The sequence below is a fragment of the Sciurus carolinensis genome, chromosome 14 (assembly GCF_902686445.1).
Source record: "Sciurus carolinensis chromosome 14, mSciCar1.2, whole genome shotgun sequence".
Classification (NCBI taxonomy): domain Eukaryota; kingdom Metazoa; phylum Chordata; class Mammalia; order Rodentia; family Sciuridae; genus Sciurus; species Sciurus carolinensis.
This window is the reverse complement of record NC_062226.1, coordinates 53,210,009-53,786,724: the sequence shown is the minus strand read 5'-3', so window position 1 is coordinate 53,786,724 and position 576,716 is coordinate 53,210,009. Positions and strand designations below refer to the sequence as shown.

Below are 576,716 nucleotides of genomic sequence, written 5' to 3'. Positions count from 1 at the left end.
CAGTTTTCCAAAGTGGTTATACCATCTTGTGTGTCCAACAGCAGAATATCAGAGCAGAGGCAGTTCCTTAAAAAATTAAAAAGAGAAAGACCCAGCACTTCTGGATATATACCCCAAGGAACTGACAACTGAGACTCACAGATATTTGTGTATTTGTGTTCTCAGCAGCACTATTAGCAATAGCCAAAAGGTGGAAGCCAACCATGTATCCACTGAAGAATGAATGAATAAACAAAATGTGGCATGTTTATACACAATGGAATATTCTTCAACCTTAAAAAGGAAAGATATTTGATACATACTAAAACATGGATGAATCTTGATAAACCAGTCATAAGAAGACAAATACTCTTTCACTTATATGAGGTACGTGGTGTAGTCAAATTCATAGAGACAGAAAGCAGAATGTTGGATGCCAACAGCCAGAGGGGAGGGAGACAGGGAGTTGTTGTTTAATGGGTCTGGAGTTGTCATTTGCAAGATGAAAAGAGTCCTAGAGATTTGTTGTACGATAGTATGAATGTACTTAATGCTACCGAACCGAACATTTAAAAATGGTTAAGATGATACATTTTGTATTATGTGTGTTTTACCACAAAAAATTAAATAAAATGAAAATGTAGAATTAATGACTGGTCAGAGATACAGGAGCAAAACCAAGAACTTTTGAAACTAAGGACTTGGCTACGGAGGTCAACCGATGTCACTTGGGTTGAAACTTCGGTTTGTTGAACATAGTGCACATACCCACAAGGATTAAGGCTATACCAAGGAGAATTAAGGAAAGAGCAAATACAAAAGTCAATCAGCAAGACTCTGTAGAACATTCCAAAAGTAATAATAGTGCCTACGGTCAATAAAGATAAGATATCAGAGATAAAAACAAATAAGAAAAAACACTACAATTTTGATTTTGGCCTTTTTGCCCCTCCTGTTCTTCCATTTCCCTTCATGTGCTACCTGTCTGGACTCCAACATTAACTCCCTCTTACACTTTCCCACATTTCAGTGGCAAAGACCCTGCTCCCTATCATACGGCCCTGCCACCCACATGTGTCACCCCCAGCTCTGCTTTTCACTCGTGGCAGCTCCCCACGTATGATGGGAGGTTTCATGGTCCCTTTGCAAATATGGTTTCCTTCCTCAGGAATACTCTTCCCCACCTATCCCCTTGATGATCTGGCTTCTCCTACACTCATTTGAAACATCTTTTCTGTGAAGAGCCTCTTTTTTTTTTTTCACATAAGAAAGATTATATAAGAGCTGTGATTATGGAAAACATTTACAAAATACTAAAAAAAAACAGTAAATTATTTTGAGTCACTGTTGTATTTATGGAATTTAAAGAGGAAAATGCACAAGAAAAAGAGCATGATTTTAACTTATTGCTCTCTGGATTACTATATGCTTTTCGGAAGATTTTAAAAGATACTTCTCAGAAGAAAATAAGCTGTCATGTTAATAACGTAGACAAATCTATTAAAAACCTGCTAGTAGCTCACACACAACACAAGAAGTAATAGAAGAAAACCTGTATAGATTAGAACTATTTAAAAGAATAATATTTGGGTACTAAAAAACAAAATCAAACGTTCATTCTGGAGAAGAGTGAAACTCCCATGAAGATAAATGGAAAATCAGAAAGTCGAAGAACTAACGTAGAAAATACGATTATAACGTGAGTTCACTTTTTGGAATACCTCATACTGAATAGCCCTCTTCCTAAATAGTTCACACAGCCCCTATGATTCGGTCATGATCTTGTCTAGAAGACAAAAACAAACAAAACCCTGGATGGCGAGGTTTGAAAGATGGAGTAGGGACGAGGTGGCCTTTTAATGTGTTTTGCTCAACTGGATGCTGAATTTCTTGTTCCCATTGTGCCTTGCCCCAGCTTGACTGGTTTATCCCCAGGGCATGACTAAGTTGGAGCACTCTTCCTTGGGTGTGGTTCTCTTTCCCTGGATGAACTTCAAAAGGAGCAGGCCTTGTGAGCCTGGGTTGAGTCCTTCTGTAACCATGACACCTTAGAACAAAGAGGCTTACCACTTCAAGCAGCTACAACTTCTAGAAGAGGAAGGATTAGCAGTTAATGTTATTGAAGGAGTGGTTAGCAAGAGGGCTGATGGAGTATTTTGAGAATCTTGGCTGAATATTTAGGGATTTTGTTATGTAGAAGACATTGCAAATAGAAGGTATTTTTAAAGCCTTCAGACTTGGTTCTAGATAAAATTAGTAGGAACTTCATTATTATTAGTTGAACAACTATTAAGTTCAAGACATTGCCTATCCCTTATCTTCTTTAATCCTCCAAATTTCTGGAGGTGGGTACCATTTTTTCTATTTTCATAAGAAAGCTAAGTGAGGCTCAAGAAACTTGGTGGAGTTAACACAATTAGTGGCAGAAGAGTAACGTTCCCCCAAACTCTCTGAGTCTAGTGCTCCTCTATTGTGCTCACCTTCCATATATTTGGGAGCATGTGAATTTGTGTGTGTGTGTGTGTGTGTATAATTTTTTTTAAAGTTCCCATGGTGATTATGATGTTCAGTGGAGTTTGAGGACAGTTTTCTCTTCCTGGCGACAATCATTCAACCAAGGTGTGAGGGATTTAATGTGTTAATCCTGCCAGGAGCACAGTACAATATTTATATTTCAAAAGGCAAACACTGGGAATTGGCACTGTTTAGCATAACGGAATTTATAACGATTAGTGAGTTTCACTCTCTGAAGAGATATTCCTGGGGGACTCCCAGAGAACTTACAAGCTGTCCTCAAATCACACCAGAAGCAGATTTCTCTACATTTCTCCTTCCTTTCCCTTTTCTTTTGCTCTACTCTCTAATGATGGCTTCTCAAACTATTAATTTATCAACCCATCATCAACTTGAAAAATAATTTTAAATTTATTTGAATTTAGTAGGAAGACAGAAACGGAATTGCAGGACTTCAGAAAACATTGCTTCAAAAGAAAACATCTTAGTTCCTTAAAATTCTCTTCAGTTTTTCACATAGGAAAAACACGCCGAGGGATGGAGGCGGGTTTTGTTGTTGTGGATGGTGCTTTTTGTTTACCTCCCTCTTTTCATGGGCATGGTGTACGTTTTCAGGGAGGAAGCTTTCCTGGTTTTCTCTTTGCACTTGCAGTGCAGAAAGCCAGTCGTTCGTGTCTGGGAGTTTATTCTGATGAGAAGGCGGTTACCATTCTCTGTCCTTTCCTCAGTGAGGAGAAAAAGCTTTTTACTATTGCTTTAGGTTGTCTCTTCCCTCCTGTTTTCTTATTTCACTTTTTAGGGGCATCTGTTAGATGGATATAGAATTTCTAGCTCTATTGTACTGGCTTTTCAAGGTATCTCCTATTTTTTGTCTCTTTACCCTGTGTTCTGGATTGTCCTACACTTTATTTTAAAAAGAATTAATTTAGACTTCAAGTATGTCTATTCTATTACTTGATGATCCTCTCTCTTTCTCTCCCTCTTTTCTTTTTTTTAGTACAGAGGAGCTCTACCACTGAGCTACAACCCCAGCCCTTTTGACTTTTCCTTTTGAGACAGATTCTTGTTAAGTTGCTGAGGCTGGCCTTGAACTTGAGATCCTCCTTCCTCAGCCTCCTGAGTTGCCAGAATTATAGACATTTGCCACTGAGTTGGGCTAGCTCTCTCTTTTTGAACAGTAGGTTGCTCTTACACAGATGGAGGAGGCACTCATTGCAGCAATTCCTTGTTTTCTGTGACTTACCACCCACCCTGCGGTCAGTTGTTCTGTATGATTCTTTTTCATGCTGTTGATTTTCCTCAAGTAACTAGTGATCCTTCCTACACAAATGAAGGACTTGGTTTGACTAACTGAAGCAACAAGGATGCATTTTTCTCTGAGTTGTGTAAATCTGTTTGCCAAACAGTATCCTTTTCTGTTTGAGTGAGCAGCTCTGCTCAATAGGTCTGCAACAAATCTGGAGATTACTGGGCCTTCAAGGTTCTTCTCTCAGCCTTCCTGTGCTCCAGAGAGGAGATACTGGTCCCAGTTCTTCCCGGTCTCTTCTCCCTAGAGTACAGATCTTCTCTGCTCCATTTGGATTGAATTTTCCTCCCTCCCTCAGCTCAGCTATTTTCCCACCCTCTGTCTTTGTGCCTTTATGGCACTAACTCTGCTCAGGGTCTTCTGAACTGATTCTGCCCAGGTTTCAAACCTGAGTGTGCTTCACAGCTGCAGTTCAGATTCAGGATGGGAGGAGCTACTGCTGACTACGCTCCTTTATTTCTGGGTCTTTTCTACTTTCTCACTCCTTCCCTCTTCTCTAGACAGTCATTCACCTCCATCCCAGCATGTGAGGGATTAATCTTGACCCAAGCAACTCATCTCTACTGAGCCTCGGTTTCTTCCTCCATCCCACTAGGTATGGATCTGTTCTCACTTCTTGCGAATTCAGTGGGAAGTAGGTAATGGTATTTGTGAACTACAGTGCTCTACAAGAGGAAAACTGACTGCTATCAAGGGATTGCAGAATAAGCAGTCTAGGCAAAGCCAAGTTTGTGTGTGGTTTTCTTTTCTTTTTTTTTCTTTCTTTTTTTTTTAATTTTCAGGAAGAAACAAATGACATAATAAATCATCATAACCAAAGTCTACCTTCTTTAGCTTTCTCAAACATCAATTAGCATCAGTTTCCAAGTTCAGTTTGTAAATATTTCCATCACCCAGATGGAAAGATGTTAGCTAAACTGAATTCACTGCAGAAATTTCAGAATGTATATAGGCAAGATGGTATCAGCCCCACTTAAGAAGCTAGCAAACTCAGAACTATTAGAAGATTATGAACATGTCTGTAGAAACTGTACAAGGGGGAGAGTACCTAACATTAATACCTGCATTTGGATGTGTTTCACCTTATATATAAAACTGATGACATGGATTGAAAGCAAACTATGAACCAGATACCTGTTTAAGCACCTTACAGTTTATCACTTTCCCACTTTTTTTTAAAACAGTTTTTGAAATCTTCATATTAATTCCATGGGATGCATCCAGTATTATTTCCATTTTTGTGATGAGGAAATTAAGACATTGAGAAGCCAAGCAACTTGCCTAAGGCTGCCTAAGCAATAGGTATTAGGGGGAGACTCCAACCCATACAGCAACTTTGACCATTTGTATTCTGCCTCTCCTTCCACACACGGACAGCATATGTCATACTGGAAAAACTTTTTATGCTTAGCTCAAAACCTGCATCAAGGGGCTGGAGATATAGCTCAGTTGGTAGAGTGCTTGCCTCACATGCCCAAGGCCCTGGGTTCAATCCCCAACACCAAAAAACAAACAAACAAAAAAACCTGCATCACATTTATATTTAAAATTTACTGAAGGATAAAAACACAGTATTTAAAAACTAACTTGGGGAAAGGATTTGTGGTCGTTTTTTGAGATATAGTTATTCATAGCCTGTGTTTATTATTCCTCCAAAAACCTGACTCCCAAAAAAAAAAATAGCCTTACTCCATCTCTTAATTTAAAACAAAAGCGAAGGCACCCCTTCCCTTTTTGTTCATATAACCAAGTCCAAATTTCATTTCGAAATAATAGTTAATGTTTACTAAGCTCTGAACTAGTCAGGTGCTCTACTAGGCATTCTATAAACATTACATTTCATTTAAGTGCAGCAAACTTTATGAAGTATGCCTGACATCACCATTTTACTGGTGAGGACATCTGTTTGACATGCCCAGATTCCAGAGATGGTTAACAGTGGTGTCAGACTCTGAAAGCCTCGGCCTTTCTCTAGAATCCTGGGGTAGACAGAATTTTTGATGGTCCCTTTGACCTTTGCTCCCTGGTGTTACTCCCACCATTATTATATATTACATGGCAAAAGAAATTTTGCAGATGTAATTAAGGTTTCTAATCAGTTAACCTTAAGCAGAAGATTATCTACTCCCACAGTCCTCTTAAAGGCAGAGAGTATATCTGCTATTGGTAGAAGTCACAGAGATTCAGATTTGAGTAGGACTTGTGCACTGTTGCAGTGTAAAGTTGGAGAGAACCACAAGCAAAGGAATGTGGGTGGCTTGGAGGAGCTGATGGTGACATCCAGTGGATAGACAGCAAGCAAACAAGAACCTGGGACCTATGGCCCAAGGAGGCACATCCCACCAACAACCCTGGTGACGTTGAACTTGGAAGGGGACTCTTCTCCAGAACTTCCAGCTGACATTTTGATTTGGTCTTCTGAGATCCCGAGCAGAAGAACCCAGATGAGTCCTGTTAAACTTTCTACCTACAGAAGCTGAGCTGGAAAATGGGTATTGCTCTAAGACACTAAGTATGAGGTCATTTGTGAGGCAGCACAGAAGTGATAGAGAACTCATGCTAGTGACCCTGACAGTCACAGGATCTCCCCTTCTGAAAGGTCCCACATGAGCTGCCCTCACCTTGGCGTCCTGCCTCTCTGTGGCTCCTCTTGGCTCTCCTCTGCCTCCTTCTTAGCTCAGGACTAATATGAATACTGCTCCCTCTACCTGGAGTTCTTCTCACCACCCCATTTCTTCCTCCATCTCCTCTTCACCCTTCAGAATGGAGTTTAAACAGCACTTTTTAGAGGAAGAGTTTTCTAAAGCCTCTGATTAGGCCAGTTGCTCTCACAGGATCCTCTATCTGGCATTCTTAGCTCTTACCCCATTTGTAAATTTCTTTTGATGAGTGTTTCGCTTCATCTCCATTTTGTTCTCAGTCTTGCCATCTTGTTCACAAGCATCAAAATAATTTTCTCAAATTTATTTTTATATTCAGTCAGTGTTTTCCTCTGTATCATAGGTCTTCTCTACTTAGACTCTAAGTTTTTTGAGGACAGGACCAAGTCTAGGAGTCTCCTTTGCATCCTTAGTGCTTACTCAGTGCCAACCCCAGCTGGCATTCAATAACCATTTTATCAATGAATGAGGAAACAGAGAGCTATGTAATTTCCACGGACTGATCCTAGTCTATCTGTCTCACACACACACACACACACACAAATGCACTATTGCCTACTGTTATGGAGCTGCCTATTGATTTATCTACACATCCACTATTTGCATAAAAATCATTTTTTCTGACACTTTAAAAAGACTTCCATAATGGTGGCTGTAAGTAGTTAAAAATCGTAAGACAACATTCTGAATTACTGCATGAGGTATCTGAATCATGCTTGCTTTTTTTTTAATTTTTTTTTTAAATTTTGAGATGGAGTCTTGTGATGTTGCCCAGGTTGGTCTGGAACTCCTGAACTCAAGGGATCCGCCTTAACCTCTAAAGTTGCTAGAACTATAGACACGTGACCCTGTCAGTTCATGCTCACTTTATTTCAACCATTCAGTTGTTTAGAAAACTGATAGGTTAGTTTTGAAAATATTTAGAAAACAGGTTTAAATTATTACCATAGGGGAAATCAAAAAGAAGATGAAACATGCAATAGACTGGAAATTAAGGATACTGCTAAGGTTTAAATGTGGTTTGTCTTTCAAAGGTTTATATGTTGGAAACTTGGTCCCCAAAGTGGCATTTAAGATGTAGTGCAACCCTTAAGAATTGGGGACCTAGGGAAAAGTGGTTAGGTTGTTGGGGGCATTGCCCTTTGAATGGATTAATGTTGGTATTCCTAGATGGAATTTTCTCAAGAGAAGTTGTTATGAAAGAGCAAAATTAGCCCCTAAATCCCTTCTTGCACATGCTCATCTCACAATGCTATCTGCCATTTTGTGATATGTCCAAGTAGGTCTTCAATAGGGGATGAATCAATGGGGTCACCTGATTTTGAACTTTCAGTTACTAAAATGTGAACTAAATAAACCTTCTTTCTTTATAAAATCCTCAGCTTTAGGCATTTTGTTATAGCTACAGAAGTTAGATTAATACAGAAACTGAGCTTGAACTTTGGCTAAGCTGTAGCTATTATTTATTCCTCAGAGACTATTTGTCAAATTACAGTTTGAGACTAGATGTATTTAAGGTTCATTATTTAATCTAATTTCCCCAAATTCTGCACCTATTACTATTTAATTCTACAATACTATTTTGAAATTATTATTTCATTGAAGTAAATTATATATACATGCATATATATAAAATTTATATATGATTTTAAAATGTGTTGATTTACAATTTTTGTGGACATATCTCATCTAGTAGTAAGGTAGTAAGGAGCAATGGTGACATGAAGGTAAATTTTTTTGGTACCAGGGATTGAACCCAGGGGCACTCAACCACTGAGCCACATTCCCAACCCTTTTTTTAAAAAAACTTTGCATTTAGAGACAGGGCCTCTATGAGTTGGCTTACAGCCTCACTAACTTGCTGAGGTTGGCTTTGAACTCATGATTAACCTACCTCAGCCTCCCAAGCTGTTGGGATTACAGGGTGCACCACCTTGTAAGGCTGAAGGTAAATTTTTATTAAGCAGTGCTACTTTTCTTTAACTTCTACTACCAAACTATAGGTTTGGCTCATTACAGTCTGAAATAATATTAGTGATATTATTAGAATATTTATAAATATTAATGCTGATAAAATAAGACAATATAATGAAAAAAATAAAATTTCTTGTAAAAAATACTTTTTTTATACAAAGGCTCATTCATAGAAAATTTCATTCCTTTAACTTCATCAAACTAGTCCATTTCTTTCATCGGTCTCAAATTACTTTAACCTCTACTACTTTCAATTAAAGTAATTCTCAACATTTTCTGGTAACAAATGTTTATTTTGCTCAACTTTATCTAGTAATCCTGACACGGTTGGAGAATCTGTTTAGTCCTGTCTTCAGCAGACATTTATTGAGGCTCTACTTTCTTTCACAAGAAGAGCACATCAAAAGGAACTGCTTACTTAGTCATATTGGCCTTTTCTATGAAATACACTCAGAATTACAGCATCTTCCAAGCTGATGTCTGACAGCCATCAGGAAATGCGTAGATTTACAGCTATTTTTTGTATTTCCAGCATTAGTCCAACTTATGAAGTGTGGCAAGCAGGGTGGCTAGGTCAATAATCAGGTGTTAGTCATGAGGTAATAGAATGAACCCCACTCTCTCAGTTTAGGAGTGTTGTTTAAGCTATTTGAAGAAAAACAAAAACAAAAACAAAATAAAACTCCATAACTTATCATGAGCTGGTTAAGAAAGTAAGGAGGGACTTTTTAGAAATAAAGAGGTAGCTCACTGAAATCATGAACAGACAGGCATTCAGGACTTGGGAAGATTTTAGAATTAAGACCTGGAAAGACCATCAGAACTTCCTTCTCTCATCCCTGCTTCTTTCTGAGCTTCTGTTTCACTCTTCGCTACTGGCCTTCTCTACTTTACACCCCACATGTTAGAGAATGGCCTTGTACAGTTCCAAGTGCCATGGTATAGTCCAGTCACATGCAAAGAACCTAAGTGGTTTTATCCTGCTTTTAGTTCTGCCTTTTCCGGGAAGAAAATTTAGCTTCGTTTGTGTCTGGTGTCTACCTTGGGTCTGGCATGTACTTCTGCCCAACTGATTGAGGTCCACAAATAAGCCATGCAGCACAACATGGTTGAGACTAGATGTATACGAGCTTCACTATTCAATCTAATTTCCCCAGATTATGCACCTATTACTATTTAATTCTACAATACTATTTTAAAATTATTTCGTAGAAAAAAAAATGTGAGTATGTCTAGACAGACATAAAATAGCTATTGACAAGGGAGACTCCGAATGAGAAACACACAAATTTCATGGGGCAGAGGAGTCAGGGAGTGGCTTTTATTAGCAAAAAATGTGCATGTCGCCCATAACTGTGTTGTGGTGATCCTGGTAGGTTAGGTGGGAGGGATGAGGACTGAAAAGATAAAGAGAAGGGTATGCAGAGCCCTGGTGGGAAGTTTTGGCTAATGGAAAGGAATAGATCTGATGTAGAGAATAAGTTTGAGATGGGAAAAAAAGGAGAACTGCATGATCTCTTTAGTGTTTCTCCTGGGTACCTCTGCCACTGGATAATGGTAACCTTACTTTGAACATTTTCATTCTGAACGGTAATTTGAAAGAATGTTTCAGGACAAGTAGCGTGTGTCTATATGACAACTTGCTTGTGACCATCTTGATTCAGTGGTTGTTATTTGTTTTTGTTTCTGTACTTCCATAAATTTTGGAAGAAAGAGTCTTTAAGTGAAACACACACACACACACACACACACACACACATTCACTTTTATACTTATATTCACTTATTTGAAACCTGTTAAGTTTATTTGTACTTTTTCCTTATCTTTAAGCCAGACCCCTTTCTAAGAGAGTATGGAATTCTTTGGAAAGTGTGAAACTTGTGGTTAACCTCTGAGAATTATTATTTCCAGTTTGCATGGAAAAAATATAATTTAAAAAAGTTTAAAATGTTTCAAATCTGTGTTACAAATCAGTAAGGAACTGGGATTCAAGGGCATAATACAAGAGAAAATAATGTGAAATGGCTTAATTCTGATGTATGAACTGGAATAGTCTTTGGGGTTTATGTTCTACAAGAAAGTAAGCCCCTATCAATGTTCACTGTGGCTTACTGAACTAAAAAATTATGGTTAACATTTGTTCTCTGCAGAGTGAATGTATTAAAGAAGTATAAATTTGCTGGCTTGAAACATTCTCAGTCTAGCAATCTTCTCCACACTAAACTTATTATCTTTATTTGACAAATAATATTCATCTTAACAGCACTCTAATTTTTCATTTTTAAATAGTGGTAATTCTGTAATAAAAGTAATCTGTATATACTATCAAAATTTTTGAGAGTTTAGAAAAATAAAAGCAAAAGAGGGGTGAAATCCCATGGATTTTATATTTGAGTTCAACCCAGCCAGCTTGTCACATCTGAATTTTCATAAAGGCAGCAGCAAAAGCCAAAGAGGGTTGTGATTTGCATCATCTATGAATCACTTATTGCAAGAAATACTCCTTCAAGGAATTGCAAATTGCAGACTATGATTAGTCTGCGTTCTGTTTTCATTTTCCATCTGACAACATGTTGTGGCTGCTCTTGTTTCAGTGACTGTTATTTTCTGTGTTGTTCCTGTCCCTCTATTGATTTTGAAGGAATGGTCCTTTTGACAGCTAAACAAATGCAAATTAATATCAGTAGAGTGCATTACTACAGTGCAATGGGATGTCAGGACAGTCCGACTGTAAGAAACACATGAGTCTCACTGGTGGCCACCATCTGATCCTGAGCTGGCTGAGCTGGCACGTGGAGCTCTGAAAGCTGGTTGAAAAGGAAAGCCTGCCCTCGGGCACCTTCCAAGTCACGTTCCTCCGTAAATATCAGCTATATGGTGAGTTTTCATGGAAAGCCTGTATGTAAATTTCTTTAATTCACTTCTACCATAATTTAGGAGTAAAGCTGAGATAAATCAAGCTCGTTATTATTTTATAGCAATTAGTACATATTTTAAAAATTCAGCTTCTCCTTTTATGTTGGTTTGGTAATAAAACCCAAACTCAGTAATTAACACACAGCATTAATAAATCCCACAAGTTAACTTCCCTTAAATTCAAAGACACCAAGAAGACAGTGAACTTTGGATTTTGGCATGTCTATTCCCCCAAAGTAGCTGAACTGCAGATTTTTAAATTGTCTTTTGGAAATAATTGACTGTAAGCTAGAGATTTTGTTGGCTAAATTTTGTCCCAAAGCCATTTTTTAAAAACTACTAAGTTTCTAACTACTGAAAACAAAGAGTAATAAGGAAAGTGCTGCTGACAGTGTAATTTACAAGAGTGGTGTTTGGGGTGTTTTTTAGACTACAGCATTGAACTGGGAATTAGGAACCCAAGCTCTCTCATGCATGGGTCTGACCACCAACTCCCTTTGTAACTTTGGGTGAGTCACCACTTTCTGGTGGCTTGACTCTCTGTGGGTGTGCTGAGAGAGAGAGAGAGAGAGAGAGAGAGAGAGAGAGAGAGAGAGAGAGAGACTTTAATGAAATGGAAGGTGCTAGAAGGGTGCAGAACATCAGAGCCTCTCCATGACACTCTGGTTTTACTTTTCATGAAGATTATTAACATTTGGCAAAGAGTCGTTACTTGACAATTTATTATCCTGTTTAAATCCAGGTAGGTTAAAAGTTTAAACTTTTTATACCAAAAGTCAAGTCTCTGGTGCTTTATAGAAACCCCAGATACCACATGGTAAAAAAAAAGAAAATCATGAATTTCATTTGAAAAGCCTCTTTTCTGGCACATGGGCTCTGCATTATAATGAAATATTCCATTGAAACGTCTGCTCTGGCACGGAGAATGGAGAAAAGTCTTATGTTTGTATACTCTGTGAAGTTGAACAACAATTTCCAACATATGTTAGGAGAGGCTGCCCTCTTTGGAGATGGGAAAATGGATAGCTCCAGAGGGAAAAGAAAACCGAGCGCTGAAAAGTTTTTGTTAATCTTTTACTGGTGAAATGGAGCTGGGAACAGAGCAGCCTGTTGGCTGTAGAGAAGGCTGGAGCCAAAAGACCCAGCCCACAGGAAATGAAGGCTGTCCTCCTCAGCGAGGCTACTTAAGCAGAGAGAAAACATTTACAGTACTTGTAATTACGATGGTTTTCGGCACCTAAATTGTCATAAATCACATTTATAAAAGCCATCTTCGCACCAAATTTTGAAAGCTGCAAAATATATTCAGCTGGTGGGTAGTTTGAAACGGTGGTACATATGTTTGGAATAAATACATGTTATAATTATGGTTTTTAATACTGGGAGGTTTCTTATGAGGATTTATACTCACATACTGATGATAATGGAGTACATTGTGAACATAATAAAGTGGTGATGGGTGGTATTTGTTCCAGCATTTCTACAAAATACTACTTCCAACTCTAAGGGGTATGTTCCTATGTAAATCCCCATACATCAAGATAAAAATATACTTCTCAGTGTATTTCCTGGAGCAAACTACCTAGAGAGAAAATACCTGCCTTTTCACAACCAATTCATGGATCTTAAAACATAATTATGTCTTATTGCATTGTTGATCCCAGAGCAGTATTTGAATTAAAAAGGAGTGCCAATAGAATTGGTAGAAAGTAAAAGAGCTCTATTTTATAGCCAAGAGCATGGAGAAGTGAAATCTAGTTTTAATAAAAGACTAGTATCATAATAAGCAGATGAGTGTAACTGGTAATTAGAGTTTTTAATTACATATGTATTATCTAACACCAAAGCCAATCTTACCAAGTGGAAAATGAAGGGGGAGAGATGGTAGTGAATTATATAGTTTGGCAGGGTCAAGGAGGAATCTGAATTAACTCTATACCATTCTGATACACAGAATAACTATTTTGGGTTGTGAAGACCTGGTCTGAGACATCTGTCTCTATAATAATCTTTGATTCAGTCACTCAACAAATATTTGCTAAGAACCTCTTCTATGCAGGGCACTAGCCTAGACCCTGGGGGCAGAAATATGAGTAAGTCAGAGTCCAGCCCTTAGGATTCCTGCCTTTGAGAGGAGTAGAGCCATAAACAAATAATTACAACACAATGTATTATATGCACTAATAGAGGTATGAATGGCAATCTTTGTCTTGACATGTATTTCCATCGTAAACACTGCAGTAGATGAAAGGCATTATGGGTTTCTTGTTGCTGGGCACTGGTCAGAGAATACAGCAGTCTAGGCAAGGAACTTGTTTAAAATTGAGCTTGTTCAGCAGATTCAGAACGATATCCTATAGCACTTGGTCTTGCTTCATTTCCATAAACATTTCAAAAATGTGGATTTCTGCTTTTTGCAAACGTATATATTCCACAGGATCCCTCTTTTATTTTGAAAGTTTGTGTCTTAGACCAGAAAATGTGATTAGACTGCTGAGTTCAGAGCCTACCCTGGGAATGCAGGGCCTCAGCACAGGTAAAAAAGGCAGTTGTAGGGGAAAATATCAGGGTTTTGCTCTCTGAGTATACGTCTGTTGCTACCCCCATATTGCCACCACGTCAGAAAATTCTATCGCAGAGGTTTCATTTTGTTAACCTCGGTGTTTCATTTCTGCTTAGCTGCAAGTCATTTACTGCTTAGAACGATTAACTTCACGATCCTTTCTTTACAGCAGCTTCTGATTAGGCATGGGAGTGAGAAGTCTATAAAAATGAAGAAGGGGCTGATGCTCAAGGGGAAGCCTGTGAAGAGACATCAGAATGGAGACAAAGCCCTGTCTTCATGGTTGGCTTGAAGGTGTCTGTGGGTGGGCGCACACTCTGCCCAGTGTCAAGGACCAACGCACCGTGATGTGATGTTGATGGCAGTACCTTCTGCTTAGGGTAAGGGAACATATTTTTCCTTGTTTATTATACAGAGTGATGAAGGGATACTTGGAGTAGCATGTCACTTCCACATTCATGAAAAACTATTTGAGAGTCAGTTTGTGCCAGGCAGCGTGCTAGGAGTTGGAAAGAAAGTGGTGAGCAAAGCAGTGTGAGCTCTCTGGAAGCATATAATGCAGTAGAAAGAAAGTGGCACGTGCTCTAAAGGAAGGGAACACAATTCCACGATGGAGCAGTCAGAAAAATGCATTGTGCAGAACTCCCGCTCTGGGGAGCATTATCTACTCACGGCACGCACGGTGCTGTCCTATAGCTCCACCCCCACATTAGCACCAACACTTCCCAGGGACTGCTCCCAGCCAATGAATGAGCACACGGTCACACTAAGGGAAGCCCATTCCCACGACAGATACAACTTCTTTAACAGGCTACTTGGTAAACCTTGAGGATCTGAATCAGCTTGGTTGAGTCTTTCTTGGAACCTTGCCGTCAACCATCCTTTCTTCCCTGTCTTCTTAATGGGAGCCTGAGCTCTCAATGCATCCTCTAGCTCCCTCTCCTTTATCCTTCACAGGCAGACATGTTTTACAAGGTTAATTCTTTGTGTCTGCTTCTTAGAGCAGTAAAATGAGGAATAAGGATGCTCAGTCACTGCCTGACGGGCAGAACACCAACCTGTGTAGTAGATGGACACAAAAATTGGTGGCAGCCCAATTGGTGGAGACCTAAGTAAATGTCCTGGTGAATGGGGGAACTGTTGAAGTTACAATGCTTCAGGCATTTGACATAAAATAAGGAGAGAGCTGTGCATGGTGGCACAACCTGTATCCCAGCTACTAACCTGCAATCCTGGAGACGAGGCAAGGATTGCCAGTTTAAGGCCAGGCAGGCAACTTGGCAGGACTCTGTCTCAAAAAATTATTCTATTTTATTTTAGGTACTAAGGATTGGACTCAGGGGTGCTTAACCCACTGAGCCACACCCCCAGGCCTTTTAAATATTTTATTTAGAGACAGGGTCTCTCTGAGTTGCTAAGTGTCTCGCTAAATTGCTGAGACTGGCTTTGAACTTGTGATTCTCCTGCTTTAGCCTCCTGAGCTGCTGGGATTACAGGTATGCACCGCTGTGCCTGGCTTCAAAAAAATTTTTTTAAAGAGGGTGGGCTGGAGATGTAGCTCAGTGGTAGAGCACTTGCCTAGCATTTGGTAGGGTTCAATCCCTAGTACTGGAGAGAGAGAGAGAGAAAGAGAGCAATCCTACGTGGGCAGTGGAGTTGACTGTTACTGTCAAATTGTTCTGACACTCTGAGTAAGAATAACAAGAGACCGTTAACAAGGTTAAAGGCTAAGTATGAGGGCCAGAGGGCTTCTTTTAGTAGCATACAGAGAAGTGCTTATCTCCTTCAATGGAATAGCTGTCATAGCTGAGTGGCAGATATAGGATCTGATAGTCAGAGCTGCAGAGCTCTGAGATGCTTGATGTCTGGTGCTCAGTCAAGGCAGTTCTATTATGTTAAAATCAAGGCCCTGATGAGGCAAACTTGGGCCCCAAAATATTAGAGGGGGACATTAGGCAGGGCCATTTGAATGAATGTCCCTCAGAATGCTGATCTTGCCAACCCCCTATCCTCTCAGAAATTGCAGAGGTGCCCCGCTCTTTCCTAGTAATAACTGGTGCTTCTTTCCAGCTGGAAGACACAGCAAGACTTCTCAAAGGGAACAGGTATCTGCCTCAGAAGCTGCCTCCACCTCCTCTTCTGCTTAATGGGACAATAACTAGAGTTAAAGTCCGGCCCAACTAGCAGGAGATAAGCAGCACCTGAGCAGGAAGGAAGATGATTTTATACTGGAGACTCGATGTGAACAAGCTACCACAAACCAGCACTGGCTAGGGAAGTACTCCTGAGGTTGCATTTTGAAGATATTTGATTAAGGAGCCAGAATATGACTTCAGGACACAGGATTTAACATTCTGGCAAGAACCCCAGAAAGAGGGCGTCTTTGTTGCTAAATGTAGCTTTTAAAAAGTGTAGAAAAAATGATGGCGAAGACTGAATGAGATGGAAATGCCTAGCAGATGTCCAGCAGATGATGAAAGAATAGAGTCTGAGAGAAGTAGTCATGCTAGAATGGCTATCTTAGGTCAGGTCAAAGACTTACCATAGGAGTATATTCAGTGAGAGGGCCCAGAGGGCATACACCTTGCCAGGGACGATAGGAAAGAGCTGGTGGGGGTACCAGTATCACTAAATATTCAGTGGTGATAGGTCACAGTGTGAAAATTAGAAGACATGACATCTACAGCAGAGAATTATGTAGCATTCCCCGGCATGTTACTGTGCCCTGGTAAAGATGAAACCCTTAACCACAAAAACCAATTAACTCAGCATCTACAGATGCCATATTGGCTACAGCCCTATACTGGCTATTCTCTCAGATCAACCAAGTCAAGAAGTCAGAATGGCTCAGCTACAGCAAGGGTCCACTTAAAGGCAGAAATGGTACAGTCTGGATAAGCTGTATGGGCAGGTGACCCAGACCCTCAGCATCCACCACAGTCACAGTAGCACCTCTTCCTTGCCTGTTTATTCCATGGTAGTGCGGAGGAGAAGGAGGAGAAATCCTGAGTTTGGCTCATAGATGAGCAGATTCACTTTGTACTTGCAAGCCAAGAATGAGTCGTGGTTTCATTACAGCCATGATAAGTTCTCTTGGAAGATAAAGAGGAGTTGAGTAATCACAGCTATTCAGGAGGTAGAGGCAGGGGGAGCCGAAGTTTGTGACCAGCCTTGGCAACTCAAAAAAAAAAAAAAAAAAAAGAGGAAGGGTGGGAATGTACCTCAGTGGATTTAATGCCCAGTACTAGAAAAGCAAACAAAAGCAAAAACAAAAACAAAAAAAGAGGGAGAATCTGAATGGGTGGAGCTGCAATCAGTGCACCTGTTCACTGACGCTTATTGGACGAATGGTTGAACCAATCAATGAACAGAGAGCACAGGAGACATTGAGCTCCAGAGATCACTTATTACAATGGGTTCAATTGGAAAGAAAAGGATCACACTCTTTTTTTTTTTTTAAATGAGGCATTTATTAACTCTAGGATAAATAAAACCTTGAACAACAAATTAAAATCAAAATTAATCAGCAGTAAATAAGTATCAGATCCTACTGCCATACAGAGTAATTATGAACTAAATTTTTTAATTCACATAAAATTAGAAGGATGAGCAAAAGAGAAGACAACTGATCCAAAATCCTCATCTACCATGGAAAAAAGTCAACTGAAAATGATTAGAAACATCCATTACTATAAATACTTTTTAGAAACATGGAAATAAAGTCAGAAAGAAATAATGAAGAATTTTTTAAAAAATTTCTTCTAAGAAAGGGCAAAAAGGAGAGAGGTCTTTGAAATATGAAAGGGACCAAAAAACCATTTATGTTATAAAGCATTTAGCACTGTTGGGTTTAAAAAAATTTTTTTGCATGTAATCATTAACAAAGAAAAATAAAATCTCTCTGTTTTAAAAATAAGGGATCACCAGGATCTTGTCTGTTGACTTTCTCTTGCCACCAAATTTTTAAACATTTTATTGAAGGATTAGGAATGAAGAAAAGAAAAAAGGAGAGAAGAAGGAGCAGAATAAGGAAAAAGAAAATCTACATTAATCACATTATACTTAATAGCGTATGCTTTTTTTTTTTTATAAGATCCTTCTATAAGGATCACTCTCTTATAGAAGTAGAAACTCTATAACTTTCAGTCTCCAATAGTCAGAGGTCTTGAATAATATGGAAAGGAAAAATTGGCCCAACCTCTAATATGTAATTCCAGAAAAAGAGGACTCCATTTGGACCATTGGGATGGTTCTTTCAACGGGAAGTGCTTTCTTTTAGGATGAAGTATTCAACTAGACTTTCTTTGCTTCAATGTATAAAGTAAACCAAGTTGGGACAAAATAAAGTTAACATTAAAAGGCAGACTAGGAAGTGCATTTTCCACAACTACAGAGCAGGTGTTTGGTAACAACTGAAAAGGGATGAAAGACGGTTGCTGGGATTCTAAAAAGTCTACCTGCCTCAGAAATACTTTGCAGTGAGTACAGACGTGCAGTCAATGGCATGTTTATCTCGACAACAGGTTAAAGGACGTTGTTGGTAAATAAGCACTGTTTAAAACCAGTTGCACTCAACATTAGTCAAATTCTATTCTCTTCCTTTCAAATAAATGCTGCCATAAGGAGAACGTTAACACATGTGATGCTGTTTGATTCATTTGTAAGACTACCCATGTGGTAAAGGGTATACCAAATGCAAGTATACCAAATTAAAAAAATAGATTCAGACTTAACATATGCTGCATTATAAATTACCCTGCTGCAATCTTTTTTTTTTTATGTACACATTAGAATAAGAAATATACTGTCCAGATACAGCGAAGTAACTTATAAAATGTATTTTGTTCTATAACAAAAATGGGTGATGTTTCTGTTTGGATTATTGACGTAGATTTTTTTTTAATCACTGGTTTGACTATTCCTGAGTTTGAGCAAAAATATTTCATAGAAAGCCAAGAATTAATTTTAGTTGCAGTATAATTTTCCAGCTGTTGCAAGTAGGCATATTTTGGCATGTTGCAGAACCAGTGAAATGTAAGGAAATATTAACTAGCCGATGATTGAATCAGTTTTTATTTTTAATGGCTGAGAGACAAGATTTAAAAGCCACTGATTCTTATCTTATTTCACAGTACCTTTGCCACAAATAAAGCCAATAACTTGGTGTCGTAAAATCCTAATGACTCTCTAAGAGCCTTGGGGCATGTGCACATGGAAATGACTCCCAGGGACCTGGATGCATCTCCTTGTTTTCCACTTTGCTTGTGAGATCAAGAAAAGATGAAATGTAAAGGTTGACTTTCATTCTTCATTTCAAGGAAACTCTCATCAAATGGGCAATAGCTGAGTAGTAACCAAAATCACCTGTAAATTCAAAGTGATTATTTTTGCAGAAAACAGCCCAAATTAGTTCCATCTGAAAAATGGTCATATCTAGTCACAGTCGCAAACGACTTTGTCCTTCTCACATTGACTGAATAGCACACTTCTATCGGAGAGTAAAATAAACTCATTTGGCAATTTGTTGAATTCTCTGGTCCTTATCTCAGAAAAATTGTTTTTAATTCTCATTTAAGCATGTTTTAAAAGAATAAAATAAAATGCATAGAATACAAAGGCAATTGATTACTGAAATATAATTAGTAAAATATTAAAAACAATTTTGTGAGATTTTAATAAATGTTCTTCTTTATTAATGCATTAAATAACAAGATCTAACAGCAGGTCTACTAACTACCATAATTTCAAAATAGAGATGAATATAAACAATATTTTTGAAATATTTATAATTACTATGCTGTGTTAGAAAAATATCTGTGATTTCTATTAGTGTCAACATCACAGGTAGTGTATATGCTAATATTGCTTACATGCATTGCATTCTTTAAGAAATATGACATTAGTTAGAGGTTAGTGAAAATAATTATGTAATAGCCTTTCTGTTGAAATCTTAATGGGAGTCAGAAGAGTATAAATGATAAATAGGTCATGTGTTTATCAATACTCTAACTAAACTGAGTTGAAGTTCTTTCAGGACGACAGTGTTTTTTATTTCCCTCTTCCCTAGTTTTAGATCCTATGTTATCTATATAGAAGTAGTGTTTGACATTTATTATTCCCCCAAATGATAAACTTCACCTATATTATACTCACAAAAAGCTCTTTCATTTCATTCTTCTTTACTAACCAGTTCCCCATTTCTGAAGTAAGTGGGCAGATCGGCCCCTGAAAGGCCTCTACCTTCCCAGGTCAAAACGGGAGCCAAGAGCTGCTGTCTGGTCCTCTGTAGTTTCCAACCTCAGCCTTGCTTGAGAGACTGTGCTCCTTCTAATAAGAGGTCATTCAGTCTCCCTGGGCTCATTGCGAGCCCCTTTTGATCAGAGGCTGCTGGTTCTAAACAGCGCCAAATTATATGAGGTGGTTTTGCTTACTATGTGCTACTGTCCACCGGGGATGGAACTGAGACCACTAAAATAATTCTATGTGGTAGTCCAGGTCTAACTCATATTTAAGAGAAATATTTGGATGTTTGGAGTATTTTCACTTCAGGATAGAACTCTTAGCAATTCCCAGATGAAATAGTTTTATGTAACTTAGAGGAATCCTAAACATGATAAATGTGTCATACACACATCTTGTTGTCAAGGATAGAATTTATCCAATATAAGAGTAGACAGGTTTAATAAACCACTTAAGTGTTATAAGGCATGCTTCATACTACAATGAATTATGTCCCTATTTGTGGTTCAGTGTATATGTTCTATCATTTTGAATATTGAATTAAGAAAACCTTGTATAAATAATGTGAAAGCTCTGATTTAAAGCAACAAATGCTAATAAAATCAAATTGAAGTCTGACAGTCCTTCTGTAACTCATAGATTACTTAGGAAAGGTATAATAGGGAAGGTATTAAAGAAGGGTCCTGGAATTTTCTTTAATAAATCTATTTGAAATCATATTGAGTGCCCTAAATTTTTCAAAGACAAATCCATTAAATTTGAGAATTTTAAGCATCAAAATTATATTTGGTTTACAGTATGTTTTTAATGACTAAGTTTTCCCCAAAATACATACTTCTAGAAGATTGCTCCTGTAATTGTGTTTTCATATGCCAACTCTAGTGGTATTCCTCACACTTTTAGTGAGTTACATTTCTGCTAGAAGTTCCTGTAAGGAAAAAATATTTAAGTCAGACCAATTTTATTTCTTTTTCATATTGGAACAATAGCACAGTAGTTCGTTACATTGTTTGGGAAACTGAAGGCCAGGTTCTTTTTAAAATGATCTCAGGCTGGGCACAGTGGCGGAGGCCTGTAATCCCAGTAACTCAAGAGGCTAACGCAAGAGGATTGCAAGTTCAAGGTGAGCCTTGGCCACTTTGAGAAACGCTGTCTCAAAAAATTATAAAGGACTAGGGTAAATTGGTGGTAAAGGAATCCTGGGTTCAATCCCCAGTTTTGGGGGAAAAAAAATCAGAGCTAAGTGTGGCATCACACACCTGTAATTCTAAATCCCAGCTGCTCTGGAGGCTAAGGCAGGATGACCTGAGTTCAAGGCCAGTCACAAAACAAAGAAACAAACACAAACCTTTGATAAATCTTCTTTATTATACTATGGGTTATAGTATAATAACTGAAGTTAAGAAAACCCCTAATCAGAGCAAAGGGTTTGAAAAACACTCAAAAAAAAATTTTTTTTTCTTTAATCACAAGCAAGTAAGAGAGTATTTTAGAGAGACCTGGGATCATCTGATGAATTTTGAGGAAACCAATTCAGTGATTTTCATTTTGCTGCACTTTTATTCCTATCAAAAGCGACCTGTGTCTAGAATGGGGGTTAGGGCACAAAGTGTCAGAATCTTCTCTGCCTTCGAGAGAGAAAATCCTTTTGCTCTCTGGAAGTGCCACCACAGCACTGGCAGCTTCATTGTGTACCCCGATGTTATATAAAACATCACTACCTTTAAAATGTATGAACCAACCCAAATTTGCATTGAATTTTTCATCCTTTGATCCTTCAACACAATATCGTTTCACCATGTCTAAGAGCTTCAAAGCTTTGGCTTGAGTAGTAGCCAAACTCCAAGCTGAATTAGATCCTGACTTCACAAAATCTTAAATCTTTTTCCATCTTAGCCTCAAATCTAGCAGTTTTATCTGAATTCATGGACAGCAACCATCATTCAACTACTTTAGTCATTTTGAGGATAGGGTCTGTAGTATGAGTACCAGTTTGAGCTAATGAGACTAATGTTTTCAAGAAACAGGCAGAACAAACACTCGATAGAAAGGAGTGTTGCTCTATAAAGTAATCCCTTTGGGAAGTTATATACTTAGTCCAATAATGATGTTATTTCTCAAAACATTTTTGGAGCTTTTCCTTTGGCTTTCAGAGAGAGAGTACTGGTTGCAAAGGTAAACAAGTTTTATTGCTTTATAGCTGAGTAGGTATAAGTTTCGGCAGCAAAATCAGCTGTGCAGAAAAGAAAAGAAAAGTAACTTTATTTTTCCTAACTGAATTTCATTTCAGTCTTATTCACTGCAGTTAATTTTTGCTAATTATTTATTCAGTCCATTCAAGACTTTTCACTCACCCTTTCCTCCCTTGGTTGGCCTTTTAGTTTGGGAGGCATAAGTCATCCATGGGAAGGGGACCTTGGTCCTCAGAATTATTGTTTACTCATGGTGGCACCCTTTTGTTTCCAAACAGGGATCCAGCCCTGGTGATACCCCTGAGCTGGCCTTGTTCTCCTCTGGGTCATGATTACTGGGCTGCTTGAGGTTCCCCAGGCTCTCTTTTGTGCCCCACTTGGGGGGCGGACAGGGACATACAGGAAGTGTTCGGATGCTCTCTCGTGCTGCTCTGGAGCTCTGGGACCCCAGGTTGGAGCTATATTCTGCCCATGATGCTCCAGTGCCCATGGCGTCCCTCCTTCATTTCCCCTGTTGGGCTGGAGCTAGAGGAGCTATGAGAGGCTCCTCCAAGTTTCACTAAAGACACCAGGCACAAATCTTCCTTTGCTCCATCCTTATACTAATCAAAACTTCTTTGGAGGTAGGACAAAACCCCACACAGATAATCATGCATCATTTTTGTAGAGTTATTGCTTATAGTACTAACTTTATACACAGGGTCTTTCAGGGTTTTCACTTTTCTTTTGCCTCTCCAGTGTCTTTATATCAAACTTCTCTGCCATGAGTTTCAAGGGTCATATTGTAAAGGTTAGGGGCATGGATGCTGAGCCAGACTTGCTGGGTTTGAACTATCACTCCATCGGACAATAGATTTAGACCCTGGGACACTCTCTGTGTCTCAGTTTCCTCATCTGTAAGACAGGAATGATGGTAATAGTGTTTATTTCCTGATGTTATGGGGATTAATGAGTTAATATTTACAAAGCACTTAGAACAGTCCCTATGCATAGTCATTAGTATGTATTATAGGTTACAATGGATAAATAAAAAATCCATAAGCCCCAAAAGGTAAGTTTAGATATTTTTCCTTTGGTGTCCGACACTGTCTGAGTGGGATGAAGGACAGAAATAGGAGGAAAATTTAGAGAGAGATGCTATTGTGGTTAATTTTGTGTGTCAACTTGACAGCCATGGAATGCCCAGATATTTGGTTAAACAGTATTCTGATTGTGCCCATGAGGGTGTTTAAGGATGAGATTAACATTTGATCACTACAACCAGTAAAACAAATTGTCCTCGTCCAATCCATTGAATAGAACAAAAATCCAGAGTAAGAGAATTAACTCTCTTTGCCTGACTGTCTATAAACTGGGACATCAGTCTTTTGCCTTTGGACTCAGGCTTGGACTATAGCATGTGCCATCAGCTCTGCTGGTTCCCAGGTTTTTGGACTTGCTCCAGAACTATACCATTAACTCTTCTGTGTCTCTGACCGGCTTACTGCAGAATATGGAACTTCTTGTCCTCATAACCACACAAGACAGTTTCTTTTATCTATGTATCTATAGTTAAGTGTCACTTAACAATGGAGGTACTGTATGAGAAATGTATTGTTAGGCAATTTCATCACTGTTTGAACTTCAAAGAGTGTACTTAAACAAACCTATATGGTACAGCCTAGTATGCCCCTAGGTTATATGGCATAGCTACTTCTAGACCATGAACCTATATAGCATGTTACTGTACTGAATGCTTTAGGCAACTGTGACACTATTGAAGTATTTAGTATCTAAACATAGACAAGGTACAGAAAATACAGTATAAAAGATAAAAACTCTGAAAGTTTCTCTAAGTAAGTCAGTGAGTGTAAAATGAATATAAAGGCCTAGGATATCACACTCCCATAGACATAAAACATTGTATTCTTGGGCTATACTAAATTTATTAAATATTTCTTTTTAAATAATAAATTAACCTTAGTTTACTGTGACTTTTTTACAAACTTTAAATTTTTTGAACTCTTTGACTCTTGTTAAAATAGCTTAAAACATGATTACATTATACAGCTTCACAAAAATAATTTGTTAATTTTCTAAAGAAAATTTATTATTATTATTTTGCTTTTCAATTTTTTTTTTTTTTTTGTTAAAAACAAACACACAAGCACATGGTAGCCTAGGCCTACACAGGATCAGGATCACCCATATCACTCTCTTGCACTTCCACATCTTGTCCCCCTGGAAGGCCTTCAGGGGAGATAACAGGGTGGAGCTGTCATCTCCTGTGATAACAATGCCTTCTGGAGTCCCTACGGAAGGACATGCCTCAGGCTCTTCTTAAGGAGTTGTCACTCTTCACAGAAATGTGCCTATTATCTGCTTCTAAGCAGATAATGCAGCATGAACATTCCTCATTAGTAATGAAAACTGCTATCGGGCTCCATGTTTTCAAAGTCTTCTTCCTGCTCTTTCTCTTCCTCCTCTTCTCCCTTCTCCCTTCTTCCAGGGCCGGGGATTGAATTCGGAGCTTTGCACCTGCTAGGCAAGCACTCTACTACTAAGCTACATTCCTAGGCCCTCATGTTTTCAAACTCTTAAGGAGCTCGCTGAGTTCTCTAAAAACTTCTGCTAAGTGCTGTACTATGAATTTTTCTGGGAGTTCTTTTTCTTTGGCAGTTTCCTTTTCTCTTGCCTCTTCTTCAGCTATGTGTTCACCAAGCAATAGGAATTTTTCAGTTCCACTATAATCTTATGGATCCACCATTGAATATATAGTTCATCATTGACCAAAGCATCATAATGTGGTGAATGACTGTAAACATATTCCTATTGGTTCTGTTTCTTCACAGAATCCAGGCAGATGCATAGAATAGTTTAAAATACTGCCCAGTCATCATCATTTCAACTTTGTCCTCTTCTCTTTATCCCTGTATCTATTTATTTTCTCCCCATTTTGTTTTATTTACTTCTTTGCTTGGCTTAGTTTAGCTGACTCAAGTGAAGAGTAGTACTGAATAAGGAAAACCAATTGGACTGGATGAAGTTTGGAGTTTAAGTCACTCATGATACATGTATCTGGATATGGCCTGACAGGATTTTTAACCCTGAAAAACTGTGGATGTTATGAGTTTAGAACATAGGACACAATAGGCTAGACCTATTTAGAGCCACCTTCATATCCAGCATGATTAGGATTGATGGTGTTAGGCATTTATTAATTTCTGATTTTTCAATTACATTTTTTACTAGATTTATTTTCAGCAGAAACTTGAGATAAATGATATGATTTATTTAAAATATACATTTTTTATTGGCAATTTCAAAATTGCTCACATTAGAAGTTTCAGGTTCATGAGGTTCTATTTGTCAAAAAAAAAAATCTGCTACCATGTATTTTATCTTGCTTCTGTGATTTATAATGAGGACTGAAATTCAGAACCTTCTGTCTTCTAATCCTCTTTCTAGCATTTTGTCTTGCTGCTGTCTTCAGCATGTCACTTAATCTCTTGACTTAGATTCCCCATTGGTGGAATGAAATCATTAATAATATTTGCCTCCTACAGAATTGTTGTGAAGATTAGTCGGGTAATGTTTGTAGAAATTCTTTGACCATGGAAAGAGCCATATCACATTGGAATATTACACCGGGTGCTGCCCACATTATTCTTTCATAGAACAGCTACTCTTTAAAATGTCCTTCAAATGAACTTTGCAGTACAAAAAATTTACTATTTGTGCATTATAAGTTGCTACTTAATTTTTTGCTTTACTTATTTAAGAGGGAGTTTCTGTATATTGTAATCATTCTTCAGTTTTTCATGGTGCTATCTAAACACATTTAAACTCATGTGTGCATGCACACACATATACATCTAACTATATAATTATCTAAGTGAATGGCCTGATGATAGTATTTATAATGTACGATGTGACTTTATATAGATTAGCAATTTTAATTATTCATCTTCTATGTGTGATGCCATATTTTTCAAGAATCTAACAGGGGATTGCTAATTTGATTCCTCCCCCCTTTTTTTTTAAAGAAGCAAGGACATATAGGGACAAAATAAAATAAAAACATATGTTTAGGTCTTTCATTTAGCAAAAAATGGCATGCGTGAATACTCTTCTATTCAACTTGGAGTCACTTCAAAGTAATGACATAGCAGAAATTCTCTAAGACATGTTTCATACTTGTATTATCAGATTCCACTGAAAGATACTGCTAGATGTCAATGGGAGTTATATAAGTGTGTCAATTTTCTTATTTTACAGGGTTTTTTGAATATCCAGAGGGAAAATGAAATGACAAATAGGCTAAATATTTTCTCTGATTCCATTATTCTTTGCTTTTTTAGTTCACCACATCAAAGTATGCCATGTAGTGTGCACCCATCCACTGATCATATCGAATTAAATCAAGGAGGCCGTGGGGGCGTATCATATTTCCCAAGTGATAAGCGTTGTTGTAATTTTCCAGTGCTTATTGCAAGGAAAATGTTAACAAATAATATTAGTGAGTGATCACACTATCTTGAACCTAGAAATAAGGAAATTTGGATAGAAAAAATATACTTAGCACCACTTTTTACTGCTAACAACATTTTTCAAGACAAGTAAGAAGGATTTGGAGTTACAAATGAACACTAAAAAAGATGGGTACAAGTCCTCTGGATGGAAGAGTGTGGAATAGGGAATATAGAACCAGGGGCTTGGGATTCAGGTGTGGGGCAAGAGAGGGAATAGTGGTGAATGACATTTCCTAGGTGGACAGTAAAGGAAGAATTACTTATTTAAATGTGAGAGTTAGCAGGATTCCAACTTTAATGTTTTCAGGATCCTTTTTTCCCTCCTATTCTTTTGCTATTAAAAAAATTAGTAGTAAGTTGGTCAGAGACATGAATCTGCCAAATTGCAGCTTACAATTACCTAGATGTCCCTCATGAAAAGAAGTTTAAAGAGCATATTAGTTTTCTTTGTAGCTTTTAAACCTTATCTTTAGAAATTCTGATTTGTACACTGTTTGAAATAAAGACACTAAACTTAAAAACCCCACCCACAAACTTTTGAAAAGTTTGATCTAATTCAATTCTTCTACAATATAATAAATTTTGAGTTGAAAGATTTCTAAGGAGGAAGATGTTTCAAGGTTGTGCAGAACTTTAAATAGGAGGATGTATTTACTGCATTGCCGCCTAGCAGTGGGACTCATTTGAGATACACACACATGTACAGGAGCCAGTAAGTGAAACGTCAGAGGAACAGGGCCGCCCTTCTCTGCAACGTGGTTTCCATCAACTGTGATTTCCTTCTTAGAGATTAGCCTCCTCTTCTTACCTGAAGTTTTAAGAACATAAAATAAACAGAAGACCACACTCCCTGAAAAGAATTACCTGACACTGATTGTTGTTCCTTTTCTGAAACTTAAGTCTGTCGGGGGGAAAAATGCTCCCCTTCAATCTCAATTCCAAAGAAAAGTCTCTGAGTTGGCCAGGAATTTTGTAAGCTCAGCGTCCTCCAGGCCAGACAGAAACCTGAGGCCTCAGATTTTTCTTGAGCTGGCTTGGGTCTGAACAGTCAAATAAGTCTCTCAGAAGGAGAATAATTAGGAGCAAGTACTTTGAGAGTGCACTCACATCTTTTATCACTTAGAGGTAACTAACTGCTCCTTTACAGAGCCTTCCTTTTCCTTTTCCTGAATATGTATCTGACATTCATTAGGACGTGAAAACTTAAAATGTGTTCCTGAATGAATAGTGCTTCAGAATTCAGAAAAGGAGACAGGCTTTCACAAAAATATGCTGATTGTTTAGTTGTAAAATAACGAGTCAAGGGAACAGGGACATACACTGTTCAGTCCAGCTCATAGCATGTGGCTGCCAGCTCACCAGAAGAGATCACATAGTTTGGCCTTGCTAAGGACCAGACCACAGCCAGGGATGGCAGGGGTAAGGAGGAGGGCATGTGGCTGAAACATACCAGCTTGATCGCTGCAGAGCTCAGCAGCGGGATCTGGTGGTCTCTATGGGACACACAGTGTTCATTCCCCTCCAGCCAAACCACTCGGTGTCCCCCGGAGCCTGCCGGCTTCGGACACAGGCCCCTAACACCCCTCCTGTTGAGCTGCCTCGGCTCTCCCTGGAATCTCTTGGCTTAGCACCTCTCTGCCCCTCCCAGCTGGACCACTCCTGGGACAGCATGTGCTCTGTGTGGAATAACAAGGTTAACTGGACAGGGCTGAAGAGTCCTGCAAAGGGAGTGTCTGACTGCAGGCCACATGAGAGGAAGGAAACCGGAGACCTAACGGCCACAACTGGAGGAGGAGGACCCAATTCTTCTAAAGAGTTCCAGTCCTGGCCTGCTTCTCCGAGATGGGCTGTTGAGTAGACTCTTCTTTCCTCCTAAAGGTAGAAATACGAAACAGCATCCCTTAAGTGTGAAAAGCGAGGAGGGGATAAAGGGCGGGTGTGGCCGTCTTCAGGATGTTTTATCTCTAAATCTATTCTTGGGCAAAAGTTTTGAGAAAAGCTGAATCACTCAGCCCAAAGAAAGCCTGAGGAAGTATAAAGAAGTCTTGGAAATCCCCTGGGAGAAAAGTACCAGGTAGAGTTTGATTTTGTCTTTGTTGTCAGGTTTTTGGCTCTGTCACCTCACAACATGAGAGGTTCCAGGCAGAGAGGGACAGCAGGTGATTAGGAAATGGAGTTGCACATACCGTAAAACCTGGTGCAGAAGGCAGCAAAGGAGGGCAGACTGCTCTCTGAAGGTGTTCATGTCAGGGAAATCAGGGTGGCACCCTGGCATGGGCCATGAGGTCAGAGTCCTTCCCAAGAGGGAATTGAAACTGGAAGAGCCCGGAGGCATGCAGAAACCAGCTTCAGGAACCAACCTGCCGTCAAGCAGGATCACGGGAGAGCTTGGTGTCTGAAGACAAGACAAGGCAGTCGCTCAAAGCAGACTCCAGGAAGTCATAAATGCTGTAGGAAAAAGCAAAGGCAAGTCAAAGACCCTGAAAGCAGTGATGAGACAAGTGATATGAAAGAACTAAAAGCCAAAACCAGGTGTAAGGTTCAGGTCTAGGGAGTGGCTGGGAGTGAGACCTCAGGCAAGCCATCTGAGCTGCAGACTTGTGGTGCTTTCTGGGAAAGGGAAGGTCTTGATCCCAAGGCACTCTTTCACTCCAGCCAGAAAATTTCCTAGATAAGAGGATTACTTTTATTTTTGTAACAAGCATGTCACACAAATAAGTGTTGGGAAATGATACATTATTCCTCATCACCTCTCACCTGGACTGTTGCACCAGCTTATCTTGTCTTCCTGCTTTTGGTCTTCCTTCCGGACAATCCATTCCTTATGTAGCTGCCAAAGGGATTCTTCTAAAACACAAGTCTGATCACATCTCCCCTTTGCCTAAACCCTTCCACTGCCTGCCTATTGTTCATGCAGATTCCCTAGGTGTTTTGGTGAATACTAATTCTGTAGGGCAACTGGTGGAAGAGGGTGTGTAGTCAGTGAAGTTGGGAATTCTACAAGGCTATCTTTCCTTTTATTAGAGATTTCCAATGGAGATGTATTTTAAGGGCACTGAGAAGGTCTGCAGCAATTGGCTGTATGTTAAGTATTTCAACAACTTTTTGAAAGTATTCACCAAATACTTTACTTTTTAAACCATGGAGCAACCCTGCCTCTTTTTCCATAAAATCTAAGACATTGTTTGAAAATGCTTTGAGAAATACTGAAGTACAGAGGGAAAATCCAACTTGCTTCGCATGAGGTATACATGGGTCTTTGTGGCCTGGCCCCTCCTCCTCTGCTGCAGCTCATCTCTCATCAGTCCTCCTCTAGGGTTTTACGCTCTGGCAAAACAAAGCAGACCTTTGTCCTCACACCTATCACTGTGTTTCAGACTTTTTTTTTTTTTTTTTTTTTTTTTTTTTTTTTTTTTACAAAAACAATCTCTCTGCATCTTCCCTCACCTCCGTAAAAGATTACTTATTTTTAAAAATTCTGCTCATATATCACATCTATAGGAAGTTGTCTCTCCTTCACAGCAAGAGTCAACAAACTTGTTCCGTAAATAGTCAGATAGTAAATATTTTAAGCTCTGAGGCTCACTTAGTCTCTCTCACTACCCCTCAATGCTGCCATTATAATATGAATATGTAAGTGAATGGACGTGGTTGTGTTCAAATAAAACTTTATTTACAAACATAAGCATCAGGTTGGATTTGCCTGTGGACTATAGGTGGCTGACCCCTGCTTTACAGTCACACTTTATTCATTGTTTGCTGAAGCAGAAGTTAAGTCTCTGTGAAAAATCCATGACTTTCCAAGTAAGAGCAATATGTGGATGTATTTAGTTAGACCTGACACAAGGGCAAAGAGAAGGGCAAGTCTAACCAACGAAGCATAAGACACTGCTTAGGGTTGTTATTTTAGACTCTTGTCATCCTAGTTAACTACAAGAAATTTCTTTGAAAAATAATGTAAAATTAGGAACTCTTCTATGATGTTGGTTTAGGAATCAGCCGTTAGAAAATACCATCAGAGGCAAAGGTGTCTATTATAAGCTGGCCAAAACACTACTAAAAAGGAGAACTCATGTCGAAAGTTCTATGCCTTCATTAGTGGCTTAAAGTGAATTTCTATTCTTCTAAACCACTGTCTGAAAAATAAGATGAACTATATACTAGCAAGAGTTGTGTTGGGCCGGATGAAACTGACTGCCTCGTGAGAGCCTCGCTGCAGGCTCAGCTGATGAGATGGTCAGTGTTTCAGGAACCAGAAAGGAGCTGAGTCAGAAGGCCAGGGGAGAGTTGGATACCTGTCCTGAAATGCAAGTGACCAGAAGAGCATGACCAGGAATTGTCTCTGGGGAGAATGGTAGACGGACTCTGATGAAGTAGACACAGGTGGTGAAATTCACAGAGCCTTTGAGGTTAAAAACTGACAGGAACAAACGGGCCATGGAAGGGGTCAGACAGAGGGGATTGCAAGTCATTTTGTTGGAAAACTGAATTCTCTTGAATGACAAGATCTCTAGCTCCAAAACTGCCCCCTCCTGTCTTAAAGCCCCACTTCTCTGCATCCAGCCTTGTAATGCTAAAAACTATAAAGGCTCACTGTCCATTAACATACAGGCTCCCTATCCATGCTTTGCAGGATATGGAATTATTATAGGGGTTTGACTTCCTGGCCTCCCTTGCTTGTAGGTAGAAGCATGAGACTGGGTTCAAGTCAATGAGATGTGGGTGGAAATAATTTACATCACCTCAGGGCCTCACCCATAAAATGTCCCACTGGTTCCTTCACACTCTCTATCCTGCTGGCTAGATTTGGGCAACAAAGCCTCTATCAATTTAGGGGGACTCTGCAGAGCATAAAATATCCCTTCTCCCTTCAAACACACAAAACTACCAGCATAAACTTCTATTGTGTTAAGCCATCTGGATTTCAGAGTTTGTCTTTTATGGGGGTAGCATTTGCTTGCCCAGTACAAGCAGATAATGAGCATTGCAATAATAAAGAAAGGAGTTCCACTAGATAGAGCAATCCTAGAGAAGAATTCGGAATCCACTGAGCCCAAAAATGTGACCCTGCAGTTTGTAAATAAGCATTATTTTCAATCTCAAATAAATGTTTAATAAATCATGGTTTTGTAAGTAAATTTTTACGTATGTCACCACATATACTTTCAAATGAATCAACTGGAAAATTCCATTTCTTTTAGGAGCCTTAGGAAACAAACACCCAGTGGAGTAAAAGTGAAAAAATAAAACAAAAATCACCAAACAAACATGAGCAATATAAAAGCCTCTAGGCTAAAAACAACCCCCAAAGTGGAGTTAAGGCATTTCCAAGGGGAAAAAAATCAGGAATAAAACTACTGGACAACATGAGAACATAATTAGCTAGATCAATTGTATAGTATAAAGAGGCCATTGTCAGCAGGTTGGTATGGAAAACTAAATTTTATTATGTACCCCCAATTCATCAGGGAACCACTTTAAAAAATGACTTAAATTAAATTTTTAAATTTTTATTTCTATTTTTTCTTCTTAAAGGAATTATTGGAATAGTGTGATTTTTTTTCTCTTTTCTCTTCTTCCCCCTCCCTCCCTCCCTTCCTTCCTTCCTTCCTTCCTTTTTGCGATACTGGGAATTGAACCTAGGAGTGCTCTACTACTAAGCTACATCCTCAGGCTGTTCTATTTTTTATTTCCAGACATGTTGCTAATTTGCCAAGACCAGCCTCAAAATTATGATGTTCCTGCCTCAGCCTCTTAAGTAACTGGGATTACAGGTGCATGCCACCAAGCCCAGATTAGAACAGTGTGATTCTGAGGAAAGGTTTTCATAGGTGAGATTGTGTTTGCATTTTTATGACCAAAAACACCAAAGCACAGAATTGTTCATAGACATTCTAGGTGACACAAAATCCAGTTTAGTCATTAAAGGCAATGTAAGCAAAAATAACCAAAACTGTTTTGGCACCATAATGGAAGCACAAATAACCAGGACAGGAGCAGACTTCATGGATCAGCAATGACTTTTATTCAGCAGCAGAGTCAGGCATCAAAGGGGCTCACTTTCTGGGTAGAAAATGGCCCCCAGTTACAGAATGGGTCTGGGTTTTTATAGATTATACTGAGAGGTGGCTTAATCACTTCAACAGAATATCTCGGTTCTGGCATTCAGGAAAAAGGTTGTAAAAGTTTGAAACTTGTTTGGGCAAGGATGGAAGGTCTAGAGCTCAGGCCCTGTGCTTATCTTGTCCTCTAGGGATCATTGTATTGTCATTGGGACAGGATTAATATGTGGCTTCCTTGTCACTGGGAAAGAATTTACTGGGAAAGGATCAATATTTGTCCTCTTCCCAGGGACTGACATCTTAGGATTGATGATTGCCTTCTTCCCAGGGATTGTCTTGTCACTAGGAAAGGATTTACTGGGGAAGGATCAATGTTCTGCCCTCTTCCTCCCTCCTTCCTCCCAGGTCACACTATCTTGGGGGTTGTCAGTTTCCATATCCTTCAGACAAACCATGCATTTATAAATAATCAATCATAGTTTATTAGGCCACATGAGAGAAGCACAACTTTTAAATGGTAACAAAAGAGAAATCTTTCTAAGATACTCATTATCATGATGACACTAAAAATTACTCTTTTTTCTAGAACTGAAGCAGTACAGTGTGGTGGTTAAGAATATAAGCACTTTTCTTCATCTAGATACTATTATGAGACTGAAAAGGCAAAACAAAATGTGATATAATAATGGCAATAGATATTTCTGATGAAGAATCATATTCAGGATATATAAAAACTTCTAAAAACCAGTGAGTGAAAGATAAACAACCCATAGAACATTGGGCAAAAGATTTGAACCAGGTACTCAATGATTTGCTCAACATTATTAATCGTCAGAGAAGTGCAAATTGAAGCCACAGTAAGATTTACACTTTCCAGCAGAATGGCCCAAAATAAAAAGGCAAACAATACCAAGTATTGGAAAGGATATAGAATAACTGGTATTCTCATGCACTACTGGCAAAAGTGTAAATTGGTACAAACATTTTGAAAACTGTTTGATAATTTCTAATAAAAGGAACATACACATGCTCCACGAGCTAGCAATTAATCAATTGCACAACACAAAAGTATATACATATGCTCCAAAATACACAAGTAAGGATCTTTATAGTAATTTTATTTTTAATGCTCCCAAACTGGAAAGTACTCAAATTTCTCTCAACAGTAGAATGAATAAGTAAATTACAGTATGATTATATATTAGAATTCAACAATTAAAATAAAATAACTATTATACACAGCAGTCTGGTTGACTTTCACAATCATAATGTTGATGAAAGAAACCAGACCTGAAAGAGAAGGTATTGTATTATTCTATCTATAAAAAGCGAATAAAGAAGCAAAACTAATTAATGTATGGTATTAGTTGTTGGGATAGTAGTTATCTCAGGAAGGGGTAATAACTAGCAGGGACACAAAGAGGGATTTCAGGGGAGCGCTGGTCATGCCTCTACTTCTTGGATAATACTGCCCTAGTGAAAACTTGTTGAGCTACCACTTAATTTTTTTTTTTTTTTTTTTTGGTCTCAGGCTACTTATATGTAGAATGGGGATTATATGATATAATTGCCTCCCTTTTTAGACTGTTAGGATAAATGTGACAGTACACAGGAAGTTCATATCACAGTACAGAGCACAGGTTTAGCACTTAGTAAATGTGAGCCGTTGTTGTTATCATCATTTATTCTTGGGAAGACCTGTTGATAAATGTTATCTTAAAATGAATCACTGGATCTGAGGTAATAATTAGAATAACACAAAGACCATCTGTTATTTTTATTTGCTTTATTATTTTTGACTCTTTGACCTTTAAACTAGGGAGTTTCCTCAGAAAAATTAACATGGACAACTCCCCAAAGCAAAAGAAAGTTCATTTGAAAACCATAGTGTAGGCCCCACTAATATAAATATTATTACTTCGAAGGACATCCGTAAGTAGGTAAAGTGCCTGAGGAGGAAAAAAAAATGATCTGATTTCAATTATGTAAGCATGAATTCTTATTTTAAAATGGTCTGTCCTATAGTGCTCACAACTCAAGATAGAAGGAATCAGTCAATTTATCCTTGTATGCAATGGGATGTGATATTTTTATAGTATAACTTTTTATTAATTAATAATTTCTAAATTTTTTTACCCTTCTGCTGTACTGTTTACTACTGTAATATATTATCCAATATTTAAAATAATCTCTACTATAATTTTGTGATTACACATATTCACCCTATGTTTGCTTTTATACCAAAAATTGAGTCAAAAAATTCAAACCTTAACCAACAGTATTAAGTTAGGAAATTTAAACAAGACTGAGGCCCTTTCCAATATTGGTGCTTGATTTAGTACTTTTAACTAACAGATCCAACCATACAAATATGGTTGAAATACTGATTTCCATATTTGAAGTTAGGAAATTCAATGGTTAATTTTTTTCCTTATTTTTGTTTATTTGTTTTGTGGTACGGGGGATTGAACCCAGGGACCCTCTGCCACTGAGCTTTACTCCCAACCCTTTTAATTTTTAAATTTTGAAATGGGGTCTTGCTAAGTTGCTGAGGCTGACTTCAAACTTACAGTCCCTATGCCTCAGCCTCCCCAGACGCTGGGATTACAGGCATGTGCCACTGGACATAAATAACCATCCCTGGCTTTAGTGGTAACTTTCTATAGTAGCCACAAGAATCCTAGAAAAGAAAAGCTTTCTGGTTTCATGCAGTTCCAACTCATTTGCACCATGTGACAACAGCATTTGCTTAAAGAGAGTTATTGTTATCAGTTATCATTTTTCATTTATAGTCAATTCTCATTTTGTAAGCTGAAAACCTCAAGAGGGAGGGGCTATGTCCATATTATTAATTATTGTATTACCAGTGTTTATGACAGTGCCTGGAGCCCTGGGAAATGTTGAATAGATGTTTCTTGTGTTAGTGAATGACTGTTAAGAATGGAAATCATTGGGTAAAATCCTCAAGCAACACATGACTCAAAAATAATTCATTAAAAGTATAAAATTAAAATAATTGAGATTTGGGATTAAGATTGGTTTGTATAGTCTGGACTTTAATTGCAGGAAAAAAAAAACAAGGAAATTACTTTGAACATTTAATAGCTGTGGGATTTTCTTCATTGTCTGATCTCTTTAGTGTGATCCAAATGAGAGGCTTGGTATGAAATGATCTACCAGAGGCAAACGCCCTTGGCTCGTCCTAGAGAAGAGATGCCTGCTCGCCCAAGTGTGGTAGTTTGGTGTGGGCAGATATAGGAAGGATGTCTTACTAGAATTGGTTCCCATGGTGGACTCTGGAAGCAAGGATGAGGCTTCTTTACAACTGTATGTCCACTTCCCAGAGCAGGAGAATGTAGGCATGATCATCAAAAGGATTTTCTGAATAACTCTAAATGGAATTAAAAAAAAAAATTAGAATGTCTCAACTATTTCAGTTTTCAGAATATTTTGTTTAATTAGGGTTTTCTAGTATTGGACTTCGAAAAATGATTTTGAAGTTGTATTACAATACAAGTGCCTGATACCCGAGATATCTTTTGTTATTCCAACAACAAAAAGTTACTTGTAGGGGCTGGGGAGATAGCTCAGTCGGCAGAGTGCTTGCCTTGTAAGCACAAGGCCCTGGGTTTGATCCCCAGCACCCAAAAAAAAAAAAAAGTTACTTGTAACCATCCAGGTCCTCCTTTCTTTTTTCCTATTTACCACTCGACTTTGGAGATTAAAAAAGCTATTTGACACTTTATGTATTTCAGTGCAGCTGGTACCTGGTATATATGTAAAGTAAAAACTTTGATATTTGATTGGTACTTATGCTGGACAAGTATAAATAAAATTGTCCCATTCCTAGAGTCATCAATTTATAAGGCAGAAATACAATTCAATAAAGAGAGAGCAACTCGATCTTCATATTTCTGTGTCAGCAGGTTACCATTTTGTGAGACGTGGCAGTGCCATGAGTTCCTTTACAACTTTTCATCCAGCAATTATTAAGTGATTCAACTACACAAGGGTTTATTGGCTCTCAGCTACTGTGTGTCCTTCTCTAACTAATGCACCATGATGATTTACCATGTAGGAGACCTCAGGAAATTTTTTGTTCTTTGTTACAAAAGCTAGAGCAAACAAGTTTTGGTTTTTAAAATGTTCAATTTCTTTTTCTTTAAATTCAGTTTGGTCTCCAAATGAGGCTGCAATTTAATTTGCACCAAAAAAATATTTTTAAATGTCCTATTGACAAAGACATATAAGACATATTATTATCATCTGTAAAGTTAAGGGAAAGATAGTGTGTATCAAACTTTCTTTTTCTTCTTCTCCTCTTCCTCCTCCTCCTTCTCCTCCTCCTCCTCCTCTTCCTCCAACAGTTTCTCTTAGTTTCTTTGGTGTAGAGCAACTCCTTTCTAGTAGTAAGGAAGCTCTCTGGTATATCAATTTCATCTTTCTCAGCATTTCAAATCATAGGTGGTAAGATACACATCACAGAAAACTTACCGTCCTAACCCTTTTTAATTGTTCAGTTCAGTGACATTAAGTATATTCACATTTTTGTGCAACTATCACCTCTATCCATCTCCAGAATTCTTTTCATCTTGCAAAACTGAAACTCTGTACCTGTTAAAAAATGCCTCCCCAGCAATCACATTCTCCTTTCAATCTCTATGAATTTTCCTACTTATGTACCTCATGTAAATCAATCATACAGCGATTACTCTTTTATGACTGGCTTATTTCACTTAGCATAATGTCCTTGAGTTTTATCTACATTATGCCACGTGCCAGATTTCCTTCATTTTTAAGGCTAAGTAATATTGCATCATGTATATATACTTCATTAAAAAATCCGTTCATCCAATTTTCAATTGACAATGAAAAAATTTCCCCATTTTAATCAATGTTTTTATTGTTGTTGAATGGACACTTGTGTTACTTCCACCTTTTGTATTTAAGTCCTTGCTTTCAATTCTTTGGGGCCTATGTCCAGAAGTGGAATTATTGGATCAAATAATATTTCTATGTTGAATTTGTTGAGGAACCTCCATATAGTTTTCCACAGTAGCTGCAAAATTTTACCTTCCCAAAAGCAGTGCACAGGGATTCAATTTCTTCACACCATCACCAACACTTACTTTGTTTTCAAATTAAAAAAAAATACTGTAGTCATCCTAATGGGTATAAAGTGGTGTCTCATGGTTTTTATTTTATATTCCTGATGATGAGTGATGTTGAGCATCTTTTCAAGTGCATTTGGTCTATTTCCTATGAATTGAGTAGATACTGAATAGCCATCAAAATGATAATTTTCAATTGACAATGAAAAATTGCTCCTTTAAAATTTTTTTGTCATTTTTGAATAATTTTCTGTTGCCGCCCACGGTATTTATCAGAGGGGCCTGGAAATAAACTATTTTTCCTATATTCACTAATTTATAGAGGAAGAGAGACTTTGAGAGAAAGATAGACTTTGCTTAAAGGAAGAGAAACTTTGCTTATCAGGAAGAGAGACTTTGCTTAGAGAGAAAGTTTTAGAGAAAGAGAGGCTTCTACGCTTATCACAGATCTATTTCTTCTTAGTTCTGCTGCTTCTTCTTAAAGGTGCATCCTGCATCCTGTGAACTAAGGGTGCGTCTATCTGAGGTGCTTCTTTTCAGAGGTGCTTTCTATCTGCTTGCCACTTCTTCTTCTTCCTTTCTGCTAATGGCTTCTACTCCGCTTCTTTCTGCTAGCTGCTGCTCCTTACTGTGGCACCCCAGCCCACTGCCCGCTTATATTCCCTCCAGGAGGCGGAGGGCGGGGCCACGCCAGTTGCTATTATGAGAAAACAAGTGATACCAAGTTGATATAATACTTGAGTGCAGCAGTGCCAATTCACTATAAGTTAGTGTAAGATTTCCAGAGGGGTGATATATACTGTTTCTTCTGATAGGGGAGAGAATAAAAAAGGGGAAATAAACAAACAAACAAAAAACTGCTTCCTAATTCCTAATGATGCAATAAACAATGATGACTTCCATGTTAAAGTGGACTGTCAACTTCTTTTTAATATTATTTTTAGTTGTAGATGGACACAATACCTTTATTTTATTTACTTATTTTTATGTGGTGCTGAGGATTGAACCCAGTGCCTCACACGTTAGGCAAGCACTCCACCACTGAGCTATAGCCCTAGTCCCCGGATATCAACTTTTTTAAATAAAGGGAAGAATTATAGCCAAAATATGTCGGATGATGTAAATACTCAACTAAGAAAAAATATGTAGATATTCACTATTTCAAAAATAGAAATATGGTGGCTGGCGCTGTAGCTCAGTGGTGAGGCACTGGTTTAGATCCTCAGCACCACTAAATAAACTAAAGATCCATCAAGAATTAATAAAAATATTTTAAAAAATGGAAATATTCTGACATTTTAATGAAAAGATAAAGCAACATATAAAAAATTTCCCTTATTTAAGTAATGGTCTGGATTCTGAGCCTGGATCCATTATTTTCTAGTCACATTAAGCAAATACTTTGCTTTTTCTGAAATTTAAATTCTAAGTCAATTGTGATTAATACTAATTGTACTGTCATTAATAAAACCTCCCTGTGCTAAATCTTGTGATCATAAATGTTAGGTGATACCGTTTATCATGCCATTCTTTATAAATCCTCATCATCAGGCATTCTGACCCAACAATGAGTTAACTATGCAACCTTCTACATCACTGTGCAGAGGCAAGTAAATGCTGATGGTGCTCTCTACCCAATCCAAGGACAGGAAATTAGTCTCTAAATGTTTCCCCCAATTGTTCAGCTACTACTAGAGCAGCAATTGTCTTGCCAGTGGAGTGATCGCTCTTGGAAGCAATGTACACTTAATTGACCCAGTATGAAGGAACAACCCTTTCAAGGAAATCCCTAGGGATGGATTATTTTCCTAACAAATACAGACCAAGTAATGGTGGTTTCTCAATGACTGAGAGACTTTTGGCAGAACAAAAACTTGGAAGTTGCAGTTTGCAGTGGTGTATGCAAATCTCAGCATAGTAGGTCCCTGCTAGGTATCTGAAGATAGCATAACAAAAGTATGTTGTTTTGTGGTGAAAATAGAAAACTAAATATCTAAGCAACAAATAGGAGTTGGGTTAGGGGGTGGCAAATCCTGAAATGAATGGCACAACCTGAATGTTGATGTTAGTCCTCCTCCTCTTCTCTTCCTCCTCCTCCTCCTCCTCCTTCTTTCATATATATATATATGTGTGTGTAAATATATATATATATATTTACACACACACACACACACACACTGGGAATTGAACTCAGGGCACTCTTCTACTGAGTTACATTCCAGTCTTTTTTATTTTTTGTTTTCAGACAGGGTCTCATTAAGTTGCTGAGGTTGGTCTGGAACTTTCGATCCTCCTGCCTCAGCCTCCCGAGTCACTAGGATTTACAGGTGTGTACCACCACACCTGGCTTTGTGTCATTTGTAAACAATACTTTGGTACTCTCTCCAAAAAAAAAAAAAAAAAAGAAAAAACCATCAATGCTTCCTGAAAGTTGCATGAATGCAACTCTCTCATATGCTCCTGACATGTTATTTAACTAATGCTACAGTGTAGGATCTAAATATCTCTGAAATAGATATTTTCAAGTGTTAGAAGCACTTAGCCCTTTGAAAGTGGCAATGATCATCATTTTGAAATTATCTCCATGCTTTATTCACTGTTAATAAGTTTTGATATAAACTGTGTAAATGGAGAACAGAATCTAAAATCAGACTCTTTTGGGGTTGTGTTCCTCTGCAGTCCAAGAAAAAAGGCTGTTTACATGTTGTATTACTCCAATGCCATACATTGTCTCACAGGGATCATTTTTCATAGCTATTCTTTTCATTTTTGGTATTACTTACAAAATTTGGGGGGAAGAGATCATTTGTGTATGGAAACTCCACTTTGTTTATGTAGCCTCCTCAATTTTAGGTAGAGTAAATGTATATTCCTGCCAATCATAACATTCTCTTCCCATCACTTAAATACTTTGCAATTTTCTATAAGCAGCTTCATATGTACCCTTACTTTGTGATTTAGCAAAAATTGCACATAGCAATTAAAGCTGGCAGGCCATATTTATATAATAAAGTGTTACTTAGCACTTACAATAATATCAGAGGGTAGGGGAGAGCAGTGTTAAACTAACCTCTGAAAAAATGAGGTTGGCCAAATATTTGCGAATTTTATTGTTAATATGTTTGGCTGGTTTAATATTTGTAATAGAGGTTTCATTTGAACTCCTATTTTTCCTACAATTTAAGGAAAGCATGTAGAACTCCAGGCATTCTCACCTCTGTCAGAATTTTATTGATAGGGATGGCTAAAGTCAGGAAGGGTCAGTGCCCATCCCCCGCCCTGTACTGTTCAGAGGATGGTACACAGAGATTAGTTAATATGTGTTCTCCTTAATTTTATATCTGCTTTCAATCCCCCCGACTTTTTTTAACATGGGGAATTTTTTTTTTTTTTTTTTTTTTTTTTTGCAGGGGGCGGGTCTGGCCTTGGAAGAGAAGACTGGTTCAGGTGTGGACAGTCATTCTTCCGCATGCTTATTAGTCACAGGCTAGGGAGTAACTGTGCTGCGCCCTGGAAGTCTCAGACTGAGAGTGACATCCAGCATGACATCAGAAAACAGGCAGAATAATCATGAAATTATATATATTATAACTAATATAAAGAAAGGCCATTTATCTCTTGTCCTACAGCTTTTTTTATACTTTTAGTAAAGCATCCCATTCAGAGGAAATATAATTCTTTAAAGTCTTGAAAAATAATATTTTTATTAGTTTCTGTAGGTTCTACAAAGGGAAGCAATTACATTTCACAGTACTAGGTAAAATTTCCTGAAAATTCTTATTATATTGTTGTCTCCTCAAAGGTCCTTAATCTTAGTAGCAGATTGTTAGCTCTTTTCTCCACTTTCTGAGAACTCTGGCTAGTCTGAAGTCTCTTTATTCTCTCTCTTTATAGATTTTTCCTTTTGGGTAACTTGGTATCCTTTTTTATGTACGGTGATCTTCTAATCGATTCTGGTAGTGTTAATTCTGCAGCTCTACCTATTACTACAATTGTTAGAAAGAGATCCAAGTCTTATAACATGTCTGGCAACCAAGAACATTCCCTTCCTGGTAGTAGAGAGAGGGTAAATGCTTTTATTTTAATAGTTTTGCCCTGGTCTCATGTGTTACTGGATATATATATATAATGAAACCCACAGTAGATACCTTCTGGAAGATGGCCTCTTATGCAGTAATGATAATCCACTTGATCAGGAATGAACCAGCACCAGGAAAGAAAAGTTTGCCAACCATGATCAAAAGTTATAAAAAAGTATAGCAAGTTAACAGAAAACCCTGATGTTATTTGGAAACACTTAAATCTATACCAGATTTTCAGATGTAAAATGAAAGTATTACAATTAGGGAGAAACCAGGAAAAAAAAACTGTACAGTTTAGGTAAAAATGAGGCAATAATTGGAATTTTGCACTTGGTTTCATTGGCTGCCAACAATCTGAATGGTGCACAATGAAATCCATAAAACATGTTGCCAAATCTCTGGTCAATTGAAACTGCTGCGTTTCATTCTTCTCTGGTAAAAATGTCTTAATTTTGGCCATGTGATGTTATTTGTCTCATCTGGTTTCTTGGAGACTAAAGGTCTCTTGTTAACTATACTAATAAATAGAGGAGGCAGCAAAGACACTGGGGGAAACAATCCAGCAACAACACCCACTGAGGTCACCGTGGTAGTGATGACCAGCAACCGGGGGCCCCTCTAAAGGTTCAAGGGCAAGAAATGTGGAGCTGTTTTAAGGTAGAAACGAACCAGTAGCTGGCTGGGAAGGAGGGGCTGTGTGATGAGTGAAGGGTGTTTTGGAATCACAAGGGACATGGTGTTTTGGAATCACATGGGACATATCTTCTACATATTTAACTATCTTTTGTGAGCCAGTTTCCTCCTCCTTAAACAGGGAATTATGGGTTCAGTCCTCAGCACCACACACAAAAAGTTTCTATGTCTGTGAATTTAACACATTTTATCAGTTCTAAAATGCTGTCCCCACCCACATTTTAACATCTTCAAAACAGGATGTGTTGGGGCTGGGGAGATAGCTCAGTCGGTAGAGTGCTTGCCTTGTAAGCACAAGGCCCTGGGTTCAATCCCCAGCACCCAAAAAAAAAAAAAAGAAAAACAGGATGTGTTTTATAATCAATAGTGACCAACAGTAACTTTAGTCTCAAGGTAGTTATCATTGCCTGTACATGTGTAAATGTAAAAAATGCCAACACCCAAACTGTAAAATGGGCATAGGAGGCTTGGACGAAAATTACAAGTACAAACAATAAGACTAAATCGTGATAGCAAAGTGACGAGGAGGTAATGAACCAGATGTGTGCAGCAATTATCTGCAAAGTTGGAGTCAATGTCAGCTGACTCAGTCTGACAACGATCATTGCAAAGCAGGCTTAAGGACCCAAGACCAGTGGTTTATTTTTGTTGTTCTCTTAAGAAATACTACATCATCAACGTTGTTGATGGACACAGGACAGTGTTGTATTGGAAAATGCAGGCAACAACAATTCTGAGTGGGAAAGTAATTCAGAAAAAAACCCCACCTCTGAATGTGCAGAGGTTTAGGCAAACTTTAACCCACCCATTTCACTTATATTTCCCTCTCTATGTGTGCGCAAGAGTGATATGATATTAAAAGCTGAAAGAGTTTTTTCAGGAAGTGGAAAATGAACATTATATGTGACAAGGAAGTCACATGTGGTGGCACATGCCTGTAATCCCTATAGCCTGGGAGGTTGAGGCAGGAGGATCAAGAGTTCAAAGTCAGCCTCAGCAACTTAGTGGGGCCCTAGGCACCTTAGTGAGATCCTGTCTCTAAATAAAATATAAAAAAGGGCTGGGGATGTGGCTTAGTGGTTAAGTGCCCCTGTGTTCAATCCCTGAGATCCAAAAAAAAAAAAAAAAAAAAAAGTGACAAGGAAGCATAGCTTTGTTACTTAATCAAAAAAATACTTTTTGCTTTCCTAGTCTCAAAATACTCCTGTGTCTTACTGTCAAGTTGTCTTAGAGTCAACAAGTTGCACTGTATCAATACAAATCCACCTCTTAAAGCAAAAGCTCTCCATGCTGCCTAACACAAAGAGCTAGTATAAGTGGACATTTGTGAAAGGACTCTGAAAAATATACTTCAGGTACCTGTTTACAATTTGTAGCTTCTTCATGTGGTTAATGTGAGAATTAGAAACGATCTATAAAAAGGCTCTATGTTATAGTTCACATATGAGGTGTCTCCCAAAAGCTCCTGTGTGAGACAATGCAAGAAAGTTGAGAGGCAAAATGACTGGGTTATGGGAGCCTTAACCTGATGAGTACATTAATCCCCTGATAGGGATTAACTGGGTAGGAACTGTAGCCAGGTAGGGTATGGCTGGAAGAAGCGGGTCCTTAGGAGTAGGGCTTTGGGGTATATATTTTGTCCTTGTTGAGTGGAGCGCTCTCTTTCTCTCTCTCTGCTCCCTGGTGTCATGTCCCCCGTGGCTCCTCTGCCACATTCTTCCACTATGATGTTCTGCCTCCCCTCATTCCCCAAGGAAGGGAGCCGGCTGTCTATGAACTGAGACCTCTGAAATGGTGAGCCCCTAAATAAACCCTTCCTTCTCTAAAACTGTCAGGTCTTTTGGTAGCAGCAACGAAAAAACTGAGTAAAACACCCTAGTTTCTGGTGTAAGTATATCCTCAATAAATACTAGACATTATTATAAATCATAAAAGGCATAATCATATGTGTGCATAGAATACATATAACTTGGGATAAGTAAACCAATTATACACTTGTACAAATCAAATTTAATTGTGGGATATTAAAGTGACTTGCCTAAATCACAGTTTGCTATGCTAGAACCAAGACACAAATTGAGTTCTCTTGATTCAATTTATTGTCATGTCTATTCATTTGATTGTCTCATCTCTGGGCAGGCTACCTCACTGAATCTCTGATACAATATAGGCCAATCACATGTTCATTTACCTTACCCTGGTTCAATAAGACCTAGGAAGTTTGAGAATGAGCTCAAGAGAGCTGTTTACACAGAGCAGCTAGTTCCACCTGCCTTTCTACCAATGAGAATGTCTTGAGAGCCTGTGAGATGGGCCTGGTGAGTATTTCCTTTTCTTGGTGGTCTCATTTGTCAAGTGCTTCTCATAATGTGACCATCATACCTTATTGAGAGTGATTATTGTCTTTAAAGATATGTGTTTTTCATGCACATGGCTCTTAAACACAAGGCAACTACTCCACTGAGTGTTTAATAGAAAGACAACAATCTGTCCTAATACAAGAAGAACAGCAACCAGCTGTGTTGGACTTACAAAGAGACATAAATCAAATGCACTTAGGGTTGCTTGCTTGTATGTTTGCATAAAGACTTCACACAGTGCTTCATAGGCCAAAATATTTAAGGAATTTTCAAGGGTACTTTTAATTGTAGTCTAAAAATCTCTGAACTTTGGGTGAATAAAGAACATAATGATGGGTTTGTGGGTTGGGGGTTGATAAGGTGGACCAGAGAGGAGAAGTCTGAAGCAAGGAAACTTGTGGAGATTACCACAACCCTTCAAGCCAATGATAATAAGAGCATCAATCAGGACAGTGGCAACAAGAATAGAGCAAAAGGGTCCAAGGGTAGAGATATGGAAGAGGCAGAAATAACCAGTGGAGCATGAATGACCAGCCATGGAATATTCTAGAGAAGGAGTTAAATTTTTACTTGATTGTTCTAGTCTGCTAGACTAGGGTAGTGATTAGGATAAAAATGACAACTGAGACAGGGAACATACATCATGAATCATTTGATCAGTTTAAGGGGAAGTTTAAAAAATCCAAATTAAGGGGATAGATTGAGTTGGAAATACTACAGATGGAGATGATGGTGGAGTGACTGAGGTGTCTAGTAGGTAGAAAATATGAGACTTGTATTTGGGAGGCTCTAGGGCTCCATATTTTGATCTAGTGAAGATATAACCTGCCTTTAGTGGACTCAGAAATATAAAATGAAATAGTATTAAATTTTAATATCCAAAATTACATTGGCCCTAGTCCCACTGGCTCATTGCCCAACCACAGCTCCACCCTATCTTATTCTTTGTTCCTCAGAAAGCACAGCCTGGGGCAAAAGCTTGTAAGCCATTTCTTTGTTAGGGACTACAATCCTGGGTACCAGACTGGAGGGAAAGTGGGAGTGAGGCAGCAAAGGTGGGAGCCAATATAAAAGTGTGCTAATGAGACAGCCACCCTTTGGTATCAAGGGAGATTGATTACTCAATCTTCTAAGAATCCATATAAATAACTAGTTCTCAGGAGAACCCAGTGGGAGGAAGTGGGATGAAATTATTCTCTGGCTCCATTTCACATAGGTCAAAGGTTTGCACTATGGGATAATAACTCACACTTTCAGGTGGTGCTTGTGTAGGTACTATGAGAGTCTCATGGTTTCTAAAGTCACAGTATCCATCAGAAAGCCATGGGACAAGGGACAAAATGTAGCAAGTATGGCATGGGGTGAGAGCCTGTTGGGTTCCATCCCACAGACTCAGGACTGGTCACCACAGTCATGTATGGTAGAAGCAAATTGCTAGAGGCTCTGAAGCTAGGGAAGGTCAAGAGAACCTGAAGGGTGAATCTCCAACTAAGGGTGCCACAATAAACAGGAGAGCCTCCCCAAAGATGCTTGATCTGGGCCCACAAACCAGTCTGCCTACTTACTTCATCTACTCTGATTTCTTCCAATTTGGCTTCCTAGGCCTCTGCTGCCGCCTTGAGTTGCCCAAGAAAATGGTGCTGCCTCTGTGGGCAGGAATCTTGAGGAAACAGTGGTGTCTGAGCCAAGCCTGAGGTCCCCTGATGCTGCCAAAGCTGCTACTTCTGGGGTATCAGAATTGTTCTGGGTGAATGTGGAGGCTGGGAAGAGGAAAGGGGAGAAGAACCCAACCTCCAACCTCCAACCTCCTGCCACATTTTGTCACCAGCCCCTAAAAATATTTCTTTTATTAGTTCCATAAAGTCCCATAGAGAGTATCTTCATCAACTTCCCCTTTTCATTCCTTATCTTCTTCAAGCCATCCCTCTCACTCTACCACACATCAAAGCCCCGGGTATCTTGTAGGTGCAGCAATATTTCAGGTACATGATAACCTCAAAACACACATAAATGAACACATTTCTTTCCCCTTAACTCCTTACCTCCGCCAAGAGCAAACAAACAAAAACGACCAATGACAAATGACAAAACTATCCCTCCTAACCAAACAAAGGCAAGAAGCATCTCAGAGAGATAATTTTAAGTGAAAACAGGACACAGGAATTTATGTGGAGAATAGCACACTGAACATCTGTGCTCAGATAAGGACACTTTTCAGTTTCTCCAGTATCGTGGATGGTTACTTTTATTTATTTATTTATTTGTAACCTAAAGGACCTATTTCAAGAGCTGGGGATATAGCTCAGTTGGTAGGTTCAATCCCCAGTACCGCCAAAAAAAAAAAAGATCTATTTCAGTGACCACCGCCTGATAAAGAGCTGTCCTATGGCAAGAATTAATGGAAGTCTCTAATTTAGAGAGAAAACTGCAGAGAGAATACTTGAAGTTAAATATTACTACATGTTAGATAAAGGTCTTAGCCTGGTTTCTCTCCAAGACAAACCGGAGCAAAGACTTGCATAAGGACATTAACCTGGGCATTTGATCTCAAGGAGCAAGAATTAGAAATAAGTAAAAATATGGAAGGAGAAAAAGCCAGACAAAGACCTGCTATCAAATCATTTCTGACTAACTGGCAGAGGAAAGGTGAGAAGAACCCAACCTCCAACCTCCAACCTTCTGGGTCCTTAGGAGGAGCTATGTGAAATGAGATTCAGATCTGAAAGGGAGAAGGAAACATTGATCCATGGGTCTTGTCCCCACTGGTCAAGCATGGCTTCAGGTACATGGATATACCTGCATATTTATATTGCAGAATTCCTGCAGGTGATCCAGCAGGAAAACTATGATGGGAAGCAAGAGGTACCTGTTAGGAACCCACAGTGAGGTGCTGTGTGTTGCACTAGTGTGAAGTTGGTTGGGATGGTGTGGATATTGTTTGTACCTTGAATGTTCCAGTGTTGGAGTGTGGTTGATCTTTAGGAGGTGGTGCCTAGTGGAAAATGATTAGATCATGGGAGCACTATTCTAGGAAGAGGTTGATATAGATCTTACAGGTCCAGCTTATTTCTTACATGGGTGATTATAAAAGAGGAAGCCTGCCATGCTCCACTCTCTTGCTTCCTTGCTTATTTCTTGTGTACATGGCTTTTCTGCTTTGTTCCTCTGCTATATCGTGATGCAGCCAGAACTCGTTAGTACACCAGCCATGCTGCTTGGATCCTCCAGCCTCAGAATCAGGAGCCAAGCAAATACTTTTATTTTATAAGTTATCCAGCATCAGGCATTTTGTTATACCAACATAAATGAACTAGGACACTGGTGAAGCCTGCAAGGATATGGCCATGACAGCATTGGCTGGAGGAGAAAGTAGAGTTGAGTGGATCTGAGTGGTACACAGGAAGTATCTGACCCATTGAGATTTCACCCATGGAGCAATGGAAAGAAACAAGGACTAGGACAACATATATACTTGGGATGCTGGAAGTAAAGCAGAAAGGGCTTAGAAGATACCATTGGAAAGCCCCCAAAATTAAGAAGGAAAATGATAATTATATAGTAAAAATAATAATTATAGACACATTACTAATAGCAGTAATAGTGATAGTAGGGGCAGTAAGCACTGTGTAAATGTGACATCTGAGGCAGGCACTCTTCTAAGCTCTTTACATACATTAATTCATTAATTACAACCCTGTGAGATAGGCATAGTTATTCTCCTGTTGCACCAGGGGACACCAAGTTATGAAAAGTTCAGGTCCACAGCTCATAACTGATGGAGACAGGATTTGATTCCAGAGCTTATACTCTTAACCACCTCACCCTGCTGACCCAGGGAGTAGAAAGAGTATCTGTGAGACCAGAGAAGAGGAGAGTTCCACAAGAAGGAAGCGGGCCAGGGTGAGTTTTACTTAATAGGAAGAAGAAAATGAAAACTAAGGGAAGACTATCTGATTGTAACCAAACAGGCAACTAGTCACTTTTGAAAATGTAGTTTGAGCTAGGTAGTAAGCCAGAACATGGACGACAAGAGAGAAGGAAAGAGTAGGGCCCAGGTCAATTTCTGGAGACATTTGCCAGTAAAGGGGTATTAGTGTTTTATGTTAGTGCAACACCTCCATGTTTCAAATTCCTAATAGAAGAGGAAGATCTTGTACCAAGGGAGGAAGACAATTAGAAGGACCCCAAAATGAACAAGCAGACCACAGAGCTCTCAGGTACAGAATATGTCCTTCGGGTGGTGTCCTCAGGCTAAATGCCATCAAGGAAGGCTTACAAGGCAACACAGGACCCACTAGAGAATGAGGAAGCCTTTGGAGACAAGACTAATGAGCAGATTTTCATTCTCATTCTTTGCCATTTCTGACTTCCCACAAAATGGCAGAAAGGGACACACTCTCCTGCCAACCTTCTCCTTTCCCTCCCCCACCTCATTATCTGAGTTCAGTCATTATTCTACATTTTCTGTGCCTTTGGAGAGAAAAGCCAGCTCTTCAAACCATAACATTGGCAGCAGTTTTCTTCCTACAGTTTGTAAAAATTAAATCACAAATCAAAAGAATATGAGCCAAACATGCCACAGCCATTTGGATTTACATGAAAGGGAAGCCATCAACACCTCCCTATCTTGGCTGATGAATGTATCTGATACTTCAGACTTATTTCTTGGTTCTTTCATGACCACAAGACCAAAACTAATCAGTCCAATTAGACAAACTTCCAGATTATAGCTCTGAAGTCAACTCAACAAGTAACATATCCAGCGATATAATTTGCCAAGTATAATTCAGAGGATGCAGTTGGAGGGGAAGGAGGGGTGAAGGGGGAGGAGGAGGTGGCTCCTGATTTATCACAGCAGCTAAAGCTGGATTGTAGTTTGAATACAAAACAAAGAATGAGACATAGAGTTACATTTGGGGCACTGAAACTACTGATCATCATGTTTTATTGATATTTAAAAAAAAAGAAAGAAAGAAGAGAAAGCAAAACAGGTTAAGAACACCACTCAGAAAAGGCCCTTTAACTACTTGCAAAATATGGAAAACACATTCTAAAGGAGTAAGTTAAATGTAAAAAAGAAAAATCCAAAGTAGAATATATAGATAAATATTTATCTGATTATAACAGTAAGATGATCTTTTATAGCATTGAAAGAAAAAATATAAAGAAAGAACTAGATTAAGAGACCTTACCACATGAGTACTTAATTTTTCTGTACTCCATAAAAACCATCATAAACATATTCAAAACCTAAGATTAATGGAAAAATATATTCACAGCACATGATTATTCAGTCATTTATATCCTTAGTTACACTTTTAACTGGTATATTGGGATATAATTCACATACAACACAGTTTGCCCATTTAAAGCATACAATTAATAGTTTTATTATATTCACAGAATTGTGCAACCATCACCACAATTTATTTTAGAGTATTTTTATCATCTCAAGAAAAAACTTTGTACACATTAAAAGTCACCCCCATTTCCTCCCAGCACAACCCCCGCCCACCCCCCGGCTCTCAGGTTGTTCCATTTTCTGTCTCTATATATTTGCCAAATATACATGGAGTTACATAAAAATGTTGTTCTGTGCCTGGCATCTTTCACACTGGGGGAAGTGTATGATTCTCTTACAGGGTATTTGGGGAATGCATATGACTAGTTTTAAAGATGTTAATAGTGTTTTCACAATAATTGTTATTTCAGGAATTTATCCTAAAGAAATAATCAGAGATGTGTACAATGATTTATGTACAAAGAGGGTTATGAGATATTATTAGCAATAAATAAAAATGGAAAGAATTCAAATGCTTGATAATAAGTAGTAAACAGATAAATCCTTATCCATCCACTGGAATATCATATCACCATAGAAAATTAATTGCTGAGACATTCAATGTCATAGGAACATACTCATGATATATTATTAAGTGAAATAAACATGTATGATATAATTCCAATTTTTTTCAAAATTTATATATCTATATGTAGAAATAGATTGACCAATTAATTGATCTCCTTAATGGTTTATTGCTAGATGAGGAAATACGAATTCAGGTGATTGTTTTCTTCTTTATACTGTTTTCTGTTGTAATGGCAAAAGGAAATTTCCCCTATGCCTTCTGAGGTTTCACTGGAATAAACTGAATAAAGCAGATTAATTGGAGAAAGGACGCACAAATTTATTATGTGCTTTGAGGCAATCACATAATGTAATTACCCCAGCCCAAAGTGATTAAAAAACTCATATACCCTTTTTTATATAGGAGGGGGAAAGAATGGGATACATAAACAATTTTTTGGAAATGGTATATGAATTTTAGGGAACTCAATGGATTTGGAGAACATTCAACAGTCTGGGACAAAATGCTTGGCCAACAGAACAGAAATGGTTTATAAACTATTCTTTTTGGAATATTCAATGGGACCAATACAGTGTGTGACAAAAGATAGTCCATGTGTGTTGGCAGAGTTCAGTCTTTCTTCCTGAGCTATGAATTTAGTCTTCTCTGGCTCTCAAGACTGAGACAACTGGGGATCTGGGAAGGGAGATAAGGAAAATCTGCAGAAAGCCCTCCTGGTACTTGCAGGTGAGTGGGGTTGTTGTCCAAGGAGAGAAGCAAATCGAGCTCAAAGGGATCTTGATTCTTAGCCGATGTTTACAGTCATTTTATTTCCCTTATGTCAAATTTCTCAGCTTGCCCAAAATGCCATATTTGGGGGTCATCGTTCTCTGAGTCCCAGCATTATTCTTTAATGTTTTAAATTAATAAACATTTATTATGTTTATGATAACCAAAAGCCATAAAATTATTAGAACAACTTACTGAATCTGATGTTTTATCCTTCTCAGCTAGGATCATTGCAGCAGTAATCAGAACTCAGACTTCTGGAAGTATTGGGGAGATTGCATGCAGTTGTTAGTAGCTGCGGGTGGACGTCACACAACTGCAAGAGGGAAAAGTAAGAGAAACTGAGGGTTTCTTTTGTTTTTTTGGTGCTGGGAATGGAACCCAGGTCCTCACATATGCTAAGTACGTGATCTGCTGAACACCCCTGGCCTGATTTGAGGATTTTCTGTGCTCTGTTGCTAGCCTAGAACATGCACTGTACTTTTAAAATCTAGGAACCGCTGAGAGGATGGTGCAGTAAGTATTGAGAACTGAGGCTGAGGGGTCATACTGAAGAGAAATGCTGGAAGGACAATGATGTGCACCACCAGGGACTCAAATTGTGAATCAGTCACATGAGTGGAGTGCAAGGAAGGCTGCCTGTCAGGGAGCAGCGAGGGAGGGAGTGGTCACAGAAGGGCTGTCCGATGACAGTGTATTCTGTCAAATTTCATACAAGCTCCAGCCCAGGCCTCTAAATCTGCCTGGATGTAAAAGCTCTCTGCAGTTCTGCTCTTCCCAAGCCTGTTTCCCCCTCTGGGATTCCATGGACTTGTTTATAAACACTAACATTCTCATTGCTGGAGGTGACAGAAGTATGCTTCTATCTCCTGCAAGCAAGAGCCTTTTTAAAAGTTGCACTGGATGACACTGAGGATGAAACCAATTCTACTTGTAAAGCACTCCAAGCAGTTTGGCTGAAGCACAGAGTAGAAGGGAGAGCGCTGGAAGATGAAGTTGGTGAGGCAGGTGGGCCCAGGCTGTGGAGGGTCTTGACTGTGGAGGATGTAGTTTTATCCTGTGATCTGGTCAGCTTTGAACTCTATCTGCAATCTGCCACCTAATCATTGTATGACTTTGGGCCATTTGCCTTCTTTGAACTTCAGTTGCTTCATTTGTGGAATCGAGATTTTGGTTTAGGTAACTGTTAAAATAATCACAGCTCTAAAAGTATTAATCTGCTCTCTACTTCATAACAAGTAAGCAGATGCTTTCCTTGCCACATCGTCCAGAGACTACTGGTCTCAGGTGCATGAGCCACAACTGAGTAATATTAATAGTCTCAACACATACCTACACACCCTAGGCAATTTTTTCCCAGATGTGCCCAGGCTCCTGGAGAACATGGTCTAAATTCTAATCCAGAACTACTGGGGAAGCCAGGAGCTCCTAGCTCCTTTCCTTTTGAATAAAGTTTCAAAATAAGCTTCATACTCAGACTTTTCATGAAAGAAGAGATCCTATCTCCTGTGTACCACTCTATCTGTCACCACAAAGAAATTGGCCCAGTAAATATTTCTTTAAAAAAAACATTTTTAAGGTTTTCAAGATGGCGGACTAGAGGGCGGCTGCATTTCATGTTGCTCCAGGACGCAGGAGCAACTATCTCCTCAAAAGAGGAGATAGTGAGAGACTTGAGACCAACTCAAAGCCGCCGGGTGAGTCTCTCCCGTTGGGGAGGCGTCCCGGATGGGGCGGTAGCCCCGGAACTCAGGGAACTTTGTGAAGTAGAGTTGCTCGGCGAGACGCCCCTCCACCCGCTGGAGCGGTAAACACGGACAACTGGGATCATCGTAGAGGAGGCGGCTCAGCACAGCGCTTGGACTCGGAGCAACCACTGGGGCTCCGGGCGGCTGCCTGAGGAGGAGCTGCATGGCGAGCTGTTTGGACTCAGAGGGACCGCATCTGAACACCGGGGGGTTGCCCGGCTGAAGAGGAGGAGCACGGCGGGTCGCTTGGTCTAGGAGTGACTGCATCAGAGCCACAGGCAGTTGCCAGAGGAGGAGGCGAGTGGTGAGTTGTTTGGACTCAAAGCGACCGCTCCTGAATGCCGGTGGTCTGCCTGGAGGAGGAGCGCGGTGGGTCGCTTGGTCTCCAAGCGACCGCTCCTGAACACCCAGGGGGCTACCCCAAGGAGGAGGAGGAACAGGGTGGGTCACTTGGACTCAGAGTGACTGCCTAGGGCTACGGGCGGTTGGCGGGAGGAGGATATGCGAAGTGAGTTGCTTGGACTCCTAGTGACTGCGTCGGAAACCGGGCGGCTGTCCGGAGGAAGAGGTGTGTGGCGGGTCTCTGGGTCTCGGAGCTATTGTACAGGGCTCCAGGTGGCGGCTCAGAGGAGGGACCGCATAGCCAGGCGATTAGGTGCAGAGCAGGGTCCCAGGAACGGCGTCTTGGTGGAAGAGCCGCACAGAGACACGCCTGGGGCGGAGCGAAGTTTCCAGGACTGTGGGCAGATTCTCTTAGGAGAGGCAGCCTAAGGAGACTCGTCTGCGAAGGGTGAGGCTCCCAGGCCCAGGAGGTTGGTCCGGGCCCCTGGGAACGTTGCAGAGGAAGACAACCCAGCCCAGGCGGTAGTTGTAGATTGAGGGGAACCTCTAAGAGGGGAACTGACCAGTGAGACCTCCCCACCGGGTGAGTCTTCCCTGCTGGGTGAGGTTTTCCCACAAGGACGGTAAAACTAGAGACACAGGCTCAAACAAGCCTTGCCTCAGCCTGCAGCCTAGTTCCCCTTTGGATGACCATTGGTCAACAGGTGGAGGCACCTCTGCCCACTATCAGGGAATATACGCCACCTGAGGGTCACCAACCCTAGAGAGGAAGCTTCCTTGTGGAGCACCGCATTATCAACTTCCTCCAAGACTGCACGCTACTGAAGGATAAGAGGGGATATACTAGCAATCTTCAGGGACATTATAAGTCAAGAGAGGAAATCTGCAATATCTTAATGACCCACTGATTCCTGAACAATATGAGAAAACAAGGGAAGAAAATGCCCCAAACAAATCTAGATGTTACATCAATAAAATCCAACGACAGCATGGCAGAAGAAATGACAGAAAGGGAGTTCAGAATGTACATAATTAAAATGATCAGAGAAGCAAACGATAAGATGAAAGAGCAAATGCAGGCATTGAATGATGAGATGAAAGAGCAAATGCAGGCATTGAATGATAGCACCAATCGACAGTTAAAAGAGTAAATACAGGAAGCAAAAGATCATTCCAATAAAGAGTTAGAGATATTGAAAAAAAACCAAACAGAAATCCTTGAAATGAAGGAAACAATAAACCAAATTAAGAACTCCATAGAAAGCATAACCAAAAGGATAGAACACCTGGAAGACAGAACCTCAGATATTGAAGACAAAATATTTAACCTTGAAAACAAAGTTGAACAAACAGAGAAGATGGTAAGAAATCATGAACAGAATCTACAGGAACTATGGGATATCATGAAAAAGCCAAATTTGAGAATTATTGGGATTGAGGAAGGCTTAGAGAAACAAAGCAAAGGAATGAACAATCTATTCAATGAAATAATATCAGAAAATTTCCCAAATCTGAAGAATGAAATGGAAAATCAAGTTCAAGAGGTTTATAGGACTCCAAATACACAAAATTACAACAGACCCACACCAAGGCACATTATAATGAAAATACCTAACATACAAAATAAAGACAGAATTTTAAAGGCTGTGAGAGAAAAGAACCAAATTACATTCAGGGGGAAACCAATACGGATATCAGCAGATTTTTCAATCCAGACCCTAAAAGCTAGAAGGGCCTGGAACAACATTTTTCAAGCTCTGAAAGAAAATGGATGCCAACCAAGAATCTTATACCCAGCAAAACTTACCTTCAGTTTTGACGATGAAATAAAATCATTCCGTGATAAACAAAAGCTAAAAGAATTTACAAAAAGAAAGCCAGCATTACAGAACATTCTCAGCAAAATATTCCATGAGGAAGAGATAAAAAATAAAGAAGCAAATCAGCAAAGGGAGGAATTATCCTAAAGGAACTGTCAAATAAAGGAGGAACCAAGGTGTGTCAAAAAATAAATAAATAAATAAATAAAATTTAAAAAATGAACCAAATGACCAGGAATACAAATCATATCTCAATAATAACCCTGAATGTTAATGGCCTGAATTCATCAATCAAAAGACATAGACTGGCAGATTGGATTAAAAAGAAAGATCCAACAATATGTTGCCTGCAAGAGACTTACCTCATAGAAAGAGATACCCATAGACTAAAGGTGAAAGGATGGGGAAAAACATACCATGCACATGAACTCAGCAAAAAAGCTGGAGTATCCATCCTCATTTCAGATAATGTGGACTTCAAGCCAAAGTGAGTCAGAAGGGATAAAGAAGGACATTTCATACTGCTTAAGGAAAGCATAAATCAGCAAGATATAACAATCATAAACATCTATGCCCCAAACAGTGGCTCATCCATGTATGTCAAACAAATCCTTCTCAATTTTAGAAACCAAATAGACCTAACACAATAATACTAGGTGATTTTAACACGCCTCTCTCACCACTGGACAGATCTTCCAAACAAAAATTGAACAGAGAAACCATAGATCTCAATAACACAATCAATAATTTAGACTTAACAGACATTTATAGAATATACCATCCAAACAAGAGCGAATACACTTTCTTCTCAGCAGCACATGGATCCTTCTCTAAAATAGACCATATATTATGCCACAAAGCTAATGTTAGCAAATACAAGAAGATAGAGACACTACCTTGTATTCTATCAGATCATAATGGATTGAGGTTACAAATTAATGAAAGAGTAAAAAACAGAAACTACTCCAAGAGATTAAACAATATGCTATTATATGATGAATGGATAATAGAAGATATTAGGAAGGAAATTAAAAAATTCTTAGAGGTAAATGAGAACAAAGAAACATCATATCAAAATCTCTGGGACACTATGAAAGTAGTACTTAGAGGAAAATTTATTTCATGGAGCGCATTGAATAAAAGAAGTAAAACTCAACAAATAAATGACCTAACACTACAGCTCAAAGCCCTAGAAAAAGAAGAACAGACCAACACCAAAAGTAGTAGAAAACAGGAAATAGTTAAACTCAGAGCTGAAATCAACGAAATTGAAACAAAAGAAACAATACAAAAAATTGACAAAATAAATAGTTGGTTCTTCGAAAAAATAAACAAAATTGATAAACCTTTAGCCACACTAACAAAGAGAAGACGAGAGAAAACCCAAATCACTAAAATTTGGAATGAACAAGGAAATATCACAACAGACACGACTGAAATACAAAACATAATTAGAAGCTATTTTGAAAATCTATACTCCAACAAAACAGAAAACCTCGAAGACATCAACAAATTTCTAGAGACATATGAATTGCCTAAACTGAACGAGGAGGACATACACAATTTAAATAGACCAATTTCAAGTAATGAAATAGAAGAAGTCATCAAAAGCCTACCAACAAAGAAAAGTCCAGGACCAGATGGGTTCTCAGCCGAGTTCTACAAAACCTTTAAAGAAGAGCTCATTCCAATACTTCTCAAAGTATTCCATAAAATAGAAGAGGAGGGAACCCTCCCAAACTCATTCTATGAAGCCAATATTACCCTGATACCTAAACCAGACAGAGACACATCGAGGAAAGAAAATTTCAGACCAATATCCTTAATGAACATCAACGCAAAAATTCTAAACAAAATTTTAGCAAATCGCATACAAAAACATATTAAAAAGATAGTGCACCATGATCAAGTGGGTTTCATCCCAGGGATGCAAGGTTGGTTCAACATCAGGAAATCAAAAAATGTAATTCACCATATCAATAGACTTAAAGTCAAGAATCACATGATTATTTCGATAGATGCAGAAAAAGCATTTGATAAAACACAGCACCCCTTCATGCTCAAAACACTAGAAAAAATAGGGATAGTGGGAACATTCCTTAACATTGTAAAGGCCATCTATGCTAAGCCCATGACTAATATTGTTCTAAATGGTGAAAAACTGAAAGCATTCCCCCTAAAAACTGGAACAAAGCAGGGATGCCCTCTTTCACCACTTCTTTTCAATATTGCCCTTGAAACTCTAGCCAGAGCAATTAGACAGACCAAAGAAATTAAAGGGATATGAATAGGAAAAGAAGAACTCAAACTATCCCTATTTGCTGATGATATGATTATATACTTAGAGGAACCAGGAAATTCCACCAGAAAACTTTAAGATCTCATAAGTGAATTCAGTAAAGTAGCGGGATATAAGATCAATGCACATAAATCTAATGCATTTTTATACATAAGTGATGAATCTTCAGAAAGAGATATTAGGAAATCTACCCGATTCACAATAGCATCGAAAAAAATAAAATACTTGGGAATCAATCTCAAAAAAGAGGTGAAAGACCTCTACAATGAGAACTACAGAACACTAAAGAAAGAAATTAAAGAAAACCTTAGAAGATGGAAAGATCTCCCATGTTCTTGGATAGGAAGAATTAATATTGTCAAAATGGCCATACTACCAAAAGTGCTATACAGATTCAATGCAATTCCAATTAAAATCCCAATGATGTATCTTACAGAAATAGAGCAAGCAATTTTGAAATTCATCTGAAAGAATAAAAAACCCAGAATAGCTAAAGCAATCCTTGGCAGAAAGAGTGAAGCAGGGGGTATCGCAATACCAGATCTTCAACTCTACTACAAAGCAATGGTAACAAAAATGGCATGGTATTGGTACCAAAATAGAAAGGTGGATCAATGGTACAGAATAGAAGACATGGACACAAACCCAAATAAATACAATTTTCTCATACTAGACAAAGGGGCCAAAAATATGCAATGGAGAAAAGATAGCCTCTTCAACAAATGGTGCTGGGAGAATTGGAAATCCATATGCAACAGAATGAAACTAAACCCATATCTCTCACCATGCACGAAACTAAACTCAAAATGGATTAAGGACCTCGGAATCAGACCAGAGACCTTGCATCTTATAGAAGAAAAAGTAGGTCCAGAGCTTCAACATGTCGGCTTAGGACCAGACTTCCTCAACAGGACTCCCATAGCACAAGAAATAAAAGCAAGAATCAATAACTGGGATAGATTCAAACTAAAAAGCTTTCTCTCAGCAAAGGAAACTATCAGCAATGCAAAGAAAGAGCCTATAGAGTGGGAGAAAAATCTTTGCCAATCATACTTCAGATAGAGCACTAATCTCCAGAATCTATAAAGAACTCAAAAAACTCTACACCAAGAATGCAAATAATTTAATCGACAAATGGGCTAAGGAAATGAATAGACACTTCACAGAAGAAGATCTACAAGCAATCAACAAACATATGGAAAAATGTTCAACATCTCTAGTAATAAGAGAAATGCAAATCAAAACCACCCTAAGATTCCATCTCACCCCAATTAGAATGGCGATTATCAAGAATACAAGCAACAACAGGTGTTGGCGAGGATGTGGGGAGAAAGGTACACTCATACATTGCTGGTGGGTCTGTAAACTAGTGCAGCCACTCTGGAAAGCAGTGTGGAGACTCCTTAGAAAACTTGGAATGGAACTACCATTTGACCCAGCTATCCCACTCCTTGGCCTATACCCAAAGGACTTAAAATCAGCATATTACAGAGATACAGCCACATCAATGTTCACAGCTGCTCAGTTCACAATAGCCAGATTGTGGAACCAATCTAGATGTCCTTCAATTGATGAATGGATAAAGAAAATGTGGTATATATATACAATGGAATATTACTCAGCCATAAAGAATGATAAAATTATGGCATTTGCAGGCAAATGGATGAAACTGGAGAATATTATGCTAAGTGAGATAAGCCAATCTCAAAAAACCAAAGGACGAATGATATCGCTAATAAGTGGATGATAACACATAATGGGGGGTGGGAGGGGTTAGTGTTAGGGTTACAGTTATGGTTAGGGAGGGGGGCAAGAATGGAGGAAGGGAGGACTGTATAGAGGGAAAAGAGGGGTGGGAGGGATGGGAGTGAAGGGAAAAAATAACAGAATGAATCAAACAACATTACCCTATGTAAATTTATGATTACACAAATGGTATGCCTTTACGCCATGTGCAAACAGAGAAACAACATGTATCCCATTTGTTTACAATAAAAAAAATGAACAAAAAAAACATTTTTAGTTATAGATGAACACAATACCTTTATCTTATTTATTTATTATTTTATGTGGTGCTGAGGATCGAACCTAATGCCTCATATATGCGAGGCAAGCACTCCACCACTGAGCCACAACCCCAGCCCAGTAAATATGTCTTAAATAACTGAATGGACAAAATTGCAAATCAGATAATACATATGAAAACACTGTGGGAATTGTAAAACTCAGCATAGATTGTAACTATCACAGATCACTCAATATGGGAGGTCATTTGAAAACTGTCATATTTAAGCAGAATAATAGTTTATTCAGAAGAGAGTCTATTGGTTGTAAAACAGTTATGATTTAAGATTTCAAGGTCATTCAAGAGGCCTAAACATTAACTGTCTCTCCGAAGTCTTACTGAAGTGACTTAAAAAGTGCTTAGGATCACTTGAGAAGCTCACAAGCTACATATGACTAGTCCTGAACTAAGTTCATCTAAGAGTTCGGAAGACAGAAACAAAGGTCAGGGAAAGGAGGAGCCATGGTGGATTCAAGGAAGACTGATTTGTGAAACTTTAGTGTGGACTTCAGAGTCAGGGTAGAGGAGATTAATAACATTTCATATTTATTCACTGTGTCTTGGAATCACCTCATTGATATCATTATCTAACACTTTAATATTTCCTGTAGCAGGTAGACTATCTGATGGGAAAGAGTTGTTATGGAAAGACATTCAACCAAACTGATTTAAGTAAGTGAAGGGAATTGATTGATTGTCATGACTGAAAAATTCAGAGGCAGTGATGGTTTCAGGCATAGTTGGACCCATAGCTGAATCTGGGAGCTGAAAATAATCAGAAATAAATCTCTCCTTTCTGGCTATGTGTTTTGTTTTCCTCTGTTTTGATTTAATTCTCAAGTGCTTTTTTCATGTGTAGGATCCCAGTCGCTTAGAAACTGTGTAAGAGGAAAAAATTTCTCTCCCTAGTATTTTTAGCAAAAGTTCCAGGATTTAATCTGAACAAACATACTTGGGTCATGAGCTTATCCTGGAAGCATTTTACTGTGACTACATGGAAGGGAATGCCCTGAGTAGCTCACCTGAATTATTTGTTAATTCCTTTAGTAAGGGGAGAGTGCACCTTAACTTTATGGACAGCGAGTCAGGAAATAGTGGTTCCCTGAAAGAAAAAGGAGGAGAGGCTGAGGAAGGGGCAGCCTTGAGTGTGTGGGAGCCCAGTAGAAACCCACGTTCAGTTCACTCAGGAGAGACCCTTCACAGTGCAAGCTGAAGCACAGGCTCTGCTGCCTGGAAGCAGTGTGGGATTTGGGGATCTATGTTAGGCCTGAGGGTCTGAGACACCTGCCTTTGTTCAAAATGGACAAGCTTCCTTAGTGAACATCCTTTTTTTCCCTTCTAAATTTCTTCTAGTTAGTTATACATGAGAGTAGAATGCATTTTGACACATCATACATAAATGGAGCATAATTCCTCATACTTCCAGTTGCACATGATGTAGAATCACACGAGTTGTGTAGTCATATATGTACATAAGGTAATAATGTCTGACTTAGTCTACTGTTCTTCCTACCCCCATACCCCTCCCTTCCCTTCACTCCCCTCTACCTAAAGTAACTCTATTCTTCCCTAGTCCCTACTCCTTATTGTGAATTAGCATCCACATATCAGAGAAAACATTCAGCCTTTGTTTTTTTGGCTTATTTCATTTTGCATGATATTCTCCAGCTCCATCTATTTACTAGCAAATGCCATAATTTCATTCTTCTTTAAGGCTGAGTAATATTCCATTGTGTATATGTACCACATTTTCTTTATCCATTCATCTGCTGAAGGGCATCTGGGTTGGTTCCACAGTTTAGGTATTATGAATTGAGCTGTTATAAACATTGATGTGTCTGTGTCACTGTAGTATGCTGATTTTAAGTCCTTTGGGTATAAACTGAGGAGTGGGATAACTGGGTCAAATGGTGGTTCCATTCCAAGTTTTCTGAGGAATCTCCATATTGCTTTCCATAATGGTTGTACCAATTTGCAGTGCAACCAATAATGTATGAGTGTACCTTTTTCTCTACATCTTCACCAACATTTATTGTTGTATTCTTGATAATTGTCATTCTGACTGGAGTGAAATGAAATCTTAGACTAGTTTTTATTTGCATTTCTCTAATTGCTAGAGATATTGAACATTTTTTCATATATTTGTTGATCAACTGTATTTCTTCTTTGAAGTGTCTGTTCAGTTCCTTAGCCCATTTATTGATTGGGTTATTTGTTTTTTGGGATGTTAAGTTTTTTGAGTTCTTTATATATATTAGAGATTATTGCTCTATCCGATGTGTTGTGGTAAAGATTTTCTCCTATCTTGTAGGCTCTCTCTTCACATTATTGGCTGTTTCCTTTGCTCAGAAGAAGTTTTTTAGTTTGAATCCATCCCATTTATTGATTCTTGATTTTTTTTATTCTTGTGCCTTAGGAGTCTTGTTAAGGATGTCAGATCCTAGGTGGACATGGTGAAGATTTTGGCCTACTCTTTCTTCTAGTAGGTGCAGGGTCTCTGTTCTAGTGCCTAAATCTTTGATCCACTTTGAGTTGAGTTTTGTGCAGGGTAAGAGAAAGGGGTTTAATTTCATTTTTGTTATACATGGATTTTCAATTTTCCCAGCACCATTTGTCAAGGAGGCTATCTTTTCTCCAATGTATGTTTTTGGAGCCTTTGCTAGTATGAAATAACTGTATTTATGTGAGTTTGTCTATCTTCTTTTCTGTGTCATTGGGTTACATGCTTGTTTTGGTCCCAATACCATGCCGTTTTCGTTACTATACTGTAGTATACTTTAAGTTCTGGTACTGTGATGGCTCCTGCTTCAATTTTCGTACAAAGGATTGCTTTGGCTATTCTGAGTCTCTTATTTTCCTAAATGAATTTCATGATTGCTTTTCCTATTTCTATGAAGAATGTCATTGGGATTTTAATAGGAATTGCATTAAATCTGTATAATGCTTTTGGTAATATGGCCATTTTGACAATATTAATTCTGCCTATCAATGAACATGGGAGGTCTTTCCATCTTCTAAGGTCTTCTTTTCTTTCTTTAGTGTTCTGTACTTTTCATTGTAGAGGTCTTTCTCCTCTTTTGCTACATTAATTTCCAAGTTTTTTTTTTTCTGTTTGTTTGTTGAGGCTAGTTTTCCTGATTTCTCATTCAGTAGATTCATCACTGATATATAAGAACATGTTTGATTTATGGGTATTGATTTCATATCCTGCTACTTTGCTGAATTTATTTATGAATTCTAGAGGTTTTCTGGTGGAATTTTTTTTTGAGCTTCTAAATACAGAATCTAGTCAGCAAATAGTGATAGAGTTCTTTTCCTATTCGTATCCCTTTAATTTCTTTCTCCTGTCTAATTGCTCTGGCTAGAGTTTCAAGAACAATATTGAATAGAAGTGGTGAAAGAGGGCATCCTTTTCTTGTTCAAGTTTTTAGAGGGAATGCTTTCAATTTTTTTCCAGTTAGGATAATGTCAACCTTGGGTTTAATATAGATAGTTTTTACAATGTTGAGGTGTTCCTACTGTCCCTAGTTTTTCTAGTGTTTTGAACATGAAGAGGTGCTGTATTTTGTCAAATGCTTTTTCTGCATCTATTGAGATGATCCTTTGAGTCTTGTCTTTAAGTCTATTGATGTGATGAATTATGCTTGATTTTCATATGTTGAACCAAACTTGCAACCCTAGGATGAACCTGACTTGATCGTGGTGCTTAGTGAACATCTTGACAATGACAATCATGGTCTGAAGGTCATTTATATAAGTCTAGAGACTTACTGAACCTTAAGAGTGAGAGAGCTCCCCTCCTGATATTAGGCATTGTAACAACCTGGCATGTAAGGAGTTAGAACTAGAATGAAAAAGTAACTTTTCTTGCATCTGAGTATTGTGGATTGGATTCATATTTGGCAGTCATAAACCAAAATTAACCAATTACTAGGGTTTGCTAAAGACTAATTTAGCATACTGCTATTAATTGTGGCAGACACATGATGATTGGACTTCTTCTCTTTGAGATATTAGAAATTCCTACTGGTTTTAGAAAGGATGTGGAGTATCATGCCTCACCCATGTTGACTGGCACCTCCATGTTTTTCACTTGCCAATAATCTAGTTTTTCAATTACAAATTATTGTTAGTTTTGCTTCATCATCATTGTTTTAGTTGGCTGTAGTTTGTTCAGTTAACCTTATGAGGTGTGATAATGTGTATTTTCATCAATAGAGGTTTGCCCTATAATTTCTCAAAACACATTTAAGTAGATTATTATATATCTTTTGGTGGCTTGAATATCAAACATTTTATAATATTTCCTTTGTTTATATATATTTTTAAAACTAAAATAGTACTGATGTAGCTGGATGCTTTTTGTACCTGGTCCTATTTCCCCCTCCAGATTCAAGTATGCCCATGATTTTGGGATGTGTCTAACTTCTAGTATGTTTTCAAACTTTTACTATCTAAGTATGTACCCCTAAATGAGTGCTACTATATATTTCTAAATTTACTTAAATGGCACCACAGTATACATATAATTCTGTAACTTTAATTTTTAGTTCAGTACTATGTTTTTGATATTTACCTTCATATACAGATTTATTCATTTCATCTAGTTCATTCATTATAGGACAACAAGATATACAGAATCTTCCTATAATCATCCCACTTAGCCATTCCCCCAGAATGGACCAATCAAAATACACAGAATTCTGTGTCTGCTTTGTTATTATCTTCTGCTAGAAGTTTTTTCTGTACCCTGCCTTCCTTCCACCGTTAGATTGTGTTAGATGCCTTCCTCTTCCTGGCCCCCTTGCTTATATTGTAAACTCTGCCACACATTGTTGGAGTGTCCCTCTTTGGTCTTAGACTGTAGACTTCTCAAGATCAGGGCTCTGTAATTTATTCACAGTGCTGGCAGTGTTGTCCCCAGGCCAGCACTGTGACTGTGCATGGTAAATTGTTGGTAATTTTTTGGTTTTTTTGAAAAGCTAAAAATTCCCTAATGTTTTATACCTGGTACCACTACCACAATTTACAGGGCAATATACGTGATGTAATGAAAAGAAAAAGAAAAAGAAAAAGCTACAACAGATAAAAGACCTCAGGAATGTACATCTAATTGACACTACATTGCATTAATCAATAGCTGCACTTTTTGCAAACTGTGCTATGACAGCCCTGAACAAGAAGGGTTTCCTGTTTAAGCTGCAGTAACTTTTCTGACTATGGATCATTGTTCTTTCTGTCGCAGATTTTTACAGTTCCTCTAATGCATTTGGGATGGCTGTCTCAAAGTAACCTGCAGCTTTCCTGACAACTCCTCACTCTTTCTCCTGCTAAGAACTGTAGACTTTTTCTGCTGTTTTTAGAACCTTTTGCTACCATATCCACCACTTCCACCACCAGATCCATAATCACCACCATAGGGACTGCCAGAGCTTCTTCCGTCAAAACTGCCCCCCTTCATGGGTTCATAATTTGATTGCTGTTGTCCACTGTAATTTCCAAAATCATTATAGTTCCCACCACCACCTTAGTTACCACCACCAAAATTTCCTCCTTCATTGTAACCATCATATCCTCCTCCTCCACCACCATATCCACCACCTTGGTTTCCATATCCTGGTCCACCACCACCATAGCCTCCTCTACTATTATAACCAGGACCACTGCCATAGTTGCCACCATCACCTCCAGATCCATTATATCCACCATCACCTCCTTCATAACTACCTCTGCCGCCACCACCTCCACCACCATAGCCTCCTCTTCCACCAAAGTTTCCACCACGGTCAAAGTTACCTCCACCACCTTCAAAGTTTCCTCCATGACACATAAAGTTGCCAGATCCACCTCCACGACTTCTTTGTGATCCAGCAGACTGCATATCTTGTTTAGAAAGGGCCTTTTTCACTTCACAGTTATGCCCATTAATAGTGTGGTATTTATGAACAACAATTTTGTCAACTGTATCATGCTCATCAAAAGTTTCAAAAGCAAATCCTCTTTTTCCCACTCTGCCTGTCTTCCATAACTTCTATGGTTTCAATCTTGCCATACTTTTCAAAGTAATCTCTCAAATTATATTCTTCTGTATTTTTCTTTAATATCACCAACAAAAATTTTCTTCACTGTTAGATAGGCACAGGGCTTTACAGAATCCTCTCTAGAAACAGCTCTCTTTGGTCCCAGCACATGCCCATCAACCCTGTGTGGCCAAGCACATACTGCTGCATCCACCTCTTCAACACAAGAGTAAGTCACAAACCCAAAGTCCCTGGAACATTTTGTTTGGGGGTCTCTCATTACCACACGATGGGTGAGTGTGCCCCATTTCTCAAAATGTTCTCTTAAACTATCATCTGTAGTTTCAAAGCTCAGATCACCAATAAACAGCTTTCTCAATTGCTCTGGTTCCTTTGGATCATGCCCGGTCCCCTCTCCCACCCACGGCCAGGGTGGCCGGAGTTGGGCTGAGGTGACCCAGCAGCGGTTTTACCTGCATTTTGAGACCGGACTCGCCTCTTCCAACTCGAGCTCCACTTTTGTTGTTGTTGTTGTTGTTGTGTAGGCCTTTATTGTCTGGACAGGCTTCTTGAGGGGGATGAGGGGGGACGAGTCAGTGACCCCAATGGCAGACCAGCCGTGTTTCACAGGCTTGTAGGTGGTAGAGAAATCACCCAGGTAGTGTGATCACCTCAGGCTTGATCTCCACCTGGTTGAAGGTCTTGCCATTGTAGATGCCAACCATGCTGCCCACCCTCTCGGGCAAAATGATCTTGTCTGGCAGGTGAGTCTGCACAACCTCTGGTTTCTCCATGGGGGGTGCCTCATTCCATGGCAGTCCGCGGCTCCGCCGCTGCAGCTGGCGCGGGCTGCGCAGCTACATCAGCTGCTCCTAGCACGTGTCCAGCAGCTGGTCGAGGTCCCCGGGGCCAAAGGTCAACTTGCGGAAAGTCCGCTTCTTCTGCTCCACTTCCGACCCTTGCCGGCTCTGCGGAAAACACCACCCCCGGCACTTTCTAATAAACAGATAAATAGATGATTCTGCGCCCTGGAGTAACCTATGTGCATGATTTACTTATGTAGCTGAAAATCGGGGTATCAAACTAAGCACTCCTAGAGTCACTATGTCCTGACTGCTGGACCTAATTTTTCCCTGCAGTTACATAATGAGTTACATAATGAACATTTACCACTTGAAGTTATAACAAATCAAGGTAATTAATATTCCCAATTTTATTTTATTTTGCGGTGCTGGGGATCGAACCCAGGGCCTTGTGCTTGCAAGGCAAGCACTCTACCAACTGAGCTATCTCCCCAGCCCCTAACATTCCCAATTTTACCTTCGCTAAATCTTTGCTACATAATGCCAGTTGCTTGTATTAAAATCTAATAGTGAGGGGCTAGGGTTGTGACTCAGTGGTACAGTGATTGCCTAACACGTGTGAGGCACTTGGGTTTCATCCCCAGCACCACATAAAGCTAAATAAAGCAAATAAAGTTATTGTGTCCATCTGCAACTAAAATTGCTTTTAAAAAAATCTAACAGTGAAAGGTATCTGCTTTAGTTCTAAGTTATATATTTACTTGAAGTAAGTCAAAATTTTCTGTTGTTTCATAAGCACCTGCATTTCTGGGTGCTCTGCCAGAAAAAGTGTGAGGACCACTGTGTTAACTATGGTAAAAACAGTAAGAGTCAAGTCACCCACTGCATTTATAAATAGTAGTTTTTGAAACTGTATTTCAAAATAGTACATTTCTAAACACTTAAGACTTGTCTTACATGTTATAAGACGGCATTGCCTTCCTGGAGAGCAAAACTTTATAAAATTTGAAAAAAAAATATTGTCCATTCTGTTTTCCTTCAGCCTTGGGAATTTCATGACTTCCCTCCTGGGAAGGAGGTTGCAGGAATAACCCACCAGTCATCCCCCTGTTGCCATGGTGACTGGTCAAGTTCATATCTCTTTAGAAACTTCCACTCGGGCCTCATTCCTCCCTAGAAGCTTAGAAAGCCCAGACTTTGGGTTGGGGTTGTAGCTCACTGGTAGAGCACTTGCCTAGTACGTGCAAGGCCCTGAGTTCGGTTCCTAGTGTGGCAAAGAAACAGATAAAAACAACAACAACAAAATCCAACCACCAACAACTAAAATCGCCAATAACAAAAACAAACAAAACCCCCACCAAACAACAATAACAAATCCAAAATTTAAAACTTCCTATATAAACAGAGTGAGGAGAAAGGAGCCATTCTTTCCCCACAATGAGAGTCCTCTGACCCCCCACTGTACATGTGACTCCTTCGGTAAGGGGAATAATCTAACTACATACCTATTGCTCTGTCCCCTGTGTCTTCACCCACGGTGGGAGAGGAAGGGTAGGGACAAGAAAGGAGAATGTAAGCTGTATGGAACTGGGCGGAACTCTTGTGGAGGATATTGGACTTCCCAAAGTGCATAAGCCAATCTTCTTTAATCCTATGGGGAGGGTGACCCCAGCTGGCATGTAGATTGCAAATATATTACCTTCCTTATTTTCTACAATATCTGTAAAATAAAACTATTATACTTGCATTGTAGATGAGGAAATTGAGGTCTAGAAAATTTAAATCATTTCTTTCAAAATTGCAAAGCTAGTTATGGACAAAGCTGATATTTAAACTAGGATTGATTTGAGAGTCCGAACTCTTACTATGGCATAATACAGCTTTTCTACAGGCAACTGTTTTAATATATAAGTAGGATCTTCTTTGCACACAGCAATCCTATGGAAGTCTAGGGTGGACTGGTCTTAACCATGTGAAAGGGCTGTGGAAAAGTTTGTCACTTCCTTCTATGATTCATCTACTAATTCATGCTCAAAGATTATTGAACACTCACTTTATTCTAAGCACTGGATTAAAACAAAACAAAACAAAAAACAAACAAAAAAAAGGAGTGTTCTCTGCCACTGAGTTGTTTACAGCCTATGCTCAGATAATTATGATTCAATCCTATGGATGTCCCAAGAAGAGTGTGCAATGTGTGTGGGGTAGATGACAGTTTTGGAGAAGTGTACGAGTCTTCTCAGGAAAAGTCAATTTCTTTTGATTGCATAATTTTGCTAAGTATATATATGCCAGTAATTAACTTAGCAAAATATATATTTAAAAACTCTCTCTCAACCTTGTCTGCCTCAATTAGAGCCTAGTAGTAATGCCTTCTCTAAGTTTGGCACTAGTCTAAGTGCTGTACCCTATTCACCTGTTGAATCCTGATGGCCCTCTGTGGATTGGCACTATCAGCCCAGCTTTACTACCAGGAGTAACGAAGAGTAGACTACTCAACATTTTGCTGTTGGTAAACCATTTAGGGTCTCGCTTCTCAAAAAATATCCATGGACCAACAGCATCGGAAATGCAGGATCTCAGATTCCACCCCAGACTGCCTGCTTGAATCAGAGCTCTCATTGAACCCCAGCCATCTAATGCCAGCTAGTGTTCTAACCATTTGCTGTACTGCACCTATAGAGAATAGCCAGCTAACACTACATACATAGTGTTAGAGGACAGGAAGTAAATTTTATGATGACCAAAAGACAGCCTTCTGGCCTGTGCTATGATACAGGTGGTTTTAGTTCTACTCTAAAAGAATTTTTTTGTGTGTCTGAATCTTTCAATTGGTACCTAGAGAATAAAAGGAAAAAAGATCATAAGTAGGTCAATATGTGATTGGCTTGTTTTGATTACTCTGTAGCTCTGAGTTTTCTAAGATGACTCTTTGGCTTCAGCAATTTTCTGGCACAGTGTTAGGGTATTTATTCAACCCAGCAATTTGAAGAGAGAGAGAGAGACAGAGAGAGAGAGAGACAGAGAGAGAGAGAGAGAGACAGAGAGAGAGAGAGAGAGAAATGGGAATAGAGAAGTAAAGATAAACATCAATTGGATCAAAAGTCACAGGAGAAAAAAAAGTGACCAGACCTAAAAGTGTGGAAGAGTCACAAAACTTATATACTTTATGGCATCATTTATTATTTTTTAAAAATTAGCAGCAATAAAAGTAGGGACCTTAAGAAAAGAATGAAAAGTGAGTGTTAAGTGGATTAGAGGAGGTTGCCGATGACTACCACTATCAAGGTTCCTTGGAGTCCCCATACCTTGCTTGATCTCTTAACTAATGTCTTCTCATTTCTTTTCCAAATAGCCACCCTGAACACATTAACACTGATATTGGTCTGGCTCAGCGATTTGAACCCTATGTATTATACAGCAGGATGTTTCGATAAAGTAACCAATAAAAATAAATTTTTAAAAGCCATTTTAATTACCTGGAAAAATAAGTGGTCTTAGGTTTCAGGTATCATGATTTTTCAACATACACATTATCTTTTTAAACATAGTTTTGTCTTGGGGAACTCCGAAAATAAAATCTGTAAGGCTGAAATTACCCAATGGCAAGAGAATCCATTAAAGCAAAGAAAGGGAAAAGCAAATCATGTTCCTTCAATATCTAGCCCAGTTAGGTTGCCAGTTATTGATTTAGTCTGGGATACAGTAGCATTAAATCTTCCTCATTATACAAGTCCTGTATATCTTTTTAGCTTCTCTTATCTGCGCTTTAATCTCTGGGTCCAAAATTAAGTACAACATGCACAAACCATCTTAATACATTCTCATGTCACTAGGAACACATTTATTCAGAAAACTCTCCCCATCATATGAGTTTGTTTGGTGTGGCAGGGAGTCCTTCTTATAATTAAAGCATCCTACTTAGTGACCTGACCTGAGAGCCATTCTAGATCATAGTACCTTTGTGGTTCCTTCTGTGGAACACTACCCTACATTTGTGAAATCCTGACTGTGAACTATGCATAATAACCTAGATGGGAGTGATTCCTTCTAGTCATTTAGGGCCTCGCTTCTCAAAAAATAGTCCATGGACCAGTAGCATCGGAAATGCAGGATCTCAGATTCCACCCCAGACTGCCTTCTTGAATCAGAATCTGCCTTTCCATCTCTGGGTGACTGGTCCAAACATCAAGGGTTGAGAAGCTCAGCTCTAGTAAGTGGGACTGAGGATCAGTAATGCAGAGGCAATGCAACTGGACAGAATATCAGCCTTTCTTTAACATGCTCACATAAAAATAAAAGAATTATTCTTAGGGAGGGCTTGTAGAAGTCAGTGGTCCCCCAAAAAAACATATTCTTAAACTGCAACTATGTTTATTTCTGGGTTGAATGGCATGAGTAAGTGTTAAAGAGGATGAAATGATAAGGTAGAGGGCTAATTTGACTGGAGGAGTTTCAATATGACCAGGTGTGGGGATGAAATCAGGTCTTATCTTTAGCACCCTGATCTCTACTGGCTTTGGTCTTTATCTGTCACTTTTACTCATCATTTTCTTAACTCCCATTGACAACTCAGGGATCAACAGACATGATTAGCTGTTAATGGTTTTGGCAAGATACTTGCTATTACCACTGTTAGCAGTGTTGATCCAGCGACAGTTTTTATTTCTTCTTAAAAACATCTTTTGGGATGTTTTTGTAGGCTCTCTTGTTTGGATCATTATTATGTAGCATAAAGCAAGAGAAAAACATAAGTGAATAACTCAGTTGTGTAGGTATACTGCATATGGGCATTGACTTGGAAATCTTACAGAAATATAGTGTCAGTTGCTAGATTTATGACCATTAATATTCATAACACTGTCCACTGGGCTATAAGGATAATAATAACACGGTCTGTATTTTCTGGGCTCCAAATTATAGCAATATATGACCAATAGCAAAATGTTTAAAGTTAGATGTATCCTGGAATATTTGATGATTATTATTATTCATAAATATAATGATATTATTAAACATAAATATAATGATAGGGGTTGGGTTGTAGCTCAGTGGCAGAGCACTTGCCTAGCATGTGCAAGGCACTGGGTTCAATTCTCAGCACTGTATATAAATAAATAAAATAAAGGCCTATTGCCAACTAAAAAAAATTTAAATAAATAAATAAATATAATGATGGTTCTGTATGAACTTACAAATGACAGACTCAGAGAGGAATTAAATAAAACATTATTTTGATGTTGCATTTCTGAGATTTTTTTGTATGCTATGGCTTACATTTTTGAAATGTAATAAAATATATAGAGAGAAAGGTACACATATTAATATGTATTATTATAATGAACTAATAAAAACCTTTAAAAAAAAGAGAGAGAAAGAGAGAGAGAGAGAGAAACAGAATAGGGAGCCAGCCATGTTGGCACACACCTGTAATCCCAGCTCCTTGGGAGACTGAAGCAGGAGGATCGCAAGTTCTAGATCAACCTGGTCAACTTGACTCTGTCTCAAAATAAAGAATATAAAGGCCTGGGGTTGTAACTCATTCATAGCTCATTGGAACTTAACTTGCATGTGTGAGGCCCTGGGTTCCATCTCCAGTACAGAAAGAGAGAAAGGAAGGAAGAAACAGTGGAGAACTGGGGGGGTGTAACTCCAGTGCTTAGCTCAATCCCTAGCATCCAAAACAAAATGCAACAAAAGCCAGAATAGAACTAGAATCACAGAAGCCCCTTTATGCTTCCTTTCTGTTTCCCTCCCTAGTCAGGTAACCACTATCCTGCCTTTTAACAGCATAATTTAGTTTTCCTTGTTTTTGTACTTTTGTATTAATTTAGTCATGCAGTATATTCTCCTTTGAATCTAACTTTTTTCTTTCAACCTTGTTTTTTATTTATATCCAACATTGTTTTTGATTTATATTTTGTGGAGTTTTAATTCATTTACTCAAATTGCTGTATAGAATCCCTCTGTGTGAGTACACCACACTTTATCCTGTCTACTGTAGATGACCATGTAGGCAGTTTCAGTTTGGGGAGATTATAATTAATGCTTTTCTGAGTATTCAAGTACATGCTTTTGGGTGAACATAGGCAGGTATTTGTGTTAGGTGTCTTTCTAAGAGTGGAATTTATAGATATGCAATACTTTACTTTAGTGGATTATATCCAAGTGAAGCATTTATACTCCAGTATATGAGACATCATGTTTTTCCACATCCTCTCCAGGTGTTGTTGTTTGACTTAAAATTTTAAGTTATTTTGTGTATATAGTGATGTCACATTTTGACTTTGAGACAAACATTGGGACAGCACACCTCCAACCAAGGTTCAAGGAGTCTTTCTTTAATCGAATCTCTATTATGAGTGGCCATACCTAGGGTTGAGTGAGGCAAAGGTAAGCGTTATTTGAGAGGTCCAGAAGTTTATTTGCTGAGAAATGTCTACTTCATTAGGTTTTGCTTGAAATTTCCACTAGTGACAATTACCCTTTAAGTAAGAGCCTTTACAGATCTTATGCAGTTGTGGGACTCTTGCCCAACGTAAAGAATTATGTGGCTTATAGAAATTACTTAACTAATAGCAGAATATATTTAATTTGATTAACTCATCACCAGTATTTATCATCTGATGGTGAGATGATCCTTGAAAAATTGAACGCATGATTTTATGGAAGAAGGTTGGCGAATAGAACAGGAAAGGTGTGAGTGAGCAGCACAGCTGTGAAGTACAGAAGTTCAAGTTCATGGCACTGAATATTATGTGGGGGCCACTGGGGGCCTGAGAGAGCAAGAGGGCCTCTCATTACGGAGGACAAAGAGTAAACCAAGAGGGCGTTATGGCTCTAGGAGTCTAGACTATAAACAAATTAGTTTAGAGTTTTACCCACAATTGGCCCTGACTGCAACAGACAGGTGCAGATTCTTTTGTATAAAGAGAAAATAGCCTTATAGTCCTAGACAGCAAATGTTCATCAACTTCAAATTACACCTCAAATGCTGCTGGTGTCTGGACCATTGATGGATGAGCTAGGTCTTTCCAGGTCTAATGCTGAGTAATGCAAATTAGATTCTCCTGAGTTATGCCTAGTGCAGCTGGAGGGCACAAAATAGTTGCCAGGGACATATCTCCATGCCAAATTCTTGCCAATGTTGTTAATAGTATTGTACCCTGTACATGTGCAAGCACTCTTAGTTTTATTAATGACAATACTATGCTTTTGCCCTTTCTTTCACCTTTTAATTTTTGAATAGGGAATAACTTTGGGTTCATCCTGACTATTAGAAAGGAAAAGCTCAACTGAAAGGCAGGCATGCAGCCCTGTTCTCCCACCAAGCAAGCGGCAAGTGGGTTTAACCGAGATAAAGCTCAGCTCTGCTATCCCTTGTGGATGTGTATGCTATGGGGAATGGGTGGCATGAAGAAGAGAAGAAATAGTAGGGTCTCCCAGAAAGAGGGGAAAGTGAACTTATGAACAGAAATTCGATTTCTACATTTCCTAGGATCTATGGCTCATTCATTCAGCTCAGCCCTTGTTCCCTTACCCAGAAACATATAACTCCTCTCTAGGAGTCAAGCAGAAAGAAGTGATGGCATAAGAACCATAATTGTTAGTTTTGAGTGAGAATATACTGAAAGGAAGGAAGAAGGTTCTTCTCCCTTCCATAAAAAGAACAGAGAGAAAGTGACAATTATGCTAGACTAAGCTGCTTTAGTGCCATGACAATGCTCATTTGTAAGCTATGTAAGTCAAGTCAGTGTGAAAATACATGATAGATTTTGATAGCACTGATAGATTTTTAAGCACCCTTGTAATGTGTCTCAAAAGTTCCTTTTAATCACATCAATTCAATCCAATTAGTCTTTGCACAAAATATAGTATTACTGGAAAAGAGCATATTAAAACATGATATTATAAAGATGAAACCAATTTGCTTCCCTGAAGTCATATACTGAATACCTTATTTATATTTCTGTTACAATCTTGGAAGGATATTGCCTTGTCAAAAAAATTATCAGCAGTCTGTCTATCATACAACTCACAGGAAATACTGCTCTAATTGAAACTTAGGTGGAACCTAGGGTGCCCAGGCCCACCTAGGCATGCTGACCACTAGAGGGCAACATTGGCCACACACTTAGGTCTCCAATTCTCTGTTGGAGAGCAGTGTAGCTATAGAATGGACCATTATACACAGGACCAAATAGTTTGTTGAATACCCCTGTGTATATGAATGTAGGTTTGAGATACCCATGTACATGAATAAGACCTCACTGTTAAACTAAAGGAGTATATAGTCAAAAAGAAGAGATTAAATAACATATCCATTATGATTGAACCTTCATGAATTATATTTCAAATTGCATTTAGATACCAGTTGATAGATGATGTCCCAATTTTATGTTGATAGTGAACATAAAATAGAGACGCAAATAATTCCACTTAAAAACTACCCAAAATATAAATGAAATTAATTTGGAAATCTGTTTGGCGTAAAAGCCCAACAATTGTTAGGGGATGAATTCAGCTATTTGTATTTTGTCTTGACTATAGGGCAATCTAATTTAAATAGATGTCTTGTGAACTTTTTGACAGGTCAATGATTTTTTTCCTGTTGTAGGTAGATCATATATTGTCACTAAGTAAGATTCATAATTTTCACTGCCAGTGAAAAGATGAGAGTAAATTCTTACTGAATTATTTATCATTCATCTCTAGGATTAAAAATTATTTTTTAATTAAAATGAAATATCAACCTAACTAGTTATTTCACAAATGAAATGAGAATGGAAGTCATTTAGGGTAAATTGACAGTTTTATTATTGATTTACTTTTTCCATTTGCATGAAAATCTGTATCAAGATTATCTGCTAATATTTATTAAACACTTTCTAGATACTTTGAAAAATTCTATCAAATATTCTTAATTTTGAGCAGACAACAGACACAATCTGGTATATTAGTGTAATGTCAGAAAACCCAACCATTTCAGATTAAGACAACATTTGGTTTGCATGTTTCTTAACCATCAAAGATAAAAAGATGTAGCACTATTAAAACTGACAGCTTTTCAGTCAATGTTGATTACATTAAGCTGGGTTTAGAGAATAGGAAATGAAGAAACTAGACTACAGCAAATAAAAAAAGTCTCAATTAAGGACATTACAGTTGTGACATGTGGACAAAAGCCAGATTAAGCAGATGCTATCATCAATTCATTTGTTGTCATGTTTGCAATGTGGCAACTGGCCCCAGAGACAAAAGATATTCTGGAAGTAGTGCATCTTGGGACACCATTTTTTGTTTACTCCACAAATGATCATCAGTCATAATGATGCAGTGATATTGGTACTCACATCAGGAACTGTCAAAGCAGAAATCAAGGGAGACCAAAGCATCCATTTTTTATTCCTAAAAAAAAAAAAAAAAAGGAAAAGAAAAAGAAACACAAATATTACCTAAAGGCCTTTCCTCCAATTCCCTAGATTTTCTCCAAAGGAAAACAAATTTTCCTCCCCACCCCCCCCCCCAAAAAAAAGTCTACAAGCATTTTAAATATATTTGGAAACTTATTTATGACATACATACCTTAGGTAACTCAAGAGACCAGAATTCCATCAAGTGAAGAGATAAGCATGCATTACATGGCTTCTTTATTTAATTACAAAATACAAAAGCCCATTAGCAGAATGGCCTGTTGGCCTGGAGAGAGGATGCTGGCCTGCCATGTGGTGGACCTGCAGTTTTCTCTTCTGCTCCAGCCTGCCAAGCTGGCAGGGGCTTGGAGAGCAGTTATTGTGCACAGTCAACCTCAAGAAGAAAATGTAGGCTGATGCTGAACTCTGACCACTTCATTGTCTTCACACTAGGGAAATATGCATATGAAATTCCTGCAAAAAATGGCTATAAAAGGCATTTTGTAGATGTTTTATTTACAATTTGAATATGAATCAAATTTGAATTTGCATCAAATAGTTTTAGAAAAAAAAAGTGTATGAATCTAGTTTGGGTTCTGCTACTAGTTGGGTGAAGGGAGAGAAATTCTTTCAAATCATTTTAAATGCCTGTTTTCCCTATTTGTAATGGTGATTCCTAGCTTGACCTAACCATAGGAAGTTTATGTGGATCTAGTACTTTTATATGTGGACAATGTCATGTACATTACAAAACAGAGGTCCTTGTTCTGGCATCCATGACTGGTTTGGAGACCCTGCCTGAAATTGTATTTAGATCGAGGTGTGAATGTCCTCACCTAAAATTATTGGGAGAATTTACATCTGCTTCTCAAAAGTGTTTTTGATTCTTAAAAGAGTTTTGAAGAAAAAACGCTACTAAAAATATAAAATACATGTAAGCTATCTTATTTTCATTATTATTCCATTAAGTGATTCATTTTTAATTATTGTTATTTCAGGATTGTAAGGTAATTCTAACTTCACCATTGATAATTTTTCCCCAGCTTACACATAAGTATCTTTATATTCCAAAAAAGGACTAATTAATGCTCTCAATAGGTTGTCAGTCTTCTCTGAGGAAATTTTAAGTATAATTTCAAAAGCCTATAATATAAGACAGTAACTGGAAGGAGAAAGAAATGCCCTGGAGTGGGGAATAGTGTCCCTCTCCCAGGACAGTTTGTCACAAGGAGGAAGGGAGGGAGGAAGGACCACACTGGCTGCATTTCTACAAGGCTTTCTTTTATTCTCTAGTCCAATCCTATTTATTCAAAATAAAATATTACTACTGGATTTTGTGTGTGTGCGTTTTGTTTTGGTTTGGTTTGGTTTTGGTACTGGGGATTGAACCCGGGGCTCTCTACCACTGAGCCACATCCCTAGCCCTTTTAATCATTTTTTATCTTGAGACAAGGTTTTGCTAAGTAGCTGAAGTTTGAACTTGTGATCCTTCTGCCTCCACCTTTGAGTAGCTGGGATTACAGGCATGTGCCACTGTACCCAGCTCATTACTGTTTTAAATTCATAAACTATTATATATTTATGATAAATTTTTAGATAGTACAGATTTGCAAATAGTCAAAAATCCTTCTTCTTCATCCAAACTTCACTTCCACAAATGATAACTATTATTAAACACAAAACAATTTGTAACATTTTAAAGTAATAACCTAGAGTCCCTTTTGATATTATTTGTTCAATGACTATTCATGGAGTATGACCCTCTGCTAGACCCAGGGGTAGAAAAGGTGAAAAAGATGAGTTCAACAACTGTGGTTATAGAATTAACAGTCATGTAGAGGGCATAGAAAAGTATACAGGCAATGACAATGCTCTGTGCTATCTGTGGTATCAGATAAAGGCACTGATACCATTACAGGAGGACCATCTGAATGATGGAAGCTGAGATTTAGAGTCGGAGTAAGTAGGCCAATTGGTGGTGGGGGTGGGGTGCAGTAGTCATGTTTTATTATACTACACATGTGTAAGTTGCTTATTCACATAATCAGTTTTAGCAAATCTTGTTTTGGAGTCTTTCTGCAAACATCTTGTCTGCTCTATTCAATCAGAGGCTGATATATGTTGTTTTATAAAATCCTCTCCACCTACACAGAACCCGAATTCTACTCATTTTCAGTGTCACCAACCACAGTAACGACTTACCTATCAAGGCTCGCTCACTTAAACCCATATCCAAATTCAAACGTCACTTTGGATATTTTTCTCCGCCCCCCCCCCAGCCACATTTGTTACAGGTGTATTATAGTTGTACATAATGATGGCATTTGTTGCTACATATTCACACATGCACACAATATAACAATACAATTTGGCCAATATCATTCCCCAGCACTTCCCCCGCTCCCTCAGACTCCTACCCCACCCAGTGATCTCCCTTTGATTTTCATGAGACACCCCCCACCCCCCCCACCCCCCCCACCCCCGCTGCATCCGACTTTCTTTTCCTTTTTCCTCTCCAGCTTCCACATATGAGAGAAAAAATACGAACCTCGACCTTCTGAGTTTGGTTTGATTTCATTTAACATAATGGTCTCTAGTTCCAACTTTGGATATTTTCTGTTAAACAAGTATTTTTGGAGTGTGTAAAAACAGAAGTGAGTTAGACATGATCATAGAATTGTTATGTTTTATCTTCACAACTTATATTTTTTCCCCTCAAACAGATTTCAGGCATATAGAAGCAAAAAGTATGTATTCATTTATACTTTTATATTTTCTAACCAATATTATTTCATATTTTTTACTGAAATCCACAGAAGAAATACAAATTACTTTGAAATCAAGTATGTACATTTATATATATATATATATATATATATATATATGCACTCTGATGATTTTTACTTCATTCTGGTTTTGTTTATTTGTTTTTGCAGTGCTGTGTCAAACCCATGACTTCACACATGCCAGGCAAGTGTTCTACCACTGAGCCACATCCCCAGTCCTTGTATTTTCCTTTTTAAAACAATGCTAGTTGTGACCAACCAGATTGATTTTATGACCCTAAATTGATTTCTTATGGGTTTCTACCCACAATTTGAAATAAAGCTCTTCTAGCATTTATAGTACAATGTTGGGTACAGATATAGGGGCCAATTAAAAAATAAACCCATTTGCTAATTCATCTGTTTAATCAGATGTTGCTTTCAGTCACATAGGAGGAAAGGTGTTGGAACTCACAAGTAAAATTGCTTGGTACATAAGGAAGATAGGAAAATTAAAGGAAGCAGGGCCATTCTTAAGGACTGTGATTTTTTAAGTCTAAGATCTAACTCTTTTTTTCTCTTGCATGGAGTGAGAAACAAGGAACAAGCTGTGGAAGGAAGTGAAACAGTTGTTTAGCTCTCCTGAGTCACATCTTCACAGCATCATTTCTTTTGATTGTTTGAAGTGTTTTGATGGAGAACAGAGTCAAATGTAGGTGATCTTGGGCACTGTTGTTATTCTGAATTCTGTGCATTTATTTGGTTTTATCAGTTTATAATGACACATCTGGAGCTTGAGGGACACAAAAAGGAAGTGATTAATTCTGCAGTGATTGGGGATGGGTGTGGAGGCTACAGATCAAGAATGATGGGTGATTCGTGCAGGTTTCACAGTTGCTCTGTGAGAAATGGTTTGGATGCTGTTGATGAGGAGAGCAAGCAGGTCATTGTAGAGAGAGAAGCATTGGCAAAATCACTGTTTGGGATAACAGCAAGAGGATAAGATGCAGTGACAGAACCAGAGCAAAATAAAATTTAAAAAGGAAAGGAGAAGAATCAAAGATTCTGTCTTACACAATTAGATGACTTGCAATGAAAAAATGTTATAAGTTTGGGAAGGAAGATAATGCATTTGGCTTTAGACAAGTCAATGTCAGGGTTCATGTAAAGTAAACCATTTTGGAAAAAAATGACAAAATCAATGGAAAATAGAATACAGTAAAAGTTATAAAATACAAAATTATGCCACTGTAAGTTATGTTATATACTGCCTCATAAAATTATGAAACTGATTCAAGTTGGCTGGAATAAGACTGCTGTCACAGGTATTAAAAATTGGCTCCAGTATTGATAAATGGCAACGTATGGGATACAGCAAGTTATCTCAATGTGCTGGTGCAAAAGCTAATCTTGTTTAACCATGTTATTAATGAGCTAGAAGAAGAACTTAGCAGATGATACTTAAGAAGGATTAGAACAACACAAATGGAAAGATGAGGATAAATTTAAATTATAATTGGAAGATGACTATATTCCTGGGTAATTAATAAAAACACAAGCATTCAATGGCTAGGGGAAGAGTCTGGAAGGCTGAAAGGACAAATGCGGTGTAGGGTATAAATGGGCATCAGATTAAACTTATTGTACAAAAAAAAAAAAAAAAACTGAGATTGATATATTACAAAAAGGTAATTTTCCCAGAACAGTGCGGTAATAGCCCAAACCCAAAACCTTGGGAGTCTTAGTCCACATAATGCAGAATGTTATCAATAATTGGTGAGGGATATAGAATAACATATCTGGCCAGCCAGACTGATTAGTAATTCTCATGTCTTTCAAAACTCATAGGAAAGGCAACGTTTTACACCGTAATTGTGCAGCTCTGAAAATAAAATAAATTGAATTTTGAGAACCATGGTTCTTCCTTTTCTTTTAGCATTTTAGATAACTGTATGTATCCAATGAAATGTTGCTAAGGTAAGGGTAAGGGTGTGAAAGTAAATTTTCCTCTCTGGATATGTATAAGGGGAATTATTTCTAAAAAGTATGTTACTTTTGAAAAATCTATTTCATTTAAAATTAATCTTGGGGTATAAACTGAATGGATAGCCTTTTCTCATCTTTGTTCTTTTTCTTTTTATATATATTTTTTCTCATTATGAAGTAGCATTTATTGTAAAAAAAGTGATAACATAAAAAAGCACAAATAAGGCAATTAAATTATTCATAATATTATCATTTAGAACCTCTCTGAGTTAACCTTTTAGTGTTTATTCATCCAATCTATTTTCTGTACCTATAGAAACACAGTAAAATTGGGAAGACACTTCAAATTTTGTTCCATAAGTTTCTTTTTAATTTAATAACAAATGATGAAAAATTCTACACTATTAAATTATCTCCTATAACATGATATTAATGATTGCAGAGTGTCCCATTACATGAATGTACCATATTTTACTTAATAGCACTTTATTTTGCATATGAGTTTCTTAGAATTTTTAGCTGTTATTAGTAACAGGGATGAATATCCTTTTACATAAACGTTTGCTCACATGATCTATTGTAATCTAAAGGGTATAATGTAATTCCTAGGAGTGGAACTGTTGGATCAAAGAGCATCACTGCTTTTTTATAACATTGAATATGTATTCCCATATTCCTTCCACAAAATTTGAATCAGGGTGTGAAGTGCCTATTCATCGCCTCCCTTGCCTGGATGGCTACTTACTAAGCATAAGCATATATATATATATATATATATATATATATATATATATATATATATAAATAGCAATGATAATGTCTTATATGTGTTTAGTATCCATCTCTTTCCAAAATATTTTCTAACATTTTGTTCTAACAAACCTTCACAAAGTATATTATACATTATGCTAATTCCTGAATGCTAGTTATCATTTTCACAAGGAAGAACTATATTTAAATGAAAGAAACTATATTTAAATGAAAGAAACTTCATGTATGACATACTAAAAACAATCTATGCATCTAGACCATAGTCATGTAGTCACAAGATTACAAATTTTAGAGAAAAGTGTGACCAAAAATGTCAAATCATGGTACAGAAATCAAGGGTCTAGTCTAGACAGTGGGTTGATGGGACAGCACATATTTGGCAAAGGTCAAGATGATGCAGGGAAATGTAAATGAGGCAGTTAAGTAGAAATAAGAATATATAGGGAGGGTGGGAGGTAGGCAAGAATGGAGGAAGGACGCATTGCAGAGAGGAAAAAGAGGGGTGGGAGGGGTGGGGGGAAGGAAAAATAACAGAATGAGACAGACATCATTACCCTATGTACGTGTATGATTACACAAATGGTACGACTCTTCTTCATGTATAACCAGAGAAACAAGTTGTACCCCATTTGTTTACAATGAATCTAAATAAATAAATTATATATATATAATATATATGTATATAATATATATATATATATATATATATATATATATAAAGAATATACAGGGAGAAATACACAGAGAACATAAAACAAGATAACAGAAGTGAACTGGATATTTCAGAACCAGATCCTGAAGAAACTGAGGAAAAGAAAGAATTCTAGAATTGGAACATCTAGGTTTGAGTCTTTATTTGGCTCCTTACTTGTTAAGTGAACTTAGATAAGCCTAAACTTTCTTAACTGTAAAATGAGCATAACAATAGCAGTAATAATGTAAGCTGTGAGTATTACTTTGTGGATTAAGTGATATAATACTTTTGATGATGCTTTGCACATTTTAAATCACAGAGAAAAGGTAATTATTATTGGGGTGAAGGGAAATGATGAAAAAATAATCTGGGTAAAAAAAATCTGGGATATCAGAAGTTAGGTGATACACAGGATATGATCTAAAGGACTGCGGAAGGGCAAGGAGAAGTTCATATGTGTCAATTCTGTTTTTATTTTTATATACTTTATTATTTTCTTATTATAGAAGTCCTACTTGTCTACTATATAAGATTAGAAAATAAAAGCACAATGAAGAAAATAAAAATCGCTTTCAACAACCCAGGGATAACTGTGCTAAATGTTGGTTCAAATTCCAAGTTTTTCATTTACTATTGGTGTGACTTTGACTAAATTACTTACATAAAAGGAAGATCATAATCATAATAACAACAGTGATTAATATTTATTGTACACTTTTCATTGTCAGATCTGCAATCAGAGTTTCACATTGATTAATCCATTTAGTACTTCCATCGACTATGAAGTTGATATTTATGCCCATTTCATAGAAGAGGAAGTTGAAGCTTAGAAAGATTCAGTAATTTGACAAGTCATACAACTACTAGGGGGTAAATAAAATGGAAGTGTAATTATTTGACTAACAATCATATACAAGTAAGATATATGGTTTCTGTCAAGTATAGAAATATATATAACCATTTGGTGAACATAGCTAAGAAAAGTTTTAGGATGTGTGCAAGGAGTAGACTTAAGAAAATAACGGTCTGTAAATAATGCCAGTCTTTCCTGGTTATCCAAATATATATATAAAATCTCCCTCCTACACACATGGTAAATATCACTAATTGAAAATAGAAGTTTTCCAGAGACTTTTAGTCCAAGAACCCTTCTGTATAAGTCAGTGTTTTCCAGAGAAACAGATCGAATAGGAAACAATAGGAGATTCATTCTCATTCTCAATCTCTTCTCTGGTTCATGCAATTATGAAGACTGAGAAGGTGGACGGTCTATTTCTGCAAGCTGGAGACCCAGGGAAGGCAATGCTTTGGTTTGAAGACTTGAGAGCTGGGGAGCTAGTAGGTAGATTCCAGTCCAGTCTCTGGGCCTGGGACCCAAAAGCACCAAAAACAAGAGAAGACTATTATTTTAGTCATCTTTTTTCACTGCTCTGACTTAAAGACCTGACCAGAACAATTACGGAGAAGGAAAAGTTTATTTGGGGGCTCATGGTTTCAGAGGTCTCAATCCATAGACAGCTGGCTCCATTCCTCAGGGCTCAAGGTGAGGCAGAACAACATGGCTGAAGAGTGTGGCAGAGGGAAGCAGCTCACATGATGATCAGAAAGCAAAGAGAGAGATTCCACTTGCCAAATACAAAATATATATCCAAAAGGCACACCCTCAATGTCCCACCTCCTCCAGCCACACCCTACCTGCCTTCAGTTACCACTCAGTGGGGGGGCATTAATTTACTGATTGGGTTAAGACTCTCATAACCCAATCATTTCTCCTCTAAACCTTCTTGCATTGTTTCACACATGAGCTTTTGGGGGACACATCACATCCGAACCATAACAACCATGTTTTCTAAAGTCTACTCCTTGCCCACTTTCACTCAAGCAGGTAGGCAGAAAGCCAGGGACTCCTTCCCTCCTCCACCTTTTCTTTCTACTCAGGCCTTCTATGGATTAGATACTGCCCACCACCCTGGGAGGTCAATCTGTTTTACTCAGTCTACTGATTCAAATGCTAATCTTCTCCAGAAACACCCTTACAGAAAAACACCAAAAATAATGTTTAACAAGATATAACTGATTTGGTGACAGTTGACACAAAAACAGTAACTCACATTTCCCTAACATGGGGAGCCACACTTCAAATGGTCTGAAATGAAGCACAAGTTAAAACCTGTTTGCATTTCTAATGAAAATTATGCAACATCACATTTAACTTATGAGGGCAAGGACTAGCAAACTTTTCTGTAAGGGTGTTCAAAACAGGGTTCTTCTATTCAGCTGTCTTCTACCTTATATGCTATGAACTGAATCTTTCATTAGGGTGATCTATTCTATTATTTCTCAGAAATATTATCTCTTACTTTTTGTCATGTAGGCAATGCTCTTCTTTTCTTTCTATAGCTAATATTATCACAGACTTTTTCCTATTTTCCTATTTCTTGATTTCTGTGTGATTCTGAGGGCATTTTGACATATATGCTCAATCTACTGTATTTCTCCAGAATCTGAAGAATGTTTTTTTAGTCTGAAGCTGAGTATACTACTAGCACAACCTGACCAGGATTCCCTATATCCTCTTGTCCATAGTCTTCCGCCAACCCCTACTTGAAAGAAACAATATCATTTTCAGACCATGGTTAAATTTAGATGCAGGTTAATTTAGATGGAGCACAGAATTAGGAGTTGAGATGTAACTCAAGTATGTCACTAGTCATTTTGATGACTTCATATAAATCATAATCCCTTTAAGTCAGGTTTCTTTTTTTAAAAAAGTATTTTGTTAGTTGTTAATGGACATTTATTTATTTATATGCAGTGCCTCACACATGCTAGGCAAGCGCTCTACCACTGAGTCACAACCCTAGACCAGGCCAGGTTTCTTAACTGGGGGTTTGGTTTAGATCGATGTTTTTCGAACCAAGATCCCATACAGTGTGGGCCTTTTACCAGTTTAACTGGAATTTTGAACACTATAATGGAGATAATGACCTTACTTTTTCCAGCTATCAAAAATAAAAAAATAAGAGAATGAGTGGATACTTTTGCTTCTCAATTTAAAGTTTTTTTTTAATTCATTTTTATTGTAAATAAATGTACTTGAAGTAGAGGCATATCATTTGTGTAATCACACATTTACCTAGGGTAATAGTTTTTGATTCATTCTGTTATTTCCCCCACCCCCACCCCTTCCACTCCCTTATCCCTCTATATAGTCCCGTTCTTTATCCATAGTTTTTCTTAAATCTTTTTCTCTTTTTATGGTCAGTGAGATTAGCAGATGAAAAGCACTTATGAGTAAGTAGTAAGTGATTCTAATTTGAAATATTTGGAAACAGTGGATTATTTCAGTTTTAAGGACATGTGTGCTCATGGCAGTGATTTTATATTTTACACATTTAGTCATATCATCTTTAAATAAAACTGTTCTCAGTTCACTTGGTATTAAAATATATCAATATTTATGGTATTCTGGAAAGAATATCATGACTTCCAGGTGTTTCCCACATGAGTAAGTTTGAGAACCACTGTTCATATGTGTTTGTGACTTCAGATTGTATAACTGTATTTTCCTCTGGAATAATTATTATCAATTCATATGAAATTAAATATATCAGCATTTCATAATACATTACAAAGAAAACAATACATTTCCACATGCTTTCCATCTCGACAAGTTTGAAGCTGAGATGTTCTGTAAAGTTTCTCCCACCTCTTTTTAAAAATGCTTCATTTAATAAAAGTTGTCTTCTTAGTTGTTCCTTCTGCTTACCAACTGACAGGGACATCAGACAGATCCAGAGGCAACATCCTTCCATGGATTCATTAGTACCCTACAACTGTATAAAGTCTAATTTCTATAAAAAAGTCCTCATTTCATAGTGAGTCTGCATCCCTGATGGAATTTTTTCTGCTGCACATGCCAAGCTGTTTGCTTTTTCAGTTTTGCTTACTGTAAAGAAGAGTAGAGTGAAGGAAGGAGAACACTCGGCCTTCCCTCTCTCCAGAGCAGACCAGCAGGGTTGGGCAGGTGACTATCCTCCCTGCAGAGCATTGCTGGCTGATGATGACTCAGAGTACCACCATTTGAAGGAGGTACTGATCAGATAAAAAGGATAAAAAGAGAAAGGAAAACATATCTATCACAAAGGTAATCTCTGCCTGTGCCTTCAAATTTATATCTCATATGCACTCATTTTCAAAATGCTGCTTCAATTTTATTGTGTAATTTCTCTGGTTCCCAAAATTTCAGAAATTAATGATCAGTGAATGCTTTAGATAAGTCAGTCAGTGATTATTGGGACAACTCACTCTGTGAGTTTAAGCTGTGGTTTAAGGAAGAAAGTATATCAATGCCTTTCTGCATTTCTAAGCAATTGCAGAAAACAGGAATCTGTCTGCAATCTCCATCACTACTCTTCAAATAGGTAGGTACTATGATTCTCTACCCAGGAACAGGAGAATGAATTTGAGAAGTGTCTTTACTTTCATGGAAGCCTCGAGTCTGGAGTTACTTTTCAAGTTTTTAGGATTACTCTGACATCTCTAGTAGTCAACTCTACTTTGTGCTAAACAGTATCTGGGAACTCTTGGGCTTGGGTTCAGGGGAGTGCATGGACTGGGCTGGGTGATGTGGAGGAGAGGGCAGTTACTGAGTATATCCCTCAGAGGGACGAGAGGGCAGCCAGAGACAGCAAAAACTGAAAGATTGTGGGATTTGTTTTGATTCCAGAGATATCAAAATATGAAAAAAGGGGCAACTTAGACTCAACAAAGTCATTTTTTCAAAAGGAAACTTAATATTGCTACCAAAACCAGTAAGCTAATATATCTTTCCAGAAATATAAATACAAAGAAACACAATGAAATCTATGATGTTGTTAAATTCCAGCTCGCTTCTATGACTGGGAAAAGCTCTCCACCTGAGGTATGCTCTAGAGAGGGAAATTTGTCAATGTTTGATAGATGTTAAATCACATTAGCACCAAATGGAGACTTTCTTCTTTATTGAATTGGAAGGGTTGGAAGAGTGTAACTTAGTGCTAGTTTTGGAACCACCTAAAAATCATGTTAATTGATACCACCAGTGGTTTCCAGTTTACACTTTGGAAAGCAGAGTGTAAATTCTGTCCTTGATCTGTTCTGTTTTTATTTGCCAGCAAGAGTAATAATGAATAGAACAGAAAGACTGAACAGGAGATGTAGGCCAGGTATATCAGGGATGGATGGATAAACAGAGATAAACTGGAATTGGAAAATGGGTCCTTAGATAAAGTCAGAATTTGTAGAACAGTCTGCCAGTCTGAATATTTTGAGGCACTGCTGTTTTAGTTTTCTATGGCTTCTTGACAATCATCACAAACTTGGTGGTTGAAGACAAGACCCCTCTATTAGCTCTGATCAGTAGGTCAGCAGGGTTTTGTTGAGGTCTTCTACAAGGTGTGAACCATGCTGAGTTCTTATGTGAGCTATCTGGGGAGGTATTTGCTTCTGAGCTCATTGAGGTTGTTGGCAGCTCTTTGTGACTATAGGATTGAAGTTCCTGTTTTCTTCTTGGCCATCTGCCAATGTCTCTGGAGGTCTTCTTTGCTCTGATGCTGTGTAAGTCCCCACCTATCATCAAAACTGGCAATGACTGGTGGAATCCTGAAGCTTTGAAATTCTCTTTCTGTCACTCCTCAGAAAACTCTACTTTTAAAGGGCTTATGTGATTAGATCCGGATTTTTACATATGTAAAATTCCCATACAGTCCTTGTAGTTGTGTTTGTTTGAATAACCAGGGACAGGAATCTTGGTAGGCCAAGTTTAGGATTCTGCCAACCATGATTGTTTTCCAGGACCAAGCTTGATTGCACAGAAGTGAAATGGAGACCCTTGAGAAGTTTCAGCAGTAATTCTGGACAGAATTAAAATGGACCTTGAACCAAAGTCTGTCTTCTGGTGGATAATGTTACAACAAGGCTCCAGAGCAAATCACCAATCATAACAAATACAGAGGGTTAACTTTCTATTTATTTTTATGCAAACCCAAGCTACTTCACAGTAATCCATAAGTGAATTTCACTTAAAAGTAACAATTTGACAAAAGTATAAAATGTCTAAACATCTAAATACTGATATGTCCCTAAATGCTAATATAAATTTTATTTTATTTAAATTTGTTGTTAGATCTTAAACGGAGGACAATTGTCATAATCAAGTTAGCTCTCTCACTCTTATGCAACTAATTTGTGGGATGAAAACGGCGATATTTGAATATACGAACTACACATACACATATACACTTTTATCTGATTCTGCTTAAAAGCTGGAATTATCAACAGCTGACTCCCACTTTATTATTTGGAACTCAATCACTGTAGGAATGCAGATAAGTTCAAAGCTACAACAGGATTCTGAAGCCAAAATACACTAACCTCATCCTACTGAAAGGAGACAGTTGTGTCCCACTGAGATGATGGAGTTCGGGCTACAAGAAAAGTTCAGGCAGAAGGCTGTAGTACCTCTCTGCTCTGTGGTGCACAGCTTCTATCTGGCGCTCCCCAGAGCTGGGAATTTACCACAGACATCGCCTTGGGGAACAGTGTTAGCAGCTGAGAAACTGCAGAAACAAGCTGCTTCTCAGCGACTCCCAGATACCATCAGAATGCAAGAAAATAATTAAAATCCTAATTAAGTAGTTTCTCATCTGGCTTATTTGAAGATGCTCCAAAATGGTCAGATTTAAGGCATGGCAAACAGCTGAAGTGTTAAATTTGCTGGTTAGTTAAAACCTTTGTCAGGGGTCAGGTTTACGGAAGGAATGTAAAGTAGATAATTGGGGCAATACCTGTGTAATTCAAAGGCAAATAATTTTACTTGAATTGTTTGTGTCTCATTTTATCTTTATCTTACTTTTTGTTGAATCAATACTGATTTCTCTGTGTTTACAGAATAGCATTGTATAAGGAGTAATTCCCATATTCATAAATGGTATAGAGAACATGGGAGATAGGTTGGAAAAAATCCTATGGATATAATGAGATTTGAAATAATAGTCAAACATTTTATAATTTTGGCATTTTTTAACTTTTAAAATGATATGTATTTTACTATTTTACATTAGTTTTATGCTAAATGACTTGAATACAAAATATGTAAAATCAATTAATACTTACAAATGAAATTTAATCATAGCTTTGCATTTTAGATTGTTTTCTTCTGGACAACTTCTCTCAGTTATACTTAATTTCTGTGCCTATAAGAACCCAGTAAGAACCAAGCATCACTGTGTTTTCCAGAGACATAGTTTCTTAAGAGATGGTTCATAAAATTATATACTAAACCATAGCCATTAAGCTCTATGTGTAGGGGGAGTGTATGCACATTCTATACAGATTACCCAGTGGTGACTTATGATGTCATGTAGTGGTGGCATGTGTATACCAATATTTGAATTATAAGTCATATTTATATCATAATTAATGTTAGCTCCTAGCAAATTTTTCAATAGGAACATGTATCTCCTGTGTTTCCCACCATGTTCAGACTCCAGACCTGTCCTTTTGCTACTTTGCTGCTGCCAAACTTTGCCACTGGGACTCATCGATTCATTGTTCTTCTCCTCTGATTCTTCTTCCCACTCTTCCTCTTTTCCAAACATTTTGGTTGGAGATAAGTATAGTGCTTGAAAGTGTGGAATTTGGAACTGAACTGCTGGGCTTGGATCTCACATGTGCCACTTACAAACCATGTGATATTGGGCAAGTCATTTAATCTTTTTTGCCTGTTGCCTTAACTGGAATATGGGGATACATATGGGAATATGGAATACAGCATTTACCTTATAGGCTACTGTGAAGAATGAATGAATGAATGAAGTATACAGTATGTACTTTTATAATTGTTAGCTAATATTATTTCCATTATATTGCTATTTCTGGAACTCTGATCTATACTAAACAAAACACCCTACTTTCTTAGCTTTGTCATATCCTTTATGTCCTAGCCCCAATCAAAACTTAGACTTTTCCCTAAAGACAATGCAAACTCAGTGAAGGTGACTCTTCTAAGACCACCTCACCCCAGTTCCAGGAGGAAGGATCAATGTCCTCACTCACTTCCAACCTAGCACTCTTGCATTATAAGCAAAAAATCCTCCTTGTTTGAAGCTTCTATCAGTATTTGCTTTCATTTACCTCCCTTCTACTGATGCTTCTGTGTTTATTGAGTTTGCATGTGTGTCATGGTTTTCCTCTCTTCCACAAGTTATTATACTGACTAATTTTAGTGTTCATGCAAAAGACCTGTCTAACACTCCAACTTCCCAGTAAATGAATATTCTGATGACCTCTGCCTTCTCAACACTTCAGGCCCACCTATGAACACGTAGGCCCACATTATGCACCCAGATCTTCTTTATCTCAGAAATTACATACTTAGATATTATATTCTTTGACCATAAAGATGGTTAGTAGAAATGCCAAATAAGCAAATACCCAAGCTAGTCTGTGAATTAAATTCTTCACAATAAAGCTTGTGTCTTAATGCTTGTTCATATGCCTTCCCCACAAATCACATGGTAGGAGTTTTAAGATCTTGTTTGACTTACTTGTGGATAGCTTTCCAAGCCTACTGGAGTAAACTGATACCTTATTCTTTTTCTTCTGCTTAGTAGAATCAGAAGAAGAGGTTCTTATTACACACAGTCATACCCAGTCAATAATTAGTAACAGAGACTATTATTCCATATGAATACAGGTGTAAGGAATTCTTTCTGAAGAACTGAATTATATTTTCATGGAAATAGTCTGATCTTTTTTTGTTCCTTCTTGCTGAAATATTTCCAGATGAGTTGGATAATTCTTGTGGCTACTGCCAATTCTAGAAGCAAAGTGTTGGGAGGAATGAGAACAAAAGAGACTATAAGTTTGGAGATTATAGTAACAGAACATTCTAGACTAAAGATTAAAGGCCTGTTGTACCTTGTAAAATTATCATGTCATTTTTGTTTTCAGAACCTGAATTCTAAGACCTCCTTACCCATACTTTTTGTTTTTTTCTTGTAATATAGTTTTCTGTTAAAATAATATGCAATTTTAAAAAAATATTTGAAGAAATAAAAAGAAAAGCAACTATAAGAAAAGAAATACCACCTATAATTCTATGTCCCATTGTAACAATACATATCTTTCCTTGTTACCATGTGAATGCTTTCTCTAGGTATATGTTACATATATAGAATATGCAGACATCCATTTTATCTTTTATAAACATGGAAATATCAATACTGTGTATATTTTGCAACTTTTTTCTATTTACTAAAATATATTTTTATATCTTTCCTGTTAATAATTACACCACTACAACATCATTTTCAATGATTGTGTGTATTCCTTGAGTTAAAATAATATACTTTATTGAACCAAACTCCCACTTCTGAATAGGTAGGTTATTTTGACAATGTATAGTGAAACTTTTGAATATTTTTGAACAACTTTCTTAGGTTACATTCCTAAAAATAAGTTCCTAACTCAAATTGCATATACTCTACAATATTTTCTTTTAAATATAACACAAAGAATATATAGTAGTTGTTAAAAAAATCCAATTTGGTAATATATGACAAACATGAGTATTTGTCTTCTCTCATTCTCCACATTAAGTATTGCAAAGATACTTAGTATTTTGCTTATACTAATTCCTAGATGATGTGTTACTGCACCTTAGAACATGCATTTTAAAAGGCTCTTAACATACACTGCCAAATTGTTCTCAAAGAATAATGTGTGCTTCTTCTGGCCTTTTCTCCACATCTAGTCCAACACCTGTTATTATCATTGGGAAAGGCTGCCAATTTGGTAATTAAAAAAATATAACTCTGTTTTAAAAAATTCACATTTTGATTCATGGTGATGTTAAATGCCTTTAAAATGATTATTAGTTTTACTTTGTTTAGGGTAATTTATCTGTTCATATGCCTGATTTCTTTTTCCATTGAGTCATGCTTCAGAGACTGGCTAGTTGTTCAGCAAACCATTTAATCTCCCTCCTAAGCACATAACTAGACTTAGATTTCCTAGCCTCCCATGCAGAGATAGATTGAAGATAGATAGATGATAGATTGATGGATAGATGATAGATAGATAGATAGATAGATAGATAGATAGATAGATAGATAGATAGGCAAGCACATGAATGTGTGGCTGTTGACCCAGTTCTAGCCCAGACTATCATAAATCTCTAGAGGTCAAAAGTCTGTAGTCTGACCAAGCTGAAATCAGCACATCAGTAGGTCTGCTTTTCTTTCTGAAAACTAGTGAGGAATTCCATTCCTCGCCAGTTCAAGAGTTGGTAGGATTCAGTTCCTCAAGATTATAGGACTGAAGACCCCATGTTTTGCTGGCTTTCAGGTGAGGACTATTCCTAGCTGCTAGGGGCCACATGCATTCTTTGACATTTAGTTCCTCTCATACTATGAGTCTCTCCTATTGCAATTCTCTGACTCACAAGTCTGCTTTTCTCTCCCCACTTTTAGGGTCCAAGTCCTACATAAGTGTTCCAGGATAATCCCTGTATTTTAAGATCAACTGATTAGCAACCTTAATTCTATCTGCAACATTGATTCCCCTTTGCCACATAAGGTAACATTCATGGGAATGAGGGTAAAAATCCTGCAGGCCACGCACTCTGTTTCTCTCCCCCTCTAGAATATGTTTAGGATAGATCTAATGTTAATTATTATATCACTTTATTTAGACTAGTGTTTGGCAAAAATAGTGTAAATAAGGCTCTGTTGATGATACATAAACAGAAAATTCTCACCCAATAATTTAACATTTATACTAAGCTTGTGTTTGAGTGCTTATCCCAGGTGGCTTGCAATATTTATGAAGGTTTTGGCATAAATAAATAACGCATATCTTCCAAAGACACCATTAACCTTCCTCATACTGCCATTTCCCCTTTTTTGGCATGTTTTCTATACTTAACCATCCTTTTATTTATTTATTTATTTATTTGGTACCAGGGATGAAACTCAGGGGCACTTGACCACTGAGTCACATCCCATCCCCAGCCCTATTTTGTATTTTATTTAGACAGGGTCTCACTGAGTTGCTTAGCAACTTGCTTTTTCTGAGACTGGCTTTGAACTTGTGATCCTCCTGCCTCAGCTTCCCAAGCCTCTGGGATTACAGGCTTGCAGCACCATACCCAGCACCTTCTTCTTCTTCTTCTTTTAAAGATTTTTTAGTTGTTGATGACCTTTATTTTATTCATTTCTTTATATGCAGTGCTGAGAATCAAATCCAGTGCCTCACACTTTCGAGGCAAGATCTCTACCGCTGAGCCACAATCTCAGACCCACCTTATTCTTCTTAATAACTTCTTTCATTTTCCTTCCACAGGCCTTCTGTGGAGGTGTAAAATACTACCACTACCAGTTGAGATGGAGATTAAGATATAGCATATTTAGGTGATTCTCAAAGATAAGTCTCCTGCATAGACAGGACTATAATAAGTACACAAATTCTTTGTGGGCATCTTCATCACAAAGCCAAATAGTTTCTTTGTCTTATTGTGGTAAAATGTATGTAACATAAAATTTGCCGTTTTACCTATTTCAGTGTTATTAATGACATTTCATACAGTTATGCAATTATTACCATTGTTTCCAATTTTTTTTTTATCACACCAGCATGTACCCCACTAACAATCTCTTTTTAAAATGCTCTTTAGTTAACTAATTTTGATCTTGGTAATTTTCTGAAATTTAAATATCCAAGAAAAATGCTGTCATTTGGTTATTAATTCAAAATGATCTTCCATTGATAATTAGATATTGAACTAATAAAATTTATCTCTTTTTAAAATAAATTTTCAGATTCTTCTATTCCCCAAGTGAGTATCTTGGCTAATATTCTTGAATAGAAATACAATACTCTCTGGGAAAATATTTACAAAGCAATTTTAAATTTTTTGTGTGTGAAATAAATAAAACAGGAAACAATATAAGACTTTTAAATGAATTCTAATGCTAATGGCCAGGGTACTTGTGTAAAAACATTTGGAAAGTAGATTTATAATACATTTGCCTGGCTATCACTCACAATGTAAGTACTTGTGACATAAACCTCAATATACCCTCCTTTATTAAAGAGCACATTTTAACAAAAATATGTTCTACTTATATGACAGTGAGGTTAAATTACAAAATTGATATAAGAATCTCATTATAAGCTGATATTTCCCATATGAGGCTCATGCTTTTCTCCAAAAAGATCTTTGTGAAATGATAAGAAATGCTAATTATATATTATTACTATAATATGGTACAACAATTTCTAGTGTAAAACTAACAATTTCTAGTGGTAAATGGATGTTTTAATTATTAACAATTTGAATTAGAAAATTATTTCCTACTTAGTAATTTTAGAATTTAGTAGTAAAATAATCTTTCATTCATTCTGTCCCAGAGAAATTTAAATATTTTACTACACATATGCACATGTGATTGTGACGTGTTATTGTTTTTATTTTGAATCTTCTTGAAAGCAGGTTGAACATGGATTTCACTTTAGGAGAAATTTGTTTACAACTAACTTAACAAAAATTCTTCCATATGCTTCTAGAATAGGTTCAAAACATGAAAATCTTTAAATAGTATTCTCTTATAACTGTTTTGTTATAAAGACTCCCACCCCACCTTGGGGCTCTACTTACAAAATGTTGTTAAAAGTTATTACCTTACAGTTACTTTTTGTTGTTGTTGTTGTTGTTGTTTTATTTTGTTTTGCATATTTTTCTTTAACTTGCCCAGGCTTAATTTATTTTTTAAGATAAATATATGAGTGGCTTATGGTGATCATTGTAATCTAATTCAAATTAGGTGCAATACAAAAATTTTAAGAATTATTATTGTACTAAACATTTTAATATCTTTTGCAGAGAAATCTACATTTTATTAATTCTAATATGTTAAATATAAGGACAATATAATTCTCATATGGCATTAGAACCAGTATTTCTGAACTACGAAACCACAGTATTTAATTCAATAATTTGCCCAACTTACTAAGGTACAAAAATAATCAAAAGGGGGTTAAGAATAGAAAATGAGTTTCCCTTCTCAAACAGATGGATTTTGACCCAATATACTAAATGGGTTATAAAATTTATTTTAGTGAACTGGTTTTGTTATCTGTTACTCAGGAGTAATAATCACATTTAATTTGCTTTATTAAAGTGCACTTTAGCTTTACTTCCTGATGGCTCTTGAAATAAGATATTAGTTGATTCTTTTCAGTGAATCTAATTAAAAGGCTATGGTTAAGAAATAAAAGTGCAAATTTTTTTTTTTTTTTATAATATGTAGACTTTTTTAATGTCAAAATTTGCTTGTGGAAGGATGTAGTACTGTGAAGGGGGCACCTAACATGGAACCTAGCAGAAGAATAAAAGAAGTTTTATCTGCAACAAAAGTGTTCCAATTTATTTATCTATCTAGGTATGCAGCTGACAGACTCTGTGAAGATAGTCACCCATCACAGCATACAATCCAAAGACATTTGGAAGAGGTAAGTTTGACCAAAGCTCTTTTTTTAAATACCAAACATGTGGCTCCTGAATCCTGTTTTCTATCATCTTGAAGCTCTTTTTTATGAAAAATATTTCAGTCCAAAGATGCAATAAACTTAATTAAAAATGAACAAACTTAAAAGAAAATGTCAGAAAAATTCTCTGATAAATATTAATGAAGATATCTTATTTAAAGAAACCACAAGAAGACTGGAAATGTAAATTTTTAGTAACTGTCCAAGTTGGAGTGAGAGAGCAAGAGAACAGTCAGTTTTGGAATTATATGAAACTTATAGTCCATTAATAAAGAATCAGGGTAGGGGGTTGATACTTTCCTGCCTACTTTCTGCTATCCTTTTTTTGAAGCACCGATAACGTTCATGCACATTTCCTAATCCTTCCTTCATCTTTACCTGTGAATGGGAAAATGTTTGTTGTTCAGATAATATTGTAGAATTATAAACATGTTCTTTAATTCTTCCTTTTTCCTACTTTCTGTTTGAGAAAATGGTATCAAAGATCTTAGGAAAAAAATCACAGAAATCTGTCTTCTTTTTAAATTCAACACTATTAACAGGGATTAGAGTTAAAACTGTTTTCAACTAGACCTCAACATTGTGGAAAGCAGATTAGTAGTAAATCAAATTCATTTGCTAGTTTGGGCTACATGATATTAAAAGTATGACTATTTAGTTGATATCTATAATAGGAAATATGAATTTTTAGGAAAAAAAATTTTGGGTATTTTGAGCAAAAGCAAAGAAACTTTGGTTGATCCCTGAAATAATGGAAAAGCTTCATTTCACAAAGTGTAAGGAGATGGAATCTTGTGGAATTAAAGAAGAAAGACTCATTCTATACCAAATCTAACTAGTATTTTAAACATAAAGAAGCTTACTTTCAGATGCTTCCTCAGAGTCCGAGGACAGGATTTAAATGGGGGTTTTGGTGGTGTGAGATGATGGATGAGGGTCTCCTCTGGTTGCCAGAGGATTCTGTGACCAGCACAAAAACTGCTTGGTCTAGATTAATTAATTGCAGGAACAGTTTATTCAGATGCAGGGCAAGCACTGTGGCTAAAAATCTCAGCATCTGTGTTGATTAAAGATCTGAGGCTGGAGGAAGCACATAGTTGGGGGTCTTAGATAGGTTTGGGAGCCATATGGGCCTCTCTTAATGAGGGAGGGCTTCTGCGATCCAAGTCTCAAAGCTGTGCTCTTCTAGTCAGCATTAATGGAATGTCTCTTGCCCAGTATCATGTCACTTCACAGTAGTATTAGGGTACTATAATTTCTCCTAGTTATTTGTTTATACGGGGTCTCACCATTATTTTTCATTTTCTACAGACCTGGTGATAAGAGAGCAGGGTGCAAAATCTTCCTGGCCTTGTTAAAGTTGGGGGAAGATCCTGAACAAAATTTATGTTTGAAATGGCTTTGTCAATTTTATACTTATTAGGCTATTATGATACCTTTAAGATGTGAGTTGTAGGATGTATATTTTCTGAAACTTTATTTTTAGGATATGATATCCACAATCAGCATTTTTGCCTCTGACTTTATCTTTTTTATAGCCACGGAAATGTACTCACAGTTTCAAATGAAAAGGAAATCATAAAAATAGAAAAAACAAGTTGCACCAATAAAACTAAACTTCTTTAGGCTGCACAGTCTCTTGGACATTATAATTTGGGACATTAATAATTTGGTAATATTATACCTTGACTTCTTATAAAATTTGAAGCTTATCCAAGGATTTTTCAGAATTATGAAATTACACTCCACAAGGATCTTAAGTCAGTCCTAGGTTTAGATTCTCACTTGGGAAACAAAAACTTGGGTCCTGAGTGGTATTTTTATTAAGTTCTTTATTCTTTTTACTTTGTTTGATTTTCATAGCAATTTTTTAAAAAGCATTGGTGGTAGAGTCTATTTGTGTCATGAATTGGAATCCTTTCTTTATATCATTATTTATAAAGACTTTTAAATTATGAAATATATCACAAATACGTGTGGCAAATAGTGTACAGGAAGATTTTAAAAATAATAGTATAATAAATACTCATTTGTTCCTGGATTTTAAGAATTAGTATATGACCAATTTTTCTTGAGTGTTTTTCTAAATTACAGTCCCTTTCTACCCCGCTCAGAGGTAACCACAGTATGCTTGTATGTGATATTTTTCTTTTTCTTTAAAAATGTACAGCTCCATATATTTTTTTTGCATTATACATACACGTATGCACATGTTGGAATGATGTTTTGTTCTGTAAGATTTCTATTTTTCTCACTATCATGCTCCAGCAATTCATCCACGTGAATATGTATAGCTGTTGTCTATTCATTTATGGTGCAATAGATAAAACCACAAAGGGACTACACCATAATGTATCAATATATCCCACACATGAAGGACTTTGGGTAGCTTCAATTTTTGCTCTTAGGAAGAGGGCTGATATGAATGTGTCCTCTGGCACAAATGGGTGTGAATTTCTCTGAGGAGTAGAATTAACTGGAACATGAGGCAAGTATATACCAGATTCAGAATTTCTAGGTTATGCTTAATTGTTCCTCAAAGTTGTTTCACATTCACCAGCCATGGGTGAGAGTTCCTGAGGCCCTAGGTCTTCACCAACACTTAATGTGATTAATATAGGTATACCTTGGACTGAGGTTGTGGCTCAGTGGTAGAGCGCTTGCCTAGCATGTGCAATGCACTGGGTTTGATTCTCAGCATCACATTAAAAAAAGTAAAATAAAGGTCCATTGACAAGTAAAAAATATTTTAAAAAATAAGTATACCTAAGTTGTTATCTGATTATTGAAATATATTATTTTAATTTAAATTTATATTTCACTAGGTACTCATAAGACGCAACACATTTTTATATGTTTTTTTTGTTATCTGCTGTGAAATGTTTTGCTATTAGGTTGTTATCAGTTCCTTAATTCTTACTCTTTCTTTATATACCTATAACTTAATCCATTGTTGGTAGGGTAAATATTTTCCAGTTTTCAGTTGTCTTTTCACTGACTTTATGATGCCTATTGATGAATAGGAGTGTTGAATATTTAAAATTTTTATTTTGAGATTATTTTAGATTCACATAGTTATAAGAAATAGTACACAAAGAATTGTATATCCTTCACCCAGTTTTTATCAATGATAATGTCACATTACTATAACAATATCATAACCAAGAAATTGACATTAACATAATTATCATTGGACTTATTCAATGTCACCAGTTATACATGCACTCATTTGTGTATGTGTGCCTACATATATTAGTTTTATGCTAATTGTATCTCCTGTTATATCTTGGTGTAATTATCACCACATTCAAGATACAGAACTAGCCATTGCCACAGGACTCCTTCATTTTACTTCTATATAATCACATTCATCATGTTTCCTTTGCCATTTCTAACTTCTGGTAACCACTAATCTGGTCCCATTTCTATAATTTGTCATTATAAGAACATTATATGAGTGAACTCATATAGCATGTATGAGTTTGAGCATATAGCATGTTTTGAGATTGGTTTTTCTTCACTTTGAGTAATTTCTTTGTTATCTGTTGAAGCTGTGTAATTCACTGGTTTGTGCCTTTTTGATGCTGAGCTTGCTATTTCACTGTACATATGTATCATAGTTTATTTTATTTACTAGTTGAAGGGTAAGTGAATGTTTCTGGGTTTGGGCTGTTACAAATAAAGTTTTGTGAGAATCTGAATTGTTGTTGAAGTTTTTAAAATACTTAATCTTTATTTTCAAGAGAATGTTCAGTTATACAGAAAAATTGACCAGGAAGTATAATGAGTTCCCAAAGACTCCCTTGCTCCCCAAAATCTTCCTCTAAAAACATCTTACATTATTATGGCACCTTTGCAACAACTGATGAGCCACTATTGAGTACAATATTATTAAACAAATTCTATAGTTTACATTAGGGTTCACTCTTGTAAATTCTGTGGGTTTTGACAAATGTATAATGAAATGTATTCAACATTATATTATTATACACAATAATATTAGCTCTCTAAAGATCCTCTCTAATGAATGTATTCATTCCTTCCTCGTTTCCCTTTGACCACTGATCTTTTTATTTTATCTGTAGATTTTTCCAGAACACCATACAGTTGGGATCATATAATATGTAACCTTTTCAGATTGACTTCTTTAACTTAGCAATATGCATTTAATGTTATTTTAGAACTTTTTGTGTCTTGATAGTTCATTTATTTTTATTGTTGAATAATATTCCATTGCTTTTTTTAAATTTTAATTTTAATTTTTTAATTTGTTGTTTTTAGACATACATGACAGTAGAGTGTATTTTGACATATCATACATACATAGAGTATAAGTTATTCTAATTAGGATCCCATCCTTTTGGTTATATGTGATATGGAGTTTCACTGGTGGTATATTCATATATGAATATAGGAAAGATATGTCTGATCCATTCTGTCTTTCCTACTCCAATCCTCCCTCCTTTCCCTTCATTCCCCTTTGTCTAATCCAAGGAACTTCTATTTTTCCCTCACTACCCTCTTATTATGTATTAGCATTTGCATATCAGAGAGAACATTCAGCCTTTGGTTTTGGAGATCAGCTTATTTCTCTTAGCATGATAGTCTCATTTCATACATTTATCAGCAAATGCCATAAAGCCACTCTTCTTTATGACTGAGTGATATCCCATTGTGTATATGAACCACATTTCCTTTATCCATTCATCTCTTGAAGGGCAATTAGGTTGACTCCATAGTTTAGCTATTGTGAACTGAGAAGCTATGAACACTAATGTGGCCATGTCACTGTAATATGCTGATTTTAAGTCCTTTGGGTATAAACTGGGGAGTGGGATAACTGGGTCAAATGGTGGTTCCATTCCAAGTTTTCTTAGGAATCTCCATAGTGCTTTCCAGAGTGGTTGCACCAATTTGTAGTCCCTTCAGCAATGTATGAGCCCCTTTGCCAACATTTATTGTTACTTGTATTCTTGATGATCACCAGTCTGACTGGAGTGAGTTGAAATCTCAGTGTAGTTTTCATTTGCATTTCTCCAATTGTTAGTGATGTCGAAATTTTTTTCATATGTTTGTTGACTGATTCTATTTGTTCTTCTGTGAAGTATATGTTCAGTTGCTGTGTCCATTTATTGATTGAAACTCCTGCTTGTTTACAAGATCCATGTGAATGATGTTTTTCCCTATCCTTTTACCTTCAGTCTATGAATGTCTTTGCCTATGAGGTGAGTCTCTTAGAAACAGGATATTCTTGGGTCTTGTTTTTTAATCTACTCTGCCAGTCTTTGTCTTTTTAAAAAATGTTTTTGAATGATAAATTTAGGCCATTTACATTCAATGTTATTTTCAAGAGGTGTTTTTTATTCCCTGTCATTTTGATTTATTTCTGGTTTTTAGTATGTATTTTGTCTTCATTGCCTGAAACTCTGTTTTCCAGTTGGTCTATCTGTTGGTGATGCCTTCCAAAGAATTTTTCATTTGGTTTATTGATTCCTTCATTTGAGCATTTCTGCTTGTTTTTTTTTTTCTTTTCAGAATCTCTTTATTGAGTGATCTTTTGCATCCTGTATTTCCCCCCTTAAATCGTCTTTTACCTCACAGATCAATTTAACTATGAAAATTTTAAACTAGTTCTCTGTCATTTCTTCCACTGTGGTGTTAATGGATTCTGTTATTGAATTGTATTGGTTTGTTTGAGCCAATTTTCCCTTGCTTTTTCATGTTTGTGTGTTTGCCCATTTGACATTATAGTTTTGAGGCAGTAGAGATTCTATCCCGTGGATTTATAGGGACTCAAAAGTTCCCAGTACCTCACAGTTTAGGGGGACAGATGTTAACAAGAACCAATTTAGCATCAAACCACATATTTCCTGCTCTGGCATCTATATGGTAATTGTCACAATAAACAGAGATGATATGATCAGTTATTGCCCATGGTCAAAACAGTAAGTTTACAAACTGATTTATAATTTTAAGTTGTGAAAAGATATGGAAAAGAAGTAGTGTGGGATGTGATGTTTGTGTGGGAAGAGGAGAGAAAATAGAAGTAGAAAATCGAGAATGAGTGAAGGAGTAATCACAAAAGGTCGGCTGTTAGCTGAGGAAAAGAGAGAAAGAGAATCTAGGGAGACATAAGTGAGAGAAAAAGGTGTATAGAATAAAAAATTTTAAATTAATAATACAAATAAAAATAAGAGTAAAAGAGTACAAGGACAAAACTGATGTATTCTAATCATATATCTATAAGTGGCTGGATTGGAGGTGGTGGTGGGGAAGCCAGGTAGGTTTCCACCACCAGCATTCCCCTGTGTAACCCCCTCTCCATGTTTGATTTTCTCCTAGTCACTTGGGCACACTCTCTGTCATACAGTGTGGGTTTGCAAGGCCTGTATTTTGGGCCAAACTCAGGTTTGCCAGGAATTATCTCCCCCAGCAGCCAGTCACTGAGCCACAGCTGCAAAATGGTTCCTTCCTCTCCTCCGAGGGCAACTGAGAGAGAGGTGGCTTCTTTCCTGCACAAGGATATTGTGCAGCACACCTTCCAGTTTAGTTGGGCAGTGTCTTTGATCTCTGTTCTCTTCATACCCAGACACATCTCAGGCCTCCTAAAAATCTGGGTTCCTTTAATTCCCTCATCCCTCCACTTTGCTCACTGTTGCCGGTGCCTTCAGTGGCAGCTGTGGCAGTGGCACTTGGAATTTCTAACTTATTTTATTATATCCAACCTCCTAAGTCCCCAATCTGCTTTGAATGTGGAGCATTAAATCCCACATGCCTTTATTTTCACCCACCTTGCTGAGAAGCTGCCAGTCTGCTTTCACGCATGGAGCAGCCAGAAAAGTGACCTCTTCTATTCTGCCCATCTTGGAACTCTGCAGTCCTGGGATTTTCTTTGATGAGAAGTTTTTGATTGCTAATTCAATTTCCTTACTTGGTATTGGCCCAATGAGATTTTGTATTTCTTCATGATTCAGTTTTGGTAGGTTGTATGTGTTTGGACATTTTTTTTTTTGATTACCTAATATTTTGGCCTAAAGTTGTTCATAGTATTCCTTTATGATCCTTTGTAGAATTAGTTGCAATGTCTCCTCTCTCATTTCTGACTTTGAATCTTTTCTTTTTTTCTTAATATATTAAAAGGTTTGTTTATTTTCTCAAAAAACCAACTTTTAGTGTCACTGATTTTTTTCTACTCTTATTTTAACTTCAATTTCATTTATTTCTGCTCTGATATTTATTATGTCTTCCTTCTACAAACTTTGGTTTAGTTTGTTCTTTTTCTAGTTCCTTGTGGTGTTAACATTAGGTTGTTTAACTGAGATTGTTCTTTTTGGTAGGTATTTATTGGTAACACACACTTCAATGATGTTATGGGTTCAATTCCAAATCATTGCAATCATGATAGAGTGAATCACATGATTTTTTTTGGTTTTCCAGTGCATGTAAAAGTTACATTCGCACTATATTGTAGTCTATGAATTGTGCATTACGTCTAAAAACAAGATAGGTGCTTTCATTAAAAATACTTTATATCTAAAATATGCTAGCAATCATCTGATACTTTAGCAAGATGTATTCTTTTTGGTGGCAGAAGGTCTTGATGGTTGGTGACTGAAGAGTGTAGTGATTGCTAAAGGTTGGGTTGGCTGTGGAAGTTTCTTAAAATGAGAGAACAATGAAGTTTGCTACATCAATGGACTCTTGCTCTCATAAAAGATTTCTCTGTACTGTGCCATACTAGAAGTTCTATCTACTGTTTAAAGTGGAGTATTGAAATCTTCTATGATTTTTATATTGCTCCCATTTCTCCTTTTAGGTCAGTTTATATTTACTTTATATATTTTGCTTGGACATTGAATGAATGGACATTTTTCATTTATAATCTTTTTGTTTTTGTTGTTATTGGTACTGGGGATTGAACTCAGCAGCAATTTACAACTGAACTACATCCCCAGCCCTTTTTAATTAATAATTTTAAAATTTTGAGATGGGGTTGCCTGGATTGGCCTAGAACTTGTGATCCTTGTGCTTCATGCTCCCAAGTTGTTGGGATTACAGGTATGTACCGTGCTTGGCAGTTATATCATCTTGATGAATTGTGCCATTATTATATAATGAACTTTTCTCTTGCAACAGATTGCGAGTGAAAGTCCATTCTGTCTTTTTAAATTAAAACTACGCCTGCTTTCTTTTACTTGTCATTTGACTGGAACATCATTTTTCATAATTTCTCTTTCAGTCTATGTGTGTCTGTCTTTAAAGGTGAAGTGAGTTTCTTACAGTCAGCAAATCACTGAATCTTGTAGCTTTTTTCTTTTCTTGGTACCGGGGATTGAACCCAGGTGTGCTTAACCACTGAGCCACATCCTCAGCTGTTTATTTTTTTTTTTATTTTTATTTTTTGTGAAAACAGAAGTAAATTTATTAAGACATGTTTTTTTTTTATTGTATACAAATGGGATACATGTTGTTTCTCTATTTGTACATAGAGTCAAGGCATATCATTTGTGTAATCATACGTTTACATAGGGCAATGATTTTTATTTTTTTTCCCTTCACGCCCACCCCTCCCACCCCTCCCACCCCTCTTTTCCCTCTATACAGTCCTTCTTTCCTTCATTCTTACCACTCCGCTCTCCTTATCCCTAACCCTAAACCTAACCCTAAACCTAATGCTAACCCCTCCCACCCCCCATTATATGTCCTCATCCGCTTATCAGCGAGATCATTCGTCCTTTAGTTTTTTGAGATTGGCTTATCTCACTTAGCATGATATTCTCCAATTTCATCCATTTGCCTACAAATGCCATAATTTTATCATTCTTCATTGCGGAGTAATATTCCATTGTATAAATATGCCACAGTTTCTTTATCCATTCATCAACTGAAGGGCATCTAGGTTGGTTCCACAATCTGGCTATGGTGAATTGAGCAGCAATGAACATTGATGTGGCTGTATCTCTGTAATATGCTGATTTTAAGTCCTTTGGGTATAGGCCAAGGAGTGGGATAGCTGGGTCAAATGGTGTTTCCATTCCAAGCTTTCTGAGGAATCTCCACACTGCTTTCCAGAGTGGCTGCACTAATTTGCAAACCCACCAGCAATGTATGAGTGTTCCTTTTTCACCACATCCTCGCCAACACCTATTGTTGCTTGTATTCTTGATAATCGCCATTCTAATTGGGGTGAGATGAAATCTTAGGGTAGTTTTGATTTGCATTTCCCTTATTACTAGGGATGTTGAACATTTTTTCATATATCTGTTGATTACTTGTACATCTTCTTCTGTGAAGTGTCTGTTCATTTCTTTAGCCCATTTGCTGATTGGATTATTTGTATTCTTGGTGTAGAGTTTTTTGAGTTCTTTATAGATTCTGGAAATTAGCGCTCTATCGGAGGTATGGTTAGCAAAGATATTCTCCCACTCTGTAGGCTCTTTCTTCACATTTCTGATAGTTTCCTTTGCTGAGAGAAAGCTTTTTAGTTTGAATCTATCCCAGTTGTTGATTCTTGCTTTTATTTCTTGTGCTATGGGAGTGCTGTTAAGGAAGTCTGATCCTAAGTCAACAAGTTGTAGGTTTGGACCAACTTTTTCTTCTATAAGATGCAGGGTCTCTGGTCTGATTCCGAGGTCCTTGATCCATTTTGAGTTGAGTTTTGTGTAGGGTGAGAGTTTTGCATATGGTTTTCCAGTTTTTCCAGCACCATTTGTTGAAGAGGCTGTCTTTTCTCCATTGCATATTTTTGGAACCTTTGTCTAGTATGAGAAAATTGTATTTATTTGGCTTTGTGTCCATGTCCTCTATTCTGTACCATTGATCTACCTGTCTATTTTGGTACCAATACCATGCCGTTTTTGTTACTATTGCTTTGTAGTAGAGTTGAAGATCTGGTATTGCAATACCCCCTGCTTCGCTCTTGCTACTGAGGATTGCTTTAGCTATTCTAGGTTTTTTATTGTTCCAGATGAATTTCATAATTGCTTGCTCTATTTCTGCAAGGTACATCATTGGGATTTTAATTGGAATTGCATTGAATCTGTATAGCACTTTAGGTAGTATAGCCATTTTGACAATATTAATTCTGCCTATCTAGGAACATGGGAGATCTTTCCATCTTCTAAGGTTTTCTTTAATTTCTTTCTTTAGTGTTCTGTAGTTCTAATTGTAGAGGTCTTTCACCTCTTTTGTGAGATTGATTCCCAAGTATTTTATTTTTTTCGATGCTATTGTGAATGGGGTAGTTTTCCTAATTTCTCTTTCTGAAGATTCATCACTTATGTATAAAAATGCATTGGATTTATGAGCATTGATCTTATATCCTGCTACTTTACTGAATTCACTTATGAGTTCTAAACGTTTTCTGGTGGAATTTCCAGGTTCCTCTAAATATATAATCATGTCATCAGCGAACAGGGATAGTTTGAGTTCTTCTTTTCCTGTTCGTATCCCTTTAATTTCTTTGGTTTGTCTGATTGCTCTGGCTAGAGTCTCAAGGACGATGTTGAATAGAAGTGGTGAAAGAGGGCATCCCTGCCTTGTTCCAGTTTTTAGGGGGAATGCTTTCAGTTTTTCACCATTTAGAATGATATTAGCCATGGGCTTAGCCTAGATGGCCTTTATAATGTTAAGGAATGTTCCCATTACCCCAATTTTTTCTAGTGTTTTGAGCATGAAGGGATGCTGTATTTTATCGAATGCTTTTTCTGCATCTATTGAAATAATCATGTGATTCTTAACTTTAAGTCTGTTGATATGGTGAATGACATTTATTGATTTCCGAATGTTGAACCAACCTTGCATCCCTGGGATAAAACCCACTTGATCGTGGTGCACTATCTTTTTAATATATTTTTGTATGCGATTTGCTAAAATTTTGTTGAGAATTTTTGCGTCGATGTTCATTAAGGATATTGGTCTGAAATTTTCTTTCCTTGATGTGTCTCTGTCTGGTTTAGGTATCAGGGTGATATTGGCTTCATAGAACGAGTTTGGGAGGGTTCCCTCCTCTTTTATTTCATGGAATAGTTTGAGGAGTATTGGAATGAGCTCTTCTTTAAAGGTTTTGTAGAACTCGGCTGAGAACCCATCTGGTCCTGGACTTTTCTTTGTTGGTAGGCTTTTGATGACCTCTTCTATTTCATTGCTTGAGATTGGTTTATTTAAGTTGTGTATGTCCTCCTTGTTCAGTTTAGGTAATTCATATGTCTCTAGAAATTTGTTGATGTCTTCGAGGTTTTCTGTTTTGTTGGAGTATAGATTTTCAAAATAGATTCTAATTATGTTTTGTATTTCACTGGTGTCTGTTGTGATGTTTCCTTGTTCATTCCGAATTTTAGTAATTTGAGTTTTCTCCCTCTTTCTCTTTGTTAGTGTGGCTAAGGGTTTATCAATTTTATTTATTTTTTTCAAAGAACTATTTATTTTGTTAATTTTTCCAATTGTTTCTTTTGTTTCGATTTCGGCTCTGATTTTAACTATTTCCTGTCTTCTACTACTTTTGGTATTGGTCTGCTCTTCTTTTTCTAGCATTTGAGCTGTAGTGTTAAGTTGTTTATTTGTTGATTTCTACTTCTTTTTTTGAATGTGCCCCATGAAATAAATCTTCCTCTAAGTACTGCTTTCATAGTGTCCCAGAGATTTTGATATGATGTGTCTTTGTTCTCGTTTACTTCTAAGAATTTTTTATTTCCCTCCTGATGTCTTCTGTTATCCATTCATCATATAATAGTGTTTTATTTAATCTCCAGGTATTGGAGAAGTTTCTGTTTTTTATTCTGTCATTTATTTCTAATTTCAATCCATTATGATCTGATAGAGTACAAGGTAGTATCTCTATCTTCTTGTATTTGCTAACAGTAGCTTTGTGGCATAAAATATGGTCTATTTTAGAGAAGGATCCATGTGCTGCTGAGAAGAAAGTGTATTCGTTCTTTGTTGGATGGTATATTCTATACATGTCCGTTAAGTCTAAATTGTTGATTGTATTGTTGAGATCTATAGTTTCTTTATTCAATTTTTGTTTGGACGATCTATCCAGTAGTGAGAGAGGTGTGTTAAAATCGCCTAGTATGATTGTGTTGTGGTCTATTTGAATTCTGTAATTGAGAAGGATTTGTTTGACGTACGTGGATGAGCCAATGTTCGGGGCATAGATATTTATGATTGTTATGTCTTGCTGATTTATGCTTCCCTTAAGCAGCATGTAATGTCCTTCTTTATCCCTTCTGACTAGTTTTGGTTTGAAGTCCACATTATCTGAAATGAGGATGGATACTCCAGCTTTTTTGCTGTGTCCATGTGCATGGTATGTTTTTCCCCATCCTTTCACCTTTAGTCTATGGGTGTCTCTTTCTATGAGATGAGTCTCTTGCAGGCAGCATATTGTTGGATTTTTCTTTTTAATCCAATCTGCCAGTCTGTGTCTTTTGATTGATGAATTCAGGCCATTAACATTCAGGGTTATTATTGTGATATGATTTGTATTCCCAGTCAATTGACTCATATTTGTTTTGGACATGATTTGGTTTCTCCTTTATTTGGCTATTCCTTTAGGCTAGCGCCTCCTGTTGCTGATTTGCATCGTTGTTTTTCATCTCTTCCTCATGGAATATTTTGCTGAGAATGTTCTGTAATGCTGACTTTCTTTTTGTAAATTCCTTTAGCTTTTGTTTATCATGGAAGGATCTTATTTCATCGTCAAATTTGAAGGTAAGTTTTGCTGGGTATAAGATTCTTGGTTGGCATCCGTTTTCTTTCAGGGTCTGGATTGAAAAATCTGCTGATATTCTTATTGGTTTCCCTCTGAATGTAATTTGATTCTTTTCTCTCGCGGCCTTTAAAATTCTGTCTTTATTTTGTATGTTAGGTATTTTCATAATAATGTGCCTTGGTGTGGGTCTGTTGTAATTTTGTATGTTTGGAGTTCTATAAGCCTCTTGTACTTGGTTTTCCATTTCATTCTTCAGATTTGGGAAATTTTCTGATATTATTTCATTGAATAGATTGTTCATTCCTTTGGTTTGTTTCTCTAAGCCTTCCTCAATCCCAATAATTCTTAAATTTGGCCTTTTCATGATATCCCATAATTCTTGTAGATTCTGTTCATGATTTCTTACCATCTTCTCTGTTTGTTCAACTTTGTTTTCAAGATTAAATAATTTGTCTTCAATGTCTGAGGTTCTGTCTTCCAGGTGTTCTATCCTATTGGTTATGCTTTCTATGGAGTTTTTAACTTGGTTTATTGTTTCCTTCATTTCAAGTATTTCAGTTTGTTTTTTTTTCAGTATCTCTAACTCTTTATTGAAATGATCTCTTGCTTCCCGTATTTGGTCTTTTAACTGTTGATTGGTGCGATCATTTAATGCCTGCATTTGCTCTTTCATCTCCTCCTTCAATGCCTGCATTTGCTCTTTCATCTCCTCATTTGCTTCCCTGATCGTTTTAATTACGTACATTCTGAACTCCCTTTCTGACATTTCTTCTGCTGTGCTGTCATTGGGTTTTATTGATGTAGTATCTAGGTTTGTTTGGGACATTTTCTTCCCTTGTTTTCTCATATTGGTCAGCTGTCAGTGGGACCCTGAGATATTGCAGTTTTCCGCTGTTGGCTTATAGTGTCCCAGTAGATTTCCAGTGTATCACCTCCCAGCCTTCAGTAGCCTGATGTCTTGGAGGAATCTGATTATGCAGTGCATCCGAAGAAAACTGCCCCTAGCCCCCTACTGGTTCCACGGTTTGGAGCTGGCTCTGTGCGGAAATGCTCTCACTGTGGGCCTGCACCGTGCAGCTGGCCATGTGGGAGGAGCCCACTGCCGGAGTGTGGAAGGCTACCTTGGGAAGACTCTAGCTGCCCTGCCCAGCTCCCATAAGCCACCTCTATCTGTGCCTGCCACCCGGGCCGAGCTTTACCCAGTGGGCAGACTCACCTGTGGCTCTATTTCAGTCCGAGTCTTCAATGCCTCCCCTTCTTAACTCCTGGGTTCTGGAGCGACTGGGGGTGCAGTCACCCTCTAGGCCGCCATCTTGGATCGCCCCGTGAAGAGAGCCTGTGGCCAGAGTGGGCAGAGCCGCCTGAAGAGGTCTCTGGCTGCCCTGCCCTGATCCCAGAGGCTGCTTGCGGATCGAAGCTCTCCGTTGGTTCAGGGGCTTGTGGCTGGTTCTATGTAGAAAACCTCTCACTGGGCGGTCTGGTCTGAGAAGCTAGCCTTGAAAGGCACCTCCCACCGCAGGGGTCCAGGCTACTTGGGGAAGTCTCTGGCTGCCCTATCCTGGTCCCTGAAGCTGCTTGCGTGCCCGAGTACGCTGTGCTGCGCTGGCTCCAGGACTTGGAGCTTGTTCTGGTCAGAAAGGCTCTCACTAGGGGGCCTGCTCCGAGAACCTGGAGAAGCTGGCTGTGTGGGCGGGGCCCACCGCCGGAGTGCACAGGGCTGCCTGTGGAAGACTCTAGCTGCCCTGCCCGGCTCCGATAAGCCACCTCTATCTGTGCCTGCCACCCGGGCCGAGCTTTACCCAGTGGGCAGACTCACCTGTGGCTCTATTTCAGTCCGAGTCTCTCAATGCCTCCCCTTCTTAACTCCTGGGTTCTGGAGCGACTGGGGGTGCAGTCACCCTCTAGGCCGCCATCTTGGATTGCCCTCAGCTGTTTTTGAGACAGGATCTCACTAAGGAGCTTAGGACATCACTAAATTGCTGAGGCTGGCTTTGAACTTGAGATCCTTCTGCCTCAGCCTCCCAAGTCACTGAGTGTTTTTAGTCAACTTTTTCACTGCTGTGACTGAATGACCCAGCCAGGACAACTGTAGAGGAGGAAGAGTTTATTTGAGGGCTCATGGTTTCAGAGGTCTTAGTCTAGAGAAGACCAGCTCCATTCCTCAGGCCTCGCGGTGAGGTTGAACATCATGGTGGAAGAGTGTGATAGAAGGAAGCAGCTCATATCATCAGGAAGTAGAGAGAGCGACTCCACTCTCTAGATACAAAATATATACCCCATAGCCACACCCACAATGAACCATTCCCTCCAGCAACATCCCACCTGCCTCCAGTCACCATTGAGTTAATCCCACAGGGACTAATTCACTGATTAGGTTAAGACTCCCACAACCCAATCATTTCTCCTCTGAACCTTCTTGCATTGTCTCACATGAGCTTTAGGGGGACACCTCATATCTAAACCATATCACTGAGATTATAGGCATGCACCACCATGCCTAGCTAGATCTCATATTTTAATCCATTCAGTAACTGTGTCTTTTGATTGGAAAAATCCATCAAATACCATCTTAAGTATTTATTGATAGGTAATAATTTATTATTGCCATATTGCTTTCTGAGTGTTTTGTAGTATTTTCTTTCTCTCTTACTGTCTTCCTTAGTGATTTGATAACTTTTTTATGTGTGTGTGATGGTATGTTTTTATACAGTTTTTATACACAGAAGTTCTTAATTTCTTCCCCCCCTACATTTTATGTTACCGACATAATAATTTACAACTTTTAATATCATGTATCTATTAATGAATTGTTCCTCTAGTCGTTTTTAATACTTAATTCCTTTTAAATCTTACACTAGAATTAAAAGTGTATTATGCACAACCATTATAGTATCAGAATATTCTGAACTTGATGATACACTTTACAGTGAGTTTTGTCCTTTCATATGTTTTCATGGTGTGTGTTAACATCCTTCTATTTCAACCTGAAGAACACAATTAACATTTCTATAAGGTAAGTCTAGTGATGCAGCTTTTGTTTGGTGAAGTTCTCATCCTTCCGTTTTTTCTGAAAAGCAGCCTTGACATACGGTATGTTCCTGGTTGGCAGTTTTTGTTTGTTTGTTTGTTTGTTTGGTTTTTCCTTTTACCAATTTGAGTATGTCATTCCACCCTTTCTTTGCCTGCAAAGCTTCTGCTGAGAAACCTGCTTTGTCTCAGTTGTGATAACCTTGTAAGTAACTGTGTAACAAGCCACTTTTCTTTTGCTGTTTTCAAAATTCCTCTTGTCTTTTTCTTTTTTTTTTTTTTTCAGGTTGGAGGGGCTTCTGGGGATTGAATTCAGGACTTCATGCCTACTAGATATGTGGTCTGCCACTGAATCCTTTTGAGTGACTTTTGAGAATTTGTTTATAATATATGTCAGGGATCATCTCTTTGTATTTAATCTGTTTGAGGTTCTTTTGGCTTCATGATGCTAGATGTTCACTTCCCTCTTCATATTTGGTTGGTTTGTTGTCATTATTAAACTAAAGTTTTTTTCCTTCCCTCTTTGTGTTTCCTTTCTATTACTTCCATAATGTGTGTGTTGATTCTGTGATATTGTTCCATATATTCCATAGACTTTCTTCACTCTTTTATTCTTTTTGTTCCTCTCATTGGATAATTTCAAATCATCAGTCTTTGAGTTCATGTATTCTTTCCTCTGCTTGATCACATCTGCTGTTGAAGCTTTCTATAGAATTTTCCATTTCAGTCATGTGTCCTTCATTTTCAGATTTCTGTTTGATTCTATTGTCTATCTTTGGCTTCTTCTAGCTTACGTGGATCATCATTTCCTTAGGGTCAATTACTATGGCTTCATTTTTATTCCTCTGGTTGTGTCATGTTTCCTTAATTATTCCAGTTCCTGTGGACTTGAGTTGGTATCTTTGCATTTGAAGAAGTAGGCAGACATCTCTTCCAGTTGTATAGACATGACTTTATCAGTGAAAGCTCATTGTTGGTCAGTCCATCCAGAAATTATGAACAGGGGCTGGGGAGATAGCTCAGTTGGTAGAGTGCTTGCCTTGCAAGCACAAGGCCCTGGGTTCAATCCCCAGCACCACAAAAAAAAAAAAAAAAAAGAAAGAAAGAAATTATGGGCACACCAGTTGTTGGGGTCCACTGGTGACCTTGTTATTGGAGTCTCCAGTGATTATGCCTGGACTATAACCCACAGGAGCTAATTTGTGCCCGATTCTGTGAGGGTAGGTCTAGAGTCTGGGTCCCCTGGAATGGGTGTATGCCTTGAGTCTGTGTGGGCAAGCCTGATACATGAGGTGATGGCCTGGCACTAGGGAAGGCTTGAAGACTGTCTGTGAGAGCTGACCTGTTAATAGGATTAAGTGGAGTGGGCCTGGTGTTGATACCTGCACTGAAACTGGGAATCACTTTCCTGTTTCTATGTGGAAAATCTCTCAATTCTGTGCTACCCCAGTGTGGGGGCAGTTTCCTAAGATGAAACATAGATTACTGATATGAATTCATTTATAATATGTGCACTAAGTGGTATAAAGTTTCCTCTAAGCAATGCTTTAGTGCATATCACAAATTTGGTGTGTTATATCTTTTGTAGTCACTTTAATACATTTTCTAGAGAATTAAGTTTGACAATGGATTCTTTAGAAATGTGTAATTTTCAAATTCTGGGTGATTTTCTGAATGTCTTTCTGTTACTAGTTTATTTCCATAATCAGAACACTGAATTTTGTAAATTTATTTAAATTTGTTAAGGTTTGTTTTACAACTTAAGATACTGCCTATATTTGTGAATGCTTCATGTGCACATAATAAAAAGGACATTTATTAGGTCATTCAATCTAAAAATGGCAATTAATTAATTAATTAATTAATTTGGTTGACAGTAGCTTTTAGGTATTGTTGAGTTCTAATTTTTCTAATGATTACTGAGAATCTCCAACTATACTAGTGGACATTTTTATTTCTATTTTCATTTCTATAACCTTTGCTTTACCTATTGTCAATATCATTTGTTATGTGCATACATGTTTAGGATAGCTTTGTATTTTTGGTAGATGGACATTTTTGCCATTATTTAATATTCTTCTTTATCTCTGATAATTCTTCTTTGAATTCTACATTTTCTGATAGTATGACCATTCCAGTTTTGTACTTATATGTTATGTTTTTTCCTATCATATTTCTTTTAACCTATCTGTTTTTATTTAAAATGGGTTTTTTGTGACTAATACTTTTTACTAATTTTTTGAGTTATTTAAACCCAATTATTCACCTATTGGCTGAATTTAGTCATGTGGGAACATCTTCTTTCCAGAAAGACTGTGTATTGTATTTTTTTATTTGGGCCTATTGCCTGTACACATAAACACCAGTAAACACATACACACATATGTACATTTGGGGTTTCTTCCTAAAGAAAAAGTGAAAGTGAATGTTGAGATATGTGAGAAGCCATCTCTGCTTTAATATACCTTTGGTACTTGTAAACTGCTTTTACCTATCAAATAAGGATGTATGCACTATTCTTTTCTTTCTAAAATAATGAAATAATTTTTGGGGGACTGGGTACCAGGGATTGAACTCAGGGGCACTCGACCACTGAACCACATCCCCACCCCTATTTTGTATTTTATTTAGAGACAGGTTTTACTTAGTTTCTTAATGCCTCGCTTTTTTGCTGAGACTGGCTTTGAACTCTCGATCCTCCTGCCTCAGCTTCCCAAGCCACTGGTACTACACAAAGTGCACCACTACGTCCGACTGAAATGATCAATTTCCTTGATCATTTTATATAACTAATTATCTTGTTAATATTGTTATTTTTCTTGTTAGATTACTCAACATAGGTTAAATATCAAATCGCTTTATTTTTAGGAAATTACAGGGGATAATTTTGTCATTACTTGAAAACCTAAGTTTACTTTGTCAAGGGGGTTTAATTTTTCAAATTTAATATTTCAAATTTCTTGGCAATCATTTGTTTTCAGTTACATAGAGGGTTTCTGTTTTAAGAATGCATTTTTCTTCAAAACAAAATCAGAAATTAGAGCATCAGTCACCTTAAGTGCCTCTCCATGAGGAATAAATCAATTTCCAGACTTCTAGGGACAAAATTCATTCCAGACGAACAAGGTGTGAGTACTTGTGGTGAGAGGAGTCGGGCTGTTATATGACACCACCGTCGAAAGTGTTCAGGTCACATGTGCCATTTATTAGTGGCATTCCCCCTTTCCCACCTTAAAAAAAAATATATTTTAACACATTTTAAAACAAATAATATAAATACTCCTTTGCTACCTAATGTTGCTACCCAAATTCATGTTTATTACATTTAAATATATAATGTATTCTGTCAAATTGAATACAATATGATAAAGGAAAAACAATAAATCTAGAAATTATGCATCAACATTTGTGATGTTTATTACTTTTATTTAGTTACTTTCCTCTAGGTTGAAGTTACCAAAAAAGAAAATTATATTCAGAGTAAAAGCACTTAGGTTTTATTATCAAAATTTTTTACAATGACATTCTTCTAATATTTGCCTTAATTCCCTTTTCTTTATGATAGTCATTGTGCATGGCATTATACTGAAAATTGATCTACTTTTTCCAAAATTTGGAATCTAACCTAATTTAAAACCCATTAAAATTTGTCCTGCTTTTCTATTTGTACATTTTAATTTAATGTAATTTTAAAACATATCTTTTTAGTTTTGACAAGCGTATGTCATGCTTTCTCTTGGAAACTTAATATATATCAGACAATTATTTCATATATATGTTTAATTTTTTAAGACATATAGTTTTTAAAAATAAGAAACACTGAATTTGGTGACAAGGGCCCATAGTCCCAGCTACCTGTGAGGTTTGAGATGAATCACTTGAACTCATGAATTCAAGACTAACATGAGTAACATATTGAGATCTTGTCTCAAAGGAAACAATAACAACAACAACAACAACAAAATGAATAAAACTAAATTAAAAGAAAAAAGAAAAGAAACATATTCAGGTAATGGCAAATTTATACAGTGTTTAAACCTGCCTCAAAAAAGACTTATAAATATGAACTTAAATATAGTGAACTTAAATATAGGAGAAAAAAATTCACAATAAGATACCAAGAAATAAATACAAAAGGTTCATTTTTCAGACTCTCAGATTATTACCAAAAGTAACATGTATAAACAAATCCTGTTTCCATTTTAAATTGTTATTTTAAATGGATTTTCATACACAGAAAATTTACAAAACAAAGATATAGCATGAATATTTGAATGGAGTAGACTGTTCTAAAGATGTAGAATGATTATTTAAAGGTGAGTGAGATGCTTAAAATTTCATAACCTCGAACAAGAGATAAACAAAAGATAAGTGTTTGAGAGAGGACCACTTATATCTATGGCCTTGGTCTACTAATACTATTTTCAGATAATAAAATTCAGACAGAAGCAGAAAATTTTAATTTAGGGCATAGAAACAAATCAAATGGCCTAAAACAAATGTCATATAAAACAATTATTGAATGCCATAAGCAAGTTAAAAGGTTTATGGTGCTCTGAATTGATTCTGACTTAAACACAGGAGGATATAAAAAAGAAAAATCTGGGAGAAAGTGATCAGTACACATTCATTATAAAAGAAAGGCAGGTTTTTAAATGAAATGATTGCCGTGTCATGAAGTAATTTCAATTATTTCACAAATATTTAATTAAAAATGTTCTTAGTATAATAATAGGCCTACAGTGAGCACCTCTTATGAACTATTTCTTGTTCTGTTAGAATTAGTCAATAATTATGAGAGACAAAATTTCACCCAACATGTTAAAAGCTTGTCCAGCTGAAATTAAATAAGGATGCTATAAACCACATGCTCTGGAAAATGCCAAAGCCAAGAACGTCTAGACAAATCTTGAAGTAACAGAGTTTTCTGTAATTTTGCATGTGTGCAGCAGAGGGCACTAATATAATTATAGTGGTTATTTCTGATGGGAGTAATTATCTGTGATTCTGGGATACACCGGAAGTAGTAGACAAGTCGTTCTCATCTTCATCAATGAATAGTTTCCTTTTATCTAAACAGGGAAATTCTTTCCATGAAGTTTACTTAATTTTTATAGCTCAAGGGCCATAATAATAGAAAGTTAATGTTGATTATTCCCTAAGAAATCAACAACGCAACTAGTGATCTCTGAACATCATAAAGCAGCTCCCTCAGAAGGCCAATAACCCTCTATCAACACTTCCCCCACTCCTTGCTCTCACAGAGCTACACACACCTAACTACATCTTCTCCCAGAACACCAGAAATCTTGAAGTGGAAACCCTTTTGGCTATGTTAGCAGCTTTTTATGACACTGTTGAAATGTCTGATTGTAATGATCTCCACAAGGTGATGGAAACTTTGACACAAGTGGAAAGACCAACAATTAGCAGTTATGAAAGAATGAAAAAAGTTTACCAAAATCATACTAAAAAATGTTGTTTCATCACAAAGAGGGAAAACAGATGGTCAAACAGTTTGTGGTCTTCACTTTCTAGGTAAAATTAATAGAATAATTACTATCCTTATAAGAAGCATAAGGTATGTGCAGTAAAGAAAATAATCACTTGCTTTGTGAATTTTACTGTGCTAGATGTGTGACGATGTTCAGATTATTATGGCAAAGACCCTTCTTTCCAGATGCTGAAAGACTAATGGCAGGCAGCAGATGCATTAACCCATAAATTAGATGAAATGTGGTAAGTTCTGTGGGAACAGAGAAAAGGATATGAGTCTGGGAACCTCTGGGAGCCAGAAAAGGCCTGTGGAGACAATGACATTTGAATTGGGATTTCAAGGATGCATAGTAGGCATTTTATTAGCTGAAGAAGTGGTGGAACAATCTTCCAGGAAGACAGGAACTACTCCTGCCAAGACTTGGAGGCATAAAAGGCTAACCACAAAATAAATACATCTCCAGCATTTAAGGGAACATCCAACTGGAAGCCACAATTTTGTATTTGGTAGAAAGCAATTTTAGTATACTATTAAAGTTATTCATAGTGGATGCTTAAGAAATTCAAGAGAGAGTTAGCTTTGAATTTCCAGAGTACTTTGTTATTCCCAGGAGTTTTTAATTTGTGCTACATGGGAATAGGGAGAGGTTATTTGTTTCAACATTTGCTTTTGACTACTGCATTTTTCTGTTTTAAGAAGCTGAAAGGAGTCAGGAATTTGGCAACTTATTTTTGAAGGGTTATTGCTCTCAATTCTAGAAATTCCTGATTCAAGTGCTTAGTTGATATTGTAGTACATTGGTTCTGAGAAACATTGTTTTATAGCCAGAAACTGTAGAGACAATAGGTATACATATTTTCTGTTGTTTCTTCTGGTCTTTGCATTAGTGTTGAAAGATTAATCATAGTCGGTTATATAGTCAGAAGCAATTGTCCTCAGAGGGTGCAAATGAGAATTATTTAGAGACCAAGACTCACTATGGAGCCAGTTACTCAAACAGGTATGGCCCACCCACTTTTAGGGCATTTGAAAATATTTGAGACTTGAAAAATAATTTATTGGCTTCAAAATACTAAAAGTGGCAAAATAAAAAATTAATATCTCTAATTGTGTACAAGAGTAACACTAGCCACTTACCTTCATCCTAAGTCAATACTTTTTTAGTTATATAAAAAATATTTGGTGTGAGATATGGGTTGTTTTGTATGTCTTATGTGATTTCAAGTAAGGCCTCCCAAAATAAAAATGTTTAGGACCTTTAAACGCTTCAAAATATCTGCTTGCCCTGTTCATTGATTCCACATTATTTCATATTTGTATACTATTCTGGGAATTTTGAATTACAAGAATCTGCCACACTTGTTTCTAGGATGATAGCAAATGCTGGACTCATGGAAACTATGGGCCTCAATTCCTGATTTTAACCCTGATTCGTTTTTGTTTCTGGGGGATGGTTAACAGCAACCCAGTTCCCAATGACATTGCTTCGCCCAGGGATCATGTCTGTTCCCCGATATTCTAGCTTTGGAGGGCCAAAGAACAACAATAAAAAAGAAAACTCAAATTTAAACTCATAGGTAAAATTTAAGTTATTAGATAGGAGATACATATTAAGTACGTTGCCAGTTTACATGTTACTTATAATGGATTTATTTTTAATCAGTTGTCTAAAACTTAGAACTCATTTTTATCCAAAAATGTGTTATAAATGGTTGGCAGGTTTTGAGATTAGCCCATAAAATTTCATGGATACATAATATACCTGACATTTTAACCACAAATTCAGCATTGTTTAAAATGTAGTTTTCCCCCAAATAATTAAAAGCAGGGAAGCATTGTATGTCAGTGTTCTAGCAATATTATTCATAATAGCTAAAAGGTGGAAACAACCCAAATGTCCAACAACAGGTGAATGGATAGATAAAGTGTAGTATATATTTATAATTATTCATACTTAAAAGGATTGACATTCTGATACATTCAGTAATGCAGATGAACTTTGAAAACATGCTAAATGAAATAAGTCAGACAGGAATGGGATTGTGGCTCAGTGGTAGAGCGCTTACCTAGCATGTGCAAGGCACTGGGTTTGATCCTCAGCACCACATTAAAAAAATAAAAAAATAAAATAAAGGTATTGTATCCATCTACAACTAAAACATTTTTTTAAAAGAAATAAGACTCAAAAGTTCAAATAATGTATGATTCAACTTACATGAGAGACTTACATGAGAGACCTAGAATAGGCAAATTCACAGAGGCAGAAAGTAGAAAGGGTCAATCTAGATGCCCTTCAGTAGTTGAATGGATAAAGAAACTGTGGTATATATAAACAATGGAATATTATTCAGCCATAAAGAAGAATAAAATTATGGCATTTGCAGGTAAATGGATGGAGTTCGAGAATATCATACTAAGTGAAATAAGCCAATCCCAGAAAACCAAAGTCCGAATGTTTTCTCTGATCAGGGGATGATAATAATAATGGGGCAGGGTGGGGGATAAGAGAAGAATGGAGGAACTTTGGATTGTGTAGAGGGAAATGAGGGGGGGGGAGGGGGGGAGGGAAAGTTAAAATAGTGGACTGAGACAGACATCATTACCCTATGTACATATGATTATATGAATGTTATGAATCTACATTGTGTACAACCATAGAAATGAAAAGTTGTACCTCATTTGTGTACAATGAATCAAAATGCAGTCTGTAAAAATAAAAGTAAATAAAAGAAAAAAGAAAGTAGAAGGGGTTTAGGGAAAGGAGGAATGGGGAATTATTGTTTAATGGTTTAATGGGTACAGTTTCTGTTTGTGATGTTGAAAAAATTCTGGAAACAAATACTGGTGAAGGTTACATAATACTGTGAATAAACTTAATACTACTGAATTGTGCACCTGAAAATGGCTAAAATGATAGATTTTGTATTATGTGATATGTTATTGCAATAAAAATATATTTTTCACTAGATGAATTCATTCTTAGTTCCATTTTAAAAACGAGGAACCTAGCATCTCACATGCAGAATAGGGAAAGAGAACAGAGGCATACAGCAATTAGCATGATAGCGAGGTTTAGTATAAAATAGAAGAATTTAATATTGTCATAATTCTGTTTGATAAAATGTAATAACTTGCAACAGAATTAGAGTCCATTCTTTATGAGTGACATCCATAGATAGACCCCATCTTACCCCTCAGCTTCTTCCCCATCACCCTCTGCTTTCACCCTGAGTACCACTAACACCAAGAAAGAGGCTTTGTCCCTATGTGGTCAAACAGAAAGAGAAGAAATGGAGTATCTAGCAAATAAGGCTCCTGAAAAGATCACATGTGCTGTGATTCATAAGTCAGACTGCCTCTGCTTTTGTTGTTTAGAGTTGTAAATATGGAGGCAAAATTATGCAACAATGTGCGTTAGAAGCATCATAAACAAAATACACTTGACTACATGTGTTTGACATTATTGGTTTCTGATGGCAGCAGATGCTTCAGGCTGTCTTGCTAATATCCACTCACCCTATCTTCCTTAATAAAAGAATGTTGATTTTTATTTGGGGGGAAAATGTGCTCAGTTAAAAAACTTGTTTTCCTGTCTCTTTCCAGTTAGAGGTAGCCTGGTGACAGACTGGCTATTGAGATGCTGGTGGAAATACAAGTCAATTCTGGGAAAGCTTTTACTTTCATGATAAGTGCAATTATGGTTTGAATGTGAGATGCCCCCAAAAGCTCACATGTGAGACAATGCAAGAAGGTTTGGAGGAGAAATCATTGGGTTGTAGCCTTAACCTAATCAGTTAATTAATCCCTGAAGGGATTACTGAGTGGTAACTGGAGGCAGGTGGAATGTGACCAGAGGAAGTGGTTCATTGGGGGTGTGGCTATGGGGCATATATTTGTATCTGGCAAGTGGGGACCTCACCTTGCTTTCTGATCATCATGTGAACCGCTTCCCTCTGCCACACTCTTCTGTCATGATGCCCTGCCTAACCTTGAGCCCCAAGGAATGGAGCCAGCCTTCAATGAATTGAGACCTCTGAAACCATGAGCCCCCAAATAAACTTTTCCTCCTCTACCATTGTTCTGGTCAGATCTTTTAGTCACAACAGTGCAATAGCTAAGACAGGTGAATACACTTCCTCTTTTCCTATTTGTATTGCCAGGTCTAGGGGTTTGACCCCAGAGGTTATATGCTATTTTGCTTTCATGAAAATGAAAGTCTCTTTCTCAGCCAGCATAATTGAAATTTAGAAAGAGCCAGGGTCCTTCATGTTGAACAATGTGGTTTCCCTAAATCTGGGATTCTTGTGAGGTGAGAAAATAAAATCTATGTGCTTAAACTACTGATAGGTCTGAACATACATCTTATAGGGGAAATGAAGAAATTCCAGATGGAAGAAACAGAAATAATGGGTGTGTATAGTAGAGGGTGGGGCTGAAGAATAAGTGATTTATTTTGGTTGAAGCATAGTGTGTATTTAAGAGACACTAGAAGTAAACAATTTTAAAAGACAATATGCGATGCTAATTCACAATAGGGGGTGCTAGGGAAGAACAGAGGGGGAAGAGTAGAGGCGAGTGAAGGGAAGAGAAGGGGTATGGGGGTAGGAAGGATAGCAGAATGAAACAGACAGTATTACCTCATGTACGTCTATGACTGCATGACCAATGTAATCCTACATTATGTACAATCAGAAAAATGAGGGATTATACTCCATTTATATTGATTTATCAAAATGTATAAGTGCATTCTATTGTCATGTACAACTAACTATAACAAATAAAAAATAATATAAAATAAAACACAGTTGGTATTCAGGTAGTGAAAGGTCTGACATACCAGGCTAAAGATTTTGGATTTTATTAGTGCATGCCTGCTATCCCAGCAACTCTGGAGGATGAGGCAGGAGGATTACAGGTTTGAGGCCAGACTCACCAATTTATTGAGGCCCTAAGCAACTTAGGGAGACCCTGTCTCAAAATTAAAAAAAAATTAAAAGTACTGAGGATGTAGCTCAGTAGTTAAGTGCCCCTGGGTTTAATCCCTGGTAACAATCACACAAACAAACAAACAAAAATTGGAGAACTGTGGAAAGTTTCTGAATAGCAGAATGTCATAATGAGAGCTATGCGTTGTCAAGAAAGCAAGGATTGGCTGCAGAGTTCAGTTGGGTGAGAGCAAAAAAGGGACTATTATACTAATCTGTATTAGGATGAATGAAACAGCAGGACTAGAAAAAACGGATGTGGAGTGGAGATATTGGGAGACATTTTCAAGGTGAAATAGACATATGGAGATGTAGAAAAAATGGAAGAAATCTTGTCTATTTCTGCTTTCCTTATTTTGATAATTGAATGGAAAAATACATAAACTGTCTTGAAACTAGGTTTTGTTACTTTTGGAATAAAGTGGAAAAGGGATATTAGAGATAAAAATTTTTTTCTAAAGGTTAAAGTATTGTTGAATGGCCTTTATTTCATTCCTCCTGGTTTCAAAATTCCCTTTGTTAAGCGGCGTTTGGAGGCCCACACCTGTAATCCCAGAGGCTTGGGTAGGAGGATTAAAGCCAGCCTCAGCAAAAGCGAGGTGCTAAGCAATTCAGTGAGACCCTGTCTCTAAATGAAATACAAAATAGGGCTGGGGATGTGGCTCAGTGGTCAAGTAGCCCTGAGGTCAATCCCTGGTACAAAAAAAAAAAAAAAAAAAAAAAAAAAAAAATTAGCTTGGTTAAGATTTCAAATAATTGAACCCTTTGCAATGTAGGCTACATGAGGTTAGAGATGATTTTTTGTTGTTGATCTTGCTGTTTCCCTACTACATAGAAAAGTGGCTGGCACATGGTGGGCCTTCAGTAATTATTTTCTGAAAAAGTGAATGAATTAATATATTTGGAAATTTTTAGAAATACTGCTGCTTTTTATTTAATAGTATCAGAGATTTTCAACCACAAAAAGACTTTAAAGATTGTCTGGCCTAGTTTTCTCATTTTAAAGAAAAGGTACTAGCTTCATAGAGAAATTATGGTGCACAGATATCATAATTTGTGTGTGTGTGTGTGTGTGTGTGTGTGTGTGTATGTGTGTGCATGTGCATTGCATTTCTAGAGACCAATACACCAAACAGAGAAAATAATCAATACTTCTGTGTGAATTTTGCTTAGGACTATCTTTAGATGAATAAGTGCATTTTCTTGGCTCTTTTGTTCCTATCGTGTTCAAAATGTGGTAGAATATTTTAAGTGAAAACCAAACCCTGATCCTTATCCTCTAAGAAACTGCAGTTTAGTTAAAGAGATAAGATTAAAGCATACAAGGTATCTAGAGTACAACAAAGAGCTTTAAGTGGGTAGGATTGTATATATGAGTTCCGGAAAGGAAAAGATTAATGTGACCTAGAGACTCTGTTCTATAACAATCAAAATGTGTTAGTTTAAGAACATAAATGATAACTTTTATCAAATTTTCAGCATGTATAAAGTTTAGCAGAACAGACCTCAAAATTCACAACAATGGGGATAAGTCTAACAAGGTGAATTTAAATAATAGCTTAATAATATTTAATAAGAATTTGATTATATAGATGCTATTTATTGTTCATTACCTGATTGTTTCATTTGATCCATATTACCCCATGAAGCTTATTTTTATCCTTATTTTAAGTTTAGGTAATATTCCCAATGCCAAATAATTCATAAATTATGAATCTGTGCTTCAAATTCAGAACTAAATTCTTAAGTACTACTATATTACACTGCCTCAATAGCTCAAAAAAGATAAATATAACCTTTATATTTATGTATTTATTGTGAAACACCTCACCAGTTTGGAGTGCAAATAAGGTAATTTATCCTAATAATAATACAATTAAGTAGTCAAGATTTTGCCAACTCAATTCAATTGGACATGTCCATTCTCTGTTTCGGGACTTCCTCCTTTTATTTTCCAGAGTCTAACTTTGACTTAAGAGACTCAGTTTGATTCTAAAAGTAGAGGACGAAAAGTCGGGAGAATCTCCTGAGGATTTTAAAGGTTCCAGTTTCTAGCTCTCAATGTTCTGTTGCTATCTCGTGTGGTAGAGAGCTGAGTCTACTTAGTTGGATGCAGCTTTCTTAGCAACCTGTACATTGATGGTGCAGAACCCTCAGCCATTCTCTTTATGGGAAGATCCAATACTCTCCAGTGCATGCTGAACCAAGAACAATCACACTTGAACTTCCAAGCTGACAGTTCTTTGGATGACATTCAATTACTAGCCATTTTCCCCAGACAGATCTTAGTGACAAGAACCAGGTTGAATTTTCAGTGTCAGCCATGTGCTATACCAGAACTGACCCTTACTGTACAAATACCTTCCCCTGAATATTTAATCCCAGGGTCACCTGTCCAGACTTTCCCTTCTCTCATGGGTCCTTTCTTCTCCCTGTTCCTGTCAAGAACATCTCAATCCACTAGATCCAAAGTAATGCTAAATCTTAAAGGAGAAAAGATCTCGATGTCTTTCTTTTAAGGCACTATGAATCTTATGCATATGTACTTAACTCCCAAGTATCAATGAGTTCTGTATATACCATAACCGTCACATGCTACTGACTCCTATAAGTATGTTTTGAGTTCAGAACCTCAGAACTTTATGTTGGCACATTCATTTTGCCCAATCAACATCTCTAACTGGATACCTCTTAGGCATTTCAACCTGCATAGATTCCAAATGGACCTTTACTTCCCTTCTAAAAGTCATCTCAGTTTATGGTACTTCCAAATATTCAGGTATTCCAAACAAAAATCTGAGATTCAGACTGAATCTATCCTTTCCCTCTTCTTTATGTCTAATGAATCAGTAAGTCTGGTTGGTTAAACCTTTGTAGTATTCCTGAATGTCACACCTTACCCTTGCAAGCACTCTGATCCAAGCCACCTATTTCTTACTTAGACTAGTCTTCTTGCTTTTATTTGCTTTTCTCTGACTTCACAATCCATCCTGTCCAGAACTGAGTCTTTCATTCATGTGGTGACATCATATCACTCCTGTGCTTAAAATCTTTCAATCACTTCCTATGAGGCTTGGTGTAAAGTCCAACTCCTTCTTTCATCTTATGCCATAATTCTTTTCACTCTAACTACAGTCATACTTGTTTGTATTCCATTTATAGAATGTATCAAGCAACTTTGTACCTTGGGTTTTTGCGTTTGCCATTCACATACGAGACTTTCTGAATGATTGGTTTCTTCTCATTTTTTAGGTTGCAGTTTAAATCCCATCTCTTCAGAGAGGCTGATCTTAAACAACCTAACAGAAATAGCCTCTGTCCAGATATATTGTATTATATCACACTGACTTTTTTGACACTGATTACATGCTGTTTTTTCTTAAAAAGTTGCTTGTTTGTCAATTATCTTTCCCCATATGAGTTTCATAAAGGAAGAAACGGTTTTGCCTTTTCCTTTCTGTATCTCTAGTGCTAAGTTTCTAAGTGCACACAGTAGGTATTACATAACATAATTTGATGATTCACTAAGTGAATAATTAATGTGAGAGCTTGTGCATTCCAGATATGCAAATACCTGCCATAGTTTTTGACCACTTAATTCAGTGGTTCTTGATTCTGGCTGCATGTTGGACTCACCTGTGGAAATTTTAAAAGGTAACAATGTTTGAGTCCCATACCACATCCATTAAATTAGAATCTCAGGAGACAAGACAGGACTCAGATATAATCATTTAAAAAGCTCATTTAGTTGATTCTAGTCTGTAACTGTAATGGAGAACCATAAGATAAATACCATTCCCTTTTCTTTAAGCCCCAGGTCAGCTCTTTTGTTATTCCATTTAAGTCTTTTGGTATGATTTCATTTCAAATGATTGTTCTAGAAAAACAGTTCTGGAAAGACCAGGATCTCTTTACAGTCCTTCAAATTTGGAATTTACTTGTAGATCTCAAAATTTGTTTCCTGGCCATCTGGATACTTTTATCTGCTTGGGACTGGGCTTCTCAGAGGTTCCAGGATAACAGACATTTCCTGGGAAATAATTTGTATGAATGTCATTCCTCACAACTTATAAAGCTTTGAAGCGTTCAGATTTCACTCACGAGCTTTGGCTTTGTGTTCATACTCCTTTTTCCTTTTTGTCTGATAAGTCTCCCAGGTATTTTCTTGGTGTGCTTTCCACTCAATTTGTTATAGTTTGGATCTAGAATTTCCCCCAAGAGTTCATGTGGTGAAGTCTTGGTCTCCAGCTGATAGTGCTATTGGGAGGTGGAGCCTATTTGGAGGTGTGTATTCTTGAAGAGCATATATCTTGTCCCAGACCCCTTCCTTGCACACTTTCTCTGATTTTTTCCCTCAGATATTAACTTTGATATCCTGTAACTCCATGGAAGCATTCTCTATTCATTGCAAAGGAACATCCACTGAAGTGAGATATAATTAACTACCATAATGAGTGTCTGGTAATTGCTGAAGGCAAGATTATCTGTGGCAGTTAGAAACTAGCTAATAGGTATTTATCAAGTGCGTCCTTTGTTAGAGCATCATGATAGGTATGATGAGGAGCACAGAAAAAAAAAAAGCATTTTTTTTCTTCAAGGATTTTGTAGCCTACTTGGAGACATTTATAAATCCCATGTATATGAAACTTTAGGACAATTATAAAACAGATTTAAAACAAAAAATAGATGCAAAATACAAATTGAATATATATTATCTGGGGGTATATAATATTTAGGTAAACCAGAATTAAATAGTACATTCTATATCTTCCAGAAACTGAGTTTAATGAAGACCATGAAGATGATAAAGAAAGTAGATACATTTCCTTTGGTGTTCACAGGAGGAGTTCTGTGTACAAACCCCTAACTGGAGTATTTTTTCAATATTGCCTTGAGGGAAAAGAATATTCGGTTAAGGGATTCCAGGTATATTATTTCATCAATCACAGAGGAGGAAGCTGAAATATGATTGAGAAGTTTGAAAAAATAGGGTGTTGCCTTACTCTGGTCATGTGTCAAAAATGAAGAGCTAAAACTATAGCAACCCTGTAGCAGAATCAGTGGAATTTCTCAGGTAACCTGGCACTGTGTGTCAAACCTGGAGGTTACTTTTTCCCCCTCAGAATAACATTCACCTTGGAAGTTAGGATTTAGTAGACATCATTTTAGAAATGCCTGTAATTAGAAAAAAGAATAGTTAAACATTTTGGATTGTTATACCTGGAGATGTAAGTGGAAAATGAAATTCTGTTTCCATAGCTCTGTAGGGTCATGATTTTGAAACGTATGAAAATCGTATGTACAACTGGAATTGAAGGTTTGTCCTTCTATGCCTATAATCTTGACCAAGAACACTCTTAGGACTGATCAAGGGATCAAGAGTTGCTAGGAATTGCTTAACGAAAATTATAATAATTGTAAACACAAAATTGTTCTTTTGGTTTACTGCCACTAACCCCTGGATTGTGATTTGTCCACATTAGACTGAGACACTATGTCTGCTGCTGGTTCAGGTATCACATTGGCACATCTGGCTTTTTGGATTTCTCTTAACTGCCCATGCCAAAGATACAGGCAGTTAGCAATTCTTTATTAACTCCCTAGGATATGGCAAACATTAAAAATTGAGATAAAAATTTAAAAGATATGAAAAGAAATATGTAGTCTCACTCATACCTAAGTTGTTTAAAACTTAACAATTTCTGCTGACTGAATAAAGATGATGCCAAATTGGTAAAGAGAAATCAACATGTCTTAAAATTCTATATTCTTTCTGGAAACAAAGAAATATAAAAGGTGATAAATGGCTAATACTTTTTTTCTTCTTCTTAAAGTTAAAAGTAAATTTTTATCAAAATTAAAGTAATAGGTATCATCTAAATATAATATTAATTTGCACATTTCCTCACTTCTCTCAGTATTTCAACCAAACAGTGGTGATATGAAGAGAATCATGTCTCTATATTCTAATATACTTCATCTTCAGCAACTTTATTATATACTTTCCAAGAACAGATAATTACTTTTAAATGTTTGAACAGGGAATTGAATAGGAGGAACACTGTTTATTTTGAACATTGTTATTCAGGTAAAAAAGTTCAGGTCTTTAACTTAGCTTTCTGAGATATGAGTGTCAATATTCAACATTTCATTCATTTCTATGTGTTGAAAGAACCCCCTGTGTACACTCTGGAAGTGTGCACATTTCTTTTCTTAAAAGATGTCTGCCTGTAAAGAACTCTTGCAACTCAACAACAGAATAACAATCTAATTTAAAAATGGGTTAAAGAGATATTTTTCCAAAATCCAACAAGTAAGTGAAATGATGCTCAGTGTCATTGGTCAAATAAAAATTACAAGAGATACACTTAACATCCACTAGGTTATTGTTAAAACAAAGTTGGCAAAGATGCTAAGAAATCGGAACTCTAATACATTCCTGATGGGATGCTGCAGTCATTGTAGAAAACTGGTGGTTTCTTAAAGTTATCCATAGCTTTACCATATACCCTAGCAATTCTATTCATAGGCTATATATTAAAAAAATAGAACAAAGTTGTTCACATAAAATCCAGTACAGAAATGTTCACAGCATCTTTCTTTACATTAGGCAAAAAGTGCAAACAACCCTAATGTCCATTAACTAATGAATGGATAAACAAATGTGGTATATCCATACAGTGGATTATTCAGCTATAAAAAATGAAGTAGGGATACATGCTACAACATGGATACATTTTGAAAACATTAGGCTAACTAAAAGAAACCAGACACAAAAGTCCACATATTGTATTGTCCAATTTATATGAAATACCTAGAACAGGCAAAATAACGAAGACAGAAATGAGATTAGTGATTGCCTGGGGCTTATGGGAGGAGACAATGTGGAGTAACTAATGGGTAAGGGGTTTTGGTTTGGGTCATAAAAAATATTCTGGAACTGGATAGTGTGATAGTTGCCTAACATAGTTAATGTATAAATGCCACTGAATTGTTTTTTGTTTGCAGCCCTTTGTCACATAAAAGGAAAATGAAAAAAAATCACATCTACCTGTCTAGCCAAGATTCAGGATATCCTTTTTGGGGATCTATAAGTTTATCTATATATCTCTATATACCTAAGTATCTTCTATTATGCACAATTATATATATATATATCATCTATTATGTAAAATATAAAGAGAGATTTTCAAAAGAATCTATGATCAGGTGAAATGATGCTGTTTTGAGTGAATGCAAATTGCCTTTAAAATGTGCCTTCATATTGACTGTAAGCCAAACAAGTGAACCATGTAGTTAGAATTCCCAGTCTTAAGTCCAGTGAAATCTGACATGCTATCAGACCTAATGCTGTATTTCAGATGACAGGTAGGTGGTAAGGATATTAATCAAAGGCACAGGTTTTAGACTAAGTGGAATTAAGTGGATTCAAATTCTAGCTCTTCTAATACCAGAGGTGAAAATTCAGGCAAGTTAAAGTAACCTCTGTTTCTTTACTAGTAAAATGGGAGTAATAGTATCTAATTTAACATGACTTAAGAATTGAATGAATTCATACATGAAAAGTACTTAGCACTGCATTTGGTATGTTTAATGTTCAATAGGGTAGCTATTTCTAAGACTTAAATATACTTTTTCTAATGCAATCCTTTCATAAATTTTGCAAGATATTCACCTTTAGTGGGAAGGAGTCTGCTAGTCTTACATGAGCAGGATGCCAAGTGGCAGGGCATCTTCTTGAACACCAACTTAATATTGGCATAAATGAATTTGAAATACAATGAAAGTAGTCACTTTGCTACTTAAAACTGTTCCTTAAAACCCCACCTCAGTTCTCCAAGGATTCTGGAACCTTTTCTGCAAAACTGTGATGCCAGCTCAATGTATATCTTCTTACTAAGCTTAATAGTAAGGAAGTGTTTTAAGGATAAAGAAAGGACATTATTACTTATTTTAAGTTTATAAAGAAAGCAGTCAAAAAGGAAGAAAACAAAACAAAAAAGAAAAACAAGGGAATGACTGATAAAGTAAGTAGGTCTTATTTCTTTTACCATGTTCCAAATTACTCATTTCAGATTGGTCCGACCCAACCTGTCGGGCTGTGTGGGTCACGCTCACTGATACCCAGCCAACGAATAAACAAACTGGTATACAGATTCAAAGGAAATCATGACTCTTGCAAACGAAAGACAAAGGGTGTACAAAGGATCATAATTCAAATGGGAAACCTGCTTGATAGTCCCAGCTCAGCACAAGGCTTTCCACTTCTCCTTGACATCAGTCAGCTGCATATCATATGGACCTAAGGCAGTTTTGCTAAGGAATGTGAAAAAACACTTAAGTCTAAAACCTATTCCCTCATCCTCAAGGAGCTTATAACAGCGCTGGAGAGATTAGCCATGTTACTAACACTTCGGGGCGGTCAATGAAACATGACAAATGAGTTGGCAAAGACCTTGAAAGAGGAGAAATTCATAGTTAAGGATCATTTGGGGCTGGGGGCTTGTCAAGGAAGGCTTTAAAAGGCGGGATGAGAGCTAGGCCTTAAATGGACAGGAAATCCAGGCGTTCCTGGGGAAGAACTCAGGCTGGGCACTAACCGGACTAACCCTCCGGATACGGCGCATGCGCAGCCCCACGCTCGCGGGCCGCGGTAAGCGGGCCAAGACCCGTGAGCGCGGGACCCCGCGCGCCTAGGCGGGAAAAGACATGCGCATGCGCAGCTCGGCGCTCCGGGCTCGCCAGGATGGGAAAGGGGAGGTGGAGTTTCCAAGCGGGAACTTGACCCGTTAGCATCAGCGGTCATGGCGGCGCGTTCGCCGTCCTCACCGCTCCCTCCGCCCCCGGCGCGACCGATGGGCCCTCGGTCCCCACGCACTGGGCGGGGAGCTGAGGTCCATACGGTGCGCAGCGAAGCCTCGGGGCTTGCCGGCACCGTGCGGGATGTCGTCGTGGACAAAAGTGACATACTCTGGCGGGGCGAAGAAGGGTCAGGGGCCCGGCGAGGGCCCGCGGAGGCTGCTCCGGCTCATGCTCCCCTCCTCAGCGAGCCCATGGGGTCCAGGCGGCTAGAGGGAATCTCGGTAGAGGAGGCGAAGGTGACCCACACGCAGCTGCTGGAGGAAGAGTTGAGCAGCCTAAAGGAGGAGCTGGCTCTGTGTCAGGTATCTAGGACCTCCGCCGGCCTTTCCCTCCGTAGCCGGGCAGGGGAGGCGCGCCCTTCGGCCCAGCCCTTGGGCTGCGTCGCTCAGCGGATTGGGAGCCTCCCCAGCCGCTCCCGCGACGCCGCCTCCAGGCTCCCAGTGCCAGCTCGGCCTGCGGCCTGGGGCTGGAGGGATCCGGGCTCCTGCTCCCCTGCAGTCACCCGCCAGGCAGGGCTCGCCTCGGCGCCGGGTTTGGTTTGGTCACTTGGATACCTCCAAAAGGCGCATTCGCACCCACTTCCGCCCTCCTCCCCGAAGTTCAAGTTCCCGTGGTGGTTGGTGTTTGTAGCGGTACCTGATCCCAGGAGTGGAGTGCAGCCTGCAAGTTGAAATGAACAGAAAAGCTTAAACACTTGTGTTAAAATAAAATCCGTCAATGAAGTAGCCTGTTTTAAATTTCCAACCCGTACTTGCTGTTATACTTACATGGTCAGACTTGTAAACACAGACTCATAATCTTGAAGTCTGGGGCTGGAAACTTTCACACAGAAAAGATGATGTTTGAGAGTATTAGCCAACTACAGTATTTCCATAGTTTCCATAGTCCCAAGAGTGAGAAATCTCATTTTCATCTGTTCTCACCGGTGATAAGCATTTGCTAAATCAGTTGCACCAGCGTTTCTTCTTATTTGTAGTGTTTGTGTATACTAAGGATGAGCTTCACCAGCTTCAAGTATAGAGACTTAATTTTCCTTTAGTTTTGCCTGCTTATCACCATCCCCTCTCTGATTTTACCAGAAGGTTAGATTAAATATTGTGATTTTACCACAGGGTTAGATTAAATATTGGGAACTCACTCAACAATAGATCTTTAAGTTCCTGTCTTCAAGATAGATACCAATTAGAAACTGCTCAGCACCAAGGTAACTTTTGAACAGTTTCATCAGTTTAGATTAATAAAACAGTTCATGAAATTCTCTTTTGTAGTTCGTTCTGCTGAATTTTTTTTGCTGTTTTTATAGGCACTTGCTGAGTCAAAGCTGTAAATACAGGACACTCTTGTACAAATTAAATATATCTTTGATTAAACAAGTTGGGGAAGTATTATATGCCTATTCTTCACTGGTTAAGGGAGCAAAGGGATGAATAAAAGACACCAAAGAGCTTACACACACACACACACACACACACACACACACACACCCCTCAACCTTGGGGAGTTAAAAGAATGTGAGCTCATAATAAAGGTCTTTGTTAAAAGTCATAATCTAAGACAGTTTCCACATGTTTTCTTTCCTTTCCCTATACCCTTCTATAATTAAGACCTTAGCTGGCTAAGGAAATTAGTTATTTACTTTTTATAATTAATTAAGGAAATCTGTTGAGTGTTGAAAACAGCCTGATGAATCCTTTTCCTAAACCCATTCATTATTCTTTTAAAATGTGGCTCCCAATATGTCATTGGCCTTTGTGACCTTGAACATATCTAGACTAGGAAGATGATTGCATTACTATAGGCAGAGGTAAGAATATAGAAATGGTCATAATAAGCTTAGAATGATGATCTTTTTGATTCTATCATGTACTGTTAGATGATCATAAGCATTCTAGTGAATGAAATTCGCACTATCCCACACCATAAAGCTTCGGTCAAACCAGACTCCTAGTAAAATTGAACTCCCAGTTTTTTTGTAAAAAAGCATTTCAGTGATTAAATTCACTTTTAGATCTTTTTATTCTTTCATTTGTTTATTCAGCTAGAAATCATAGCACCTGAGAAAGCATAATATTAAAACTGCTAGAAAGTTCAACCTAAAGTTCATTTTATATCAATTTAGTAACCTATGTACACATTTAATTTTAGAATATTTATGATAAAGGTATGTCATGAACTCTGATATTTTCTATTTTAAAAGATAGTATTCAGATATAAATTAATTTCACATCACTATAATGGATCAAGTATACTGTTTGGGAAAAAGAACCTCATTTGATCAATAAATACATAGTAGCTTCAGTTATGTTAGTTCCTTCCCCATACACATTTAATTTAGGGGAAGCAATTACATGTGATTGGTGAAAAGTTTGATTCCATGTATCATTTCCCTCCATTGGAATGCCTTGGAGTAGAAAATAAGTGTTTCTCTTAATGTGAGCATCCTATCTCACTCTTGGTGATTTTATTAAACTTTTTGTTTCCATGTGACTGCCACATTAGCAAGCAAACTACACATAATGCTTAGCCGAAGAAAAGGTGATTGATTTCAATGTGAAAAGCTGTCTGTATTGCACTTACTGAGGATTGTTGATTAGCTTCCAGATATAGCTTTTGTCCAGGGAATTTTTCAATGGTGTTCCAAAGGGTGATTCTAAGTCCATGACATTTATGCCTTTTTTTCATGGATTTAGTGCCTAGCACTATTGTAGTCTTAATTTTGATTTTATCATTCAAGAATGTATTGTGACAAAAGAAGCCATTGGTATGAGTATATATGTGTTTATCACAATTTGTAGAATACCAGGTAAGAAAAAGTAATGTTATGTAGAGTTCATAAAGCGCATTTTCTGTTTTGGTAGCAGCCAAAATATTTACTAAACCCATAGACCAATTTCAAGTAAAACATTATTAAGGCATTTAAATAAAATATATATTCATTACCAAATTTAATGGTGAAACTGTCTTTGGAAGCACATGATGTTGGAGGTAAGAGTATATGATCAGAGAACTAACTCCCTTATTTTATGTTGGAAACTGTATTGAAGCCTTGTCAAGTCATTCAAAAAGAAAAATAAATTTAAGTATGTATTGTATAATTAGATTTCCCCTCATTGTTAGTAACTGTATTCTAATGGGTGAACTTTTTGTTAGGTTATTTTTCATAATGATAATTTTTCATAATGAGTGGCTACTTTGTGTCATACTTGCAAATAAACTCCTTCCATTATTTTCTTGAATTTTGATGAGCAAATTATTTGTTTAAATATAGCAAATAATGTTTAGATGTTTGGTGAATTCATTTGTCCATTATAGGCAAAATTGAAGGTCTATTATGTTTCCAAAATGAATCCATATGTTGGGAGAGTAGGTACCCACTCAAAAGGAGCAGATTTGGTGTCTGTGTTTATGTAGGTGGTGTCTGTTTCCATAGAAGCTGATAAGTAAAAGACAAAAACCTTCAGGAAATTTAGACTCAAGTCACCTAGCATTTAGTCAACTGTTTCATAAACTGTTTAATAAACTTTGTGAGAAGGATTAGGGATTTTTATTTTTAAGTATGTGTTTGGAAGTTCTGTATGAGAACAAGTAATTTTATGAGTAATTTTAAAAGGTTTTTATTTTAAAAAATTTAAAAAAGAATATCTTTAAGTGCCTGAAATAGGGAAAGTACAAAGAGAATATGATTGGCAATAGTTTACTTGTTTTAATATTTGGAACAATTTGGACACTAGTTCTGTGGGATTTTTGAAGTGGTTAATTTTTTCTATATGAAAAGAATCTTTTCAATAATTGGAGGAATAATCTACATTAAATTTAATAGGACATTTAAATAATTAAAACACAAAATTCTTAATAGTTGACCACTGCAATCCATTTTTAGCATTTTTTATTTCAGTGCTGGAAATTGATCCCAGGGCCTTGTTCATCCTAGGCAAGCACTCTACTGAGTATAACCCTAGCCCTTCATTTGTAGCATTTTATTACTCATCAGAAGATTTACTTTGCTTTTCAAATGACCAGATATAATGGTTATAGTTAATAACAATGTATTAGATGCTTGAAAATTGGTTAAGAGAATAGATTTTAATCTTTCTCACCATGAAAAAGCTTACACAATTATTTTGATTTAGCTATTTCACAACATATATGAAAATATATACTGAAAATATATGTCATTTTGTCAATTAAGAAACTAAATTTCCCAATCCCCCTCTCCCACAAATTCTAGAAGATCGAGTAAATATATTTTTAATCTAGGAGTAGAAAAGACATTTCTAACTAGTACATAAAATCCATAAGCCATCAGGAAAAAGATGTATAAATTCGAATATATAAGATTAATAACTACTTTTTTTTTTTCAAAAAAAATCCCCGCTGAGAGTAAGTTAAATAAGGAACAACAGGCTGGGAAAAAGTATTTCTAACCCACTTGGCAGACATAAACCTAATTTTATAATTTCCTGTAAGTTTCAGTAGCACCTCTATTTTGTTGGCAGAACTTGGTCACATAGCCATAAGACAAGAAAGACCAGTGTGATAGTTGGCCAACAAAGAACCAAAGTGGTTTCTGTAACAAAAGGAGAAAATGGATGATGGAGACAGATACTAATTCAGGTATATGCCACACAAACAAACAAATACAGGATTATTAAATGTGCCATGAAAAAGAAAAAAAAAAAAGGAAGACAAAGGGTAAGGGATTGCAGACATGTGTTAGTCTTAATAACTATTGTAAATATAGTAGTCAAGAGACTTTTCTTAAAGCAGTGATATTTAAGACTTGAATGAAGTGAAGAAGTAATCTATATAAAAGTCTGGTAAGTAGTTCATTATGTACAAAGACTTAGTGCAAGTAGAGTAAAAGTCAGTGTGAACAAAGGGGAGACTGATAGATTAATAGATGAGGCAGAAGAGGTACGTATGAGGATGATGTGGTTTTTAGGTTTGGTGAAGAATTTGAATTATCTTCCTAATCTAATGGGAACCAGTTGGAGAGTTTTGAATTGTAAGGTTAGGAGCCATAGTTGAGAGCTAAGCAAGAAATGATGTTGATTTGGACAAGAGAGATTGTAGTGGAAGTGGTGAGAGTGGTTGTAATTGGGGTGTAGTTTACAGATAATGTCACTTACTGTGATGGTTTGAATATGAAGTATGAGCAATAGAGCAACCAAGATTGACTTCTGCATTTTAGGTTTTTGAATTAATGAGTAGACGATGATGCCATTTTCTGAGATGCAGAGGGCAGATTTGTAAGAGGGTAAAAATTCAAGAATGTTGTTTGGACAAGTTTAAGATGCCTATAGGCATTCAAGTGGAATAATCAGGCAGCTAGTTGGAGTTACAAGTGTGGACATTAAGAGTAGAGGAAATAGTTAAGAGACAGATGGAAGTCTCAGTGAAGAGTTTGTATGTAAAACCATGAGACTGGCGTGAGGTCCACATGGGCAGTGGCTTTCAACAGATTCAGAAAATATTGATGTTTGAATCTTACTGAAACCAATTAATCAGAATTTGTAGATTGTCACTATTTTTTAAAAGGTCCTCAAGATTGATTTCTGTCAACTAGAGTTAATAACAACTGACTTGTGCAATAAGGATTGAAACTTTCAATTGTTCATTTGATTTGACAGTATAGAGGACCTTGAAAAATAATTTTATCATGTGGGGAGGGAACTCTTTTAGAAGACATTGTAGAGTGAAAAGGAGGTGAGGTAGAAGAGACAGTGTTTAAAGAGTCTTGTTGATAAGGGGAGCTGAAAAATGGTGCAGTAGTTGCAGGGCAATTTTAGAGTAAATCTGCCTTGATAGTAAGCATTTCAGCATTTCCATCCCATTGGTTACCAATGTAAGGACTTCTATAAGCTTTCCTGCCATTCTTTTTTTTTTTTTTTTTTTTGAGGGGATGGGGTGGGGTACCAGGGATTGAACTCAGGGGAACTCAACCACTGAGCCACATCCCCAGCCCAATTTTTGTATTTTATTTAGAGACAGGGTCTCACTGAGTTGCTTTAGTGCCTCAGCCTCCAGAGCCACTGGGATTATAGGCATGTGCCACTGTGCCTGGCTCCTGCCATTCTTTTAAATAATTTGTTGATATAGAACTGGGGATCAAGGAATATGTTTTTTATTTTTGAATTTAAAATAGCTATACAAAGCAATGCACTTAAAATATCCCTTATTTCTTTAAGGCTGATAAAGAATTTGTGTGGTCGTTATGGAAACGTCTCCAGGTAACAAACCCAGATCTCACACAAGCTGTCAGTTTGGTGGCGGAAAGGTGAGTTCCAAAATTTAATTTTTTGTGAGTATTTGGTTTGTTGAATTTGTTTGTTAGCTACCTTTTTGTTGCTGTGACAAATACCTGAGAAAAACAACTTACATATACTATGTGAGTATGGATATGTGCATTTGTGTTGAGCTATTGTAGCACAGTTGTCAAAATTGGAGAAGTTCCTGTTATTTGACTTCTTACTCCATAGACTGTCCCTGTGGACTTCCTAGACCTGACTCAGTTTTCCCCTAAGATAATTGCAGTATGCATTTGAAAGCCTGGAGTGACCTTGCCAGAATAGAGTAAGTACTCTGGAATAGGTTGAGAGATTTTACTTATACTTGTATTACTCTGTAGGGGATGTTCAGTCATTTAACTATAGATTATTGGGCCTCTCCTTGGTCATTAGAAACACTGGAGTGATGCTGGGTAATACTTATCAAACATTTGGTATACAGTAGTCCCATGACACTTAGAATAGCACTTAAAACACTTGCTTTCCTATTAAGTGGATTTCATTATATTTTCTAAATGAGAAGCTAAACATATGGATGCCTTTCCTTTTTTTCTTCAGTGGAATCATGATCATAAAATCTGAACATCATTTTTGATAATAATTTTACTTGTATTTACCTTTGGAGTCTCTGGCCCTGGGATCATCCCAATTTTGACTGGAATTTGACTTGTTAAAAATCTGTGATACACACTTAACTATGTCTAATTTTAGTATCCTTGACTGTTGTGTACCCTTAAAATAGTGTAATCAGTTTATCCTCATGTTGCTGTTGCTAATTTATCAATCAACTTTCTCCTTTTGATGATCAGGATTAAGTCTTGTTAAAACCCCCTTGTTACTTTTTCAATTATCTTGGGATGATTTGTGATCGCTCTGTCTCCCTTTATTTTTTCATTTGAAGCAGGCTAAGCTTTCTAGAGATGTCTTGGATCTTCAGTTGTTATTTCTGTGATTCTTCTTCCTCCTTTCATTTGTGAATTTATTTCAACTTTTAAAAAATGGACCATAATTTGTACTTTCTACTTGGTTGAACAGAAGCAAATTTAAAATATTATTAGGCCATTTTCTTCATATAATTTCCTTTTAATATTTATAATATATACTTATGTGTTTTTATAAGAGCATATGTGTAAAAATTGTATTTTATAAAAAAATGCATATATTAAAGGAAGGTACTCAAAAGACTTTCTGTGATAACATGTATTTTGAAATTTTTGGAGATTACTGTTTTTTAGCTATAATTTTCAAAATTCATTATACACAAGCTATACTTGGACAATTTAGCAAAATGTAGCTTTGTCAGAATTTCTCAATCTACTGAATCTCTAGTGGTGGATGTAGCTCAGTGGAAGAATGCTTACCTAGCATGTGTTTGGCACTGGGTTCAAGACCCAGCACTACATACACATACACAAAAAAAGCTTTCCAGATAATTTTGAAGTTGTAGTTTTATAGATCACATTATGAAATATGAATTTTGGATTGACTTTTGAAATTGGAAACCTACAGTTGCATCTATAATATGACTATGTAAATATGTAGTGTGTTTGAATCCATTGAGAAATGAAAATTGTGTGGCATGCAACCTATATATTTCAAGAAAGAATATTCTAAATATCAAAATTAAGTAGATTATGGAAAGAACCTATTACCTGACCCAAATTAATTAATTACCATAATTACCCAAATAATGCTGCAGTTAGGCCTGATGATATTTAAGCCTTGGTTTCCCTAGGTAATATTATTCTATTTCTAATTTACCTTCTTTGTACTTTCTTTTATAAAGTCTCTCTATATTCTTTGTAAGACATTTGTATAATGAGCTAAGGATATTTTTCCTTGGGCTTTTTGCCTTAAGATGTGGATTTGGACCAGTTGCTTTCTAAACCTACTCACTGCTGTCATCCTAGGTTTTCTTTTCTTTATACTCCTGAGCTTATTCTGAAGTTTCTAGTATCTTATATCTTCCTTTTCCTTTAGGTTGGATTATTTTTTCAAGTGTTTTTCCCTCAAAAAGAATGCACTGTTGGTATATTTTCTGACCTCTTGTATGTCACAAAATGTTCTTTTGCCTTTATGTTTCCTTGATACTTCAACTGAATATAAAATTTTATGTTCATGTAGTTTCCCTTGGATTTTTGAATGTGTAGCTCTGTTATCTTATTTTAGTATAGAATTGTGCCACTGTTAGAAATACCAAGATGCCACAAGAAATCAGTCATGTGCTTGATAGTGAGTGGGCAAAGCAAACTTTTACTCCTGCCAGAAGGGTGTACTGCTGGAATCTGGCTGGCAAGTGTGACTGGGCAGTCAATCTGTTTGCTTATATCCCTAACCTAACAGCACTGCCCTTCACTCTGATTAGAGAAGTTCAGGATTATAATCTATACAATTGACTAATTTCAAAATTGGGGTGAGCAAAGGGAAGGGCTATAATTAAAATGGCTACAATTGTATCCAGTTAAGGCTGTATTCTGAAAATGGGCCACTAGACTTTCTATTTCTCACAATTTTTTCTTCTTCTTTTTTATACCTTTGGCTTCATTGTCATTATACCCTTTGGTATTTCCATCCATCATAGATATATTAACTTTTTGAGGTGGAAATTGCCCATGATAATGAATTTTCCCTTTCTTAGCAGTTCAAGTCTCCATCCTGGTGATTAGGAACACTTGGTAAGGTCCTTTCCAGCTCAGTTAAATCTTGTCTCCTTTCTAAATCTTCATTAAAAATCAAGTCAACAGGCTGGAAGTGATGAAGTGTAAACTCTAGAAGGGAAGTCTGAGCAGTAAGTTCATAATAATCATACCAACAGTAACAACAAAAAGCAACAGATAGGTCTCAAATTAACTTAGAACAAACTTGGGACTCTGCCAGAGTTTTCGTGATATTTTTCAAGCACTTCTGTATAAAAACCCTGTCTTTATAATTTCCAGTTTTACTTACTTTTGGGAAGGACTGACACAAATTTGCATCTCTAGTTACATTAAAAGAACCATTGTCTTTTCTTTTAAATGCCCGTGTATGGCTGTGCTTTGGTTATACTCTCCTGCAGATATTTAAGACCAGGTTGGTCAAAATTGACCTTGTCTTTATCTACTCTTAGGGTCAACTGATTCCTCAGAGATCACTCTTAGCAACATGTGAGAAGCCTCTTCTATCAGTGGTGACATCTGCTAGAATGGGTCAGGGTCTTGCATACCAAATGCAGCTTCACTTAGAAGCACCAGAGACATTTCCTTCTCCATTAACCCTTTGTTGCAGAATGTGCACTGGTTGTCTTTCTCTAGGGTCCCCTCGGAGCCCCTGATCAGGAGGTCAGTTGACTCACCAGAGTGTAGAGCCCTTAGAGGGGTCCTATCATTCCCTGGATTCTGACTGACCTTACAGGCAAGGGCCAAAATACTGGATACTTTTTCCTTGGACCTTTTACTTTCTTGCCTTTCATTTCTAAGTTTTGGTTTTAAACATCCAGCAGGTCAATTTCATCAGTAACTTTATTTTTTAAATTAATTTTTTAATTTGTTCTAATTAGTTACATATGACAGTAGAATGCATTTATGCATTTTGATAAATGCATCAGTGGAATATAATTTCTTATTCTTTTGGTTGTACATGTTGTAGGATCACATCAGTCATGCAGTCATATATGTACATGAGATAATAATGTCTGTTACACTCTACTATCCTTCCCACCCCCATACCCCTTCCCCTCCCTTCACTCCCCTCTACCTAATCTAAAGTAACTCTCTTCTTCCTCATCCCTTTATTGTGAATTAGCATCTGCATATCAGAGAAAACATTTGACCTTTGGTTTTTTGGATTTGGCTTATTTTGCTTAGCATGATATTCTCCAGCTCCATCCATTTACTAGCAAATGCCATAATTTCATTCTTCTTTAAAGCTGGGTAATATTCCATCATATATATATATATATTTTTTTTTTCCTCTATCCATTCATCTGTTTAAGTGCACCTATGTTGGTTCCACAGTTTAGCTATTGTGAGTTGAGCTGCTAAATATTGATGTGACTGCATCATTGTAGTATGCTGATTTAAGTCCTTGTGGTATAAACCAAGGAATGGGATAGCTGGATCAAATGGTGGTTCCATTCCAAGTTATTTGAGGAAACTCCACACTGCTTTCCATAATGGTTGCACTAATTTGCATTCCCATCAGCAATGTATGAGTGAACCTATTCCCCCACATCCTCACAACATTTATTGTTGCTTGTATTCTTGATAATTGACATTCTGGAGTGTGATGAAATCTTAGAGTAGTTTTGATTTGCATTTCTCTAATTGCTAGAGATACTGAACATTTTTTCATGTATTTGTTGATTGATTGTATTTCTTCTGTGAAGTATCTGTTCAGTTCCCTAGTCCATTTTTTATTGGGTTATTTGTTTTTTGGGGTGTTAAGTTTTTTGAGTTTTTTTTAATATATCTTGGAGATTATTGCTCTATTTGATGTGTGTGTGGTAAAGATTTTCTCCCATTTTGTAGGCTCTCTCTTCACATTGTTAATTCTTTTGCTGAGAAGCAGCTTTTTAGTTTGAATCCATCCCATTTATTGATTTTGAATTTTACTTCTTGTGTTTTAGGAGTCTTGTTAAGGAAGTCAGATGATAGATGGACATGGTGAAGGTTTGGGCCTACTTTTTCTTTTAATAGGTGCAGGGTCTCTGTTCTAATGCCTAAATCTTTGATCTACATGGAGATGAGTTTTGTGCAGGGTGAGAGATAAAGGTTTAATTTCATTTAGTTACATGTGGCTTTCCATTTTTCCCAGTACTATTTGTCCAATAGGCTATCTTTTCTCCAGTGAGTGTTTTTGGTGCCTTTGTCTAATATGAGATAACTGCAGTTATGTGAGTTTGTCTCTGTGTCTTCTATTCTGTACCATTAGTCTATGTTTCTGTTCTGGTGCCAATACCATGTTGTTTATATTACTATAGCTCTGTAGTAGAGTTTGAGGTCTGGTGTTGTGATGCCTCTTGTTTTAGTTTTCTTGCTAAAGATTGCTTTGGCTATTCTGGGTCTTTTATTTCTCTAAATGAATTTCATGGTGACTTTTTGTAGTTCTCTGAAGAATGTCATTGTGATTTTAATAGGAATTACATTAAATTTGTATAATGCTTTTGGTAGTATGACCATTTGGACAGTATTAATTCTGCCTATCCAGGAGCATAGGAGGTCTTTCTATCTTCTGAGGTCTTCTTCAGTTTATTTCTTTAGTGTTCTATAGTTTTCATTGTAGATTTTTTATTAGATTGATTCCCAAATAATTTTTTTGAGGCTATTTTACATGGGTAGTTTTCCTAATATCTTTTTCAGTGGATTCATGTGTTCATAGGAACACATTTGATTTATAGGTATTAATTTTATATCCTGCTACTCTGCTGAATTCATTTATTAATTCTAGAAGTTTTCTGATGGAATTTTTTGGATCTTCTAAATATAGAATCGTGTCATTTGCAAATAGTGATAATTTGAGTTCTTTTCCTTTTTGTATTCCTTTAATTTTTTTCTCCTAATTGCTCTAGCTAGAGTTTCAAGGATGATGTGATGAAAGAGGGCATCTTTGTCTTGTTCTAGTTCTTAGAGGGAATGCTTTCAATTTTTCTCCATGTAGAATGATGTTGGCCTTGGGTTTAGCATATATGCTTTTATGATGTTGAGGTATGTTCTTACTATCCCTAGTTTCTCTAGTGTTTTGAACATGAAGGGGTGCAGGTGCTGTATTTTATCAAATGCTTTTTCTGCATCTATTGAGATGATGAGATGATCATATGATTCTTGGTTTTAAGTCTATTGATATGACGAATTATGTTTATTGATTTCTGTATGTTGAATCAACCCTACATCCCTGGGATGAATCCCACCGGATTTGTGGTGCACTATCCGTTTGATATGTTTTTGTATGCGATTTGCCAGAATTTTATTGAGAATGTTTGCATCTATGTTCATCAGGGATATTGGTGTGAAGTTTTCTTTCCTTGACCTGACTTTGTCTGGTTTTGGTATTGGGGTGATATTAACCTCATAGAATGAATTTGGATGGGTTCCTTCCTTTTCTATTTCATGGAATAATTTGAGGAGTATTGATGTTAATTCGTCTTTGAAGGTCTTGTAGAACTTGGCTGAGCATCCATCCGATCCTGGGCTTTTCTTAATTCATAGGGTTTTGATGGCGTTTTCTGTTTCATTACTTGAAATTGTTCTATTTAAACCATGTATGACCTCCTGATTCAGTATATGTAGGTGACATGTCTCTGGAAATATTACCTTGTCTTCAATATTTTCTATTTTACTGAAATATAAATTTTCAAAATAGTTTCTAATTATCTTCCGTATTTCAGTTGTGTCCTTTTGATATTTCCTTTTTTATCATGTATTTTAGTAATTTGGGTTTTCTCTTTGTTAGTGTGACTAGGGGTTTATCAATTTTATTGTTTTTTATTTTCCCAAAGAACCAACCTTTTGTTTTGTCAATTTTTAAAATTGTTTGTTTTGTTTCAATTTCATTGATTTCAGATCTAATTTTAATTATTCCTTGTCTTCTACTGGTTTTGGTGTTGATTTGTTCTGCTTTTTTCTAGGTCTTTGAGATGTAATGTTAGGTCATTTATTTGTTGACCTTTTTATCCTTTTAATAAATGAGCTCAATGCAATAAACTTTCCCCTTAGTACTGCCTTCAGAGTGTCCCAGAGATTTTGGTATGCTGTATTGGTATTCTCATTTACCTCTAAGGATTTTTTTTTTTATTTCATTAGTTGATTTCTTCTACTATCCATTCGTCATTCAATAATGTATTATTTAGTCTCCCTGTGTTAGAGCAGCTTCTGTTTTTTTATTTTGTCATTGATTTGTATTTTCAGTTCATTATGATCCATCAGAATGCAGGGTATTATCTCCATTTTTTTATATTTACTAAGAGTTGCTTTGTGGCATAAGATGTGGTCTGTTTTAGAGAAGGATCCAGGTGCTGTGGAGAAAAAAAGTGTATTCCCTCTATATGTGTTTTTTAAGTCTAAATTATTGATTGTATTATTTAGTTCTATAGTTATTTAGTTTTTATTTGGAAGATCTGTCCAATAGTGAGAGATGTATGTTAAAATCATCCAGTATTACTGTGTTGTTGTCTACTTGATTCTTGAAATTTAGAAGGGTTTGTTTGATGTATATAGATACTCCATTGTTTGGGGCATAAATATTTACAATTGTTATGTTTTGCTGATGTATAATTCCCTCCAGTAGTATGAAATGTCTGTCTTTGTCCCTTCTGACTAACTTTGACTTGAAGTCTGCTTTATCTTATATGAGAATGGAAACCCCTGCTTGTTTATGTAGTCCATATGAGTGATGTTTTTTTTTCCCATTGTTTCACCTTCAGTCTGTGGATGTCTTTGCCTATGAGGTGAGTCTCTTGGAGACAGCATATTGTTGGGTCTTGTTTTTTAATCCAGTTTGACAGTCTGTGTCTTTTGATTGGTGAGTTTAAGCTGTTAACATTCAAGGTTATTATTGAGATATGGTTTGTATTACTGGTCATTTTGGTTTATTTCTGGTTTTTAATTTGGTTAAGTTTTTCCTTTGGTTGACTATTCCTTTCCTGTAGTTCCTTCCTTTGCTAATGTTCACTTTTTTTTTCCACTTCATCCTCTTGGAATATTTTGTTGAGAATATTCTGTAGTGCAGACTTTCTAATTGTGAATTCTTTTAACTTTTGTTTATCATGGAAGGCTTTTATTTCATCTTCAAATCTGAAAACTTAATTTTGCTGGATATGAAATTCTTGTTTGAAATCCATTTTCTTTTAGAGCTTGAAATATGTTATTCCATGACCTCCTAGCTTTGAGGGTCTGGGTTGAGAAATCAGTTGAGATCTGAATTGTTTTCCCTTATATGTAATTAGCTTTTTTTTCTCTCATGGCCTTTAAGATTTTTATCCTTATTCTGTATTTTAGTCATTCTCATTATAATGCATCTTGGTGTGGGTCTGCTGAAATTTTGTACATTTGGGGTTCTATAAGCCTCTTGTATTTGATTTTCCATTTCATTCTTTAGGTTTGAGAAATTTTCTGATATTGTGTCATTGAAAAGATTGTGCATTCCTTTGGTTTGTATCTCTGCTTCTTCATTTATTCCAATAACGCTTTAATTTGATCTTTTCATGTTATCCCATAATTCTTGGAAGTTCTGTTCATGTATTCTTACCATCTTCTCTGCATGTTCAACTTTATTTTCATTATTATATATTTTATCTTCATTGCCTGAGGTTCTGTTTTCCAAATGGTCTAGTCTGTTGGTGATGCTTTCCATTGAATTTATGATTTGGTATGTTGATTTCTTCTTTTTGAGACTTTCTGCTTCCCCCCCGCCCCCCCAGAATCTAACTTTATTGAAGTGATCTTTTACTTCCTGTATTTTCTCTTTGATTTCACTCCTTATACCATCCTTTATGTTGCAGATCAGTTTAACTATATACATTCTAAACTCCTTGAATATTTCTTCTACTATGTTGTCAGTGAATTTTCTTATTGATATACCTTGGTTTATTTGGGGCACTTTTGTTTCCTTGTTTTTTCATGTTGCTTGTGTGTTTTCCCATCTAGTTGTATGGATCTGAGGCAGTACAGATTTTACCCTGCAGACTTATATTGTCTCTGGAGGTTTCTGGTATCTCACCTTTAAGGTGGAGACCATTATCAACAGCACCCAGTGTAAACAATATATAGCCTTAAATCTCAAAGCTCCCACTAAGGCATCTGCTACTTTCTCCCTATAAACAGAAATGATGAGTTCAATTACTGTCTATAATATAAACAAAAAATTTGCTGAAAAGGTTTCAGATTTCAAATGGTAGATAAAGAGAGAACAGAAATACTGCAAGATGTGATGTTCATGAGGGAGGAAGAGAGAAGCTAGAAGTAAAAGTCCACAGGAAAAGTAGAAGAGGAACCAACAGAGGCTGACTGTTAGGTAGAAAAAAGATAGGAAGGGAATCCAAGAAAACAGACAATTGAGAGGAAGCATACATATAAAGAAAAAAAAATTAAAAATATGAGAATATACAATAGAACTATAAAACACCATCCATATATCACTGTCTTCAACAAACTGATGCAGGAAAAAATACCTTCCTCCAAATACGGTGGAGACCAATGTTAGAGAAGAAAAAAATAAAATAAAATAAATCTCAGTGGAAAATTGAACAGCTATCTCTGTCAGTGTTTGAAAGTTTCTCAGCCCTGTCTCTGACTTCTCATGGGATTGTCTGGCCCAGATTGGCCTTGGCAAATGCAGTCACTATCCCACTGATCTGGGCCTCAGATGTCCTGGGTTTGATCATATTGCAGTCCCAAGATCTCAATGCTGTTGGAATTCGGAGAGAGACCACCAGTGATGAGCATCCTGAGAAAAAGCAAGTAGATGGCAGCCACCAGCACTCCTAGGAGGAAAAACCCCAGGGGCAGCCAAACCTGTAGACACCCTGACACTGAACCTCCAGGTCCTGGCTGGTGTCCCTAGGCAGGGAGGGGTGACTGTGCCCCAAAAGAGTGGTGGCAGCAAACCTGCTGGTGTCCCAACCCGGCAGACCATGGCCAGCATCCCAAGATGGATGCACGTGCAATCAAACCTGGAGTCTCCCAGGCTGTGCACTTCTGGGTGGTGGCAGCTTGGTGATGTTGGCAGCAGGAGGGGTGTCAATGGCAGCAGCCCCCAGAGAGAAGATCTTCAGGTGACTTTAGAGAAGTGACTTTGGCATTGGTGGCAGTGGTGTCAGTGGTAGCAGCAGTGTTGGTGGCAGCTTCATCATTAGCTTTAATATCTATAATTTTATGGTTATCCCTTCCATTTAACTGGGTTAGTCTTAACACTAGAAGGCAGCTTATATCTTATTTTGTCCTATAGGTGATGGCTTATTATCTCAAATTAACTCAGATTGTTCTGTTAGCAGGAATAATTCTTCAAAACATTAATAGGCAAAAGTTATGAAGTTCTATAAAGAAAATACTAAATGAAATATATATGACCAAAAACATGCAGTTTGTGTAGTAGCATTGAACTAAGAGACATAATTTCTACAATAATACTAACACATTTGGTTTCTATTTTGCCTCCACAAAGGCATATAGATTTATCAACTCGGTTATGTTTGAGACCCTTTACAAATTTTACTTTCTTTTAAAACTCTCTTACAGTCTTATGTATCTTTAATATTTTGCCCAGACCTTTACATGATTTTGTATTATATCCCTTGGTTATTTTGAGATCATAGTATTCTTTATAACAAAAAATCTATCTTTTGACCACAACTTTGTTTTTTTTTTTTTTGGTGCTGGGGATCGAACCCAGGGCCTTGTGCTTACAAGGCAAGCACTCTGCCGACTGAGCTATCTCCCCAGCCCCTTGACCACAACTTTAAATAAGCTTAAGTGCTAGCCTACTTTGGAGCTATCCTAACAAGGAGTAGGGTATGAAGCAGAGACTTATCTCAGGTAATGACAACATTACATCTGAAACATGAATCAAACAAACACTAAGAGATGTCTTAACTTTTTGTGTTTAAAGTGGCAAAATGTTTTTGTGTTCCACATTGTCAACCTTTGAACAAATCAGGTTCTCATTACCTTCCAAAAATACATTAAATTCCCATCCCAGTGTAAATAGTAACAAAATTTTGTGTATAATTCATTGATCAAAAATTATTTTTATCCAGTTATAAAATATTAAATAACAAATAAATTCCAAACTAAATTAATTATTTTTATATAAGTCTGAAAGAGACTACTGCTACAGACAACTTTAGTTTGGTGAATACCAGCTTGGTAAATATTCCTAAGCTTTACATTTAAAAATACTTGTATATTTCATCCTAGGGGAGGGATTGGATAATCTGGCAAATACAAAATCTGCGCCTTAATCATTTTTCTCCCAGGTGGTATTCAAGGGGTTGTAGTGTAACATATTTTTGAGTTTGATCTCTCTCCCTTTTTTTTTTTTTTTTTTTTTTTTTTTTAAATTTATTTATTTATTTATTTATTTTTATTATAAAACTGTAAACAAATGGGATACATGTTGTTTCTCTGTCTGTACATGGCGTAAAGGCATACCATTTGTGTAATCATAAATCTACATAGGGTAATGTTGTTTGATTCATTCTGCCATTTTTTCCCTTCCCCCCCTCCCCTCACACCCTTCCCCTCCATCTATACAGTCCTTCCTTCCTCCATTCCTGCCCCCCTCCCTAAACCCAACTCCAACCCCAACACTAACCCTTCCCACCCCCCATTATGTGTCATCATCCACTTATTAGCGATATCATTCTTCCTTTGGTTTTTTGAGATTGGCTTATCTCACTTAGCATGATATTCTCCAGTTTCATCCATTTGCCTGCAAATGCCATAATTTTATCGTTCTTTATGGCTGAGTAATATTCCATTGTATATATACCACATTTTCTTTATCCATTCATCAATTGAAGGACATCTAGGTTGGTTCCACAATCTGGCTATTGTGAACTGAGCAGCTATGAACATTGATGTGGCTGTATCTCTGTAATATGCTGATTTTAAGTCCTTTGGGTATAGGCCAAGGAGTGGGATAGCTGGGTCAAATGGTGTTTCCATTCCAAGTTTTCTAAGGAATCTCCACACTGCTTTCCAGAGTGGCTGCACTAATTTGCAGCCCCACCAGCAATGTAAGAGTGTACCTTTCTCCCCACATCCTCGCCAACACCTGTTGTTGGTTGTATTCTTGATAATTGCCATTCTAATTGGGGTGAGATGGAATCTTAGGGTGGTTTTGATTTGCATTTCTCTTATTACTAGAGATGTTGAACATTTTTCCATATGTTTGTTGATTGCTTGTATATCTTCTTCTGTGAAGTGTCTATTCATTTCCTTAGCCCATTTGTCGATTGGATTATTTACATTCTTGGTGTAGAGTTTTTTGAGTTCTTTATAGATTCTGGAGATTAGCGCTCTATCTGAAGTATGATTGGCAAAGATTTTCTCCCATTCTGTAGGCTCTTTCTTTGCATTGCTGATAGTTTCCTTTGCTGAGAGAAAGCTTTTTAGTTTGAATCTATCCCAGTTATTAATTCTTGCTTTTATTTCTTGTGCTATGGGAGTCCTGTTGAGGAAGTCTGGTCCTAAGCCGACATGTTGAAGCTCTGGACCTACTTTTTCTTCTATAAGATGCAAGGTCTCTGGTCTGATTCCGAGATCCTTAATCCATTTTGAGTTTAGTTTCGTGCATGGTGAGAGGTATGGGTTTAGTTTCATTCTGTTGCATATGGATTTCCAATTCTCCCAGCACCATTTGTTGAAGAGGCTATCTTTTCTCCATTGCATATTTTTGGCCCCTTTGTCTAGTATGAGAAAATTGTATTTATTTGGGTTTGTGTCCGTGTCCTCTATTCTGTACCACTAATCCACCTTTCTATTTTGGTACCAATACCATGCCGTTTTTGTTACTATTGCTTTGTAGTAGAGTTGAAGATCTGGTATTGCGATACCCCCTGCTTCACTCTTTCTGCCAAGGATTGCTTTAGCTATTCTGGGTTTTTTATTCTTCCAGATGAATTTCATAATTGCTTGCTCTATTTCTGTAAGGTACATCATTGGGATTTTAATTGGAATTGCATTGAATCTGTATAGCACTTTTGGTAGTATGGCCATTTTGACAATATTAATTCTTCCTATCCAAGAACATGGGAGATCTTTCCATCTTCTAAGGTTTTCTTGAATTTCTTTCTTTAGTGTTCTGTAGTTCTCATTGTAGAGGTCTTTCACCTCTTTTGTGAGATTGATTCCCAAATACTTTATTTTTTTCGAAGCTATTGTGAATGGGGTAGTTTTCCTAATTTCTCTTTCTGAAGATTCATCGCTTATATATAAAAATGCCTTAGATTTATGTGCATTGATCTTATATCCCGCTACTTTACTGAATTCACTTATGAGATCTAAAAGTTTTCTGGTGGAATTTCCTGGTTCCTCTAAGTATACCATCATATCATCAGCAAATAGAGATAGTTTGAGTTCTTCTTTTCCTATTCGTATCCCTTTAATTTCTTTGGTCTGTCTAATTGCTCTGGCTAGAGTTTCAAGGACGATATTGAATAGAAGTGGTGAAAGAGGGCATCCCTGCCTTGTTCCAGTTTTTAGAGGGAATGCTTTCAGTTTTTCACCATTTAGAATGATATTAGCCATGGGTTTAGCGTAGATGGCCTTTACAATGTTAAGGAATGTTCCCACTATCCCTATTTTTTCTAGTGTTTTGAGCATGAAGGGGTGCTGTATTTTATCAAATGCTTTTTCTGCATCTATCGAAATAATCATGTGATTCTTGACTTTAAGTCTATTGATATGGTGAATGACATTTATTGATTTTCTGATGTTGAACCAAACTTGCATCCCTGGGATGAAACCCACTTGATCATGGTGCACTATCTTTTTAATATGTTTTTGTATGCGATTTGCTAAAATTTTGTTGAGAATTTTTGCGTCGATGTTCATTAAGGATATTGGTCTGAAATTTTCTTTCCTCGATGTGTCTCTGTCTGGTTTAGGAATCAGGATAATATTGGCTTCATAGAATGAGTTTGGGAGAGTTCCCTCCTCTTCTATTTTCTGGAATACTTTGAGAAGTATTGGAATGAGTTCTTCTTTAAAAGTTTTGTAGAACTCGGCTGAGAACCCATCTGGTCCTGGACTTTTCTTTGTTGGAAGGCTTTTGATGACTTCTTCTATTTCATTACTTGAAATTGGTCTATTTAAATTGTGTATGTCCTCCTCGTTCAGTTTAGGCAATTCATATGTCTCTAGAAACCTGTTGATGTCTTCGAAATTTTCTATTTTGTTGGAGTATAGATTTTCAAAATAGCTTCTAATTATGTTTTGTATTTCGGTCATGTCTGTTGTGATATTTCCTTGTTCATTCCGAATTTTAGTGATTTGGGTTTTCTCTCGTCTTCTCTTTGTTAGTGTGGCTAAAGGTTTATCAATTTTGTTTATTTTTTCGAAGAACCAACTATTTATTTTGTCAATTTTTTGTATTGTTTCTTTCGTTTCAATTTCGTTGATTTCAGCTCTGAGTTTAACTATTTCCTGTCTTCTACTACTTTTGGTGTTGGTCTGTTCTTCTTTTTCTAGGGCTTTGAGCTGTAGTGTTAGGTCATTTATTTTTTGAGTTTTACTTCTTTTATTGAATGCGCTCCATGAAATAAATCTTCCTCTAAGTACTGCTTTCATAGTGTCCCAGAGATTTTGATATGTTGTTTCTTTGTTCTCGTTTACCTCTAAGAATTTTTTAATTTCCTTCCTAATATCTTCTGTTATCCATTCATCATATAGTAGCATATTGTTTAATCTCCAGGTGTTGGAGTAGTTTCTGTTTTTTACTCTTTCATTAATTTGTAACTTCAATCCATTATGATCTGATAGAATACAAGGTAGTGTCTCTATCTTCTTGTATTTGCTGACATTAGCTTTGTGGCATAATATATGGTCTATTTTAGAGAAGGATCCATGTGCTGCTGAGAAGAAAGTGTATTCGCTCTTGGTTGGATAGTATATTCTATAAATGTCTGTTAAGTCTAAATTATTGATTGTGTTATTGAGATCTATGGTTTCTTTGTTCAATTTTTGTTTGGAAGATCTGTCCAGTGGTGAAAGAGGCGTGTTAAAATCACCTAGTATTATTGTGTTATGGTCTATTTGGTTTCTAAAATTGAGAAGGATTTGTTTAACATACATGGGTGAGCCACTGTTTGGGGCATAGATGTTTATGATTGTTATATCTTGCTGATTTATGCTTCCCTTAAGCAGTATGAAATGTCCTTCTTTATCCCTTCTAACTAACATTGGCTTGAAGTCCACATTATCTGAAATGAGGATGGATACTCCAGCTTTTTTGCTGAGCCCATGTGCATGGTATGTTTTTCCCCATCCTTTCACCTTTAGTCTATGGGTATCTCTTTCTATGAGGTGAGTCTCTTGCAGGCAACATATTGTTGGATCTTTCTTTTTAATCCAATCTGCCAGTCTATGTCTTTTGATTGATGAATTCAGGCCATTAACATTCAGGGTTATTATTGAGATATGATTTGTATTCCCAGTCAGTTGGTTCATATTTAAAATTTTTGACACATCTTGGTTCCTCCTTTATTTGACAGTTCCTTTAGGATAATTCCTCCCTTTGCTGATTTGCTTCTTTATTTTTTATCTCTTCCTCATGGAATATTTTGCTGAGAATGTTCTGTAATGCTGGCTTTCTTTTTGTAAATTCTTTTAGCTTTTGTTTATCATGGAATGATCTTATTTCATCGTCAAATTTGAAGGTAAGTTTTGCTGGGTATACGATTCTTGGTTGGCATCCATTTTCTTTCAGAGCTTGAAAAATGTTGTTCCAGGCCCTTCTAGCTTTTAGGGTCTGGATTGAAAAATCTGCTGATATCCGTATTGGCTTCCCCCTGAATGTAATTTGGTTCTTTTCTCTCACAGCCTTTAAAACTCTGTCTTTATTTTGTATGTTAGGTATTTTCATTATAATGTGCCTTGGTGTGGGTCTGTTGTAATTTTGTGTATTTGGAGTCCTATAAGCCTCTTGGACTTGATTTTCCATTTCATTCTTCAGATTTGGGAAATTTTCTGATATTATTTCTTCAAATAGATTGTTCATTCCTTTGGTTTGTTTCTCTAAGCCTTCCTCAATCCCAATAATTCTCAAATTTGGCCTTTTCATGATATCCCATAGTTCTTGGAGATTCTGTTCATGATTTCTCACCATCTTCTCTGTTTGTTCAACTTTGTTTTCGAGGTTAAATATTTTGTCTTCAATATCTGAAGTTCTGTCTTCCAGCTGTTCTATCCTATTGGTTATGCTTTCTATGGAGTTCTTAATTTGGTTTATTGTTTCCTTCATTTCAAGGATTTCTGTTTGTTTTTTTTTCAATATCTCTAACTCTTTATTGAAATGATCTTTTGCTTCCTGAATTTGCTCTGTTAACTGTCGATTGGTGCGATCGTTCAATGCCTGCATTTGCTCTTTCATCTCATCGTTTGCTTCCCTAATCATTTTAATTATGTACATTCTGAACTCCCTTTCTGTCATTTCTTCTGCCATGCTGTCGTTGGATTTTATTGATGTAACATCTAGATTTGTTTGGGGCATTTTCTTCCCTTGTTTTCTCATATTGTTCAGGGATCAGTGGGTCATTAAGATATTGCAGATTTCCTCTATCAACTTATAATGTCCCTGAAGATTGCTAGTATATCCCCTCTTATCCTTCAGTAGCCTGAGGTCTTGGAGGAGGTTGATAATGCAGAGCTCCACGAAGAAGCTGCCTCTCTAGGTGTGATAACCCTCAGGTGGCGTATATTCCCTGCTAGTGGGCGGAGGTGCCTCCACTTGTTGACCAATGGTCATCCAATGGGGAAGTAGACTGTGGGCTGAGGCAAGGCCTGTTTGTGCCTATGTCTCTGGCTTTACCGTCCCTGTGGGAAAACCTCCCCCGGCCGGGAAGAGTCACTCGGTGGGGACGTCTCGCTAGTCAGTTGCCCTCCTAGAGGTTCCCCTCAATCTACAACTACCACCTGGGCTGGGCTGTCTTCTTCTGCAACGATCCCAGGGGCCCGGACCTACGTCCTGGGCCTGGGAGCCTCACCCTTCGCAGGCGAGTCTCCTTAGGTTGCCTCTCCCAGAGAATCTGCCCGCCGCCCCGGAAACTTCGCTCCGCCCCTAGGCGTGTCTCTGTGCGGCTCTTCCAGCAAGAAGCCACCTAGCTCCTGGGACCCTGCTCTGCACCAATCGCCTGGCTATGCAGCCCCTCCCCTGAGCCACCACCTGGAGCCCCGTACAATAGCTCCGAGACACAGAGACCCGCCACACACCTCCTTCTCCGGACAGCCGCCCGGTTTCCGACACAGTCACTAGGAATCCAAACAACTCACTTCGGGTCTCCTCCTCCCGCCAACCACCCGTAGCCCTAGGCAGTCACTCCAAGTCCAAGTGACCCGCCCTGTTCCTCCTCCTCCTCCTTGGGGTAGCCCCCCAGGTGTTCAGGAACGGTGGCTCCGAGACCAGGTGACTCACCACGCTCCTCCTCCAGGCAGGCCACCGGTGTTCAGGAGCGGTTGCTTTTAGTCCAATCAGCTCACCACTTGCCTCCTCCTCTGGCAACCGCCTGTGGTTCTGATGCAGTCACTCCCAGGCTAAGCGTCCCACCGCTCTCCTCCTCCAGGCAGGCCACCAGTGTTCTGGAGCAGCTGCTCCGAGTTCAAACAGCTCGTCACGCAGCTCCTCCTTTGGCAACCGCCCGCAGCTCTGATGCAGTCACTCCCAGGTCAAGCAACACGCCGCGCTCCTCCTCCTCCTCCGGGCAACCTCCCGGCACTCAGGAGCGCTCGCTCTGAGTTCAAACAGTTCACCACGCAGCTCCTCCTCTGGCAACCACCCGTGGCTCTGATGCAGTCACTCCTAGACCCAAGCGACCCGCCGGGCCTCTCTTCCTCCTCCGGGCAACCCCCCGGTGTTCGGAAGTGGTCACTCTGGGTCCAAACAGCTCGCCACGCAGCTCCTCCCCAGGCAGCCACCCGGAGCCCCAGCGGCTGCTCGAGTCCAAGCGCTATGCTGAGCCGCCTCCTCTACGATGATCCCAGTTGTCCGTGTTTACCGCTCCAGTGGGGGGAGGGGCGTCTCGCCGAGCAACTCCACTTCACAAATTCCCTGCGTTCCGGGGCTACCGCCCCATCTGGGACGCCTCCCCAACAGGAGAGACTCACCCGGCGGCTTTGAGTTGGTCCCAAGTCTCTCACTATCTCCTCTTTTGAATCTTGCGTCCTGGAGCAGCGTGGAATGCAGCCGCCCTCTAGTCCGCCATCTTGGCCCCCTCTCTCTCCCTTATTGTTATTATAAACCACCAACTTTAAATGAGTTCCCCACTTTCAGTTATATCAGAGATTTTTTTTAATGGGTAGCAGGGATTGAACCCAGGATGTTTACCAGTGAGCCACATCCCCTGCCCTTTTTTGTATTTTTGTTTAGAGACAGGGTTTTGCTGATTTGCTGAGACTGACTGTGAACTCAGCACAATCTTCCTGCCTTATCTTCTGAGTCACTGGGAACCAGAGACTTCTTTTGGTCTTTTTTTTTTTTTTTTTAAATACTAGGCATACTGATATTAATGGAGGAGTCCATTCACTTCCTTTCCCCTTTTGTCTCCCTTTCTGAAACTTACTGAGAGAGTAGAGCCCCAGTGTATGAGAAATGCTGTAGCGATTTGGATTCAAAGTGACACTTTTTACCCCCAATCTGGTCTCGAGCCAGTTTGGGTAATTGCTCATGTAAATATAGCTGTAAGATGGAGTTATAGTTTATGCTTCCCTCAAGAGCCATCTTTCCCTGTCCTCCAACTGGTATTTGGGCCAGAATTGAGTACAGAAAATATTAGGCATTTTCCCCAGGGTTTGAGGGTCAAAGGAATCCCAGTGCATGAGTGTTTGTGCCAGATGGAGTACTAACCAACCGAAAGACAAGGAGGAAGAAGGCATCCCTTGGTATTCTTCCGTTGTCTGAACCAGATGCAAGATATCCCTTGATCCCCTGTGGACTTCAAAGCCATTGGTGATCGTCCTTTGAGGCTTGACTAGGATTCTTGAGTTGGCCGTATTAGTCGCCCTTTACCAAGATATCCCTTAAATTTCCCTCACTTTAAGTTTCTTTTATCTCCTGTGATGCTCAAAATGTTAGTGACCACATGTTGAGGGCTGACTAGGATTTTGTCGGGTTGGATTTAGTTGCTCCTTACCAATACATGACCTAAAATCCACCCCCTCTTTTTTTGTGTGTCCTTTCCCTCTTAAACAAAGAAACCATGATTTTTCTGTACTGTTTAATCCTAATTACAGAAGTATGTAGATAGGTTTGAGCATCCCAGAGAAGACAGGCCAATAGCTTTCTAGGCTGTTGTACTAAGGGAGAGATGTTCCTGAGAGCCATGTGCCCTGGACATGTTTTAAGCATTTCATATGTCTATATTTGGCTTCATGCTCATAATTAGGGCCACTGAAGTCCCCCTGTCCTAGTTGTTGTATAAAGAAATCTAATTTATACAGCCAGGGATGATGTCCCCACTATAACAGACCCCAAATTTGAGACACTTAACTAGTAGATGTGTGGGATTGGGGTAGTGGGCAAAGTGTCTTAGAGCCACTTTTTTTCCTTTCCTAGAGAAACTTATAGGGTTAAAAACCTAGAAATTCATTATTCCTAAGAGAATAAAGTCTTTACCTATAGTTTGATAAACTGGCAAAAACTGAGGATCAGTGGAGTAGGGTCTGAGACTAGGCTTCATATTTCCTAGGAGAGGTTGCTTCAAGGAAGAGAAAGGGGTAATTCTGGTAGATAGAAGGGAAAGGATTTGCCTTAGAGTCTTCAGATCATGCTGAGAAGTTACCTCAGCCTGTGATCCAGGCTATCAGAGCTATCAGAGTGAGGCCCTCCCTTTACCATCTGGTGAGAGGCCATGAAAGGAGATTAAAGTGGAGGTGGAGCTTCCTTGTGCATTCAGGTGGCTATTGGCCATCTCTAAATACCCTGCTACATTCATACCAGCAAGTATCCCTGGCCAGAAACTTAGGGTGCTTTTAAGAGAGACCTGTTTCTCTATTGAATGTATTGCGTGAAAGGAGACTGAAGTAAGATTAGACCAATATTCTCTCTGTCAGAGGTAGAGAGGAATTGATGTCTCACTCCAGCAAAGCCTTTCCCCCAAGTCTTGAGTCCGTCAGCCATGCTCTTCACTTTTAACTGGCTGACAGAACCTTGGTGTTTTTGATAGAGACAATGTACAAAATGGAGTATAGAACTCCTGGAAGACAGCAAAGTGATAGAGCACTAGTCGATTTCAGTCACTCTTCCAGAGATCCCTGTATGGGCCACCAAGATAAAACCAGAGTTTTCCACACTTTGCCAATTTTCTTCTGAGTTCTTGTCTTACAAAAGTGAAAAATAAAATCCAGGGACCATAACAGAAGGGAAGAATGAATGGAGTAGGCTTTATTTGGGCAAGAAGAGAGAGCCATGCATGAGGGGGCCTAATTACAGAAAAACCCATTTGGTTTATTTGGTTTTGGTGTATGAGCATGTATCAAAATTCATGTTAAATTGGAATTCAAAAAGTATCAAGCTGATTGGTTATATCCTTTAGCCTGAGGTTTAGTCCTTGTAATTCCCATCTGGGTTCACCCCCACCTTTCATTTTCCTGCTTCTCAGGGGAAAAGGAATTGACTGGAGTATTCCTACAGGTTAGCCTCATGGTCTTTTACATTTGAGAAAGGGCTTGAAGGTGCCCATTAATATTTCTACCAGTTAGGCTTTGGGTGTGGTCTTTGCATTTGAACAAGACCTCAGTTGAAGCTCATCACTTCTGATTGCTGACCATTGACTCCTTTCATTCACCAACACTGTGATTGACTGGCCACCTAGGAGTGGGGGGAAACATGTGGGTTAGTAGTTTCAAAGAAATCTTTGTTCTTACCAGTTTAAATTGACACTTTGTGTTTAAACTTTATTCAAGTTCCATGAACTGAAAAGGCATTTGGATCTGTTAAATAAATTTATGAGTACTCATTTATCTATAAGCCAATTTTGATTACATGTACATGATATAGACACAAGCACACATATAGACATGACATAGAATACACAGGTTAAAGTAAAATGTGTCACAGATTTTTACAAAATGACTTAGACGTGAAAAGGACCTGTGATTTGGGAACATTAAGAATAGAGTCTGCCAGCCATGGTGGATGCTGAAGTCAAAGGTTCAGGTGGCCATTGGTCCTCCATGAGGACAGATATATTCCCAGCATTATTATTTTCTTCCCTGCTCAGGACTCTTCAAAGGAAAAGAAAATTTGTACATATAGGATCTTTCCATTGTTTTTCCATGTCCCCAGACCTAGAATTTTTATTCTCTATTTTTTTCTTGCAGGTTCCTTGCACACCCCCATCCTGTTCTCCTGAATGTGGTCTTGTGTTTCTGAATAGAGTCTGATTCACACTTACACAGCCTCTGGGTGTTTTGACCACCAAGGGAGTACTTCTCTCTTGAGCTCTAGAATAGATTTTCTTGCCTTCATTCATGCACAGGGTTACCCAGTCACCATGGTGCTTGCTTGCTCCCTTCCCTGCAGTTGCCAATTCACATTGACTCATATCTATTGCTGGCCCCAATGATCACAATTTCCTCCCCTTCTCCAAGGCCACTGCAGTAAGGCAGCAGGACATGTCTCCTCTAAGGAGACGGGATCCCCATGACCTCTAGGCAGGTATGGAATACCATGTTGGGTGCCCAAATTGTTAGAAATATCAAGGTGCCATAAGACATTAGACATGTGCTTGAAAGTGGGTGGGCAAAGCAAACTTCTAGGGGCATGCTACTGGAATCTAGCTAGCAAGAACTCCTGGGCGGGTAGTCTGCCTGCTTATATCCCTAAACTAACATCAGTGCTGTCCTTCACTCTGATTGGAGGAATTCAGGGTTGCGATCTACATAATTGGCTAATTTTAAAACTGGGGAGGGCAAAGGGACGGGCTACAAATAAAGTGGCTATAATTGTATCCGATTATGACTGTATTGTGAAGATGGACCACTGGACTTCCTATTTCTTGCAATACCAAGGAGCCCAGTACCAGTGTGATTCTTGTTTATTTCTAGATAATTACTTGAGTCTTTTAGGATTCTCTCTTTATATGTAATATTGTGAAATTTCAATATCATTTGTTTACCTGAATTTCTAAAAAAATAATCTGTTTTGGCTTTTTGTAGGAAACTTTTAATCTCAAAACTCAAGATTTTTCTTTTAATTGAGAAAATCTTCTTTTTTTTCTTTATTTTTGGTGTTGTGTTCTTTTGACAATCTATTAGAGGTTGAAACTTCTAGAGTTAGCCTCCTTTTATCTTTTTTTTTTTTTTTTTTTTTCATGTTCTTTATCTTTTTGTTGTATCCTGGTTGGTCTTTTTACTTCATCTTCCAACATAACCTGAATTTTTTTTTTTTTTTCTCTTTCTTTATGCTGTGGTCTGAATGTTTGTATCCCACCCAAAATTCATTGTGAATGGCCACATTTTCCTGATTGTTTGCATACCTTATAAGTTTTTCTTGGAAAGTGAACATTTTAGATTTTATATTATAACAAATCTAGTTACTAGTCTCCTCCCCCATTTCTGGGCCTGTTATTGTTATTTCAGTGTAGTCTATTTTAAATTGACAAACTTTTAAATTTTTCTGATTGTAATGTTTAGTTCTTTCTGCTTTTTCCATTATCTTCATTTTTAAGGGTAGCTTCTATTTGTCTTTCTGAATCTTTCCCATTTATGTTCATGATTTTCTTTAAAAGTATGATAATCGTTTATTGACCTTTCATGCTTTTGTATAAAAGTCCATATTGCTTTATATATGAATGTTACTTATTTGGGTTTGGTTTGCATTTTGTTGATTGATTATAGTGATTATAGTTAGTTCTATTTAATATAGTCATTATACTGTCATTATAGTCATTTCTATTTATTAATAGTAGTTATGTTCTATAATGTCACTTCAAACACTGACGAAGCAAATACTGAACCATTACTCCTATATGAAGTAGAAGGTTAGGTTCCTATGAGCATTTGGTCACAACAATTTTGTCAAAGTGGTTGAACACATAACCTTTTTTCATGTGTTTCAGCTTAAAGATACCTCATTTGCTATTTATTGTTGATTCATTAACATTAATCTCCTTGCCAGTGATACTGCTGGTTACCTTGACGAGTCCTGCTTCCTCAGATGTTGAAGTATAACACCAGAGAAGCACACTGAGGCAAGTGTAGAGTAGAAAGTAAGAAACTTTATTAAAGAAAAGTAGAACAGACTTCTCCCAGGTGGAAGAAGGAGACCCAAAGGCAGAATCCTTGGGATGAGCAAATCTTGCCCTTTTTATAGGTTTTGTTCTCCTGTACCTTCCCCCTTATCTCTTTCCTTCCTGCATACATGACTAGATCCAGGAGATGCAGGTGAGATGGCAAATGGATGGATGGGTGTGGGGGAGGGAGGGCCAAATGGAGTGATTTAGGCAGGTAGGGGCCCAGGGCACATTAATTAACAACTCCTTGCCTGCAGTCTTTTGAAAAGGATGGTAAGGGCAGGTAAATTTGGTAATTCAATGGGATCTGGAGGTCTTCGACATTCCATTCTCCCAGGGCAGTCTCCAACTTTCCAGACACAGATGGCCCCCATTTTCTCCATTTGACCTGATTCCCTATTATACACTAATTACTTGTCCTCAATTCTGGATTCACCAGTAGCACTATAACTTAGGCCTTGCCAAATTTTTCTAACAAACTCTTCTACCTAAGGCATTTCACAGCCTTCTTGCACTTTGGAACAATAGCAAACAGCAAACAGTTCATCACTACTCTTGATGATCCATTTAAACAGTAAAATCATCAACAGAAAATACAAATATGTGTCAAACATGATATTAAGTAGGCCATGAAAAAGACACTTGTATTTACCTTATGATAGCTAAAACAAGAAGGCAGATTGTCACTGTAAGCAAAATAACCAAAATGAGATCAGACCTCAATGGATCAGCAAGCTTTCTTTATTAAGCAGTGGCAGAATGGCACATTTTCAGGGCAGAAAATGGCAACTGGTTACAAGAGGAGTCTGTTTTTTTATAGGTTTTAATGAGAGCTAATCAAAGCAGAACATTTGGTGTGACTTAGTCATTAGAGACTTAGAACATGCTGGTTGGGCAGTCAGGAAACCAGTTGTGCATGTTCAAAGTCTAAATCAGGAAAACAGTTGCAAGAGTTTGAAACCCATTGTTGCTAGGAAGAAAATCCAGAGCCCAGAGCCCATTGTTTGCCTTTTCCACCCGGGACCCATTGTCGTCCTTTCTCCCTGGGGGTTGTATTCCATATCCATCAGTCACTTTATTTGACATCAGTTGAGAACATGTGGATTGGGTGGTTCAAATTTTTTAACACTTCGTGAATGTCAGTAAATGACTATATAGTGTTGTGAGTATTGATTTTGGTGTTAAATAAATTTTAGTGTGGGCAAGTTCAAAAATTCTGAATCTGCAAATAAGAATTGATTATCTCTGAAAGGTTTTTTTTTTTTTAGTTTAATGACGATAGCATTTTCATACTTAGAATTCTATAATTGTTTTTGTTCTAATTAAATGTCCAATTTGCAGATTTCTTTGTCTCTTACTTTTAAAAAAGTTTATTCGTTTGCAGGAGGATCCAAACTCAGTCTACCCTCCTGACTGTGTAGGGTTCTTTTCTTTCTTTTTTGTTTTTTGTATATCTCATGTGGTTTTTAACCCCTTCATCCTTCTTTTGGTACTTTTCATTTGTTAAGTGAATATTTTCTCATGTAGTATTCTCATTTATTTATTTTTTCCCAATTTTTAAAAATCATTTTAAAGTGACTTCTCTATGGTTTACTGTATATAATATACCATAATAAGCTTCAGATTAAAAAAATTACTAGTTCACTGTAATTGTACAATTGTACATGCATACAGTATACTTTGGTCACTTTCATTACACAATCAGCTTCAACTTATTTAAACTTAATTCTAGTATATATAGAAATATATGTGCTATATGAATCTATTCCCCTTTACTCTTTTTTTTGGTGGCATTATTTTTGTATATATTACATTTATTAATGTTACATGTGCATTGTTTGAATTATTGCTTCATCATCTTTAGTGTTTTTTCATAGTCCAGTACAGCTTTAGTTCCATCTACCTCCTTTGTGCTATTTCTGGCAAATATATTGCACATATTATCTTTAAAATTTTTAAAAAAATTTGTTCTAATTTGTTGTACTTGACAGTAGAATACATTTATACACTTTGATAGATCATAGGTAAACAGAGTGTAATCTCTCATTTTTCTGATTATACATATTGTAGGATCACAGTGGTCATATATACTTGGAGGTAATAATGTCTGTTTTACTCTATTATCAGTCTACCCCCAGACCCCTTCCTCTCTCTTTACTCCCCTCTAACTAATGTAAAGTGACTCTATTCTTTCCTACCCTCCCCCCCAACACTTATTGTGAATTAGCATCTGCATATCAGAAAACATTCAGCCTTTGGTTTTTTGGGTTTGGCTTATTTCACTTAGTATGACATTCTCCAGCTCCATCCATTTACCACCAATGCCATCATTTCATTCTTCTTCAAAGCTGAGTAATAGTCCATTATGTATGTGTACCACATTTTCTTTATTCATCTGTTGAAGAGCATCTAGTTTGGTACCATATCTTAGCTACAATTGATCAACAAATATATGAAAAAATGTACAACATCCCTACAATTAGAGAAATGCAAATCAAAACTACTCTTAAGATTTCATCTCACTCTAGTCAGAATGGCAATTATGGAGAATACAAGCAACAATACATGTTGGCGAGGATGTGGGGAAAAAGGTCCACTCATTCATTGCTGGTGGAGATGCAAATTGGTGCAACCATTATGGAAAGCAGTATGGAGCTTTCTCAGAAAACTTGGAATGGAACCACCATTTGACCCAGTTGTCCCACTTCTCAGTTTATATCCAAAGAAATTAAAATCAACATACTGCACTGACTCAGGCACATATTATCTTGATATATGTTTTGAGCCCATTAGTGCATTATATACATATTTTGTGAAATTGCTTTTAAAATTAGTTAAGGGAAAAAAGGGAGAAAAATATACATTTATATTATCTTTTATTATAATCCTATGTTTACCTTTACCAGTGCTGTTTGTTTTTTTTTGTATAGATGCAAATTACTGAGACAACTTTTTTAAATTAACTTTTTCTTTTTAAACTTTATTTCTATCTTTTTAATATTCTCTTGTGACATTATCATCAGTACCTTCCTTTATTTCTTTTTATTTGTAAAATTTTAGTTGTAGATGGACATAATACCTTTATTTTATTTATTTGTTTATTTATTTTTATTTAGTGTTAAGAATCAAACCCAGTACAGGCTAGGCAAGCCCTCGACTACTGAGCTATAACCCCAGCCCATCCTTTATTTTTTTAAACAGGGTTTGAAGTCTTTTTTTTTTTTCTGATAAATCCAATATGTAGTCACTCTCCTTGATAGTTGTTGCTTTTTTTCCTGGTATATATTCATATTTTCTTGATTCTTTGTATGCCTTGTAAGTTTTTCTAGGAATGTGGACATTTTAAATATTTTATTGTAGCAAATCTAATTACTAGTTTCCTCCCCTTACCACAGGCTTGTTATTGTTAAATTGCTTGGTGACTAGCCAAATTATTTTAATGAAATCTCTTTCCCTTCTCACTGTGTTGAGTCTGATATTGTTCCTGAGGCAGGTACAGATTTGGGGATGTCCACAATCACACTATCATGACAGTGGTTTTCCTAGGGCTCTCTTTTTCTCTTCCCTGGCATCCAGCCATTAAACTCTATTAATTGCCAGTGGCTGCTTGCTCAATTGCTAACATTGCTCTAGGACATAAATTGTTCTACAAGACAATTCATTCAATCTGTGGCTCTTTTGAAGTTTCTCATTTGGTGTTTGACAGTTTTTCCACCTGAGAGCTGATTCCTGCGAGCAATAAGCCTATAGTTTAGATCTTTTATCTGCTTCCAGTTCTCTAACCATATCACCAAGAGTACCCCAAGCTTGAACCTCTCTATACTGTGTTGCAAATGAAGTCGTTTTGGGGACAGTTACGGGGGATTGAACCTAGGGGTGCTTAACCACTAAGCCACATCTCCAGCCCCTTTTTTTATACTTTCTTTAGAGATGGAGTCTCACTAGGTTGCTGAGGCTGGCTATGAACTTGTAATCCTCCTGCCTCAGCTTCCTCAGCATTCCTCAGCTGCCTCAGCATTCACCATTGTGACTGGCCTTTTTTTTTTTTTTTTTTTTGCTTTTCTTTCCAGGCCACATCTCTGCCAGGACTCCAGTGCTAGGGATAAGGACAGCATTATAGGTGGTAACACTGTAACACTGTAAGAGCAGATAGCTCTGTGGAGGGGAGGCAGCACTGAGATTCTTGGCTTGCTTCTACAGGTGTGGAACCTTTGTGTCCCAAGTAGGGCAAAGTCATTTAGGTTTCAGTGTATTGCACTCAAAGTAAAGATTTTATTCTTTAAGTTGGGGAAGGCCAGAGAATGGAGTTCCCATCTCTCAACAGCACTTGAGTTAGACTTTACCTTAATGCCAGTCAACTGGAACAGAATAAAAAAATGCTGATTTTTTTCCTTCTGGGAAGAAAGCCTTCCAACTGGGAGCTAGGGGAAAGGAGCCCTGCATTTTTGGCTGTAGCTGTTTGGAGTAGAGTTTTACCCTATTGAGCTGGAAGGGTGCAAGAAGGGAAATGGTCTTCCTTTCTTGGTGAATTTTCATAAACAGATATTTCTTCATTTGCTGTAGGTGGTTGTTTTTTGTTTTAGTGATTTTAACCATTTCCAAATAGGAAGTGAATTTAGGGAGTTTTTTACAGTGTCATGTCCAAAGTCCACCTCTCAATTGTTTGTTTTAAGCTGTTGAATTTGGGAGTAATTTTTTTTATCCAGAAGTAGAAAACTTGTGTATTTGCATCAAAAGATAATACACAATTGCATTTGTGATAGGTACTACCATATCATCTGTTTAAGAAGTTGTACAAATTTATATTTCCAAAAGCAACCCAAAAAGGTGCCTGTTTTCTCTACATCCTAGACATCACACTTAAAAAATATTTTTGCTCATTTGAAAGGTAAAAAATGATATTCAGAAATAGTTTGCACTTGTATCTTCTTACTTTGTATGAATGAAATCTTAGAGCTATTTTACATTATTCTCTGGACTTTTTTTTATATCTTTCTCCATTGCCTGTGGCATTTCTAATTCATGTCCTAGGGTACCCTTCAAGCTCAGTATATTATGCATAGAACTTATTGGCTTTTCCTTTGAGTTATTTTATACCTAACTTTCTAACTACCACAGACATGCCATTTTATTCCTTTTCTTTAACTTTCACATCTTGAGGGTAATCTTTGATACCTTTTGGTCTCTTTTTGAACAGAAAATCGATTCCCAAGTTCAGTCACTTTCTCTTTTGCAGTGTCACTCAAATCCAGTAATTCCTCTGTGTCCTTAACTTCTAAATCCTCTATCTTGGCTCTTAGTATCTCAGCTTTGAACATCTTATTGATTTCTTTTTCAAAATCAGTTTTGTTTTACATCTTCACTTTGAGACAAAGTAAGATATAAGATACCAAAGAAAATAATTTGTAAAATTCATGTTAAAGTTAGTCAATGAACATTCTAGAACTTTCTTAGTGGACATCTAGAGGAAACAGGTAACTTTTGGGATTGGATGCCTAGGGGATACCAAATGTTGCAAGGAAACCAGCCTGTGAGATTTGGATATTCAAGGCCATAATTAAAACAGATATGTGTACTACATTTACTCATTAAAAAATTATCAGTTGAGTGTCCTCTGATTGTTAGACATTGTGCTTAACTGTTAAAGAGTACTGTCTAGTGGTAAGAACGTTAGAAGAAACATGATTTGTAATGGTATATGTTAAGTACTATTGAAACCCAGAGTGCTGGCAAGTAGAGTCTGCAAAAATTGCAGGCCTCTATAGCCAAGAAACTCTGTTTTAGGGTAAGCAACTAATCAAGGCATGGCATGTCTGCCAGCATCAGCTCTTAGGGTCAGTGCTGTATTGCATGCTCTTAAGGGTGGGCTATGCCCTTTAGTGTTGTAGCAGACCACGTCATTGCATGGTCTTTCTGCTTCTTTACTCAGAAATTCAAAGGATGAAATTCACAGACAGTGGAAGGTAAGAGTGAAAGGAGTAGGATTTATCCAGGTGTGAAGAATAGAAACAAAATACTCTCAGGGTGAGAGGGGACTTGTTAGTAGGTTGCCACTTGAGTAAACTAGTCATGTTTTGGAAAAGTACTAATGCCCTTGGTCCAAATTTATGTTAATCAGGTTTTAGAAGTTATCAACATTGTTGGTTAGCCTTGCCATCTCCATTTGCTTCTGTCTCTTCTGATTTCTTGCTGCTCACTGGACCTGGGCTGGATTGCCAGTGGGCAATAGGTCAGCAGTCCCTGGTTTGCTGAGGATCTGGATCCCCACACGTCAGGCCTGTACTGGCATGGTGGGCTGTGTGCAGCTGTGATCTGTGCTTAGAGCCTGCACTTCCACCTGACTGGACTGCCCAGGCCATCGCTCTACTGCTTCTCTTGGGACAAGGACTTGGATTCATTCCCTTCTCTGAAGAAGTGTCCCTACCTGCCATTGGGTGAAAAGAGGCAATGATTGCTCTGGCTACTTCAGGCTGAAAAGGGGCATTGAAAGGGGAGGGCAGTCGTGGTCCTTCTACAAAGTCCTATTTAAGGACCCTCAGTAGAAGGGGGAGCTTGGTTTTGGAATTTGTAAAACCATTTGTAATTTTAGCATCTCACATAATAGGGCAGTCCAGAGGTCTTTGGACTGGTGGGCAACGGAGTGTATGGGGTAGGGATCATGTTAAGACAACAATAAACAAGACAGCAAAGTATTATTTTCTGTAAATTAGCACAAAATAGCGACTATTATTAGTCAGTCCCTGCAAATTGACTGACTTATTAAACAGTGACTTATTAAACTTTAGAGTGGGGTCCAACATGACATTGATTTATTAGTGGAAACCATTTGAGACTTTGGAAACATTAGTGGAGTTCTTAGAAATTTATACATAGCATTTAGTTTTTATAATGTCTTAGGTATCTGCTTGAGGTGTAGTTAAGATATCTAATGCCATATTTTTTTCTGTAAAACAGCTTTTCTCTTAGTATTACCTTTGATAGAGGGAACACTTTAACTGTGTCATGGAGGGCTCTTTTGGAAAAGTTGGTGAGGAATTACATGTGTCACATTACATTTTTAGAAGGATAAATATTAGGGCTATATAATTATGCTAGTGAAAAATAGATTGAGCTTACCTATGTAGGAGGTTAGGAAGATTTGTAGGTCTCAAATTGACCTAGAACAAACTTGTGACTCTGAACAGAGCCTTTTGTGATAGATATCAGTCACTCCTATGTAAGAACCCTTTCATTATAACCTCCCAGTCTTACTTTTGGTAGGGACAACACAAATTATGTGTCAAGTTATATTAAAAGAGCCATTGTCTTTTCTTTCTGAAAGTTCATGCATGAATATGCCTTCATTATACTCTCCTACCAGGTGTTTAAAGGCCCCAAATTGGCCTTGTTCCTATCTTCTGTTAAGAACTCAGATTTGTCATGGGCCACTCTTGAGAACTTGTGAGAAGATTCTTGGATTCTTCAGCTTTCCTTTACCAGTTATGCCATCTGCCAAGATGGTTCAGGGTATTGTTACCATACTTGGTGGCTTCCTTTGGAAGCATCAGGGTCATTTCCCTCTTCAGTTACCCACCTCTTTACATAATGTGCACTGGTTTCTTCCTGTTCCCTAGTGTCCTCTTTACCCCCAGAGTTGCAGGGTTCTTGGAGGAGTCCTGTCATTTCCTGGATGTGACTGACCTAAGAGGCAAGAGCCAAAATATTGGCAGTTTTTCTTTTTTTTTTTCCTTAGCCCTTTACTGTTTTGACTTTGGTCTCCAAAGGGTTAGCATCAACATTGGAAGTCAGTATTATATCCTATCTGTCCTGTAGGTGCTGGCTATTGTTTAACTCAGATTGTTTTTTTGAATACTGCTGCAAAACACTGACAACCAACAGTTAAAAAGTTTTATAAGGAAAATACAAAATGATCAATAGGAAGTTTATTTTCTGATTTATAAATATATCTCATTTACATGATAATAAAATCTATACTTAAAGCAAACAGATGCAAGCCAGTTTTAAAATGGTAGTATGACTCTTTTATATCAGATACAGTGTGTAAAAGACAGCACTTACTTGTTATTTTAACTCTATTAGACCTAAATAATCAGATATTCCTTCTAAGAAACATTTATAAAGATTAATCACATTTATGTTAAATCTAATTTATTCATTCTTAGCTGTTAACTTTAGGTTACCCATGCAAACCAAGATATGAGACAAGCCTAATTAACACTTTAGGTCAGATTTTCTTGTCAAAGAAAAATTCTTTAAAGCAATGCACATCGCACTTTAAACATCTTATAGAAACTAAAGGTTTCTTTTTTTACTACCTAGAAAAACGTGTGGGTTAGTAATTTCCAAGGCATCTTTACTTTTACCCATTTAAATTGACATTCTTATTAACATTTTATTTAAGTCATATAAAAGGAATTAGGAAACATTTAAAAAAATTATGAGCATTTATTATCTGATAGCCACTGGTACCATGTAAATAATATACAGACACAAGCACATATGTAGTCATGATATACGATACACACGTATACACAGATATACATAAAATAGAAAAGATTTGGTAGCTTTTTATCAGGTATTATATCTCCATGGGTAAGAGACAAAAATGATTACACAATGTCTATTAGAATTTAAAGAGCCTGTTGCAGATTTTTACATTACAACTCAAACATAGAGAGGGTCTGTGCAGTTGGGGATATTAAGCATAGAGTTTTTCAGCCATGTTGGACACTGAAATCAAAGGTTCAGGTGGTCACTTGTCCTCCATGGGAGTCAGATTCACTCCTGCTATCACCTCTTCTCTAAAAAACTCCAATTAGACAAAGCAAGACTACTTGAAAAGAAAAAAAACCCAAACAACTATTTAGGTGTATAGGACAAAAGATGAACTCATCAGAAAAACCTTGAGCGCAAAAAGAAAAGGTTTTTGGACTGGAACTGGGGCTCAGTGGCAGAGTGCTCGCCCAGCATGTGTGAGGCACTGGGTTTAATCCTTAGTACCACATAAAAATAAACAAATAAAATAAGGGTATTCTGTCCATCTACAACTACAAATTTTTTTTTTTAAATATGAGAAAAAAGAATAAGAAAAGGTTTTCCACCCCAAACTGAAATGACCAAAATTATTAAAGGGTTACATGGAACATTTTTATCAGGCCAGAGTGTACTTTTGGATCGAAGTCAGCCCCTTTCCTTTGGTTCCCACTTTTGGAAGCATTTAGGTAAGAACTTACTGAGAGTATAGGATCCCAGAATTCAAGAAAACTTGATGGTGGTTTGAATTTAAAAGTGACACTTGTTTTTTTATTTCTTTGGTCTCAAACTGATTTGGTCAATGGCTTATGCACATCTAGCTATAAGTTGGTGCTATAGTTTGTTTCCCCATGGGTCATCTCTCCCATCCTCCAGCTGGTATTTGGCCAAACTTGAGCCCAGAAAAAATATATTTCTTTCTCAGGGTTTGAGAGTCAAAGGAATCACAGTGTATGAGTGCTTAAGCCAGATGGAATTTTACTCATCTGAAAGACAGGGCAATGTAGGCATCCCTAGGTATCCCTTCATTGTCTGAATCAGATCAAGTTATCCCTTGATCCCCTGTGAACTTGAGAACTGTTGGCAACCACCTTTGAGGCTGGACTAGGTCTTTTGAGCCTGCCTACAGGATGTCCTTTATGGATGCATCACTCAAAGTTTCTTCCCTTAAAATCATCTTTATATCCTCATTAGCAACTACATATTGAAGCCTGCTGGTTGGATTAGTCATTCTTATCAATGCATCACTCAAAATATCTCCTGTCATCCTCAAAATGTGGGCAAACATGTATTGAGGCCTAAGTAGGATTTGGGCTGATTGGATTAGTTGCTCTTATCAATACATGACCTTAAATCCTTTTCTTTGTGTCCTTTCCCTCTAAAACGAGAAATCCTGCTTTTTTTTTTTTTTTTTTTTTTTTAAATTGTGTTTACCCCCAGTTACTGAGACACTGTAGATGGAGTTGAGCATCCAAGAGGAGATAGGTCAATAACCTTTTTAGTTACTGAACTAAGGGAGAGACATAGTCCTGAGAGTTGTGTGTCCTGGACAAGTATTCAGTCTTTCCGGTGTCTGTATTTGCCAACATACTCATAATTTGGGCCCCAGAAGTCCTGCTGTATCTTTTGTATAAAGGTATCTATTTTATAGAGCCAGGCATGTCCCACTGTAACAGCCCCAAAATTTGAGTCCTGGAGGAGAGAAGGAGTAGATGATGATGGACTCTGCTATCCTTATTTAACCTAATAGGTAGTGGGGTCAATGGATAAAGTGTCTTTAATTAGATCCATGTTTGGGGGCGGGGTTCCACAGGGAAATTGCCAGGGATAGTAACCCAGGGAATGGGACCCTCTTTGTCAGTGGCAACACACCAGCTACATGGATGGAGTTTGGGTCCTAAAAGGTTCTCGGGGCTCAGTAATTCCCCATAATCTTATCAGTGGGTTCTGGTGAAACAGTTGGGGTTCAGAGAGGCATATCAAAAAACTTAGTTCTACATGAGTTCTACATGTACATGAGAAAGGTATTTTTAGCAGAGAAGTAAAGCAAGAGACAGACACTGCTTGGCTCACACTTTGGAGATAAGTGGGTCACCTTTTTCCCAAAGACCACAGATCAAACTAAGACTTCACCTTGGGATTCAAGATACATTAGGTGAGGGTGCTCTCCACCATAAGGCCAAGTTAGTTTGAAAGTGAAAGAAAGAAGCAGACATTTGAACTGTTTGGGTCAACCTGGTTCATGTTCTGTGGAGAGAAACCAAAGCAGAGCTTGACCAACATACTCCATCAGACACAAAGAGGATTGATCAAGCCTCCCTTAGTAAACCTGTCACCTGTGTCTTTAGACTGGGAGCCTTCCTTCCTTCCTTCCTTCCTTGGATTGAGCTCAGGGGTACTTAACGACTGAGCCACATTCCGGCCCTTTTTATATTTTTTTATTTTGAGATAGGGCCTCACGAGTTGTTGAGGCTGGCTTTGAACTTGCAATCTTCCTGCTTTAGCCTGCTGAGCTGCTGGGATTACAGGCTTGTGCCATTGTGCCAGGCTATTACTAACTGCTTTTAACTGGTTGACAGGAGTCCAATATTTCTTTTTTGGATAGAGATAAATTTTTCTAAGAGGAGTATAGAACTCTGGAAAGAAAAGCAAGGTGATAGAGTCAGTGCATTTCACTCACCCTTCTGAAGAGTCCTTTTATCCTTGCCAAAAGATGAAACTGGAGTTTCTTTGTTTCTGCTGGCAGGTGTAAGCTGAAGGCCTCTACAACCTAGAAAGTCTGATTTAGTGTTAGCTGCTAATCAAGTCATGGAGTATCTGCCACTGTCAGCTCTGAGGGTCCCAGTTGCAAAGCTGTATTCTTCTCCATTACTCTTGAGTGCTTTGCTGCATTACAGCTCTTAATGGTGGGCTATGTCCTCCAGTGTTGCAACAGAACCACAGTAGGTCACCAACAATTTCTTTCTGGATTCTTTACTCAAAAATCCAAAGAATGAAATTCACAAACAACAGAAGACAAGAACGAAATAAGTAGAATTTATTCAAGTATGAAGAATGGAAACAGAATTCTCTCAGGGTGAGAGTGAACCTGAAAGTAGGTTGCTGCTCACGTATGCTAATCATATTTTGGAAAAGTACCAACACTATTGGTTGAAATTTATGTTAATTAGGTTTATTGATTAGACCTGTAGTCTCCATTCGGGTCTGCGACTTCTTCCATTTTCTTGCTGCTAATTGAGTCTGGGCCAGGCTGCCTTGGGGATGATAGGTCGGCCGCCTGGTCTCTGGTTCCTCATGCCTCAAGCCTGCACCAGCATGGTGTGAGACTGTGGCTTGTGATTGCTGCCTGCCCAGGTTGTTGCTCTGATGCTGTTTCTGTCCAGACAAGGACTTGGATTCACTATGAAAAGGATATTTATATTAATGTAATTATTTCTTTCCTTGATCTGTGGATAAAGACAAACATTTCTCACTAATTCTGTAGTAATTAGAAGTTTATGTTATTGAAAGTACAATTCCCATTTCCTTAATAGGATATATCATACATGTAGACAACAATGTATTTCCCTTATGATTTGTTTGTAGAAAATATTGTTTTATTATGACTGATAGGTATTTGAGTTTACTTGTCCTTTTTTGAGTTTATTACAAAATATTGCTGTCAAAAGCACATTTTGGATATATTCTTTGTTTGCTCTACAAATTCAATTTTCTTGCAGTTATATTTAGTATTTCCTGTAGTATTAATGTCATAAATATAACCACTGTATTTTATCTGTTTTTACTTGTTTTTGTGATATTTGGGATTGAATACAGTGCTTCTCTATTACTGGGCTTTATTTCCAAGCTATTTATGTTTTATTTTGAGATAGTGCCTCACTAGTTGCCCGGGCCTTTAACTTACAATCCTCTTGCCTTAGCCTCCTGAGTAGCTGGAATCATAGGCACAATCATGCCTAGCAACTGTATTTTATTTTTGAATGCATAAGAACAATTACAGTTTAAGGAGGTGGTAGCTATAAAGGTTGAAGAAACAACAACTTGGAATTTCATGAAATATTAGCATATTAGGAACCATAGGAGATTGAATTCTTCACATTTTCCTAGGTGTTTTATTCAGCTTTTTTGCTGCTTTGATCAAAAGATCTGACAAGAACAATGTGGAAGAGGAAACATTATTTCGGACTCATGGTTTCAGAAATCTCATTCCATAGACAACCAAATCCATAGGTCTGGGCCCAGTGCATGGCAGTGGAAAGCAGTTCAGGACATGGCAGCATGGAAGAAGAGAGAGAACTCCACTGACCAGGACACAATATATACTCCAAAGGCATACTCCCATGAAACCATCTCCCCTAGTCACACCCTACAGGCCTACAGTTACCATCCATTTAGTCATTCAGGTGGGTTAGTGGACTGATTAGGTTAAGGCTCTTATAGCCCAATTATTTAACCTCTAAACTTTCTTGCCTTTTCCCACACATGATCTTTTGGGGGACACCTCATATCTAAACTATAGCACTAGGATAACTACAAGTGTATGGCAAAGCCCAGAATCTTTGTCTTAGACACAAACTTTATTTTGATTTTCAAACTAACAGTACAGTATTTTTTCTATTGAAGTATTACTTTCAGTTTGGGGTAAAATGAGAAACTACTATTATTTTGCCTATAGGAATTTGTCTTTGGCAAATAGGGAAAGTTTGAGCTCTTCTTTTCCTATTTGTATTACTTTAATTACTTTATTTTGTCTAATTGCTCTGGCAAGAGTTTCAAGGACTGTGTTGAATAGGAGTGGTGAAAGAGGGCATCCTTCTCTTGTTCCAGTTTTTAGAGGGAATGCTTTCAATTTTTCTCCATTTAGGATGATGTTTGCCTTGGGTTTAGAATATATAGCTTTTCCATTGTTGAGGTATGCTCCTATTATCACTAGTTTTTCTCGTGTTTTAAACATGAATGGATGTTGAATTTTGTCACATATTTTTTCTACATCTATTGAGATAATCATATGGGTGTTGTCTTTAAGTCTATTGATGTGATTAATTACATTTATTGATTTTGGTATGTTGAATCAAATTTGCATCCATGGAATGGACCCCATTTCCCATTTGATCATGGTGCACTATCTTTTTTTTCTTTCTTTTTTTTTTTTTTCGCGGTGCTGGGGATTAAACTCAGGGCCTTGTGCTTAGGAGGTAAGCACTCTACCAACTGAGCTATCTCCCCAGCCCTGCATTATCTTTTTAATATGGTTTTGAATGCAATTTGCCAGGATTTTGTTAAGAATTTTTGCATCTATGTTCATCAGGGATATTAGTCTTAAGTTTTCTTTCTTTGATGTGTCTTTGTGTGGTTTTGATATCAGCGTGATATTAGCTTCATAGAATGAGTTTAGAAGGGTTCCCTCCTTTTCTATTTCATGGGATATTTTGAGGAGGATTGTTGTTCTTCTTTGTAGGTCTGTTAGAACTTGGCTGAGGCTTATCCTGGGCTTTTCTTTGTTTTTAGGTTTTTGATGTGCAATTTAATAACTTAAAATTGATGTGTTAGATTTTCAATATCCTGTTTCAATTTGGGTAGGTCATATATCTAGAAATTTGTCAGTGTCTTCAAGGTTTTCTTATATGTTGGAGAATAGATTTTCAAAGTAGTTTCTGATTATTGTCTGTAATTTTGCAGTGTCTGTGGTAATATTTCATTTTTTTAATTCATTTTTATTGTAAACAAATGGGATACATCTTGTTTCTCTGTTTGTACATGAAGTAGAGGCATACCATTTGTGTAATCATACATTTACCTAGGGTAATAGTTTTTGATTCATTCTGTTATTTTTTTCTCCCCCCACCCCTATCCCCCCTTATCCCTCTATAGAGTCTCTCCTTCCTCCATTCTTACCCCGTCCCACCCCCTATATGTGTGATCTTCCACTTATCAGTGAGATCATTCGTCCTTTGTTTTTTTGCGATTTGCGATTGGCTTATCTCACTTAGCATGATATTCTCTAACTGCATCCATTTGCCTGCAAATGCCATAATTTTATTATTCTTTATGGCTGAGTAATATTCCATGGTGTGTGTGTATGTATATATATATATATATATATATATGTGTGTGTGTGTGTGTGTGTGTGTGTGTGTGTGTGTGTATCACAGTTTCTTTATACATTCATCAATTGAGGGACATCTAGGTTGGTTCCACAATGTGGCTATTGAGAATTGAGCAGCTATGAACATTGTTGTGGCTGTATCTCTGTAGTATGCTGATTTTAAGTCCTTTGGGTACAGGCCGAGGAGTGGGATAGCTGGGTCAAATGGTGGTTCCATTCCAAGTTTTCTAAGGAATCTCCACCCTGCATTCCAGAGTGGCTGCACTAATTTGCAGCCCCACCAGCAATATATGAGTGTACCTTTTTCCCCACATCCTCTCCAACACCTACTGTTGCTTGTATTCTTGATAATCGCCATTCTGAATGGGGTGAGATGCAATCTTAGGGTAGTTTTGATTTGCGTTTCTCTTATTACTAAAGATGGTGAACATTTTTTCATATGTTTGTTGATTGCTTGTAGATCTTCTGTGAAGTGTCTGTTCATATCCTTAGCTCATTTGTTGATTGGGTTATTTGTATTCTTGGTGTAGAGTTTTTAGAGTTCTTTATATATTATGGAAATTAGTGCTCTATCTAAAGTATGAGTGGCAAAGATTTTCTCCCACTCTGTAGGCTCTCTCTTCTCATTGCTGATAGTTTCCTTTGCTGAGAGAAAGCTATTTAGTTTGAATCTACCCAGTTATTGATTCTTGCTGTTATTTCTTGTGCTATGGGAGTCCTGTTAAGGAAGTCTGATCCTAAGCCAACAAGTTGAAGATTTGGACCTACTTTTTCTTCTAAAGATGCAGGGTCTCTGGTCTGATTTCAAGGTCCTTGATCCATTGTGAGTTGATTTTTGTGCAGGGTGAGAGATAGGGGTTTAGTTTCATTCTGTTGCATATGGATTTCCAGTTTTCCCAGCACCGTTTGTTGAAGAGGCTATCTTTTCTGCATTACATATTTTTGGGACCTTTGTCTAGTATGAGAAAATTGTATTTATTTGGGTTTGTGTTCATGTCCTCTATTTTGTGCCATTGATCTATTTGTCTATTTTGGTGCCAATACGATGCCGTTTTTGTTACTATTGCTTTGTAGTATAGTTGAAGGTCTGGCATTGCGATACCCCCACTTCACTCTTCCTGCTAAGGATTGCTTTAGCTATTCTGGGTTTCTTATTCTTCCAGATGAATTTCATAATTGCTTGCTCTATTTCTGCAAGGTACATCATTGGGATTTTAATTGGAGTTGCATTGAATCTGTATAGCACTTTAGGTAGTATAGCCATTTTGACAATATTAATTCTGCCTATCTAGGAACATGGGAGATCTTTCCATCTTCTAAGGTTTTCTTTAATTTCTTTCTTTAGTGTTCTATAGTTCTCATTGTAGAGGTCTTTCACCTCTTTTGTTAGATTGATTCCCAGGTATTTTATTTTTTCAAGGCTATTGTGAATGGGGCAGTTTTCCTAACTTCTCTTTCTGAAGATTCATCACTTATGTATAAAAATGCATTGGATTTATGAGCATTGATCTTATATCCTGCTACTTTACTGAATTCACTTATGAGTTCTAAAAGTTTTCTGGTGGAATTTTTTTGGTCCCTCTAAATATATAATCATGTCATCAGCAAATAGGGATAGTTTGAGCTCTTCTTTTCCTATTCTTATCCCTTTAATTTCCTTGGTCTGTCTAATTTCTCTGGCTAGAGTTTCGAGGACAATGTTGAATAGAAGTGGTAAAAGAGAACATCCCTGCCTTGTTCCAGTTTTGAGGGGGAATGCTTTCAGTTTTTCACCATTTAGAATGATATTGGCCATGGGTATAGCATAGATGGCCTTTACAATGTTAAGGACTGTTCCCACTATCCCTATTTTTTCCAGTGTTTTGAGCATGAAGGGATGCTGTATTTTATCAAATGTTTTTCTGCATCTATTGAAATAATCATGTGATTCTTGACTTTAAGTCTATTGATATGGTGAATTACATTTATTGATTTCCGGATGTTGAACCAACCTTGCATCCCTGGGATAAAACCCACTTGATCGTGGTGCACTATCTTTTTAATATATTTTTGTATGCAATTTGCTAAGATTTTGTTGAGAATTTTTTCATCAATGTTCATTAAGGATATTGGTCTGAAATTTTCTTTCCTCGATGTGTCTCTGTCTGATTTAGGTATTAGGGTGATATTGGCTTCATAGAATGAGTTTGGGAGGGTTCCCTCCTCTTCTATTTCATGAACTACTTTGAGAAGTATTGGAATGAGCTCTTCTTTAAAGGTTTTGTAGAACTCGGCTGAGAACCAGTCTGGTCCCGGACTTTTCTTTGTTGGTAGGCTTTTGATGACTTCTTCTATTTCATTACTTGAAATTGATCTATTTAAATTGTGTATATCCTCCTGGTTCAGTTTAGGTAATTCATATGTTTCTAGAAACCTGTTGATGTCTTTGAGATTTTCTATTTTGTTGGAGTATAGATTTTCACAATAGATTCTAATTATGTTTCGTATTTCAATCGTATCTGTTGTGATATTTCCTTGTTCATTCTGAATTTTAGTAATTTGGGTTTTCTCTCTTCTTTGTTAGTGTGGCTAAGCATTTATCAATTTTGTTTATTTTTTCAAAGAACCAACTATTTATTTTGTCAATTTTTCTGTTGTTTCTTTTGTTTCAATTTAGTTGATTTTAGCTCTGATTTTAACTATTTCCTGTGTTCTACTACTTTTGGTGTTGCTCTGTTCTTCTTTTTCTAGGGCTTTGAGCCGTAGTGTTAGGTCATTTATTTGTTGATTTTTTCTTCTTTTATTGAATGCATTCCATGAAATAAATTTTCCTCTAAGAACTGCTTTCATAGTGTCCCAGAGATTTTGATATGTTGTTTCTTTGTTGTCATTTACCTCTGAGAATTTTTAAATTTGCTTCCTGATATCTTCTGTTATCAATTCATCATACTATAGCGTATTATTTAATGTCCAGGTGTTGGAGTAGTTTCTGTGTTTTATTCTGTCATTTATTTCTCATTTCAATCCATTATGATCTGATAGAATACAAGGTATTATCTCTATCTTCTTGTATTTGCTAACAGTAGCTTTGTGGCATAATATATGGTCTATTTTAGAGAAGGGTCCTTGTGCTGCTGAGAAGAAAGTGTATTCGCTCTTGGTTGGATGGTATATTCTATAAATGTTAAGTCTAAATTATTGATTGTGTTATTGAGATCTTTGGTTTCTTTGTTCAATTTTTGTTTGGAGGAACTGTCCAGTGGTGAGAGAGGTGTGTTAAAATCACCTAGTATTATTGTGTTGTGATCTATTTGATTTCTGGCATTGAGAAGGATTTGTTTGATGTATATGGATGAGCCACTGTTTGGAGCATAGACATTTATGATTGTTATGTCTTGCTGATTTATGCTTCCCTTAAGCAGTATGAAATGTCCTTCTTTATCCCTTCTGACTAACTTTGACTTGAAGTCCACATTGTCTGATATGAGGATGAATACTCCACCTTTTTTGCTGTGTCCATGTGCATGGTATGTTTTTCCCCATCCTTTCACCTTTAGTTTGTGGATATCTCTTTCTTTCTTTTTTTTTTTTTTATTGTAAACAAATGGGATACATGTTGTTTCTCTGTTTGTACATGGCGTAAAGGCATACCATTTGTGTAATCATAAATTTACATAGGGTAATGTTGTTTGATTCATTCTGTTATTTTTTTCCCTTCCCCCCCACCTCTCCCACCCCTCTTTTCACTCTATACAGTCCTTCCTTCCTCCATTCTTGCCCCCCTCCCTAACCCTATTCTTAACCCTAACCCTAACCCTAACACTAACCCCTCCCACCCCCCATTATGTGTCATCATCCACTTATTAGTGATATCATTCGTCTTTTGGTTTTTTGAGATTGACTTATCTCACTTAGCATGATATTCTCCAGTTTCATCCATTTGCCTCAAATGCCATAATTTTATCTTTCTTTTTGGCTGAGTAATATTCCATTGTATATATATACCACATTTTCTTTATCCATTCATCAATTGAAGGACATCTAGGTTGGTTCCACAATCTGGCTATTGTGAACTGAGCAGCTATGAACATTGATGTGGCTGTATCTCTGTAATATGCTGATTTTAAGTCCTTGGGGTATAGGCCAAGGAGTGGGATAGCTGGGTCAAATGGTGGTTCCATTCCAAGTTTTCTAAGGAATCTCCACACTGCTTTCCAGCGTGGCTGCACTAATTTGCAGCCCCACCAGCAATGTATGAGTGTATCTTTCTCCCTACATCCTCACCAACACCTGTTGTTGCTTGTATTCTTGATAATCGCCATTCTAATTGGCGTGAGATGGAATCTTAGGGTGGTTTTGATTTGCATTTCTCTTATTACTAGAGATGTTGAACATTTTTTCATATGTTTGTTGATTGCTTGTAGATCTTCTTCTGTGAAGTGTCTATTCATTTCCTTAGCCCTTTTGTTGATTGGATTATTTGCATTCTTGGTGTAGAGTTTTTTGAGTTCTTTATAGATTCTGGAGATTAGTGCTCTATCTGAAGTATGATTGGCAAAGATTTTCTCCCACTCTGTAGGCTCTTTCTTCACATTGCTGATAGTTTCCTTTGCTGAGAGAAAGCTTTTTAGTTTGAATCTATCCCAGTTATTAATTCTTGCTTTTATTTCTTGTGCTATGGGAGTCCTGTTGAGGAAGTCTGGTCCTAAGCCGACATGTTGAAGCTCTGGACCTACTTTTTCTTCTATAAGATGCAAGGTCTCTGGTCTGATTCCGAGATCCTTAATCCATTTTGAGTTTAGTTTCGTGCATGGTGAGAGATATGGGTTTAGTTTCATTCTGTTGCATATGGATTTCCAATTCTCCCAGCACCATTTGTTGACGAGGCTATCTTTTCTCCATTGCATATTTTTGGCCCCTTTGTCTAGTATGAGAAAATTGTATTTATTTGGGTTTGTATCCGTGTCCTCTATTCTGTGATATCTCTTTCATTTGATGAGTCTCTTGCAGGCAGTAAATTGTTGGATCTTTTTTAATTGATGAGTTCAGGCCATTAACATTCAGGGTTATTATTATGATATGATTTGTATTCCTGGTCATTTGGCTCATTTTTCTTTTTTTTTTGACACAACTTGATTTCTCCTTTATTTGGTTGTTCCTTTAGGGTAGTTCCTCCCTTTGCTGATTTACATCATTGTTTTTCATCTCTTCCTCATGGAATATTTTGCTGAGAATGTTCTGTAATGCCAGGTTTCTTTTTGTAAATTCCTATTAGCTTTTGTTTATCATGGAAGGATTTTATTTTGTCATCAAATCTGAAGGTAAGTTTTGCTGGGTATAAGATTCTTGGTTGGCATCCATTTTCTTTCAGAGCTTGTAAAATTTTGTTCTAGGCCCTTCTATCTTTTAGGGTCTTGGTTGAAAAATCTGTTGATATTCTTGGTGGTTTCCCCTCTGAATGTAATTTGATTCTTTTCTCTTGCAACCTTTAAAATTCTGTCTTTATTTTGTATGTTAGGTATTTTCATTATAATGTGCCTTGGTGTGGGTCTGTTGTAATTTGTGTATTTTGAGTCCTTTAAGCCTCTTCTACTTGATTTTCCATTTCATTCTTCAGATTTGGGAAATTTTCTGATATTATTTCATTGAATAGGTTGTTCATTCCTTTGGTTTGTTTCTCTAAGCCTTCCTCAATCCCAATAATTCTTAAATTTGGCCTTTTCATGATATCCCATAGTTCTTGTAGATTATGTTCATGATTTCTTTCTGTCTTCTGTCTTTGGTCAACTTTGTTTTCAAGATTAGATATTTTGTCTTCGATATCTGAGGTTCTGTCTCCACGTGTTCTATCCTATTGGTAATGCTTCTATGGAGTTTTTAATTTGGTTTATTGTTTCCTTCATTTCAAGGATTTCTGTTTGTTTTTTTTCAATATCTCTAACTCTTTATTGAAATGATCTTTTGCTTCCTGTATTTGCTCTTTTAACTGTCTATTGGTGCGATCATTCAATGCCTGCATTTGCCCTTTCATCTCATCCTTCAGTGCCTGCATTTGCTCTTTCATCTCCTCGTTTGCTTCCCTGATCATTTTGATTATGTACATTCTGAACTCCCTTTCTGACATTACTTCTGCCATGCTGTCATTGGATTTTATTGCTATACCATCTAGGTTTGTTTGAGACATTTTCTTCCCTTGTTTTCTCATATTGTTCAGGTATCTATCCCTCTAATAGTGCAACTCTGGGATATTGCAGATTTCCTGTATTGACTAATATTGTGTCTGTAGATTTCTAATAACTCAACTCTTAGCCTTCAGTAGCCTGAAGTCTTGGAGGAACTTGATAATGCGGTGCTCCACTAGGAAGCTGGCCTTCTTGGTGTGGTGGCCTTCAGGTGGGGTATATTCCCTGGTGACTCTGAGTTGGTCCTGAGTCTCTCAATACCTCCTCTTCTTGGCTCCTGGGTCTTGTCAAAGGTCCTCTAGCCTCCTTGTAGGTGTCTAAGGGAGGGAGTTGCCCTTCCAATGATGATGGCCATGCCCTCAGGAGTAATTCAAAATGCCCACACCAGCCTATAAATAATCCTGTGGCTAACTCCGTGATAGTGATAGACCTTGGCCTGGTGGTTGGGTGGGTTGGCTACCTGCCGCCCAGCTCCACAAGGCGGGAGGGTTGGGTGTCTGCCCGCTCCCTCCGCGATACAACTGGCCTGACTCGCCCGCTAGCCTGCTCTGCGACTGTGACCAAGCAGTGATGGCACCAACCTAGGTGCAGGGGTCAGGCGGGGTCGCTCAGTTACAAAGTCTGTCCTTGGCCTGCTGGCTGGGCGGGTTAGCTGCCCGCCACCTACCTCTGCGATGTAGGTGGCCTGGCTCAGCCGCCAGCTCGCTCAACGTTTGCGACCAACCTGTGATGGCACCGAGCTTGATATTTCATTTTTTTTAATCATGAATTTTAGTGATTTGAGTTCTCTTTCTCTTTTTTCACTTGGCTAAGAGTCTATCGATTTTCTTTACTTTTTCAAAGAACCACCTTTTTCTTTTGTCTATTTTTTTGAATTATTTTTGTATCAGTTTCATTAATTTTGGCTCTGATTTTAAGTTTTTTCCTGTCTTCTTCTGCTTTTAAGTGTTAATTTATTCTTTTTTTAGGGCTTTGAGATGTAATATTAGGTTGTTTAATTTTTGTTCTTTGAATGACTGCATTTAGTCCAGTGAACTTTCCTCTTAGAACTGTTTTCATACTGTCCCACAGATTTTGCTAAGTTGCATTGTGATTCTCATTTACCTCTAGGTGTTTTTTTTTTTTTTTTTTTTTTTTTTTTTAATCCCTGATTTCTTCTGCTATCCATTGGTCATTGAGTAGTGTATTATTTAGTCTCCAGGTGTTAACTTCTATTTTTCATTTTATCATGGATTTGTAATTTCATTCCATTATGACCTGATAGAATGCCAGACATTATTTCTGTTTTTTTCATATTCACTAAAAGTTGTCCTATGGCGTAAGATATGGTCTGTTTTAGAGAAGGAACCATACATTGCTGAGAGTAAAGTGTATTCAGACCTTGATGGATGAAATATTCTATATATATCTGTTAAGTCTAAATTATTAATTGTATTTATTAGTTCTATAGTTTTTTTAATTTAGTTTTTGTTTGCAGAATGTATCTAGTGATAAGAGGCATGTTAAAGTCACCTAGTATTTTTATGTTGTGGTTTATTTGATCCTTGAGAAGGGTGTGTTTGATGTATGTAGGTGTTCTACTGGTTGGGGCATAAATACTTATGATTGTTATGTCTTATTGACATGTAATTCCCTTAAATGGTATTGAATGTCCTTTCTTGTCCCCTCTGATTATCTTTGACTTGAAGTCCACTTTATCTGAAATGAGGATTAAAACCCCTACTAGTTTACAAGATCCATGTGAATGAAATGTATTTTTCCTGTCCTTTTTACCTTCAATCTGTGGATGTCTTTGCTTGTTAGTTGAGTCTCTTGAATACAGCATATTGTTGGGTTATGCTTTTTAATCAAATCTGACAGTCTTTGTCTTTTGATTGATGATTTTAGACTGTTATACATACAGTGTTATTATTGAGATGTGATTTTTATTCCCCATCAGTTTGATTTATTTCTGGTTTTTAATTTGTATTAGTTTCTCCTTTGATTGACCATTCTTCTAGTGTAGTTCCTTCCTTTGCTGGTTTTCACTTTTATTTTTTATTTCTTCTCCATAAAATATTTTATTGAGTTTGTTTTATAGTATAGGCTTTCTAGTTGTGAATTCTTTTAACTTTTGTTTTTCATGGCAGGTTTTTATTTCATCATCAATTCTGAAGCTTAATTTTGTTGGGTATAGTATTCTTTACTGGCACCCATTGTTTTATTCACTTTTTTTTTTTTTTTTCTTTTGCTGCTGTGACCAAAAGACTGACCAGAACAATTTTAGGGGAGGAAAAGTTTATTTAGGAGCTCATGGTTTCAGAGGTCTCAATTCATACAGCCAGCTCTGTTCTTTGGGGCTCCAGGTAAGGCAGAACACCATGGCGGAAGTGTGTAATAGAGAGAAACAGCTCATATGATAATCAGAAAGCAGAGAAAGAGAGAGATTGTAGTCACCAGATACAAAATATATACCCCAAAGTAATGCTCCCAATATCCCACCTTCTCCAACCATACCCTATCTGCCTTCAGTTACCGCTCAGTAAATTCCATCAGGAGAGTAGTTCACTGATTGGTTTAATGCTCCCATAACCCAATAATTTCTCCTCTAAACCTTCTTGCATTGTCTCACACATGAGCTTTTTGGGGACACCATAACATTGGTATAGAAAAACATGTAAGTGCCTATAGATAAGAAAATCAGGAGAAAAGGTGACATTGGGTCTGAAATGTTAGTAAATTATAGAATATTGTAAAATGTATTGATGAATGGTCATTCAACAGATGAAGAAAGTTCATATACAGAATTCAGAAAATTTTAGGAGTAGGTGACCATGGTGACCAGTACTGATTGAAGAGATTGCGAATGAGTCTATAAAAACAGAAAAAAATTATTAAAGTCTCTATGAATACCATGCAGACTGCTTGATCCTCCTATTCCTCAAGGGAGGAGACAGATGGTTTATTTTCTTGAGAAAATAAAATAAGTATCCTATGGATTTCGGGACATCAGGAATATCAAGATCAAAGAAGTTATAAAGAAATATGGTTGTATAAGTTAAGGCCTGTTCTGCTGAACCATGAAACATTCACTAAAATTTTCAGTTTCAGTGTTGCTAGAAGTGGAGAATTATAGTATCCAGGTAGAAAACAAAATTCTTCTGTGGATAAACTGAGCAACTCTAGAGAAAGAACAAAGATACTGATATTTAGGAGTTCCCTAACAAAATGATAGTTTCCCCACCTAGTTAACTGTAGAGAAAATGTGTTGGCAAGCCCTCTGGCTCTACTTCATCTCAAGCAAAGCCATCATTTGTCATTTTTAATGAACAATGAACAGAAAACAAAGGATCAATTGTAAGATATTTGAGAAAAACATTTAATGTGAAAGACAAGAAACCAGAAGTAACAGAAGAACTGAGCTCAAAGGAGACAGAAAATGCAGAAGAAAATGAAAAATCGAAAACTCTCTGTAATAATATCTTAAGAAAGATAAGGAAAGATTTGATGTGTGACAAACAGGTGACAAAAAAGAATATTTAGAAATTAAATATTTTAATTCTCAAAATAAAAAAATAAGTAAACTAAGAGATAAAGTTGAGTTAATCTTCCAAATATTAGAACAAAGACAAAAAGGTGGTAAATAGGAACAAAAACAAAATAAGAATCAAGCAGGGCGCAATGGGGCGTACTGTAATCTCAGAGTCTTACGAGGTAGATGCAGAAAGATCACAAGTTCCAGGCCAGCTTAGACTACTTAGTATGACCCTGTCTCAAAATTAAATAAAATGGCAGGGTATGCAGCTAAAAAAGTAGAGGCTCCCTGGGTTAAATCCCCATTCTCCCCTCCCCCCCCCCGCAATCAATCTAGGTGATAATAGAAACGATTAAAGAAATGATTTCAGAAAATTTTCAGAGTCAGGATCATAAGTTTATAGATTGAAAACATCCTTTGAGTATTCAACACAAAGAACTATGGGTAAGGCACATTGTTGCGCAATTTTAGAACAATGGGGATAGTGAGATTATAAAAACTCCTGGAAGGGAAAAAGAGTCACATCCAAAACTATGTTAGGAATTTGAAGAGCATTGATCATCTCCATTGCTAGAAACTAGAAGACATGAAGCAACACATTTCTATCCAACTAGGTTTTCAATCCAGGGTATAAAGTTAGGATAAAGACATTTTCTGGCATATATATCATCTCCTATCTCCCATGGGCACATTCTTAGGAGGCCATTGAAAAATGCCCCAAATGAAGAATAAACTGAAAAGACAAAGACTTGGAAATAAGGAAATGTGAGGTCTAACATGTACATTACATGAAGAATGTAAATATTTTCCCAGATGGAGATGAAAGAAATTTCAAGAAGTCTTGGTAACAAGTAGTTCAGAATGGAGCAGGAACATAAAGCAGTTCTTTAAGAGAGATGATTATGAAAACATTTATCGCTAATTTATTATGTAAGACTCTGTGTGTTTGTGTGTGTGTGTGTTTGTGTGTGTGATTGAACCAAGGGGTGCTTAACCACTAAGCCAAATCCCTAACTCTTTTTATTATTATTTTTTTTTTATTATCATTATTATTATTTTGAGATAGGGTTTCTCCAAGTTGCTTAGTACCTTGCTAAGTTGCTTAGGTTGGCTTTTAACTTGAGATCCTACTACCTCAGACTCCCAAGCTGATGGAATTATAGGCATGTGCCACCACGCCCAGCTAAAGTAAGACTTGAGAAAGGTACTTTACACTTTGAGAATTTTGGAAAGAATTAGTGATGTGACTAGAGAACTGAGCAAACAAAAATGAAAGAGTTTTAAAAGGAAAAATATTAACATTTCCTCTATCATTAATTCACACAACCATTACATCATCACATTTTGGTAGTATTCCACATGTGAATGTGCCATCTTCAGTTTCTTCATTCAGTGTTGTCTAGTTTTCAGCTATAGATCTTTCATGTCCTTGGTTAAATTTATTCCTAAGTATTTAATTCATTCTGGTACTATTGTAAATGGGATTGTTTTCTTAATTTCTTTCGCAAGGACTGAGGATCTAGCTTAGAGGTAGAGTGCTTATCTGTGTGCTGAGTTTGATCCTCAATACGGTAAAATAATTTTTTTCTTCCTTTTTAAGAGATTTTGTTGTTAGCATGTATAAACAAAAAATGTATTTATATATGGATTTGTGCTCTCAATTTTATTGAATTTATTTATTCTAATGTTTCTTTCTGGAAGGAGTCTTTAGGGTTTTCTACATACAAGATTATTTCATATGCAGAGACAATTTTACTTATTTCTTTTTGACTTTTAAGACCTTCATTTCTTTTTCTCGACTAACTGCTTGGGCCAGAACTTCCACTAGTTCAATAAATAGAAATGACAAGAGTAGTAGTCTTTGTGCTGGTCTTGATTTTAGAGGAAAAGCTTTCAGCTTTTTATCATTGGTATGTTTTTAGCTGTAGTCTTGTCATATATGGGGTTTAAAATAATTGAGTTCTATAAACCTAGTTTGAGAGTTTTTAATCATGAAAAGATGTTGATTTTTCAGGTCATTTATATCTATAGAAATGATCATTTTTTTTTATCCTGCATTTTGTTAATGTAGTGTATTATATTTGTTGATCTGTATCTGTTGAACTGTCCTTGCTTTCAGAGGATAAACCTCATGTGATAATGGTGTGTTTTTCTTATTATGTGATTTTTAAACTCAGTTTACTAGGATTTTTTATATCTGTTAATCAGAGATATTGGCCTACAGTTTCCTTTTCATGTAGTTTTTCATCTCATGTTGGCATTGGGTGTGCTGACCTTGTAAAATGAGTTTGGAAAAGTTCTGACTCTTCAGTTTTTTTGGAAGAGCTTGAGAAGGATTGGCATTAATTATTCTTTAAATGTTATAGTTCACCAGTAATGTCATTTCTTGGTTTTTTTCCTTTTGTGAGAGTTTTTAAAAAAATTTTATTTGTTCTTTTTAGTTATACATGTTGATACAATGTATTTTGATATATTTATACAAACATGAAATATATTTCATTGTAATAAGGATCCCAGTCTTGTGGATGTACACTATGTTGAGATTCACTGTGTTGTATTCATATATGTACATAGAAAGTTATGTCAGATTCATTGCACAGTCTTTTATATTCCTATCTCCCTTCCTTCCCTTGATTCCCCTTTGTCTAATCCACCAAACTTCTATTCCCCTCACCCTTGTTGTGTGTTAACATCCATACATCAGAGATAACATTCAACCTCTGGGTTTTTTTTTGGGATTGTCTTATTTTACTTAGTGTGGTAGTCTCCAGATCCATCCATTTACCAGAAAATGCCATAAAGTAATTCTTCTTTATGGCTGAATAATTTTCCTTTGTGTATATATACCACATTTTCTTTATCCATTCATCTGTTGAAGGTTACCTAGGTTGGCTTCATAGTTTAGCTGTTATGAATTGAACTGCTATAAACATTGATGTAACCATGTCACTGTAGTATACTGATTTTAAATCCTTTGGATATATACCAAAGAGTGGGACAACTGGGTCAAATTGTGGTTCTATTCCTAGATTTTTGAGGAATTTCCATAATGTTTTCCAGAGTGGTTGCACCAATTTGCAGTCCCACCAGCATTGTTTGAATGTACTTATTTTCCCACTTCCTGGTCAACATTTATTGTTATTTGTATTCTTGATAATTACCATTCAGGTGGGGCATGACTGGAGGGGGTGGGTCACTGGAGTTGTGCCCTGGAAGGTTCATCTTCTCTGAAGCTTCTGCCTAAGCCTCCAAGGTAGGTGGGTTGGTAGGCATTGGCCAACACACCCTGTTCCCCTTCCTCTTCTATTGTATACTCTCTTCTCTCTTTATATCATCTCTCCCCCACCAGATTCTGTGTCTAAGGTAAAAAACACAATACTTGTCTAAGTCTGACTTATTTTGCTTAATGTGTTGATCTACAGTTCTATCCATTTTCCAGCAAGTGCCATTATTTCATTCTTCTTTAATAATCCACTGTGATTGTATACTACATTTTCTTTGTTCATCCATCGATAGGCACCTAGGTCAATTCCATAACTTGGAAATTATGAATTATGTCACAGTAAACATGGATGTGCAGGTATCTATAATATATGCTGAATTTAATTTCTTCCAGCATATACCAATGACTGGTATAGCTTGATTATATGGTAGTTTTAAATTTAGGTTTTTGAGGAAACTTCCTACTGATTTGCACATAGGGGCTGAACCAGTGCATATTTCCCTCAACATTGTATGAGGGTTCCTTATCTCCCTCACCCTTGTCAGCTACCATTTATTATTTTTTGTATTCTTAATGGTAGCCATTCTGACAGAGGTGAGATATGGCATCTCTGTGTAGTTTTAATTTTCATGTCTGTGATGGCTAAAGATGTTACATATTTTTTTCATACCATAATTGGTTATTTGTACTTCTTTTGAGAATTCTCTTCAGGTCATTTGTCCATTTATTGATTAGATGTTTGGGTTTCTTTGGTGTCAGATTTTTTGAATTCTTTATATATTTTGGATATTAATCCTCTGTTGGATGAGTAACTGGCAAAGATTTGCTCCTATTCTTTAGATTGTCTTTTCACTCTCTTGTTTTCTTTACTTGCAGAAGCTTTTTAATTTGATGCAGTCTCATTTGTCAATTCTTGCTATAATTTCCTGTGCTATTGGAGTCCCACTCAGGAAGCTGTTGCCTGTGCCTATGTCTTGAAGTGTTTCCCCTGTGTTTTCTTCTAGCAGTTTTAAAGTTTTAGGTCTTACATTTATGTCTTTGATCTATTTTGAGTTGATTTTTGCATAGGATGAGTCATGGGGATCTAATTACAATTTTTTTTTTTTTTTACATGTGGGTATCCTATCCAGTTTTCCCAGCATCATTTGTTAAAGTGGCTCACGTCTCCAGCATTTGTTTTGACACTTTGTCAAGTATCAGATGGGTGTAGTTGCATGGATTTCTCTGTTTTCTCTATTCTGTTTAATTGGTCTATGAGTCTCTTTTCTTGTCAGCACTATGCTGTTTTTGTTGCTATGGCTTTGTAGTATATTTTGAAATTGGGCATTATGTACCTCAAGCATTGCTCTTTTTGCTCAGATTTTGTTATTTTGGTTATTCAGGATCTTTTTTTGCTTCTGTGTGAATTTTAAGATTTTTTTCTTATTCTATAAAGAATGTCAATGGTATTTTGATGGACATCACATTAAATATGTAGCTTTCTCTCAGTAATATGACCATTTTAACAATATTAATTCTGCTGATCTATGGACCTGGGAGGTCCTTCCATCTTCTAGTGACTTCTTCAGATTTTTTCTTTATTGCTCTGTAATTTTCACTTCCTTCAGGAAGTTTATTCTTGGTATTAAAAAATTATTGTGAATAGAATTAGTTTTCTGAAATTTTTTTCAGTGAGTTTGTTATTGGTGATAGAAAAACTCAATTTTTGTATGCTAATTTTATATCCTGCTACTTTGCTGATTTAAAAAAAATGTTCTAATTAGTTACACATGACAGTAGAATTCATTTTGACCCATTGTACACAAATGGAGCACAACTTCTTATTCCTCTGGCTGTACATGGTAGTACATGGTCACACCAGTCATGTAATCATACATGTATATAGGGTAACAATGCCCATCTCATTCCACCATCCTTTTTGTCCCCCCACCCCTCCCCTCCCCTCTCTCCCTTCTACACAATGCAAAGTTCATTCTTCTCTAACCCCTGACCCCCAATTATGGATCAGCATCTGCTTATCAGAGAAAACATTTGGCCTTTGGTTTTTTGGTTTGGCTTTTTTCCCTTAGCATAATATTGTTCAGCTCCATCCATTTATCTGCAAATGGCATAATTTCATTCTTCTTTAAGACTGAGTAATATTCCATTGTATATATGTACCACATTTTCTTTATCCATTCATCTGTTGAAGAGCATCTAGGTTGGTTCCATAGTCAGCTATTGTGAATTGAACTGCTATAAACATTGATGTGGCTGTGTCACTATAGTATGCTGATTTTAAGTCCTTTGGGTTTAAACAAAGGATTGGGATAGCTGGGTCAACTGGTGGTTCCATTCCAAGTTATCTGAGGACTCTCCATACTGCTTTTCATAGTGGTCGTACCTATTTGCAATCCCACCAGCAATGAATGAATGTACCTTTTTCCTCACATCCTTACCAACACTTATTGCTTGTATTTAAATTTTTTTAATTCAAATCTAAATATCTTCTTGTGTTGGATTCTTTAGGGTCTTCTAAATATAGGCTCTTATCATCTGCAAATAGGGATAATTAAACTTCTTCCTTTCCTACTTGTAACTTTCATTTCTTTCTCTTGCCTAATTTTTTTGGCTAAAATTTCAAGTGCTATATTGAATAGGGGTGGTTAGAGTGGGCATTCCTGTCTCATTCTGGATTTTAAAGGAAATGCTTTCAGTTTTCCCTCATTTGGTGATGTAGGCTGTGGCATTTTCATATCTAGTCTTTATTATATTGAGGGAAGATTTTTCTATATCTCGTTTCTTCAGGGATTTTATCATGAAGGAGTGTTGAATTTCATTGAAGGCTTTTTCTGTATTTACTGAGATGATCATGTGCGGGGGTTTCAGCCATGTCTGGTGTGGATGAGGGAAAGGTCAATTGCCCAAGGATGGCAGTGCCAGCAATAAATCAATTGATTACTAATAAACTCATCTAATCAATAAACACACAAGAACCAGTACTCTTTTCAAAAGGAAAGGGGTGTGGTGTATAGGACCATACCAGATCTGGCCTCCAACAAGATGGAGAAGCCCACCGTCACCTTTATTTATAGTTACATAGGTAAAGGGACCTAGACCAGGAGGGTCTTCTTCTGTGAGAACAGGATGGGATGGAGTTAGGGAAGCCATTTGCTTGAGGAACTAGCATATCCCCAGACAGTAAGCCGCTCCCATATGAGACCATTTACTCCTAGGCTATCTGAGCAATCTCCCATGACCGGCAGTTTCTGGGAGTCAGACCTCTGTATCCCATGGCTCAACCAAGTCTAATTCTGCTAGACATGGATGGCTCCCCACAATCATGTGCTTTTTTTTTTTTTTTTTTTAGCTTTGATTCTATTTAATGTGGTATGTTTATTGATTTGCATGCATTGAAATGTCCTTGAATCCTTGGGATGAAACCCACCTGATCATGATGTATAATCTTTTGAATGTAATGTTGAATTTGATTTGCAAGTATTTTATTGAGAATGTTTGTATCTATATTCATTGAGGATATTTGTCTGTGGTTTTCTTTTCAAGTTTTGATAGTAGGTAGATACTGGCTTTGTAATATGAGTTTGGAGGCATTCCATCCCTTGACATTTTAAGGACTAGTTTGAAGAACATTGGTATTAACTCCTTTTTAAAGATCTAGTAAAATTTAGTACTGAATCCATCTGGTATTGGGCTTTTCTTGTTGAGATATTTTTTTTTTTTCAACCTCATTGCTTGTTATCGATCTGTTTAGGTTTTAAATATCCTCTTGGTTCAATTTGGTGGATAGTATGTGTGTAGAATTGTATCCGTATTTTCTAGACTTTCCAATTTGTTGGAAGATGACTTTTCAGATAAACCCTACTGATCCTCTGAACTTCAGTGTTATCTCTTGTAAATTTTTCCCTTTTTGCCCTCTAATTTTATTAATTTGAGTCTTCCCTTTTGTTTAGTTTGGGTAAGGGTTTATCATTCTTGTTTATTCTTTTCAGAGAACCATGTCTTTCTTTTATCCATTGTAGTGTTATTTTAGTCACTATTTCTTTACTTTTAACTCCGATATTTATTATTTCTTTTTTTCTACTGATTTTGGTTTTATTTATTTCTTTTTCTACCACCTTGCAATGCATCATTAGGTTATTTGAGAGCTCTCTGTTTTTCTGATGTAGGTACTCATAAACTTTCCTCTTAGAACTGCCTTTCTTGTATCTCACAGGTTCTGGTATGTTGTTTTTCCATTTTCATTTAATTCCAAGAATTTCTAAATCTCCTCCTAATTTCCTCAATCATCCACTGATCATTCACAAGTATATTGTTCAGTCTCCAGGTGTTTGTATACTTTCTATAATTTCTTTTGCCCTTGATTTCTAGTTTCATTCCATTTAGAATCTGATAATATGGAAGACATTATTTAAGTCCTTTTGTATTTTTAAGACTTCCATTGTGGCATAAGATATCTATTTTGGAAAAACTTTCTTGAATTGGTGAGAAGAATGTGTATTCTGCTGTTGTTGAATGGACTATTCACTAGATGTTTACTAAGTCCATTTGATTTATAGTGTAGTTTAATGCTGATGTCTCTTTGTTGATTTTTTTTTTCCAGTCTGCCTGACCAATCTCTTTGTAAGAGTAGGTTATTAAGGTCAACCATTATATTGTATTGTTGCTATCGAACCCCTATGTCAAGTAGTGTTTGTTTTGTGAAATTCTGCACACTGATGTTTGGAGCATTTATATTTACAATTGTTATGTCTTTTTGGTGGATTGTTCCCATTACTAATATGTAGTGATCTTCTTTGTCACTTCTAACTACTTTTGGTGTGAAAATTTTGCTTTGTTAAGCATGAGTATAGCTACTCTTGTTTGATTTCAGATTCTATTTGCATGGACTATCATTTCCCATTCTTTAATTTTCATTCTATTTTTTTCCCTTGTTTGGTGTGTTTCTTTTGGGGAATAAATAGTTGTGTCTTGTTCTTTTTTAATCCAGCATGTAAGTCTGTCTTTTAATTGGAAAGTTAAAGGCCATTTACATTTAGGGTTATAATTGAAAGATACATAATAATGCCTGTTTTTCTAATGCTCTGTTCTTTCCTAATTCTTATTTGTCTTATCTATTCTTGTAGTGAGATTTATTCTTTCCTGTACTCTGAGGTTATGTTTGTCTTCTTATTTTGTTTGTAGAATTCCTTTTAGTATTTTTTACAGTGCTGGCTCAGTGGTCATGAATTCCTTTAGTTTATGCTTATCTTTGAAGATCTTTATTTCTTCTTCAATTCTGAAGAGTAGTTTTTCTGCTATAGTAACTTATACTGACAGTTATTTTCTTTCAGGACTTGAAATATATCATTTCACATCCTCTTGAATTTTAAAGTTTCTAGAAGGATCCTGTTATTCTTCTGATGGGTTTGCCTTGATAAGTGATGTGGTGATTCTCTCTTGCAGCTCTTAGTGGTCTTTCCTTTGAATTTTTGGAACCTTAACTATATTATGTTATGGAAAGCTTTCTTTTCTGATCATGTCTGTTTGGAAGTCTAGTTCATCCATCTTGTCTAAATGCCCTGAAATTCTGTTTTATGCTTGATCTAGTCTGTTGGTTAGACGTCCACTGAGTTTTTCTATTTGATTTATTGAGTTTTTTCTAGATTTTTTTCGGTTCTTTTTCAAAATCTCTATCTTGTTATTGAGTTTCTCATTCGTATTCTGTATTGTCTTCCTAATTTATTTATGTTTATTTTGTGTTTTATTGGCATTTATTGATCTTTTTACAATTGTTCTATAAATTCTATGTCTGACATTTCATCCACTTCATTATCTGTGCAGTTTGTTGCTTGCAAATTATAAACTTGAGGAGGAGTCATGTTGCATTAGTTTTTTATATTTCTTGTATTTCTACATTGAGATTTGTGCATCTGTCGGGTTGGATTTATCATCTACTTTTATGTGAGGGCCTGTTTAGGGCACAGGCTTCTTTCAATGATGTGTTCTAGAATATTGGATTGTTGTGAAGTGTTGAATATATTTCCAAGTGTGTTTTGTAGTATAGTTTCTCTGTTACTTCTTTGGTGATTATTATATTTTAACACAGTCCATACTATGGCAGAGCCTGAGCATACCACTTTCTCTGTAGGTCCCACAAGAATGGGATCCTTCCAGTGGATCAGACTATTGTGTTTAAGATAGTGGAGTATATGGGCACAGTTTGTGATTACTACTCTAGTCTTGCCAGCACTATACATTCTGAAAGGGTATGGGAGTGACCTGTGCTGAGGCTCCTAATAGGTGTGGTGTCCAGTCTTTGTATTGTTTTTTCTCTCCTATTGCCATGGGAGTTGGTATTGATGAGCAGGCCTTCAGCTGTATCACTCCCTTCTGTGCCTACTGGGGACCTGGTTATTGGTGTGGGGGATTTTATCTCCTCTATTCTTTGTTTTAAAATATCCTCCAGAGTTTAAGTGGGACTGGGTTGTGGTTGAGCGAGGTGTGCTGTCTTTTAACAGGGTTGGGAGTGTAGCCCAGTAATAGTAACATTTACCCAATGTCATGCTCAATCCCCAGCACTTCATAGAAAAGGGAACAGCAGCAGTAACAACAGTATGTAACAGTGAACCAGATATAGCATTAAAGTAAAAATCAGGTACTAGCTATGATATCCACAATACAAACAATAATGGGAATGGTGGAGGCAGAAATATATAAACTAAAAGGTTTTACAAGATTATAAAAATATAATTAAGAGAGAAGAAAATGGGCAGAGGAAGGCAAGGAAAAAGTTATAATGCTAAAAAAATTGAAAAGGCAGAAAATGGAAGAAAGTTAAGGCCATAAAGGAAAAAAAAAAAAAAAAAAGGGAGGATAAGAGAATTTAACTACTACTAGAAGAAAAGAAAGAGTAAGCCCCCCATTATAAAAATTAAAAAGTTCCCAAAAAACAAGAGAGAAACACACACACAACACACACACACACACACACACACACACACACACAAACCAATCAGGAAATAGAAAAAAGTATTAATGAAAAATGAAAGAATTGTCTCAGCTGAGGCTGAGGTGACCAAAACTCTGAATTGCCATGCATCTTCACTACCTATGCCCTACCTATGCCTATCTGCTCTTCTTTTCATGTCTTCTTAGGCTACATACCCCTTCTAGAGAGCAAGGGCAGGTAGTTATTTACCTGTTCCTCCTTTCGTGTTGCTTGCCAGGCTGTGATCTGGAGAACTTTGGGACTGATGTTGGTTGAACTGGCTGCCAACTTCCCTGCTCACTAGTACAGGGTAGCAAGGAATGGGAAGTTCTGTCTGCTGAAGGTTAGTTTGGCTAGATTAGATTCATACAGTCCTAGGACCAGCCTAATGCTGATTGCTCCTGTGTGTCTGGGTCTTATATGGGCAGGTCCCATATAATCTATCACTGATGACTATGGCCTTCTGAGACCCAGTCTCCATGTGCAATCAATCATATGTTCCTGCTCAGTTTCCTGAACTTCTTCAGCTGGTCCCCAAGCCCCCAGATTCAAATGTAAAGCAAACTCTATTCCCTTCTGTACCTCCAAATTAAATCTTCCTACTTATATTCTTCAACGTGCTTGTTTTAGTGGTGTTCTGTTAGGGCAATAGTAGGCCACACAGTAGACAACAGTGGGGAGAGTGGCAATATTTCCTGAGATCTCTAAGGGAAAAGTAAATGCAGCGACTTTAGTTTCTTAGAGGAGCAGGCTCAGGTGTGATCTCCTCTAGATGGGTCCCTGCCACAGCACCCGACTCATAAGTTAAGAAATATGGAGCACTGCTCACACACCAGCCAACTGTGTAGTGCTTGGATCAGTTAAATTCAGAGTCCCTTTCTGTTTTACAACTTTTTCCATGCCAGTTTTGTCCATTATGTCACTCTGTCTTTTTCCATGTTACTTCTTCCCTCAGCTGTGCTGTTTCTGCCAGTGCAGGCTTAACACTGACTCACCTTTTTCTAACCTTCTGTTCCCTAAACCAGAATCTATGGGACTCTGCACTTCTCTGACTATCCATTATTGAACTTTAGGGCTTTCTCTCAGTCACCATCTTGCCAAATAGCTATTTTTCATTTGTTTTGATTCTGAGCCATGGAGAAGCTGGAAAGTGCTGCTTGTCTCCTATCTTGACTTTTTTACATTGGTGAAATCAATCTGGAACAGTTCTGTCATCACAGGGAAGGATTTCTTTTGTAACTCTACCCTCCTTCTCCCTAGGCCCCAAGCCACACCTTGTACTTAATTTCTGACCACTGATAATTTGTTCTCCATTTCTGTAATTTTGCACTTTTGAAATTTATATAAATGGAATCACATAGTATGTAATTTTTTAGTGGGTACTTTTGATTCTCTGGATTCTTCCAAATTGTGTACATCAATAGTTTGTTAGTTTTTAAGAGTCTTACATGTTTAGATGTACCATAATTCGTTCACTGATTCACTTGTTGAAAGACATCGGGATTTAGTTTTTGGTTCTTAAATAGATACTATGAACATTTGTGTACATTTTTTGTTATTGTTGACAGTTTTTCTTTATCTGTGATTGCCAGGAGCATAATTGCTACATTGTATGATAGTAAAATGTTTACTTTACTAAAAAATTGACAAAATGTTTTTCAGATTGTATATGTCATGTTACATTCTTCCTAGCAATGTATGAGTGATTCAGGTTTAATTGCATTTTCACCATCACTTGCTATTGTTACCATGATTTCTTTTAGCTATTGTTGGTGGTGTTTAGTGTTAGCTCATTTTTATTATAATTTGGATTTCTCTCAGGGCCACTGATATTAAATTTTTATTGAGGTTCAACTTTTAGTTTATTTTTTCATGGTTTGTGCTTTTTATTGTCAAATACACTGTTTTTTTTTTTTTACCTTGCCCTAGATCTTGAGGATTTTCTCTCTTTTCCCCCTATAATTTGTATAGTGGTTTTCTCTCTCTTTTCCCCCTATAATTTGTATAGTGGTTTAGTCCATGGTCCACTAATTTTTGTGTAAGGGGAAATGTAAAGAGGTTAAGGTTTTTGTTTGTTTGTTTGTTTGGTTTTTACTTATCTGTGGGTGTCTAATTATTCTAATACAATTTCTTTAAAGTGCTGTCCTCTTCCATTGAAATCTTCTGCTCCTTTGTATAAAATCAAATGGTCATATTTGCATGGATACATTTATTGATATTCTGTTCTGTTCAGTACCACGCCATCTTGACTACTGTAGCAATTGGATAGAATGATTTTTCTCACTTTTTCTTCCTTTTTAGAATTTGATGTAGTCCTATATGTTTCCATAAAATTCCATCTGTCCCTGTTTAACAAAAATCCTGCTCACATTTTGATAGGAATTGTATTAAACCTGAATATCAGTTTGGAGAAAATTGACAACTTTATTTTGTTGACACTTAAAATCCATAGATATAATACATCTCTCCATTTATTTATATATCTCTGATTCATCATTACAATTTTAGAACTTTTTAATATATAAGTCCTATACATGTTTTGTTAAATTTATGTCTATATATTTAAACTGTATTTATGAGGATAAATGATATTGTATTTTTAAGTTCCTTGCTCATGTGTGCATTACCAGTATTTAAAATGAAATTGATTTCTTGTGCACTTATTGTTTGGATTTTTGGTTATGATTTTTTGATTATTCTGCATACATAATCATGTCAATAGCAAATGAAGAGTTTTATTTCTTATTTTCTGATCTGTATGCCTTTTATTATTTTTTCCTACTGTACTGTGCTGGCTATTTCTTCTAGTACTGTAGTGGTTCTAGTCTTAACTTTCATAGTACTTAAGTACTAGCCTCTCTTTTATAGTACTAATGCTAACATTAAACAAGAGTGGTGAGAGTGAACATTCTAATTCTGTACCTATTCTTGGTGAAAAGGCAGTTGATCTTTCATTTGCACTTTAAAAAAGTATAGTCTTTCACCAGCCCCTAATTTTTTTACTAGCTGCAACATTTTCATAAATGTTTTGTATTACATTGAAGTTGTTCTCCATTTCTAGACTTCTGGGAATTTTTATCATGAATTGGATGTTGAATTTTGTCAAGTGCTTTTACTCTATCAATTGATATTATCATGAGATTTTTCTTCTTTAGATTGTTGATAAGGTAGAATACATTGATTTAGCTTTGATTATTGAACCATATTTATATACCTGACATAAATTTCAATTGGTCATGGTATATAATTCTTTTTACATATTGCTAAATTCTATCTTGTATTGCTTCATTAAGGACTTTTAACAGCTATAATGATTAAGGATGTTGTTTTATAGTTTCATTGTCTGTCTGATTTTGGTATCAGAGATGAGTATAGTTTTACAAGATTAATTGGAAAGTGCTCCTTCTCTTCTGTTGTCTGAAATAAATTTTGCAGAATTGACATAAATTTTTTCTTTAAATATTTGGTAGGATTTTCCAATGAAATCATCTCAGCATGGAAAGTTCTTTTGGAATTTTCTTATTAATGATTCAATTTCCTTAATAGTTACAGGATCATTCAATTTGTCTATTTCTTATTGGTGAAATTTGGTAATTTGTGTAGTTCAAGGAATCAATCTATTTCATCTAAGCTGTCAAAGTTATATGTATAAAGTTGTTAATAATATTCCCTTATACTGTTGATGTCTACAGCATCAGTAGTGATAATCCTATTTCACTCTTAATGTTGGTAAGTTGTGTTTTCTCTTTTTTCTTTATCAGTCTTGCTAGAGGTTCTTCAGGTGTATTGAGTTTTCAAAAAGCTATTTCTTTGCCTGGGGTGGAGCCCATGGCAGAGCACTGCATGTGCAAGGCCAGTGAATAATACCACTGCAAAAAAAGAAAAATAAAGTTAATTCCCTGTTTCATGTTTTCTATTAGATGAACAACTATTAATAGATGTTTTCTATTGTCTTTCTGTTTACCACTTATTTCACTGATTTCTACATTTCATGGTTTCATTTTTTGAGTGGAGTCTACTTTGCCCTTCTTTTTGAGATGTTCCCTGTCTTGTCATTTGTACATTTAATTGCATAAGTTTTCCTCAGCTTCTTTGGCTTCATTGCATGTAATTCGATATATTTATTTTTCATTTTATTTAATTTTGGTGTATTTACAAATTTCTTTTTAGACTTACTATATGACCCAAGAATTATATAGAATTGTGTCATTTAATTTCCATGTGTTTAGAGAATCTTGGGTTTTCTTTCTCATATTAATTTTTAGTTTGGTTTCATATGGTCAGAGAATACACTCTGTGATTGAAATTTTTTTTTTCTGCATATATTTTAGTGCTCTAAAATTTGAAACATATGCATTTAGGATCACAAAGTCTTCTTGATAGATTTATCCTTTTATCATGTTTTTCTCTGATAGTTTTTTTTTGCCATAAAGATTGCAGTAGTGTTAATATAACTACTCCCTCTTTCTTTTGAATAAGATTGTCTATGTCTTCTTCCAACCTTTTGTTTCTATTTACTTATATTGCTGTATTTGCAACAAGTTTCCTTTAGATATGTGGGTGCATTATGTTTCTTAATTCCCTGTTGATCTCTTTTAATTTATATATTTTAGATTATTGACTTTCTTTTGCTTTTGCTTTTCTGTATGCTTTCAGTGTTCTTTTTCATGTCTTCCTAGTAACTGTTAAAATAATTTTCAGAATTTTATTTTGATTTACCTATAGAATTTACAATTATATCTCTTCGTGTATCTTTTTAAGTGGTTGTCCTAAATATTATATGTGTATACCAGTGTCAACATTTTAGTACTTTAAGTCATGTGTAGAAATTTTACTCTTTTTATGTCCCTTTACCCTTTCCTATTTATGATGTAATTGCCATAAATGTTTTCTACACATATTTAGAACCATATATTATTATACTCTTTTCTTCAACCCTGATATATAATTTAGGAAACTGAAGAGGACAGGAAAGATCTATTGTATTTACCCAAGGTTTGTTCTTACTCTTTTCATCCTTCCTTCCTGATTTTCCAAAATTTCTGCTTTATTTCTTTTCTCTTTAGAAATTTACTTTATCCATTTTTTATGACTAATCTCCTGACAACAAATTCTTGTAGTACTGCTTTATTTAAGAATGTCTTGGCTGCTGCAGTGCTGTTGCCACTGCCCCATCTCTGAACATGGCTGCCTCTGGCTGCCACCCCATCTCCAAGCTGGGCCACCTCCAACCACCTCCCTGCTGCCCACTGCTGCCCCATCTCTGAACCTGGCTGCCTCCATCTTGGGACATATTGCTGCTACCATCGCTATCTTGAGATGTGGCAGGATCCAACTTGGGATACTGGCCAGGACTTGGAGGCCTAGTGTCAGGGTACTTGCAGGTTTGCCACTGCCACTGCCATCACAGGATGATGCTGTCTCATCTGGGGACATTGACTGGACCATTATCTAGGTGCCTGCAGGTTTGATTACACCTGAGGTCTTCTGCTGAGTGGCAAGTAGCTACCATCTTGCTGCAGAGGTGGGAAAGAGTCAGGCTCTCCCCAACTCTGTGAGTCCTGAAGTGTACAGGGCTGGACAGGGCTGGCAACAATAGGTGGAAGTTAGGAAGAGGGTGTGAGTGTATCTTGCTCTTGTTTCACCCAGGCAGCTGTTCCAGCACCCACCAGATTCCCGGGATCCACTTGGGCTGGCATTTGCTGGGCCATGGCACCGACCCGGTCCCTGTCACCAGTCAGGTCCCTGACTCCCTCCCCAGTTCAGCAACCACCAATCCCCTGGTCCCACTCTCAGTCTGGCACCTAGCAGGGCCCTCCAGCTCCCCAGTCTTCTGTCTTCCAACCCTTCCTTAGTCAATAATCCAGCCTAGTGCTCACACTCATGTGGCTTACCTGTAGTTCTCCTCACCTGGTCATGATCTGCCCAGTGCAGAATAGCTCTCTGCAACAGGTGCACGGATCCCAGCACTCAGCCCTCAGGACCACCTGAGAGAGAAGTGCCTGATGTCTTCATAGGAGCTACTTGGTTTAAGGATATAGCATTGGGTACTGTTAATGTTGATTTTCCCATTAAATGCGAGGTACTGGAAATCTTAAGGGAGACTGTATGTCTATAAGGCAGAAATTGTACTACCTCAGATCCACAATGCTACATTGGAAGACACAAGAACAACATGAAAAAACAAGGGAACAAACCAAGATGCTTGAGTAATAGATGCTATTGACAGTATAGTAGAAGAAATGTCAGAGAAGGGGTTCAGAATGTACATAATTAAACTGATCTGTGACATAAAAGATAATATAAGGAATAAAATCAGTGATAAATTTCAGGAGGTAAAAGATCACTTCAATAGAGAAAGATTATGAAAAAAAAATCAAGCAGAAATCCTTGAAATGAAGGAATGAATAAACCAAATTAAAAATTCAGTGATAAGTATCACCAATAGACTAGACCACTTGGAAGACAGACTCTCAGGCAATGAAGATAAAATATATAATCTTGAAAATAAAGTTGATGACACAGAGAAGATGGTAGGAGACCATGAAGAGAAGTTCCAAGACTTGTGGGATAACATGAAAAGACCAAATTTAGGATTTATCAGGATAGAGGAAGGCACAGAGAAACAAACTAAAGCAATGCACAGTCTTTTCAGTGAAATAATATCTGAAAATTTCCCAAACCTGAAGAATGAAATGAAAAATTAAATACAAGAGGCTTACAGAACCCCAAATGCACAAACTTACAGCAGACCCACACCAAGGCACATATAATGAAAATGCTTAGCATACAGAATACGGATAGAATTTTAAAGGTCACAAGAGAAGAAAGTATCAGGTTACTTATAGGGGGAAAGCAGTTTGGATCTCAGGTGATTTTTCAACCCTGACCTTCAATGCTAGGATGTCCTAGAACAACTTATACCGGTATAGCTCTGAAAGAAAATAGATGCCAATCAAGAATTTCATATCAAACAAAACTAAGCTTCATATTTGAAGATGAAATTAAAACCTTCCATGTTATACAAAAGTTAAAATGATTCACAACTGAAAAGCCTGCATTACAGAACAGTCTCAGCAAACTATTCCATGAAGAGGAAATGAAAAAAAAAAAAAAAAAAAGTGAAAACCAGAAAAGGAAGGACCTACACTAAAGGAAAAGACAGTCAAAGGAGAAACTAAGTGAAATTAAAAGCCAGAAATAAATCAAAATAACCATGAAAATATATATGTATCTCTATCTATCTATCTATCTATCTATATCTCAATAATAATCCTGAATGTTAATGGCCTAAACTCATCAATCAAAGACATAGACTGTTAAATTGGATTAAAAAACAAGACCCAACAATATGCTGTCTCTAAGAGACTAACCTTATAGGCAAAGACATCCACAGACTGAAGGTGAAAGGATGGGAAAAAGCATATCACTCACATGGACTGCATAAACAAGCAGGGGTTTCCATCCTTATATTAGACAAAGGGTACTTCAAGGCAAAGTTAGTCAGAAGGGACAAAGAAGGACATTTCATACTACTTAAGGGAATAGAAAGAATAGAAAGTCAGAGAATAAATGACCTAACATTACATCTCAAAACCCTAGAAAAAGATGAACAAATAAATACCCAAAGCAGTTGAAGACAGGGAATAATTCAAATCAGAGCTGAAATCAATGAAATTGAAACAAAAGAAACAATTCAAAAAACTGACAAAAAAGTTGGTTCTTTGAAAAAACAAATAAAATTTATAAACCCTTAGCCAAGCTAAAGAAGAGAGAAAACTCTGATTACTAAAATTTGTGATGAAAAAGGAAACATCACAACAGATACTACTGAAATACAGAAGATAATTAGAAACTATTTTGAAAATTTATACTCCAATAAAATAGAAAATCTTGAAGACATTGACAATTTTCTAGAAACATGACATACCCAAATTGAATCAGGAGGACATACACAATTTAAACAGATCAATTTCAAGCAATGAAATAGAAGACACCATCAAAAGCCTACCAATCATTGGTGGCAGTGGTGCATGCCTGTAATCCCAAAGGCTAAGAAGACTGAGGCAGGTGGATTTCTAGTTGAAAACCAGCCTCAGCAAAAGTGAGGAGCTAAGCAACTCAGTGAGACCCTGTCTCCAAATAAAATACAAAATAGGACTGGGAATGTGGCTCAGTGGTTGGGTGCCCCTGAGTTCAATCCCCAGTACAAAAAAAAAATAAAAAAGCCTGCCAATCAAGAAAAGCCCAGGACCAGATGGAGTCTCTGCTGAGTTCTACAAGACCTTCAAAGAAGAATTAACACCAGTACTCCTCAAATTATTCCATGACAGAAAAGAGAGAGACCCTTCTAAACTCATTCTATGAAACTAGTATCACTCTGTTACCAAAACCAAAGACAAATCAAGGAAAAAGAAACTTTAGACTAATATCTGTAGGGAACACAGATGCATAAACTTTTAATAAAATCCTGGCAAATTACATACAAAAACACATTTAAAAGATAGCGCCCTAGGATCAAGTGGGTTGAATCCCAGGGCTGCAAAGTAGATTCAACATACAGAAATCAATAAATGTAATTCATCACATAAATAGACTTGTAGACAAGAACCACATGAACTGGAACAGGGATGCCCTCTTTCACCACTTCTTTTCAGTATACAGTCCTGGAATCTCTAGCCAGAGCAATTAGACCAAAGAAATTAAAGGGACATGAATAGGAAAAGAACTCAAACTATCACTGTTTGCCAATGACATGATTCTGTATTTGGAAGATCCAAAAAATTTCACCAAAAAACGTCTAGAACTAATAAATGAATTTGATAAAGTGCCAGGATATAAAATCAACACCCATAAATCAAACACATTCCTATACATCAGTAATGAATCCACTGAAAGAGAAATTAGGAAACCTATCCCATTCATAATCGCCTCAAAAAAAAAAAAAAAAAAAAAACTTGGGACTCAATCTAACAAAAGAGGTGAAAGACCTCTACAGTGAAAAGTGGAGGACACTAAAGAAAGAAAAGGAAGAAGACCTTAGAAGGTGGTAAGATCTCCCATGCTCATGGATAGGCAGAATTAATATTGTCAAAATGGCCATACTACCAAAAGCATTATACACATTTAATGCAATTCCTATTAAAATCCCAATGACATTCTTCATAGAACTAGAAAAAGCCATCATGAAATTCGTTTGGAGAAATAAGAGACCCAGAATAGCCAAAGTAATCCTTAGCAAGAAAAGCGAAGTAGGAGGCATCACAATACCAGAACTTAAACTATATTACAGAGCCATAGTAAGTAACAAAAACAATATGGTATTGGCACCAAACAGACACATAGACTAAATGGTACAGAACAGAAGACAGAGACAAACCCACATAAATAGTTATCTCATATTAGACAAAGACACCAAAAGCATAATTGGAGAAAAGATAGCCTCTTCAACAAATGGTGCTGGGAAAACTGGAAATCCTTATGTAGCAAAATGAAATTAAACCCCTATCTCTCAGACTGCACAAAATTCAACTCAAAGTGGATCAAAGACCTAGGCACTAGAATAGAGACCCTGTGCTTAAAAGAAGAAAAAGTAGGCCCAGATCTTCACCATGTCAGCTCAGGAACTGACTTCCTTAACAAGACTCCTGAAGCACAAGAAGTAAAATCAAGAATCAATAAATGGAATGGATTCAAACTAGAAAGCTTCTTCTTAGCAAAGGAAATGATCAGTAATGTGAAGAAAGAACCTACAAAATGGGAGAAAATCTTTACCACATGCACCTCAGATAGAGCATTAATATCTAGCATATGTAAAAACTCAACAACAAAAACCAAATAAACCAATCAAATATGGGCTAAGGAACTGAACAGACACTTCAAAGAAGAAATACAATTGAACAACAAATATATGAAAAAATATTCAGTATCTCTACAATTAGAGAAATGCAAATCATCTCACTCCAGTCAGAATGGCAGTTAATCAAAAATACAAGCAACAAAAATGTTAGTGAGGATGTGGGAAAAGAGGTGCACTCATCCACTATTGGTGGGAATGCAAAATGGTGGAACCATTCTGGATAGCAGTATAGAGATTCCTCAGATAACTTGGAATGGAACCACCATTTGACCCAGTTATCCCATTTCTCAGTTTATACCCAAAGGACTAAAATGAGTGTACTACAGTGATGAAGCCACATCAATATTTATATCATCTCAATTCCCAATAGCTAAGCTCTGGAACTAATCTAGGTGTCCTTCAACAGATGAATGGATAAAGAAAATATGGTGTACATATACACAGTGGAAAGTTACTGTACCTTAAAGAAGAACGAAATTATGGCATTTGCAGGTAATTGGATGGAGGTGGAGAATATGGTAAGTGAAATAAGCCAGTCCCCAAAACCAAAGGTGGAATGTTTTTCTCTGACATGTAGATGTGAATTCACAATAAGTAGGGCGTGACTGGTAGAGGTACTTTTGGCAGAGGGGAGTGAAGGGAGGGGAGGGATATGGGGCTAGGAAGGATAGTAGAATGAATCAGACATTATTGCCTTATGTACATATATGATTACAGAACCGGTGTGATTGTACATCATGTACAACCAGAGGAATGAGAAGTTTTACTCCATTTATGTATGATGTGTTAAAAATGCATTCTCCTCTCATGTATACCTAATTAGAACTGATAAAAAAATTAAAAACCAAAAAAAATAAAAAGGAATGTTTTCCTTTTCCTTTCATTCGTGAAAGATATTTTCACTGGATATGGAATTTGGGTTGATAATTCTTTTCTTTCAGCCCCTGAAAAATGTGTCCTTATATTCTGCCTTTCCTTGAGAAATTTGGTTTCATTTGAATCATTGTTCCCTTCCAGATATTTCTCTGTTGTTGCCTTTATGGTTTTTTTCTCGGTCTTTAGATTTTAGAAGTTTTATTATAATGTGTCCTGGTGTAGACTTCTTTGAATTTATCCTGTTGGGTATACTGATCTTAAATCTGGGCACCATATGACAATTAAGCCATTGTTTCTTTGTATACTTATTCACCTCTGCCTTTTTCCCTCCTCCTCTCTGGACTCAGGTGACATTAATGTTAGCTCTTTGACAGTTCCCTGAGGTATACCCCTTGTTTTAGTCTGATTTCCTTTTTCAGATTGGGTCATGTCCATTGTTCACTCATCTCTTTTTACTGATTCTTTCCTGTGTTCTCTGCATTTGGCTATTTGAACCCACCCATTTAGGTTTTTTTGGCTTTGTACTTTCAGTTTCACAATTTCTACTTGGTTTACTTTGTGTCTTCTCTCTCTTGGCAGAGATTTTTCTATTTCTTTGCTAAAATTACCTGTTATTTTTATTTATTTATTTTTTTGGTGTGTGTGTGTGTGTGTGTGTGTGTGACCATAACTGCTTAAGAATTTGTATCATAGCTGGTTTAAAATTGTTGTCAAATAATTTTAACATCTCTGTCATCTTGTTGTTGTCATCTGTTGATTTTTAAAATTAATTGAGATATTCCTGGTTTTTGTTACGATGAATGTTTTTTCATTGAACTTTGTGACTCTCTGTATCTTATTTAAGCCTTCTGTCATAGCTAGCTTTCTCTGATACTACTCTAGCAGAAGAGGTAGAACCTTCCTTTATTATATGAGAAATTAGCTTTAGGTTGCTCTTTTAGTCCCTTAAGACATCTGAGGAGTGTGGAGCATCTTCTTATTGCTCATGCTTATTATGGGCATGAGCACTTCCATTATATTAGACGTCCATTCATACACCCTGACTGGGAAGAGCAAAACTTACTGTTTGTATATGTTGCTTCCAGTGACACCTGGCAAATAGAGAACCTTGCTACTCTGGGCAGTGGTGGAAGTTCTGACTGTCCTCTGGCTTCCCTGTCTCAGTCTTAGGGGATGAGGGTGGACCCACACTATAGGTGAATATGAAAATCCTGGCTACTTGTCCTTCTCTGATACTGTTCTGGCAATAAATAGGGAGGCTAAAGAACTTCCTTACGCCTTGCAAGAATTAGAACCCAGGACTCTCCACTTGTATAAAAATGAATTTACATTTTTTCCCCCTGTGATGTTTGGCTGGAATAGAATGGTTAATGGCTAAATTTTTCTGTCTAGGCTACCTTTTTCATGGTTCTTTAGCTAGAGAGAGAGCAGTCTTTTGTTAGGGCTTCTTTTCTTTTCAGATTTAGTTTTTTCTAGGTTGTTGACCTTTTCTGATCTATGATTGTGATATGTGAGGCAAAAAGAAAAGTCAGAGAACTCTCTTTGTTGTGTTTTGTTATTTGTGTCCCGAGGTCCCTAGCCAGTCTGACATTTTTTCCTCTGTCTTCAGAGTTCTCTTACATTTGTTTTGCATATAATAGTTCTTTAGTTGTGTTGTGAGAAAGGAATAGGGAAAATTCTTCTATTTTCCTGGTAGTTAAAGATGACCATTAAAAATATTTGGTACATATTAGGTACACAGAAGATGACCATGTTTTTGAAATACTTATATTTTGCCACTGTATTTGGTGAATTAATTGAAGCGGGTAATTTGACATTGTTGTAGCCCACTCCTCAGAGTGTGGTTTAAAAAGTTTACTACATGAGGATTTTATCCCAGAAAGAACCTGGCAAATATCTGGCCCATGTTCATCTCTCTTTCCCTTCCTTGGCATGGCAACCCTTAATGATTATTCACAACTGTTTTTTCCTGTTGAGTCTGAATTAAAACAGCCTTCCAGATTGCCCATTGCTAGGATTTTACACAGCAGTGAAAATCTATTTGCTATACCTGCTGTAGATCTTTATTTAGTTGGACATAATTAATCATACGAATTATAATGGGAGGGTCCCAGCTGGAATAGTTTCTAACATCAGTAAAATTGATGGAGTTACTCATGAAGTCAAGTGAAACAGATCATTAGTTGTTACTGGAGGGTTGTGTCTTCTGAGTAGCTTCTCTGTATCTATATGTAGATAGAAATATTCTAGAATCTTTATTTACTACTGATTTTAACAGTTGAGTATGAACCTTGAAGTCCTGTTATTGAGAATTATCATTTACTCTTTTTTATAATAGATAACAAATTTATAACTAATACAAATGCAAACATTTTTAAACCATCTATAAATCTAAATCATATTGTGCTCATGAATGAGACTTATCTACTCTGTCATCTAGAAATATCTAGAATAATTCTCATTCTTTTAATAAATTTATCATTTTGTAAGGTTATTTAGGAACTATAAACCTGAAAGAAAAGATGACATCAAAAACTCATTGAGTAGACTTATAATGTTTTAATATATATAGATTCTTTTTTGGTTATTTGTTTTTTAGTTGCTGGGAACTGAATCCAGGAATTTGTGTATACTAGACTTTATTGCTAAGCTAAATTTCCAGCCCTATCATATTTAGATAATTGATGTCTGTCTGGCAGTATTAAAATTACTTTATGAAAAATGTTTCTTCTTTTTAAACACACATAAGGAAATATATATTAATATTTAAATAGAATCTCATACAATAAAACTGTAATTATGATAACTTATAATGTTCACCATGAATTACAAACAATAATCTTTGGCCATTCAGTAACATTGATAAAGTCTTACCTATTTCTCTAAGTGCCTTTGGTTAATTTTCATGTTATCATCAAAAATAAATGTTTCAAAGGAGAATGAACTAGATATAATTATATATAAACAATGCAGAGATCAATAGTATTTAAAATAGTTGGGAGGTAAACTAAACATGAAATACACTTCTGCATCCACTTATTTGAAAATACCTGGAGGCCTTTTCTTATCCCAGAGGCATTTCTAATTTGCACAGCAAAGATAATATTATTTATATTTTCCTTTAATAATCAGATATAGTTATATTCACCAGATAAGAAGTGTACCTAACTCATAAAAAACACTATCTAATTTTGTGATTAAGAACCAGTCAAATGTAATGTTAAATAACTTCTGGTTCAAATGGAAAAATAGTGAACTTTTTGAAGTTTCACATTGAGGTCATCAGATAATCTCACTTACGATAGTGTCTGAGAGGCAAAAAAAAATGATTCCAAATGCTCATCTCATGCTTTATATTAAGCTGTTTCTATTAGCATAAATCTTATAACTAGTTTAGATAAAGATTTTATGAAATATGGTTAAAGTATATTGATGTTTCACTAACAAAATGACTTCTTAGAACTACCCCCCCCCCCCCGCCCCCCGTTCTGGGGATCGAACCCAGGGCCTTGTGCATGTAAGGTAAGCACTGTACTGACTGAGCTATCTCCCCAGCCCCAACTTCTTAGAATCTTAAGTCAACTTCATTTGAAAACTCCTCATGCATATATATTTAAGTAAAATTATTAGTATTTTTAAATTTGAGTTTTTAAATCAATATGTAAACATGATTATTTATTCTATGAGATACCATATTTTTATAGTATTACTTCAAGTTTTAAGCATTTTTATTTAATAGTTAAAATACAGAAGCAGTTTAATTTAAAATGCAGTAGCTATAATAAGTGGTGACTTCAAAATTTGGTGGTATATATAAGACAAATTTTCAAGAGTGAAAATCAGTGAAAAAAAAAAATAAAACCAGGCACTCTTCCACTTGTGAAAGTGATTAGGTGCAAGGTAGGAATCAACTTTTAGAATTGTGAATTGTATTGGGGTGAATTGCAATATTATTAGTATGATCATGATTGCAGTTGACATGGATTGGCTTCATTGGGCTTCCATCCAGTCATTTCATCAGAATTCCTCCTACTGTACTTTCTAACTTAAGACTAAATCATTAAAACATTAGTTAAATGCACATAATAATCATACTCATAAAATTAACCTCACCCCAATAATCATATCTTTATTCAAAACCTGGTAGGATCTAAATGACTCTCTTAAGAAAAAAATGTGACATGGTGATGATAATATCCATAATCTAAACAAACCTTATATCAAAATTAAATTCACAATACAATATCTTTTGTTTCCTTTGGTTAAGTCTTAGAGTTTTATTTAAGCTTTGGCCATATATCTTTAATTTGCATGCTCTTGAAGCTCAAATAGAGTATTGTAGCAAATATTCTTTTATTTAGTATCCTTAAAGTAAGCCAATATGAATGTTGCCATTCTAGTGGCATTTTCTCTTGAAAAGTCTCTTTCGGTGAAAGTTTGAACATATTTACTATTTCTATTCTAAGGCGAAGTATGTACTCTTTAATTTTCCATGTTTATTATCAAATTTTGTTGCCTAGGACACGGATAAGGCAAAAGAAAATTTAAAAATCAGTTAACTTCTGAGACAAATTCACTATTGTGCTAGAGGCTGAATAGCTGTAAACAAAACATGACTGTTTTAGCTTTTCTGCTGCTGTGACCAAGAAGAACTAACAAGAATATAGAAAGGAAAAGTTTATTTTGGCTCTCATGGTTTCAGAGGTCTCAGTCCATAAACAGCTCAAGGTGAGGCTAAACATCATAGTGGAAGGATGTGTTGGAAGAAGTCAGTTCAAGATATTACACCAGTAAGGAGAAAAAGAGAGAGAGAGAGAGAGAGGAGGAGGAGGGAGGGAGTGAAGGAGGGAGAGGCAGAGAGAGAGAGAGAGAGAGAGAGAGAGCATGAGCAAGCGCTCCCTGGAGGGAGCAAGAGAGCAGGAGCGCTGTCCTTTAGAATCAAATATAATGCCCTGAGGCATGCACCTATGGACCCACCTCTTCCTGCCATACCTTACATGCTTACAGTCACCCCTCGTTAATCCCTATTAATTCACTGATTATATCAAGGCTTTCGTAATCAGTCTTTTGGCCTCTAACTTTTTTGCATTGTCTCACATGTGGGCTTTTTGGGGACACCTAATATTTAAACCATAACATTGACTTTTGCCTTTACGAGATTTACAATAAATTCCTAACTTGCCTGTTGATACATCAGTGTCTATAAGATGGATGGTGTTTCTTTTTTAATGACCATCTGGCTCATGTCTTCCTATGAACATGGCTTTTAAATATATACTCAGTATTTTTTCTTCTTTTAGTTTACTATTTACTATTTCTTCATTTGTGGGATATGAGTCAGGTGTAGATGGTGTGTAGGATCTAATGCAAGGGTATCCAAGATCAGTGAAGAGGCTTCAGAGATCAATGAGGTAAGAGAGATGGAAAAGATGCAAAACACACGGAAATATCTTCCCTTTACCTTGAATGTTTCACCTTGCTAGAAAGACCTTTCTCTCGTCTCTTTGCTTTTTGAAATATTTTGATTCTTAGAATAAGTGAAACTGCTATATGACCCTCAACTGAGGATACTTTCTTTCATTTTGGATCCTGTTTACAATTTTTTAATAGGGGTTTCCAATATTCTGCCACATGTACAATCCCGTTGAGTAGTCTATAAACTCCTTGAGAAGGAATTCTTATCTTTAAATTACTGATGAATATTTAGCATGTCATCTGTAATATGTAGTGTTTGTTCATTGCCTCTCTAGAGAGTTGCTTTCAGCTCATCTCTTTAGAAATGGGTAGTTATTGTGTTAAGAGAATCTTACAGCAACAAAATAGGATCTATGTTGGTAGGTCTTAGGAAGTATTGTGAGCATATGATATAATTCATTTTGATTTTTTCAATTGAGGGCTTTTATTAACTTTAAGCTTAGCAGTCTTTTGTTTAAAAACATTTACTAAATATCTACATTACGTTTGATTTTGAATTAGAAATCCATGCTGGGCTACATTGACAAGTATAGGTACTTGGGAAGGAAACTGAATAAATTATTATGCATATGTTTGAGTGTGTCACAGTCCCACTATTTTATATTATTATAATGTACTAATAAAATTATTAATAAAATTAATTAAAATTATGCCCCTTACATTTACATATAAACATTATAAATATATTTAAACTCCAGAATAGACCAGAGAATGTTCTTCTAGTGCTGGGAATTGAACCCTAGACTTTGAGTATGCTAGGCCACTGCTGTACCAGTGAGATATACTATAGGCCCCACTCCATCTTTTTTTTTTCCCCAGCATTCTTTTAAAATGACTTGTTTCACTAATGAGAATTGTTACCTAGATGAACATGATATTGTTTAGACAGTTTTGTTTGGAAAACACTATTATGTTTGGAACATACTTATTTACAAAACTATTTCATCTAAAGAATCTTAGGCAATAGTGAGCAAATAATTGCACTCAATTTTGAATAATTTCTTTTCCAGTTATTTCAAGTTTTCAAATATTTTCTTCATTGTTTAATTTGCCACTAATCTCATCTAATGTATTTTTCATTTCAGATACATTTTTCATATCTAGAAATTCCATTTTTTAACTTGTTTCTCTCCTTTATAATAATATTTTTTCTTGAAATTCTTGAGTGTGCTTTTATTATTTATATATTATTATTTATATAATAGTTTCAAAGTCCTTGAATTCCCCTAATTCTGTTAGCTGAGTCTTCAGTTTTTCTCCAGATTATGGAGCCTATGTTTCTACCTTTTTGCTTACCTAGTAATTTTTTTTGGGTGGTGGGTACCAGGATTTGGACTTCGTGCACTTGACCATTGAGCTACATCTCCAGCCCTATTTTGTATTTTATTTAGAGACAAGGTCTCACTAAGTTACTCAGCACCTCGTTTTTGAGACTGACTTGGAATTCCATGATCTTCCTGCCTCAGCCTCCTGAGCTGCTGGGATTATAGGCATGTCCTAGTAATTTTTGATCCAGTGCTGGTCACATGGAATTTTATCTTGTTGATTGTTGCATTTTTGTTGTATTTTTAAAAGAATGTTAAGGAGCTCAGAATGTAGTTATGTAATTCAGTGGTAGAGCATGTGCTTAGCACGTACAAGGCCCTGGGTGCAATCCCTAGTGTGTGCGCACACTCACACACACACAGAGCTGGAATTTGTTCTTGCATGCAGTTATTTGTGAATCAGTTTGATCTTCATGGGGCTTGGTTTTAAGCTTTGTTAGGGGTAGGTCTAGAGCTGCTCTTCTTATAGTCTAGGGTGAATTTAATCCCACTAGTAAGGCATGATACTTCTGAGGACTCCACTTAAAGACTTGAATATTACAAATTTTTCCAGTATAACTAATGAGAGCATGAATTATTTTAGTCTTCAGTGACCTCTAGGAATTATTCAACCTATTGTGTCCCAAAAAATGTCTCTTCTGCCCAGAATACTTTTCACTCAGGCATGAATTGATCAATACTCAAAGAATCTTTGTTAGTTTTCCACTGCTGTGACTAAATACCTGAGAAAATCACTTTAAAGGAGGAAAGATTTGTTTGTGCTCACAGTTTCAGAGACTCAGCCCATGGTCAGCAGGCTCCATTGCTTTTGGCCTATGGAGAGGCAGAAACGTCATGGTGGAAGGAATGAGGAAAACCTCTCACCTCATGGCAACCAGGAAACAGAGAGGAAGGAACAGGGGATAAGATATAGTCCCCAAGAACATAACCACAATGACCCTCTCCCTTCAATTAGCTCCTACCTTCTAGAGTTTTTACCACCTCTCAGTAGTTCATTCAGCTTGGAAACTGCTTCTAGGTAGTGAGGTGGGGTAATCATAAAGCTTATCTCATAGGTTATCTTTCTTTAGGGATCATAGTCCTTTGTTACTTGTTGTCCACTGGCTGAACATATTCTGTATATTTGTACAGTGTTCAGTTTAAGACAGTAAAGTAAATCTGGTTTCCTCTTACTCCTTCTTGGCTATAAGTAGAAGTTAATTCAGCTTTATATGCTGAGAAATGATCCAGAACTTTCAGTCATTTTAACGCATATGTTGCTAAATATTAAATTATAGCAATATTAATAATTATAACTCCTCTCATTCTCAAACTTAATCTCACTTCTTTCTAAAACAACCTCAGCATTTCACCAGGCTCATACTTCGCTCTTCAAATCTGAAACTGAAAGGGTCTAAGAAAATAACAACTCAAGTATTAAGAAATAAGTCACAAACTCTTTTTTTTAAATTTTTTTTTTTTTTTAGTTGTAGATGGACACAGTAACTTTATTTATTTGTATGCGGTGCTGAGGATCGAACCCAGTGCCTCACACGTGCTAGGAGAGTTGCTGTACCACTGAGCCACAACCCCAGCCCAGTCACATACTCTTAATAGAAATGTTTTGCATAAATTTTTAACCATTAAGAACTTCTAAGTATAAATATCATCATTATCTGTTATCTGTCAACTTGATTATTATGAGAGGGCTACTTGAAACTTTGAATATAACAACAGAAAATCTGTTGAATTTTTGACATCTGATATATTAAAAAATTAATTGACAAGTGAATAAAATTAAAACACAAAATAAACTCCTTTGTTGTCATAACTACAATTCAATTAAGAGTTTTGGTAAAGATCACTGTAATTACAAATGTTACAACTAGTCACCATTCATACATTGTAATTTGTAGTCATTTAAATAATGGATATTTTCTTTAAAAGATTTATTCAGGGATTCCCAAATGTTTTCAGTTCATCATACTCTACCTATCTCAGTAATGGTTTCATGGTGCTTCAAGGCAGAGAGCACATTCCTAATAGTTCCACTGATTATTTATGTACTCCCAACTTTGTGGCCATTGCAAATGTATGTATAAATTAAAATAATATTTTAACTTTACTCTTAAATAACCTGAATTATTTACTCATAGGAGCCTTTTGAGTATTGGACAACTTCTCAAGCTTTGGAATCAGGTTGACCACTGCCACTCTTATTTTCAATTTTGTATTGCTTTTTGCTCTGTTTGTTTTTTGTCATAGTAGTTATTAAAAACCCAGCTTCATAAAGCTATGATGGCTTGAAAGGAATGTAGTGCAATTTAACATTGAGACCCTGACCTTCCCCTAGCTAGTGGTCTGTGCAGTGTTCAACAGATGCCAAGTGTTGTTGTGTTTCACTCAAATATTTAAAATATCCCACCATGTCCTTCTGTGTTTGCTATAGCACTCATGGGAGCCTTGGCACACATTCTGGATATTATGGGAATAACTAATTCTTTTCTAATGTTCATCACTGTTTTATATGGAGTTCTGGCATGATTGATGTGCTAATTTCTGTTTTTAACTAGAATCCTTTTTGATCAGAAGAAGTTCTTAAGAGACTGAGTTAGTAATGGTGAAATAAAGGAATTATATATGATATTTGTCTTGATGGAAAAGTGCTTATAGCAGAGGATTTATGGAAAAGTTATTGAATAAATTGTTTTATGTAACATGTTTACAAATATGAAATACAAAGAGATAGTAAAATATTGAAACATAATATAAAAATGGTATAAAAATAATGGAAGTTGTTACTGTGCAAGATAGTATGATAAACAGAAAATAAGATGAAATTTATTGTGATGCTGTTTTATGGAAAAGAATTAAAAGCTATTTGTGCTATTTGAACTTTATGGTGTCAATTATTGTCTTGTAGTGAACTAAGGATGTTGCTAATTGATCATTAAAGGTATCTGTCTATTCAAATGTACTAAACTGTACTATGACACAAAATGGTTTTTTAGAATGATACATTTGAAAGGAAGTATATTCTAAATCTCATGGGAAAATTTTCCCATGTAATATTACAAGGATACATTTGCAATTCCACGTATTCATAATATATCATAGAACAACCACAATTTGGTATCTTGTATTTATCCAGGGTGCATTATGGGTGATACACAGTTCTTAGTGCTTTCCATGTATTGATTGAATTTTTACAGTAGTCTGGGGGATAGTCTCTATTGTTATTACCATTTTACAGATGAAAGCACTGAGGCATAGAGAAATTAAGTAATTTGTCCAAGTTTACAGAGATAATGAATGGTGGAGTCAGAATTTCAAATCCTGCAGTAGAGTTCCAGAGCTCCTGTTTTTAACTACATTTTGAGGGAAGTATGAGCTTTTACCTGAGTGTTAGCCAGACAGCAGGAAAAAAGGAGGCAAGTAAATGTGACCTAAATTTATGTTAAGATCCTAGACTAGAATCTTTTATTAGTAGATTGAGTCAGGGAAAAGAAATTAAACAGAATGTCTTGAAACTTTAAGAGATGAAGTAATACATACTCAGTAGCATTTTATTCCAATAATGATTCAGTGAATTCAAGATTAAAACTGGAATGTACTTCATGATGACTTCAATGAATTGGATATCAGCAAGTAGTTAACCGAAGCTAGGTCTGTTGGAGAGGTCAATAGTAATAACTTGAAAAGCATACATAACTATGCCGAGTCATAATTCTAATTATAAATATTGCTGGAAATGAAAACTATTTGATTTAGCAGCCAGTAATGTGACTCTTTCCTTATATCTTTTACTTTGCTCTTTAAATAAAGTGATTGTTTCTTCTTTTTTCTGACATATTTTTTCCATCTTAGCACAAAATATTTGAGCATTTGGTTATTATGTATTTTTTTATTATCTTGAGTCTTCTTTAAATTTCTGTTAAGTTTTTATGAAATTTTAAAGTTCTAGGCATCTATAAGCTTGTATACCTATAGGTGCTTAATTCTTTAAATTTAAAATTATTTCCTGACTACATCCTCAGAATTCTAAAAATTGTACGTGGAGAGAGAGGATCAGGGTAAGGGAAAGAATAGTACTCGGCATGAAGGTGATTCTGGTAAAAAAACTAATCATTTGTTTTAGAAGGTTCTTCCCTGACCTCCTTATTTAATGAAGATGTTCTTGTTCCTGCACTTATTCTCTGTCTCAGCACTTTTTTTTTGTAGTACTTGTTAATTTAAAAGGTATTTTTTCTATGATTAAGGTTTTATTGATCATGCATGAGAATCTCTTATAATTTTGTGTATAATTGGAACTTCTGGAGGTCTATATAAGATTAAATTTTATTGTAAGGAATTTTGAAACTGACAATAGATAAGCATGGTTTAGGAACACAGACTTTGAAGTCATATAGATCAGGGTTTAAACCCTTAAATATTTCTTTGACCTCCTCAAAGTCTCTGAATCTATTTCTTTTAAAATAAAATCTAAAGTATTTTTTAAAGGGTTAGAGAAGTGTACATAAAGGTTTTAGTTCAGAACTTGTTTGCTAATAGGAACTCAAAAAGATAATGTTCTCTCAAGTGGTCAGAACTTTGATTAGAGGATATATGGGGACTGGCTTTTTTTTTTTTTTTCTTTTCTTTTTTGGTACTGGTGATTGAACTCAGGGGCACTTGACCTTTGAGCCAAATCCCCAGCCCTATTATGTATTTTATTTTATTTTTTAAAATTTTTTTAGCTGTTGATAGACCTTTATTTTATTCATTTATTTATATGTGGTACTGAGCATCCAACCCAGTGCCTCAGGCATGCTAGGCAAGCACTCTTACCATTGAGCCACAACCCCAGCCCCTTGTATTTTATTTAGAGACAGGGTCTCACTGAGTTGCCTAACACTTTGCTTTTGCTGAGGCTGGCTTTGAACTCGAAATCCTCCTGCTTTAGCCTCCCCAGCCTCTGGGATTACAGGTGTGCACCACTGCACCTGGTGGGGCTGGCATTTTAAATTTTAACCATTGAGGACTTAATGAAAAAAGACTTGTTAAAGTGAGTATTTCTTTCATTAAGTTGAGGATTCATTTAGGAGGTTCTTGGACCATATATAACTCACCTATGACCTCTGTCAAATTATGATTTAGGAAGGTCTGGTATGAGATTGGAGTATCTGCCTTTTAAAACTGCTTCCTTGGCAGTTCTGCCGTTCACCTGAGGTAAGTGTTACAGAAGAGAATCTAAGCTAGAAAGGTGACTTTCCCCATCTTTATGGATGGAAAAATCTAAGATCCAATTTAACAGTTTTAAAAACAGAAATTTTTCACATTGTCCATTGTAACTTGCTTAAGACTTAACTCTACCATCTGAAAGAAAGTTAATTTTAATGATTAGTGGTTAAGAAAACTGACGTGGAGCTAGGCCACTTTAGAATTTTGGCTTGTCATTTAAGTGACTCAGGGAAAAACATTCATTTTTCTATGCCTTAGTGTTTTTTTTTTTTTCTGTAAAATATAAATAAGAATAGAGTCGTTTGAGTTAATACATGTACAGGGAATGTAATACTTCCTAAGAAATGGTTAAGTATATTATTGTCATTATTATCTCATTTTATGGTTTTAGTTCCCTTTTAGTGTATGTAGAGTCTTAGTAAAAGACAGTTAGCATTTTGTATGTAGTAGACTTCGAAAGTAACTTTGCTCTTTTGATGTTATTGTTCCTTAATGTTATATTTTAGATTACTGATCCTAAAAATAACGTATACTGTACTTCAATTCAAAAACATAAATTCAAAGTATGTCAAAATCTTGAATCGGCATTAGGATTTACCAAAGATAATTTCTTTATTTTTTACTTATAAATGTTTTAAATGAAGCTTATATAGAAACTGCTTTATTTTCCTACTGGTTTTTAGTTCTAAATGCTGCATCTTTATATAAATCTTGAAGACATAGTTTAATTTATTTTTAATATTCTGTACTTTTGAGTAGACTTCTTGTTAATATTTTCTTATACTCACTCTCCTATTTTTAGTTGCCAATCCACCCCTTCCTTTCTGGTCTAGAAATGAAAACTCAGTCCTGGAAAATGGAAATCATAAAAGGAAATATAAGGATCAAGATAATGTTTGGTTTTTATGGTATGTTTGTATAGGATGTGCATGCTATATCCTTGAAATACTTGTATTTAAAGATTTAACCTCATAGAAAAATGAGAGATTATTTTACATTTATATTTGGAATTGAAAGTTCAGATGCTTGATAAAGCAGGCTGTTGCTATAGGTTATGCTATATACTCATAACCTCATCACTGGGAAAACTTCTCTGCTATTCCATTCTACTCCTAAACACATGGGTTGCACAGCTGCTATATAGTTGTACACTGTCCCATGTGTATTAAGCCAACACAGCCTGCAAAGAGGTTGCATTTTGGAGCATGGCAGTAGCATGGCTGGTTGGAGACCCCAGAAGTGTAGCTGCCAGAATTCTGCCATCTGGCACCATTGCTGCTAGGCTATTCCACTCAGGGCATAAATATATTTTTGCTGAGCACTTCTCCTGTTGCAGCAACCATGAATGCCCAGGCAGAGATATGGATGAATGGTCATGGGTACTAACATAAAGATGTTTAATTGGAACTACTCTAATGTTCAAGGTGAGAGAACATGCAATAAAGTGTGAAGAAATACATTTGAACTTTTACAATAGATGCAAGAAGCTTGACAAATAGTCTTTAACTTTTATGAAGACCTTTGAATTAAATAATTGTGAGAATATAGTGAAGCACAGTTACCTAAAAAATTTAGCCTTTTAATAATGGGAGAAAGCAATATAGAAGCATAATTTTTATTTTAAGGTAAAATAATCATGATTGTCTTCATGTAATGGAAGTTTATTCTAGTTTCATTAAACATCCCCAAAACATTGAACATAAGTCAACATTTCATGGAGATGAAAGTATTATGCTGTTTGCATGTGTGCATATCTGCATATTGGAGCACAAAATATTGACATGATAATTGCATTCAAGCCTGAGTGAACAGTGGCCTGTGGGAATTCAGCTGGTGTTGTACCAACTGGATGGCTGCTCAGGACACAGTATGAAATGCAAGGTGCAAGTTAGCACTTTATTCAGCACAGGCAGGCATCATTTAAAAATCCTTGGGGGCAACCCTGGTGATGTGCAGATGTTAAAACAGTCTGTTCTGAAGTGCTGATATTTTTGAACACTGTAAGAGACATCTAAATTCTGGGTGAAAAAATATTTGCACAATTATTAAAGTCATATAATACAGAGTATTTTCTAACTTCTTTGTGAATGTTCTGCATAATAAATGTGCAGAAATATCTGGCTATGTAGTTAGAAGAAATAGGAAAATCAGGAAATAGTAATTTAATTTCTAACTATAAAACAAAATGTTATGCTTTGAGTTTCAACTTGATATATTTAGAAATTAACTGATACAAAAGAGTATTCAGTAATATTATTTAGTAATATATTAAATCTAAATAATTATTTTCTATTGAATTCTTCTTTGCTTAAAACATTCACCAATATGCCATAATTTACAGATCCAGATTCTAATTTTATTTTGTGTTTATTCTGGACCCACCTGATTGAACAGGGGAAAAATATGTCATTTTTCATGTGTGAGGCTGATTCCTTTTAGTTTTAAATATCTATTTTATTTTTAAAAATGAAATATAATAGATCTAAGTTCTAGATTATAAAACAAAGACTGGATTATAAAATAAAATAATGTACCAGTGCAAACTAAATATATTGAATAGATATAAACCTTTAAAATATTTTATATGAAATTTTTCTGTGTATTAGGATCTGTTGCATTGTTTTTATTCAAGGTATTAGTGGTATTTTCCCCCCCAATTGTTTTTACTATGGAGTAAAGTATGTCTGTAAAATATTTTTATAATCTCTTTTTCAAGTTTAAGTGTATTATTCTAGATATTATAGTGGTAATTCATTATATATATTCAAAATTGGAAAATGGTTATTAAAATACTTCATGAATAAAAGGATAAAACATTTTATAATAATTCCCATTTCCCTAAACTTCCATTTTTATTAGTCTTACTGTTTTAGAGTATACATGTTTATTATACATTAGGATTATTTTAAAAACAAAAACCAATAGTATGCATAAATTCTTCATTTTAATTAATATTGTACTCAAATGAGAGAGAATAGTCCAATAAGCTTTATTTTGTGAATTATTATCTGTTAAGAATAATCAACTTCAATAAGATTTGCTTTTCTATTTTCTTTGTTTTCTAATTCATACCAATATCATTATCTCATTTATAGTTAAATGTTTCTTTTAGACTCTAATATTTCATTTTGACATCTCATTAAAAATGGGCTCAAACCCAGAAAATACGATCCTGTCATATTGTATAATATATGGCATGGTCTGTAACATAATAAATTTTTGTTTCTTAATGATTTAGAATCATTTTTCAGTTTTTTGAATTTAGAAAAATGGCAAAAAGTTAGCATGATAATTCATGTGGCCAAGAATGGCAATGTTAAATATTTAAGTGGGCAGTACTCTTGGGAAAGGTGATTGGAGCTTTAAACTTGTACACGTTTGACAGCCTTTCTTCACTTCATTTTTCATCCTAAAGAAGTCTGCAAATATTCTTAGCTCACATCATTATTGCACATCAGTGGTTCTAATTAGCTAAACAGGAGTTTGTCTCAGTCATTGATCATCATCAGCTTCTTGACAGTGTCTTTTTTTTGGGGGGGGGAACTTTTTAATGCCTTGTAAATACAGAAAATGTCTTGATTGAATTTTTCAAATAGGTTGTTGATTTTTAAACTTGAAACAACCTTTTTTATCTTATTATTCTAAGTAAAAAATATTGTATTCATGTCGTAGCAGTTTTCTCGTGGGAGCATTTTCCTGTTATGAAAATGTTAGGTATCCCATACCACCAGGAGGAGCTGCTGGACAAATTTCCATAAAGATTTTGAGTTGTGATTATTTTTTCAGTTCAAAATTTAAACATTGTATTAATTTTAGGGTTTTTTTCAATTATAAAATGCCACAGGTATACTTTTAAAGTTTATGTTCTATATGATGTTTATGTTTAATTTATAACCTGTGTTTGCAGTATTGGATCATTCACAATCTATTGACAGATGTGTAAATTTTTGATCTGTCTGACATTAGTGTACATCAGAATCACTTGAGGCCTTGTCTGGCTTCTGAAAGAAAATAACATAGGTTGGGTATCATAAATAGCAATTATTTCTCACAGTTCTGGAGTCATCTACTCTTATGATCAAAAATATATTTGGATAAAATATATTTGAATGACTCCTAAAGTTGTGTCTCTAACCTGAACTTCTTTACTGATTTCAGACTTGTCATACTGCTTACCTCTCTTGGATGTTGATCAAAACATCTCAAACTTAGCATGTACAATCCCCAAATCCTAATGTCTTCCTATTTCCTGCTTTGTATTTAAAAGCGTATCTATTCCATCCTTCTAGTTGTCCAGACAAAAACTTTGGAGACATTCTTGCCTTCTCTCTTTCTTCTAAATCTCATATTTAATGCACCTGGAAATTCTGTTAGCTTTACTTCAGAATATCTAGTTTTATCACTTTTCAACATTACTACACTTATTATCTTGCTCATTTCACCTGTGTCTTTCCTCTGGGGTATTGCAATTGCTTCCTAAGGTCCTTTTGCTTTCATCCTTGACTCTTAATGTCTATCCTCAACCCAAATAATCAGTATGATACTCGTAAACTGTTAATTTGTAATATGTTATTTCCTAACTCAGAACTGTCCTCTGCTCTACCATTTTGCTGAAAATCAGATTCACATTTCATGGGGCTTAGAAGGCCACATATTATCTCCAGTGACCTATTTGTTCTCAGCTACCATTCACTTGTTTCTTCTACTACAAATATACTTACTTCTTTGCTATTCATTGAATATACCAAGTATAGTAGTTCTTCTGTTTCTCCTTATCTGTGGTTTGGCTTTCCTTGGTTTGAGTTACCCATAGTCAACTGTGATCCCAAAATATTAAATAGAAAAATCCCAAGAATAAATAGACCACATTTATTTAACTTCTATTACAACTATATGATTAAAGTTATTCTATTTTATTTTTAGTTATTGTTAATCTCTGTGCCAAATTTATACATTAATTACATGATAGATATGTATGTCTAAGGAAAAAACCAGCATATATAGTGTCTGGTACTCTCTGTGGTTTTAGGCATCTGTGGAGGGTCATTTTTGGAACACATGACCTGTGGATAAGGGATGTCTTCTACATGCTCTTTCCTCATTGTCTTCGAACTTAAAACTAGTCTGATGGTTTAGAAAACTGTTCCCTGAGATCTGCATGACCCTCACTTCCTTTTTTTAGATCTTTACTAAAATATTAAGGTGGTCATTTGTTAACTATTCTATGTAGAATAGTACTACCCTACCTTTCCCTTCCTTTTACTTTACTTGGGAATGAAAGGAAGATTATTGCCATCACTTTCTTAATTATCTTAATTTATTTTCCTTATTAACTTATAACCATTTGACAGACTATGTATTCACTTATGTATCTTTATTTTCAGTCTCTTTACTAAAATATTAATTCCATGAAGACAGCCTTTTTGTATTTCATTTTCTGTATTATCTCTAATTCCCGGGCCAATGCCTGTCTTATAATAAATGCTCAATAAATACTTATTGAATGAATAATGAATTGATATGTTAGATGTGGCTTTTTTATTATTATCCTGCCAAGTACTCTTTCAACCTTAGGACTTCTTTAATTCTAAAGCATTCTCATCAGTTACCTCCTAAAATATTGCTTTATTTTTCATTCCACTATTGCTCCTTCTGGGATGTTTTAAGATATGTTAGAGTTTCCCAATGAAACCTGCATGTCTCAGCTGTGTTGTAATATAAATATATATATTTTTTGGTACCAGAATTGAGCTCAGAGGCACTCAGCCACTGAGTCACATCCCCAACTCCATTTTGTATTTTATTTAGAGACAGGGTCTCACTGAGTTGCTTAGCACTTTGATGTTGCTGAAACTGACTATGAACTCTCGATCCTCCTGTCTCAGACTCTGGAGCCCCTGGGATTACAGGCATGGGTCACTGTGCCTGGCCTTTGTTGTCATATTTTTAATATTATCCTTTTTCTCTGCAGTGTTCTGGGTGAATACTTCATTAATTGCCTTATTTTAGCATTTTTGTAATTCTCTTTTGGTGTCTAGTTCTAAACTTTAGTTTTTTTTTTTGCTTCAGTGATTATAATTTTTACTTTTAAGATTTTTAATCGATTTTTTAATAACCACCTGTTCTTGTTTGATTTCTTGTTTTGTTTTTAATATTAGTCATTCTTATATGTCTTTAAGGACTGTTAACTTATTTTAATTTTTTTCCTTTTCTTAGTTTTATTCATTTTGTACAGAGGCTTTCATCTTCTGATAATTGTGCCAGTATGTTGGTGTTCTTGTAATTTGAATTTTTGTTGTTGTGTGTGATCATATCTTGAGAGGGGGTGTTGCTGTAATTGTTATTTTTCCCTTTATCTTTTTCTACTACTTCTCTTTAATGTTATTTTTTTCTCTGTAGACATTTTATGTTTGCCACTGATTTGTCAAATTCACCCTAAAACCCTTCCTGAAATGGGTTTTATATTGGTAACTCGGGGCCCTTGGTCAACAGTGACATAGAGTTTTTGCTATATTTAGAGCCTCAGCAACAGGGATTTTGGTCCAGCCCCTGAATAGAGTTCCAAATCTTTTATAAACTTTTGCTGTTTTGGGCTTTCATGGAAGTCTTAGTTCCCAGCAAGAGTATGCAGAAGCTTTCTGCAGCTTCCCTTCCTGAGTTATGATCTCCACCCTAGTCTTACTTTCAAATTATGAGCCTGGTTATTCTTCAACATATGAGTAAGGCAATTTACTTTTCATTATCTCCAGAAACCAAGCTCCTTTCCATTTCAGCTTACATCTGGACCTGGAGGATAGCAAATAGCATCCTCATCCCTGTTCATAACTTTGTATTTCTGCTTCGTTTGTGATCCTCAGGGAGTTAGCTGTGTTTCTTTACTTTTTTTTCTTCTTCCTTATCTGTATATTCTGTGATATATGGTGATTTAGGCACAGATTCCTATTTGCTTTACCTATTTTTAAAGTTTTTTTTAAAATTATGAATCTGCATCCAGAATATTTCTTACTATTTATGATGTAAATTAAACAGTATTAGCCCGATTATATAATCTCCTTAGACCTTTGTTCCTTTTCCTTCTCCTCTTTTCCTTATTTAAAACTGTCTGTTTTTAAAGGATTGTCATTATTTACATGTATTATAATTTTCTATTTCCTGGAGGACTATGTTTTGAGTATATAACTACTATTTAGTTTAGATAGTGGTATTCTCAGAGACTAGGAATATATAAGAAATTGTCAGAATTCAAAAGTTCTACTCATGGAATATTGATAATTAGTAAATCTGACTGTCTCATCTTTGAAACTCTTACTTTAAGATGGTACTATTTTATCCTTAATCTAATTATGTGTATAAAATGAATATATTACCATGAACATATTTACTTTTTATTAGTTAATTTGAGTGATGACCTTTTTGGTCATTGCATTCAAGGTTAAACTATATTGTACATATTTTTGATGATATACATAAATCTGGAAATGAAACTGTTCTCTTAATATGAAGTTGTTTTAGGTGTCAGCAGTTGTAAGTTGCTGTCACTTGCCATATGGTTTCTGATTAATTCTGAAAGGGCTGTCAACCCAAGATAATTTAATTTCCTATCTCTTAAAGTGATATTCATTATCTGTATGTAAACACTTAAAGGACTAGTTAGCAATTATAACTAATAAACTCTTTTATGTATATATTTTTTTCTTTCTAGAGAAAAACAAAAATCTGAAGCTAAAGACAGAAAAGTTCTAGAAATTCTGCAAGTCAAGGATGCTAAAATACAAGAATTGGAGCAGGTTAGTTTTATAATAAAATGTTAAAAATCAATATATTTACTTCAGGTAGTAGATCTTTAAAACTATTAATTTTTTGAAATAATGTTCATTAAGAATATCCAGGTTGTTAATGTGAAAGCATTACGATTTTGAAATCACTGTAGTTAGTCTCTCCATCATTATGCTGTGCATATAGTCTATTCTTTGTTTTCTGAAGTAATGGACTAAGATATTTATTAGTTTAAACTCTTTGGTAATGTAATACCAAAGTTTTATAGTAGTATTTGCCTATTATTTATTGTTTTATGGAATTTTGCCTTTTATTATTAGCACTCTAATTCACTTCTGAAACTTGTAAATATACATATAGTGTTATTTGTACAAAGGATGAGCAACAACTTGGATAAATCTATTTCATCTTTTGAAAATGTGCATTTTGAATTAGTACAAGTCTATATTTTGTGTATAGTCAGCAAGTTACACAATTTAGTTAATATGTGATTGTAAAATTATATGCAACTGTATAATTATATTATTGCAACTGTGTATATTGTCAGTGCTTCTAGGAATCATTTTTTTTTTTTTTTTTTTGTGGTACTGGGGATCGAACTCAGGGCCTTGTGCTTGCAAGGCAAGCACTCTACCAGCTGAGCTATCTCCCCAGCCCTAGGAATCATTTTTAAAATGCAAACATCTTAAAAACAGCAGTGAAAAAATTTTTTTCTGGGTTAATAGTGGTAGCTTTTTGGCAGCCATGCTGTTCTGATTTTTTAATCGTTTTCTTTCCTTAGGATCATGGAACCTGGAGCTAGGGTTGGTTATTATTATAAAATTGTTTTATTAAAACTAAATGTTGAAACTAACTTCAATAAGAGATTCAATTATTTTTCCTTTCCCTACACTCATCTGAATTCTTTCTATTATGGAATGTGGATCCCAGTATGACACACTAATTTGGAATTTATAAATCTCTAGTATTGTTCTAGTTAGCTTTTCTGTTGTCACCAAAAACCAGACAAGAACAACTTAGAGGAGGAAGAGTTTTTCTGAGGCTTGTGGTTTCAGGGGTCTCCATTCATAGATGACTGACTCCAGTTCTGGACCCCAGGAGAGGGGTCCAGAAGGAAGAGGGGTCATGGAGGAAGAGCCCAGCAGAAGAAAGCTGCTCAGTCCATGGCCAGAATCTGGAAGCAGGGGAGGGGGTTGCAGAGAGGGGCCACAAGGAAGTTGTACTCTTCCAGGTTATGCTCCTAGTGATCTACTTCCTCCATTCATACCCCATCTGCTTAGAGTTATCAGCCAGTCAGACCATTGAAGCGCAGGGATGAACTGATGAGGTTACAGCTCTCATAACCTAATCATTTCACCTGTGAGTATTCTGCATTAAGTATAGCTTTTGGAGGACACTTCATATCTCTACTGTAACAAAAGTTATATTTTCCATGTGGAAAATATCACAATTGATACTATAAGATAGCATTTGAGAAATAACGTTTTAGTTTGTTTAGAATTTTGGCACTCTTTTAATATCCTTTGACATTAAGCTTGCAGTGCTTTAGTGAACATTCTTTAGTTTACTATAGAAGCAATAGCTTTCTATTACAAATACATTGACTTTCATAAATGATGATTTATTTTCCCCTTTCATTTGCCAAGGTACACTTATTTTAAGTCATTGACTCACAAAATTGTGGGCTAACAAGTTTGAATTCTGCAAAGCAGGCTGGCAGAATGGAGATCCAGTAGAGTTGATATTGTAGTGCAAATCCTAAGGGAATCTGAAGGTAGAATTTCTTTCTCTTTTAGGAACCATGGCCTTTTTTTAAGGTCCTTCAGTTGACTAGGTATGATCAACCCACATTATTGAGGCTAATCTTTTTTACTCAAAGTCCATTAATTTAAATGGTAATCACATCTAAAAAGTACTTTCATTACAACATCTGCTTTGGATACTGTGAGTACCATGGCTTAGCCAAATTGAAACATAAAATTCACCAAATGAGTAAAAAGTATCATGTAAATAGTCCTTTATCATGAGATTTTGTTTATCAACCTGGGAATTATGCTGTGTCTACTGTTTGCTGTAGTTGTAGGTGTTAGAGATGAAACATTTCTTTGGTGGCCTTGATTTTGTTTGAATTTCCCTAGACTTCTGTGACTTCTGAAATAGTCTCTGACATGCTTAATTCTTTCAGTGTATTTCCCTTTTATCATACAGGAACCCTTTTGGTGTGGTGGTGAGGCATGGGGGGAGAAGAAGAAGCATTCTACGGTATTATAGTTAGGTCTCAGTCTTTTGGTAAACTAGTGCCTCTGTACTATTACCTTCATAATTGCTTCTCCATTTTATTTCTTGAAGGCTAGAGGTTGTTGGAGTTAAGATATTTCTTTTTCCCAGATTCATTAGCTGTGGCAAAACCTTATTAGGTTGGGCTCTGGTAAACAATTTCTCTTGAGAGCAGATCTTATTAAAAAAGTAAAGAATACTCCCTGTATTTTTAAATAGCTACTCTTCCTGTGCCCCTACTGGGGCAGGAAGGGATTTTTCACCAACCTTCCCTTTCTTTGACAGCACCCCCATAGGCTGGACTCTTGGAGTTTTTAACTCTCAAATTTGTCCACATTGATCCTCCAGGAATTAGCTAATTATATATAGGTTTTCCTACCTTGGTACTAGTTGCCATGGAGCTTTCTGTTCCTGGTTTTGTGCTCTGGTCAATTGTTATTCCCTGCATCTATTTCTCTCTTAAATTTTGGGAATATTGGCTTGTCCGGTGACCTCCGTTCTCTGATGAATCAAAAATTGTGGATTTTCAGTTTGTTTATTTTCTTTTCTTATGTGAATGGAGATACAACTTCCAAGATTACATGTTAAAGTTCCTCCATTAGGGTTTTTGGTTTTTGTTGTTTTTTGTACCAGGAGTTGAACCCTCAGGTTCTTAATTACTGAGCAACATTCCCAGCCCATTTATTTATTTATTTTGAGATTTTGAGACAGGGTCTTGCTACGTTGCTCAGGGCCTTGCTAAGATGTTGATGCTGACTTTAAACTTGTGATCCTTCTGCCCTGATCTCCCAGGCTGCTGGTATTAGAGGCATGAGCCACCACATTGGGTTTCCATTAGTTTTTTTGTTGCTATACTGAGTAATATTAAATAGCTCTTTTTTTTTTTTTTTTTTACAATTCAGTGAATTTTATTTTTTTTTATTTTTTTTTTTACATTTACATAGGGTAATGATGTTTATTTTATTTTTCCCCTCCCCCCCACCCCTCTTTTCCCTCTACACAGTCCTTCTTTCCTTCATTCTTACCGCTCTCCTTAGCCTAACTCTAAACCTAACCCTAAACCTAAAGCTAGTCCCTCCCACCCCCCATTATATGTCCTCATCCGCTTATCAGCGAGATCATTCGTCCTTTAGTTTTTTGAGATTGGCTTATCTCACTTAGCATGATATTCTTCAATTTCGACCATTTGCCTACAAATGCCATAATTTTATCATTCTTCATTGCGGAGTAATATTCCATTGTATAAATATGCCACAGTTTCTTTATCCATTCATCAACTGAAGGGCATCTAGGTTGGTTCCACAATCTGGCTATGGTGAATTGAGCAGCAATGAACATTGATGTGGCTGTATCTCTGTAGTATGCTGATTTTAAGTCCTTTGGGTATAGGCCAAGGAGTGGGATAGCTGGGTCAAATGGTGTTTCCATTCCAAGCTTTCTGAGGAATCTCCACACTGCTTTCCAGAGTGGCTGCACTAATTTGCAACCCCACCAGCAATGTATGAGTGTTCCTTTTTTAAATAGCTCTTGATTTTCAACTTATAGCCTGTGAATTAAAGAAGCATTTAGAATGAAAATTCCTTTAGCTTAAGTTTTAGCTAGTCAAATTTGTTTGAAAGTTATAATCACTATTTTTTTTTTTAGTGGTTGCAGCAAAACCTTCATAGAAGTGCCATCAAATATTAGCACTTGCATTTTATTGGTATTAAAGAATTGCCTTTTTTTTTTTTTTGGTAAGACTGTGCTTTAGCTTTGTCACTGTTATGAAATAAGTTATTTAAGAAATTCCTCTTGTAGTGTTCCACTGAATAATAACATAACATGACTTTTGATAACAGTATATTACATTTAATTAAATGATGATTGCTCTTTTCTTTTTTTCTTACCTTCTAGGAAACTCAGAAATAAATGTTGGTTTTGAATTGCAATTATTTTTATTAACCCTCTCCCTGTCTTCATTTATCATTCTTTTAGTTGTGATTTCATTATTATTATTATTATTTTTGTTGTTGTTGTTGTTGGTAAAACTTTTTCATCTGATTTGAAAGTAGGTCAGTTTCAATAATAAATTAACTATGCTCCAGGATTATCTGGTAGAGTTTAGGTCTTAATGCTATTATCCTTCCTGCCTCGTTTTCCCCCTTCATCATCCTATTTTTTAAAAAAATATTTTTAGTTGTGAATGGACACAATACCTTTATTTCATTTTTTTAAACTTTTTTGTGGTGCTGAGGATCTAACCTAGTTCCTCACACATGCTTGGCAAGTGCTCTACCACTGAACCACAAGCCCAACCCTGCTTCATGCTATTATTCTCTTCTTATTTTATAGATTTATCTTAACCACGGTTTGAATTATTCATTTATTGGCTTATCCATAATAAATTATTTGTTCCAGACATACTTTCTCTTGTCACCCTGTATGCTTTATGGTTCCTCTGAGCTCTGTTTGCTATTTTAATACTACTTCAAGCTAGATCATTAAGAATTTTCTCTATCTAGAAAGGTTTGTTGAAAAAGTATTATAAAGCTTAATTTTAAAATGAATTTAAAATGTATATGTCTATGCTTTCATTATTTAAAATAGATCATTGAGAGTTCATTTCATTAGGAAAATATGTTGAATTCTACAGACTTACAACTTTTCAAGCTTTAGCAATTCTCTGAATATAACTGATAAACCGACATGACTCCTCTTTATTAAAATGTTGTATTGTATAATCAGTAATGTTACACAGATGTAACATTGTATAACATTATTTTATATAAAAAGTAACATCTTATTTTGCTTACTTATCTCACCATACAGTTTAGCATCTTTGTATAACATTACTGATTATAAAATATATTTATATTTGTAAAATTATTAGTTTTATTTAACCAACAACTCACCTTATTATGTACTTTTATTTACACATTAGGTCTGTGTTTGTCCTTGTAAATTCCCAAGTTCATTAAAATGTCAAACTTTAAATTATTAAGTAATCATATGAAAGAACTTGGTATTGATGTCACATTGTTAGTGCCTGTTAAGTTTAGCTTAGTTTAATAGGAGAACCCTTCTAAAACTTTTCAGTCAGTTGTTTAGTGTCTTTCTGTCCTAGAGTCTAAATAAACTCCAGAATCGATGACAGATACTCTTTTTTTTGTGGGGGGGGTGAAGGGTGTCAGAGATTGAACTCAAGGGCACCTGAGTACAGAACCACATCCCCAGCCCTGTTTTGCGTTTTATTTAGAGACAGGGTCTTACTGAATTGCTTAACTCTTTGCTTTCGCTTAGATTGGCTTTGAACTTGTGATCTTCCTAAACTTAGCCCCCCAAACCTCTGGGATTACAGGGGTGCACCACTGCACCCAATGTTAGAATAATAGGTGTACACATGTTTTTAAAAGAGTCTTAATGTTTACACCTTTGAATTTATCATTCAGTTTAAATCTCATCTGTAAATTCCACTAATCCTGTTTGGAAGATAATGAGTATGTAGAAAGATAATCAGCAAGTAGGTGGTACATTTTATCGCGTTCCCTCTGCCCGCAGAGAGAGACACGACAAACTGGTTGTTCATCAGAGCTCTTTATTGTTCTTTTTTTTAACAAGGAAGTCACGGTCATTATATATGAATCATGAGCCAATCAGGTTACAGAGCATGTGGGGAGAGCATGATTACTATATAGAATACACTAGGGGCATGAAGAGAGCACGCAGTGAGCACGAGTCACCTTGTCCAATCAGGTCAACTTCCTTAAGCAGTGTCAGCTGTTTGTTGCAAACCAGGCCATTCTGGCTCAGTGCCAGGCGCCATATTGAAGTCCCTGAAAACCAGGCTAGGGTGGGGTCCGCGGTACCCCGACAGCTCCCCCTTTCTTTTATTAAAAGAAAAGGCTTGAGACCGTGCCTGTCTTAGGTTGAGGGGTCCAGCACATGTCCTTACCCGTCATCAAAGACTGTAGAGCATGCTACAGCTTCTGTCTTAGGTTGGTACATGGCCACCTCCTACATTACCCGTCGTTGACTACCGGTCCAGCATACTCAGCCATACTTGAGGGGAACTGCCGGCCTCTAAGGCTGTCATGACTTGTTGAAGGATGATTCGATCTCTCTGTTGGGTGCTCGTAATTGATAAATTAAGCGAATGAGATATAAAACACCTAAAATATTAGTCCTAGGGAGCCAAGGCCTGCCCATTGTTTTACAAAACCTAGAGCAGTAGAGAACCATTTGACCATTTCAGATACAGGTGCCACATTTACCCTGGTGGTATTGACTCTCATAATTTCAGCTCTTAGTTGAGGGGTTAAATTGTCAAACCCATATGACCAAGTACAAGTAAGATAGTGAGAAGATTTCTAGACAACATAGCTGCATGGCTATCATTATAAAAAGTGATAGGGGTAACACAAACTGCTCTTAAAGAAAGAACACATCCTAGACCCATAAGTTCTTGTAACAAGTTCACTTGTTCTTGTAATAAGTCCACTCTCTGATTTACTAGGAGGATGCCTGTTCTTAAATGTTGATTTAAGGTCTCTTGAGTCTGTAAGGCAGTGGCAGTGTTTTCTGCCAAATGATTAACTGTAGTTGTTGTCTGTATTGTAGTTGTCAACGCGGCTGCTGCGGTTGTGGCTGCTGCTGCAGAGGCTGCAATGGCAGTGATCACAGCTGTTGTGATGCCAAAATCTCTTTTGTTTCTTGATAATAGTACTGGTAGTTCTGTATCTGTAACAGAGACTGGGACTGGTAGGAAGGTAGGAATAGGCATTAAGACTGCTCGTGAGAACCTAGAAGCATTCCAACATTGAGAGAGAAGTTTGGAGAATAGCAGCTTGATAAATACCCTGCTTTAAAACTTGTATACTTGGAAAATATGAATACATTTAATATACAAGGAGTGACCATTTCACAATTACCTCGACACTTTAATCTTACTAAATTTAGTTTTTAAAGAAAAATTTAGACTCTGTAACATAGTATAATACTCTTAACAGTTGTTTAACCATAATTGTATACACCCCAATTTTTAAGACTAATTGTTCTAAAGAATAAAACTTAATAGACACAAAGTTAAGAGTAAATTAGTGTTTCTAAGAAATCCTTGTTATTTTACCATGTCATTTTACCATATAGATTAAACTTTGGCTTATATCAGAACATTAGTATTTCACCTTAGGAAAAACCTTAAATAGCTTTAGCTGTTTCACATACATACAACCAACTTAGTTACACACAGACTTGTTGAAACTTGCCCTTTACTTACACACAGACTTTCTTAGCACTTACTTAGACCCTCATGTATTCCATCACATAGGCACTTTCTTACCCAGAAACATTTTCTTTTCCTTTTTATTAAATATATTTCCAAACCTAGAACCTTTTATTCTCTCTTTCCTATCTGTTGACCCCTTTTTGTTCACATTCTGAAACAACTTTTATGAAATTTTTGAATTTAGATAAATTACACCATTTTAACAAGATAAAATACTTTGTTGTTTATAGTACTGTAACTGAAACACAGTTGAAACCTTTAGAACCCTTTGTATATAGAATTGTACTTGTTAAGACATAACTTTTAGTAACCTTGTTTTTAGTCAAGATATTAGACAAGTGTCCTGAACAGTATTTGCTGTCTCTTTCCTGTTGAAGAAAAGTCCTAGAAACAATTGATATTAGACATTGTTTATCATCAACATTCCATTAGTTTGACTACCTAGAGACTTGCAAGTTGTTTTTAAAGACATTTCACTTTTATTAGTTTACTCAATTTAAATTGAACCTTTTTAAATCACGTGAATAAAAGTATTTGGATCCATTTATAAATTTTAATTTTAGGAGCGCTCAGTTTTGATACAGACAAAACATGACACCAGACAGCACGACATACAAATAACACAAAATCAAAGGCCTTGTAACTTTATAGGTGAATCTCCATTGCAATATAACAGATGTTCAAAAACTCTAGTTGAATAAAAATTAGAACTGATCAAAAAGAAAAAAAAAAACATCATTAACCTAGGTATGCAGGATCAAAATTATGAGCTCAAAAATCAGCATTAAAGAAAAACAAAACAAAACAAGAATCCTGGAAAATGAGTTAGTTCTGTGTAGCAGCCCAGAAGTTTAAAACAGACACCCTTTCTTCTTTCTTTTTTTCTTATCTTCAGGTTACCTCCCTTTCCCGCTGAGGCCGCTGCAGCCTACATTCCAATGTAGGCTTCAACAAGGCCAGGCGGGGGGGGGGGGGGGGGGGAGGATCACCCAGGACTTTTTAACCCTTTTTCTTCCTGGTTGAGAAATCAGGTTAGGTTTGAATGCAGAAAATCACAAAACATTATTTCTTACTACTTTTGAGGAATGGAGCTGCTGAGCTCTCTGCCTAGGGGGAGGACTGCTTCAAGGACACGGGTGTTCCCTCCCTAGGTGGCCATGGAGCTGCGTGAAAGGGATCAGGAGGGGGGCCTTTTTCTGTCTCTTGTGATAGTTTCTCTTGATCCAACAAGCCCTTATCTAAAAACCAAGGGGCTTTGTCTTCTACAGTTTTTAAAAACTTCCTAGCTGAGGAAACCTTTAAAGGTGCTCCATTAGCCTTTAATAAAGCCTTTAATAGTCCTTCCATGCGAACTCTAGACACCTCAGAACCCATGATTAATTTGCCCCCTTTGGAGTGCCACTTTCACTTTAATGCTTTTAATGTGGACCGCTTTTCGCTTAGTCCAGGGTGTAGCCGCCTTTCGCGGGCTACTTTCACTTTAATACTTTTAAGGTGGACTGCTTTACGCTTAGTCCACCCCAGCCGCGTTTTGCTTAGCTCTGTCTCCGGACTGCCTTTCGCTAGTCCACTCCGAGCCGCATTTCGCTTAGCTCTGTCTCTGGACCACCTTCCGTGTGTCCTTACTTTCACTTTAATCGGACCGCATTCCGCGTGTCCCCGGACCACCTTCCGTGTGTCCTTACTTTCACTTTAATCGGACCGCATTCCGCGTGTCCCCGGACCACCTTCCGTGTGTCCTGACTTTAACCGGACCACATTCCGCATGTCCCCGGACCACCTTCCTTGTGTCCTGACTTTAACCGGACTGCATTCCGTGTGTCCCCGGACCACCTTCCGTGTGTCCTGACTTTAACCAGACCGCATTCCGCGTGTCCCCGGACCACCTTCCGTGTGTCCTGATAGTCGCTTTACCGCGAACGTCAAGGCTGACTTTATCACTCCTTTTTTATTATTTATAACATTAATCTCTAAAACTTACCTAGGTAGTTGCTGCTGGTTTGTTACTTCCCGGGTTTCGGCACCACTTATCGCATTCCCTCTCTGCCCGCAGAGAGAGATACGACACACTGGTTGTTCATCAGAGCTCTTTATTGTTCTTTCTAACAAGGAAGTCACGGTCATTATATATGAATCATGAGCCAATCAGGTTACAGAGCATGTGGGGAGAGCATGATTACTATATAGAATACACTAGGGGCATGAAGAGAGCACGCAGTGAGCACGAGTCACCTCGTCCAATCAGGTCAACTTCCTTAAGCAGTGTCAGCTGTTTGTTGCAAACCAGGCCATTCTGGCTCAGTGCCAGGCGCCATATTGAAGTCCCTGAAAACCAGGCTAGGGTGGGGTCCATGGTACCCCGACACATTTTATATCAAATGAATCATATAAGCAATGTAGAAAGTTAGATTACAGAAATTACAAAATACTGGACTAGTTCTGGAAAATTTCATGCAGGATAAAGGAGCTGCAAGTTGAATCTTGAAAAAGTTTAAGACCTAAAATGGGAATAGAAGAATGGACTGTGACTTGTGAATGAGCCATTTATGTATCAATTTTTATGCTGTTTGACCAATGTCTTGCCCATTTTGTTATGGCCTAATAATTTAAATAGGAAAAAATTAAAACTATATTGAGGTTCCATTTATACTTAGAGGATTTGTAAAAAGTACTCTCCAGCCTTCCTCTTAAGTGTTAGTTGGGGATATGGAATGATGGGAACTCTTGAAGTGCATATAGCCTATTACTTAGCAAATTCATCTCTTGAGTATATATGATCTAGAGAGTTTTTCCCAGACTTTTATGAATATGACTCAGTCATGACCCAGTATAGAAACACATGGAATGAAAGTTTGGATATAATAGTTGCCTTACTACATGTAATAAAGGTAAACATTCAACAGTGTTTATGAAATGTGAATTTCAAAATGTTTAAATGAAATAAAAATTTCAAATTGTACTTGACAAAAATTTAGGCAATTTTAACTTATGTAGTTTGCCTGTTTTATAAGTTTATTCTTGCAGGCCATTGTGGTTTTTAGGAATTTGTGTATATCATTGATATTTTCTATTGTATTATATTTCATTTTTTAAAAAAATGCTGATTTAATGACTCATTTGATTTAATGACCTATTACTACATTATAGTTCTTAGTTTGAAAAATACTGCTTGGGAAAAATTCTTGTTCATATGTTCCTGGAGATATATTTGAGAGTGTTCTTTGCTCTGTTGTTTGTAAACCTTTTTCCCTGAAATGGGAAACAGCTGAAACATACACTGACAAGAGATTAATATATTATAGTATATTTATATATTAGAATCTAATGTACACCATAATTATCAACTGCAGTTATGTCTATCGGTATGGATTAGTTTCAGTTTGGGAACATATTTTGAACAAGTATAGTGAGACAGACTATGTATAGTATGATTTAATATGTGTTCAGTTAAAAAATAAACTATATGTTAAATACACATATTGTGTTTTTAAACTATAAAGAACAATGAGATAAAGATAGGAAACAGTTTCAAACAGGGGTTATCCCTGGAGGAGTGGGTTAAAGCAGTGTTAAGAGTGTAAGGGAATAATATATAGGAGACTTCCAAGATATAATTGGTTGTTTCTTAGCTGGATACAAAAAATCTTTTTTTTTTTTTTTCTTAACCTACTTACCACAGATTAATTTTGAATGTGTTTAGTACTTAAACTCACTCAGTAAAAGTAAACTACTAACTTTTTATAGTTTAAAAAATTAGAAGTTAGAGATATCCTTACTTTTTCCCTTAAACTCAACCTACTTTTCATCACATCCCTGAATCTTTCTTTCATATCCATGTCATCCTTAAGTTCTTTGGAGAGGGTTTGATAAGGAATAAATATAGGAGTGCAAAATAAATTTCTATTAAGGGATCAGCATCAATGATAGGTCAGAGATGGAATAAAGATCAGTTTCTACTTGAGCATATTGCTTTAAAAATAGAAAGTTTTTCTATTTTGATCTGTCTGCTTCTTGGTTGACAGACAGATGGCGCTGTTGAGTCCAATTGAAGGCTTCAAATAAGCCTCTCAGGTCAGATAGTGTTTAGTTAGTTAGTTGAAAGCATGAATGGATTGACAAAAGGTGATGAAATCTAGAAAAGTGTATCAGGATATGAATTTTGGTTTCAGCATGCTAGTTCGAAGTAGCTACAGATAATCTCAGTGGAGGTATTATATCAAAAGTTGCAAATATGAGATTGGTGATTAGAAGAGGCTCGGCTGAATAATGAATTACTCTTTCATTCAGAGTTGTACAAGTCAAGAGAAAGAGTGAGTTTTTTGAGAGAAAAGCCATATAAAAAAAGAGCAAAGCCAAGAATTGAGTTTTTAGGTATCATTGATCTAATGCTGGTGAGAAGAATATTTAGCTAAAAATTATGGCAGTCTTATATTCTGTCTAATGAGCAAGATATTTTTAATACTGAGACAAGCTGTTTTTATTCTTTGAATGACTTTACCTTCATGAGACCATATTTTCTTTTTTTTTGGAAAATTTTCCCCAAATGACTTTCAAATAAGGGAATAGTAATTCTTATTTTAGTGATATATACATATTTATTGTTAGAATGCTTTATAGTTTTTTTTCTCCTGTCATACTTTTAAATACTGAAAGTTTGCTTTCTCATTATGGCTTAATATTTAGTGTCCAGTTTTTATGTGTTCTTCATCTTAAACTATTAAAACAGTTGTCCATTTTACTGAAACTATTAAATAACCTAGTTTTTTGAAAATCCGTGGGCATGTCATAGAAAATGAGAATTATGATAGACTTTTTAATGAAAGTTAGTTAATACTATAGCATTATCAATTAAAATCCAAACATTTTCTTAGACATACTAGCTCACCAATAATTTAATTTTTTTTCTACAGAAGGAATCAGTACTAAAACAGGAAATAAATGACCTTCTACAACAGAAGATTTCAGTAGATGAAGAAAATACGTTCTTGAGGAGAGAATTAAATGACTTGCAGAAGAAATTTAAAGATAAAAGTCAAGAAGTTAAGGTGTATTGACTTGAACATAGTTTTATAGGAGTATTTTTTTGAAGTCCTGCTTTACATTTTGTGGCACAGAAAGTGACAGGCTTGGATGAAAAAATTGCCTAAGGCCCTGCTGTACCATACAGTTTTCTCACATGCAAAAACTCAGAGAAAAATGCTTTAAAGCTAAGACTCCAAGCTTTATAACTTTCAGATAAATAGTTAATGATGGAAATGGAGCTAAGAAAGTAGGAGTGTGAATATGTGGCTTCTAGTAATTAGATTCTGATGGGACTGGCATTATTAATTGATAAAACCAGGTCTGGGAGGATATGTCTGTGTGGGTCTCAAAAATAGCTGGGGACAGCATCAAAGGCAGCTTGATCAATTAATGGGCTCTTTGCAAATGTGTACTCATCAAAGCTGTCATCCAGTGAAAAAATATGACCCATCCACCTGCATGAAAAGAGGCCAATAAAAGTACACAGGTGACCTTGGCCATCAAATATAGAAGAAGCTGCTGTGAGGGTGAAACTGCACAGTTTATATTTGCTGATTAGTTCTCACCTTTTTTGTTGTTGTTGTTTATCGGCCCTTGTGGTACTGTTCTACAGGACACTAAGGAATGTATACAGAATAAAGAAGAGGAAAACAGGCTGGTTATAAAAAATCTGGAGGAGAAAAATAAGAAATTGAGTACCCACTGCACTGACCTGCTAAATGACCTAGAGAAACTAAGGAAGCAAGAAGCACATTGGAAAAAAGAAAAAAATGGCATTGATGCAAAAATAAAGGTACACAATGAGAATGGAATCCATGCTGCAATTTTGGATCTAACTTCTTATAGGAAATTTAATACATGTTATTTTCTTTTAAATAACAAGTTATATATTCAGACCCACCAGTGGGGAGTAGCATTAATTTATATTCTTTCACTTAAGACCCATAGCTTTTTAAAAATTGATGTTGCAAAGCAGGAAACTGACTTCAAATAGTTATCCTAAAATGTAATCATTAAAAAATAAAGGCTATTGCATTTTGAAATAAAATGTGTTTTCAAAAAACATATTCAGAATCATGGGTTTTGACTTTTTAAAATGAAGGCTTAAATTCATAAATGCAGCTAAAATTCATTGCAGTATAATTTTACACTTTAAAAAATAAAGGATAATGCCCCCTAGAAAACCATTAAAAATACTCATGGATGGTTCTAAAATGATACTTTGTTTGACTTGAAGGGGAGTTGTTTATAGTAAAATTTTAATAGAATGTGAAAGTTAATTTTATAAAGTCCTTATATTCTTTTGATTTGTGTTTTTCAAAATGATATTTTCTGTGGCATTCTCTTTGTCTTGAGAAGCACTCATTTGTTTTTCAATCAAATGTCAGGTTTCTCTTTTACTATATATATTTTATTAAAAAGGACAGAAGCAAATAAGGCTACAAAAACATGGTAGTCTTTCTATATACGTATACATAAAAGGAATGTAACCAACACGTGTATTTGTATATCTATTCAAAAATATGTAATTATAATATGGATGTGTATGTGCATATGCGCACATGTGTGCCTGAATATTTAAGAGAGAGGATATGTCTAATTGTGTGAATCAATCCATTGCAGATTTTTAAGTAAACACATTAAGTAATATTGCACAATCAGAATGATTGAGCCAGTGAGGAAATTGAATTTTGTTGCATTTGTTTTCTTAATTTTTATATCAGTTTTGGCTATAATACATCCTTTAAAAAATTTGGTGATTTGATAAAAGCAGGTGGTAATGCCTTGTGTTAATTCACAGCTGTGTGATTATTTACTGATAATTTTCATTTCTTTTTATTAGAGTGTTATAGTTATACATAGTAATTGGGTTCATTTGGGCAAAAATCATACCACATGGAATTTGATTTACTCCATTTCAGTCCCTGTTGCCCCTCTTTCCCTCCCCTCCTCCCTCCCTTTAGTCTCCTACCACTACTCTTCTGATCTTCCTTTTGCTCATTTATTTATTTATTTTTGATTTTTATGTGATTTCTACATATACATAAAGGTGGAAAACCCCACTGTAAATTTATACATGTACATAGTGTGATTTTGTTAAATTCATTTCTGCATTTCCTTTCCTTTCTATGCCTTCTTCCCTCCCTCTTGGTCTCTTTGTTATACTTCACAGTATTTTTATGATACTCTGTCCCCCCTCTTCTTTCCCTTAAGTTACTCCAGCTTCCACATATGAGAGAACACATTTGACCCTTGATTTTCAGTCTCTGGCTTATTTCACTTAGCATCATGTTCTCCACTTCCAATCCATTTACCAGCACATGCCATAATTTCATTGCACCTTCTGAGGGAATAAAACTCCATTATGTATACAGACCACATTTTATTAATACACTCATCTATTGATGGGCATCTGGACTGATAACATAATTTGGTTATTGTGAATTGTGCTGCTATAAACACTGAAGTGACTGTATCATTGTATTTGCTGAATTTCGATATTTTGAATAAGTTCTAGGGAGTGAGATAGCTGGGTCTTACAGTGTTTCCATTCCTAGTTTTCTGAGGAATTTCCATCCTGCTTTCCAGAGTAGTTGTACTAATTTGTAGTCCCACCAAGAAGTTCCATATCCTCACCAGCATCTATTATTATTTGTGTTCTTGCCATTTTGGCTGGAGTTACATAGTGTAGCTTTGATTTGCATTTCCCTAAATGATAGAGATGTTGAACATTTTTTCATATATTTGTTGACCTTTGTGTTTCTCCTTTTGAGAAATGTTTGTTTAGTTCTTTAGCCCATTTATTAATTGGGTTTTTGGGTTTTTTGATGTGTAGTTTTTTGATTTCTTTATATATTTAGAATATTAATTTCCTGTCAGAGGAGCATCTGACCAAGATTTTCTCTCATTCTGTGGGTTCTCTTAATGCTCTTAATCATTTCCTTTGCTGTTCAGAAGCTTTTTAGTTTTAAGGCATCCACTTATTGATTATTGGTCATATTTATTGAGCTTTTGGGCTCTTCTTAAGGAAGCTGGTGCCTGAACCAATATGTTGGAGGGTTGACTCTGTTCTCTGCTAGCATTTGCGAAGTTTTTGTTCTAACTCCTAAGTCTTTGATTCGTTTTGATTTGACTTTTGTGTGGGGTAAGAGATAGGGATCTGTTTTCATTCTTCTACATATGGATTTTCAGTTTTCCCAGTGGCATTAGTTAAAAAGGCTATTTTTTCTTCAACATATATTTTTGACCCCTTTGTTAAGTATCAGATGCCTTTAAGCATGTGGGTTTGTCTCTGTGTTTTCTGTTCTATCTCATTGGTCTTCATGTCTATTTTGATGCCAATATATGCTGTTTTTGTTACTGTATCTCTGTAGTATAATTTCAGATCAGGTATTGTGATGCCTCCTGCATTGGTCTTGTTCAGGACTGCTGTGACTGTTGTGGGTCTCTTCATTGTCCAAATGAATGTTAAAATTATTTTTTCTGGTTCTGTGAAGAATGTCATTGGTATTTTTATGGGGGATTATATTTAATTTCCATAACACTTTTGGTAATCTGACCATTTTGACAATATTAATTCTGCCTATCCAAGAACATGAGAGGTCTTTTCCATCTTCTAAGGTCTTTTTCAATTTCTCTCTTCCATGTTCTGTAATTTTCATTATAAAGATCTTTTACTGGATGTGGGGAAAAAAGTACACTTTTACATTGCTGGTGGAGTTGGAAATTGGTGCAGCCACTCTGGAAAGCAGTGTGGAGAATCCTTAGAAAACTTGGAATGGAACCATCTTTTGACCCAGCTATCTCACTCCCTGGCCTATACCCAAAGGACTTAAAATCAGCATACTACAGTGATGCAGCCACATCAGTGTTTATAGCAGCTCAATTCATAATCACTAGATTGTGGAACCAACCTAGATGCCCTTCAGCAGAGGAATGGATAAAGAAACTGTGGTATATATACACAGTGAACTTTTATTCGGACATAAAGAAGAATAATATTATGGCATTTGCAGATATATGTGTGGAATTGGAGAATATCATGCTGAGTGAAATAAGCCAATCCCAAAAAACCAAAAACTGAATGTTTCCCTGATAAGTGAGTGATGATATATAATGGGGGTGGAGTGGTGGGGATTGAGAGAAGAATGGAGGAACTTTAGATTACCTAGAGAAAAATGAGAGGGGTGGGTATGAAGAATGGTGGAATGAGACAGATATCATTACCCTGTGTACATCTGTGATTACATGAATAGTATGAATCTACATTGTGCACAACCATAGAAACAAAAAGATGTACCTCATTTGTGTACAGTGAATTAAAATGCAGTCTATAAAAATAAAAAAAAAACCAAAAACCAAAATGAGTAAAAATAAAAAAAATTAAAAAAACTAAAAACCAAAATGAGATTATCTAAAAATATCTGTAGAAACATAAAGTTTTTCAAATTATGCTGGAAAGCTTCAATCTGGTTTTGTTTGGGTACTGGGAATAGAACCCAGCAGTGAAAAAAAAATAAAAAAGATCTTTTACCTCCTTGAATAGATTAATTCCCAAGTATTTTATTTTTTAATGATTTTTGTGAAAGTAATGATTTTCCTGATTTCTTTCTCAGCAGAATCACTGTTGGAGTATAGGAAATCTATTGATTTATGAGTGTTGATAAAAACTTTCCATATTTAGAATAAACTAAAAAAATTCATGAGCACCAAGCTAGTAGTACAAAGAAAACTCAAAGATAAACTGTACACAGACAAACTAAAAAACAATCCCAAAGCTCTTAAACAGGAAGTTCAATAGAAGAATAACCCACTAAAGGAGAATCAAGACAGTAAAAAACCAAAATGGCAGAAAATCACAAACACATATCCATACTTGTGCTAAATGTTGGTCTTAACTCCCCAACTGAAAAACAAAGATTAGCATACTGGATTGAAATGCAATATACAACTATATGCTGTTTGCAAGTGATTCATAGGCAAGACATCAACAGCCTCAAGGTAAAAGTATGGAAAAAATATTCCATTCATTTGGACTATAAAAACAAGAAGGAATAGCTATTCTGAGACCTGACAAAGCAGATTTCTAGTAAGAATTAGTCAGAAAAGACAAAGAAGGCTAATGTATCGATTTATCAGTTGAAAGGTATCTTGTTTTGTTCCATCAATTGGCTGTTGTGAATTGTGCTGCGATAAACATTGATGTGACTCCTTCATTGCAGTTTGCTGATTTTAAATCTTTTGTATATATACCCTTGAGTGAGATACCTCAGTCATATAGTGGTTCCATTCAGAACTTTTTCAGGCATTTCCATGCTGCTTTCTAGAGTGGATATCCTAATTTGCAGTCTCACCAAAAATGTATGAGTGTACCTTTTCCCCCATATCCTCCCCATCATTTATTATTATTTGTATTCTTGATAATTGCCATTCTGATTGGAGTAAGGTGAAATCTCACCATAATTTTAATTTGCATGTCTGTAATTGCTAGAGGTGTTGAACATTTCTTCATATACTTGGTGACCGTTTGTATTTCTTCTTTTGAGAAGTATCTGTTTTGTTCTTTTGCCCACTTATTGATTTGTTATTCATTTTTTATGCTTGATGTTTTTGTATTCTTTGCATATTCTAGATATTAATGCCTTATCTGAGGAGCAGGTGCAAAGGTTTGCTCTCTTTCTGTAGGCTCTCTCTTTATACTGTTGTTTCCTTTGCTGTTCAGTAACATTTTAATTTGATGCCATCACACTTACTGATTTTTCATTTTATTTCATATGCTTTAGGTATCTTGTTAAGGAAGTTGGTTCCTATGCTGACATGTTAGAGGGTTGGGCCTGCACTTTGTTTTAGTTGTTGCAGGATTGTCAATCTAACTGGTCTTTTATCCACTTTGAGTTGAGTTTTGTGCCTGGTGAGAGATAGGAGTTAAATTTCATTCATCTACATAGGGATTTCCAGCTTTCCCAGCACCATTTGTTAAAAAGGCTATCTTTTCTCTAACATTTGCTTTTGGAACCTTTATCTAGTATCACATAACTGTGTTATGTGGATGTGTCTCAGTGTCTTGTATTTCATTGGTCTTCATGCCTGTTTTGATGCTAATACCATGCTGTTTTTTGTTACTATAGTTCTGTAGTATAATTTGAGGTTCAGTATTGTGATGCCTCCTCCTTTGCTTTTTTCACTAAGGATTGCTTTGGCAATTCTGGGTCTGCTATTTTTCTAAGTTAATTTCATAGTTGCTTTTTCTAGTTCTGTGTAAAGTGTCATTTGAATTTTGATGGGAACTGCATTGAGTCTTTTAGCACTTTGGGTAGTATGGCCATTTTGACAATATTAATTTTGCCTAAGAACCCGGGATGTCTTTCCTTCTAAGGTCTTCTTCAATTTCTTTCTTTGGTGTTCTGTAGTTTTCTTTGTGGAGATTTACCTCTTCTGTTAGATTTATTCTGAAGTGTTTTATTTTCTTGAGGTTAGTGTGAATGGGAATCTTTTCGTAATTTCTTTTTTGGCAGATTCATTGTTTGAGGATTGGAATATGATTGATTTATGAGCATTGATCTTTTATCCTGCTATTTTGCTGAATCTATTTATGAACTCTAGAATTCTTATTGTGGAGTTTTTTGTATCTTCTAAATATAGAATCATATCATTGGCAAATAGGAATAGTTTGAGTTCTTCTTTTCCTATTCATATCCCTTTAATTTCTTTCTTTTGTCTGATTGCTCTGACTAGAGTTTCTAGGACTGTGTTGAATAGAAGCAGTGAAAGTGGGCATCCTACTCTTATTCCTGTTTTTAGAGGAAATGCTTTCAGTTTTTCCCTATTCAGTGTAATGTTGGCCTTGGGTTTGTCGCACGTGGCCTTTACAATGTTGAGGTAAGTTCTTTCTATGTTTGGTTTTTCCTAGTGTTTTAAACATGAATGGGTGATATACTTTGTCAAATGCTTTTTTATATAATCATGTGACTTTTGTCTGTAAGACTATTTATGTGGTTTATTTCATTTATTGATTTCCAAATGTTGCATATCTGGGACAAAACCCAATTAGTCATGGTGCACTATCTTTTAAATATGTCTTTGTATGTGATTTGCCAGTATTTTATTAAAAGTGTTTGCATCTATGTTGATTAGGTGTATTGGTCTGAAGTTTTCTTTCCTTGATGTATCTTTATCTGGATTTGGTATCATAAAAATGAGTTTGGCAGTGTTTCTCTCTTTTTTATTTCATGGAATAATTTGAGGAGGATTGATATTAATTTTTCTTTAAAGGTATGGTAGAACTTGACTGTGAATCCATCCAGTCCTAGGCTTTTCTTTTTTGGGAATGTTTTTGATATTTGTTTAAATTTCATTACTTGATATTGATGTGTTAAATTTTCTACATCATTGTGGTTCAATATAGGTAGGTCATGTGAGAGGAATTTGTCAGTATCTTTAAGATTTTCTAGCTTATTGAAGTAAACATTTTAAAATACTTTGTGATGATCCTCTAGATTTCAGTAGTATAATGTCTGTGGAAATATTTCCTTTTTTTTTGTCTCAAATTTTGTTAATTTGAGTTTTTTTCCCCCTCTTTATTTTGGTAAGTCTGGCTTTATTCTTTTTCTGAACCTCGATATGTAATGTTAGATTATTGATTTGTTACCTTTGTATTCTTTTAATGTATAAGCTCAATACTGTGAACTTTTTTCTTAAAACTGCCTTCATACCATCCCAGAGATTTTAATTTATTGTATCAATCTTCTCATTTACTTCTAAGAATTTTGTTTTCATTTCTTGCCTGGTTTCTTCTGTTATCCCTTCATCATTAAATAGCATATTATTTAGTCTTCAGATGTTAGAGTAGCTTCTATTTATTATCTTATCATTGATTTCTCATTTCATTCTATTATGACCTGATATAATGCAAGGTACTTTTCTGTTTGCTGAGATTTGTTTTGTGACCTAAAATATGGTCTATTTTAGAAAATGTTCCATGTGCTTCTGAAAAGGAAAGTGAATTCATTAATTGATAGGTGAAATATAGATGTCTGTTAGATTCATATTATTAAATGTATTTTTTAGTTCTCTAGAATATTTCCTTAGTTGAGGTTGGATGATCTATCCAGTGGTGAGAGAGGCATGTTAAAGTCACCCTATATCATTATATTGTGGTCTATTTGATTCTCAATAATGAGAAGGATTTATTTTATATACATAGATGCTCTGTTGTTTGGGGCATTAATATTTGCAATTATTTTATCTTGTTGCCCTCTGATTCCCTTACGCATTATGAAGTGACCTTCTTTGTCTTTTCTGATTACTTCTGGTTTGAAGTCCATTTCATCTGATAAGAGAATAGCTACCTCTGAATGTTTGCATTCCCATGTGAAAGGTATGTCTTTCATCATTCTTTCTCCTTCAGTCCATGGTTGTCTTGACCTGTGAGGTGAACATCTTGCAGACATGCATATTGTTGGGTTTGTTTTTTAATCCAATTTGCCAATCTGTCTTTTGATTGAAGAGTGTAGACCATTTATACTCATTGTTACATTGAGAGCTGATTTTTATTTCCTGTCATTTTAATTTATTTTTAATGCTTAAATTGGACCTGATTGTCCTTTGATTGACTGTTCTTCTAGTATATTTCTTTCCAGTGCTGGTTTTAATTTTATTTTTTATTTCCTCTCCATCAAATATTTCTTTGAGTATGTTTTATAGTGTTGACTTTCTAGTTATGAAAGTAGTTATTAAGTAAATTCTTGTTGAATCTTGGTTGGATTTTATTGGGGTGTGGACATTTAGCTTCTGTTTATCATTGAAAGTTTTTATTTTATCTTCAACCCTGAAGCTTAATTTTGCTGGGTATAGTTATTCTTGGTTGGCCTTTATTTTCTTTCAGTTCTTGATGTATATTATTCCAAGTCTCCATGGCTTTTAGGGTCTGGGTTAGGAAGTCATTTGAAATCTGGATTGATTTACCTCTAAATATGACCACCTATTTTTTCTTTTTGTAGCTATTAAATTTCTACCTGTATTTTGTATGTTAGGCATTTTCATATAATATTTTCTTAGAGTGGATCTATTCTGATTTTGTATATTTGAAGCCCTACATGCCTCTTGTATTTGAATTTCCCTCCCATTCTTTTTTTTAATTTATTTTTATTTTTTTTGAAACTTAAGACCATGTATTTCTACAGAAATGTAAGAGAAAAACATTCTATAAACATAAAACACACAAAATCTAAAAGAACAGATTGATGAACTGGATCTTAACACTGGAAGCATTTTCTGAAAGACACTGTAAAGAGACCAGACTTCCTCAACAGGACTCCCATAGCACAAGAAATAAAAGCAAGAATCAATAACTGGGATAGATTCAAACTAAAAAGCTTTCTCTCAGCAAAGGAAACTATCAGCAATGCAAAGAAAGAGCCTACAGAGTGGGAGAAAATCTTTGCCAATCATACTTCAGATAGAGCACTAATCTCCAGAATCTATAAAGAACTCAAAAAACTCTACACCAAGAATGCAAATAATCCAATCGACAAATGGGCTAAGGAAATGAATAGACACTTCACAGAAGAAGATGTACAAGCAATCAACAAACATATGGAAACATGTTCAACATCTCTAGTAATAAGAGAAATGCAAATCAAAACCACCCTAAGATTCCATCTCACCCCAATTAGAATGGCGATTATCAAGAATACAAGCAACAACAGGTGTTGGCGAGGATGTGGGGAGAAAGGTACACTCATACATTGCTGGTGGGACTGCAAACTAGTGCAGCCACTCTGGAAAGCAGTGTGGAGACTCCCTCCCATTCTTAATGTTTGGAAAATTTACTAATATTTTTTCACTGAAAAGATTGTGTGTCTCTTTACCTTATATTTCATAGCCTTCATCTATCCTAATAATTCTTAAATTTGGCCTTTTGGTATTTTCCCAGATTTCTTCCATATTTTGTTTGTGGTCTTTTAACATCTTTTCTTTATGGTTGATTTTATTTTCAAGATTTTATACTTTATGTTAGAGACTTCAGAAAATCTGTCTTCAAAGTGGCCTAATGCATTGGTGGTGCTTTCCATTTTTAATTTGGTTTATTGAGTCTTTCATTTCCAATATTTCCTTCCATTTGGTTCTTTTTCAGAATCTCTGTCTTTTTTATTGAAGTGATCTTTTACTTTCTATATTTTCTTTCCAATTTCACCTTACATCTTCTTTTAACTCATAAAACATTTTATTTTATTTTTTAAGATGTTGATAGACCTTTATTGTTTGTTTATATGTGGTACTGAGAATTGAACCCAGTGCCTCACATGTGCTAGGCAAGTGCTGTACCACTGAGCTACAACCCCAGCCCCTCATAGAACATTTTAAATGTGAACTTTCTAAATTCTTTCTCTGTTATTTTCTCTACTGTAACATCAGTGAAGTCATTTGTTGAAGTATATGGTCTGTTTGTGATGGTTTGTTCCCTTGCTTTTTATATTGTTTGTATATCTACCTATCTATTGGTATAGGTTTCATTTTTTCTTTTTAGGGAGGGACTACTTTGTGAGTTTCATTCTCTTTGGTGCTCTCAGTTGGGTGAATATCTATATATCAATATTTTTAGTCAATGCATGACCTGCTGATCCCAGTATCAGCACCATTTTAAGAGATGCTACTGGATCATATTTACTTCAGAACCAAGCCTCGTTCTATTCAGCATTTTGAGAAACAAAAACTGATTGCTAGTTTTATCCATAGCTCCTCAAATTCAGGTAAGAACTTTTATTAAAGATCTGGAGTAGGTAAGAAATTAGTTATTAAATTTAGTAAAATTACTATAACCTTAAATGAGGGCTGATATGTAGAATAAGAAAAATTGGGCAAAAGGAGAGGTAATAAGAGAGACAAAAAAAGTAAGAAGAAAAAGAGAAAAGATATAAAATAATAATTCATACCAGGGTAGAAAGGAGAAATAGATTGATGATGGGTATTTGAAGTAATAGCAGATAATGCAAGAGGTTTGGTTGGGGCTAAGAGGAGCAAGTATAAACTAGAGCTAGAGAAACAAAGAAAGGAAGATTGTTTCCAATTAATTGCTTTAAACCATTTGATGAAATACATTTGCAAATGAAGGTGCATTTTTGGCTATTGGGGTAATTATTATCATTCAAGATAAAGTGTTAATAAGATGATCAAAGTTGATGTTAAAGTTACATATAGTAAACCATGGCAATATTAAGTAAATTCTTGTTGAATCTTGGTTGGATTTTGTAGGAGTTTGGACATTTAGCAGATGTCCATCAGGCTTTGGCTATGGATCTCTCCAGAGTTACAGGCGCATAGGAACAAATTCCCTAGTTGTTATGAACCTCCCACCAGCTGATTCTGGTTTGTCAGCTTAGGGACCTGCAGCTGACTGCTCAGAGGGTGCAGTGTTGTGGCTTGAGTTTTTCAGTTGTGTTCAGGAGTTCAAGATGCAGATGCTGGAGTGTCCCTCTGATTGCTGTGGGTGACTGTGTACCTGGTCCCTTCTACAGTATCCTTTTCATTGAGGTAAAGATACTGGTGATTATTTGTTTGCACAGGAACTCTGGTTGTGGCTTTTCCATGGGTGTTCTGTGGTGCAGAAGTATTCCCCCTGCCAACGATGTTCTCTGTGGTGCTGTAGTGAAGGAACTCAGGTGGTCTGACTGGACTCTAGTTTCCACTGCCCCCGGATGTGAATTATAGGTGTTAATTTCCTCTATTGACTCTCTGATGCAAATTCCTGCCAGTATCTGAACAATGCCCTTTCACTCTTCAGTTGTGATCATGGGTCAGGTGGGTGGTAGTTAAGGCTGGGAGCATTCTTTCCCTGTTTACCTAGACTCAGGCAATTTTCCTCCTTGAATGATCTTCCTTTGGTTATCTTTGCAGGCGTCTTCCACATAAGTTTCTTGGGGTATTCAGGGAACTTTTGCAGCTATCACCATTCAAGAACTGGGTCTCTACGACACTGGATATTCAGGCAGCTTCCCTCTGGTACAGCCCAGAGAAAGGGCCTAGGCTTCCCATGGTGCTTTCCTCAAGTGTCAGTGGTCAAGGCTGGTGTGGTCCTGGTGAATCACCTTTCCTCTCCCGGGGCCTACGCTGATTCATTGAATGGACACTGCACAGAGCTTTCCACTCTTGCCTGGGTTGCAGAAGCTCAGCAGAACACTGGGTTAGGTGCAATTCCTGGCACAGGTCTCCTATACCCCACTCCCTTTGTTGGTGGGTAATGGGGAGGGATTCAGCGATTTTTGGCTAATAGTGAATTGCTGTTATGTTTCTAAATTATTTTAGGTTAAAAAAAAGAGCTGTTCTAAAAGTGGGCTCTGAGAATGGAAGAGAAAGCATCCTATCAGATATAATCACTTAATTATCCACGCTCATGGAAAGCCACCAAAGGCAAATAAATGCAAAAGATTCACTGGGACCGATGATGAATCTTAAACCAGGAATCAAATTACCTTTCGTGCTTAAGAAATATTTCAGAACCCAGGAGCTTGAGCAAGGCTTACTCATCTAGGTGACTTTAATCTCACAGATAGGGTAGAAAAAGTGTCCCTTGGGACTCAGTCTACCTATATAACAATGAGGCATCTTTAATTCTGTTCACACCCTCTCTGAGTTACAGGGCATACACAAAAAAAATTTCCAAAAGAAAAAAAATTTAAAACCAAACAAATGAGTAGTGTATTAGGTTGTTATTACAGGAAGAACTGCAATGGAAGTGTCTTCTCAAACTTGGGGAAAGAATGGCTCTTTAAGGGGGAAAGACACAAAAATGATAGAGTGCCTGCTGTAAGTTTAGTGAAGTGTGGTTAGGCTGGTGTTGCAGAAAGTTATTTTGTTTTTCTTGTGATTTGGTCTTACATCTTATGGAATTGTTGAGTGGAAGTAGTTTGGAGGAAGTGCATTACTCTTTTGATACCAAGGAACAGGGCATGGAGATATTAGTGTAAATTCAGAGAAGATATGTTACTGTTCTCCACATTTAATAAGGATTTATTGAGTATCCATTTATTGAGTATCCATTCATTATGAGTCTGATATTGAAAAGCAACTAAGAAACGGTATAAAAATTCCTGCTTTTATGAAACTTATTTTCTAATGCGAGAGGGCTAAAATAAACACATAAGCAATGAATGATAAACTTTGTCACTAGTAATATATGGAATGAAGAGAAATATGGAAAGATGGAAGGTGTTTTGGGTCTAGGTCAGGAAGGTTTCCATCTAATCAAAGTATTATCAGTAGCCTTTATTTAATAGACCAACTTTCCTCCAAGGATTTAAAAAGACATTTCCATTTTCATAAAATTTCAATATATATTATTTGGTCTGCTTGTATAGTCTGTTTTATGTTTATTTGGTCTTTTTGCTTATTCTTGTTATAGCAATAAATTTGCAAAGTTTGTTAAAAACTTTTATCTAGTGTTCACTTTGTTGACCCTCCTTTAGAAGTTTAGATTTTCTTTGAGTTCATCTTGAGGGGGGATTATGTTAATATCCTCCTTTTTCCCCCATGGTATTCATTTGTCCCTTTTAGGCATGTTGAGGTTCCTGGCACTCTGGAGTACTTTTTCATTGTCTGGGGCTCCTGTCCCTCTCTGTTATTTGACATAATTCAGAGTAAATCTTGAGATGGGCAACTTTGCCATGCTCCAATCTGTGGTGCTTTAAAATTTTTCTTCTATGTCTCTACGACATAGTCATAGAATTTTTCATTTTTTTCCCCTGAGTCTAAATTCTTCCATGCCAAGCACGTCAGTACATTGAGTCCTAATCACCTTTCAGTGGTTAAACAGTTAGCCACCTCTAAAGAGTAAGAAGAGCATGGAGAGAAAGGCATTTTCTTAGCTCATGTTACTATTAGTATGGTTTCTTTTATTTTTGAGTGTTTTAAGCTTTATTTATCCCTTTGGAACAACTGCCCCCCCGACCCAAACAAATCTACCTACCTACTTTCCTTCTTTCCTTTCCACCCTCCTTCCTTCCTTCTTTCCTTTCCCCATTTATCTACCTACTTATATATCTGTCATTGCTTTTTTGTGAATAAATGGGAATTTCTAGTGCTTAGCCTAAAGCCTGTTGCTTGCTTTGGAAAATAATGAATGTATGATTTTTATGTGGGCATACTCTATTTAGAAATAAATTTAAAATATTCTTCATAACAATGAAATTAATTTTATAAGTTTAACAAATCAAATTTTAAAATGGCTTCAGAATGTAAAAAGATTTAGTGAATGATCAGATGGAAAAGGTCAAGTTTGAAGAAATGGAGATGAAATTTTACCATAAATCAGGAAAACAACATGGTCTGAGTCTCAAACATTACAAAATTATTTTGTTTTCTTTGTAGTCCTATCCTTTTCTCTCTGAGAATAGTTGTATGTATATATTTAAAACAAGGAAACAATGAAATAAGGAGACAACTACCATTTTTGACTATTTTTTAAGTAATTAAGCTCATTTTACCTTTAATGAAGTTCTTCATTAAATAATGGCTTATTATAATTTTAATAACTAAATATTCAGTTTTTCAAGTTTATTGGTTTCAAATTCTTAATCTTCATATCAGGAAGGTATGATATAGTTTTTTGCTTCTGAAGAAGAATCTGACTGGTATAACAGTTGTGCTTAAAGTTTTTAATTAAGTAAAAACATTCAAACACTACAAGTTTTTCTGTCATTTTGCAGTATAAATATAACATATTTTGTTACATTTCATGTTTATTATGTTTGATTATAAGTGCTCTAATTTTAGGCCTTTGAAGACAATTTAATTGAAGCAAAGAAAGAAATTGAAGTATCACAGAGTAAATATAATGCTCTATCATTACAGTTGAATAATAAACAGACCGAACTTCTTCAAAAGGATATGGATATTACCCTGGTCAGGCAAGTATATTCTGTTTTCAATTTAACATTATAGAAATGTCAGTCATTTGGTATGCTATTATTTATGTTTATTATGAACACCCCCAAAGTGACAAAATATATCTTCTTTAGGTACATATTTTTCTGCATTGAAAAACTGGAATTATGTACACAAAACTGGGAATAGTTTTGTAGGAGAATAAGAGGACTCACAGGATTAAGAATGCATAGACAAGGAGTATCCTTATTTCAGTTTTTAAGGACAATGCATTTATTCATTGTTTATTCAAGTTCCTGGCCATGTGTTTAATGAGACTCACATTGTTTAATGAGACAATAATAATTAAGAAACAGAATTTTTAATTTTTATTTTCTTATGTCTTATATAGTTTCAGTTTGTGAAATATTCTTTCTACTTCAACATTATTAATTTTATAGTACTCCACATAAAGTGGAAACACTTGAAAAGGTAAACATGCCATATTTGTATTTTTAAAGCATTTTGAAACATGTTAATACTACCTACTTACTCTTAATAATTGCCTTGATTAGAAAATTGCGTTAGAGATATAAGATCAGGACAGGATTTTTGTTTGGTTAACAGACTGTATATGGATATACATATATACATATGTGCATGCACATATATGTGTATATGTGTATATGTATGCATGTGTGTATGTATTTATTTTGGTGGCATCATAGCATGACATTGAAGGTATGCTTATAAAGGTAAATGATAAAGTTAATTGTTTAATTTGAACAAAAATCTTTATATGAGATGTGAAAGTGACTACCATTCTGGTACACATTTGGGTAGATTCTTTTGATAACTTTTAGTTGTGGATTTTCTTTTGTTTTAGTGGGCACTGATAAGAAGGTTAAGTTAGAGCAGTATGTTGGTACTTTTTATAGTTACATTCAGTGTTTTGTAAATTTAAGTATACCATTATGAATTTTTTTTGGATAAGAAACTTTATCTTTATTGAAACCAGTAAAATTAAAATGAATTAGAACTTTAATAAAGTCCTTATATCATTTTTTTTTAATTATAAAATTGTAAACAAATGGGATACATGTTGTTTCTCTGTACATGGCGTAAAGGCATACCATTTGTGTAATCATAAATCTACATAGGGTAATGTTGTTTGATTCATTCTGCCATTTTTTCCTTATATCATTTTTTAAAATTAAAAACTTATAGGAGTGAGGAAAAATGTGTTTTATAGATAGTCTGGTTGGCTTATCAACTCTTGATGTAAGTTTTTTAAAGCCAATAACTTGACAACATGAGAAAAGTATTCCAGATAGGGATAGAATCTTTGATTTGAAAGAAAATTTTAAACTATCCCTATTCGTTTCCTAATATAATAACTTTTATAGACAGATACTTTTTAACAGTTTCTCATACTTTTTAAGATTATTATCATTTTTCATTATTTAAATTTTTTTACATTACTTAAAATTTTTGAACATTGTTTATGTGTTATGTTGAAATTGCCTTTTTACAATGCCTATCTTAATTTTTTATGTGGAGAATCTCAGAGAGTATCTAATTCCTGTTCTTGAACCTAACCCTTTCAATAGCAGAAGACAGTAATTGTGTTAGTCAACTTTTCATCTTTGTGACCAAAACACCTGACAAGCACAACTTACAGGGAGGAAAAAATTATTTTGGCTTATGGTTTCAGAGGTCTTAGTGCATGGTGAGCTGACTCCATTACTTTGGGCATGAGGCGAGGCAGAACATCATGATAGAAGGTGTGACAGAAGAAAGATACTCAGCTTTTGATAGGAAGGAGAGAGAGAGAGAGAGAGCATGGGGAGTCAGGGACAAAATATATTATCCCCAAGGTGCACTCTTAGTGACCCACTTCCTCCAGCCAAGCCTCATCTTCCTACAGTTATCACACAGAAACCCAATCAAATTGTTAATCTAACCAATGAATGAATCCGCTGATGAGTTTACAACTTTCATAATCTGGTTATTTTACCACTAAACATTCCTGTATTAACACAGGAGCTACTGGGAGAGATCTCATATTCAAACCATAACAGATATCAATGACTACTTTTTTCACTAATTGATTACCCTTATTTCTCAAGTATGTATTCTTCATGTATATAGTTCACAGAAATTTTAGTGTTTTGGGTTGCTTTTCTGGATATATTCTATAGTTTTGGTGTCCATATTGGCAATATTCTTAAAATACGACATGTGAATCTTCCATTTTAGAGTATAGTGGTGCTAGACTATTGGATGGACCATGGGATCCATTCTATAACATAGTGCATTGGTAAGACCATGAAATTGTAATAATTGTGTTCTACATTACATTTCGTGTACCCAAGTTTGTATACTTAAATTCGGTATATTAAAAGACCTCTAAGTTACAATAAGTAAGGCAATAATATCTATAGATGCATATTTCCTTACTTAAAAGTAAAGTTATGGTAGCTAAAGGACCATGCATAATTGCACTCCTAGAAGTGGACGATAATAATTCAAAGTTGGTGGTTTGGAGCAATGGATTTTGACTTAAACCATTATTATATTATAGTAGTTGAGATATCTATAGTGTTTCTTCTGAGTTACTTACATAAGGACATAGTCAGATGTACTAAATGTCTCATTTATTATTTTTATTTCATGGAGCGGGGTATTTACAAATATCTCTGTTGTTTATGATATACAAACATGAACTGTGTGTTGTATTCAAGACACACAAAGCCATGATTGTGGAAAAGTTCCAGGCTCTTCTTTATTTGAATATGCTTTTTTGAAAAATGATAAGGATTACTTAACTCTATTTCTATATGGATTAATTTCTTTGGGGTTCATAATTATATATTTCATTGAATATTTAATCCATGTTATTCTTTGTACTATGGGATATTGTTGTGATCTACAGCAAGTGTATTTTGTTCAGAGTTAAAGTACAAAAGTATGTATGCACATATCATAATATATTTATCTCTAATATGTACTGAATATTTAAATATGTTTACCGAGAATTGTGATATAAAAAGTATTATCCAATTAAATTGTCTAAACGAAACTTGGCTGAATAGATGATTCTATAATGGAGGTGAAAATTTTGTTAGAAATTAGTTGTGAATCTGACCCAAAAATGAAAGTCATGACAGTACAATCATAATTTTGGTTAGAAAAATGCTGAAGTCAGAATCCTGAAATCGAATTCAGTTGGATTGCTATTTTTCCTAGACACTTAGCAGAAGCAAGTGTAAATTATCCAGTGAGACACACTATCTCTAAATAAAATACAAAATAGGCCTGGGGATGTGGCTTAGTGCCTCTGAGTTCAATCCCTGGTACCTCACACAAAACAAACAAACAAACAAAAAAGATATAGAAACTGTGCAAAAAGGAAAAAGACCTAATTATTTGTCAAATATAAATTTATATAGAAAACTCCATTATAGATATATTGTTAAATTAATGAGTTCTGCATGTTTGGTAGATACAAGGTTAGTGTTTAAAATTCAATTGCATTTTTATATTAGCAAAACAATTAGGAAATTTACAAAATAATTCAGTTTTTAACATATCTGGAAATATGAACAATAAGTATAGTTAAAGATGTAATGACCCCTATACAGAGAACTATAACATTATTAAGAGAAATAAAAGGTCCAATATCTATGCAGAGATATACCAAGTTTATGGTTTGAAAGGCAGTATGATGATATCAGTTCTCTCCTAACAGATATTAGATTCAGAATAATACGTCATGGATTTTCAAGGACATGATACCATTACCATCCTTAGGAGTGAAGAAGATAAATTATTGCCATATTGCACTGAGAAGTAGAACCTTGGGAGAGATATTAATCCTCTGTCAAATGAATAGTTGGCAATCCTTCCTTGAGGCTCATTCCGTTTCATCTTTTATTTGTAAAAGGTTTATAATATTGATGTAATTTCATTCATCAATTCTAGCTATTTATTTCCTGAGCTATTAGAGTCCTGTTTGGGAAATTTTTGTTTATATGTTCTTTTATGTTTTGCTGTACTAGCTTCAATGCTCCAGGTTTTAGAATGAGGTCTTTGATCCATTTTGAGATTTATTTTTATAAAGGGAGAGAGATAGGCATCTAATTTTAGTCTTCCACTTGTCAGTATCCAATTTCCTCAGCACTATTTGTGGAAGACACTGTCCTTTCTTCAACATAAGTTTTTGGCTCTTTTGTCAAGAATCAGGTGGCCATAGATGCATGAGTTTATTCCTGATTTCTTTCTTTTATTCCATTGATCTGTGTTTTTTTTTTTTTTTTTTTTTAAATACCAGTACCATGCTCTGAAATTAGCTACTGTGATGCCTCTAACATTTTTCTTTTGCTCAGAATTGCTTTGTTAATTTGGGGTCTTTTGTGCTTGCATGTGGGTTTTAAGATTTTTTTTTCCTATTTCTCTGAAGAATGCCATTGGTATTTTATTGTGAATTGCATATATTCTGAAAATTGCTTTTAGTAGTATGACCATTTAAACTATTAATTCTTCCAGTCAATGTATGTAGAATGTCTTTCTGTCGTCTGATATCTTCTTCAATTTTTTTCTGAGTGTTTTATGCTTTTCATTGTAGAGGTATTTCACCTCCTTGGTTAAGCTGATTTCTTGATATTTTATTTATTTTTGTGAATGGCATTGTTCCTCTGAGTTCATTTTTGATGTATAGGAAAGCTGTTGATTTTTGTAGATTGATTTTGTATCCTCCTACTTTGCTGTGTTTATCACTTCTAAGAGACTTTCGATTAATTCCTAAGGATTTTCTAGGCATAGAATTTTTTTAGTTAACTTTAATGTCACTGTGACCAAAATACTTGACAAGAACAACTTAGAGGGGAAAATTTTATTTGGGACTCACATTATCAGAAATACATAGATGGCCAGCTCTATTTTTCTTGGTCCCAGGTAAGGCAGCATATAGTGAGAAGGGCCCAGCAGATGAAAGCTGGTCAGCTCAAGTCAGGGTCAGGGGGTCAGGGAGCAGGGTGGGGAGAATAAGGGGCCACAGGGAAGATAGACCCTTCTAAGGCATAAACCCAGTGACCCATCTTCTCTAGTTGCCCACCTTTCTGCAGTTAGCATCTTGTCAGTCCATTTGAAATAGGATGGAGTGATAGTTATATCCCAGAATTTCACATGACTATTCCTGCTTTACAGGAGTGTTTCGGGGATACCTCACGTCTAAAACGTAACAAGAATCATTATGATCTGCAAATGGGGGATCATTTAATTTGACTTCCTCTCTTATTATTTGTATCTATTTTATTTATTTCCCTTGCCTGAGTGCTCTGGATGGTTTCTAGTACTATATTGAATAAGAGTGGTAAAATTAATACACTTGTTTTGTTCTTTAAAGGAAATACTTTCACTTTTGTCCTGTTCAGTATGATATTGGCTATGGGTTGTCCTTATGTACCCTTTATTATGTTGAGGTAGAATTCTTCTATGACTATTTTATTCTTTTTTTTTTTTTGGGTACCAGGGATTGAACCCAGGAGCCCTTAATCAATGAGCTACATCCCCAGGCCTTTATATATATATATTTTAATATTTTATTTTGAGACAGTCTTGCTAAGTTGCTTAGGGGCTTCCCTAAGTTGCTGAAGCTAACTTTGAACTCACAATCCTCCTACCTCAGATTCTCAAGCTCCTGGGATTACAGGCTTGCAACACTGTACCTGGCTGTTTTCGTATTGTTTTGTTTTGTTTTTTTAAATCATGAAGGGATGTTGAATTTTACTGAAAGTGTTTTTGTGCATCTTTTAGGATGATTATGTGATTTTTATCTTTGATTCTATTTATGGAATGTATTACATTTATTTACTTGCATATATTTAAAAAAACTGTTCATACCTGGATTGAAACCAATCTGATCATGGTGTATGATCTTTTTTAATGTGATGTTGAATTTGACCACTGTTTTCTTGAAAAGGTTTGTATTTATGCTCATCAAGGAAATGGGTCTGTGATTTTCTTTATTTGTTGTATCCTTATCACATTTTGGTAACTGGATAATGCTAGCTTTGTAGAGTTGAGTTTAGAAGAGTTCCTTCCCTTTCTATTTTATACAATAATTTAAGGAGCATTGATAGTTCTTTAAAAATCTGGAAGTGACAGACAGGGGAAGACGGGGGAGGCGGCGTCTCCCTAAGCGGAGCAGCCCATGGCCCGCGGGGGCGTGGCCTTGCCCGCCTCGCCGGCCAGTCCCGGGCCCGATGGCTGCGGCCGTGCCGCTTGACCGCGTGCAGGAGCGGGTGGACTTTGAAGATGTGTTCGTGCACTTCTCCCAGGCAGAGTGGGCGCTCCTTGATGCGGCTCAGCGGCTCCTGTACCGCGACATGATGCTGGAGAACTTTGCCCTTATGGCCTCCCTGGGACGTGCATCTTCCGTGTGTTATAGAGCTGCTTCATTGGAGCTGGGCAGTGAGCCCTGGGAACCTGATTGGGTGGACAATACTCCAGCCATTGCCAGAGAGACTCTAGGCTGTTGGCGTGGAGTGCAGGATGAGGAGGCACCTAAGCAGAGCATTTTTATAGAGGGAGTTTCACAAACCAGGACTCCCAAGGGAGGCTCTTCTACCCAGGACTCCCACCCCTGTGCGAGGTGTGGTCGGCTCTTGAAAGACATTTCACACTTCGCCAAGCACCAGGAAACACATCCTGGGCAGAAACCTACTTGTGTATGGCATGTGGGAAGCAGTACTGGTTCAGTGCGAACCCCCACCAGCTCCAGAAGCAGCCCAGTGAAGAGAAACCCGTTAGAAGGGACAAGGGCAGTACCTTTCTTGGGAACCACTGTCCTGTCCAACCCTCAGAGATGCCTTTTATGACAAGAAAGGGTTGTAAAGACTCCCCAGGCAGCTCAAGCATTTTCCTGCACCGTCACCCTCACAGTGAGTGGGATCCACCTGGTGACACCAAGTATGAGGAGACCTTTCCCAGTGGACAGAGGCATTACAGATGCAGTGAATGTGGGAAAGCCTTCAGCCGCAAAGACTCACTTGTTCAACACCAGAGAGTCCACACTGGAGAAAGGCCTTATGCATGTGGTGAATGTGGGAAAACCTTCAGCCGCAAGCCCATACTTGCTCAGCATCAGAGAATCCACACTGGAGAAATGCCTTACGAATGCGGCGTATGTGGGAAGGTTTTCAATCATAGCTCTAACCTTATTGTACACCCGAGAGTCCACACTGGAGCAAGACCTTACAAATGCAGTGAATGTGGGAAAGCCTATAGCCACAAGTCCACACTTGTTCAGCATGAGAGTGTTCACACTGGAGAAAGGCCTTATGAGTGCAGCGAATGTGGAAAATACTTTGGTCACAAATACAGGCTCATTAAACATTGGAGTGTTCACACTGGAGCAAGGCCTTACGAATGCATTGCATGTGGGAAGTTCTTTAGCCAAAGCTCTGATCTTATTGCACACCAGAGGGTTCACAATGGTGAAAAGCCATATGTGTGCAGTGAATGTGGAAAAGCCTTTAGCCACAAACATGTACTTGTTCAGCACCACAGGATTCACACTGGAGAAAGACCATATAAATGCAGTGAGTGTGGGAAGGCCTTCAGGCAAAGGGCTTCCCTTATCCACCACTGGAAAGTCCACACTGGAGCAAGGCCTTAGTTTGCAGGTGCAGCCATGCCCTTGTTCGGCATGACTGGTACCCGAGAACAGATCAGAAAGCAGTTTTTGTTGTGTAGCCCTCGGCCAGAGGTTGAGCCTCAGGCAATCACACATCTGCCCTGGGGAATTCCTGAATGCCAGCTGTGTAGGAAGCTCTCCGGGACTTTGCTGCAATTTTGACCTGCACAGACCCTTGCTAGAATCCTATCACTGGCATCGCCTCTGAGGAGGCACTGTTTTGGCACTTGAGTCCTGTTGTGCACTCCAGTGCGCAGTGAGTGCCACACCTCTGAGCCCCTCAGCTGGGTCATCAGTAGCCCAAGGCCATGGAGCACCCTCGCTCTCTCCTGCCTCTCCCCTGGCTAGATTAACCTGGACTTGGCCAGGTTTTGGCCTGTAGAATTCTGCCAGCTGCCAGCACAGATTTTCTTTCTGCATGGACATTGTTGGTCTCAGGTGGCAACTGTGGTGGATCGGCCCAGTTTCTCAGAGATCTAACCTGAAACTGCCTGCCTTAGATTGTTCTGGTTTGGCTCAGATGCCTTAATTTCTATATTACTTTTAGTCTGGGGGATTCTGTTAACTTTGTTGGTTGGTCTGGGAGCAGAATTCACTGCCATGAAGGGATGAAGAGCTTTTGTGAGAGCTCTAGTGTTTGTCTTGACGATGCTTGTAGGGATGGCAAAGAATAGCCCTCATTCTAGCGTCAGCCTCCCTTGCATTGGTGCTTGCTCTCTCCTAGGAAAGAATACTCACCTTTGCAGGTGTGATCTTGGGGTCTGTATACCATTAGTATTTATATGACCAAAGTCACCCTAAGCAGTGGGAGTTTGACAATCCTGTAGTGTTTTAAATTGGGTCTCTTATTGTCAGAGGATATTTCATATTTTCCAGCCCTTTTGAGGATAACTTGACCCTTAGGACCGGAAATATGTCATTTGGTAGGCAGATACCTCTGGTGTCCCAAAGAAGGACCAGGTGGGAACCATAGTACAGGACCCTGATTAACAGGGAGTTAAGAGAGTGCAACAGACTATAGGGATGGAAAGTATATCCATAGTAACCAGGTGTGGTGCCATACCTGTAGCCCCAGCTACCCAGAAGGCTGAGGCAGGAGGATCAGTTGAGCTCAGGAGTTCAAGACAGCCTGGGCCACATAATGAGACCCCTATCTCAAAAAAAAGTTTCTCCACAAATGTTTCCATCACTCTGGCTTTAGGGGGATTTGCAGAAATTCTCAAGACTCCCATACCTTTGTCTCTCATGGCTAAGGTCACTGACAGATGTCATTCTAAATATTTTCTGCAACAGATGGGATATAACTATACTGTACAGTCTCAAGTTTTGATACATATTTGCACCTGTGGAGCCAAGAGTTTCTTGATTCCCTTTATAATTTATCCCTTTCCTGTCCTCAGGTGATCGCTGATCTACTGTTACTGCAGGTTTGTTTTTATTGCCTGGATTTTATATGTGTGAACTAATGCAATACATCCTGAGGTATCTAGCTTCTTTTACTCTGATTATTTGTGTTCATCTTATTCTGATACTGGTGGTGTCTATACAGAATTTTTAATTCTTGATCAGTTTTGATAAAAGATTTATAATAAATATTATGATCTTACAGCACCTGGGTTCATTAATTTCTCCACTTTCTGTTTTTTTCTCTTTCAGTCTGACCTTTACTAATACCTTCAGCTTTTATTAGATTTCATTTCTCTTTTGCTACTTTTTCATATGAAAGGTGTCCTTCATTTGACACCTTTGGGGTTTTTATTTTTTTACTAATATAGGTACATCATGGTAGCATTGTTCCATAAGGACTTTTAGTTCCCTCCCATGAAACTTGACATATTGTGTTTTCATTTTAATTAAGTTTAAAATCTTTAAAATCTTTAAAATTTCTTTATAAATCTCTTAACATGTCTCTCTTTAGAAGTGTGTTAGTTTCCAAATATTTCAGGATTTTCTTTATTTTTTTCTGTTAATTTCTAATTTAACTCCATTTCAGAATACATACCAGTCATAAGGTATGTACTCATAAGGTATGAATCATTTGTATTTCCCAGAATATGGGCTATCTGTAAGAGTTGCAGGTTCACCTGACATGACTGTATATTGTACTATTGTTAGGTAAAGGGTTCTATAAATGTCAAAGGTCAGGATGGCTAATAATATTGTCTAAGTTTTTTGTAACCTCACTTATTTTCTGTGTTTGGGAATTGTTTATAGCAATTATTTGAATATAATTGTTTATATCTTTAAATATAAAAGTAGATTTACCTAAAAAAAAAAAATCTGGTAAAATTTACCAGTGAATCCATCTAGTCTTGGTTTGTTTGGAGATTTTTACTATTGCTTTAATCTTATTAATTGTTAGGGATCTGTTGAGGCTTTTAATATCATCTTGGTTCATGTTTAGAAGGCCATATGCATCCAAAAATTTGCTGATTTCTTCTGGATTTTCCAATATATTGGTGTATAGTTTTTCAACACATTCCCTGATGATTAACTGGATTTCAGTAATAGCTGTTATAATATCTCCTTTTTCTTCTTTAATTTTATTAATTTGGATTGTCTCTTTCTTTCTTTTGGTTTATTTGGCTAAGAATTTATTAGTGTTGTTTATCTTTTCAAAGGACCAACTCTTCATTTCATTGATTCTTTGTATTGGCCTTTTACTCTTTATTAATTTCAGCTCTGAACTTTATCACTTCTTTTTTCTTACTGACTTTGGTTTGTTTTTTTCCTTGTTTTTCTCAGGCCTTTATATATATATATCATAAGATATATATATATCATAAGATTATTTTTCTAATGTAGGCACATATAACTATAAACTTCCCTCTTATAACTGCTTTTCACTGTGTTCTGATAAGTGGTATTTTCATTTTCATTTGATTCTAGAAATTTTAAAAATTTACTGCTGATTTGTTCAGTGACTCACTGCTTGTTCAAATAATATATATAGATACATTGTTATGAAAAATTTTTTATTGTTCAGTTTCTGTATGTTTGTATAATTTATGATGTTTCTCTTAGTGTTGATTTCTAATTTAATTCTGTTATGGTCTGATCAAGAACTTGTGTCAGTTTTAAAAAATTTGCTGAGATTTGCTTTATGGCCTAAAATGTGATCTGTTTTCGAGAGAATTCTGTGTATTGATGAAAAGAATACTTATAATTTTTGATGAAATAGTCTGTAGATGTTGGATAAGTTCATTTGATGTCTGGTATAATTTTTCTCTGATTTATTTTTTTCTATCTGAAAGATGTATCTATTTAGTAAGAGTGAACTATTTAAGTTAACCGCTATTATTGTATTGGGTTCTATCTTTCCCTTTAAGTCATATGGTATATGTTTTATAAAATACTTTAACATTCAGTTCACATTTATTTATAATCACTTTATCTCCTTGATGGATTTTCCCCTTTATCAATATGTAGTGACCTTCCTTGTCTCTTCTAGAAAATTTAAAGTTTTATTTTGTCAAATAAAAGTATAGCAACTCCTGCTTGCTTTCACTCTCCATTTGTTTGGAATATCACCCTTCTTTCACTTCTAGTCTGTATATCTTTGCCAATGAAATGAGTTTCTTTCAATCAACAAACAAGTGGGTCTTGTCTTTCAATCTAATCAGCTAGTCTGTTTCTGTTAATTGAAGCATTCAGATCATTTACATTTAGAGGTACTGTTGAAAGTTGAAGCGGTGGCTCCGCTTGGAGAGCACTCACCTAGCATTCGCAAAGAGGTACTGTTGAAAGAAATTGACTAGTTCCTGTCATTTTATTGTTTTTCTTTTGATTGTTTTGAGAATTCTATATTTATTTCTTCTTTTCTTTATTCATTTGAGATTTGATAGTTTTCTGAAGTAATCATGTTTGACATTTGTATATTGCTCATTTTTTTTTAACACTGGACTTGTAATATTTATTCTTTCCAGACCACTCTTCTAGTAAGATTTTTTTCTTTCCAGTGTGCTTTTGTTTGTGTTTTTCTTGCTTCCTTATCTGGATGTAGGAATCTTTTGTGTATCTTTGGTAATGATGGTTTAGTGATCATGAATTATTTTAATGTATGCTTATTTTGGCAGATCTTTTGTATTCTGCATTTCTTCCTTAATTTATTCAGCTACTTATTTGTATCTTCTTTGTGTTCACTGATTATTTAAACAATCCATGTTTTGAATTCTTCAGTATTTCATTTATTTCCATATCTACAGATTCAGGTACTGGGGAGTTATGAACTTTTGGAGAAGTCATATTGCCTTGTTTTTTCATCTTTCTCTTTTGAAACTTGTACATCTGTTTGAATGGCTATCTCTTCCACTATTATATGAGGGTCTTCTTATTCAGCAGTCTTTCCTTGACATAATGCTGTGGGATATTGGTTTATTGTATAGTAGTATTAGGTTTAATTCCAAATGAACTTCATACTGTGATTTCCCTGTGACTTTGTAGTCTGGTTAGTGGATTTTGACTCTGTGTATAGTGTTGGAACTGGAGGGACCCGCTTTCTTTTTTGGACTTGTGATTGGTGTCACTCTGGTACATCAGGCAGGTATGATGTAGAGAGTGGAGTATATGAGGTATACTCTCTAGTTACTTCTTAAGCACTGTGTCATCTGAGAGGGTTTGGGACCAACTCATTCTAGGACCCCTCATGGGTGGACTGTAGCTGAAGTGTTGAATGTCTAGTAGTAGATCTTCAGGTTCCACCATGAGTGCCTATTTGGTGCCAGGTATCAGTTGGGGGCTTTTGTCTCTGCCAAAGTTTGATCATAACTGTATCCTGCATGTAGTGATGTACAGTTTCTCTCCACTGGGCTTGGGGTATAGCTAAGCATTGAAGCACCCACTCATGCTCAAGTGAAGATCTGAGGCTAACATAGAGAATATGTTTGAAATCCTCTGTCTTTACTATCATACTTGGTCTTTAAAGGGACATTCTTAATTTTTCCTATGGCTCAGTTCCTTAGATAAGAATCACTATGACTGAAAGTTCATTGGGTTTATCTTTTAGCAATATGATCTTTTCAAAAGAGCAATAAAACATAAAGATATTCTGAAAAAGAACCAACAGAAATCTTGCAAATTAAAAACTCACTAAGTAAAAAAAGAGATTTGGTTGAAAGCTTCACCAATAGACTTGATAAGCAGTAGAAAGCACATTAGAACTTGAAGACAAGGTAGATGAAATATCATATTCAGGCAGTAACAAGAAAAATAACTAAGAAAATGTAAAAAGAACATACAACATTAGAAGACCAAAGTTATGACTCAGATGTTTAGGAAGGAACAGAGTTACAAGTTAGTAGCAAAGAAAAACTATTCAGTGAAATAACAGCATAAAATTTCTGCAGTTTGGGAATGATGTGGACATATAGGAACTGAAGGCAAGGACAGCATCAACTTTCAAACAAACAAAACCCTCTCCATAACATATTATAGTTAAGCAACCAAAAATAAAAAACAACAACAACAACAAAAATATTAAAGCCTGCAGGAGAACAGTACCAAGCCTCTTATAAAGGTAAACCCATCAGAATAACAGCTGAATTCTGAGCAGAAACTCTTAACTGCCAGAAGGCCATGGAACAATATCTCAAAGCCTAAAAGAAAACAATTACTGAACTATATAATTATATCCAACAAGGTTGTACTTCAGAATTGAATAAAAAGTAAAAGACCTGCCAAAATAAGCATACACTAAAATAATTCATGATCACTAAACCATCATTACAAAAGATACACAAAAGATTCCTACCTCCAGATAAGGAAGCAAGAAAAACACAATGAATTTGTGTAGATTTCTCCTCATTTGAAAACAAAATAAAGAAAAGCAAATAGGACTTATTAAAAGGAAATGGGTAAATAAAATTAAGAAAATTCATTGTGCATACACAAAGGAAAAGTATACTCCTGGGGAGGAACAAGTGAAGGAATTAGGAAACATGGGAAAAAAGTCATACATTTCTCTGAAACATCAGTTGAGAGTCAGGACATAAGGGTATGATAGAGAGCAGGGACTCTTTCTCATTGCCACAGAGTACCTAAGATAGTTCCTATCTCCTAATAAATATTTGTTGTATCACACACATTTTATGTATCTGTTCATCTTCAACTTCACTTGGTTCTTAGACTCTCCCTTTTCCAGCGTCAACCTGTGAATTACCATTCTTGCTTGCCAATTTTATACAATTAATGTGGCTCTTCACTTGAGGACAAACAGTACACTGCATGCTTAGTCTCTTTATACAAGTTCTATACTTTGATAAAATGCTATCACGACATGGCATGAGTGAACTCTGACCAATGGAATAAGAAAGAAAAGGAAACCAGTAGTCATTTAAATTATCTTCTTCCATCTGACACACTGCTCAAGGGCGTGGGTTCTCTGTACAGAATCAACCTAGGTGGCTAATTCAGTGTATCTGAGCTCTTAAATAAAAAGTAGCCATCACAATAATGCACTATGTTTAATTACTTTTTATCTCTTTATGCCTAAAATTCTTGCTCCTTCACTCACTTTGCTTGGTAATTGAGGCTCCCGAGTAGGTAATGGATACTTAATACCTTACTCAGGTTCTATTTTTTAGAATCTCTGAGAACATCTATCTGTTGAATGAATGAAATGAAAAGGATAACATACAGAAGGATTGTTAAAAAGAAAAAAGATGCCATCATGGCATTAAAACCCATAATGAGAACAATTATGACCAAAATCAAAACTATGGAAAATAAATGAATTCTTTTAGTTTCAAACATGGTAAGTTTCTCTAGAAACAACTCAAAAAAAATAAAGAAAATTTGGGGTTGAGCTGAAAGAGAAGTTGCTGAGAAAACAATAATGATCTTCCTATCTCAAAAATTCTTTTTGGAAAGAACTACATAACAGGAGAAAAATCTTTCCTAGCTACTCTTCTGACAGAGGATTAATATGCAGAATATATAAAGAGCTCAAAGAACTTAAGAACCCCCTCAAAAGAAAAAAGCCCAGAAATAATACATTTAATAAATGGGCAAATGAATTAAACAGACATTTCTCAAAAGAAATGCAAATGGCCAAGAAATATGAAAAAATGTTCAACATTGTTAGCAATTAGGGTGATGCAAATAAAATACATTGAGATTTCATCTCACTCCAGTTAGAATGACAGCCATCAAGAACATAAATAGGACTGGAGATATAGTTCAGTGGTAGAATGCTTGCCTAGCATACATGAGGCCCTGGGTTCAATACCCAGCACTGCCAAAGAAAGAAAACACACACACACACACACACACAGAGAGAGAGAGACAGAGAGAGAGAGAGAGGGAGGGAGAGAAAATAATAAATTAATAAATTTTGGCGAGGATTTGGAGAAAAAGTAACACTTTCATACTATTGGTGGGACTGTAAAATTAGTATATCCACTTTGGAAATCAGCATGGAGGTTCCTCAAAAGACTAGGAATGGAAGAACCTCCATAAGACTTAGCTATACCATTCCTCAATATTTATCCTAAAGAATTACTGTCAGCACAGTATAATATTACATGCATACACATTTATAGCAGCACAAATCATAATGGTCAAACTTTAGAATCAGCCCAAATACTTATCAATGGATGAATGGATAAAGAAAATGTGGTATGTTTTATTGAACCATGAAGAAGAATGAAATTATGTAATCTGCTAGGAAATGGATGGAACTTGAGAACATTATGTTAAGCAAAATAGGCAAAACTCAAAGTCTGGGGTTGTATGTTTTATCTTATATGTGGAGCTAAAGAGGAAAAAAGAAAAGAAAGATATATGGGAGGATCTCATGAAAATTGAAGGGGAAATCAGTAGAGTAGAATGACCAGGGGGAGGCAGGAGGAAAGGGAAAGGAAAAATACTGGAGATGATATTAGTCATTTTTTATAGTTTATTGTATGTATGTACAAATGTCTAACAATGAATCCCCATTACGTACAACTATAATGCACTAATAAAAAGCATAGGAAATGGGCTGGGGTTGTGACTCAGTGGTAGAGCATTCATCTAGCATGTGTGAGGCACTGGGTTCGATTCTCAGCATTGCATATAAATTAATAAAAATAAAGGTTCATCAACAACTAAAAAAGCTTTTTAAAAATATAGGAAAATTAAAAAAGAAAATGTACCTTATTTTCCCATCTTCCTTTTCTCACCCTAAATCTATACTTTATGGAAGTTCAAAGTTCTTGATGTGGCCTACCTGTATCTTTCCTTCCTTCCCTCATCATCTTGTTTCCACTTCAAACCTTAGCTTCTTCAACACACAGGCTGTTTGTCACCTCTATTAAAAAAGGGGGGGGGAAAAACCTCACAATATCCAAAGTTTGTAATATAAAGTGGATTTTGATGAAATATATCTCCTAGTATTTTTCTCTTTGAATTGAATATTCAAAATAATCTTTAGTTTTGTATGATCTGCATCATTCAGTATTAACTACACAAAATTCTCTGGAAATGTTTATACTAGAGGTGTGGTTCTCTTGGACCCTTTGTGCTGTCATTACCACCACTAGTTCATTTGTTCTCCTTACCAGTTTTACCCTGGTGACTTGGAAGGACTAGTTGTCCCTTGTCCTGCTCTTCTTTGTTCTGTTGTCCCATTTATTTCTTCAAATTGGATTAGAGGAATCATAGGAATCCCAGTCAGGCCCATAAAGTTAGAAATGAGAATTAACAGTGTTGTTTTAAGTTACTCTTGTTTGAAAATGAAAACTATTTTCCTTTTGGGATTTTAAAAAATATATTTAAAATTTTGTATTATATAAAATGGAAGGTTGGGTTACTGTCTATTGAAAACTGTGACAACTGTAGTTGACAACAGTACTTATCAATTCTTGGAACTGAAGTGTTAACTTAATTTCAATAAGAAGGTGGTACTATGACTATATATCCAGGATTTTTATTGCTATCAAGCTATAAAAGAAAATTGATAAGTATTTGCCTTTGAAAGTCATAGTAGTTCTATCAATACTTTCTAGGTGTACGTGATAAATATTAAATACTTTATATATTATTTCTTTTATTAATAAGTTTGCCTGTAGTAAAAAATAATAGATGAAAAATAGGAAGCTGATCTATAACCTTAGATGAACACAATTATTTAACTGAGATGATTTTTATTCATGCTTCTTTCTATTTATTGCTTGCTTTGCACAGGAAAGAATTGCAGGAGCTGCAAAATCTTTACAGACAGAACAGTGCACATACAGCACAGCAAGCAGAGCTGATCCAGCAGCTTCAGGTTCTCAATATGGACACACAAAAAGTACTGAAAAATCAGGAAGATGTCCATACAGCTGAAAGTATATCATATCAAAAAGTATGCTTTCATGTTTTTATAAAATATAAATTTATATATATGAACATGGGGGAATATATGGAATTCATTTTCTTAAACTTATAATTTCTTCATTACTCCCTTTTACATGTATTTTTTCTTTTCCAAATTCACAGTGAAGTATGTGAAGTTCAACAGGGTAATGTTTAATATTTGGTCAGTTTCTTTGTGGTTATTAGAACTTAATCATTTATAATGTAGATAGAGCTTTATTCCATAGCTTATTGTATTTATAAATTTTGACATCTACTGTGAAACTTTTAGGGGTGTAACCCCTAAACTGGAAAGGATTTGGGAAATAGAACTACTTAGCCTTCTGCTATGAGAAATTAATCAAATGTTATTCTAGTTTATGATCTATGATAGACTTTCATTATAAAATTTGTGCATTATTTTTTTGGCAGATCTTCACAAACACAAAAGGGGATGCTAATGAGATCTTCAGGATCAATAATTTTCAAGGATTTTTCCTCTTTATTTTGTATGTTTCTTTTAGTATTCATTTCACTTTACTATTGTTTCAGGAGCCCCTTAAGTAGGCTTACCCAGCTACTTAGTTATGCTAACTGACTCAGCAGCAGTAATTATAGCTAGTAATTTTCAAAAAAAATGAGTGCTTTCATATATTTTGCATAATTTACTAAATTATTTATGCAAATAGTTTAGTTTATATATGGATTAACACTATGAGAGCAATGTTGTTTAATAGTTGAAGCTGGTGACATTTTAAGAGTTTAACTAGTAAAATTCATTTCTTTTCTACAAATTGGATTTTTTTTCTTTTAGTCTTCTCTCCTGAAAAAGCATGATGAAAATCTAATCTCTATAATTAACACAGAATAAATAACTTCATTATGTAAACTTTAAACACATTTTTATTTTATCATTTTGTTGTTTGTTTTCTTAAACATAATTTTAATGATGCTTTCATACAGTGGTTTTTAGTGTGCATACTCTGTTGCCTTCATGTTTTCCCAAGGGCAGGAATGATACCAAACAGGAGGGTAGAGCCTATCCTCTCTGCTTGAAATAAAACAGTTCTTCCTTTTTATTTTATGTGATGGAATTACCCCCATGCTTTTGTTTGTAAACTAGATTCCATTGCTAAATGACTTGAAAATTTGCACCTTATGAGTAACTTTCTTTTTAAATTTTTTCCTCGACATTTGTTACCATCAATAATTCTTTCCCAAAATCTTTTTTTTGTTTTGTTGTTGTTCATTTCCTGACTTCCAATGCACTACAGTATAATGGTTTTCTTCCTTCAGTTCCTGACTTCCTTTTTATTTTCTTTTTTGGTCCTTCCTAGTCTTCGTCTCATATGTTAAAATGTCCCAGACCTCATTCTTAGGACCTTTTATTTTTTGTTTAAACTCACATCCTAGATAATTTTATCCAATCACTTATGCTTTCAAAATCATACTTTATGTGTTCTGGGGACTCGCAGATTTGTCTACCTTGAATGTCTTCCTGAATCTTTAGGAAATATTATATCTAATTGTTTACTCAATAATCTCTTTGCTTTGATGCCTAATGGACTTCTCACACGCAACATGTTCAAAACTAACTATTTTCTGCTTTGTCTTAATACATGTCCAGAATTCTATTTCCTATCACCCCTGCTGTTATCATTGTTTCCATGCCACTATCATGGATTATAACAGTGGCAACTTGTTTTCTTTACTCTGATCTTATGTCTTTGAATATACTCTCATGTCAAGATATTCTTCCTAAAACTTAGCATATTAAATCTGGTTATTCCTCTTTTCCCTCCATTTTTTTCCCTAGCACATAAAAAGTAGAAGCCAATGTTCTTATTACAACCCATGTGATGCTACACCTTTTCTTCTGTTTATTTGTTCCAATTTAGCTATATTAATCTTATTTTTGTTCCTTGAACATACCAGATATTCTTTAACCTCAAGATCTTTGTACTTGCTTCCAGTACCTGAAAACTGCCTCCCCCGTTATCAGCATATATTCCATTCTACTTAATAAATTTGGAGAGAGAGAACTATTATACCCTGCTTAGATAACTTGTCCTATCTTAAATTTTGATCTCAATATTTTTGAAACTTAATATACTTTCCCACTAATGTTTATCCCCTCCAAGACACATGAGAATGAAACATCTAAATGATGGAATGTATTGTTGCTTATGAATATTGTTAAGGCAGAAAAGCTAAAAAGAACAACTAAGATCTGTTGCTTTAAAAAAATTGGCTTACTTTTCTTTCTTTAGTCTATTTTTGTCCTCTATTTCTCAAGGTTGAATTTCATTTTCCTTTTTTTTTTTTTCCTCAGACATTTCTTCTGCAGTGTGTGTGTGTGCATATGTTTGTAAAAGTTATTGATATTTAACTTAATGATCACTTTAAAATTGTAGTTCTCACTATAGTATTTTAATTTTGAAGTTATTTTAGATCCTTATAGTAGATCATAAGGTTTGCATTAATATCCTCAAATTGACTCAATTCAAAATTGTTTTAAAATTATTTATACTTTATAAATTTTGCCTACACTTAGGAGACATGACAATTCTTTTTCATTTGAAGTTTAGATATAGTTACTAATAAAAATAGAATCTTGTACCATTCCATCTCCCAGAAGCAAATACTATTAACATTTTGAATATTTCCTTTCAGTTTTCAAGTAAATTTTAACCATATTTGTAAGCACACTAAAAATATCTTTCATTTGCTGGTTTATGCCTGTAATGCTAGCTACTTGGGTAGCTAAGACAGAAAGATTTCTAGCTTGAGGCCAGCCTGGGTAACTTAGCAAGTCTCTGTCTCAAAATAATCAAAGTTCTGGGGATCTACTCAATAGTAGATCCTGGGTTTATTCCCTAGTACCACAAAAACAATAACAAAATAGCAAAACATTATATTAAAAGCTATGACATATAATTATTTTAGAAATAATAATTTAATTTGTTTAACCATTTTATAGTAGTTATATATTATTTAAATTTTTCACTATTATAGTAAAGTTGAAGTGAACATCCCTTTGTTATTAGTTCAGACTCAGTAATTATTAGAGCGAATTGAACATGAACACAGACGCAGACACACACCCACACACACACACACACTCAAACCTACCCACATAGGAAAGTGTTCTCTTTTTAAATGTTGATGGACATTTATTTTATTATTTATATGTGGTGCTGAGAATTGAACCCAGTACCTCATACATGCTAGGCAAGTGCGCTCTACCACTGAGCCACAACCCCAGCTCCAGAAAGTGTTCTTTTTATGAAGAAGTTAGTAACATCATATTAACAGTCAGTGTGTAATTCAATAAAAAATTGGGTCATAAATTAAGATAAGACTTGGTTAACTCATTCAGTTTTAAGGAGTAGTATAGAATGGTAACTTCTTTGGGTGATGCAATTTTAAAAGCATAAATGCTTATTTGAATAACTTAAAACTTAACAGGGAAATTTCTATACGGATTCATATATTATTCTTGTCCACTTAATTTTTACCCAAGTGGGTAAATTCATCTCCATGGAATAAAAATATGGAGAAATTAAGGATGCAAGTGCTAGAATTAGAAATTGAAGTATCCCCAAAAGGTTGATGTGATAAGACTTGTTGATGCCTGTGACACTATTGGAAGGAAGTGGAAACTGAAGGAGTTTCCACCTTTAGGAGATGAGGCCTAGTGGAAGGCAGTTTGGTTACTGGGGTTGTGCCCTTGAAGGAGATATTGGGGCTTCATCCCATCTCTCACTTTTCTCTTTGGCTATCATGAAATGGACAGGTTTCTTCTATCAGTGTTGTGATATCCTTCATTGCCAACAGGCCTAAAGCAACTGGACTAAGCATCCATGAATGCAATCCCTGAAACTGAACCAAGATAAATCTTTCTTCATTAAGTTGATTTTCTCAGGTGTTTTATCATGCAACAATAAAGCTGACTAATATTTGGTACAAACAAGAGGAGTCATTGCTGTGACTGTAATTGGCAATGTTCAGAAGCTTTTGAAAATAGATTTTCAGGAGGAGTTTGGGAAAGTTTGGAAAGCTGGGTTAGAAAAAACCTAGAGTGCTTTAAATGGAGCTTAATGGGTGACTCTCGTGGAAACTCAGAAGACCAGAATACTGATAAAAATGAAGACATTAAAGGCCACGTTGATGAGGTTTCAGATGAATATGAGGACTCTGTTGGGAAATGGAATAGAGACTGCATGTTACATTCTAGCAAATAACTTGTCCACATTTTGTCCATGCCCTGAGACTTTGTGTGAGGCTGAGTTTAAAGGTGATAGACTTATTTATCTGGCAGAGGAAATTTCAAGGAGGCATAGTATTCATGCAGCAGCATGGGTGTTACTGGCTGCATTTAGATAAATTTATAATGAAAATTGGGAGCAAAATAAGATTGAAAAGATTTGAAAAAACTTGCAGTTTGGCCAGAAAAGAAGTGCATTTACAATTATGACCAAGTGGTTATAGAGATTAGTACCATTAAAATGAAGCCAAGTATTTTGCACCAGTATAATAAGAAAGATGCCATAAGGGCATCTAAGGAATCCACAAGATATGACCCATTGAAGACTCAAGGGTGTAAAAGTATAAATTTCTTTTAAAGATCTTTCATTTGAGAATAAGGCCCTGGGCATCCTGCTCATATAGGGTCACTTAGGCAATTGTTTCCCTGGGTTTTGTTTCCCCCTGTTCAGCCATCAAGTTATACAAAGGCAAGGCACTGTAACCTTGATTCAAGTAGGCTTGATTATAGCTCACACTGTAGCAAATGGTGGCATTGTTACCATGATGTTGGTTTCAGCAGACAATTAGAATGCAAGAGTTTTGGGGACATGGAGTCTTTCACCAAGATTTCAAAGAAAAGCATGGGAGGTCAGAGTATGTGGTGGGGTCAGAGGTTTTGTAAGCAGTTCCTGACAGGGGAATGTGTAAAACTGTGAGAGTGAAGCCAGAGTGGTAGTGTGGAGATCCAAGATAGTTAGAGATGCTAAGCACATGGAATGCTCTTTGAGGGAAGCTGTAGGCACCAAACTAATCCAGCCCAAGAGAGTGGCCATGTAAGCTACAAGATAACAGAATCATATCACATCACTGTGTGACCTAGAGGCCAGACACAGGATAATGGGATTAATGTTTGCCAACTGGATTGGGTCTTAGTTTGGTCTTTCCTTTCTTTCTGTGACCCTTTCCCTAATGTTTGGAATGGTAGTATTTACACTGTGTCTTTCCCATCATTGTATCTTGGAAATGTGTAACTTTCTTTTTGATTTTTATTGGGAATCACAGCTGAGTTTGTCTTGAGTCTCAAAGGAGACTTTAGATTGGACTTTTCTTCAGTGTAGGCACTGTTGAGACATTGGGGGCTGTTGGAGATGGACTAAATGCATTTTGCATTATGAGATTAGATTGAGCTCTTGTGGCCCAGGGGCAGAATGGTATACTATATATCTGAAGTATCCTACAGAATCTTATGTAATGAAGGCTTGGCTGTCAGCTTGTTGGCACTATTGGTATGTAGTGGAACCTTTAGAAGGTGAGTCCTAGTGGAAGGAAGTTAGGTAATTGGAGGGGTTCCCTTGAAGGAGATACTTGTACCATGACCCCTGTCTGTTTCTCTCTTCTTCTTCACTGGTCTGAGGTGAATAGGTTTCTTCTACATACTTCCATCATGATGTACCACCACAGGCCCATAAGTAAGTAAGCCAAGCAGTCATGGACTGAAAGTTTTGAAATTGTGAACCAAAATAAAATTTTCTGGGTAAAATTAGATTTTCTCAGGTGTTTTGTCATAGCAGTGAAAAAACTAACAAGTGAGAGGACCTTCCAGCTAAATCACAGTCATTTATAAAGAACGTAAAAATATACCATAAGCCAGGGAAAACCTGTATTTCCATTTATATAAATCTTTTCAGAACAGTTGCTTTAGTCAGTTTTTTTTTTTTTTTTTTTTTTTTTTTTTTTTTTTTTTTTTTTTTTTTCCGCTGCTGTAACCAAAAGACCTAGAAAACAACGTAGAAGATAGAAGTTTCAGATTCATGGTCAGAGGTCTTAGTCTGTAGATGTCTGATTCCATTGCTCTGGGCCACAGGTGAGTAGAGCATTAGGGCAGAAGGGTATGGCAGAGCAAAGCAAATCAAGACATGTCAGTCGAGAAGTGGCGAGAGCTTGACTAATCAGGGCCAAAATATATACCTCAAAGGCACTTTCCCAGTGATGCACCTTCTCTAGCTATACTCTACCAGTCTATAGTTGCCACTCATTTAATCCTTCGAAGTGGATTAATGTATTGATTAAGTTAGGGGTATCATAACCTAATCATTTCATATCTAAACTTTCTTGCATTGTCTCATTGCATGAGCTTTTGGGGGATACCTCATATCTAAACCACAAAATCAATATTATGCAAACTAAGGTAAAAATGCAAGTGACCCTCAGCAACCATTTAGTTGTAATGATGGACTCTTATTGAGTTTATTGTTTAATCAAGTCTTGAAAATTAGACTTTTGTTTCTTTATTTACGTGTCACACTAACCCTTTGTGAAATTATTATTATTTATAATAATTATTTTTGTTTTATAAATCAGTTTTCTGAGGCTTAGACTATTGTCTGAATTCAAATGATTACTTCTGTAGAACTCATATCTCATTAATATTGAGTTCAGAATCCATACCCTTAAACTTTATTTTAAGGCCTGCAATATAAGTTCATTTATACCTGGAATAGAATATGATCTTACCCTTAAAGAATTCAGTTAACTACAAATTTGCATTGTAGAATTCTCATCAAAATTTTTATAGTGTTTAATAACCTTTAATGTTACCCAATTTACCCTGATATCTGGTATCTGAATTGCTATTTAGAAGTATTCATTGTTTGTTCGTTTGTTTTATTTATTTTTTGGTGAAAGACTATAGCATATAACCATATTCTGTGAAAGGGAACTCCAACATTACTCTGTTGTTTTCCCTGATTGCACAGATGTAGGTTTTTTTTTTTTTTTTTTTTTTTTTAAATTTGGCTATAATATCATGGTGTTTAAACTTTTTCATCTTCTGCAGATTTTTTCCTAAACTTCTCTCCACCCACCACCCCAAACTGTATTAGTTGTAGAGTTCAGGATTTTAATATTTGGGAATGATACACTGTCATCATTTTCATGTGTGTTCAGACTTCCATTTTTCATTTTTATCAAATTATTCATTCTAATCCTAGATCATTTTACTTTAGTCTTGTGTTATGCAGTTGTATTGTCACTGTGACTGAAAGATCTGATAAAAACAACTAAGATGAGGAAAAGGTTATTTTGGCTTAAGGTTTCAGAGATCTTAGTTCATTGTCAAGTGACGCCAGTGCTCTGGGACCGCAATGAGGCAGAACATCATGGTGGAAAGACATGGTGGAAGAAAGATGTCAGCTCAAGGCAACTGGGAAGTAGAAGAGAGCATGAAGAACTAGGAAGAAATATAAAATTCACAAGGCATACTCCCAGTGACCTACTTCCTTCAACCAGGGTCTACCTTCCTACATTTACCACCCAATAATCCATTCAAATTATGAATCCATTAAATGAATTAGCCCACTGATTAGGTTATAACTCAGAATCATTTCACCTCCTGGATTAACAGGACCTTTTAATGGACATTTCATATCCAAACCATAGCAAGTCTTTATCCATAAATTTTTCTAGGGTATTCTCAGTGAATTTGAATAATCTGGTAATCCACGCAATGAGATAAAACATTTTACTTAAAAAATAATATTTTTAAAATATTTCACATAGGTTGATTTTAATATTTTCAAAATTTTATTGGAGTTTAGGTGTGAGGCTCAGGTGAGTTGAATTAAGAAATTATATTGACAATTAAAAAAATTTTTTTTAATTGGGAGATTTACCATGTTGGCCCTGAAATTCTGTGTGACCAAGGCAAAAAAAAAAAAAAAAAAAAAAAGAAAACTGTCCATGGTAGATAAGACACATGCTCTCTAGGTTACCTCAGTACCCTTGGCTCTGTTATATTCCTTTGTCTGTCTTATTTTGTTGATATTAAGGCCAGTGGTCTTTTATTGATTATTGCATTTGTACTTCTTTTTCTCCTCCACTTATATTTGATCACTTGCATACCTTTTTGGTCATTAAGCATTTGAATTAGCAAATTTTGCCATTTGTAATTTTCACTTTTGAATTCCCATTATAGTTCTGCGATCTATTAAAAAGCCTGGATTCTTAACCCCTTTTCCTCCTTAAAAAAAATAACAATAATAATAAAATAAAATTGACAAAATTAGATCTTTCAAAAAAATTTTTTTAGTTGTTGATGGATCTTTATTTTATTCATTTATTTATATGTGGTACTGAGAATCGAAATAGTGCCTCACACATGCCTGGCAAGCACTCTACCACTGAGCCACAACCCCAGCCCAATATTAACAATTTTCTCCCCAATCATTACTATGCTTAGTTCTTCAAGAATTAGATCTTCTATTTTGTTGGAGTATAGTAGCTTCTAATTATGTTATGTTTTTCAATGGTGTCTGTCATGATATTTCCTTTTTCATCATGAAGTTTAGTAGTTTGAGTTTGCTCTCTCCTTCTCTTTGTTAGTGTGACTAAGGGTTTATCTATTTAGTGTACTTTTTCAAAGAACCAACTTTTTGTTCTGTCAATTTGTTGAATTGTTCCTTTTGTTTCAATTTTATTGATTTCAACTCTGATTTTAATTATTTCCTGTCTTCTACTTTTGGTGGCCTTCAGTTCTTCTTTTCTAGGACTTTGAGATATAATATTAGGCCATTTATTTGTTGACTTTTTATTCAAAGACATTGAGAAATTTTTAGAGACATATGATCCTCCCAAACTGAATCAGGAGGACATACACAATTTAAACAGATCAGTTTCAAGCAACGAAATAGAAGAAACCATCAAAAGCCTACCAACCAAGAAGAGCCTGGGACCAGATGAATTCTCAGCTGACTTCTACAAGATCTTCAAGAAGAACTTATACCAATACTCCCCAAAGTATTTCATGAAATAGAGAAGAAGGGTACCCTTCCGAAGTAATTTTATGAAACTTGTATCACCCTGATACCAAAACCAGACAAAGACACATCAAGGAAAGAAAACTTTAGATCAATATCTCTGATGAACATAGACACAAAAATCTTTAACAAAATTCTGGCAAATTGCATACAAAAATTTATTTAAAAGATAGTGCACCATGATCAGGTGGGGTTCATCCTGGGGATGCAAGGTTGGTTCAACATCTGGAAATTAATAAATGTAATTCATCACATCAATAGACTTAAGATTAAGAATCATATGATTATTTCAATAGATGCAGAAAAAACATTTGATAAAATACAACACCCCTTCATTCTTAAAACACTTCTTATCTTACTCCCCTATATCCTCACCAACATTTGTTATTATTTATATTCTTAATAATTGCCATTCCAACTAGAGAAAGATGAAATTTTAGTGTAGCTTTGATTTACTTCCCTAATTGCTAGAGCTTTGAACATTATTTCATATTTGGTGGCCATATGTGTTAATTCTTTTGCAAAACATTGTTTAGATCCTCAGCCCATTTATTGATTGAGTTATTTGGATTTTTTGGTATTAAGTTTTTTGAATTCTTTATGTATTTTGTATATTAATCCTATCAGAGAAGCTGGAAAAGATTTTCTCCTATTTTGTAAGCTTTCTGATCATGGTCTTTATTGTTTCCTTTGCTCTAGAGAAGTTTTTACTTTGATGGCATTTCACTTCTTGATTCTTGGTTTTACTTTTTTAGTCTCTGTGCCAATATATTGGGGCATTGACTCTGTTTTCTTCTAACAGTTGCAAAGTTTCTGGTATAATTCCTAAGTCTTTGATCCACTTTTATTTGATTTTTGTGTAGAATGAGAGATAGTGATCTAGTTTTATTCTTCTGCATGTGGATATACAGTTTTTGCAACACCTTCTGTTAAAAAGGCTATCTTTTCTCCAACCTATATTTTGACACCTTTGTGAAATATCAGATGGTGTGAAGTATTGTCTATTTTGATGCCAGTGCCATGCTGTTTTTACTGTATCTCTGTAGTATAATTTCAGATTAGGTATTATGATACCTCCTGCTTTGCTTTTCTTGTTCAGGATTACTTTGGCTATTCTGGATCTCTTATTATTCCAAATGAATTTAAGAATTTTTTTTCTAATTCTATGAAGAATGTCATTGGTATTTTGATAGGGATTGCTTTAATCTCTGTAACACTTTTGGTAATATGGCCATTTTGGCAATTTTAATTCTTTCTATCTAATAACATGGGATATTTTTTCATTTTCTAAGGTCTTCTTTAGTTTCTTCTGTGTCATATAACTTTCATTATAGAGCTTTTTTTAACCTCCTTGGTTAGATTAATTCCCACATATTTCATTTTTTATGGTTTTGTAAATAGAGTGATTTTCCTGCTTTCTTTCTCAGCAGAATCACTGTTGGACTATAGGAAAGCTATTGATTTATGAATTTTGATCTTGTATTCTGCTACTTTGCTGAATTTATTATCTCTAGAAGTGTTCTGGTGGAGCTTTCTTGGGGGGGTTCCTCTAGATATAGGATCATGTCATCAGCAAATAGATAATTTGATTTTTTTCTTTTCCTATGTGTATCTCTTTAATTTTCTTTTCTTTTGTGATTGCTGTGGCTAGAGTCTCAAGGATTATATTGAATAAGAGTTGGGAGAATGGACATCCCTGTCTTGTTCCTGATTTTAGAGGAAATGCTTTCATTTTTTCTCCATTTAGTGCTATGTTGGCTTTAAGTTTTTTCATATATAGCCTTTTTAATGTTGAAGTAAGTTCCTTCTTTACCTAATTTATCAAGTGTTTTTAACATGAATGGGTGCTGGATTTTATCAAAGACATTTTATGCATCTAGTGAGTTGATCATATGATTCTTGTCCTGTTATGGTTTAGAGCTTCCAAAAGCTCATGTGTGAGACCATAGAAGAGAGATTAAGGATGAAATGTTTGGGTTATAAGAGGTTTAACATAATCAGTGCATTAATGCCCTAATAGGAATTAATATGGCTCTAGCAGGTAAGGCGTGACTGGAGGAGGTAGGTTCCTTGGAATATGCCTTTGAGGTTTCTGTTTTGTTCTTATTGAGCACTGCCACTCTTTGCTTCCTGGTACCATGTCCCCAACTGATTTTGTCTGCCTCACATTTATCATGATTTCCTGCCTCACATCAGGCCCACAGAAATACAGTTGTTCATTTTTGCACTGAGACCCTTTAAACTACAAGTACCAATAATCATTTCCTTTTTAAAATTGTTCTTGTCTGGACTTTGGGTCACAGCAGCAAAAACCTGAATAAAACTCTTAATTCTATTTAAGTGGTGGATTACATTTATTGATTGTAATATGTTGAACCAATCTGTATCCCAGAGATGAAACCCACTTGGCCAAGAATATTATATTCTTGAAGTGTTTTTGAATGTGGTTTGCTAATATTTTATTAAGAAATTTTGCATCTATGTCCATCAGGGATATTGCTCTGTAGTTTTGGTATCAGAGTTATACTGTCTTCATGGAATGTACATGGGAGTGTCCTTTCCTTTCAATTTCCTGGAATAATTTTGAGGAAGATTGGTTTTAGTTCTTCTTTAAAGTTGTGGTAAAACTTAACTGAGAATCCATCTCGTATAGGACTCTACTTTGTTGGAAGGCTTTTAATTGCTGTCTTAATTTCATTACTCAATAGTCATTTGTTTGGGTTTTTGTATCTTCCTGGTTCTATTTGGGCAGGAAGTGTGTTTCTAGAAATTTGTTAATGTCTTTTAGATTTTCCAGTTTATTAGAGTTACATTTTCAAAATAGTTTCTAATGATCCTCTGGATTTCAGAAGTATCAGTGATATTTCCTTGTGCATCTCTAATTTTCTTTACTTGGGAGTTTTGTTGAGGGTTTATCAATATTGTTTATCTTTTCAAAGAAGCAACAATTGTATCTTCCTAATTTCCTGTTCTGTTTTTAATGAAGTTTATGTTTCATCTTTTCTTTTTCTCTCATTTTTACACTCTTCTCATTTTATCCTTTGCCCTCAGCAGGAGCAGCATTAATTAGTGTCAGCACTGGCCCAGTGGATTCTTATCTATAGGCTAAGCCCTGAATGCAGGAAGTGTTGCCTTATATACCTTTTATTCTTTTATATACCTTATATTCTTTTACTTGCCAACTGTTTGTCTCCCTTGAAAGGTAATACACATTATTATTGGACATTCTATTTCTATAGTGCAGAGTTTCAACAGTGTTAGAACAGAGATGTGAAATGTGCACATTGATACTGATGATGCCATGTTATTTTTCCTTTGTTCTGAGAAAGTGCCTTCCACACTTACATTTCTTCTCTTATTTTTAAAGTATGTAATAACATCCACTTTATTATGTGCAAAGTTTAGAAACAATTCAGAGTGGTAGAATGAAGGACATGACTAGGAGAGCAAAGGTGAATAGAGAAAACTAAAGGGTTTTTGAGAACAGGAAAGATGTAAGTAATTGCACATGTCTCCTTAACAATTCAATAGTTTCATATATATATCTACTTACAATATATAAGGACATCCTAATGACAGAAACACTTATCAAGATAATTAAATGTAAACTATTATGTTATTTTACTCTAAGCATATAGACATTTATATAATGTTGGTGGAGGGGTACTAGGAATTGAACCCAGGGACACTCTACCACTGAGCTATACCCTCAGTCTTTTATATATTTTATTTTGAGACAATGGTTTGCTACGTTGCCAAGTCTGACTTTGAACTTGAAATTCTCTTACCTAAGACTCCTAAATAGCTGGGATTGTATGTGTTTGCCACCAATCCCAGCCTGTAATAGTAAATGTTTTTGCATCTTACAACATTAATAAACATACATGTGATTTAAATATGATATGAATTATATCTGCCATTGTAATTTTCAGACTAACATGTTTCAGGTACTAACTATGTATTTTATAAACTTTTTCTCTTTAATGGTAATCACATTAAATAAACTAATATCAGTTTAAGGAAATAAGGAGTTAATCTATGCATACTTTTTTGCCTAAACTTCAGTTTAAATTATAGTTTTATTCTTCCCATCTTCTTGTATAAATATACTTTTCACTTGAAGAATTTATTATCTGAAGAAAAAAAAAAAGAATTTATTATCTGGCTAAATGTCACCAAATAGTATAATTAGTAAATATAGAAAATTTGTTAAATAAGTTAGTGTCATTGGGTGAGAGAGTGTATACCTTTTCAAAATTATTTAAGTAATAAAAATATTTTGCTTTCCAATGCACATTGAAATATGGGACAAGTGTACTTTAGTACTAGCTCCTGAAAATTGATGGAGTTGGAGTTTGGGGGTTCTAATCTAGTTTTAACTTGTTTTCTAAAATATGATTCTCTTTTTCACTTTAATTTCATCAAGAGAAAATATTATGAAGAATAATAAGCACAATAAATTTTACAGATAGATTTTAATGATTTATACCTGTAAGATACATAGTGGAATATATGATAACAGTTTCATACAGTAGAATCTTACAAAAAGTGTGATAAAATTCCAGCCTTTTGTTTATTAAAGGAAAGGAATTATAGAGAAAAGATTTTCTCTGAAAACCGTTTTGATGCATTCTGATTGCTAGTAGAAAAAAAGTTACTCATGGTGCCTCAACCAGAACAGATGATTGAATCTATTAACTTATATACCTGAGAACTTTTTTTTTTAAACTCTGTTGTTATTAATGAAATGAAAATAATGTAGTATCCAGGGGACTCTGGAATATCTATAAACTTTTGTCTCCTTGCAGTATCTTCTAGAAAAATAACCATTTTATTATCCCGAGGTTTTGTCACCAGAAAACACTTTAAAAATAAAGATAGACAAATCTTGTTTGAAGATGTTTTGGCTAAGTTTCTGTTGGACTGGGTCCTAGAATTAAAAGTGCTAGAGGACTGTCTTTGCTTCTTATACTCTTATGTCTGCAACTTAGTAGTCTTATTGCTAGTAAGTAAGTAAAGGCCAGTCACCCATCAAAGACAGCAGGCAAGTAGGAGAAGTTTATTTGACATACGAACTAAGGAATGAGAATTTGTCCCAATTCCTAGATATGGAATGACCTAAATCATCTCTTCCAGTCTTTTTCTATTCTTCTTCACCTGCTTATTGGAAGGATGGATATTCAGTGCAAGACAGTTTGCCCTTGTGTCTTCAGAATTACCCAGCCAATCATATCAGATAAAGATAGGGCAACTTCTGAATAGGAGTACAAATGCAGAAAGTGTGTGGTGGAGAAGTCACTATGTCTCTTACTACTCCTTCTGCCTCACCTTAGAAGTATATATTAATGTATATGAAATGAGAATACATCGATTTTAATGAATTCTCAATGAAATATTCCTGTTTTTTCTTTTTTCTTTATATAAATATATATATATATACACACATATATATATTATGGATAATTAGGCTGATATACCTTATGCTTCTTTCTGTTTTTTTTTTTTTAGCACTGCATGTAAGATTTTAGAATGGCTTTTTGTTTTCAGTTCAGTCTAATAAATTTGTAATGACTTAGTTCAAGACCTCTTACATGAAGCCCTATGAAAGTAACATACAAGCATAAAATATTTTCATATTCCCTAGAAATTGATCATTTTTTCTTCATTGAACTGACAATAATACTTATGACCTTTTCAACATTGGTTGCAGTTTTATATTGGTATTTGATTACATAGTTAGTTGTCCTTATGTCTTTGTCTTGTTTCTCTTTTTCAGTTAAAATGTACTATGTCATATGTTGTCAATATATGTTTGCATGTATATATTAAGGCACACACACACAGGCACTTAACTAGTTTTTTGATTATTAATATAATCTGAATGTTTTTAAACAGCTCTACAATGAGTTACACATTTGTTTTGAAACCACAAAATCAAATGAATCTATGCTCCGTCAAAGTGTTGTTAATCTTCAAGATCAACTATTTCAAAAAGAACAAGAGAATGCAAAATTGAAAGAAAAACTTCAGAAATCACTAGGAGCACCATATTCTTTACTTCAAGAAAATGATTCAGACCACTCAGCCCAGGTGAGAGAAACATATTCTAAAAATATTAGCCAGTGTAATACCAAATTAAATCATCTTTTACATTGTATTAAAACAAACAATTTAAATATATTTACATTTACTGGGATATCAGTAGTGGAATGTTTTTTGTTTTACTATTGTCTTTACTCTTTGTGGACATGAATTTTATATACATTACAGATTGTTATAGAAATGCATTTAGAAATAAAAAGTACATCAAACAGTTGACCCTCTGCTGAGAATCTGCGAGTTCCACATCCGTGAAGTAAACTAAGATAAAAAATATTTGAAAAAAAGTTGCAAGTGTTTTGAACATGAACAGATTTTTGTATTATGATAATTCCTTAAAAATACTGTATACTAAATATTTTCACAGGACTCATTTATATTAGGTATTATAAATAAGAGATGATTTAAAGTGTATAGATTTTATTCAAATATAAGGGACTTGAGAATCTATAGATTTTGGTATTTGCAGGGGGTCATGGAACATTGTGTTATGGATATAGAGGGACAACTGTATAGATACTGTGTGAATTATTTTGATTATGGAGGAGCAAATTAATAGGTCATGTCTATTTTGAGAGTATTTGACTAAAGGAGGCAATGGCATATCTAACAGCATATCTTATAAAGTACTTGCCATAATGCCTGGTACACAATAGTCAGTATCTATTGGTCTTGATTCTTCCAGTATATTTATTGTGACTTTGCACAAAATCATTTGACCATTCTGATTATTTTCTATGGTAAATGAATAAATTTCTTACCACTTTTAACCAAAGTCTCCTCATAAATAAAATGTTGATGTTGGTGGTATCTTTGTCATAGAATTTTGTGAGGATTAATGACAGCTTAAGTAGGGGGCTTGACATACAGAAAATGTTCATTGGTACCTCTTTTAGATTGTCTTCAAGGTAACTGTCAGCTTAAATATCTTTTTAAAATACTTTGTTTCTATGAATTTGTGTGTTTAAGGTACTTATAGCAGTTCTTTAAATTTTATGATTTATTAATTTAGAAATGCAATCAATGGAAATAGGTAATTGGGTGTTTAATGATTTTTTATCTGTAATATTTGAAGCTAGCACATTTTCTGTTGCTAATAACTCAACCTAAGACAGCAGTTTTAAATTTGCATTGTATTATATTGCAGTTTTTTTTTTTTTTACAGCAGATGCATTGAATTGGGCTAATCATAAAATTTGTATCGTGATACATTATTGTGTTGTATGTGTACACCTACTTACTTTAATTTAGTTGCATTATTTGTTTGAGTATTATAATAAATACTCTTGTCCCACCAACTCATCCAAAAACTAGAACATAACTAATGAGTTATATGTATTTGTACTTCTTCCCTTATCTGGTACCTTGTCTTTTACTAGGAGTAACCACTAAAGTATTTACCATTTTGATTATTTAAAATTTTTTTTTTTATTTTAGTTATTGTTAGACCTTTATTCATTGATTTATATGTGGTGCTGAGAATCAAACCCAGTGCATCACACATACTAGGCAAGTGCTCTACCACTGAGCCACAACCCCAGGCCCTAATTATTCTTATTTATTTATTTTTTAAAGATTTCTTTTTTTATATACCTTTATTTTATTTATTCCTTTTTTTTTTATGGTGCTGAGAATCAAACCCAGTGCTTTATAGGTGCTAGGCAAGTAGTTTACCACTGAGCCACATCCCTAGTCCCCCCCCCCCAATTATTTTTAAAGTTTTATCACATAAAAATTCGTGAGAAAATGGTGTATAATTTAGTCTCATCATTTATAGAAGTGGTATGATAATATGTATTATTTTATTGTTTTTGGCAATTTTGACTCATTATTTTGTTTTTAAGACTCATCTCTTGTTTATAGCTGTTTATTTTCAGTTTTTATTGTATTCTATTTTATGACTATCATAATTACTTGTTTATTTTCTCTAGATGAGTATTTAGGTTATTTCTAGTCTTTTGTTGTTTTTAGTGTATCTTCTTATAGCATCACAAACTAAGATACCATATATTCTTAGTATGATGAAAGCTTTTTCATGAATAGGTATTGAATATATACATTGTTTTTTATGAATCTTTTATAGAGTTCTAAAGCTTTTGAAGTTATTTCATTAATGTTGTGAATTACAGCAATTGATTTTTAATTATTAATTCAATTTTGCATTTCTTAAATGAACCTAACATAATGTTTTATAATATTCATATGTTACTAAATTCAAATTTTCTAATATTTTGCTTAGGATATCTGCTCTATGTTTATGGGGGATATTGGACTGCACTTTCATGAGTTCCCATCAGATTTTGATATTAAAGTGTTGTTGGCATTTTACTATGAATTGCAAAGAACTGTCTCCTTTTCATGTCACTGGAAGAATTTATGTAATAGTAATATAATTTATTTCTTAATGATAAACACTGAATGCTTTCCAAGATTAGAAACAAGTCAAGGATGTTCTTTCTCATATGTTCTTTTCAAAATTATCCTGGAGATTCTAACTAGTACAGTTAAACAAGAAACCAATAAAATCATTCAAATTAGAAATAATGAAGTGAAACTGTTTATAGATAACATGGCATTTGTACAGAATCCCTATAATTTATGAAAAATATCCTAGAAATAGTAAGTAAATTTACAAATGTTGTAAGAGATCAACTTATAATTCACTTGTAGTTCTATATAAAAGTAAGTAATCAGCAATTGAAAATAAAAGACAATGCCATTTATAATGACCTCAAATGTTTGTAATAATTAAAATAGAATTTGACAATACAGTCACAAAATTTGTACTTTAAAAAGTACAAAACATACCAGAGGGAAAGTAAAGAAGATGCCCGTACATTAAATGGGCAGCTACACTAAATTCAGGAATCAGAAAATGCAACATTGTTAAGAAGGCCAGTTTTCCCTATATATATCTATCATGAAATCTCAGCCAAACTGCCAGGAGGCTGGTTTTCTTTAAAGAAATTGACAAGCCTATTCTAAAATTTATTGGGAAATGCTCTAAACAAAATGATCAATAGAACAGGATAAAGTTAAGAAATATGCCCATCTGTGTAGTCAGCTTTTTGTCACTATGACCAAAAAAATAACCTGACAAGAACAACTTGGAGTAGGAAAGATTTATTTTGGCTCACTGTTTCAGAGGATTTAATTTATGGTTGGCTGGCTGCAAAGGAAAAACATCATGGCAGAAGGGCATGGTGGAGGAAAACTGTTCAGCACAGGGAGACAAGAAGCTGAGAGAGAGAAAGGAAGGAGCCGAGGACTGATAAAGTCCCCAAGGCTGCTTTCCCAGTTGCTAACTTCCTCCTGCAATGGCCCACCTGCCTACAATTACCATCCAGTAGTTTATCCAACTTATTAATCCACTGATGAGGTTATGATCCTCACAATCTAATCATTTTCTAAGAGCCTCATCTCTTATGGGAACATTCCAGATCCAAACCATATTAACTGTTCACATATGTACCTTTAAAGTAATTTTTGAAATGACAATAGTGTAAATCACTTTATTCTCTTTTCAGGAATGCTCTATATACTCCTGATTTTTTTGTAGAAATTTTATCATCATCTTGTCAGTTTCTACAAACAAGTATTCAGTTAGAAACATTTCTTATTTCCTTTGTGATTTTCTTTTTGCCATTTGGTTACTTAGAAGCCTCTGATTTACTCTTGAAATATTTTTACGTGTTTTCTCTCCTTTTATATCTTCTTGTCTTTATAGATTTCCAATGTACTTGCATTTTGGTTAGAGATTATACTCTGTATGACTGCTATATTATGAAATTTATTGAGTTTTTTATGGGCCAGCGTATGGTTTTGTTGAATGTGCTATATACACCTGAAAATAATTTATACAGTGCACAGTAGGCCTGAATGTTCCTTAAATATTAATTATGTCATTGTACTTGATAGTATTCAGATTCTATGCCTCAATTTTTCTATTAGTTGCTTAAGAGAGACATATTAAAATCTCCCAATATGATTGTATTTATTTTTCTCCCTTTAGTTTTTTCAATTTTTGCTTCATTTTTGCAAAAACTGTTTTATTAGGTGAATACATATGGTGATTATTCCTTTTTGATGAAAACATTTGTCATTATAAAAAGTGAAATTTAACTGCTATATTCTGTAGACTTGAAATCTCTTTTCATGTTAGTATAACCAGTTCTTCCTTTTAATGATTACATTTTACATAGAAGTTTCCCATCCCTTGAATTTCAACCTATAGTTGTCTTTAAATATTTTTATATCTATCTAAATCTTATGTATTTGGATCTTGTTTTTCTTTCAGTTTATTCTTACAATTCTTGCTTTTCATTGCAACGTTAATTCACTTATACTATAATGTAATTGTTACTATGGTTTGTTTAGATATACTACTTTATCACTTGTTTTTTGATTTTTGCTGTTTATTTCTCCTTCATTTATTTTCCTTCCCTCCTGTTAGGTTAATTGCTTTAGGGTAATTGTTTTGTAAAGCAGTTTGAAAATGTCAGTATTCTATATTCTGGACTTCATTGTTTCTGATAATAAGTCTATAAGAATTCATTTTGTTTTTCACTTAAATGAAAGTGTCAGTTTTCTCTGGTTTTTCTTCCCAAGAGTTTTTCACTTTAAATATTTTATAATGTATCAAGTTTCTTTATTATTGTATTCAAAATCTTGGCAATTGCCTTAGCTTCCTTGGTTTTTGTAAAATTATTTTACTGAATTTGAAAAAGTTACTAATATTTAAATATATTTTTTTTAACTTCTCTTTCTTTTCTCCTTTTGGGATTCCAATTCTCACTTATATTGGGGTTTTCTGTGTTCCAAATTTAGTGATGCTTTGTTCATTTTTTCCTAATCTTTTGGTATCTGAGTCATTCTGATTATGCAATTTCTTTTAATATATATTCAAGTTTAATGGCATTTCTGTAATTTTCAATTTGTTCTTAAGTCTTGATTTTCTCTATAAATATTTTAAGATCAGTTCTAGAATTTTCATTTGATTCATTATTGTACTTCGTTGATTTTTGTGGTTTTCCTTCTTGTTTATATTGTATAAACAAATTTATTTAGGCCCTTGTTGAAAAGCTACTGCAAAATAATTATATTCTAATTTCATCATTTGGATCTTCTTGTGTATGATAACTTCTCTCCTTTTGATGTTTTTCCTTTCCTTTTGAATATGCCTCATATATTAATATTTCCTCTCTACCTCAATTTACTAGGCATGGTGGTACATACCTGTAATCCCAGTGACTTTTGAGGCTAAGACAGGAGGATTACAAATTCAAAGCCAGCCTTAGCAACTTAGCTAGGCCCTAAGCAACTTATTGAGACCCTGTCTCTAAATAAAAAAATAAAACAGGGCTGGGAATGTGGCTTTATGGTAAAGCGCCCCTGGATTCAATTGATGGTACTAAAAAAATAAAATTAAATAATAATTTTATTGTAATTTCATCTTTTGAATATTCTTGTATTTGATGACTTCTCTCTTCTTGGTGGTTCTTTACTTTTGAATATGCCTAATGTGTTAATGTTTCTTCTATATCTTATAAGTTAAGATTGTGTAGTATATATTGTAACGTGTTACACTCTGATTTGTTTTATTACTCATGAAAGTATTGAATATATATATATTCAATATATAATACTTTATATTGAATATATAATATATATACTTTATAAAGTATTATATATTGAATATATATATATTCAATATATAAAGTATTGAATATATATATGATTTTTTTCATCTAGATTTAGTGATTTGAAGTACCAAGCTCTGTTTTCCATCACATGAATGTCATGGATGACAGTGAATTGCTTTTCAGTTCTTTTAATCTTGTAAGGATTTGTTAGAGGTCCGCTCAACGCAGTTGCAGTTTTGACTTCCTCCTATCTGGTATTTCTCTCCTGCATTTCCAGCTATAGCAGTAGGCCTTAATTTTGTCCTCTAGTTCTTTAAACAATTAAGATTCTTGGATTTTAGTCTCCCCACATATAGTTTATTGGTTGCCTTCCCTAGGTAAAAATCCATAAAAATGGATTACTTACCCAGTGCTATTCAATTTTCCAAATAATTATCCAGCTTCTAACTGCATTTGATCATTCTTTGTTGCCTTCAGTAATTGTTTTTATGTTTTTCTTGGAGTGTAAATAATATGCAGGAGGTTTAATCTAATAGAATCTAATCTGTCATTATTTTGAATAGAATCAACCAATTATTTCTTTTATCAACTATTTATTTTTTATCATTTTAATTAAAGCTTTATAGTTACATGTAGTAGTTCAGTTCATCCCAACACACTCATACATGCAGAGAATTTGATTTCAGTTCATGATCCCCTGCTTTTCCCTCCTATATACCTTTCCCTATTCCATTCCCTTTCCTCTACTCTAGTAGACTTCCTTTCACTCGACTATTAATTTATATTTGATTAGTTCTATTTACCTATGCATAAGGTGGAATTCCCTGACATATATTTATATATAAACATAACATGGTTTTCTTGAATTCATTCTGCATTGCCTCCCCTTACCCATCCCTCCACTCAGCCTCTTAAGTTCCTTTTTCCATTTTACTGAGCTTTCTTTTATCTTTATGTGAACCTATCTATCCCTCCCCTTTGTGAAGTATCAGATGCCTTTAAGTATGTGAGTTTGTCTCTGTTCTGTTCTGTCTCATTGGTCATCACGTCTATTTTGATACCAATACATGCTGTTTTTGTTACTATATCTCTGTAGTATAATTTCAGATCAGGTATTATAATGCCTCCTGTATTGGTCTTCTTACTCATGATTTCTTTGGCTATTGTGGGTGTCTTCATCTTCCAAATGAATGTTAGAAATATTTGTTCTAGTTCTGTGAAGAATATATGGCGACTGCATTGAATCTCTATAATACTTTTGGTAATCTGACCATTTTGACAATATTAATTCTGACTGTTCAAGAACATGAGAGATCTTTTCCATCTTCTAAGGTCTTATTCAATTTCTCTCCTCCATGGTTCTATAATTTTCATTGTAAATATCTTTTTCTTTGATGGATAGATTAATTCCCAAGTAATTTATTTTTTAATGATTATTGTGAAAGGAATGATTTTCCTGATTTTTTTTTTCTCAACACAATCACTGTTGGAGTATAGGAAAGCTGTTGATTTATGAGTACTGATCTTGATAGTTTGCTGAATTCATTTATCGGTGCTAGAAGTCTTGTGGAGTTTTCTGAGCTCTTCCATATGTAGGATCCTGTCATCAGGAAACAGAAAGAGTGTGACTTACTCTTTTACTATTTGTATTCCTTTAATTTCTTTTTCTTTTTTGGCCTGATTACTGTGGCTATAGTTTGCTTGTTTGTGTGTTTTGTTTTGTTTGCCTACCAGTGTTTGAACTTAGGGTGCTTGACTACTGAGCCACATCTCTAGCCCTATGTGTTTTTTTGTTGTTGTTGTTGTGTTTTGTATTTTATTTAGAGACGGGGTCTCACTGAGTTGCCTAGTGCCTCCCTTTTGCTTAGGCTGCCTTTGAACTCACTATCGTCCCATCTCAGCTTCTTGAGTTGCTGGGATTAGAGACATGTGCCACTGTGCCTGGCTCTGGCTAGAGTTTTGAGGAGTATATTGAATAGGAGTCCTGAGAATGGACATCTTGTCTTGTTCCTGATTTTAGAGGAAATATGTTTAGTTTTTCCTCTATTAGTATGATTTTGGGTTTGGGTTTGTCAGAATGGCCTTCATGATGTTGAGGTAAGTTCCTTTGATCATCCCTAACTTCTCCACTGTTTTTAATATGAATGGGTGCTGGATTTTATCATAGGTCTTTTCTTCATCTTTTGAGATGATCATATGATTCTTGTACTCAATTCTGTTTAAATGGTGAATTATATTTATTGATTTGTGTATGTTGAACCAACCTTGCATCCCTGGGATGAAACCCATTTGATCATGGTGTATTTTCTTCTTGATGTGTTTTTGAATGTGGTTTGGTAATATTGTATTAAGGATTTTTGCATCTGTGTTCATTGGGGATATTGGTCTGTAGTTTTCTTTCCTTGATGCATCTTTGGTTTTAGTATCAAGGTTGGAATTATACTGGCTCCATAACAATTATTTGGGAGTATTCCCTCCCTTTCAATTTCATGGAATAATTTGAGAAAGACTGGGGTTAGTTCTTTTTTGTAAAGGTCTGGTAGGATTCATCTAAGAACCTATCTGGACCTGGACTTTCTAAAGACTTTTAATTGCTATTTCAATTTCATTAGTTGATATAGTTCTGTTTTAGGTTTTCTGTATGTTCCTGATTCAATATGGGTCAGTCATTTATGTGTACAAACTTGTCAATGTCTTCAAGATTTTCCAATTTATTGAAGTATAAATTTTCAAAATAGGTTTAATTGTTCTCTGAATTTCAGGATGCATCTGTGGCAGCAACTCCTTTTTCATCTCTAATATTGTTCATTAGGGTCTTCTCACTGTTTCTTTGGTTAGTTTGGCTAAATATTTATCAAGCCTATTTATCTTTTCAAATAACCAACTCTTGCTTGCATTGATCCAATGTATTGTTTCTGTATTCTCTATTTCATTGATTTTTGGCTGTGATCATAATTATTTTCTGTCTTTTACTGATTTTGTAGGTTAGTTTATTATTTTTGTTCTAAACCCTTGAGGTAGAGCCTAAATATATTTCTATTATTTCTCTGTTCTCATTTGTTTCTAAGAATTTCTTCATTTCTATTCTCATTGCTTATTTGATTCATTCTTCATTTAAGAGAGTATTGTTCAATCTATATGTATTTATATTGTTTGTTATTTTTCTTGCTGTTGATTTCTAGTTTCATTCTATTATCTGATGAGGTACATGGGATTATGTAATTTTTGTGTTTGCTAAGATTTGCTTTGTGGTCTAGAATATGAACTGTTTTTGAAAATCTTCCTTGTGTAGCTGAGAAAGTAATTTCACCTGTTTTGGGTTGGAATATTCTGTATATGTCTATTAGTACCATTTGATTTATAGTTTTATATGAGATGTGGATATCTTTATTGATTTTATGTTTTGGTAACCCCTTTATTTGGGGCATAAATGTTTACCATTATATTATCTTACTGTTGAATTATTTCTTTTATAGGATGTGGTAGCCTTCTTTGTCTCTTCTGATTAATTTTTTTTGAAACTCTCCTTTGTTGGATATGAGAATGGCCACTCCTGCTTATTTTTGTGGTGCACATACATGAAATATTTTTTTTTTGAGTCTTTTACTCTCAGCCTGTGGATGCCTTGGCCTATAAGATGAGTCTCTTATAAATAGCATATAGTTGTATCTTGCTTTTTAATCCATTGTGCTAATCTTTGTCTTTTAGTTGAGGAGTTGACACCATTAATATTCAGCAGTAGTATGGATATGTGTTTATGGTTTCCTGCCATTTTGTTTTTTTTTGTTTTATTTTTTCCTGTCTTGATTCCCATTTAGTGGGTTATTCTTCTATTGAACTTCCTCTGGGGGATTTGGGATTGTTTTTTAGTTCCTCTGCCCACAGTTTGTCTTTGAGTTTTCTATGTACTGCTGGCCTGATGCTCATGAATTTTTTTAGTTTATTCTTGTCATGGAAAGTTTTTATTTCCCCATTGACTTTGAAACTGAGCTTTGCTAGGTGTAGTTACTTGGCTGGAAGTTATTTTCTTTTGGAACTTGGAATATTTCAATCTAGGGCCTCCTTGACTTTAGGGTCTGAGGTGAGAAATGAGAAGTGAGCCTTATTGATTTGCTTCCAAATGTGACCTGATGCTTCTCTCTTGAAGCTTTTAATATTTTTTGTTAGGCATTTTGGTTATGATATGTCTTGGTGAACTTCTCATTCATATAAGTCTATTTGGGGTCCTGTAAGCCTCTAGTATGTGTATGTTTATCTCATTTCTGGTATGGGAAATGTTTTCTGTAACAATCTCATTGAAAATGTTCTTTATACCTTTAGTTTGTATCTCTACATTCTCTTCTATACCAATGTTTCTCACATTTTATCTTCTAATGTTCTTCCAGAGTTCTTATACATTTTGGTCATGTTCCATAATTTTTTCCTTTTTTTATTGAATTCTGTGTACTCAAGATCATACACCTCTAACCAGTATTCAAGATCATATAACCTCTAACCTGTTTTCAAGGCCTGAAGTTCTGTCTTCAAGGATTGAGGTTCTGTTTTCTTTTTAAATATTTTTTTAGTTGTTGATGGAAAGAATACCTTTATTTTATTTATTTGTTTTTATGTGGTGCCGAGTATTGAACCCAGTGCCTCACATGTGGTAGGCAAGGTCTCTCTACCACTGAGCTACAGCTACAGCCCCTTGAGGTTCTACTTTCTGTGCATTGTATTTTGTTTGTTATGCCTTCAGTTGAGTTTTTTATTTGATTGATAATGTCTTTCATTTCTAGTAGTTCTGCTTGATTTCATTTCACTATTTCTACTTCTTGATTAAAATTTTCTTTCATCTCTTGTAATTGCTCTAATTTCTATCTTAGATCTTTGTTTAGTTTTTTGACTATTTTAATAATCAGTTTTTTAATAATCTTTTTCTGGGCTTTCATCCACCTCACTATCAGTGTGATCCTTTGTTGTTGGGTGATTGTGGATTTTGTGGGAGATTTATTTGCCTGTTTTCTCATGTTTTCAGATGTGCTGGACTTACTCATCATATGAGGTGGAATTCCCTACTTCTTTTTTCCACATGTTGTTTTGTGTGTAATCATTTTATTTATTCTGGGAGTTCTCTCTGTTTTTGATGTATAAATAGATGCCAAGGTGTGGGTTCTAAGATTGCTCTGTGATTGTTCTTCCTGGGTCCTTTTTGGTTTGTGAATGTTGTCTCCTTAGTTCTTGAGTTGGAGCTTCGTTAGGGCTCAGGTGGAGTAGATTGTATTTGAAGTGAGATTCACTGTTGCTTTATTGAGTTGTGAATATTTCTCAGGTCAAGATCTCTATTTTGTGATCTTGAAATATCCCCATCTCTTTCTAGCCTTTCATAGCTGGAGGGTAGAGCCAGTAGTGGCACTAAGATCAGTAAGAAATATATAGGTTCATATTAAATGTCCAGTGTCTACTTTGATGTGTGTAATACTATTTGACACCTATATGTAATGGTGGGGTCAGCATTTAACAATGATACCAATAATAAAAAACTAAACTAGATCAGGAATTCAACTGCAGGTGTCTACTGTGTTGTCTGATATATTAATGATCACCCCAGCTTGAATGGAATGAGGATTACATAGTCTAATCATTAGTTTTGTTTTTGTCCCTTCATTTTTTGTGTTAAAGTATAACTGAAGAGTGAATGTCTTATGTGTGGAGTCATGGACGTTGTCTTTTTGTTGAGTGTAATTCAGCAGCAGAGTCTCTAACCTGTGAACTTTTAGTGTTGCTGTAGAATCCTAGGTTCTCACAGAATGGAGTGAAATAATTGTAACAACTTTTGCAGACAATACTCAGCAGTAAGTACCCAGTTTTTACTTTGATATCATCAACATTTATTACCACCACAAAACAGGAATGATTGGTTCAACAGTTGTCAACAGTAAAAACAATAACCATGAACTACATCTGACTTTAAAACAAACAGCAGGTTTCAGCTATGATATCCACAGCAGTACTGATTGTATCACCATTAATGGTGGGGGCAGGAGTTATATAAACCAATTAGTTCTGAAAGATGTTAAAAATACAGTTAATCAGAAGAAATGAAAACATGTTAGGAAGTTAGAAAGAGTTTACAATTTCAAAACATGTTAGGAAGTTAGAAAGAGTTTACAATTTACAGAGAGAGTGTAAAGAGATGTAGCAGGTGACTTTTATGTGGAAAAATAGTAGAATCGAAGATTCAAAGAAAGAGAGAGGGAACAATAGAATTTGGCCACTAGCAAGAGAAGAAAGAGAATCAAGAGAAATAAACAAATGAAAATAATACCAAACTAAACCAAAATGTACAATCCAGAAAACCCAAACCTTCAAAAGACAAACCTAGGAAAAAATGATAACAGTAAAACATGCTAAAAATGAGAGACAGTGGAACAAATAACTATGTATGTATATGTCCCTGAACCAATTAGCGTGGCAAGAATTCACATGCACAAATTTTCTGTCTCTCTGTCTCTCTCTCTGTCTCTCTCATTCTCTCTCTCTCACACACACACATATACACATGGGGAAAAAAAGTTCTTAGTTTAGAAGGAAGGAACCATCACCACAGAGGTGGTCCAAATAGTTGACCAGATTGGGTGGTCACTGTTTATGTCCAATATCAGTCTTTCCAATTCTTCTTGTGTTATGTACTGATAGAGCAAGGGGTGGGCATTGTTAATCCCCTTCTGTTTTCGTGTTGCTTTCTGAGCTACCAAATGGAATAGCCTGTGACTGAAGCCGTTTGATATAATACTCAGCTTCCCTTCTCACCAGTATGAGATAGGATGGGTTAGGACCTACTCTCAGTTGGCATTTTATCTGTTCAATGAGTTCGGTGCACTTCTAAGGTACCTCTTCTGCAGTGTTATTTAGGGGAGTTCTGCAGATGGGGCCTAGGTCTAATCAGGCCTCTGGGCTTTTTTTGATTGGTGTCTATTTTGGAGAGATTATATCAATTAGCCCTTAGGCCTTCACGTAGCCTATCTCTGATGAAGGTCTGATTCTCAGAAGCCTCCTGAAAATTCTCATCATGGGGCAGGGGTGCCAGTCCTACACTCACTGCTCCCCATGAGTGCAGCCTTCCCAGGCTTAGTCCCTGAGTATATTTACCCGCATCTGGTCAGACTCCTAGCCTGCTTCAGCTGGTCACATGAGCCACCAGAAACAATCAAAAAGTCAGGCTTCCCTTCATCCTTGTGACTCGAATCCCCTTGGGGTAGAGTCCACTCTGTTCCTGTTTCACTCATGTTGGACCATGCACACCCAGGTTATGATAGGCACACGGTAAAATATTGTGGCAGTATTTTTTATGATCTCATCTCCTGGAACAGTATAGTCACCCAAGTTGGTGCCTCCTCAGCTCTCTGTGGCCAATTGAGAGCAGAATGCGCTTTTTAAGCACCAGTGCACAGTGCAATCTCAGGATCAACAAAGATTAGGCAACAATTTTTAATCTCAGGCTTTTCTGTACCAAATCTGTGTTCTTCCCTCCTTCCTGTGGTAAAGCCACACTGTACTGGTGTGGCAGCTGGGTGGGCTCCAATGTATTCTTTGTTCTTTGTTTATTGTACTCAAATTTCTGAGTGCTTAAGCCATTTTGAATGTCCAGTATTGAATTTTAGTAAAATTCCTCTTTCACTCACCTCACTTAGAAGGTGTACACCTGCTGGTTTGGTCCTGAGCCATGGTACAGCTTAGAATGCAGCTTTCCTCTACTCTGTCATCTTCTCTTGATGTTTTAGAGTTTACTTTTACTTTTTATCACATTCTAGAGAATGGATAAATCAACTCTAATTTTTAATCTCTTTACCTGTTTTTGTCATTGTTGTCTTACATTTTAAATTCATATTTTTACCCTCTAAGACGTTATTATTATTATAAAATATTAATTTCATTTAGAATTTTTACACTTTTAAGGGCTCTTAGGTCTTTTCTGCAATTGTTTTCCTTAAGCCCTCCCTGTAGTGGTTTTTCACGTGTGTGTGTGTGTGTGTGTGTGTGTGTGTGTGTGTGTATGTGTGAATTTGCTCACAAATAATTCTCTCATTTTGTGTTTATTGGAGAATATCTTTCTTTTGGCTTTGTATTTGCAGGATAGTTTCCTAGTAAATGGAGTAATTGGTTGGCAGTCTCCTTTGCCTCTGCATTTTGAAGATGATATACCTTCTCTTCTGACTTCTGTTTTTTGCACTGAGGACTCATCTTTCTGTCTAATTGCTGCTCCTTTGAAGGTTATTGTCTTTTCCCCTTATTTTTTACATTTTCTCTTTACCTTTGGTATTCACCACTTTTTAAATTATTCATTTAATTGTGGAAATATCATTGAGTTTCTGTTGTTCCAGATTTGTGGTTTTTAGGACTTTTCTAGCTGTGACTTTATGGTTTTCATCTTTATTAGACAATTCTTGGTAAAAGTATCTTCAAAAATGTATTCTGGCCGGGCACGGTGGTGCACACCTGTAAACCCAGCAGCTCAGAAGGCTGAGGCAGGAGGATCATGAGTTCAAAGCCAGCCTCAGCAAAAGCAAGATTTTAAGCAACTCAGTAAGTCCCTGTCTCTAAATAAAATACAAAATAGGACTTGGGGATATGGCTCAGTGGTTGAGTGACCGTGAGTTTAATCCCCAGTACACCATCCTACAACAAAAAAAAGTATTCTTCACATTCATTCTCTTTTCTCCTTATTAGATTCTCCTTAAGCACATTTGACATTTCCACTTCGTTCCATACATCTTCTCAGCTTTCTTTTTTTGGCGGGGGTGTCTTCAAAGATTTTTCTTTCTTTGCTGCAACCTTGATATTTTTCTTCAGTTCATATATGTTCTCTTTTGTTGTATTGTGATGTTGAATCCATTTACTAAATCATCATCATCATCATCATCATCATCATCATTTTGGTACTGGGAATTGATCTAAGGGATACTTTACCACTGAGTTACAGAGCCAGTCCTTTTTAAAAGTTACTATTATGGTTTTATCTTGTGACAGGGTTTTGCTAACTTGATGAGGTTGGCCTCAAACTTACAAGTCTGCCTCAGCCTCTCAAGTTGTTGCTACTATAGGTGTGCCTAGATCTGTCTACTAAATTCTTGAATGAAATGTTTTATTCTACTTTTGTGAATAAAATATTCTATAAATGTCATTTACATCAAATTTGTTGATATCGTTGCTCAGCCCTTCTATGTCTTTACAGATTATCTGTGCTTCTTTCTGTCAGTTAGTGGGAGATATGTGGAATTATTCAACTATAACTAGATTTGTCTATTTTTCTTTAGTGAGAGATGGAATGATTCAACTGTAACTGTAGATTTATCTATTTTTCTTTTCAATTCTATCCTCTCTTTAGGTTTTATTGGCTTGTGGCATTCTTCAAGCCTTGCATTTCCCGGCTGATCTTTGGTCTTCTTGTTTTATCTGTTATGATTTGTGGTTTCTCTCTTTAATCCAGTCAGTTTTTTCTTTGTGTATATTTTAGTTCTGTGTTAGGTACATTCATATTTATTATTGTTCTCTCTTTTGGGTAAATTGACCATTTTTACATTATAAAGTATCCTTTATCTTTTTTATTTATTTATTTTTATTTTTTATTTGTTCTTTTTAGTTATACATCATAGTAGAGTATAATTTGACATATTTAAACAAATGTGGAATACGTTTTCTTCTGATTAGTTACCCAGTTCTTGTGGTTACACATGAGGTAGAGATTCACTGTGGTGTATTTATATATGTGCATAACAAAATTATATCAGATTTATTCCACTATCTTTCCTATTTCCTGTCCCTGCTTCCCTTTTTTTCCCTTTATCTAATCTACTGAACTCCCACCCCCCACACACACCTTGTTGTATGTTAGCATTCATATATCAGAGAGAACATTTGACCTTTGGTTTTTAGGAATTGGCTTATTTCACTTAGCCCGATAGTCTCCAGATCTTTCCATTTTCTGGCACACAAATGTCATTCATTTTAATGACTGACTAATATCCCATTGGGTACATAAAACAAATTTTTGTATCCATTCATCTGTTGTAAGGTACCTAGGTTGGTACCATATCTCAGCTATTGGGAATTGAGCTGCTATAAACATTGATGTGGCTGCATCATTGTAGTATTTTGTTTCAAATCCTGTGGGTATGTACTGAGGAGTGGGATAGTGGTGGGTTCATTACAGATTTTATGAGGCATCTCCTACTGCTTTCCAGAGAGGTTGCATCAATTTTCAGTTCTACCAGCAATGTATGAGTGTACATTTTCCCTCACATCCTTGCCAACTTTCATTGTTACTTGTATTCTTGATAATTGCCATTCTAACTGGAGTGACATGAAATCTCAGTGGTTTTAATTTGCATTTTTCTAATTACTGGAGGTGTTGAACACTTTTCATATATTTGTTCACCATTCATATTTCTTCTGTGAAGTGTCTGTTCATTTCCTTTGTCCATTTATTAATTGGGTTATTTGGGTTTTTGGTGTTGTTTTGTGAGTTCTTTGTATATCCTAGAGATTAATGCTTTATCTGAGGTGCAGGTGGCAAAGACTGTCTCACATTCTGTAGTCTCTCTTTTCATGGTCTTGATTGTTTCCTTTGCTGTGAAGAAGCTTTTTAGTTTGACACTGTCCCATTTATTGATTCTTGATTTTACTTCATATATATGTATGTGTGTATATATGTGTGTGTGTGTGTGTGTGTGTATTTAGTTGTAGATGGACACAATACCTTTATTTTATTTTTTTATTTTTATGTGGTGCAGAGGATTGAACCCAGTGCCTCACACATGCTAGGCAAGCACTCTACCACTGAGCTACAATCCTAGCCCTTGATTTCACTTCTTGTGCTTAAAGTGTCCTTTATCTTTATTGACAGTATTTGTTTTAAAGTGTGTTTTGTTTGATGCTTTTAATACAGTTAACACCCACTTTCTTTTACTGTTTGCCTATTGTATCTTTTTTCACGTTTTACATTCAACCTATTTGGGTATTTAAATCCAAAGTGTATTTGGTGTAGGCACCATATGGTTGAATTATGATTTGTAAATCATTATTTGAGGATTTAATACATATACATTGAATCTAATTTATGATAAGACAGGAGGAAAATCTGCCATTTTGGTGTTTATATGTATATGTATTTGGTTTGTGTTGTTTCTTTTCCCCTCCATTACATCTTTTTTTGTTTTTTGTAATAGATGTTTGCTAATGTGGCATTTTCATCAGCTTGTGCCATGTAGTTTATATGTATATGGCTCTTTGTATATGAAATATTTAAGAGACACGGGCAATAATTTTCCAATAATGAAAGACTCACCAGTGCAAACATCACAGATAGACTTAAGGAGAATAAACATATATTTAGTTCTTTTCTTAGTGTTACTCTAAGGGATTATAATTAACAACTTAATTTTTAACAATTTTATTGGATCTGTATGAACTTAAATTCCATAGTCTTACACTTTGCTCTTTATATCTCTGTTTCTTCCCCAGTTTTTATCTCTTATTGTCATAAACTATATCTTTATACATTATATGCCTGTTAGCACAGATTACAATGAGTTTATAATGCAGTAGTCTTTGAACTCAGAAGAAAAAGATTCCTTAATATTTAAAGGTGTGTCTTTGTCTTTGGGTTTGCATAATTTATGATGAGAAATTGGGTGTAATTTTACCATTAGTCTATTGTATATATAATTTTTTCTATCTATCTCCAAGACACTATTTTTTTTTATCAACAAGACTATAACTTCATGATCTCTCTCTCCCTCCCCTTCTTTCATGTTTGTTTTCTTTATGGTTCTCTGTAATTTTTGGATCTGTGATTCTTTCATTATTCTTGGAAAAAGTCTGCCCATTATTTCTTCAAAAATTTTTAAATTCTCTTTCTGGGTTCTCAGTTACACATATATTAAACCATTTGCTGTTGTTTCAGAACTCTTGAATGTTGTGATTTTTCTGACTTTTTGTGTGTCATTTTTTTGTTAGACTGTATTTGAGTTTGTGATTCTTTCCTTACTTGTGCCTTGTGTCTTCCTGTGCTAGTCAGAGGAATTCTTCATCTCTGATTTGTGTGTGCACATGCGTGTGTATTGCTGTGGATCAAACTCAGGTTCTTGTGCATGCTAGGCAATCACTGTACCACTGAGCTACACCCTCAGCCCTTCATGTTCAATTGTTAAATGAAACTGATATTTTAGCTTTTTCCTAGCATTTCCATCTGACTAATATAGTTTTTATTTCTGAATAATATTCTCCATCTGTTCTTGTATCCTGTCTACTGTTCCAACCAGGTCCTGTAACATGTTAATCATAGTTATTTTAAAACCCATGTCTAATAGCTCCAATATTTGGTTCATCTTTGAGTTTGGTTCTGCTGATTGTTTGGTCTCTTTATAAGAAATTGTGTGTGTGTGTGTGTGTGTGTATGTGTGTTCTCTTAAATTAATCATTAGATGTATTGGTAAGGTAGTTAAAGTAGAAATTTTAGATATATTTACAATAAGTTTATGCATAAATGTGTAGAACACGTTTTTGTGCTTTTCATAAATATTAGGTACAAAATAGCTTATGGTATATTGAATATTGCTATTAAATAAATGTTTTCAGGCCAGGTCAGCTTAGTATTTGCATTCAAGTTGCTTTGTATTTGCATTCAAGTTTAAGATAATTCAGGCAGAGATGAAAGAGAAAACTGAAAATTATTTTCTATTCCTGCCCTATTTTTACTGGAGTTTGAAAATGATATGAATGAAATTTATTTGGATGTTGCTATGTGTTTTTATCTGAATACAAACCTTTATGTAGCTAGTGATCTTAAAAAAATACTTTTTTTAACTGATTAAATAATGTTTTTTAGGTTATGCAGAAAAGATAGATATTTAAAGATAGAAATTTTGAATTAGAAGTTGAGTTTTAATGAATTAAATTTATTTTCTTTAAATATGTAGTAAAATGCAGGAACCAAACAGTTAGACAAAACTCAATTAGTATATCTGTATATATTCCACAAATATTGATATCTTGTTACTTTTTAGGTACTGTCCTTGGTGGTAAAGAAACATCAGGGTGCAATGTAAGGTTTTTGTACTCATAGAGCATACTTTCAGGTCAAAGAATTGATATCAAACAGATGTCAAAGGATAATAATTATTTTATGAGATAGAGTCTAATGAAGAATGATGGTCCTGCTTTGTACATGGTAGTGAGAGAAAGCCATTCTGATTAGATGACATTTGAAAGAAATCTAGAGAAAGTGAACTACTTAGGTATCTCAGGGAAAAGCATCCCAAGCAGGGGTAACAAACACAAAGGTTATGACATAAGAGTTTGCCTAGCAAGGAATCCAGTGTGTCTAGATCAAGATAGCTATGAGGAGAGGAGTTAGAGGTGATCTCATAGAGGTAGATGTGAGGCAGGTCTCGAAGGCCTTAAGTCACTATAAGATTGCGATAGAAAGGCATTCATGTTATAGGAACATGTTACAGATAGGCATTCATGTTACAGATAGGAATAGAGACAGGGATATAATTATCATCAGTGTGGAATCTTTTGGAGTGGTTAATCAGAAGAATGGTGAATCTAACTTAATGCTTTAAAGGTATCCTGACTCCAACATGGAAAAGGCACAAAGAGATAGGAGGGACCTGATAAACAAATTGAAGATGCAGTTGTAGTATTACAGGTGGAACAAGGTTGTGAGAAATAGTTGGATTCTGAAATAATTCAAAGGTAGGGGCAACAAAATTTGATGATGGCTTATATGTGAATTGTGAGAAGAAAGGAAGTAGTAAGAATTAATTCAGGACTTTGATGTGTAAACACCCTGAATGATGGATTGTGGTTTGTGAAGCAAAAAAGGATACTTGTCTGTGTTTCCTAACAACTAAGAGGACACTGATGTTAGGTACAGGAGAGAGATGAAAGTCTTGAATTTGAGAAGTAGGAATGAAGAGAAATATATGATTTAGGATTTCTACCAATTAGTACTATAATCTTTGTGAGGTCAGCACTGTAATTCTTCCTTAAGATTCAGTCCAGCTGGATTCACTTCCTTCCATCCATCACTTATCCATTCATTCTATTGTACAGTCAATATTTAGTAATTTCCCTCTGTATTCTAGGTAGTCAGTGGCAGGATATACAAAGATGTACAGTAGGGTTTCTGTTCTTATAAATCTTACAGATAGGAATAGAGATAGGGATATCATTATTTATAAAATACACTATAATAAACATATTTGTCAGATGGGAGCTTTGTTGAAAGCAGCTTTTCATGAGTGTATTTTCAGAGGAGACTGCCAAAACTTTCACAGGAACAATGGTGTATGCTAGTTTGAAAATTATTAAATAATTTCTAGTTTCTTATCATAAATGCATTGGAATAGGGCTAAAGGTAGAAAGTTAGAGTTATATCTAGGATATTGAGAATAGTCTGGATAAAAGCTTCTCATAGTTTAATATGCATCCAAGTCACCTGTAGGTTTAAAGGTTGCTTTAAAACAGATTCTTATTAAGTAGATCTAGACTGGGATCTGAGATTGGGCATTTATAGCATGTTTCCAGTTCAGACTGTTGCAGCTGATACAATGATAACATATTGATTAATTAAAAAAAGTCAGTGGTTACCCAGGAAAGCTATCATTCAGAAATGAAGAATAAATAAATTATTTTCAACATAAGCAAAAACAGAATTTGACACCAGCAGACTGACCTGCTGGTTTCAAACAAGCTTATATTTGAAACTGGTGGCAGTATTGGGAAATGGTAGAAACTTTAGGAAGAGAGATTTTGTTGGAAGATGTGAATCACTGTGGGTATGTATTTGAGGACATATTTTGTCTCTGGATCTTTCCTCTTTATTTCTGTCCTTCATGCCCAATGTAAGGTAAGCAGTTTTGCTCCACCATGTGCTCTGTACCACAGTGTTCTGCCTCACCACAAACCCATGGCAGTGGGACTAAGTAACTGTGAACTGAAATTTCTGAAAGTTTGAAAAATAAATCTTTCATCCTTTAAGTTGTATTTCTAAGGTATTTTTTCACTGTAATGAAAAGCTAACATAAACAAAATGTTCAAAATTTACTGGTAGAATGCATATACAAGAAGGAGAATCAAGCATTATTAATACAGACAAACCTTGTAAAAACTACCAAACCACAAAGATGAACAATAGAAGATAAAGAAAGATCAAGGAATATTCACAACTAGAAAACATTAACAAAATGACAGAAGTGCATTTTTTCTCATAAATAATAAACTTTAATGTAAATATATTAAAACCCCCAATTAAAAGGAATAGGCTGAATAGATGAGAAAAGCATGACCCAGTGATATGCTGTCCTCAAGAAACTTTCTTTACTCCATGGACTTGGAGACTGAGGTAGAAGAATCACAAATTCAGGGCCAGTCTCAGCAACTTAGCAAGACCCTCAGCAATCTACCAAGACTTGTCGGGGGGTGGGGGGGAAGGACTGGAGATGTGACTCAGTGATAGCATGCCACTGGATTCAATACTCAGTACAAACACAAAACAAAATCACATTCCAAAACAAAAATAAACATCTTTCACCAGTAAAGACATACATTCAATTAAAATTAAGGGATGGAAAAAGATATACCATGCAAATGAAAACCAAAAGTAAGAAACTATAGCTAGACTTATGTTAATAAAATAGTTTTGTGGGCTGGGGATATAGCTCAGTTGGTAGAGTAGTTGCCTTGCAAACACAAGGCCCTGGGTTCAATCCTCAATACCAGAAAAAAAAAAAAAGCGTTTTTTTGTTAAAAACAGCAAAAAGATAAAAAGAAGTTAAATGTATAACGATATAGGCATCAATCCCAGGAGAGACTAACCATTATGTGTGCTTATGTGTTTATGTATATATATATATATAAAATGTATATATGATACATCATTAAATAGGTATATACTGTATGTATAATTTATACATATGTATATAATATGTATACAATGTGTATATATGATACATCATTATGTTTTTGTATATGTATATAATCTATATATACACATTATGCATACACTATATATATGCGTGTGCATATATATATGTATCTCTTGTGCTGAAAGACCCAGTCATGTAAAGAAAACAGTATTAACCTAAATGGAGAAATGAACTCCAATACAATAATAGTTGGGGCTCTAACACCCAACTTTCAACAATGGATAGATTATCCAGACAAAACAGTCTTCAAGGAAATAGAGTTAAACTGTAAAATGGACCAAAGGGACTTAACACATTTTTCTCATCAGCATATCAGACATTTTCCAGCATAGAAAATAAACTGGGTCACAAAACAAGTTCAACAAAATTGAAATCATAGCATGTGTCCTTTCTGAGCACCGTAGATTAAAACTAGTAATCAACAATAGAAGGTATGTTACAAATTATATCAATATATGGCAATTAAACAGCATTCTGTAGAATAACCAATAGATCGATGAAGAAACCAAAAGGGAAATTTAAAAATTTCTTGAAACAATTGAACATGAAGATATAACCTGTCAAAATGTGTGGATTATTACAATGGCAGTATAAAGAGGGGAATTTAATAGTACTAAGTGCCTACATCAAAAAAATAGATTTCTAATAAATGGCCTAATGTTAATAACTCAAGGAAATAGAAAAACAAGAAAAAATGAAACCCCAATTTCATAGGAAGAAAGAAATAACAAAGATCATAGAATAAATGAAATAGAGACCAAAAAAGATTAAGGAAGCAATCAGTTAACTTTTTGAAAAGATAAACAAATAAATCAACAAATCTTTAGCTAGACTGGTCCAAGTCAAGAGGAGAGAGAATACTCAAATAAATAAAATCAAAGAGGAAGCAGAGATATTATAACCAATACTGTAGGATCAGAAAGGCTTGGTAGGGATTTCTGTGAACAATTATATGTCAGCAGATCTGAAAATCTTAAAGTAATGGATCAATTTCTGGACACACATAACCAAGAAAACTGAAGCATGAAGATGCAAAAAATCTGAACAGACCAAAAAATAACAAAATCAAAATAATAATAAGTCTTCAAAAAAGACTTGGTGGTTTCAGTGACTTTTACCACAGCTTTAAATAATTAATTCCAATTCTTCTCAAACTATTTCAAAGTTTGAAAGGGCGTAAACACTTCCAAACTCATTATACAAGTTCAGCATTGCCCTGATACCAAAACCAGACAAAGACACAGCAAAAACAAAACCAAAACCAAACAAAACTAACTCCAGTATCTCTAATGAACATAGATATAAAAATCTTCAACATCATATTACTAAATTAAATCCAGCAGCACTTAAAGATTATATAACATGACCAAGTGAGATTTATACCAGGGATGGTTCAATATTAGAAAATCAATAAATGTCAGGCATCACTACACAGAATGAAAGATAAAAAAAAAGACATGATCATCTCAATGAATGAAGGAAAGACATCTGATTAAATTCAACATCCCTTCATGATAAAAACCTTTAGAAAAATGAAGTGTGCAAGAAATGCATCTCAATACAGTGTAGGCTGTATATAACAAACACAAGGCCAACCTGATATTGAGTAGGGAAAAAACTAAAATTGTTTCTTCTGAGGTTAAGAACTCAGCCATAAAGAAGAATAGTATTATGACATTTGCAGATAAATGGATGGAATTGGAGAATATCATGCTAAGTGAAATAAGCCAATCCCAAAAAACCAAAGGCCAAATGTTTTCCCTGATAAGTGGAAGATGATATATAATGGGGACAGAGGGTGGGAGGCGAGAGAAGAATGGAGGAACTTTAGATTATGTAGAGGGAAATGAGAGGGAGTGGGGATGTGAAAAATGGTGGAATGAGACAGACATCATTTCCTTATGTACATGTATGATTACAGAAATGATATGAATCTACATCATGCACAAACATAGAAAAGAAATGATGTTCCCCCTTTGTATACAATGAATCAAAAACAGTCTGTGAAAATAAAATAAATAAATTTAAAAAAGAACAAGACAAAGGATGTTCACTTTTACTACTTATATTCAGTGTAGTATTAGAAGTCTTAAAACAGTAAAGTAAAAGGAAGAATTAAAGAGCATCCAAGAGGAAAGGACGTCATATTATACCTATTTGACAGTAACACGATTTTTATATTGAAAAGCCTAAAGATTCCACCAAAAGCCAGAAAGAATTGATAAATTAATTCAGTAGTATTGCAAGATACAAAATCAACATAAAAATTAGCAATGTTAAAAAATACACCAGTAATGAAATTGCTAAGAATGAAATCAAGAAAGCTATTCCATTCACAATTGCTACAAAAACAAAAGAAATGAAATATCTAGGAATAAATTTAACCAAGGAAGTGAGTTATCAGTATGAAAATTAGAAAACAAGTGAAATAAATTATGGAGAAAACAAAAAACAGCCCCTATTCCTGTCTGGAATAATTAATATTGTTAAAATGTCTATACTGCTCAAAGAGAGTGTACAAATTCAATGCAATTTCTATGAAAATACCAATGACATTTTTCATAGAAACAGGAAAAAAAATTCCTAAAATTTATATGGAATCACAAAAACTCCAAATAGCCAAAGCAATCTAGAGCAAAAAGAAAAAAAAGCCAGAGGCATTATTAATTGATTTCAAAGTATATACAAAGCTATGTTAAGTAAAACAGCATGATACTGGCATAAAAGCAAACACAAAGAGCAAAGTAAATCAATATACTATCCTGAAAACATGTGCATGCACACACACACACACACGTAATAGTTTAGATTTTTGACAAAAGCAGTAACAATACATATTGGAGAAAGAAAATTCTCTTCCATAAATGATACTGAGAAAACTGGATATCCATAGGCAGAAACTAGATTCCCATCTATCACCATTTGCAAAAACAGTTTACACTAGATCAAAGACTTAAATGTAAAACTCAGAACTATGAATCTATCAGAAGACAACATAGAGGAAATGTTTTAAGATATTAGGGAATATATTTTAAGACATTGATCTGGGCCAAGATATTTTGGTTATAGCCCAAAAGCACAGACAACAAAAGCAAAAATTTGACAAATCGGATTATATCAAACTTAAAATGTGTATAGCAAAGGAAAAAATTAAGAGTAAAGCAATTTACTCTGTTAGACATTCTAGAGAATAGAAGAAAATATTTACAAACTATTCATCCAAATAAAGGATTAATTTCTAGAATACATAAGGAATTCAAACAACAGAACATACATTTTAAAATGATTTTAAAATGGGTGAATGATCTGAGTAGACATTTCTCAAAAATGAGGACATAAAAATGACCAAGCATATGCCAAAAGAAAACAAAAAAATGCTAGCAAGAAGATGGCACATCCCTATAATCCCAGTGACTTGGAAGATTGAAGGGCAAGAGGATTGACTTATCAACCTAGTGAGACCCTGTCTCAAAATTAAAAAAATAAAATGCATTGGGACGTGACTCACAGGTTAAGCACCCTTGGGTTCAACCATCTCTGGTACAATAAAAACAAACAAAGTGGAGAAAGGGAAACTCTCATACACTGTCAGTGGGAATATAAACTAGTATAGCCATAATGGCAAATGGTATAGAGGTTCCTTAAAACACTAGAAATAGAGCTACCATATGGTCAGCAATCCTACTTGTTGTATACGTTCAAAGGAATTGAAATTAATTTATTGAAGAGACATAAGCACTTACATGTTTATTGTGGCATTATTCAAATAGCTAAGTTATAGAATCAACCTAGGTGTTCAACAACAGATAAATGGATAAATAAAATGTACATAAACACATTGAATGTTATTCATCTACAAAAGATGAAACTGTCATTGGCAGTAACATGTATGGAATTAGAAAACATGTTAAATGAACTGACAGGCACAGAAAGACAAATACTATATGTTTTGACCTCAATGTGAAAAAAGCTAAATGTGAACATCTAAAATATAGATCTCAAAGAAGTAAGAGAATGGAATAGTGGTTAACAGAGCCTGGGAAAGGAGTGGGGGAGGGGAGATGGAGGATAGTAATAGGTAATAGGTATAGGGATGTGTTTGGATTGGAGCTATTCTGTTAGTAGCATAACCATGGTTGACAATTAATGGACTATTTCAAAATTGCTAGCAGAAAGGATTTTGGATGATGCCAACACAAAGAAAGGTGTTTGTGGTAATAGATATGCCTGATCTGTTATTGCACATTATATATGCATATTGAAATTTCATTCAGTATCGCATAAATATGTACAATTGTTATGAGTCAATCAAAATGAAAATATCTTAAACTAAGCAGCAAATGAAATATAGGATTGAGGGAAAAATGTTAGGAAGAATTTATTCTTTCATTTTTCTGTCTCTAACAATTTTTCAACTGCTTGTAGTGTGCCTTTTTTATGTCAGATTTTTGGGAGATAAATTTATAGAAAGATGAATAAGAACTTGTAAATTCTGCAGTTAGTATGCATGGGTTTAGATTACAGACTTAATCACATCTTTGTGAACTTGGCTAAGTTACTTCTCTATGTCATCTCAATTTTATCATTTTACAAAAATGCTTATTATGATAGTATTTACCACATAGGAAGTTTATGAAGATTAGATCAAGCATTACTTTGTGGGCACATCATGAATGTTGGGTCTTAATATCATCATAAAAATAAAGATACTTCTGACGTCATGTTAGTAAATTTGAGATTTCTTTATCCTGGGTTGGTGATGATTTATATTACCTTTTTCCTGATCTCACTTATAATTCGAATTATTGGTGAGCTGACAGTCTGCCATAGAAAAGGGCAAAGCTAATTGGTTCATATGGGACTGAAACCTGTGACCTTTGATTTCATAACACCCTGCTCTTAACTAGCTGAATTCCGAATGACTGCCTAGTCTTATCTCAAAGTGATTATCTTTTTCAGGCAGAAGTGCTCAGTTTATTGCCTTGGAGGAATATCTTCCAGTATAGAACAAGAGAGAAACCTAAGCCTTAAATTTATTATATTTACTTGTGAATGAGATGCACTCCATGTGTGTAAGGATCACAAGATCAGAGTTGCAAATTTTAACCAGTCTTGTTTATTTTTATTCCTTTTCACAGATACTCTTTTCCCTCCTTTCCTACATTATGGAGAGTTTTCTTTATGTTGTTTACCCTTATGTTGTGATCCTTTTTAAAATTTTATTACAAAATATTTGAAACCTATAAAAGAATAAATAATATCTATGTACCTGTTAGCAATTATTACCAGTACTTTGGGTGCTACCTATAAGCTACTCCCTAATCCTGTCTTTTGTCCCCTACAGATAAATTACTCTTTTGAATTTTGTGTTTATTAATTTCTGCCTATTAACCTTGTATTTATTTAAACCTTCAAAATATCATCATCTATGTATATCTTGCTGTGTGACTAGGGTTTTTTTAAATTTTTAAATCACTTTTGTGTTCAGTGGCCCTGTAATTCTTTTTATGTTGTGTACATGTCTATTGTATGATTAAACTACAATTTGTGGTGTAGTATGGATATGTCCCCCCCTCCTTTTCCTATGTTGAAAGCCATTCCCTGAATGAGATTGCAACAAGAGCCTGAGAAGGGCCACTCACCCCTTCCACAATGTGAGTTTTACAGCAAGACAGTACCATCTTTGAGGTACAAAGTGAGCCCTTTACCAAATACCAGATCTACTGATACTTTTATCCTGAACAACTTTTTTTTTTTTTTTTTTTTTTTTTTGGTGGTACTGGGGATTGAACCAGGGCCTTGTGTTTATAGGACAAGCACTCTACCAACTGAGCTATATTCCTAGCCCACTATGTTGAACTTCTGAGTCTCTTGCTTTATGGGGAATAAATTGTTTTGTAAGATAATCAGTTTATAATATTTTGTTAAATCAACCCAAATAGAACGATACTGTTTTCATCAGCTATTTTACTACTGTGACTTAAAGATTTGACCAGAACAATTTTAAAGGAGGAAAAGTTTATTTGGGGGCTCACAGTTTCAGAGGTCTTAGTCCATAGAAGGCCGACACCATTTCTGGGGATTTGAGGTGAGGCTGAACATCATGGTGGAAGTGTATGGCAGAGGAAAGCAGTTTACATCATGATCAGAAGCAGAGAGAGACTCCACCCTCCAGATAAAAATATATACCCAAAGCCATGCCCCCAATTCCCACCTCCTCCAGCCATATTCTACCACTTTCTTTACCACTCATTTAATCCCTCTATCAGGGGATTAATTCACTGAATGGGTTAAGACTCTTATACACTCAATCATTTCTCCCTTGAACCTTTTCACATTGCCTCACATGTGAGCTTTTGGGGGACACCTCACATCCAAACCATAACAAAGACTATTTATGCATTCCTCTTAACAATGAACTTTTTTGTGTGTTGTCAAAAGCCATAGGAATTTTTAAGCACTGCTGACATGAACTTTAATACATGTTTGCTGACACATATGTGCAAGACATTTTCTGAGATTTATTGCTAAAATTGAAATCACCCATCACCGATATGCAGATGTTTAAGACAACAAGAAATGCCAAATTGTTGCAAAAGTGACCACTGGTCTCAAATTATAGACTTCTTATGTGCTGCCCTCCTTCTCCTCTCCCTCCCCTGTTCTTCTTTTCCTTCTTCTCCTTCTCCCTTTCTTTTTAAATTTTTTGGTACTAGGGTTTGAACTCAGGGCCTCACATATGCTAAGGCTGTGCTTTACCATCATGCTGTATCCCAGTACCTGGTATGTTCTTAAAAGGGTAAAATGATATATCATTCTGGTTTTATATTGTATTTCTTTGATTCCTAATGAACTTGAGCATTTTATATTTATGTGAAATATCTGTGCCTTGTGTCCATTTTTCAATTAAAATGTTTTTCTTTTTATTGAAGTTCTTTATTTTGAATACTAATGTTTATCATTATATTCTTTAACATAATGTCAACTTCTGTTATATATAATCTCCAATATCTGTGCCTTAAAATAATTTACTTCTTACTTTTATGACAACCCAAAATGGCTATTACTTGGGCTTTCAATTTATAAGTTCCTTTCATCTTTTGGATTTGGTGCCTGAAACATGACTCCCATTGTGGTCCTTGGTCATTTTTATTCCACCCAACCAGAAATGGAAAAGAATCTAGAGAAGACCCACTAAGAGGTTTTATTAATTACAGCAAGAAGTAGCACATATTGATTTTACCAGCATGCCCATGTTCAGAACAATTATTTTTCCACATAGAATGTAATTGCAAAGAAGATTGGGAAATATGTGCCCATTTCCCAAAGGAAGAAATTAGTATAGACATCAGCCAGCACTTTGAGTTATCAATTGTACAGGTTGCAGAGATCTTGTTTGTAGCTTTTTAAATTTTACTTATGCTATTTTGACTTTTCAAAAATGAAGTTATTTTTAATATAGATAAATTTCAACCTTTAAATTAGGGTATATTATATTTTGTTTTAAAAATCCTACCTTATTCTGATAGCATAAAGAAATTTTCTTTTATTTTCATCTGAAGTATCATAGTTTTGACTTATACATGTAAGTCTTTAATCTGTGTGAGATTGTTTTTTGTGTTTGGTGTAAAAAGAAATTTTAACTTTTAATAAAACCTGGATATTTGTTTGTCTAAGTACTATTTGTTGTGCAAATAATTACTTTTTCTCAGTAATACATAGTGCCAAATGTGATTTATTATTGCATGTATATATGGTTCATATTCATATAGGTTTATTTCTGGACCCTGTATTCATTTGTATTGGGTAATTTTTTTTAATCTTTGAGACATCAACCTTACTTATTATTGTAGCTTTATAATGCACCTTAATAACTGATTTGATAAGCATCCTCACCTTAGTACTTTTCAATGGCATTTTGGATCTTGTTTACCATTTGTTCTTCAATGCAATATTGAAGAAATTGCCATCAGCTTACCTGCAAAACCTTTGCAGATTACTCTGAGCAGAACTGACATCTTTACTATTATAAGTCTTTTTTATCTATGAATATTCTTTGTCTTCTTTAATTTAGGTCTTCTCTAATGTATTTAAATAACATTTTACAGTTTTATCTACAAAGGTCTTACATATCTTTTTACTACTTTGGTCTCTGAGTAGCTGACATTTTTGTTGGCATTTTAATTACTTGCATTTCTGTTACAGTTTTTGTTTCTTTGTGTAGAATTACAGTTCAATTTTAAAAAATGTTTAGCATATATTTAGCCACTTTGCTAATTTTTCCATCTCGCTTTCTCTCTGTAAATTCACCTGGGTTTTCTATGTAGATATTTATATCTTCTGCAAATGAAGTCTGTTTTTTTTCTTTCTTAAAGTTCTAATTTTTTTTTTTTTTACCAATTTCTGTTTAGTTCATTAGACAAAAGTTGAGAGGAAGTAGTGAGTGGGTGTCCTTATGTTCTTCCTAATTTAAAGGGAATTCTGATATTTCATCATGGAGAAAAGTTAGAATTAATTTCATATTAATAATCTTTTATCAGGTTAATGAGCTGATAAACTAATATCATGAATAGGTTATACATTTTATCAAATGTCTAATCTTTTTATTCTTGGACATTCATACTTATACTGCTTTAATTTTAAAAAATTTTTATTAGTTACTTATTTATTTTTATGCAGTGCTGAGAATTGAACCCAGTGCCTCGCACATGCTAGGCAAGCACTCTATCACTGAGCCACAACAGCCCATGCTTTAGTTCTTTTTATTGATATTTTATTTGTTTTTTTTAAGTTTGTGTTTATAAATAATATTGGTCCGTTACATTGCTTTCTTGTACTGTCTACCTGGTCTAGGTAAATATGCCTCATGTAATAAGTTATTGGGTTAAAGAGAGAATTAGAAACTTGGAATATAAAACTGATAATATTACTCAGAACACAGTGCAGAAACACATCATGATGGAAAATATAAAGAGCTGAGTGGACATGGAATAGAGAATGAGTGTTCAAACCATGTCAAATTGTAAAAGGTAAAATGGAGTGTAGGAGGGTGACAGAATACTCTTTGTGTTTTTGTTTCTTTTAAAAATCTGCCTGGACATTTTGACGTAAAATATACAAACACCTTCTCTGTTCTTGTTATTTTTTGTTTCTGTCTTTTAAAAGGTAATTCACAGCTAGCATTAAGAGTATGATTAATTCCATAAGAATTGACAGGAGTTAGGGCTCTTTTTGGTAACTCATATAAATAGGAACAAAAGGGATGATAAGATTAGTCCTAATGAATTTAAGGCAGATGATGATGATGATGACAGGGCATTGTAATAGGAATAGAGAGATCTCTACCTAGTGCTAGGCCTCTCCTTCAACCCCAGATGTTGGTGAAGACCTAAAGAATGTGTGGACTTAGACCCAAAGTAAAAAGAGTACCAACTAAATGGAAATGTGTATTTTGTATAATTAGAGTCATATAGTATATTTGTATCCTGCTTCTTTATAACATGATCTAACATATTTGAAGTCGTTTTTTTTTTTTTTAAACTACCTAATACTCTAGGAAAGGACCTTTTTTTGAACCTAAGCATTTCCCTACTCTGAGATCTTTAACTTATATTAGTTCTTTTTTTTTTTTCTATTTTCTCTGTTTCTTATGCCATGGTAAACATTTTTATTCATGTATTTATGTTCATCTTTGGTTGTTTCCTTAAGAAAAATTCTTTAAAGTTGTCAAAGACTATGAACCTAAGATTTTTGAGTATTCCATGTTAAACAATATTCAAGTACATCAAGGTTGTATTGTTTCTTCTACAGTGTATGAGATTGCCCACTTGTCATACCTTTGCAAGTATTTATTATTTAAAATCAACATTTTGTTTTTCAAAACAATTTCATTCTTTTGTTTTTCATCTCATTGTAAATCAGTGAGGTTTTTCACTTTTTTCATACAGTTTTTTAAAAAATTTTAGTAAATGTTCTGTTGTATTTTTATCTTGTTTGCTTACTGATACATATTACCTTTTAGATACATGTTAGGGCAATGAATTCTGCACAATGTTTATCACAGATATTTTCAGTTTGATTACTTGTAAAATTTTCTTGATCTTCTAGTTTCAATCCTAGAATAATCGTTGAGAACTTTTTCCTGAATCCTTTTTCTTGAGTTCTTTCATGCATTAGCACATATTAACTTTATCGCCCTGTCTTTCTCCCTCTCTGGACTGTGAACTAGATGAGAGCAAGGAAAGTTGATGTCTTATCCTTTTTATCCCTACTGCTTTTTCTAGTAGTTGATATTCTAAGATCAGTGAGTGCTCTTTGAATGAAGATATGAAAAAAATATGCATCCTGGTTCTAAAACCATTTAACTTATCTCATAATCACTAAGTATTCTTTGTAATAATTGGACTATGTAGGAAGTAGGAAGAATAGGATCAGCTTTTGAAAGGGATTATCTATTTGTGAGAAATAGTTACATGTAGACTAAAATGTTCTGTTGTCTATTCTTTTTTTGGGGGGAGAGGCGTCCAGGGATTGAACCCAGGGGTGCTTAACAATTCCAGCCCTTTTATTTTTGATTTTGAGACAGGGCCTCAGCTACGTTGCTGAGGCTGGCTTTGAACTTGCACTCCTCACTGGGATTACAGGTGTGCATCACTGTGCCTGTCCTGCTGTCTTTTCTTTAACAGTACTGGATTCAGTTTGTACAATTTTCCAAAAACCAAAGGAGAAAAAAAAAAATGTCAGTAGTTGTAAACTTCGTTTTCTTTTGCCAATCAGAGGGGCTGGTATTGCTGGTGACTATTTGTTATCAATTAAAGTCATTTAATTTCTACTTTGGCAGGGAGGAAATCAGATTATAATAGCATAACTAGGGCTCAGAATACTGATCAGTGTTGTCATATTGCAATTGGGAAATATACAAGAGTTAATAATTGGTTTGTTTTTATTTACTTTTTATGATTTTTACTTTATAATTTCTATTACACTTTTCTCATTTCAACATGGAAGAATATGAATCTTTTACATTAGGTATCTTTCTGTTACAGGATCAAAGTAATTTTGAATATATTAGAACAAGGTGTCATAAATAATGTGCTTTAAAATTATGCATTTCATCATTTTATTCCATATTTAATGAGTTTTGAAGTTATAAACTGTTTAAAAATTTGCCTTATTTATAGCATTATTTTAAATGAAAACTGCTTTGTAATTTGTTACTTGTTTTAATTACATTTATTAGTTAACATTTTAAATTCTGATATATATGTAGACATGGCTACATAAATATATGGAAATTGGTTTCATGATAGTTTCAGATTTAATTAACAATAAAACAATAAAAATAATATGATTTCTAGCTTTGATAAATTGTTTTAGGATTTTTTTTTTAGTTTTGATAAGTGGAGTTTTTTTAAGAAAAAAATTGAAGTCGTTATCTTTTATAAATCTTGAACTTTTTCAAAAGCTCTTTGTGCATTATATTTACAAAATTTGAACTAGTTATAACCACACAACTCCACTATCTTACATGAAAAATAAATATAGACTGCCAATAGATATTCTGATATTTTAAACCTACTTCAAGTTTCAAGAACAAAACAGCCCAAGATATTAAAATCTAGATTTTTAGCATATATAATGGAAACTGCAACTCAACTTTAACTACTCTATAGTGGCATTTCTCTTGCCGCTATAATAAAACTTAAGAATGTTTAGTGATTTTTTTCCCTACTATTATTCAAAATTACATTACCCTTACTGAAATCTGAATGGCTTTTAGTGGATTAATTAAACTGTAGCTGGTTTGCCATCTGGGTGCAGCTTGTTTAGCTGTCTTTACATGGAAAATTTTCTCATGGAATAAAGAGTATTTTTTTGTTACAATACAGCTGGTAGGGTTCACTTTCTAAAAACAAATAGTTTATGATTTTATATATCAGGTTTTTGATGGAATTCAATTTGTAAAATATAAAACCTATTAAAGTCATTCTTTCTAAAGGTTATTTAAAATACAAGGTAAGATCTTTTAATATTCCATATAAATTTATAAAAAGTGTTGTGTTCTGATAACTTATAATATTAAGTAGAATCATAGGTTTAGACTAAATGTGAAAAAAATGGGAAAGAGGGAATTAACTAAATCTGATTTTTATGGCTCAAGTGGTTTCATTAAATTAGAGTGTTCTGTGTTGTTCATTAATGAACTTGTGCCATATGCTTTAACTGTTCTGGTCAATAGCTGATAAAGAAAGGCTTGTGGATTTGACTTTTTTTCATATAAAGCTGGATAAAAATATCCATGTGATGGGCTTTTATCAAAGGAGTTACTTTGAATTCAGAAACTACTACTGAGGCAATATGGCTCGCAATTTGCGACCCAAAGGTAGTCATACATTATTGGAATACAGCCTACTGCGCTTCACATTACACAGATGTGAAGGCCTGATTATAGCTGCTTCATAATTAACAGTGATCCGATTTGTTTTGTGGCATAAATGGTGCATGTGTAGAACATTAGCCATGGCACTCTCATTCAAATTCAACTCAAGGGCTCAGCGGCAGGCGGGTCACGAGCTTCAGGGAGTAGAAGCACAAGCTCCTCCATATGTTCTTGCTGCATCTTACTATGGCTATGAGTGCAAGTTAAGTTCCCCAAAGAACCTAATCGTGTTCTGTAATTACAGCGCGGCTTTCTGCTGGCTAGAAATGAGGGAGAAGCTAAAACACTCCCTCATCAGATAATTTGTAAATTACTTTACATGGCGGATGCCTAACTCAGTTGGTTTTCAACTGCTGAAATTATAAATAATTGTAACAGATGTGGCAATATGGCTGGCCTCCAATAAATGAGGCCCTTGATAATTTGGCCAACCCTTTGACAGGCCAATTTAATAAAATGTGAACAAAATCTTCTTGCTAATAATTTATCATCCTTTTTCCCAATAGAATAAATTTAATTACCCTAGCAGTTAACAAGGTCACACCCAGATGCCAAACTCGGCTACAGTTTTGATAATGCAATCAGGAATTGAGAGGTGATGACAGCGTTGTTGTTTTTTTCATTACCTGGCTGCACATAAACACAGGTGGCGTAGCTTTCTTGTCAGTTTTTAATAATTACAGGCTATTATGGAATGCATAGTTAGCAGATTGAAAACCACACTTTAGTGAATTTGTTTGAGTATGATTGAGGTTTTAATGTATAGAGATGATAATGCATAACAAGCATAGTCCCTTGCTTATACCACATTAGTGCCCAAATTTTGATTTTTTTTTAAACTGGTGACATAAGTGTTAAGTGTTTAAAAAACTTTAAGACTATGTATTATAATAAGTAATGGATTGTACCCAAAAGTCACATATTTAGAGATATATCATAGGGAAATTTAATTCTTGAATCTAGAAATTCATTTTAGGATACCATTAACATAGATTTTAAATAATTCAGATTAGCAAATTCTGGAAGAAGAGGATTATTTAACATATTGCAGAAAAACATGAATGTATTTCATTTTGCTATTTAAGGTAAAAAGTTATCTGTAGGAAAATCAATATTTTCTTAGTTTTTAAATACATCCAGGATTAGCTTATTCTTCAGATTGGAATCTACAGCGGATGATGAAGCTAACGCTCTAAACACTCTTCTGCGACATATAAATATCACTAATTTTTGTCTGTGCAGTGCAATATTTACATACTGCAGAATAAATACTTAGCTTGTGATTGCTCAGTTTTCCTAATAAAGATGCTGTTGTTATTCACTGGATTCAAGTTTAAGCAATAAAACATCCATGTATAACCTATTCAGTGTTACATTCTGTGTACTGTGTGAGGAGTTAAAGTTATGAAACTAATTTTCCCATTTATTTTGCTCTTCACTAACTTGACTGTACCATAGAAGTGTTTAGATAAAAAAGGGAAGTTAAATTTGAGTGACTATAGTATTGAATTTTGCTATAGATTTGGATGGTATTTATGAGAGACAGTGTTGATATTTTAAGATTTACCTACATAATTATTTTACTTTGTGATCTCTAAATGCAATCTGATGATAGTTGGGTTAAAAGTGAGTGGATGAAAGAAATGTAAATATTTATGCTTTTGAAAAGAAAGTGCTAGATAAAATTGTTAGTATTAAACAACTCTTTCTCAATATAGTAGTCTTTCTAAGAGTGAGGTGTAAATTTAAACTGGTACACTAATTCATTTGTGAACTTTATGATAAGGCTATTTTAATCTATAATATCATGTTGATTATTTCCCCCCTTTTCAAAAATATATGACTATTATTAAAGTCATCCATTTTCAAATTATGGATGATTCAGCTAATAGTGAGTGTTTGTTTTATAAATTGGCAATATATGTATTTTCACTCTTCTAAAAGCAAAATGTCACGTTCCTGCAGAGATTCAGGTATTTCATAAGAAAGTCATATATGTGACATATATGAAGTTATATATATGGTATATATAAAATATGATATAGAACATACACATTTTATTCTGTAGTCTTTCAAAAGGATTTGTTTTTCAGTTATTCAGATTGTCAGTTTCTCTGATATGTGTGTGTGTGTGTGTGTGTGTGTGTGTGTTAGATATTTTATAAGTATACAAACACTTTGCACACACCCACACTCACATATATACACATTTGAACTGTACTTGGTTTTTAGTGAACTGTTCTATTAGGGAAACTTTCTTTTATTTCTAAATAACATCCTTTAGAAATGTTTTTGTTTTGTGGTGGACTGCATTCTGTGTTGATGTTTGGAATTTATAAATTTCTTAAGTGAAATAATGTGTGTGTAATGCTAGGAACTAAATACTTTTCACTAAATGCTAGTATGTGGAAGGAGTAATAACTTAAATATAGGAGGAAATAAGCATTTAATTAAAATTTACTAATATGATAAAGCAATTTAACATACTATTCTTTTTAATTATTATAGTTATAAATCATATTTTTATTTATCAAGCAATATTCAGTCATCTTCCACTGTAATACCATACACTGTTCATTAGGTTTAATGCAATAAGACTAGATATTTAAGTTGTATCATGTTTTAGGTAGTAATTGGCATAACACTTAATGGGTCCTCACCTACTTCTGTATCTTTCATACGATCTTTTAATTAAAGGGGAAATGTATAAAAATGTTATACAGGGCCTGAGAATGCATGCCCAGTATCCCCCCCCAAAAGAAAGTTATGTATTAAGATGATTATTTCCTATCAGAGGCCTTTAGACACATACTCCACTGATCATTTCTTATCAAATTAACAATGATCTAGCACCATACCATTGTATTTAAAAATGTAAACTAAAAAGGAACACAAGAGTTTTTAATATTAGAGAAAAATTTGTAAATTATAATCATTAGCAAGAAAAGTTAGTTTTTTAAAATATGTTGTAGGATTTTAAGGGCAATAAAATGAACTTGTATAGAGAGGAGTATTGGGTAATTTGGTTTTGCTAGAGGTATGAATAACCCTTAAAAGAACAGAGATATACAAAAACATATGTAGATCTGTAGGAATAGACATATATCTTCATAGTATGTTATTTACGGTTAAAAATTATATCTATAATCCCAGCCATTGGGGAGGCAGAGTCAGGAGGATCACAAGTTCAAAGCCAGCTTCAACAGCTTAAATAGGCCCTCTAAGAAGCTTAGCAAGCCTCTGTCTCAAAATAAACAAAAAATAAAAAAATTAAAAAATGACTGGGAATGTGGTTCAGTGGTTAAGTGCCCCTGGCTTCAATCCATAGTATCAAATAAATATTAAAAATTTGTGTATATATGTGTGTATATATTAATGTAGATTAAGTTTTTGTTTGTTTGTTTGTTTTAACCAAATAAGGTTGGAACATTTCACAATAGAGTAACTTGATAAATACTACGTCAGTCAGGTGATCAAGGTCAATATTGACAGTCATAAATCACGTTGATAAATATATGTCTGCTGTGGTTTGGTTATTGTCTTTCTCCACTGGACTCATATGTTAGAAGCTTTGTCTCTAGTGTGGGCAAGTTAAGAAGTGGTAAGACCTTTTAAGAAATGGGGCCTAGTGAAATCTAAGTCACTGAGGGCACTGCCCTTGGAAGGAATTGGTCTAGTTCTTGTGGAATCCCTTCAATTAGTTCATGAAAAAGTGAGAGTTGTTAAAAAAAAAAAAACAACCTGGACTCCTCTCGTGCTCTTGCTTGTCTTATCATGTGATCTTTCCTTCTCACATGTTCTTCCACCACGATGCCATCTGCTATGATTTCCTGTAGTCAAGGAGACCCATTCCAAAATTGGTACTATATTGTTTGGACTTTCAGCTTCCAAAACTGAGTATTAAATAAAGCTCTTTTCTTTACAAAGGACCCATCTTCAGGTGTTTTGTTACAGCAATGGAAAATGAACTAATAAAGTACTTGTGATATCATGTGATGAAAATGATACTTTACCTCTATTATCTTCCTCCTTAAAACTCACATCCACAGTGTAATCATGAGAAAAACATCAGATTGCAAAGCAGAGGCATCCTACAAAATACTGTCAAGCTCATCAAAAATAAGGAAATTCTGAGAAACTGGTACTTCCAAGAGGAGCTCAAGGAGACATGACAACTAATAGTAATGAATTCTAGTTGAGATGCCGAAACAGAAAAAGAACATTAGGTAAAAACTAAGAAAATCTGAGTAGACTATGGACTCTAGTTAATAATAATGTATGAATAAAGGTTAATTAATTATAACCATTGTGCCATATATGCTGATTTAAGATGGTAATAGTAGGGGAAACTGGGTGGGTAGAAGTGAAAGGTATAAGAGAACTATATATACTACCAGCTAAATTTTTCTGTACATGTAAAACTGTTTTAAAAATAGTCATTAATTTAAAAATACAGGTTAGCGGACAAAAATTATAATGCTTGTTTCTTTTAAAGTTCCAAACTTATCTGTAGGAATTCGGAGTGATGATATTATGAAGAGAATTTAGTTTCTTCTACTGAAAATTTTACTAAGTACTTTTACTCATTTAACTTGTAGGAAAAACAAATATTTATACTTTGAAACACATTAAGTATCATGCTCACTGTAAAAAAAGTTAAAGAAATTCAGATAGGTATAAAGTATAATTCACATACAATCATTCCATTTATTGAAATAACACTGTAATTTTAAGTTTTTTTTCTTTTTTTCCTGTGCAGGTTTGGTGCAATCTATATCTATATAGTATAATGAAGCCTTTCTTCCTTGCTTTTCTCAATTTATCATGGATATCTTTCCATCTTTGATCTCAGAGTAATTAGAATGCTAAGTCAAAGATGTGGTACATTTTCATTAGCTGTGGTACATATTTCAAAACTTGTTTAGAAATTTGTATCAGATTATACTTCCATCACCATGTTTTCTAACTACAGATGTCAGAAATTGGGTCTAACCAACCTTTAAAGAATTGGGGATTTCCCTTAGGAATCATAACTCCTTGATTCTCTTGAAAAATCAGTACATCTAGCAGTAGTGGGCCACATTCCTCTATGAAAACAGTTGACTGGAATTAAAGTAAGAACTGCTAAAAATAGCCCCTTTATTCCTTGACAATAAGACAGAGTGTTGACTCTTCCTTTTACTTACACTTTTAAAAAACGGTTGGTTTTAGAAATTTACTTCTTGTGAATATATTTCTATCAAAAGTGATAAAAGAGAAAAGAAAATGGGAGCAATATAAGTTACTTTGTGGAAATGAAGAATGTATTATGATTTAACATGTATAAATATCTGAATGAATTAAAATAGTATTATTTTAAAACAATCACAACCATATTATTTATTTCTACTCTTTCTGGTTCCTCTGTGAATTTGAGTTATCATTACTTTCATAGTACTTTACGTTGCTTTGTGAGTTTTGGAAGAATTCTACCTAAATATCCTTTATTGTTAGAAATATAAGTATCATTAATATTAATAGGAATAGCATTATAAATAAGTATTGATTTCAGTGATAATGTGAATTGTTGGAACATTTAATCTATGCATGAATATTTTATTTATCATTGTAACTTCTCAATAAAATATTAAATTATCTTATATTCTTAACTATAGTTTTGTAATCCATTGATGATTTAGGTAATTCCTTTTGAAAAGACAACTAGATTGTTTATTGGACATGCCAGTAAACTAAAATTGTTTCTTCTATGTTAATCTAAATTTTTCTTTTACCTTCAACAAATGATACAGAATTTATTTAGCAAATGATGTTGGTATATCTTTCGTTGTTTTATTAACGAAAACCTAGACAAGAGCAGGAAACTTTTGACATTGTTTAGCTTGGTAGTTCATCAAAGGAAGTATGTGTAAGATGTCAAAATTTTGATTATAGACTAGCAGGAAAAATAAAAGAACAAAATTTGGACAGTATTTAAGAGTAGGGAGGAAATATACTGCAAAATAATTTAGTCTTACAGTAACAAAAATGCTTTAAGTATTTTAATGTTCCAAACAAGGTAATGAAGTAATCTAAGATAACAGTACAATAAAATCAACACTTTGAAGAAAATGTTTAATAGAGTCAAAGAATAAAGGCAGAAAAATAAACCAGGTTATGTAAATATGAGGAAAATAAAATGATATAAATTAAAGGCAGTCACCTTGTCTCAAATTATAGGTTATAATTATGAAAATTTTGCCTATCCCACCAAAAAAAGAAAATAATAGGCAAACTTGAAAGAAGACAATATTTATTCTTATTGATACAAACCAACTTATTATATATGTTCCTTAGGAAAATCATTTAGGAAGTTGGAACTCTATTATTTTAAATGAAAATGTTTTCAGGGCTACTTGATCCATATTAATAATATTAAAAAGATCTGACATTCTTTTGTGAGTCAATCAAATAAAAACATTCTTTTCAGTATGATTCTGTATTTTTTTGTAAAGGAAGTGTTTAATTTGAAATAGCATAGATGCATCATTTTTAATGTATCATATATATTCAGTGGTAATGGTAGCAGTATATTAGCACAATCCTACTCATCATAAATAGATGTCCTACAAGGTTAATCTTCTTGTGATTTTTTTTTGTTAAAATTTGGGGCTTGTCATTATGACTTTATGTGACATAAATAAATTTGAAAAGAGAATGCTTAATAGAATATTGCCTTCTAAAATATCATGAGTTCTTGAGAAGTCATTATTAAATTATGATACCTTAAAAGCTATTTGAATTTACAATATTACTGGTTTCCTTTTTCCACCTTTGTATTCTGTGCTATTATATGACTTTATCAGATGGTAAATTGGTAAATTATATTACTTTATCAGATTGAGTAATTGGTGAGGAAATACATGCTTAATCATAAGTTTGAGATGATGATTCAGTTACAGGTGAGTTTATGTATTATGTAGCTATGAGTTAAATTTTTTTCTCCTTCACATGTATATGATAGTGTTGTTCGTGAAAATATTTATATAGACTCTTGATTATTTTATTGAAAAATGGCATTCTACTAGAATAATAATGTTTAGCTAGTTATAGTTCCCTTTTTAAAAAAATGTTTGGTCCTAGAGCCTGAACCCAGGCCCCTGTGCATGCTAATCATGTGTTCTACCACTGAACTGTCCCCAGCCTCTTATAGTTCATTGTTATAATGAAAAATTTCCCTGAATATTTATGATTTATATATTTGCACATATTTGTAAATGTGATAATATATAAACCTATACATGTATTTATACATGCAATTTTTTTTAATAGTCATCTCAACAGCCATCATTATCAAGCTTGGAAACATTAATGGTCTCACAGAAGTCTGAAATTGAGTTTTTACAGGAAAAACTGAAAATAGCAAACAAAAAGCTGTCTGAGAACAGATCTACCAACAAGAGTTTCTCAGAGAAGAGCATCGTGACAAGTGCTGAAGGAAAACTTAAGGTAGAGACATTTTGTCATTTGTGAATTTATCAAGATGAGACTGGCTTGGCAAGAGATGAAGTTAAACAACTTACAAGATGTACTTCTCTGCTTACATTTCTGGAAATTTTAAACAAATATTACATGTCAAATGTGTGCTAAAATGCCTCTGAGAAGAAGGGAGTTTCCCCTTTTCAAAAATGGGATACTATGTTCCTAAATTAATTAATTCAATACTAATATGTTATTAGTAGTGTATCTGTTTTGCTATTAATATTATAATATTAAAAAGTCTTGATAAGTATTCCTCATCTGTTATATTCTTCTGATTAAAAGTTTATTTTAATATTCATTTACTCATTTTTTAACTTTAAAAGAAAAATATATCCAATATTTTTTCATTCTGATGATATTTACAGTATAATACATATAGAATATAAAATAATAAATGTATTTTAATATTAATATGTGCACTTATATATTTGTATTTAAAGGGTGGTAGTAGGGAAAAATTAGCATATTTACATAGCATGCTTTATTAATATTTCAGCTTTTTTTTTTTTGCTATTCATTATGTATTTGTATTATACTGCAAAAGATTATACAGAATGTGACCAATATAAAAATTCCATAATATCATATTGTATTCTGGTATTTCTAGGTAAGTTGAAATAATATTTCCCTAAACATAAGGAGATTTAGATAAATTTTATGCTTTATTTCATAAATATTAGAGGAAGAATATTTTCTATAAGTAAAAGACTACTTTGAAGATAATTATTTTTGGTTCTTTCCATTTTTTCCTACCAGTAGAACAAACTATCAAAATAAAGGAAACATTTAAAATTAGACCAATGTTTCTCTATTTAGCACTCTTACTCCCTATAACATTATTAGTAGTTTTCAGAGCAATTGGTTTTATTCATTTACTAAAACATAACTGCATTATATATTTCTTACCATTTTGAAGTAGTTTTGCAAGCTTTCTTTGAATGAAAGAAAATATTGCTAAAATTGAAATATATCATTATAGAGCCTAATTTGATTTCTTGCTGAATTGCTGAAGTTTAAAAATGTACTGCTTTGATTTTTTACTGTTTTTGATAAAAGTTAAGAGGAGAAGTGTATTTTGAGGAAGATTTTCTTTCTTTTTTGTAAGGATGAATACTGTGTTGCCCAGCTTAATAGTTGCTTTCACATATTCCTTCTCCAGATTGGTATATGAAGCTGTACATAATATAAACACACATTTTTGTCTCTAGTTAGCCACATTATAGTTAATGACCATATGGTCATTATGGTATAAGATCTACTGTCTGTTGTATTTATATTCCTCAAGCATATTGTTCCTTCAACTTCACAGTGTGTTAAACTATTTCAAAGGGAAAAAAATCCTTTCCCTCTTGTTTCTGGTTGTCCTATCAAGTGTAACCTTGGACCCTTATAGAGCAATTAGACCAGCCTCTATCCCCTCCTTTGTAATGAGGTTTCTTGCATTTCTGAGTCTATAACCCTTTAGTCTTCCCTAATGGGACATCATTATTCTGAAAGAAACAATGTAAATGTAAATGAATATTCTCATTAACGAGTCACAGAGAAACCTTTAGCGGTAGCACTGTGGTAATTCCGCTTGTTATTTCTCTGTATTCCATGCAGGATTTTTTTTATAATTCATTATTAGTATTCAAAATTACTGGTTCTTTAATTTTGCATGTCTTTCATAATCCGATGTTTCAACTAGTTCAACCATGTCCTTGTTTTATTCTCGAGGAACCACCTGTGAAACGTTCAAGGTCTTTGTCCCCAAAGAGCTCTTTCATAGACTCAGAGGAGCTGAGGAAGCTGAGAAGAGCTGAAAGAAAGATTGAAAACTTAGAGAAGGCCCTACAACTAAAGGTGAAAATTAAATCATATCTTTAATAATAACCATGCAAAGATAAAACTATACCAAAGTAAACAAACATTTCACAAATTACTGCTTATCATTTTTCTTTCCTGAATTTAATTACTTGTATAAAAGCATGGAATCAGCTGGTCTTGATTTTAAATTTTCTGAGGATCATAAAATAATAGAAAAACATTTGTCACTTGAAAAATAAATATTCAGTACTTTCAAATTATTTTGCTTTAAACTATAGACTAAATTTCTTATTGTTTCTCAAAGACAAAAGTGAAGAACTATAACAAGTAGAAAAGACTTTCTTGTTCTTTATATATGATAAATGTCTGAAAATAAAAGTGAGTTAAAAATCATATTCCCAGGCTGGGCATGGCAGTGCATGCCTCTAAACCCAGCTACTCAGTAGGCTAAGGCAGGAGAATTGAGAGTTCAAGGTCACTCTGGGCAATTTAGTAAGATCCCATCTCAAAAAACAAAACCAAACCATTCAAATTAGCTCTTACAGTTAAGATATCCTTTGTATGAAAATTATATATTCAAAGTGGCAAAAAAATTTCCTATTTTTTCCACATTTCAACTGAATTTGTCTCAGAACATGTGACATTTGAGCACTCCTGCCTAGTCGTAAGAAGCCTATACATTATTGGTTTGTCTTTAGGAGCTTATACTTCGTGATTATACTTTGTGAATTCACTTCAACAGAGAAAATCATTCATGCATATTAAACTGGTTTTTATGTGACTACATTGAGAGTTTGTTTGGTTTTTTATTTATTTTTTTAGTGCCAGGAATTGAACCCGGGCCTCACACATGCTAGGCAAAGTCTTTATCACAGAGCTACACCCTAACTCCTCAAAGACTTTTACTTTTTCTCTGACTTCAATATGGCAGACTTCATTTGAAGATACCCTATTTGAGTTTCAGTCATATAATGATTCTCAATAGTTTTATGTCATTCTATGTCAAGTCCAATGCTTTATGCATGATTAGATATATACTTTATACACACACACAAACACATACATTCCCCAACTAGTGTTAGGGCCCAAACCCAGGGCCTTGTGCATATATACACCAATGGTATATATATGTGTATATATGTATGTATGTATAATATAATATACATTTGTATATACACATACACATGTATGTGTGTAAATATATGTATAATTTACTGGAGGAATTGGCTCATAATTATGGAGGCCAAGAAATCCATGATATGTAGTTGTGAAGCTGGAGATCCAAGACAGCCTATGATTTAGTTCCAGACTGAGACTATAGAAACAGGAAAACTGATAGTGTAAGTTCAGGTCCAAGTACATGTTTCAGAATGAGTTCAAAGGCAAGAGATGACCGGAGTCCCAGCTCAAAAATAGTTGCGTAGACAGAATCAAATTGTTTTTTCACTCAGTTTTTATTCTATTTGATCTTTCAACCAAATGCCCTGACTATTGGGAAGGGCAATCTGCTTTACTCAGTGTATTATTCTATTTTTGGTTGCTAATAGCCAATACCAGAGACTTGGTAAATTATGAAGAAATCAGATGTGATTTGTCTCAGTTCTTAAGTGAAGCTTGAGGAGACACATCTGATGATAACTTTCTTGATGGTAGAGTTCTGAGGTATTTAGGGCATTATATGGCAGGAGACAGGAAGTGCATGTGTACATATCTCTTCTGCTTTTTTCCCTCTTCTTACAAAGCCACTAGGATTCAGTCACAGAGGTTCCATCCTAATGATCTTGTGTAGTCTTAAGCACCTTCCAAAGGTTCTCCCTATAAGCACCATAGATTGTTTCTACCTTCTTAATACCACACAGTGAGCACACTCAAACCATAGCATTCAGTACACTGATTAAAATATTATTCTTATTCAGAAAGACCTAGAAATTCTGTTTTAACCAAGTATGTGGGCAAGTTGACAAATTAACCATCACATATCCATTCAATAGTAGAGAATCTTCAACTATTTGTTCCCAGAGTTCTGTAAGTCCCTTATTTTGATAGTCAGTGGTAGAGCAATTCAATAACATTTTAGATCTAATCTCTTATATTCCATCTCTTGAATTCCTTGTTTCAAAACAGAGTCTTAAAAGGATTATATGATTTATTTCCTCCTCCTTTTTTTTTTCCCCTGACCTCAGCTTTCTGGGGGAAGCCTCAATTTTATTTTTAGAGTAAAGTTCTTTTTTTTCACAAAACTTTTTTTTAATAGTTTACCTATATTCATACTCTAAATCAATAATTAGGAGTTTCAAATTCATATCATTGCAAATTTGCAAAATTAGGCAAAACTGGAGCTTTTTTTGTATTTTCTCATTTAGTGAATTTTTTTTTATTTTAAAGGAGAGAAACATACTATAATCAAGGTCTCAGGAAAAGAAGTTGATAAACAAAATCTTTATAGTAAAACAATTTCAAGGAGAATGGACTCAAAGTAACTTTTTAATTAATAGATTAATGTTGGTCTAGAAAGGATAATTATATTAAATAAAGCTAGAAGAACTCACTTTATAATCTCCTTTATTATTCTGTTTTAACAATATTTCCATTACTCAATTGCATGTAAAACAAGGTAAAATAATAATTAATATTTGTGCTGGGGGTGTAGTTCAGTGGTAGAACACATATTTAGCATACATAAGGCCATGGACTCCATCCCTGGCACCACACACACAAAATAATAATGTATCTGTGTTAGTTTTGTAGTGTTCTGTAAACAAGTACCACAAATTGGGCAGCTTAGAACAATTGAAATTTATTGTCTCATGGTTCTGGAAGCTAGAAAAGTCCAAAATCAAGGTGTCAGAAGAACTGGTTTCCTCAGAGGTCAGTGAGGGAGAATCAGTTTCATTCTTCTCTTAGCTTTTGGTAAACTTAGATTTTCTCTGGTTTATAGATTATATTCTCCATATTATCTTCATTTTATCTTCTCTCTCTGCATATCTCTCTCCCTGTCTCTAAGATTCCCTTTACTATAAGAGTATCAGTCATATTGGACTAGTGCCCACTTAATGATGTGTTTAAGTTGATTACCTCTGTAAAGACCCTGTGTCCAAATAAGATCAAGTTCTGAGGTATTGGGAGTTAGGATCCCAATATAACTATTTTTGTTGGAACGGAGGCAAGGGAACACACAATTCAACCCATAATGAGTATCTTTTGGATTTTAAAATACATTTATTGATTTTGGTTTTCATTTTATTGTCCATCACCCACTTGTACATGTCGAATTTTTGTCATGGCCTTTGGTGTTCTATGGAATATTGCTCTGCCAGAAACTCATGAGAATATGGTGGATAAAAATGGTCCTTGCTCAAATTATTATTGTAAACAATGGATTAAAAAGTTTCTTTTTTGTGATCTTTAACATATTAATGCACATTATGAAGCTATAGAAAGGTATAGATGTCTTTTCCCAGATTTACTTGGTTATATTATTACTTTTAATATTTTCCAAAAGGCTGCTGTTTTTCCATGGAAGATACCATGAGAAATACTGAAGTAAAGACAAAAGACATATTCCAAGGCATTGTAGGCAGCTATATGGTCCCAAGTTGATTACTTAGGTAGATTAAAAGGTGGAAGGGACAAATAGGTTCCAGTAGCCCATGGAAAATCTATGTACGCATTGATATGAAACACTGTGTCATGTCAGCAGTAAATTATGTATATTAAATTATTCTAATGCTAGTTATTAATTTTCTACAAATATTAACAAGATGTTTTCTACAGATATCTTTCTCTGCTTACTTTTGTGACTAGGTGTACATATTTTCAGGATGGGTGACCCATGTCATAATAAATAAGCTGATAGTATAGATGAAATTGCAATTATATTTTATAAAACTCCCACCCATAATCCTGATTTCATGAATGTAATGCTCTAGTAACTTACAAAATATAATTTGGAATCCTGTACTTTAGAGATTTATGAAATCCATACTATTTTTTAGATCATTAATGCCATGAAAATCCCTATTTAACTGATACTCTTGCATTTGGCAACATGATTCTATTAGCAGTTTTCAATGCCATCTAAATGCCATCTAATAGCATTAATTTGTTGAATAAATTTTACATATATTTTATTTTTCAGTGTTTTAATATACATATACTTTGTACATTTTGCTGAAATTAAACATTCAGAGTGGAATCCTTGATATTATATTAAAATTTTTAAATTTTTTGTTCACTTCTCTAAAGCCTTATTCTTTAGAGAAGATCAAGTTACTACTTCATGAAGAGTTTATGGTCTTGATTCACCTTATTCTCATGAAGGAAATTTTGAAGAAATCAGGTTAAGAATAGGAACTTAAAAACAGAATTTGAAAATACCTTTAAGGATAGCCAATGTTTTATTGAATGATTTTATGAGTGACTCTAATTCAGTGGCTGCCCATGGAATATCTTTGCATGTGTCCTTTTAGGAAAATGTAGAAATTAGTGACGTAAAATGTATTTATCAGTCTACACTTGATTTTGTTATACGGTCTTTGGTGGTAATATTTCCCAAATAAACTAGTGGTTTTGATTTTGGCTGTTATATATCAAAGGAGGTTTGGAGCATCATATTCAAACTACAGTCAGCCTGATTTTTTGTGAGAAGGTTATAAAAAAATATTTTGGATATTCCTCCTTTGGGTATATATTTCTTCTGAGATAACCAACTTTTGATAGATGAGTTTGGCTAACATCTGTTTTTGCAGTATTAAAATTTGGAAATTTTTGTAAAATCTATCATATTTACATTTTGTAAAATCTTAATATTTCTGAAATAGGACAAAGTCTGAATCTGTGACTGAAATTCCATCTTAAAAGAATTATTATATATTATATCTGTTAATTTGTTTTATAAATAATCTCTACTTTTTTTTAATAGTTTAGATCTTAATTTTTTAAGAATTTTATAAATACCCTAGTGTTAGATAAAATAAATTAAGAGGCAAGTAAAATTAAAGCACAAAATTTGTAAAATTGTTTTCCTAAAATCAGTACTGAATGGAAAGTACTGCTTTTTTGAATTATCCTAGGAAAACCAAAGCTATTCAGTAATATTGAACAGTTTACCTATAGGAATCAGAAGTAGTGGGATTCAGTAATTTGTTTAGTTGTTATGCCTGCTACAGAACCTAGCACATCATAAGTGATATATGGATTCAGGAGATTTTTCTTGAGTCTTAATTTTTGCTTTAAATCATAATAAAGTTAGTTTGTATTTGAGAATTAGGGAAAACTTAGTAGAAATTCAGTGATTAATGGTAGCTAGGGTAGTACTGAAAAGTGCTGAAATCGTGACCATACTAATTAGAAATTCAGTCATTTCATTAATTCAACAGGGGATCAATCATTATGAAATTAATTGAGAATGTTTGGATGTCCCATTCTATTAATTTTCACTTCTTGGTCAAACTTAAGTTTCCACTTACTTAGCACTTCTAATGACGTTTAACACAGAACTAAATGATCCCTATAACACTGGACAAATAAGCAATACTTTTAAAGAAATTCATTGTAAAATGAAATGAAAGTTTATGAGCAAGGATTTTTATTTCATAAAAATAATAATTATTATAGCAAGCTATTATAAAAGTCTGATGTAATCATTTTAGTTTAATTATGAATTTATTTAAAAGTGTTTTGACATGAATCCTAATATGATCTGTAAATTTCTTTTAATTGTTTTATTAAAAATTTCTAATTCATTGTGTTAAAATTCCAAATAAATCTTTTAGTTCTTAAGGTATCCAGTAAACATAATTACCTTATATTACCTATGACAAGATAATAACATTATTGTTAGTTTTCTGTGTGCCTATTTAGTTTTCTAAATTTCACCTATTTAGGATTTATTCACCTACTTAAGATTAGAAAGTTTTTAGTTCCATGAGTAAAGTGACATTTAGATTGTTTACTGAACTTTGTGTGAGAAATTCAGGTTCAAGTTTGAATCATTCTTTATGCCTTTGCTTCTAGTTTGAAGATGTAGAAAGAGAAACACAGAGAATTTAAGTAGCTGTCCTGTCCCAGAGTAAAATTTAGTTATTGAGCAACAAGATTTGAACTACTATGAACACTTAACGTTGTACATGTGATAGGTTCTTCATCTGTGGTTTTTCAATTAAACAGAATTGGACTTAGTATCCTGAATTTTTCACTTTTACTTCATATATTAAACTATACTACTTTTTAGCGAGTTTGCAGTAACTATAATGCCCTGTCAGGTGATGTCGTACTCATGCTTTTTGACCAAGCACTTCTGTTTCCATAGGGCATATGGTATGCTTCTTAAGACTCAAATATGTTCTAATAACTACCTAATAGAAGAATTCTGCTAGGAGCATATTCAAAGTAGAACAACAAAATGCCACACTGCTGAGACAGAATTACAGTAAAATAAGGTAGACTCGATAAAGTAGTATTTCCCTATTCATATGGGACGTAAATGGTCAAGGAAATAGTGAATTTTAAAGGAATAGTACCTTACTATTAATACCTGGGAAAAGGAAAATGAAAGAAGCTAATTTTAACTTTGTGCCTCTCTAGGGCAGGCACAAGTGCCAGATCCTCAGCCTAGTTAAGCCTTTTTTTTTTTTTTTTTTTCTCTCTCTTTTCTATATTTTACAGGAAATAAAATTAAATTAATTTAAATAGTGTTCTTAAAATTATACACCTAATAAGAGAAAACTCCAAGAATGGAATTCAGGTCTTCCTGGTTACCATAGACTTCCCATCTCAAGTACCTGTTTCTTCTAGCAAATAAACATTCAAGTTCACTCATACAGAAATACCAGTAGGTTTTTTAAAATTATTGAAATTTTCACAGGGAATAAACTCTATTTATTTAGTTTATTTGAAGAAACACAAATCACAAGTAACTCACAAGATGTGAATACATCTTTTGGGGACTAAGAATGTGGCCTTTATGAGTTTGTTTATGGTTACATATAATGAAAATTTATCTCATGTACTATATATTTAGAAGTAGTTGACTAATTATTTAGGCTATGTGTTGAGATAACAAAGTAGTGTTTGGACTGTCTATTGTATGACCTTAAGAGAACTAAGCCTTTTTCTCCACTTTCAGTTCTTCATGGTGGAACCCCAAAAGATTAAATTATGCTACTTTTCACATAGGTCTAGCCTTATTTTCTTCCTTTCATGTAATCCTTGTGCTTTATTCTATATTAATCATGAGTCTGTGGCCTGAAGAAATGGTATTACTATGATTAATGTCTCTATATTTTAACAAAATAGTCTTCCTTTATGTAGGGTCACATCCTTCTGTTGGTGAAAAAGAAAAAAAATTAAAAATATGTTAAATGAGCTTATGAATATTTGTATGTATATTAATTAACAAGGAAAAAATGAAACTAATTTTATAGCAGAATTTGGAAATTATGTTAGCAATTTAAAAAACTGCAGTTGAGTAGGTCGAATTTATCAAGCAAACCAAATCTTCATCTTCAGGAATTCTTTCCTTTCTTCACTTAAATAACTATTACAAATGCATTCATGTTTACACACTGTTTTCTTTCAAATTTCATATTTAAATGGGTCACCTTTTCTTTGAAAAATCGCACCAATATTTTCATCAAACTTGTATACTTGCTTTTTTTGTGTTCTATAGAGCCAAGAAAATGATGAGCTAAGAGATGCCCATGAAAAACGCAAGGAAAGGCTACAGATGTTACAGACCAACTACAGAGCAGTAAAAGAGCAATTAAAACAGTGGGAAGAAGGCAGTGGCATGTGAGTTACATAGCTCATAAAGACATTTCCCTAAATATTAAATGGAATGGAGTAGCATTATATAGGTGTTTTAATGGCTTTTGTTTGGTTTTCAAGAAATTATTTGGTAGTCAAATCTTTATTGTCAATTTTTAAATGGAGAACATAATGAATGAAAGTAGAGAAATTAAGTTACTGGCTTTATCTTAGATTTTCCTGTCATTTGCAGATGACATTATTAGTAGGTGATTATGAATTATTGTATATATTTTTACAATCAAATGGATAAACTTAATAAAAGTATATATAATTAAAACAAAAATAGTTAATATTCATATGATTGAAAAACTGCTTTCAAATGAATAAAATACTGGTGTTAAAATGTTTATAACCCCAGAAGTGTTTAAGTTTTAATGGAAATACAAGAGAAATATGAAATTCACACATATAGTTAACTATCTTAAAACTACTTCAACCTAGTATGCAATTTGAAGATCTTTACTATCCATCAGTTTGTTCTCTAGCTTATCTGAATGAATTGGTGGTCTCAGTTCAATTGCTCTGAACAGGTGTTCAGATCTTGGTTAGTCGTAAGTGGCTCCCCTGTTAACAGTATTAACAGAGGGCAAAGGACTGAATGAGTACAGAAAATCTACTACCCTCTCATCTTTTGAGATGGATCCTTTAGGGCAATGTTGATGATACACATTGGTCTGCTCTGCAGAGAAATACTGTTTCTAAATTGGCCAGTACAGCACTTTTAAAAAATAAAAATGAAGGATTTGTTTTATGTACAGAAAATGAAAATGTAAAGGACATTTGGCATCTCTTATAGATAATTGTCACGTCTAATTTCTTTCCTTTGATGAATGGAAAGTATTTCATATTGTGTATCAGTAAAGCAGTGACAAAGCAATTTGTCCTAGCTTTAATATCTCCTCACTACAAAAGTAAAATCTCTTTACTGATGTGTTCATTACTATTATCTTGTTCTAAGATAGGGCATGTATACCACATTCAGATTGGGTGGCAGTAAATTCTAAATGATTGCTTATAATGTATTTTTGGAGACTTGTTATAGTTCTACAGTTTATGTTTTATTATTAATGGACTAGAATCAGAGAATTGAACCTAAGAATATCATGTGTGTGATTAAAAGTTTGTTCTCCACTGTAGGAATTTAGCTTTAGTAAATTATAATACAGGATTTTAATTTCTATATGATTTAATTTTAGGAAATGTATCCATTCACTTATCAGTGAATGAATTAGAAATTGAAAAAATGGTCAATAGATGCATAACAATTTTAAGGAATATATAATTTAGTTTATTTAGTTTTTATTGCACTTTGAAAATGTTAAGGAAAAAAGCAACTTTATTTTTAAAATAGGATTGAAATCAGAAAAATAAAGAGAGCAGATCCCCAACAACTTCGACAGGAAGATTCTGATGCTGTATGGAATGAACTGGCATATTTCAAAAGGGAGAACCAGGAACTAATGATTCAAAAGTGAGTTTTTTGGTTTTTTTTTTCACAATATATACATAGATAAACATTTGGGAGACATTATTTGTGACTTAAAGATTCTAGAGAAGTACCTTATAAAATTTTTAAATGAAATAATTTGGATCATGCTGATAGAAATAACAACAACAACAACAAAAGATTAGCTTTTTATACACACAAACGTGTGCGCACACGTATGTATTATGAAATAACAAGTTGCACATTTGCTAGCTCTAACAGAAACTGTATAATATGATCTAGGGATTGTGTTAATTAATGTGGCTCTCATCTGTTGGAGGTGTCGCTCTTCATTAGCCTGTATTTTAGACACTGCCGTGCTTCATTTTTGGAATGAGGTGGAGAGGGGATAACCTAGCCAGCCATCCTTGTTTGATCTCCTAGATACATACGCAATGCAGAATGCCTGAGCTCTCTTGGTTCCCTGCCCTGTCCTGCTAATCCCAGCTGAGCTCATTATGGTGTAGCCTTGCTGCTACTCTTGGAGCCAGAGCTGTCCAAGCTAATTACTGGTAGCAGCAGAACTGCCTGTTAAGGGTCTGGTGTGGATCTGCTAACATGGTCCTTGGTAGTGACCTGCAAAAGACACGAGGGAATTGATTTCTTTCTTGCTGTGCACTGCCTGTCCTTTGGGCTTAATGCTGATCCCTCCACATAGGTCTTTTAGCTGCCCTAAGTATAAAACTTGATGAAGGGTACTCATATTTTAGAAAACATACAGTTTGCTTGCTTGATCTTATAATTCACAGACTATTATATTCAGCCTAGCAAAGAAAGATTTTTTTTATGTGCTGTTTTTTTTAAAGACAAAGAAGAGTTAGACCAATACAATTAGCCTCTTCTGCTACTTAACTGTTTTTATTATTTAGAGTTAATTTTTGACACTCAGACTATATGATATTTTTGAAAGCCTGAATGTCTTTTTGATTGCTAACATGTGACATATTATAATTGTCACTGAATTTTCTTAGCTATAAATCTCGAACTTGTTTTATATACTACATTATAACATATAACTTTTGATTACAACCTTTTCTATGTAATGATATACTGTTTGAGAAAATTACCCTATCACATTTAAATGCATATTCCTATTTACCTCACCATACAATATGTTCTATTAGTTGTCAGTATTTGATGCTGATAATGAAGTCTTTTGAAAATTATTTTATAGACTACATATATTTGCCCCCAAAACATTTCCTGATACTTTTAAATAGTTTTATTGAAATATAACTCAGGAGTCATAAATTTCACCCATATAATGTATTTCAGTGACTTTTGGTATATTCAAAGAGTTGCACACCATCTGTCATTATAATTAATTTTAGAATATTTTCATCACTTATTAAAAAAATTGTTTTTAAAAACCTACACAAGTTACCAGGTGTGGCCCAGCCCTTCCATCCACCCTTCTCAGACCTAGGCAACTACTTATTAATCTACTTTCTGGACCTGCAGACTTTCTTGTTCTGAACATTTCATATCAATGCAATCGTATAATATGTGGTCCTTTTTAGACAAGTGTCTTTCACTTAGCATGTTATGGCATGTGTCAGTACTTTGTCTGGTAATCTTTAATGACTGTCTCCAAAAAATGAAAGTTTTTGGCTGAAGTGAATTATGTGAGAGACCTAATCTAACTAATTTTGAAATCTATTCAAGAAAATTCAGTCAGAGATTATAAGTATACATTTTGGGGTTTATTTTATTCATTAGTGAAATAGAATGAAAGAAAAAGTAATAAGACCTTTTAGGGAGAATTAGGAAGCTCTTAAATCCTACTTTGTTCACCCAGAAGTGTTTGTACATTGGAAATAGCTCTTTGAATAAATTGCTAAGAGACATTATTAACGCTGTGGAAGTTTCCCCTGAAATCTGTTTAAATTCATCAATGTGATAGTCATTTGTAAAATAGTTGTTTTTCAGATCAGTCCTAGTAAATAGTACTGATATTTTTCATAAAGCATTGAATGAACCTCAAGTTGTCTACAAAAAGTTTCCTAGAGAAAATTTATTTTGCGAAACTTTATTCAGTTAACTAAATGTGTTGGAGTTCTGCTGTCATGCACTCTGCTTGGTGAATGAAATGAGAACATCAGATGTTCTACTTGCAGGTACTTACATGAACACATGTTCAATTTGAAACATTCTTAATGAAATATGATGTCAAAAAATAAAACTAATATCAAAAAGTATGTTCAAACAAAAAGATTTATAAAATCTCAGTCTTTTATTCATTGAAGTTTATATACTGATGAGGGCAGGAGTTTCGTTTTCCTTTTTTTTCTTAAATTTTTTATTCAGTACATTGACATTTTTACTGTGTAGTTTTATGAAATTATAACACATATAACATTTGAGTAACTAACACCATGATCAGGATGCCAAAATATATCTCAGAAACTTTCTTTGTTCTGCCCCTTTGTAGTCCAGTCATTCCACCAACTCTATAATTGACAGGCACTGATTTGTTCTCTCTTCATGTAGCTTTGCCTTTTTCAGAGTCATATGCATGGAATTATATAAACTAACTTTTAGAGGACTGGCCTCTTTCACTGAGCACAGTGCCTTTGGGATTCATTCAGTTTATTTTATCCAGTTTGTTCCTATTTATTGCTAAATGGTATTCCATTGTATAGGTTTATTACAGTTTGTTTATTCATTGAACAACATTTGGGTCATTTCCAGAGTTTTTGTTTGCTTATTTAGCATTTATTAATAGAGCTGCTATCAGAGGTTTTGTGTGAGCATGGATTTTTTATTCTTTAAGGTAAATACTCAGGAGTTGCATTGCCAAATCATATAGTCAGTCTATGTAGAACTCTATCAGAACTTGCCAAATTGTTTTTTGAATTAGCTATTCCATTTTCATTCCTACTTCATGAGAATTCAGTTGCTCAAAAATTCTTGTCAACTCTTGGTATTGTCACTAATTTTTAAAGATTAAATAGGTATGTAGTGGTAGTCCATTGTTATTTTAATTTCCATTTCCCTAATGACTAATGATACTGTCTTTTTATGTGCTTATTTGCAGTCTTTGTTCTTTGATCAATGTCTTTTCAAACCAGTTGCCCAATAAAAGTGGTTAGTTTTTAAACAAATTATAGTTGTTTCTTATTGTTAAGGTTTAAGTTGAGATTTTCCTGGTTTTTGGTTTGATGAGTGATTTTTTTTTTTCTGGTAGCATAATAGAAGTTTTATCATTAAAGTATTTTTTTTTTACTTAGGAAAATAAAATGTTATTTACAAAATGCAGCGGTATACTTTAAAATATAATATATTTTGTCATCTTAGAAATATTTCCAACATTTTGTTTTTCTTTTTTTTTATTATTATTGTATACAAATGGGATACATGTTGTTTCTCTATTTGTACATGGAGTCAAGGCATACCATTTGTGTAATCATACGTTTACATAGGGCAATGATGTTTGATTCATTATTTTTTTCCCTCCCCCCCCACCCCTCCCACCCCTCTTTTCCCTCTATACAGTCCTTCTTTCCTTCATTCTTACCACACTCCTTATACCTAACCCTAAACCTAACCCTAACCCTAATGCTAACCCCTCCCACCCCCCATTATATGTCCTCATCCGCTTATCAGCGAGATCATTCATCCTTTAGTTTTTTGAGATTGGCTTATCTCACTTAGTATGATATTCTCCAATTTCATCCATTTGCCTGCAAATGCCATAATTTTATCATTCTTCATTGCGGAGTAATATTCCATTGTATATATATGCCCAGAGACCCTGCATCTTATAGAAGAAAAAGTAGGTCCAAATCTTCAACTTGTTGGTTTAGGATCAGACTTCCTTAACAGGACTCCCATAGCACAAGAAATAAAAGCAAGAATCAATAACTGGGATAGATTCAAACTAAAAAGCTTTCTCTCAGCAAAGGAAACAATCAGCAATGTGAAGAGAGAGCCTACAGAGTGGGAGAATATCTTTGCCAACCATACTTCAGATAGAGCACTAATTTCCAGAATCTATAAAGAACTCAAACAACTCTACACCAAGAATGCAAATAATCCAATCAACAAATGGGCTAAGGAAATGAACAGACACTTCACAGAAGAAGATGTACAAGCAATCAACAGATATATGAAAAAATGTTCAACATCCCTAGTAATAAGGGAAATGCAAATCAAAACTACCCTAAGATTTCATCTCACCCCAATTAGAATGGCGATTATCAAGAACACAAGCAACAATAGGTGTTTGCGAGGATGTGGTTAAAAAGGAACACTCATACATTGCTGGTGGGGTTGCAAATTAGTGCAGCCACTCTGGAAAGCAGTATGGAGATTCCTCAGAAAGCTTGGAATGGAACCACCATTTGACCCAGCTATCCCACTCCTTGGCCTATACCCAAAGGACTTAAAATCAGCATACTTCAGAGATACAGCCACATCAATGTTCATTGCTGCTCAATTCACCATAGCCAGATTGTGGAACCAACCTAGATGCCCTTCAGTTGATGAATGGATAAAGAAACTGTGGCATATATATACAATGATGAGTGATTTTTAAAACTGTTTCTTGCACTTTGGAATATTACGTTTTGAGACTCTAGGTCTTATTGAAATCTTTTATTTTAACATGCCACTGATGACATCATGTCTCATGGCATCATAAAGGTCACCTCATTGCTGCTAGGAAGAGGTGGGAGTCTAACCTCCTAATTTGACTTTTGTTGTTAGTGCATTGAATTGAGAGTGAAGGGGTTTCTGCATGTTGTAGATGATGGCTTCTCATTCTGTTTTCATTAACATAGAGTGCAGGAAGGACTTCCAATCCCCCCCCCCCATGTTTATGACTGGATTAGGGTAGATCAACAAGATTTCTTTCCACTTCTCTGTTCTTTTATTGGCCCTTTGCTAAAGAGAGCATGCTTTTCTTGAGGATTTTTTTTGTGTGTGTCCATTAGCATTTCTGAGTTGTGGCTTTCTTTAGTCCCTAGTTTGGGATGAAAAATGAAGTAAATCCAGGAAACTCACCACTATGAGTTCTTCCAGTGTTGTTCCTCTACTCCTGAGGTCGTTCTTGTTGGCACCTTTTAGAGTCATGTTTTAATTTCAGGGTTTTATTTTTAATTAGTAGGAATAAATGTATTTATTCCTTCTTAATTAGGAACCAGAAATTTCAACTTGTTTTTCTGTGAACCCAGAAGGTTTATTTTTGTGTCATATATTACCCTCTGATTTAATATTCGGACTTAAGTGTTTAAGAAATAAGATTAACGTGTTCTAAGTATCTTAAGACTAGAATCCATAAAAGAAGATATACTGCTACTACTGCTTTTAAATCAAATTTTAACTGTTTCCAAATCTATCTTAAAAGTTGAGTTAGCTGTTAAGTTTTCAAGACTCTAATTAAACATTACACTCTACAAAATATGATTTTAAAGAACAATACTGCCACTGACTGACATTATAGTTTTTTTGCCATTGAGTGTGGCGAGAAATATCAGTTGCTAATACAATAGGGAACACTAAGGACTTGGAAACTTTCCATGGAATATAGTTCATGCAGTATTTCATGTAGATTTATGAAATACATCTATATATTATATAAACTATATTTTAATAAAAGATGAAGAAATGACAATCCATGAACAAATAAGTTGACTGGCTTCTTTAGTATATTCACATAGTCTTTCTTTATTCATTCATTCATTCATTCATTCATTCATTCGTTTATTCAGTATTTGAACAGTATAATTCAGGGTCAGTCACTAAAGTAGGGACTGAATATACAGTGATTTACCGAAGTATGATTGTTTCATAATCTGAGGGAGTTTAGTCACATGCTAGTACCTGCTACATGCTAGTGAGGTAAAACTACCCTTTGGATGCTAGATTGTAAGAAGCAAGAAAAGCTTTCAGAAATGCTAGTGGACATACTCTGTTTTCTTGCTTGGTTGAGCTTGTTCTCTTACCAATGCTAAATTAGACTTAGGAACCTACAGAGTCAAATATATGTTAACATTTCCCATTGGAATAAACATTTTTGTGGCTAGGCAGGATGCCACATACCTGTAGTCCCAACTATTTGGGAGTCCGGGACAGGAGGATTGCTTGAGCCTAGGGGTTTAAGGTTAGTTAGCCTGGACAATATAGAGAGACTTTGTCTCAAAAAAAAAAAAAAGAAGTAAAATAAAAAGTACATATTCTTTCAGAATAGTGATATAAAGCTATAAAAGTGGTTATTACATGCAGCAACAAAATAAGTTTTTCCAGTCCAGCACATGATACATTGCACATTGTCAACCACAGTTACCTGTACCAGCTAGTTATCCTAGGTGTGATGACATTCGTCATGAGTCCTTTGGATTCTTGATCAAATGGAAGAGCAATTTACAATGATTTGGTAATTTTAGTCTCTTTATACTAATCTGTAGCCTATATAAAATTCTGCAGCTGGGCACTCTGCTGGTCCACAGAGAGAAATAGTATGTCACCCTGTTTTATCAGGGTACAGCTTACTAAGGAAGATAAGCAAAGGGTCATAAAAATAATTAGAGAATAGTAGTGACACAAAGCAGGGAAAACTGTATTATATTTGTAAGTGGGAAAAAACTGAAGCAAAGCTTTAAGATAATGATGTCACTTTGAACTGACTGCTACAAGCTCGGAGCAAATTGACTATGTAGTGACCATGGTAAGATTCTATATACTACATTCTACATAATATATACTATATACTATATACTATATACTATGGCAATTTGTTGTATAATTATTACTTAGGTTGATTACTTTTGTAAAGTAGAATGTAGAAAGACTAATATCTGAGATACTACCTAAAGTTACTCTTTAAATCTGTATATCACGAGGGCCTGAATTAAGGCAGTAACAAAGATTAAGAAGAGATGTCTATGTATGATAGTAAAATATACAAACAAAAATTAAAATATATAAAATTTTTCTTTGCTTCTATTGATTCTCATGTCTTTTCTAGAAGGTATAAAATTTATATTTCACTTTAACAACTCTAGTCTTAGAGAAAGTCATTGGTTAATTAATAGAACTTTTATCTTTGCAGCCTCAATTTAATTGCCCTTTCTCAGCCTTCAGCCTTTCCTCCAGCCTTCACTTACCTATTTATGTATACTATAAAATTCCATACATAATTTAAACTACTTATAAAATGTTTATTCATGTGTCCCTACCATTATGACATTTATCATATTCTGATTGTAGTAGAAACAAAGAACACAAGAAATAAACCCTAATAAATTGATTTTTCATTATACTGTGCATGTTCTGATGTAATGATTTAAGTAAATAAAAGTGTAGTACCTCTAATATTTATAAACCATGTTATAGAAAAAACCAATTCAGTATATGCATAGGGAATAAAAAATTGAGAGCTGGGAATTTTCAATGCATTAGTCAGATCAGACTGCTAAAACAAAGTGTCATAAACTGAGTTATTAAAATATTAGACTGTTTTTTTTCTCTCACAGTTCTGAAAGCTGAGGAGTCCAAGATCAAGGTGTAGATGAATAGATTTCTTTTGAGTGGCCTGCTTCTTGGTGTGAAGATGACTGCCTTCTCTCTGTTATCATGTATCAGAGAGTGTGCTCTCTCTCTCTCTCTCTCTCTCTCTCTCTCTCTCTTTCTCTTTCTCTTCTTTAAAAACCACTCGTGTTGGCACAAAGTCTCCATGTAATCCAATTTACCTTTCAGAGTCCCCATCTCCAAATACCATAACATTAGGGATTAATGTTTCAATATATGATTTTAGACATAATTTAAATTGGTTCATAGCAATCAACAAAACAGAATCTGATTTGTCAAGAATAATTATATCAAGAACAGAGAAATCTAGGCAAACCATTCAGTAACCAGGAGTTAACCAAAAGATACTTTACATCTTCATATTCTCATCCTTGTTGAACAAGGCAGGTCATACTCTCTTAAAAACATTTTTTTTTCTTCAAAACTCTGGCACCATTCTCTTCTGATTTTGTTCTGTGAGTCTCTGGCCATCTCTTCACGTCCTCCTTTACCGTCTCTTCCCCCAGACAATCGGCTACTTTTTGTTGCAGTATTTTTGCATTGTGGTAGACATTCTCTGTATTCTTCCAGACAGTTTCATCAATTCCCATGATTTATATTATCATCCCTTGTTAATCGACTCCCAGATCTAATTTCAAGCCATAGACCTTTGTTTCTGAACTTCAGCTCAGTATATCCAAATGTCTATAATACATCTCCCCTTTGATGTCTTACCCAGATACAACATGTCTACAACCAAATTCATGATCTTTTCCTACAGATTTACTCCTTATCTAGCACTCTACATCTCAATCAATTGAACTGTGATTTACCATTTTGCTCAAACCAGATACCTAGGGTATTAAAATTGGTTTATCATTCTTTCCAACCTCTTCATTAAAATCCATACAAGTCTTAAAAGTCCACATCACCAGTACTTCTAGAATGTATCTACTTCTTTCCATACTATACTTAATGCCTTATCCAACCCCCCATATTTCTTCTCTGACCTCCTAGAGTAAACTTTTGAATACCTACAATTGTCCTTATCCCCTCAAATCCAACTCTGCAAAGTGATCTTTTAAAATATAATTCTGGGGCTGGGGATATAGCTCAGTTGGTAGAGTGCTTGCCTCACAAGCACGAGGCCCTGGGTTCAATCCCCAGTACCATAAAAAAAAAAAAAAAAAAAAACAAAAAACTATATATATATATATGTGTGTGTGTGTGTGTGTGTGTGTGTGTGTGTGTGTGTGTCTAAGACCTTGGGTTCCATTACTAATCCCCACACAGTCAAATGATAAGCAGTTCTGAGCATGGTTCTCCCTATTTCAAAACCCTTTTGTATCTATTACTCTTAAAGTCGAAATTCTCTATAATAACACATTTGAACATTAGCCCCTCCTTTTTTTAACCATTCATTCTTTCACTTTTGTTTTATGTCTAAAAATAAGTATGACTATGTAAAATATTTACAGAGTTACTGATATTTTTCCTAGTTGAAGTTGAAAATCCTGATTAGTGAGATTGTCAATGGATCCAGTTAGGGTTGGGGTGAAAGATAAAGGATTTTAAAATTCACACACCAAAAAAAAAAAAAAAAAACCCTTCAATTTAATTTTAAAGAAGTGGAGAATTTTGCCCTCTATATTTTAATTAGATATAATTGTCTTTATTTCAGTGACTTTCTGATAATTTTTCATGATAAAATTTGTAAGATCAATGGCCTAGCACATATTGGAGCACTTTACTCTCTTTTGCAGTAAATTTTAAAAATATGCAGGACATAGTTTCAAAAATATTTTATAATGTTCAGTAGTAATTAATGAACTAAAATGAGAATATTATCTTAGGAAAGTTGAACCATTTTTTTTTCCCCTAGCAAAACAAGATTCTTGGTCTTCTCAATTAAAAAAAAAAATCTCAAAATGAAGATTTTAGGAATTGCATTTTTCTAGAAAGGGGGAAATAAAATTCTTAGAAAAGCCTATTTGCCAATGTTGACATATTTTGAAAAGAAAATTTATTTTTGGATATTCATTTGTGTGGAATATCATTTTCCATTCTTTCACTTTCAGCCTATGGATGTGTTTGCCTGTGAGGTATGTCTCTCACACAGAACATATAGTTGGGTCTTGTTTTTTAAAACACTCTGCCAGTCCAAGGTTTTTACTTGGGGAGTTGAGACCATTTACATTCAGTAGTATTATAGAGAGATGTTTATTATTTTTTGCCATTTGAATTTATTTCTAATGCTTATTTGTATTCTAATTCTCATTTGTGTATTTTTTCTTCTAAGTTCTGCATTGGGTTTTAACTTCTGTGTGTAAAATTTCTTTAAATATTTTCTGCAATACTGGCTTAGTAGTCATGGATTCTCTTAGTTTATGCTTATTTTGGAGATTTTTATTTCTTGAATTCTGAATGAGAGCTTCACTGCATATAGCAATCTTGGTTGAAAATTATGTTCCTTTGGGATTTGAAACACATTGTTCCAAGTCCTCCAGGATTTTTAGAGTGTCTATTGAGAAATCACACATTTTCATTCTTGGTTTACCTCTAAATGTGACCTGACATTTTTCTCTTGAGGTTTTAGAATTCTATAGTAACTCTAGATATTTGGCATTTTAATTATGATATCTCATGGAGAGGTTCTTTTTTGATTTTTGTCTATTTACAGTTCTAAATGCCTTCTTGTGTGGCCCCCATCTTATTCCCAAGGTTTGGAAAGGCTTTGCTATTATTGCACTGAAAAGGCTATCCATTTAAGAACCTTATTCGTTAGGTCAGAGACCCTGCACCTGCTAGAAGAAAAAGTAGACCCAAATCTCCATCATGTTTGCTTAGGAGCCAACTTCCTCAATAAGACTCCGAAAGCACAAAAAGTAAAATCAAGAATCAGTAAATGGGATGGTATCAAATGAAAAAGCTTCTTCACAGCAAAGGAAATAATCAAGAACACGAAGAGAGGGCCTACAGGAAGGGAGAAAATCTTTGCCACTTTCATCTCAGATACAGCATTAATCTCTAGAATATATAAAGAACTCAAAAAAATTAACACCAAAAAAAGAAATAACCCAATCAACAAATGGGCAAAGGAACTGAAAAGCACTTCACAGAAGAACAAATACAGCTGGTCAACAAATATGTGAAAAAAAGTTCAACATCTCTAGCAATTAGAGAAACCTAAATTAAAACTACACTGAGATTTTATCTCACTTCAGTGATAATGTCAATTGCCAAGAATACTAGGAACAATCAATGTTGGTGAGGATGTGGGAAAAAAGTACACTCATACATTGCTTGTTGAACTGCAAATTGGTGCTACCACTCTGGAAAGCAGTAAGAAGATTCCTTAGAAAACTGGAATGGAGCTACCATTTGACCCATTTATCCCACTCCTTGGCATATACCCAAAGAACTTAAAATCAACACCTATAATGACATAGCCATATCAATGTTTATAGTAGCTCAATTCATAATAGCTAAGCTTTGGAACCAACCTAAGTGCCCTTCAACAGATAAATGGATAAAGAATATGTGGTGCATACACATAATGGGATATTACTCAGCAATAACGAAGAATGAAATTATGACATTTGCTAATAAGTGGATGAAACTGGAAACTATTAGGCTAAGTATAAAAGGCCAGTCCCAAAAAACCAAAGGCCTAATGTTCTCTCTGATGCTGACTCATAATAGGCTGTGGGAGGATGGGTGTCATGGGATTGAACAGGATAGAGGAAAGGGAAGGAACTTGGGAATAGGAAAGACAATAGAATGAATTAGATGTAACTTTCTTATATTTATATATGAATACATGACCAGTGAAACTCCACATCATGTACAACCACAGAATGGGAAGTTATAGTCCATGTATGTAAAATATGTCAAAATATGTTATTTCATATATAACTATAAAGAACAAATTAAAGAAAGAAAAGGCTATCCCTGCCATTGGACTATATTTCTGTTCCTTTCTTTTTTTATATAATTTATTTTGATTCATTGTAAACAAATGGGCTACAACTTGTTTCTCTGGTTGTATATGAAGTAGAGTCATACCATTTGTGTAATCATACGTATACATAGGGTAATGATGTTTCTCTCATTCTGTTATTTTTCCTTTCCACCATCCCTCCTACCCTTCTTTTTCCTCGATACAATACATCCTTCCTCCATTCTTGCCTCCCTCCCAACCCCCGTTATGTATCATCATCCACTTATCAGAGAGATCATTCAGTCTTTGGTTTTTTGGGATTGGCTTATCTCACTTAGCATGATATTCTCCAACTACATCCATTTGCCTGCAAATGCCATAATTTTATCATTCTTTATGGCTGAGTAATATTCCATTGTATGTATATACCACAGTTTCTTTATCCATTCATCAGTTGAAGGGCATCTAGATTGGTTCCACAATCCAGCTATTGTGAATTGAGCTGCTATGAACATTGATGTGGCTGTATCTCTGTAGTATGCTGATTTTAAGTCCTTTGGGTATAGACCAAGGAATGGGATAGCTGGGTCAAATGGTGGTTCCATTACAAGTTTTCTAAGGAATCTCCACACTGCTTTCCAGAATGGCTACACAAATTTGCCACCCCACCAGCAATGTATGAGTGTACCTTTTCCCCCACATCCTCGTCAACACCTAGTGTTGCTTTTATTCTTGTTAATCACCATTCTAATTGGCAAAGATTTTCTCCCACTCTGTAGACTCTCTCTTCACATTGCTGATAGTTTCCTTTACTGAGAAAAAGATTTTTGGTTTGAATCTGTCTCAGTTATTGATTCTTCCTTTCATTTCTTGTGTTTTGGGAGTCATGTTAAGGAAGTCTGGTCCTAAACAGACATGATGAAGATTTGGATCTACTTTTTCTTCTGTTTGATGCAGGGTCTCTGGTCTGAGTCCAAGGTCTTTGATCCATTTTGAGTTGAGTTTTGTGCAGAATGAGAGATAGGGGTTTAGTTTCATTCTGCTGCATATGGATTTCCAGTTTTTCCAGCACCATTTGTTGAAGAGACTGTCTTCTCTCCATTGTGTGTTTTTGGCACCTTTGTCTAATATGAGAAAACTGTATTTATGTGGGTTTGTGTCTGTGTCCTCTATTCTGTACCATTGATCTACCTGTCTATTTTGGTGCCAATACCATGCCATTTTTGTTACTGTTGCTCTATAGTATAGTTGAAGTTCTGGAATTGTGATACCCTCTGCTTCCCTCTTCCTGCGAAGTATTGCTTTATCTATTCTGGCTCTTATTCTTCCAAATGAATTTCATGATTTCTTGCTCTGTTTCTATGAGGTATGTCATTGGGATTTTAATTGGAATTGCATTGAATTTGTATAGCACTTTTGGTATTATGACCATTTTGATGATATTAACTCTGTCTATCTAAGAACATGGGAGATCTTTCCATCTTCTAAGGTTTTCTTTAATTTCTTTCTTTAGTGTTCTGTAGTTCTCATTGTAGAGGTCTTTCACCTCTTTTGTTAGATTGATTCCCAAGTAGTTTATTTTTTTGAGGCTATTGTGAATGGGTTAGTTTTCCTAAATTCTCTTTCAGATGATTCATCACTTATGAATAAAAATGTGTTAGATTTATGAGCATTGATTTTATATCCTGTTACTTTACTGATTTCATTGATGAATTCTCGAAGTTTCTGGTGGAATTTTTTGTCACCTCTAAATATAGAATCATGTCATCAGCAAATAGTGATCGTTTGAATTATTTTCCTATTCATATCCCTTTAATTTTTTTGACTAATTGCTCTGGCTACAGTTTCAAGGACAGTGTTGAATAGAAGTGGTGAAAGAGGGCATCCCTGCCTTAATCCAGTTTTTAGGGGAATGCTTTCAGTTTTTCTTCAGTTAGAATGGTATTGGCCGTGGGCTTAGCATATATAGCCTTTACAATGTTGAGGAATATTTCTACTATACCTATTTTTTCTAGTGTCTTGAGCATGAAAGGATGCTGACTTTTATCAAATGCTTTTTCTGCATCTATTGAAATAATCATGTGATTCTTGAAGTCTATTGATATGATGAATTACATTTATTGATTTTTGTATGTTGAACCAACCTTGCATCCCTGGGATAAAACCTACTTGATCATGGTGCACTATCTTTTTAATATGTTTTTGTATGCGATTTGTTAAAATTTTGTTAAGAATTTTTGCATCTATGTTAAGTAAGAATATCGGTCTGAAATTTTATTTCTTCGATGTGTCTCTGTCTGAGTGATGTTAACTTCATAGAATGAGTTTCTAAGGGTTTCCTCCTCTTCTGTTTCATGGAATACTTTGAGGAGTATTGGAATGAGCTCTTCTTTGAAGGTCTTGTAGAACTTGGCTGAGAATCGATCTGGTCCCAGACTTTTCTTTGTTGGTAGGCTTTTGATGACTTCTTCTATTTCATTACTTGAAATTTATCTATTTAAATTGTGTATGTCCTCCTTATTCAGTTTGGGTGGATCATATGTCTCTGGAATTCTATTGATGTCTTTGAGATTTTCTATTTGTTGGAGTATAGATTTTCAAAATAGCTTCTAATTATGTTTTGTATTTCAATAGTGTTTGTCATGATATTTCCTTTTTCATCTCTAATTTTAGTAATTTGAGTTTTCTCTCTTCTTCTCTTTGTTAGTGTGGCTAAGGGATTATCAAGTTTATTTTTTCAAAGAACCAACTTTTTATTTTGTCAATTTTTTTGATTGTTTCTTTTTCAATTTCATTGATTTTAACTATTTCCTGGTTCCTACTTTTGGTGTTGATGTGTTCTTTTTCTAGGGCTTTGAGCTTTAATGCTAGGTCATTTATTTGTTGACTTTTTCTTCTTTTATTGAATGTGCTCCATGAAATGAATTTTCCTCTTAGCACTGCTTTCTTAGTGACCCAAAGATTTTGATATGTTGTATCTTTGTTCTTATTTACCTCTCTGAATTTTTTTATTTCCCCCCTGATGTCTTCTGCTCTCCATGCATCATTGAATAGTTTATTATTTAATCTCCAGTTATTGGAGTAGTTTCTGTTTTTTATTTTGTCATTTATTTCTCCATTATGATCTGATAGAATACAAGGTAGCATCTCTATCTTTTTGTATTTACTAAGAGTATTTACTAAGAGTAGCTTTGTGGCATAACATATGGTCTATTTTAGAGAAGAATATATGTGCTGCTGAGAAGAAAGTGTATTCACTTATTGTTGGATGGAATATTCTATATATGTCTGTTAAGTCTAAATTATCGATTGTGTTACTGAGATCTATGGTTTCTTTGTTCAATTTTTGTTTGGAAGATTTGTTCAGTGGTGACAGAGGTGCGTTAAAGTCACCTAGCATTATTGTGTTGTGGTCTATTTGGTTCCTGGAATTGAGAAGGATTTGTTTGGCATACATGAATGTGCCATTGTTTGAAGCATAAATATTTTTGATTGTTATGTCTTGCTGATTTACGCTTCCCTTAAGCAGTATGAAATGTCCTTCTTTATCCCTTCTAAGTAATTTTTGCTTGAAGTCTTCTTTATCTGATATGAGGATGGATATCCCTGCTGTTTTCAGAGTCCATGTGCATGGTATGTTTTTTCCCATCCTTTCACCTTTAGTCTGTGGGTATCTTTTTCTATGAGATGAATCTCTTGAAGGCAGCATATTGTTGGGTCTTTCTTTTTAATCCAATCTGCCAGTCTGTGTCTTTTGATTGATGAGTTCAGGCCATTAACATTCAGTGTTATTATTGAGATACAATTTGTATTCCCAGTCATTTTGGCTCATTTTTGGTTTTTAATTTCACTTGATTTCTCCTTTATTTGGCTATTCCTTTGCTGACTTACATCATTGTTTTTCATTTCTTCCTCATGGAATATTTTCCTGAAAATGTTCTGTAGTTATGACTTTCTATTTGTGAATTCTTTTAGCAAAAGAAGGATTTTATTTTGTTTTCAAATCTAAAGGTAAATTTTGCTGGGTATAAAATTCTTTGTTGGCATCCATTTTCTTTCAGAGCTTGAAAAATGCTATTCCAGGCTCTTCTAGCTGATGTACATATTGGTTTCCCCCGATTGTAATTTGATGTTTTTCTTTTGCAACCTTTAAAATTCTATATTTTGTATGTTAGGTATTTTTATTATAATGTGCCTTGGTGTGGGTCTATTGTAATTTTGTACATTTGGTGTCCTATAAGCCTCTTGTATTTGATTTTCCATTTCATTCTTCAGATTTGGGAAATTTTCTGATATTATTTCGTTGAATAGATTGATCATTCCTTTGTTTTGTTTCTCTGTGCCTTTCTCATTTCCAATAGTTCCTAAATTTGGTCTTTTCATGATATCCAATAATTCTTGGAGATTCTGTTCATGATTTCTTACCGTCTTCTGTGTTTGGTCATGTTTGTTTTCAAGATTAAATATTTTGTCTTCAATGTCTGAGATTCTGTCTTCCAGTTGTTCTATCCTATCGGTTATGCTTTCTGTGGAGTTTTTTATTTGGTTTTTTGTTTTCTTCATTTCAAGATTTTCTGGTTTGTTCTTTTTTCAGAATCTCTATCTCTTTATTGAATTGATCTTTTGCTTCCTGCATTTTCTCTTTTAACTGTTGATTGGTGTGATCATTCAATGCCTACATTTGTTCTCTTATGTCATTATTTGCTTTTCTGATCATTTTAATTACCTACATTCTGAACTCCCTTTCAGACATTTCTTCTGCTTTGCTGTCATTGGATTTTATTGATGTAGCATCTAGGTTTGTTTGGGATGCTTTCTTCCCTTGTTTTCTCATATTGCTCATGTGTCTTCCCCTCTAGGAGTATAAATCTGAGATATTGCAATTTTCCTCCTATTGACTTATAGTGTCCCTGCAGGTTTCCAATAACTTACCTCCTCATCTTCAGTAGCCTCATGTTTTGGAGGAACTTGATAATGCAGTGACCCAAAAAGCATGCTGCCCCTCTAGGGATTGTGCCCTCCAGGTGGGGTATAATCCCTGCTACTGGGCAGAGGTGCCTCCACATGTTTACAGATGGTCAACCGCTGCATGGGCAGGAGGCTGCAGGCTGGGGCCCGACTGGTCTGTGCCTGGGTCTCTGGGCCTGCCTCCCTGGTGTGGAAGTCTCCTGTGTTCCTTTCTTGATGTTTGTGATTCTTCAATTTTTTTTTCTTGAGGATAGCCATTGTTATCTCAGAGACCATATATTGTGATCATAGTTTTTTACTTTATTTTTCTTAGTATTTTCTAAATATTAAAAAATGCTCACTTTGTATTCAACCGCTGAGATTCTGTATTCTACTTGATCTCATCTCTTGACTTTCAGTTGAGTTTATAGTTTGATTTAGTGAGTCTTTTTTTTTCCATGATTTCTGTTTGATTCTCTCATTACCGAAATAGTCTTTTACATCCTTATTTTCTTCCTTATTTCATTTTTTAATTTTTAAAAATTCATTCCCATCGTAAAAATCAGATTTTTCCTCGAGATCTCATCCATTTCTATATATGTAGATTCTGTTATTGGGGGTTATGAAGTTTTGGTGCCTTCTTTTTGGCTTGTTGCCTCATGTTTTTAGGTTCTATATTTACACATCTATTGGGATTGATTTCTCTTCCTCTTTTATGTGGGGATGTGTAGTGAGTAATTATTTCTTTAAAATAAACCCTGAATTGGGAGTATATCTGAGTTTTCATATGTCTGATGAGCATAATCAAAGTGTACCACATTGAAAGGAGAGAGTAACTACCAGGAACAGTGATAATTTTAAGAGCAAATCATGTCAACATGTTATAAAAGTAGTTATGAATAATTTTTATAATTTTATTAGTCAAAGAGGATAGTGGTTAAAAATAATATAGAATAGGATGAATAACTTAAGCATTAATGATAATATACTAAACTAAAATGGAAAAGGGATAAAAAAGAAAATAAAGGGAAAGGAAAAAGGAGAAGTGTGGGGGAGTGAAAATAAACAAGTTAAATGAGAAGAAAGAATGAATGATAGGGGAAGGAAATAAAGATAAGAAAGAAGTAAAGGGGTATTGAGAAAATAACAGTCATAAAGAAATTTATTTATTTTTTTTTTCTGAAGTTGTTTATAAATAGAAACTTTTCCTCCTGGGATTTTGAGTTTCGAATCTTCCTACTATGATGAAGCTTGTGTGACACAAATACTGTCATTTGTCCTCAGTTCTGACCCAACCTGACCAACATTTTTATGGGAATCTGTATGAGCTGTGCCTCCTGCTTGCATGCCATTTTCTACTGGGGTAGTATTGGTTGTCTCTTCCGGAGTAGACTGCATCCTCAAAATGGCTTTGTTATTGTGACCATGGGTGGGATTGTAAATCTGGTTGGCTACTCCTGTTACTCCTGTGCTATAGACTGATCTGGACTACATTACTTCCTTTATTCTAAAAGCCTCAGGTAGTGTGCTGAGAAGAGTTGTGTGGGACCTGTCAGTTCATCTTGCAGGCCATTCTAGACATGGGGGAGATGGTGCTAGTCCTGCAGCAGGGTGTTGTGGAGCCAGCTGCTTTCTACTCAGTCCTGCTCTGTCCCAGTTTCATCATCCATCCATCATGCCCCTTATCCCAGAACTCAGACTGCCAAGTTCAAATGAAAGTGACCTTCATTCTGTTCTCCTTTGCAGACTGGCAGCCACAGGTCCTGTCACCTAATCTCCCTCCAAGTCTGTGTTATAGTCTCATTCCTGTGACCAGACTGATGCTTGGCATGGACACCCATTGATCCATCAAAAAATAAGCCTATATGACTGTTTTGTCTTGGGTAACTCAAAAAGCAATTACACCAAAAGCAAGACAATAAAGCAAAAAATTAAAGCAAAATATTAAAAACCAGGATGAACTGAAGGGGTTTCTATCCTCCTGCTCAGAAAATTCCAAAGAGTCTTTTAAAGCTCTCTGTGCTTCCCCACTTTTACTATCTATGCTGGCTAGAGAGTGCCAGGACTTTCTCCCATGCCAGCTTCCCTCACTGGTCTGAACTTACTTTCTGTTCAGATTGTGAATTTGTTGAATAGCAGTACCTGCTTTTCTTAAACTTGATGGGGAGAATTTTTTCAGTTCTTTGGCAGGAAGTTCCTCTCCCCCACGAGCCACTGCATGCCTGATGTTGCCTCAGTCTTTATTCATTAATTTTCTATTCTAGAGACTAGTATTTTTGGGTTTCACCTGGGTTGCTAGTTTTATGAATTGCCAACTGGTGTTTTCCCACAACCTTCCTGCCTCAGTAGGCCACCACAGAATCATCACTGTTTTAATTCAATCTTGGGGGTCTTCTGTGATATTGTGGGTTCTTCCAATGTGCCATTTTCCCCTCTTTCATTTAACTTTGAGTTAATTCTGTATGTGACGTGATGCAGGGGGGCCAATTTCCATTTTTGCATGTGATATCCAATTATCCTATTAATGTTTTTATATGACAAAGAGGATATAAGATTACATGCAAGAATTAATGAGATTGATTAATACAACAAAAATTAAAGCATATCTGTACTTGATAAATCAGTTAAACAAGAAAGAGCATGGGCTATCATAAACCATGAGCAATCAGATTATAAATTCTGGGATATTAGTTTTATCAAGAATTATACAATTTGTTTATCAAGATAAGTTTGAAAGATAAATAATGAATTTCAAGGCTATGGAAATAAGGTTTTGAAACCCAATTCATGATTAGAATTAATGATAAATTCGTAAACTAAAATTAGAGTGTACAGAGGTAAACTTACTAAGTGTTTCTTGGTTAGAGTAGGAAGTTTTAGAACAGGATTAACAAAAACCCAGTCTTTGCCAAGTTATAGTTCTGAAACCTACAATGCCTTATGTTCATCTTTTTTTATCTCTAGAATGCTTCAGGCTTATGAATGTACTTTGAGCAGTCACTTATGAAAGTTTGGAATAAGTCAACTTATAGCTTAGTAAATAACATGTGAAAAATGCTTTTAAACTATAGTTTTATAATGTAAGTTGCACGTTGCTGAATCAGAGTGCCCCTTTGTTCTGCCTGTGTTTTTCATTCATTAGTTCAATAAATATGCTGATTGTTGGAAGTAAAGTGTTGAGCAGAACACACTGCCTGCCTTATAGAGCTTCAGTTTATTGGAGAACATAAGTAGTAATCAATAAGCACACCAATGTGTGAATAAAAATTGTGATTAATATAAATGTAAAACTCTTATGCATTTCCATTGTTATATTTCCCCTTATTCTTTCTACTTTTTTCATCTTTTTTTCCTGCCCTTTTCATCTGTCTAAAATATAGAAATTTTTTTTTTTTTTTTTTTTTTTTTTTTTTTTTTTGCAGTACTGGGGATCAAACTCAGGGCCTTGGGCTTATGAGGCAAGCACTCTACCAGCTGAGCTATCTCCCCAGCCCCTAGAAATCGTTTGTTTGCTATATAATCAACCTAAATTGTGACTGTTTGTATTTTGTAAGTGTGTGTGTTTCTTTGTGTATATAGATATGTATATACGTATACTGTAGTTAGTGATATGTGTATGACATAAAATTTAACATTTTTACCAGTTTTAGGTGTATGCTTCAGTGGCATTTAGTATCTGCACATTGTTATACTAACATCACCAACATTATTTCCAAAACCTTTCGTCTCCTCAAATTAAGACTATGCCCATCAATCCATAACTCTCCGTTTCAACTTCCCCTAGTCCCTGTCCCTTTTTAGTTTCTATGAACTTACCTATTCTAGGTACCTCATAAAAGTAAAATTACAACAGTATCTTTTTTGTCTGTTTTAATTCATTTATGCTATCTTCAACACTTATCTATATTGTAGCACATGTCAGTATTTCTTTTCTTTTTGCTGCTGAATAATTTTTACATAGTATGTATATATCAATTTTATTCATCTCTTTTCACCCATTGAGGGATATTTGTGTATTTTGCAACTTTTTGTCTATTATATTTTTTGTTTGGATTTTAGTTAGTATTTTGCCATGCATCAACAAGATTATTGGTTAAAAATAGTGTTTGTATCCATAGGGAAGTTTTTCACTTGAGTAAATGGCAGGTATATTTTAGAATTGTATAGCAGTCTTCTCTTACATTTGTGGAATATGTTCCAAGACCACCTGTAGATGCCTGAAAGTATAGATTGTACCTAACCCTATATATACTGTTTTTTTTTCCTATGTATGCATATCTATGATAAAGTTTAATTTATAAATTAGACACAGTAAGAGATTAATAATAATAACCGATAATAAAGGACATTCAAAGCTTATGATTTTTTTTCTTTTTTCATTGAATATTTTCTGGCATGGCCATGGATAACTGAAATCAAGAAAGCATAATCACCAATAGGGGTTCTACTATAGTTTGTAACTTCGAGATTAGCTTTTGGTTTTGATCCTTCAAGTTACTGTCAGACATTTGAGACCAAATACATATGATATTCATTTGTTGAGGATATACATGTAGTGGTTTTAATTTATTTGTGATCTTAATATGTTTTCACGTACATAATTTGGGTAATTATGTATCTGGTATTTTAAAAGTTATTTAAAGAATTACATAGAGGTGCTGTGGCTGTGGCTCAGTGGCAGAGGGGTTGATTGCCTAGCATGTGTGAGGCACTGGATTCAATTCTTAGCACCATGTACAAAAATAAGCAAATAAAGCCATGCTGTCCATCTACAACTATAAAAAAAATTTTTTTTAAGAATTACATGAAAAAAATCTTGTAATCATTTGATTTTTCTGAAATAAAGATTAAAGTTACTCTGTTTTGTCATGCTGAGGCCTATTTTACAACATTTTTTCTTTAAGGAAAATACTCTTAATAACAACATTGGATTTGAACATATGGATTAAATGCCAATGACTATATGTAAATATTAAAATTTATTTTGAATGACATAGGTAACTGAAACAAAATGTTTCCTTACTATAAAAACCACTTAAGGCTTTATAATAGTTCATTTTCAGTGTAGGTTAGTTGCTTGCCTACAACTTGCCTACAACTAAGGTGCTTAAAAATAGAAAAGTATCATATGTAGGAACATTATAGGCAAAGCTATTTTCAAATATAAAAAGGTTAAAAAAATTACATTTGCTAATATTTCCCCAATATTTTTGTTTGTTTTGTTTCACAGTGCTGAGTTTTGGAACCCACGATCTCCAAAATACTAAGCGAGTGCTCCACCACTGTCTCACACACACACAGTTCTCCCAATATGTTACTCCATCTAGATATTTGAGAGAAAAATATCAGTCTGAAATAGATTCTTAGGGTATTTTAAATGAAGTAAAACATTATGTATGAATAAGGATATTTATTGCCACAGTGTTGTAATAGAGAGAATTAGAAGTAATCTAAATGTCATTAGATCACAAAAATGCACTGTGGCGTATAAATAATGTGACAGGATACTGCATTTAACGTGCATAATGTAGGTTTATATTCATCAAAACGAAATGCTTAAAAAACAAATATTGAGTTAAAAGAAGTTGAATAATAGTATATATGCTATTATACATTTACTAAAAGTATGTATTTTTAAATCATAAAATCATAGTAAATATTAATAAAAATATAGGTATGCATAACTATACACATACATGCACACATATTATTAAGAGATGAATCAGATAGATACAAACCAAACTTAAGTTATTATTTCCAGGGACTGAAGAAAGGCAGAGTGTTGGATGGAGTAACACTACTTACAGGTTATTTTTTTTTCTCTCTCTCTCTCTTTCATTCATTCATTCGTTATGATACCAGAGATTGAACCCAGGCCCTGCACATTCTAGGCAAGTGCTCTTCCACTTCATTACATCTCCCCACCCCTTTTTTATTTTGAGGCAGGTTATCTCTAAGTTTCCTTATCTGAAAACCACTTTAGGCTTTTTAGCAGTTTGTTTTTAATGTAGATTAGTTCCTTGCTCTGAGTTCTTAAAAAACATATCTTATCATATCTTATCAAATGCAGTCTTGAGTTTGCAGTCCTCCTACTTCAGCCCAGTGAGAGTCTGGTATTACAGGCATATGCCACTGTTCCTGGTTCGTTTTTTGTTTTCCACAAAATAAAAGTAATTACTTAAATACAGCATAATGTTGTTTTTAAATCTAGTTGGTTGTTATAATAATGTTTGTTATTCTCCATATTTTTAAAGTTTGTAATATGCTTTCTATATGTTTAAGAATATACTCAAAGATATAATTTCACTTCTAGTTACACTGACGAGAATCTTGTATATCTTGTATATCAACATACAAGTGTGTTCACTATGAAATTGTTTATAATTACGAAAAAAATGGAATAACTAAATATTAGATGATTTAACTGTGTGGCTAAAAATCCCAAGAACTTTGACTTAAAAATCCTATTTAAATTAATAAAATATTTTACCTCACGCCAAAACCAAAAGTCAATTCTAGATTGACTACATGTCTAGATGTAAAGGGCCAAGCAATAAAGCATTGAGGGAAAAACATAGAACACTTTTGTGACCTTTTAATACACGAAGATTTGTTGAAACACATAAAATGCAGTAAACATAAACTAAAAATTGATAAATTGGATAATGTCAAAATGAAGACCTTCCATTCTTTGAAACATATCATTGAATGAATTAAAAGGCAACTTTCAGAGTGAGAAAAAGGTGTTGCATTGTTTATGTCCAGCAAAGGATTAGAATTTATAGTTTATTTAAAAAAATCTTAAGAATAAACAAGAAAGGGACAGTCGATTCTATAGAAAAATAAGCAAAACACTTTTGGAAGCTCACATCACCATAGCTCTTTCTTCTCTTCTAACATAAGTATTTATCATTTTGTATTTCTATCTGAGCATTGAGTTAGCTGCACCTAACAATTTTTTAAATTTTGTTTTAATTTTTTATAATTCAAAATATGTTCTAACTCCTTTTGGACCCATCTTTAAAAGACATATTTAATAGTGTAAATCAAAAAATTATTCAATGATAACTTATTAAAGTATGGTGAAGAATTCATTCAGGATTCTCACCATAGATAGACTACGTAGAATTTTACAGTGGTGGAGAGAGATTGATTGGGTTTAACTCTGAACACTCCATGAGCAAGTGAGAATTTACAGCCAGAGCAGGGTAGGAGTCAGTGGATAGAAAATTATTAAGGAAACATCGGGGATTTCTGGCTTAAATTGCCTTATTTGGAGTCTTCATAAAGATAGGCCAGAGTGATCAGACATCATCTGGGGAATGGTGAAGGATGAGGAACCCAGTCAGATATTGATGGCGATCAGATATTAGGAGTAGAGAGGTTGTTGCTAAAACTAACTTAGGATTGTTTGCTAAAGCTTGATTTTATAAGGAGATGCACCGTTGGGTCTAAGAGAAGCTTCAGGACCCTGACTAATATTTGCTCAAGCAGTCAATCTTTGTTAGAAGTAAGTTCTTTAATTTCAAATATTTGGGGATTTTTCTAGACATCCTTCTGATATTGTTTTTTAATTTAATGTAATTATAGCGAGTTTGTAAAAGATGCTTTGCTTTATTTAAATGACTTTAGGTTCATTTAGAATTGATATATGGTTCAGTATTTTGTCTTGTCTTGATGAGTGTTCCATGGCACTTGAAAAGAATGCTTGTCATGCTATTCTTGGAGCGCAGTATTTTAAAAATGTCAATAAGGCCAAGTTTTTTGACCTTATTAGTTAGTGTTTCTCAAGCATTCTGTATCTTTATTGGGTTGAGATAAATTTTATTTGCTTTTTCTTTGCAGGGCTGTCTTACTTCAGTATTTTCCATATTGTTAGGTAAACAAATGAAGAATTTAATCCAAACCATTGTGTGTTGAGTGTATATGTGTGCTTATGTATGTGCTCCTCCTATCAATCTGTAATCTCTTCATTTGCAGGTCAAGGGATAGAACTGGAGAACTCATGCTAAGTGAAATAAATCAGACTCAGAAAGTCAAGGATTCAATGTTTTGTCTCATATGGAAAGCTAGAGAGAGAAGAAAACAAAAAGGAATTAAAAACTGGGATTTTAGGAAAACAGAAGGAAGACCAAAGAGTAGAGGAAGAGGATCAAGAGGAAGGGACCAGGGAAGAGCCTGGAGAAGTACTGGGGAATGAAATCTATCCAATTATGCTATGTCCATATATGGATATACCACAATGAATCCCCAATTATCTATATAATTAAAATATACTAAGTGAAATAATAATAGAAGGGAGAACAGAATTGAGCAAGCAGATTAGGGATAGGAGAAAGGGAAGGGAAGGTACTGGGGGATAAGATTGATCAAATTATACTATATACATATATAAGTATAGCATAATGAATCCCCACCATTATGTATAATTATAATGCCCCAATAAATTTTTTGAAAAAGAAAAAATTCTGTGATCATAGGAGCTAAAATTTTTGAAACTCCGTACATATACATATTTATGTCTGTATGAACAAAAATATTTAAGTCCACACATCAAACTGTAAGATTCAATATTTTAGGAAATAGACTGAAAAGAAACAAAGACTACTTATTTTTTACTTTCATAATTACATTTCTTATGTAGTAGAGTACATAAAGATTTAGAATTAATATATTTTCCCAGTAAATCACTATTTGATAATTATTTAATGACCATCTTTATTATTAATACTGTTTTTTTCTTGCTGTTTATTTTTAATTTAATTTAATTTAATTTTAAGACAGGTTCTTACTGTGTTGTCTAAGCTGGCAGCAAACTCCTTGGCTGAAATATTTCTTCTGCCTCAGGCTCCTGAGTAAGTGGGAGTAGAAAGTTCATGCTAGCATAACTGGCTTATATTTTAATTTTTATGAACATTTTTGAAAATGGTTTTCTTGCCTTTAATTTGATTAACTACATTTTTAAATTTCTTGTCATCCTTTCCTCTGACTTATAAATTAAATTTGTTTTTCATTTTTAAATGATTTTTCTCTCATCATTGAAAGTCAGACTTGCACACACTAGGCAATCGCTCTACCAAAAGTATAAATGATTATTTTTGAAACTATCATGTATGTCATATATTTGATGGTCTAAAACTCACAAGTACTTCTGTCTTCCTACAACAATAGAAGAACCTTAAAATGCTTTAACTCTGATTCCTCCCTTCATTTTATATCATTTTGTTGTCTAAATTTTATTTCTACCTTATTTTAGATCTCCTTTTATTAGATAATTACTATGATTGCTTTACATAATAAACCTTTGTTTAGTGTTGTGTGCACATTTGCCAATGTCTTTCATCACCACTGCCGATTTTATTTCAAATTTTGCTTTTAACATTATTTCCCCCCCCCAAAAAAAACTCTTTGATAGATTTCCATTTGAAGTCATAAATAATCAACCATGGTATGTGGAAGATAATACTTGATTTTAGTTGTTAGTTATTTTTCTTGTAAATTTGATTTATTTAAAGATCGTCTTCTTTCTTTGGTATCCTGAAGTTTCACTATGATGTTTCTAAGTGTGAAAATAGTTTTATTTATTCTGCTTGTACTTTGGCTCTTTTCTTAATCAGTTAATTCATATATTTCATCAATCCTCAAATCCTCAGATGTGTTATTTTGATTATTCCACTCAACTCCACCCTTCTCTTAGTTATTTTCTTAAAAAAAAATTCTATTGGATGCTCTCTGGACTTCTCAATTTCAACATATTTTATATACCGCTATTATTTTCCTTCTGTCTATCCCCTTATATTTTCTTTCATTTTACCAATTTTGTTAGTTTTTTCTATATGCTATTTAATCTATCCACTGAGTTTTTATTTTCAATTTTTATCCTATTTGTTGTTTTATTAAGCATTTATGCATTTATTTGGTTCTTATTCTTGTTTTCTTTTATTTCATAACCTCTGTTCTTTGTTTGCATATACTTAACACCTTGTCTCTTTTAAAAATCTATTTGGAAAGTCATTTGAATTGAATTGTTCCATTATATTTATTGCTTTTTGTGTTTTATTCCATTTTGATATATATAGACTCATTCATGCTGCTGAATTTATTACCGTATTTCATGTTTTGCCTAGTTAGACTTCTTCGGTAGACTTATGGTGGTTTTTCTTCCATCCATTTGCTTTGTTCTGAAAGCCTCCCTTTAGAGGATGTGTGTTAGTCAACTTTCTGTCACTCTTTTTAAAAACTGAAATAGTCAATTTATAAAGAAGAAAAGGTTTATTTTGGCTCACAGTTTTAGAGGTTTCAGCCCATGATCAGTTGTCCCCATTGTTTCAGATAAGCAGCACTTTATTATGAAGAGGGACAGTGAGGCAAAACAGCTTACATTATGAATGGGAAGTAAAGAGAAAGGGAAATGGACCAGGGTCCCACAGTCCACTTCAAGGGCACAGTGACTTCAGTGACTTCAAGATCACTTTCTAAGCCTCATCTGCTGAAGTCTCCACTCTGTCCTAGTAGCACCATCCTAGGGACTTTGGGGGACATTAAAATCAGAACTGTAGCAGGATGATTATGTCTGCATGAATCCTCCAGTTTACACTGCCTCTATACCAGTTTTACTATTTTTTTGATTCCTTACATTTCTATAAATGTTATATGACTCAAATTTGAACCTAATAATAGGATCTTAGGATCTGATCTTGTGTGGTTTACTTGGTTCTGTCCTCAGATTGAGGCAGGAGGGTTCTTTTCAGTGGAACCCCAATTGGATAACTCAGATATTCAGATTTTTATTTAGCAAAGTGTTGTCTCTCAGTTTGCTATAGTTGTACCAGTTACGATTCAGGGCCCCATGTAGAGCCCTGAGTCTAGATTTCTATTCCCACTTAGATCTGGTAGTCTGAGGGCCTCTCTACAGTACGATCTAGGTCAAATACTAACCATGATAGCTCAAATCCATTGAACTCATAAGGGGAATTTATTTGACATCTAGAGATTTACTGTGTTTGCAATTAGTGTTTATGTATTTAAACTTTTTAGTACTTTTTTACCTAGCATATTTGTTTGTTAGAAAGTGGTTAAGCGGCTCAATATATGATTTTCAAAAAATAGTCTGGGCACCAAAATAGACATGTAGACCAATGGTACAGAATAGAAGACACAGAGACAGACCCATATAAGTAAAGTTATCTCATACTAGACAAAGGTGCCAAAAGTTTACCATGGAGAAAGGACAGCCTGTTCAACAAATGATGCTGGCAAAACTGGAAATCCATACACAGTAAAATGAAATTAAACCCCTATCTCTTACCCTGTACAAAATTCAACTCAAAATGGATCAAGGATCTAGGAATTAGACCTGAGACCCTATACCAAATAGAAGAAAAAGTAGGCCCGGGTCTCCATCACGTTGACTTAGGACCAGACTTCCTTAACAAGACCCCCATAGCACAAAAAATAAAAGTAAGAATCAATAAATGGGATATATTCAAACTAAAAAGCTTTCTCTCAGCAAAGGAAATAATCGATATTGTGAAAAGAGAGCCTACAGAGTGGGAGAAAATCTTTTCCACACACACCTCAGACAGAGCACTCATCTCCAAAGTTTATAAAGAACTTAAAAAACTTTACACCCAAAATACAAAGAACCCAGTCAATAAATGAGCTAAGAAACTGGGCAAACACTTCATGGAAGAAGATATATAGGTGATCAACAAATATATGAAAAAGTGTTCATCACCCCTAGTAATTAGAGCAATGTGAATTAAAACCACTCTAAAATTTCATCTATCTCCAATTAGAATGGCTATTATGAAGAACACAAGCAATAATAAGTGTTGGCATGGATGTGGGGAAAAAGGTACACTCATACATTGCTGGTGGAATTGTAAATTGGTGCAGGCACTCTGGAAAGCAGTATGGAGATTCTGCAGAAAACTTGGCATGGACTCACCATTTGACCCAGTCCTTGCTTTATATCCAAAGGACTTAAAATCAGCATACTACAGAGATACAGCCACATCAATGTTCATAGCAGCTCAATTCACAATAGCTAGATTGTGGAACCAACCTAGATGCCCTTCAACTGATGAATGGATAAAGAAACTGTTGGTACATATACACAATGGAATATTACTCAGCCATAGGAAGAATAAAATTATGGCATTTGCTGGTAAATGGATGAAGTTGGAAAATACCATGCTAAGTGAAATAGGCCAAGCCCTAAAAACCAAAGGCAGAATGTTTTCTCTGATAAGTGGATGACAATATATAACAAGGAGAGGTGGCAGTGGGGTCGGGGGGTGGGAGAAGAATGAAGGAACTTTGGATGGTGTAGAGGAAAATTGGGTGGGAGGGGGTGGGGGACAGAAAGATATTAGAAGACACAGTATTACCTAGGTATATGTATGATTATATGAATGATGTGAATCTACAATGTGTACAACCATAGAAATGAAAAGTTGTACCCCATTTGTGTACAATGAATCAAAATGCAGTCTGTAAAAATTAAAAAAAAAATTTAATTAAAAAGAAAAGAAGTTGGGGGGGAGGGGTGTACACTTTGGCATCATTCCTGGTCACCATTTCTGCTGCCAGCAGAGGGAGGCAGTACTTCTGGCCTGCCTGGCTGTTGTAGAGCTCAAGTGTTTTGTTTTGGTGTTTTCAGTACTGGGGACTGAACCCAAGGGCACTATACCAATAAGTGACATCCCCAGTCCTTTATATATTTTGTTTTGAGATAGGGTCTCACTAAGTGGCCAAGGCTGGCCTTGGACTTGTGATCCTCAGCCTCTTAAATAACAGGAATTAAAGGCATGCACCACCACACCTGGCATAATCCTTACAATCCTTTTTTTCTTTTCTTTCTTTCTTTTTTTTTTGTTAAAATTTTCTTTTTTTGATTTTTATTAATTGTTGATGAGCTTTTATTTACTTATATGTGGTGCTGAGTATCGGACCTAGGGCCTCCCCCATGCAAGACAAGTGTTCTACCACTAAGCCACAACCCTAGCCCTATTTTCTTTTTGAGGATTAATTCATATATAATAAAATTCAGAAAAAAAAAGTGTGTACTTTAAATATTTGCCATGTTCATTATGATAAAGTTAACAGAAATCATGTACTTAAAGTATTTTACTTTCTAGATTCTCATTAAAATTCAATTGTAATTTTGAGGATGTTAATATGATTAATATATTTTTTGCTTTTGTTTTACCATTTTCCAGTTTATGTATTTTCAGACATATTTATTGCCTTTATTTGCTACAAATACTTGTTTGCATTCCTCAACATATATATTTATGTAATTATTCATTGCTTTAATTTTCATAGAATGAATCTTCAGGAAGAGTTGGATGAACTTAAAGTACACGTATCTATTGATGAGGCAACAATACAAGAATTGAATAGATGTATGGCAGAAAAAAGAGAAGGTATAATTTTTTCTGTGAAAATATTTAGTATAGGCATTGTTAAATTATGTACTTCTTTATGTTTTAGTTTGTTTCTTCTAAAAATATACCTCTTTTCTTCCATTTTTACCACTTATGAATAACTCATTAACATTTTTACCTCTTATGAGAAAATCAAAGAGTGAATATTTTAAAATCCCACTTTGGTATGATTTATAATTTATGAAAATATTTTAAGAGATGTTTGATAAGGAGAAAAATTACTCATTTTTATTATTTATTGATGTGGTTTTCCTAGTTTTGTTTGTTTACAGTTCTGTAAAAAATATGGAGTTAATAGTTTTTTAGTATTTTTACTTAACATTACATTTTTAAAAAGATCATTTAGATACCCTCTATTTTATTGGAATCAAAATCTTAGATCTAGAAGGAGACTTGGAAAACTTCAAATGTGCAATCTCTCTGACCAGTAACCTAAAATTATTTCAGAATAGGAAATGTGTTATGACTCTGACTGTAAGATTATTCCTTTATCAAGATGAAGATATTAACTGGCTGTGGTAGCACAGGCCCACAATCTCAGTGACTGGGGAGGCTGAGTTCTAGGCCTGCCTAAGCAAGTTAGTAAGACCCTCAGCAGTTTTGCAAGATCCTGTCTCAGTGTTAAAATATGTATAAATAAGAACATGTTATAGCTCAGTGATAAAGTACCCCTTGGTTTAATTCCCACTACCAAAATAAATAAATAAAGATAACAATATTTATCATACAGTATTAGTTCCTCATTAGAAAAAGTAAATAAGATTGATAGATAGGACTTAATCTTACTTAATTTTCTGCAGTCTTAATTATTTCCACTGTACTTTTGTTTGTTGACAATTTATACTTAATAATTTCTTTCCCTATATTCCTCTTCTGACTTTTGTCTCAACTACTATTGTTTCACTTGCCCTTAATGAAACAAGTATCTGAACCCTTCTGTTTTATACCTTTAATTTTCATCACATTTCAAGCTTATTTCATTTTTGTTTTCTGAAACATGGTTTTTCCCTGCTCTTTTCTGTATCTTCTTTGTCTCTTTCACTGGGCTTTTTTCCATTTTTTTTCCTTTAAATACTGGTGTCTCTGAGACATTATCTTTGGTTTACTTTTTAAAAAATAATGATATTATTGTTTTTGAAAAATATGCACATATAAATATTTAAGCAGTAAGAAAAGTTATAAAGAAGAAAGTAAAGAAGAAACTAATTCATAAACAATTAAAAACAAAATTTTTAATATTATCAGCCATTTCTTAATAGTTATATAGAAATAGCTTACATAAATAAATTATTTAATTTATGCTACTTTTGAAAAAGGCTTAAATTTACTATACTTATTTAGAACCAATGAAATAGAAAAAAGCTGAGATAAGGCAAATGAGAGTTTTCATGTTGGCACAAGGCTATAATCCTAGATACTTGGAAGACTGAAGTGGGAGGATCACAAGTTGAAGGCCAGCCTGGCCAATTTAATGAGACTGTATCTCAAAATTTTTAAAAATATTTTAAAAGGGCTGAAGACATAGCTTAATGATAGAAGACTTGTCTAGCACATGTGTGGTGCTAGATTCAATTCCTAGTACCACACACCAAAAAAAAAAGAAGTAAATGAACTATTAAACTTTAGATAAATATTTAATTGATTCAAGAGGTAACTTTTTAAATTCTTTCTATGTTTAAGAAGAAAGGTTACAAAAATATTGAAGATACAATTACCATGTATTTTTTAAAGTATTTCAGTTTAGGAAGTATTGTGAACATGCTAAAGTCCAAGAACAGAGATTCTGAAGTTTATCACTGTGGATATTTTCTTGACAAGTGACCAAGTGACAGGGTCAGAATATGTCCAGTCTGAGGGTACTTCTTTTATGGTCCTCAGTTTATAGGGTTGCTTCATTTGATGGTCTGGTGTATTTGATTAACTCATAGGCCTGGTTTTTCCACTGTGACTTTGATATATTCATGTATACATGTGCTTCTGATTAATTTGGTAAATTCACAAGTGGTCATCTTTATTAACACAATTAATTTATCAATTTGTGCCTTATGGTTGTTCTAGGCAGATGGTGGTTGTTTACTTGTACAAACAAGGTTGTAGAATCATTCTACCTCAGCATTAAAATCTGAATGGACTCACTTATGACTAACTACTGCTTTATAAAACGGGGTGACTCAGATTTAGGCACAGCCTGAAAACTGCTGTTGTGTATACATCATGGAGTAACTCAGAGCAGGGCACAACCTGCTTGCTACAAGGGACATTAAAAATTAAAATATTGCTATGCAAGATGAAAACACCAGTATTTTTACAAAAACATTTCTTTTTTGTTTCCCTCCATCTTGAGTTTTACTCATTAAATTATCTTTTTTAAAAGTTCTGCCAGGGTCTACAACTTTCTATAGCACAGCAAAAATTTCCTATTTTAAAGTCTTCTTTTTGTATATATTGGACTCTAATATTACTTATCACATTTTTTAAAACTATGACTCTTTAATGAATTCTATATATGTATATTATATATATTTAATAAGTATAGTAATTTAATTAATGTAATTATATATGTGTACATATATTTATATTTCTTGGTTAACCAGATATAATTGAAAATATTCTCTCCTTCAAGAGGGAATCAAAACCACTATATTTCCTAGAGCCTATATGTTTGAGAATATATTTCAACTATCTTTATATTTAAAGGATAAATTTGGTGTAATTTTATTGGGTCATATCTTTTCCCTCCAGAACTTTCTACATGTCATTTATTTTTCAAATAGAGCATTGTTATAGACATGTGTTAAGGATGTACTGAGGTTATATAGTAATATTGTTACCTTTATTTATATTTATTTATTTATTTTGGTATTGGGAACTGAACCCAGGTGCACTTTTTCACTGAGTTATATTCCTACTCCTTTTATTTATTTATTTTTAAAATTTTGAAACAGTATCTCACTAAATTGCTGAGGGTCTTTGCTAACTTGCAAGATGACTTATTTTAGCCAAAGACATGTGGATGGAAATTACAATATGTCAGTACCTAAACCAAGCCTAAAAGCTGTGTACAAATTTATACACTTGCACCTTTGTGGTTAAGAATCAGAAATGTGGAAAAATGAAGTTGACCTTAACAGACCAGACTGAAACAGAACTGGACTGGATCCCCTACAACAGGAAGAGGTGATTCAGCCAACTCACATACCTATATGCAATACACAGATGTTTATTTTGTGAGTTTTCCCATTTGCTTGTTTCTTGCATTGTTTGATTGAAACACAAGCCCTCAGCTTTTCATTGATGAACACCCTAAGTGATGTTTATGAATACTCTTGCAGTTGTAAGAAAGATGGAGGAGTTTAGCTTCTGGCTAACCTGGGAGTACACTTTTTCGGGCCTGACCACAGGTAATTACAAAGACTTTAACTGGCATGCCTTACAGGGGAAAGCTGCCCTCATGCAACCAGAGTTGGCACACAGCCACTGGTCTGCAGTATCTGAAGGGAGTTACTTGGGCACTGATCAAGTGCTCAAGACTCCCTGGCTAACATACTCTTATAAATATCTGTGTCCCTAGCCTATGTCCCTCCTCCATTTGGAAGCTGCTTTACTGAGGGCCCTTTGGCCGAGGGTTCCTCAGGTGCCTCTGCACAGACCTACTTAGGAGGTAGAGAACTAGCAATAAACTTGAAAACAGTTTTCCTCATTTTAAGGCCCATTCTGACTCTATATTTTTCCTCTCCTGACTTTCCTCTTAGGCTCAAGATACACAAAACTAGTGGAAACTTTTGTTTGGAGCTCATGTGATAGTAAGACAACTCCCATGTCAGTGCTGATGGGACAAAAATAGAATATGGAAAGTTGGCACTTGCCCCATTTCAGCCTCTTCCTTATACTGTCTCAGTAAATGATTAAAGGCAAATATAACTGATTTTGGCTTGTTGTCTTGACTTAGCTACTCAAACATTTAGCAACTCAGCTCTCTACAGTATGGTTAAGCTCTTGACAGATATTGTAAGATTATATTAATGATTTATTACTCTATGAACTATAATTTTTAGTAGACATTTAGTATGGTGGGGACTTAAAGCATTCATATGGGAAGTCTAGAGGAGATAGAACTAATTTCAGAGGACATGTTTGAAGGACATATTTAACTTGTACGACCACTATAAAAATAGCCAGGGGCAAATAGGTAACAAGAAATAAAATGCATTTACTACAAGGAGAGAAGTTACTATTCACCTAGGCTTCGGATTTAATCTGAGGAAAACATGTTCAATAAAAGTAGACCAGGGGAACCAAATTTACCCTTCCACATAGGACAATTAAAAACTAAACAAAATATATGGAAAAATTGATTTTTGTACATTGGATGCCTATGTCATCCCAGAGAAAGGGCAAATAAATGAAGTAAGTATTATAATAACCCCATTTTGCTGCCTAGAGAATTTATAAGCCATAGCAGAGAAATAGAGACCCTAATTAAAGTCTGGTAATGTTCCTAAATTAAGGAGAAAGATCCTGGGGTCCAAGAAGATTGAGAAAGCTGTGCCATGTTAGAGAATCTGATCTGAGACAGTACTTTGAAGATCTATAGAGGGTCCCCCTCAACTTTAGCTAGGTGCTAATTAGCCCATGGATGTAAGGAAACTACCCAAGTGTAAGGAAAAACATCATCCAAAAGGATTAGAGGAAACAATCTCCAAATTCAAAGACCCAGTAGAGTTCATACCCCTGCCAGCACAGAAAGAAGAAAAAAAAAAAAAAAAAAAAAAAGACAATATACAATCAAATCAAGGAATGACAGAATTCTCATTAGAAACAATTGAAACCGGAAGACAGTAAAGTACATTTTAAGTACTAAAAGAAAAACAAACCTGCCCATGTTGAATTCTATACTTAGCAAAGTTATCTTTCAAAAATGAAGACAAAACAGATTTTTTTCCCCCCAGGTGTCAAACCAAATCACATGGCCAGATGTAACTTCAGTGAAGCTGGGATCTATATTTCAGATCCAGAGAAGTTAGTAAAGCTTTTGCTGAATAACACTATACCATACTATGATTCAAAAGTATAAGCCAATGAGAGAAAATACACATGTTGCAAATAGATGGGGTACTAGATGGTCTGGTTTGATCCAGAATGGAGTAAATTATAAATTTTAGACTTTCCCTAATAGATACTACTTAAAAGGAAACACTGGAAATTTCATAATAGATAGGCAGCAGAAAATTTGAGTTTAGAATTTCTAGCAAGTATCTCAGTTTTCCTTAATATTAAGGAAAGATTGCGGCTTCCTTAAATCTAGGCTGAAAAAAAAAATCAGACCTTGGGAAATGGGTACCTTATTTTGACATAAAGATGACTCAAGGGAACATTTTCAAGTACATTCATGTTTTTTCAAATAAAGTCAAAACTTCATTTGCAATAAGAATGTCAAAATAATATTTATTTCTTAGAATAATTAATATTAAGTAATTCTTTATGGCCATAATTTAATACATAGTCATTAATCTAGTGGGGATATACCTTGGTGCCTAAATATTTAAAGAAAATAATTGTTATAAACCTATGCAATATATTTTTATAAAGAAAGGGATGATCAAACTCAGATTTTTTTTTACACTACTTATAATTTCTATGATCAACATAAGAACATTTCTTCCACCCTACTCTTCCTGGATATAGACCTCTTGATGTTATATTATTACCTAATCTAGTGACTTCCTATTGATAATAGAATAAAGCCCAAATTCCTCAATCCCATTGATATCTAACCCTTCCCTACCTCATTGGTCTTATATTTCATATGTTTAGCTTTAATTTTTTATCCTGGAATAAAAATTCACAAAATAAAACCTAGAATGTGTTTAATCATCTGATATTCCTGGGGAGTTGTGCTTGATATTCTCTTTCTTTCCTGTCAGTTCTATCTAGAAAGATTTGGACTGCCAAGAAACCTTTCTGTGCTCTTTGTGTGTATGTGTGTGTATGTGTGTGTGTGTGTGTGTGTATGTGCCCTCAATGTATTCTGCATACATCATGCATATAAAATGTATACTTTTTATTTATATGTGCAGGTTTATATATTTTTATGTGATCTATATATATAAGTTTTTTGGATTGCTAATATTACACTTGAGATCAAGTTTCCTTCTAGTTGTTACCTTAAGAAATATAAAGTAGATTCACCAGATTTGAATAGGAGGGAACGGGAGGAAGGGAAGGGGGATGGGAATGGGAAAGACAGTAGAATGAATCAGACATACCTTTCCTATGTTCATATGAATACACGACCAAGTGTAACTTTATATCATGTACAACCACAAAAATGGAAAGTTATACTCCATGTATGTATGATACATCAAAATACACTCTACTGTCATGTATAACTAAAAAAAACAAATTAAAAAAAAGAAATATAAAGTAACCAGTGAAACAAACTATTAAAGTAGGAAATTTAAGATGAAGAAATAGTTTTAAAGAAATAAGAGAATCAATATCAGGAATATAGGGTACACTAAAATCAATTGAAACAAATTTTAATTAGTACAATTAATATATAACATGAAATCAGAAACAAATTAAAATTTTAAACTTCACAAAGCTAATTCATTTAAATGTAAAGATAAGAATTAAAATGTAGTCAAACACTTGAAAGTAGAAAAAAATCAGTGTAAAATATTCAAATTATCATCAAAACATGGGCTTAAGGAATAGCATAAAATTAAAAGAAGGGTATTACATATGGCCTTCACAGTAAAGGAACTGAATATACTATACTCTCTTTAACCCATCCATGTGAACTAATGAGATCAAAGATCCCTGATTAAAGACATTTTATTTTTAAGGCAAATAAACCTATGTACTGGGTGTAGTACACAATGAAGAAACTACAAAAATATAATAAACAAACAACAAAAAAACCCCACTACCTATTATCTCATCCCCCTACATTTTTTCATAGAAAAAGACACTTTGATTGTTCTGGCAGCATCCTCTTCAGAAGAGTTGTTAATGATAACAAATGGCCTACTTCTCTTCCAACTTTAACTGATTAAATAAATTCTCTCCATGACTTCTGCCAAGATGAAGTCAAAGGGTATAGGTTAAATCTCAGGAAGATGTGCCACATATTAACAGTAGTAGTCACATGAAATGACTAAGATTCTCTCCTATCCACCAAAAGCAATTGATTTCTTGCTTTCTTCCATGAGAAATAAGACTTTTTTATTGACTCAGCTCACTTTTCAGAGGAAATGGGTTCAAATTTTGGTCAGTGATTCCGCCTTATCTTACCTAAGACAATATTTAACAAAACACAACAATTTTTTTCATGGCAAGTCTCACTGATTATTACATATTTATTCCTAATTCATTTATCTGAAATAGTACTGTGAGCTGATTTTCCTCAAACTTCTGACACCAGTTATATAGGATATTTCCTCCTTCCTTCAATTCTGACACTACTTTCAGTCAGTACAGACCTCCAGGTTAAGGTTTAAGTTTCAAAAGACTTCTCTTACTTCAGATGCCCATTGGCAAATCCCAGATTTCCATTTGTGTTTCTGACCAGCCAACTTTAAGTTGGAGGTTCCCATGATCACTTCTGCAGATATAATTTATTAGAGACTTTATTTACTACTAATCAGTTTATTATATGGTGTTTAACTCAGAAATAGCCAAATAGAAGGAATGTCTAGGGCCAGACATGGAGGGAAGGACACAATTATTTCATGCTTTTTTTGGATTTGCCACCCTCCTAAGACCTAGATATGTTTACCATTGAACACATTTGAAACCCATTGTTTAGGTCTTTTAATGGAGCTTTCATTACCTAAGCATGATTAATTAAATCATTGGCCACTGGTGATTAAATCCAAACTCCAGCTCCTCTTCCCTCCACAGAATTCTGGAAGTGGAGTTGAGAGTTCCAACTCTCTGATCACATGATGAGTTTCTCACTAGCTCCTCTCCTTAAGTTATGTAGGGATCCACCAAGAGTCATTTGATTAGCATGAACCTCTAGTATGGTTCAAAGGAGTGTCTTATGAATAACAAAATATGTTCCTCTGATTACTCAGGAAATTCCAAAGGTTTTAGAAGCTCTGTGTTAGGAACTGCAGGCAAAATCAAACTTACATAGTTTTACTGTATTATAAGTACCTTCTAAACTACAATTATTATTTTACTTTTCCTAAAAATGAAATAGCATTATTCTTTGGGAAACTTTCCATACACAAATTCTTATTCTTCTTTCATAATCTCACAATTGATATAATCACCAACAGACATTTAAGAAAGTATGTGTAGGAAGCTTCATATCAAGATCAGGAAAATAATAATAATAATTTTTTAAAAATAATGTGTTAATATAGTTAAAAGAATCTAAATGGAGAATAAGCAGTGAAAAGTTGCAGAGGAATTTAATTATTTAATAGAATGATGGGGTTCAGAAAATAATATCTGAAAGTTTGATGCTTTGTTATGCTTAGCACTTTGGATGAAGTGAAATTGGAAGGCCTTAGAAGCTGTCTTAGAATCAAGGTCCCTCTAACTTTCCTTGTTTCTTGCATCCCATATTGGACTAAGGGAAATTTTTCAAAAGAAATGCTATTGCCTTGAACTCCCTTTCTAAAATCTCATTAACTATAAAAGACTAACTCATAGAAAAGACTAAAAGGTGTCCACTTATTTGTACCAAAGACATCATTTATTATTTTGATGACTGCCATGTGAAAGATTTTTTATTGGCATAATAAGACAATCTTTGGTGTTAGCGTAGTTCAGCCCCTCACTTTGTCCTAGGCTATTATGTATTCTTCAGGCCCATTTACCTCTCCTAAAAAATGATTTACTTAGTCCTGAGAAAAAAAATTTTTTTTAATGCCCTCTTCCATTTCCTTTTCCCCTAGGGAGAGAGTATTGAAGCTTTAACCATTTACCCAATCTTTTAGTGTTTGTGTTTTGTTCCTGTACCCATGTGCACATTAACAAACTGGTATACCTTTTATCCTGTGAATCTATTGTCAGTTTATGTCAACAGAATTAAAGACTCAAACCTGAAGAGGGAGTGAAAGAAGTTCCCTTGACTCCTAGAGTAAGCCAAGAGTATTAAAAGAGGAATATAGAAAATTGAATCAGTTTAAACTATGAAAACAAACTAAAATATTAAAAAGGGTGAAATGGAGAGAGAAGAAACACTTAAGAAAGAGTATAAATCAGAAGGAATTTCTATAGTAGTAAAGATTAAAATATTTACAACTAAACCATTGAAAATAAATCTGTAAAGTGAAGAACATGCTCACACCCACCATCTTAAAAATAAATAAATAAATAAAAAAGGAGGGTATATTTCTAACTAGGTTCTCTTAGTTCATTTCCCAAATCCCAAGATCCTTGAAGATAAGAGAATGAAGAGACAGAGAGTTGATTCCTTGTTTCTTTCTATGCCTTGGGCCTAACTGCTTGAATGTTCTTTATAAAACCTTTGAAAAGAAAAAACAAACTTTTCAGCAGACAACCACAGATAAATATATTTAACCGGTCTATCAGTGAGCCTTACATACACCTGGGGCAAAAAAGCATCAGAGAAATTTATTTAATCAATCTTTAGAGTTTGTTTTTATTAGAGTTATTTAGCTATTATTAGCACTCTATGCTCTTTGACTATAGAACTCTTAGCTTATTTTTAAGAGTAAATATTTCACTCAGAACTGTAACAGATATTTAAATGACTAGAACAGATGAATTGTATTTGCATATTATTTATATATTTCTTAAAGAGTATTGTAAATGAATTCAGTACCATGTTGTTAGGGGACTAGTAAAAGAAACTTGGGAATGGATAGATTGTTATCAAGGTAAAGGTACTTATTCCCCAGATAGCAAATTCTACCTATTCTAGCTTTTATTATCCTTAGGATAGTGTTCTATTTATTTCATGAGTACAGAAGTTTTAATTGGGTATGTCATGTTTCAAAGACAAAAGAAATGCCTAATTCACTCTAACAAACTTGTTAGTCACTGTTTATACCAAGAGGATTTCTACTCTACAGAGAATAATATTGTTTTCTTTTTCCTTTGTTGATTAATCAAAGTTTTACACTGACCTACAGTAGTCAAGCATACTTTAAAGCAAAATCATCTCAGGCGAACACAGATATGTATCCTTTCAGTTTTATGTATTCTTTTGTACCCCTTTTTTTGTTCTTTAAGAAATGTTATATTTTAAGAATAATTCATCAAGAAAATATTCAATTTGTCACTGTAATTTATCTGATAAGAAATGTTATTTATAGGTTTTAGTAAATTTCACTTTTAGTAATATTAACAGGAAATTTATCATTTTTTCCTTTGAAGTTGTTTAGTTAATTGCATATTTTTGCTTAGTTCAAAAGGTTTTGGTAGTCAGTTGCATAACTAGCATGGAAATGACTTGTAGAAGCAACTTAACATACATACCTAGGTTTCTGTTTTTTACAAAGTCATAGTTTTTCTGGAAACATGATTTTTATGGTTTACCCTGTCAAGTGCTTTGTTCAGGAATCACTCTGATCCTCCTGGCAGGGAACAAGATTCAGAGAACAAAACTAGTAGTGACTGTGTAGATAAAAAGGCAATGAATTCTGCTTTTAAAGCAAAGGGGGAATAGTCTACAAAAGAATGAAAATGGGAATAAAAGTATAGCATTGTTAACCTGCAGATCTATTGTACTTTTGAAAATCTTAACACTGCAGGAAAAAAAAAGTGACACTACAAAGACATAATTATGTGACTGAAAATCTTGAAAAAGATCACAATTTAGTTACTGGCCAAATACTTAACAAAAATAGATTATTCATAATTGAAAAACGACAGAACAGTTTTCCTTAAAATGATAGGACAGTGTTTCAGCCATGTATAAGCAACATAATATATTATTTATTCTCTTCCAGAACAACTCTTTAGATACCATGAAGATATTGGGGTCAAGAAGAGTACTCCAGAGAAGAATGGGAAAGAAATATCGGAGCAGACATTACAGAAGGTAGTCTAATCTTTAAGATATTGAACTGAGCAAGTTAAATCTGAATTTTAACATAAAGGATTATATTTTAAAATGAGGGCTCATGAACTTAAACCTTGTGTGAATTCTTAATTTAAATTCATAATTCAAAATCATTGGCTTGCCAAAATGGGGTAAAAAAAAATCAATGTTAGTGATATAAATGTGTAAATACTTAGGCTTCCATTGACATAGACTAAAATATTTTCAAAGATAAAATGGAGAGTGTTGAGAACAATAGAAGTTAACAGAATTTAGATGGTATGTGCTTGTTAGTTATAACTGAGCAGTTTAAGTTTAAAATGGGTCACGATGAGACTGTGCTACTTTGCAACAAAGATATAGATTTACAATATTAGAACTAAAAAACTGAGCATCATTAGAGCTCTACCACAGTAAAATGGTAGTACATTTACCATTTTATACTTGAAAATGTATGTAACTCATCTCATTTTATATAAAAATTTACACCATATGATTTAGTATAGCTTTCTGTTTGATAAGACTGCTGTCAACCCTGTAGTCACAATACAGTTTGCCTTTCATTAATAGTAAAATGCTGTTTTAAAATCTTAACATTTAGCTTTATAATTTTATACTTAGTCATATTTAGTGTATAAATATATTATTATCAAATTCAGTGAAATGGGCTCAATTGTATTAACGCTTTGGAGTATAATTATTAAAGAAAATGGTCTTTAAATTGTTTAGTCTTGTAACTGACTCTCATTTAGCCACACTGGATTGATTTTATATTTTATAAGTTTTTAATACTTAAATTGGAAATGCACAGGTATATAAATAAAAATACTAGCATAGCCACTTACATTTGTTGTATCTGTGAATTGACTTGTAGGAAGTCTAGTGATTTATAGCAGATGATGTGGCTACCTATACTTTTAACACTTATCATGTAGTCTGGTAACAAAGGGTATCATTTCATTTTTTCTGAATGGCACACATCAGGTTAACATAGTAACAGAAAAAAAGAAAGCTCATGTTCATTATTCTTAAAGTAAAAGGAATAATTAAAATAATCAGTATTGCTAACCTAGAATTTCATATAGTTTATACTAGTTTATTATCTTTGTTTCAGAACAATATTTTTGTTTTCCAGGTTTTATATAATTTTTGTTTCTATGAATATACAATGTTACTGCATATTGCTTTAGAGTAAAAACCCAATAGTAACCTATTATTTCATTCTAAATACCATAAATGACTGGTGGATCCAGAATCTACTTTAAGACCTAGAAAATGAACAGCAATTATTTTCTTTGGAGTATGTGTCAAATTAACATACTAATTTGCCACTTTTTTATATTAACCTAATGTGGTTGTATTGGTCATGATTTGATTCCTCCTGGTTCAATATCTTTATTTTAAAAGGATATATATATGAAACTTATTCAAAATTGATTTAAAAGATAGTAACAAGATGAAAATAATATTTGTATATATTAAAAATGAAGTAGATAAGCATATTACTTTTAAAATAAGGTATTAGCATTTCATATTGTTATTGACTGAAATATATGTCCTCTGGAAATTTACATGTCAAAGTTCTAATTTCCTATATCTCTGAATTGTAGAGTGTCTTTAAAGAGGTAACTAAGTTATAATAAGTTTATTAGCTTAGGCCCTAATTCAGTATACTGGTATCCTTATAAGAAAAGGAAATGAGGACAAAAACAGAGGAAAAACCATGTGACACAGGGAAGATTGCCACTTAGTGAAATGAGCAGGACCTCAGAAGAAACCAACCTTGCTGACACCTTGTTCTCTGTCTTCTAAACTTAAAAACTATGAAAAAATGAATTTCTGTTTAAGCTGCCCATGCTATGGTACTTTGTTTTGGCAGACTTATAAAACTAATCTACACACTTTACAATGACAGGTATTTTATTTCAATTGTGAAAAGAGTTAACTCTTTGATACATATTATTTTAAATGTTCAGTACTGAACTAAAGGATAAGCTTGAGCTGATTGAAAACACACAATCCAAACACCTTTCACAATTTCTCAGATTTTCATTCTTAAAATCATTTTAACAGTTTTTGAGACATGCCTTGAACAATACTTTAATAATGCTATGGATTTTCTCTTCTCAGAGTCTTTAGAAGTAGTATCTTTGTTATTGATCCTCCAAACTTAAAGGCATTAATTTTGAATGGTTCTTATGACTAAACTAGATTCACATTAGGTTGTTAACAGACTTTAAAACCATAGACATTTTCAGTTGGTACATGTGAGAGCAGAAAGATGCAACACCAGTACAACAAAGGATAGGATAAGGGAAAAGAATAAATTTATTTAATCAAAGTTTTAGAAGATGTGCCAGGATTCAGAAATGAAGACCTGAAGACCCAGGAAAAACTATCCTTTTTTTTTTTTTTTTTGGCAGGGCTTGGGGGAGTACTGGAATTGAACACATGGGCTCTCATATGATAGGCAGGTGTTCTAACACTGAACTCCATCCCCAAAACTATTTTTATGCTTTGGTTCTCTTAAGCATGGAAAGCTTGAAAAGTGTTTGGGGAAAAGTATATGATCCAATAATAGACTAAGCTGGAGAACCCAGAAAAACCTAATTGCTCAGATTCTTTATGACCTGTTTGTGTAATATTCTTTCTCCCCAAGCATGGGGCAGGAATAAGCGTCTTCAAAGGTGAAAAGAGAAGGCAGAGAGTGACCTTTCTATCTATTATGACTTTTTTAGGAAGAGAGGAGTTGTAGTTTCAATGAAATTTTGGTTACCATGACTCATATTAGGGGAGAAGGAGGTAGGGCAGGAGGTCAGAGAGACCTTGCTTCTAAGACCCTCCAAATGCCCTTTAGTTCAAAGTACTCAGATATTAATCAAAAGGAAAATGATAACCCTCCAATTTCTAGAATTGAAATCTCAAATTTAAGGTGTTGTTATATTTGTTTTATTTTAATTGAAACCATAAAGTTGATTTAATGGCTAATCAACATACTTAGCATAAGTAATTGCATTTTAGCTCAATAAATCTTAATAGGTAGCTGTTAAGATTAATAATAGAAACAATAATGATTTGTTATTATCATGTTTACTACTCATAAAAAGCCTACATAGTAGACATTACTAGTCCCATCTTACAGATGAGGAAACTAAAGGTAAAATGGGTTAATTATCTTACCAGGCAAATCATCCAGAACTGGAAAATAAGATACATACCTGACTCAAAATTCTATTCCTTCTAACTCACACTGCTTCTTATTTATACTTTTATATTACTAATGCCAAAGTCAATTTTTAAAAGTGCAATTGCTTATTTGTACAAAATAGGTGTTTTTTTAAAAAATAGAATTCTTTCTATTTACCCTACCATGGAATCATGCTAAATATTTTCAAATGTTTTTATGGAAAGTATATTACTTGGGTTAGTGTTTAAAGTCCTACTGAAGAAAGTTGGAGAGAGTATAGAGAATATTCCTTGTTTGCTTGTAGTGTATTTTATTAAAGGGGGATAAAAGTTGAAGATAGAGGACTGGGGTTGTGGCTCAGTGGTAGAGTGCTTGCCTAGCATGTGTAAGGCACTGGGTTTGATTCTTACCACCACATATAAATAAAGAAAAAAATAAATAAAGGTCCATCAACAACTAAAAAAATTATTTTAAAAGTTAAAGATAGAGTGATTTGGAAGAAGTTACAAGGATTCAGCCAGAGTTCATATTTTTTTGAACACTGTTTTTTTTTTTTTCTTGTCACATTAACCAGCTCTCCAGTAAAGTAGTTGCATTGAGAAGGAAAAATAAAATCTCTCTCATAGAAATACACAGAGGTTCACAATAGTCTGGGTATAACCTCTACCCTTGGTCAAGAGAAAGTCTAATAAGGGTCATATCATATGTGGAATGAAGGGATTAAAATTATATTAGATTCCTCATATCATGTTGGTAAATATCCCATGTCCCAGGATGGGATAGCCAGTCAGTAAATGACTGTTCAAATTAATTGAAGCTGGTTGAACACAATAAGAATAGGGGTAGAGAAGGACAGATAAATCAAAGATGACCTGAAATTTTTGTTTACAAAACAATTTTACATACTCACCATCATAAAGTTCAGTAAACTGGAAAATGTTAAGAATATTCCAAGTTTTATCTTATATATGTATTTTTTGGAGGGCAGGGATTGAACCCAGGTATGCTCTACCACAGGGTTACATCCCCAACCATTTTTAAAATGTTTTAATTTTTATTTTGAGACAGGTTCTCACTAAATTGCCAGGGATGACCTTGAACTTTCAATCCTGCTTCAGCCTCCCAAGTAACTGGGATTACAGTCATGTGCCAACATACCTGACTGTCTTGTATATTTCTGGAATATTGTTATTTCAAATCATTTGTTGTTGTCTTAGTCCCTTTAAGCTGCTATAACTAAATACCAATAAATTGAGTAGTTTACATACAATGGAAACTTATTTCGCGCAGTTCTGGAGGTTTAGAAGTCCAAGATCAAGGTGTCCACAGATTCAGTGTATGCTTTCTGTGGGTGCTTTCTAGCTGTTTGCTAACATGGTAGAAGGAGCAAGTTAACCCTCTGGGTTCTTGCATAAGGACACTAATCCCACTCATGAGGGCCCTGCCCTTATTCCCAATTAGGTTTTAACATAATTCTGGAGGGATTAAGTATTCAAACTATCAGAGTGGTCAAAACATCAAAAATGTTTCTCTGAGACACCCACAAACACACCCCCACACACATACACACACACAAACACACAGGAGAGGGAAAGGGAGGGGCGTTTGGCAGGTAGGGGTGTGGAGAGAGGAAGTGTCTCCACAGAATTTTTTTGAAATAAATGAGTCTGTATAATTTTTCCATCATTTAGATTTCTTGCTTGATTCCAGTTCTTTCCTGATTTAATTGTTCATTTTCCATATATATTTAAGTAACTCTTCTTAGATGGCTTATAGGATAGTAGAAGAGGCAGTCCTGAATGTGAGTTCCAGTTCAAAGTAGGAAATGTTTACCTCTATATATAATTTAAGTTTTCAGAACTCTGCTGTTTCCTATTCTGGAAAGATAATTATTGGCTCTATTTACCTTATGTTTTTGAGATGATCAGGAGAGATCATGTTTATGAAACTATTTTATCAATAGTAAAATGTACTTTATATATATATTTCCCTACATAATCATGATTGCATTTACATATATTTACAAGTATTCCATGCATCCTGCACCAAAGACAGTTTAGTAGTAAATGATTTTTAAATAACACCAGCACAATTTTTAAGGAAGCTTCACGTAGTGGTCACACCCCATATTTTTGCAATTTGACATAAAATCTGCAGTGATTTTGCAGTGCAATATGGTAGTAGGGCTTGTTATTTATTTTTCAAGATCTAAATCTAAGTCAACTTCTCCATGAAATTTTTATACTGTTGAATCAGAATTAATTATTCTTTCCTTGATTCTCAGTCTTATGGCATTTAGATCATATCCTTTATTAGGTTTAGGTATGCAAATTATAGTTTTGAAATTCCTTAAGGTCAGGAAGTGTGTGTTACCATTGCTGTGTCTTAAAACATGAACTGTATTTATTGAAATAAATGGAAAAATTAATTTACATGCAGCCTTGAAATCACTGTAATTTTAACTTATTAGACTTTTTTTGGTGATTTTTTTTTTGTGTGTCATGTAAACTAAGTGCCACATAACTACTATACTTATATTTTTGTGATTTAGAAAAAAGCAGCTGCAGTAAGGCTGCTGTGTATTTAGTCATCACTTTTTCATGATTGTTGAATAGTAATGTTAAATGTTATTTATTAATATGGTTTCTTCATATACCTGTTTTTATACTCCTTGCATAGATTGTTTTACTCTGAAAATATTTTTTAATAATGAGTGGAATATATAGTCAAAGCATTTATCATCTTAGAAAACTGCAGTTTATTAGCATACTTAGTTCTGTGTCACTTTGCATAGAATTTTAACTTCTTTTACCATCTGTCCTTTATTCAACAGATGTATTATTGCATTTTTGAATGTATTCATCTATACCACCTTAGAATTATATAGAAACTAAGTACCTTAGATTTATTTTGTCCTTGTGCTAAATGTAATTTTTCTTTCATTAGTTAGAAATGAGAATGAAAATATAGTGATTATGGTTTTGGATTTAAAAAGGTAAATTAAGCTCTTTTGTTTAGGTCATTGAGTTGGAGAATCGGCTCAAATCTTTTGAGAAAAGGTCAAGAAAATTAAAAGAAGAGAATAAAAAATTAATGAAAGAAAATTATTTCCTGAATTCCCACTTAAAACAGCATCAAGAAGTTGCAGAGATCAGAGAAAAAGAACTAGAACAGCTACGAAAGAAAAGTGAAGATATTGAGAAAGACAAAACTGAACTTCAAGGAAAAATCAGTGAACTAGAGAGAGAAGTTGCTTCCCTAAGGACACAAGTGGCAGAAGCTAATGCATTGAGAAAAGAAAATGAAGAGCTGATGAAATTACACCATTCAGCAGACAAAGCTAGATCTGAGATGGCCACCACAGAAGGGAGATCTGGACAGTATGATTTTAAGACAACCACTACCAAGGTTAAATTTAAGGCTGCCAAGAAAAAATGCTCTGTGGGTCGTCACCACACTGTTCTCAATCACTCCATCAAGGTTATGAGCAATGTGTTTGAGAACCTCAGCAAGGACGGCTGGGAGGATGTGAGTGAAAGCAGGTAAGGCTCTCATTAACTTAGCTCTGTGGTGGGGACACCGTGCATATGTAAAGCACTGGCAAATGGAGATTGAATTTCAACTACTGTCGATTTGGTATTCAGAAAAAATACTGTCAGATCCTTTGAAATATCTTGGGAGGTCTTGTTCTGAGCTTATTGACTGAAATTTGCATGCAAAATTAGCCACAACTGCATGAGTATTTGAATAGGTGCCAGGAAACCCAAAAGAAGGCAATGCTTGATTTCTTCCAGTGATGCTATTTTCATGCAGTCATGAGGCTTGAAATTGACAGTTTGGCAGGTTGATTTAATTTGCTGGCCCTTTGCATATTCACCACTGACAGCTAAGGATTCCCAGGCAAGCCTACTAAGTCAGTTTAGTTATCTTGTGACATGCCAACCTGGGAGGAGAAACATTTTCCCCCCTTAATTTAGTTAGATAAATTTTGAATGACCCATTTCAGCTTGTTACCAGATGTCTACAAGCTGTTTAACATCCTTTAAATTAAGAACCATCTTCACTAATTATTTTATGTATGTATTATGCAAAGTCATTGTACTAACTTTAATTGAATGGTGGTTAAAAATTACTTCTTAAAAGTTATACAAATTCCTACTCTTTACGTTTTTTAACTCTTAATAAATAGCAATAGGAAAATAATGAAAATCTTTAATATTTCTTTCTCTTATCCTGGCTGTACATTCATATACACACTTGAAGTACAAAGGCAAATCAGTGATAGAACACCTCTTTTTTATACCTAGGCAATAGAGAAGTTTAGTTGCCAGAATTGCTAACAAATTCTCCGATTTGCTACAGTTTTAAAATGCCATTTCATAATGGCTTTTTTTTTTCATAGTTTTTTTGTTTTGTTTTTAAATCTACAGCAGTGGTTCTGTTTTAGATTTGAGAAGACTTTGGATAGTTTTCTTAATTATAGACAGAACTGAAAAAGTTTTTAAGCCATAGTTCCCAAACTGGTGTAGAGGCAAGAAGGTATGATACTGTATCTCATCCATCGTAAGGGTTAGATTTGACATTCCTATAACAAACGATACATTAAAAAGAGAAAAACTTAACAGGTTTATTTAATCAGTTTTACGTGATAAGATAGGCTTCAGACTGAAGACCAAAGACTCAGGTAAAACTCCATTTTTATGCTTAGATTAGATGAAGAGTGAACAGTTATATAGAAATGTGATTAATAAACCAAAGGGGAGATAGTAGGCAAGATCTGTCTGTCCAGAGTCTTCCTGGCCTCTTTTCTTCGCATTCTTTCCTCCTTGGTGTAAGGTAGGACCCCTTCTGGAAAGAGGGTCTTATGATCTATTACACACAAGGTAAGTGAGGGAATTTCTTTGCAGTTAGCTCTTTTGTAGAAAGGTGGAGGAGGTTAAAGTAATATACTTAAGCTTTATGGCTTGCTTTGGGGAAAAGGGGATTCTAGTTTCTGTCACCTGCATCAGGGAAGAATACTTCTGGCCTGTGACCCTTTTGGAGATTGAAGGGTCAGAGATGGGAGGGTAGGAAAAGGTCAGAGAGACTTTAGTTCCCAGACTGCATCTGAGCCTACTGTGTCCTTTAGTACTCAGCATGCCAAAATGCCATACTTTGGGATATTATTTTCTGAGTCCCAACATTGTTTGCATATTATAATCACCTAGAGGTCTCATAAAATTTTAAAGCTCAGTCTACACTCCAGACTAATTATGATTTGGGATATGGGCCTCTGCATATTTTGAAATGTTCCATCTGATTCCAATGTGAAGATAAGTTTGGGAACCACTGTTTTAAATGCTCATGAAGTCAAGCTCTTTGTCTTTAGGCAGGTTGAAACACTAAAAAAAAAAAAAGGGGGGGGGGTGAAGGTAAGGAAAAAGGATCATATCTATATTCCCATTTTATTATTACCTCTTTCTAAATTCTTCCATGTTCTCAAAAGCCTTTGGAGATAAAATCCTACCTAACTTAAAACCCACAAAGCATTTATCTGTATCTTCAAGGAAATTCTACTTTTAGCTGCAAGTATTTCAACCATGTAGTTCTGCTACACCATTCATAATGTAATGATGCAATTTACTTACATGTGAGCATGTATGTTAACAAATATATGAAAAATATACTCTGCTCTAACTCATATTAGTACATGTACACAAAATCATATTTTTCAGAGGTGCAGCACACTATATTTCTTAAAATATTGAAACTTCGTTTAAGTTATTTGGCAGTGAAACTCAATTTTACATGGTGAGGATTAAGTGTTACATTTCCCGCCTGACAGAACACTCTCAGGAATCATTCAGCTGCAAAGAATTCTCAAACAATTAGAAATCCTACAGTGGAACTCCAGGGACTTCAGAAGATTTTATTTCTTTTAATTTTTTATAGACTATAAGAAAGTTGTTTGGTTACTGAGAAAAATGGAAGTTAATCATCGGTGTTATACATACACATTTTATATATATATATATATATATACACGTATATATGTATACATATATATGTATATACACATATAGTAAACATGGGCATGACTGGAATATAATATGTATTTATATATCTGTATTTATAAAATACATTTCATAATTTTCTGTTGTTCTTCAACAAAGAACAACAAAGCAGATAACAGAAAAGCTGTCAGTTCTCCCCTGTGTTTTAAGTATCACATAAATTTGTGTGGGTATTCTAGCTCCCCTCTCTACCAGCATGGACAAAAATTAATCACTGGGGAGACTTTCAACCCTAATCACCCTGGGAATGGCCCCAGAAAATCTGCATACCAAACTTTACCAATCGGCATTTATTGAACATTAGTTTCTCACATACTTACCTACCCAGGTTTGCTGCCTCTTGGGACACTGTTCTTTTCCTTTGTCACATCACGTCTCTAAAAATTTATTGTTTGTTGAAGGTGCAATAATAATATGGAGTTCTAAAACAATTCTTTGAGTTACACCTCAGTACTCTCATGCTGTTTACATGTGTGATGCACATGTGACTTCGGTATATCTGTGTGGCATGTGTGATACACATTAATGAAAGTGTTTGTTTTTCTCTTATTCTGTCTCTTGTTAATGGGGGCTTCAGTTTAGAAGGCGAGAGGGAAAACTCATTATTTTTCATCCCTACAACTAAAATTCTTCTTTCATTTTCTCTTAGCAAGTTTTTTACTTAATTCACTTATTACTTTCACCAAACACATCACAAACATTTATGATTCTCTTTTTTTACCCTAACTTGCGCTCTTTCCCTACCAGTGCATTTTATTCTCATTCAAAATTATTTTAAAAGACACTAACAATCTTTGACATTCTCTTTTGTTTTTTGTTTCAGGAATGACTCATGCCATTTAGATCTTTTCAGAGTTTTCAACCTTAGTCTTAAAGTTCTTTTCATCTTTCTTCCATTTTTATTTATAAAGCAATTATTCAGTCACATTGTCACCTTTTAAAAATAGATATCTCCTGTTGATGGAGTTTAGGACATTCTACCCAAAAATATAGCTGAAGGAATTTAAGAAATGTCAGGTCCTGGAAGAACTCTATAATTTTCTTCCCTGAAGCAGGTCATAAGATCGTCATATAAGAGGTGCCCTTTATATATCTGGTGGAAATGACCATCCTTATCTCCAAAGAAGAGGAATCTGCATGAATAGGTCTTGCTAAGTGTTCCCCAGTTTATTACAGTTAGCCCATATTTGGGTCTGTATGTCTTTATAAAGTCTCCTGTGTCATGTAAAACTTATATCAAATAGACTTGTATACTTTTCTCTTGTAAATCTGTCTTCTGTTAGACTTCTGTTAGATTCTATGATGAGAATATAAGATGGGTAAAGGAAAAAAGTATTTTTCTTCTCAATGTATCTCTACTTATTTAGAGTAATTATAGCAGTTAGATACATAGAGCTTTCAGCCACACCATTCAAACTCTGGCTCTAATATTCTCACTTTGTGGCCATGGTCACATTATTTGACTTATGCCTAGATTTTTTGATCTATAAAACAAGCATGATAGGACTATGTTCATACTATTTTAGTCATCTTTGTGTATCTGTGACTAAAATACCTAACAGGTATTTTTTAGGAGAGAAAATTGGGGGAAAGTTTATTTTGACTTATGATATCAAAGGTTCTGTCCATGGTGGACTGACTTCATTGCTCTGGGCCCAACATAAGTCATCATGTTAGAAGATCCTTGCAGAGGCAGGGAAAAATATTCAGGGAAGGCCAGGAAGGAATGAGAAGCATGAAGGGACCACAAAGACAAAACAACCTTCCTAGGCATATACTCCCAGTAACTCACCATATCCAACCATGGTCTGCTTTTCCATTCAAACTAATATGGAATGATCAGGTTATAGCTTTCACAGTTTCATCATTTCACCCCCAAACATTCTTGCATTAACACAGGAATTTTGGGGGAAATACTTCATACCCAAGCCATAATATTCCACCCCTGACCCACAAGAGCTCATTCCATCTCACATAATGTGTTTAGTTCATCTCCAAAGTCCCATAGTCTTAATAGTTCCAGCATTGCCCAAAAGTCCAAGTCCAAAGTCCCCACTGAGACTCAAGGCAAACTTTTGGCTGTGAGCTCCTATAAATCTCAAAAGCAAATTACATATATCCAAAATACAGTGGCACAGAATAAACATTACCATTCAACAAGAGAGGAATAGAGGCATAAAAAGAAGGGATGGGGCCAGAGTAAGATCAAAACCCAACAAGACAGAGGTCCCCTAACTCCACATACATCATCTAGGACACATGACTGTGAGACACGTTTTCAAAAGGGCTTAGGCAGTACCACCCCTTTGACCTTGCTGGTGGTTGTGCACATGGACTCTCGTTTAGTTCAACCCTCTTCAGAGCCAGCAACTTTGCTTGGCAGACAATCCACATTACTGGCATCTCTTAATTCCTAGGATATCTATTAGGACTTTGACTTCACAGCTTCACATATTACCCTCTCAAAAGGCAGCCTGCAGGGATTATGACCCTATTACACTTTACCTGGCCTCCCAAGCCTACCTTTGAAATCTCAGTGGAAGCCTCCATGACCTCTTAACTCAAGAATCCTGCATTCCTGCAGATCAGCACCACATGGAGGATGCTATATGAAAATCTATGGCCGGTTCATGCAATACCTGGGCCCATTGCATGGTGAAACAACTTCCTAGGCCCCCCTAAGAAAGCAAGTTGCCTCCATGATATCTTCTCAAAGGAATTTTTCTTGTCTACATCCTTAAGTCTTCAATGGGTGTGGTCTTACAAATTCCTGAAATGCCCTGGAGGCATCTTTCCTATTGTCTTTGCAGAACACTTAGCATCTCTTCAGGAACTTTATTCTTTTCAACAAGCACACCTTTCTTGGTCCCAGTTTTATAAGTACTTCTGTGGACAGACTGCAAGTTTTAAAATCCATTAGCTCTGTTTTATGCTCTTGATTTTCACAGTAAGCCTGGCTAAAAGCTGCTATCAGTATCCATACTACTGACTACTGTGCTGGCTTAAAATTTTCTCTGTCAGATTAATTAATCCATCACCTTTAAATTCAGTCTTACGCAGAGTCTCAGGGTATGGGCAAATTTCTGACAGGTTCTTTGCCAAAATATAACATGAGTGGCCTCCAGTCCAATTCCTGATAGTCCTCAATTCCCTCTGAATTGTTATGAGCACAGATTGCTTTCTTTTGGCATTTTGATCTTCTAAACGCCTACTGGAATCATCCATTAAGCTCTGCTTACAACATTCTGAGCTTTTCCACACTGCAGTTTCTAAGCTTTTCCAAATTCTTCGCACAAACCATTTCCAAAGACTTCTGAACCATGTGGTCAGGTTAATCCTAGTAGTGACCCCACTTCTCAGTATCAAAGTCTGTTTTAGTCAGCTTTCTATCATTGTGACAAAAATACCTGAAAAGAACAACTTGAGAGGAGGGAAAGTTTGTTTGGCTCATAGTATCAGAGGGTCAGTCCACAGTGGGTCAACTCCATTGCTGTAGGCTCAAGATGAGGTAACACATCTTGGTGAAATGTCTTAGTGTATGCAGGATGCTCCATTCATGGCTGGCCAGGAATAGTGAGAGATTGGAATAAACCACAGGGAAGATTCAGCTTTCCAGAGCATGCCCCCAGTGACCTGCGTCCTCCATACATGCCCCATCTGCTCACAGTCTGTCCATTCAAATTAGTATGGACTGATCGGGTTACAGCTTTCAGAGTCCAGTCATTTCACCTTTGAACATTCCTGCATTAACATAGGATCTTTGGGTGTACATCTCATATCCAAACCATAATAAATTTGATATGTGTTTGCTATTAACATTACGGTGAATCATTTTTTTGTTAGTCCCCAACTCCCCTCCCTTGCCTAGGATACTTCTCAGTGTGTATCTGTATTTTTATTCATTTGTTAATTTCTTTCATTCATTAACATATTTCTAGTGATGGACAAAGATGCTTAACTTCTTCAACAAAACATTTTCTCACATGGCAAAACTAGTCTTCCAACAATTGCCAGTACACTTCTTTTCAGTCCTCCATTTTGTTGATATTTATAGATTCGCCAAATGAATGTTTTATGAACCTCTCTTAGTAAACCTGTTTAGACCATAACAATTTATTTCTTAGGCTGATTTTAACACTATCCACGTTACTGACATGGTATTGTAGTGGCACCCCTTTCTCCACTAGCGCATCTTAATCAAGCTTCTTCAGAGACCCTCACCACAATCATTCTTGTTAATAAGATATCAGTCAAGATCTCTATAGAAGGGCTCAGTGTGGTTTGACACCCTATTTCCTGTTTCTCTGCTCTGTCTTGCAAAAGCTGCGTTTGGCCATGGCCCTCTGACTGTTCGAAGAAATGGAACAAGAAGTACTTTCTGAGAACTTTCATGTAAACTCCACATGCATGTAAACCTCCAAGCACCACACTCCAACACACACAGTGAGTATATTTCAAAGAGTTTCTAGACTCATGGTCCAGAGGAGAGTGTTTTAGGTTATCTAATAACCTCTCTGGACCCTGCAGTCAATAAACCAGTTTCCTGAAAATTCCTCAGGTATCCAGCCTCTTCTGTACTACTTCAGTACAGTTACAGAATGGACTTAATGAAACCATTAGTTTTCTGATTGCAAGGATTCTTTTCTTCCCTTCCCTCCCATCTCCATTCAGTAGTTGTCCCTTTACTCTGATGATCTTTTCCTTTGTCCAGCAGAAGCTTTGATATAATTCCCTTTTTCTATTTTTCCTTCAGTTTCATGTGCTTTTACTATCTTCCCCCCAAAATCATGTTCCATTCCAGTGTTCTGAAGCATTTTCCCTGTTTTCTTCCAGTAGTTTCATAGTTTTAGGTCTTCTATTTAAATTACTAAGCCACTTTGAGTTAATTTTTTAATTGCATGTGATTTATTCCAGCATCCTTTATTGAAAAACCTATCTTCTCTTCAATGCATGTTCTTAGCACTTTTGTTGAAAATCAGCTGGCTATAAATGTGTGAGTTGACCTCTAGGCTGGCTATTATTCTGTTTCATTGGTCTGTGTGACTTCTATGCCAATAACATGATATTTTGATTAATATAACTTTGGAGTATATTTAAGGATTTAAAGTCAGATATTCTAATGCCCTGATGCCACCTGCTCTTTTTTACCCTCAAGAAAGCGTTAGCTATTCTGGTTTGTGTGTGTGTGATTTCACATAAAATTTAGGCTTCTTTTTTCTAGTTTTGTGAAGAATATCATTAGTTTCCTTTTTTTCTTAGTTGTAATCATTGACAATGGAACTAATTTTGATTTTAAAAATACAGTATTCAAATTAGGTAAACTATTGTGCACAAACTAAAATTTGTACCTCTAAAAACATACAGTTTGCAGTTTGTGCTGTTTCCTTTTTTCATTTCATTCATTTGTTTTTTTTGCAATGATTTTTTTTTATGATTTTTTTGATTCATTGTACACAAATGGGGTACAACTTTCATTTCTCTGGTTGTATGCAAAGCAGAGTCACACCATCTGTTTAATCATACATGTACGTAGGGTAATGATGTTTGTCTCATTCTATTATCTTTCCTTCCCCTCTCCCCACCCCTCATTTCCCTCTATACAATTCATCCTTCCTCTATTCTTCCCCTACCCCCTACCCCACTCCCCATTATGATCTTCCACTTATCGGAGAAATCATTCGACATGATACTCTCCAACTCCATCCATAATTTTATTCTTCTTTATGGCTGAGAAATATTCCATTATGTATCTATACCACAGTTTCTTTATGGATTCATCTATTGCAGGGCATCTAGGTTAGTTCAACAATCTAGCTATTGTGAATTGAGCTGCTATAAACATTGATGTGGCTGTGTCACTATAGTATGCTGATTTTAAGTCCTTTGGGTATAGGCCAAGGAGTGGGATAGCTGGGTCCATTCCAGGTTTTCTAAGGAAACTCCATACTGCTTTCCAGAGTGACTGCACCAATTTGCATTCCCATCAGCAATGTATGAGTGTACCTTTTTCCCCACATCCTCTCCAACACCAATTGTTGCTTGTATTCTTGATAATTGCCATTCTAATTGGGGTGATATTCAGAATTTGTAAAGAACTCAAAAAACTTTACACCAAGAATACAAATATCCCAATCAATAAATGGGCTAAGGAAATGAGCAGATACTTCACAGAAGAAGATTTACAAGCAATCAACAGATATATGAAAAAATGTTCAATATCTCTAGTAATAAGAGAGATGCAAATCAGAACTACCGAAGATTTCATTAGTTTCTTGATAGAGATTGAATTGAATCTATGGATTGCTTTGGGTAGTATGGACATTTTAACAGTAGTTACTCTTTCAATCCATGGCACAGGATGTCTTTACATTTTTGTGAATTTTTTTTTCTAGTTTTTCATCAATGTTTTATAATTTTCATTGTAGAGATTTTTCAACTCTAGTTAAATGTATACCTAGGTTTTTAAATTTTATTTTTAGCTGTTATAAATGTGATTTCTTTCTTGATTTTATTTCAGGTAATTCACTATTAGCATGCAGTAACTCTACTGATGTTTGTATATTGATTTTGTATTCTGCAACTTTACTGGAATTTTTTATTAGTTTTCCTAGTTTCTTGGTAGATTCTTCAAGGTTTTCTGTATATAAAATCATGTCATCTGCAAATAGTGACAATTCGACTTCCTCTTTTCCAATTTGAATGTTCTTTCTTTTTCTTGCCTGGTTGCTCTGGCTAGGGTTTCCAGTACTATGTTAATAAAAGTAATGGAAGTGGCATCTCTGTCTTATTTTAGGTCACAAAGCAAATCTTAGTAAAAATAAAAAAAAAATGTAGATAATATCTTCATATCATCATGAAATGAAATTAGAAATCAATGATAAGATAGCAAACAGAAACCACTCTAATACCTGGAGATAATATATTTTTGAATGATTAATGAATAGCAGAAGAAATCAGAGGAAAAATTTTAAAAATTCTTAGAAGTAAATGTGAATAGTGATACAACATATCAAAATCTATGGGGAGGGTATATGAAGGCAGTTGTAAGAGGAAATTTCAGAACATCGAGTTCATACGTTAAAAGAATAGAAAGATACTAAATAAATAATATAACATTACATTTCAAGACTCTAGAAAAAGAACAAAACAACACCAGATCAGTAGAAAACAGGATATAATTAAGATCAGAGCTGAAATTAATGAGATCAAGAACAAAAAAAAAAACAAATGGTCATCTAAACAAAGAATCTTTTGAAAGGATCAACAAAATTGATAAATCCTTAGCTAATCTAACCATAAGAAAGAGAGAAAAATTAATAAACTCTAGCAAACTAAAATAATTCTTTACAATATTACTACCACATTGCCAAATCCAGAGGTCAATTCTCATTCCTTACCTTACTTGGCCTATCAGCATTTTACACAATTGATTTCTACCTCCTCATATACTTCTCCATACTATACTCTATGTGATTCTTGCTGACATTTAACCACTGTTTCATTCATTCATCATTGCCCCCCCATCTGTTTTCAGCAACTTCAGTCCTTGAACATATTCTTCATTTTCCTGTACTCACTCCTTTGTGATCTCATAGTCTCTATTAATTCTATCTTTAAATATTTAATTTTCATTTTTATGCTGTCTTCTCCAAAATGTATATATCCATACTAGACCTCATTCTTGAATTTTAGACTTGTAAAGTTATCAGTTTAACATCATACTTGGGTATCTAATAACCTAATCCACATGCCTGAGCTCCACCACACAAAGCCTGTTTTGTATGCTGTCTTCCCCTTCCTAACTAATGGTAATTCTGTCCTACAGTTACTCTGATCAAAATCTTGGAATCATTCTTGATTGCAGTCTTTCTCTCACTCCCCACATTGATTTCTTTTTAAAAAATTCAGAATCCATCCACTTCTCATCACTTCTGTAGCTGCATTATCATTTGCCTGGCTTACTGCAAGAAGATTCCAAACAGTTTCCCTGCTTTCAGCATTGCCTTTAGTCCATGTTTAATGTGTTCTACCCAAAGTGGGCTGCTTGTTATATTTTGCAAATGGGAACTTCCACAACAGTGATTTTAGTTTGATGTATCTTCTGTGTGGAATGCATTTCTCCAAATATCTATACAATTAACTATTCTTAAGTCTTTGCCGCAGTGTTACTAATGGTCAATCTATTTCACATTGCAACCTTGCCACATTTTACCTCCTGCACTGTGGGTTTATTCCTCTTACTTGCTCATTTTTTCCCAATAGCATTTATTAATCTTATAATGTGCTCTATGATAATTCAGATTTATTGTGTTTATTGTCTCCTCTGTGGCAAATTATAGAATTTGTTCATTGGTATGTTTCACATGCATAAAACATTGTAGTCATTCAATAAATATTTTTTGAAAATGAATAAATGAAGATTTATAAGGAAAAGGAAGCACTGTGCCCAGTTTCCGGCTGCAACCCCCGCCCCCACAAAGGGCCTTGTCAATCAGGTTTTCAAGTTTCTTCTTAAGAGTGTCTATTGTTAAATATTTTGAATTTATGCTAAATTTGAACAAAAAGAAAAGGAGAATAGAACCCAAATGGGGATTTATTATTATAGAATGATTATTATTATTATTCTATAATAATAGAATAGCTAAGCATATTGATTCTACTGTTCTAATCCAGAAATACTGAATTTCAGCATATGGAAATAACTTGTACAGTTGACCAATTACTGTTGATTTTTTAAAAAGGGGAACCCAAATGGTACAAGAGTATGGAAGACAGATAAGTGTGGTTCTAATATTCAAAAACAGGAAAAAGGGGAATTATATTGTTGGTGGTTTGGGGAATAAATCCTACATAAAATGCTAGACATAATAAAAAAACAGTTTGTGAATGTTTCTTGAAAGTGGCAGTGCTTTCTTGGTACCAGCATGGGTTCTTTAAGGCAAGCTTGATCAGGGGATCCTGATTCTATACTGTAAGATCTCTATACTGATTCTATACTGATCTCAATAGACAGGAAGATATAATTATACAAAACATTCCAAGGTGGTTTACTTGAAAATGTAATTATTCCACTACCCAGTTGGAGAAATATGTGATTTTGCAAGTAAGTCCCTGTAGAAATATTTTAGAAGGTTTTGTTAAATCTAGTATGAGCCTGTTTATAATGCACCTGTCAGAAAAACTTACACAATTTGATTCTGCATCTACCAGAAGTTCCTCTGATAGTGTACAGTATTTAGAATATGAAAACATTAAGTTCTGGACACAATGCTTCATGAGGTTAAGGTGGAGCACATTAAAAAATGATGAGGGTAGTAAAGCATCTCAAAAGCATATGGATTAGGAATATTAGAAGAAGGATGGGATATTTACTTTAAGATATATTAAAGAGCAAGTAATGATGTCAAAAATACTTAAAAGATCATCCATGAGTAAAAGAGATTTACTTGTTGCATTCAAGCTCAAAACGTCTAATCTCCCTTGATTAGTTTTTTCTCTTTATCACATCACTATTAGCATACCAATATTTTATTTATTCCTCATATTTGTTTCCCAGTTCTTACTCTCATAAAAGTTACATGTTTTCTCCTTATTTGCTTATTACTTTATCTCATATGATTAAAAGAGTACCTGGCCCATAGTCACTGTTTGACAAGTTTTTTTTTTTTTTTATTGTAAACAAATGGGGTACAACTTGTTTCTCTGTACAGGAAATAGAGGCATATCATTTGTGTAATCATACACTTACATAGGGTAATGGTGTTTGATTCATTCTGTTATTTTTTCCTTCCCCCCCCCACCGCTCCCACCCCTCCATTCTTGCCTACCTCCCACCTCCCATTATGTATCATCATCCGCTTATCAGTGAGATCATTCGTCCTTTGGTTTATTGAGATTGGCTTATCTCACTTAGCATGATATTCTCCAGTTTCATCCATTTGCCTGCAAATGCCATAATTTTATTATTCTTTATGGCTGAGTAATATTCCATGGTATATATATATACCACAGTTTCTTTATCCATTCATCAATTGAGGGGCATCTAGGTTGGTTCCACAATCTGGCTATTGTAAATTGAGCAGCTATGAACATTGATGTGGCTGCATCACTGTAATATGCTGATTTTAAGTCCTTTGGGTATAGGCCAAGGAGTGGGATAGCTGGGTCAAATGGTGGTTCCATTCCAAGTTTTCTAAAGAATCTCCACACTGCTTTCCAGAGTGGCTGTATTAATTTGCAGCCCCACCAGCAATATATGAGTGTACCTTTTCCCCCACATTCTTTCCAACACCTATTGTGGCTTGTATTCTTGATAATCACCATTCTAATTGGGGAATCTTAGGGTAGTTTTGATTTGCATTTCTCGTATTACTAGAGATGTTGAACATTTTTTCATATGTTTGTTGATTGCTTGTAGATCTTCTGTGAAGTGTCTGTTCATTTCCTTAGACCATTTGTTGATTGGGTTATTTGTATTCTTCATGTAGAGTTTTTTGAGTTCTTTATATATTCTGAAATTAGTGCTCTATCTGAAGTATGAGTGGCAAAGATTTTCTCCCACTCTGTAGGTTCTCTCTTCACATTGCTGATAGTTTCCTTTTCTGAGAGAAAGCTTTTTAGTTTGAATCTGTCCCAGTTATTGATTCTTGCTTTTATTTCTTGTGCTATGGGAGGTCCTGTTAAGCAAGTCTGATCCTAAGCTGACATGTTGAAGATTCGGACCTACTTTTTCTTCTATAATCTGTAGGGTCTCTGGTCTGATTCCAAGGTCCTTGATCCATTGTGAGTTGAGTTTTGACAAGTATTTTATTGAGTAATGAATGGCCATGAGAAATGAAATTGGAATTGACAAGTGAAAGCCTGAGAGGTTAACATTTTGTCACAAATAAAGAAAAAATTTCTGTTAGAAAAATGAATCCAGCCAGGCATGGTGGCACACACCTGTAATCCCAGCAACTTGGAAAACTGAAGCAAGAGGATAGCAAGTTCAAGACCATCTTCAGCAACTTATCAAGATCCTTGGCAACTTAGTGAGGGTCTCAAAAATTTATTTTTGTTTGAAAGGGCTGGGAATGTAACTCAGTGATAAAGCACTCCTGGGTTCAATTCCCAGTAAACATCCCCCCCCCAAAAAAAAATTATACATTTAGACCTTTACACTTGGCTCATTGTCAAAATCTGGAAATACTAAATTATGTATTTCCTGAATTAATATTTGTTAGATATCCCATAGAAGTAATGTTAGTAAGGATTTAATGCTAAACATCTATTTTCTTGATGAGATTCTGTAATTTTATAAAACATATTTGAACTAATTTTCCTGTTTAATAGTGGGAACCAGTAAATGCCCAAATAATACACAGCTTTATATACAATCTATTTATAGTGTTATCTGGTTTGAAAAGAACCAAATCACATAAATAACTTTGGGTTTTATCTTCCCATATTCCCCCATTTTAAAAAAGCAGTGATTCTGAAACACAGACCTCTCAAAATTTGGGGACAATTATTGTGGAAACATCTCAGAAAGTAAGTCCTGTAGAAGATGGAAGAGACCAGAAAGAAAGTGATCAAATAGAAGACATCCAAACACAAGGAAAGGAATTAGTACAAACATATTCAAATATAGATGGCAAGACCCCAAAGGTAACAGTTAAACAGTGTTGTTTAATTTTCAGTTTGTTCTTAATTTTGTCTTATGCTTCAGCAGGAAATATTGCCAGTGATTAAATTTAAATCCTTAAAATTTTAAGTCTTCTTTGAAGTACACACTGAAACTATTCACTTTTGTATAATTTTCAGTTTTAGTTTTTTCAATATCTTGTATCAATAAAGTGGAAATAAATACTACAAATAAGTTATTTGTGTCTCAGCACAAAAATTAGTAATAAACTCATTATTATTTTAGGTATGTGAAATATATACCAAGTGAAGAAACTTCTACTTTTATATTAACCTTTTAATGATAAAGTCATTTTGTCTAACTATTGTACTGCTGAGTGACTGATGATTATAGAGATTACCAGTTTACTACATATTAATTGGGAATTTTCTTTAGTTGCAGCCACTATGGGCAGCTTAATTTATAAATAAAAGTAACTCATAACATCATTCATATAATAAGAATGTATTAACTACTTTGATTAGATCTATGCATATTGCTGGTAGAAAATAGACTAAATTATAGAAAGTATTTGAAAAATATTAAATTCCCTCACTAACCCTAAAATAATTAACTAGAGTTATTCACTTTCCTCCTTTTCTTTATAATTTTGCTTCTGTTAAGGTTGTGGTTAATTTCCTGCTTTTGAACTTTATGGAATTTAAAACATATGTCTTTTGTTCAGTAGTTTACAGTGTTAGTTCATTTTCATTGCTGTGAATAGTATTTCATTGTTCAAAGATACAGCAATTAATCCATTCTACTATTAAAATTAAGTTGCTTCAGTTTGGATTCTGACAAATAATGTTGCAATGAATTTTCTTATACATTTCTTTTGTTGCACAAGTATAGGCATTTTTGTGATAAAAACCTTGGAGTAGAATTACTGCACTATGGCTTATGTGTTTCCATGATTTTGGTTGATACTGGTATTTATCCAAGAGTTGTATCACTTCATTGCACCCATCAGGAGGTTATGGAAATTTCTACTTCTTCTTTAACTCTTGGTACCAAGTGCTTGCAAGAATGTAGAGAAACTGAATCTCTTACCTAAATATAAAATGGTACAATATAGAACTCCAGAGTGGCAGTTTGTTAAAAAAAAAAAAAAAAAAACTAAATCTAACATATAATCCAGAAGTCACATTCTTGGACATTTATCCCATAGAAGTGAAAATTTATCTTTACCCAAAAAACCTGGGGCCAAGGGTCTAGTTTGGTGGTATAGTGCATGCTTAACATGAGCAAGTCCCCGCTGGATTTAATCCCTAGTAACAAAATAGAATAAACGAATGAATCAGTAAATCCAGTTCATGAATGTCATAACCATTTTATTTATAATAAAAAGCAAAAACTGGGAATAATCAAACTTTCTTTCAGTAGCTTAAGAGTTAAGCTGTGGTATATTCATGCAACAGAAAACTACTCATCAATGAAAAGGAAAAAACTGTTGGTATACAGTTGTCCTAGCTTCATGACTTCAAATTTCCCCTCCCAAGTTCATAACTAGACTTTCTTTCCTGCCTTCTGCTTCTGTTTTGCTATTTAAATTGAATTTTAAAGTCACAAGGCAGAGTCAGTATCCTATGTTTTGCTAACCACTTTGTCAGTCACTTGTTTGTCCCTCTAAATTCCTGCATTTACTTTATTTTTGACCTGTGAGAATTTCCCTTTAATATTTTGCCATGTTAAAAAGACTCTTTAATTGTTTCATAGTACGAGAATTTTTCTGAATTTCTATTTCAGTAATAGATCTGTAAACAGAAGCCAAGTTCTTTTTTATTTTTAGGTGCAGTTAATTTTATACCAGATCTCATAACTAATATTGGAAATTAATTCAGTTTTGGATTTTTTCATTGTGCTCAGTACATGAATGATACTTAAATTCTTTAATTGAATCTTACCAATAAAACATTTTAAAAACTGTATCCTATATGCTAATTCTGAAGACAAGTTCAAATGAGGCTTTTAAATGTATTTTGAGAAATGAAACATTGTTAGATTTTTATAATCTCTGAAACTAATTAAAGGAAAACCCTATCCTATATGTTTCTGGTATAGGTGTTAATAAATCAATTTCCTTATTTTAGGACTAGGCCTAATGTATGATATAGTATAATTTATGTATTCATCAGTGTAACATGTTATAGATCATTGACAAAGTAACAGTAGGTCAAATAAATATTTTCTATTTATTTTTACTATAATAACTTATTTGTCCCTGAATTGGGATCTTTGAGAAAGTTCTTTTTGTAATAACAAATAATTTTCTAGTGCTGGGTTTGTAGCTCAGTGGTAGAGCACTTGCCTTGCATGCATAGAGCAATGGATTGGATCCTCAGCACTACATAAATAAATAAAATAAAGACATTGTATCCATCTACAACTAAAACATTTTTTAAAAAATTCTAGATTAAATGTTTTCCTGTTTCCCAGGCAATAAAGTTAAGCACAACCAGATTTTGTTGCTAGGATTTATAATATTTTTGAAACATATTCCTATTTTTAAAACATTTTTAAATTAGTGAAACTATGGAACAAAAGTCAACACAATGGCTTCATTTTATTTAGCTTCAGTGTATTGAAATGTGGTAAGAAACTTCAAGGAAAGTTACTCAATTATTGTCAACATTATTTTAACTTCATTTGTCATGATCTTCATTTGTCTGTATACAGTCAAGCAAAGTATTTGAGAAAAGGACCTAAATTCACAGAGAAGTTATTGAATATTCATATTTTACTTTTGTTGTTGTTAAGGTATTTACTCCTAATTTATCTTACTTATTAAAAATACATAAATTTATTAATGCACTCCATGATTGAAATGTGAATTATAGAATCTTATTGTCTAGACTTTTTCTTAACTCATATATAGTTTTAAATTAAGAGACATTTTACTTATTATGTTGGTTCATTTGATATTTTTATTGAATAATAACCCTTTTTTTTGAAACTTTTAAATTTAGGATATTTTTCATTATAAGAATACCAAAAAAACAGCATTTCAAAAGAAGAATGGTAATATACAAAAATGTTCACATACAGCAGTTCCTACCAGAGGTAAGAATACATGTGAAATCAACCATATGTTTTTTAAAATTTCATCTGATTATAAAGTACTATGAACAACATTCTTTTTATATAGTTAACAGAGAAAGGTATAAAAATGTAACTGCCCAGAAATCAAGCACCAACATTATTTTATTACGAGAACGAATTATATCTTTGCAACAACAAAACAGTATACTTCAGAATGCCAAAAAAACAGCAGAATTGTCTGTTAAAGAATATAAAGAAGTTAATGAAAAGCTCCTCCATCAACAGCAGATATCTGATCAACGATTCCAAACAAGCAGACAAACAATAAAGGTAAAAAGAACTTTTAAGATTAAATTGTAACAGATGATTACAAAAATGGTATTTTGTTTTACGTGTTGTTCGTATTAGTGTTAGACGTGTCTGAGTTAAAAAATAAAACCAGGTAGTAATCTAGAGTAGTACATTGCTATGATATGCATAGTATAATTACTAGACCTCTTTAGTAAGGTCCATATTAAGGGATTAACTACAAGAGAGAGGGAACTCCAAAGAATCACTTAACTAGCATTTCTTTCTTGCTTAGTTTTTTCCTTCTTTTTAACATTTTTATATGTTCTCTGTTGTGTTTTGAAAAACAGACTTCATAAATGCATTTAGCTTGCCCATTTGCCCATGTCTAAAATTTTGTGTTTATGATTATGTTATATTAATAAATTAGTATATTCCTGTATGTTTTCAGTTACTTTGCAAATACTAGTATAAAACGTGAATATTTTAATGTAGGTATCTATCTTAATGTGTTCCAATAACCTCTCTGTGTTTCTTTTACTCAAGTGAAATTTTTTTCTGCATTAATTTTTAGGCACATTACACCTTTATCCTGATTATCACAAATTACTCTTTATGCAAGTAAAAAAGAAAAGACTGTTCCTTGATTCTGCATTCTTAAAGATATTTGCTTGTATGTGAAATGATTTGTTAGAAATTTGTAATTTTACGCAGAACGTTTTATTTTATCATATTAAAATTAATTTTAAATAACAATCACATAATTTTAAATTATACTTAAATTCTCTAATTCTAATATCTAGTGCTTTGATTCAAACAATATTTACACACGTTTTAATTGTCAATGACTAGTGTTATACTAGAAGTACTAATTACAACGATGTTGTGACTTGATTTCCAAGGTAGCCTTATACCCACACTTTACCTGTATTTCAAACTTGCGCACTGAAAATTTGAGGACTTCACAGGTTTGGCCTTTGGAAATTTTCAATTGAGACATCAGATATAAGTGAGCTCTATGTTAAAAATTTAGAGATAGTCACTGATACTACAACCATAGTATGGGAAGCAGAGTTCCCAAAATGATTTGATTAACCTGTATTTATTTTACCAGCTGAAATATTTTTTTTCTTTTCTTTCTCTTTCTCACTTCATTTTTTTTTTGTTGTTGTTCTGTTTTGTTTTTTGTCTCCATCTCTTTTGTCCTTTCTTCTTTTGCTCGCCTACCCTTCTTTCCTACTTCCTTCTCTAGTTAAATGATATTTTGTTTCATATCTCACCATGGTATTATAAAGCTATGTTTATTTCTAAGTTTGTGTGTGTGTGTGTGTGTGTGTGTGTGTGTGTGTGTGTGTGGTGTCTGTGTGTGTAAATAGCTTAGTCACATGGAAGAATTTTCTTTTAAAGGAAGAAAAATAAATCTTAACCCTAATTTCTCAACTTCATTATAGTCATGCATAATAACATTTTGGTCAATGACAGACCACATCTATGACAGCAGTCCCCCAAAATTATATTTCCTAATGATATTATAACCATCTTAGTTGTTTTTGTAGGTATGCACTGTGATATTCACACAATGACAAAATCACCTAACCATGTGTTCTCAGAACACATCTCCATTGTTGAACAACATATAACTGTACATTAAAAACATTTAAATGCTTCATTTTTTTCTTAAATAATATAGAAGATTATGACTACTAAAGGATAAGTACTTATATTGTCAGATAACAATTTTCACAGAAGCAATTTTCCTTGTCTCTTTGGAATAGGAATTTCTTTTATTGAGAGGTTGAAGGGGAGAAAAGGTAAAATAGTACAATAGGGATTTAACTAAAAATTGCTTAAATACATTGTTTTCATTCTTGGCAATAATTCTAATTTCCTCTCTTGAAGGTACCATACATGGTAGTTGCAAATAAGAAATCCACACCAGAGATTTCATCTACTTTTATTTTTGGTACAAGGGATTTAAACCCAGGGGCACTTAACCACTGAGTCACATTTCCAGCCATTTTTTATTTTTATTTTTTTATTTAGAGACAAGGTCTCACTGAGTTGCTTAGGACCTCGCTAATTCACTGAAACTGGCTTTGAACTCTAGATCTTTCTGCCTCAGCCTCCAAAGCCACTGGAATTATAGGCATGCACCACTGCACCTGTCTTCAACTACTTTTAAAGTAACATGTAAGAATTACTTTAGTGGTATAAGAATTACTTGAGTTACTACATAGTTCATAGTTCATTTTGGAGAGGCTGTGATACAAAGATCAAATGAGTTGCTTTCAGATGCATTCCTTCTAGAATCCTACTAGGGAAATTATCTGCAAATCACTAAAATTTCAGCTGTTTCCAGTCTCATCTATTGCCAGGTGTATGTCGTGTAGTTGCTACAACATTTACAAGTAGCTTACATTTTATTGTTTGTATGTAATTATCCTTTTTAATACTGTTTTTAAAAAAATATTGGAAAATAAGAGCATCTGATATTAAAGGAAGTGCTTGTGGAAAGGATGAAAATCATGTTTTAGAAATTTGTCACTTCAAACATGGCTATGAACTCAATTGTAATTAGTGACTAAGATTTCAGTTGATATTCTATACATACGAAAAAACAACCAGTATGTTAACTAAATTTAAAATTCCCTACTGATAAAATAACCTCTCAAATCTTACATAGGTATAGACATTAGGGATTGCCTGCAAAGGGGAAGTGGGAATCTGTCTTTCAGTCTCTCTGTTTCTTAGCCCATAATGTTAGTGGTTTGCTTCACTACCCTGTCTTCATCATTGCCAACCAGTGCTCTAACCAGATGCCTAAAGCCTTGGGCTATCCAGTCTTGGACTGGAGCCTCCTGAACCATGAATTAAATAAACTTCTTAAGTTAATTGCCTAAGGTATTTTATTTTAGTAATGTGAAGCCTGCTAATGCACTGTTTTTGTTTTTTGTTTTTAGTTTTAGGTTTTGCATCTTACCTACTCTAAAGAAATGAATGATGGATAGATATTTTACAAGTAAGAGCTAAGGAGTAAACTAGATAAATGCAGGTACTATAAATGTCATTGTATGATAGCCTAAACCTATCTTGACATACACTATATAGCTTTATTCTGAGCTTCGTTCTATGCATTGAAGATATAAATTAACTTTGATAAGCTATTTACAAGAAAAAATAAATATAAAACTTTTACATTTATTCCATATTCTGTTGTTGCCAGAGTTTCAAATATATTAATAAGAAATGTTAGCCCTGTTCTTTAAAGCTCCCTTTTAGTATGAGGAAAATGTCACACATATACAATGTGTAATTTTATGGATTTGTTTATCAATGTTTCCTAGATCTTATTAATTAATTTAGACAAAGCTAGGAAATAAAAAATATTCTTATAGTCTAGACATTCAAACATGAAATATTAACTTTCCTGTAATGGATTTTAGAAAAGAGATGTATAATATTTTAAACCATATGTAAGAAATATCCTTATTTTCATTCCATCCCCAAATGAAAAACTATTGCTATTTTGGAATATATACTTCTAGTGTATATTTTAGAAATATAAAACATAGTAAAGCAAAAAATTCTGCTAACCATCACCTGCTGCACTATCTTCTTCCACACACTTCTCTGGAAATACTTCCATGAGTTTGTATTAATTTTCCAGTAATTTTTAATTTTTACACGTATATGTGTGTATATTGGTAAGTGCTTTACAGCATTATTTTATGGTAATATATTGTTTGAAAAGCAACTAACTCTGGTTAAATAATCACATTATATATAGTAATTATACTATTTGTACACATTTAATTTCCAGGTTTTTGCCTTTACAGAGGCTCTACATTGAGTCTTTATATGTGTTTCCTTGAGCTCCTTGAGAGTTCTCTTACACTAAAGTCCAGAAGCAGAATTGTTGTAGGATATAGGTTAGACATTTTACCTTTTTATTGCTTTCCAGATTGCTCTTTAAATGATTCTTCCAGTCTGACTTCCAATACAAGGGTTTCCTCATCTCTTCACCAATTCTTGATATTGCCAAACTTCTAAATTTTCTTAAAAATGGACTTAGGATTTTAAAACTATTCTTTATTACTCTTTCATTTCTCATTATTTCACACAACAATCATAAGTTACAGCATTTTATTTGCAAGTTGATTTTATGAATACTTGTTGAGAGTCAGATGAGTCAGATGATACAGTTGTTGGTATCATAATATGAACTAGAATTTAAGTGGTTTCTCATTTCTTAATGACATTCTGTGTAAATTTTTAAAAATTGATATAATTCCCACACTAAATTTTTTTACCTTTTTAAAAGTACAATTCCTTAATTTTTAGTGTATTTTCAGAGTTGTGCAAGCCTTGCTACAGTACTAGAATATTTTTATCAACTTACCAAGAAACCTTATTATCTACTAACATTTGCCCTCTGTCTTTTCTGATCACCTGGTGATCACTAATCTACTGTCTATATGGATTTGCATATTCTGTGTATTTCTTATAAACAGGGTCATATAATATTTTTTCCTTTGTGATTGAATTCTTTCACTTAGTGTTAGGTTTCAAGGTTCATCCATTCTATAGCCTGATTTCATTCCTTTTATGACTGAATAATATTCTGTTGTATATATGTACCTCACTCTCTTTATCCATGAATCCACTGACGGATATTTAGATTATTTCAGTTTTTCACTATTCAGAAGAATGCCACTACAAACATTCTTGTGAAGATTTTCTATGGATGTATATTTTCATTTCTCTTTGGTATATCTCTCGGAATAGAATTTCTTACATCATATAGAGATTTTAGTTTTAACCTTTGCAGGAATTGCCAGACTGTTTTCCAAAGAAACTATACCATTCTGCACTCCAGCCAGCAATGTATGAGCTGTGTTCTGGTTCCTCTACATCCCCACCAACATCTGTAATTTGCCTTTTAGTCTATAGCTATCCTAATGGGTATGAAATGGTATCTCATTATGGTTTTGATTTGCATTTCTCTAATGGTTTTGAGCATCTTTTAGTGCTTATTGGCCATTTGTATGTGATCTTTAAACAGCTCTCTAATCATATCCTTTACCTATTTTTCAACTTGGATTGCCTTTTTATTGATATCTTGTAAGAGTTCTTTATATATTTTGGATACTAGACCCTTTTCAGATATATTATTTGCAAATAATTACTCCCATTCTCTAAGTCTCTTTTACTTTCTTGTAACCTTTGATAAAGAGAAGTTTAGAATTTTGATGAAATCTAATTTGTCTTTTTTTTTCTTTGATTGCTTTTGCTTTAGGTGTCATATCTAGAATCTGTTGCCTAATCCAAGTTCATGAATATTTATATTTTCTTCAGAGTTTTATAGTTTCATCTCTTACATTTAGGTCTGTAGTTCATTTTAAATTAATTTTGTATATAAGAGAGTGTTCCAGTACATTCTTTGACATGTGGATATCCAGCTGTCCCTGCACAATTTGTTGAAAACAGTTCTTTGTTTATTGAATTGTGTTGGCAATCTTGATTAAAAAAAAAAAAAACTGTTGGTCAGAGATGTATAGATTGATTTCTAGACTCTGAATTCTATTCCATTGGTCTTTGTGTCAGAACTACACATTCATTGTAACTGTAACTGTAGTGTAAGCTTTAAAATTGAGAGGTAAGTCAAAGATTTTTTGGGCACAATTCAGTGTAATTTTGGGGTTAGCTTGTCAATTTCTGCAAAAAAGCAGTTGAGGTTTGATAAGAATTACACTGAATTTTAGTATCGGTTTGAGAAACATTCCTATTTTAACAATATTTCTTCCAAATTGTGAATATAATAATATAGCTTTATATTTATATCAGTCTTTTTTCAAATTTTATATTTTTCAGTGTCTAATTCTTGCACTTCTATGTTAAATTTATTCCTAAGTATTTTATTCTTTTTGATGGTTTTGTAAATTAAATTTCACTTTCAGTTTGCTCATTGCTAGTATATAAAATTGATATTTGTATTTTAATCCTGTGTCCTGTAACTTTTCTGAATTTATTAATTTTAATAGTTTTTTTGTTTTATAAATTCTTCATTATTTTGTGTGTGTCACATGCAAATTTACATAATTTAACTTCCTCTCTGGTCTGGAGACATTTCTTTTTCTAATCTCCCTGGCTACAATCTCTAGCACAAGTCCAAGTGATAAGAACAGAAATCCTTGAGGCTTATCTTATTTTTAAAATAATATTTTAGATGTCGATGAACCTTTATTTCATTCATTTATTTATGTGTGGTGCTGAGAATTGAACCCAGTACCTCACACATGCTAGGCAAGTGCTCTACCCCTGAGCCCCAATCCTAGCCTCTTGTGGCTTATCATAAGATGGTAGTAACATTCAATATTTCACCATTAAGTATGATGTTAGCTGTGGGTTGTTTGTAGATGCCCATTATCCATTTGAGGAAGTACCTGTTTGTTCCTAGTTTGTTGAGTGCTTATAGTTATTGTTTTTATTGGGAAAGTGTGTTGAATTTGGTCAAATTTTCCTGTACCTCTTAAGAAGATTGTGATTTTTAAAAATTTAGTTAAAATGGTATATATTTCATTTTTTGCTTTTTATATTTTGAACTAACATTGTATTCCTGATATAAACCCCACCATAATACATCATAATGTAAAATCTTTAAATTGCTGAATTTGATTTGTTCTTATTTTGTAGAGAATTTTTGCATCTGTGTTCATAAGTGTTATTGTTCTCTTTTTTTTTTTTGTAATATCTACTGAATTTGGCATCAGGGTAATAAAGGCTTTATAAAATGGTAAGGAAGTATTACTTTCTGTTTTTTGGAAGAGTTTATGAAGAATCAATGTTAATCTTGAAATATATGGTAGAATTCACGAAATAAGCCATCTGATCTTGGGCTTTTCTTTGTGGCGTATTTGATTATCAACCCTGTGTTTCGGTTATTATAGGTACATTTAGGCTTTTTTCTTTTTATTCTTGAGTAATTTCTAGTAGTTCATTTCTAGGAATAGATACATTTTCATCTACTTTATATAATTTGTTGACATAAAAATTTTTATAGAATTCACTTACAATCTTTCTAAGCCATATAATCCTTATTTTTAAAAAGGATAAAGATTAAATAAAAGTATTTACATAAAAACTAAAACTGTAAAGCATCTTATAGGGACCCTTTGGTGTGCATATCAATCCATATTTTAAATTTCTCTACAAAACTCTGGAACTAATCAAAAGCTTACCACTTTCTAAGTAGTGTTAATTCAAGAAAATTCTCTAGGTCTCAATAAGAACAAAGTTCTGTGGCATATTTTTTTTTAAAAATTGACAGGAAAATCACACATATTTAAATGTTTCAATACATGTATGCATTGTGTAATATTCAAATCAGAGTAAACATAGATCTTCTCAAATATTTATCATTCTGTGTGGTAACTTTGTGGCATTTTATCTTGCCTTAGTCCTATTCTTTACATTTAGCTTGGCTGTAACCCGGGAAAAATAATGTCCATGTTCTCATGCAAACTGAGCACTATCAGAAGGAACAGAATGGAGCTGCACCTCTCCAAGCCTCATTCCCAAATAACTGTCATCATTTAAGCTCTAATGGTTCTTTAGAAGATTCCACTTAAAAAATGACTCTTAATTCTGTATGAATAGCCTCATTCCTGGCAGAGATAGGTGGATGTAATGTTAATAAATACAGACCAGTGATTTAACTTCACAGCTACCTGTGATGATGGATTCTGGTATGAGCCAAACAATGAGTAACCAAATAGCTTAAAAGGAAAAGCTGAGAAATGAGATGGCCATAAGTTTTAACAAGCTCTGACATGTTCCTAGGAATCTGGAAGCCACATTCATTGTATGTATACTCAGGAAAGAAATTAAGAGTTGTACGCTTACTCAGGAAAGAAATTAAGAGTTGTGTGCTTATGCAGCAAAGAAATTAGGAAGCCAAAACACTTTCTCTGGCTTACTTGAAATTGTGCCCAAGCAGATGGGACAAGTAAAGACACTGTTGTTCAAATCAGCATTATTAATAATAGTCAATAAGTAAAAACAACCTAAATGTCATTTATTGATAGGTGGATAAACAATCACAGTGTAGTCATGCAATGAATATTTTTCAGCTATAAAAAGAAATGATGGGGGATTGGTGTTGTACCTAAATGGTAGAGCACTTGCCTAGCATGTATGAGGCACTGGGTTCAATTTTCAGCAGCACACATAAATAGATGAATAAAATAAAGGTCCATCAACAATTAAAAAATATTTTAAAGAAAAGGAATGAAGTAATGATACATACTACAACATGGATAAACCTTGAACATATTATGCTTAGTGAAGGGAGCCAGTCACAAAAGATAACATAGTATATATGAAATATCCATAAAAGGCAAATATGTATAGAGAAGTAGATTAACTTAGAGAGGGGGAATGGGAATATGGTAGTGATTGCTTAAAGTATGTGAGTTTCTCATTTCACATGAAAAAGCATAGGACAGTGAGATATTTTGAGGACAAACAACATTCGTGTTACTTTTATTATAGCATATTTCTATGATTACTCCATTTGTTGTTTTATTGTCCCTTACTATGCCTAATTTATAAATATAGATATGGTTTTTGGAATATCCCTTGGGAATAAGAGAGAACCACCATAAACTCCAAACTAGTAGTTAGAAATGTAATTTTTTTTTTTTTTTTTTTTAGTGCTGGGGATCGAACCCAGGGCCTTGTGCTTACAAGGCAAGCACTCTACCGACTGAGCTATCTCCCCAGCCCCCTAGAAATGTAATTTTTAAAAGTGAAAAAATTAAGTCTCAAATTGCTCACCATTCTGTTTCCTTCATACCTTTTTTATGTAGTGCTATTTGAGTAAAGTCCAATTTTTAGTGTTTGTGTATGTGTACACGTCTGAAGTTTTTATTTGACATTTATAATTCCTTTTCTTTTCATGAAGTCTTTTTCCTTATTGATAACTTCTTTTTGTATTTCTAATCATTTTAATCATACATTCTTTTAAATCCCATGTTCTTGAGGTTCTGATTCTCCAGTTTGCTATGCTTGCTTACTCTTAGGGTGGCATGTTTCTACTTGTGATTACAATTTTGATTATCAGCTCAACTTTAGCAGAATATGTGCTTCCTTTGGTTAATTCCTTGAAACTAAAGAGAGGATCATTCCTCTAGACTGTTCTCTATTTCTTTTGCTACCCATTCAAGGTGAATATTTATGCTAATTGTCAGGGTAGGGCTTCCTGGCTCACACTGATATATTCAGATTTAAAATCCGAGTGAGATACAGTCACAGATGTACACATTCTCATTAAAGAAGAATTTTTTCACTCTACCCTGATCTCAATCAGAGACAAATTTCCTTACTTTCTTTCAATTTGAGCAATTTTCTTAGTCTACCCTTTAAATGAAGTTGCAGCACTTCAAAAGTATTCCCCATTTTTAATCTTTGAGCCCAAAAGATTGCTCCCACCATTCCTGAGGTTCTTGACCATGACAGTTCTCACATGGTAAGTGCTACCATATCTTCAGGCATACACTCATGCTCTTTGGTAATATCTGTGATTCCACTACCTGAATATTTCTCTTTCTTTCTTAGATCTTTCACTTGTATCTTTAAAGAAATATTTGATAAGTAACTAAACATGCACTAAATAAATATTATAGAGTGCATTGTAAATAAGAATAAAGGGAAAAGAAGATTGATCAAGGATTGTGTTTCTGAGGAGGTAACATTGACACTAAGTCCTGAAGAATGAGAGCTTCTATACCATAGGAAGGGTTTCAGGTTATATAGTCTGCCACATTGCCCTTTCATGTTTTAAAAATCTTTAACTATATTACCTTTAAAGCATGGTTTCACAATTGAACAAAATACTAAGTGTGTTGATTAGTGTGTTGATTAGAGTACAGTGATGTATTATAACCTGTAAATTTCAGGATGAATTCAGAAGTTGCAGCTTCTTTTTTTTCTAAATCAATTACTGAGAGAACAAAGAAAGAGCATACCAATGAACATAGGTATGGCATTCCAGTAATATTCCAACTCATTTTCCCACTTAATATTTTTGTTTACTTCGTGATTATATATATTTGATAACTAAGACAGAGTAAACTTTCAACATTGAAGAATTAATCATTAAATGACTAAGGATTAACCATTGAGAATATTATTGCCCACAGTTGGAATAAGCCAGTCTTAAGGCTCTTAATGGCTGAATTATCACATCCATACTATACTAGTTATCATTATTCTTGTCTCAGGTTTCTAAATTTTGCTGCTTAGTAATCCTTTAATAGCACCATTTCATTCATCAAGTACTTATTGGCTATTTTCTCTGTGCTTGGGTTATATATCTTCTATGTGGTGGATAACTGGAACATATTGGTAAACCACATTCAGGTATGGTTTCATTCTCCTGAAATTTCTTGTAAGAGACAGAATAAATAAACATGAAACAAAATAAGTAAAATAATTAAATATTATAGAGAGTGTGTTATAATTAAGAGAAGGGGAAATGGATGTTGGCTTTAGAAAGTGGACAAGAAATACATTTCTGAAAAGGTAACGTTACCACTAAGACTTGAAGAATAAGAGGTAGTATAATAAAATAGATTCACCTTAGGTATATTAGGGTTACTCTCATTTCTTAAAGCTCATACACTACAGAGTAAGGAAAGTAAATATTAATAGGAAAAAGTTACTCCAGACAGACTAAATTCTACTAAAAATCCTAACTTTTATATGTTTACTATGTACAGGGTCTCTTCTAAGCAATTTATCTGTATTTGTTCATTTAATTTTACAACATGCCTATGAGATAAGGTAATATTATTGCTCCATTTTACAGGAATTACCTTGTATAAGTTCATAAACCTAGTTAAAGACTCATTACTATACACCTTCCCAACTTTTATTTTTATTTATTATATTTTTTCATTATATTAGTTGTTTTTTAGTAATCAGATTAGGTTATGCTTAAATAGTGAAAGCATTTGTAAGTTCCATAATTTCATAACAAATCTATATAATAGTTACCATTCTCATTTATACAGTAAATTAGTTCAGATAGTTTACTTAGTTTGTCCACTTTTACTGCACTGGTATTTTGTAGGTCTGTTATTCAAATTCTGATGTTCTGATTCTAAATATTGTGCCCTCTTCACTATGTATGTAATCTTTCTTAGTACACAATTGTAAGAAGGGAGGGAAGTCATTTCATGCTCTAGAATCAGAATAGTGTACAAATTAAAGAATTCAAAACTTTAATCATTGACTAATCATTGTTTCAAATTTTTTAATAAATATATTAATTTAATTTTGTCTTCACCAAAGATTTGAAACAATTAATGTTTATTCTCATGAATTATTTTATTAAGATGCTTTGGAAACAGAGAAATGATCTAGAACTATCCTCAAATGTTAAATATTTGATTTTGTATATTTAAATTATAAATTTTTTCTGTAGAAATACATCTTTGTATTAACAACTAAAAATAAATCTGCTTAAAACTAAATATATGAGCCAAATGTGGGAATAGGCAATAAAAAGATGCAAAATAGGATTCATAGTAGCAATATCTTTTTTTTAATCTGCTTTTAAGTCTTAACAGTTGTGGAATTATAGTAGGTATAGCCATAATGGTTGCATAGAATACACATGGGAGAATTCTTCAATTAATTATTTCAGAACCAGGCATGTCATCTGCTAGACTGTACAAATGACTTATGAGTAAATATTTCCTATCTAATCAAATTTAAGGTAATATAACATTTTATGGAACAGATTGCAAAGTATTCGATATACTTTCAAAAGTTGGTGCATTCATGAATTAATTTGGATAGGAATTATTATCCCACTTTTATATAGAAAGAATGGTCACTATATAGGCAAGTGACTTACCTAAGAGCTATGGTCAGTTAGTGGCAGATCTAAAATTTAAACCTTGAATTTTGATTATAGACTTCTCTTTCCCTCTCTCTCCTCTCTTTCTCTTTCTCTCTCTTTCTCTCTCTCTCTCTCTCTCTCTCTCTCTCTCTCTCTGTAATCATCTTACATAGATTTTTTAGGAAACTTAAAATATTGGCATATTTTATAATTTATCCCTTTTAACTATAGTACAATAATTTTTTAAAATTAAAGATGTAGTAATTTGACTTCAAGATTTTTAGATTAATATAGTTATTTCTAGCCAAGGAAAATAATTTTAATATTTCTATTTAGTTTCATTTAAATGAAAGTTTATTTTCATATTTGGTGAAAATTTCCAACTTCTGCACATGGCTTCTGTGTTTTACATAAACAAAAATTGTAAACACATATTTTGAAAATTTACTATGTTTGAATTGACTGAGAAAAGTATGAAGTCACTGACATCATTACTTGTATATTTAATCTTTATTCTCTAGTCTCATCTATAGAATTTAAATGTACCTAATATAAAATAAATTATCTCTTTTCATTACATTTGGGTTTGTATACATCTCCTAATTTTTCCTTAAACTCTTTTTAAGAATCATATTCCTAGTCCATTCTGTTACAAGAACCATCTTAAGATTTCCTATAATAAATTGTTCTTTCCAGCTGTTAACAATTACCAAAATTATCTATCTTGTTTAATAGTACTATTTATCTGAAAAGTTGTTTGGTGTTTTTTGATCCATTCTTGAGATTTTAGCAACCAATTAATAATCCCAGAAACACTATTTAATCTTAAAAGATTAGGTTCTGTACCCAGCTATATCTGTTATTTGCTATAAGTTCTGAAGGAAGTCATGAGTTAAGTAGTAAATTTCTCATCTTTAAAAAGACTGAAGATCAAACACATATTTCTCATGAAAACTAGAAAGCATTTTATTGAAGCACTTCATGCACTATGAAAACCTTACATGTCCGCAAATCAATCCCTCTGCCTTTCACTATATAAATAGAATTGTTGTCTTCTAATATTCCATATTAAGTCATTAGTTTGAAGATAAAGATATTTCTAACATTCTAGTAAATTTTTCTTAATCTATTGAGATGATCATGAGATTTTATAAAGTACTTTGGAAAATAAACTAAGTGAAGTAAGTGCTCACCTGGAGAAGTACAGTGAACTCACAGAATACAAAAGACAAAAACCGAAAATTTCTCAATTTAAAGGAGGAAAAAAATCCAAAGAAACGTGTGTTAATCTAAGAACGATATTTGTAAAGCACAAGAAATTATAAAAGTTGTCTAGTGCATTTGAAAAGAAATGGACAGAACTCTAAGAAGTGAAATAATACAATAAGTATAATTAGAAATTCACTGACAAAGTTAAAAAAAATTCACTGACTGCAGTTAAATACAACTAAAGAAAGAATTAATTAGATAACAAATGAAGTTTTGCAGAGTATGGCATAGAAAAATATAAATGAAAAACACTAAAATGTATTTGCAAGTCTTGAAGGAAAATGGAAAAAGTCTGTTATTAATCAGGGATCCTGACAAATGAGAAAGAAAAATCAAGAAAAAAAGCTTTTTTTTTTTTTTTCAAGAGAAGTTGGAAAGATAACCGATTTCTTTTTTTTTAATTCATTTTTATTGTAAACAAATGGGATACATATTGTTTCTTTGTACATGAAGTAGAGGCATACCATTTGTATAATCATACACTTAACTAGGGTAATAGTTTTTGATTCATTCTGTCATTTTCTTCTCCCCTGCCAACCCTCCCACCCCTCTTATCCCTCTATAGAGTCCCTCCTTCCTCCATTCCTGCCCCCTTCCCACCCGCTATATGTGTCATCATCCACTTATCAGTGAGATCATTCATCCTTTGGTTTTTTGAGATTGGCTTATCTCACTTAGCTCGATATTCTCCAACTGCATCCATTTGCCTGCAAATGCCATAATTTTATTATTCTTTATGGCTGAGTAATATTCCATGGTATATATATATACCACAGTTTCTTTAACCATTCATCAATTGAGGGGCATCTAGGTTGGTTCCACAATCTGGCTATTGTAAATAGAGCAGCTATGAACATTGTTGTGGCTGTATCTCTGTAGTATGCTGATTTTAAGTCCTTTGGGTATAGGCCAAGGAGTGGGATAGCTGGGTCAAATGGTGGTTCCATTCCAAGCTTTCTCAGGAATCTCCATACTGCTTTCCAGAGTGGCTGTATTAATTTGCAGCCCCACCAGCAATGTATGAGTGTACCTTTTTCCCCACATCCTCTCCAACACATATTGTTGCTTGTATTCTTGATAATCACCATTCTAATTGGGGTGAGATGAAATCTTAGGGTAGTTTTGATTTGCATTTCTCATATTACTAAAGATGGTGAACATTTCTTCATATGTTTGTTGATTGCTTGTAGATCTTCTGTGAAGTGCCTGTTCATATCCTTAGCCCATTTGTTGATTGGGTTATTTGTATTCTTGGTGTAGAGTTTTTTGAGTTCTTTATATATTCTGGAAATTAGTGTTCTATCTGAAGTTTGAGTGGCAAAGATTTTCTCCCAGTCTGTAGGCTCTCTATTCTCATTGCTGATAGTTTCCTTTGCTGAGAGAAAGCTATTTAGTTTGAATGTATCCCAATTATTGATTCTTGCTTTTATTTCTTGTGGTATGGGAGTCCTGTTAAGGAAGTCTGATCCTAAGCCAACACATTGAAGATTTGAACCTACTTTTTCTTCTATAAGATGCAGGATCTCTAGTCTGATTCCAAGGTCCTTGATCCATTGTGAGTTGATTTTTCTGCAGGGTGAGAGATAGGGGTTTAGTTTCATTCTGTTGCATATGGATTTCCAGTTTTCCCAGCACCATTTGTTGAAGAGGCTATCTTTTCTGCATTGCATATTTTGGCACCTTTGTCTAGTATGAGAAAATTGTGTTTATTTGGGTTTGTATCTGTGTCCTCTATTCTGTACTGTTGACCTACCTGTCTATTTTGGTGCCAATACCATGCCGTTTTTGTTACTATTGCTTTGTAGTATAGTTGAAGGTCTGGTATTGTGATACCCCCTGCTTCACTCTTCCTGATAATGATTGCTTTAGCTATTCTGGATTTCTTATTCTTCCAGATGAATTTCATGATTGCTTGCTCTATTTCTTAAGGTACGTCATTGGGATTTTAATTGAAATTGCATTGAATCTGTATAGCACTTTTGGTAGTATGGCCATTTTGACAATATTAATTCTTCCTATCCAAGAACATGGAGATCTTTCCATCTTCTAAGGTTTTCTTTAATTTCTTTCTTTAGTGTTCTGTAGTTCTCATTGTAGAGGTCTTTCACCTCTTTTGTTAGATTGATTCCCAAGTATTTTATTTTTTTGAGGCTATTGTGAATGGGGTAGTTTTCTTAACTTCTCTTTCTGAAGATTCATCACTTATGTATAAAAATGCATTGGATTTATGAGCATTGATCTTATATCCCGCTACTTTACTGAATTCACTTATGAGTTCTAAAAGTTTTCTGGTGGAATTTCCTGGTTCCTCTAAATATATAATCATGTCATCAGCAAATAGGGATAGTTTGAGCTCTTCTTTTCCTATTCTTATCCCTTTAATTTCCTTGGTCTGTCTAATTGCTCTGGCTGGTGTTTCGAGGACAATGTTGAATAGAAGCGGTGAAAGAGGGCATCCCTGCCTTGTTCCAGTTTTTAGGGGGAACGCTTTCAGATTTTCACCATTTAGAATGATATTGGCCATGGGCTTAGCATAGATGGCCTTTACAATGTTAAGGAATGTTCCCACTATCCCTATTTTTTCTAGTGTTTTGAGCATGAAGGGATACTGTATTTTATCAAATGCTTCTTCTGCATCTATCTAAATAATCATGTGATTCTTGACTTTAAGTCTTTTGATATGGTGAATTACATTTATTGATTTCCGGATGTTGAACCAACCTTGCATCCCTGGGATAAAACCCACTTGATTGTGGTGCACTATCTTTTCAATATATTTCTGTATGCTATTTGCTAAGATTTTGTTGAGAATTTTTTCATCAATGTTCATTAAGGATATTGGTCTGAAATTTTCTTTCCTCGATGTGTCTCTGTCTGGTTTAGGTATTAGGGTGATATTGGCTTCGTAGAATGAGTTTGGGAGGGTTCCCTCCTCTTCTATTTTATGGAATACTTTGAGGAGTATTGGAATGAGCTCTTCTTTAAAGGTTTTGTAGAACTCGGCTGAGAACCCATCTGGTCCTGGACTTTTCTTTGTTGGTAGGCTTTTGATGACTTCTTCTATTTCATTACTTGAAATTGATCTATTTAAATTGTGTATGTCCTCCTTGTTCAGTTTAGGTAATTCATATGTCTCTAGAAACCTGTTGATGTCTTTGAGAGTTTCTATTTTGTTGGAGTATTGATTTTCAAAATAGCTTCTCATTATGTTTCATATTTCAATCGTGTCTGTTGTGATATTTTCTTCTTCCTTCCAAATTTTAGTAATTTGGGTTTTCTCTCTTTGTTAGTGTGGCTAAGGGTTTATCAATTTTGTTTATTTTTTTGAAGAACCAACTATTTATTTTGTCAATTTTTCTATTGTTTCTTTTGTTTCAATTTTGTTGATTTCAGCTCTGATTTTAACTATTTCCTGTCTTCTACTACTTTTTGGTGTTGCTCTGTTCTTCTTTTCCTAGGGCTTTGAGCCATAGTGTTAGGTCATTTATTTGTTGATTTTTTCTTCTTTTATTGAATGCACTCCATGAAATAAATTTTCCTCTAAGAACTGCTTTCATAGTGTCCCAGAGATTTTGATAGGTTGTTTCTTTGTTCTCATTTACCTCTGAGAATTTTTAAATTTCCTTCCTGATATCTTCTGTTATCCATTCATCATACTATAGCGTAGTATTTAATCTCCAGGAGTTGGAGTGGTTTCTTTGTTTTATTCTGTCATTTATTTCTCATTTCAATCCAGTATGATCTGATAGAATACAAGGTATTATCTCTATCTTCTTGTGTTTGCTGACAGTAGCTTTGTGGCATAAAATATGGTCTATTTTAGAGAAGGGTCCATGTGCTGCTGAGAAGAAAGTGTTTTCACTCTTTGTTGGATGGTATATTCTATAAATGTCTGTTAAGTCTAAATTATTGATTATGTTATTGAGATCCATGGTTTCTTTGTTCAATTTTTGTTTGGAGGATTTGTCAGTGGTGAGAGAGGTGTGTTAAAATCACCTAGTATTATTGTGTTGTGGTCTATTTGATTTCTGGCATTGGGAAGGATTTCTTTGATGTATATGGATGAGCCACTGTTTGGGGCATAGGTATTTATGATTCTTATGTCTTGCTGATTTATGCTTCCCTTAAGCAGTATGAAATGTCCTTCTTTATCCCTTCTGACTAACTTTGGTTTGTAGTCTACATTATCTGATATGAGGATGGATACTCCGACTTTTTTGCTGTGTCTATGTGCATGGTATGTTTTTCCCCATCCTTTCACCTTAGTTTGTGAGTATCTCTTTCTATGAGATGAGTCTCTTGCAGGCAGCAAATTGTTAGATCTTTCTTTTTAATCCAGTCTGCCAGTCTATATCTTTTGATTGATGAGTTCAGGCCTTTTATATTCATGGTTATTATTGAGATATGATTTGTATCCTGGTCATTTGGCTCATTTTTTTTTTTTTTGACACGACTTGATTTCTCCTTTATTTGGTTGTTCCTTTAGGGTAGTTCCTCCCTTTGCTGATATACATCATTGTTTTTCATCTCTTCCTCATGGAATATTTTGCTGACAATGTTCTGTAATTCCAGGTTTCTTTTTGTAAATTCTTTTAGCTTTTGTTTATCATGGAAGGATTTTATTTCGTCATCAAATCTGAAGGTAAGTTTTGCTGGGTATAAGATTCTTGGTTTGCATCCATTTTCTTTCAGAACTTGAAAAATGTTGTTCCAGGCCCTTCTAGCTTTTAGGGTCTAGATTGAAAAATCTGATAATATCCATATTGGTTTCCCCCTGAATGTAATTTGATTCTTTCCTCTCACAGCATTTAAAATTCTATCTTTATTTTGTATATTAGGTATTTTCATTATAATGTGCCTTGGTATGGGTCTATTGTAATTTTGTGCATTTTGAGTCCTATAAGCATCTTGTATTTGATTTTCCATTTCATTCTTCAGATTTGGGAAATTTTCTGATATTATTTCATTGAATAGATCGTTCATTCCTTTGGTTTGTTTCGCTAAGCCTTCCTCAATCCCGATAATTCTTAAATTTGGCCTTTTCATGATATCCCATAGTTCTTATAGATTCTGTTCATGATTTCCTACCGTCTTCTCTGTCAACTTTGTTTTCAAGATTAAATTTTTTTCTTCAGTATCTGAGGTTCTGTCTTCCAGGTCTTCTATCCTATTGGTTATGCTTTCTATGGAGTTCTTAATTTGGTTTATTGTTTCCTTCATTTCAAGGATTTCTGTTTGGTTTTTTTTCAATATCTCTAACTCTTTATTGAAATGATCTTTTGCTTCCTGTATTTGCTCTTTTAACTGTTGATTGGTGTGATCATTCAATGCCTGCATTTGCTCTTTCATCTCTTCATTTGCTTCTCTGATCATTTTGATTATGTACATTCTGAACTCCCTTTCTGCCATTTCTTCTGCCATGCTGTCATTGGATTTTATTGCTATACCATCTAGGTTTGTTTGGGACATTTTCTTCCCTTGTTTTCTCATATCGTTCGGGTATCTACTCCTCTAATAGTGCAACTGTGGGATATTGCAGATTTCCTCTATTGACTAATACTGTCTCTGTAGATTTCCAGTAACTCACCTCTTAACCTTCAGTAGCCTGAAGTCTTGGAGGAACTTGATAATGCGGTGCTCCACTAGGAAGCTGGCCTTCTAGGGGTGTTGACCTTCAGGTGGGGTATATTCCCTGGTGGCTCTGAGTTGGTCCTGAGTCTCTCAATACCTCCTCTTCTTGGCTCCTGGGTCTTGTCAAAGGTCCTCTAGTCTCCTGTAGGTGTCTCAGGAAGGGAGTTGCCCTTCCAATGATGATGGTCATGCCCTCAGGAGTAATTCAAAATGCCTGCACCAGCCTTTAAGGAAGCCTCTGGCTAAATCCGTGATGGCAACAAACCTCGGAGTGAAAGTGGTGGTTGGGCAGGGTTGTTCAGTGATGGTGTCTGTCTTTGGCCTGGTGGTTGGGCGGGTTGTCTACCAGCAGCCCGGTTTCACAAGGCAGGCGGGTTGGGTGCCCGCCTGCTACCTCCGCAATGCAAGCGGCCTGACTCGCCCCTCATCTCGCTCCGAGACTGTGACCAAGCAGTGATGGCACCAACCTAGGTGCAGGGGTCAGGCGGGGTCGCTCAGTTATGATATCTGCCCTTGGCCTGCTGGCTGGGTGGGATAGCTGCCCGCCACCTACCTCTGCGATGTAGGCGGCCTGGCTCACCTGCTAGCTCGCTTCTTGACTGCGACCAACCTGTAATGGTACCGAGCTAGGTTGGCAACTGATGTCTTAAACACTAAATTAGTATAAACTGACTGTGGTAGTGAACATCTGTAATCCCAGCTACTTGGGAGACTGAGGCAGGAAGAGTTTGAGGCCAGCCTGAACAATATGGTAAGACTCTGTCTCTAAAAACAGAAAAAAATAAGCAATAATAGAAACCAGAGGACAGTAGAATAATATCTTAATGTGATAAAAGGAAATACATCAGTGTAAATTCTGTTTCCATTGAAACAATTACTAATCACATGCTCTACCACTGAGTGGCTACCCCTAATCTCCTTGAGTGAAACTATCTTTTAGGAATAGAATCACAAAAATAAATTTTCAGTTCCTCAAATCTAAGACAATTACCTACTAGTTTATCCTCATCAAAGGGTGCTCTTTCATCAGACGAAATATATTATAATCAAAGTTGACAAACCAAAACACAGATAAGTATATTGGGTTTTAAAGCAACTTATATTTTTGATTACAGTCTCTAAGGTTAAACTTTAAGTGTGATGCTTACTGTATATTTTGTTTATATAACATCAAGTTAAGGAAGTTGCCCTCTATTAAGTTTAAAGAATTCTTTAGACTATTGAGATGATCATGATTTTTTTTATTAACTTACAGTGAATTATATTAATAAATTTTCTGATGCCAATCTAGCCTCATATTTTCTGAGATAAATTCTATTGGTCATAGTGTTTCTTTATAATTTTTCTAATGGCTTCAGGATATGTAGTGAGATCTGTTTCATTTTTTTTTCATGTTTCATTTCTGATATTAGTAATTTGTCTTCACCCTTTTTGTTTTTTTAGACGTCATAGAGCCATCAATTTTAATGATTTTTTTCCAAGAGCCAACTTTTCATTTTGTTTTCCTCTTATCCATTTTACTGATTTCTGCTCTTTATTATTATTGTTATTATTATTTTTTTATTTTGGTGGTGGTGCTGAGGATTATTATTATTATTATTATTTTGGTGGTGGTGCTGAGGATTATTATTATTATTATTATTATTTTGGTGGTGGTACTGAGGATTGATCCCAGGGTCTCATGCATGCTAGACTAGAGTTCTACCACAGACCTACCTCCCCACCTCCTTTCTTTTGTTCTTTTTTATTTTCAAGAATTTCATCCCAAAGAGGAATTTTTTTAAATATATGTATTTTTAGTTGTAGATGACACAGTACCTTTATTTTGTTTATTTAGTTTTTATGTAATGCTGGGAATCAAATCCAGTACCTCACACATGCTAGGCAAGTGCTCTACCACTGAGCTACAACCCCAGCACCCATCTTTGTTCTTTTAATGAATTTGTTTTTATAATTCTTTTACATTCCAGTAGTTCAACTGGGCAGGCAAATATTTACCCTCCAAAAATTATACTTTTCAAACTTTATCATTTAAAAATAATAATCACAATAGCTGTTCAGATATCATTAAAAGTCAGTAGAAGTATTGTAAAATATGAACTTGAAGTGGACCTTCGATCATGAGAGGTAATGAGCGTAGTTAAAAGGCGACTTTTTTGTGTGGACACATTTCCTGCCTTACCAGCCAGGAGGCCAAATCCCCTATCTCAGTACCACCCAATTGCTATTTCCAAACCCTTATATTTGAATGTAACTTTGCCTTTAAGTTTGGGGAGTAGAAAGAGCAAATAAATGTATTTCCTTTTCAAATGATGGTCTATTCTTTTCTTGTAATAACCTGTTTACTTTTTACATTTAAAAAACCTTGAAACACTTTAAAAATAGGAACTATGTTTTATCTGTCTTTGTATATTCTATAGTACTCTCACCATAACTTGACATGTATTATCTAAGTTAATATTTGTAAAATAATGCACTTTACTCCCTGTTATCCTATATCTTTGAACTTTTTCTGTATTTTAACTGACAGCTCTTTTTTTATTTTATATGTGCATATATTCTTCAAAATTCTATCTTAAACCCATTTTTTCCCCTCAATTTTAAAGATACCTATTCTCTTGCCTTCAGATTCTTTTGGGCTTGACTACCTGTCCATCCATGCCTTGTTTTTTCACTATATGAGTCATTTTCATTTGATTCTCTATCATCAAAAATTCATCATGTTTCAAACCCAACTAAGAAAGTTTTCCCCAAACCATGCCTTCTTCCAAACTAGTACCTCAGAATCAAATTTGTTTCTTCTCTTTTTGACTCTGAATTCTATATCCGTATTCTCTTTTTTTCTCTTTGATTTCCATTCCTAATGCCTTCTAGCTTGTTTCTCTTATTTATTTCTTCCCATTGCCTACTGCTCAAATGAGGATTTGCTCAAATGTTGATGTTAACACAAAATTAATGAACCTACAATTGGTTCCCTTTTATGAGCATTTCAAGTCCAAAATACTTTTCAAGACAGTATATTGACTTGTTCAGCCAACCTATTCTTAGAATCTTCTATTTACCCATGTAAAATCATAGTGGAGTATCCCCTGTTCCATAAAGTTCTTATCAGTCTCTGCCAATGCATCATTCTTTCAACTCTTACATATTCTTCCTTTTTTTTTTCTTTTTTCTTTTCTTTTAATTTTTTATATCAGAGGTTGAACCAAGTGGCACTTAACCACTGAGTCATATCCTCAGTACTTTTTTTATATTTTATTTTGAGGCCCAGTCTCCCTGAGTTGCCTAGGGCCTCCATAAATTGCTGAGGCTGGCTTTGAACTCATGATTCTCCTGCCTCAGCCTCCCAAGGCTCTGGGACTACAGGCCTGCACCACTGTGTGGAGCTCAAATCTTACATATTCTTAACAGAAATAATACTAGTCAATGCTTTTTGTGTACCTAAATGCCAGATATTTTTCTATACACTTCATGTATATGTATTCATCAACTCAAACATTTATTCAATGAGATAGATTCCATATCTGATCCTATTTTGCAAATAGGGAAACTGAGGTCATGAGAATAACATGCCCAACCTCACACAGCTCATAAGTGGCAGAACTGGCATTCAGGATTAGGCAGTCTGATTCTAAAACTTGTGCTCTTAACCCCTGTGTCTTCCATAAAAATATCACCAGATAGTACTTATGGAATGACTATTTGATCCTACTTTCTGGGCATTTTGTTTCTGTTTTTCTATTGACTTCTTATAATAACCTTATAAGGAAGATCTTGTTCTCATAAGGTATAAAGGATTAAGGCTTAAAAATTGAAATAAATTGCCCAGGATCAGCTAGTAAACTGGTAGCTCAAGGATTATAACCTGCATGTATCTTACTCTTAACTCCAAAATCTTTCTACTTTTCTAAGCCGCCTTTTTATACAAGTTTTCTTTTAATAGTTTCAAAGTTGAACATTTGTTAGGTCTCTTGCTTCTGTTAGTCAGTAAGGTCCTCAAACATCATTTATTAAACTTCAATAAATGGATGAAGATTGACTTCTGGAATGACTTCATTTACAGCCAGGTATTAAAGGTATTGATGCCAATGAAGGAAGTCAACAAAAGATGGAAAATCATTTTGTTAATTATATAATGCAATGGAAGTGTTGGTGAGTTTGGGTTTGATATAAAGGTTAGTAACTATAGTGACTTGGAACTTTAAAGGAAAATAAAGCATATCATTTCTTGTTTGACACACATCCTGCAAGTCCTACTTCACTTACTTGTATTCGTTTTCTGGGACTTACAGGTTTTTAATTTTCTGAATTCTAATTTTCACTATGGCCCTGTATGTTTTCTAAAGGAAAAATATTATTTTTGTCTCCAAAAAAACTCTTCCTCTTTATTAATAAATGACTGAATACACCAGTGCTTTGTGTTTCCAGAAGAAGTATAACAATATTTTGTAAGGAAGAAATGCCTTACAAACAGCCTGGAAAAACCAGATTTTCACTCTAGATGATTGCTGCAAAGCAGCCTTTGATCTGCCTCAACCTGAAGTCCTAAGTATAGCAAATCTGAATGATCCCAGGATTCAAATATAATCTTTAGACCTAAATGTCGTAAATATGCACTACTGTTTATTTTGTGATTAAATATCATTCTGATTCCTTGGTGAACTCTTGATTCCCCTATTCTTTAAATCAGATAAACTAAATTTTGCAACAGAATATTTTGTTCTCTGAAACATTTTTGGCAATAGCAATCTTTAATGAGAGGTTTCTTTTGAAGGATTTGAATTTTCAAGTTTATTTCATCTCTTGTCCAATTAAATTAAACCTATTAATCTTAAATTAGTTTAATCAAGCACCAAATAAAAGATTTTGCCAAGTGTCATACTCTAAAATTAATTGTAATAGAGCATGACCCATTCAATAAGTGCCTTGGGCTTTTGGGTTAATCTAGCATATAAACATTTGGTATATAAACTACTAAATCTGAAGAGTCTTAGCAAACCCTTTAATTGTAAAAGGGTTATATTTTATAAATTTGAATAAAATTTTCAATATATATTTAAATGTATGATTGTTACCAAAATTTATATTTGTTTTGGTTGATTTTTTTACATAACTCTTATTCAGTAGATTGAAGGTATTAAATTGTAATGTAGCCTTTTTTATGTCAGGAATTACAGAATTTTAAATAGCCTCATTTACATTTTTGTTATTTGTGTTCACACCTCCAGAAATAGCAAAATAGGAAACTGCTTTCTTATTGTTCTTCATTGATAATCTTCACAGTTTTCTTTAAACTTACCCCAGTATTTTGTGTAGTATGCATTCCTTGAAGGGTATTCAGTTTATATATGTCAGATTCTCTAGGGCCGTGGCTTTTGCCAGATGAAGCACTTTTGATTTCGAGGCTGATGAAACACAGTGCGATTATTGATCTGTGCATGACATAGCCTGTCTCTCTCCTGGCAGAGTGTAGCAACATTTATCCAGGAATTTGTGAAATGTCACTCGGATCATGTTCGCAAGGTAAACTGTGCAAAATCCAGGATCTGAGCTGAGAATCCATGTGGAATTGGACGTGACTGTCTTATTCCTATGTCCGATCTTCTAGATGAACCAAGTGATATTTGTTAACAGAATGTCTGTGTCCTATATTAGACTTTGTAAGAGCTATTATTGTCACCTGGAACACTATGTAGTAGAAAATCATGCATCTTATATTCTGTTTTCAGATTCACTTCTGATCTTACTGCAGAAAATATTAAGAAACTATAACCTCAACATCATCAGTTAAGGTTAGGGTCATTTTCTGTTTTTAATGAAATAATGTTACAATATATTACATAGTCATATAGTCCCAGTAATACCTTCATTCTTGGCATCAGTATACTTTCATGTAGGTGTGTCTTATTAATATCAACATGCCTGAAAGTGACAAATTACATTTTTCTTACTAATGAATTTTGTTTAACTGTGAACATGTTTTAGAGTTTGGTTTTAAGTGACTGGAATATTATTTAGCACATGAATAGATGTGTTTATATTTTCTACAGTGCATTTTAATTTAATTTTCATAACACATTTAAAGCACTATGTTAATGGGATATTCAGTAATGAATTAAATATCATCTTTGTCCTTGTATGAAATACTAATATGAGAGTTGGTCATGTATATAACGGTACAAGGGAATTATGGGGTGTGTGTGTGTGTGTGTGTGTGTGTGTGTAATGTATCATAAACATGTAGTGGATGGAGAACAGTCTTTTATTGCTCTCATTCTTTAGTAAGGATTTTTAAAGAGGTGTCATTTGGACTGAAACTTTATGTTTGGTATGATTTTTAAAGTTGTATACATGAGAAATGCCATTAAAAGGAAGGAAAGCTTGAAAAGACATCAAGGTAAGAAACCAGTTGTTTAGAATAATGGATAATCTGGTACAGCTGTGGTTTTAAGGCCTGGCTACATATTTTCTTCACTGGGAGCTTTAAAAGATACCTGTGCCTAGGCCCAACTATTAACCATTTAAGTCCAAATATTATCTGTATCTTGGTAGTTTTTAAAAGCTCTCAGGTGATTCTGGTGTATAGTGAGGACTGAAATTAAAGTTTGAGGAAACAGAGATTGAATATAAGCAACTAGATAAAAGATTGTTTAATTATCAGTGTGAAAGAAATGATAAAGAAGTGGTCTACAAAGTATTATAAAAGTAGAAGGAGTTTTAAACAGCACAAGAGATTTGACAGTGGTATAAATCAAAGTTTGATGGCAAATAGTATATGGGAAGGTAAAGCAAAGGGAGATATTTAAGATATTTTCCAGGTTTCTAATTAAAATGTCTAGAAAGTTAATATTAGAAGTATTATACTTGTGACAATATAACATGTTAAATATTAACAGTAGAAAATATGAATAAAGTTGGGTAAAACATGACAGATATCCTTATAAGTGTACAATAGAACTTGGAAAAGGAAAGAAAAATAAATGTAAATTCCTTGGGGATAAATCAGTGACAGCTTACTATTGTAGCCAAGTGATAATTTGTCATTGAAGTGGTGATATCCAGTAAGTAGTAGAATATTTGAGTTTAAAATTTAGGAGAGAGGACTGGGCTAGATGTATGCATTTTGGAGTCATGAATATTTGGATGGTATTTTAAAACATGGGACTGGATGAGATTGTTTTAGTCAGCTTTTTCATTGCTGTGACTAAAAGATCTTACTAGCACAACTGTAGAAAAGCAAAAGTTTATTTGAGGGCTCATGGTTTCATAGGTCTCAATCCATAGACAGCAGGCTTCATTCCTCAGGACTCCAGATGACACAGGAACAACATGACAGAAGAGGGAAGCTGCTTATATGTTGATCAGGAAGCAAAGAGAGAGAGAGACTCCACTGCCAGATAAAAATATATACCTCAAAGCCATGCCCCAATTCCACCTCCTCTAGCCACACCCTACCACTTCAGTTACCCCTCAGTTAATCCCTATCAGGGGATTAAATCACTAATTGGGTTAAGATTCTCATAACCCAGTCATTTCTCCTCCAAACCTTCCCATCTGAGTTTTTAGGGGCCACCTCACATCCAAAGCATAACAGAGATCATCAAGAAAGTGAAGATAAATAAAAAAGAGAAAGAGTTGTCCAAGTCTGAGTTTTGGCCACTCCCACATTTTGAGGTTAGAAAGATGAGAAAGGACCAGAAAAGGAAAGACCAATGTAGTAAAAAAGTAAAAGAAAAATGAAAAGAATGGAGAACCTAAGAAGCCTTGTCAAGAAAGGAATGATCAATTATGTCAAATGTTGCTGATCAGAATGAGTCTATGAGAGGAACTGAATAACAGAAAGAAAGAGAAATTAAAGGAAATAATTAAATATTAGATATTTAATATTAGCTTGAGGAGCCTTGCTAAAAATATAGTAGAACAAAGAGCCTGCAAATTTAAATACTTAAATCACTTGGTTTCAAAATGAATAATGCAAATATTGATAATATTGGTACTTTTAAAATGAAGATAACATGTTTAAGGGAATACATTGTTTGAATAGGCCAATAAGAGTCTTTCTCTAAATATTTATCAAAAATGTTCACATAATTAGGCCACAAAACAACTTTCTACCAATTTCAAAGAACTGGTATCAAAAAAACCAATATTGCCTAACATAAATTAAGTTAGAAACTAATTTTAAAGTTAACATCTGATACAAATTTAGAGAGACGTATAATTTATGAGGATGGGGTCCCCTAGATGGTATTAATGTCTTTATAAAAAGAGAAGAAGACATGGCATCCTCCTCTACTCTCTGCTATGTGAGGATTCAATAAGACAGCCATCCACAAGCCAGGAAGTGTCTTCACTGAACAGTGGATCTGTTGGTGCCTTAATCTTGGTCTTCCAGCATCCAGATCTATTAGAAATAAACGTTTGCTGGTTACACCACCAGTCTTTGGTAATTTGTTATAGCAGCCCAAACTGATTAAGACACCCAAAGAAAATAGAACTGTTAGAGCAGAAGTTGATTTTATAGAAAGTAAAAGTGCAATGGACATGATCAATGAAACCAAAGACTGGATAGAGACTAATAAATTGACAAAATATTAACAAATGTTGAAACAGTCTAGAGAAATTCAAACCTTAAACACTTCTGGTAAGAATGTAAAAGGATATATCTATTTTGGAAAACAGTTTGCTGTTCATCAAAAGATAACACATATGATTCAGCAATTCCAGTCTCAGATATTTGCTCAAGAGAACTGAAAATATAAGTGCACACAAAAGTTCATACATGAATGTTCACAGAAGCATTATTCTTAATAGCCTACCAGTGGAAACAATCTAAAGGTCCATCAACTGTTGAATGGAGAGAAAAAGTGTAGTGTATCCATACAGTGGGTTGTCATTCCAAGAATAAAAAGGAATGAAAAACAGACATAAGTTGCAACATGAATGAGGCTCCAAAATATGCACGTGCAAGAATCCAGTCACAGAACACTACAAATAATATGATTCATTTTATATGAAATGTCAAGAAAAAGACAAAATAAACAGAAGTTAGATTTGGTGGTTGGCAAAGGTCAGGGGTATGAAACAAATGTCTTTAAATAGGCATGAGAACTTTTTCAGTGGTAATGAAAGTGTTCTTCACTTAGTCCAGAGTTATAATTGCACAGCTCTATAAATATGCTAAAAATCACTCAATTGTACATGTAAGTATACAATTAAAAACTTACACCAACTAAGAATACCCTCTCTGGCAAAACTGTCCTTCAAAAATGAAAAAGAAAGGTTTCCCCAGATAGCAAAAGCAGACCCCCAGACCAATCTTAAAAGAAATGCTAAATTGAGTCCTTCAAGTTGAAACAAAAAGATGCTAACCAATAACACAAGAGCCCATCAAAGAATAAAACTTGCTGGTAAAAGCAAATACAGAGAGAAATTCTGGAAATAGAAAAGTGTAATGATGGAACATGATAATTTTTAATTGATACAGAAGTTGAAAAAATAAATTATAGCTATGAAAGTATGTTAATGGATGCACAATATGAAAACGTGTAACATCTTTCATTTTTACTAATTTTATAAAATGTAAAATTTGTAACAAACAAAATGTGTGTAGGGAGAAGTAAAAGTATAGAGTTTCTTGTATGTGATTGAAATTAAGTTGTTACCAGCTTAAAATAGATTGTTATAACTACAAGATATTTTATGTAAGCATCAAGGTAATCACAAAGAAAATATAAAAGGTATGCAAAAGAAAATGAAAAACCATCAAAGCATGTCAAAACAAAAAAAATCAATAAAACAGGATGGAAGACAGCAACAAAGGAAAAGAGGGACAAAAGACAAGACAAAAAAATTAACAAAATGGTAATAGTAAAGTTCTTCACTGTCAATTATTACTTTCAATGGAAATGGGTTAAACTCCTTAATCAAAAGGCATAGAATAGCTGAATGCAGTGAAATTAGATTCAGCTTTGTGCTCTCTATAAGCGACTCACTTTAGATTTAAGGACATGCTGACTAAAAGTCAACAGATGGAAAAAGATGTGATGCTAAAAAGAGAGCAGGGATGACCATATGACACCTGTTTTATTCTTTTTGTTCCAGAAGAAGTGACATTCATCTGAAAGAATAATCCATTCACCAAGAAGAAAAAAGTTAAAATATTTATGCATATAATTTCAGAGCTCTTCAATAAATGAAACAAACTTAGAATTGAAGGGAGATAGATAACACAGTAATAGAATTGAATATCCCACTTTCAGTAATAGGTAGAACAACTATACAAGATTAATAAGGAAATAGAGGATGTAAACAAAACTCTGAACTAATTGGACATAAGAGAGATAGAGAATACTCCATCCAACAATAGCAGAATGTACATTCTTCTCAAGTGCATATGAAACATTTTCTAGAATAGATTGTGTTAGACCACAAAGCAAATCTGAAATTCAGGAAGATTGAAGTCATACGAGTATCATTTCTGATGACAAAGGAATGAAGTTAGAAATCAATAACAGAAGGAAAACAGAAAATTCCAAAATATATTAAAAAAAAAAAAACCAGAACATTCTTAAACAACCAGTGGGTTAAAGAGAAAGTCATAAAGAAAATTTAAAAATACATTGCAGCAAATGAAATTGAAAACATATCAAAACTTAGGATTGGCTACAAAAGCAGTGAAAAAAAAGGGACTTAAATTTTAAGTAAAACTGTATATATTATACTATAAACAATATTTTATTAAGAAGGTGGATCTCATGTGTTTTACCATAATAAAAAAATGCAAAGAATTTTTTTTTAAATGCAGAGGATGAAACCAGGGCCTCATGCACACTAGGCAAGCATTTTACCAACAGCCTAAATTCCCAGCCCCAGAAAATCTTTTGATAAAATTAATAACCTGTTTATGATGAAAGTTCTCCTAGCAAACTGGGAATAGCAGAGGGTTTTTAAATTCTGCTATAAGGTATCTATCAGAACCTGAAACAGCCATCATACTAGATGGTGGAAGTTAGAAGCATTTTTTTTTATCAGAAGGCATTTGTGCTTTCTGTCATTGCTTGTATTTGATGTTGTACTCAAAGGCCTAACCAGCACATTAAGAAGGAAATGAAAATTAAAAGTATTAGAAATGAAGAAACAAAACCATCATTAGTTCTAGACACCAGGCTTGTCTGCACAGACTCTCAAAACAAATTACTATAATTAATTGAGTTCAGCAAGATTACTGGATATAAAATCAGTTCATGCCAAGAAAATGGAATTCATATTCGCCAACTGAATATACAACTTAAAAGAAGAAATATTATTTATGTAATAGCAAAAAATTATGTGGTGTCTTAGAATGGAAGATATATCCCAATTTCAGGAATGTTAAAGTGTGAAAAGGGAATACCTTTTTTTTTTTATTGTAAACAAATGGGATACATGTTGTTTCTCTGTTTATACATGGAGTAAAGGCATACCATTTGTGTAATCATAAATTTACATAGGGTAATGTTGTTTGATTCATTCTGTTATTTTTTTCCCTCCCACCCCTCTTTTCCCTCTATACAGTCCTTCCTTCCTCCATTCTTGCCACCCTCCCTAACCCTAACCCTTTTAACCCCTCCCACCCCCCATTATGTGTCATCATCCACTTATCAGCGAGACCATTCATCCTTTGGTTTTTTGAGATTGGCTTATCTCACTTAGCATGATATTCTCCAATTTCATCCATTTGCCTGCAAATGCTATAATTTTATCATTCTTTAGGGCTGAGTAATATTCCATTATATATATATATATATATATATATATATATATATATATACCACCATTTCTTTACCCATTCATCAATTGAGGGGCATCTAGGTTGGTTCCACCTATGAACATTGTTGTGGCTGTATCTCTGTAGTATGCTGATTTTAAGTCCTTTGGGTATAGATCAAGGAGTGGGATAGCTGGGTCAAATGGTGGTTCCATTCCAAGCTTTCTGAGGAATCTCCATACGGCTTTCCAGAGTGGCTGTATTAATTTGCAGCCCCACCAGCAATGTATGAGTGTACCTTTCTCCCCACATCCTCTCCAACACCTATTGTTGCTTGTATTCTTGATAATCGCCATTCTGATTGGGGTGAGATGAAATCTTAGTGTAGTTTTGATTTGCATTTCTCTTATTACTAAAGATGGTGAACATTTTTTCATATGTTTGTTAATTGCCTGTAGATCTTCTGTGAAGTGTCTGTTCATTTCCTTAGCCCATTTGTTGATTGGGTTATTTGTATTCTTGGTGTAGAGTTTTTTGAGTTCTTTATATATTCTGGAAATTAGTGTTCTATCTGAAGTATGAGTGGCAAAGATTTTCTCCCACTCTGTAGGCTCTCTCTTCACATTACTAAGAGTTTCCTTTGCTGAGAGAAAGCTTTTTAGTTTGAATCTATCCCAATTGTCGATTCTTGCTTTTATTTCTTGTGCTATGGGAGTCCTGTTAAGGAAGTCTGATCCTAAGCCGACATGTTGAAGATTTGGACCTACTTTTTCTTCTATAATCTGTAGGGTCTCTGGTCTGATTTCGAGGTCCTTGATCCATTTTGAGTTGAGTTTTGTGCAGGGTGAGAGATAGGGGTTTAATTTCATTCTGTTGCATATGGATTTCCAGTTTTCCCAGCACCATTTATTGAAGAGACTATCTTTTCTGCATTGCATATTTTTGGCCCCTTTGTCTAGTATGAGAAAATTGTACTTATTTGGGTTTGTGTTCATGTCCTCTATTCTGTACTGTTGATCTACCTGTCTATTTTGGTGCCAATACCATGCTGTTTTTGTTACTATTGCTTTGTAGTATAGTTGAAGTTCTGGTATTGCGATATCCCCTGTTTCATTCTTCCTGCTAATGATTGCTTTAGCTATTCTGGGTTTCTTATTCTTCCAGATGAATTTCATGATTGCTTGCTGTATTTCTGTAAGGTACGTCATTGGGATTTTAATTGGAATTGCATTGAATCTGTATAGCACTTTTGGTAGTATGTCCATTTTGACAATATTATTTCTTCCTATCCAAGAACATGGGAGATCTTTCCATCTTCTAAGATTTTCTTTAATTTCTTTCTTTAGTGTTCTGGAGGGAATATCTTAAAATCATAAGTTTTTGAAATATATTTTATACACACACGTATAAATAAACACACATATATACATGTATACATACATGCTAAGTATAAAGACATGAGGGAAAAATAAACACCAAAGTCATTCAGGATAGTGATTATTTCTGTTAAGTCAGGAGAATTGTTCATAGCTTTCATTTGGACTCATATTTATTCAGTTGAGTAGTTAATACATGAGAATTCATTTTTCATTATTACATACCTATGGTATATTTGAAATATTTTATTTTAAAAAAAGAAGGAAACCTACTGATTTAAGAAGCCCACAGAAAGAATGCTGGAGATGGACAAATCTTTGCAGCCAGATAAGATTAGAAGAGTATCTGCTATATGAGCAGAAGAGTCAGAGAAGGAAAACAAAAAGAAGCGTATGGAGAAACTGAAGGAAAAGTAGAAGCATGCTGTTATACAGAAAAGAAAGAAAAATTTTAAAAAGGAAAAGATTTGGACAACAGTGTTAGATGGTACAAGAATTGAAAATAACTGAGAACAGTTTGTTGGAGTTTATTTATGAAGTTGTATTAGCAGGAATCTTGATAGCAAGTGATAAAAACTGTACTCAGACTAATATTAGAAAGAAAAATAAACTCACAAAATCAAAAGATTATCAGAAGAAAATAAACTTAGGAACTGGCACCAGACATTAATGACATTGATGCTTCCTCTTTACTTCACATTTCTTCATCCCAGACAACCCTTTTCAGTGCAGATTTTCCATGTATGCTAGCCAGGTACTAAGCCTGTATCCTTACAGCTTAGACCCCAGAGGAAAAAAAGATTTTTCAGTCTGATCTTTCTCTCTTTCTCTGATTTAGGAGATAATTAACTTTCTAGGACTACAAGAAGAAAAAATGTGTTGTCTATATGTACTTCTGAGTTAGTATTCAGGTTAACTTCATTGTATGCATATTTTTACCTACATGAAAATTGACAGGAGATTTGAGTCATGCAGGATACGGGGGACATTTCTATTGAGCAGGACTAATCTACTTATTGCAGTATATTTTGTATTCCTGGATTTCACCCACTTAAGTTTCCAATCATCATGGTACTCAAAAGTATCACCATGGATTTCCAAATTCCATGTCTGAGTAGCATGTATTTTTTAAGAACCACTGTTCTAAAAGAATGACATGGAACCAAACTTGATTTATAAAAACAAAAATAACTACCCTTTTCCTAAAGATCTGAAAAATCATGGTACTTCATGTAAGATAACTGACTGAGAACTAGATATTTATCTGACTTTATTTATTCAGTTACTACTCTGTTAGATCAATTGTTATTACTCTTTGAAAGAATGTGATAAACAAGATAATCTAAACAGAAAATGAAGTGAAGAATGATGGAAGAAGTTTCTTTGTGTGATCTTTTTTGTGTTAAAAAAATAGCTTTTCAATGAAATCTCTGAGAAATATCTTGAATAATATTGTATAATTCCAGGTTATATAAATTTCTTGTTTTCCTCCTGTAAAAGGCATTCCTATTATATGTTATGAAAGGTATTTCTGTGATTATTTTCACATATATTAGGTTTTAGTGGGGAAAAATCTAATTTAAAATTTCATCAGTATCTTATCAAGTTCAGGAATTATAAAAACTTATTTTAAAATATGTCATCAGCTGGGGCTGTAGCTCAGTGTTAGATATTTGCCTAACAAGAGGCCCTGAATTTGATACATAGCACTGAGAAAAACGAAACTTTAAATTTAAAAAAATAAAAAACTTCCCTTTTTTTAAACTTCCTTGACTTATGAAACTTATATAGGAAATACAGAAAAACATTACTAGGTTGTTTCTCTTGAGAATTTTAGTAGGATATATTTATAAATGATCAACATCACATGAATACTCAGTGTTGCTGCTGTTAAATTTGTAATGAGTTGTAGGGTTTTTAAAATTCTCTGACTAGCTTTTATCCAAATAATTTATTTGCAAGTTTAGATTTGATACTACAAGGAAAAACATACAGTTAACTATTGATCCTGTTATAAAATATTTCAAATTTCTAAGTATTATGGCACTATTCATATTTAAGATGTATTTAAGGAATGTATAGCTGTTCACTAATTTGAACATATAAAGTTAGGGCTACAAAGGATTATCTTTAGTCTTTGATTCTGTAACCCATAAAGTTGGTAGTATTTAATTTAGATTAGTGTGATAATGCACTATTTCTGTGAACTATTTTAAGTGTAATTTAAATAACCCCACTGTTCATAAATGCTTTTTAGAGGCTCGTTGAAAGGACTTTATCTTATAAAATATGAATTTCATGAGTATTTCATGCTTGATTATGAATTTTTAGATGTCAAAAATATTTTAAACAATACCTGCCTTTTGAAATCTGTATAGGAATTGAATATTACAAGCAATTTTTAATTGTCCAAATTCTTACTAATGTTTAGTAACAGGACTATACATGAGCATTCATTTCCTCAAGTTAGTCCACAAAGACCTCTTTTTTTTCCCTCTTTTTACTTTTATTTATTCTTTTCTGTCAGTTACATTCTGCTATTATGCCACTGAGTGATATTTTAATCATTTGGTTATTGTTTTAGCCTAAAAGTTTCCATTTGATTCTTCCTTATAACTTCTATTTTTTAAATTTATTCTGCGTAGTTATATATGATAGTAGAATGCATTTTGACATATTATACATATACGGAGTATATGTATATATACTCATTCTTATGGTTGTACATGATGTTGAATTACATTGCGCATAGGATAATAATGTCAAATTCACTCTACTATCTTTCCTATTCCCATTCCCCTCCCTGCCCTTCATTTTCCTTTTTCTAATCCAAAATACTTCTATTATTCCCCAAACACCCCCCCCACCCCCATATTGTGAAATTAGCATCCATCCACATATCAGAGAAAACATTCCTATCAGCCTTTGGTTTTTCTGGGATTGTATTATTTCACTTATCATAATATTATACAGTTCTATCCATTTACATGCAATTGCCATAATTTCAAATTGCCAACAAAACAACACATGTTAGACCAATGGTTTCTTTTCTTTTAAAGAAATAAACCCACATAAATACAGTTATCTCATACTAGACAAAGGTGCCAAAAACATACATTGTAGAAAAGATAGCCTCTTCAACAAATGATGCTGGGAAAACTGTAGCTAATGAAATTAAACGCCTCTGACCCTGTACAAAACTCAACTCAAAGTGGATCAAGGAGCTAGGAATTACAGACCCTGCATGTGGGACACCATCCATGGCCTGCAAAAAAAACAAAAACAAACAAACAAAAAAAAAACCCTGTTTGAACTATTTGGGAAATCTGGCTTCAGGAACTGACAGTTATGGAAAATTGTTCCAGATTGCCTGGAGTATGTCGTTTCCCTGCCCTTGGTTCACTCCTGAAGCTTGAATACAGGACCTCCTTGTGGGAAGGACCTGCTAGAACCACATGGCTTGCTTAACTCCACCCCATATTGTTTCATGGAAGTAGCTCCTACCATTCTCCCTTTGATCTGTACCAGTATAAACAAACCAAACAAGGGCTCCTTTTTTTTTGGTGGTGGTGCTGGGATTGAACCCAGGGCCTTGTGCATGCTAGGCAAGCACTCTACCAACCGAGTTATAACCCCAGCCCAGCTCCATTGTTTTGGTAGAGCCAGTCCCTCAATCTTTCATGCCCCTGCTTCAAAAGTTAATTCTGTCTTCTGTTGTTCCTTTTGATAAATAAATTTCTTAGCTGTTTTTTTTCGCAGCCTGCCCATCCCTTCTACAGGAACCCTTTCCCTCATCCATGCTGGACATGCTGTGAGACCTGTGCCTAATAGAAAAAAGAGTAGGCCCAGATTTACATTATGTCAGTTTAGAAACTTACTTCCTTAACAAGACTCCTAAAGAGCAAGAAGTAAAATCAAAAATCAATATGTGGGATGGAATCAAACTAAAAAGCTTCTTCACAGCAAAGGAAACAATCAAGAACGTGAAGAGAGAGCCCACAGAATGGGAGAAAATCTTTGACACCTGCACCTCAGAGCATTAATCTCCAGGATATATAAAGAACTCAAAAACATAATACCAAAAAAAACCAAATAACCTAATCAAATGGGCTAAGAAACTGAACAGACACTTCACAGAGGAAGAAATATGATTGGTCAACAAATGCATGAAAAATGTTCAGCATCTCTAACAATTAGAGAAACATACATTAAAACTACACTGAGATTTTTCTCTCACTCCAGTCAGAGTGACAGTTACCAAGAATACAAGCAACAATAAATGTTGGTGAGGATGTGGGAGAAAATGTATACTTGTACATTGCTGGTAGGACTACAAATTGGCACAACCATTCTGGAAAGCAGTATAGCAATTCCTCAGGAAACTTGGAATGGAACCACCATTTGACCCAGTTATCCCACTCCTTGGCTTATACCCAAAGGACTTAAAATCAGCATACTACAGTGATGCAGCCACATCAATGTTTATAGCAGTTCAATTCATAGTAGCTAAACTATGGAATCTACCTAGGTGCCCTTCAACAAATGAATAGAAAAAACGTGGTGTGTGTATATATATATGTACACACACACACACATACATACAATGGGATATTTCTGAGCCACAAAGGCTTTTCTGATCAATAAAAATACATTACACAAGGGGTAATAATACTGTAATACCACTCCACTAGGACAGAAAAACAATCCAGAGTACTGAAGCTTATTTTCTAGATTTGCGTTTAATTAGAGGATAATGAGGGAGCCTTCATGAGATTTCTACAGATTGTATTCTAGAGTCTGTTCCTGATAATTCAGTCAGTGTAACTTCCCTTGAAAATTTGTGGTTCTTTATTTAGAAACAGATATTGTGTCAACATTACCATAAAACACTATGATTTTTGTTGATTTGGCATATTTATTAACTTTTTAAATTTTTTTTCTTTGTATAGTTTGGAGAGGATTATTTTCCTCTTGCCTCCAAACAATATCAATACCTGAAAGAAGTATTGACAAAAGGAGTGAAAAATAGATTAAAGATGGTGTGTGTATAGAATATATGAGGAATAGATATTTCTGTGTTGAATTAGCTGAGTTTAAGCAGTAAAAAGTAAAAGGAAAGTGACAAAATGGGTTTTTAGTTACTTAGGTTTTCCTTTGGAACATCAAATAGCACTATCATTTGTTTTTATTCCTGCCAGGGTAAAGATTCAGAATGGGAAATGCATTGCAACCTCATGGTCAGTAGTAAGCAAGTCATGTGTGGGTCAAGTGTTTAGGAGAGCTGTAACTGAACTTATAATATTACCATATGGACACTGAAAAATAATTTTCATAGTGATAATGATGAACCTTTCTATATATACATTTGATTTCAGGTGTCCATATTTGTATTTAGTATCTGGTGTGTAAGGAGGGCTTTTCTTCTGGTAACTTGAACTGAGAATTTGAAATTACAAACCAATAGTTAAGCTCTGTTTGCTATAAACAGACAAATGTTGACTTTTGTCCACAAATACTTGGAAGTCAGTTATGTTAGTTTTCAAATTTCACATAGAATACATCTGTTATTTGTCACATAGTTGTAAGAACAGAAGTTGAAGTAATGTGATTTAATTTGATTCAGCTAAAATGCATTGGTTTAGTTATTTAGATTATGTTGAAATGTACTTAGTTATTTTGGTTATTTTGAAATTTTCATCACATAGATGAAAATTTACTACAAATCTCAATAATGTCAAAAGTGTTAATGCAGATCAAAGGATACATGTTAAATATTTTCAGCATTTTGATCTGTTTTGAGAATTAAGAGTATTAGTAACCTGTTTTGAACAATTTGACATTTGAAATAATGGTATTTTTTTAATTTGAGAAGTCATATATGAAGATATTTATAAAATAATGATTTAATTGGACACAAATAAGAACTTACATTACAAAATGCAAGGGCATTGAATTAAATTTACTCCTTGTAAATGTTATTGAGCGTACCATGTCACTTATTCATATTTCTCTGATAGAATCTAATTTGAACACATCAAGACAGATTGGCATTTTCAGTACCATAAAAAACTGCTTTGTTAATTGCAAACCATATTTAGTATGACCTTATAGCAAAGTAGCACCTTAAGTGTCATGCTTTGTCTTTAATGTGCACACTGGAGCTTGGTTCATCTGTGCTAGACAACTGCATTTCATGAAAAGAGTTTTTTTCCTTGATAGGCAATTAGCAGTAATTAGGAAAATTCACCTCAATAAGATGTCAACATGAGATTATTTTAAAAAGTTGAATGTCAGTGACTTAAAAAGAAAGTTCTCTGACACATAGGTATGGCATGTGAAACATGAAATGTTAATTTAACTTTTCTGCTTATTATTCATGCACAGTATTATTTTGTCATTCAGACACTACACTGACAGAGTATAAGGGTGTTAAAATAGTGCTGCTGGAATAAAAAGGGGATTAATCTACCATTGGCCAATTAGCCAAAGGGTACTTAATGGTCTCTAAAGGCTACTGAAGTCTAACTACTAGCAAAAGCATTGGTAAAAAGTCCTCTATATTACCTTCATTTGCCTGACATTTTGTGAAACATACTGTAGGCTTTTAATAACTGCATTTGTCAGAAAACAGTTTATAAGTGAGTGATGTAGTAACTGAGTGGATTTTTCATAAGATATTTTGTTACATAGATAATTACATATCTGTCTAGAGCCTTTTGTTGTTGGCTTTCAGTTTTTAAATTTTTCTCTTGATGGTCTCAAATATCATAACAAAGCAAAATTCATGTTTTAAATTTAAAACTTTTATTACTAAACTTGAGAGTTGTAACTCTAAACTATTTAAATTATGTGTGTTAGTGTCTTGATTGCTCCAGGATTATTATTTAATTAAGTGACTAAACTTTTAGTCTTATACATGGACAACAACACAGAATTTTGTTTCTTTTCATTTTATTCCCTATAAAATCATTATATTCCAAATAAGAGAATTTTGAGTCTGTTCACAGGAGGAAGAAATATTAAAATTTCTCTTTCTAGGGGATTTCTAGAGGGTTCTTGCCTGTAAAATTCACATAGATAGTCTACACTAGAATTTTATCTCCATTCTCTGCTTTGATTCTGATAACAAAATTTACATTATAATTATTTTTTAAAAATAAGATTTTAAATTGCTGACTGCTTAAGTATGAACCAGAATAATCAGGTTGTGAAAATATCAATGAACTTATTTCTGTCTTCAGCATTAAATAACGGCCTGTGTCAATCCTAAACAGAATTTAAGATTAGAGATTTTGGTGAAGTAATTCAAAACAGACCACTCCCATTCAGTGGTTGCTTTTTCCTACTTTGACTGTCAACTCCTATGACTTTCAAAGGAAAAAAAAATCCCAGAGATTACTCTGTTGTTACAGATGGGAGCTACACCTCACTATTCTGTTGCTGATTGACCTTTTACAACATTCAGCATCTAACCTTTGCTCCAGTATTAGCTGGAAGAGTTCTTTTGCCACTAACCCATTTCTTCCAAGGGCTTCCCCAAACCCCTGCTGCTCTAATCATGGCATTCAATGTCATGGCTGGATTCTCTAGAATTTCTGTGTCTCTTTTTCAGATCCTACTATTCCAAGTGAAAATATTTTCCTAATTTTTAAAATGTTTTATTACTTTAAGCTTTTACTGTAGTAGTAAAAAACATGTGGAAAAAGCAAACCATATCTTTGAATACCATCAGGTAACTATTGTCTAGAAAAAAATGTAGGTCAGAATTAGTCTCTTGTTAGAAGTGAAAAATCTGTACAATCCTATTCCTTTCCCTTTGGGCACTGCTTCTAAAGTATTTGAATACTCAAAAACATTTTCTTTATATGCTATAGCTAGTATTGTATCCGTTAAATAAGCAGGTGTTGAATATTTTATTCCTTGGAGACATCAAGATCCAAAAATATAAAAAATATATTGTCTTGGGAGTCATGAGGGAAATTATTTTTTCAGATTTCTTTCTAAACCCTTTATTCTTATATTGAACCTGTAGAATCTTCTGGGGGCCCATTTTTTCTGATAATTCATTCTTAAACATTAGCCTGTTTACTGAAGTCTCTGGTGGTGAAGATGTGCTCCATCTCCTCAGGTCTTTCCTCAGTTTATTCACCCATCTTCTAGTAGGCACCTTCTCTCACATAAAAACCGAAGAGCAGAGGTTAAGGTATAGGCCAGGGCAGTTGATGCTGCCTCTAGTTTCTAGGACACATGTGACACAGGATATCAGGGAGGGTACTTGAAAAGAAACTGACTCTAGAGGCATTATTAGTCAGGAACTGAGGAGAGCAGCATTTCCCTTAACTTCCTGTTCTGTTTCTTGATGGTGCATATTTTATTAAATATTTTTGGTTTGTAGACTCTGGTTTGCCTCAAGGTTATAACTTTTTTATATTATCATTGAAAATATAGAACTAGTACAGTGCCTACCACCTGATAGGTAAGAAGAATGAATGATATTGAGTCAGGTTCTGAATCTAGATACTTCCCATCCAGATCCTACAGAAAATGTCAAGTTGGAGCCCAAAATTAAAGCAATTTGTGAATGCAGTACCACATAACAGAATAAGGAAGAGTAGGCTAAGGGAGACATCTTCACCCTGTTCATGGGATTCCTGTTGCTGAGAGTAGCAAAGGAAAGATTCTGAACAGAGGCTTTTTGCTTGGCAAATGAACTACAGATGCAGGTCTGGTAGAGTCAATTTTTATATTTCTAAGCATAGAAAATGGGACATTCAAGGGCTGGGGAGATAGCTCAGTCTGTAGAGTGCTTGCCTTGTAAGCACAGGCCCTGGGTTCGATCCCCAGCACCAAAAAAAAAAGAAAAGAAAAGAAAAGAAAAATGGCACATTCAAAAATAAAATTAAGGGCTAGGGTTGTGGCTCAGTTGTAGAGCACTTGCCTGAACATGTGAGGCACTGGGTGCTGTCCTCAGTACCACATAAAAATAAATAAAAGTATAAAAAATAAATAAATAAAATTCAAACTACATACAAAATTATGGTAAGGAAACAAAATTACTCCCTAAAGAGGCTTATATAAACTATATACCATAGGGTTTGAGACACTTGCTTGATATGGGGTAGGGTAGGAGTAAGGGAAAAGAGATAGGCTCAACAGGGAGCTGATTTTTAAAAGATGATTTACACTCGTTTTTTCTGTGCTGCATAACAACTCACCACAAACCAAACAACTTAGAAACAACATATACTTTCATTACTACTTGATTTTCTTGAGTCAGGAGTCTGGGATGCCTCAGCAGGTCTTCTGCTCAGAGTGTCACAGGCTGTAATCAGTGTGTCATCAAGGCTGCCCTTCTTTCTTTTTTTAAAGTTTTAAATTTGTTCTAATTTGTTGTACATGACAGTAGAATGCATTTATACATTTTGATAGATCATCCATAAATGGAATGTAATCTCTCATTTTTCTGATTATAGATACTGTAGGATCACATTGGTCATGCAGTCATATGCCCTCCTTTCTATAGCTTAGGTTTCCCTTCCAAACTCACATGTTTCTCGAAAAAAAAAAAAAAAAATTCTTTGTGTATAGAGAACTGAGGCCCTTCTTTTCTTGCTGGCTGCCAACCAAGAATCATTGTCACCTCCTTGAGGTCTCCCTTAGATCCTTACCTTGTGGTTCCTTCATAGTCCTCCCATATAACATGGCAGTTTTCTTCTTCAGGGCCAGCATGAGAATTTCTTTCTCAGGAAGGGCCCTGATCATCTTGAAGGGGACGTACCTCTTGAGGTTATGACAGCCAGCATAATCTTAAAGTGACTAGATTAGAACTCTAATTGCAACCACAGAATCTCCTTTTAGTATAACTTATTGTAATCATTTTAGTGATAGCCTGTTCATTCTCAGGTTCCACCTACATACAAGGGGAAGATATAGCAGGACATAGGTCATTGGGGATCATCTGAAAATTGTGTCTCCCACAAGATTCACTACTGACAAATAAGTAAGGTATTCAGTATGTGTATTCTTGTTTTTCCTTATAGTTGTTTAGAGGGTTATTTACATTTCAGAGATTTATGATTGTTCAATATCATATTTATTTTTAATTTTTAATATTTTTAGTTGTAGATGGACACAGTATCTTTATTTATTTATTTTTATGTGGTGCTGAGGATTGAACCAGACAAGCATTCTACCACTGAGCCATAGCCCCAGCCCTATTTTTAATTTAAATTAAAATTTTAACTTACATAAAAAGATAAATTTTTACTTGTTTATGAGGTACCATGTGATGTTCCAATGCATATATACATTGTATAATGTTTAAATAAGGTTAAACACATCTGTTTCCTCCAACGTTTATCATTTCTTTATGGTGAAAACTTTCCAAATTCTTTCTTCTAGTTTTTTTAAATATATAATACATTATCATTATCTAAAATTAGCCAAATTATAATGTCATATTCTGTGCATGTATGAATAGGTAACAAATCCCATTATTATATACAACTGTAATGTACAAATAAAAAATGTGGAAGAAGAAAAATAAATAAATGAATCACCCTACTGTGTAATTCAACACCAAAACTTCTTACTCCTTCATAACTACAACTGATCAACCTTTCTCCATTCCTCTCTCTGGCCTATGGTAACCACCATTCTACTCTCAATTTCTATGAGATCAACTATTTTAGTCCATATATGAGTAAGATTATGAAGTACTTGTCTTTCTATGCCTGGTTTATTTCATTTATCATAATGATCTCCAGTCCCATCCCAAGGCTCTAACATGTAAATAAATAATTAGTAGTATCTACTTTAAAATTTTATAGTATTTTATAATTGGTTAGAAATAATTGACTATATAGAAATCAATACAAATTTCAGTACTTAGCAAAGTAAACTTTTAAATTAAAAAAGTCTTGGTCTACAGAGCTGAGCATATAGTCAAGAGGAGCATATCTGTCTTCAATAAGCATGTAGCCTAGTAAAGATCCTAAGTTGATCCTAGTCAAACAAGTAACTGCCTTAAGACAAACTAAAATTTCGGTCATGAGAGAAATAGGATTATTATACACATATATTAAATAAAGGGTTTTTTTTTTTTAAAAGTAATATATGTCCTCAGCTTTTGAGACATGTCTCAGACTCTATAGGATAGCATTTACCACAAAATAATACACAAATAATGCTTAACATTTAAAATCTATGAAGTGCTATCACAGATGTTTTAAAAATTCTGTCTTCAAAATTTCCTTTGTTAAGTAGGCAACATCCTCTCTGTTTTAAAGGAGGAAACAAAGTCACAAACTTGCTTAAGTTCACCAGCTGATAAGCAACAGTTCCAGAGAATGAGAATCCAGAAATTATGACTTTTCCACCTGTGCTTTGTTATTTCTTTTTTAAATACAATGTAACATAAAGTTTTTAAAATCTTTGATTGGTGATGGAAAAGTAGTAATAGAGAAATATGAATCATTCTGATAAAAAGAAAAATTTTAAGGGTAACCTTAAATGTTTTTCTAACAAGGTCACCCACCAAAGTAGTTTCACAACCCAAAACAAGAGTAAGGAAAAGGAAGTTTTTATACTTCTTCTCTCTATAGCATTTCTCAAATCAGAAATAGAATTCTCAAACTCAGAGAAATTAATAATAGAGCCCACATTGTTTGTCTAAAATTGCAAGGAATAAAAAAGAATTCTAAAGTGATGGAATAAATGATTTGCATAGTTCTCATTTCAAAAGATGCTTCTATGCATATATAATATTAGAACTGTTTTTAAGATTATAGATTTTAAGTACTTTTTAATCAAAATATTTTAATAAAATACAAGTTATTTTACCATCTCCATAATTTCGGTGTTTCTTCATTTAATGATTTTTGTATTGTTAAGATGATGTTGAAATCTATATATGCATGTCTTTCAGAAAAATATTTTTATTCACTTGGTCTTTCCTCAACAGAGACATATTATAATGTTAATATCTGCCATCAAGGAAGTAATGAACAGAAAATAATGGCATAGGAGTATGACAAATGAGAAAAGGCACCTAGGTCTGTTCACAGGGAGATAAGAAGCTCATCAGATTTTAGTTGCTTGTGTTGTCTGAGATTCTACCTGGAATTGTAGCCATGAGTTAACGTCTTTCCAAACTGAAATCTTAAAAGTCTAATTTAGATGCAGAGCATTAACATCAGAATTCAGAAATACTCTAGTATATGCTGCCTAAGTAAAAGCTTAACTAATACTACATTATTATTGAAACTTATTTTAATTTATATGTTATAAATAGATTGTAAATAAAAACTAATTGATGTATGTCTTTGTATCACCATCTATATTACAAACAGGGAATCTTGAAAAATTTAAACCTTTCTTTTGGTTCTTTTTATACATAAAGCATTGTTTTTACATACTGTGGTGAACACATAAGTACTCAAAAACTTTGAAGGATTTAAAGTTTACTAGGGCTCATAGATGAGGACCATACATAGTTTTATGGGAGCAAAGAGAAAGGAGAAGAAAAGAACATAGAAGGCTCTGTGTGGGAGGAAAACTAAGTTGCCCTTCAAAGATGAGAAATCCTTCAGCAGTAGGAAACACTATATGTAGTCATTTATGTAGAAATGGCAGGCAAGTTTGACTTCAGTGATAACGTGACAAACACAAATCTAAGTTAATCTTAAAAACCTTTATTATCTACAGACATCTGAGATTTATTCCATTGGGGTAAAGAACCCCTGAAGAGCTTCAAATAAGGGGATAACAGGTGAATGTTGTGTTAGGAAATTATGTATAAAAAGTGATGGAGTTAGGGAGAAGAAGGGCCCTGGCAGTAAATTCAGTGGGATAATGAGAATCTGCATTGAGAGAATACAGAAAGGAATGAATTTAAGAAACTGTATAATTTATAGAACCTGACAAGTGATTGGACATAGAAAATTAATAAATAAGGAGAAAGGTGGATTCAAGCTTGAATTGTAACCCAGAAGATTTTCAGATTTAAGGAAATTATGATTTCACCTTTAGATATTAATTAGTAGGTACCTTTGGACAATTCTTGAAAAAATATTTCCTGAAAATCTATAGAACTGTACTTTCAGATCATAAGCTAAAATATAGCCAATTAAATAGTCTTTTCACCAAAACACTCTTTTCTCAAATAAGCCCTAGTTCTGAATCCATGGTCTGAAATATTCATTCTTAATTACATGCACGTGTACACAAATACATATTTATTTAGTTTCTAGCAGTTGTGTTTAAATACAGTGTTAATACTTAAATTACTTATTTCCCATGTTTAAATTACTGTACACTTTCAGCTATATCTTTTGCTGTTTCTAATTGGAATTCATAACAAAGAAAGATTTTTTTCTCCTGAGAGATTTCAGGATCATTTTGTCTAATTGTTCCTTATGTTAGACTACCATATTATAAGCTTCTTTGGAATAATAAATCAGTCATGCAGTTACCTTCTTAAAGAGCTTGGAGTTGTTATGCTATTAGTTTGGTGACATTCTGCAGACTATAGATTGGTAAAGTAACAGGGCTAACAGTAAGATAGTTTTTTTTTTTTTTTAACACTCCTCAAAAAAAATACTAGTATATCATTTAGCAAAATATTTATCAAAATTTCAAATATTAGAAGTTTAGTGCAATTCTACCTCCACATTACAATTAGGACTTGTCAGATTATCAGCCAAGTACATAAAATTGAGCAAGTTTGTTTGCATACTACTTGAAATAAATCCCTAACAAGATTCATCTGTTAATTGGACTTAATGTTCATGTTACTAAATGAGAAATATTTTGGCTACCATATAGAGTAGTAAGATCTACTCAGTAGAATAAACAACTAACATCTGTTATCCTGTGCTGATCTAGCTTGGCTTTTACCAAGTTAAGTACATCGGCCCTGAAGTCACAGTTATCTGTGACTCTGGCTCATTCATGTATTTGTGAAGGCAAAGAAATAGTGCATCTTGAGTGAAGACCAACCAGTCAAAAGATATTGAGTACAGCTAATTCATATTGTTTTAACTTTATTAGCCCACAACCTTAAGCAAAAGCTAATTGAGGTTAGAATTTTTGCAGAGTTTTTATAACTTTTTATAATTGTTTTCTTCAACATTATCCTACTTGTAGGATTTTATACTGAATATTGTTAAATTAATTTTTCCTTTTTTTTTTTTTTTTAAGAAGCTAAATTTGGATTTGACTGAGCTTCGGAAAGAAAAAGATGATTTACTAAAGAAATTGGAGTCCTCATCTGAAATCACAAGTTTGGCAGAAGTTTCCCAGGTAACAACTCCTCGGATACACATTACATCACTGAGTCCTTCAAGGAGCATGGATCTGGAAATGAAGCAATTGCAATGTAAACTAAAGGTGATTTTAAAGTTTATTAAGCATGAAAACATCCTCAAAGACAAGTTTATATCAACTCTAATTTATTCTAATAAAAATAAATTATGGCATCTAAAAATTATTAATACTACATTTGACTTTATCATTCAGTTTTAGTCTTACATATTCTTGTCTGGTAACTCAAAGTACTGTTCTCTGAAAAATATGATCAGACACCCTGAAATCCTAACTTAGGAGCTAATGGGGACTGGCCATTTTCTTCTGCTCCATTACTCAACTCCTCTCTGCTCTCCTTGTCTCCCTCTGACTAAACAGAATCCTCCCAAATGTAGTATCAACATATAGCCAGTTGGTCTCCTTTGCACACGTTACTATTTTAGTTTGGTCCTTTTTGATTGGAGATGGAGAAGAGAAGAGGAGGGCGGGAGAAGAAGCAGAAATCAAAAACAGATTGATGTAGTAGATCTCAGCAAGTTAAACCTTTGAGAATAAAGTTTATAAAGAATTATATTTAAGCCTAGGAGAAACTGTCAACAGCTTAAAAGTGAGGCTGACCTTAGTTTAAATAGAATTACCTTGTAAGAAACAAGATTGATGAGTTTTAATTGGAGAGTTCATTTTCATGCTGCTTAAAACAAGCTCATTTGCTTTTCACATATTTAATTCTGTTCTTCAGTGGGAATTGCTCGCTGGAAGCTAAAGGCAGTATATATAGGACCATATTTATAATGAGAGTCACTAGAAGGAAATATTTTACTGTAAATGCAGTGTACATTAAAAATAGAATTACTGTTAAGATAGTATTGACTTATTGAATTGTGGAACAGACTCAGGTGTTTTCAACCAAAAAAATGATATTTTAGTGTAAGATTATAAATAAAATAAAACAGGATAAAATTTAAAATAAGCAAGTACATCATTGCTTGAAAATATTTTGCTTTCCTAGAAATAATCATTTATAAAACTGGCATTGATTGGGATACTTCTTAAATGCCATTCTCAGAAAATGTTTACATGTAGAACTTGCCTCAACAACACTTTATGTTTAAATACCTTATATAAAATTAGAAATGTAAGAAAAAATAATTGTGCAAGTTTGGGGGCATGTATCTTTTAAAAGATTTTTTTCTATGAAAAGGTGCAATAAAATATATAAATCAAACATTTTAGTGTTTAAGTTTAATATACTAGAAGGTAAAATCATTGAGAAATTCTTTGGTCTTATGTATTACTTAGACTTTAATTCAAAATTCTGTGATTCTCCTTAAGTTTTCATGATCCTGATATGTCATTTTCACCAAGATAAAATTGAATGTTAGATCCAGTACTATCTGACTTCTAATTTTTTTTTTAATTCTTAATAACTTAAGTTGATTTATTTGATTTTACTTGCTGTGGATGGTTTGACAGCAATTAAAAATAATAGAAACAAATGGTCTAACATAATTTTGAGTGAAAATAGACCTATTTGAATATGTGTAAGTTATTTACAATATAGTATTCCATAGTCTAAGTTTTCACACACTATAAATATTTATCTTATTTTGAAGGAATATATGAGTCAGAAAAGTGAAACACGAGATACCTAAAGCAATTTTGTTTAATAGTCTGTATCTAACCTGAAGTCTTAGAACACTGATCAGGGCATATAGAGACAAAAAGATAAATGTTCACTTTTATTTTGTTTCATGTTTTTATGTGGAAATTTCCTAAAAGACGTTTAGTACATAATACTCTCTGCTATTAAAAATTTCTTTCAATATTATATTTGTTTGTTAGTGCTGCCATTACAAAATATTACAGACTGGGTAGCTTAAAAACTAAATATTTACGTTCTCACGGTTCTGAAATTGGAAGTCCAAGGTCAAACTTTTGACAGCTGTTTTTGTCTGAGACCTCTCTCCTCAGATGATATGTAGATGGCTATATTCCTTTGTCTTCATGTGATCTTCCCTTTGTGCATCTCCATGTCCTAACTTCCTCTTCTTATAAAGACCAGTAATATTGTATTAGGACCCACCTTTAAACCTCATTTTACCTATCTCTACATATAATCCCATTCTGAGGTACTGGGGATAGGTGAGGACTTCCACATACACATTTCAGGGGAACACGATCTAGCCCAAAACAGATATCAAACTGCTAACACAGTGATTATCTAAGAAGTAACTTATTTTCTAAGTTATTTTCTAACTTCTATGTATATTTTTAACACTTAGTTGAGAAAGTTGGTTAGATTTAAATCTCTTAAAGGTCCACATGCATCTTTTTTATTTTGTCCAATTATGTAGAGATACATTTTTGTGTGTATGGTACAGCAGATTGTACCCATTAGTGCTCTACAACTGAACTACATCCCCAGCCCTTTTTCATTTTTTTAATTTGGAGCCAGAATTTTTCTAAGTTGGCCTAGAACTTGTTTCTCCTGCCTCAGCCTTCTAGATTTGCTGCAGTTGCAAGCATGCTGCACCACACCTGGCTGTGATTATCTTATGTGTACTTTTCAAATGTCCCTGATTCATTTATATTATTAGAGTGCTCAGGAGCATTTTCTGCATTTTCATTTTTGCTTATATTAGACATGTTTCCCAAAGACCCAGCTTTATATAGATAATAAGATGTTAGAGATATATAAATTCCTAGTGAATGGTATATAATTAATTGTTTATATTTACTTTATTTGTAGTTTTTTATACAATCTGGGTTAAATAATACTTAATTTTTTTGAGAGCATCATGTGGAAATATTTATTTTAATTACTCCTATCTGAAGGTACTCATTTTTGGAGAACAGCCAGCATTTTATTATCCACTCTTTCCATTCTTTTAAAGATTTCCACAGGTTTCAGTAAATACACATTATTTTCACAACTATGTTTCAGAATTGCTCTTGGTGTGTCAGCAGGTACCTTATGAGTTCTATCTTTCTGAAATATCGGAAGCCAATGGCACACTGCAATTTGCATAGACAGATAGGACAGAAATTCAGAGGACGTCATCTGTCAGCTTCCTCCAAGCAAGTAGAGCCTTTGCATTCGGCATGTGAGCCACTGGCAGTGTTGCAGTTCAAATATGTGTCCAATCTCCTGGGTTCAAGTCTTACAGAATTGCAGCAGCAAAACACTAGTGATTTCAGGAATAAAGTAGTTATCAAAAATGGAATAATTGCCAGGTGCAGTGGTACAGGACACCAATCCCAGCAGCTTGGAAGGCTGAGGCAGGAGGATCTTGTGTTCAAAGCCAACCTCATTAAAAACAAGGTGCTAATAAGCAATTCAGTGAGATCCTGTCTCTAAATAAAATCCAAAATAGGACTGGGGATGTATCTCAGTGCTTAACTGCCCCCCCCAAAAATAGAATAGTCATTGGAAGATGTTTTCTGAATCTTCCTCACTGTTCCTTCATAGTGTGAGCCATAGAAATCACTGTCATATTTAGCAAAGCCAAATATCCCCACACCATCTGTCAAAGAAGCCTGTCCAAAAACAAAATTCCAGGAGTCTCTTGGGTATGGATCAATCATTGTTATTCCCACAACACAAAAGGCATCTTCAGGTTTCTTCTTTTTCAAGAACTTCAGGATATGCCCTGCATGAATTGTAAATTGCATGTGTGATCGGTCACTCTAAAAGAACACCGTGTTGAAGAAACAGAAACTGGTTCTAGGAGTTTTACAGTCAAGCCATAGAAAACTGCTTCACAGTAACCCTTGAGCCATTTAATATATTCTTCCCTGATAACTCTGGTGTTTCCTACAGATGATAATGACAGGTCTCATCCATTCATATCATGTTCGTTATGTTGAGCTTTCAACCTTCCCTTTATAAAGGAAGGCTACCATTGAAGATTTTATGTTACAAGGACAGGCATGTCCGGAAGGTGCTGCGAAGGGTGCCTTCGCCCCCAACAGGCCTTGCTGCTACGCTCTCACCTCCCCTAGCCACCCCAGCACGCCTGTGCTTCATGCTTTGTGCCATTAAAACTTAAATTTATATTTGGAGTTTTTAAAAATTTCTGATTGTTGAAGAGAATCTTTTAGATAAGTACCATATTCTCTTTCAGTTTCAGTGTAAATTAAAAATAATGAAGGACATTAGTTTTTAAACTATTGTTACTATAGATATAATCTATAAGTAGGCTGATTCTAAGTATCATACAAATACTAACCGTATAACTTTAATTTAGCCCTCTAAGATAGGTTCTGATAATACCTCTATTTTATAGTTCAAAAAACTGAGACAAAAAGAAAAAACAAGTTAATTGCCCAGGTCATGCAGCTACTAAATTGTATAACTGAGATTAGAACTCAAGCCAGCTGTCTCCATTCCGTATTTTAACCATTACAGTATGAAAACTTTTAGAAATATTCAATAAGCTTAGTATAAGAAAGTTTTAACTAGGATAAATCTATATCATTGTGACATTTTTGAAATGTGTTTTGCAACAGATTTTAAATCATGCTACTGATAAATATTGTCTAATAGGGAAAAACGACCTCTGGGATTTTATCTTTTTTTTTTTTTTTTGTCACTAACTTCTTATGGAGCCTGATCAAAGAATTTACTTAACCACTCCAAAGTTCTAAAGCAGGAATACCTTTCTACTCATCTCATACGAACTTTTGAGGATCAAATGACATATCTGTCAGACTTAAAGATTTTGGCAAAAGTATATATCAAGCTGGCATTGTTTTATTTATCCTAATTCAGTAATCCCTCTATTATCTAGAACTCTCAGAAGTATAGCATATTCAGCCACATAAAATACAGCCTTAAATCTAAAACCAGAAAAGAATAAAATAGCTATCTTAAAATTCACTTAATTTATTCCACTGAAGATGCTATCAGATTTTACTGTCCCTTATCTTTGTATTTTAAATAAATGTCTAAGTTTATTTATACTACATGTCAGCAGAAAACATTTTAAAAGCATCAAATTAGAAATATGCATATGAAGGAGCAGGTTGATTGCTTTGGGCAGGAATATTGACAGGTGAAAAGGTAAAAACATCCAATTGGCAGAAAAAAAGAAATATGAAAAGTTAAGGTAAATACAAAATTAGAAAAACATAGGAGTTGGGAACCATTTAGAGTAAGAGTATTTTTATTACACTGTTTCCTAAAGGCATCACTATATTATACTATAGAGATAATATATAGTAATATCTCACATATAATTAATATAGTGATAATATTTATAATCATCATTTTTAGCATAATCATGGATGGTATATTTCTAACTGAATGAACAATCATCCATGAAACAAATCAAGATTAATGTTTAAGTAAAAGTTTCAATTATTTGGTAAATTCACTAGTATGGCATACCTTATAGCAATTCTAGAAACAGGACATTGTATGTCTCTATAAACATGCAAAAGGTATTGAAAATTTAGGTTATGTTAAACACATTTGATCAAAATTTATAACATTCAAAATAAGTATGTGTTGAGGTAGCTCTTTGGGTTTTTAAGAAAACTTAAGATTACATTTATGTAAAAATTAAACTATTTCAAATTTTAAATTCACATGTGCTATGTCAATACAATATTAAAGTTGGTATGATGAATTTAATTCACTTTCCTTGTGTGATTGATGATGTCATCCTTTCAAATTAAAAAAAAAATTGCCATTTTCAAACATTCAAACCGAGGAGTAGTTCTAAATGAAACAGTTTATTTAGAAAATTAGTGGAAGAACTATTCCAAAGATTTATTTACCTGGCTGAAAGGTCCAAGATAGTTCCACTTAGATTTGTCACTTGGTCTGCTGGTGGTCAACTAAGGTGTCTATACTTTTTCACATGCCTTTCAATTGCCTTCCTTGCAAGGGGAATACCACGGAAGCATTCCAAGAGGGTGAAAGACACAAGACTTAATTAAGACTTAAAAATTTGCTGTGTCATTTCTGATAAATTCTTTTGGTGAAAACTAATAATGGGCCAGACTAGATTGGTTTGAGAAATGAAATCCACCACTTGATGCGAAGAGCAGCAAATTATTTGTGACCATATTTAGTCTATTTTAGGTTGCTAGTAAATCCAGTATTCATTTTAAATGATATTATGCCATCAAAGTTCTTACTCATACATTTATGTTTTACTAGGATAATTCATATTTCCTATAAGTATTTGCAGCATGTACTATGCATTTGTTATATGATTGTGTTCCTCTGTGCTCTGGAAAACTATATAAACATCTTAGTATTACTATATTGTGTCTGTTAGAAAATATAAAAGCACTTAAAATTTTTAAATGTTCATTTTAATTATTGTTCACCATAATTATTATAAATTTATAACTCTTCTTGAAAATGGTGTTTATTTTGCTTTAGATCAAGATTGAAAGGTATATTGAAATTCATGTCTATTTTTAATCTAGAATGCAACTAATGAACTCACTAAGCAGTCATCAAGTGTGAAGTCTCTGAAATCTGAACTCCTAGCTAAAGAAGAACACATAAAGGAAATGCATGAAAAGTAGGTTTTTCATATTTCTATCCATTGTATTTGGTGCCACCTAGTGGTAATCAAATCTGTTAAACTTTGCATCCCAAAAAAATACCAACATATCATTAATCATGGAATTTTACTTTCTTAGTTCATGTTTAGACCTATATAAGATGGAAATTTAAGAAATGCTACACATAGCAGGATCCATGGCAAATTGGTTACTATTTTTAGTAAGGTAGGAATACTGTTAGATTTCCCTTATTAAACATAAATAATTTTGAGTAAATGTAAATTAATGACTTTGAGACTATAGATAAAAATATTTCAAGTGTTGCAAATATTTGACAAAAAAAAATAGATGGATACTTAGTTGGTTTAATTCCTAAGTTTATAAATCTAATGTGGAAAAAGGAAAGTTTTGTTTGTATTTAAAATAACTGGGAGGTACCTTTAGTGTTTATCAATTTAAAAAAAAAAGGTGTTTTAAATGCTCCCACTGAACTTCTTTGTATATAATTTATAGCTACAGTAGAGTTTATAGGTGATGATATGTGTACATACAATTTCGTTCATCACAGATAAATTTGAGATATATGTCTTATACACATATCTGTATACCAACCACATTGTAGGTGAAGATCTGTCCAAAGTGATATTAACAGGTAAAACTTTTAGACAAAAAGATTTGTCAATATTTTTGATTGAGAATATCTTGAAGTTTATTCATAGATTAAGAGGTGGTCTTGCTTATAATTTAACAATGAGGGCTCTGAGAAACACTATTTGAAACTTGGCTTCTCCATCTGCTAGCTTTATGTCTCAATTTAATAGTATTAATTTAAAAGGTTCTTAGGAGGAATAAATTAGTTAATATATGCAACCCACTTATAATAGTGACTGGCACATAATAAGCCAGTCAGTAAATAATAAATGTTAGTTATTGTCACTTTTATAGTGTAATTAGTGGTAGCAAGAGAAGTAGCAACAACAGTAGTAGTAGTTATCACTGCATCCACCATTTTATACTTATCATTTCATTATCTTAAGCTAAACCAATAGGTGAATTCCATATCAAATGACATTAAATCAGAGGATATTGTGCCTGATTTTAGTTTCTTTGCATGTTACAAGATTTATATGTTTAGATATTTTCCTAACCCTGTTCACCTTTTGATTGTCTTTAAGCATCACTTCAGTTTTCCTAAGCAATGCAAAAAGTCATTAACATATTTTCAGGTTTTCATAAATTTTAATAATCTTTCTCAGTTAATCATTCTTTTGTTTTAATGTATATATGTTATACTATAATAACCAAATCACAACCGCATTGTAGATTTTACTTAAAATATATTAGAGTAATATTTTATGCAGTGCAATTTATTTTACTAATTTATAGTTTCATTAACATCAGATAGCATTTTAAAATTAACGGGTATAACATTGGTAACATGGAAAATAAAGTATTTTCTGTTCTCTGGATAAAATGTCTCTTCTTCCTTTCAAGGATGTCTCGAATGGAGAGGAACATAACTATGAAAAGACATTTAATAGAGGACTTGAAATTTCGACAGAGAGTTAATTCAGAAAGTACTGAGAGTTTTAGTGAAATGTTAGAAAATCTTGAAAAAAAGGTAATGTTTAAAATTCAAGATTCCAAAATCTCATATATACTGTAACCACACATTCTGTTTCTATTTGCAACTATTGAATGAGAAGTAAGTTTAATTTTGAAATATTTAATACTTCTGGACTACATAATTACATTTTATTTGGTATTTTATTTAAAATACAATTCATAACAATAGAATAAATATTTCTGAATTTTTTTGAAAAGTGATAACTATCAGAAGATCTTTCCAAAGTATACATTTTCCCTTGTATACTTAATTCAATGCATATGGGAAACTCATTTTATTTAAAATAGCTTTATAATATGACCCCAAACTAGAAATGTTTTGTTTCAAAAACAAAAAAGGTGGTATTTGCACAATTCATAAGGCAGTTGGACTTTGGCTTTCACTATATGTTATTCACTAGTGAAAGAGCATCTCCTTTACTTTCCTTGTTGAAGTTGAAAATCTTAAGTATCTATGAGCTCACATGATTTAAAAGAAAATTTTATGTGACTATGACAAATGCATATGGATTTTCTATTTCTTCATACACCCACATAAATGGCAATTTTTACAGGTTTTCAATGTTATCCTTTAAATTTTGTTAAATTTTTAACTTTAGTAATCATTTCAGATAGACCTTTGCAATCTTTGAATAAATAATCATTTATCTTTAGTGGCATTAAACTGAAAAAGAAAACCTATTTCTCCTGTTATTCTTTGAAATATATAATAAATGTGTTATTATTTAATATTCCATTACATATATTCTTACATTTTTTGTGCAATTTTGATTTTTGTTATTGGTTTAAAGATTGCTAGTTTTGCTTATGAGTTCTGCAAATGGAATTATTGAATTTGATAACAATTTTATGAGACAATAAATGTAAGTACACTCATTCATTCATTCATTCATTCATTCAGTTTCTGATTAAACAAATATAACATTGTACTGGAATGCCTTCACCAAGGATAATTATTTTTATACTTTCACTGTAGGTAAAGACATTAACTGAAGAATGTTCCAATAAGAAGGTATCCATTGATTCACTAAAGCAGAGACTTAATGTTGCTGTAAAAGAGAAGTCACAATATGAACAGATGTATCAGAAAACTAAAGAGGACTTAGAAAAAAAGGTATGATCTTAGGACATTTTAGTCTGGATATAAAGAATATAGTGATGTCTTTTTCATTTCTAACATGGTCACTTTTTTCTCCCCAAACTGCCACAAGATAGTGAAAAACTTAACTGCAAAGAATATTATATCTCTAAAAGAAGTACCAAGAATTTATTTAATATTAAAGATAATGCTTTGTTAGTGAAAATAAGCAAAAATAATCATTAATTTTACCCAAATAAAAATAAACAATATATAAAGTAATAAAATCTTTCCTTGTCTGTAACTGTTCCAAACCTATTCATGTGTAACTGTTCCAAACCTATTCATAAATTTTTTTTTTATTTTATGTTTACTGATTTTTGCAGGATCTCAAGCTTACTCTCCTGATCTCAAAAATAAATGAAACTGAATCGGCAATGGCAGAAATTGAAACAGCAGCATCTAAACAACTTCAAGGATTAGCTCTACAAAGTGAGCAGGTTCTGGAGGGTGCACAGAAGAAATTGCTGTTAGCCAATGAGAAAGTGGAAGAGTTCACCATATTTGTAAAGGTTCGAATTATTTGTGGTTTATTAATTTTGTCTTATACTTCAGGCAGATGAAGCAGTGATCTACTTCAGATGATTTGGGTGACACTGTAAAGTTACTCACTGCTTTTCTAACCCACGAAGTACTTTCTCCTCCCTTATGTGTACTATTGTTCAAAATAGTGTCTATGAAAGATTTATTTTTATAGTTTGATTTTAAAATTTTCCACTTAGTGGCTGATTTTAGTGGCACACACCTGTAATCTCAATGACTCAAGAGACTGAGGCAGGAGTTCACAAGATTGAGACCAGCCCCAATAATTCAGTGAGACCATAAGCAACTTAACAAAACTCTATCTCAAAATAAAAAAATAAGAGGTTGGGAATGTGACTCAGTTGTTAAGCACCCCTGGGTTCAATCTTCAGTAGCCAAAAAAAAAAAAAAAAAAAAAAAAAATTCCACTTCCATTAATATTTTTCTTAATGTCAGTATAGTATAACAAAATTATAGTAATCAAGATTGGTTTGATATAAAAGAATTAAGTCATTTCCACTCTAGCTTCATTTTGAAAATCACCCAAGCAAGAATAACAAACAGAAAAGTCATATTCATTGAAGCTAGGGGACATGTTAAGTTCAGTCTACAAACTTCAAGACATGGAATGAATAGAGGAATGGTAGATAAATGATGGCAGAGGGTGTACCATCTAGAAATGACCTAAAAAGGTGAAGAACCCCCAAACAACTTAGGAATTGGCTGCACAAGGAACTACCAAACCTTCAAATGATGGAGTAGGAGCAGATATGGAGCTAAAAATGTAGTTTGAAGTTTTTGTAAAGAACTTTGAGACTTCTAGTCTGTACTTTGATCCCACATGATTAACAGAATTCTTCCCTTAACCTTCTAGAGAGGCCAAGGAGAAACAGCTGTGGATACAGAGCTAACACTAAGGGCTAGGAGTCTGCAATTGTTGTGCTTCTTTTGATTTTACTGTGAAATTGTTTAAACTCTGTTCAGTGTTGTTGTTCTTTTTTGTATTGTCAGTAAGCATATTCATTGCCATTAGATAGACCATGAGTTCCTTTACAGCAGGGACAATATTTTATTAATCTTGTATCATTACGGCAGCATTCAGTGCTTTGCAAAGAATGGGAACACAATAGCAATCACTAACTAATCAAAGTGAGTTTCATTAGGAATGTGAAATTTTTTTTTTGACTGCACATTTTTTTATTATTTTTTATTTTGATTCATTGTACACAAATGGGGTACAACTTTCATTTCTCTGGTTGTACACAAAGTAGAGTCATAGGGTTTGCGTAGGAATGTAAAATTTCAATGATACTTTTGGCCTGTAAAAGAACAAAATAATTAATAGGAGAGTAACTATTTCCTTTCTCCCCTTTCTCCCAAATCTTAGTATTCTTTTCCCCCCTGATCTTTAATGGGACTGAGTTCTTTACTCTTTTTCCTTCAGATGGCATATATTATTAAAAGTAGTCATATCCTAGTAGGATATATGTATTTATATGTATAAAATGTTTTCAATTTATGATATCTTTTAGAATTATAACTGTCCCCTGATAGAGTAAAATGACATTATCACTTACTCTCTTCTTTTCTAAAAGACCCACCACCATTTGAACCACTCATTCAGACCTTACTGTATAAATACATATTAAACTTAAAATAATACAATTCTAGATACATTAATGTTTGTGTTCTCAAATTAGTTCTATTTTTAGTCTCTCTTTTTAGATGGGTCAGTAGTTGGGCATCTCTTAAGGCATTTCAGTGGAAAAGATATTCAGCTCAATATATATTAGAATATTTTTAAATGTCCCTAACTACTGATCTTATTTGTAAGTAATAACATTTCTGGGCTTATTATTGGATATTAGTTAGCAAAAAACTGGCATTATTTATAATGTTATATTTTTCATTTCCCTAAAAACATTGTATGCCACTAATCCTAAGGAAATCCCTTACTTTGCTTCTCTGAAAATCAGAACTACCTTGGGAGTTTTCTTATTTTAAAAAATCTACAAAATGAATGAAATAAAACATTTTAGCTCTTTTAGTGAAGGTTTCAGTTGGTGTGAAGTCAAGCCAATATGTCCCTCAGAGGATGCTGAATAATTGCAAAGCATTAATTTTAGTAAATGTAATTTACCCTTTCCTAATTTAAATGTCATTTTCTTCCAAGTACTTGGTTATGATACATCTTCTCATTGAATATTGTCACTGTTTTACTCATTATGTAGCACCATTTTTATTATGACTGTAAGCTTCACCAGCTTTTGTTTTCCTATTTTCTATTCAGCTTAGGATTTAGTTTGTTATATTTTAAACCATGATTTAAAATATGAAATATATATAAGATGCATTCAAAATGCTAATTATTGTTTTTATTGAAATAGTCTTTGAATATGGCATTGTTAAAGAGAATGAAGGATAAGTGAAAATCAGAAGTTTTCACAATAGAATACTGCATTTCATGACTAAATTCATTTCATGATCAATTGTTATACACTTGATGAAGTTTTATTGCCTTCTTAATAAAGTAATTGTTATATTTCTCCACACAAAATAGATTATCAAAAATTATCCTTAAAAATCCATATTTTTATTTATGTCCAACAATGTGAATGATGTTGAATGATGAAGTATCTAAACTACTGTTATTCAGTGGTGACATATTGGACCTTCATATTGTTCACCAACAGTGATCCAAAGTGTAGATGTCTTAATAGATAAATTCAGGATTGCATGGCTTTTTAATTAACTTCTTAAAGCTTATATAATGGGAAGATTACAGGTATGAATAAACTTAGTACTTTTTCAGAATTGTAATACTTTGTTTCAATTTAGTATTTAGACTGCCTACATCAGAATCATCTGTTTCTTTCATATTTAAATTAAATAAGTAATGTTTGGGTCCCAAATTTATTAAATCAAAATCCTGGTTGGGTTAGACCCAATAACCTGCATGTTATAAGTTAACTAAGTAATTATTATATATATAAACAGTTTTAGAGACACGGCCTTAATTTTTTTTTTTTTAACAATTGACTCTGTATAACAAAATACCTACCAGTTTGGCATTATGTTAACATCTGTACAACTCCTAAATTCTAATGGAAATTTGACATTTATTTTTCTTAGCTGTGTTTTAGGACCATGTGCAGGTGACACTAGTACCACTTCTTCTATTTAATTGGTTTTTGTATTCAAGGGCCACTAACAAATTAATACTAAACCCAGAAATATTGACTAACACTGGTTGGTTGAGTATTAAGAAAGGGATGATCAGCCTCTTTCTCTTCCTTATGTGGATGACCCTAGGACCAGAAAAATTGCTCAGGAGTTACTGTCTGAAGCAAAATAACATCAGTGACTTCCTAAATCCTATTGCATTAGTTACATTAGACTAAGCTTCCACCTTTTTAAAGAGTTAAGATCTTCCATAATTGCTATTCTGCCTAGAATCTAATCTTTCCCACTACTCTCCAACTTTCACCCATATTGTACTTAATTCTCTACTTTTGCTCAAGTTCTGCTTTTCACTCAAAATGCTCTCCCCTCTCTCCCCTTTGCTTTCTCCTTTCAGATTTAGCTCAGTGCCTTCCTCTTATATGAACAATCCCTTTAATTCTGTGTTTAAGAGGATAGAGCTCAACTCTGCCACTTACTAGCTGTGTGATCTCAGGCAAGTGACTTTATCTTCTGCATCCAGTTTCCCCATCTATAAAACAATTGTAATAATGGAACATGCCTGTGGTAGGATTTAAATAAGTTATCATAGCCAATGAGAAGAGTGCCTAATACACCTAAAATACCTATGCCTAATATACCAAAAGAACTAAATATCAATTATTTTATATTGCTGTTGTTGTAATAATAGTAGTAGTAGTAGAATTTTTCTTATTTATTTTCTGAACATTTTTATGTATAACTCATAAATTAACATATAATTTTTAAACTCTTATATTTTTTCTTTTTAAGTAGATTATAGTCAGCTTGAAGCCAGGAGCATTGTCATTGTCATTTGTTTTCCTCATAGCACTGGCACCTAACTTAACTTTTTAAATTCTTGAGGTATTGATCTTATATCTGCTTCAAGAATGGTCCTAGATTCATAGTTACTGCTCATATTGAAAGCTCTGGGAAGACAAGAATTATTCACATTCCTTAATGAACATGGTTAAGGAATGTACATTGTTCTTACATAGAACATTATAATCTTCAGAACTCATTCTATACAGAGCTTATTAGGGTATCATATACACAAAAGTACTTAATAAATATTATTAGTAGTATTAATAGTACTAATGTTTGTTCTGGCCCTGTTGTGGAATGTATGTTCCCTTTAGTCTTTCATTTATTCATGGGACATAACCAGATTATAAAAGAGGTGGTGTAGCCATCTGTTCTAGATCTAGTCTTGAATACAGAATTTTGCCCTGGGGTGAAATCAAGTGTTTTGAGCATCTGGGCTGGATATATGTGGCAGATCTGAGGCTTTGAATTCTCCTAATAACTGACTAAAACACACTAGGGAAATTTCTAGAAGTATTTGCTCAGTTTGACTCAGCCCGAATACATAGGCTACTTAATGTGCTTGTATGTAAGAGTCATATACCAGACTCTCTCTTCTCAATGTTTTTTTGGTTAACTATGAAATACATAACAACCAAAGAACAATATTTAGAAGTGGAAGTGGTTTCCTTATCAATGTATATTGCTTTGATGAGATTTAGTCTGATATTTTGGTCATATAAGTTTCTTGCTTCCTTATTATAGACACTTATGGAGCATTACAGCATACAATTGTTCATTCTTTGGCACAGATCTAGTCTCTTAATTATGTTTTCTAAATGGTTCTGTGATAGGGGCTGGGTCTGTAGCTTAGTGCTTAGCGCTTGCCTCACACATGTGAGGCAACTGGGTTCCATCCTTAGCACCACATAAAAATAAATACATAAAAATATATTGTGTCCATTTACAAGTAAAAAAAAATTGTTTTTTAAATTAAAAAAAAAAACAGTTTTATGATATAATTTAATTTGAATTAACTCTCTTAATCCTATTATACTAAAAAAGGAGCCAGGCACCGTGACACACGCCTGTAATCCCAGCAGCTCGGGAGTCTGAGACAGGAGGATTTCGAGTTCAAAGCTAACCTCAGCAATGGTGAGGTGCTAAGCAACTCAGTGAGACCCTGTCTCTAAATAAAATACACAACAGAACTGGGGATGTGGCTCAGTGGTAAAGTGCCCCTGAGTTCAATTCCTGGTACCACCCCCCCAAAAAAAAAAAAAAAAAAAAGCAAAATTACAGCTGTTTTTAGAGAAAGGTTCTTAATAAAATGCATTACCTTATTATATCACAATAAAGCTGTTTGAAAAGCTCTAAAAACACACACGTAATACTTGTGTACTCCCTGTCTCTTTCTGTAAGGCCCTTGGTATTCTGCAGAAGAACCATCACCCAATGCAGTCTCTTAACCTTGGACTTCTAGAACAATGATCCAAAACCTCTTTTTATAATATTTTTTAAAAAGCTGTTAAAAACTACATTAATTCTTCAGGAAACTCTGATGATAATGGTGACTCCAGAGTATCTGAATAGCCAATTATCACCTTCTTGCAATCTAATCTTACTGGAAAAAAGTCTAATCAATCCATAATAATTCAATGAAACTCAAAATTGTAAGTAGCTAGCTAACATAGACAAAAGTTCATTGATAAAGACTGGAAAACTAAATTCTAAAAGGCCAAATTAGTAGACATAGTAAGATCAAAATGGAATAGTTTACTTTGTGTCTCCTGAACACCACTTCTGGTTGATTACAATAAATTATAAAGATTGAAAGTAGAGTAAGCTGTAAGTAGAAATGTACACCCAAGAAAATATTCTTATTTTGACAATGTCTTCAGATGTCTTCTAATGATTCTTAATCATTAGAAGGGACAAAAAATGGGCTATTTCATATTAATTATAATGAATATTATGCAAAGAAAATATAAAAGTCATGAATCCTTATGACCCTGAAACATGTTTAAAAAATTTGATACCAATACGAAAAGAAATTGGTGAATCCATAGATATATTTACTATGATGTAGAATAATCTACTATACTCAGAATTCAATAGGTGAAATAGACAAAATGTAACTTTTCAAATCCATCTGGAACATTCACAGAAGCCATTTACATCTTAAGCCACAAAGTTCAATACATTCAAAAAACAAAAGACATTTTGGCTATTTATCATGCATATGACATAATATACCTATGATTTAACAAAATAAGTGGCCAAAATTTATCCACTTAGAAATCCTAAACTCTGTATGATTTAGAGTTAGGAAGAAATAAAATGTGAGCTCATGAACTGGTTCAAAATGAATAGTGAGAGTGTCAAACCTTTGAAAGTTAACCAAAACTTCACTTTCAGATAAAGATGTTTGAGAAAAAATAAACAAATAAATAATACAAAACAACAAAAATGGAATCAGTGAGGAATTCACAGGAATCTTAAAACGTATACATAATACTTTTTTCTTTATAAACATATTTGATAAGGTCCTACCTTGGCAGAGGGCCAACCTGGTATTTCTGCACAGCCTGGGCTTCAACCAACCAGGGAGCCCAGCCAGCCATACCACATGTCTGTGCAGCCCAGCCCAGAGTCTTGCCCTTTTTATGAGCCTAGTCCAAACTTGGGCAAAGAACCCAGCCGTTAACCTTCCCAAACCACAGAACACAACCAGTGATTTAACCTGATCTTAGAGCTCAACCCGTAGCCCCACTCAAATATGGAGCAAAGCCTGTGGCCACTCTGATGAGTGTGACTGGTAGCAACTCTGACTAAATTAAACTCTGACTTAGATTAAAGGCAGCAGCCCCAACCAGGCAGGGAAACCACCCAAGTGCCTCGACCCAACCACAGGGTACAACTTGTGGCTCTGGCTGATTATGGAGCTCAGTGCAGCCCTACCTGGTCATGGATTTCATTACCAAAATCACTTGATCACTACCCCAGCAAGATGCAAATATGGAGAGTAGCCTGCAGTCCTCTCCAATTACACATTTTGACCTTTAGCATAACATGGCCAAGGAGTATAGCCCATGACCCTGCCTGACTGGGGATAGTCATGCATCCTAGTCAGCAACTCAGCCTGACTGCAAATTCTAGCCAGCAACTCCACCTGACCTCAGAGTATGGGCAGCATACCTGCCCAAGTAGAGAACCTTACAACTGGCACTACCTACTCATGGATGCCTGCTGGCCCATCTAGACCTAAAAGTTGGACTGATTGGTAAAGGCCTCTTTCTACCTTCTGTAAGTGTTGGAAGCAGTGGCTGCTCTGTAAAATGTGAGGACACCAATGTAAGGTAACATGGATGGTGAAGAATTAAGGGGAAATGACACCACTAAAGAAATTTAATAAACGTCAATGACTCACCCTAAAGAAATGGAGATCTGTCAACTGAATAACATTTCATAGTAGTCCTCTTAAAGAAGTTGAATGAACAATAAGAAAATATGACAGATGACTAGATGAAATTAGAAAAACAATGCATAAGCAAAATGTGAAGTTCAACAATGAAGTAGGAAACAACTTTTTAAAAAGAATCCTAGAGATAAAGAATACTGAGACCAAACTGAAAAATTCAATAGGGAACTTCAATAGCATACTTGATCAAGCATAAATAAGATTCAGTAAAATCAAAGGCATAGCATTTGAAATTATTCATTCAGATCTACAAAGAGAAAATAATGAAAAAGAGTGAAGAAAACCATAGGACTTATAAGACACCATTACACTGAACAATATATACATTGTAGGCATTTTAGAAGGGAAAGAGGGAAAGGGAAAGTGACATAAAGTCCATTCAAAGAAATAATGACAGAAAACTCTCAAAATTTGGGGAAAGTGACATACAGTTTCATGAGACCCAAAATTCCCCAAAAGATTGAACTTGAAAAGGCTGCAATAGGAAATTTATAAGTTGTGAAAATTCAAAAGCAAATAGAAAATTTTGAAAGGAGCAAGAAAAAAGTAACTCACCACATTAAGGGAGCTACAATAAGAAAGGGAGCCCTCATAAGACTCCCAGGGGATTTCTCAGCAGAAACTTTGCAGTTCAGGAGAACATGGGATGATATATTCCAAATATTGAATATCCCAAACATTAAAAGAAACAAAACTGCCAATCGAGAATACACTAGTCAGCAAAGCTGTCCTTGAGAATGAGGGATAGATAAAAATTTTGTCAAGCAAAAGTGGAGGAAGTTTATGGCCACTAGACATGCCTTACAAAGAATTCTGGAGAGAGTTCTTCAGGCTGAAATGAAAGAACTCTAATTAGTAATATTAAACATAGACTCTGAGTTGAAATTCTCTAACATTTTAATAGCGTTACAAAGATCACTGTTAAGGACTGAGGCTGTCGCTCAGTAGTAGAGTACTTGCACCCCATATGTGAGGCACTGAGTTTGATCCTCAGTACCACATAAAAATAAAATAAAATAAAAAGCTATTGTGTCCATGTACAACTAAAAAATATTTTTAGAAAAAGATCACTGTTAAGTCTTACATGTTTTAAAAAATATTAAAAACCTATAATGACAATAATTTGCTATTAGATACAAAATATAAAAATATAAATTATAACATCATCTAAACTGTGAGGGGAGAAATAGAAGTATTGGGATTTTGTGTCTGATCAAAGTTGACAGCTTAAAATAAACAGTTTTAACTATGTAAGGCTTACATCTTATGTAAGCCTCATGGTATTCACAAGGAAAAATCCAAAGTAGACACACAAATGATTAAAGGAAAGGAATCAATGCATGCAGCAACAAAAGTTTATCAAATTATAAAGAAAGACACCAAGAGAAGAAAGAATGAAGAAACTACAGTCAGAACAACAACAAAATGAAAATAGTAGTTCTTACCTGTTAATAATGACTTTAATTGTAAATAGAATAAACTTCCCAATCAAAAGACCTTAAGTGATGGAGTGGATAAAAATTAATATCCAGCAGTGTGCTTCCTATAAGAGACTCATTTTAGTTTTAAAGACATACATAGGCTGAAATCAAAGGAATGGAAAAAGATGTTCATACATTTGTAATCAAAAAAGAGCACAAATGTCTATATTTATAATAGACAAAATAAACTTCAAGTAATAGAAAAGAAAATGAAGGTCATATCATGGTAGAGGGGTCAGTTCATCAAGAGGATATAATAATTATAAATATATGCCAAAGACTGGAGCACCTAAAAATAGAAAGTAAATACTGTCAAGACTGAAAGGAGAAATAAGTAGCAATGCAATAATATTAGAGTACTTTAGAACCCCCCGTCTCAAAAAATAGAGACACCATCCTGACAAAAAACCATAACACAACAGATCTGAACAGCAGTATAGATCAAATGGTCCTAACAGCCAAGAGTAGCAGAATATACTTTCTTCTCAGGTGAAAGTAGAATTTTCTCTAATTCTAGTTTGGATGTTTGGTCACAAAACAGATCTTAATAAATTCAAGAAGACTGAAGTCATATCACTTTTCTTTTCTGATCATAATAGTAAGAAACTACAAATCAATTACAGGAGGAAAACTGGAAAATTAATACATATCTAGAAATTAAATACACACTCCTGAATAATTTTCATTCAAAGAAAAAAATCAAAAGTAAATGAGAAAATATTTTGAGGAAAAAGAAAATAGAAACACAACACACCAAAATGTAAGGGATTCAGCAAAAGCATTATAAAGATTATAGCTATAAACACCTACATTAAGTGAAAGTTATCAAATAAATAACCTAACTTTATATTTCAAAGAGCCAGAAAATGAAGAACCAAGCCAAAAGCAATCAGAAAGAAGGAAATAATAAAGTTTAGAGAAGAAATAAATCAGATAAAGTATAGAATAATATTACAAAGGATTAATGAAATTAGAGCTGACTTGTTTAAAAAGAAAACTGACATATCTTTACTAGGTTAATCAAGAAAAAGAACTCAAATAAATGAAATTCCACAGAAAAAGGAAATACTACAATTGATACAAGAAAAATGCAGAGAATCATAAGAGAATACTGTGAACAAATACATGCCAAGAAATTATGAAATGGAAACTCCTCATAAAATACCACCTACCAAAACTGAATCATGAAGAAATATAGAATCTGAACAGACAATAACAAATAAAGCAACTGAATCAGTAATCAAAATCTTCCCAAGAAGGAGAAACCCAGGACCATATAGCTTCCCTAGCAAACTTTGCCAAACAATTAGAAAAAATTGATGCCAGTCTTTCTGAAATTCTTCCAAAATATTAAAAAGGGGAAATACTTCCAAGCTTAGTTTACAGAGCCGGCATTATACTGATACTAAAGTCAAATAAGGATACTACAAGAAAAGACAATTACAGACCAATGTCATTGATGAACATAGATACAAAAATTCTCAACAAAATACTACCAAACTGAATTCAAAAGCACATTAAAAATACCATAACATCATGATCAAGTGGATATGCAAAAATGATCCCTGGATGCAAGGATGGTTCAACACATGATATACCACATTAGTATAATGAATGATGAAAATCATATGATCATGGAATAGATGTAGAAAAAGCACTTTACAAAATTCACCCCTTTGTGATAAAAAATTTCAACAAATCATACGAGGAATGTACCTTAACACAATGAAAACCATATATGACAGCTAATGTCATAGTCAATGGTGAAAAGCTACAAGTGGTTCCTCTTAAGATTAGGAACAAAAAGGTGTCCATTCTCACCGCTTTTAGTTAACTTATTACTGGAAGTCCTTGCTAGAACAATTAGGCAAGAAAGAAATTAAAAGCCATCCAGAAGAAAAATTGTCTCTTTTTATAGATGACACAATTTTTTATATAGACAACTCTAAAGACTCCACCAAAAACTTGGTATAAATGAATTCAGTAAAGTTGCAGGTTACAAAATGAACTTACAAAAATCAGTGGGTTTCTACAAACTCTCTGAAAAAGAAGAAAAACAATTCTGTTTACAATAGCACCAAAACAAACCAAAGCACTTTGAGTAAATTTAACCAAGAAAACGAAATTTCTGTTTACTGAAAAATGTAAGTTATTCATGAAAACAATTTTAAAAGACACAAATAAATGGAAAGATATCCTATTTTTACTGACTAAAATAATTGATATTGTTGTAATGCCCTAGTACTCAAAGTGATCTATAGATTTAATTCAATTCCTATAAAAATCCCAATGACATTTTTCACAGAAATGGAAAAAATTATAAAGTTCTTATGGAACGACCAAATACCTTAAATAGATAAAGCAATAAGTAAGAAGAATAAAGTTGGAGGCATTATGCCTTTTGGTCTGAAATATTTACAAAGCTCTTGTAATTAAAACGGTATGCTAAAAACAAACACATAGACCAGTAGAACAGAATAGAGAGCTCAGAAGTAAACCCATGAATATATGGTCAATAAATGTTGAAACTGGATACCCACATGCAGAGAATGAAATTGAACCCCTATCTTTACCATTCACAAAAGTTAACTAGAAATGGATTAAATACTTGAATATCAGACCAGAAACCTTAACTCCTAAAAGAAAACCTAGGGAAAAAAACTCCTTAGCCTTGGTCTTGGCAATTTTTTTTTTTTTTTTTGATGACACCAAAAACACAAGTAACAAAAGTAAATGGGAACTAAAGACCATCACAGCAAACAAAACAGCCAAAAAATTAAAAAGGCAACTAGGAAATGAGGAAAAATACTTGCAAACCATGTCTCTGATAACAAGTAATATCCGAAATATATAAGGAATTCATACAATTCAACATTAGTACTGGAAATTGCTGCAAATAGTAAGAATAAGAATCAAGCAAAGGTCCTGAATAGAAATGTTTCCACAGAAAACATGCAGAGGGCCATCAGATACATAAAAAGATGCTGAACATCATAAATTATCAGGGAAATGCAAATCAAAACTACTCTTTGGAGTAGGGCTGGGGATTGAACAGGAAGGGACAGAAGAGGAAATGATTAAAAAAGGGCAACAGGGAAATTTCTGGGATATGAAGATTTTGTATGTTTTAAGCAGGTTGATTGTTATACAGATGTATACAACTTTCCAAATGATAGAACAGTTCTTTACTTTGGTCTGGGTGGAGGTTACCCAAGGTTTCATTTGTATAAAAGTCATAAAACTATGCAATTAAGACTTAATACTGGGTCTGTGGTTGTAGCTCAGGGGTAAAGCGCTTGCCTAGCATGTGTGAAGCACTGGGTTTGATTCTTAGCACCACATATCAATAAATAAAATAAGGTCCGTGGACAACTAAAAAGAATTTTTAAAAAATGCATTTCACTCTATATAAATTATACTTCAAAACTAATAAACAATGAAGTGCATGCTCAGGGATTTAGGCATGAACTGTACAGATATCTTCAACTTTGAAATGCATCAACAAAGATTGATGAATTGCTACATGATAAGCAAGGATAGGAAAAATTAATACATATGTTTAGTATATCTATGGTAAATATGTGTGCACAATACAACTTCTTTCAACTTTTTGCATGTTTGAATTTTTGCATAATAAAAATATTAGGAGAAAATATCCTTGGGAGAATTCAGACTTGAATTTAGAGAGATAAAACCATCATTTGCTTCTTATTCCCCTAGAATCATGTCACAAACAAACAAAAAGAATGCGAAACTAAAATTCTATACCTTTGTACAATAAACTATATTATAACTAAAACTCTTTATTTCAAAACATGTTGAAAACAGCCAAAAGCAGGTAAGACTGACAACACCATGAAAGAAACAGAGATAAGACACAGACAAGACCTATCTAAAGAAAGCAATTTTTCTCGCAGCCAAGAAAAGTCTTACTTATAAAAAACAATAGAATGGAATTCATCGGGGGAAAAAAACCTTAAGTTTATATATAAAATTCCTCTTGCCTGGGGGCTGGGGTTGTGGCTCAGTGGTAGAACGCTTGCCTAACATGTGTGAGGCACTGGGTTCAATCCTCAACACCACATAAAAAAATGAATAAATAAAATAAAGGTATTATGTCCATCTACAACTAAAAAAGTATTTTAAAATGGATTCCACTTGCCTGGAACACAGCCTCTGCCATATAATTTTCTATTAATAGGTGATGTAGGAAAATCTACTCTCTCTATAGAATGAGTCCTGGAAAAGGAGTCAGCACAATATCTCCACAAATATATTAGAATAAAAATGAAGGAAAGAAATAGGAAAAGTAAATGAAAGGAAAAGAAATTTTACCAGGAAATTGTAGAGCAGATGAAAATATTTTATTATGAGTGAAAAAGATTTATGATGTAATTGTTCTAAAAAGTACCACTGCCAGATAGAAATAAATGCAAGGACTTGGGAAAATGATGAGACAATTGGAAAAGAAGAAAGCAAGCTGGAAAATTAAGCAAGGAAGTGAACAAAAATAAAACTATTTCAAAAAAAATTTTTGATCACTGTGTGTGTGTGTGTGTGTGTGTCTGTGTATCAAATTGTACACTTTAAATGTGTTGAACTTATTGTAATTTAATTATCCCCTCCCCACAGTTAAGTTAAAAGAAGAAAAAAACTGACAAAGAACAATGTGGTTGAATTTTTTAAAATATTTTTATTAGTCGTTGACGAACCTTTATTTATTTATTTGTTTGTATGCAATGCTGAGTCAAACCCTGTGCCTCATACACGCTAGGCCAGTGCTCTACCACTGAGCCACAACCATAGCCCCTTCCATTTTTAAAATACCATGTAAACTAAAAGAAACTAGACATGAAGGAGTTTAAGAAATACATAGTATATTATTCCATTCATATATAATCAAAACAACAAGCAAAATTAAGATCATATAAATAAGGACACTTGCTTTGTGTGTGTGGGAGGAAATGATTAAGAAAGGGCAACAGGGGAATTTCCGGAATATGAAGATTTTGTATGTTTTGAGCAGGTCGATGGTTATACAGATGCATCCAACTTTCCAAACTCATTAAATTCTTCTATGCACTATTTCATTTTAATTATGCCTTAATTTTTAAAGAAAAACATGTTGATGACAAAAGGATTTATGGAACACATGAAAAAGATTCAATATAATTGGAGTCTTCAAAGACCAAACCTAAAATAATGGACTACAACAAATATATTGAAAGGTATAACCCCTATCAGAAATAGACTTAAAAGAACATAAAATGAACCAGGGAAAATTGATATAATATGCCATGTCCTAGATATATTCTAGTAAAGATTCCCTCATTCTACTTCCCTAAGTTTCTTATAGGTATTATTATAAGTGTGACCCCCAGAAATTTCCTGCATACAGATCTTCACCTCAAAATTTTTTTCCAGTACTCCAATTTGAAATACATCAAAAAGAAAATCTCAATTCTGAAAGATAGGAATAGTTAATTTTCCATTTACCCTACAAATAACATTAATACTCACAAATAAGTTGCATTTATAAATAAAATGTTTAAATAGTATAGGTAATGCAATGAAAAGTGAAATTGATTATTAAACCACAGAAGTCACTAACACCTAGATTTTAAAAACTTAGTTCTTGCATAAAGAGGAAATCTGAAATATTGCAGAATATCCCTACAAGAACAATATTCTAGAATTATCAGAACCTGCAGGATACAGTTAAAACAGTGCTCAAGAAATTTATAGCCTTGTATATTTAAATTAATAAAACTAGAGAAGAAATGAAAATAAGCATTCAACTATATGGAAAAAACAAACTAAAGACAAAATAGAAATAAATGAATTAAAATCTATAGAATTAATAATGAATTTAGGAATTTGAGGGGAGCAATAGAATGGAAAAACTTTTAGTTTACCTAATTTAGGAAAAAGAATGTATAACCATACAAAGTAAGAAGTGAAAAATGAAAATAACCATAGACACTGTAGGAAAATATCATAATAGACTACTTAGCTCAGCATTCTGCAGATAACTTGGAAAGATATATGAAATGGATAATTTTCTAGGAAAATATAATGTATCAAATCTCACTCTTGAGCAAACAGAAAATCAAAACTATCACAAACCTGTCTTCCCCTGCAATAAATAGTCAACCTAATCCAAGTGATTGCAATCACATCAGTAAAGAGCAGATAAATTTGGTCTCATTAAAACTAAAACTATCATAGAATACAGAAAAAGAAAGGTATCTCCTAAAATTTTTTGGAAGATTGTACAAAATAAAAATGGATCGATTTCATAAGAGTGCAGAAAGATAAAGTATTAACTAATAGAGTTCAGCAACAGATCAAAAAATAATACACTACAACCAAGTGAAATTATTCTAGAAATGCAAGGACAATTCAGTATTAAGAAAGTTATTAATAATCCTATAATAGATTTATATGGGAAATAATATGGTAGTCTATATGATTGCTAGAGTGGCTTTAAGACAATGTAGAATCCATTTCTGTAAGAAATAAAAATAAAATACACTTTTCACATATTAAAGTCTAGCTATTTTAACTCAAATTTAGTTGAAATTTTATGAAATAAAAAGACCTACCCCTAAAGCAGGAACAAGTCAAGTATGTACATTGATATTGCTATTTAATATTGTTGAGAAAAAAATTTAATCAGTGAAATAAGAAGTAACTGGAGATTTAATAAATGGGAAAATAGGAGATAAAATCATTCTTTTCAGATATTATTGACATGTTGAATTAGAAGACATTAAAAAAGAAATGACAAAAAAGCTTCTACAACAAATGAGAAAAGTAAGTAAGCTAAATATATGTTAGCAGTCTTTGTATGTATAGGCTGTAATCAGTATTAGAAGCTGCCAGAGTAAAATAAAACAAAATGCCCAGGAGTAAACTAGATCTGTAAAGAGAATACTTTAAAATAATACTTAGAAACAAAATAAAGTCTCAAACAAATGGAAAAAAATACAATGTTCTTTGATTCGGAAGATTCAGCTTCTTAAAATGTTAAAATTACCCAAATAAAATTTAACATAACTGAAATAATATTAGCAGTAAGACTTGGGGCAAGCGGGGGACCAAGACAAATTGAATCTGAAATTCACATGGAAAATTAAGCATACATTACCCAAAAAATCTGGAAAAGAAGGGTAATGATGGACAGCTAGCTTCAAAAGATATAAAGTTGATTATAAAGTCTGACTAATTAAAATATATTATAAAATTTTACTAATGAAGAATGGAAATCCCAGAAACTCAACTAAACACATGGAATCAGTGGGGGAAAGAGGAGATTGCATTTAAAAGGAAAAAATCAAAACTAAAAGTAGCAGGGGAAAAAAAATCATGGATTGAAAGTGCCTTATTTACACCTCATAGTGGAAAGTGCTTTTATAAGTATACCACTAACTTCAAAAAAGAAAAAGAAAGAGATTTGTCAATCAGAGTACATAAAAAGTCAAACATATTTTTCTTTGGTACAAAATCCTATTATTGTCAAAATAAAAAGAACAGATTATGAAAAATGAAATACATAAAACAAAAATAAATTTTCCCTAATATGTAAAGAACTCTTACAAATAATTCAGAGAAGCAGGAGAAGTGACAAAGAAAATACAATTATCTCAAGGCAGATTCTCAACTTCATTTATAAGAGAAATGAAACTTTACAGTGAAAACATCAACTGAGGTGGTGGTGCAGGCCTGTAACTCCAGCAGCTCTGGAGGCTGAGACAGGAGGACCTCAAGTCCAAAGCCAGCTTCAGCAATTTAGTGAGGCCCTAAGCAACTTAATGGAGACCCTGCCTAAAAAAAAAAAAAAAACGGTTGGGGATGTATGTGTCTCAGTAGTTAAGCGCCCCTGGGTTCAACCCCTGATACCAGAAAAAAAAAAAAAAATACAGTGAAAAATCAAACACGCTACATTGAAACATCAGATTGATATTTTGCTAATGATGCAGAGAAACAGGTACTTTCGTGCAGAATTATAAATTTTAGTGTCTTGGAGGAGAAATAGGAATAAAATTAAGTAACAGCTGTCAAATTACAGTTATATGAGCACAATTATTTACTGCAGTGAGCTAGCAAAGGACTGAAAACAACTCAAACATCTTAACTAACTTGCTCTCAGCTCACAAAGCCATGCAGTGAGATAAAGAACTCTCCATCCAGAGTAAAGGTATCTTTTGTCTTATGCAAATGTAAGAGTGATATAACTTACATTTGTGATTTCTCAAAGAGGGAATTTAGAGACTTTGGTGAGGCAGTCCTAGCTTTTTTTTTATTTGCTTTCGATCCCTTATTGCTAGTTTGCCCACACTTCATTTAATTGAACATTTACCCTCTTGTCTTTCTCAAGTCCTTCCAAAGCCATTTCTAATTCAGTTTCAGTAAAATAGAAACAACTGTTCTTTCTAGTCATCTTTCATCAGTTTATGTAATAATTAAATGAATTATGTCAACAATTATACATACTTTTAGGGATCCATAGAACTGATTTTTGGTATCAGGTCAACTAGCAGGGGTCATTGTGCTTAATAATGAATAAAAATAGCTTGCTTGTTACGATCATTCTCCAATCAAGATACCAGTTGGAGTGGGATAGCTGGGTCAAATGGTGTTTCCATTCCAAGCTTTCTGAGGAATCTCCACACTGCTTTCCAGAGTGGTTGCACTAATTTGCAACCCCACCAGCAATGTATGAGTGTTCCTTTTTCACCACATCCTCGCCAACACCTATGTTGCTTGTATTCTTGATAATCGCCATTCTAATTGGGGTGAGATGAAATCTTAGGGTAGTTTTGATTTGCATTTCCCTTATTACTAGGGATGTTGAACATTTTTTCATATATCTGGTGATTACTTGTACATCTTCTTCTGTGAAGTGTCTGTTCATTTCCTTAGCCCATTTGTTGATTGGATTATTTGTATTCTTCGTGTAGAGTTTTTTGAGTTCTTTATAGATTCTGGAAATTAGCGCTCTATCTGAGGTATGGTTGGCAAAGATATTCTCCCACTCTGTAGGCTCTCTCTTCACATTTCTGATAGTTTCCTTTGCTGAGAGAAAGCTTTTTAGTTTGAATCTATCCCAGTTGTTTATTCTTGCTTTTATTTCTTGTGCTATGGGAGTCCTGTTAAGGAAATCTGATCCTGAGCCAACAAGTTGAAGATTTGGACCTACTTTTTCTTCTATAAGATGCAGGGTCTCTGGTCCTGATTCCGAGGTCCTTGATCCATTTTGAGTTGAGTTTTGTGTAGGGTGAGAGATAGGGGTTTAGTTTCATTCTATTGCATATAGTTTTCCAGTTTTCCCAGCACCATTTGTTGAAGAGGCTATCTTTTCTCCATTGCATATTGTTGGAACCTTTGTCTAGTATGAGAAAATTGTATTTATTTGGGTTTGTGTCCATGTCCTCTATTCTGTACCATTGATCTACCTGTCTATTTTGGTACCAATACCATGCCGTTTTTGTTACTATTGCTTTGTAGTAGAGTTGAAGATCTGGTATTGCAATACCCCCTGCTTTGCTCTTGCTACTGAGGATTGCTTTAGCTATTCTAGGTTTTTTATTCTTCCAGATGAATTTCATAATTGCTTGCTCTATTTCTGCGAGGTACATCATTGGGATTTTAATTGGAATTGCATTGAATCTGTATAGAACTTTAGGTAGTATAGCCATTTTGACGATATTAATTCTGCCTATCCAGGAACATGGAGATCTTTCCATCTTCTAAGGTTTTCTTGAATTTCTTTCTTTAGTGTTCTGTGCATACTACAGAGATACAGCCACATCAATGTTCATTGCTGCTCAATTCACCATAGCCAGATTGTGGAACCAACCTAGATGTCCTTCAGTTGATGAATGGATAAAGAAACTGTGGCATATTTATACAATGGAATATTACTCCGCAATGAAGAATGATAAAATTATGGCATTTGTAGGCAAATGGTCGAAATTGGAGAATATCATGCTAAGTGAGATAAGCCAATCTAAAAAAACTAAAGGACGAATGATCTCGCTGATAAGCGGATGAGGACATATAAGGGGGGGTGGGAGGGGCTAGCATTAGGTTTAGGGTTAGGTTAGAGTTAGGCTAAGGAGAGCAGTAAGAATGAAGGAAAGAAGGACTGTGTAGAGGGAAAAGAGGGGTGGAGGAGTGGGAGGGGTGGGAGGGGTGGGGGGAGGGGAAAAATATAATAAACATCATTACCCTATGTAAATGTAAAAAAAAATAAATAAATAAATAAAAAAAAAAAAAAAAAAAAAAAAAAAAAAAAAAAAAAAAGATACCAGTTGGTGTTAAAGAGAGGTTGGAGAGCTTTGATTAATCCAGCAAATTAGTTAAGTCACTTAAGAGAGTTTTTTTTGTTTTTTGTTTGTTTGTTTTTGCATATTGACATGATGTAAGGAACAATCCATTATATTCCAAAACAAATAAAACTAGAATAATCCTTAAAAAAAATGTGCTAGTATCTTCACATTTTTATGTTTAAACTGCTTTGCCTTCATTATAATTTCCATATGAGAACCCACTTTCTAATATGTTGCAGGCTTTGGTCAGAGAGTTACAAAATGATGTCCACATGATAAGGCGACAAATCAGAGAGCTTAAAAAAATGCAGAAAAACAGGGACATTTGTAAAACCTCAGCCCATAAAGCCCAGACCTTGGCAGCTTCTATCCTGAACATTTCACGGTCAGACTTAGAGGAAATATTGGAGACAGAAGATGAATTGGTAAGATCATTTAAATATCTTTTAATAATAGGATTATTACACATTGATTTAAGTACATGTCTTTTTATTTTGTTTTTAGAATTTGATCTTTAAGATTATATTCATGAAGACAGGATTGTTAAGGTGCCAATGAAAGATATATATTGAGTATTAACCAACTCAAACAACCTTTAGGGAAATTTAACTATAATATAGAAATGAGTCCGTGCATTTAAACTTTCAAATTACTTGTTTGCTACTCAGATCAGTTATCCTTTCCTATCTCCTCCATTTTCTTTAATATAGTTCATCATTATGTATCATGTAAGTATTTTTAATTAAGCCAGTTGAATGGATTTAGTTACACTGAGTTGCCATTGATTTGACAAAATCTCCTATGTGAGATTGTTTTAAAGTAGTAACTTTAGGGGATAGGTATATAGCTCAGTTGGTGGAGTGCTTGCCTTGCATGTACAAGGCCCTGGGTTCAATCCCAAGCACCATCCAAAAAAAAAAAAAAAAAAAAAGGATTTAAAAAAAGTAGTAACTGTACTGGCTGTCAGCCTACTGACTTTCCTGGCTGAATCCAAAATTATTGTTGGTCAATATATTTTCTGAAAATACGTTGTTGAAAAATTTATTGCTGTTTTAAATTGGGTAAAGTGCTCCTGTCTGAGTAAATTACCTGAATAAGGTTCAGACCATCAGTAGCACCATAGCCCTTTCTGGGGGGCACTGCATTTTGATATAATTACCACCCTACAAAGAGTAGAATCACTCTATGCAGAGTAGTCTGTGAAACCTTTGGAGGATATTCAGTCTTGTTCTGCCTCTGAACTTTAAGATGAATATTAGATTTTTCATTGTTTGAAAAGATTAAAGAGATGAGAGCACTAAGAACATCCCAATAAATATTTGCCCAACAGAATAGATAAAATGATAAACTTTAATGTTTATATGAGATTATCCTCCAGCCCCCATCAGCTTCTAAAAGATCTGGAGTAGAGCAGATCTACAATTTGTGAAGTCTTTTTAACTCCTAAGAATTCTTTGAAAGGAAGTCAAAGAAATTCTGTAGAGATTATTTTCATCCTATGGATGAACGGGATGGTGAATTATCAGTTTCCTATCTTCAGCAGTCAGTCTGTCACAATGTTCATGACTTTTTACCAAATTCTGAACTTTGAGGTACAAGAGCATTATCCAAAGTACTATCAAATATAAGACACATGGAACATAATGATACCTCTACCAAGGGTATTAACCATTCTTTCTTGGAGACATTTAATTAAAATATGTTGATTAATAATGAAAAACTTAGCCAAAAATTAGGTCTCTAATTGAGGTTTCTACTGTTAACCTAGGAGTTTAACATAAGCAGATTTAGCAAAAATTCCTTGTGTGGATGTGTCTTTCTATGTCTGTATGTTTCTCTATCTGTACATGCACATGGGCATGCACATGAACACATGTATTTACATACACAAAAGTATGTATCGATTTTGGAACATAGAGCCACTGCCTTTGTTTGGTCTTTAAAAAATTGGCCTCTCTGGGCTGACAATTTAGAGAAACACCCTTTGAATGGGCAAATTAGAAAAAATTGTCCCCTTCCAAGTATGTAACTTAGAAAAGGTCTCTTGTTGGAGTCCCAAAGACTGGAAGATGCATTTGTGTGTGTGTGTGTGTGTGTGTGTGTGAAGAAATGGCACCTCTGTCTCTAGGCAGATGCAATCTGAAGCCAGAGCACACGGTACTGCAATATTGCATTCCACACGACCTTAAATGAAGCCTCTCCTGAAAGGAAAAAGATTCAAGTATAAACACATTCTTCTAAGAAGGATCAGTGCACCCTGGTATATTTACCAGATTTAATTGTAAACCAGACCTTATTTAGTCTGATCCCTGCATCTTTTAGATATCTAAGGAGTTGAGTACTTTGTCCAAGTAGAGCCCAGACCTCCTGACTTATGTTCTTTAAACTGCATCAAACTGTAATAAATTCTTGTCAAAAACTGTGATAGCCTCTGTGAAGTGCCTAGCATGCTACCTGACAGACTGTAAGTTTAAACAGATGTTACATTTTCTAAAATACTTCTGCTTTTGAAAAGTCCCCTTTGTTTGTAAAAATCTTAATTATGGTTTTAAGTAAATAATCAAATGTATTTGTGAGTATATAATTTCAGAAATATTTTATCTTGATAACTGATGAGTTGAAAAAATAGTGACAGCACTTAGAGTTGGAGTGTCCCTTGCCTATCAGTAAACTATTGGATATTTTAAATCAACAAACATTTAAATATGCCAGAGCCATGTCATGTTCTGTTTGTAAGTATAACAATTAGTTATCTATTGATAAGCCAGATTCTTTAATATAAGGATTTATGTTATGAGGATCACTTGAAAATGATTGTTTTATACATTTATACATTTTCATCTTCTTTTTCATCTTTAAAGATTGCTTTCATTCCCATCTCAATCCATATCTTGAGCTCTATCAGGAAAGCACAGATGAAGTATTCCTAAATTATTATGAAATATAGAATTATAACTTTGTTTTCAACATGCGTATAAATATTTTCAAGTTAAATATTAAAGAGCATGCATTTAAATATTCCTACTTTGAGGGGACAGGCTACTCTGTTGAAAATTATTCTACTGATAACCCTTACTTTATTCAATACCTTATGGTATCACTGCATTCACAGACATCCAATTAACACTGGTGTTTTTATTTCCTTTAGGAAATTGAAAAGACAAAGATAGAAGCTGAAAATGACAAGGAATGGCTGTTGTACATTCAGAAACTTATAGAAGGACAGGTATTTCATTTTTCTTTATTCAAACTTTCAAATAAAAATTCCAAGCCTCACATTTCTACTTTATGCCAAACTTTTTTACAAACACCCATTATTTATTTCTTTTAGGTAAAGAAGTATTCCAAGAGGTAGACAGGAAAGTTAACCCTCTATTTGTACTTTTGGACTTAACAAATGAAACAAATGCCTGGGGAAAGAACCAACATGAGTCTTAGCAAATGCATTAATTAAATTATTGAGTCAGCCTCTATACTTGCTAGACTGAAAAGGATCCATTCTCTCAGACCTCTTAGGAAAAGAGATTCTTTATTATGTGTCTTTAAAGTTAGTAGTTGATATGGACACCTGAGGAGTTCATGGGTTTCAGTGACCTTTTACTGTGGACCTGTTTCCAGTCAATTCATGTTTTCCTCACAGCCAGACAGCTGTTTATTACTGTGTCTTCCCGCATTCTGTACAATATTTTCTACTGAGACCTCGAGCAGCTTGTTAGTGGGAAGTAAATATTGATTTGGCATCCTGTCAATGCAGAAAGAATGAAAAAATTTCCACCAGAGGCCCCTCAAACATTTTCCTATCGACATTTTCTGGGCCGAGTGGAAAGCTGCATAGAGGATGACAAGGCCAAGACGAGTTGAAATCCCTAAGGGGTCTATTGAGACTGCTGCTGTGACCTGTGTGATACTTTTTCTTCCCTTTCAAGTATTTTTTTAATACACATATAGTCTGTTGGGATGCGCCCCTCTTGTAAGTGATCAAGGGCAGTTTATTGGCAGGTGAGAGCCCTGCTTTTCTAGTCATAGCCAGCTTTTGTTTTGACATCACTGACAGCATGTAATGTATTCTAAAACTTTTTCATTATTGTTCTTTTTGCTCAATCTAATTGTTTATTTCAAAACTGATCTGGAATAAATGAAAACTAAAACATATTTGTCAAAATAGCAAGATATATTGTCTCATGAGTTGTGGAAAGACATTGTAAATGTTTTCCTTGTAAATAATAAAAACAAAAGCTGACTTTAAGTGCAATTATTTTACATTTATTTTAACAAATAGCAGTTTCTGTGTTTTTGGTAAACCTAATAAATATAAAACAAATTATTCCTATTTTAGTATCAATTTTATGTATTTTTGAAGCATTATCTGGAGCCACTTCAAAAAGAATAGAGGATGATTAACAATCTTTAGCTTGAAGTTATTTAAGTGTGGACACATAGTTGCTAAAGAAAACCTTTTATAGAAGAGAAGCCATTTCTTCTTTTGTATGCCTAGAACCCAGCCCATGACTTGGCACGTCAGGGCATACAGTAATGACTGTCATGAGGTTTTATTTGTTTAGCTTGAAAATGATAAAAATAAACCTTTAATAATTTTTAAAGTATTAGCCTTATAAGTGTGGCCTTGACTTTCTTTAATTTATTTTAATTAGGAATTTCATTATCAATTATGACCATAAAAAGTAGTAAGTCAATGTGTAAATCTTTATTAAATTTTACTAAAGCGTATACTTTTTTTGACTAACACATATAGAGATACATACACACATTCTAGATATATGCTTATTCTATCCAGTTAATGTAAAAAAAAATTCTGTTGAAAATGGCATCAGATTGCTTAATACTGCAGTTTGATATAGTGCCTTTTTGTGCCACTGAGCCTGGACTCTGGAATATAATTGCCTGGTAGTATTGATTTAATTGCCCAGGTTTATTTGTGGACTCCTAATTATTGACTGGAGGTAAATTTAATGGAGCAGCCTTTATGAACACTGGGAAACCGCTGCTGTTGCTGTTATACATAATGAACTGCATCATGTGCCTTTAGATCATTTTTCAAGCTAATTTTATTCCACTGTGACAGTATGATAACATTTAAAAAGTCAAAGACTTTTTATTTTTATTACTGACATAGGTGGTTTTGCTGATGTCTTTGGATTTTGTGAGGAAAAAAAGGGGGAACTTCATTGGTTGCACTTGAATGTCACTTTATAATTATGCCCAAGAGGAAAATCTATAAAATAGAAAATGTCTCTTGTTTTTGTTAGCCTTCTTTTCTTTTCTCACAATCCCAGCAATTATATTTGTCCTGGATTTTAGAAAATATTTTCTTTGCCCGTCAGTATTTTTAGAGTATGAATTATGCTTCCAGGATTATGTGGGCAAGATTATAAATATCTTCATTCATACATTTGGTTTAGCTTTTATCTTATACCTTATTGTAATCATCTATTACATGATTTTGATTTGTAGAATAATTGAGCACATTTCCTAAAAAAAAAAAACTAATTAATTCAATATTGGTGGTTGAATATTTATTATTAAATAATTCAGTGATAAAATTATAAACTTTTATGTCCTGCCTCTATTGGATGCTATGTGTAATAGAATTCTGAAATCATAGGGGTGAATATAGTCCTATGATTTTGTCTTTTCCTTAAGGATGGGACTATATAATTGTTTTTCTGTTAAAATAATTAATCTGCATTTACTTGATGAAATTTATATTGATAAAATATTTACCACGAAATAAAAAGCAGTTCTGCCATGTGGGAGTGTGAAACTACACAACAGTGTAATACCTACTATTGCTGTTGGGCAGAAGTACATAAGAAGTAAAAGGTCTAAAATTTTAACTTACAGAATGCAAATATATGTATTCTTATTTCAAGTTGTCCTACCCCAATTGTAATTTTATTTATTTTGTATTTTTCTGCAATGCCTTTATCCCCATAGATTTCAAATAATAAAAACAACACTGAAGATCTTTCATTTTTCTATGGCATAGCTACCTTTCATTTCTTTGAACATTTTTACTTGTATTAATTCCTCCTTGGACATTAATATGTTTTTAAACTTAAAATTCATGACAGAGACAAGCGCATTAATAATTATAATAAGACGAGAGAAACCCCTAAATTAGTTTGTCTGTAATACATAGAGTGGGAAAAATGTAGAACTATAAGCTTTTGAGCAGGGAAGGGACATATTCAGTTTTACATGACAAAGGTGTGTGAGCATGTAGCATGGTTTGGGAGAGAACAGAGTGGGAGCAACAAGGTAGCTAGGTGTGGTCCAGTGACGGTCTACATGTGTCCATCCATGGAAATATAAAGGCTGGAAATAGATGTGATCCACTTTATAATGAGTGACTACCTAGTAGTCATGAGATTAGATGAAGAAATCAGAAAGTAGAAACCAAAAATGGGTAAGTTTAATACCTTGCATGATGAGAAATATGCAGGTGTCTTTAAGAATTTTAGGAATCAAAAGAAATAAAGAAAGTTTGGATACAAAAAAGATGTTAAGTGATGATTGAAGCCAGAGAAAATTTAATAGGTTAACTATATTCAAGAGTTCACTTTTTCCTTAATTCATTCCAACCTTCTTTCTGGCTCTGCTCAGTGAAATTTAACCATTTAAGAATACATTTCATGTTAAAATGAAACCTAATAACTTTTATAATTAATATGAATTAATAATTCTAATCAAAAAAGGAAAAAAATACATTTTAAAGCAGAACATGGTGGTACATGCCTGTAATCCCAACTACTTGGGAAGCTGAGGCAGAAGAATCACTTAAGCCCAGGAATTTGACAAACCAACCTGAGTAACAAAGCAAGACCCCATCTCAAAAAAAAAAAAAAAAAAGAAGTAAAGAAAAGAAAAAAATACAATCCAAAGTCTTACACTTCATAAAGTTCTTCTATAACGTATGCTGTGCCTTCCACCATTAGCAGAGATTTCTTTAATTGCATTCAAATTTTAATTTGTCGACTGGCTGTAAATATGAATAAAGACAAATAATTTTATGGCATACTTAATAGTTTTCCTTATGACACATAAGGAGATATCCTTTTGTAAAATCTTTTTATACTCTAATTGACCTTATGTGAGCAAGGTCAATTCACATGTCCATACAAAAAATCAATTTTTTATACCTTCCCTCTGAATGACATTGTTTATTTTTTATCCATTCTGATCTTCAAAATTAAAATTATAATAAAAGTCATTTAATTTTGTTTTCAGGCCTTGATAATACCTGAAACTGTTCTTTTGTACCTAAAGAAAATAGAAAGAATTAGTGGAGATAAAACAGCCTAGGCTGTGGAATTTATTTGAAAAAGATATCTTTAATACCTACATGTCAAGTATTATTTAAGGTTTGGGTGATACAACAGAGAACGAAAAGAGAAAATCTACTTACTGTTATAGAGCTTACATTTCTAGGGAGGTAGGACAGTAAAGAAATAGTTAAAATAGATAAACTATGAAATTTACTAAATGACTAACTTGAAGAGAATTTTGGATATATGTATATATGCATGTGTGTGCATATATATATGTATACACATATATACAAACATATGTATGCATGTATATGTATACATGTATATGTATAGTTCTTTACTAAGATTTGTTAAAAAAAAAAACTATAACCATGAATGGCTAGAAAATGTGTCGATTATGTTTTGTTGTTCCCTTATTCTTTCTTGATTGCTAATCATTTTCTGGGTTTTATTTAGTTTATTTTAATTCACTTTGTTTCAGTCATTTGCTTGTACTGGAACAATATTAAAATTCTGTCTTTTTCCTTCAGTTGCTGGGCACAGACTTTGATCAGTAGTTTTTTCTTTAGCTTTAAATATATCTGTCCCTGTTAGTTGCTTCAGATCTTGCAGATGCTGAAATTTAAAGTGGTTCACTTCCCCAGTGTCTCTCTACAAAATATGCTTACTTCTATAGAGTGCTTTGCAGTGTGGAGTTTATAAATCTCCCTGGCTTTTGTAGAGTGTACTACCAGTCTGAAGGTTAACTGAAAGTTTCTCCTTGTAACTCTGAAGACATTAACTCTATGATTGCTTCCAGTGTTACATTTATTACATAAGTATTCACATACTTTTATGTTTACACACTCACCCTCTCTGACACTTGTATACATATAAACCCACAGACTTATTCCTCACATCTAGCTAAAGTAGCACAAGACAAAACTCTCCACTTCGCACTTTGCTATGATACTTTTTGATTTAACAATGTCAAATCTAATTTCATATCATCAGAAAAATGTCATTTGTGATTGAGGTTAAAAGAACATTTTAAATAAAATAATTAAACTTGATTCTAACCTATATTATCAGTTTTTGTCATAACTCATGTTCGTTTTTCTCAGTTATTGTTTAGTAGGTATAGAGTTTCAATTTGGGAGGGTGAAAACTTTGTGGAGATGGATGGTGGTGACTACTGCACAAAACTGCGATGCACTTAATGCCACTGAATAATAAAAATGGTTAAAATGTTTACATTTTTGTTGTCTATAAAATCTGAACCAAAAAATAGTATTTATAGGTAGTATATGGGGGTCACAATAGTATTTCTTTCCATTATAATTTAATTGGTATAATTTACAGAGTGTAACTTAATCTCCTTATTTCTAAAACACTGGGAGGCACTGATTAATATGAGAGCCAACTAAGTGTGCTTGCCTATTATGTGTGATGTCCTGGATTCCATTCCTAGTACTGGAAAAAAATAAAAAAAAAAAAAAAACCAAAAAGGAAAGAAAGATAAAGAGCCAAGTTTGTATAGCCAAATGTAGTATAACCAAATTCTGCCCTCAAATTCCTTGAAGTCACAATCAGTAATCTTTTATTTTCTTTAACGTGCTAAGGGCACACAAAAAGTCAGCATACTGTGCCCTAAAATCCTAAAAGTTTAGATTACCCGGAGAACCAGTATAGAATAAAATCTCCTCCGTTTCTGTACCTTGAAGCCCAACCTGTGTCACACAATTCTGGTTTCTTTGTAACGGTCAAGGGATAAGAACATTTTTGATGTAGATTTAAAATTAGGTTTTGCCCTGGCCTGTAGACAACTGAACAAGATGTATGAAAAAGAAGCATTATGAAGTATTAAAACCAAAACACCAAACTTAGAATCTTTGCATTATAAAATAGCTAAGCCAGCCACTCCTTCAGAACATGGTCTCTACCTTGTAGAATAATAGGAAATTCTACAAATGATGAACAAGTCCATTTTCAACATCAAATGCCTTGCCTGTTATTTGGTTTCTCCTTATATTAACCAAAACTGTCTCCTTGCAGTATGCTCGAAATGATTTCTAATCAAAAGACCTAAGTTTGTGTCTTGTCTCATACTAACACATGAAACAGCTTCGAGCAAGAACTAAAGCCTTTTTAGCTCAATAACTTCAACTATAAGATAGAAAAAAAAAAAAAGACTTGGGATGATAAATAAAATAATGCATGTAAAAATGCTTTGTCACCAGTGAAAGTGTTTATTTCATCTTTAAAAAAGATAATAAGAGTTGAGGTCAAGGGACAATGTATGGAAAATAATTCAAACTTAATATTCTAGTGATTCTCTATGTCTAAATATTAATTTTTTGTTATTTACTTTAAAAGCACATCTTGTCACCAGACTTGGTACTAGTCACCCCAGAAGATGTGTTGCTCATTGCCTGGCATATAAAAGGTGCATAATAAATATTTATTGAATATTCTGAATAAGCATGTATAATCCATCTTCTTCCTTTACCTAGATTCTGGGGGAATTATATTTAAATCAGTAATAAACAAGAGGCTGATAATTAAACTCTCTTTTGAACCTTTCTCATTCCCTTTATTTTTCCTGCCTTTATAATTAAGGGCTATCTTAGTTCACAGACTAGCCAGTTCAAACAGTAATTTATTTCTCGTTTCTTTTTCTAATAAAGAATAAGAAATAATAATAATTTAGTTCTGGAGATTGGGAAGTCTAATCCAGGCACTGGCAGATTCATTGTCTGGTGAGGGCCCTCTTCCTCATTTATAGACTGCTGTTTGTCATTGTATTCTTATCCAGAGAGCTGAGAGAGTGAACAATCTCTCGTATCTCTCAAAAGTTCATCTCATTCATGAGAGATTCACCCTCCTGACATGATTACCTCCTGAAGTTCCCATCTCAGTACCATCGTATTGGGAGAACACAAGCATTCAGTTGATAACAAGGGTCTAACTGTTAAATATTTTTTATAATCAGTTGAGCTATTTTTCTGAATTCTGTATTCATACCCATGTGAACCTAGTCCTTTTGATCCCCAAAATAATTTCTTTAATGTCTACATAAGAAAGAACTTCTGCTAAGTATCTCACCTAGTCTTAAAGGGGTGTTTGGGGAAAAGACATATCTCTACTACACAGTTCTTTGCTTTTGAAAAGAAAATTAATCGCATTAGGATAGATTGAATACCAATATTATAGACTGAACCTCTAAGACACCTACGACCTCTTAAAAGGTCTTTCAAGTGGGTGAGTGAGATGGGATAAAGTAGGGATGTGTCAGGCCTCGGCGTGAGCCAGTGTACCCAAAAAGTGACTGGAGTCCAAACTAATGCTTCTGGGGGTTAGGGAACTGGGGTCCATTCTGGGCTGGTGTCATTGTTCAAGGCATTGCCTTGAAGGTGAGGGCACAGTAGTAGTCTGTTCTATGAGACTATTGGTCGTTTATCTGGTAAAGTGACTTTTGATGGGGGTTGGAAATGAGGAAGTTTAATACCCTTGCTAACTGCTGAGGATCTGGTGACACACAGTTAGCCTACATAGGGAAGTTTTCAAGAAGGAATTCCAGTGTCTCTAAGAACCAGACAAAAAGCCTAATCACAGGCCTAGAGTTACTGTTGGATTTGCAAGAAAGGATACAGATAATTTCAATGTTCAAGAACTTCTTACGTCTTAAATAACTTACCGTAGCTGTAAAGAGCTTGCTAACAGTTCCTTTTACTAAGTCCTAAAGTATCTGACCAAGGGTCACCCTTACCCGCAAGGATTCTATAAATAGAATAGATCACCAAATTGTATTAGATGTTGTGGAAACACTCCTTGAGGCAAAAGAATGAATAAAATAAATTTTCCTACTCAGTATTCTCAATTCTGCCTTATAACTTCTAGAATAAGATTCAAAATTAAAGGGAAAAAATATACTTTTATCGGAGTTTGAGAGTAGCAAACAGCCTTCTCTGGCAATTTTCAGCACATCTCCTAGGGACATTATCTATTGGGAATGTGCAGAAATATAAATGACATTTAGGAAACATCTCAAAATTCACTGCCAAATTTATAGTATAAATAAATTGTCTTTTGATAGCATTCTTAATTATTTAACAAGTTCAATCTTAATTTCAAGATAAAAGAGTGGATGTGTTTGTGTGTATGGGCATATATGTGTACATAAATATTATGCCAAAATTGGCACCTTCAATTTTATAATAAACAACATTGACCTTTCCTAATGAAAAGTCTTAAAGGCCCACTGATTCTGATCCTTTTTTAAGAGCATATGTAAGATAAAATTTTATATTTTCACATTCTTTAAAAGCAACACCCTTTTGGTAATAAGTCTTCAAACCAAAAATAAGAATAAAAATGGTTAAACTGTTAATATTATTCTTTCAAATTAATTTTTATTTCATTTTTTTCTTTCAACACAACTTTTTTAAGTTATTAAGAATATATTCTACATAATTCTAATGTTGTAAGTAAAGTCATAAAGTTAGGCTTTGTTATTTTTCCAAGATAACTCTCAAACATCTGTAGTTACATTTATGTCTTACCTTTAGTGTGAATGGCAAAGATTGTGACAATGGTATAATAGTTCCATAAGGCAAACAAACATCTGAAGATGCTTACATTAAAGAGAAGATGAATATATGTGTGAGATCATGGGAAATCCCTCTAATAATGGAAATCACCTTCTACAACAGAGACAGCCAGAACCACTAAGATGACATGCTTAAATACTACATATGAACCAAGCAAAACTTTTGGTTATTCAGATGTCCCAGTTAAATTTTCATACACAGAAATCTCACTTGGTGTCAATTTTTTTTTTTTTTTTTTTTTTGGTACTGGGGATTGAATCCAGGGATGCTTTACCACTTGTCCATTTTTCCCAATGCCAGAAAGGTGAAGCTTGTGTAATTGCATTAATATGACCAGGAGTATCATTTCTCCTTTTTCATCCAAGAGAAAGAGATCGTACAGGTTCTCTGGATTTCGTAATCTCCGTCACATGTCATGTATGGTGAAAACCAAGGCAGATAGTTGTTGTTTAGTTGTATTTGATGAGGGCAAGTGAGAAAGAATCTTTCCTGTTGGCCAGTCAAGTTGTCACTTAAATCCAACCCTAAAATACTACTACTCAAAGGGCAGTTGTGTTTTTTAATATCTGAGGGATTTCTGGGAGAGGTTTAGCTCCTGCCAGAATGCATATATAGACTTTTTTTTTTTTTTTTTTGCCATGCTGAGGGTTGAACTAAGGGCCTTGTGCTTACAAGGCAAGCACTCTACCAACTGAGCTATATCCCCAGCCTAATAGACAGTCTTTATGAAATAAATTTACTCAATCTGGACTCCGAAGTACCAGAGGGTTAAGGTCTCCTGGTGTTTTAAAAATATTTAACACTTAAAAAAAAAGTTACAAACAAATAAGCAAACCATGTGAATTTTTAAAGCACATTCCAAAGTGTGTGTCATATTTTAAATACAGTTTCAGGCCTAATTCAAACCAATCTAGAACTGTATGCTGAGAATTGATGTTCATGTGGTGTCATAAAATTTTTTTTAGAATCACTAAAGATTAAATTATGTTTAGCATCCAGGTTAACAGTAATTTATGATATTTAAAATTAATAAAAATCTATATGTGATCTAAGTGGTAACTCAGTTAGCCAAAGTATCCAGTTAACTTGAAAATCGCATTCTTCTTTAAAATTTTTTTCCGTTCTAGATGGTCACAATACCTTGTCCTATTTATGGGGTCCTGAGGATTGAACCCAGGCCTCACACATACTAGGCAAGCACTCCACCACTGAGCCACAATCCCAGACCCCAAAAATCACATTCTTAACCATTCTTATTAGAAATGTTATCAATTTATCCTAGATTAAGTAGAAAACTTTATGTGTATAACTTAACAAAAGAAATTTGCTAAGTATATTTATAAACTAAACTTGGTCAGAGAGGCTATTTTTTAAAACTAAAGCTCTTGGTGCACATTAAGTCTCATAAACAAGTACTATTTGTATAGTAGGAGGGGAATCTAATTAAAATTTTTTTAGTTGACATTAAGTTGTATTCATTTGAAAACAACTTACATTTTTATGAAATGTTCTATAATTCTCGCCTTTATAAAATGTCTTATAATTCTGAGTTTCCCTTAGTTTTCCTGTTTATTTTAATACAACTATTCTCTGATAAAGTTATATTATTACATTACAAAATTACAATAATTGGGATTAAGCCCTAAGGAATAAATTTTGAAAGACTACTTGGAAAGCTGGGTGTACAGTTACCAGTAAACTGAAGTTTATAAATAGCAATTAGAAAGAACACTGAATTTAGAGGGGAAAATTGTCATAATTGATTTATAAAAAAGGAAAATAGAAAAACTGAATTAAAACGAAAAGCATCTCACACTAACCTGTAGATATAGGAACATTTGTCTAGTATTATATAAGGGCAAATAATATTTTTCTGGACTATTTCTAGGTAAAAATAGAAGAACCTGCAAGGGGCAAGTAGATATGCACTTACTATATATATCTTGATTTAAAGGATTGACTGCTTTTTTAAAACCATAATGTGTTAGCCTCTGTACAAAGCTTAAAGAAGCTTAAAATCCAATAAAACAGGATTGGCAAGCAGTTGTGTTTAACTTTGGCTTTTAGTTTTATTGGGAGCCAGAGGGAAAGGAATAAAAGAAGTTGTTGTCAGTGAGTGAGTACACCTCTTGCTCCACATTGGAGGCTCACTGAAAGGGAAGTTCTTTGAGAAAAGTTTTTAAAGTGAAACAAAATATCCAAAGCATATGATATATTGAAATTGTTCAAATCTCAAGACAAGAGTAGGTTTAGATATTTATTCAAAAATGAATATGCAAATAAGATGACTAATGTCAATACATAGTGGCCTGGTATAAGTACTATGGCATTATTATCTAGAAAGTTATATAACCAGCATGTCTCCTGGAGCATGATCAATAGGTCAGAAGTAAACATTATTACATAAATAGAGCCTGAGAATGAGTGGACAAATGAATTTTAAAATAGGATATTACATTGACCTCTTGGAGAAACATTGTGCCTATAAGTGTCTTAAAGTGTCTTAGGTGGTGCTGGAGATGTAACTCAGTCCTTGCCTAGCATGCATGAGGCCCTGAGTTCAATCCCAAGCACCATGAAGGGAAAAAAAAAAAAGATCCTAAGAGGTCTTGGAATTTTCCCCAAACTTATTTGGTACAATAATTTAAAAAATAAAAAAACAAATAAAACTTTAGGAAATGAATTTTTAAACACTCATTTCTGTTTTTGTTTTTGTCAGCAAGGGATGAAAGTCTGTTCCCATGTTATCATCCTTTTAGATAGGAATGCATGTGAATACTGAGTGGCATAGTTTAAATAAAAGAAAGTTATTCAATAGTCTTGTCATTTTTATTGTGCATACCTTTAACCTCATTGAACTATTTTATTTGTAAAACTGGCAACTTTACCAAATGTAACTATTTCCCACATCCTAGAAGGGTAATTTATCAAAGTAAGGATTTATTAGTATCATTATCTTCCAGAAGAGAATAAAACATATTCTTTTTTCTTAATTATAAATGCTCTTTTCCCACTTTCTCATATTTCTGAAATTGGAATGCCTCTGCAATATGTGTGTGCTCAATATGGTAGGATTTCCCCCAGAGAAGCTGTTTTTAAGTCAACATGCATGCCTTATATTTAGCTGTATCTAGGAACTGAACTAATAATATTCTATTTTGATGTACTTTCTTCAGTGGTGAGTTTCAAGTAATACAAATGTGTGAAGCTCTTGTGTTTCAGGGGATCCACAGACTCAAACTGCCATAAGAAGAAGGCTGATTATTATAAAGACAAGGAGGAACATAGCTAGAGAGCAGCTTAGGACCCAGGCAGTTCTGTGGATCAGTTTTGGTCTCTAGTTCTTCTCCACCTACATGGTCTGTTTGTTTGTACCTGTCTGTCCTGTAGTGTCACTGCCATACCTGATATTTTCTTTTCATCAGTTCACATTCAGAAAAGAACCATTTTTATTGATTTAACTAATTATGATCACCTTAGCATAGCAACCCATACAGACGACATCAGGCTGTCTTTGATCAGGCACTGGCCAGTGATTTCATCAGTGGTCTTTCTAGCATGAACAACCTGATGCTCTTTCCCTGTAAGGAAGGGGTCTTGGCAAATAATCATTTTCGTTGATATATTCTGGGAAACAAAAGAAGTCTTTCTCTGGTGAATCAAAAAGATAAGTCCAGCTGGTTATGGCAGTACACACCTGTAATCCTAGCTACTGGGAAAGCTGAGGCAGGAAGATCTCAAGTTCAAGGCCAACCCAGGCAACTTAGTGAGACCCTGTCTCAAAATAAAAAATTTAAAGAGCTTTGGGTGTAGCTCAATGGTAGAGCACCCCTAGTAATGAAGGGGAAAAGACAACTTCATGAATCATTTAATGAACTTCTTAATTAGGACTGAACTCTTATATGAGACTAGATCTCTGGGACTATGTATAGAAGGAAGTTTATAGGTCGACTGGAAGAAATTGGGGCAACATTTCAGACTTTCTTTTACTTATAGCCCATAACTGAATCATGTGAGTCTGAGCCCTACTGGCAAACCAGTGAAGCAGAGGGAACAATAAAACTACTAGAAAAGTTGCATCAATTATGAAATTTTAAAATGTACTCACATTTCATAAACTCAGCAGTTTTTGAAACATGTGTATTACACTTTAATATACCAAACAAACTTTAACAACTTAATCAATGGGTATACTTTTGCCATTTTTTTTCTCTGAAGTTTTACCCTGCAACTCTTGAGATGCTCAGCTCTCACACAGACAAGTATATTGATAGTTCTCTCTCATTCTTTTATGAGTGATGAACATACAGTACTACTTCTGTGGGCCTGTGTGCCCTAGAGATGACTGTAACCTACTATTGATCAGCTGATTGAAGATAAATGGCTTAGCTGCTTGTATTGCAGATTACATCATTAACATGGTCAGTAAACCATGAATTGTTCAATAAGGCGTTTATCTTTTTTCATTTTACTTCTGCTCTTTTATCATTTTTATTAGAAAAGACAAAATTACCCACGCTAACCAGCAAGATCTGTTGAAAAGAGATCCAGTGGGGTACCATTATGGGTGCAAAGTTACAGATAGCTAAATTCTAATGGTTTGATGCTACATAATGTATGTTTTTGAATGAAGAAAAGATAGAGTTTTGATAATCATTTTTTGTTGTTTCTCTTACAGCTTCCTTTTGCCTCATATTTACTAGAAGCAGTGCTGGAGAAAATAAATGAAAACAAGAAACTAGTTGAAGGATATTTCACAATTATAAAAGATATTTGATGATATTACAATGGAGAACACTTTTCATTGTAAAAGTTTTTATATGATGTGATTGGAAAACATGCATTATAAACCTGATACAGTATTTGTTCCAACTATCAATAGTCAGGTTCAATACCAAAATAAGAAGTCTCTGAAACTAATTAATTGCTGAACAAGTGAAACTAATTAAGGGCATAGCCATTTAAGAGGAAATAGTGTAGTAGCATTTGATTTTTGAATACAAATATTGCCACAAATCAATGCAAACTTAAAAATTATTTTCCTTCCAGTGCTTTAGAAAAAACTAGAAGCTGGGCATACAGAAATTGGACTGAACCTATAAAGAAAAAGGGGTAAACTAAGGATTTAATGTACAAAGTTTTATAAAGAAACTTGACTTTTTACATAAAACTGCTATAAATTGCCTTAAGGTAGCCAGTGAGCAGCATATTTGTACTATAATCAGCAAGTATAAAATAAAGCATATCTTAAGGATGAGCACTTAATGAAATAAATCGTGTGGTTCAATTGTATATTCTCATTGATATACTGGATTATATAGGAGATACTGTGTTTTTGTAGAACAAAAATAAAATCATTTCCTCCTTCTCTCCCCTCCCTTCTCCATGCCCCTTCTCCTCCCTCTCCCACTTTCTCTCAACTTCACAATATGCTGTGTGGTCAAATAAATTGGCAGCAACCACAAGCCCAGTGCATACAATTAGGCTACCCTAACAGAATTTCTCCTGTGGTCAACTAGAATTACATTCTTAATGATATCCTTATTTTGATTCCTGAGCATTCCTACCTCATTTTACCTCTTTGCTATGTTTGCCGCACAGTTTTCGTTTCCTCTAATTTACTAACCTCCCACATTTGCCCATGGTGTTGTTGCCCTTTGTAGTCAGTCAGTCTCTCTCTCTCTCTTTTTCTCTCTCTAGAATCCTCTATGTTTATTTTCCTTAGGACTTTCTCCATCTCATCACTCAAGTTCACCTCACCCATTCCCTCACAGACACATTCGCTGAATTTCTACGATTTAATTTTCTTAAAACATAAAATTATCTGGTTTATTTACTCCTTCACTTATTCCTTTTCGTTTTCTTCTTCCCCTCTTTAGATTGTAGGTTCCTTGAGATTAAGGCAGGAGTTGGCAAATTATAGCCCACAGCCAAATCTGGCCTGCCACCTATTTTTATATGGTCCCCAACTAAGAATGGTTTTTACAGTATTAAATGGTTAAAAAAATTCAGAAGAAGAATATTTTGTAGCATGTGAAAATTATATGAAATTCAAGTTTTTAACGTCCATCAATAAAAGTTTTATTGGAACACAGTGATGATCATTCATTTACACATAATTTATGACTGCTTTCACACCAGAGTAGTTGAGTAGTGAGTAGTTGCAGCAGAAACTGTATTTGATTTTCTCATCATTTTGCACTACTGCTCAGCACACTACAAATCACAATGACATACTCACAAAAGAATGTCAGTGACATATATACTGCCTTACTACAATTTTTAAAAATATCTGTTCATACTCATTATGTAAAAGCAAGAAGAGAATAGAAAAATGGCCATTAAATTCACATTTTAGATCTAGTGAGGTATATTTTACTTTTGTTTTGAATCAGATGGCAAAGCATTGTGTTTGTTATGTAATGACCCTGTACCAATGCTAGTAGAATGCAGTATACATGGCTATTAACAGATTAAGTGCTCCCCACAATATTACCATTTTACAGGAAAGCAAGAGTAAAAATAAATTAAAAATTTAAATGTAATATTTCCTCATAGCAGAATTTTATTACAAAGATAAGAATGAGACTTCCCAGTATTACCCTAATTCCAAAACCAAAAGAGGAAAACAACAAAAAGAAAATGTGGTAGGCTAAAAAATCAGCCCCTCAAGTTGTTCACCTCTTATCTGGAATCTGTGAATTTGCTCTTTATGTGGCAAAAGGGATTTCGCAAATATAAATAAGAATTTTGAGTGGGAAGATTATCTTGGATTATCCACATGGAGCTGATGTGACTACAGAGTTCTCATATAAGGGAGGGAGGATCTGTCAGAGTTAAAGCCATGTTATGGCAGAAACAGGAACAGAGAAATGTGCTGATGCTATGCTACTGGCTTTAAAGATGGAGGAAGAGGGACCATAAGTCTTAACAGGTAAGTGGCCCCTGGAGACTGGTAAAGGCAAAAACACAGATTCTCCCCTACAGCCTCTGGAAGGGAACCACCAGCCTTATTGACACCTTGACTATAAGCAAGTGAAATTGATTTTGAACATCCAGAACTGTAAGAGAATAATCATTTTCTGTTTAGGCCATGAAGGTTGTTGTAATTTGTGACCGCAACAATAGAAAATGAATGTAATTTGCTAAATTCCTGCTTTGAATTTTTACAGCTATGGGATATAGATAAGAAGATATACAATCAAGTCTGGTTCAGTATTCAAAAATTTATCAGTGTAAACCACCAGGCTAAAGAAATATCACATGATCATGACACTTGATGTAGAAAAAGCTTTTGACAAAATTCAACATAGTTTATTAAAAACAATTCAAAAAACTAGAAAGAGAAGGTTCTTCCATTTGATGATAACATCTTCAAAAAGCCTACAACTAATCTGGCACTTAAGGATGAAGACAGCACTTCCCTCTAAGATCAAATCTAAAGGAAGGCTGTCAACTCACCTTTCTTATTCAATGTGATAAAGAAATTTCTAGCAAGTACGTGTAAAGCAATAAAAAGAAAAGGCATACGGACTGGAAAACAAGAAGCCAAACTATATCTAAGCAAACAAAACTAGAATTAATGAGTTCAGCAAGGTCTCAAGTTATAAGATGAACATAGAAAAATTAATTATATTTCTATATCCAGTAAATTAGTGATAACTATGTAGAAACCAAAATGTAAAATACAATTTACAATTTCAAAAATATACTTAAGTGTAAATATGATTAAAAGTATTGTATATAAAACTACAAAGCACAAACATCCAAATAAATGAGATATACTGAGAGAATGAGTGGGTACATTCAACATGATAAGATGCTAATTGTCTCCAAGTGGACATACGGATTTAACAAAATTCCTGCCAACACTGCAGCAAGATTCTAGTTTGCTGTCTTGAGCTTGTATGTTATCTGTAGCTTGCCCATTCCCAGAGCAATTTTTAATTTTGACAAAGTTAAATTTATGTTTTTTTTATGCATCATGCTTCTGCTGTCATACCCAGCAATTCTTCAAGAGATAAGAGCCTACTGAAATGTATATAGAAAGGCAAAGGATCTAGAATAGCTTTTAAATTTTTTTTTAATTTTAACATTTGTTATATAGCTATACTAATCAAGATTGTGTGGTTTTGGCAAAGGAATAGACACATAAACCCACCAAATAGAACAGAAAACCAAAAATACACGCATGTGAATATGCCAAACTTTTAGACAAAAGTTCTAAAGCAATCCATTAGAGACAGAAGCAGTTGAGCATCCCTGAGTTAGGAAATAAAATCTTGCCCTTAATCTCACATTAAGACTCAGATTATTTACAGTAGGAGTAAGAAATTATGTGTGCTCTAGCACAACAGGCAGCTATATATAACCATAAGATATATTTCACAGAGCTAGAAGAAATTATTTTGAATGTTTCCATGTGCAGAAATGATAAATGCTTAAGGGAATAGATCTGTTTATCCTAATTTGAACATTACACAAAATGTGAATTGATACTTCTCATAGAATACCACATATATGAAACAAATCTCAAAATGAGCATACATGTAAATGCAAAATGGGAATGTAAGATACAGGAAAATCATCAGGAACTAAGGCTTGATGAAGAATTGATAAGACATGACAGCAGAAGCATGATGCATAAAAGAAAAGTTGGTAAATTTGACTTCGTCAAAAGTGAAAACTTACTCTGGGAATAGACCAGCTATGTAGGTAGTTTAAAAAAAAAAAAAACCTTGTAAACCACATATCTAACACAGAATTTTCAAAACTTAATTCAACAACAGTGAAATAATCTGTGAAGAATGTTCATATCCTGGTAAATTATGAACTATGTGAAGAGGTCATGGCCACTAAAAACAAAAAATTCATGATTATATGTCCTTCACAAGATAGGACAGAGTAAAGAGTGCGTTACACTCCTTAATGCTGACCCTTCCTCTCCTTTTGAAAGCGTTAGCTATACTGGTTGCTTCTCAAATTATTCAGGATTCTGTCTGTAGCACAAGTGATCCTGGGATTTAGAAGATCCACAAAGAGAATTACTGTTAAGAAATTGAATGGACACAATGACAAAGCCATTCTCAGTGCTCTCAAGTAACTGTAAAACCAAACTGAAAGGATAAGCACCAGGAAACTTCTTGAGAGAGCCCTTCATTGGCCTAAACATTTATGTTCAGAAGGGCTCTAGAGATGCCTGGGCAAAGGGTTGCTGTTTTTACTTCCTGCATTCCTATGTACATAACTGCCTTTAGTAGTAACACAAAATTCGTGAGTGGTTTGATTTAACAATAAAATGATTGTTTTCTTGCCTATGACATGAAAGTTTTCTCAAATAGATGATTTTTTAAAACCCTCTTGGCTTTCCTTTTAATTTTTAAATACAAAAGCAAGTACTTGATTTTAAAATCTTTTCTATTCCCTGGAGAACGTGGGGCACTACAGAAATTTCCTTTCCTCCATCCAACCTTCAATTTCCTTCTTTTTTCAGCAACACACACAGGCCACAAAATCAGTTTTGACATCAGATCCTTCCAATACTTTTTCCCACATTGTTTCCTTTCTTGTAGGTATGATCTCTGAGAATAATTAAAAAGGGGGAGGGGGTGCCTCCTGTACTCCAATTTTGTGATAGAGAATACATCACTGTTCTTACTACTGCCCCTGGCATTAGACATTCACTTACTACTAGAGGGGGATTAGAGACTTTCCTTGTGCCCTACCCCACTCAGAACTTGAACAAATATACCTGAACCTTCTTAAAGCATTTTTCTATTGGAAAGAGATTTAATAAAGAGAATTTAGAAAGATGTAAATGAAATTTGCTTTTTCCTATCCTGTCTTATCTCAAGCCATGATTCAATCTGAGGGGACAGAAAAATTCTGTCATTTTGATGTTCCTCTGGTTAGTGACCTAGTTCTTTGGAATTTAATCCCATTGTATGTCCCCGTCTTAAAATAGCCATCAGCATCCTTTATTTTAGCAGATAATCCCCTTCTTCCTTAGTGCACCATTTCCAACATTCTCCTCATTAATTTGTACATGGGAAAAGCCAAAAATAGAAAAACATAGTCAAGAAAATTTTCTTCCCTAGATTTATTTTTTTTAATATTTTTATTAGCTTTTGATGGACATTTATTTGTATGTGGTGTCAAGAATAGAACCCAGTGCCTCACACATTAGGCAAGCACTCTACCACTGAGTCACAATCCCAGCCCAGATTTTCTTTATTTTATGTAACTTTATTTTGACACAGTTTAACATTTACAAGAAGTTGCAAAAGTAGTTTGCAGAGTTCTTGAGTACCCTTCATGCAAATTCCCCAAATGATAATATTTCATATAACTATATTACATTGTCATCCAAATCAGGAAATGGACTTTGAAACACTGTTTCAACTCAAAAATAGACCATATGTGGATTTCACAAGTTTTTACATTTGCTGTTTCCTAAGAGCAGTTTTATGACATTTTGTCACATGTATAGATTAATCATAACCACAATAAGATATAAAACCCTTTCATTACAAAGAATACACTTTGCGTTATCCCTTAGAATTCATGCACTCCCTTGAACACTAATCCCTCATGACCACTGATCTGTTCTCCATTGCTAGTTTTATCACATTGTGAATTAACATAAAAGGAATTAGCAAGTATACAACCTTTTGAGATTAGCTCTGTTCAGTCAGCACAGTGTCCTTGAGATTCATCTGAGTTGTGTGTACCAACAGCTCATTTGAGTAACATGTCATTACATGATGTACCACAATTTGCTTAGTCATTTACCCATCAAAGGACAAGTGCAATCACATACTCATGGTCAGGAAATGGGAAGAGGCATAGGTGGAAAATCTAGGGAAGAGGTATATAAACAGAGCACTCTAAATGGGCAAACATAAAGATACTTGTGTTCAATGTAATACTTATCAAAGAGTGGTGTTAGCAGAGGAATATTTTACAGTCAAACAGATAAGATTACTTATTTTGTAGATACCTGTAAGTCTCTATCCAGTGGGCTCATGAACAAAGTGACCATGCTGGCCGGTTGGAGACTGTGCATGGGCTCAGCGATGTGAACTACCACTCACCAAGACTGTTCTAGCTTGAGCCACAGCTGAGGGTCCAGTCTTCTAACCACAAAGACCAACATTAAGCCCCTGATATGAGATCATTCCCCAGATATTCAGCCAGTGACCTGGTGATAGATTGATTACATTGGGATATTTCCATCATGGAAGGGGCAGCATTTCATTCTTACTAGAATAGACATTATTTTAGATATATATTTGCTTTCTCTGCAAATGCTTCTGTCAAAAACTACCATCTGTGGTCTTACAGAATGCCTGCTCTACCACCATGGCACTCTACGTATCATTGCTTATGATGAAAGAAGTCACTTTGCAGCAAATGAAATATGGCAATATGCCCGTGATCATGGGGTTCATTTTCCCCACCGTGCTAAAACAATTGGTTTAATAGAATAGTACAACCGGCTTTTGAAGACTCAGCTGTAGTACCAGTTAGGTAAGAAAACATTGCAGAACTGGGACAAGGTTCTCCACAAGTCTAATGTGCTTGGAATCAAAGTCTTTTGTAAGAACCATTATGCTTGGGCTGGGGTTGTAACTCAGTGGTGGAGCACTTACCTAGCACAGATGAGGCACTGAGTTTGATCCTCAGCATCACATAAAAATAAATAAATAAAGGTATTGTGTCCATCTACAACTAAAAAAATATTTTTAAAAGAACCACTTTTATGCTCCCATATCCAGGATTCATAGACCCAGGAATCAAAGGATGGAAATGGGAGTGACATCTCCCATTATTATCCCTAGTGACTTTTTAACAAAACTTGTTTCTTCTTCCTGCAACTTTATACTCTGCTGGCCTGGAAGCCTTAACTCTTTGATAACATCAGTGATTCCCTTAAGCTGGAAGTTAAAACATTTACTGGCCACTTCTAACACTTATGCCTCAAAATCACCAAAGAAAGAAGTTATGGTGTTGGCTGGGGTGATTGATACTAACTACCAAAGGGAAATTGGACCACTGTTTCACAATGGAGGTAAGAAAAAGCATGTTTGAAGAATAGGAGATATCTTAGGGCATTTCTTAGTATGATTGTGGCCTTTGAAAGCAAATGAACTGAGGGTTTCAATTCCTTGCTAGTTATTGGCTGGAGGCTGCCTTGAGGGCCACATCAGGAGTGCACTACCATAGCCGGTGTTTAGATTTGACAATCTAGATAGAAAGGAGTCTGCTGAGACTGTATAACAACTCAACTGAGTCTGGACTAGCAATGGCCCAGACCCTTCAGGATTGAAGTGTTAGTTCACCCCAGCAAGTATATAACTATGGTGCTTTCTGAGGTCAATGCAAATGTGGACTGTGTAGTGGGAGAAGGTAGCTATAAATACCAACTATGACCACATGACCAGCTACAGGAACAAGGACTATAAATCTCATGAGTATTTCCTCCTTATTTTTTATGAATATGTTTGGGTGGTGTTTGTTAAGTGGATAAGGGATGGTGGACTTGTAATGGTTAATTTTATGTGTCAACATAACTGGGTCATGGTGCCAAAATACAGTCAAAACATTCTGGATGTTTCTATGAGAGTAGTTACGGAAAAGATTAACATCTAAATCATGGGATAAGATTGCCCTCTATAATGTGGGTGGGCCTCATCCAATAAGTTAATACTACAAAAAGACTGAACTTCACCAAATAAGAGAGAAATCTGCCAGAAGACAGTCTTTGAACTTGGATTGCAATTTTGACTTTTTCCAGATTTCCACCCTGCCAGCCTACCCTATGTATTTTGAACTTGCCAGTCTCCACAATTCCTTAAAATAATTCTCTCTCATATATATGCATGTGTATGTGTATATAATATATATGTGTGTGTGTATATATACATATGTGTATACATACATATATGTATATATGTATATGTATATCCTATTAGTTCTATATATGTGTATCCTATTAGTTCTGTTTCTCTAGAGAATCCTAATACACCAAGTTTGTGCTATGATGTATAAAGTTACCATGAACATTCATGTACAGGGTTTTCATGAACATATGTTTTCATTTATGTAGAATCAATATCTACTAGTGCAATCGATAAATCATGCAGAGGTGTTTAACTTTGTAAAAAACTGCAAAAATATTTTCTAAGGTGGCTATACTCTTGGCATTTTAATTTTAACCTTCCTAATGAGTGAGCAATGGTAATATTTTTCTTTTAAATTCTATTCAGCCTCCTTTCTTCTCATCCTGTCCACATTTAAGTCATATTTTTTTTTTTACTTTTCTATCTCTAAAACCTGTTTTGTGGCTAGGGTTGTAGCTCAGTGGTAGCTAGCTACACCTAGCATGTGTGAGGCACTGGATTCAATCCTTAGCCCCACATAGAAATAAACAAATTTTAAAAAGGCATGCTGTCCATCTACAACTCAAAAAAATAAAGAAACTGAACCTTTTTTTGGAATTTCAGAAAGGCTGGGCTATTGAGGAGAGGGTGATTGAGATTGGATGGGCACATGACAATTCTGCAGAATTATTACCTGAAAGAAGAACTCCTGGTAATCACCATAGGTTTTACAAGGAATTTCTAAAAAGTAATTGTATTTATTATTGCACATCAAACTACCCTAAAACTGAATCGCTTAAAACAGCAATGTTTAAATGTGGGCCCAGATTACTTGGGTCACTCACAGGGCTGCAGTCATCTCATGGCTAGGCTCAGAAGGCTCCACTTCCTAGCCCACTCCTGTAGTGGTCCCCACGACTCAGTTCCTCATAGGCAGGTTGTTGAACTGGGCTTTGGTTCCTTGCTAGCTATTGACTGGAGGCTGCCTTGAGAACATTTTAGCAGCAGCCTATCAGAAAAGTGTTCAGGGTTGACAATCTAGATGAAGGGCAGGCCACTGGAGAATTTACCTTGAAGCCATCTTTGCAAGGTGAGTATAGATTTTACTTAAAATGAATGCTTATTTGTGGTGGAAGGAAGACAGAATTTATGGACTGCAAAACGGCAGCTACCACTTGGTACCACCATAGGAGAGGAACAAAAGGAACTCTTCTCACCAAGAGAGGTGTCCATCATATAAAGAGGCTCCCCAGGTGAATTTAAAGAAGAAAGAAGGTCAAAAGTAGTATGAAAGTACACATTCACTTGGAACAGGCAGAAAAATACATTCATGGTTTTGCCCCAGGGTTATGGTAACTCTTCTTCAGATTGTCATAATATAGTCTGAAGGGATCTTGATTCTGTAGAATATTACCCAGAGGATCCATTGTATTCATAGCATTTAATTAGACTGGATGAATAGGAAGTGGTAAGAACTCTGAATGTAAAACACACACACTCCAGAGGAAGAAGATCAAGCATATGAAGATTTGCTGGTGTGGTGAATTCAAAGACTGCTTCCCCCACCCCCAACCCACTAGTGAAAGTTTTAGAAATCTGGTGACTTGGAACTTTTAGAATATTCCTCCAAAGTTAGGTCGATTTATTGCATTTCTTTCCACAAAGATAAAAGCACAGAACTAGGTAAGCTTCTTCAGATTTGGAGAAAGCTTATATCTCAGTTGGGAATGCATTTCTGACTCATTTATTGGGTAATTAAGAAAACCTGGTACAAGAGAGTTTTCTTCAAAGAATTCAAATTGGTATTAAGCAACTTTTCCACTTCCACCAATGATCTAGCATATCACATGCTGCTGGATGTATGCACACTATAAAAATGTGAAGAAAATTGAAGATTTTAGAAGATGTACTGGACTGGGGTTATGGCTCAGTGGTGAGGCACTCGCCTAGCATGTGAGAGGTCTTGGGTTTAATCCTCAGCACCACATAAAAATAAAATAAAGGTATTGTGTCCATCTACAACTAAAACATTAAAAAAAAAATAGAAGATGGAAAGTTCTCCCATGCTCTCCAATAGGCAGAATTAATATTGTCCAAATGGACATATTACCAAAAGTGTTATCAGATTTAATGCAATTTCTATTAAAATCCCAATGACATTCTTCATAGAAATAGAAACACCAATCATGAAATTCATTTGGGAAAAGAATAGTCAATGCATAGTCAATGCAATTCTTAGCAAGAAAAGTGAAGCAGGAGGCATCACAATACCAGACCTTAAACTATACTACAGAGCAATAGTAACAAAAAATGGCATGATATTGGCACCAAAATAGACATGTAGACCAATGGTACAAAATAGAAGACACAGAGACAAACCCACATAAATATGGTTATCTTATACTAGACAAAGGTGCCAAAAACATACATGGAGAAAAGATAGCCTGTTCAACAAATGGTGCTGGGAAAATTGGAAATTCATATGTAGCAAAATAAAATTAAACCCTTATCTCTTCCCCTGCACAAAAATCAACTCAAAGTGAATCAAAGATTTAAGCACTAGAACAGAGACTCTGGGACTACTAGAAGAAAAAGTAGGCCCAAATGTTCATCATGTTAGATTAGGATCTGACTTCCTTAACAAGACTCCTAAAGTGCAAGAAGAAAAATTAAGAATCAATAAATGGGATGGATTCAAACTAAAAGCTTCTTCTCAGCAAAGGAAACAGTAACATGAATACAGAGCCTACAGAATGGGAGAAAATCTTTATCACACATACCTCAGATAGAGCACTAATCTCGAGGATATATAAAGAACTCAAAAATCTTAACACCAAAAAACCAAATAACCCAATCAATACATGGGCTAAGGAACTGAACAGACACTTAACAGAAGAAGAAATACAATCAATCAACAAGCATTAAAAAAATATTCAATATCTCCAGCAATTATAGAAATGCAAATCAAAACTACACTAAGATTTCATCTAACCCCAGTTAGAATGGCAATTATCAAGAATACAAGCAATAGTAAGTGTTGGTGAAGATGTGGGGAAAAAATGCACACTCATACATTGCTGGTGGGACTGCAAATTGGTGCAACCACTCTGGAAAGCAGTATGGAGATTCCTCAGAAAACTTGGAATGGAACCACCATTTGACCCAGCTATCCCACTCCTCAGTTTATACCAAAGGACTTAAAATCAGCATACTACAGTGACATAGCCACATCAATGTTTATAGCAGCTCAATTCACAATAGCTGAACTATGGAACCAACCTAGATGCCCTTCAACAGATGAATGGATAAAGAAAATGTGGTACATATACACAAGGGAATATTACTCAGCCTTAAAGAAGAATGAAATTATGGCATTTGCAGATAAATGAATGGAGCTGAACAATATTATGCTAAGCGAAAAAAGCCAAATCCAAAAAGCCAAAGGCCAAATGTTTTCTCTGATAAGCGAATGCTGATCCGTAATTGGAGGTGGGGGGGTAGGGAAGAATGAAGGAACTTTGCATTGTGCAGAAGAGAGTGAGGGGAGGGGAAGGGTGAGGGGATGGAAAGGATGGTGGAATGAGATGGACATTTTTACCCTATATACATGTATAGACTACCAGTGTGACTCTAAACCACGTACAGCCAGAGGAATAAGAAGTTGTGCTCCATTCATGTACAGTGTGTCAAAATGCATTCTACTGTCATGTGTAACTAATTAGTACAAATTCAAAAATTTTTAAAAATGCTGTGAGGTTCACACTGCAGATTTCTAGATTTCCAGAGAAAAAAGCTGTTTGCAAAAAGCCGCTCCAAGCAGACTATTGAGTGCCTAACCATGTGACATCAGGGGAAAAATGTGACTAGAATAGAGCTATTCATTGTGAGCTAGATATTGTTACAGCTACCAAGTCTTAAATTATAGTGTTATGTTAGTTTGCAATAGTCTCTCAACGACTCTCTGAGGTCAGTTCATTTGTTTACCTAGGCAATTTGATGGTTGTATTCTTCTTGTACAATAGTAAGTTAGCTGCCTGCCAGTGGAGTTTTATGTCATGATCCCATTGTATTTATTTTATTGAGAAATAGTTTATACATTAATTATATGCAAATAATTCCTGGCAAATACTTTGTCCATTTTCCTTTATTTTTGACTTTATCTTAAACCTTTTCCCCATCTTAAAAATTATGATTTTTAAAAAACCCTCCTACTTAGTATTGGTTCTATAATTTTGCTCTTTACATATTGATTTTAATCCATCTTGAATTTATTTTCTGTGTAGTATCATTTTGCCAAATTGATAATGGTAAATTTTCCATCACTTAGTCTTTGCTTCCCTCCATGGTATGAAATGAAATATTGCCTTTGTACTATACTGATTTCTCAAATAGACAAGGATCTGTTTATGGATTCTCTAATTATGTACAATTGACTTTCTATTCTAATAGAACTCTGTTTAATTATTGTGACTTTATATAGTTCTTGATATCTAGTAAGCTACCTCTCCTTTGGTCTTTGTGTGTGTGTGTGTGTGCACGTTGCATTAGTGGAAGCCCATTATTGAGCTATTTATTTTCTAATTAAAAATTTTAATCTAAATGGTTAATGAGATGACTATAGAGTCACAAGAAGTAGTAAGAAATAATACAAAGAGAACCCGTATACACTTTACTCACTTTCTCCAACTAGTAACATTTTGTAAAATATTATATGCATAATATCAAAATCTTCGTTTTGATATTAATATGCCGCTAGTCTCGTTCAGATTTAATTGTATTCATTTGTGTCTGTGTGTATCATCTCTACAGAATTTGATCACACGGAGTTTCATGCGTCCACCACCACACTCGAGACAATGAATAACATTGAGACAGTCCTAGCATTGTAACCATCCCTGCATTGCCCTTTTATAATCACACTCACGTCCTCCTGACCCCCAAACACAAATCCTGGCAACTTTTAGACTGTCCTCTATCTCTTAAGTTTTGTTATTTCAAAAACATTATATCCGTGGAATCATCAGTATGGAGCCTTTGGAACCAACTTTTTACATTCAGCATAATTCTCTATAAATTCATCCAACGCGTAGACATTAATAATTTGTTTATTTTTATTGTTGAGTAGTATTCAATGGTATGGATACACCAGTTTGTTAAACTAGTCATCTGTTTTCAGTTTTTGCTGTTCCAAAAAAGGTTGCTATGAACACTTGTGTATAATTGTTTAATAATTCAAAATTGTTATTGGAACACATTAGTTATATAGAATAGTGGGATACATTGTGTCATACTTGCACATGCAAATAACATAATATGATTAATTTCACTCTCCAAAACCTCCCCTTACCCACTCCTTCCCCCTCCCTGATCCTCTTCCTCTGTATTTAAAGGTCTTCCTCCTACATTTGTAATGTCCTCTTTTTTTTTCCTCCTCTGTATATCCCATGTGATGCAGAAAACATGGTACTCATCTTTCTGAGTCTGGCTTATTTCCCTTAACATGATGTTCTCCAGTTCCATTTATTTCTCTGCAAATAACACAATTTTATTCTTCATTGTGTCTGAATAAATACTCCATTGTGTATATATACAGCATTTCTTTATTGATTCATTGGTTGGCTAACATCTAGGCTGAGTCCATATCATAGCCATTGTGGACTGTTCCACAATAATCATGGGTATGTGTGTATCTCTAAAGTACGCTGACTTTAATTCTTTTGGATAAATTCTGAGGGGTGGTGTGACTGGATCACATGGTAATTTTTTTTTTTTTTTTTTTTAGTTTTTTTAAGGAGCCTTCATACTGATTTCCATACTACCAATTTACATTCACACCAACGGAGCATAAGAGTTACTTTCCCCTGCATCCTTGTGAGGATTTATTGTCATTTGTATTCTTGATGCAGTTCTGACTGGAGCGAGATGGAATCTCCATGTAGTTTTGATTTGCATTTCCATGATTGCTGGAAATGATGAACTCCTTTTAATATAATTGTTGACCATTTGTACTAAGTCTTTTGAGGAGTGGCTGTTTGGTTAGTTTGTCCATTTACTGAATGGGATATTTGTTTGGTTTTTGTTTGGTTTTGGTGTTGTTTTTTGAGTACTTCCACATATTCTGTATATTAATTTTCTGTTGGATGAATAGCTGGCAAAGATTTTCTTATATTCTGTAGGCTGTCTCCTCATTGTTTTTTTTTTAATTTATTTTTATTGTAAACAAATGGGATACATGTTGTTTCTGTTTGCACATGGAGTAACAGCATACCATTTGCATATTCATACATTTACATACAGTAATGATGTTTGATTCATTCCGTTACTTTTTTCCTTCCCCCCACCCCTCCCACCTCTCTTTTCCCTCTATAAAGTCCCTCCTTCCTCCATTGTTGTCCCCTCTACCCCCCATTATGTGTTATCATCCGCTTATCAGTGAGATCATTCGCCTTTTGGATTTTTGAGATTGACTTATCTCACTTAACATGATATTCTCCAATTTCATTCATTTGCCTGCAAATGCCATAATTTTATTATTCTTTATAGTTGAGTAATATTCCATTGTATATATATACCACAGTTTCTTTATCCATTCATCAATTGAAGGGCATCTAGGTTGGTTCCACAATCTAGCAATTGTTAATTGAGTAGCTATGAACATTGATGTGGCTGTATCTCTGTAGTATGCTGATTTTAAGTCCTTTGGGTATAGGCCAAGAAGTGGGATAGCTGGGTCAAATGGTGGTTCATTTCCAAGTTTTCTAAGAAATCTCCACACTGCTTTCCAGAGTGGCTGCACTAATTTGCAGCCCCACCAGCAATGTATGAGTGTACCTTTTTCCCCACATCCTTTCCAACACCTGTTGTTGCTTGTATTCTTGATAATCGCCTTTCTAATTGGGGTAAGATGAAATCTTAGTGTAGTTTTGATGTGCATTTCTCTTAATACTAAAGATGTTGAACATTATTTCATTTGTTTGTTGATTGTTTGTAGATCTTCTTCTGTGACGTGTCTGTTCATATCAGCCCATTTGTTGATTGGGTTATTTGTATTCTTGGTGTAGAGTTTTTTGAGTTCTTTATATATTCTGGAAATTAGTGCTCTATCTGAACTATGAGTGGCAAAGATATTCTCCCACTCTGTAGGCTCTCTCTTCGCATTACTGATAGTTTCCTTTGCTGAGAGAAAGCTATTTAGTTTGAATTTATCCCAGTTATTGATTCTTGTTTTTATTTCTTGTGCTATGGGAGTCCTGTTAAGGAAGTCTGATCCTAAGCCAACAAGTTGAAGATTTGGACCTACTTTTTCTTCTATAAGATGCAGGGTCTCTGGTCTGATTCTGAGGTCCTTGATCCATTGTGAGTTGATTTTTGTGCAGTGTGAGAGATAGGGGTTTAGTTTCATTCTGTTGCATATGGATTTCCAGTTTTCCCAGCACCATTTGTTGAAGAGACTATGTTTTCTCCATTGCATATTTTTGGCCCCTTTGTCTAGTATGAGAAAATTGTATTTATTTGGGTTTGTGTGTCCGTGTCCTCTATTCTGTACCATGATCTACCTGTCTATTTTGGTGCCAATACCGTGCCGTTTTTGTTACTATTGCTTTGTAGTATAGTTGAAGTTCTGGTATTGCGATACCCCCTGTTTCATGCTTCCTGCTAAGGATTGCTTTAGCTATTCTGGGTTTCTTATTTGTCCAGATGAATTTCATGATTGCTTGCTCTATTTCTGTAAGGTACGTCATTGGGATTTTAATTGGAATTGCATTGAATCTGTATAGCACTTTTGGTAGTATGGCCATTTTGACAATATTAGTTCTGCCTATCCAAGAACATGGGAGATCTTTCCATCTTCTAAGGTCTTCCTCAATTTCTTTCTTCAATGTTTTGTAGTTTTCATTGTAGAGAACTTTTACCTCTTTGGTTAGATTGATTTCCAAGTATTTTATTTTTTTCGAGGCTGTTGCAAATGGAGTTGTTTTCCTCATTTCCCTTTCAGATGTTTCGTTGCTTGCATGTAAAAATGCTTTGGATTTATGTGTGTTGATTTTATAGCCTGCTCTTTTGCTGAATTCATTGATGAGGTCTAGAAGTTTTCTGGAGGAGGTTTTTGGATCCTCTAAATATAGAATCATGTCATCAGCAAATAGTGGCAGCTTAAGTTCCTCTTTTCCTATTCATATCACTTTAATTTCTTTAGTCTGCCTAATTGCTCTGACTAGAGTTTCGAGGACAATGTTGAATAGCAGTGGTGAATGAGGACATCCCTGTCTTGTTCCCATTTTTAAAGGGAACGGTTTTAGTTTTTCTCCATTAAGAATGATGTTGGTCATGGGCTGAGCATAAATAGCCTTTACAATGTTCAGGTATGTTCCTATTGTCCCTATTTTTTCTAGTGTTTTGAGCATGAAGGGGTGTTGTATTTTGTCGAACGCTTTTTCTATGTCAATTGATATAACCATATGATTCTTATCCTTAAGTCTATTGACATGATGGATTACGTTTATTGATTTACGGATGTTAAACCATCCTTGCATTCCAGGGATGAACCCCACTTGATCATGGTGCACGATTTTCTTAATATGTTTTTGGATACGATTTGCCAATATTTTGTAAAGGATCTTTGCATCTATATTCATCAAGGATATTGGTCTAAATTTTTCTTTCCTTCATGTGTCTTTTCCTGGTTTGGGTATGAGGGTGATATTAGCTTCATAGAATGAGTTTGGTAGGGTACCCTTCTTTTCTATTTCCTGGAATACTTTGAGAAGTATTGGCATGAGTTCTTCTTTGAAGGTCTTGTAGAACTCAGCTGAGAATCCATCTGGTCCTGGACTTTCCTTGGATGGTAGGTTTTTAATGGCTTCTTTTATTTCATTGCTTGATATTGATCTGTTTAAATTGTGTATGTCCTCCTGGTTCAGTTTGGGAGGAGCATATGTCTCTAGAAACTTGACAATGTCTTTGGTAGATTCTATTTTGTTGGAATACAGATTTTCAAAGTAGCTTCTCATTATGTTATATATCTCAGTGGTGTCTGTCGTGCTATTTCCTTTTGCATCATGAATTGTAGTAATTTGAGTTTTCTCTCTTCTTCTCTTTGTTAGTATAGCTAAGGGTTTGTCTATTTTGTTTACTTTCTCAAAGAACCAACTTTTTTTTTTGTCAATTTTTTGAATTGTTTCTTCTATTTCAATTTCATTGATTTCAGTTCTGATTTTAATTATTTCCTGTCTTCTCCTTTTGCTGTTATTCTGTTCTTCTTTTTCTAGGACTTTGAGCTGTAATGTTAGGTCATTTAGTTGTTGACTTTTCATTCTTTTCTGGAATGCGCTCCATGCAATGAATTTTTCTCTTAGTACCGCTTTTATAGTGTCCCAGAGATTTTGACATGTTGTATCATCATTCTCATTGATCTCTAAGAATTTTTTTATCTCCTCCCTAATGTTTTCTGTATTGATATTTCATTCAATAGCACATTATTTAGTCTCCAGGTGTTGGAGTAATTTCTGTTTTTTATTTTGTCATTGATTTCTACTCTCAGTCCATTATGATCTGATAGAACACAAGGCAGTATCTCTATTTTTTTGCATTTCCTAAGGGCTGCTTTGTGGCATAACATATGGTCTATTTTCGAGAAGGTTCCATGTGCTGCTGAGAAGAAAGTGAATCCGCTTGTTGATGGATGGAATATTCTATATATGCCTATTAAGTCTAGGTTATTGATTGTGTTATTGAGTTCTATGGTTTCTTTAGTTGGTTTTTGTTTGGAAGACCTATCTAGTGGTGACAGCGGTGCATTAAAGTCGCCCAGAATTATTGTGTTGTGGTCTATGTGATTCCTGAAATTGAGAAGAATTTGTTTGAGGTACAGGGATGCACCATTGTTTGGGGCATAAATATTTACTATCATTATGTCTTCCTGATTTATGGTTCCCTTAAGCAGTATGAAATGTCCTTCTTTATCCCTTCTGACTAACTTTGGCTTGAAGTCCACTTTATCTGATATAAAGGTGGAAACCCCTGCTTTTTTACTGAGTCCATGTGCGTGGTAGGTTTTTTTCCCATCCTTTCACCTTTAGTCTGTGGATATCTTTTTCTATGAGGTGAGTCTCTTGCAGGCAGCATATTGTTGGGTCTTTCTTTTTAATCCATTCTGCCAGTCTATGTCTTTTGATTGATGAGTTTAGACCATTAACGTTCAGGGTTATTATTGAGATATGATTCGTATTCCCAGTCATTTGGGCTTATTTTTGGTTTTTAAGTTGGCTTGGTTTCTCCTTTGAGTGGTTTTACTCTAAGGTAGTTCCTCCCTTTGCCGACCTACATTGTTGTTTTTCATTTCCTCCTCATGGAATATTTTGTTGAGAACATTATGTAGCACAGGCTTTCTATTTGTAAATTCTTTTAACTTTTGTTTATCATGGAAAGATTTTATTTCATCTTCAAATCTGAAGGTTAATTTTGCTGGGTATAGGATTCTTGGTTGGCAACCATGTTCTTTCAGAGCTTCAAATATGTTGTTCCAGTCCCTTCTAGTCTGGGTTGAGACATTGGCTTCTATCCGTATTGGTCTCCCCCTATATGTAATCTGATGCTTTTCTCTCGCGGCCTTCAAAATCCTATCTTTATTTTGAATGTTAGGCATTTTCATTATAATGTGCCTTCGTGTGGATTTGTTGTGATTTTGAGCATTTGGTGTTCTGTAAGCCTCTTGTATTCAATTTTCCATTTCATTCTTCAGGTTTGGAAATTTTCTGATATTATTTCATTGAATAGGTTGTTCATTCCTTTGGTTTGTATCTCTGTGCCTTCCTCAATCCCAATAACTCTTAAATTTGGTCTTTTCATGATGTCCCATAGTTCTTGGAGATTCTGTTCATGATTTCTTACCATCTTGTGTGTTTGGGCCACTTCATTTTCAAGATTCAATATTTTGTCTTCATTGTCTGAGGTTCTGTTTTCCAAGTGGTCTAATCTTTTGATGATGCTTTCCATTGAGTTTTTATTTGGTTTATTGTTTCCTTCATTTCAAGGATTTCTGTTTGTTTGTTTGTTGAGAATCTCTATCTCTTTGTTGAAATGATCTTTTGCTTCCTGCAGTTGCTCTGTCAGCTTATTGGTATTATCACTCATTGCCTGCATTTGCTCTCTTATCTCATCCTTTGCTTCACGAATCATCTTAATCATGTATAATCTGAAGTCCTTTTCTGACATTTCTTCTACCATACTGTCATTGGATTCTATTAATATAGAATCTAAATTTGTTTGGATCATTTTCTTCCCTTGTTTTTTCATGTTGTTCGTGTATCTTCCCCTCTAGCAGTGCAGATCTAGGGTATTGCAGATTTCCCCCTATAGGTTTATAGTGGCCCCATAGGTTTCCAAAACCTTTTCTTTAAGGGGAGATCAATATTAACAGTGCCCAATTCAGACACTATGCAATCCTAGACCAAATAGTCCCTATGAGGACAATAACCAAATTGTCATAATAAACAGAATGAGTTCAACTATTATCTTCAGTAAAACAGATTTGCAATAAGGTCTGCAGTTTCTAATGGAGGACAAAGAGGATGCAGAAGGATATAGAATGTGGCTGTTAATGGGATAAGAAAAGAATATACAGAAGTTTTAGATAATAGAAAGGATGAGAGTGTAATCAAAAGAAATTGGATGTTAGAATGCAAAAAGGGAGAATGAGACTCTGAGGGAACAGGTAAACAAAAGGAAAAGAGAGCAAGAAAAGTAATGAAATAGAAACTTAAAATTTTTCAATAAGGAGAAAAAAGAAAATCTACAGTATAACAGTCACATAGTAATGAAACCTCCCAGTCTTCAGTAGCCTGATGCATGAGAGGTACCTGACATTGACCTTCAAGTCTCCAGGAGGTGTCTCAGGATGGGATTTGACCCGCCTAAAGAGTGGAGCTCTGTGTTCCAGGATTATCCAAGATGGCTGCTCTGGCTTCCAAATGTGTTGGCAAATGGGGAGCTGCAGCTCAGGGTGTGTACTTGGTCAGCTGGAGGTCCTGGAGGTGGGGTGCAGTTGGTCAGGCAGGGGTCCTGGAGTTTAGGTGTGTTTGGTGTGGTTGTGGGATCCTGGAGGCTGGGTGCAGTCAGTCTGGTGTCCCGGTGATAGGGCATAGTCAGTTGATCTGGGGGTCCTGGTGGCAGGGAGCAGTCAGTCGATGTTAGGGTTCCAGAGGCAGGGAGTGATCAGTCAGGCTGAGGGATCCTGGAGACAGGGCTCAGTCAGTCCGGCCAGGGGTCCTATGGGGCCTGGCTGTTGTCTCAAAATGGCGGCAGCCACGTGTAATCAAACCTGAAGGTACTGTAACAGTGAACTTCCAGGCAACAGCAGGTAGCTGGTGCTCCACTGGCGGTCAGCGATCAGTTTGCTGACTGTTGTCGGATGATCGGGAGGTGAACCTCGTGCGTTGGGTGATGGATAGGTGTAAGGCAGGCGGTGGACAGGCAAGAGGCAGGCAAATGGCAGATGACAGGCACCTGACAGTGAGCAATCTGCACTCAAAAAAGGCATAGGTATGTTGGCAGAGTGCAGGTGGTCACAGCAGACAAATGGGGTAAACAGCAGGGGATCGATAAGCAGCAAAAACTGCCTCACCGAGAAACAGATATCCTCTGCTTGAAACCAGAGTTACAGAGCGACAAGGAACGTAGCCTCCCTCTAGTCCGCCATCTTGGATCTCACGTATTTACATTTGTAGTGGTCGACTCTACCTCTAGTATATTCAGATGGCTAGCTGTTAGCACCAACTTCCTTATTTCAAGTTTCTTGGGAAAAAAAAAAAATCTGTCTCCTCATTGTTAACTATTTCCTTTGCTGTGCAGAAATTTTTAATTTGATGCTATTTCATTTATTAATTTTTGGTATTATTTCCTGAGCTCTATTCAGAAAATTGTTGCATGTGCCTATAGGTTGACATGTTTCCCCTGTTTTATCCTCGCAGTTGCAAGCTTCTAATCTTAGGACTCAGGACTTTCATTTCAAATTGACTTGTTCAGGATGAGAGAGCGGGATCTATTTTCATTCCTTTATATTCAGTTTGCAAAACATCATTTGTTAAAGGGACTCTCTTTTCTCCAGCATGTGTTTTTGAAAACTTTTCAGGAACCAGACATTATAGCTGTATTGTTTGTCTCTGTGTCTTCTATTCTATTTTATTGGGTTTCAGGTCTGCTTTCACCACTACCATCTCCTTCTGTTATTCTGTAGCATGATTTGAAGTCAGTAATCGTGATGCCTCCAGCATTACTCTTTTTGCTCTGGATTATTTAGGATATTCTGTGTTTCGTTATTCCAGATGAAGTTTAGGATTGTTTTTCCTACTTCTGTAAAGAATGTCATTGGTATTTTTGTGGGAATTGCATTGAATCTGTAGATCAATTTTGGTCATCTTAACAATATTAATTCTGTTAATCCATGAACATGGGAAGCCTTTCCATCTTCCAGTGCCTTCTTTTTTTTCAGTGTGTTCTGTAATTTTTCTTGTAGAAGTCTTCTGCCTTCTGAGTTAGATTTATTCCTACATTATTTTGAAGTGTTGTAAATGGAATTATTCTCCTGAATTCTTTCTCTGCAGGTTCTTTATTGGTGTATAGGAAAGCTATTGATTTTTATACCCTAATTTTGTATCCTACTACTTTGCTGAATTTGTTTATCAGAACTAGAAGTTTTCTAGTGGAGCCTTTATGGTCTCATCTCCTAAGTGTAAGGACAAATTATCTGTAAATGGGGATAATTTGTCTTCTTATTTCATATTTGTAACCCTTTCATTTCTTTCTCTTGCCTGGATAAAATTTTAGACTTGTTTTGACAAAAAAAATTCAAGTACTATTTTGAATAGGAGTAGAGAGAGTGAACATCCTTGTTTTTCTCCTGATTTTAGAAGAAATAATTTCAGTTTTTCCCCATTTAGTATAGTTAGATCTGGATTTGAGTTTGTCATATATGGCCTTTATTATTTTCAGATAAGTTCTCATAATCACTAATTTCTTCAGAATTTTCAGGATTTTTATCATGAAGAGGTGTTGAACTTCATCAGACTTTTTCTGCATCTATTGAAATGTTCATGATTTTGCCCTTCATTCAATTTATAATTTGCTTATGTTGAACAATCCTTTCATATGTGTGATAAAACCAACTTGATCATGGTGTATGTCTTTTTAATGACTTCTAAAAATTATTTGTTCTTTTTAGTTATACATGATAGTAGAATGTATTTTGACATATTATACATACATGGAATGTAACTTTCCACTCTTCTGGTTGTACATGATGTGGAGTAACACTGGTCATGTATTCATACATGAACATAGGAAAGTTAGGTCCCATTCATTCTACCGTTTTTTCTATTTCCACCCCTCCCTTCCCTTCATTCCCCTTTGTCTAATCCAATGAAATTCTATTCTCCACACATCCACCCTGCCTTATTGTGTGTTAGCAACCACATATCAGAGAGAACATTTGGCCTTTGGTTTATGTGAATTGACTTATTTTGCTTAGCATGACATTCTCCAACTCCCATCCGTTTACCAGCAAATACCATAAGTTTATTCTTCTTTAAGTCTGAGTAATATTCTATTGAATATATATACCACATTTTCTTTATCCATTCATCTGTTGAAGGGCACCTAGGTTAGTTCCATAGCTCAGCTACTGTGAATTGAGCTACTATAAACATTGATGTGGTAGCATAACTATAGTATGCTTATTTTAAGTCCTTCGGGTATATGCCAAGATGTGGGATCACTGGGTCAAATGGTGGTTCCATTCTAAGTTTTCTGAGGAATCTCCATACTGCTTTCCAGAGTTATTGCATCAATTTGCAGTCCCACCAGCAATGTATGAGTGTGCCTTTTTCCCCACATCCTCGCCAACATTGATTGTTCCTAGTATTCTCGACGATTGACATTCTGACTGGAGTGAGATGAAATCGCAGTGTAGTTTTAATTTATGTTTCTCTAATTGCTAGAGATGTTGAACATTTTTTCATTTATTTATTGACCAATCATATTTCTTCTTCTGTGAAGTGTCTATTCAGTTCCTTTGCTCTTTTATTGATTAGGATATTTGTGTTTTTTTGGTGTTAAGTTTTTTAGTTCTTTGTATACTCTAGAGACTAATGCTCTATCTGAGGCACAAGTAGCAAAGATTTTCTCGCATTCTGTAGGTTTTTATGTTCTTGATTTTTTTTTTTTTTTTTTTTGTGAAGAAGGTTTTTAGTTTGGTACCATCCCATTTATTGATTTTGATTTTGTTTCTTGTGCTTTAGGAATCTTGTTGAGGAATTCTGTTTTTAAGCCTACTTTTCTTTCTAGTAGGAGCAGGGTCTCCTGGTCTGATGCCTAGGTCCTTGATCCACTTTTAGTCAAGTTTTGCACAGAAAGAAAGATAATGGTTTAATTTCATTTTGGTACATATGAATTTCCAGTTTTCCTAGCACCATTTGTTCAGTAGGCTATCTTTTCTCCAATGTATGTTTATGGCACCTTTGTCTGGTATGAGATAACTGTATTTATGTGGGTTTTTCTCTGTATCTTCTGTTCTGGACCATTGATCTCTATGTCTGTTTTGATGCCAATACCATGCCATTTTTGTTACTATTGCTCTGTAGAATAATTCAAGGTTGAGTATTGTGATGCCTCCTGCTTCACTTTTCTCACAAAGGATTGTTTTGGCCATTCTGGGTTTCTTATTTTTCTAAATGAATTTCATGACTGATTTTTTTGTATTTCTATTAAGAACACCTTTGGAATTTAAATAGGAATTATATTAAATCTGTATAACACTTTTGGTAGTATGACATTTTGACAATATTAATTCTGCTGATTCAAGAACATGGGAGATCCTTCCACCATCTAAGTTGTTGTTTGATTTCTTTTTTAGTGTTCTGTAGTTTTCATTGTAGAGGTCTTTCACCTCTTTTGTTAAATTGATTCCCAAATATTTTATTTTTTTGAGGCTACTGTGAATGGGATAGTTTTCCTAATTTCTCTTTCAGTTGATTTGCCCTTGATGATATAGGAATGCATTTGATGTATGGATGTTGATTTTATATCCTGCTTCTTTGCTGAATTCATTTATGAGTTCTAGTTTTCTGGTGGAGTTTTTTGGATTTTCTAAATATAGAATCATGTCATCAGCAAATATGAATAGTTTGAGTTCTTCTTTTCCTATTCATATCCCTTTAATTTATTTCTTCTGTCTGATTGCTTTGGCTAGAGTTTCCAGGACTCTGTTGACTAGAAGTGGTGAAAGAGGACATCCTTGTCTTGTTGCTGTTTTTAGAGGGAATTTTTTCAATTTTTCTCCATTTAGAATGTCATTGGCCTTGGATTTAGCATATATAGTTTTACAATGTTGAGGTATGTTCCTACTACCTCTAGTATTTTTCCTACTATCTCTAGTATTTTGAATATGAATGGATGCTATATTTTGTCAAGTGCTTTTCTGCATCTCTTGTAATAATCATGTGATTCTTGTCTTTTAGTCTGACGATGTGATGAGTTACATTTATTGATTTTCATATGTCAAAACAACCTTGCATCCCTGGAATGAATCCCACTTGATTATGGTGCACTATCTTTTAAATATATTTTTGTATGCAATTTACCAGTATTTATTAAGAATTTTGTATCTGGGGTCTGGGCTTGTAGCTCAGTGGCAGAGCACTTGCCTGGCACATGTGAGGCACTGGGTTCAAGTCTCACACCACATGTAAATAAATAAAAGTTTTTAAAAAAGGAATTTTGTATCTATGTTCATCAGGGATATTGATCTGAAGTTTTCTTTTCTTGAAGTGTCTTTGTCTTATTTTGGTATCAGGGTGTTCACTAGCATCATAGAATAAGTTTGGAAGGATTCCCTTCCTTTCCTATTTGAGGAATTATTTGAGGAGGATTAATGTTAGTTCTTCTTTGAAGGTCTGGTAGAACTTGGCTGAAAATCTGTCTGGTCCTGGGATTTTCTTTATTGGTAGACTTTTGAAGGCATCTTCAATTTTGTTGCTTGAAACTGATCTGTTTAAATTTCATATGTCCTCCTGATTCAATTTGAGTAGGTCTTATGTCTAGAAATTTGCTGATCTCTTCAAGATATTCTATTTTATCAGAGAATAAATATTCAAAATAGTTCCTTATTATTGTCTGTATATCAGTAGTGTTTGTTGTGATATTTCCTTTTACATCACAAATTTTAGTAATTTGAGTTTTTTCATCATTAGCTTGGCTAAGAGTTTATCAATTTTATTTATTTTTTCAAAGAACTGACTGTTTTGTCAATATTTTTGGATTGTTTCTTTTGTTTCAATTTCATTGATTTCAACTCCAATTTTAAATATTTCCTGTCTTCAACTGCTTTTGGTGTTGATTTGTTCATCTTTTTCTAGGACTTTGAGATATAATGTTAGGTTATCTATCTGTTGACTTTCTATTCTTTCAATGAATAAACTCAATGCAATGAACTTTCCTCTTAGCACTGCCTTCATAGGGTTCCAGAGATTTCAGTGTGTTGTATTGCTATTCTCATTTATTTCTAATATTTTTGTATTTCATCCTGATTTCTTCTGCTCTTCATTTGTCATTCAGTAGCATATTATTTAGTCTCCAGGTGTTAGTGTATCTTCTATTTTTTATTTAATCATTGATTTCTAATTTTATTCCATTATGATCTTATAGAATGCAAGGTATTGTCTCTATTTTTTTGTATTTGCTAAGAGGTGCTTTGTGGCATAAAATGTGCTCTGTTTTAGAGAAGGATCCATGTGCTGCTGATAAGAAAGTATATTCATTCACTAAAGGATGAAATATTCTGAATATGTCTGTTAAATCTAAATTATTAATTTTATTTTTTAGTTCTATGACTTCTTTATTTTGTTTTTATTTGGAGGATATATCCAGTGGTGAGAGATGTGTGTTAAAGTCACTTAGTATTATTGTGTTGTGATCTATTTGATTCTTGAAATTGAGAAGGATTTGTTTGTTTGCAGAATAAATATTTACGATTGTTATGTCTTGTTGATGTATAATTTCCTTAAGTAGTATGAAATGTCCTTCTTCATCCCTTCTGATAAGTATGGTTTGACATCCACTTTGTATATATGAGGATAGAAACCCTGCTTATTTATGAGGTCCATGTGAATATTTTTTCCCATCCTTTTACTTTCAGTCTGTGGATGTCTTTGCCTATGAGGTGAATCTCTTGGAGACAGCATATTGTTGGGTCTTGTTTTTTAATCCAATCTGTCACTCTATTTCCTTCTATTTATGAGTTTAAGCCATTTACATTCAATGTTATTACTGAGATATGATTTTTATTCCTTTTTGTTTTGATTTTTTTGATTTTAATTTGAATTCGTTTCTTCTTTGGTTATTTTTCTAGTGTTTCCTCTGCTGATTTTCCACTTTATTTTACATTTCATCTTCATAAAATATTTTATTGAGTGTGTTCTGTAGTACGGACTTTCTAGTTGTGAATTCTTTTAACTTTTGTTTCTCATGGAGGGTTTTTATTTCCTCATCAATTCTGAAGCATAATTTTGCTGGACATGGTATTCTTGGCTGTCATCCATTTTCTTTAAGAGCTTGGTATGTATTATTTCAAGACCTCCTATCTTTGAGGGTCTGGATTGAGAAATAAACTTAGATGTGGACTGGTTTCCCTTTTTCTCTATCAGCCTTTAAAATTCTATACTTGTTCTGTATGTTAGGCATTTTCATAATAACGTGCTGTGGTGCGGGTCTGTTGTGATTTTTTTGTATTTGGGTTCCTGTAAGCCTTCTGTATTTGATTTTCAATTTCATTCTTTAGGTTTGGGAAATTTTCTGATATTATTTCATTTAAAAGATTATGCATTCCTTTCATTTGTGTATCTGAGTCTTCATCTATTCTGATAAATTTTCAATTTGGTCTTTTCAGGTTATCCCACATTTCTTGAAAGTTCTGTTCAGAGTCTCTTAACATCTTTTTTCCATGGTCAACTTTATTTTCAAGATTATATATTTTGTCTTCATTGATTGAAATTTTCTCTTCCAAGTGGTCTAGTCTGTTGGTGAGGCTTTACATTGAATTTTTAATTTGGTTTATTGATTCCTTCTTTTTGAGGATTTCTGCTTGATTTTTTTTTTTTCAGAATCTCTATCTCTTTATTGAAGTGATCTTTTACTCCATGTTTTGCCTCTGATTTCACTCCTTACATCATCCTTTGCCTTACAGATCAGTTTTTCTCTGACATTTCTTCCACTATGGTGTTGAGGAAGTCTGTTATTGAAATATCTTGGTTTGTTTGGGGCAACTTGTTCCCTTGCTTTTTCATGTTGTTTGTATGTCTACCCATCTAACACTATGGATCTGAGGCAGTAGAGATTCTGTCCTATGGACTGATAGTGTCCCTGAAGTTTTTAGTACCTCACTGTTTAGGGAGAGCAAATTATAACAACAACCAATGCAAACAATTTAGAGCATTAAACTGAATAGTTCCTGCTATGACATCTACAATGTTAATTTTTCTAATAAACAGAAATGATATGATCAGTTATTGCCTACAATAAAAACAGCAAGTTTACAAAAGGGTTTACAATTTTGAATGGTGGACTGGGAGAGAACAGAAGTGATATAGGATGTGATGATTATGAGAGAGGAGAAGATAAAGTAAAAAAGGAAGAGTGAAAGAAAGAACAATAGAGATTGGCTGTTAGAAGAAAAGAGAGAAAGAGATTCAAGGGAAACAAAAGTGAGAGAAATAATATATATTTACCTATATATATAGTAAAAATTTAAAAATTAAAAAATTAAAAATAAAAGGAGTACAAAACAAAACTGAAATATACTAACTAAACATCCCATTCTTCAGAAAATTAATTGGTGAAAAATAACTGGCTTCAAAAATGCTAGAAATGAGATAAAAATACAAATATGAATATGTATAAATGTGCATGAACTATTAAGGTCACAATTAAACAGAGAAAAGAAAAAGGAAAAAAGATCTCAGTGAAAAGTTAAAGAATTGTTTCCATTGGAGTTCAAATAGTCTCAGCTTCCTTTCTTAGCAGTGGGGCCCTCTGGAGTGTGATGCTTGCTCCACCCTCAGGTGGAATGGCTAGTGTGAGAGAGGTAATCCTGTAGACGGAACTCCTGGAGGTGGGGTTCAGGCTTACTAGGCTCCACGCTCTTCACTCAATGCCAATTGGTCTGGAGATTTTTCAGATCCACACTGGCTGACTGTACCCCAGGGATCTCCCTGGGTTCCACTCATCTGGTAGAGGACCCAGTTCTTAGTCCACTATGTCACCTGTGGACCCCAAGTTTCCTGGTCTCAGGTTCAGTCTCCAAACTCATTCTTTCCTACCCACCCACTGGAATACCCAGCCAGATCATCTCCCCCAGCTGGTCCTGCAAGCAGCCACATTGGAAGGGGAGAGGGAGAGCCAGGTGGTTTCCATGACAGTTGTCCCCTATGTAAACATCTCTCCACATTTGATTTTCTCCCGGTCACTTAGGCACACTCTTTGTCATGCAATGTGGGTTTACCAGGCCTGTATTTTGGGCCAAACTGGGTTTGCCAGGAATTGGCTTCCCCAGCTGCCAGCCTCATGTGACAGCAAAATGGTTCCTTTCTCCTCCGCAAGCAGCTGGAAGAGTTTGGGGCTTCATTCCTGGACAAGGATATTGTGCAGCACTTCTTTCAGTTTAGTTGAGCAGTGTCTTTGATCTCCATACTCTCCATACCCAGAGCTGTCTCAGTCCTCCTAAAAATGCGGGTCCCTTTAACTCCCATATCCCTGCACAAGCACAATGGAGGGACTGCTCTGGCTGGTGTCTCCAGCTGCAGCAGTGGCTGTGGCTCTGGGGTTTTCTTCCTTATTTTATTATATCTTACCTCCTAAGCTCCCAATCTGCTTTGAATGTCCAGAATTAAATTCCTGTAATGATGCCCCCCTACTTTTTTTGTTCACCCGCCTTGCAGAGAAACTGCCTGCCTGCTTTCTTGGTTTCACTCCACGGAACAGCCAGGAAAGCGACCTTCTCTATTCTGCCATCTTGAAAAACACTTTAATGTGATGTTGACTTTGATTTGCAAGTATTATTATTAAGGATTTTTGCATCTATGTTCATCAAGGACATTGATCTGTACTTTTCTTTCCTCAAAGTGCCCTTATCTAGTTTCAGTATCAGAGTGATCCTGACTTTGAAGAATGTATTTAGATTGATCCCTTTCCTTTCTTTTCCATGGAACAATGTAAAGACATTGGTGTTTTTCTTTAAAGACATGATAAAATTCAGTTGTGAACCCATTCAGTCCTGGGCTGTTCTTTGTTGGGCTGTTCTTTGTTTTTATGTACTGCTTCAATCTCATTACTTACTATTGATCTGTTTATATTTTCTGTATCTTCTTTGTTCAATTTTGATTTTCCAATTTATCAGAATATAAGTTTTCAAAATAGTCCCTAATGATCCTGTGGATTTGGGGATCTGTTATAATATCTCCATTTTCATGTATAATTTGTGCATAAGTTTTTATGTAAATATAAATTTCCATTCCTCTGAAATAAATGAAAAAACTGCCAGATTGTATGGTTATCACATGCTCAGGTTTGGATTGTTTTGTTTTAAGAAACTACCAAACTGTTTCCTAAGTGACTGTATCATTTTAAATTCTTACCAATGATGAATGAATGATCCAGTTTTTCCATATTCTTTTTTTATTTATTAATGCATTATAGTTTTTCATAATATTTAGGGTTCATTTTGACATAATCATACAAGCACAAAATATAATTTGCTTCAATTCATTCCCCTATACTTCCCCTTTCCCTTCCTTCCACCCTCCCTTTTTCCCCTTTCCTCTATTCTACTGGTATTTCTTCTATTTATTTATATATTTTAATTAATTCATTATAGATATATGTAAAGGTGAAGTTCACTGTGTTATATTCATATATGTAATAGGATAGTCTGGTCAGTTTAATTCCACCATTCCTCTCTTCCCAAAACTGTGCCCTCCCCCTCCTTCCTTTACTTCTTTTCTGTTTCCATCGAATCCTCCCCTGTCCCCACTTTTTAATTTTTTCCTGTTTATTTTGGTCTAGCAGCATATGAGAGAAAATATTCAGCCCTTGACTTTCTGGGTCTGGCTTGTTTACTTAGCATAATGCTCCACAGCTCCATCCATTTAGCAGCAATTGCCATAATTTTATTCTTTTTTATGACTGAGTAAAAATCCACCGTGTTTAACCATGTTTTCTTTATCTGGTCTTCTGTTGATGGGAATTGGGCTGTTTTCATAACTTGCCTAATGTGAGTTGTGCTACTACAAATGGCAAGGTGTTTGTATTCCTATAACATGCAGATTTTAGACTTTTGGGATATATAGCAAAGAGTGAGATAGATGGGTCATGGGGTGATTCCATTGCTAGTTTTTTGAGGACTTTCCACACTGCTTTCCAGAGTGGTTGTACACACTTGCAGTCCCACCAACAGGGTATGATTACACCTTTATCCCCACTTCCTTGCCAGCTTTTATTATTATTTTTATTCTTGATAATTGCCATCCTGACTAGAGGGAGATGAAGTCTCAATGTAGTTTTGATTTGTATTTGCTTTATGAATAGAGATGTTGAACATTTTGTCATATATTGGTTTGCCATTCGTATTCTTTCTTTTGAGTAGTATCTGTTTAGATATTTTGCCCACTTATAATTGGGTATTTGGTTTTGGGTCTTTTGGTTTTTCATTTATTTGTTTGTTTGGTTGGTTCTTTATATATTCTGGTTATCCAATTCTTTGTCTGAGAAGCAAGTGGCAAAGATTTTCTTCTATTCTGTAAGCTCTCTCTTCACACTCTTGTGTCCTTCCCTGTGTAAAAGCTCTTCAATTTGATGCCATCTCACTTATTGATTCTTGGTTTTATTTCTTGTGCTTTAGAAGTCTTGTTAAGAAAGTCAGTACCGGGCTGGGGGGATGGCTCAGTCAGTAGAGTGCTTGCCTTGTAAGCACAAGGCCCTGGGTTCAATCCCCAGCACCCCAAAAAAAAAAAAAAAAAACTAATAAAAAAGAAAGTCAGTACCTATGCCAATATGTTGGATCATTGAGCCTACATTTTTTTTCTGCCTGTTGCAGTTTCTGGTCTAATTCCTAGGTCATTGATCCACTTTGAGTTGATTTTTATGAAGGGTGAGGGATAGGGATCACATTTAATTCTACTATATAGGGATTTCCAGTTTTCCCAGCACCTTATGTTTCTCTAACTTACATTTTGGCACTTGGTTTGACTATCAGATGACTGTTATCTGTGTGGATTTATTTCTGTGTCTTTTATTCTATTAGATTGGTTTTCATGCTGTTTTTGTTACTACAGTTCTGTAGCATAATTTGAGGTCTGGTATTGACTCCTTCAGTATTCCTCTTCTTGTTCAGGATCGTTTTGGCTATTCTGGATCTCTTATTCTTCCACTTGAATTTTAGAACTTTTTTTTCTAGTTGTGTGTAGAATGTCTTTGGTATTTTGATGGGGATTCCATTGCCCTTGTATATTGTTTTTGGTAATTTGGCCATTTTGACAATATTAATTCTGCTGATTCAAGAACATGGGCTGTTTTCCATCTTCTAAGATCTTCTTCCATTCCTTTCTTTGATGTTCTACAGTTTTCATATTGAGGTCTTTCACATCCTGGGTTAGATTTCCTTAGTTTCTTCACATTCTTGACAGCATCTGGTGGTGTTACTGCTTTATTTTAGTCATTCTGCTTAGATGTGTATGATATTTCATTGTGCTTAAAATATGCCTTTTCTTGATGTGGGACATTTTTTAATGTCTCATTCATCATATGTATGTGTTCTTTGGTATAACATGTGGTCATGTATTTTGCCAGTTTTGAATTGAACAGTCGTTACTGCTTTTAGTTTTGTTTGTTTTCCTGTTCAGTTTGAGTGTTCCTTATGTATTACAGATTTTGTCCTAGTCCTTTGTTGGGACATGTATTGGCAAATATTTTCTCCCAACCTACAGCTTGTCTTCTACTTATATGGTATTTTCATCTTCTACTTACAAGGTATTTTTCAGCACAAAAGTTTTTTTTAATATTTAATAAGTAGCACTTAACAATTTTTCTGTTTATGAGTCATAATTTTAATGGAAATCCTAGGATATCTTTGTGTAATTTTTATTGAAGATAAGTTTAGGTCAGGTTTTGTTGTTTGTTCATTTGTTTGTTTGTTTCTGCTTAGGAATGTTGAATTGCTCCACACCATTTTTTGAAAAAGTTATCCTTCACTAAGTTGCTTCTGCATTTTGTCAAAAATGAGTTGAGCATATTTGCATGGGTCTACTTCTGCAGTCTTTGTTCTGTTCCGCTGATCTATATGTTTATCCCTCTGCCAGTATCAAGCTATATTGGTCACGGTAGCTATATCATAAGATTTAAGATCAGATAGAGTTATTTATTCCACTATATTCCCCTTAGTTAAGATGACTTTACATATTTTAGGATTGTGCCTTTTCAAATAACTGTATAGTGACTTTGCTATGTATACAGAAAACCTAGCTGAGGTTTTCATAGGAATGACATTCAATATACAATCAATTTGGGAAAAAATAGCATCTTTCTTATGTTTAGTTTTCCCATCCATGACAAAGTATGTATCTCCACATATTTAGGCCTTCTTTGATTTCCTTAAACAAAATTTTGCAATGATCAGATCCTATACATGTTGTGTTAAATGTAGAACCTAATTATTTAATCTTCTTTGGTGCAATTAAAATGAAATTTTATTTAAATTTGAGCCCCGTATATTTATTGCTAACATATATGAGTACAATTAATTTTTATATATTGTTCGTGTGCTCTGCATCTTTGCTGAATTCACTTTTTAGTTCTGAGACAATTTTTGGTTTTTATTTAAATGTACATTGCTTGGCATTATCTACATATATAATCATGTCAGATTGAAGTAGTTATTTTGCTTTCTCATTTGCATGCCTTTTATTTCCTTAACTTGCCTTGTTGAAGCACCTTGAATTTCCAACGTAATGAGTTGTTAAGGGTTGGGGATGTGGCTCACTGATAGAGCACTTGCCTAGTATGCAGGTTCTGGGTTTGATCCCAAGTAGAGGGGGAAAAAGTTGTTAGAGTGGATGGAAATTCTTGCTCTGTTGCTAACCATAGGGGAACAGCATTTGTTATTCCACAATGAGTGTGATGTTCACTGAGGTGTTTTGTAGACTCTCATTAAGTTGGGGTAATTTCCTCTATTATGAACTTAGAATTTTCATAATGGACATTACTTCTTGTTAAATGCTTTTGGTGGAGAGCTCATATAATTTTTTTCTTATTAATATGGTGATTCACACTGATTTATTTTCAAATGTCCAACTAATTTTGCATAACTAGAATAAAGTCTACTTTGTCATGGTGTATAATTATTTTTATTCATTGTTGGATTTGGTTTTCTAAAAGTTGACAACTTTTGTGTCTAAATTCATGAGAAATGTTAGTCTGTAATTTTCTTTTTTTGTGTTGTCTGGTTCTGGTGTCAGGGTGATACCTACCTCATATGATGAGTTGAGAAGTATTCTCTCCTCTTGTATATTCTAGAAAAAAAATTGTAAAATTGGTATTAATTATTCTTTAAATGTGTTTGGTAGTATTCTTCAATAAAACCATCTGAGCCTGGGAATTTATTTCCTATGAACTTTTAAATTGTGAATTTAGTTTTCTCTATGGTATATTAATGCTAGTTAGATTACCTATTTTATCTTGGTTGAGTTTTGGGTGTTTGTGATGTTTAAGGAATTGGTTCGTTTCTTCTAAATTTTCTATTTGTGAATGTGAAGTTGTTTGGATTATTTCCTTATGATCTTTTTAATGGCTATAGGATCTGTAGTGATATGTCATATTCTATTTTGGTAATTTGTGTCTTCTTTTGATTTTTAGTTTTGCTAGAGACATATCAGTCATTGAAATTTTTGAAGAAACTTTTTTATTATGTTCATTTTTTCTATTGCTTTATTATTTTCAATTTCATTGATTTGTGCTGCTTATCATTCTTCCCTAATTGTTCTGAGTCAACTTTGTCCCCTTTTTCCTAGTTTCTTGAAGTAGAAAATGCTATAAATTTTCATTCCTGCTCTCCCACATATTTTGAAACATTGTATTTTATTTTTCATTAAGTGCTATATATTTTAAAATTTTCTTTTAGGCTTTTTATTTACCTAAATATTATTTAGATGTACGTTATATAATTTTCACAATGTTTTGAGATTTTGCTAAATATCTGCTAAAATCAGAGCTGAAATCAATGAAATTGAAACAAAAGAAACAATAGAAAAAATTGACAAAATAAATAGTTCGTTCTTTGAGAAAAATAAACAAAATTGATAAACCCTTAGCCACACTAACAAAGAGAAGAAGAGAGAAAACTCAAATTACTAATATTTGGAATGAACAAGGAAATATCACAACAAACACAATTGAAATACAAAACATAATTAGAAGCTATTTTGAAAATCTATACTCCAACAAAATAGAAAGTCTTGAAGACATCAACAGGTTTCTAGAGACATATGAATTACCTAAACTGAACCAGGAGGACATACGCAATTTAAATAAATCAATTTCAAGTAATGAAATAGAAGTCATCAAAAGCCTACCAACAAAGAAAAGTCCGGGACCAGATGGGTTCTCAGCTGAGTTCTACAAAACCTTTAAAGAAGAACTCATTCCAATACTCCTCAAAGTATTTCATGAAATAGAAGAGGAGGGAACCCTCCCAAACTCATTCTATGAAGCCAGTATTACCCTGATACCTAAACCAGACAGAGACACATCGAGGAAAGAAAATTTCAGACCAATATCCTTAATGAACATTGACACAAAAATTCTCAACAAAATCTTAGCAAATCGCATATGAAAACATATTAAAAAGATAGTGCACCACGATCAAGTGCATTTCATCCCAGGGATGCAAGATTGGTTCAACATCCGGAAATCAATAAATGTAATTCACCATATCAACAGACTTAAAGTCAAGAATCACATGATTATTTCAATAGATGCAGAAAAAGCATTTGATAAAATACAGCACCCATTCATGCTCAAAACACTGGAAAAAACAGGGATAGTGGAAATATTCCTTAACATTGTAAAGGCCATCTATGCTAAGCCCATGGCTAATATCATTCTAAATGGTGAAAACCTGAAAGCATTCCCCCTAAAAATTGGAACAAGGCAGGGATGCCCCATTTCACCACTTCTATTCAACATTGTCCTTGAAACTCTAGCCAGAGCAATTAGACAGACCAAAGAAATGAAAGGGATACAAATAGGAAAAGAAGAACTCAAACTATCCCTATTTGCTGATGACATGATTATATACTTAGAGGAACCAGGAAATTCTACCAGAAAACTTTTAGAACTCATAAGTGAATTCAGTAAAGTAGCAGGATATAAGATCAATGCTCATAAATCCAATGCATTTTTATACATAAGTGATGAATCTTTGGAACGAGAAAATAGGAAAACTACCCCATTCACAATAGCTTCGAAAAAAATAAAATACTTGGGAATCAATCTCACAAAAGAAGTGAAAGACCTCTACAATGAGAACTACAGAACACTAAGGAAAGAAATTAAAGAAAAACCTTAGAAGATGGAAAGATCTTCCATGTTCTTGGAAAGGCAGAATTAATACTGTCAAAATGGCCATACTACCAAAAGTGCTATACAGATTCAATGCAATTCCAATTAAAATCCCAATGACATACCTTACAGAAATAGAGCAAGCAATCATGAAATTCATCTGGAAGAATAAGAAACCCAGAATAGCTAAAGCAACCCTTCACAGGAAAAATGAAGCACCGGGTATCAAAATACCAGAACTTCAACTCTACTACAAAGCAATAGTAACAAAAACGGCATGGTATTGGTACCAAAATAGACAGGTAGCTCAATAGTACAGAATAGAGGACACGGACACAAACGCAAATAAATACAATTTTCTCATACTAGACAAAGGTGCCAAAAATATGCAATGCAGAAAAGATAGCCTCTTCAACAAATGGTGCTGGGAAAACTGGAAATCCATAGGCAACAGAATGAAACTAAACCCTTATCTCTCACTGTGCACCTAATTCAACTCGAAATGGATTAAGGACCTCAGAATGAGACCAGAGACCTTGCATCTTATAGAAGAAAAAGTAGGTCCAGAGCTTCAACATGTCGGCTTAGGATCAGACTTTCTTAACAGGACTCCCGTAGCACAAGAAATAAAAGCAAGAATCAATAACTGGGATAGATTCAAACTAAATAACTTTCTCTCAGCAAAGGAAACTATCAGCAATGTGAAGAGAGAGCCTACAGAGTGGGAGAAAATCTTTGCCAATCATACTTCAGATAGAGCACTAATCTCCAGAATCTATAAAGAACTCAAAAAACTCTACACCAAGAATACAAATAACCCAATCAACAAATGGGCTAAGGAAATGAACAGACACTTCACAGAAGAAGATCTACAAAAAATCAACAGACATATGAAAAAATGTTCAACTTCTCTAGTAATAAGAGAAATGCAAATCAAAACCACCCTAAGATTTCATCTCACCCCAATCAGAATGGCGATTATCAAGAATACAAGCAACAACAGGTGTTGGCGAGGATGTGGGGAGAAAGGTACACTCATACATTGCTGGTGGGGCTGCAAATTAATGCAGCCACTCTGGAAAGCAGTGTGGAGATTCCTTAGAAAACTTGGAATGGAACCACCATTTGACCCAGCTATCCCACTCCTTGGCCTATACCCAAAGGACTTAAAATCAGCATACTACAGAGATACAGCCACATCAATGTTCATAGCTGCTCAGTTCACAATAGCTAGATTGTGGAACCAACCTAGATGTCCTTCAATTGATGAATGGATAAAGAAAATGTGGTATATATATACAATGGAATATTACTCAGCCATAAAGAATGATAAAATTATGACATTTGCAGGCAAATGGATGAAATTGGAGAATATCATGCTAAGTGAGATAAGCCATTCTCAAAAAACCAAAGGATGAATGATCTCTCTGATCAGTGGATGATGACACATAGTGGGGGGTGGGAAGGAGGTAAGAATGGAGGAAAGAGGAACTGTGTAGAGGGAAAAGAGGGGTGGGAGGGGTGGGGGGGGAGAAAAATAATGGAATGAATCAAACACTATTATCCTATGTAAAAGTATGACTACACAAATGGTATGTCTTTATTTCATGTACAGAGAAACAAGATGTATTTCATTTGTGTACAATAAAAATAAGTAATTAAAAAATTAAAAAATAAAAGAATTTTTTAAAAAAAGGAAAAAATGGAGTGTTAAGCTGTTGTCTGGTGGAATGTTCTATAAATTGTCAGTTAGAACCTGGTGGTTGATTGTGTTCTAGATGTCCTATAGCCTTGCTGGGTTTTTTTTTTTTTTTTTTTTTTTTCTTTAGTTGTATCTTTGCTGAGAAGGGGATATTGAAGCCCCTAGCAATAACTGTGGATAGGTCTCTTTCTCCTTTCAACTTTATTGGTTTTGGGTTCATGTGTTTTATAGTTCTTTTGTTTAATCCATACACATTTAAGATCATTTGTCTTCCGGGTGGAGTGTTTTTTTTTCTCACTATGCAACGTCCCTCTTTGTTTCTATTAATTCTCTGTATTCCAAAATCAACTCTATCAAATGTGAATGCTGTCATTCCTGCTTCTCGCTCCCCTCCCCGCTTTTTTTCTAGCCAGGAGTTGAATCAAGGGCCTGGTGCTTGCTAGGCAATGCTCTACTGCTGAGATACATCCCCAACCCTTTTTCAAGGTGGCATCACACTGTGATCCTCCTGTTCCCACCTCCAAATAATAGGGATTACAGAGTCGTGCCACCGCATCTGGCTTCCCTTTTTAAATATTTGTAGGGCATGTATTTTTTCATGTCTTTAAATTTGAAGTACATTTCTTATAAAGACAGCATATAATTGGTTTGTGAGTATGGGCTTATTTATCTGCTCTGCCTACCTCTGTCTTTTTGCTATATTTAAAGTATTTACATTTAAAGTCATTTTTGGGCAAATTAGAGCTTAGGTGCACCATTTATTATTTGCATTCTGTTGGCTTTTACTCTTTATCATGCCTCCATGCTTCTTGTTTTCAAATGTCTTCTATTAACTATTAACTCCCAAATGTACTTTCAACCCGGGTAGCTCCCCTGAACCATAGACTCATCTTATTTCCTAGTCAAATCTTCACTTGATTTTTATTTTATTTTATTTATTTATTTATTTTTTTGCAGTGCTGGGGATTAGAACCCAGGGCCCTGTGCTTGCAAAGCAAGCACTCTACCAACTGAGCTATATTCCCCAGCCCTGTACTTGATTTTCTAACAGTCATCTCAAGTTTCATGGATACAGTTGAACACTGCATTTCCACCATTCTGCATCTCAGCAAGTGGCAACCCAAAACTTTCTTTTTTAAAATTTATTTATTTAATTATTTTATTGTAAACAAATGGGATACATGTTGTTTCTCTGTTTGTACATGGCATAAAGGCATACCATTTGTGTAATCATAAATTTACATAGGGTAATGTTGTTTGATTCATTCTATTATTTTTCCCTCCCCCCCACCCCTCCCACCCCTCTTTTCCCTCTATACAGTCCTTCCTTCCTCCATTCTTGCCCCCCTCCCTAACCCTAACTCTAACCCTAACACTAACCCCTCCCACCCCCCATTATGAGTCATCATCCACTTATTAGTGATATCATTCGACCTTTGGTTTTTTGAGAATGGCTTATCTCACTTAGCATGATATTCTCCAATTTCATCCATTTGCCTGCAAATGCCATAATTTTATCATTCTTTATGGCTGAGTAATATTCCATTGTATATATATACCACATTTTCTTTATCCATTCATCAATTGAAGGACATCTAGGTTGGTTCCACAATCTAGCTATTGTGAACTGAGCAGCTATGAACATTGATGTGGCTGTATCTCTGTAGTATGCTGATTTTAAGTCCTTTGGGTATAGGCCAAGGAGTGGGATAGCTGGGTCAAATGGTGGTTCCATTCCAAGTTTTCTAAGGAATCTCCACACTGCTTTCCAGAGTGGTTGCACTAATTTGCAGCCCCACCAGCAATGTATGAGTGTACCTTTCTCCCCACATCCTCTCCAACACCTGTTGTTGCTTGTATTCTTGATAATCGCCATTCTGATTGGGGTGAGATGAAATCTTAGGGTGGTTTTGATTTGCATTTCTCTTATTACTAGAGATGTTGAACATTTTTCCATATGTTTGTTGATTGCTTGTAGATCTTCTGTGAAGTGTCTATTCATTTCCTTAGCCCATTTGTCGATTGGATTATTTGCATTCTTGGTGTAGAATTTTTTGAGTTCTTTATAGATTCTGGAGATTAGTGCTCTATCTGAAGTATGATTGGCAAAGATTTTCTCCCACTCTGTAGGCTCTCTCTTCACATTGCTGATAGTTTCCTTTGCTGAGAGAAAGCTTTTTAGCTTGAATCTATCCCAGTTATTAATTCTTGCTTTTATTTCTTGTACTATGGGAGTCTCGTTGAGGAACTCTGGTCCTAAGCCGACATATTGAAGCTCTGGACCTACTTTTTCTTCTATAAGATGCAAGGTCTCTGGTCTGATTCCGAGGTCCTTAATCCATTTTGAGTTTAGTTTTGTGCACAGTGAGAGATAAGGGTTTAGTTTCATTCTGTTGCATATGGATTTCCAATTCTCCCAGCACCATTTGTTGAAGAGGCTATCTTTTCTCCCTTGCATATTTTTGGAACCTTTGTCTAGTATGAGAAAATTGTATTTATTTGCGTTTGTGTCCGTGTCCTCTATTCTGTACCATTGATCTACCTTTCTATTTTGGTACCAATACCATGCTGTTTTTGTTACTATTGCTTTGTAGTAGAGTTGAAGATCTGGTATTGCGATACCCCCTGCTTCACTCTTTCTGCCAAGGATTGCTTTAGCTATTCTGGGTTTCTTATTCTTCCAGATGAATTTCATAATTGCTTGCTCTATTTCTGTAAGGTACATCATTGGGATTTTAATTGGAATTGCATTGAATCTGTATAGCACTTTAGGTAGTATGGCCATTTTGACAATATTAATTCTTCCTATCCAAGAACATGGGAAATCTTTCCATCTTCTAAGGTTTTCTTTAATTTCTTTCTTTAGTGTTCTCTAGTTCTTATTGTAGAGGTCTTTCACCTCTTTTGTGAGATTGATTCCCAAGTATTTTATTTTTTTCGATGCTATTGTGAATGAGGTAGTTTTCCTAATTTCTCTTTCTGAAGAGTCATCACTTATGTATAAAAATGCATTAGATTTATGTGCATTGATCTTATATCCCGCTACTTTACTGAATTCACTTATGACAAAACTTCCTTTTTTGTCAGGTAAAAAAATATCTGAGTTGTCCTTGTCTCCACACTCCCATGAGTCTGTCAGCATATTCTGTTCCTCTTCCCTTTGAATGTGTCCAGAATCCAACAGCTGGTCATCACTTTCCCCATTTTTGCACTAGTTCAAACTGCTCACCCAAACTCCTGCAGTCATGTTAGCTGGTCCCCCTGCCTCAGCTGTTGCTCTAATACAGAATATTGAGCATTCAGCGTTTTTAAAAACACAAGACCACGTCACTGCTCGGCTCATAATCCCCCAATAATTTTCATCTTTCTCAAAGTAATAGCCAAAGTCCTTCCTATAGCCGTCAAGCCTTCAGGTTCTGGCCACCAGTTATCTATTACACTTCTCCTTCCTCTCCATTTGCTCCCTCTGCTCCACCACAATGGCCTCATCACACACTCAACCCATGCCCAGCTCAGGACCTTTGCATTTACAGTTCTCTGGAACTCTGCTCCTCTGATAGTCGCATGATTTTTCTCTTTTCACTCAATTCTTTTCTCAAACTGGCTTTTCAAAGAGGCTTCCTCTGACTACCTTCTCCAAAAAAAGCATATTCCATTCTGTTGCTGATCAGCTCACCTTGCCTTACTTTCTTCTTGGTGCTATCGTATTGTGATGATCTGTTTATCCTTCATCTCTTCTACAGACTGTAAGCCACATGCCATTGTAGGGGAGAAAAAGCAATGCCTTTTTTTCAACTAGCCCAAGAGTCATAGCCGACCCCCTTATAATCCTATCAGTTAACAGAGAACAGTATACCAAATTTATTTAACCAAAGTTTTATGTGACACAAAAGACTTCAGAAGTTACCCAGAGATCGTGGAAAAATGGTGATTTTTTTATGTTTCTGTTTAATAAAGAACGAAGAGTTGCATAGCACTGTGACTGGACAAAAGGAGGGTCTGACCTCATGATAATATAGTGGAGGAGGGGCTCAAAAAGGCCTGATTATTCAGGTGCTTCTTACATCTTCATTACTTTCCTCTTGGTAGAAGTGTACCTTTCAGATGAGGGTCTTATGACCTACTTTCAGAGGAGGAAGGTCTGAGAATTCCTTAATGGCCAATTCTCACATAGAAAGGTGGGAGAAGGTCAGAGACTGAACTTTTTGTGTCTCCTATTTTCTCAGTTTCCAAGGTGCCATATTTTGGGTAATATGTTCTGGGTCTTAGCAACAGCAAGAATTTGATCTTGATTTTGTTTATTCATTTTGTATTTTGGCTATCATCCTAGTGCCTGGCATATAGAAGGAGCTAACTGAATACGTATGGAGCAAAGGAATCTTTCTTGAGCCCAGAGCCATGATTTGAGCATAGAATACCATGACTACCACAACAAAAATGTCACATTTATAGTGTTACAGAATCAAAAAGTGTTGTTGGTTGAATTGTATCTCCCAAACTTTTGCTGTGAAAAGCTTTCCTAAATATGGGGTGGCATTAAATCCTTTTGCCCCTCTAACGCTCGCAGTGGCTTTGTTTTCTGGAATGAATCCACTTCCTGAACCCAAAACTGTGGCTGGGAAAAGGTTATCCCATCCTGGTGAATACAGTATTACATGGGGAAAAATTCAGATGCATACAATTAACTCTTCTGCGCATTTTAAATTTGAATTTAACATAGTCTCCACTATGAAAAATTCCAATAATGTTTTAAAATATAATTGAATAGAACTTTTCAACGTATATTATTTACAATCTCACTTCTTACTGGTCTTATTATATTAACTTAGAAAACATACATAAAACAAGAGTTACTGCTCTAGAATGTTAAAATTTTAATTCCAATATGGATTGACACGTGGTAAATGTATGGGATGAAGAGAGACCTGCCAGGGCTCTCTGAGGGCTCAGTGCTTTTCCATACTTTGCAAGGTGTATGGTCCTGGATCATGGACTTCATCACCTATGCAAAATAAAATTATGTTTTTATTGGACTTGTGTGACCTTTTCCTCCAACAATTTCAGGGCACCAAACTTTTAGCATGTCCATTCCTTAAGTAATTTTAACATGCAGAGAGGATGAGAAGGTCAAACAATTACAAGAAGTCTACTAGCCAATGTCAGCGGAATGCATTAGGTGTCAGTAGAGTTTCTATTTCAGATAATAACAAACAAGACATAACACTTCAGTGTAGCTGGGGCGAAGCAAAAGGCCTGCCGGAGAATATGCTAAATGACCCTCGGGAATTGAGCATTGCAACTAGCCTTCCTAAAGTATAGGAGAGAAAGCGGTAGAAAGGCAATGTTTTCCAAACTAAAAATGAAGATTTTTACCAGTAAAGATACCTCACATAAGTTCCTTACCTGCTTTAGAATATTTTGCTTGTGTGAATTTGGTCATTTGTAAGGGTAGGAAACTCTCTTTTCCACTTGCTCTGTTGGTTACTATTGTTTTTCTCCTTTCCCTGAAGAAATTTTTGCAAGATTTTATGAAACTTTTTTCTTGGTTAGACCTTCTGTAATAGCCACTCGTGGTTTTTAGTACTGGAAGTGGGTTCATTCCAGAAAACAAAACCACTGAGAGTGTTATAGGGGCAAAGGGATTTAAGGAAGGATTTAAGGCCATCACGTATTTAGGAAAGTCAATGGAAGGAGGTTCTGAACAGCTTCCAGTAAAGCATTAAAGAACTGTCCCCAAATGACTTCAGCCTGCAGAGCTGGAGCAGGGAGGGAAGATGTTCTCGTCACCACGTCCTCCTGAGAAGAATGGTTTAGCTTTCCAAATCCCATGCAAGTCCCTCTCATTGGCAAAAATCAAAAGGATTCTGGGAAACATGGTTCCCACCTTAGGGGTGAGAGCTGATATTGCTGAACTGACCAGAGACAATTCAGCACAGGCAACTGCACAATGAAAAGGGAGTTCTATTTATTGAAAATGGGCCTGCTTATTTTAACTAATAACTGATGTGTAGGCTAAAACTACAAGTTCAGTTCAGTACATTGCTCAGTTCTGAACAAAATGTTAACTTATGTATTTTAATTTTACCTGCAATTATTTCTATCAGATTTTAGACATGGTTTTGAAACCAAGGAAAGAACTATGGCAGCTCTCCACCCCTGCCTTATGGCCTTGGCAATGGAGTGATTGTGTTTTCATAAAGATACTAATTGCTGCCTATATTTCTGGTTCTAAATATAATTAGGTCTGAGGTATGAAAAAGTCTGTGGACTGTTAATTGCCCTAGAATTGAAACTGGATTATAATATAAGTTTGTGAAATAAATGAACCTTTAAACTATTTATCTGCAAACAGCCTAACTAGAGAAGGCATAAGGTAGTCCTCAAAGTGAAATTTAGAAAAAGAAGAAAAAGAAAACCACAAGCTTTGATTATAGATTCTGCAGCTTTGGCATTTAGTCCCAAATCATCAAGATTTCCAGAAGACAAAAGGGGCCTCTTGTGGTTAGAAAAGCCTTTGGGGTGAGGATATGAACGGTAGGAAGTGCCCCTGTGGTCTGGTTGCAGGGAAACCTGCAAAGGCTCTAATGGAGCAACGCAAGCTGTAAGTTGGCTAAGAGAACGACCCCATGACCAGGTTCTGTGAAAATCTGAATAGAAATCTGACTCATCTGGTACTAGTAATAAGGACTAGCAAGAGATTTCTCATTGCCTAATTTCTCCCCCACCCAACTCACTCAAGCATAGCTGTGTGGATAATACTTGTTTAACTTAATATAGGTTTTTAAGTCACTTTTAAAGGGAAACGACTATTCCTTGAACAGAAACCAATCACTATCTTTGTGTCTCATTTCATATTTAGGAGCACCTTTTTCTCCTGAATGGCATGGAACTCTGCTATCACCAGGTGGCAACTCACAACTTTGCATGTAAGAGAAAGAGTTGAAGAAAACTGCTCCTTTCAAGTACCAAACAGCACTGAACTTATGACCATCTTTGACATTATAGGTCATAACTCCCAGGAAAAAAAATGTGTTTCAGAATTTGGGTTGCTTTGACAGAACCTGAAAAATTCATTACTGACAGTTTCTTCTAGAGTTACTCTAAATAATTGCAAATGACAGATTCACTTATGACTAGAGCATTTTAAATGTTTTATTTTTCCCTTTAAAATTCCTGTCACTATTGAGAAAATTGACTCTCTTTCCGTATTGTTTTTATCAGATTGCATTGTAGAATCATGACCTCTTTGTTGAAAAGGGAATTAATTAGCATCTGTTTACAATGAGACAATCCCTTCCCTCAGCTCAGTGCATTTTCTACTAGGCTTTGCAATGTTGTCTCAGTTGCTGCCTTCTGTTTCCTATGACATAGAAGGCCATCTGTCTCCTAGGAATTGTGTAAGGATTAAGGAGATAATGCATGAAAGTGTCCACTACCATGCCCTGCCACATAGTAGATGCCATTTAAATGTCAGTTGCCTTCCTTCCATACCTGCAATTTTGATCACAGTAATAGGGATGGCTGCCAATTGCTGAGCTATGAAGTAGGTATTTTATCAACTAGTTTAATTCCTAAAACAACTCTATAAGGAAAATGAGGCTCAGATACTAACTTGTCTGAGAACATACAGTCAATATATGCGTGAAAAACCTTGGGACTTTCAATTCCTTTACTAGTATGCCTTCTTGGCTTTGATTCTTCCACCCAAACATGAAATCCCATAGACCTTCTGCAGCCTGTAAATCACTTGAGGAACTGCACTCCAATGGGAGAAAGATTCTTATAGTTTTAGTACCGTTAGCTTTTGAAACTACAGTACAGCACTGCCAAACTCTGCGGCTTGAGATTGACTCTGACAAAGCAGTCCTGAGAATGGGCCTGCAGAGACTTCTGAGGGTCAGGGATGTTCAGGCCATCCAGCCCTTTGTTTGGTGTACACTAGAATAAACAAACAAAAATAAAAATCTACAAAATACTCTTATTCAAAGACTTGATACGCAAACTCACATTTAACTTGTCCTTGACCATCTTGATTTTCCTTTAATCTACATGGTGCCTACTGTGGAATCTTGGTTCCTGTTCATTTCTCCCAGTGCTGTTAAATTCTGGTCATCTTCCAGGGTCCTGTCACTTCTAAATTGATGCTTTGTTTTAAAATGATTCACATTTTTAAAGAGCTCAGTGTTATGGTTTAGATATGGAGTGTCCACCAAAAGCCTATTTGTCAAACAATGTAAGAATTTTCAGTTGAAATGATCAGATTAAGAGAGGTGTGACCTAGTCAGTGGATGAATCCACTAACATGGATTAACTGGGTGGTAACCTTAGGCAAGCAGGCTTTGACTGGAGGAAGTAGGTCACAGTCCCTGCAGGCTTACCTTGAGAGGGTGATGCATGAAGATGTGAGAAGGAAGCCGAAGCTCAGGGGAAACCCCCAGGGTTAACAGATGCCAGTGATGAGGGACATCTGCCACATGAATGCTATAGGAATGGAGCAGAGACAGGCCAAGAGAGTGACCCTGTGGACTGCAACCAGCAAGGCCATAGGTGCAGAGCTACACAAGTCCTTTGGAGAGAACATCATGAGCCGTGTGTCCCAGATGCTGGATATGGATGGAGCTACAGAACTTGTTTGCCCACCTGGAATTCAGTCTTGCTTTGGTCCTATCCCTCATTTCTGTGCCCATTTTTCCCTTGTGGAATGGAAATGTTTACTCTGTGCCATTGTGTATTGAATATATGCAACTCATTTGATGTTTGCTGTCCCCGTTGAGTTTGCCTTGAATCTCAAGAGATTTTGAATTTGGACTTCCAGGCAATGCTAGAACTGTTAAGACTAGGAGGACTCTTGGAAATGGACTAAATGTATGTTGCATTATCAGATGGATATGAACTTTTGGGGGCCAGCAAGGAATATTATGGTTTAGATATAAGGTGTCCATCAAAAGCTCCTGTGTTGGACAATGTAAGAATTTTGAGGTGAAATGATCAGATTATGAGGGCTGTAACCTAGTCAATGGATTAACCCACTGATGTGGATTAACTGGGTGGTAACCTTGGGTAGGTAGAGCGTAGCTGGATGAAGTAGGTCACTGGGGGTGTGCCTTTTGGGTTTATATTTTGTCCCTGGTGAGCAAAGCTCTCTCTGCTTCCTGATTGCCATGTCCTGAGCTGCTTTTCTCTGCAGCGCCCTTCCACCATGACATTCTGCTTCACCTTGAACCCACAGCTAGGGAGTCGCTGACTGACCATGGACTGAACCTCTGACATTGTTAGCCAAAATCAACTTTTTCTCCTTTAAGTTATTTTCATCACAGCAATGAAAAGCTAATTAAAACGCTCAGTTTACAAAATTATCGAGTAAAAGGTGCTTAAATATCAGTGGATGTGTGGATGAGTTGAAAATTTAGAATACAGATACCTAGAATCTGTTCAGTGGCACCAAGTTCATCACCCCAGAACACCATTATAACCAATCTAGAAACACCAATGTCTGAATATTTCTTCATCCAAAATACTTTATAGCCATAACATTGGTGTTAGAACCTTGAAGCAAGGTTTTTAGATAAATTCTGATGGATTTGTACACATGTATGTCTTTAAATAGCTTTAGTAAGTGAAAATTTATTTGGATATGAATTCTATCTTGATTTTTCAGTGAAAAATTGAAGCCAGAATTGGGGACAGGCAGATAGTGTAGAAATAAGGAACCCAGTCAAATCGAGGAAATGGAGGCCATGAAAGCATCTGCCTCTGGAAGCTGGAGACTGCCCCTGGGAGAATGGAATGTCAAAGACCTCGGAGCCCATTGATTACCAAATCTACCTGTCCTTATGGAGACTATAGGCAGAGAGTTGCTAATTAATGCCCCCTGGGCCCTACCTGCCTGAATCCTCCCAGTGGCCCTTCTATCTTCTGCTCACCTTTTTTGCTAGGTCACTGGCAACTCCTGGGCCTAGTTGTGTAGGCAGGAAGGAGAGATAAGGGGGTGGGGGTGGGGATAAAAGAGACCCTAATCTATAAAAGATGTAGGGTGTGCTCACTTCTTGGGACTCCAGAACATCAGCCATGGCCTCCTTCTCCCTCTTGGGAGAAGTCTGTGTTACTCCTTTAAATGAAATCTGCTTAGTATATGCCTGCCTTGGTGTGCTTCTCTGGTTGTTATACTTCAACACCTGAGGAAGCAGAACTTGTCACCTGTAAACAGCGATATCAAAATGAATTTGAAGATTACCTTATGGATTACTTGCTTTGTTTTCTTTCATTACACAGAATGCTCTGTGTGAATTTTTGCCTCATATGATCATTTTCTGGTATTTACCTGTAATATATATGAGATTTCCAGAACTTTTGCATTTGTATATTAAGAATTAGAATATCTGGTATCTTTTAATCTCTTAAAAGGGTCCCCATAAAGAAGCTTGGGCCTAAAACAGAGGAATCGATTAGACCTTGCATTAAGAAGCACTCATCAATTGAACAGATTCCTCCATTACAGGATGGACCCCTGTGGATCTGTGCAAACTTCTTTGGTCAAAGAATATTAAGAGTAGTTTTCACTAAAAAAAAAAAAAAAAAAATCCTTTGCTTTTCTTCTTCTTCTTTTTTTATGTACATGTTTATTTGAAAGAAAAGATTTTCTTTGAAAGACTGCTTTCCAGAAAGCATATTTTTTTCTCCAAACTCTGTACTTTTTATTTTGTGATCTTTTCAAAGGCACCTTCTTTGATTTTATTATTTTTTTAAAAAATTCATTAACACATTTTAATTACTATTAATGAGTTCACCATGGTTATTCCATTACGTCCATTTGGAGTGAACTGATCAAATCCAACCTCCCTTTTTCCATCTTCCTCTCCCACATACCCTATTCTGCTTTCAACTTGACCTTTTTTGGCTTCCAAATAGGAGAAAGAATATGCAATACTTTTTTAACACTGTGCTTTAAATATATTACTAAATGCATTAAATTTATTATTAAATTTATTAATGTTAGGTCGGAATTTAGGCGACTGTAGGGGGCAGAGCAGAGCAGCTGAGACAAAGGCCAGCCCAGCAAACGGTGACAGATCAAGTAGGCTGGAAAATTCCACAGACCCTTAATATCCACCTGTCACTCAGCAGGACCCCCTCCCATTCTGTCCTATAAAAACCGTGGGTAGCCAGGGCCACGTGCGATTTTCTCTGGGTCCCTACTTGAGCTGTACCCTGGGGCTCTGGGAATTTTGCCTGAGAGCCAAATTCCAATAAAGCTTGCTTTGGCCGCTTTCTATTCGATTTTATTTGGCCACTAATTGTGCTCCCAAGCTTAGAATTAAGTGGACAAAATTAATCATTTTATTCTTACATATACTTGTGTAATGTCCTCCTCTTTTCCTTTCCTCATATTTACAAATCATACCATTATCTCCCAGTCTACTCCCTTTTTTCTCTCTTTAGGAAAATACAATAACAATCCCTACATTCCTATTAGAACAAAAATCACTTCAGTTATAAATGTGTTGAAACAATGCTATGGAGGACAAAGGACTCAGAGTGGAAGCACTTTTTTCAGGATCTTAGCCATCTTATAACAGTCAATCAAGGTACCTTTAAACTCCCAGAGCTGTGGTTTTCCTGCATATAAGAAGGGATATTCTTTTACTGAGATTTTGCAAGTGTCAATGTATGTGAAATTCTCAGTATGCATTACTAAAGTTTCTTGGCATGAATGTTTAGTTCATTTTATTTTTGAAAAGATTCCTTTACCTTTACTTCAAGTAAGTGTGAAGTGTTTCCTAAAAGGTTAAAGAAATGGTTTTTGCAATTGGATTTTCTTTTTTTTTTATTTTTATTTTTTGTAATTGGGTTTTCTATATATGAGTCATACCAGTCAATGGTAACTTGATATTTAATCAGAATGAATTATGTATGTGTTTATACTTATTTATTTTATTAAAAAGGATTGTTTCATGGTTTTATGAAGGCTGAGAAGTCCCCAAATCTGCAATCAGTAAAATAAAGACCAGAGAGAGCTGATGTTGTAGTTCCAGTTTAAAAGCAGATGATGTTTCACTTGGAGTCCAAAGACAGCAGACCAGTATCTCAGCTCAAAGCAGATAGGCAGAAAAGGTTCCCTCTTTGTCAGCCTTTTTGCTCAAATCAGGTCTTTCTTTGAGGTCATCCATTTAAGGAAAGGCAATCTGCTTTACCCAGGTTCAAATGTTAATCTCATCCAGAAACAACTTCACAGGCACATCCGGAATAATGTTTGACCAAATGTTTAAATACCCCATGGTGCACTCAAGTTGACACAAAATTAACCTTTGCAATATTCCATTACAATAACATTTAATTCATCTTAAACTTTGTTCTCAGTTTCTATTAAGGTCCATAAAAACATGACTATTTTTTTATAAATTTTAAATCTTCTTTGTTGACTATAATTCAGAAACACTATCAAAATACCTTTTATGTATGTTTTACTCAAATTTTTAAGAATAAAACCTTGGCTGATATCTGTATTTGTATATAGATACAGTTCTCTATATACAAATACAGATATAGATACAGATACTCCCCACACCCACCCCAGGGTTTAGGTTCTAGGCCATTACAAAGAGAAAAAAGTAGCTCTTGATATTCTGGGAGCTGGGTTGGTGCTGTACACTAACCCTTGTAGTTACTAAGAGCAGACTTTGGTGTTTCTCCCTTAAAAATAAAAACTTCACAGTTTATCCAAACCAAACAGGACTCAGTGACTATCATGGATCAATGCCGTGACCAGCATGACCAAACTCTCTGGTCCAACAAGGGGCAAAGAGGAATTGGAAAATAAAGATTCACAAACACAGATTTTGAAGATTAAGCTGGGATCAGGTGGAGCTCTGCTCTCTGTCGGAGATACAGATCTAAAACTAACGCCAGCAATCTTTATTTACATATGTCTCGTTATCAGTTTAAGACTATGCAACCATTATTCTTTGTATACAGGAAAGCTACAGAAACTAGTACATCTGTGTAGCTTTTCCACAGTTGCAATCTGCAGTTGTAAAGTGCAATGTTAGGAGCTTCGTGTAGCTCTCAAGAAAGTCCATTGTTTAAAGTTGCTGTAAAATGGGCAGGAACCCGAGAAGCAGAGCTGGGTGAAACTGTAGTTGTCTAGCATAAAAATTCCTTCCTCCCAAGGACCTGTGTGCCTGAGATCAAGGTCAGAGCTGATAGGACTCTTGAACAGAGCTTCCACATGCAGGGCATTGGCAAAGCAGTTAAGCCTCCTGTGCCCTTGCACAGAAACATTCCCAGGCAACAGGCATGCCACAGTCATGAGGGCATCAGAGACACCCAATCTCAGTCACTGCTTTCCCATCCTCTGTCACCACTCTCCACAGATCAAAACATAATAAGGACCCTCTCTTATACCTAATCATATTCAAGCAAAGACAATAACATGGACGTTGTTGGGTATTGTATTAACTTGTTTCATTCCTAAAACAGCCCTCTAAGAAAATGAGGCACAGAGACCAACTTGCCTAGCACACCTTATCCAAAAAATGATCCAAACCACAAAAATGTCCTGAATGTACCCCTATCCTGGCTAATGAGTGACTGCTGCTTTCTTTACCAATTACTGACTTAGCCTCACTCTGAGTTTCTCTCTTTCTAGAGAGCATTTATTAAGATACTCAATCATAGAATTAGCCCATTTCTGACAGCATTCAATCCAGAGTAAAGCTTCACTTCCTTAAACTTTTGATCAGATCTATAGTACGTTCTTTGTGACACTTCTAAATGAGATGCCCCTCGGTGTGTGTTCTCCCTCACTGTCATGAGTCATAATTCAATATATTCAGCTATAGATGTGTTCCTTGTAATCCTTGACAAGGATGGAACTTCAGTGAGATTCCTCTGAAGTCCTCATTAGCCAGGGCCTCAAATCAGTAATAGTATACACATTTGGAGCGTTTCTTCTCTCTTTTCTGTACTTGCCTCTGCTGAAAAGAGAACTCTGCTCTGACTTGAGCTCTGTTTATTCACTAAAGCTTTCCATAGCATGTTTATTTTGTATTCCTGGAAATAAGATCCCTTGCTTTTAGAAATTTTTTTGGGTCATTTTTAGCTTTCAGGATTTGTTGTTGTTGTTTGTTTGCTTGATTTTGCTTATTTGGTTGAATTTCAATTTTTCCTTGGTGCAATTATTTTCCAACTTTGTATCGCATGGCCCTTTGGCTTGTCTACTTGTCATGAGTATCTTGAGTGTTGTTTGCCAATAGGGAAAAAAGTCTCTTTAAGTACCGGATGGACATACATCTGACAAGTCTTCCTTGAGCCAGCCATGGGTGCTGAGGAGTTCAGAAGGTCTCCTAAGACTTGTGTTTGGACTACTTGCCTCAAGTCATCAGATTAAAACCTTTACAAGCACTTCTCTGTCACGTCTTTGTGTTCTTGAGAATGGCTTTGCTTAGATTTGTCTGTTACTAGGTGGCTTTGTCTGGTGCTTTTGGTCAAATTCTGGAGACACAAAGTTACACAGGCATCAAACTTATAGATACCATCAGTTCTTACGGAATCTTCTCAATTTAAAACAATACTTCTTCCAGCTAACATCTGCTTCCTTCATATCATTTCATCATTATGCTAACTTGTACACTGATGTTCTTACTGGAATTTCAGTGTCCATTTTTTGAAATTTTTGACAAGAACACGATTGTTCATTTGAGAGGTAGCTCAGCACAAAAAGCAAAGAAATCTTCAGATAATTGTTTTTCTAAGAGTCATTTTATTTAACATTGGTATTATCCTTTTGTTTCTATACTTCAAGAGTTAATAAGTGATGACTTTAAAATTTTATAACTTGACAACTTTGATAAAATTGTCAAGGGCTCAAATTCTGTCAAAACTAAATGTATGTCACATTTTTGTTCTATTTCCTTTCTCCTTTCTCACAAATTATAAAGAATAACTGAATAAAAATTATATATTTATTCTTCATGTATTGTAGGAATATTTTTTCTAGGATAATTAAACAGCAAGTATTTATAATAGAAAGAAGAAGTTATTATTTTTATAGGTACTAGAAAATATTTTCACACAATATTTGTTTTTACAGCTATGAAATAGTAAAAAAGATTTTAATTTCAAGATAAAAGAGGAATTTTTATATGATTTAGAGTCTTTAAAATTATTTTACACTATAAAAATACTGTTATCACAATATTATGATTTGTTCAAGACTAGTGTTAAATTTCTCATAAATCAAATTGTCCTACATTGGTTTTATGAGTTAAATGAACTATCACTATTTCTATAACTTGCTTAAAATTAAAAATTACTTATATTGTGTGTATGTTTATAATATTCAGCTAAATATAATATAATATATAATGATAAATACTTTTTAAAGATTTAATTTTATTAAAACTTGCAATGTTTTAAATAAAAAATATAATGTTGGCTAAATTATAATTTCCAGATATATCACTAAATTTAAGATCAAAGGAAAATTATTAAGTACTCTTAGAAATGATCTTTAAATACCTGAGCAGTTCAAATATAAAATTTTTAAAGATACAAGACACTAATTACTGAATGTAATTTGACCCTACTTCTTAAAATAATGATAGAGTAATTAAATATTTAGATAACTATATTTTGTGTATCTATAAAATATATATATATATAATATTGTGGATGTATGCATATAGATATACATACATATATGTCTATGTACGTATCTATCTGTATCTATCTATAATATAGAGAGATCATTTTTTGTTTCTAGAAATGGCCAAAACAATATGAAATTGTGCTCATAGAGCAATAAAAGACAAGAATAATCATTTTGTGTTAACTTTTCCAAACTTTACCTAAATTGTCATAAGAAACTTTATCAGATTAGTATTTAAAACTGACAAATTTAAAGAGAGATTATCTTCTTTGGTTAAATAACACAAATTAAATATTCTGATATAAATATCTTTCAATTATTGAACACTGTCAAGTTAAAAGGAATATCTCATGATTAAGAACAAAGACTAAAACAATAACTTTGTACCAAAAGTTTTCTAGAGTTCTGTGTTAACAAATAATTTTGTTCATAAAGGGTGTGAACATATTGAGGAATACTAACTGATGGGAATCATTAGACATCTCTTGTTTCTTCCAGTCTTTCATTATTAGCTCCACATGCATACTCTTCAAGAGCTGGCAATAGTAAAACATGTAAAAAATTCAATTAATTTAGTTCTAGAATCTCCACTAAACTTAATGATGCTCATGCTTTATAAACTCTTTTACTTATAAGTTTTCAGTTTTTTTGCTGGTCACCTACTCTCAGGACTTGCTCTTACTTTTTTCTTTATATATCACTGTCACCATACTTCAAATCCATTGCCCCTTCTTTCTTTACTTGTAGAAGAAAAAAATATTCTGTTGTTTCTTACTTCTTTTGGGAAACTAGCCATACTTTGCACAACCTTTCTAGAGACTCCCCTTTGATAATCCTTATTTAACTTTTGTTAATTATTTATGCTTAAAAAGAAAAAAAACTGAAACTTTCCAATCAGGTTATATTAATCAAAACTTAAATTTATACTTAAAATCTAAAGTCTCACTAAACTGAGTTAATAAACTGCTTTCCATGGTGACATACATTAAACAATTTTGATACTACCATACATGTACACTGGAAATGAAGAATTAAGTAAATGGATGGCAGTTGGTGGGAGCCAAGATTCTCACTATTGGAATGGGAGTTTACAAATAGCAAGGGAGGAGGTTAGAAGGATCCTTGGATAATAAATTAGAGTTGGAGACTTCTGTATGAACTCAGCTGAGTCTAGAAGCAACGATGCTCAGGTAACAATGTGTATACCTAGTCTTCAGATCTTGGTTTCCAGTAAAACGTACCAATGCTCCTTGGAGAAGAGGTTGATTCTAGAACTCCGGCAAGAAGTACACAAGATGAACCTGGAGCACTGTGTAGTGTCAGAAAGTAAGGAAGTGCTCAGAAAGAAAAAACAAAAAAGGTAGATCAATAGAGGCACATTGAAGAAACACAGGAACCAATCCAAATTTCCTGGAACAATTCAAAAAAATATTATTGGATTATAATCCAAAATATAAAATATGGGAGGTGATACACTGGAAATCTACCGGGACACTATAAGCCAATAGCGGAAAACTGCAATATCTCAGGGTCCCACTGACAACTGACCAATATGAGAAAACAAGGGAAGAAAATGTCCCAAACAAACCTAGATACTACATCAATAAAACCCAATGACAGCACAGCAGAAGAAATGTCAGAAAGGGAGTTCAGAATGTACGTAATTAAAACGATCAGGGAAGCAAATGAGGAGATGAAAGAGCAAATGCAGGCATTGAAGGAGGAGATGAAAGAGCAAATGCAGGCATTAAATGATCGCACCAATCAACAGTTAAAAGACCAAATACGGGAAGCAAGAGATCATTTCAATAAAGAGTTAGAGATACTGAAAAAAAACCAAACTGAAATACTTGAAATGAAGGAAACAATAAACCAAGTTAAAAACTCCATAGAAAGCATAACCAATAGGATAGAACACCTGGAAGACAGAACCTCAGACATTGAAGACAAATTATTTAATCTTGAAAGCAAAGTTGGCCAAACAGAAAAGATGGTAAGAAATCATGAACAGAATCTACAAGAATTATGGGATATCATGAAAAGGCCAAATTTAAGAATTATTGGGATTGAGGAAGGCTTAGAGAAACAAACCAAAGGAATGAACAACCTATTCAATGAAATAATATCAGAAAATTTCCCAAATCTGAAGAATGAAATGGAAAACCAAGTACAAGAGGCTTATAGAACTCCAAACATACAAAATTACAACAGACCCACACCAAGGCACATTATTATGAAAATACCTAACATACAAAATAAAGACAGAATATTAAAGGCCGCGAGAGAAAAGAATCAAATTACATTCAGAGGGAAACCAATAAGAATATCAGCAGATTTTTCAATCCAGACCCTAAAAGCCAGAAGGGCCTGGAACAACATTTACCAAGCCCTGAAAGAAAACGGATGCCAACCAAGAATCTTATACCCAGCAAAACTTACCTTCAAATTTGACGATGAAATAAGATCCTTCCATGATAAACAAAAGCTAAAGGAATTTACAAAAAGAAAGCCAGCATTACAGAACATTCTCAGCAAAATATTCCATGAGGAAGAGATGAAAAACAACGATGCAAATCAGCAACAGGAGGCGCTAGCCTAAAGGAATAGCCAAATAAAGGAGAAAGCAAATCATGCCAAAAACAAATATGAGTCAATTGACTGGGAATACAAATCATATCACAATAATAACCCTGAATGTTAATGGCCTGAATTCATCAATCAAAAGACACAGACTGGCAGATTGGATTAAAAAGAAAAATCCAACAATATGCTGCCTGCAAGAGACTCACCTCATAGAAAGAGACACCCATAGACTAAAGGTGAAAGGATGGGGAAAAACATACCATGCACACGGACACAGCAAAAAAGCTGGAGTATCCATCCTCATCTCAGATAATGTGGACTTCAAACCAAAACTAGTCAGAAGGGATAAAGAAGGACATTATATGCTGCTTAAGGGAAGCATAAATCAGCAAGACATAACAATCATAAATATCTATGCCCCGAACATTGGCTCATCCACGTACGTCAAACAAATCCTTCTCAATTACAGAAATCAAATAGACCACAACACAATCATACTAGGCGATTTTAACACACCTCTCTCACCACTGGATAGATTGTCCAAACAAAAATTGAATAAAGAAACTATAGATCTCAACAACACAATCAGCAATTTAGACTTAACGGACATATATAGAATATACCATCCAACAAAGAACGAATACACTTTCTTCTCAACAGCACATGGATCCTTCTCTAAAATAGACCATATTTTATGCCACAAAGCTACTGTTAGCAAATACAAGAAGATAGAGATACTACCTTGTACTCTATCAGATCATAATAGATTGAAATTAGAAATAAATGACAGAATAAAAAACAGAAACTTCTCCAATACTTGGAGACTAAATAATACACTATTATACGATGAATGGATAACAGAAGACATCAGGAGGGAAATAAAAAAATTCTTAGAAGTAAATGAGAACAAAGACACATCATATCAAAATCTCTGGGACACTATGAAAGCAGTACTTAGAGGAAGATTTATTTCATGGGGCGCATTCAAAAAAAGAAGTAGAAATCAACAAATAAACGACTTAACACTACAGCTCAAAGCGCTAGAAAAAGAAGAGCAGACCAATACCAAAAGTAGTAGAAGACAGGAAATAGTTAAAATCAGAGCCGAAATCAACGAAATCGAAACAAAAGAAACAATTGGAAAAATTAACAAAATAAATAGTTGGTTCTTTGAAAAAATAAATAAAATTGATAAACCCTTAGCCACACTAACAAAGAGAAAGAGGGAGAAAACTCAAATTACTAAAATTCGGAATGAACAAGGAAACATCACAACAGACACGAGTGAAATACAAAACATAATTAGAAGCTATTTCGAAAATCTATACTCCAACAAAACAGAAAACCTCAAAGACATCAACAAATTTCTAGAGACATATGAATTACCTAAACTGAACGAGGAGGACATACACAACTTAAATAAACCAATTGCAAGCAATGAAATAGAAGAGGTCATCAAAAGCCTACCAACAAAGAAAAGTCCAGGACCAGATGGGTTCTCAGCCGAGTTCTACAAAACCTTTAAAGAAGAGCTCATTCCAATACTCCTCAAACTATTCCATGAAATAGAAGAGGAGGGAACCCTCCCAAACTCGTTCTATGAAGCCAATATCACCCTGATACCTAAACCAGACAGAGACACATCGAGGAAGGAAAATTTCAGACCAATATCCTTAATGAACATCGATGCAAAAATTCTCAACAAAATTTTAGCAAATCGCATACAAATATATATTAAAAAGATAGTGCACCACGATCAAGTGGGTTTTATCCCAGGGATGCAAGGTTGGTTCAACATTCGGAAATCAATAAATGTCATTCACCATATCAACAGACTTAAAGTTAAGAATCACATGATTATTTCAATAGATGCAGAAAAAGCATTCGATAAAATACAGCATCCCTTCATGCTCAAAACACTAGAAAAAATTGGGGTAGTGGGAACATTCCTAAACATTATAAAGGCAATCTACGCTAAGCCCATGGCTAATATCATTCTAAATGGTGAAAAACTGAAAGCGTTCCCCCTAAAAACTGGAACAAGGCAGGGATGCCCTCTTTCACCACTTCTATTCAACATCGTCCTTGAGACTCTAGCCAGAGCAATCAGACAAACCAAAGAAATTAAAGGGATACGAATAGGAAAAGAAGAACTCAAACTATCCCTGTTCGCTGATGACATGATTATATATTTAGAGGAACCTGGAAATTCCACCAGAAAACTTTTAGAACTCATAAGTGAATTCAGTAAAGTAGCAGGTTACAAGATCAATGCTCATAAATCCAATGCATTTTTATACATAAGTGATGAATCTTCAGAAAGAGAAATTAGGAAAACTACCTCATTCACAATAGCATCGAAAAAAATAAAATACTTGGGAATCAATCTCACAAAAGAGGTGAAAGACCTCTACAATGAGAACTACAGAACACTAAAGAAAGAAATTCAAGAAAACCTTAGAAGATGGAAAGATCTCCCATGTTCCTGGATAGGCAGAATCAATATCGTCAAAATGGCTATACTACCTAAAGTGCTATACAGATTCAATGCAATTCCAATTAAAATCCCAATGATGTACCTTGCAGAAATAGAGCAAGCAATTATGAAATTCATCTGGAAGAATAAAAAACCTAGAATAGCTAAAGCAATCCTCAGTAGCAAGAGCGAAGCAGGGTGTATTGCAATACCAGATCTTCAACTCTACTACAAAGCAATAGTAACAAAAACGGCATGGTATTGGTACCAAAATAGACAGGTAGATCAATGGTACAGAATAGAGGACATGGACACAAACCCAAATAAATAGAATTTTCTCATACTAGACAAAGGTTCCAACAATATGCAATGGAGAAAAGATAGCCTCTTCAACAAATGGTGCTGGGAAAACTGGAAAACTATATGCAATAGAATGAAACTAAACCCCTATCTCTCACCCTACACAAAACTCAACTCAAAATGGATCAAGGACCTCGGAATCAGACCAGAGACCCTGCATCTTATAGAAGAAAAAGTAGGTCCAAATCTTCAACTTGTTGGCTCAGGATCAGATTTCCTTAACAGGACTCCCATAGCACAAGAAATAAAAGCAAGAATCAACAACTGGGATAGATTCAAACTAAAAAGCTTTCTCTCAGCAAAGGAAACTATGAGAAATGTGAAGAGAGAGCCTACAGAGTGGGAGAATATCTTTGCCAACCATACCTCAGATAGAGCGCTAATTTCCAGAATCTATAAAGAACTCAAAAAACTCTACACGAAGAATACAAATAATCCAATCAACAAATGGGCTAAGGAAATGAACAGACACTTCACAGAAGAAGATGTACAAGTAATCACCAGATATATGAAAAAATGTTCAACATCCCTAGTAATAAGGGAAATGCAAATCAAAACTACCCTAAGATTTCATCTCACCCCAATTAGAATGGCGATTATCAAGAATACAAGCAATAATAGGTGTTGGCGAGGATGTGGTGAAAAAGGAACACTCATACATTGCTGGTGGGGTTGTAAATTAGTGCAGCCACTCTGGAAAGCAGTGTGGAGATTCCTCAGAAAGCTTGGAATGGAAACACCATTTGACCCAGCTATCCCACTCCTTGGTCTATACCCAAAGGACTTAAAATCAGCATACTACAGAGATACAGCCACATCAATGTTCATTGCTGCTCAATTCACCATAGCCAGATTGTGGAACCAACCTAGATGCCCTTCAGTTGATGAATGGATAAAGAAACTGTGGCATATTTATACAATGGAATATTACTCCGCAATGAAGAATGATAAAATTATGGCATTTGTAGGCAAATGGTCGAAATTGGAGAATATCATGCTAAGTGAGATAAACCAATCTCAAAAAACTAAAGGACGAATGATCTCGCTGATAAGCGGATGAGGACATATAATGGGGGTGGGAGGGGTTAGCATTAGGTTTAGGGTTAGGTTTAGAGTTAGGCTAAGGAGAGCGGTAAGAATGAAGGAAAGAAGGACTGTATAAAGGGAAAAGGGTGGGAGGGGTGGGGGGGAAGGGAAAAAAAAGAAACATCATTACCCTATGTAAACGTAAAAAAATAAATTAAAAAAAAAATAGAACAATTTACAAATAATTGTCAAGTTAACAAAATGTCTGGGCTTACAAATTTAAACTGAATATTATAAAGTCTGATATTATATTGTCTAAAACATTTTTATGTACTGAATATGGTTTTTGTTTTTCATATCAATATTAAAATTCTCATTTTATTTTTCAAAAAAAAAAATAAAAAATAAAAAAAAAACAAAAAAAACCAAAATATAAAATAAATAACCATAAGTCCATATGGACAAAAATAAGTGATTGGATAAATACAAGAGTGAAAGGGGGAGAACAGACCAATGTCCCAAGAATATCAAATAATTTATGTAGAGCTTCTGTCTTAGAGGAGCGGGGACAAAAGTTCCTACTCCTATGTGTAGCCTATAGGTATTTGACTTTCTAAAGAATACGACATGGAAAGTGGGGGGAAAGTTAGCTTTAGAGTGAAGAAAACTGACAAGCACTACCTCAGTCAGTGATAGGGTTAATATCAATAGTAACAAATCAGGTTGATGGTGTTACCTCAATATGACATGATGCAAGTGGAGCTTCACCTCTGTGTGATTGCTCCCAAAACCCATAATACCAGTTTAAATGAGAGGAAATGTCTAATTCCAGTGGAGAGGCATCCCATAAAACACTTGACCATTACCCCTTAAACTGTCATTGGTGATCTGAAACAGTTTGAGAAATTGTAACACTCAAGAGTAGACTAAAATGCCATAATAATTAAACACAACATGGTATTTGGATGGGATTCTGGAATCAAAAAGGAATTAGTGGTTGGGGATGTAGCTCAGTGGTACAGCTCTTGTCTGGCATGTGTAAGGCCTTGGGTTTAATCGCCAACACTGAAAGAAGAGAAAAGGAAAAGGATATTAGGGGAAAAGCAAGGAAATCTGAATACGCTATGGACTTTAGTCAATAATAATGTATCGATGTTGATTCATTAATTTCATCAAATGCTCCATACTTCCAATCCAGAGCAAAGCCCCACTTCCTTAAACCTTGATGGCTACGTGTCCTTTTTGACACCCTCTACTGTTCTTCCTCACTGCAGAGTAAGTAACCCAACTTGTTCAACTTGGTGTATTTCTAGTGATCTTTAGCTGGAAGGCACTGGCAAACACATCATGACCATTAACATACTGATAGTGGCAAGCTGTAGATGCATATTTCCTGAGATTAATTATTGTTTTTACTTTGTATTAAGGATTTACTTTTAAAATTTCCCTCCCCCCAAATTGCGCTCTTTTTATATGGCATAGATTCTCCAAAGAGACTAAGTGTTTCTCTAATTGACCTCAAGATGGCAGGCTTGAATAAAAGATATTTCCATTTTTATATTTTGAGTTTCTGAAGAGTTCTCCTTGAAGTTGGGATTACAAATGGTCTTTTTCAAAATCTCGTTCCTTACAAGTTTTAAAAAACTTATCTATGTTTATTTTCTATTTGTTTTCATCTTTGTTTCTTAAAGGGTTAGGGGATTTTACTCAAGTTTTTTATTTTATTTCTTTTTCATAGAACATTAAAGCCAGTCATGACAAACTGAAGCCTCCCAAAGTGGAGATAAATGGAAAAAAACTTTTAGGTAATTATTGTATTAATCAGTGATGTGCACTCCTACACTGTCCCCTAAGAGTACCATGTTATTCTTGGTAACACCTTTATTGCCAACAGTCTTACAGTATTGGTTCTAAGTTACTATGACGCACTTACAGTACTTTTATACTAAATTTCCTTTTGGATGAGTTTATCTGCTATACCAGCTTGTCACTGAAAACTCAGACTGACATAGAACTCCAACCAGTGGTTTAGTATAATCATGGTCTAAAGTTCTACCAAAGTAAGTAAAATAATGTTTTGATTTGACTTAGTTTTTAAAAAAAGGTATATTATTTCTTCCCTTCTCCTAATTTTATTAGAAAAAGCAAGAGAGCATGGTAATTAATAGGTTTTAGAATCAGATAAACTAAAATTCAGATGTAATTCTGACTCTTATGGGCACACTATTTAACTTTTTTGAACTTCATCTGCAAAATATGGAAAATAATATCTCTCACAGGTTTGATGTGAGGGTCAATACAGACTGAATACAAAGCACAGCACAGTTCAATAAAGACAGGCAATATTTTTATTTGGGGGAGAGAGGGAAAGGTAAGGAGAGTCACAAAACATGAAAAACAGAATATAGTATGAATTGTGAGTTCAACTCCAAAAAGATTAATAAAAATAACCTGATTCTCTAAAAATATGTGAGTTTTTGCCTGCTTCAGTGGCACCCGCCTATAATTTCAATTATACAGGAGGCTGAGACAGGAAGATCACAAGTTTAAAACCAGTCTGGGCATTTTAGTGAGACCCTGTCTCAAAATAAAATAAGAAAGACTGGGAATGGAGCTCAGTGGTAAAGTGCCCTGGGTTTAATACCCAGTACTGAAATAAAAAAAAAAAAGAAAAGAAATTTTCCAGGAGAGGTCAGAAGACCCAACTTTTTGCAATGTTCTACTAAGTATTTTCTGTGAATTCAAAGCAAATTACTTAATGGTGTGTTATGATTCATTTTCCTCATCCATTCCCACAGCATGTCTATGATCACAGATTTGCATCAGAGACCAGAAGGATTTTTCTGAATGTTCTATTCCTTAGACACTCAGGCAATTCTGGGACTATAGTAGGAGTGGGAATTACTGGAAATCCCAATAATAAGCCCCATTCAAATCCCCAGCAGCCTAATAGAAGAGGAGCTCAGAAAAGATTAATTTAGAACATATATGTTTACACATATACACATATATAATATTTACACACCTAATTATTGTACATTCATGCCCATACATACAGATACAGATTTCTTTTCCAGTCTTTTTTTTACAGCCTTTTCTGTTGATAAGGAGTAAGGAAGGACATTGGTTTGTTGAGTGTCTTGGTGATTCAGCATAGTTGAAGGGGTGTGTGCAAAGAAGTATGACACTTTTCCACCTAACCTGTATCTTTGGGCAATAATTAGTGTCAAAAATTGACACAGAGTCACAGGAATCTAAAGAAATACCTAATTATTGTTTAGATCTATGTTACTTTTTTTTTAATAGGTACTTTTGGTGAGTGCAGCGCACCCTCTGCCCCCACCAGATCTCTCACCAGAGATGCTAACTAGTGATCAATCCATGGACCTTTAATAGTTTTTGTCAACTCCCGGGACAGAAAAATGCTAAGAAAGGATCAAGAGTCATGTACCCAGAGAAGAAACACAGTTAGACCTTCGTTACAGAATAGTGCCTGAGTAGTTTTCACAGGGATGCTTTTTCCTTTTCAAATAGTGTCAGTTTTGGAAACCCCAACAAGGCTTAGCATCCAGAGCAACCCCTTGAGTTATCCAGTTCCCAGGTGTGTTTTGTTGAGTTGTTGTTACTGTTGTTGCCTCAATTTGTAGACTCACTATTCTGAATACTAAATTCCAACCTAGAAAGACAATGAGAATTTATTGAACATTGAACAAAACAAGCCATCTTCATCAAAATTAAAAGGAAAGTCAAGAAGGCTTTACTAGAGTGCTATTTATTCTTTTAACATAAAATACACTGGTCACCAGGCGTGGTGTGCATGCCTCTATTCCCATCTACTTGAAAGGCTGAGGAAGAGGATATTTGAGCATAGGAGTTAAGATTGGACTACAGTCTTAACCTGGACTACACAGTTAGATCTTTGTTTAAAAAAAAGAAAAAAGAAACAGAAAGAAAAAGAGAGACATATCAATAATGGCAATGAACACTGGGGGGCAGTAATACATAACACATCCACCATTTTTTTTTTTTTTTTTTTTTTTGGGGTGCTGGGGATTGAACCCAGGGCCTTATGCTTACAAGGCAAGCACTCTACCGACTGAACTATCTCCCCAGCCCTGATTCTTTTCTTTAAAAGAAAATATTTTTCTAAATCTTCACTTTGAAAAGGAATGTTCTCAGTAATTTCTGTTGTCCAAAAGGTCATATACAATGGTCTGTGGGCCAAAGTGCTCCTCTGGATCTTAAGTGAATCAGAAGATCTTCAGTTTGTGGATTCAATAGTTATCCCCACAGTGGATCAGACTTTGTAAATTAAGTAATAAAGTTGTTTGCCTTTTTACTTCTTAAAGTTGCAAAATTAGGAAAGACTTTCCTAATTGGTTTTTGCCGGTTTGTCTCATTTCATGGTGAATGACCAAATACTTCGTTTAATTGCTTATATCTGGTCTGGAAGTCAGACCGTCCTGGTTTGCGGCGGACAGGATGGACTGGGTCTGGGATTGTGCTCAGATGCTTTCCCTGTGGGTGGTGATGGGCTTGGGTGCAGAGGGGAAGGGGATGAGGCTTCTGCTTGACAACTGTTTTAGGGTTGTGGTCACCCTGTGGCAGGTGTGGCACAGGCATCATGCAGAGGAGAGGTAAAGAGACCTGGAGATGCCTGTGGTTTGTGAACAGATGGAGGGCAGAAAAACTCTGGAGCTTGCCATCCTTGGAGCTTGAACAAGGAGGAAGGGCAAAGGGTCCCTGTGAAGAGCTGGCTCTGGCAGGACCTGCGAGGGCATCCGTGTCTGGCCTTCCTATTGTGGTCAAGCCCTGGATATTTCAGTTATTCTCAAACCCAACTGCTACCTTCATCACTCTACCGATTGCTGGCTTAGCTTTTCAGACTCCGAAGCCCCAGAAGAGGGAATATCACCAAAGACCAACCAGAAGAAAAAAGAAGATGAAGGCACCAATCTTTTGGAAAGCCTTTGACTTTTCAGAGTACAGATGAGAAAGAAATTCCCAAGTATCTGATACTGTTTGAAAATTAGCATAAACTGTAATTTTATCCTTGAAAATAGCTACATACTAATGATTGCCTGTACAGAGTGCTTAATGGGGGTGAGGCACTGTTCAAAACTTAGATTTGAACCCAGCCATTATGGTTCAACGTAGCTGTTGGTACCAGACTGTATGGGTTCAAATCTAAGCTCTGGTGCGCAACAGCTAGTGTGTCCTTAACTGAGGCATTTAATATCTGTATACTCTAACTTCCCCAAGTTAAAAAAGGGGGATAATTATGGCACATACCCCATAGGGCCATTATAAGGCAGGAAGGATTCACCTCAAGTTCAAAAGCCAGCTGACTTCCATGTATACCCCACTGGCAAAAACAGAGCTGAGAAGGAGAACGGTGAGGGTCAGGAAGTCAGTGAACGGTTTCTCCAGCCACGTCTTGTTTTGATAGTGAATTCCTCAGGTTATCTCGGTGGAGTCCTGCAGAAATGACGAAGCAGCTGCTCATCTTTAGGGGTGTATCTTTATCAAGAGCTGAGCTCCTGGGGGAGACTGGGCTACCTGGGCACCCTTGCTCCTGCCAGAAACAGTCTTGTGCCTGTGTCACAGACAGACCATGCAGTTAAATGCTGCTACCCCTTTTTGTATGCTTCCTAGCAAGTTCCATGTCTATAGCGGTAAAACAATGGCTGCTGGGCTTTTCTTTTATCTGATTTTTGGTTTTGAGTGGCCTGGAGAGAGCATCAGGCAAGGAGTCAGAAGACTTGGGTTCTAGTCCAACTTTACTGTCTCCCAAGAGACCTGGGATAAATCCTTAAGCCCCAGGAGCTCTTATTTTATTTATTTTATCTGTACAAGGTGGTGCTAATTTTCTCACTTGTTTATCAAGGTTGCAGATTTTACCAGTAAGCACTGTGAGGTTGCTGAGCTCTTATATAAAGTAAAGTGTCATTAAGAATGGCAGGTGCAAAGGGACCTTCTGGATCCAAGGATTGTGGCGCCTCTTGGATCATGAGACTTGGATTGTGAGGCTGGATCAGCGTTGTCTTTATCTTTGTCTCTGCAGAACTAGCACAATGCTTAAGTTTCCAATGGTGATAACATCTTACTATGGTATATTTTCCATCCAGTGAACCAGTATTTATAAGCTTAATTTTCACCTAATTTTTACTGTTGTTGTTGAAGGATCCTATCCAGGAGATCACATTATGTTCAGTTATTCTCTCTCCTTTGTGATGGTTTAGTAAGAATTTAATAAGTGTTATTCAACAAATGGATGAGTGAGTTAATGACTAGATGAATAAAAAAAAAAAAAGAATAAAAAATAGGACAACCAAATTCTGACCCTTTGGCTCTGTCTTCACTCTTGCAGTCTCCCTGCCCATTGGGGGTCCCCTCCTGGATGTCCTGTAACACACCCAAGAAAGGTAGCTCTTGTTTTCTGCTCAAAACTATAGGTCTTTCTGTTATTGCTACCAGCATCTCTCTTCTTCAGCCCTTGGGTGGGCAACTCCAGATTTATACTTATCTATTTCCTCTTATTCTCAACATTGTATCATTTGGAAAGTCTGTATTCTACTTCTGTGCCATCTAGGCATGTGATAAACCTCAGCCACCACACCATATGGCCAGAGCTTTTCCTGATGATGAGACTTGATCTTCTTTCATAAAGTATTGATGGCGGTGCTGTCCTCCCTTATTTTTGTTACTGGGTTGGTTTGGTCAAGATCTTGCTCTGAGGCAGGGATGGGGCTGGTGCTCTCAAGTCGTTCCTCTCTCAGGTGTTCCTGTCTATGTGGCTTTAATATATTACAATAAAGTATTGCCAGTGGCAGGCTTGAAAATTTGCATTTTATGAAGTAAAGACCTGGTGGATTAGATGATTTGAACAAGGTTCAAATAAAGCACTGAAAAATAATGCGCTTGGTTTGGATTAGGGATGCCTTTTCACTCTCACCATTTAGAAATGTCATCTTTATTGAGGTAATTCATATATACCATTCAGGTCACCTGTGAAAATGGACAATCTCGACTTTTCACAGAGTGTATTCACAGAGCTGTGCAACCATCACCATAATAAAGTTGAGAACCCTTAAATCACCTTACCTTTCCATTAAAAACTTCCTCATGAGCCTCCTCTTTCCTTTCTCCTTCTCATCTCATTGCTCCCCCTACTTTAGCCATAGAGAATGTCTAATCTACTTTTTGTTTCTATAAATTCGTATATTCTGGACACTTACTATAAATGGAATTGCATAATACGTGGTCTTTTGTGATTGGCTTCTTTTACTTGTCATGATGTTTTCAAGGCTTGTGTATGTGGTAGCATGTATTAGTAATTTGTTCTTTTTATTGCTGAGTAATATTCCATTGTATGAACATATACAATTTTATATACATTTTATTTGTCTATTTATTGGTTGATGAATATTTAGGTCGTTTCTATTTGGGGCTATTATGAACAATGCTGCTGTGAATGTTGGTGTGCAAGTTTCATGTGAACATATGTTTTTATTTCTCTTGGGTAGATAACTATGAATAGAATTATTGGATCACATGGCAATTCTATGTTTAATCTTCTGTTGAACTGCCAGACTGTTTTGCAAAGCAGATGTACCATTGTACAGTCTTTTTTAACTTGGGATCATTTTTAGTGTCAAAATAGAGATGAGCATGGGAAGTAAAGGTGGTAATTGGCTTAAGATGTAGACATGTCAAAAGAAACACAATTTTATCTTGTTTTTAAATAGGGTGCATCTATAACTCATGTCCAATTCACCATCAGCAAATCTTTCAGGAGACAGGACTACTGGGTGCCAACTGGTTTGCTCATAGTAGAGATAAGATTCCTTGCAATTAAAGTTGCCTTCACCAGAATGTTGTCTTGAGCCAGCATCACCCTCTGCCAACTGTCATGTTCTTTGTGAGAAGTTCCAAGGATAGTGATGACCTGACTCGGCCCAGCCACTTGTGAGGCCCTGCTTTGTTCTTCTGCCTCTGGAGTCCATGCTCAGCCCAGTTCTATGCTCATTGATTTTTTTCCCATAGTGAATGACTATGGTAGTGAATTAAGTCACAGGGAAGAGAGAGAAAGAGAGACAGACAGACAGACTATGCCAGGCATAGGGCACCTTCTTCCATTTCCACAACTTAAAGGTTTTGGATCTCTGAATATATAAATTATAAATGTAAAATTCTGGGTTTCATTTGTTGACTTGCTTTCATAATTAAAAAAAATGGAGAGAGAAGAAAGAAAGAAAAAGATATCATTGTCATTTTAAGCTTCATCTTTTTTTAGCCTCTATATATCTCACCTCTGAGGATACTGAAATTGGATGAATTGCTTATTTTAGTAAAGAGGAGAAAGTGTTTTTCTGACAGTTCTGTCTCCTTAATAGTATGGGAAGCTACTCCCTACCTATTTCTTCTTATAAAGAGTTAGGATTAAATGGACACATCTTAGGAAACTAATAATAATATATTTTAAGATCTTCAGAATGTTAGAAGTAGAGGTGAGGCAACTTAACTCCCAGGGAAATTAAGCATGTTGTCCAAAGCCTCCTGGGCAGTAGCCCCTCTGGAACCACGTCCAGAGCTTTGACTGTCGGGCCCAGCTGTCACTGACCCTGACTGTGTATGGAGAGTGGCAAGAAAGAAGCCTGCCAGGTAGAGTGTGTGTGAACCTCTGTCCTCCAGTGTTGGTCATTGTGTCCACACAAGGTGGGGCCCCCAGCAGCCATGTAGTGCAGAGAGGCGGGGTAGGGGTTCCAGGCTCCCATATCTCACCCACTAATTTGGGGCCACTACAAGCACAGACAGAAAACCTCATCATTCCTTAGAGTGGGTAAAGTCCTGAGCTACTTAGTCTACTACGCTACTTAGTCTCAGTATAGAGAGATTCTTAGTAGGTATCTCAGGAAAAGATAAAGAACAAAATGAAGTCATTTCCCTAAATGTGTTTTTTTTTTTTTTTTTTTTTTTTTCCCAGACCTAAGTGCAAATTAGAATACTCTGGAAAATTAAAAAGCACCCAGATCTCAACCCAGAGATTCTGAATCAGTTTATTTGGTGGGTATTAGGGATAGAGTTGGGTACTCGGAAGGGATTCTGAGGCATACCCAGGATTGAGAACCAACATTCACTGCCCATTTTGCTATCAACAGCCAAATTCAGTTTTCTCCTGATGCTGCCTGAAGTCTGACCTGCCATCCTGTGATTAGGTGTGATTAGATGATAAACTTAGATTCACAATTAAATAAGGGGCCAGGTGTCATTTTGGATTTTAGTGATTGATATCTGAAAAGACCATTAAAGCCACTGTTTTAGTTTGCTAGGGCTACCATAACAAATACCACAGATTTGGTTGCTTCAACCACAGAGATTTATTTTCCCACGTTCTGGAGGCTGGAAGACCCTTGACCAAGGTGCTGGCAGACATGGTTTCTCAGGCCCCTCTCCTTATTTCTTAAATCGTCACCCTCTTTCTGCTTTTTCACATGGTCAACCCTCTGTGCTGGAGCACCCCCGGTGTCCTTTTTTTTATGTCAAGTTTCCTTTTCTTATAAGGACACCAATTGGATTGAATTAGTTCACCTCACAGACTCATTTTGACTTATTACCTCTTTAAAGAGCTTATCTCCAAATACAGTCACATTCTAAGACACCAGAGGTTAGGGTTTCAACACAGAATTTGGAGGGTCACACTCAACCTGTAATAGTAACCCAAATAAACTGGTGTTTCAGGGACAGGAGAGTCCCATTTTGCACCCCCAACCAGAGCAGGAGTAGAGGGGACAGTTAAAAATAGATTTAAAAAAAGGAAATGATTTAGAAAACAGTAATAAAACAAAGATGACCTATTTTAGAAGACTGAATTTACGTATATTTTCTTCTACAAGGAGAAGCAGAGAACTGGTGCCATTTCAGTAGGTTCTCTGCTTGCCTGAAAATGATGACTTTGGAGTATCATTTACCCAAAATGCTAATCAGAAAACAGGACATCAAAGCTAGTCATTTTTCCCCTCATGGAAAGTAATACCCAAATATATCATGGTGCTATTTATTATTACCATTCCTTGACTGAGATATCGATGTGGGTAGGGTGGATCTTATTGTGTCCTTCCTGTCTCTCCTTTCCTTCCTCAGGGATGACCCTTTCTGCACTTTCCACACATCCTCATCTGACCCTGCTCATGACTTGACAGGGTACAGAAAGCTGAGCTAAGTAATGTTACCTGGAAGTCCCCCCTGTAATCATCCAGGGAAGGAGGAGAAAGAGGAAAGAGAAAGTGAAGCTAAGCATAGAAATAAACACCACTGACCAGAAGAGACTAAGAGATAGGTCCAGAGAAAAGATAAAGCTGAAGAGCTACACAGCTCATCTTCCTAGGTGGGCTTTGCTATGTTTCAGGTTCGTATTACTTAAGGAACCTGGAGAATGAGATACCCCTTTCCCTAGTGTCTGACTTAATCAGGTTGTAACTTGGCTTTTCAGTTCCCTTGACATCTCACATTTCTTTCCCTTCTCACTAGACCTTAATCACATCTTTCACCTTCCCCAAAAAAGTTAAGATTTTTTTCTTCTTCCTAAATGTGGTCTCCATTCTTAAGGAATTAAAATTCTGATGGGGAAAGAAAGTACACTTGTAAATAATGTGGTAACTATTGATACTAATTAGGGGAATACGGACCAAAGGCTGTAAGTTCAGGCATCTACATGGTAAGACAAATGAGCTATTTTGGAGAAGTGGGTTTGGTAGGGTACTGTCATATGGATAAAAACTCAATGTGGCACAGAAACACCTGGAGAATTTTCTTTCACATCAAAGTTAAATGCAAAGTTGGTTTAATCAAGAACATGCTAATAAGAAGGCCTTGATATTGGCACTGTTCTTGGGAAGCATTTTGTAATTTATATAATGCAGACATTGGATTTTCAGGACACTTCATCTAGTAAGTGTTAACAAAATATAGTCGTGGTTGCAATGTGGCAGCAAGGATACCAAGGAGAAGGTGAGAGGGTTGAATCTGTTGGGGCTCAGCTTGTTCAGCTTAGGTAGAATTGCTGGAGTCTCAGTGGTTCATTCTGTTTGGCAACTTAGAGAGCCATTCAAGTTCAGAACTAAAAATATGTGGACTGAGGAGAAGGTGACAGGGGAGAGGTACCAATTGGGAAAGCCAAAGCCTGGAAACTTCCACATGTATCTCTTTATGTGATTCTTGGCTAGATTCAAATTCAAAAACAAAAGTCTTTTCTCTCATGTTTCTTAATGTCATTTTGTCTAAGAATCACCTGGTGCTTGTTAAAGTACATATTCCTGCCCCTTCCCAGTGACTGACATGCTGCTTCCTCGGGATGGGCCCAGGTACCTGCATTTTACTAGCAGACCGGGTATTCAGAGTAAGATAGTCTGTGGACCACATTTTCAGAAATGTTGCCTTGAAGTCTTCCATGTGCTCAGCTGTCTAATAGCTGTGTGAGGGGCCATGATTTAATCTATTTCCAAGGAATGGGGTCTGGAAGGAGTTGCTCTCCTCCCACATGCCATCTGTCATCTCCTTCTGCTGCACTGATATAACATTTTCTTATGTTCATACCCTCTCCTCAGACTCCTCACCCAAAATCATTATCTACATGGCATTTCACATGGGGCTCTGTGAGTCACTGCTCAGCTCAGTCGGCCTCCTCTCTACAGGACAGAGTTGTAGCAGGGACCTGGGCAATACTCCTCTGGTGACCTCAGTTTCTGCGTCATTCATTTTGCCAGAGGAGCCAACATGATGAGCAAAAGCTGAGTCTTACACACATCTTCTTTTGTTTCTAACACATGAATTTCTTGCCAATATTTAAAATTATGAGAACTATCCCCCAAACATCCAGATCTCTGGCTATTCTTAAATTATCAGAAGATCCGGCCAGTGTGACCACTTTCCCTAAGGGCAGCTGAAGTTGAGGAGAGGCTGCCCCCGACTCTGCACGTGCTCCACCCAGCAGAGGAGGCGTATGGTAAATATAAGGGGCCTAATACAGCAAGGCCGCTCTACCAAGGCCTGCTGCCTAATTTCCTATTTGCAATTTTGTGAGGCTTTTTTAAAGAGTTTCTCAGAATTGTCTTAAGTTTGAGATTCACCCCTTCCACTCTGTTCCATGTACTTCCCACACTGAGGTTGAGGTTTGGTTACCATTTATCATCGGTCTTGTCAGAAGATTTTCTTAAAGTAGAGGAACTAGTTCTCTGAACTCATGGGTCTATAAAAACAGAAGACAAATAGAGAGGGTCTCGTATTTCAGAAAGAAAGAGAGTCTATCTCGGAGGATGTGATCTGGCCCACATCCCTGGCATTTATTTCATGATCCTTGGCTGCATCTAGTCCTCCTTCTACAACTTGTGATTCCTTAAATTCCCCAGAGCTGGAACCACTTTTGTACATAGTCATCATGTTTGCTTTCTTCTCCATTTCTTCAAAGACATATTAAATCCTATCAATTTAATCCTCATGATAGAGAAAAGCTGCTATGAATCCCCATGTTAAAGGAAAAAACATAATATCTGTCCATAGAAAGAGAGTGAGCTATATATACATCTTGGTCTTCGGAATGGAATGTCCTAGGGGGAAAGACTGAATCTTTCTTCATTTTTTACTGCAAGTGTTTGCAGGCATGACTAAATGCTAACTCAATAAATATTCATTGACACTGATGATAAGAAATGTATGGAACAGAACATATGTTCTCCAGTTACCTTCTAGAATATGTGTTTTCTGTGTTGGTCACTGTTTGGAACAGATCCTTTGATCTCATAGTATTAGAGCTCTGTGGAAATATAAATATTTTTGTTGTAATAACATGCTGTGATAGGGAATTTGGTCATTACATTTCTCCCTTCCAAGATACTCTTTGCTTGACTTTGATATTTCTTGTGTTGTTCATGATGCATTTTATAGCCTCATTTTTCACTCTCAAGATTGTGAAGGATTTGGTGATGTTTTCGGTGACTGTATTTATTACTCAGCAGACCAATGCCTCTGCTTCTCCCCAGGAATGGGCTGGGGGGCAGGGGAGACATGGATTATAGATCATCTGGTAGGGAGTTTTCCAGAACCATTTATTTGAAGCTTAACATTCTCCATTGCAGACTGTTAGTCTTCTCCTCATTTTAGATAACATCTTATTAAAAAGAAACACCTGTTTGAAGATGCACAGATAAGACTAAATACAAACAATAGGGCATTTTTTTGAATGTGGCTCTTGCCTTATCTATTTTCTAATTCTTCCTGGGTAGGAAGCAGAATGGGGGGAATGTGACATATTACTCTAAGTCTAATCCATTAGCTATTATTATTATTATTATTATTATTAATTTACAAAGTAATAGATTGATAGCCATGCGCACCAGGCCATTGTGCACATTTGTGGGTTGTAACTATGGAGATAGTAAAGGATGGAATATTTTAATGTTATTAATCAGGTGAGCCTAATTTTTCAGAAATTTACCACTTTACTTATACTTTGCCCACGCAAATATCAATCTAATGTTTGTCTCTAGTTAGCCTAGTGCCCTCAGTAACAGCTACCCAGTTTGAAAACATCTCTAATCCTAAAATTGAATTAAGATGATTCCAGAATACATGTATCCTCTGATATCTGAAATAATTCAACAAAAATTCTGAAAAGGGTATTATAAGAAAAGAAACTGATTGACCAATTATTCTTATAAACATATATGCAAAAATCCTAAACAAAATATTACCAAATCTAATCAATTTATAAAAACTGGATATACAATATGATCAAGTTGTGGTTTTCCCAAGACTGCAAGGTAATTTAGCATTTGAAGATCAATAAACCACAGAGTAAAGAAGAAATGATGATTATTTCAATAAATGTAGTAAAAACATTTGATGAGATTCAACCAAGTTCATAATAAACTCTTAGCAAACAATTAATAGGGCTTTCTTAAACAGAATAAAAATATATACAAAACAGTATAAACAAACTCAACTTGCTGAAAATCTCCTGACATCAGGAAAAAGAAAGAATGCTTGCTATAGCTACTACTCCTGGACATTGCATTGAAGGTTTTAATGCTGCAGGTCAAGAAAAAGAAGTAAGATATTGGAAAGGAATTGCCAATCACATGACACTCGTTTGCATATGTTTGCATTCATAATCCAAAAGAGTCGTCAGACCATTATAATTAGTATATAAATTTATAAAGGTCACTTCATAGAAGCACAATATAAAAAACATTGTATTTTATATATTAACTCAAACAACTAAATAATGAAAACTTGAACATACATAAGAATATAGCTAAGAAATATATAAACCAAAAAGAAACCTAGAGAGATGGAGTGAAGAATACAAAGCAGAAGGTAAATATACAGAGGAAATAGTGTGAAAAGGCCTAAGGCATGAATAATTGCAGTCCCAGAGAGAATGTGGCAGAAGTAATGATTGATGAGATAATGGCTAAGAAATTTCCAACGCTGATGGAAAAACATCAAGGTACAGATTAAAAAGACTTGCAAACTACCAACAACATAAATAAGAAGAAATACATACCTATGCCCATCACATGCCAAAAATAAGTGACAAAGACAAAATCAGACAGGAGATGGAGTGAAGGAGGACGGAAGACATATTACCTTAGAATTACAAAAATTAGACTATGAACCTGACTTCATAAGAGAAATAATGGGAGCTAGAATAAAATGGGAAAATATAAAGTGCTTAAAAAAAACCTGACAATTTAAAATTATATTTTCATATTTAAAGAATTCAATTGAAAGAAGACATTTTAAGAGGAAGGAAAACAGGATTTATCACCAGCACACCTATTTTCATGGAAATCCCAAAGAGCATTTTTTTTAGGCAGAATAAAAATGTTCCCAGATGGGAGAAGCAGGAAGTCAGAACAAGCAATAGAAAGATAAATTTATGAATATATCTAAATGAATATATGGCTACATAAAAATATAATAAAATTGTCTTATGATTATAAATCAGGAGTGAGGTAAATGGAATTAAAATATTCTAGGGTCCTTGCATTATCCAAGAGTCGGGTAGAGTATCAATAAACACTGTATTCTAACAAGTTAAGAATGCATGTTGTAATCGCAAGGGTAACTAAATATTAAAGAAATTGAAGAGGGTTTATAATTTTGAAACTAAATAGTAAGGGAAAAATGGGATAATAAACACCAAATAAATCCAAATCAAGTTTAGAAATCAGAGACAGGGAACACAAAGAAGGTAGAACAGGTAGAAAATGAAGTGTAATTTTATTGTTTGAAATACAAATACACCATCATGTAATGGTTAGCATATGGACTCTGAAATACAAACACATCAGCAATTAAATGCTTCAATTAGTAGGTAGGAAAAAATTTCAGAATAAAGAGATTTATGAGGTATATATGAGACACACCTAAAACATAAGGGTTTTAAAGGCTGAACCGCAAACTTTGCCAAAAGAACATTGAATCCATTTTTTTATTGTAATTCACCATATGCTGGTCCCTGAAGCAAATTTTAGTGAGCATCAAAAGATTCACATCAGAGTATGTGCTAGTTCCACACTGCAATTAAGTTAGAAGTTAACTACTAAAAGATACATAAAAAAAATTCATACACTTTTTGTATAATCCTTGGTCAAAGTAGAAATAATAATAGAAACTAGAAAATATTTTGCACAGAATAATTAAATTATTATGACTTAAAACTTGTAGGATAGAGCTCAAATTGTTTTTATGGACAGATTACAACTTCATATGCAGTGAATAATGTCTGATCATTGATACGCTAAGCATTCATCTCTAGAAATTTGCTATGGTTTGAACGTGTCCCCTAAAATTCATGTGTTCCCAATGCAACAGTGTTAGGAGGTAGGGCCTGAGAAGTGATTAAGTCATGAGGGCTCTGCCCTCACGGTGGATTAATGTCATTGTTAGTGAGTGGCTTCCTTATGAAGAGAGTGGAATTGTTACAAGAGCAAGTCCAGCACCCTCTTGCTTGCTCAATCTCCCATATGCCCTCTTGCCCTTCCACCTTCCAACTGGATAATGTAGCCTAAAAGCCTCCACCAGAAGCCAGCACCTGAATATTGGACTTCTCAGTCTTCAGAACTGAGAGAGATAAGTATCTTGTCTGTATAATTATCCAGTCTGTGGTATTCTGTTATAGTGACACAAATGAACTAAGGAAGACAAAGTTAGTAAAAATATCAAGTTAAATTTAATGAAAACCATAAAGATGGAAAAAATTAATGAAACAGAAAACAGATAATAAAAAGCATTAGCAAGCCAAAAATTACTCCTTTGAAGAAACTAATAAAATAATAAACCCCTCTGATACCAACTAAGGAAAGAAATAAAAAAAATAACCAATGTCAGGAATGAAGCTGGCAACACCATTATAATTCTTAAAGACAATAAATATATAAGAGAATATAATGAACAACTTTATGCCAAAATCCTTGAAAATTTAGGTGGAATTTATACATACCTTGAAAAAGCAGAATAGACTTAATACGAGAAAAAAATACAATAGTTCTGAAAATATTGAAGATATAAAATCTATAAGTCTGTAAGATACAGTCAGCCTCAGTGAAAACTTTGGGCATTAGTGGCATCAGCAGTGAATTCTACTAACCACACAAGGAAGAAATAAGACTGATATTACAAAACTTTTTAAGGGAATAGAACAACAACAAAAAAATGCCCAACATAATTTATGAAGCCTGCACAATCTTGATACCCAAACCTAAAAGGACACTATGAGAAAGGAAAACTATAATCCGGTCTCATTTTTGAAAAAAAAGTCAAGTAGACTAATGAAGTAGAGAAAAATTTCCTGTGACATATATCACTGACAAAGAAGTTAGTTGATTCTGAAATATATAGAAATTGTCTACAAATTGACAGGAAAAGAAACCTGACAGGAATATAGGCAATGACTTTGAATGGTCACTTCACAATATAGAATATTCCAATGGTTAATAAAAAATATGAAAAAAATGCTCACAACTTCACTGAGAAATACAAATTAGAGTCACAAGGAGAAATTACTACCTATTATGGAGGATGATGAATCCAAATAAATGATGGCACCCAGCGTCACACACGCTGGTCAAAGTGTGAATCAGTACAACCAGTTTGTGGAACTATTTGATGTTATAGGCAAAAGCTTAACCTGGAATTGTGATTGAGTGATTCTGTTCCTGGGTAAATACCTGACAGGTGTGTGTGCATAAGGGTGCCAAAGTGTCACATACAAGGACGTCAGCAGCATTATTCAGAGACTCCCAAAGTGAAAGCAACTCAAATGTTTATCAGTAAGACAGTAGAAAATATCAATTTATTGAATACCTAAGAAATAGAATTATCTGAGTACAAGTCTTTTATTTCTGAAGATTTGTTCTTTATAAAATTGCCACTGTGTAACAAAATATTGTTACATGTAAATCAGCAGTAGATTTGGAATAAATCAATACAAGAATGTAATCCTATGAAAGTTATAGTTATGCAGAAAGTTTTTCTGGGATATTACCTTAAGCTTAAGATATAACCATAATCACATTCGTACATCTTTTATATGGAAACTATTTTGGTTGTATAGATTTCTCACTGCAGATACAGAATTTAGATAATACCATAAATATAAACAGGATAAAAATCATACATAAAGCTTGCCACTCACAGATAAACACTTGTCATATTTTTAAATACTTTGAGCCATTCTTTTTTCTATGCCTGTGTATACATATGTTACTATGTGATTGGAATCATAGTAACTTTTGACTTTTAGACTAATCTTATTGTCAATTATTACATTCTGAAAACTTTCATTTAAAAACATTTTAATTACCCCAAAAGAAAAGTCTACTCCCTTTAGTAATCAACCCCCCTTCCCCCAGTCCAGGACTAGGCAACAAATAACCTATTTCCTATGTCTACAGGCTTGCCTATTTAGGAAACCTAATATAGATGGAGTTATACAGTATGTAGTCCTTTGCAATAGACTTCTTTCATTTAGCATGTTTTTAAAGTATGAGCCAAAATGTAACATGCATCAATACTTTATTCCTTTTGTTAAAATATCTTTTTAGTTATATATGGACACAATACCTTTATTTAATTTATTTATCTTTATGTGGTGCTGATGGAACCCAGTGCCTCACACTTGCTAGGCAAGTGCTCTACCACTGAGCCACGACCCTAGCCCACTTCATTTCTTTTATTGCAAAATAATATCACCTGTGTGTTGATACCATGTATTATAAATCCATTAATCAGTTGAGGGACATTTGGGTTGTTTCTACTTTGAACTATTCTGAATAATGTTAATGTAAACATTCATGGAAGTTAGTGTGGACATTTGCTTTCATTTCTCTTGGATACATAATTGGAGTGGAAATTGCTGAATCATATGGTAACTCTGTGTAATCATTTCAGAATGGTCAGACTGGTTTCCAAATGACTTCACCATTTTATACCAGCAATGAACTTCCAGTTTTTCTACATCCTTACCAACACTTGTTATAATCTACTTTAAACAAAATTATAGCCGTCCTTTTGGGTATGAAGTACCATGTCTTTATGGTTTTGATTTGCGTTTCCCTAATGGCTGATTGCCTGAAATTCTATTTGATAAGGTTGTATTTTGGATATAAAATTACTGAATTAAGGAAACAATTTTTAAAGGTTGAGATATAGGGCCAAACTGCTTTTAAATAATTACATGATTTTACTCTGCCTAGAAGTATGTAGTATACTCATTCTATAAAATTTCTATTAAAATAGATATTAAATCCTTGCCAATGTAGTAAATTGATAGTATTGTAGTTCCATTTCTTGTGACACTGGGCCTTTTTATACACATGATAGTTATTTATATAACTTCAGTGAGCAGCTTAAACTCTTTGTCCATTTTTCTATTGGGTCTAAGTTTTTTCTTTTATTGAGTTGTATAGGCTTCTTATATTAGTCATATTTTTCATAAGCTACTTTTAAAATACCTTGGTTTTAGAAATCATTTTTAAAATAGCTTATGTTCATTTTAAATGATTTTTTGTTAAATTTGGAAACTTTGAGTAAATTAGTATAAAATACCTTGAGAAAAATTAATATTTTAGAGTCCTTGTTTTAACCAACCTGAGTAACTATTTTCAAAGTTTTAAAAGAGATTAAGAAAACTTTCAAAATTATATTTACTTGTTTAAATAATGAAAAATACTAGGCAAGTGGAGATTAAGGGAGAACATTTTGGTTACATAAGACATATTAATGCTTCTTCCAGAATCTAATTGAAAACTAGATCATAGTTTATGTTCAAAGAAATGTAGAAAATTAGAAGTGGTAATTATTTGGGGGTTTATACTTTTCATTTAGTTTCTTAGGCACTTTCATTATATCCATAGAAATAACCAGAGGCTTTCTTATACAGCCCAGTGTCAAACTCTGTTTTTACTTGTATTTAAAAGAATTTCATGACAAAAATCTAGGTCTGAGCACTCTATCACTTTCTGGTTTGTGACATTTTTAAGCAGAAACCACTAAAGTTGAAGTGCATCCTCAGTCATTGGTTCCTCCAGAAGGCTGAGTGTGAGAAATGAGCAGATACTGAATTCAGGTCCATCTTCCCCTCTGGTTGTTTATGCTCAGGGGTCAGAATCACTCATAAACTGATTACAAACATTGTCAATGTTTCTTTAGGAAGTTCTGTAAACCTAAAGGGGTTATCAAAATTGTAGAGTAGTTCTGAATTTATAATCTTCTGAATTTAAGTTCTATCTTATCGGTCCTAATAAGTCTCCCCTTCTAACCAGTTGGTTGTAGGTGACTTAAGCCAGAAGGGGCAAAGAGTGACATATAAGAAGTGCCAAATATTATGTTCTTTTCTTTAAACTGTGTGTTTAAATGGCTGGATGCTGATTAAGGCAATAGGAAAATCCTATTATATTTAAATGTCAGAATGGAGAAGAAAGGTCCCAGAAAATGTTGTAAGTTAATGTATGTAATCATCATTGCTTGAGGGAGGGGCACACCACGTGAAGGAAGTAATTCATTCTTCCTTGTTAGTTTTATCACCAGTGGCATGAAAGACAGAAAAGTGTGGAGTATTCTCCTGTTGTTGTCTTTGGCAAGGTGACTTATGAATGCTAAGGAATGAGAAGTACAGATACTCTTCCACCTGATGGGGGTTGCTCCCTCACAGACTGACTATAACTTGAGAACATCACAAGTAGAAAATGCATTTTACACAACTAACCTACTGAACATCAGAACTTAACCTAGCCTACCTGAAACATGCCCAGATACACACAGAGAATGAAGACTGCTGGAAGACAGAGGCAGAGATGCATCTGTAAACCAAGGAATGTCACAGATCACCAGATGCTAGGGGAGAATCATGGGACAGATTTTCCCTTGGAACATGCAGAAGGAACCAACCCTGCAGACACTTTGAGTTCCAACTTCCAGGTTCTAGAACTTTGAAGTAATAAATTTCCGTTGTTTCAAGTCATCTTGTAACAAAAGTCCTAGCAAAATAATATACTCCCCAAATCTCTTAATAACCAAACTGCTTAATAACCTTTTTTCAACTGCTTTAAGTGTGAAAAAGAAATAACCCCAGCCCATTGTAGGATCCACAGCTTCTACACAGGGACAGTTTTTATGTTTGGCTTCCTGATGCTTCTGGTACACTATTTCCTCTCAGAGCAACCACGGCACTTTAGGGGCCTATGGTTCTTGAACCAGAGTATACCTGAATCACCTGGAGGTTACTCTGCCTAGAGGTTAGCAAAGCCTGGAGGGCTATTAAAACAGACTGGTGGCTCCTCCTCCAAAGCATGGTCATTCTGTAGGTCTGGTGGGGCCTTGATAATAATTTGTTAATCTAACATGTTCTAAGGTGCTGCTGGTCTGGGGACCACATCTTGAGCACCATGGAATCAGACTTGGAGAACATTTATAGGGGAAAAGTAAGAAAACAAGTTTTAGAGGTAGCCCTGAAAATCTGGATAACCCTTAAAATGCATCATCAAAATGAGTCCCAACTACCCAACCCGTCATCTATATAATCTAACACCTGGAAGTCTTATACTATCTTATTTTCATAGGTTCTTTGTCTTCATTCTGAATTTGGAAGTTATTTCCTTTTACATTCTGGGATTGGATTTGAATGTCTACCTATTGTGTCATCTTGAGTTTCCCTAAGTGATGAGATTTGAGATGTGATCCAGAGTGAATTTCAGTATCCCTCTTCTCATCTTCCTATGAAGACTTTTCATCCTGACTCCTCCTTTGGGTTCATAACCCATACTTTCCATATTACTTATGAGGTTTTTAAAAAATTCTTTTTATAGATGTTTTTTAGTTGTAGATGGACATGATACTTTTATTTTATTTATTTCTATGTGGTGCTGAAAATTGAACCCAGTGCCTCACATGTGCTCGGCAAGCGCTCTACCACTGAGTCACAACCCCAGTCCCGCTTATTAAGTTTTTAACCATACATTTCCTTGGTGGATTCAGTTTTCATGTAGTGGTCACTGAGTGACTTTCTTGTTGATTGTGGGGCTCCAAATAATATTTTGAAGGTTTAGAAAGCCATACTATTAGTGTTCCTCAGAACCACCTGACATTTAGGTTTTACTAAATTTGCCAAAATTCATTAAATCATTTAATGCCCCATGGAACATGTGCTGTATGCCAGACTCTTGGTTTCTGCTGAACATGCAGTAGTCAACAAAATCCAACTCTGGGCGCCCCTATGGGGTTTGCAGAATAGTGTTGGGGTTGGGGGAAACATTGAAAAAATCTTAGTAATACATGCACAATCACAGCTGTGATAAGTACATCAGAGGACAACAGTACTTAGCTCTAACACACTGTAATGGTGAGACTTGACCCTATTAGGGAGATGAGAGAAGACTTATGAGCAGAATTGAGCTGAAGAATGTGCACGAATTAGCCAGGTGTATGTAAAGCAGAAACTAGTAGTCAGAGAGAACAGTAGTGTGAAGGCTGGATCAGATGAAGGGGTGCAACAAGGACTGATCTTTGCAGGCATCAGTGCTGGGGAGGGGCAGTAGGGAAGCAGCCAGAGGGCATGAGGTATGTGTTCTCAGTCTGAGTAGGTATGGGTCATCAGGCATCTCCCTCGTTTCCACCAACTGCACCCCACCTGTCACCAGAAGACCTCCCCTCGTAACTGCAGCTCCATCCCTCTACACCTTGCACCCATATTCTGTCTCCAGGGACATCCTTTTCCCTTTACCAGGTGACTTCTCCCTTTGGCTTTTCTTCCTTCCTTCCTGCATCCTCCAGTGACTGAGTTAAGTGAGCCTCTAAAGTCTCCAGCATAACTCATATCTG

General features: G+C 34.9%; 1 protein-coding gene, 1 non-coding gene and 2 pseudogenes across 11 annotated transcripts; 2 read left to right on the top strand and 2 right to left on the bottom strand.

Moving 5' to 3' along the window:
- Positions 1–65,434: 65,434 nt before the first annotated feature.
- LOC124964123 (heterogeneous nuclear ribonucleoprotein A3-like) lies at positions 65,435–118,496 on the bottom strand (annotated as a pseudogene).
- A 12,571-nt stretch (positions 118,497–131,067) lies between these two features.
- On the top strand, positions 131,068–496,081 carry Cntln (centlein). Of its 10 annotated transcripts, none has more exons than XM_047524966.1 (26): positions 131,068–131,502; positions 137,389–137,477; positions 225,345–225,429; positions 237,869–238,003; positions 238,594–238,773; positions 252,828–252,883; positions 269,701–269,863; positions 284,811–285,005; positions 326,375–326,551; positions 328,301–328,426; positions 336,060–336,181; positions 337,551–337,670; positions 367,411–367,511; positions 378,467–378,558; positions 384,764–385,287; positions 399,264–399,444; positions 402,427–402,520; positions 402,606–402,829; positions 448,917–449,105; positions 455,463–455,560; positions 457,038–457,164; positions 458,146–458,283; positions 458,634–458,819; positions 478,370–478,555; positions 481,279–481,356; positions 494,687–496,081. In XM_047524966.1, exons 1-26 carry the CDS (start codon positions 131,143–131,145, stop codon positions 494,783–494,785), a joined length of 4,125 nt encoding a protein of 1,374 aa, XP_047380922.1. In that variant the 5' UTR covers positions 131,068–131,142; the 3' UTR covers positions 494,786–496,081. The 10 variants fall into 10 exon arrangements, 8 of the variants coding, with proteins under 8 accessions (XP_047380922.1, XP_047380920.1, XP_047380923.1 ...); XM_047524964.1 differs by having other exon boundaries at positions 252,750–252,883; positions 399,267–399,444; XM_047524967.1 differs by having other exon boundaries at positions 252,750–252,883; positions 448,917–449,018.
- Positions 346,296–346,369, top strand: Trnav-cac (transfer RNA valine (anticodon CAC)). Its single transcript has one exon. It is a non-coding gene; the product is annotated as a tRNA-Val (tRNA).
- LOC124964756 (archaemetzincin-2-like) lies at positions 451,818–453,048 on the bottom strand (annotated as a pseudogene).
- Positions 496,082–576,716: the final 80,635 nt, after the last annotated feature.

What these genes read in the sequence shown, in the direction of transcription:
- Cntln (XM_047524962.1), top strand. Translation starts at nt 131,143, where the DNA reads ATGGCGGCGCGTTCGCCGTCCTCACCGCTCCCTCCGCCCCCGGCGCGA. An exon ending in GTCAGTTTGGTGGCGGAAAG is followed by an intron (nt 137,478 to 225,344) that starts GTGAGTTCCAAA and finishes TTTTCTTTCTAG; the next exon opens with AGAAAAACAAAAATCTGAAG. An exon ending in AAGAGGACTTAGAAAAAAAG is followed by an intron (nt 458,284 to 458,633) that starts GTATGATCTTAG and finishes TGATTTTTGCAG; the next exon opens with GATCTCAAGCTTACTCTCCT.